We start from the raw sequence: 537446 nt of genomic DNA, 5'->3' as shown, positions 1-537446 counted from the left end.
CAAACTCTCTACCCCACCTTCTGAGCTTATCCTTTAAAGACCAGTCCTGTGCTCACAGCTGGAGTTTATGTGAGTCCTGCCTTATTAATTAAGTGTAGCCAGTGCCTTTTCCCCCTGAATTCCAACAGAGGCAATTAGAAAGCAGATACTTCTCACATAACAGCTGGTTCATTTAACGCCCTCCCCATGCTATTTGCTCCCCTCCCCCAGCCAACTCATGTCCCCCTTTTCCATCCTTTCATGTAATGGAGAAGGAAAGTAAAACCAAGGTGGCAAAACCAGGGGCGGCAGATGACCATATTCTTACTAAAAATCATCTACTGTAACGCTGAAAGTGGAGGAGCGTTGTTGAGAGCACGCTTCTGAGCAGGGAATCATAATGTCCACTTCACAGATGGGAAAAAGAGCCTTGGCTGTCTGCTGTGTCCTCCTTAGAAGGGGATCTGTATCAAAGTAGCAGCATATTTTCTTCACCGCAGGCTGTTGATGTCATTAGAGCAAGTCTCGTTTTTTTTTAACGCCAGAGCTGAGAGTCACATAAAATTGGCACAGGTGAAGGCACCAGGCCCATTAAGTTGTGCAACGTGACTCTCTGGGAATTTTTTGAATGTTCGTGCACCTCCAATTTATTTATGCTTGGGCAAGCCAGCCCCAGAGCCTCTCCTCCCTGTTTCCCAGTACAAACACAGCCTCAATCCTGCCATTAGACCTGTAAAAACCCCACTCAATCCACCAAATTTCCCCCTCTCCCAGGGAAGATCCAGTTACAGGAAGGGCAGTCCTGCCCCTCTCTGTGTTACGTGCATCACTGGGAGATGCTATGGACGTAAAATTAAACCCGCAGCCAAAAACACCCACTGTAACACTGAAAGTGAAATCTGCCCTTGCCAAACGACACTAAGCGCATGTTCTGCTCCCAAACAGGTACTCTAGAGGCTGGCTCTTCGTTTAAGGCAGGTACAGCTTTTCGGAAGGAAACCAAATTTAGAGGAATGGAGATTAGTTTACCTCTGCAAACCAGTTCTGAAGCGGGGAAGTAATTCCAGTGCATTTGAGGCAAAGGGGTGCTCAAGAGTCACAACATTTTTTTTCCTAGCATGGCTGGCATTTTTTTAATGTAGAATTTACAGGTAAAACAGAGATCTGGTCCCACACGGGACTTCAGCAGGAATAATAACAAGAGTAGACAGCCGAAGCACCCCAATGCTGTGAGATTTTTCTGCTAGATGATTCCTCACTGATCCTGAAATCAGGCAGCATCGTGAGGACATTTTCAGTTATAATATGGGGAAGACTTTGGTCCAGCCATAAACTTCCGATTTCCTTCCTCAAAGAGCTAGCTGTCAGAGAGGCTGCTATTGCAGCCATCCATCCAGATGTTTGCCATCTTTATTACAAATTTTCAGGAATCTTACAACACTTACATACTCTACAGCTGCCTGATGAGGCAGCTATCTAATACCTACACTACAGACAGGGAGAACAAGTTAGGAGGGATTAAATGATCTGCCCAGCTTCCCACAAGCCAATGCAGGTGTGGCTAGAAATAAAAACTCCCAGCTTCCAATCTTTGCTGTGTTATACTAATCTGCTCATATGCTTTGCTGTAAAAAAAAATAAAATCATAATTTCAGTAACTGTTTGTTGGTAACTAGTATGAGTACTCCTAATCAAACAGGAAGATCTGCATATTCTAGGAAGTGTTATAGCTGACTAGTCGGCTGAACCCCCTTCTTTCTTCTTTTTCTCCTGGATCTTTCTCGAAGAGAAAAATAAAAGGGAAGGGCATCCCTTCCTAACTGCAAAGGCTTCAGCTAATGAGAGCAGAAATCACATTTTATATTTTGGCAGTTAGTAGTAAACACTATTATTAATGCTATAATAAGATCAACTAATGTTGTATGAAATATTAGTGATGTCTGAGCACAAAGTAGAGCCCCCGTCTCTTTAGTTAAAATTACAAAATGATTAACAGCCCAATTAAAAACATTTTGGTTTTTGACATGATAAATTATACTTTATCTACTTATCTGTAGATATAATTGATTATTTTATCCGTTTGCTGTTGGCTGTCATTAAAAAAGACAGATACCATGGCTTTCTGGCCTCTCTCCCGCTGAGAGAAAGAACAAATCCTGCTATTAACGACAGACAGGATCATTATGAAAAAATTCCATTTGCCACTAGGCAACATAGCCGAGTTCCAGTAATTATTGTATTAGTCAAGCCGTTGAGAAGTTCCATAAAACTGAGAGAGTTTTTCAGGAGCATTCAACGTTATTTGGCAACTTTTATGATGTAACAATTAAAACCATGCTCCAGGCCCCAAAATGTGCAGGAGATTGCCAAAATCAGATAAAACCCTAGAGGGCCTCTGACTCGCAAAGAAAAAAAAAAATCAAATTGTTTACTTTTAGGATCAGACATTCATCAACATTTGGCTTTTGTTTCAGCCAGTGTCAGACAATAACAGCACCAGGTTTTCAGTCAGCTTCTAACAAAACTCTACGCAGTTTGCTGTCAGGGCTCTGCGAGTTAGCCGGGGCTGACACCAGCCTCTCCTCAGGAGAGGGAAATCTTACGGGAGCTGATGCTACCAACCTTGCTTGGCAGATCAGATACCTGGGAGCACTCGGCAGTACCTTCTGGAGTGAATCACATCGGCTCTCCACCAGTGAGCATCGAGAAATCACTGGGGAGAAGTGCAAGTTGTTCCTTCCTCTCGCATCTAGGAGCTGAGCCAGGCAACACCTCAAATTGTCAGGGCTCCAGGGCATAAGGCAGAAGTCTCCTGTCCACGTACCCCATTAACCTGTCAAGGAACTGTTAAAATATTTTAAAAAATCACACTTTAAAACTGCTACAGGAAATTGCTACTGAACCAATGTATGGCCAAGTTTATCATCTACGTACTTCTCTACTGAGCTGTGTTAAGGGATAATGATTTACAGGAGCAGAAAGGAAGGTACAGTATCAGACTTCTACAGTGGGTGAAGTTGGTCACAAAACGCAGACCTGGTTTAGCCTAAGACAGACAACAGGGGCCACTTCAAGAGCACATCTGTTTGCAAAGGAGTTAAAACGGATTGATCTCCCTGCCCAGAATAACGTGCCCAAGTCAGGAAGCCTCCACACGTCAAAGAACTGTGATGGGAGCAGCAGTTTCCAGGGCAGTCAAAGAGAGCTGGGATCTGAACACAGGAGAAGGAGCCAGGATACTGCTGTTGTCAGGAGGGAACGGCAGCAGGGCAGGGTTTAGCACCAGCATCCTGCCAGTCTCCACCTGGAACATGCTGTACCAAGTAGGACAGATAAAAAGATACACTGGAGCCTGCCATAATATGGCCTTTCATCACACAGCTCCTGGATTGGAGATGGCTGCCAACTGTTAGGGTCTGCTGACCTATTTAATAAAAAACCCAAACCCAGAACCCTTGGCAATCATGGCCTTTATCCGATTTAAAAGGGAACAGCGGCACAGTAGCCCCGGCAAAGGACCAGCCACCTGTGGCGCACGGGCAGCTCGTGAGCCAGAGGCTGCATTGCCAAGGCAAAGGCAGGAGCTCAGACTCGCGAGAGGGTGTTGTGAGAGAAAAGCTGCTCCTCTCCCAGCTCCGAGACGTCTCCTGCTGCTCTGCACGGCCTGGCTCCCACCAAGCGCAGGAATCACCAAATGCTGGAAGCTACTGCCACATTTTCTAGCACATTTAACCTCTCGTTTGGGTCTGGCAATTGCTAGGGTGTGGTGAGATGTGTTCCTATACAATTATAAAACCTCCATAACTAAGTAGCTGCATTTTGAGAAACAGCATCGCCTTGCAGTTTTCTTCAGCAGAGCTAAAGCATATATTGTGGTAGCATTAAATTTTCTTGCATTTGGAGCTGTCATCTAAAGCGAAGCATCCTAGGTCAGCTCAAGAACTTAGGTCAGTATCTGTCAATGTGGAGAATGAATGATTTCAGCTCTTATTCTTGAATTCTATGAGCAAACTGTGCCAAATCTTCAACATATTAGACTAGTGCCAGATGAAGGCTTAGGAAGTTTTTTTTAATATATGTTCTTTATTAGCATTAAAACTTTTATTATTAAAAGAATTATGTTACAACATACATGCACGAGATCCATCTAAACTTAAAAAAAAAAAAAAGCAACAGAAAAAGCTACATTCCTAATATTTTTTTGTTAGTCCCTTTGGCTTATGTCTCATCTGAGCCGTGAGTGAGGACAATGCAAACCCCTGCACGCAGCAAAGGGAACTCAGTGACAAAAGAGGGAGAGCGGAGCAGTTTGACAGTGCAGGGTTTGTCAGCATTGCTGAGAACAAGACAAACTCATTGGAAAAAATGATAAATTTGTGGTGAAATTGTGTGGACTTTGGATCAAGGGCTACAAAGGCGGCTAAACTCCCTGATTCAGCCAGCTCCTGCACTTGCCCTGTGGGCTGCAGGAACAAGCCTGCACAACTCAACCTGCGTCCACCCCAGCCTGGCTCTTCAGGCTCTCGTCTGTGGGCACTTGCATCTCCCCCGACTTGAGCCAGCTGGCTGGTGTTGCTGTTCAGAAGGATGCCAGATGGCTAGTACTTTAGCCAACCTCATTTCCAGATGACTGATTTTTGTAGCTACCACTTTAATTAAAATAAAAAAATATATATGTAAAAGACATGACTTTATCACCTGCTAACTCATGCCGTGGCTGTCTCTCGGTCAATCAGTGTGCACCAGACAGAGCCACAGACTTCTCTTCCACACCACCAGTATCCAGAGGAAAAAAGATCAGTCCATCTGCTAAAGCTATCAGGCCCTTTGTGTTTCGCTCTATCAATTCTTATTTATAGGATCCAGTGCCCTCTACTGAGCAGAACCAAAACCAGCATTAATGTGTCCCGGGCCCCGCACAGTTACTGTTGAGGTACAGCAGTACCAGAGCTGAACAGTTGGGAGTCTGCCTCGCCCCTCCATGCCCACACAGGCACCCATTGCCCCAGCTCCCACCACTGTTTCCACGTTATTTTAAAGCAACACATGGAAAGCATCGAGGACCTTGCAATGGCTACAGAGCTGTCAGAAGAGTAACATGTCACTTTCTGGAAGGGGAAATCCATGTGGACATATGGTAGTCGTGAAAGGATCTGGACTAGCAACCTTGGCAGGCTTGAGTCGAACAGAAACGTTGCTGCTTTGCCTTGATCTTTATTTACAATAAACGCCTCGGCTCCAGCTCAGTGTTTTATCTGGGAACAGCCGCCGGCATTTCTGCGACCGTGTTCCGTCTCATTGGTGCACTGACATATTTACACGCGGGCCGGGGCCCGGGCAGCTGTGAATAAGGGGCCATATATCAAGAAAGGAAAAAGGGATGCAAAGATGAATTTTATGAAATATTTTCCATTTTTCTTTGACTTGGTTGTGCATTTTGCTACGGCCCATTGGGCACTCACTCAGCACTTGGACACTTTGCTCCGTGCAGTCTCGCCTGTATTTCTAATTGTGTCTGCATGCCAAGCCTAGCCCAGTACCTGAAGCAGCCCGCAGGGAAATGCAGATTCAAAAAAGAAAAAGGCGGGTGGGAGGGAAATTTCCTGCCCTTCAGTGGCATGTACTACGGGAAAGAGAATGATGTCTTGTAAGTCACCAGCCTTTTCTGATTCCTGCACAGATTCCTGAATCAGATTCCAGGACACAGACTGTTGCATTTTACATCTGAGTGCCAAAGTGAGAGGAATTATTTCCACTACTTTGTGAGAAAAAACAATCAAGTCCCTTTTACAATTTAAGGAGACCATATAGTCTTTGATTTCTTCTCTGGGCAACACAAAGGGTTAATTCCTTACAGTGTTGACTTAATCCTTTCCTTTTTCCCTGTGGCTGACTAATAAGTTAGATGTGTTGACTCTGTTTAAAAAGACAAGCTTTGGACATAATATTAATGATATTGTATGTGCAATAACGTTAGAAAACAAACACAGAGGCACCTAGGGAGTCTGAAGGCATCTTCTGGCCTTTCTGGGCTGACAGCACAGAGTGACCCTCCAACATTTCCATGTGGAAAAACACTATCTAGCACGAGAGAGTTTACTTTGAGTGACCCTCTTGCCTTTCAAACAATGAGAAGTCAGGACCATTGTGAAGCTGAAAACCTGTTTCATAAGAACAGGCCATCGCTCAACCAGCTGAAGAGGGGAAAAAATTAAAAAAGGAACCCAGAGAAACAATTGGAAAGAAAAACTGGACGTTTGAATGGAATAACCCCTGGTGTCTTTCCTCTGGCACTGACATCCTAACAAAGGGTGTGAGAGTTTTTTCCCTTACATTTTTGCAAGGCGAAGATGGGACGAGAGCGCTTGTTTGTTTATTCATTTGTCTTAGAGCCCCAGTAGCACAAAGAAGTCCTCCTGAATAGCGAGCATGCTTATTTCCCTCTGTTGTCTATTTAGGAGGTCTAGGGGAGAGAAGCACAATTCCAGTTGTGTCACCTTGGTCTGGTCTGAAAGCTAGGCAGGCCTAATGGACCACTCGTAGATACTACTTACCACAGATACGTACACGGCCTTGGTACAACAAGTCTCACTTCAAAGACTTGTCAGGCTTTGTGCGGGTGTCCCATCCTAAGTGTCATAGTACAGGTAAAATAAACTGGATGCCCCACTACTGCCAAACCATAGATTTTTCTAGTACAGCTGTGTTTAAATGGAACTGAATCAAGGCAACCTCACCTTGGATAACAGGCCAGCAGCTCCCAGGAAGAGATCTTCTCCACTGAGTATATGTCTGTCAGCACCACTGAAGAATCTTCTCAGGTGGTTCTTTGGACCTCTCTTCTCTGGACGATTTCATTATCTGCACTGGAGCAGCTGAAGTTGCACTGGAAAGGAGCACTGGAGGTCCTCAAACATGCCCAGAGCTCAGCAGGAGACTGGCAGGGGAAAAAAGACAGTCACCACTTTAAGCTAAGACACGGGATCATTTAGTGACTCGCCCAAGATCACACAGATGGTGCTTACACCAAGAATTAGACTCACCGAGCCATTCAACACCTCTGGATTGTTTGTGGAGGATTAGAGTGCATTTAGGAGTTCATTTTAATATATAAATGTAGGATTTGGAGCTATGATGGAACGGTAAATTAAATACCGAAGAGTTTGTCACATCTCTGTTCAAAGCAGGCTAACATTTCATGTAAGGAATTACATGCTTGCTTCAGACAGTTGCAATCATCTTCTGCACAAATAATTCAAGCTTACTTTGTCTGTTGTATTCTGATTTAATTTTTTATTGGAAATATAAATACCTATGTCGGTCACCAAACCAAATAAAACAAACATATTGAGTAGGGTCTATTATAGACTAATATGGAAACAAATAATCTGCAAGTCTGGTTTTATTTATAAGCTTATTTGAGTTTTTACTCTAGGCTCATATTAATCGGGTTTGTGGTTTCCACATCTGTACTGCTGATGCCCAGTGCAGACAGCGTGCCAAGTTGGACCTGGGCATCCTCCAAGCTCTTAACGGAAAACACATGCTTCAACTCTAGCTACCTCAAGACAAGCAGGGCAAGGAACCTACCAAGTAACCACAGCGGGTGCAGCAGGCAGAGCAAAAAACTCTGGGGAGCTTTCTGAGGTGCCTGCTTGCAAGCTTCTTGCTTTTGACTTGCTCCAGGGGCAGCCAGGCTGCCGCCTGTATTATATTTGCGCTCTCTCTCACGATCAAGAGATACCAATTCCCTTCACAGCCTGCCTTTTCCTCTAGCTGGAGCTAGGAATTCCCAGACTGGACCAGTTAGTTCACAGTGTCAGCTAGTAATACGTATTCTAAAGGAAGATGGAAGAACTCCTGCAGATGATGGCAATGCATTATGAATTCTTTCCAGAACCCTTGATTATTTTTAATATTGCTTTTTAAAATGCTTTTTGCATTTTGAATGTTCACGAGAGCCATAAATATATACAAAAAAATGCCCATGCCCCTTGTCAAGCCAAAATGGATCCAGCTGTTCTGCGGTGCTGGTCTCTGATTGCGGAGAATCCCTGTATTAATGAAAGATGTATAAAGGGAATCCCAAACTAGAAATATGATCTCTGCTAAAGACTGTTCAAATCAACTACTAGAGAATATTTCAGGGAAGTACGTGAACAGAAAGCTGATCCACAATACAGCTGAGATCCAGTCCTGGGAAGGCATCTCCATGAGGACATCTGTACTGCTCGCAGACACGTTTCAGAGCAATCTGCTTCCAGACAAACTTTGCTTTGTGCTGGTACAACATCTCCAGAGTTTTGTGCCAGTGTAACTGCATCGCTGCAAATCCATCCCCTACAGCCCAACAGAACCTCAGCACAGTGCCGGACCTGCTTCTTCCTTGAGCACAGGAGGGAGGAGAGTACACAAGCTGTAGCAAAATGACATGTATGACAGTAGCGAGAGAAAAGGAAGCAGTATCGTTGGCATAAACGCTAGCAATTTGTCAGAGGCAGTCAAATTTATTCCCTGTGTACCCTCTGATGCTCATCCGTCAGCCTCTGTCACCTGTAGCAAGTATCTCTTTCCTGACAATTTTGACAAAAGTAAGGCATAGCAGTACCATAAAATATGTTTTTTCAAGTTACTACAGCATCGTCTCTGTGTGTTGTTCATTCAGCAACGTCATGTTCATTTTAAGAATTCAGAGCAGAGAAAGGGGGAATATGAGGGGGACAAAAAAATTAACACAACCTCAGCTCCCCAGCCAGGAAGGGAATCACTCCGTCATCCATCATTTTCCTCCTCAGAGAATGGCTTTGCCCACCACGGCTGCTCCACTGGCTCCCAGGCAGAGGCAATTGTTTTGAAATTGAGATGGCAAAAGAGCAGTGGCTGATAACAGAGGGGCAGATCTGTCATCAGCACAGAAGGCAGTCATTCCTTGTGGCAGTGGCTAGAGAAAAGAAGATGCAATTAACAATTAGCTTTGGTAAGAGAAGGCAGAACCCTTAAAACATAGTTTCTACTGCAGCAAATCAAGTCACAGACTTAGGAATTAATGGTTTAAAGCCTTGGTTCTTGCCTTCCTAGATACACTGTAAGATGAAAGAGAGAGTGAATTTCTCCTGCCACTTCATTCTGGCTAGCTAAGAACTGGGGCTTAGCCATGGAAAAAGGCCAACCTCGCAACAGTTACAGGAAATGAGAATAGCTTTGCAGCATTTCCAAGCAAATCCAGCACACCTTCAGCTTTGTATTTCAGGCACAAAATTCAGGCTTCTCACCCCAGAAAACAAAATAGAAGCTTTTCAGTGGGTGCTGCACTATCTTCCCAGCCTCCCATCGCAGACCCCCAGGTTCTGAAGAGAGAACCAGATCTGCACAAAGCTCTTGGTGTGTCAAACAGGCTTTGTTTTCATAGGTTTGACCTCCAAGTTGCATCTTCCTTCTCCCAAACTTGGTTAATGGTTCTGGAAAACCGTTCTGGAAAACTGGTCATGCCAGTTTCACTGTTTATATACATAAACTGAAGGTTTATCTACATTGCTTTCCTCTAATTAACTCTCATAAATACTGCTGTGAGTGTGGCCCTGGCAACAACTGACCCCCCCAAGCAGTGAGTCTAAGCTACGCTGTGGGAAATGGCATGTTTCAGAGGACATCACTCCGAAACATACGCCATACGTGTATTGTCAAACATTGTCTCAGAAGGATGGACTGGATTTTTAGCTTAGAAATTCCAGCTATAATTTAGATCTGTTGATCTTCATTTCCAGCAGAGACTAGATCCATGTAATTCAGATTAGCGATCCAGATTATGACCTCTTCTACAAGCCAGTGCTTGAAAAACAGAAACAAAGTTGCTCCTAGTTTTTTCACTAAATGTACAGAAAGTGGTTGTATGATTACTTTTTTATAACTTTTATAGATAAAAGTATATGTGAGTACACTGTCAGTGTTGCCCCTTTGACAGACGCACTTTAGGCACAGCCCGGTCTGCATCAGCAGCCACAGCTGCAGGTTTCCTCGAGCAGCTATTACAAGCTCCATGAACATGCTTCTGGTGGGGCCACATCTAGAGAAGTGCAAGGAATGTTAGCTGATAACATATGCATAAATGCACTATTTCTGGTGCAAAATCAGGTATCTCCCTAAGACACTTTGGGTGGGGATTAATTAGGACTCCCAAATGACATTAAAGAACTACCTTGTTCTATGACTTCACAATCTACAGGTGCAGAAGACCAAATCGAGCACAGCCTACGGACCTAGCTCGACACCCTGTACAGCACTGCCAGCCACCCTCTCCTCCCTCCCTCCAGATCACTTCGGTTCTTTGTGCCCTACAATAATTTCCCCTTCTCCTCTCCAGCTTCTTTTTTTCCTTTGTCCGTAGCACACTACAAATTATTTGTAGTTGTAATGATTAATTTCACAACTCACACCTAATTTGACCCTAATAACTTTGGCTGCAAAGTGGCAGAAGGGACAATTGCTTGTTGATCCAGACAAGTTATTACCCCGTGAACACAATAAAAAGGCAGAGCTGGTTATCAAGAGGGAGATGCCCATTAGTATTTTTACAGGCAGAATGTCGGAGGTCTCTTATCACGCGGGGAGAGTTGGCATGTACTCCAGGCATACGGGGCGGGGAGGCCGACGGCTTTCAGCCTGCAAGGCCACACAATATGGGAAGTGGTCGCTTGAAAGAGGAGTGGGAAGAATGACAGATGGTTTGTGCCTGTGCGTTTTTTTAGAGGACACCGGGTTCCTGCCATGGGAACAGGGTGGACAGTAAAGGCAGTGACTAGACGTGAAGAGTGACAAAGCAAGTCAGCCACGGATGGCCCGTGGGAGGCCAGAGGAAATGCACCATTAGTCAAAGTTGGAGGAAAAATAAAATGCGATGACAACTGGGCCATTCATGTGCTTCCCCTTCAAGGACTGACCAGACCCTTCGCAACTCAAAAGACTCAAGTATCAGCTTCTTTTTCTCTTCGGCCAGGCTAATGTGCACCAGCACAGTCTGAGAAACTCCCTTGTCACTTATATTAATTCTTATCTTGTTGTTCTTGGCTACACTTCAGTGAAGTACAGTGAGGGAGAGTGCTTCAATCAATAATGTAGATCCAAGTGAGCACCCCCCTCTGCTGTTCTTAGGCATCAACTCAATAGCTTAAAGCAAACGTTCACCCAACTTGTGAACTTGGAAACATCAGTACTTCCAGAACTAGAGCGTAAGCCAATGAGGTGGCCTCACAAAGGTGTTTAAGCCCCACACATGGACAGCCTCATCACTCCAGGGTACCTTTCTGCACTTTGAGACTTTGCTACTCAATACAAAAAATGCAAGACCTTAGAGCTCAGTAACCACAGTGACAGAGAAGGTGGCCTTGCATTTCACAAGCAGATTTCATAAGATGTTCCAGTTTGCCAGTGTCATGGAAACCCTGAGGCGCTGTTGTCACAGCTTGTGAATCTGATGCTTTTTTCATTGAGGAGAAGTGATGCCCTTCAGAAGGTCCAACTACAAACACTCACAAATGGTTGGTCTCTTATTCTTCAGCGGGGACTACACCACAGCTAAAGACCGGACTTATTTAGAACCGCCCCCTCTGGAGCTATGGCATTTCCAGATTTGGAAAGTACAAGGGAGTTAAAGGAAGACGCAAGCAGAAAATCCTGAAATGCTCTCTTAAAAATACATTGGACTCGTACCTCATCCAAAGGGAATTCACTTATTACCACTGAACTACGTCTAAAAGTAGCTAAGTTAAATAGAGTGAGCATCTCACAGAAAAGCAGAACAAGAAAAATTTGAGGAGCAAGGAACAATACACTTAAATCCCTAACTAAGGACAAGGACCAGAGTCCTGACCTGAAACTTCCAGGTGTCCCGGATATACACAGAATGAACAAGGTCAGAAATCAATGTGAGCAAAGTCTAAAACGTCACGAGAATTCTCCTTACTTTTCCCGTGTTTTTGAAATATATCTAAGAAATAAACTCAATGAGAATTAAAGAGGCAAAAATCAAAAGCGCTCTCATGATTTAATTAGATCCCAGTCTGGTGTAAATTAAATGACGAGAAAAAGAGAGAAAGAGAAGAGAGAAAGAGAAGAGAGAAAGAGAAGAGAGAAAGAGAAGAGAGAAAGAGAAGAGAGAAAGAGAAGAGAGAAAGAGAAGAGAGAAAGAGAAGAGAGAAAGAGAAGAGAGAAAGAGAAGAGAGAAAGAGAAGAGAGAAAGAGAAGAGAGAAAGAGAAGAGAGAAAGAGAAATCCTTTGACAGTCTGAGAGCCACTTCTTAAATCTCCAAAGCAGCCTGTATTCTTTAAATTGCTTCCTGTTATATGGTTAATAATCTCTGCTTTCTACATTACGGGAATCGTTCATCTAAGCTAGCCAAACTGCGCAGTGCTATCAGAGTACAAACACCCTGCTGCCCAAAGTACTGTGCCTGACAACATCTCCCCAGTTATTCAGGAGTCTCTTGCCAGCAGAACATTAGTTGACTCCATTTCTCTAAGGAAAATGCCTGGGTTTCCTGATGTTTTCAGCTGTGTTTGTACAATTGCCTTCGTGTGAAGTTGAAAATTAATGCACTTCCTCTTGATCCTTTGAGAGAGACACAAAAAGGAAGATTATAGAGATTAAATAAAAATGGCAAAGCTCAATTCTTTGTCCCTGTTGAACAAAGGTGTTTAAATAAAGACTGCTGTGCATCACTAACCGCGTTACAAACTAAGGCATCATGTACAACAGCTCAACCTCCTGCATAAAGCTAAAAGCTGCTACGTAACCTGTTGCTCTGACACGGTGTGAGCAGAATATCGGTTGGCTGCATTACAGTTCATTCACACATTAGTAAGATAAAAATAAAACAAGCTTTCAATTCTCATTTTTTATTAGGACTATGCAATGGAATGATATATTTTGGCCTTGCCTCACAGGGAGCCTGCAAAGAAGGGAACGTTTATTTATTTTTTTGGTTTTTGTTTAAATCCTGAGAGCTGTCTTTTTCACTGTCTTCTTTCCCTTGGTATTTTATTTTACTGGAGTTACATGATATTCTAATAGACAAAGACTGAACAAGTATCTAGAGTCCTTTCGGTTTAGATTTGTTTGAATTGTGTTTGAGATATGAGCTAATTCTTAACACCTCACACAGCTTTGGGAAAAAGAAGTTTCCTTGTGAAAGGTTTAAGAAGAAGGATCTTGCTGTCGGTTCTATGCCGAAACAAGGAAGAACAAGCCTGATTCCTATGTTGCTTTAAAATAAAGGGAAGAAGGACAGAAAAACCCCAACAGTCTTTCTGGTCTTCATATGATCTGCAGGAAGACAGGGGAGATGCAGAAAGGGTGAGTGTCTTTACAGTTCATCTTTCATGGAGTACAAAGGGCTTCCTTAAATTATTGTGTCAGTATATTGGACGTACTCTACCACAAGCTGCTGAGACTTTTACCTGGAAAAGCTTCCCCCCACCCCCTCCCCGGAGACGCTGGTTCTGACAGGCTGCAACTCCCAGTAGCTCAGCCGAGCGAACAATGCGAAGCACCCTGTTCAAACAAGACCGGTCTCCATTTCACACTACCCCCAGGGAATATCCACTTTTCTCTTCATACTATATCTTTCTGACTGACGCAATCAGATTCTGGAAACCTGCCTTATTAGTTTATATTCCAGCTTCTTCAGGATGATGTTAATTTTCCATTGTAAGACCAGAAGATTTTAGATGTGCTAGATCTTGTCTATAAGAAATAACAATAATGGCACGCACAGTACCACGCTTAGAAATGGACTTCAGTGCGCAGCACTCCTTGCAAAGACAGTCTAGGGGTTACAAAAAGAGCCATTCTCCTAATTCCAACTGTGCCTGAAATGAGGTATTTTACAATTACATGATGAATAAAAAAATACGCATTTTCTTACTTATTTACATGAGATATTACGCTTAATTTCTGCACCGGTTCACCATCCTAATTGTTTTCTTTGTAGATCAGTGGTTTAGTACTAAGCCTTTATGCTATGATGGCCAAAGAGTTCCATTATATCCATTAAAGATTAGATCATTTTCTTTTGTTTCCCACAGCAAATAGGATCCCATTCATGTCCCAAACAGATCGTCAGTAGTTGGAATGGTGTTTTCTTAAGGCGCATATAAGATTAAAGACTGAGATCAGATGCGGTGTTGCCAAAGCCTTTGTAATACGCATGTTTTTCATGGCAAGATGATTGACAAGAATTGCAGTAAGGTGCTGAAGGGGATATTTCACCTGGCCCATCAAAACTCAATGTAGAGGATTAGAACTAAGAAGAGCTGACAATATTGACTTTGAGTGCCACAACGGAAACAAAATTAGCTCTTTGACATGTAGTGGACAGAAATACTCCATTTTTAAAAAATCAGTTAGAGTAATTACAGCATATCTGTTGCATGCTGCCCTGGAAAAACCACGGTTTGCTCTGCTGTTTCCTCTTTTCCCAGTAAAATTCAAGTTTGGCACTAGAATAAATGCATGCAAACCCAGCCTTTCTGCTGGAAGAACATCAGGAAAACTTTGTGCATAAAACTAAAAAACCTCTCTTAAAAGAGAGCACACAGACCTGAAAGAATGAAAAAGTCAATGAATTTTATACAAGTTTACTTATTGCAAAACAAACTGTCTGCACTATGCTTATTAAAGGCATATTTCATTGCCTAATCATAGATGTCTATTGTACCTTTTATGTTTTGAATCATAATTGCACTCTGTTCCCCAACTGTAATAATGAAAGACATTTTAGCATATGCTTATATCGATTCCCCTTTAACAAAGCACTTAAGATACATACTTGCATCCCACTGAAATTAATGGCTAACACTAGCTTTGAGTACATTGATTTCACTGAGATTTAGACAAATGGCAATTTATATGGGCACAGAATTGCCTACTTTGTTGGACAGGCATGAGCCTCTGAAGGGAAGCCTTCGAACTCAAACGTCTGTACAATGTGCAACTGTTTTGGTTAGAAATACGTTGCACTACGGCACCTATGTTTCTATCAGAATAACTGTGCTAGCAAAAAACGTGTATCTGCTGTACTGAAATATCTTTTCCAGCTCCTGGTCTGGAATAATCTAGACTATAGAAACATTTTCCAGAGGTGTAACGACATACAGCGCATGCATAAATGCGAAAAGGCAAAACTTAATTGTATACAATACCTTAGTATTGAGAACAAACTACCATTAGGTATTATATAAATAATGCAGTACATTAAATTCCTAATTTATAAACATTATTGTCTATATGCTTGTCTATTATTCTTGTTTGCTTCAGGACTAAGTGGTATATGAAAATAAGGAGGAAAAAAACAGCAAGAATTATGCTTACCTTATTCCCTTCTTTTAGCCACTGTTCCTAGCTATCTTAATGAGTTAGAACCTGCAATGAAATATCCCAGGAAATTAAAACAGATTACAAATGGAGAAGTAAAAATGCCTTTAAATACAATGAAGTCAGTATTCCTTCTCAGCATCAAATCCAGAGCATATACTGAGGCAATACCAAACCAGCCTGTTTCAGAAGCTCAGTGTCACCTGACTTCATGGAAACCTCTCATCAAAATAAGTGGATTTGAAGAAATAAAAGAAAATTGAAATACACTCGAATAATGTAGTCCCTTTCTTTTCTGACAGAGAAGTTTCTCAGAGTTTTTAAATATATTTTGCTAGTCGTTTCCTAATTCGTTTTCCAACATTTTTACCTAGCAATACCCATAGCCACTAACTGGCTTTGCTACAATGCATTTTTCCACTACATGTTCTAGTTAAAAACCCAAAGTGAATAGCTAATGTAGAATAGTTTAGCCCTAGACAATACTTGGACTGCACTGTATTTCAAGGAGTTTACTCTTGACGAGTCTTCAGGAAGCATGTCAACACACACGGACTGGGAAAATAGCTGTGAGACCTCATCAGCTGGAATAAACAGGAGAGTATTTGAAATTATACTTACCAAGTCTAGATGTTCTCTTAATTTAAATTTTAGAAGATCGTCCAGCCTGGAATAATCTCCCTGGCTATTCACTTTACGCATCAGAGACAGAGAGGTATCAACATTTCCTTGTTAAAAGGTCTGAGTCTGTCTACTTCTTCGTTTCCTTAACACATACCTCAACCAAGAGAAACAGCATTAAGATCAAAAAAGAAATCTTTTGTAAGAGGAAGTCATATGTACAAAATTAAACAAATACAATAATTTACTAGAAAAAATCTTTATTAATTCATTAATTCACAACACAATAAATATTGGAATCATACATATGAGGGACCCAGCAATGCTCAGACTTGTTTGCACCACGGTGTGGTTTGACAAACCAGCCCTCATCAGCTGGCATCCGGAGAAGAAGCCTGACTACTTGTTTTGTTTTTTGTTTTGTTTTGTTTTTTTTTTTTTTTGTTGTTTTTTTTTTTTTTAATTTCCACATATAATCAGCAATTTGCAGTGTACATCAGCATTTCAATTGACATTAGTCAGGCTTTTAAAAACAATTCTTGAGGACCATCCCTGGCAAATCCTTCAGGAAAAAAAAGCACAGTCAGAATAGTTGTCATTTAATCTTGCTGTTGGTTTGGACATGAGGGTTCTGTAGGTGTGAATGTATGTTTAGTTTTACTTCAAGGGGCAACAACGTTTTCCATGAAATAAGGAACAGAACTAGGCTGCTGTTCAAGATACAGGATCGATTTTCATGCAGCGCACTCAGCAATTCTGAACCCAAGAGAGTTCTGTTACTTGTGAGGATGGCATGCCGCAGTGCCGCGCCCCGTATACATTAAGGACAGGTTTTTTTGAGATCTCTTTATTTATTATCCCAAATCATTACTTTGAACCTTATGATTAATGAAATTAACTCATCTTTCCATTCATTTCTCTGTAGGGGCAGACAACTCTGCCTGCTGGATGCACTGGACAGAGAACGGAAGCAACTTTCCCATGGCTGAACACCAGTGTTTTCATTTACGGGTGAAAAAGGGACCTGTAATAGGTGATCACTAGGAAAAAATAATCTTGCATGCATACACGTTACCGTTTAGTCAGAGTTGGGATGTTTCTCACAGCAAAATCTCTGGAGACCGAGATGCTCAGTATCTCAATGTTTTGAAATGTTAAGCAAAAAATTTTAAAAAAACCCCTAATTTACTATGAACTTTGTTGTGTGCGTGTAAAGAGCTGGGAAAATGTAGTAGGGCTTTTGGCTGTATCATACTCTTTATTAAAGGAAACAGGACCTTCTGAATGTGCCAGTATGCACTCATTTATATACAGATATAAAGTTTTCATCATTTCTTCTATAGGCAGTTGCAATATTCAGGCACTGTTTCAGTGGAAGTGTAGTTAAAACACTGCCTGAACTTCCACCCAAAGTATTTCTTTTAAACTAGAAGCTTATGGATAACTTCACATATGAAAAATGGCATCAGCAGATGTGATAAGGAATGCCACTTGCCATCAAACTCCTTCCTCTTTTACAGACCAGAAACATGGACCAAAAAAATCAGGAAACTTTGTAAAGAAAGCGTTTAAGATTTCTTTTGTTGTTGTTCAAGTCAGAACAAATCTTTGAAAATGAAGTATTCTAGTATCAATGAAAGTGTGATAAATGCCATTACAGCACAGGAAGGCCTGATCACCTCTTGTCTAATAGTTTCTCTGACAACTACAGTTCTCGTAGTAAAAAAAAAAGATTTTGCACTTGAAATAAAGCAACCATTTGTCTGTGCTGCATGTTGCAGCGGTGAAATAGCAGACAAAGAAAAAATAGCAAAGATATACATGACCATCAGACTATTCTTCCAAACTGCGCAACACGCAGGAGGACAGCTACAAAAATAGTCAATTCCACACACAAAAGCACTGATATAAATTAACTGCAAAAACAATACATTTTGTTTCACTTCAGGCTGACCGCTTTTCCTACCTGCACTATTCAACCCCAACTGCTGTTAAGGGTGCAAGAAATTCTGTGACTTCACATATCAAAATGCTGCAACTGCAACACGGACTGAAATTCAGTGCAGTTTGGTTTGCGTCTGCCTTTGCCGGGCTACCGATGTAACAGGGTTCTGCAAGAGAAGCTTCACCATCAGATTTCTGTTTCTTCATTGCCAGAAATTAGTCAGCATCTCCCCCTTCTGGATAGCAGGAAAATAAGCAGAAATTTGCAACAGATTAATGCTGTCTTACTCTGGCCAATACTCAGGGGGCGAAAAAAAAGCTTGCACATAATTATTTTCTAGCTTTGTTCTGAGCAGGACCATTTCTTGTCTAGATCACTGTTCAATATAGTTCCCTTCAGCAACGTGTTATATTAAAGCCAGACCTAAATCCATTCAGATGCAGTATCCAGCTCATCAGTGAGAAAATCTTAAAAACAAACCAACAAAATATATCACGGTGTCAGGCAGATTTCCACATTCTATAAAACAGAAAATGCTGTATGAGTTGGATTATTTGTGGTTTTGATTCTACTCATCAGCGTTGCTTAATATATGGTGTTCAAGCAGTAATGTGTGAGATGCGTCAACTTAATTTGAACTGAATTAGAAATTTCAAGAGTAGGCAGAAAAGTCATCATAAAATTCAACTCTTTCTTTAGCACCTCTGAGCTCATTCATTCTCAGCCATCACCATAATGTTACGACCAGGCTGCCACTGATTAATCCCTTGGGATTCATCCAGTAGCAGCACAGCTTCAGTGATAAGTGATTTTCTATTAAATTCCTGTACATATTACATTTTAAAGAAAAAACCCAAAGATGACAGCTTATCCATTGCTTCACACTCTGGGAACTTGTTTCTACTAGTGAGTACTGACTCTCAGTGTTCAAGATTAGGATCAGCAATGAGCTACCCAAGCACTCCGGAGAAGGTAGCATCACCAGAATTCTACGGGAGGTCCTGTCCAATTCGTACCATTATATGAATGTTACGGGAGACGCTTCTGTTGGCATTCAGTCACACCAACAGAGAAACTCAAATGTCAGCTGTTTAATTTGTAGATGGCCTCAGATGTCACTGGTTTCAGTTACATTTACATATATAAAACTGGGATTATTCCTTAGCTCCCAGCAAGGCAAGAGTTACAGGCACTTCAAAAGAGAGATTTGTTACAAAGGACTGCGTTAGTTTTAGAATCATGACGGTGCGAGGACAATTTCGTTGTCTGGCTGTGAAAAAAACCTGTCTACAGGGAGAACAAGAAAGATTCCTGGAATCTGAACCACTGAAGCTGTTTCAACTCTAAGTGCCCCTTTTCTTTACAAATATATTTTGTGCTTTTTTTTCCTTCTTTCCAGGGATGGTTATTTAACCTCAGCAGCCTGTGACTGTTGCATCCAAGCCAGAACGCTTTGTAATGTGCAGCTTGGTAATTTCTTCAGCACAGGTAGGGTGAATGCCAATTGTCTTCATCAGTTGAGGATACGTAGCACCACATCTACCAGGAGAAGGAAAAAAAAAAAAAAAAAAAAAAAAAAAAAAAAGAGAGACACACACACACAAAGTCAAACACTATTCAGCAGCTAGAATGTCCTAAACCATTACAGTAATTCTGCTCTTGTCCGTTTTATCAGGTCGGGGAGCTGCATTTATTCTTCAAACAAAAGCTGTCTATTATTTCTCAGGCACTTACACAACAACATTTAAACACCCGGCTCCACTACACTGTTAGCTAGGGAAGAATTGTCATAAGAGTTGAGACGGAGAGAATTAAGCGATTTACCCCAAGTCACAACTGAGCCTATGGCAAAAACATATGACAAAACTGCAGCCTTCAGCTTCTCTTGTACATACACGTGTGTTTCACTAACGGTGACTCCAGATGGAAAAACACACACATACACACAGAGAAAGAAAATCTAATTAGAGCTGCTGGCAAGAATCTGCTGAAGGAAACAATACCAGAACATTCCGCCATGTCTTAGAGAAAGTCTGGTGCTGACACTGAAATTATCAACGTTATAAGCACGAGGAAAAGGTCTCTCATTTGAAAAAACAAAACACACCCCCACCAAAAAACCCTTGAGCTAAAATCCCACTTCCTTAATTCCTTCACTTATCCAATAACATTCTTAGACTTGATGACTTTCCTTTAAGCTGCTATTCCTGGCAGGTTCCTGCTGTAAGAATAGCTGAAACGGCCCTAAATTTAAGAATTGTTTCAAGCTCTCTATGGAATAATGTTCTCTCCCTCTACAAAATACAGGGAAGAGAGCCACAGATGTCTTCTGGTGTTCCCACCAACATCCAAAAAAGCACTCAACAAGCCAAAAATCATTGCTGAGCACAGCTGTTACTGGAGTACTAAGTAGGGAAGGAAGGTGGAAAACCATCCTTTGGAGAGGCTGAAGTAACAGCTAATATTTGACAAAAGAGAACAGCAGCTCTTACAGCGGGTGTTCCACACCGAAAGCTCTGGATTTGTGAACTACGATAGAAACCAATACAAGAATCTGACCTGCTGAAAACCCCTCACTGTGGCTAAAGTTTTAATTTCCCTCAGGCAAGGCAGAAAAGCACTCTGGTTTCATGTGCTTCCTTTTCACTGGTTATTTTGGATAAAACTTCAAAACAATGACATCCTAAAAAATGTAGTTCCAGAATCTATACCACTGGCAATTAATGGACTACAAACACATGTTGGAAGTGTGTACTGAGGGTATACTGCAATCAGTGATTTCCAAGATATTTCTCACACGATACTTGCGGTCCTGCCTTCTTAATCCTTTCTGCTTTTCATTTATGCCAGTCACTCACAACTGTTAAGACTAAAACTGAAATAAAACGGTGATGATATTTAGGAAAATGAACTAACACCACAACTGGGGGTGATTTCTTGTGTTCCAGCCTACTTTCTTCAAAGAGGAGTTAAAAACTATAATTAGTAATGTAAATACACAAATCAACATTTCTGAAGATGTGAATCAGCAATAAGAAGGGAAATGAAAAAACAAATAAGAAGTAATCGTAGCACACAAGAGGCATAGCAGGAATTCTCCATTTAACCAGAGAGGACCCAGAATCATTCCTTACTCCTTCAAAGGGAGGACTTCTATAGTAATATTTGAGCAAAATCTTAAACAAGATCAGATCACACAGGTTCACCTACTTGGTTAAGTTTGTTACTGCAATTATCAGATAGCTCCAGACAAACGTACCTCCACTCTCCCATCATCCTTCTAGCTTTCTTACCTTATCATACTATCCTTAGCTTACACCCCAGAAATATAAAAATTCATGCAAGTCCTTGCGGAGCTTTTGAGAAGCAATGGCTGTGCACGTTTCAAGATGAGACTAGGAAAGGAAATGCTTGGCAGGTGTAAAGAACGGTTTTTATGAAAAGCACAAGTATCCTTTTAAAGAAGTGACTTGCAAAACTACACGGTGATTTTCTATCCTGTGCATAGAATGCAAAAGAAGCTACACCCTGAGAAAACTAACATTAGTGAATTAATGCACAATTATATTTTTCACTTTAACTACATCAAGCCAACAATATATTTTCCTCAGTTGTTCCTTAACTATATCCAGTATTACAGTAACTAAATCCAGTACATCTTAATGAAGAACTGCAGTATTTTTAGTGAAAATACGTGCAATACTACATAAAAGTAACAAAAAGCATGGATTCTTTATAGTGTTGCCAAAACTAGGCAGCTATCTTTTATAATCTTACAATAACTTAAAAAGCAGGCTTTAGAAGCTAGAGACATTCTTTTGTACTTACTTTATTCCAAGGGCAAATCCTTGAATAACTTCGCCTGCATTTGGTCCAATGAAATGAAGGCCAAGTATTCGTTGCTCTCTCTCTCGTAAGCACACCATCTGAAAACGATACATTACATAGAGACCTTTTCTTAGAACATTCAAGACATGAAGTTGAATTAAATGAAACCGAAGTGCCTCGAGATCCTAGTTCAGCTGTTTATTCCCCACGTGCCAAGAACTTACGCACTTGCTTAAGTCTTACTGACTTCAATAGATCTTGTGCCTGTCCTTAAGCACTTTCCTGAATCGAAGATTTATTAGCGTATTTCTTTCAGACTTCAGGGAGCCACTAACAACAATAATTTCTAGTAAATTGAGGACTTCATATGAATGACAAACAACAAAGTATTCAAAATACCTTCTGTAGTCTAGTAACCAGACTGGTGTTACTTTGACACTGAACGGCCACTGTAGCAATTCTCCAAGCCGCAGTTATTCTCAGCAGCTCCTCGGCAGCATTGCCAAAGATGACCGCTACCAGTTACAGGGTATTTTCTGCCTTTGTGATTCAGCCCGTAGCGCTTACAGCGGCATGTTTGGTGAGACACATTTACCACATCAGCCACATAACCTAAAAAGGAGTCAAGCCTTGGAAGCAGCCAAAGATGAAGGTGAGCCAGTAAGTATCTGGGAGGGCCTGAGTCTCTGCACACTGAACTTTCAGCAGACAACTTAATGAAAACCTTTTAGTTCCTTTAAGGACACCGTCCTTATAATTATGAAAAGAAAGTCAGATTCTCCCTGTGTCCTCCCATCAAGCATTAAATCATCATGCTAATCTAATTCAGTAAAGGCTTGGATTCTTTGATTAGGAATCCCAGGAACAGCAGCAATCCTGACGGGGTACTTTAATATTGAGGAGTTTTAAAGAAAGAACCCTTTTGCAGGAGAATTTGAAACTCTCAAGCTTAATGTTTGTTCATGTGTTTTGGGAGTTTAGTAAGGACTATATTCAATATCATCCAACAACTACTATGCTATTACTACTTCACCCTCTAACATTTACTTTGACTGACATAATTTAAAGGGAATATCTAAAACGAAATAGCGTCACCTTAGTTGCCCTGATCCTCGGGACAGTTAAGATAAGCAACTAAGACACTTAACGCAAATAAGATGGGACAAAATATAGTTAGAAAAACTGGCTGCAACTATTGACAATGGATATTCCTTAAATAACACAACAGTAACAATGTAATTTGTGACGGACCTACAGAAGTTACTACATTTATTCAAAAAAGATTGTTCCCTGATATTGAGGAGAAAAGAAAGAAAATAAAATAAAAATTTTATATACAGATTTTTTTTTTTTCTACCAACACTACACTTCACCTTATCTAAGATTCTCTACTATGGGCAAGCGCATCAAAAACCTTTTCAACCCTGAAACAACTGGACACATTTTAAGTCCATCACTTTGGTCTAAACCAGGAGGTTTTTGTTTTCGTGAGTAAGACTGAACAGTTACTCGTGTGTTGTAAGCCTTACGTTCATTTTTTTTGAAAGTAGTGTACTTTCCCCAGAGATGGCAACTCAAATATTACATATAATTAGTTAAGAACTTTGCTGGGGGAGGCAGAGATTAATCTCTATAGAATTTGGAATATTTCTTAGGAACCTTAAGAGCAGTTCAAAGATGGTATCAATCAGCAGAATGTCAGCTCTGAAAAATGCTAATATCTGTAAAGCAATTTCAAGATGCAATAGGATATGTAACGAATATTAAACATTTGAAGTTACACTAGAGAGAAAGGCTGTCACCAAGAAAATATCTCATCCATCTTGAGAGGTTTTTTTGCCAAACAGTCCTCCTTAAAGCTGGCTGTACCATCTCTCTTGTTTTAACATAAAAGCAAGTTAAAAGCTCACAACACTCACTTTCATATAGCATTGAGTTGCATCTCTTTCAGCCACCGTAAACTCTAAAGGTTTATAATATGCATGGTATACCTGGTAGGGAAAACAATAACATTTTGCATTAGAGAGTTCTATTATGTCAAAAATGTCCATTTAATATTATAGTGAATACTATTACTGCATACTTATAATGTTGTACACAAAAATTGATTTACTTATAACCCGTTCATTATTTTAAAGAAAAATATGGAAAGCACAGTAAGAGTTTAACACAAACCTTTCTTATAGAACTATTAGATTAAAAGCAAAAATGAAAAAAATTACAAATAATGATGTTACTCAAACCAGTGCCGAAATGAAAAATGTTAGTTTTGTTCCTTTAAGCTTCTCCCAAAAGTTTAATACCTTGCTTACTGAAAATAATGAAATCAAAGAAGTTTTCCATATCTATAATAACGTAGACCACAAGACAACCCAAACTGTAATTTTTGTATTCTGAATAATAAATGCTTGTTTTTTCATTAATGATTTTGCCTGGGGCTCCAAGCTAAATCCATCAGCTGAACTTGCTCCCCAATACATACGTAACACCAGCACCTTAGGACACACACACACACATCAATTGTCTGTCTTAATCAGACAAGAACAATTGTTCTACAGTAATTTATGTCATTCTAGATGCACTACCATCCAGGAACCCAGAGGAGAGGTCTGGAACAGATTTCTGAAGTATAAACTGTATTTCAGAATCATAAAAGACAAAAATGACTGGTGATGAAGTAAAGTGCTGCGCTTTGTATTTCCATAGCTTAACAAGTCATATGCTGACAGTCTTTCTGGTGAGCAAATAAAGGTAACACAACATCTCTTTTCAAGGGTGACTTGTTTGAATTTTGTCTTAGTATATAGCGATTGTGAATTTCTTCATCACGAGTACCTTAATCTCATTCCTTATTTCAGAGGGCTGGGTGTGAATATATGCCATAACGGATTCCTTCCTCAACATGCAGTGCCCAGGTATGCTATATCAAGACTTTTTAGCCACAAAGACACTTAGCAGCTTGTGCAAATATTTCCAGGGGCATCCCAAAAATTGAGTCTAAAGAATGCGACCAGCAATTCTGACAATTAAAATGAACATAACCATTATTTAATGATGCTGCACCATACAACTTAGTAAAATGGCAGCAAGTTTAAAGGTGTCACACACTATCAATAATTTTAAGTCCACTAGGTAACAGTTCCCATTGTGACCTGCTGCAATACTTTTAAAGTCCTGAGCTTTTCTGAAAACACCAACGCCCTAACTGCAAACATCTTATTTTTTGTGGACCAGAAATTTTGCCTGATAGAACAGTGAAACTTCCATCTTATTATATTGCAACTCTGACACTGTGTATAAAATAAAAAATGTTTTCATACCTCAATATTATCTGATCCATAACATTGCACAGCCGCTTCTTCCGAGAGTCCAACACAACCATATTCCAAGGGAGTGAAAACTGTAGTAGGTACCTGCTTGTGAGGAAACAGAAAGTGGTACTGTTGAACCATATGCAGCAGCTGCTCGGCAGATCCAGGGGAGACTTGTGCCTGACTGGGAAGTGTAACTCTGTCGCACACATCTACTTCACCTACTGTCAAAGCTGGATTCCAGACGACAAAATGCAATTCCTTTAAAAATGCTTAAGAAAAAAAACAAACCATAAGATCTGGTTTTTATTATTGAAAAAAGAAGTAACGACTCACATTGTCATAGTCCATCAATTCTGAAGATTCACCAAAAAGACGCCGAGCCAGCAGTTTTCCTGCAGCTATTGCTGTGGGTGTTAATTCAGGACGGCCCTAAGAAGAGAACACAAAGCTTTGTTTTAACTAAGAGAAAAGCAGCATCCAAGGATTTCTCCTGGGATAACGGTCAGAGGAAGGCCAAATCTTTGGAATTCCAGCCTAGTAGCCAGGACTCCAAATGGAGACGGCAGCAGTAATTTCTGTCCAAATATGCTTTTAAGTCTCTGAGTGTAATATCTGTCTTGATGGGGAGGGAAACAAATGCCACGAATGAAGGTCCAAACCTTGTATCTTATCACATCACCCACCCCTTGAAAAGCAGAGGATATTCACATGCTGACCATTCGCTTCACCCTTTCTTTCCATAGTAAGTCATCAAGAAATTTCTCAGATGGTCTTTTTAAAGCAGGAGAAGCCTAGTATAAAGCAACAGTGTTTTTATAACATCAGACCTTTTTAAAAAAAGTTGTCTGACACATTTTTACAGAACACAGATGCAAAACGTAGCTATTTGTAGGCACTATTGCTGACTGCCTATGTTGGTCCTGGATGGGAGAGGGGGAACACTATCTTGCCAGCACTGCAGCCTATAGATTGTGTTGGTCCTAGGCTCAGGCTCTGGACTGGAGGGGCATGAAAAGGCAAGTGCTAACTTCCTGCAGGTGAGAAATGGAACGATAGCAGGATATGACCAGGACATGCTTCAGTTCAAGCCATGAGTCCTGGCTACTTTTTATATCCAAACAGGACTACGGAGTCTGCTAGAACCCGAATTTTGAGTGCTGCCACACCACCACTGGAGCATCAGAACTCCAGTGCTAGTTTTAAGGAAGCCAAAAGTTTTTGCAAATTGAAGGAAGGGATTTTCAGAGGAATTTGTTGAAGTCTGAGGAAAAACACTACATGTAAATTAATAAGATCTAACAAACTTCATAAATCTAGTAAAATACATTATTTAAGAGTTCATCCAAGACGTATCATCAAGATGCTTGTCTGAGATGAGGAAAGAGGTCACAAATCTAGGATAAATGATGTGGAGACATAAGAAAGCTGTTACTGAAAAATACCTTCATGGGACAACATGGAATGCTTTATAAAACGTGTGAAGTTTTGATTCTTAGAGGTCCCAACTAGATACAACACTTGTCATGCTCCTGCAAAGCCCCACTTGGAGGTTGTCATCCAATAAGCCCTCAAAAACAGTCTTCGGCAGAAAATAAAATAAGGATTCCCCACAACACACGTTCCAGTTTTCCAAACTTTTTGTTCATTATGCTAAAGTTCTTTAGCATTTATCGGAATCCATTCCTCTTTCCCAGCTTATCTTCTCTGTAGTTTGCTAGATAGATTCTGTACGTGGCATTAACTACCACTTACTTCAGTACACCTACCATATCAAGTATTTGCATATTAATATGCATTATTAATAACCGCTTAAAATTTCCATTGCAAAAAAACAAACTGAAACCTTATGTCTAACCTGATAACAGAAACTACAATTCTAATTGTTACTGAAGACTAACTTATTTTTCCCCATGACTCATGACAAATCACAAAACTGCAAGTCTACCCCTTTTTTCTGCCTAAGATCCATCAAATCATTGTTTTTCAAATGCAGCATTTTGACTTTCAAGTCTGTAGATGTCATTTACCAGATGAAATTTGTCATTTGTTTTTTCTTATACACATTTGCCTGAAACATGGCTGCCAATCATATCTGTAGCAGGAAATACAGATGTTGTTTTGGCATTCCAGAAATGAATAGAAGATTGGAACGAGAGATAAAATTGTGAAAGCACTGCCATGCATTCCATAAAACCCAACTAATTACTAAAACATCCAGGCAGATAAAGCCCAATTTCTCATAAACAATGACTTAAAGACCTTCCTTGGTAAATATTTGAAATGAACATTCACTTTGCAGTCATGTGTAGAACTACTCTGCTGATTATTATGGATATGAATTGTTCATAAGAATCCTCCAATGTATTATACATTTAAACGAGATGGCTCCTAAGAGAGTTTAAAAAGCTTTGAAGTAACGTGTATTTGTTTTAACACAACTCTTTTTGGTCTTATTTCTATTCAAAGCAACATACTGTACATTCCAACTTCTCTACACATCTTTGTTATAACACCCTTTGAAATATGACAGATGTATGACAGCATGACCATACGATAAACCTCCTTCTGAGAAAACTCCTATATAGCATGTGCCACGCTTTTCAACAAGACTACTACTGGAGGAAGAATTTTAACACAGAGAGTTTATATTAGAACTGGGGGTGGGGGTGTCAAACTAAAATTCCAGCTTGGCCTTCCTCATCCTGATTACAGAAGATGAGAATGCCTAAATGCAATTTCACCTGTCAGTTGAAAATAATATTTTGCCACAGCTTGCAAAACTTTTTTTGAGGGTAGACAAACTGGCTGACATCTGGAAGGCCTTTTTTCCCCTTTTCTCCAAAGGAACAACTTGGATAACATTAGGATTCCACTTGCCATACAAGGGTGCAACAAGACCCACGCACACATAGTTTCCCATTTGTGCCAGCTGGGTATGACTCCCAAACGAAAACAGCCATTCTGAACATAGCCGCAAACTAGCCTTTCCCCTCTCTCACTCCCCTCCTACCAGGGCACTGAATTAAAACAAAACAAAAAGTAGTCCCTGCTATTTGGTAGCAATTCAGTGCCTATTCGGCTGGCATGGTAAGGGAGGGAGCAGAAGGGCTTGAGAACTACTTGCAAAGGTATGAGCAACAGCACTTTCTAGTAGCAAAAAGACTCTGACGGGGAGAGAGCAGAGCAAAGAGAAATTGCGAGCAGGAACACTGGAGGGAAAAAAAAAAAAAAAAAAAATCTTATAAGCAATATTAGGGATCACTGATGCTTATTCACAGGAAACAAGATTCCCCTTCCTGTGCTCTTTTGGTAGGTCTTATCCAGAAAGCGTCCCACACCAAGCTCTACAGCTCTGCGGTTCTTAGCAGGATGCACTTAATTCCTCTGTGTGTATTCTTTGAGATGTGCACCAACACAGAACTTTCTTTCACTGCTGGTTCCCATGCCAATGAAATTTATTATCGCAATTGATTCTGCTTAAAAACCCACAAAATTAATTTCAGTATTCAAATAAATTAAACTTTGTTGCTTAGCAAGTGGAATTACATGGCTCACATTGTACTAGACTCAGATAAGATAATGGCAATAATTTCTTCTATCTTTAAACTCTATAAATGCATGAGTACTATACTGTGATTTCTTTAATACCCTATATTGAGCCCACATGCACATAAAAGCTTAAGAGAATATTCCTACAGAACACTGATTTAACTCTTCAGTTTTTCCCCAATTGTACACTGGATAAAGACAGCAACGCAGTTTTATACTGTAACACTTACATTTAGAAGTGTCTATTGAACAACTCAAGTTCAAAAATCTGCACTAATAAGGACAAAAGCAGGAAAAGGAAATCCAAGTTTTAACAACAAAATGAAAATGACAAATAAACGAAGACCTGATTTTTTAGATCCAGAGTAGGGAAGAAGAGAGCATCCTGCCTCCAACTTCATATTTCTTACTTAACTAAATCCTCAAAGGGCAGACGACAAAAAGTACACAAAAGGAAATTACTTGCCCAAAATAACACTGCAGATTGGCAGCAAAATGAGCAACAGAATCTAAGGCCCTGCCAGCATTGCCTCTAATAACTGCTTCTTGGATGAAATGAAAAAGAAAAGTTTGGAAAGCAGGAGGCCCAAGCAAGGCATGTGTCAGGGACAAGCAGGTGTAGGAGGTCACTGAGAGCAGGAAATACCCAGAGCAAGAGGTGACATGTACAGAGGGAACCTGGATGCGAAGTGAGAAGAAAGGAGAGAAACTGTACATAATCCCAAAGCTCCAAGTGACTGGACGGGACAGAGAAGCTGTGGAGAGTAAGAAAAAAAGGAGAAATAGCTGAGCAGGAAAGAGCTTTGACAGAGTTTAAAAGGAAATGGCAAGTCATTTGCATGAAGATGGAGACAGACAGGAAGAAACACATGTCTACATAGAGGGGAAGAGGTCAGGAATGGTCAGCAGATTTATGAGATTTAAGTGTCTCTGTCAGTTCCAGAGCCCAGTCAGAAATTTGCAGGACTATTCCCAAGACATTAAGTAACCTGTTACACGTCTTCAAAAACCCTGAGCATCTGTAGGGTTTATCAATCTGGGAGACCTTTAAAAGATTTTAAACATGGCAGAATGAGAAATCTTTTAAAGATCTCCCAGATTATACTATATATGGTCTTTGGATATTGCTACAGTTTTTAGATTTACCAGATTTATAAAACAGCTGCCTTCACTATATCAAACCCAATCTTGATAGGATGGCATGCGCTCGATTCCATTAAGTTCAACAACAGGTGAGAGAATTCTGCATCCTGCAGTGCTCAGCCTCTATAGTCTACACATTGCCCCCATGTTTCAGGAAGAGCAGGCAGCTGATGAAAACATCCTCCTGCAATGGTACAGTTCAGAATCCAGACAAACACTGTTTTTAATGAAGACAACATATTTGAAGATGCAGGAGATACTCTGAGTTCTTCTGTAAACTGAGAATTGAGGGACTGAAAGTATTTGAGTGCACTTTGATCAGGACAAGACATTCTGGCCATAGATAACTGAAGACGATCAATAGCACTACATTAAGACCACAAAATTCTGGTTTTGCATCTATAATAAGGAAATAATTTTGCTGAAGTTATAATGTCCCTTCCTTTAAAAAAACAAAACAAAACCACACTTCATGTTTATTTGGCATAATCATTCAGAAATTATGAACAGAAGTCAAATGCATTTAGAATTTGCAGCAATTTTTCGTATTCTAGAGGAAGATACTTTTGTCAGAAGCATTTTGTGCGAGGGAGCAGAAATGCTGTCTTGTGACCAGTCTCAATTAAACCCCAAAATACTAGAAATGGAATTATGGAACTAATCACGGTCATTCCCAGAAAGTGTATTTAACTCCAGAAGGTAAGAACTGCTTTCACTCAGCATTCACAGGCAATATGAAGTCATATGTCTGAAGTGATAAAAACATTATTAGAAAGATAACTGAAGTGATAAAGACATTATTATTAGCCTCTGACCAATGATGCATTCCCTGATAAACATCAGTAATAATCTCTAATGCTGAGATACTCCACAAGACCCATGTGAAGGCAATCACTGACCCAGGTGGCTGGCGTAAACACTACAGCTCCGCAACATGAAAAAGAGCAAAACACTAAGATACACGCTAGAGCATGACGACATCTGGGCACTGGTTATTAGTCAGGAACAAAGTCGGCTTCCTGTTATTGTAAAATAGTTTATGTAGACTCAGTACCTCTGTTATGTCTCCAACTGCATAAATGTGAGGAACAGAAGTAGCTTCGCTGGCATCAACAATGATCTTTCCAGTTTCAGAATTAGTTTTCACTCCAACTGTCTCCAAATTGAGAGTTTCAGTGTCAGGGGCTCGGCCTTAAGGAAAAAAAAAAAGAAATTAAAGTAAAAACTATTGGAAAATTTCATCAGTGTTCATTTAAAAAGCTGGCATCCTCCACTGTAGGTTCCCAAGAACTCTGTTCTATTTGATAGTCCAAGAAGAAACAGGGTAAAACTTACCGCACACTGAAAGAGCTGCAAGGGTGGGAAGTATGGGTATGGGTGTCTTCGTGAAAGGAGCTCTACTGTTATTGCCTTTGCTCAGACTATTTCAGAGAAAGTTATCCTTTAAAAATGTGCAGGACAACTCCCACTGCAAAAAGCGCAAACCTCACATGATTTAATATTTATTGCATACTCTAAATTCAGTTTCCTAACGCAGCCTGAATATACGTATAATAACTAAGCAACTTCTACACTGAAAATTTCTGATAAACATTAACTGAATGGGACTCAACAGCAGCAAACAGCCTGTTGTGCACACTTGTGGGTAAAAATAATGCTGTTCAATGTTCCTGAAGTCCTCTTTTCTTGTTATCTGATATGCTTATCTTAAAGCTTTTTTAGTTCCCTCAGCTTGGATGAAGAAGTTTACCAACTCAAGTCCTTAATGCTGAGCTATTTAGCTCAAGCTCTGTATTTGAGCTACTTCTGTAGAGTTCAGAAACATTATTCCTAGACTTTAGAAACACTATTTTAAATGGATTTAAAAACAAAAGAGGCAAATTCTACTGAGCCTAGATTTTATTTCTGCTTCCTTGATTTTAAATTCTCTCGTCTTTAAAAAAATATTTTTGTAGCGTTTTCTGCATAGAGTTACCACTTACACCACCAAAGTCTTGATAACATTACACTGAGCTTTTTCTAGAGTATCTAACAAAGCAATTCCTGACCCAGAAGTTGGAATCTTAAATCCTATCTCATTTTTCAAATGTATTCGAACGTTAAGAAGCATAGTGAAATTATCAGGTACTCCGAAAATTTGTAGGGACACACAGGATCACATAGAAAAGATTACCTGAATATATCCAAATGAAGGAAATTTTATAACATTGCATCCGTTTTTCGAGGCTATAAATGAATATGGCTGTACCTACATCGACATATATAGGTCTCCTTTGCGTGAGTCATGGGTTTGTGTTTGATGTTAATACAGAGCTACAGCAAAGCAAAACAAAAAGGGAAACGTGTTTCATGACAAAAACAAGCTCTTTGATGTTAATGTAGGAAATTATTAAACAAAAGGAAAACCTGGCTTGTCAGTACAGACCTAATTATATGTAAACATATGATTCACTGCTTTATACATCTGCCATATCGCCAGGCCCCCCAAACAATGTCACATCTGAATGCCTCTGTAAAGACTTCTGTGTATTAATTTCATCTGGTGAAACCAACACTTCCTCTGGGAGCACTGACTGAAGCTGTCGGCACTCGGCTATCTGTCTGTCTTCCCTTCTCTTGTCCCCATGGGACGTAGATCTGCTGTTCCTTCTCTGCCCCCTGCTCCCCAGTCCTGATGCTATCAGGCAACAAAAATAATAAACCTCCAGGACCTTATCTTGGCTCGGATGTGAAACAACTTCCTACCGTTGTATTTCTTTGTGTATTGAGAGTAAAGCCTGGATATTCTGCAAATGGACAACTAATGGGGTTTTCTAGTTTCCCCTCTTTCCTGCCAGGCAGAGCCAAGAGAAAGCTTAGCACGCAATGGCAGGCACTGAAAGAGGAAAAAAAGAAAAACTGTCAATAGAGTCATTTAAAGACCTGTGACAACAACAGCTGAGTTTATCAAATCTGCAGGATAACACTTAACCTTTCGATTCCAGTCTATTTTAACACACGTACAGCTTGGTATTAATAGCTAGGAGTTACAAAAAATGTGTCACTACTCAAAGCGAAATTTCTCTCCCAACTTTACTGCCTAAATATTACTTCTGAAAGCAAAAACAAAACTTTAAAATACTGAACTGAAGCTTTATTGGCCTTTAGCCCCACGCTGGCTCACCTCTATAAGCCAGAATTACACTTACTGCTCTTGCTTCACCTCGCATTCAGTAGCTTAGGTTCACGATTATCCAATGTGTCTTGCTAAGTTTTAAGGTCAAATTCAGGAAATTCTGATTTTTCCCAACATTCACATACCTGTATTATAGAACCAGTTCTCACTAGTATTGGATCAGGACAGTTGTTTCATACCCATAACTCCTAAGTTTTTTACATTTACAGTTTCAAGAAAGCATGAGCTTACAGCTTATTTCTAAGATCCAGAGGGCAATAAAACACTATACCAACCCCACCAGGCACGTGGCACAGAGATGGCCCCATCCCCCTGTCCCCCTCCTCCTAGAGCCAGCACATGTGCTTTTAGTTTGAAGATGTCCACTGCCCTGAAACTGGCCCACAACAAGGAGCATATGGTTGCTTAAGACACAAGATTAGATTTAGCTTTTATTCAAAACAGTAAGATATTATGCCTGACATCTATAAGAAAGGTGCCAATTCTAATCTGACCCGTAAAAAGGTTACCTGACTCCTGCACTTTTAATATCACATCATAATCTCATTTTTAATAGGCCCATACAATAACCACACACCTGGGAAAACCACACAGATCCCTGCTTTCAGGTCCTGCCCCCATTTGCTTTTAACTTTAAAAGAAAAAATAGCTTTTTTTTTTTTTTTTTTTTTTTGTAAAATCTAACTTGACTTCCTAAGGGGGCTGCCAGCCAGCCTAGCCCCAGAGTGACAAGAGACGGGTTACAGCACCCATCTCAGACACGTGCCAGGCTGGTTATACGATGATGGGGCACTTCCATGAGGGGCTCTGGGAATCCCACTCGCACCCAGAATAAGGTGAAGCAATATCAGGCTGCTGTGACCTTCAGGTGCAAGACCTTCAGCAGTGGAGACTGAAGCAACTAAACTGAGAAGAAACCATAGGAATAGGCATAGTCAAGTAAGTAGGGGCAGTAAATGAGTGATAGCATACTCTTGCACACAGTGAGATTTCCCAGGGTGATAAAGGTGCAGCTGACCGCAGAATTTTATAATGGGTCTCCTGCATTTTCTTCATCACAGAAGCTACAATGTCTGTTTGCCCCCCAGCATTTGAAAAATCCAAACTAGAGCCAACCAAGCATTTTATTATCAGGCATGATACTGCAGATGGACACTGTGAGGATACTGTAGGGTGACAGGATGGTTCTTCTGGCATAAAACTTAAGCCAAATGGTCTTCTCCACTTCTTCCCTACACATTGGCATGTGCACACATCACTTCATAACTTTACCCAATCCGATCTCAGTTTGACCTTAATCAAAATCTCATCTCTGTTCCTAGTCTTGGTACACCCTCTCTCATCTTGTTCTGGGTGCCTGATGCAGTCCCCCAATTAGTTTCAAGACCACTACCCTTTCCTCCTTCAAATCCCTCCTCAAAACCCACACAGTGTTCACTAAAACACAGACAGCTGATAATGGCTAATAAAGACCAATTCAGTGTAACTAACATTCACATTACGAGAAAATATTCGCTACAGTAAGAAAAACTAAGGCAAAAAAAGTTCAGAACCACATTGATAACAGCATACACCAATTTTACAAGGATGTTTTTAAACATATAATTCATTACTGATAAACTTTCAGCATGGCTGCCATAATTTGAAAATAACGTGACCCTTAATCAGCGCTAGGGCAGGAACTGGTTCTTTGCCAAGTCTGCTAAAATGCACTACCTCTTATAGCATTGGCTAGTAATAGTACACAGAAGAGTCATCTCAGCAGAAAGCTTGTGGCAGCCACGGTGCAATCAGTAAACACGCGGCCATCACCACCTTCTGTCCAGCTGAAGGTACCAGTGTCCGCAGACAAGTCACTTTGGTCCTACCCAAACAACAACAAGAATCTCCAAGTGAAATGTAACCAAATGAAAATGTTACAGCATGCGACAGACTTCTAACAACTCTGTTTTGTTCTCAAGGTCCTGTACAAGGTAAAGTGGGCTGGAAACACCTTCTGAGAAGAAAGCTACAGTTCACCTTTACATTAATTCTCGCACACTGAGCTTGCTGTAACCAAAGGTTTTGTACCACCTTAAGAGACAGCTCTGCAGCCTCAAAAACCAGCACCCAACCACCACTCCCAAGTGAGGTCATTGGCTTCAATCTCCTAGACACTTACGGGATAGGTGAACAGCATGTGTGTTCTGTAGAAAATGTCACAGTAATTATACTGGTTTCATCAAATGACCTTGCAGCATCTTCGACCATTTTGTTATTTGTTTATAACACCGTTCAGGTAAAGGCCAGCCATCACCTATCAACTCAAATAGCACCTCATAGTTCTGAATCCAAAACGTTCTCTCACACGCAGATTAGAGGCATAGCCTAGCATCTAACTTCTCCTCAACATGAAGAAGCGATTTTTGCAGTTACAAGCTGGTAAAGCAGCATAAAATAAGAGTTACACTCAAAGTTTATGGGTGGGTTAAACAAAAGAAGGAAAAAGTACCATCCAGGCCTCTTTCAAAGCAAACAAATTACCAGCACATTAAAAATAGCCCTGTTGAATGAAGTCTGACTGAATGTCATTAAAACTAGATATTGGGAAAAAACCTAGAAGCACTGGCTGATGTAATGGGAATGACAATTTTCATTAGGACCGCAGAAACCACATCTTACCAAGACAGTAATAAATTAAAATTAATGGGAAAGAGACACAGGAAGTTCAGAACAAAGACCCAGAGCCTCAGCAGACCACGTCACGTTAGCACTAACAGTTGTCTGAGATCAACCAAGGTGCGTTATTTTTCACTGAACAGTTCAAAGGTTAAGAACTGGACGGGAAGACTGTTCGCAAGACGGATCTAAAGCCCATCCCCATTTCTATAGGGGCTGGCCGAGATACACTCACAGGAGATCACAGCAGTATTTTACCATATGGGACTTTTCAAAGAAAATCTCCAAACAAAATTTCTGTTTTCTTAGTTAATCCAAACTGATTTGGTTGTAAGACTTGAAGAAAACTACTATTAAAAAAAAAGTTATGTACTTAACCCCTTCTTGATATTGAACGGCGAGGACTTACTTTACCGCACTACAAAATAAATCTGCCAAGCATCCCATCTGACACAAAGCCAATCTGCTTGGATAGCACGTGGCGTGCAACACCTGATACCTGTTCAGCTTTACACTGAGCTAGAGTTATAATTCCATTTTATAGCAAAGATGATATTATTTCAAAGACACGGTGGCTTTCCTCTAAGTTTATGAATGTGAAGGAACTTGAGAATGGTCGTTCCAAAGCTCTCATGAGGGAGAAAACTCTTTTTGCAAAGCCAAACTTAAACTCTGCTGCTGGCCATTGCTCCTTCTGTTAACAATTTACCGGCACGCTACCTCACTGCCTCTGTCAAACCAATCCCAGGAAATTTTGTAAAGAGCTGCTCAGTTTAATCATCAATTCAGTGTTGCTTCTCCACACTGTAAGACCCCATTAGATATGTAGCAACTCAATATCTTTTTTAAGCGCTTTGTGAATAATCCAATTCCAGTTACAGCAGTGATCTTTTGCAATCTATTGTAAATTCAAATGGAAATAGTATTCACTAATTCCTTTTACATATTAGCTGTGTTACAACTGCAGCATTCAATCCACAGGTTTCAGTCCTCCAACAGCCGAAACAAACCCACCCTACCAAGGCTGCTCTCCCGCAGCTCGGCAGTTGCAGCTGCTTATAAAGGTGCCAATCTCTGCCCTTCCCTTTGGGTGAAGGCCCTATGTTCAACCTGCCCATGCTCACGCTTACCATTGCTTTGTAGCTCAGGTATATTAGGTACCTAACATACAAAATTTTTGTGTGTCCTTAAGGGCAGGGGGAATACTATATAATATTAAAAGTTTATTGGTTCCATATTGAACAAAAAAAAATAACCTCAAAAGCTTATAATTTCAGGAGAATTCTCACAAAAGCAGAAGACCGAGCACTAGCAAAAACCAGAAGAACATTACAGGACTAGACAGGCAGAATCAAATAAAGGGCAAGAAAGAGTTATTTCACTGATCTGGAATATAACAGTATAGTCACCCAGCGAGGTAACAAAGACCCACAACAGTTACCTACAAAAGTTTTGGATTGAAACCTTTAAATTATATTAAAAGATACAAAAATGAGATTTATTTATTTTTGCCTCACATATTTTGCCTGGTTCAAAAAAGCTGCTAGGAAAGCAAAGAGAGCATTGGCTTATCCATACAAACAAAAAATTACACATTGCGAAAGATAAACAAAAATCTTCATAGAAACACAATGTAAGTGTTTTCCAAAGGGCCTACATTAAGAGATGATACCGTAGCTTACCGAACTCAAGTTATCCCATCGTCAGTAAATATTTTTAACGTTATTCATGAAATCCTACTAAAATTCCACAATGTGCTTAAAAAAAATTAAGGAAATGTCTACTATAATTCAGGCTACGATTAGTTAACAATAGCGGCTGCTTTTTAACTAGCTCTACAAGCTGCCTTTCTTCCATCAGTATTGTAACTGGCACATCTGCAGGCAGGAAATCCTCAGCACCACCAAGTTTCCCAGCCTATTATCTGAGACACCTGGTGTGGGTGTGTTGATACAGAGCAAAACAATGAATCATATCGACTGCACATCAATTAACCAGCTTTAACTGTTAATGTGTTTAATCCTTCAGGGTAGAGTGCCAATTTGAACACTTAAAAAAAAAAAAGTCAACACAAAAAACCCCAAACCCTCAAACTATTCATTTTGCAGTTTCTAAATACAGATTGTAAATCAAATCTATGACAAAAATTATAATACATGTAGTTCCTCTGTATCAAAATAGTGAGTGAAATCACATTACAACTGAGTTGCAATAGTATATCATGCAACCTTATACCATTATAATTAACAGTAAACCAAGATTTTTTTTTCTTATTATTTCAATTTAATAGCTCTTTTTTTCCATCTCTGACAGAAGTAAACAAATCGACTTGACATTTCACAGGAACGACTCCACCTCAGTAATACTTTCACCAGGAAGCTTGAGAAAAATCAAATACCACATTTAGAAATCCATTTTTTGGAAACATTTTCATATCACCTCGTGAATATTATTCTACAGTTTTCAGGATTGTTACATCTCCAGATAGTATGACCTTTTTTGCTCTTGACAAGCACTAGTGTCTTTGATTGGTTCTGGTGAGCATAACTCATTATTATAGGCTGTTTCCACAATTTGTAGAAGCCCACCACACTTACAGTAGAATAGTAAACACAGTAAGCAAAAGAAAACGTTTGTCACAACACACAACATTGGGCTATTAGGAAGAGACAAAGCTGATTTAACCAGCGGAACGGAACAAGAGGACACCGGGCAAAATACGAAATGCTGTAAATGATCTGTTCCTGTTTCTTTTAATGGATCTATTCTACGACCACAAGAATTTAACTTTAGCTATTATCAACAAATGAAAGAGTAGCGCTTCCCCACTACTCTGAAACAGTAATCTCAGATAAAAAGAATAGCATAAAAATGAAGTAGTTAAAGAAATTGCTAAAGCTGCCAGTGAAGCTGGTCATTCCTCTGCATCAAACCAGATTTCTTGGGCAGTAATCTTAAGACTATTGTTCACCAGGTATCATCTACTTGCCAAATATTACTACTACTTTTAGCCATCCATTATTTATCTAGAATTCCAGATATTCACAAAGCTTTACAAGCACAGAAGACAGGAGGTCTCCTATTCTGGTGGGCTCGTAGTCCATCTGAACAAATATAGCAACTGAGGGCCAAGTTCTAGCAGCAGCAAACGAGCAACTTGAGGAGGCAATGCAGAAAGGGTATTTTCATTCCTGTGGGCTGCAGCCTTGTACCATACATCATTTAGTGTGTTAATTCCTATAAGAAGTAACGTTTGACTCAAAGGAGGCAAAAACCAGAATTAATTCCCATTTCTGGTGATTATGCTCATAGCCGTTTTTCACAAAATTCTTTTAAACTGATTTACTCTGACTTAGGCATCGTATGTCAGCTCCAAGGGGTATGAGATACGAGAAAGATCCTAAACAGATTTTCGAAAAGCTCTGAAGTTCCAAGGTTCCCTGCAACAAGCTCGGATTTTTAGGGACAATTACTTCCCTTTTTCCAAATCAGATGATGGCTGCAGTAACAAACTTCAGCAGCATAATTTAGAAAAATTCCTAGAAGAAATGCTGCCTGTTGAATAGGATAAATAGGAACTTGCAGTGAACGGCTTCATGCATAAGTCAGGAGGGTGGACTTAGAGAAGATGACCTGCACGACAGGTGTTGCTGGAATTCATGCTCTCAGTAAACTTCAAATTCATTTTAAGTAAACTTGAAAATTCATGCTTCCTCTAGTAAACGTGAGGAAGACTAAGTGGTCTCCCATTTCTTGCAGCTCACGCAAAAGTAGTTACCACACATTTCTTCCATTCACTGCAACTTTCATGTGTTTTTAGACTGTAAGTGAAAAAGTCAGGCATGCAAGAAATGAATTAAAAAAAAAAAATCTATCAGTGTTTGGGTCACTAAATATTTAATGTAAAAAAAAAAAAAGGGTGTTTGGCCCCATACAACATGATAAGGGGACTTCATTTTCAGAATGGAAAGCACTGAAAATAAATGTTAAGATAATCAGGTTTACCTACTGCCCACATCACTGTGTTAAAGGAATCTGTTTCTTCCGTGCCCAGGTCAGTATTTTTCCAGGTGACTTGCAATCTGTTGCTCTCCAATTTTTCAACTTTGGTTGGGAAACATTTCTTTAAGAACTTCGTGCCATAAGATTCCATGTGCTCAGTTACTAAAGATGCCATTTGCTGTTGAGTAGGGGGAGAAAATATTGTTTATTCTTAGAGATCTGACCTTTTTAACGTAAAGCCCTCCTTCAGCCTTCTTCATGAAAATCCAGTAAATACACTGTGCATTTCAAACATTCTTTGTCACTTAGTTACTATGCATTCTCAACACACGATAATTTATTAAGCCACTATGACCTGCAACTCCATTCCAAGGGGCATCTACATCTGAATATTCAAATTATTTTTAAAAATGTAAAATAGTATACAAATAAAACAGTTGCTTTTAAATCATTTGCTGCTTATACAAAAATAGCATCTAGAGCTATTCCATTTAACATTACCATAATTACCATTTTCTGGCAGCTTGATGAGAATTAAATACTTTCATAAAGCTATGGAAAAAAAATATTTCCCTTTGCCATGACACCTGCCACTTCTCTGCAAGAACTATGAATCACTAAGGTTTCCTGGAAAGTTCTACTACAAAAAGGAAATAATACTTTTGTCTTAAGAGCCTGTTTGAAAAAATGCCACACCAGAGTCGAGTAGTAAAGTGTCACATTGACAGGTTTATCTAAAGATGTCATTGCTCTTGACTGCAGTAATTCTGGTTGCACTTTGTCAAAGAACATGTTTATTACTTCAAGGGTATTATCACAAAACCACTCACATAGAACAACTACATGCAAGCTCTCGGCTTACAAAAATTTATTTTCCAAGTTGATATTAACTAATACGAAGGCAACAGCAGGGATATATCTCTTTAGAAACATGACAGCTCGCTAGCCAGTTTCCATCAGACCCAATGTGGCTACAGGCTTAACACAGTTTTTATTTCTCTATTAATACTTTCTTAACTTTGAAGTGTCCATTGTGCTCTTCCTGCCTACAAAGGCTCATGTTCTTGGAGAAAGCCCTACTGAAGCGTTTTATGGAGTGCCACACACAGCCTCTTTACACTACTCCCTGCTTGCTCAGATCTCATGCTGTTACAGGTGTGGAGTTCTTCAGCAATGACTGCAAATCCCGAGACACATTCTTATACGATGTTTTGCAAACTCTGGTACACATACCACGAGTTTTAAGGAAGCCACTTCAAAGTGGCTGGCATGCAACCAGGAGCTGCCACTACCTGCAGCAGTACTTGTCACTGCTGCTTCTAACAGCAACGCTCCCTCCTCAAAAACTGTGCTGTTACTTGTGAAAGTACTTTTCCTACACAGTGTACGTGCAAAGAAGCTCTTAAAAACAAGCCCATAGTTCTATCACTCTTTCACCAACTTTGGCCTGTAAGTATTTTGCACTATTGCAATTAATCATTAAAAAAAAAATCCTAATTCATGACACCAGGAATAATTAAGTTAATGTGCATTCATTCCCATTCAGAGAACACTATTTTCAAGTGATTAACACGACACACTCTTAATTCTTAAGACTGACATTTTACAAAGTTATTTGCCTGAGAAAAAAAATTGTTGGAAACTTGAAAGAAAACGTTCACTGGACATGTGAGTGACACCCCAAAACTCTCTCGCTGTTTTAAAAACACTACAGAAATTTTTCCTTCAAAGTAGTGATAGCATCAAAATCTTGCAGGGACAGAAGATTCACAATCACCCTTAACGTGCCCTCCCTACAGCTCTAGTGACCAAAAGGACTACCAGGCTACCAAAGAGATCATCTCACCTGCAGAACAGAGGCGACAAACTCACATCATGTAACACCTTCACTGGATCCCGTAACTTGTCTTTAACCTAAACCTGCTATACTACCTTCTAGTGCTTCTTTAAGCAGTTATACTTCTGACACGGATCCTATATAAGACCTTTTCTTGTTGTTGTTGTCTTGTTTTGTTGTCATTTCTAATTGCTTTTAACCTCTTCATACAGGAATGGGTTTCTGGCCAAAACTGTTTTCTGTTTTGTCAGCACAGTCACGACCACTTACACTTCTAATTGAAAGTCTTTGCTTTTAATTTTCTCCACCTTAGGATTGATAGCTCCACTGAAATCACTATATAATGGGTTTTTTTACCTAGTTATAACCGTCACTGTTTTGAAAGTGGTAAGGTCAAGATTTCTGATTCCTACAAACCTTCAGCTTAGTGATGTATTTATATTCATCATAATGAACTCCACATTGAATTGTTCCATATTAAGTCAAATAATTTATTTTAAAAAGAATTATTCCTAACTCCTAGAAATTCAGGACTATTTTAAAGGGATTGTCTAATGTTTTTAGCAGTGGCATAAATCCCTGCCCTGCTTCCTAACCTTCTCAATCTTGTTTTCAATTAAGCAGGAGTTAAAAAAAAAGATTTACTTTTCTGAGTACGGTATCAAGAGCTAGTATTTATTTAGTTTCTCTTCAGAAAGCACATACTAGCAAGTGTTTGGAGAAGCCAAAACCACTTTTTCTGTAGGAGACAAAAATAATAAAATACACTTTTAAATACATTTGATATATAAGGAGACATAAGATACACTGTACTCACCTGATCAAACCCGCGAAGTGGGATACTTCTCATCATGACTGTAGTGTCCAACCCAAGGCCTGTTAGAAAACCAGCACACTCAAGTGAAACATCTGGTGAAGCATCAGTTAAGGAAATATAAACAATAATTCCATATAAATGCAATATAAAAGGGTGGTACACAAGTGAGCTTTTTACCTAGAGTTATTAAGTTCTCCTCGCACAGACAACATCTTTATTTTGCTTTTGTTGCTTAGAATAAAACTCCAAAGCCTGAGAATATTTTCCTCATAGATAACATTGTTTTTAAGATCCTGAGAATTTATCCTCAGCTGACCTTAATTCCCATGATGCTACTGCACAGAAAACTATTACTATTCTATTAGCAACTCAACTGCAGGGCACGAGCAAAGGAATTCTGAAAACAGCTTTCATAGGAAAGATAGCAATGCTGCTTATAATCACAAATCATCACGGCTTTTTCAAAGGATACAGCTGGCTCCAACAACCAACCTGTTACATAAAAAGAAACAAAGAATAAAGCAATCAAATGAGCTTGTGCTTATTTCTGCACAACCAAAAAATTATCTTCTGAAGTATGCGTAGTTACAAAATTACAGGTTTGAGGAGTTGATTTGATGTTGTTAGATGGGAAGAAAGAGTGTGGCTTGTGAGCTCCAACAAAGACAACTCTACTACATGTAGGCTTATTTTATTAACAGGATAAAAAAAAAAAACGAACAGGCTTATAAGACATAAGGAATTGTTTTTATAGTGTAAAGAGACATTTAAGCACATACTCTGAAAGACAAAGTGAAGAAAGCCATTAAAAACTCAAGAGGAACTATCAAGGTTAAGAGGCATCACAAATATTTCAATTGTGTTCTGTGGTGTACCTCTGTGGAACTGCCAGGTTTTTCCCCTCGGTGCCTGTTCCTACTGATGCCTCATCTTTACAGGGCTTCTCAGCACCGCTGCCTCCGAGGCAGTAGGCAACATATAAACAGACATGCAGCGGTCTTGTCAGAACTCAAGTATACCTCAAAATTTCCAGAGGTATCTTAATTACTAAGATTTTATTAATTGCTGAATTTCATTTTGATTTATAACCATCTGCTTTTTAATCACCTTATTTTACCAAATGCCAAATATTTGCCCTTCCTGTCTTCAAGTTTGTGTATGCGGCGATAGAAAAGCCGTGTAATCAGTTTACCCAGACTACTATTTACAAAATACATGCATTTTAGACCTTAAATAAAAGTCCAGCTCCTGTCTCTCCCCATATTTCACATCCTTTCAACCAAGAATATCACTAAAGTTGTCCATCAACACTTTTAATTGATGAGTTGCATCAGCTCTCCGGCACAGCGGTTCCCAGGCCTGTCCCCAGGTGCCCTACGCACTGCAGCAGCCCCTCTCTCTTCTCCCCACATCCCCAGTTCCCCACGCCTGCTGGGCACACAAGAGGCAGAGCCTCACTCACTCTTCCAGAGAGAAAAATGGGTCCAACCAGTCAGTCCCTGCCACTCGCTGCTGCACAGGCTGCACCCACGTCCCTTTGCTGCTCAGGTGTTACACAGACTTGTGAAAACCTCACAGTTTGGAGATACATTCCACATAGTATTTACACTTACAACAAAGTCTTTTGTTAAGTTTTTGAATTAGGGTAAAAAATGCATCATTAGGGATGAAAATTTCTCTTTACTATGAGGACAGTGGAGAATGTTAGGCTCTTTCTGACTGTGATTTTCATCTCTGGAAATAGATGCTGTATAAAAGACTTTCATGCCCATGCTTTATGAAGAACTTTTCATCAAAAAAACCCAGCAACACGAAACCACAACACTAGGAACCCACCTGAATATTTGTAACTTATATTGAGCATTTTTTTCTAAAGCAGGTCTCTCATACTGACATATTAAAAAGTTAAATAACTTTGGATTTTTGGGTGTGGAAGAAGCAGTTTGCTAATTGTATTTTGGAAAGCTAGAAGTTTTAGAAATTCACTTGAATTTAGAAATTTACTTTAAAACTCAAAATACAAACTCACATAATCACAGAGTTTTAATAGGTTATTTAAAGTTAGGAGGATAAGCAAGGAAGCATACGCATTATAAGCCTAAGTCACAGAACTGTATCATATTCTTTTACCCATATCCAACCTTGTTTGACTGTTTTGAGGAAGACAAGTTTTAGCAACACAAATGGCAATGCCAGCAGACCGAACAGTTGCACGGAAAGACCCTTCCCCTCAGCCGCTGTGCTTCCATTAATTCAAAAAACTCTAAGCAATGAAACAAAACTATTTTGACAAAACATGCTCCAAACAGGTGAAAATTCAAAGTAGTCAGATCACAGAAAGGAACACATCTGAAATATCAGCCTGTGGCCTACACACCCCACACTTTGCTCAATTCCTGGCTGAAGTGGCACACACTGTTATGGTGCTTCACAAAGTAAACATAAACCCTCAAATCCATGGAGAAACACACTGAAGGCTAACACAAAGTGGTGCAGGCATTGCAGTCTCCATATAAAGAGGTATCATTCATCAATTTTTAATTAAAATTTACAAAGCAATGATCCTCCCTCCACCCTGTTACCAGGAAAACTACTGGCATACACACTTACAAAGACAGAAATGTGTTTAATAGAAGGACATCAAGAACCTTAGAAAATATTTTATATGTGAACACGTATGGCAACTAAACCCAAATGTTAGAGACATGATGGAGCTCCGCAGACAGCAAATTTGGCTTCTCTTTTTGGCCCTGTCACTGACTAGCCACATACACCTAGGAAAGTTATTCTTCCCCAATACTGCGAGAGAAACAAGTCCAATACTTGGAAAGCTCTTCATACACAGCCTGTCCTATACGAAGAGAGCAGACCAAAAATAATAGATGAAACTCTGGCTTGTGGCCTATGCCTTACCCTGCACCATCTCCTAGTTCTAACAGAGATGCTTTAAAACTTCTGAAAAGTGTAGAATGGGGGCTGCTGCTCCATAAGCCCCAGGGACTGCAGAGCCAGTACAACACGTGTTTTCTCACAAAAGACCCTAGATAACATCTATCTATCCTATAATAAAAACATATAACTTCTGAAGGTGTACAAAGAACAGGCTGAGCTAGAGAGATTAAAATCTGCTAGTCTGGGGTTTATGTTTGGCAAACAATTTAACACAGTGGGAAATAAATTTTTCCAGCATTAGGGCATCTGATTCATCTGTGAATGGATGATCACCCCCTCTTTCAGCACATAGCTCCTGGGAAGCGCTGCAAAACGCCACACACTGCCCATAAAGAAGTATCCACTGGAGATTCACAGTGAATAGAACAAGAATATCTCTAATTTAGGCATATGTTTGCTCTTCTTTTTCATTAGAGCAAAAATCAATGCCAGCTGGCACTCGTTCACAGCATCAGCAGCACATTATTCACAATTTCTTCTACAAACTAGAGGGCTCCTGGCCATTGTCAGTGTCTAATAGAAAAGTTAAGAAAGCAGGACTTAACCTCCTTCACACCTGCTCAATCTCTCACTCATTCTGAACATATTTCAAGGCACATTTTCTAATTCACTCTGCCAAAACCCTTCATCTCAGTAGCGAGAATGTCTTCACAGTGTTTGTATATTTTTTTGTTTTTTTAATATGAATAACTGTAGGACTGACAGTTCTATAACCCCCCAGGCATGTAATTTGTAGCTGAGATATGTACATTCGGAGGGGGAGAAAAGAAAGAATAAGTACAACACAGCTCAGACTAAAAACAAAAGGTGTTAAACTGAACCTTGGGAATATTTGTAATAGAAACAAATCCGACAGAAACAAACCTTTAACAACTCCCTCCTTCATTTGCTAGGACACAGCCTGATAAAGCACAGAAATGCTACTGTAGCCCCTGCAGGCTTATTTTGACTAAATCTCAGGAATGCAACATATAAACAGTAGGCTCCCACATTACACTGTTACAACTTGCATTAGCAGCAACTGGACAAAAGCCACATTTTCACAGAAACATCTTAACAGGGATAAATCTTATGTTTAGTTTTTCGGGGGGGTTCATGTTGGGGTTTTTTTTGTTTTTCTTTTTTCAGAAAAAAAAAAACAAAAAACAACCAACCACTCAGTTTCCTCACATAAATCATGCTCTTAAAATTCAAGAGGTGACTGATATATTGCAAACAACAGCAAATTTACTTTCCTTTTTAAACTGTACCAAGGAGCCTTGTTTACCTATTTGATATTTAGCTTAACACACTGCATTTTTTATATTAGAAAGTCACAGCCACAAATGGCAGCTCTGTTTTCTTTCAAACACCACTATTATAGTTTCAAGTCTTTTTTTCTTATATATACACTTTGCTTCTTCTAGAATTGCTCAACAGCGAGAAGAAAAAAAATAGTATTATCTGACTTTCATGCTAGCAAATGTGCATTTCCTATCACAATTAATTGCATCAGGAAATTGCTCTGTAGTGCAATGTTGACTCAGAATGTTATTGTGCTATGTGCTGCATTTTAGTATTTCCATTTAAAACAATTTTTTAATATTTCAGTTAAACAATAGCTCCCAAAGGATAAGAAGAGGCAAAAGTAACTCAATTTTCTCATCATATTTTATTTTGTTATCAAAATTGACAATACTTAAGAAAACGTAAAATTATGTTGGAGCTTCTTTCCTAATTGAAGAGCAATTTCACATACACCCTTAGCAAATACGGACAGTAGAGCCTTCACTTAAGTTTATGCTGCCCTCTTGTGACTTCCGTGTATAATTGCTCCAGCAAACAAGTCACCTTCACCTAAGACGGTGAAAATTCATATTTAATTTGATTTTAGAAGGGAATTTCATAAGAGAGGGAGGGAGAGAAATCTATTAGTTACTAATAAAGACTGGTCGTGTGATGTTGGTGCATAGCAGAACAAATTCTCAGAAGGAAAACAGAAGGACAGAAAAAACAGTGTGTTAAAGCCAATTTTGAACATTTTTCACCTTGCCATAAAGAAGAAGTACAAAAGCCAGCAGCTGTTAAAGCCATGGTAAGGTAACTTACGTTTTTCCAGGAGATTCTTTTAACCAGAACAGATCATCACTTGTGATACCATACTCCAGCGCACCTGCAATCTGTGATCACACAGGTAAGATCTTGAATCTACAATCCAAGTCCTGGCAGCAAAAAAAAACTAACAGCGACTTGGGCTGTATTAGCTGAAGTACAGCCAGTAGGTCAAGGGAGTTATATATCTGGGTTTGCCCAGATATGTCATCAAGTCTTCGTCTTTGGAGATTTTCAAAACCTGACTGCAAAAAGCCCTGAGCGACATGATCTGACCTCACAGCTGACTCGATAGCTGACCACAACCTAAGGAGGTTGAACTACATGACCTCTAGACATCCCTTCCAACCTGAATTATCCCACAGCTTTAAGCAACATCAACATACTAAACTGATGCAAATTATTTTCTATGGAAATGTTTTTCTGAAAGGCCTGTACTTTCTATAAAAGACAATTTTTCACATGACACAAGTATAAACATCTCTCATATGTTACTTTGTATTTACATTTTTATCCTCCAAACATTCATTATTATCTGCAACAAAACCAGTAAAGCCATTGAGTTGTTAGATATCCAGCGTAACTTACATGTGTAGGGTATTTTGGTCTTCCTCCAGTAGCAATGACAATATTTTCTGCAGTAACAACAGTCTACAAACAAAAATACAAAATCAAAATCAAGCATTACATGCAGGAGTTTCTCCTACACATTCTCTATCAGGTTTTGTTTTAATATTAAGCTTACAATTGTTCCTATATTGGACAAGATTATGATGACTACTTGGAAGCAACAGTTGTTCACAAATGGGAGCTTTTTAAAATCAATTTTTACTTAGGACAAAACATACAGAGATCACAGCAAGTGAATTCCGTCTCTAAGGCCTGGAGTTACGACTACCTCAGAAGTGGCATGTTTTTAGAAAATGCTAGGCATCTACCCCAAAAACTTTTTGCTCTCTCAAGCTGACATTAACCAGTAACATCATATAATTACCCTCAAAAAGGTGTTAAAAATGCATGTTCAGTCTTTTCTTATATTTGCATACATGGCCACCATTCTGTTATGTGACCCAGTTGCTTGAGGCTGTGCATTCTGTACAATTGCCTCTTATACACAATTTTGTATTAGAAAGCTTATCACCCTTACAATTTATTTGAAGGAGGAAAACATCTCAGACTGATCTAATACTCAGAGCAATAAGGAGGTGGTGGTCCCCGCTACAGATCTGTAAGCATTTATCAAAGCAGTGTGACTCTAACACAAAAAAAAATAAAAATCTTTTGTCTCAGCATTTCCATCTGCAGAGAAAAGTTAATGGCATCTAAGTGACAGCTTAGAGGCTAGGGACTCTGGAGGGAACAGTCAAGTTCATAAACATCTTCTCTAGGTGGAAAATGTAAATATCAGTCATCAAAACAATACTGAATAACTAAAGCAATTTGCAAAGGTACAATCTAGCTCCCAGTTGACCTGAAAACCAACACATGAGGACCTGGAATGTTTGACGTGAATGATATTGCAGAAATCAGCACTGCAGCTCACCTCTTTACCTGCTTTTGTTAAACCACAGATTGTATGCGGATCAGAAAAACTCCCTTTCATGTTGAAATATTTCACCTTCCTGTTTAGAAGAAAACAGCAACATAAAGGCACACTTAATGAAGAACAGAAATGAAATACAATCAGCTACTTTTTCCATATCTGAAGTGCTAAAAAGGATAGCAAACAGGCATAGAAAAGTAAAAGGAAGACAGCATCTCATTTCATATGATTGTTTGCAGCTCTGTCACATAATTTAAGCCACTTAATTCTTGTGTCACAGTTAACTCCTCTATACAGCAGAGTACCTAACCTTGTAACATGCTCTGGGATCAACCTATTGACTTCTTCAAATGATACTTTTTCCACTAGCGATAGTAACGTTATAGATAATAATAGTAATGCTAATACAATGCCCGTTTGAGAGCATGCAAAAGCAACTCAGCAGGAGTCACAAGACAACCTGTCAAATTATCTATTAATATAATTTCCCTGTAAAAGGAACTGCATGCAGAAAAACTTGGAACCATTTCCGCACTGTAAGCAAAAAAATCAGCTGCTCTAGTAAAGTGTTATCTGTGGGCTTGTATGGCATATAAATTTTGGTGGACGAGCTTGAAATTATCTTTAGAAACCCTAACTACTTCATATTAATGCAAAACCTCTCCAGATTAAAGAGAGCACTCCCTGATCTCTACACTGTTTGAAAACTTTCACATATGGTCACTTTCAACCACTATTTCCCAGAAAAGAAAAGGAAGGAGAAAAAAACCCCAAATCACTTACATTAGCAAAGGCACTTACAGTCCCGAGCAGAAAAGACTTACAAACTCAAAATACTATCTCTAATGAGAAACTCCAAAGGCAATTCAGCAATTCTACAAGGAGAGGAGCAGCTCCTGGACTATGGGAAGTAAGATGAACTTCAAAGTCTTATTTACTTGTCTTGTAGTTGCACTCTGTGTCCCCAGTTCAAGGATTTCACATAATTCTGAACAGCCTGTGCCATCACAGACCTATCACAAAACAAGAAACTGAGCATGATGTCGTCACATTACAAATTCAGATTACGAAACTCAAAGATACAGGCGATTGCTAGAAATTAGGAATGTTCTACAATACTGGTTTTTTTTTATAGAAGTAAATTATCAAGTTCAAATCAACATAATATCTGCCCTGATAAACCAGTAAATACAGTTGTCTGTTTTAAACAAGGAGCAGTCTAAAAAGCTTCATGCGTAATTCCCTTCCCTAACTGTCCCCAAATAAGCACCAACTGGGAAAAGTTGTCATGCATTTGCAGCACAAAGGAGTGGATGTGGGCAATAATCCTTACCAGGTATGATGAACAGGTTGGGCTATATTCCAGCCATAGTGTTGGGCATCTTTAAGGGCACTCCCTAAAAGGGCTGCTTGATGCATAAGCTTTTTAGGAATGCAGCCAACATTCACACAAGTTCCACCAAGTCCCCATTTGGTTCCTTGTGAAAAAAAAAGAAAAAAAAGAAAGTAAATTCTTGGGTTAGTGTAACCATGCAATTGGGTTATTTAGAGAATTAGGTTGTTCATGCAATTAGTTAAAAACTTTTGAAACAGCACACAGTTCACTATCTCCTACAGATCAGTTTCTAACTCTAATTTTGTTCATTTGTTTTGATGAAAACCATCTCTATATACTTTTTTTCTAAAATTCAAACCATCTCAAGACATTTCTCAGAGCTCTGAAGATCGTTACTTCACATTCACATTTGCTTATTTGCAGTTGCAGATCTTATTTTACATATTGTACATGAAGTGTCACAAGATGATGCAATTCATAATTTTTAGAAATTGTGTCATCTTGACAGACAAAATATTCTCATATATTTAAGTCCAAAGTCTACAACAAATGGTAGCATCAAACATCGCTAACAACCTTAATGCGCAGAGGAAGCAGGCAGAGCTGGGAATGAGCAGTAGAGCAAGCTGGGCTTAAGGACTTCTGCTACAAGCAAAGCAGGCAGGTGGCTTTGGCCACTTTGCTGCCTGGAGCGATCGGCTCACCTAGGCAACCGTTTTATACACATGTCCAAATATTAGCCTCGTATTTCTCTTCCATACCTTGTGGAGAAGGTTCCACATAATCCAGAACAGCTACTTTCCTTCCAAACTGAGCAGCTTTAAACAAAAAGCAAAACAAAGTATTTAGAGGAGGGAGAAACACACAAACGTAAGCATTTTTAATGGCACAGGTATAAAGAGTACAGGAGATGACAGCTGGTGGTTTTTACTGTCTAAGTCCAGATGCCAGACTAGACACTCAGGCTGCATAGGTCATCAGCAGATTCTCCAGAAGGCACTTAATAACCCAGACTAGAGCCTCCAGCTTCCACCAACCCTAAAACTGCAGTTTGACCCCAAATGAGAGGTTTAAGAACCCTGTGTGTTGTTGAGCACGTTCCATTGAGTTACAAAGGGGGCAAGGTTCCCTGCAGCAGTTACGCAGTTCTTGGAAATAGTCGGAAGGGACTGTTGTTTTAACACATAAATAAACGGTAAAATTGAAAAAATACAGTATCTATGAAAGCACTCAGAGCATTTTACATTAACAGTGAAATAAAAGCTTATTAAATTTTCCCATCATGAAAGAAGAAATATTTTTTAAAAGGTGAATAGGAAAGCCAAACAAGATCACCCCACCCGAGGGTGTGAACTAATTTGCAGATTGACTGTATGGAGCTGAGTTAATGATTTATGTGCAGGGACTAAAGTATACTATGTTTCTTAAAAAGCTTTAGCATTATCAGTAATACTTCTTGTAGTTTCCATAAACACCACTTAAGCTAAACAAAACTTTTGTTAGTTATTTATACATACCAACCTTCTTTTGCACAAGCAAGGCCCCCAGACCCTCCACCGATTACCAGAAGATCATACTCATTCTTTCCTGTGAAAAGGACGTGAAAAAAGAAGGAAAAGAAACAGGCAAAGAAGATGGGAGAGGTATGTGAGAAGGTACACTATTTTTTTTTTTTTACAATTGATTATTGCTGATTCGGGTTTTCTTTACTTTACTAGAGCACCGTGGGGTTTTTTTTCAGTATTCCAAAGCATTCTCCAAAAATTATTAAACTAGATTTGTGAATGAAACACAGAAAATAAAGCAATCCAAAAGAAGTGAGGAAATAGATTAGATTTTTACACAGTGTTCCAAGAAGCTCTTTCTGCCTGATCAGACGATTGAAACTGGGATTCAGTATAGGTCTTCTGTCTCTGCATGACAGCAGCAAGTTCTACAGAGATTTTTTCAGCAGGGTCACCTTATCGGACTGGCCTCCGCTGCAATGTGGGCCGTGTAGGGGTGTGGTGGGGCGGCCAGAGGGAAGCTGGCCCCTTCTGCCACCTCAGCCTCCCAGAGCAGGTCCGAAGCGGCAGAAGCCCGCAGGTGAGTGGCAACTCATTTCTCAGCAGGCAGGAGGCCAAGCCCTGTTTCCCGGGGGCTGCCTGGCTCAGGGCGGGCAGCCGAGGCCCGCAGCACTGGACACCACGGGGTTGGGGACTTTTCTCGGCAGTGGGACCGGGAAGGCTGATGGCCCGGGTCCTTGCCGTTAAGCCCAGAGGAACGACCTGGCCTGGTTGCCCCTCGGGCCGCCCCGGTGCTTCTCCACAGCCCCACGGCCGGGGCGCGGGAGGCCTTGCCCACTTCACGGCCCCCTGCGGCCCGGGGCTCCCTCAGCAACCCGGGGGCCGAGGGACGGGCTGCTGCGAGAGAGGCAGCGGGGCGGGGGCGGCGCCGACAGCCGGTGGGGATGGATGCAGCCCGCCGCCAGCCAGCGGCACTCTCCTCCCTCAGCGGCGGAGGCGGGGAGGGCAGCGAGCTCCGCTCCCCACAGCGGCCGCTCAAGCAAAGCGCCCCCGGGTCTCTCCCCGCCGTGCGGGCGGTGGGAAGGGCTCGGGGCACCCTCTCCAGGCGCTGCGGCCGTCAGGAGGAGAGGCAGCCCGCCTCCCGCGGGGAAATGCGGAGGCGCGACCGCTGCCAGTCCCGAGTCCAGCGGGCGCCCCATACCTGAAAGGGCTCGCACCGTACGGCACAGCCCCGACGCGCCCAGGAGACGCTCCCGCCTCCGCCACAGCGCCGCCATGCTGTACGGCAGAGGGCCTCCGCGCCCAGCCAGGACCCCTGCGAGGTGGCCGAGTAGCGCCTGAGCGGAGGGCGGCGACGTCGGGTGGGTGAGGGCGGCGGGGTCCCGTGAGGGCGGGGGGCGGCAGGGACGCAGAGCTGAGGGGAGCCGGCTGCCGCCCGCCCGGAGCTCCGTCTTCTGGAGCCACTGCGGAGCCGCCAGAGGCTTTTTGAGAAGGCGGGCGCGGACTGCGGCGTTAGAGAAACGCGTTTGCGTTAAAATCCGACGTTTGGAAGGGAAAAATCCCCACACCTGGCTTGACTGGCTTATCCCTTCCCTCCCCCCCCAGATGCTGCTGCAAAAGGGGTTCAGGGAAGGCCTTTTGGGTAAGAAGAGAAACATGACGAGTGTCCAGAACCTTCACCGATATTCAGAACTGCACTATTTCCCCTCACATCCCTTTGTAACAGACAGGTGGGAGGTCGCAGCCCCTTCTGAAGCTGCAGCACTCAGGCAGAAAGTTAAAAACCTCTGAGAAGGTGGTTTGAGTAAAGCCTCTCCCTCCCACGAGGTGTTACGCATGATGTTGTTTTGGCTTCCTGTGGCGTGTTCAGCATTGAGAGCAGGCGCTGGGGCCTCAGCTCTGAGAGAAGAGGGTTCTCAGCCACGACGGCGGGGCAGGCCTGTGCTCCACAGGTCAGTGAGCTCGAGCAGCACAACCAGCTGTGACACGGGGTTTAGCTGTGGTGGTACCCATACCTGCGCAGGAGGACCTGCCGGAGCACCTCCCATGCTTCGCTGCCTGCAGCAGCATCTCCTGTCCCTGTGCCACATGGCGGCTGTCGATTAAACAAGGGCGATGCTGCTGATCTACTTTGGGCGAGAGTTGTGAGAGTTATTAGTGCTTGTAATGTACTCTGGCAGCCTGAGGTGAAAGGCCTCAAAGTTGACATTGATCAAAACGGTACCGCAGGGAACAAGGTCTTTCTCATTCAGAAGTGCTGGCTGTTGGCCTTTACTGAAGCACAGCAGTGACCCTCCCTGCTGCTGTACGAGTGAGTCGTATGTGATAAATACCACCATAGCCAAATCAGAGTTTGGGACAAAGAATCACCCGCTTTTTCCTGCGGAAAGGGAGCTGGCGACAAAAACAGTGAGGCAGTCATGGTTCAGCTGTCTCCGGAGAAGGGCCTGGCTCACAAGGGGGCAGCATCCAACCGTTTCGTTTCAGAAACCATCGATCACCTGGTCCACAGTTAAGAGGAGAAATGGCAGGAAATTAAAATTCTCTAAGTTTTGTAGAACTAACATCACCTCCAGGGTAGGTCTCATTATTTTTTTCACTTCATTAATGTTTGAAAATAAAAGAAACGGGAATTGCTATGACTTTAGTGATAAAAAAAAGCAACCCCCTTCTCTGTTGCCTCCTGCAGCACTAATCAATAAATCACTAAAAACACTTTTATCCACTGCAGCAGCAGGAGAAAGGCATAACTAGAGCGCACTGAGAAGCCTCACACATATTTAGATACTAATCTTTTATGCTTTTCAGGTACATGCATGCAAAGTTGTTGTAGCTGTTCATTTTAGCCACTATCCTGAATTGAATCAGGCAGTGTTGAGCATGTGCTCTTCACACAGCATTTAGTTCAGACACGTAGGATCAAGGGTAGAATTAAATCTCCCCAAGCACAAAACAAGTTTATGTGAAGAAATGTCCCTGCAGCATTATGGTATTTTGCTAATAAGGAAAGGCCTTAAATGTAGCAAAGCTGTTGATAGAAAACATTACCTTTAAACAGCACCTACAGTGGCAATTTAGGAAAGAACTGATGATAAATTTGGAGTAATGCTTCTAAACTCTTTTAAGGATAGGATCTTGGCCAAGTAGCCCTTGTAACAGCCACGTTGTACACCAGCATTACAGATTGCTTTCATTATTTTAGAGCTCAGAGTCTAAGTGAACCACAGCCTATGCAGCAGTGATGAGATTGTAGCTTCTTTTAGATGATTGTGTTCCTAAACGCATCAGCACACACCCTCCCTTGGCATCCTTCTGAAGTCACCTGTGAGCCAGGACTATCCGTAGCTGCTGCTGTGCCACTGGCAGACCGTGTGAAGCTGGGGTGTCACCATCCCTCGGGCTCTATCTCACGGCTAATGACAAAGCCCTGTGCAGTTCCGCAGGCTAAGGCTTTCCCATTGGGACCGCCATCTTCAGAAGAAAGCACAAAGCCTGTTTAACACCACTCTGCATGTTCTTGCACGTTCTCACAAGCTTGATCATGGAGACCGACTGAGGCAGATATCGGCAGTGAGGAGCAGGTTTTGCCCATGGTCACAGTACCAGTAAAAGCAGTAGCCGCTGGTATTCGCTGTAGTCAGCACTGAGCAGGTGTGTCTGTGCCACACTTCAAAAATCCTTCTCAGGGACCAGAGACACATCCTGGTTATCAGGTGTGGTTTCTAATGTGTCTTTGCCTCATCTCCTATAACTTCCTACTGTCTTATTTTAATTCTTCTGTGGTTAGCATTAAGCTGATCAGAATAATTAGTGATACACATTTTTTTACATATATGTAATACATATCTTTATTTCTTTTAAGAAAGCAAGCATTAAGCCCCTTAGTGGCAAATACATTCTAGTATCAGGAAGCATTTACACGAAGCATTGTGTTTCTGCAATGAAAGCATATTTTTTCAAAACTTGGGATTAAAAAAAAACTTCATACAAGATAACTATCAGATTTAACATCATATTTCCACAGGATTTTGTCAGTTGTAACTAGTCATATTTAAAGTCATAAATTAACTCAATACGTTAGATGTGGTTTGGTTTATTTCCAGGGGGAGATGTTTATTCAATATACTGTAAACAGTGTGGTATTAAAAGGGCAAAGGAAACACCACTGTAATACATTTCAGAAATGTATATAAATCCATTCAACAAAGATAGGGGTTTTGTAAGGCATGAATTGGTTCTGTTAATGGGCAGACTTTCTCCTTTTGAATTTATTGTAAGGACAGCTTGGAATCCTGTGCTTTTTTTCCTTCATACGAAATACCTTTTGGTACATTTATCAATGGCTTACTTAAATTCTTCCTCATGAAAACAACCAGGACCAAACACCTTTTCTATTTAACATTTTAGAAATTTTGAATTTTCAAACACATCTTCATGTCTTTCCTGTCATTCAGGCACGGTTTGCTTTCTGTCTTACGTTCCCATCTTAGCAACCTGGCAGGCTTGGGAAAGAAGAGAAGTGTCAGGTAGATACCATCTTTAGAAGTCATCACATTGTTTCTCTTTTAGTGGGTGGGGTAGAAAATGGATTATACCAGAGGTTCCCTTTTGTGGCACGACCTAATTAATAATTTACAGGAGTGTCAGTGAACTGTACAGGATCACTGGTTGAACTAAGAGGTCTCTGCATGAGGTAGGACTTTTTGTTTTCTTACCATCTCTCTTGTGATTGATTGTACTCTTATGTTTTTTTCTTGTTCCTCTGCTAGCGTATAGCATGGTGTCCTTAGCATTGTGGAGGAAGGAGGAGGGAAAGAAAAAGCCTGTGGAAGGAAGACATGGTAAATGGTGAATACAAAAGTGGAAACAGTGACATAGTCCCTGGCAACTGAGAGCCATATCCCAAAGCTGCCAAAAGACAGAATAAATGGTAGCAGGGGAGGGGTGGTTACTGATCCTTAGACTTTTTTCAAAGCAAGGTAAAGCCTTCTCATGATTCAAATTGCTAAATATATGGATAGTATTTTAATGTGGGGGTTATGCTGACAAGTGAGGACCCTTGTTCAAAGACACAGATCCGGGGAAACGAAGTATTTTTACCACTTTTATTTCAAGCTTCTTAACCGACTTCTGTAGCAAGAATTTTCCAATATTACTTTTTGTTGGGTGTTGCTTTACATTGTCATGAAGGAATCTGTGGCTCTTTGCTGACAATCAAACTCTGCTGTATTTTTCTGTGTGTTTCATATTTGCTTTTTGAAGCTTTGATAAATCAATCTTTAGGAGAGTTAAAAGTCAAACTGATAAGGGAAGAAAATGACAAATTTTGGTTCATGAGATTAAGGTGGTGATCAGATTTCCCTGTGAAGTCTATAAAGCTTACCACATTTTGTTAAGATGGGACAAATATATCCCATTAGCTAGTATTTTTTTTTGGTGTAAGGTCTGTAAATGTATCAAAACCAACTGTATTGAGAAAGCTAAGGAAAGTACACACATCGCAGAATTACTCTAAATCAGGTCATAATTTAAATTATATTTAAAAATGTAATTCTAAAAGAGAATCAACCATTCCACTATTTGCCAAGGACGTCTTGTTACAATGAATACATCCTTCAGCTAACAGTGTTTCCTCTGCTGGAAACATTTGTGCATAGGTTCATAAACAAACAAAAAATATTTAACATTTCAGATTTATTGCTATTGCTCCCTTTGCTTATTTTTGTTTTCAGAAATTTGTCTGAGAGTAGGACTTGTTGTTGTTCAGAATTTAATCTATGCCATTTTATTCCTTCCTTCCTTAACATAGAATCTTCTGTACGTAGTTTGTCCTAAACAACTAATTGATTGCAAGTGAGGGAAAAAACCAGCAGAAACAGATGACACTCCAAGCACCACAAGTTCTTGACTTCATTCAAATACTTCAACATATATTACCAAAACAGTGAGGGAGAAAAGACAGGAATATGTTAGACTTAACTAAGCTTCAAAGTTTTCATGAGAAGTTATAAAATCTTCGAAAGCAGTAGGTTTTTTTCATTCTACACGATAACCTTTTAAGATGCATAGTAAACCCAAAATAGTCTAAGTGCTTGTATAATTTGTTAAATTTTAGAGTACAACTTTGCTGGCCATCTTTCTTCTCTTTTAGCTGTTTCCTGTTTTAGATATCTCCAGGCAGCTTCCTGATTCATACATGAGTGGTGCTTCCTTTCTCAAAATTCCTCTTTTGCATGTTTCTCAGCAAGAAAAACTAATTTGACTGTTGAAACCAGCAAATTCACATAAAAGAAAATCCCTCCTGCTATTCTGAAAATGCAAGCTCAAAAGAATTTTCTTCCACTCAGTGTTTCACATGATCTGTGGGGTTTATGATAATGTGCTAGCTCTCCCGTCTCCCTTTGTTTAGGCTTTTACAAACCAGTCTTTGGCCAGGATTATTAGAAGAAGGGAATGTCATTTGTTGTTATGCCAGGCATGGATTTACTGGGAAAGCTTTAGCTCCGTGCTATGCACGGCAAGTGGGGACAGCACTGCCACGTTGCATCATGCGATTGCAGCTGGGTAGCCTCCATGAGAGCCTGGGAGCTCTGAACACGAGCAAGTCTACTCAGGTTTGTGCAGACAGATCTGAGCTCGGCTCTGTCAACTGTCAGAACAGGTCAGTCTGAACTAGCCAGTTGTTCTGACCTGTTGCAGTTCATGTGGTGCTGCTCCCAAGCAAAGACATCCTGGGTTTACATCTTCCCATAGATGTGCCCTGCGAATGAAGTATCCTGGTGTTTTGCAATACCAAATCCATCTTTTAAGATCTTGTCCTGACATTAAAATTGCATTACACCAACACTTTTATAGCTCTCCACAGTTCTCTAACCTGGATGTATTAATACGAAGGTAAATTTTTACTATGTAGACAAGGATAAGTCATGTGAATAGCATATAAATTTATGCACTCTGGAGTTTGTTTCCTTGTTACTATGTTAGTAAAAGCTCACAAAAATATCCATACCTATATAGGCCCTCTCTTGGGAAACAGCTAAATGAAAGAAAATAAGCCAACGTCTAACAGCCTACCAAAGAAACTTCTCTTAGAGAAAAAATTATCCTGTAATAACGTATTACAAGATTTCAGATTTCTATTAACTTGGAAGCAACTTACGGACATTATCAAACAGTTTGAGTGGTGTAAATAACTGAACCTCTGGCTTTATCTAATTTGTCATTTTGCCATTCACCATCTTTACTTACGTAAAGAAGTATCTAGACAACAGAAAGGGTTACTTTGCAGGCATAGCCTTTATCATACAAGTAAACAGTTGTGGGCAGGCAGAAGCAAGTTTGCTCCTCCCATGCTTCTAGCCTGAAGAATATGATTCAGCTCAAAGTTAGAAGTCCTTTAGAAGTGTTGTCATGGGACACCACTCAATCTGGTAAAGCTTGGCACTAATTTATGCTGCTAAGCAGAAGCTGGGCTGATACCACCCACCAGTTCACAACTAGCTATAGTTAACTGCAAGGACGTCTCCAAAGAATGGCTGTATACTTACACAACCAGGTCAGTGCATAGATAAGTTGTACTGTTTTAAGCTCTTTTCTCCACAGCCCAGCCGTAAAAGAAATTCTCAGTTACTTTTAACTGTGGGTGGCGTCAGGGATCGTGCAGACACGATCTATCATGGTTTCACAACCAGCTTTTGACCAGACAGGAAATTACTGTCAGTGAAGCTGGAGTGCAGAATCGCTTCTTTCTTTCTTTGCCCTGCCTGATGTCTGGATTATAAGAAAATATTTATTGAGCTAAAGCTCTGTTATACATGGAAGGGGATACTTCAAAGTTATTCTGTATTGACATTGGGTACTCTGCTATATTACAGGGTCTTAGTTATGTTTTGTTTAGAGTTACTAAACCCACTTTGATCTTCACATACCTCTTTTTCCCACAATTCTTATTCAATTCATTCACTTAACATTTTTTATTTTTCTCTTGTCATACTCTCAGGTAGTCCCTAATTCTTCCAAGGACCTTCCCCCTCTTGTGACAAAGCCTGTTTTCAGTTCTTCAGCTCCTGTTTCTGCCACATTTGATACAAACCCTTTCTTTGAATCTTTGTTGGTTTTGGTTTTTCTTATTATTTTCTTTTATGGTGCAATTTAATTGCAGCTTGATTATATTGTTTCCACCTCAAAGGAAACCATATAGACAGTCAAGCCAAGAACAAGGTTTATTAGAATAAACCTCTTCGTTTACCTTAGAGCTGTTCACAGCAGAGTATTTTTCCAACTAGAAGCTACAGAAATTCAAGTGTACTATTTATAATTTATTGATTGCACCTCCTGTAGTTACTGTTAAGCAATTTGTTATACATACTTCCCCTCCCTCCAGCAGCACTCTATATTTAACCCACATGCCTAGGTCTTGTTTCTACGACTTTTGCACTGGCTGTGGCATGCCACGTCTGAGCTGAAAAAAGAACTAAATCCCTTGGGCCAAATTCATTCCGGGAGTTCTTGATTGAACACAGTGCATTTACACTGAGCACAGATTTGGCTCATACCTGACTTTGTCAGCATTCACTGTGCTGTAACTAAGTAACAAGAACACTGTCATTAGGGGACAGATGAATAGCTTTCTCTGAGGTTATTAGAGCACTGAGCACCTTTAAGGAGTGCAGAAATCTGTGAAAGGAGGAGTTGGGGAAAAGGACGCTGCTCCTTTTAGAGCCTGTGTAACAGAACTGATAAGCTATTCCTGTGATGTGATCAAATGTGACTGAATACTGCAGGCTCTTGGACTCTTATTCTATAAAATCCACACCAGAGCAGCACAGGAAAAGATCGGAGGGAACAGCTTCTGCTGTACTGAGAAAGGTACATATTTATGTTTTCTTATTTCTCAGACTTGACATGATTTGTTATCTTAGATAATGTCGCTATTTTAAACAGTGGTGAATATGAAAGAAGCGGGTGTTTTCCATGTTCTGACTGGTACTCATTGTCAGAAAGCCAGTCCGTGGGCAGCAACAGCTTTCACAGAGAAAGAGTAGGACATATTTGTGTGTAATGCATTTGTACTGTATTGTAAACCTTGACAGTTGAAAGAAGCGAGATGAGATAACCCTGACTAAATTGAAAATGTAATTTATGGCTATAAGTATGCTGGAATTTAGTACTCATTTGTATTCAAGAAAAAGCTGCGTGCAAGTCAAGTTTCAGTTCAGTCATATTTGACTGAATAGCTGCTTTTATAAATGTGTTGCTGCAGCTGTATTTTATGGGGGTTTTCATTCTCAAGAGCGAGTTCTGCTACAGCAAAATGTCTGTGAAGAACAGACAAAAAGCTAGTACTTTTGCTTGCTACCCCTGTTGCTGCTTATAGAGTATCTTTCTAATGCCCTTTACAGACATTCTTTATCTTCTGTTCTTTAAAAACAAACATATTTACTAATACTGTCAACCACATGTCATATCGATAATCTCCATAAACAACCTTCACTTCATCTCTGCACTTAAGCTTACTTTTTCCTGCTTACTCAGCCATGGACTTCTCTAACAAAGCCCTCAGGTTCAGAATCTCATGCATCTGCATAGTATTGCAGTATTTAAATGCAAAAGAAAAACGTCCTGATTTACAGCTTTAGTTGGCATCAGTGGGAAAAGAGTTTAACCACATTAACACTGCAAACAATTTACTTGTCACTCAAGTTTAGCAATATTTATTAGCAGCCTGTAGCTGGTATCAGGTTTATCCCTGCCAGTCCCACACTGTTGTCTTTCAGCATTCCTTCAGGATCACTGGAATTAGAACTGACTGGGAATTTTCTGAAAAAACATAACTTTGGCAGCAGGCATTGAAACCAGATCTTAATGTGTGAGGCCATTGTACCAGTTTTGCTAAAACTCTCTCAGGAGAGATTTCTCAGAAAGCAATTTCTAGCTAAAGCAAGAGTCACTCTGTGCTCACCCACTCCAGCCACTTTTCCAAGGAGGGCACTCACGCAGGATTTGAGCCCAAGGTCTTGTGCCCTGCTCTGTCTCAGGCTGCCTCTTCCCATGCGGTGCTTTGGTTACCCGCTGTGCTGTGGTGGATCCCACCTTGCTTGGCCTGTTAGAGCTGTTCATTTCCAGAGAAATAAGCTGTCATTTCAGCAGCGATTTCCTCCCTGCTCCCTCACGTCCCTCAGTGGGTGTCCTCGCTACCAAGTTTCAGTCACGCACTCCCCTGGCCTGAGGAGCAGCTTGCGGAGAGCAGAAAGCTGTGCTGGGAGAGAGACAGGTTTACGCTAGATTAGCTGATCGCCTTGGAAGCAGGGCAGGAGCACACACTGGGGATTTGGGACACTGAGGATTCAGCCCTTGATCTTTGTGACATAAAGAGAGAATGTGAAATAAGGCTGTCACAGGTGATTATGCTGAGGACAGCTAGCCATTTTGGTCTTTCCTCTTCCAGCCCTTTCTCCCTGCTTCCATCTGGGTCAAAATCATTCAATAAGGAGCCTGTTTTACCCCCTGGGGAACATGAAAATCTTGGTTGAGAAAAGTTTTTACAGACCAGCTCTTAGTGTGCCAACAGGGCAGAGCACTTTCTGCTGTGCCTCGCAGGTGGGATTTGTACAATTCAGCTACGCTATGCCAACCACTGCCTCAAACACTTGTACAAATATTACAAATGTATCTAGAGTTCTGGAGTGTGTATAAGGACTATCAGAAACAAATGCTTCCTAGGGGTACCTGACAGGATCTTATTCCTGAAAAACTGCCTGCTCAAGGCCCAGTAAAGTGCATTTCTGATCCTTGAAGAATTCTCTCACCCCAAACTCTGGCTTTAATCATGCAGTGTGTTCCCTAGGTCAGTCTGGATCAGAAGACTACAGATCCATGCAGACCTGCTTGTTGGATGGAGAAGAGGCCCCTCTGCGTGGCCAGTTTATTCTGAACCCCACTCTTCTTTAGGGGGCACACAACCGTTATACAGGCTTTTTCCTTTGGGTGATAGCACTGAATACCACTTAGACCATGGCTACTGTGAAGGGAGTTTTAAGTGGGTAGCAATTATCCTAATTGAAATCTATCTTGGGAGAATGGATTTAAACACCCTTATGCAGCTTAATTGATGGGGCTCCCTAGTAGGCAGTAGGCACTTTTCTGTTCTTTTCCTTCCAGTCAATAAGAAGAAACCCATATTTGTTTCCTTTCAACCTGAGAAGAGGGAAAAAGAAAAGACAAAAGGCCTTTGCATTTATAGAAGTCTGAATTTTTGTAGTCATGGTAGTGAAGCTAAATTGTAGTAATTTGAAAAAACCTAGGAAGAAGGAAATCTAGATTTCATGCAAGAAATATTTAGTGAAAAATTATATTCAGTCTGTTCAGCTTGTTTTTGTGATGTCAGTGGAAAATCTGAATGCCAAACTACCGGACTAAGTTTCCACTGAAATACAAGCTATTCACATTTGGCAATACGCTGATCGTTCTTCACAGTGTTGCACTCATTTGAAAATACATAAACAATAACAAAAGAATAGTAGGTAAAAAGATAATTTTTTGACCTTTAAAAGTACTAAAATATGAAGCTGTTGAATTGCGTTGCCTACAGCAACAGGATACAATATGTTTGGCAGAAGTTAGTTTAGACTTTCTGACCAAAACACTCTGCCTTTCTTGTGCTCTGGGAAAAGATCAAGAAAAGCAAAATGCCACAAAACAGATTACCTCATTCAAGACAGCATAGGACAAAGAGTCAGGAGCTCCAGTCCCAGCCAGGGCACAGCAGAGATCTCCTCTGCCCTACTACAGGGCAAAAGACATTGTTAAAATATGTGTAGAAATGTGCCGAGTCTTACGTATTATTTTCACAATGCTTTGCAAACAGCTAATACATCCCTACTAATACGCAAATCCTCTGTATACTGTAATGCATGAGATGATACTTAGAGGCATAATTTCAGCAGAAGCTTTTAAAAAGTTTGAACTTAAACCTTTTTAACCCTTTTCTAAAAATAGGGTGTACACCTCCCTCCTTCACACAGGTGCATGTATGGGAGGGTTTAATCTGTTAATATGTATGGCCTTTGTAAAAAACCCCTAGAAAATTGTTTGCATTATAACATTCTTCTCTCTGCAGACTTAGCAGAAGTGTCTCTGCAATAAGTTAGGCCCTGTTGTCCCCGGGCACTCTACGATTGTAGACCATTTCTATTATCCTCAATACCATCAGACCGATGGAGAGATTCTTTGGGGAAAAAACATTGCATGGTATAAATTTACTAAGCACTCCCCATTCACCAGGTTATGTGAGCTAATAAAGTTTAAATTAGATTCTAAACTCTTTAGCATCAGAATGCTAAAGTACTGTCTGGATGCTTGGAGATTTGCAATAAACTCTTAAACAACCAACCAGTACTTGGCAGTTAGATTAAATGCATGAAAAGTTATAGCAAGATTGGATGTAACATCATCTTTCCTCAAAGGCCTGATTTGTCAGCAGGCTGAAATCACTTAAGGAAAGTGTTTGAAGCACTGTTTGTCTTCACATTTTCCCTGTTGTTCATAAACTCAATAATGTCACATAGGTGTTTGCTGTCTTGGTATCCCAAAACTGATCTCTTTAGTTAACGCAGATAAAATCACTTTGCCTTTCCTCAGGTGTTATCCATATATCCATAGCAGGGACTTTTCTGACAGAGTTTAATTCAGCTTTACAATACCTTGAAAGTTACAGAGGTAGCAGTAACTTTTAACTTACTCTTGTGGCAACGAAGATGTAGGTAAGACAGCCCACCCAAGATCAGATCAGAAAGCTATTGCCAAAATGACACTCAAACCAAGGTCTCCTGACTCAGAATCCCAAAGCTTACTCTCATTCCAGTCCTGGGGAATAGCAGTCTAATGTACCTGCTGTCTTTGTGGAAGAGATTTTTTGTGATTATGTTTAGGACTTCAGTACAAAGCAAAGCAGAATCAGTTTACCCAAGCTAAAATTGTAATGAGAGGTTCTGTAATTAGGATCATAAGGATTCATCTTGATTAGAAAAATGTTCTATCCAACAGTTTTCAAGGTCCCAAGTATTTTAATACCTGTCATCTCTTATTTTTGCATCTGTAGGAAATGAGGTCTCGTTAATTACTCATAATGTAATGAACTAAGCTTCAGAATAGTTAAATAATCAAATTTGACACTTTTAAAATCCACTAAGTGTGAAACTCACTAAGACATACGTCCTTATTAAGACTCAGAGCATTTAAATGTACTTACTTTCAATCTGTTTATTTTTCTTCTCAGTATCAGTTTTTAGCATAGGTAGGTTGTTTTGGACTCTGAGAGAGAAACAGTAGCAATCAGTAGTTTAGATCAAATCTCCAGATACCTTCCTGTAACAGTGTTATGAAAACATCATACAGTTTTTATGAAACACTGAGAAAAATCTCAATTTGAATTCATCTGGTTACTCAGAGTTACCTTAAAAAATGATGCTACCAATTGGTCTAATCCTTATTTTTTCACTTCAGGGCATTCTAAGACCAATCATTTTTTAACAGTACTTTGAAAAATTTACCAGAAGGACTGATAAATAGCATCACTGAAAGATCCTTATTATGACCTTTGGTGAAATGGAAGGAGTCACCTGTACAAGAATAAAGAGCAGGATGTATTGTTTTGTGCTCCATCACACGGGCATTTCTAAGTTTATAGAAAAACTGGAGATCATATAATAGTAAGGGGGTAGTGAATCCCCTAACTTATCAACTATTGCCATAATAATAGATCCCTAAGTGTGAGACAGTCTCTTGAGGCTTCTTTTATAGCCACTGGAATGACTTAGACATTTTATCTTCGATGGCATGTAAGTTGGGGCGGCAGATTCGCACAGCTTGTGTTTGCTTCTCTCTTTGAAAGTGTCTTTTTAAATCTCTGTAAGCTGAAACAGAGGGACTCCCATTTAAATGCTGATTGTTTGATTATCATTTGCATCAGGGGAAAACTGCTGAACTGCATTATCGAGTTATGATTTGGTCTTATGAAACCTGCCAAAATGAGTAAGATTAGATGCATAAGAAAATAACCCAGTTCTTTAGAAAGCCTCATCAGTAGTTTGACAGGTTTGGGCATGAAATTTTAATATGTTTTCTTTTAAACTCTGTCTTCTCAAAAACAGATTTAGTGATATGTGTTATTCATTCCTTTCCATGATGTTATCCCTCTGGTTTTCTGTTTATTCCCTTGCTCAGTTTTTCATTTTGCCTACTATTTTCCACTTCGAATTTTAGCTTTCAAAGAGAAGGCTCACTTTATCATGGTGTTTCTAATGCACGGAAGAGGTTGCAGTGCTAACCTGTGTATTTGGAACCTCAGTACAAGCACTAAATAATAAAAGCGACTGCCTTGTAATAAGTGGTTATGGGAAACTTGACTATGTGCGAGTTTAGTTTTATTGCATACTTAATGAATCTCATGAATCCACATTAAAGTTAAAATTACAGTTGCATTTTCTAAAGCTGTCATGACTGTCTCTTAGGTAGTGGTAGTTTTAAATTGGTTGAATTACTCACTTAATTTTCATATCAGATATTTTCCAGCTAAGATTATGCAAGCGATTACCTATTTTGGTACAGATTTTTTTCGCTGCTCTGGGTGCATGACCATCACCGATGCATCTTGCTCTTGGCAGGCTGCTTTTACAGTCTATTGCTACCACTAAATTTATTTTCACATCTAAGACGACAAAAATTAAGAGGGACAAACTTTAAAAAAGAAACTGTGTTAAAAAAAAAAAAAGGAAAAGAAAACAAAGGAAACAAGATATGTCCATTTTGCTCCTTTTAAAAGTTACCTTCTCTGGAAAGTGTTTCTTCAGGATAATTGCCTCCTAAAGGAGCTCTGCAGAGAACAACCCATGCTGCCAGTTTATGAAGGCACTGGGGTTTTACCCAGCAATAATAATAATAAAAAAACTCAATAATTGAAAAAAACATTCCTTGGTACAGCAGAAACAAGTGAACCTCTCTAGGAACGGAAAAAAGCAGCATGTACTATATAGGTTGTTGCTACCTGTGAACAGGCTCTAGGGATCTGTGGAGGCCGGCGGGCTCTGCTGATACGTACGGTGGTGTTCGTGTGGGACTCCAAACGCAGGGACTGAACTGAGGCACTGTGAGAAATGGATCCCTCTGAGCACTTGATCATAGGAATGGCCAAGTTGAATTGCTTCCTCGCTTAAGTTTTAGATCTAAGACCATCCCCAAATCACACACATTTGAGCTTACATTTATAGCTTTTTTTGTCTTCTTGACAAATATGTTACACAAAATGTGTAAACAAATGAGTGCCAACAGCCACTCACCAGTCTAGATCCAAAGAGACACAAAGAGAAATACAGGTCAGTATTTTGCCTTCAGAGGGGACTCTCGGGTGAACTTGAAGCAATAAGATTTCATAGCTGAAGATCCGAAATTTGTTTCCCAGGTGGCCCATCAGAACTATCAGTTGTTGCCCTTCCAGCCAAGCTAAAGGGCTGTCAGCCTGCTCAAACTTTTGCATAAGGAACGGCTAGAAGAGATAGAAGGCTGTAGCTATCTGCGTGGTTCAGAAGCATACCCCACTTGACACCTTTTTGTCAAGCCAGTTGCATCTCGGTATCAGGATGTCACATGCGGTACCTGCCGTGGGTGGCAGCAGCCTAAATACAATCTATGCCTTTGAAAAGACAGGGCATGTACATCTCAAACAAGGCATCTTTGTCTGCATGAAGTGTATTCTTTAAAAACAAAAAAAGTCTTTAGAAAGATACTGCTGTCCAAGTAAGGATGAGGTTGAAGTATTTGTTTGTTTGAGATCAACAGAGGTTATTAAAAATGAGCAGGTCTAATCCGAGTGCTTTTCTCTGCTCTGGCTAACTGAGACACATTAAGAAATAGTATTTCACAGGCTGCAGACAATGAAGAAGCTGTTGTTCTTTAATATATGGGCTTTTGAGCATGTGATGTCTTGTAATTTTCATGTATAAAGCCTGTAGTAGCATGGGAAAATAAGACAATGGAAATCTCGTTTGCTGACATACCCTTCCATGCCTGGGAAGCAATGCAAAAATGGAGGGGTGGGATTTTACCATCAAGCAGGTCCTTTTTGTTAAGGTATACAAAAGAAGTCCTCACAGTCTGTTCCCTGTCCGAAAAAAGAAGTCTCAGCATTCCTACAGGACAGGGAGTGGGGCTGAGTTAGCCTACAGATGCTATCTTGCCCTGTTTTGAGAAATCTCACCAAATGGTCTCATATCTATACTGAGCTTTATCGCTCAGGAGGAAAGCTGCTTCCTCAGAAAATACACCACCTGGTTCATCCTGCAGCTATCATCTTGTCTTGCTGTCAACAGATCTTAGAAGGGCAGCACCAAACACGCTGGCAGATTCTCATAGTGCCAAAGCAACAGCCTGTGGCAAGTTGTACTCAGAGGATGCCAAATTATCTATTGTTACCAGAGGATTATGTCTGGCAGTAGTCTGAAATAATTCTGAATGCCAACAGTCTTCAGTTCTAGAGGGACCTGAACGTGTGCCACCAAGTCACTGGTATGCAGGGCTCACACAGTTTCCTTGTCCAGAGGCAGGAAGGTTCGATACCTGCTGGCATCACTAAATGGTTTCTGGGCTCCATCCATTCATTGCAGTTCAGAATAATTCTCTCTCAACTATGTCAGTAATCCAAATCCATCGACAACAACCGTACAATCAACTAAGCCATGCAAGCCAAGTGAAGACAAGCCAAGTGAGTACAGAGAGATATTTTTCTGTTGAACTAACAATATTTTCATAGCCCAACCCGAGTTCTTAGTGGTCAGATAACATGGAACATCTTCGTGTAGAAGAACTAGAAAGAACAGAATTCCCATTGTGCAGGACAGTTGGTCCTGATCAGTAGAACTATTAGTGCACAGAAGGGAAGAAGAAAAATTGACATCCAGGCCTTTATGATCCTGTTGAGGTAAAGAAGCAGGTTCTTATTATCTAGGAAACAAAATTCAGAAAGTGCAAGAAGCAAAATTTTCATGTGCTAATGATGCTGGCGAGCCCTGAAAGGAAATGTCTCAGGTCAGACTTTGCAAGGAAGGCATTAAAGGTAAGTATTAACATCAGTGACTACTTAAAAGCAAAAGAAACTGACTTTAACTCCTCCAAACAAATCACACTTACTGTGCAACTAAGATAAGTGGATGGGTGAACAAGCATCGGCTGTACTGTAGGTTGAGCATATCTCCATGGAAACTCAGTCATCTTCTGAACTCAAAATGTGTTCTGCATGATGATTCAAAATTTAAAGCAGTGGGACAGATTTTTCCCGTGTGTAATGTGTATTTGCCAAGTCCCACCACAGAATGGAGGTCTGACCACCCATAAAATTTAGGATTTTCCTGGAACAGTTTTCGGGGAAAAAAATAAAAAAGGGAAGCAAGAATAGGTAGGAAGAAATGTGTGGGAATATTTGGCTTATCATATAGCCTCTTTACCTCTGGTCTTGGGCAACCTAGGCAAAATTTTTGAGGATGTCGTAGCTCCTGTTGGAGCAATGGTTTTGCTGAGCTCTAGGTAGGTGTAACATTAATACAAGCGCAGGTGGAAGCTGTTGCTGTTTTCAGCAAGCTGGAAGTGAAAGAGACTTGATAGAAAGAATCAGAGGTTAGAAAGGGCTAAGTGTCATGTTCTTTAAAATAACAGTTTAAAAAACGGTGCAACCCAAGCCAGCCTGCTGAGGTTAAGAAATTGGTTCTGAATCCTTTAGATCTGTGTTCAAATGCCTAAACGGACTTAAAGAACAAATGAACTTGGCATTTGTTTGTCCATATACTAACTGGAGCACCTTCCAGCCTGTGCTCTCCTCCTGGCGTGCAGCTGTCAGCACCCGCTCGTGGGAAGCAGAGGTGGAAAAATGGAGGTGTTACAAACTACATCATCAGAGCCGAGGCGTGTTTTGGGTTGCACCAGAGGAGCTTCACAGGCAGAGAATCCTCAGGCAAATCACAACCCTTAGTTAGGCACCTTCTCAAGGGCTAAATCAATTCCTTAATTTTAAGAATCCTTTCTTTATCAGATCTTTTGTGTTGTGACTCCCGCATGGAAGTAAACGCGTTTTCCTGTATACTGGCTTGTCTGAAATCCATCTGAGTAAATGGCTTTGCTCGGATTTATTGCTTGAGCTGTACAGGGTGATATACATCCCATCTGCTGAGCTTTACGTTCAGATGGCCTAAACTCAGAGACAAACAGGAGCACATAGCACCCGTGCTGCACACACACAGGCACCTGCAGCTATGGCACTGAATTTCAAGGGGGCAGTAGGCGCAATCCTATCAGATAATTTGAGCTGGCCTATCAGAAGTACAAGGTGCCCTTTTGTTACATCTCTTCAATTTCATGAGCTGAGCTCTTCTCCAATTCAGGGATTCAGCTTTATGTTTTTATAACCACTGAGAAAACATCCCTACTTTATAAAAGAACATGTGTCTTCTGTTCTCAAAAGTATCAGATTGATGGCTCGTGTCAAGGGTTTTATAAGCAGGAAAAAGGCTTCTGAATCCTGTAAACCATTCCACCTGGGTATCTGGGCTGCGGGCACTGAAAGGAAGGCGGCAGGTTGAGTCCTGCTGAAACATCAAGCTCAGCTCCTCTGCAGGGCACGCGAGGCAGTAACTGAGGTCCTGCAGACTGATTTGAAACAGAAAGTTACCTAACAGTGCCCAGTTTCTGCCGATACTGTGCTGAAAATTAAAGGGTGAGGCGTTCCATATTTTTCCTTAGCAAGGCCAGCTTAGAAGTTTCCCATTGCTCAAAAACTAGGAGTGCAGGATCACATGCAGGCTCTAATTTAAGATTTTAAATTGTTTGAAAGATGGTTAGAACAGCTTTGATGCTGAGACGCTCCTTGTGCAGTGGCACGCTTGGAGCCAGCACTGAGCAGCTGTGTGGGGGAAGGGACCAGAGCATTAAATAAAGCTACTTGTTGACTGCCTGTAAAATTGGCTTCTAAAGGGAGCGCCACAGAGCACCATCCATTACTAAGTGACAGAGAGTCATTTCCAGCTACTCTGGAAAATGTCATAATTAAACCCTGTGTGTTCCTGTTCAGTGTGATTGGTTGTGGGTTATTCATCTTAGTATTTATAAAAAGGATAGCACTCTCCCGTGCCACCTTAACCCTGGGCTGTTTTTCTCTTTCCTTCCAGATGCTGGAGAGCTCTTCAGTCCTTTTGTTCATTGTCTTCGCCCTGCTTTTCATTTTGCTGCTCTTTGTGGTGCTCATCAGGAAAAACGGCAGTGCTGCCCTTATCTGGAACGAAATAATCCGGGAGAAAATAACCAATTTCATCATGAATCAGAGCAAAGAACAGAGGATTTTAAATTTTGTGCTGCAGAATGCAGTCCGAGGAGACCCCTGTAGTGTGCTGGACACTATAGATAAGTACTGCTCCCAGAAAGAGTGGGCCATGAATGTGGGCGATGAGAAAGGTAACTGCAGCAGGGATCAGCACTTGAGAGAGATTTCAAGACTAGCACAGCACAGGACATCTTATTGTATTCAAATGGGAACTTCCATCTGCTGAAAACTAACCCACAACAGCCTTGTGGTCAGCAGAGGCATTCTGTAAATAGTAATGCATGTTTGTGCAGATGTCTTTGAGGAGGGATATCCAGTGAGTAATTCGGGAAGTCACAGGACCAAATCTGGGTTTGTATCTTGTGTCCACTGGAAGAGTGTAAGCAGAGGGTGACAATTTATGGGAAGAATCTAGGGCTGCGTTATACCTCAGCTCCTATATAGGGTGGCCTTAAGGCACAATTCATTATGTTAAGTACTTTCAGATCCTTAAGTGAAAGACAACAAATTGAAAAAAAGAAAGAGCGTTTTAAACTATATGAATTTTGTATATGCAAGCATAAGTTCAAAGTTACTGTTGAAGGGAGAAATCCTACCCATGTCATACACAAAAGCAGCTATCAGACACGGTTGCTCTTTAGCAAGTAAATCATCTTGTTCTTGCCTCCTAAAAGAAAATACATGGACAAAACATTTTTTCTTGGCTGCAAGAAAGTGACAATCTTTTAAAAAAACTGTAACGGCAAAATATTAACATGTTCCCTTATGAATTAGACACTAAAGTACCTCTTGCTGGGAAATTGCAGGGGTAATTTGCTTAGTCTGGGATTAACATAGATAATGAAATACAACTGTAAGCATTGTAATAAAAATGCTTCTCTGTCATGGATACATTTTGTGAAACTGGCTTCTCTGTGTACCGAGCTGGGGTGCTCAGGGCAACAGAACAGTAGGTGGTGGCTGAGTAGGAGTTCTTAAAGCTCTAAACTTTGATCATTTGGGATTATATTCTTAAAAATTTCACTCTAGTTTTGCTCTGACAAGATGACCTTTCCTCAGATATGAACCATCAAAGTTAATGCATCTTTAGTTCCTAAGATTTTGAGAGTGACCACACCATCTCAAGATGCAAGCATCCTAGCATCATCATCACTCTACTCATAAACAAGTGACACCCAGGAAAATGTCACGTAATGAAATGTATATGTACATTGAAAAATTCCACAGCGGCTCAGAGTAAAATCCCTTCAAATACTTTTTCAGATTAGTGTTCTAGTTTCTAGCCATACAAGTAAGAAGAGACAGTTTTCTCACAAATAAATCCCTTCAGAAGGACTGTCACTTCTTTTTGGGAACTTTTGTTGTTGCTAACAAATGACTAATGTTTTCCATCCCACAAATTCATCTAGTGAATCCAAATATTTTGCAACTTTATCACTAGACTTTTCTCTTTCCCTTTAAAAAAAACGTATTTAGGGTGAGAAATTTTGTATCAGACTACTGCATATAACATTTGCAACAAACATGAGCACTCAGAATTCAGGTGTTACACATTTCACAAATATGACCAGTTTCTGCAATAAGTTCTTGGAAAAAAAACACTGCATTTTTCCCTTTTAACACTATAAATATTTTAGTTAATTCAGGCACTTCTTTACTTGGAAATGTTTATATTGTGAAACTAAGTAAAATTTTTTTTTAGTTGAAACTTTGCATTTTGAAACTTAGAGTGTCCATGATCAACTTGATCACATGTAAGCACATTTGCAAAGGAAACAGTATATAATTTGATATGAACTCTTAGTTTTTGAATGTCCTGAGCAACCGAGTACACGGACTTCGTAAGTTTCTTGTCACTAACTTGCTCTTCTGTACGTGAACCAGTTTGATTTTGTCAAAAGTTAACCTGCTTCTGTTTTATTCAGGTTTAATTCTAGACAAGACAGTGGAAGAGGTCCAGCCATCGGTTGCACTGGAGCTGGGAACATACTGCGGCTACTCAGCAGTTCGGATTGCTCGGCTACTGAAGGCAGGAGCTCGTCTTCTCACTGTGGAGTTCAACCCAGAATTTGCTGCTATAGCTAAACAGATCATTGAGTTTGCTGGAGTACAAGATAAGGTAAATACCATTTGTCTCTGGTCGGTGTGAGGAAGCAATAGATGGAAAGTGAGACTTTATCCATAGAAACAATAATAGGTTTAAATTTGTTACTTACTTGTCAAGCAAGTATGACACCCTAAGCATTTGGGAACACGCAGACTTAACCATCAGGTTTGATAGCAGGGAAAAGCTACCAGTGTCCATGCATAGGACCAAGGTCATCTGCTCTTTTGTATATACAGCCAAGTGAGCTGTATTTGTTGGCATCAGTCAGGGGTCCAAGTACAATGCAGACCCGGCTGAGAGTCAGGGTAGAGTTTGAGGCTTGTCAAGATGTTTGCACGACCAAAACAATCAGGGCTATTCTCCAGAGTTCTTTACTATGTGAGTCAGGATGAAGATACAGAGAGGCAAGACCAGAAACCATCATATACACCCGTATCTCCTTAACATTTTGAAAGCGTTTAGACTTCATCTTCCAGTTTGGCCTCTTCACTGTTAACTGGTTAGTACAGCAGACAGGCCATTTGGTGAGAGCTATTTTCAAAACCTATAGCGACTGTAAGAATAATGCAGGCCAGGAGGGAGGCTCTGGAGTCAGTTATTTCACTTATTACAGTCACAGGACATCAGCACACACAGTCCTTTTCATAACATTAGTAGCCACTATTGCAAAACTGGTTAGATTTACTGCCAGTATTGAACTGCAAGCCTGCACTGCAGATTCCTCCTCCTGATAATCAGAAGCCTTTCTATGATTTCTGTCTGACATTTGTTCATAGACATTTTGTATTCTTTTTTTTCTTGCACTCACACTACTTATTAATTTAACTAGCTCCATCCCTGTCCTCTCACAGCAGTACAGCTGAGGACCTGACTATGTTACCTCCCAAAAGCTGGTCCAGAATATTGATTTTCTCTATATAAACTAAAAAGTTCGAATCAGTGTCAAGATTGAGTACAACAGAAAACTGAACCATAGCCTAATCTGTTACAAAAGCTCCCAAGAAGCAGTTGTGCTATGTGCAATAGACTTCAGATGAGATGTACTTACCCAAATCTAGTTGGTCACAATATATATACATGTAAATTTTTTGTGCAATCTCAGGTGTTGTGACGCTCTGTACAGTTGGTTGAGAGGCAGGTATTTCCAGTCTATTATCCACCTCAGCCCGAGGCAGACATCTACAGCAGGTCAAAGGATTCATGCCCGAGCAGTGCCAGTCTATTCGACTAGACAACTCACTTCAACGTAGATGATAAAACTAGAGGAAATAAATCCCACCATGAGATCTTCTAATGCATTTCTTAACTTTTCAAACAGAACCTGAAGTACTAGTGACATGCAAAATTGCATTTTCCTATCTGATTTAATCTCCTGATCAGCTATGAGTCATAAGCCAGACGGATTTCCTTACTGCTTTTTTCTCCCACTCACAGTATATGGCGCTTGCTTAGCAAATCAGTGTGCAGCAGCTTCTTTCAGTTTAACAATGCTTATGCCAATAAACTTGTGAGGAAGATGTAATAGCTTCTGTCCTGCCTCCTCCCTCTACTGGCCATACCAGTTTTACATACTGCAGCCTCCCGCTTTATTCTAAACTAACCTGTTCTCTATATTTTTTGCTTCTCTTGGACTACAAGATTCAACTGAGATGCAACAAAAAGAGTAATAAAAAGTACTGTTTTCAATAGGAGATTCCCATGTTTTCAGTAAAGAATCACATTATCCAAACGAAAAAACAGGTCATTTTTCTGCTATTATTAAAAAAAACCCAAACAACCCAAACCACCCAAACCCGTATTTTGGAACATAACTGAGTTTATTTGTCAAAGAAAAAAGTACACTTCATCTAACTCTAAGAAATAATTTAACTGACACAATAATGAACTATAAACACGATTGCTGATGTCTGGCCACAATTTAAAATGAGCTAGAGGCGTGTGCTTTTTCATAATGGTTCACAATTCATCAGGTGGATTTGCATTTCAGGTAAAACTCCTGGAAGGCCCCTCAGAGGAAATTATTCCCCAGCTGAAGAAAAAATATGAAGTGGATACTCTGGATTTTGTCTTCCTGGACCACTGGAAAGACAGATACACACCAGACACCATCCTGATTCAGGTCAGTTTGCACAATTCCAGTCTTAAAAGAAAAGTAGCAAAGGCCTTGATGTCTGTGAGGCCTTTATTCTTCACGGAGGACCTCATCCTCTGTAAAATGAAGGATGGCAGCCAAAATAGCAGCCTTACAAGAAAAGAGGATTTGGGGGACAGGATTCCAAACTTTTGTCAGGGACAAATGCTGCCACTGCATAGCTAAGGACTCCGCAAATACTGTTGAACTATTTTGTTTCCTGAACAAATGGGTCTGCAGTAGAAATCCCAGCTGGAGGATTGCATGGCCTGGGTCTTACGCTCCCGAGAAGGAGTATCTGCATGGTCACTAACCGGAACACTTGACCCAAAAACATCCTTATCCTGGGAGCAGGTAAGACCTAGGACCTGCATATCCCTGCTCCACCTCTAATTTCATCAGTACCCTTTTTTTTTTGCCTGGGTCTGTGGTGCCAGCAGAGCCTTTTGATGAAATAGTATTTTGGTAGCACAGCTGGGTATCATCTTTCTGGATGGGAAGTTATTTTTAAGTGTTAAATAACTGAGATTCAAAACATCTGTATCTATCAATGCAATACATACAGATACTCTCCTAGCTTTGGAGCTGCAGACTGATAACATTTTCTACAACTGCCTAACTATTTGTGTGGAAGTGTCATTTTTCAATTATTTTCTTCACAAATGAATCCACTTTTTTTGAGGCTGCCCCTTACATTCAGAACCTGTCAACTAGTTCCTGACCCCTGCTTGAGGACTGCATTGTACTCTTATCCGGGCTCCTCAGTTTTTTAATTCCAGAGCTGCCCTCCAGATAGCTGTTTGAAAAGGAACTTTTTGGGGGGTTATGAACAGCCAGCATTGAATTTACACAGCGGTAGCTGAAGAAAATGTTCCCTCCCTACAGTTATTTTGTACCCAGAGAATGTTTTCTTTTGAACGAGCTGTGTAAGGATGACTGAGCTCTTTCCACTGGGAAAAGCTAACGCATCCTTATCAGAACTTAACCTCCCCAACACAGCCAAAACAAACAGGTAGCTTAGTCCCATTGTAGGGGTGAGTCTGATGCAACTGTGACACAAAATTGCTTTGCTTTAAACCCTCCCCCCATACTTATGAAATTAAGAGGAGAAAGATGAAGAAAAGATCCCTACATTTTCTCAGATGCTACAAACCTTCTAACATGCAATTTTGGCATGTAGTGCAATATGAATAGTGAATATGAAATATGAATATAAAATACTCAGATGAAATAGATCTCGAAAGTGGCCCAGAGAGCATTCCTTTTCGTGCACTTCCAGAAAAGCCTGACACAAAGAGCATCTGAAGTCCTGATGACTGGTTGAAAATACCACGTTGTCACTTGTAGGCTTCTATAAGCTGCACAAGAGACCAGAGGATGTTTGCCATGCCTCTAAAATTGTTTCTACTGCGCTGACTGGTTCAGTCACCAGGGGCAAAACCAGTAAGCTGAACAGCCTCTGCAGCACACTCATCAACAGGACTTCTCTAATAGACTGTGCGCGACAAAACCCACCCCATGTTTTGGCTTCAGCTGCTGCCTGTAACCACAGGATAACAACCAGCCTGATTAACTACAGACTTTCTGTTTTAACACAGCTGGTAAATTCAGATAAGCAGCTTCTACTAGACAAAAATACCAGTAAAAATTAGGTTTTTAGGTTTGCTCAGGATAAACATTGCACTTGAAGTGAATATTGCAAGTTTAGTTATGCCTTGTGGAAATGTGTCAATGATCTCCATTGTGCACAAACCCTGCTTCATGCCCAGCTCCTGAACAAAGCGGCAGAAAGTTGTACAAGATGAAAGGAAAACAAGTGCAGAAAATGTCTTTAATTCATTTAGTGGTTTTGGAGTTTGACTGAGACTGGCCAAAGCAGACTGGTACACGCCAGTCTCTCAGGTGACCTTAAGAGCTGCTACAACTTTTTAATGCCATATTAAAAAGGTTTTCAAACTTTAGGCATGAGAGCCAAAACAAAATCATCTTACTAACCACGTAGACTTGGATATAATCTGAGCAGCAAACTGCACACCTCCACTGCGCTTGATTTGCTATTTCAGAACCTGAACGACCCAACGTGTTAACAGAAAAAGTCAGCATGTTAAACACGACCACAAAGGACTGGAGAGTTATTCAGCTTCTCCCATGTCTTTTCTTCCCCCCAAACCCATAGTACAATGGGCTTTTGGATGCAGGCACTGGAGTACACGGTTAACATGAAAGCACATTACATTCAAGCCAATGTCTGCTTAACAGCCACCATGAAGCAATGTCTCTTCTTTCTAGGAATGCAACTTGCTGAGGAAGGGCTCGGTTCTTCTGGCTGACAATATCATCGTCCCAGGAGCTCCAGAATTCCTTAACTATATCCGCAAGAACCCCCGTTTCCAGTGCACTAACTACCCATCTCACCTGGAATACATGAAAGTGAAGGATGCTATGGAAAAGGCTGTGTTTTTGGGATAGAGAGTGCCATTAATACTCAACCTTTGTTTCAAATTATGTAAATGCAACTGCACAAGTTAACTTGTCCATGCTTTAAATTTTGGGTTTTTGTATTTTGCAGCCTGTAATTACAGCAAGTGCTAGTGGAGAACATTTTAGACCGGGTGGAAAGCAAGATCAGGAGCAAGTAGGGTAACTGCTCAAAGGTCTGTTCCATTGTTTCACGTAATTTGGCAAACCCAAGGTGATGCATGTTGCCTTGCCTTAACATCGAACAACACAGTCTGTTATTTTGAGACCAAACTCAAACAAACACAGTTTGGGCTTAGGGTCGGATGGAGAAGGTAACTTCTGAAGATTTGTGTCCCCAAGCTAATCTGATTAATTGTTATCAAGAGTGGCAAAAAGCATGCATGCTGCAAGAAAAGACCATTTCAGGACCCCTGATTTTGCTAAACTACTAGCATGCCACTTAGTGCAGTGAAGGTTCCTATCGTGATATCAGATACATTTTTGCACAGTTACTGCAAAAGTTAATCATCTCTATGCTAGAGAAAAGGGTATGCACTGAAAGAAGACCAACCCATGCAACGACGAGAAAATAAAACAGAACTTTGCAGAAGACAAACAAATAAAATTATAATCTGCCCACGCAGAGGTAGGGAAAACTGATGTAGTAAATAGATTAAAACAAACACAGTAACAGACAGATAACAAAAGGAGCAAGATCTTTCCAAAAGAACACCAAAACTAGATAATATCAGAGACCTTGAGAAAATGCTGTTTATCCCCTCTTATTTACTTATCCCTTCATTACATTGTGTATACATAGTACGTGCTTTTTAGGGGCAGGGCAAACTGCTTACTCTAATATGTGCTGTGTATGTTGAAGATGCTGTATAAAAATAAAGACCAGAGAGAATGGGATTTACCAGGTGGGTCCTGCACACCCTGGTTAACCTCAGTGCTGTTAACACCACGTGAATTGTGAGGGCTGTCATTGAGAAGATACAAAGCCAAATCTGACGTCTCTAACTCACTTGAACAACGCAAAAATCCACCAGCATTTCCTGGCATGTCCTGCTGTGATTATATAATGAGGCAACGGCTACATTTATAAGTTAAAACTAAAAACCAATAGAGTAGGCATGTGACTTCCTTTGTTTACCATGAATTCGGCACTTGGGATTTCCAGCCTTGGAACAGCCACAGAAAGATCTGAAAATAAGAGTGAAAATCAGGGATAACCATTCTCATCTTTTCCATTATGGATTCTTTCAGACCTGTTATCGGCTTCTTCCTTTTATAGCCCACCCTACTGCAGTGGTATCTACCCCGGCCTGTGTGCTACAGAACATCCACCTGCAGGACACCCGTAACGTGCGCAGCAGAGAACTGCCCCACGGCATAAAAGAAAACTAGAGCAGGCGATGGTGACAGTCAGTTCAGAAATGGAGAAAGCGAACCATGGTGACCCCGCCAGCTTGTAATGTGCGGGTGTCACAGGGATAGGAGAAGGCAACATTGTCAGAGTTTCTTTAACAATTTAAACTCTGTCACATTGAGAAAGACCAAAGATTACTATACTGGATCAGATTACACAGAAGCAGCCCCTTGTGACTCCGTCATGCTGTTTTGCGTAGGGGCAGACCCTGAGTTCTAACACATCTCACACTGAGTAAGTCAATGATTTATTCCATAAGCTTGCTTAGCAGCACGTCCTCTTGGCATTCAGGCTCAACTCAAAGTCACTGGGACAAAGTCCTCCAGGTGATTCCAAGCAATTTTTGCAAAATTTGCAAAAGAAAATAATCTTCAAACCCATTTACTGGCATACGTGTGTTTCTAGAGCACACTGGAAAATCTGGATACATACAGCTTACCAGAAATTTTTTCTGTACACCTAAAGTCACGACTCCAAAGAATCCTCTTTTGTTTCCAGCTTTAAGCACCTCTGCACCTCAGCAGACACTCCTGCCATAGCAGGGCCCGTAACACATCCTGATAAACAGACCAAAGTCTCAGATACATGCTGAAGGATGCGTGAGAGTAATCAGGTAGACTCTTCTGCACTTTACAAGAAAGGATCAGAAAAATACATTCCTACTGCTAGTTAACAGCCAAAATTACCATTCGAGAGACTGTCAGGATAATTAGGGAAGGACGGAACCTGTAGAGTTAGCATGGATATTTCAGAAGATGCATTAGTCAATAATGCACGTGTAATATACCTGCAAATATAACAGCCACCTGTTAGTATAAAAAAGGTATTTTAATTCATTAGACAGAATCTCCCATACAGCAAATTGTAAAAATAAATACAGAATTCCATACACAAGAGAATTTTTTCCACCTGACCGCACTTCTGAAATGCTCTTAATTATTGGTGGCAAGGGATGAAAAGGAAAAAGCCTGACTCTTTGCCTGACTGACAATTAGAAAAAAGGCTTTTGGTCAGTTAAGCAAATGCAATCTGGAGTCGCTGACACGGAAGTGTGAAATCTCCCAGGGAGAAGATTTACTTTTCAAAATAAAGTCATGCTTTGAATTCTGGGAGAAGCAAAAGGTAGACAATGGGTCTTCTAATTCAAATATAGTCTAAAAACCTACTAAGTGTTACTGCAACATCAGCCTATTCCAATTAGAAGACAGAACCTATTCTTGCCCGAGGCAGCTATGGAACTGCGCATCTGGAAGCACCTGTTTAAAGCGGTAAAGTGCGTACCCCTGAGAGAAAGCTCCCAATGGAAAGAGCTCCCCTGAAATGACACACAGCTTTCAGCCAGTTCTCACAACTCCTGTCACAAATGGTTGATCCCACCAAGTACCGCCCTGCTGAGATCTAGTCTCCAAATGACAGCTACTCTCTAGGTTGTCTTCTTGATTCAGCAACACGCCAAAGAGGGGTCTGGTTTCTGCCAGGGCCTCTCTGTTACCTCAAAGGGACGTGATGTTTGTCTTTCAAAATATTGACCTGATCCTTTAAATCAGCGTACAAGAGAGAAGGAGGATTTGAGGAAGTCAAACCCAGCACTAGTCCCTTTTGCTTCCTAATTTAATACCAAATTGAGCATAACAGCACCCATGTAGCAATCCTTACAGCAGAAATGACTCATCAGAGCCAACAGCAGTCTTGCGTTTGTTCAGGAGCTACTGCTTCCTCCCATTGGTATCAGGAAGAGAAAAGCACCCCACTGAAGAATTTTGATTCCCCAGTCAAGCGTTAGGTGCAGCACAGAGAACATGCAGAAACCTCTACAAGAGCACAAAGGAGATCCCAGCTGAGCTCTCAACCCTCCCACCGACGGCGACAGCACCAGGGCAGTGATGTGTGCTTACTGGGTTGAGCGGTCAATCAGGAATCAATTATGAGCTATCTTATGAATAATAACTACCTATACTTGCTGTGCACGCACATTAAACATAGTAAAAGAGTTTAGTCTTTGCCTCTGTCTCTACAGCTCAGTTAACGGTCCCATTATGAAAAAAGCTCCCATTGTAAAAAATCCCCTGTCAGCTTGTACCAGAATGAGATTCTGCCATTGCCGTGCTGCAGTGGCAGAGACCTTCACAGCAAGACACCGGGGAAGAGACCCACGAGGACAGAACATTCCCCCGAGACGCTGCTGAAACCTGGAAGAGATGAGGGCTGCGATATTTCTGGCCCGTTGTTACCAGGTTAACCTTTCACCTGCAGGACTCACTGCTTCCATTTGCCCAACCTGTGATAAGCTGGAAATGAAATCAGTTTGACAGCTATAAAGGTCAGCTGTAGAAACAACATATTTGTTTCAGTTCAGTATCTTACCTACAGCATCTGCTATTCCTTGCCGTATTAGTGCATCCGCAAAGGAAAAATCAGATTCCCCACTGCAGTGGAACACCAATGATACCTGGGAGCAAGATGCTAAGCCCAGGAGCCCCTGTCTTACCATAGCACTTGTGAAACTAGATCCTCCAGCTGCCAGAACAGAATCTGGAGACAATTTTACAAAACTCCTGGGGCTGCATTCAGGACACCTGAAATAAGGAGGGAATGCAAGCTGAAGATGACCTTCCAAGTGCTGTTTGCAAGCATTGGCGAGTAAATGGAACCTTACAGTGCTGTGAGCGGTACGATCAGGCATTAACATATGGCAAACTCTGTTACTGGCAGTGATTCATCAGCCTTTCACTCAAAAAACGTGACCTCCGCTCTATCTGCAACGCCTCACAGAACGCTTGTGCCAAGACTGACTGGGTTTTGTCACGCTCCATGAAGGCCTGGTGGCAGTAAGTGTGATGTGTTTAGGTGCATCGGTCGCCCTACTGATCTTACCAACCCAGATGAACGTGCCGGGGAGAGGCACTCCGCAAGAGAACTGAGATCTGTCGGCAACTGGCTGGTGCTTGAAATACACAGGTGACTTTTCAGTATCGGGATTTTTCTCCCCCACACAGCAACAAATGTAAATTATTTAGAGCATACCCAAAATAACAATTTCTCATGTCAACAAAGCCTCATACGTCGCTACAATAAACTGAAAGATTTTCTGTTATTCTTACACACTTAGGAGAATACTTGCACACATTTCAGAAACGTGAAATCTTTGTAAAATCACATGGATCTTATGACTAAATTGAGAAAGGTCAATAAGTTCCCAAATGGAAAAGCCATCTGCAAGTTAAGCCTGTGGTTCCAAACGTGGAGGCCGTTGAACAGCGATGCAGATGTCTGTCCCACAAAAGTAGGCTTGTATATTAAAAAGGGAAAAAAAACCCATGATCTACAGTCCAGGGTCCTCACAGGACTTTGTGCTTCAACTCCAGCATACGGCGAGGAATCAGAACCGTTCAGCTACACTCGTCTGAAGGCTATTCCAATTGCCCTTATTACCACCGACCTTCTACCAACACACAGAGCCCTGACCCAAGCTAGGGCTGAATAATCCCCAGCCACAGAAAACTGCTGTTGCAAGGCCAAAGAATATTTGAGGTACCTGACATAACGAAAAGATAACCAATGGCACATGTATTCTTTCCAGGCATGGTTTATTGAAAACACACCAAATTGTTATCCTACATACCTGGTTTCTAACAAGCATTCTACTTGTCTGCATTATGGAAAGATCCTATAATAATAATACATTCTGTCACGGTAACATTTGTTCTATGAAAAGCATAATCCACCTTTTTTTTTTTTTTTCCTCTCCATACTTGTAAAATCAAACCATTCCAAGTGTTTCAGTTTATAGTACAGTGTAAATACAATGCAAAATCCCACCAGTCTAAACTACAGAGAGAATGTTGAGCAGTATTACAGAAAACACATTGTTGATTTTTTTTTATTCTCCTACCATGAAAATTTTAAGGCACATGATAGTTACAAACACATTAGCTACTAATTACCAGTAAGCTTCTTAGTCTAGTTATTTTGTTTCTCTGAACAGTAAGAGCCAGATTGGCAGGCCTTGTAGTATCTGCGCTATCTTCCTCCTCACCTTGGACTTCAGAACATCCTACCCTAATGTAAAACTTAAGACAGGAAAAAAAAAGGCGTTCACAATACCTTCCCCCTTAAATGCACTAGATTAGTTTTTGTACCAATAAATCAGAGAATTTATCTGTCGCAGATAAGGAAACACCAGATTTTAGGGACATCAAAACAAAGAAATTTTGCAAGAAACTATGCCTATATAAACACCTTCAAGAACTGTGAGAGCACGACTCCGCCCCAGCAGCCTGGAACCGCTGGCTGAAGGTATTGGCACACTACGGTTTCCATGAGCGGGTGGGCGGGCCGCAGAAGAGGCGATAACCACTCAAATGTGCCCATTTGGCTTCTGAAGCTTTGCTTCCCCCAAGGGTTGAAGATGTGCCTCTCACGGGCAGCTGAGCCCACGTGCTCAACGTTAAGGCAAGTAACAGAAGGTAACTCACCACCTTCGAGCTCATGGAACTGCTCTAGGAGTGAAAACTGCTTTGCCCAGGATAAGCCTCGCACGCTAGAAAGCGTCACTGAAAACTCCTCCTCAGAACTGGCAAGAACTTGAGAACTTGCTCATCTGCTGTAACAAACGTACCACCACATGTCATTTCGGCAAGCCAGTTCCTAGCCCCCAACTCAGTCCCTTTGTGATGACTTGGCAACAGAGACAAGGTTTGCAGTGAACACTGGCAGTTGTTCTGCCCAGAAGACACTGAAGACCAGGAGCTACGGCTGCCCAAGCTGTTCACTGGGGAGCATTTCAAGCTGGCGACACACCTTGAGTTGTCAAGTCAGACTTGTGGCTAAACTGCTACTTAATTCTAAGACAGAAACCAAAAGCCTTGCCCTTCCACTCTCCTCCTCGGATTCTGCAGACAGACAGACCAACCTGGGGAGCTGTAAGCACAAGAACAATTGCTCACACACTCAAGAGGCAAACTTGATGTTTCTCCAGGGGAGTTTTGACACACAGAAGTTTTTTTACGCCTCCACAGCTTAGTGAAGATGCTCAGGAGACGTGCAAGCCACCTCCCTGGGAATGAAGTTCTGCAGTAACTGCTTGCCATCAGAAGTCTCCCTCTCCCCTGTGTTATCTCAGCCCTCACTGGGCCATCAAACTTCCTCCTCTTTAGCAGGAGCCTTGCAACACCATCGCTTCCTTCCACAGCCATCCTTCCCATTAGAACTTCGGCAGGTAGAAATCTCTTCTACCCCAGCCCTTTGCAGGCAGACTCCCTCCAGTTCTCACAGCAGAGCCAACGGAAAAAGAGGAGGTCACATACCTGAGCCCTAAAAAACGCTGCCTGCCTTTGAGCAGGAGACTCCAGACCTACTGCAGCTTTAGTCACACACACTGCCGCTTTCCCTTCCTTACATACAGTCCCTGCTGCCAAAATACAACAATTACAGGTTCATCCACCCACACATCCCAGAAGAGCTCGAGCAGCCGGTCACGCTTGCGCCAACGAGGGGCGAGGTAAGGGCAGGCATGGGCACACGTCCCACCAGCGCGCTCGTGGCCACAGGTAAAAGGACATTAAATCACCAGACCTGGTTCAAAGTATCTTGCTTTGGACTTCAGCTGGTGGGCTGATACTACAAGGCAATAGTCTCACATGCAAATCACCTCCAATCTATTTTCCTTCCTCAGCATCCAAACAACCGTTTGGTGAGAAGAAAAAGCCACAGTAATGTAAATGATGGGTTATTGCTACATACTCGGGAATTCCTCGTTACTGTAAGGCATGGGAAGGGCCAGGGTAAGACGTGCGATTCCCAGGGGAAGTCTTGGCACATGGACTTGGTATTTGACTTCTTGATATACCACCTTTTGCTTGTCTTTAGCAATAAACCATGTTGTCAGCTCACACCTACGCTGGCTGCCACAAACACTTACCCCCAGGAAAACAAAGAAGAGTTTTCTACACCGGCCCCGGGCAGCCAACGCGTCCAACCTGCCCGGGAGGCCCCTTATCACAGGATGCAGCGTAAATACAAAACGGACTTTTGGGGGAAAGTGGGACAGAGTCTGAATTTGCTCCTCAAACACTCCTCAGTGTTGCCAGCCCACTAATGACAGAGGCCAAAGCCGATTCCAGCCCAGGTTTCGAGTGTCCCTGTGGTGCCCCACGGGGAGCCACCGGGTGCCTGGGACAGCAGGTCATGGACATAATTGGCCCCTACTCACTTCACTTCCCCCTTCCTGCAGTTTTCTCTGTTAACCTCTTACTGGCTTTGAGATACCTGTACAGTAACTAAATCACAAAGTCTTAGCAGAGACTCCTTTCAACAGTCAGGTCTTTATTTTAAGTGAACTTTTGCTCAGACTCCTTTGGTAAATATGTGGTTTGAAGTAGATCAGGGACAGACTGACAGCACGGCCCTTCTCTGACACTGTTCTAATCAGCTACAAAGCAGGTTCCATTGCTAATTACTGAACGTTTTTAAAAAAATCCTTTCATATACAAAAAGAATACACCAAGTACATAACCAAAAGTGATATAAAACTCTTCTGTGTAGCTTGGTTAAAAGGGTCTCCGCGTATTGGCAGAACAAGTATGAAAAGAGCACCATTGATAGAATATACAGTCAGACTATGGATCTGGTTTCATCGCCACACTTTATGTCCACACACAGAGACACCGCCCCAACACAAATGCAGAGAATCACAGATCTATCGCTTTGCTTCCCTTGATCCGCTGAGCATCTTTGGCCCAACAGGACTCTCATGCAGGCGAAACCCACAAATCTTTGCTATCTTAGTTTGCTCCAAGCAACTTCACCTTCCCCGGGATGCAGAAGCGACTGCTGCAGTGTTCGTGGAAGATGAGGGTCAGAACGGGAGGGTGCGAAGGAGCACATGGATCATCCAAATCACTGACAGCTTCTGGCATCAGTCTTTTTCCCTGAATCAACAAATGCTTCCCTCTCCTGCAAACTACTTTACATGGTTTTGTTAACCTATCCTCTGCACAACAATATATATATATAGATATATAGATTTTTTTTATTTATTTATATATATGTATTCATGTCAAATTTTCAATATACTCAAGAAGATACAAAGCTCTTGGTACTTGCTTTTTTTTTAAAAGTTTTTAAATTTTTTTTACAAAAATTGTAGACGTTTACTATTACAGTAATATTTTGGGGGAGGTGAGGTTGTTGATATTTCTCCTTTTTAATTACAAAGGAAACGGCAGGCACTGAAAACCGCAAATGATGTTTGCTAGCTTCAAAAATGTGCTTTCCAGTCACACCGTTTTTAGGAGCTTGTTTAAAACCACATGTGGCAATCAAATAAAATCAGCAAAAGTCCTCTGATGCTACTAGTGAGACATTTGCTTCCTATTCTCATCTGCTGCCCTCGTGTCACCAATGCCTGGAGAAAGTCAGTGATCTGAAGCCATTCTGTGCCCGGCGTTACCGGACACCGTACACGCAGAGCACGTTCTCGTGAGGTAAAAATTCCCCCTTACACAAAGCAGGCCTTGGCATCTTAGAGGAGAACCGATGCACGTGGGAGATCTTCACACCAAACGAAATATGTAATCTCAAAACAAAACCAAAGGAACGCAGAAATCATGATGATGATTTAGAAAATGCCAAACCAGTTCCCTTTGTGGCATTTTTCATCAGGATCTATAGCCCAAAGCAAACATGGATCCAGCAGTGGTAAATTTACCATGAAATATAAGTGACAGACCCACCTAAAATTTATAGCGTGTTTAAAATAAGACATCCTACGAAAAAGCTCCTATTTTCTTCCAATGTGTTAACAGCTATGGCAAACAAAATTGTTAATCATCACCAATGCGACACTGGTGCATCTAAAATGTAAAAGCTCCTTATTGCAATCTCTGAGAACAAGAAAATGAAGAGCCAGCCAACTCCATTTCTCAGCATAGATTTCTGAGCCAGGGACACTGAAACCTTCAGTCAACTGCTTTTCAGTATGTGGAAATAAAAACAGAGCCATTACAGAATTCAAAAGGCAGAAGTATTGTACACCAGATTATAATGATAATATAGCACTGTGATTGATATAGCTCACTCTAAAAGCAGATTATACAGCTTGCATCAATCGTCATCCACTCTCCAGTTCATTTGACCAGCGTTTAATAGTTTTTGTTCTGCATTTCCTCCCTTCATCGAAATCCAATAAACCCACTCAACATTCCTGCACTTTCTGTGGAAATAATAAAGAAAACCTAAACGTGTTTCAAAAAGCCTTTAAAAAATGTTAGATTCACAGTTCAAAAGAAATCCCCCAAAACAAAACAAACAAACAAAAAAAAAACCAAACAATGAGCCCCAAACCAGAAAAGTGCTATTATCTTCACGGCTACACCTACGATATTACTTCAAATACTCGGCAGTTTCTCTTTCCCTTGTGAAGCTGTCGCCTTTGCGGCCACACCACCTTCGCTTCTCAGACCTGGCACCATCCACACCTAAGAGTCACCCAAGAACGCAGCCAGCAGCTGGAAGCGTGGGTCCTCTCCGTGCTCGCTGGCTTCCTTCTTGCAGGAGTAGGAGGGAGGGGGAGGTGGGGGCTGTTTCTGCGGGATGTAACCGGGTTACGAAGCAAAGTGTCGGCTGTAAGGCATGGTGCTCCGGGCGGGCAATGGCAGTCGGTGGTGGTGCCTCCCCACAGCCTCCGGGAATCTGCAGCCTGGTCAGTGATGCAGCGCCCTCCGAATCCGAATGGCAGTGGTGACTGATGAGATCCTCTGTGTCGATTCAATGTTTGTTTCTCCCCCTCAATTAAAAAAAATGTGGTTGGACTCTAGCCCTGCAAAATAAAGTCAAAACTGATTAATACCAGCAGGTAACACGACCTCGGTGATCTCCGTCACCCAGTGGCAGGACAGTGACTGGACTCGCCAACCTATCCCCAAGAGATGGGCTGCCGGAAGGGCATGCCTGGGAGAAATCGGGCATGCCTGGGAGAAATCGGGCACAGACTGCGTTTTTCAAAGCCTGCACCCCACCTGTGAGCCCTCACTGCCCAGAGGAAGAGTGCAGGAGTGAAGCATACGGGCACCACACATCCATTTATCCCGGCCTTGGGCTGGGACCGCGCGGTGCTGGCCCCTGGCGGGAAGCCAAGGGAGATGGGGCTGCTCCGTACAGGCACCGGCCCTGCCACGGCTGCTCCGGGCAGCGGCTTCCATCCAGGGACAGAAACAATCTGTACGCACTTAGCTGTTATCCTAGACTCTTAAATGAAGGAGGAGGGGGGAAAAAAAATAATCACCCACCCCCACCCAGTAACATACAGGAGTTTTCTCTCCCACTAATGTGAGTGTTTTCCATGTGGAATTATGGGAGTGAATGATGTTTTGGAATTTGGGCCTTAAAGGCCTATTGTCCACTCTGACGGGAAAGTTGCCCAGTGCCTTCACAACAGTCACGAAGATTTTCCTTCAGTCACAGCCAGCGGCACAAAACCTGCTGTTCCCACGGCAGCGTCCCACGGGAGCACAGGCCGTCTACCAAGACAGCAGGAGACACATTGGCAGTGGCAGGAGCAAAGAAAGGCCAGTGACATTACTGAGGAACTTGGCACGTGGCGAAGGCAGAGAACTAGAAAGCGACAAAAAGGCGCCTTTCTTTAGTGACAGGAAAAAAAAACAAAAAGGAATCGAGATGTGGGAGTTGTGGGTCAATGTTTATTGTGTAACCAAGATCATCTTGCCGGGCAAAGCAACTCGCGTCCAGCCAGCAGCTTTCCTGCAGATGGGCAGGGCTGCCTAATTCCTGGGAACCTCAGGGGACACCCGTAAATAGTCAAGGATATGCTTTTCCTTAAGTCTCAGGCTAATCCTTAGAATGAGCAAAGAGGGGAAAAAAAAAATGTTTGGAAGCAGGAACATACTCTTCAAATTCATTCCCATGGCCTAACAGCAGAAATCTTTCACATTGCAGCTGACAACCCATCATTCACAATATTAATTTTCTGTCTGGTTATTTGACAGGTTATTTTTTAATCAAACAGTGGTGTTTGATTACATTTCATTAAAGATACACTGAATAATACAAACACCACTTTTTTTTCAAATGCATTTTCATTTGCCTGAAAGGACCCAGTTAGCAGTTAGCCTTGAAGAGGTTCCACAGCGATACAGATCATGCACGAGACAAGTTAATCACTAGCACCAATTACCATTAAAAGGACCTACCATGCATGCAAATTAGACCCAAGAGTCAACAGGCTGGGGTTTAATGTCACGGGCATCCACCAGATTCACCGAAGCCCTGTTACTCCTGTTAATGTTTTTCCTATTTGTGTCATTCTGCAGCACAGGGTGAGGAGTTAAAGGCAAAACAGAGCGGATTAATCAAACAAAACCACCAAACAAGTCAGCTTAAAGGAGCACAAGGGAAAATTAGTGGTAGAGAAAGAAACAAGATCAGCAAAGGCACAATACTGACAAGAGCACCTGCAGCACCCAAATCCGCAACACTTCCCTGCCACCATTATTCACTGCTCTGCCCTCCGGAGCCCCAGAGCCCCGGCCGTCGCGCCCTTCACGAGGCAGAGGCCCCCACAGACGTGGTTCTGTTCCGCAGCACGGGCAGAGGAGCTCTGCCCAAGGCAGGGCACGGCAGCGCAGGCTCCGAGGGCGACGACGGGCTGAGTTCAGGTCACCCCGTCCGTAAGGCCGAGAGGCAGCACAGACCACGGGACAGGCACTGGCGAGGTGAAACGCTGCTTCTCTTTTTCTCATGAGAGCAGAGCAGCTACTCACTGAACTCTGGGTTGCGTTTCACTTCAGACATACAGACACTGCTTGATGTGATTTTGAGGGATGTGTCAGACCACTTTAATGAATTCTGAGTGGCAAAAATAACAAGTATTTGTTAATTTTCCTGCCTTAGCCTATTTCCCTTAGAAAGACATTTTCTGTCAAGCTCCTATTGATCAACATTCTCATGTCACTTAGTGCATCCATTCCCACTGAAAAACACATTAGAACCGAGATGAGGGAACTGGGAGGTTTATTTCGTTGACCCTGGTTCAAGCAGAGCCATCTCTTGCCGCACCGGAGCAGGGGCGCACACTGTCCGACTTGAGTCATCGGCTCAGTTTCATCAGTTCCAAAAACAAATGAAGGAGCACAACAACATCTCCCAAAAAGTCCAACCGGGCAGCCTCCAGCAGGGTGCAGCCAGACCCAGAACCGGCACACTGAAGAGTGATCCGTGCTTAAAAACTGTCCAGCTGGACCGAGGCCATTCTCCGGGCTACGACCTCGCGGACAGGCAGGATGCAGCAGGGAACACGCGACCAGTGAGTTAACACAGGCAGATGGTGCAGCAGGACACCTTCCTAATTCATCATCTATGGAAATGTTTTTCTCCAAATCACATTTTTCTTTCCCTTGTTCAATAATCGTGGGTTTCCCTTTCAGTTGACCGAAGTTTAATTGTTTCCACTAGACATGAATTACCTGGATTTTCTGATATTATCAACAGTGTGCTGCAGGTTATTAAGGACAGCCTTCTGCAGACTAACAATAGTGTTTCCTACCACTGACTTGTTTCATTGAATCCTCCTCTTCCTCCTCGAAATTACTTCCCCCAGGGAAAACACAAGCTTGTTTCGAGGCCAGAGAGAACTGACGGCCACAGCATTACGCAACTTCTAAAAAGGTCTGCTGAAAAGGCGTAGCGATGCAACAGAAATTGCACACAGCCTACAAAGCCACATATGCACACAACTCACGATACAGAAAGCTTTGTGAAGTTGCATTTTTGGTTTTTTTTTGTTTTTTTTTTTTTTTTAATTCTAAAGTTGTCTAAATTTGTTTTCAGAAGGCACGCACATAACTACGTGCGGGTCTCTCTCCATCTCCATGGCCCACGCCCACCGCCAGGCCCATGGATGAGCGCTGGGGAGTGAGCGCTGGGGAGCGAACGCTGCTCCCCCTGCGGCACAGACACAGGAGCTCCCACCGGCTTCCCCTGCGGAAGGCGACAGAGCAGCGTGGGTCTGGGTGACTGCCCTCGGAACAAAGCCCGAGCACACTCACACACCAGGGCCAGGGAACGCTGCCTGGACGAGGGCGACAGAACAAACGCTTTCTATTTTTACAACCTCATCTATTTACAAGAATACAGTGATCGCCTGCATTTGCTCCTGCACCGGAAAGCAGCACTTTGTTTTTATTTCTAGTTAGCCAAGCGCTAAGTCTGGTGCCTTTATCTAAAATTAAAAAAACCAAACAAACCACACCAGCCCTTTACAGCCCTCTGGTGAGTAACTGCCCTCTATTTCTTGCTGAGGACACCAGGCTTCCTTTCTTTTAACGGCACTAACGAGCGTTCAGCAGTAAGGGGAAGCTCACTTTTAAAGGTTCTTTCTCCGAGGCATCCCCTGTGTTATCACTGGTCTTGTACTTGCGCTCCTTGTCCCGGTGATCGATGGTGGAGTACCCATCTGAGGAGAAATAACACGACAGTCAGAAGCACAAATAAGAGCAGACCCCGAGCTGCTGCTAGCAGAATTCTTCAGCAAAGAAACAGGAAAATAAAATAAACCATCACAACCCAAAGATGCTGGCAGCCTGCTCTTCACACGCGCCCCAGCTCTGAATTTTCATTTTTACCAGCTTAAAACAGAACAGAAAAGCCCTCTTTTTCTATCCCTGCCTGCTGCTGGCACTCATTAGCGAGCGGCACTGTTTGCCTCCCAGCCTGCTGCAGTTTTCAGCGTGCCCAAGGAAAGCAGCAAGTTGTCATCTCGCGCCCTGTGGCTAATGAGCTCCAAACTCAGCCCAAAGCCCGTGCTCCTCGCTTAGCAGCCGGATTAATTGGCCGTGTTCGTTCTCTGAATGCTCTGCAGCATGTTCCCACTCTTCCTCAGCCTGACGACTAGCGGGACATGGCTAATTTGGAAGAGTCCCTTTCAGAGCACTGAGAAAAAGGGCCTGGCGGGTTGACGAGATCTTGATGCAAACCCTGCTGTCTCGGGCTGCCTGCCGTCAGGAAGTAGCACCTCTCGGTGTTTTTTCTCCCGACAACTAAGAAACAATACGAAAGCGTAATGAACGCAAGGAAGAAAAGTGTGAGAGGGTTTTATAAAGAAATGGCTCTAATTATTTCAGAACCTTTGCTTTGAATCATTGTCAGCCAATGCAAATCTCAATTTATTTTCCTGATGCACCAAATTTCCCTCATTACCAGTGACAAATAGATCCTCTCCTGCTCTGCTCTGACAGCACTGTGATCTGGAGTAAATGACACTCAAATTTGTAGCTCCCCGTAGGCTTTTGTTTTCCCCTATGTAACTGAGGAATCATTAATGTTTTCATGTCCTGACAAACCGGGTTCTTAGAATACCACAAAAAGGTTTTAAATAAACTACCAAAATACTCTTCTCGGTTTATTACTGGCCTGCAACAGGTCATTAATATAAATAAGTCATGTTTTTTGTGGGGTTCCCTCCCATGGCAGGAAGGGGCACTGTCTGCCCACCCGACGCGGGTGGAGCGACTCGTACCCGGCGCAGCCGCGGAGCGGAGCCCTGAGCGACGCAGATGCTGCCCACAGCCAGGCTGCCCGGGGAAGGGCTGCCGTGGGCACCTCATGGCTCAAAGCGCACACAGACCGGCACCCAGCCGCTGGAGTGGCGTGTATTTATGACATCACGGGTAGTGGCAGATTATGTACCCACGCTGCCCAAAACTAACTGAAGAATTCTGGAGTTATACATGCGGTACACAGATCTCAAAGCATGAAAACAACTGCTACGCAGAGCTTTACTACAATTACTTGTTGACAATGAAGATGCCTAACATTCTTGGCTATTCCTTTCGAACAAAGGGAAAAACCTAAAGCCTCCCAGCTGCACCCAGCTACGCAGCCAGCGCCTGGGCAGGAACGCGTGACCAATAATTCTCTTTCAAATGACAGGCATGAATACTGCTACTAAGTCATACCCTAATATAAAGATTCATCATTTATTTAGGAGTAAATAGTTCACGTAGATATGTCTTTAAATGATGGAAACACGCTGACTCTCCAAAAAAAAAAAATCACTCAAAACAACTGAGCAGTAGCTTTTTACAAACTAGTATTAATTGCACTCACAATGGTGTAACGGATCACTTTGCATTTTTGTAGGGCCATCATCCCGGGTGATCCACAAATATTTTTTAAATGAATTGCCAAGGTACAAGGGAAACCTTTAACCTACCCCCAGAAAGCAACAGCTAAGTGAAGTATGGCAGCTGTGAGACTTCCCAGGGAGCAAGGTCAGAAGTAAGGACTGTCATCACAAAAGATTAAAAGCACAACAGGTCTTTAATACTAGTGAAAAATAACAATAAAAAAGCATGCTTTGCCAGGACAGCAGCAACAGGAGGACCCAGCTTTTGCACAGTGGCAGTAATCTAACAACAAAGGACGGTCGAGAACTTCATTCTTCATATCTAGGTTCCAACGCATTTTGCAACTCACGCTGTCAGCCGCCGCAGCCTGGTCTGCACGCCAGCGGTGCCGCACACATCGGCACTAACGGAGCGTGTGTTCTAAAACCACACGCTGTGCTATGACTCTGGCAAGATAAGCAGCAGCAGAGAGAGAAGAGAAGTTCATGATTTGCCCTAACAAAATGAGAAATATCTTGAAAGAGGCTGCATCAGAGAAGTAACACCTCAGTGTCCCAAGGACCACGGATCTTCAAAGAAATTAGGAAGTACTGCTTCTCCCACGTTCCATTCTAAAAAGCCATCAGAATTAACTCTGTTTCTGTGGCACAAGGGAGACCCATACAGACCTTACCGCTCCGAGACGCAAGTGCATTGTTCTGAGTCAATACAACCCAACGTGTAGACAAAAGTGATACGGTCAATAGAGGCACGTCCCATTCTTGGCTTGTTTATTCCCCTCTCAACTTTCTGCTTGTTGTCTTTGCTATTGTGTCACAGATTACAGGACCAAATGCCTGCGGAGTGTCAGTCCATCCCTGCCCTCACACAGCTCTCAACTTGTAAAGATCAACCCTCCAGACCCATCGAACGGAGGAGGAGGAGGAAGGAGAATTTATGCCTGAAGATGGGCACGTAGGACAGGGGCATCTGATCTATGTGTCTCCACGCTGAAGAATTCTCAGCTCCCAGATGCTCTTGTCTGACTGAGCGCAGGTTTAACTGAGGCACAGGCAGAGTTTTAGAGAAGTCCCCCATTTGGCACACAGCCCTGAGATCCCAGTTCCGCTGCTTCTGCAGGGCCACAGCCGCCCTCAGGCAGCACCGTGACAATAAGCATTGACGATCTTCAGATTACTCGGTGCCGGGCCACTCGTCTGGAGCTGATAAGGTCTGACAGAGCTGAGCTCTCTGCGCTGGGCTGTCTACTGCATCCCGTAGTAACTCATAACACGTTTTCCTCCACCTCCCAGGACATGCACATTCTACCCAGGCCCCCCCATTGCTCCAGACAGGAATCTGGCTGGTCTAGTGCTGCCAGCTGATAGGGAATGTATCTTTCTACTCCCCAGCCACACTGATAGCGAATTAATTTCCTTTAATGAGAAGGATGGTCCCCCCAGCATTAGCAAACAAGCTGAGATACCAACAGCAATTTTCTTTTTGCAATCTTGGAAAGGAGTCAATACGGGTTAACAGTAAAAGGCCCACACACCGAGACAGCTGAGCCCTGATAAAGGGGCAGCAGCTGAGCGGCAGAGGGGCGGCGATGCTCCGGAACAATCACTCTCGTGCGCTGCAGGGGAGCAGGACGAACGCTCCGGGCTGGAAGCGCCTGGCTGAAGGGACGGGGACCTCAGAGGTGTGTGTGGCACAAACTCACCGAGCTCCGCACTGGCACGCGCAAACGCGTTTCAGGCAATTGCAGTTCTGTACCACAGCAGTACAGCAGAAAGATAACTACGCAATCTGGAAGCATCTGAATTAAATGAAATGGATAACACAACGCTGGAGGCAGATGGAACAGTAAACATAAAGTAGAAAGATCTTAGGGGAAGCGAAGTCAGAAAGAGAGGAAAACAAGGGAAAAAACCCCACAACTGAAACCAGGGCACGGGACTTTCCACAATAAAAAGAAATAAAAAGATAAGCTGGGATGTTGAACAACTTTCTCTGGGACTCTGTCAGGCGTTTTCTTTGCAAACACAAGTGAGGTCGGTCTCTCCTGGAGGCTCAGCGTCGGCTGGTGTGGAGAATGTGGGGACACGACCAAATTGCTCACAGCAGGTACAAACCCAGAGGATTGCACGTTGGTCCTGCTCCTTCTATCTGCCAGTTTGCTCCAGAGCGCAAAAAGAACAAAACCTCCAGAATACAACAGTCCACAATGAAATTAAAATCAGAAAATATAGTCTAGAGCAGGTCCTCATGTAAGTATGCCCATACGACAAAAAACATGGCATTTGGCAGAGCCTGAAGGAAACAGTTGAATACCGAGTTGTTATTCCAGTTCCTTGGAATTAAGAACAGTAAACTGGATAAATTGATTTAGTCTCTTCCCTGTTGACCTCTGAAACAGCACAAAGGTACAGCGATATTGGAGGTAAAAAGCACTCAAGAGCTGGGGTCAGGAAAACTTGACAGATTTCATCTAATGGCGATAAAAAGACTGGAGAACAGAATGGCCCAGAGAATCTGCCTGATGTTGTACATATGCTGGTAATTTGCATTTCCTTTTGTACTCAGAGCTGTACCAGTAACTCCTGAAAGCATAAGGCAACAATTAATACCGAGACCATAACCACTCGGCACTGCCCACGCTGCAGCACCTGCTGGCACGGGGCTCTCCCGCCAGGCAATCTCCTCTGGAGTTATTTTCTTCCATTGCGAGAACAAATGTTTCGGTGCTCCCTTCAGCAAAATACAGATGGACAGTTCATTCCTGGCAGGTGGCATCTCATTTTTCTAAGAATACGAAGGGTAATATATACCTGTTATTTTAACTTCTGAACACGCTTGGCTTTCAGCTTGGTTCTAACTTGCTATTTTTTTCCAGCTACAATCACAAATAGCAGAATATTAACTGTTTGATTTGGAGGCATTAATATAGGTATTTAAACAAAAATAACGTCCACCGGAAGAAGTAAAGCCAATTCTCAAGAGACTGCACAGCGCCTTTATCCACCTCAGTAAAGTAAAAAATGCTTTACAAGTCTTAAAGTACGGAGTTTATCAATCTCAGAGCACTGCATTGACAGCAGGTGGCCATTCTCCATCTATAGCAAAAGCCAGGCTCAGGTAGATACCGGTAGATGAAAAGCCGCGCCAGGAATATCCTACGCTAACTTATTTTTGGTGTTACCTACAGAAAACAAAGGCAGCACGGATTTAAACACAAGCATTACACTGAAGTAAATCTTCAGCTCTTTGGTTTTTTCCTTCTGAAGCCCCAGACTTCCAGATCTGCACTAGGAAACGCAGCTGCCTCGAGGGCCAGAGACCAGAACGGAAGCTGTGTCAGTATCTCCAATATACGCTTAAAGTAGTGGAGAAATTGCTGTGTACGCCCTACATGTACTTAAAAGAAAAAAAAGGCAAGGGAAAAAAAAAGATGACGACCAATCTTTTGTAAGGTAATGTTCTGTTTTTAAATGTCAGCTTTATCCATCTAAAATAATATCTCCTAGAGACATAGTTGAACTTTCCCGTGAGTGACAGCGTGCTCCATTGAAAGAGACAGAGAGTTTGATCTATGACTGAATTTACCTGGGCCAAGTTCATCCATAGGTATCATATCACGACTCCCAGACTTCTCGTTATCTATAAAACAGAAACATTGAAACCACTTGACTTACATTTGCTTTTCTCAAAACCCGGTAGTTTTAAATTAGTCACAGGACCAGAGAGGTCCATGAAGTACTCCATGCAGAGGCTATTGTAAAAAACCCCAACTATTCAACTGTTATCCATTCAGAAAGGGAAGTTTGATTTAAGCTCTCCAGAGAGCACATGTAATCCTTGTATTTTCTGCTTTGGCACTGTAATATACAACTCCCTCTCTCTAAGTGATAACAGAAGCCACAATTCTGCTTCGGACTACCCACCGCTACTGACAGGCTTCTCTTTGGTCTCTCCGGTACAGAAGAGAAAGAGAATAAGAAAGGGTGCAGCTCCACATGGCACACAGTCCAAGCTAGCAGCCTGCTGAGCCCACAGAAGGCGAACCCACGAAGAAAACAAGAAGTTTATTGTCAGATCAGCAAACTGCCCCAAAGCACCCCCGGTCTGCACGATCTGCCAGATTTCACCCAGCCAGGGAAGGTGGCAACAGGCAGGGCAGCGTGGGGCTGTCGTTCTTGCAGTGATCTGCAGTTAAACCAGGTAAAGTGCAACACGGCGCACTCCGCCGTAGGAGAGTAAAGATTTCTGAAAAGAAATTTTGACATCTGAGTGTTAGAAGCTAGAACGAGGTTCAGAGGCAAAGCGATCACAGCGGATTAAAGCTGGGGCTAGGCCAGCGTCAGCGGGGCTGTGCCGGGCCTCAGGAAAAAGCCCAGGCAGGTTTAGCTAGAGCTGGGATAAAGCCAGCCCCGATGGAGACACCTGCGCCGCAGAGGGGGCAGCGCTGCCCCAACACGCACTTTTCTTTAGAAAGGAAAAGACTCCGGAACCGAGCAGAGGTAAGCCCGAGCCCGCTGCCTGGCTGAAGGCGAGATTTATAAATATATAACATCGTTAAACAACAAGTGAGTTCCAACTCGCTTCTATCCCCAATTCTCCCAGGTAGATCGAACTGATTACGCTGCATACAGGTTGAGAAAACATCACCAGTAACGTACACTTCACACGGGGAGGAATACTATCCATACCCAGCTAACAGGGCTGATCATTTTGTGACTGCGCGGTAAAAACCACCACACAAATAATACGTTTTGACCCCCTCACACCATGACGCAGATGTGGCAAATCCAGAAACCAAGCGAGCAAAGCACAACAGCGAAAGTGATAAAGAGCAGAACCGACCTTGACTTTTATCCACCAGAGGCAAAGTGCTGTCGTCGTAGCCAGCCCTGCCCGCCGTACCTTTGGAACCCTTTGGAGCCGCAGAAACAGACTACGAGACAAAAACCACATCAATACAAAATTGCCACTCAGGGAAACCGGACAAGAAAAAAACCCAAACCAACCGTACGGAGTGAGTTATGGAATGCTGCTGAGCCCCCGCTTCCGCTGATAATATGGCATGGGAGTAGTTTTTATTTTCATCCAGATTTGCTAGTAGATTTTTTTTCCTGTTACCTAAAATGGCAGCATTGCTGGTCTGTAAGAGAAGCACAACCTTTTCACAAGGGAAGATGAGGAGGCTGCAGGCCAAGAAGAGGTGGCTGCCCCGCGCCGCTAGATGGGATGTTTCAAATGAGACAACTGAGATGAGCCATGCCAATTCTTCCCCCAGTAACGCACAGTGATTTGGCCTACACGAGGTGGCATACTTCCAAAACCTAAAAAGCCACATTTCACAGACCACCGAAAAGCGCACCCAGCAAGTACTTGCACGATGCTTGTGACTGAACAGAACACAAATACACCCTTTTGTCACCTAGAACAGAACCAAAGCCCACAGTCTACCAGACTAAGTCAGGACACCTTCCACTCAGGCATTTCCTAACGAAGTCTAAGACCCGGCATCTTTACCTGGAAGTGCGATTTGTTCCACCCATCCTTCTGCAGGGCATTTCGTAGTTCTTTATAGCTCCAGATCATCTGAAGAACGTGAGATGCTGCTTTTGTTTCTCTGGGAGACTGGCTGATTTGCAAGATAAAAGGAGAGCTTAAGTATCAAGCAACGTAAGACTATTCCTGTGTTGACTTCTTTGCACCAAAACAATACCCAGTACTCGGTACAGCCATTCTTGGAACGTATCAGCTACAGGAGATATGTGAAATCATCCAGTGACAACTTCATATCTATAGGTATTTGCTGGCCAAAAAAATCCAAAAGTTGTAAATTGTGCAGATTTCTGGGCAAGCACTGACACCAGGTGACCCTTTTGCCTTGTAGCTGTCGTAACAAAAAACAGAACCCATCCTGCCTGGATTTATTTAGAAAAAACAACAAAAAACTAAGTTTAAGCCACTTTTTAAGCCTTCACCCCAACTGACATATATTCCTCACAATTCAATGAAGCTGCTTCATGGTTTGGAATACCCTACAAAGCAGTTTGGGTCAGCAAAAAATAAGCTATTTTTAAACAGAAAATGAAATTTTATTCATTCCTTAATAAGTCAGTACACTAAAACACTCTATAAAATAATACAGGGCTAGATTCTTGGTTGTCTCTCGTATTTCATAACGATGAAGTACGAGCGCCAACCAAGTCTCCAGCTACTCTCCCAACGCTTTGCTGAGAGCACACCCACCACATCTCACCGCCTGCACCGAACAAACGTTTCTCTACAGCACTCAGAACACAGTTTTCAACAGAACTGCAGAGTGAACATTTGTCACTTCAAATTACCACCACCAGCCCTTCGGCCAGAACGATTACTGCACATCATTAACCACTTTACTTAAACAAAACAGATTTCATCACTGGCATTCCAGGAACGGAATGCTACCACAGGAAAAAGGCCTCCCACACTAAAAATAAAGATCCCGGTTTCACTGCAAATGATGTCTGCTAAAGGCGTACGTGGTGCCAAGATGTACCTGACAAGGAGAGAGCGTGTCTTAACATGACTGAAGTGACTACTCAATTAACATGCTGGGTTTTTTAAATCAAGTAAACCTATTAAAGGTGCTGACTGTTTTTACTGCGTATGTATTAATTGCCCTGAAATTAAAGGCTCTGAAAGGTCAGGATGCTCGAATACTTTCACAAAGCAAAAGCTGCCGTTCACGGTGACATTTCCACGTTTGCAGTGAGCTCTTACGCCTTTTGCTTTCAACTGTCACTTACCTTGACTTGCTGATAGCTACCAGCTTCTGAATGCCCTGTGTCTGGATCAGAGACCTTGCATTTTCCGAGCTGTCAGTAATGATTTCATGGATGGTATTCAGCACCGCAACCACTGTATCCTCTTCCAGGTTCTTCGCAGATCTCTGCTGCCTGCTGGGCAAATTTCTTACCAGCTCACCCATGGCATAACTGCCTGGATAAGGGAAAGAGATACCATTAGTCCCAATAATCATTTCAGCTTCCCATCCTGAATGATAAAACTCAAGGGTGTCTGCCAGGTCAAAAACCTTTATAATGCACATGTTTTGAACCTCAAGACTGTACCGTAACAGTTCACTTATCATTTATTATTTCAAGGTGATTGAGAGTTGATACCCAAGACAAACACCTTCATCATGAACGCTAAAAGGTACTGAGGAAAAAAAAAAAAGCCATTTTTATTGAGAATTTTACAGCCAGCATCTATCATACTTTGCAATGCCTGAGGCAAAAAGCATCCAGTAGCTGCTGCTAATGCCACATATTCATGCTAATACACGCACACGGCTTACTCAACTGAGCCTTGTAATAGGCCTTCTGGGGCAGGGTGTGCAGCCATGCATTTATTAACCTTCCCCCAGCAAAGGTAGGAGTATTTCCTCCTGGGCACTGTTAGCCTTCTCAGTGCATAGGACTGGAGAAAAAACAAGGGGTCCAGAGTTTATCGCTCCCAGGTGTCCGTCTGTACCATTTGCCTAGCTACACCTCTGAACTATTAAAAAAAGAACCTGATGTATTAAGGCAGAATCCCACCTTGCCGTTTGCGAGGATCAACTTGGATGATGGCTCTAAACGTGTGACCAATATTTCCTGGCCTGACAAGGTTATAGTTTAAACGAATACATTGGTTAAATATGGAGGCATCTAGAGGGAAAACTCAACTCACAGCTGAATCTTTCAGGATTCCTGCTTACGGGCAGGTGAATGGTTATCCACCCCCTTGGGTAGGAGCTGGTGAGCACTGCTGAAAACTTGAAGAACAGCAAGTTGTTTAGTGTCCAGCTTCTACAAGTGACTACCACACAAAAGGAGGAGAAGGGAAGGAGGAAGTGACACAAAGGGGTATCTTTAGAGCCCACTGCGCTTCCCCAGGTTTGCTCAGCATGCCAAGGGCAAGACTCCTGCTCTGAACAGCAGGCCCAAGGAGCAATGTCTCTGTAACCACTGCGTGCGACGAGGAGCACAAGTGCCACATCAGCCGGAGCTAAGGAAGAGACGAGAAACCCACCCAGTCCTCTGCGCACCTACACACGCTCCCCCCTCCTGAAAAAATCTACGTCTGTTTTTAATCCTGAGTTGGAGATCTCTCTCAAACCATGGCTTGTTTGGATGGGCTGGAAACACCTTCTGAGGTGACAGCCCTCCACTTGGTGGCTACAGATAGCGCGGATGGCAACTGCATACAAAATGAATCCTCAGCACAAGTGACAGAAAATGTGAGGTCTCCCAAGGGCATCCAAGATCCCAGCCTGGTTAGAGAAGTTCAGAAGATACCTATAAGATCTTTATTGCGACGATCCATGGAAAGGTTTCTCAGGGCAATCGACACAGCCCTCACAACCTTGTCAGAGTCGGACTGGAGCAGCTCCACAAGCACCGGTAAGCCTCTCTCCTTCCGCACTGTTGCACGGATGTACGTGGACCACTGATCAGAACACGCAAGGGAAAAGAAACAACACAAAGTATTGTGAGTTCATATACCTGCCCTTTCCTTGCCCCTGGCATTTCTTTCAGTGCTGCAATTCTTTTTTTTTCCCCTGCAAAGACTAGTTCGGTTGTGTGTGCTAATGCATCTGGAACTTAACCCATCATTCAAGTTCAGCAAGCACCAAGGAAGAAAGGATGTCGAAGTCCATCCTACAGCTTAGCAAGCTGCTGGGGAAAGAGGACGGAAATAGAAGGAAGGGGCATCATCCACCAGCATCTGTTCTGTACACACCTCAGCGTGAAAACACATCCCTCTGGATTAGGAAAAAAAGAGGTCATTTGGAAGGAACAGTAAAGCATCCGAAGCATCTCTTATCTTCCCCCACCTCCAGTTTCATGCTTTCATTCTGTTTTCATGATTGATTTTTAAAATAAACTGTGTTCAATACAGCTGTGGAACATCACCCTGCTGATCAGCCCCACTTTGCCACGTGGTTCTAGGAGTGAGCGGGCGTATCTTGGAGAGAACTGCCCGATTCGTGCTGGGGACACTTCAGAGAGGACAGCAGAGGACACTTTGGAGTGCAGTTTCTTAAGCAACCTGACAATCCAATGAATTAATTATTCAGGACCCTTAATCATCTAACAACAGGCTTTTCTGAATGGACGAAGCGATGGTTAAGTGGTTTAAGTAGTAAAACCTGCTGCTGGTTAAATTGTCATGATCTCAGTGACACTTCCCCTGTGTAGACACTATCTGTCCAGAAGATGCAGAACATCTCAAGTGGGCAAATAAGAGGGAAAGAGTTTCTTTGGGCTTCCCACCTCCTTCCTTTTTAAAGGAGATGTAAATGGACAAAGTAACAGCGCACTTGTAACAGGCCACAGCTTTGTTCTTTACTTACACAAAGGAAACAAGAGACCAAAAAGACGGCACTCACCGTCCAGTTGCCAGCACTGAGATTCTGCAAAGCCCCTGCTGCAGCTTCCAGAGTGTTGAAGTTCTGACTTTCAGTGAGGATGGAGAGGTACAGTCGGACCACATCTGGCTGGTACAGTAATTCAAAGCCTGCAGGGGGGGGAAGAGGAGAACAGAAGCAGAAGGTAATATATGAATAAACACACAACATACCTTTATTTAATCACATATGAGAACAGCCAAGAGAAAGCTACACCACAGAAAGAAGGGCTTCTGCCACATCCAGGACATTTTAACCACGTTGTTGGTTGTGGTTGAAAACGGTGCACATGGGAACTCAGGCATGGGACATTCACCTGAAGGCCTGAAGGTTCCTTCCCTTGTCTTCAGGCTGACAATTCTTTCTGAAATCTGTGCTATGCTCCATACTGCCTAGCAGGCCGAGTACAGTAACAAGGTGACAAGGGAATTTTCGTCTGCAACAATTCTTACATTGCATGGCTTTACTAGGTTGCAAATTCACCTTACACTCCAGTTTCCATTCAAATCTACCTCAGTACCTTCACAGACACGAACAGGGCCAAAGAGAGCAAGTGACACAACCGTATCAGCCACCCCCTTCTCACACCTCGGTGACAAAAGAGAGATGCGAGATGCCAAAGCGACCAGAATTCCCAGTTGGGAGGGGCAGGGAGAAATGCTGACTCCAGTTCAGACATTAAGTGAAGCAATACACCAGCCCCATACCACACTGGGAGACTGCGACAGACACACGCGTTAACTAAATATCCCCAGAGCGCCCGGAGCAGCTCTGCGGTTTAAGCACGACAGGAATGAGAACTATTCCCAGCTCTGACACAGATTTCCTTTTGTGACACGGAGTAACTGACAGGACCATCCGTGCCTTGACTTCCTCATCCAAAGGATTAGAATTTATCCATCTACCCGTATTAAAAACGGAGACCTTAGGCGAGAACTTCATCATTCCGCGTTGCTGCATACTTTGAAGCCATTTTCACCTATCTTTCTTCCGTAAGCGTGGCACGCCACACCGCACTGGTGAGGGAAGAGCACGCAAGCGTCCAGTTAAAGCACTTGCAAGATACACACGATGTCAAAGATCACGGTGCTGTTAAACTATGTGAACAAAAACCTAAATCTCCTGAAGTGCTTTGGTGAGTGCAGGAGGCACGAGCAACCTATGGCCAACACAGGCTCCTCTGCAGGCCCTGCAGCTGGAAGGCATTTCTGGATTGGTGGCTCCTGGGGTGTTTGCGATTAAAATAAAGTTCAGCAGACATTACTTACGAAAGGATTTTTAGAAAAACATTACATGAAAGAAAGCATAAAGGGGTGAATGAGCTTGGGCAAAGAGGAAATGTGAAGCTTGTTTTCAGCAGAAGAATTTATTTTTTTTTCATTTGTACACATGAAAAGAATGTTTTTCACATAACAAAATGCTGTCCTAAAAGTGTAGCATAATTCAAAGTAACTTTTCCACTAGCAAGACAGGAAACTTACAAACACAAATCACTCCCTCTCTTCAGTACTCTCTCTTCAAAATCGCCCCCTCACAGCCACATCTTGCAGCACACACCACACACTATCGTATTTCAGACAGATCAAATCTAGAAGCAAGAAAACTGAACAACGCTACCCCATCAAGCAGATATCCTATCAATTCTTTTCTTCTTCAAATTCTCTGTTGCTAAAGGCTTTCTGAAATTAAAGCCTTACATTTCAAATCTGTTTCTCCGTATTTTTCGTATTAGTTATTGCTGTGGGACTATGCGAGTCAAGATCTCAGAACTCAGCACTTTAAGCCTTGTATAACACTACCCCGTCAACACAGGCCATGTTAACCCCCTGGATATACAGGGATTATTTATCCCATTGAAAGCAAGAAAACACCCTTCACCCGCCAAGGTTCCATTGCTGCATGCCAAAAGCGTGATCTATGCATGAGGAGCCATGAGCTCCCGTGTGCGGGCTCACACCCTCCCTGCTCAGCTTCCCACAGCTTCCCAGCTCGTCTGCGTTCTTCTCTGACCACTGGACAGTCACCCGCCCCATGCCTGTCCCAGGTTTGAATGCCACCACTTGCTACATGACACCCTGCAGATACGTGTGAGCCGCGACAGATGGCAATCCCCGAGGGCATCCTGCCAATCCATACCGCTCGCTTTCCTCTTCTCCAGTGTCCTCTGCTCACGTTGGGATCGCTGCCCCCTATATTGAATGCTGAGAAAAACTGTCGTTACTTAATACGTGAAGCATGAACAGTTGTATAGCTCTTCTCCATTCCTCGAGTAAGTCCGTGATTATCCGACTCCAATACGACCTTGACATCGCCTTTTTCCTCTGCCACTTCACCAGGTGAACTGGCAATCTAAGACCTGCCCCGGAAAACAGCACTGCTGCCTGATAAGCGTGCAGTATTCCTTTCCTGAACACTAATACTTAAAGAATCTCTTAGGACAGCTCACTGGAATTTTGACACCGTTATCTTTTAAGGAAGCTTCGCTGAAATGTAAATCAGATCAGCAAGAGAGATGAAGGCAGGTTCATTAACAGATAACATTCATACAGAACATTTACCGCTTCTGTACGAGAGCTGAGCCTTGCCTGTGGTTGAACGGGATGCAACTGTTCAGCCAGTCTTCTCCCACGGCTTTGTTTCAAAGCAGCTCGTTGTAATTTTGGCATACTCGGGAAGAGCCCCACACGTTCACCCTCTCCTGTTATTTAAGCGCAGCCTGCAGCGTGCCCTTTCTGTCAGCCTGGACGTCCCTTTTCGGCTGGACACTCCTCCTGCTCTGTGTGCGACCATGAAGACGCAGCAACCCCTCGCCCGCCGCCTCCTGCGGACAGAGCTGCATTCCAGTCACGCGCCTCCCACCCGCTTTCTGTCATTACTTCTCTTCATGCACGAAAGCCTCTCCTTTTTCCTACTCACTAACGTAAGAGCATCTCAAAAATGTCTTCACCTTCTCTCTTCAATAATTCACAGCATTTCCTCTACCAGTTACCAGAACATTTCTGCTCTGGGGCATAACCCCTTCGCCAGTTTGGTGGACGATTCCCACCTCGTTCCACACATGCCCCCTTTCCATTAGCAGGTTTCAAACAGAGTTAGCGAGTGCCTCCTCTCTCCCCTGCCCCGCTGCCCGCTCCCAGCCCCACAGCCCTTCTCCTACGCCAGACACGGGCAGGAGCTGCCAGAGCACAGCGTCCGAACGCCCCTACGGATGGCTGCTCGTTAGCAGAGATGAGAACCTACAGCCAGAAAGTTCCTGCTGCACCGGAGGGTTTTTCCCTCATTGACAGCAAGCTGACACTTTTCATAAGCATTATAGTCCCTGAAAAAGAAACAAACAAGTTTTATATTTTCTCCATCTGCCTCCTGTCCTAATGAATCCAGCTCTGCTATTTATAGGATGCAATTTGTCTGAATTATTATAGATTTCCTTCCAGTGTTGTGTGGAGGCCTCGCACATTTTTCCATGAGGCACTTCAAGCGCGTTCCTGGGAAGCACAGCTGGCCTCACCTCCATTAGGCACCTGCTTCTCTTCAAAACTGATTTCCTTAATTTCAAGATCATCTTAATTATTTTTTCAGGTAATGCTACTTTTGCGCAATATACCGCTAATTGCTTATATCCATTTTTGTAAATGGAAATGAGAAAAGAGGGTCATTAGTGAAAGGTAATACATCAAAGGAGAAAAACATCCACTGTTTTTTCTTTTTCTTTAAAAAACTGTTTTAATTATAGCCCAGATTCAGCACTGCCCTTGAAAAGATAATTTCTCCTGGAATAAACAAGACTTCTCCATTGGTTACAGATTTGCGCTGAGTTGCAAACTACACTGTTTCCTCCTGGAAAAGCATGAGGATAAGTCATTTACTGCTTTTTTTCATTGCAGAAAGCAAAGTAAACAAGTTCACTATATCAGCTTTTGCCTTTACGAGAAACAAAACCGCCTCGGACGCCGATGTCGTTGCGAGCGTCAGACGTTGCACAGCATCTGAGCACTGCCCCAGCTGATGCCATGGGCGCGTACACAAAGGAAGACCTTCCACACCAGACTCGTCTTCACCATCCTGCTGCACTCTCATCTCTCTGGAAAAAGGAAGATCAGCTTCTTTGCAGCAGAGTTGCTCAAAATTGGCAAATGGATTCGGTCTGTGTGAAGTTCATGCCAAGCGGATTATCCTTCATTTGCCCACAGAACAGTAACAGCACAGACAGCAATTTCAATCCTGAACGGAAAACACCTGAGGAATTAACTGGGGGTGATTACCCACCTCGATCCATTCAGCCCTCAGCCCCTGCGCAGAGAACGACGCAGCAGTTCCTGGATTATCTCCCCCACAAACCCATTTGCTTTCCCCGTGGCAATGTGATCCTCTGCCTGTACTTAGCTACGTTCTGGCGAGAACATCAACTATCGCACCAGGTGCCTATCTCTGATACGCCAGCTTAATCCCAAATTCAGATGACTCTCTTTGGAGCAAGGTTGCCAAATCTATTCCCCTTCACCACCCATCCCATTTAGGATTTATTCTCCCCCTACAGGTATGGGAAATTAGACGCATGTGGATACTGGTCAGACGAGAGCTCTCCTGCTGCTGTAGCAGAAACGCGCTGCTTCACTTTCTATCCCTACAAAAACTCTGGGCTGCTGTTTAAAAAGAGAGGCAATTTCATACAAGGCTGGAAGGACGCTGGCAACACTGCAGGAAACATGAGAAAAACGCTAGCCCTAGGAAAAAAAAAAAAATCACTAAAGTGAACTCTGGTAGCTACTGATTCTTGCAGTGTTCCTAGGGATATTTACGTTAGAGTTTTGATTCGGACCAGTTTTGAAGTGAATTTCCCACTTACTGCACTTTGGTTCCAACACAGAGCAGTGGCAGCACCACCTGGGCTCCTTTTGGGATGAAACTAACCCAAAAAAGCAGCCCGGGGCCACACCGAGGGTGCTCAAGGCCAACTGCTGCCCGAGCCCCTGGGCTAGCAAGTGTGGCCAGTGCGAGCACAAGACGTGACGGCTACCGGCAGATGGGGCGAGAGGAGCCCGAACCGCAGGTTCTCCGCAAGGTCATCTACTCACAGACTTTGCAGAGTGAAAAAGCAGCTCCCTAAGCAACTAGGAAGCTATGAGCCAGAAGAAAGGGAGGGGGGGAAAAACATAACTAAAGAAAAAAAAAAAGTAAAGAATCATGTCAGTAAAAGAAGCGAACAATTTGATTCTGCGGGAAAGAAAAGCTCCACAGATCTTGGACTCCTGCCCTCTGCCGACACCAGGCTGGGAACTTCATTACAGCTGCTGCAGTTCATTGTTCGGAAGTTAAACAGTTGTAAACCAGAGTTCAGAATTATTTGCCACAGAAATGTCTTCCGAAGGCGTAAGCAGCACCTCGGCGCAGCAGCTCTGCCCTGCCCTCGCAGGAACGCCTGCCCCGCAGCGCTAACAGACCACACGAAAAACCCCAGAGAAGGGGGGGGAGGCAGCTGGTTACTTTTATAAAACCAGTAATCAGATCCTTAAAAAAACCAACCCGTCGGCTCGATTCCATCTGTATGCTGTGCTTCAGCACCCGGTGCACAAAGCAGCTTGAATGCCAACATAAACTCGCAAGATTCTTCTAATTGAAAGGCTTAAGAGTAGCGAAAAGGCGGCCAGCTCCAGCAGAGCCAAATGCTTGGCATAATCGATGGAGAATGCAGCTCCATGCAGATACATGGGGAATACTGAGTGTCATACAACAGAGGCACAGCAAGCTTCTGCAAGGAATGAGGAAGAAATAATAGGTGGAAAGTTCTGAACAGTCCTCCCTAGAGCTTTCACTTCACGGTACAGTACAAGTCGGGACAGGTACTGCGCTTACTGCAGAGATTCCATCAACAATGCAGCATCCACGGCTGAGCAGGAGCTCTGAAAACAGACGGAACAGCCTTTGAGCAGCATCGAAAAGAACAACCCGAATAGACACACGAGACTCAAATCAGGCTTGAGGGAATGTTAAGAGGAGTTTTTCTATTTAGAAAATGAACGCCATAGTGTGTGACCTTTCCAACTAAGACACACGCAAGTTCTAAAATTACGCAAACTCTTCCCAGCTTACCACGTACTCCCACAATGACAGAAGCAATGCCACGCTAGGTAAGGAGGGAAGCAAGCCACCCCCCAGCCCAGAACCCCTAACAGGAATGCTACCGGCACTACCAAACGCAGAGGTACGCCGAAAACCAACACGGGGGCTAGGCTGCCTGCAGGGAGGGCAGAAAGGCGGCAAGCAAAGGGAACGGGAGGGCAAGGCAGTGCAGGAGAAATAAGGATGCCTGGGAAAGCAAACTGTCTTGTGCCGCTTCTATTCTTCCTTACATTTCCCAAGGTCCACAAGCTGTCATCAAAGTAACTCCTCTGACAGAGAGTGCTTTCTAAGAGGTTGGTTATATTCCACTTCATATCCAAAGAATATGCAATTCAACAAAGAGATGGCTCAATTAAACACAACCCATTTTGACCTTGCGTGAGTCCCAGCACTTCTGTTTTCTATGAGCAGACATGTTAAAGCTAATACAGTTTTCCCTTTCCAAAGGCCCTGCAAGCAGCGTTTCTCCCAACAGCGCTTGACACACTGCCCAATAACAAAGGCTTTTTTCAAGCATATGCAGCTAAGTCTCTTGGCAACCGGAGATGTTCTGTTAACAACCTTCTCTCCTCTGTTCACTAATCAGCAGCGAAGGCTCCGGAGGACCAATACTTAATCAGGACCCGACTGTTGCTGTGGTAGAGCGCTACCTGAGCCGCCGGCGGAGCAGGGACGTGCTGCCCAGGCCCAGGGCAGGGGATACCTGGCGCCAGGCTGGGGCAGGGGAGGGAGCGATGCTGAAGGGCTCCACTGGAAGGGGGAGGAGGAATGGCCCTGAACTGTGGCACACATCTAAGGATCTGTAGGTCACCCTTGGCAGTGGTTTTTGTTTGTTTTTGAGAAACACCATTGTTACAAGCAACAGTGCTCAGGACCTGAAGTTAACATTCAGCCCTTTGTCTGAATGATTAAAATGGATGGTTCGTGGAAATAGCTTCCTTTGCCCCAGTCCCAGGAGACTTGCATCTGACCTTGGAGACTTTAAGTACAGTACATGAAATGTTAACACTTGCTCTCTTGCCAGTTTCTCTGATCCAAAGTTATTCTTTACTTCACAGGGATAACTGAATGCATTTTCTCTACAAGGGAACAGGACAATCACGTCATTCCAAAAGCAAGTCTGTTCTGAAATGCAATTTGTATCTAAACCCCAAACGTTAAATAACATTCTCTCCCTCTCACACAGAACAGACATTGGAGTCTCTGCTTTGTGAGCTACAGATCAAACACGATCTGTTTGGAAGTACAGGTTCCCCTTTTCCCATCACCAGCTTACCACGGTGTTCGCAAGCCCCCGGAACGCGCTCCAGGCCCCGCATCGCCACTGCAAAATCTCAGAATGGGACTTGGTTCAAAATCCTGGCTCACATACGCTGTAAGCGAATAGGAAAGTAACTGTCGCCAAAGGTCTGCCAGCTCTGCAGGGCTCCGCGGCACGACACTGCCAGCCCTGCAAGGGCACCGCGCTCCGGTAGCTCAGCACACCTGAGACTGCCAGCGAGGGGTGAACGCTGCCTCGGCTGGAGGAATTCTGCGCCTGTGGTAGTCTCACCAGCTGTCATTTACTCTTGACTCAACACTACAGTATTTTAAGACAAAAGACAGCTTAGGTTTATCAGGCTGGTGATCTCTTGGACAGTAGATCAATACGCTGGGAGAGCAGCGATGCTCCCAGACGTGGACAATCCTGCCCAACGCTCCCAGATGCGGGCAACCCTGCCTGCTGCCTCCGGGGAAGCTTCTTCCCAAAGCTCTTGGGTTGGACACAGGCCTCTGACACCAGAAGGACACTGGGCGCCGTGACGATGCGCACTGCACTGGGGACTTCTTAAACAGACAGCAATTTGACCCGCACATACAAGATCAATACCAAGCGTGTCATCGATCACGTTATGTTTCCCTGGGAGGGAAAACCTGAATTTCCAGATGCTGTCTGCTACAGAACAGGAACATTAGAACATCAGTGGACAAGGTCAAACGTCCGCGCTTATTCTTTTAGATGTCAGTGCTCCTGCTGCTATTGACCATGGGTGCTTCTGACACATCTGTTCCCGTCTCTGCAAGGGTCCACAGTTACACACGACTGACTCGTTTTCCGCCTCCTCTCTGAAAGGGCCCAGATGGTGATCACCCACGTGCCCCGAGGGGTCTCTTCTTCTGCCTGGCACCAAACAGCTCTATTTTGTCACCCCTCCTTTTCAGCCACAGATAGCACTTGCCGGTGCTGCACAGCCCAGAAGCAAGAGTGTTGCCCAGCCTGTCCGGCTCGCCCGGCTCCCGCCTCCTGGGCCAGTTACGCCAGCAGAAAGCACGGAAGCTCAGGGAGGTGCCAGCGTTCTGCCCTCAGAGCTGCAGGCACAAGCCAAGAACACGCCGCAATAATCCAGATCCACAGCTCTGCCAAAGATCACTCCCCATTCGCAACTCTGGAAAGACACAGCCATGGGGTGACGCTATGGAAAGCCTCATTTGATACAAGCAGGTGTGAAAATGGCCCCCCCTTTCTTAATGGGGAAAGCTTTTAAATGGAGGAATCTGCCTTGGTAGGGCTCAAATTCACGGCTTTTTGGAGCATATTGCAAGCCTTTTCCATTTAGCCAAGCTTTCCCAAAGGAACAAAAGGAATAGAGACATGGCTGGCAAAGCTAATGAGGATTGGGAACTTGAGGAAAATTATTACTGTTCACATTTTATAAACAAATGTGGGTTTACAACTGTACATTCATGCAGACAGGCCAGAACATGTGTGCTTTCAGCGGCTTTTCCTTAAACTGAAAAAACCAAGGCCAGGTAAGCATTGTAAGCATTTTCCTTACAAACCCCCCATACAGTGAACGAAGCTTTTCTGACCACAGCTGCCACATGATGGAGCTGAACAGACCTGAGAGCTGAGACGGGCTCTTTTCACTGCCGTTACTGCCGCAGACGCCTGATTGTCCAGCCCAACCGTCAGGACATTCCAGCTCACTATATAAAATGTGTTTACTAAAGAGGGACATACTGAGTGGTTCCCTGAAGGAAAGCCCATAAGAAAATCACAGCACAGCTATGCCCAGTAATAAAATACAAGGCGTTGCTGTTAGTATCTTATCAACAAGTCCAAGAGCCTCATAACAGAAAAACGTCTCAGAACGAGAGTCACCACTGAAAATCAACGCTCTGTTAAGGGACTCCTTCCCTCGATGCGCGGCTGCCCGGACCTACCCATTTTTGTTCCTCTGGACTTTTGTGTGTGTTTAACTAAGGATCATGTGTTCCAAATCGCCCTTTTTTGGCTTCAAGCCCCTCTGAAACTCAGCTTTGCAGCTCCAGATGCCAATCAGCTGCTTTGACTCCAGGAAGCTTTTAGCTTCCTCCCAGCTCAGCCGCAGGAACCTGTCTGCAGAGAAAAGCTACTGCAAAAGGAATCATGCATTAGTCCTTGGCTCCAGATGCCACCTAAATAAATTTATTTTATTAAAAAGACTCTGACATTATTCAGGACTGTTTAGATGTTGAACAGCTTTGTAAGCTTACTGTCAGAAAACCCCAGCAAGTAGGAAAGCACAGAAGCGGGGACGAAACGCTACAGGAGACAGCTGCGAGGCAAAATAAAAAAACCTACACGGTAATACTTACCTGGTTGGAATATCCGTGCACCCTCGGACATTAAGTACTGAGATATGCCCAGAAAAAGCCCAGAAAACTCTTTCTCACCTCTGCAGACCTCTTGAGTGTCCAAGTCTGGAGTCTCCAAGGGAGACTGTGTGAGACGCGCTGGATCACGAGGTGGGGTACGGTCCCACCTGCCCTCCCCTGCCCCCAGACTCTCATGGGACGCAGCAGCCCGTGAGGGAGACACTGGGAGCTGTGGAGCGGGAGAGGGGCCCCAGTGCCACGCAGCGCAGAGCTGGAAGAGCCATCGGGGGGGACCAGCCCCTGGGCTGGGGAGCTCTGCACTTACCCACCCGCCCGCAGCTAAGGCACGGCAGCCTGGCTGGTGTCGGGGGATGGCCATGAGTGGACACAGTCCTCCCGACCTCCATGGATGCTGTTTCTCTCCACCGGGCCCTGTGGTGAGCCAAGGTGTGGGGAGGACCCACGGCACCTCGTGGGATCAGCCCTTCGCCGCCGTTACGCACTGGGGCGCTGGCACCGAACCTTAACCAGCAAAGCAAACCCAAATCCTCCATCACGCGGGAACCGACAGAAACGGGGTTGCTTTGTCAGGTATGGGACTATGGGGCTTCCCACTGACTGCGCTTCAAAGCGCTGTCCTGCCACAGAGGGACTTTCTGCTCTGGGTTGGAAGCCCGCAGACTCCTGACGAGCGTTTGGACGTGTCAGCAGCGGGCGCTGCGCAGAGCTGCGACAGACACAGACCGACAGCCAGTATTTCCACTCGGGCTGGCACCTGTCAGCTTCTCCCCCTCGCAGCCTCTCTCAGTTTTATCTTCAGGACCAAGGGAAAAACAACGTCAAGAGAAAACCCAAAACCTTTCAGAGCTCACACACGCTGAACTACGCTTGGAAGCCAATTTGAAAGCGTCTTTCCGGATTACTCACGCTTCACCAAGTCTACTTACACTTCTGCTTCTCATGATGATTTTTATATAAAGTCTCATAAATGGTCATAAGCCATTACACAAGTATTTGGTTATTCATATCAATTCAGTTGCTTGTTAGAGGCCCGTCTGCTTAAGGCAGTGAAGGGCAGCAGAACTCCACTGCTTGAATTCCTCAAATAAGAAGAATAAATCTGTCTATTCTCCAGTGGATCTACCCTCATGGAAACATCAAACACTTCGAAATACTTCCCAGTAGGAAGAAAATATTTGGTATAAATAACAAACCTTTTTGGGGGAAAGGTGATCAGAACGCAAGCTGAGAAGCAGGTACCTGGTCCAGCCTCAGCCTAGAGAAGTGAAAGGTCAGTGATTCCTCGTCACCAGGACTGACAGCGGAAGCCTGTGGGGTTCACGACAGGCACCGTCCTGCAATCTCGCCTTTATAAGCATTTTATAAGCAAGTGCCATATGGAAAGACTCCCTCACGTTATTAAATAATTTACTATACGCCAACCCAAACACTTCCTCCAATCCTGTTTGTGTCCTGAAATTGCTAATTAGTTCCTGCTACAGCTTCCAAAGTCAAAAGTGTGTTTCAATTCCTCTCTCCATTTCATGAAAGCTGCAACACACCCAAAGGCAGCCCAGCGCCTCTAATCTGTCTCAATTACAGTCACTGTGCTGCCGTCAGGCAATCAAGTATCTCCCAAGCATCCAAGAAAAAGAATTTGATGTTTTCAATGTCAAATAAATGTCAGGCCAGAGTGGACGCAGCACGAACAGAAGGTTTTCTTCAACTTCTCTAACAAAAAATGGACCTCACAGCCCAGGTTTTCAAGGTACAGTATTTGGGTACTTAATTCTCATGGATTTCAGCACGACCTAGAAACCTTAATGCCTTCAAGAACAGAGATTTTCCACCCATCCTCAAAGCACCGAATCCAGGCAGGGGCTGCAGACGGTGAGAGGCAAGAGAAGACGCTGCTGCTCCTCCCTCATTTGAATGGGGACGCGCTGGGACAGGCCACGTCGAAGGCGCGGAGCGAAGGGCTGCTCTTTTCCTTTCTGCCAACCATTCTTTTTTAGAAAAACAGGAAAGTTTCTATTAAATGTAAACACGTCTGCTGTTTGATGCACCGACTGACCAGCCCATAGTCACAGGCAGAACTGACATAAAACCAGCTTTGCCCATAGAATTACGGGTTTCCTGGAAACACGGATCTTGCTATAAAACTTAAGTTTGGGCCAAAATGTGAGGTGTAAAGACAACATGATCTGGAGAGAATCAGCTCTAGCTGTTCAAACACACACACATTTTACAACCATAAATAAAGCTATTTGCAAGTTAAAAACAAAAACAAAAAAAAACCCAAACAAACAAAAAAAGAAAATTGGGGCCCCAGCGCGTAGCAGCGAACGAGATACCGAGTTGAAATGAACAGCAGCAGCACATTTTTCAGGAGGCAACAGGGGAACGTTACACAGCATCCAACAGCAGCCTGGCCCCATCTCCACCATCCCAGAGGCATGGCCCGCATTCACAAACCACCAGAAAATCAGATGAGAAATTTTATAACAAAGCCGTGGCAGACACTACCTCAAAGCAACTCTGACAGCTTCTTTGAAACCACTTCACTGCTGTTCAAATAGTGAAAAGATCCCTAACCCAATAGCCACTTTGTTTAGGACAGTTTTCAATTTCAATGCAGCTTTCTTATGGTAATATTTTGCAATTAAAAATTGAGCTTAGAACTGCCCATGTAAAAGATTCTAAGCAGAAGCTGACATTTACTGTGGAGGTTGTTCGTGCCTATAGAAAACCCTGAAAAGGTCAGTGTAAGTGTAAATAAGGTGAGATACTTCCTCAAGAGTACCAAAATTCCCATCGTGTTACAACCTATACCCATTTCTAGTCAGTCATATACACAAGGCAGTGCTACCAACGCCCTGATGGCTTCTCAAGGGCCATCGCGTCCGCAGCCGGATCTAGCCATCGGCCCCCAGACTGCAGCGAGTGGCCCCACATTTTCGGTGTTCCAGGGAAGCTGGAACTTCCAAACTGCTGGTACAGTTTCATTTCAACAGGTTTCATCTCAGCGTTGCTTTCAGCCAGCAGATACGTAGGATGTGGGAAGGACCTGCTTGTTAAGATTTAACTCTTAAGCAAAACCTTGCAGAACTGCCCAAATCTAAGTCACGCACGGCTTTACCAAGTCGTAAGCTGTAGACGGCAGCACTGCCCTGAAGGGAAGCACTCTCCTGGAAGCAGCACTCGTGTGTCACCGAACAAATGGGACCCAACACCCCCACTGTCTCATTCCTTGAGGAATCCCAAACACACCGCAATGCAACCGGCGCCTCCCTCGTCCTTGGCGTGTCTCCCCTCTCCTCTCAGACACCTGTAACCCGCCTGTTGTGCTCTGCAGTCATCACCAGCGTGTTCTACGGCTCAATGCGCAAAGTATCCCCAAGAGGGGAGCGGGACACCCGCATCTGCAGGGAATGCAGGCTTCCAATTTCCTAAGTGCTTAAAGGTCATTGGGGACACTCCAGTTAAGGCAGATATTTTCTCTAGATTTTATTCTTGTCCCCTCGCATTTTAAATGAGCCTTTGAAGATGCTTTTCTTGCTTATCATTTTTAAGCTCTCAGCAGGACAAGATGCAATTATATGCTCAATCATGATTACAGATTTGCTGGTTGTAATTTTAGAAGTCTCAAAACAAAACTCATCAGATTAAACGTTCTTCCTGGCTTTGTGTGAGAGGGACAAGAAAACTGATGTTTCCAAATGGAGTGGGTTTGCTACCTGGCTTGTTAGCATGAGCCAGTAAGAAAGATATTGCTTTAGGAATGAGGAAACCTCATCTCTGTTCCCAGCTGTGCCACTGAAACGCCGTGTAACGGCACAACTCCCTCCAGCAGCCCGTGCCCCCTCTCCCCTCCCACGCGGTCTCTCTCTTGCCTGCCTCGGCCGGGCCAGCCCAAGCAGACTGTCACCCTGGGGCAGGTACTTACACTTTACTGAGGCTACTGGGGAAAGGCAACATGAAGTTGCCCCAAACGTCTCCTACAAAACCAACATCATATTCAGCAATGTAAGGAGACCGCAAGGTGTGCAAAACCCGACTGAACTGGACACGAGGTGGAAGGATTGCTCTTCGCGTATCCTCCGTCCAGCCAAGCCTGAATCATGTTTATTCCTAAACAGACAAATAACATTTCACGCTACTACCAATTTCCAGTTCTCCCTATCACCAAGACACTGAACATTCACGGATGAAACTAATGGTCTGAGAGGCCAAAATAAAAACTCTCTCCTTTCTACCACGTACGATCAACATTCACTCCCATCCCCTGGAAGCGCCTGGGTCAGCAGTCAAGCTCTCGGTGAGTTCAGAGCAATGAACGGTTGGATTGACATTGCTTCCAAACCACGCCGAGGTAAGATTCCTCCCCTCCAGCTGACAGGTAAACGTAAGCGTCTGCTTTACAATGTAAAATGCCTGCCTCTCAGTTCAAGGTCGTTTTTCTTCCATCCACAGTTAGAGGTATATGGCACATTAAGTCATATCATTCTCCTGTCACGCCGGAGAAGGGGGAGCTTTTAAGCCTGTGCAGAGCACTCAGGGTTACAGAAATAAATATGGCTTTATATAGCAGCTTTCACATTCAGGATATCTCAAAGTGGTTTACAAAGTAATGAGTCAGATAATAGGACTGCAGCAGCTGCGTAGGTAAATGCACTAACAATTGATGCTGAGAAAACAGAAGTCAATTTTTTTATTCTTTTTATTTGCCTTTCTGCAAAACGCAACTGCAGCTTCAGTCTGACTAATGAGCATCAGTGACTTCTGCAATTTAGAATGCACAGGCTACCTGACATTCCAGTTTATTTTAATTTTCAAATTAACTCCATGATTAAAGCTCTCGATTAACTCTAATAAATACTGCTCAAGCAAAAGTGGAAAAAATGCTGGACACCTTACCGCACGTACCCCCGCTGTCTCGGCTGCACTAGCAGGAAGGCCTCCTTGCCTGGTCTCTAGTACCTCCATTTGCCATTAGTCCAGTGTCACACAACTATTCCATTTTTATTCCCCTTTCGCTCCCCCATCATTAGCTGTTACAAGCACACCCTCAAAGACCGATTAACGTAGTGTTGTGAGGACTCCATGGTTTACACCATGCTGACATCAGAAAAAGTACTTATTATAAGTAAAAACATATTTCTCTTTTAAAAAAGCCATGCCTTGGGGGAAAAAAATAATTAAAAAAAAAAAAAAATCAATCAGCCTGAGATCCAGCAATTAAGATGCATTTTGCATGTATTCTCTTTTCCCAGGTTCCATGGGCAAAGGGGCTTGTTCATTCTTCTTCCCATCTGGGTCACCCAGCTACCTGTCACGGATGAAGTTGCTTTGGAAAAAACCCGTCCCTAAAAAAAAGGTGCTTTTTTTTTTTTTTTTTTTTTTTTGCAGACAGACTTTTTTTTGGTTGACTTTGTGATCAGTTAACAAGAGAGTGCCACAGAACAACTAGCTTGAAAGAGCGTGGGAGGTCACCTGGGCCAGCTCCCTGCTCAAAGCAGGCTCCACGCTGCGTTTAGACCAGGTTATTTATGGATTTGTCCAGTCAGGTCTTAAAACCCTTCAATGGGAAAGAGCCCTTCAACGCCTCTGAAAAACCTGTTCCAATGCTTAATTACAGGGCATTAGCCTGCATTTTTGTGGGCAAAAGAATACCAGACAGGACAGCCAGAGTATCCCAGACAGACGCTTTAAGTAAGACTGGAGAGATGTCTGTCTAGCGTTGCGTTTTGAAAGCATCTGAGTCACGTAGGCCTCTGAGAAAGTTATCCACGTTCCTATTACTCCTAAAGACGCAGCCTTTGTAACACTCACCCGGAGCTGTAACTACTTCCTTTGCTTATGCACACACTGCTTCTGGAAACGTGGCGAGGGATTTCAATCAACACTACACCATTTTTCTGCCTAAGCTGTTCTGAAACTTTCCGCTGTTCTCTGAACTTGTCAAGTAGCTTTGTCAGCAGAACTTCGCTGCGGTACTTTTGATGGACACTAGAGACAACCGTAACTTTGCGCAACAAGGTTTCCGTAATCGATTTTGACATGAAATTTCATCTCTAAATTCTGACAGAAGCCGAGTTCCTCTGCCTTGCGCTTCACGGTAATACCGGCCAGGCAGGCAGGCCAACTGTCCGATCCCACCCCTCTTCAAAGCAGCATCTCATTTTTTTTCACACTTATGCTAAAAGGAGGGAAGAAGTCTCCGAGCTTTCACCGTTGTTTCTTAACTGAAACTGAGTAAGCGGCATGGCAGAAACTGAACACAAGGCAACAGGGATGGATGGATGGATGGATGGATGGATGGATGGATGGATGGATGGATGGATGGATGGAGTTTTTCTCTGCAGTGACTCGGTCCCAAGACTGAGGCAGTTACAGTTATGTGGGATAAGCACCTCCCCACCAACTCCTGCTTTTATTCCTGGCACATTCTCATTTTATAAACAGTCCTTGAGCAGTATCTGTATAATGAGCTATGCTCTGTAATAACAGGCATTCTCTATTAGAGTAACAATTAGAATTGCTTGTAGAATAGAAATGCTAAATGAGACACACAGAAGCATACACACAAACCGAAGGGTGGGGAAAGAAGAGTATTAACCATCCCTAGCTGGGGCAAACAGTACAGGGAAGGCTGTGAAAAGAAAAAGTATGACTGACAACTAGCACTTTCCAACATTAACGATTTTATCATCAGAAATATTAGCCAAGTATAAAGGACGTGAAAATCCAATCAGTGGTTGAAGGGTTAAGAGAGCACACATTGCTGTAACTAAAGTGAACGTTGGAGCTGGGCTGTAAAACTTGCCAAGGTCTTGCGTTTGTATTAGTTTCTGTAAACACCTATCTATATAGAGCATCATAAATAACACAGGTGAACTCCTCCATAAAAACAGAAAGTACAATACACATCGCAAGAATACGAAGCAATTCATAGTACTGCGTATTTCCAGGATGCTCTCTACAACATGAGCTCCTCAGTCCATGCGCGCAATATCCCATTGGAGCAAGCTACCTTACTACCATCCACCTTTAATAGAAATCATGTTTTTATTTAATCTTTCCATCACTGTGGTGCTAGCAACAGTTGTGATACACAATACTTTGGCAGAATTTTGCTGTTTTTACAAATGTATCACGTACGTTCCACCTGCACTGGTTATCACAGCAGCACTGAAAATACCAGTAATTGTTCTAGCGCGTGCAGCGGAAGGAGCAGACGCTTCATGAAGGAGTTCGCTGCAGCCCCGGCATCTGAACGCAATTAACTTGCCTAAGGCCAGGCAGCGAGTCAGTAGCAACGCTGGAATGTGAAAACGCGACTGTCTGACTCCCAGCTCTGTCTTTTGCTGAAGCTCCAGATCTCACTCCTCCTCCTTCGTAGCTGCTGTAATTACCATGTGCTTGAGCGGAGTTCCTGCTGTTTAAGTTTTTCACAGGCTACTTTATTATGCAAGCCTATATAGGCAGTTCTAGTTTAAGATGTTACAACCACATGGCGTAAGTCTCATTTTCTGTGCATTTATAACTTGGCCACAAATTCACATCAAGCTGGAAAGGGAATTTACCACCTGGGATTCTTGTCTTTTGAAGATACTGCTAGTTATTAAAATAGATCTATATTCTTGGGTGTCAGCCTCAGGCAAGATGGAGCTGGAAGCTGACTACTGGAGTTATTTTATAGTCCCACCAGAGCCACAGGCGAACGGACCTAAAGGTGGAGAGGGAGAACCTTGTCTCCTATTGTCTCCTACTGCCAGTTTCCCCCACACGCACTGAGGAAGACTGAACATTCAAGAATGCAGGAGAAGGATAAAGAGGAAGAATAGTCGTGGACGTTCACGCGCTATTTCCAGGATAACCAAAGTACCTTAGAGGTGAGTCAGATTTTTCTCATTCAGAAGGAAGAGTTTAAAACAATTCAGAAAGCGAGCTGCCTCCCTAACTCGTCTTGCATGTCACCTCTAGCTGTTAAGACAAAGGTAGAAGATAAAGGGAAAAAGAGGAGCTCTACGTGAAAACAAATTATAGCAGAGCCAGGTAATGGTGGACAAAAACAACCACCTTGTGACTTTGTGAAGAGCTTCATATTCTGAACTCTGTACAAATACAGAGCTGAATGAAATCCTCCTATCGCTGCTCTTGCCTCCCCACCCCAGCAGCTGTTTCCCACTGCTCCCTCAGCTTAAACTTCAAAGCTACGTAACATGAAACAGAAAAAGACATTCACACTATGAAGTGTCTATATTACGAGTGGGGAGGCGTTAGTGGCATTTAACTATCACAGTTGAAACTTCTTCTCCAGTTTACATTGCTTATATATCCCCCATGTAGCAGAACTCTTCAAGTTCCCAACTCAAATTTTCCTGAGAGAAAAGTCAATCTCTCTTAACTGGGCAATTTAGAGGATAGTCCGGTCACACAAACATCGTACTACAGCTGCAAGAGCATCGCTGTTCCACAGATGCCATTTCACCACTACCAGGAATCTAGCCTGTCTCACCTGTAAATACAGTTCCTGCCCAGATGTTTCCATGGACAAAGCAAGGACTGGGAAGCGCGGCTCAGAGCTGCAGCGTCGAGGCATTCCCAGAAGCGAGAGGCCAACGATTTAACAAACACGATAGCAATTACCAGAATGCAAAGCCAAAACTACGCTTCACGTTCCTGAGCAGACAGATAACACCAGAGTAAGAGCTGCTCCTCTAACGGTCTCGAATTCCTCTCACACGATTTGGTGGAACAACGAAACCCCACACAGCAGAGCTGTGCGTCCCAGCAGCACTACGCTGCGCTGCCACTGCGCAGGGTCTCAGCCCTATCATTAGTATTCCCCCCAGAGAAATATGTGTTTCCTCACAGTCTCCAAAGTAAGAATATTATAGGACAGAATTACATTACCAAGTGAAAAGAATAGCGGCAGATTTCAGAAAGGTCATACACACTTGAGAAAAGAAAGGTTGTACTGCGAGTCCTTATCAATATTTCAATAATTCCTGCAAAAATAACGGCTACGAATATACAATATTAAATTCCTACATGAATGCAAGTGATCGCTCCCACTGCTGATGACAGTAAAACTGCGGATAAGGCAGACATCCACCTTCCGCCCCAAGGCAATGCTGACCCCAAGACAAGGCGTGCGCATGTCTGTGGGTAACAAGTGTACCCAGTGGCTGACACACACCGCCAGACCCAGGTAATTACTGAACTACAAACATCACTTAAGTCGCCTGTATGTCAAGAGAGAGCTAAAAGGATATAGCACCTGAAGAAAACCACATTTGGCCTACAAACGAAGAGTAACGTAACAAAACAAGCAGACCGTAAGAAAAACTCGTACACTCGGTGATGTTCAGTGATGTAATTTACCTCTCTCGACAAAGGTTTACTGACTCCTACACAACAGGGCACTTTGTTTTATTAAATCCAGATTCCAGCAATATAACGCAATACAAGAGCACAACCGTGCCCTTTACATGTTTGCCAAAGTCCTGTCGCGGCAGCACGCGCCAAGATAAAGGCCCAAGATTTTGCGTAGCTGCTGCTGTTTAATGCATTGCGTGACAGCCTCTCACCATGGCCCCTGTGGGTAAAACATGCTATCTGGGGAAAACCTGCTGCTTTACCTGCTCAGCTAATTCAACACCTGTTAAAAATAGGCAGGGGTTGTTTTTTTTAAGCCTTCTGTCACTGAGTTATGTAGAAGGAAACAGAGGTCATTCCACGGACAACCTCCTTCAAAAGCCAAGCTGTTCAAGGTTTAGTACCTGCACAAAAGCAACAAGGAAGGAACAACCCCTAAGAATTGTGCTAACGATTTATTTTATGCAACATCTGTGCAGCAAGGTGAGCTTATCACAAGACAAGACTGTGAATCACCAACTACTAGCACTGCTTTAGCGATGACGTCCAGCAGCTCCGTATGGGTATGACAGACCCACCACGACGAACTGACTGGCACCAGGAGCAAGAACTGGGAACAGCTAGTGCCAGAGAACATCACGATAACGAAGCAGTGTTTATCCAACAGGTTTCAAAGTCAGCTGTCCCTGACAAGCGAGGCAGACCCTTCTACTTGTTCCTTCTCCCGCTTTGTTGGCTTGCATAAAACTTCTCAAGCAAGAACTGGAGAACATTTCTAATCCAGTACAATCCCACGGGGCGTTTCCTTTTAGGCGCTCTGGAGTACGTACGGGGACTAGGACCAAGACAGAAGTCAAAGAAAAACACCTTTTAATCTCTGCAGGTGAGTGACCACCACCTATCACTGCTCACCTCACCTAGAGCTTACAGAAAACTTGTGCTGTCTGTAAACTCTGTAAAAATCTCTGTAAAAAGAACACTCCTACTGGAATGATTTTCTGTTTTAAATGAGTTTTATCAAGTTAACTACTGGCAACAGAATTTTGCACTCCATTTAAAATCCATGCTAAGTGAGTAACCGTTAAACCCTCTCCAAACCTGACTCATGCAAGAAATGCACGTATCATTAAAACACAGAAGGTGTCACAGTGTGTTAATATAGGCTATGACTCCTACAGGCTTAGGCCAGTCTACTTGAAAATAATCATTGTTCTACAACACCTTTGGGATTAGATCAAATTGCTTGAGTTGTCACGTTAAGAACAAGACACTATTTCAGACTCGTTCTTTTCACTGGATGAAGATACATTAGGGCAGAAACACGACAAAAGACATGAGAGTATTGCTGGACCTCCAGCTCACATTCCAGCTGCATCTCCCCATCTGATTTTTCAAACCCTTCAGTTTCAGCCCTAAACTTACAATTTATGTTCTACATAATCAAATTTAACAGATCCATGAAGATCCCAAGTCAGCGTTTCCACCTGTAGAGCGCAGCTCAGCACGCAACCCACGGCCACGCTTCAACCCAGCTTTGAACAAACACGTGGCTCAACATAAGAACTGCAGAAGATTACGACAATAAAGCAGAGTATTCCAGAACAGTCAGCAGTCAGCTATGGAAAGAGTGTGTATGCGTGAAAAGAAAAATCCACAGGTGCCCGCTCTGAATTCCTCGCAGATGCTGGGAGAAAGAATGAGAATTTACAGGTACCGGGCTGGAGAAAGTTTGGCAAGGGCAGACTCCATATGGGAATTTTCCTATTCAAGGCAATAAATCTTCTCTGACTCAAAGCACTAGAAGACAGATGAGAAATCTTTCACTGCTTTGTAAATTATGAAAAACATAGGGGACCAAAATGAACACTCTGCTTAGTAAAGCAACAGAAATAAGAGATACTTAATAATTCTGATAGGAATTCTCAACAACGTGCATGAAATACTTAAAAGATGTTAATACAAGAACACGTTACTTGCTCTCACAGAGGAGATCTTCCCAGTCCCTCCATTTCCCCTCGCAGGCACAGAGGGGGTGTGGATGGTACCATTAATCAATCAGTTCTACTCACTTATTCACAATACGACAATCAAAATTAATGATTGAAGGGAGCTGGAAAGGGCAGGTGAGTGCTTGAGTCAACTTGTAAAGATTTAAAAAGGCAAATTAAAATGGCAGTGAAATGAGAACAGCAGCTAATCTTAATTACAAACCTAAAGTCAGAGTAAAGCTTCGGTGAAGTTTCTCTCTCCCCCCGCTACATGTTGCCTTTAGCTGAAGACAAATTGCCAGCATTTTTGTAATCCACTAAGTTAAAGTCATTACCCTGACAGTGCCAGGAAGTCTAATTTCCTGGAGCAGTAACACAAAGATTTATAAGTGAATTTAAACGCTCACCTTCTGGAACAGAAAAATCTATCATCAGCATCAGGCTACGTGGAAAGCGACCGAGGATTTCAGATAATGGAGAAAGAAGAAATTCACCTGCTGACAAGTTCGCCCCAAATCTCATTGCCCACCTGCACAGGCTGCTGCCCAGGGTAAGTGTGCCCACAGAGCCGAGCTTCCGAATGCGCCCAGCTTTTCTGTGAGGTCCCTGCCGCAACAAAATGCATTTGTTCAACTACGGGCAGCTTTAGCACTAGTTCAGTACTTCTGCTCGACTCTCTCCTAAACTTATGTTCCCATTAAAATGGAAGTAAGCTTAAATAATCAAAATGGAAAAGATAAATCAGTTATTAAAGTGGTTATTAATTTAAAGGAGAGAATGAGTTAGCTCATCCACCAGGCTGAAACGTAGCTGCACGTCTCCTTATGGCTGAAAACTCTCAACTCCCTCATGAGAAACTGAAATCATACCTGAACTGCAACGCCCTTAGAGCATCTGCTTTTAACTGTTAGGTGTATATGCGCATAAACAAGAAGCCATGAGGTTGCCTAAACCAAATAGCACAGAGGTCTGGATTTAATTAGGAATAGTCAGCTGATTCCACACAAAAAGCTGTTTTGCTCTTCTGGACTTTCTCCTCCCGTGTTCCAGCAGGGATGAACAGAGGCAGACAACCCGACACCTTCACATCCAGAGGATTAAACGTTACAACCTTTATAACATCTTCAGAGGGCTGACACATATCAATGCCGATTCTTTTCACAAAACCTTATCGCAGTGTCTGCCATCTGAGACGCTGCCTTCCCCTGCACAGAGGGGATCGATCCTGATCCTCCCCCCGCTGCCTGCGCCTCCCGTCACCATTCCTGCTCAGAAACAAGGACTCTGTGAACAAAGCGAAGGAGTTGCACTATGCGATGTATTTAATGCGTACACAGGAGAAATGAGCATTTGCGCTGTGCTAGAGCGGAGGAGAACACGCTGCAGCGGAGACAGCCAAGCGCTGCCGCTGACCTACTTTATATCGGGGAAGGGATTTCAGCGAGACTTCCCTCCCCACCTCCCCCCCAGAAGCAGCAATTTTTGAAAGTGCTAAATTTAGCAAGGTTGCGAGGACAGCATTCATAATTTCTGGTCAGGGCTGTCCCCTTCTCATACGGCTCTATGCAACCTCTTATCACTCCCCCCAAATTTATCCTCTCTCTCTCTTCGACTGTCAGAAAAAAAATTAAAAAATGCTCCTTTCAACAAAGAGGAAGCAAGAAGCTTCTCTTCCACAGCCTGTCCTCATGAGGACAGCAGTACTCTGGACACTGCCAGAGCGTATACATTTATTTTTTAATATCAGATGAGACAGCTTCTGAAAGCACTGCAAGTTCTCCCGTCTGACATTATCCAGTTTACCACAGATAACAACCCTGAACTGGAAGCTTTCCCCTGCCAGAATGCCTAGCACATAAAATTATTAAAGGCTTAGAAATGGTTTCAGGGCTGCTCAAACGCTGTGCTGCAGCAAAATCCGATTTCCATTAAAAAACCCAGAGCAATCAGAAGAAAAGGAGACTCTAGTTCATCACTTTGAAATAAAGAGTTGCCTTCGTTCATTCCTTCCTCTCCAGAACAAACAAATGCCAGGAAAAAACCCCCAAAATCTAGCATTTAAGCTAGGTAATAACTCACGAGACCCTTGGGACTGTTCAGGATATGAAGACGTTCCTAAGCGGTCTTGAATAAAGAGTGAGGAAGCCTCTGTCCCCCCCGACGCTAACCCACCCCCACACCAGGAACTACAGACGTTTCTGGGTTTATGGTGTTTGGCTGCAGGGTAGGCGACGATTCCTGCAACTGAAGTAATTTGGAGACCCCACAAACTTTCCAGAGACGATAGAAAATATGTCTGAGCTAGTTCGCTGCTTCTAGTTGGCATTTTTTCAAGCAATTAGCAGCACACTATCAATTAAGCTTAGTGATCATACCTAAGAGTATTTTAGAGGGAAATCACGATGTCAAGTCTTGAAACCTCATCTTTAGATCCGCCAGAGAAGCACCACGGATGCTGACTGTGAGATTACTGGAAACTTAACAGCGCTCCCTCCCAGTATTTGTTAAGTACCACAATGTTCATTTGCTGCATTGCATGAACAAATCTCATTACTGCAGTTTCATTTGCCCACAAAGATTCCAGCTGAAAACTCACTTTAATATGGCTTTAATAATACATGAAAGAGATTAATCTATAATTGTTGATTTTTGAAATAGCACTTCATTGTGTCACTCAAACTGAGTGCTTTTGATCATTAAAACTTGCATGATTTTCCAATCTTCGTAACGAGCTTCTGCTTCAGCTGAGAGCCGATCTCATCAGAGCCAATTACGCTCCATGTCATAGATCTGACCGGAGCTTTTAAGGTTTTTAAAACTACAATTTTATTTTTCTTATTTTACCGAACAATTCAAAGTCCTAGCGAACTTGTTAGAACCTTTAACATCCAGGAATCTCACGTAACCTAGATGCTTCGCAGGAAACTACTAGTGAAAAAAGCAAACAAAAATGCATCACTGGATTTACTTTTTACTTTTAGCGCACAAATGAATAGTTTCTCACGCCTTTTTCCATGTCAAAAGGCTTCTTTCAAAATGCTGTGGGATTAATCTCCTGACCTAATCTAGCACGAGATACGTAGTCAGACTAAAATCCATTCTGCTCAGATTAGATGAGGGTATCGTGAAATTACCAAACAAAACCTCTTCGTGAGCCTGTGGTTTCTAATAATTGAGTAGGATAACGAGCTGCGTAAGCTCAGAGAAAAACACGCCTCCCATCAGATATGCCATAACACTTGTACCATTCACAGAGCCACAGGAAAGGTTTTCACCTTCTTTTAAAGAAAGTTATGCAAGATCAATTTCTTTTCAGAAATCCTGGATTTCCGTCTTTTCCCTTTAGTGGCACCTACATTCCAATCACATTTAGAGAGGAATGAACATCCTGAAGCCCTTGCTATATTTTGCATTCCTTTCTTTTTCTGCATCCTTCAGACACCTCCTTGCTCTGCGATGCACTCAACGCCCAGCCCTGACGCGAGGGCACTGAAGCCAAGGTTGGCCAGGAGTTCCCTGCAGCTCTCCGAATAGGACGGCATCGCGCCTTCCAAGAGGCGCGTTATTACCTTGTGCTATAACGCACCAAATGAAAGCTGTGTTTAGACATTAGCCTAGAAACTGTACCCATTGTAAAGGGTATCTGTAAATAGGTTAGACCCATCTATACATTAGGATTAGTTTGCATATCATCAATCAGAGCTTCACGGCCCACGATTTTCAGTGCGAGTGCGGCACCACATGTGTAACTACTGTACCATTACCGGCTATCAGTACATCTCTGAGCACCTTAGCCACGGCCTCTCTTGCTGCCCGCCGTTAACAATAGGGAAAGCACAAATTAGTTGATTTGCTCAAGGTCACTAAAGTAGCGTAAGTCGGGTATCCCGAGTCCAAGCATCTCTCCATTGAGTCACACTGTCTCTTTATACCCTCTGAAATTGTACAAGCGATGCAGGAAGAGTTTAAGATTTCCCTTCTGAAGAATAGCTCCGGGCATTCACAGATCACTAGGGTGCGGTGGGAGAGCGTTTCCCGCAGGGCCGGGCTGGGGGTGGCACCGCAGCAGTTGCCATGACAATGGCTGAGTCTTTGCAGTGACACTGCAGACACTTCAGACAAAAACCTGTGCAAGTCTCGGAAGACCGTCCAATGCTGTGAGAAGCCTGACGAGATCCCAGATCGCCTCCTAATCTCCAATTAAAAAAAGAGCACCACGCATGCAGGAAGGGAATGCATTTGTTTGTGAAAGATTTCACCTCTGCTGGAGTTGAAATACGAAAGCACAATGCAAAAGTTTTTCTCTGTGAACCTCCCAATTTTGAAAACGACGAGTACGACTCGCTACAGCCTACAGGGAGGAATACTGTATTCAGGAGAAGACTGACTACCAGCAAAGACAAAAAAATTGAACTCATTCCCTGCTGTCACTCTCCAATTTGTTGGAAGACTGAGGAACCACAGACGCCAGGGAAGGGAAAGGGTTAGTGGCAAATACACTCACCGCATGCTTTTCCTAGCTCCTTACAGTCGCCTCTCGCGCAGGCGATTCGCAAATGGAGTTGTAAAGGAAGAAAGCATGCACTCGCCCCTCTGTGGAGTTACAATCTCCTAACGCCAAATCAGATGGGCTTCTACAATTCAGCAGCTTATTATAAAAGCTGGTTATATCCAGTATCGAATACTAGCTAACAGCACGCACTGGCACATCCATTCTTTCAATTAACTGAATACAGAGGGAAGCGCTCAGCCCGAGATGCTCATGTCTCCAGCCCCTTTAAGGGCCTCCAGCTCCCAGGCTACTTTTTATTTCCAAAAGCACAAACATTAGCATTACCTTTTGCTGCTTCAGACCGCTTAGGCAAATCAAGTGTATCAAAATTCCTGTCCAAATCTCCGTTCTTCTTTCCTGTGCAAAAAAATAAGAGAACAGATGGGAAAGGCTGTCAGCATGCTGACAGGTGAGTTACTGTCATATGCATCTACAAGATGAGAGAAGATACAGACTCGGAATACGCATCGCAGACCATCACCGTATTTGTACGTATCTGACTTGCAGTCCGGCTGCACAGCTGGGGGTTTGGCTTGAGCAACTTAGGGACAAAAATCCCTGCTACTTTCAGGCTGATCCGCAAACATGCTTCGCATTAGCATTTCAGTGGGTCTTAAGAGTGCTCAACATCTTGGAAAATTGTGCCATTTCCCTTCTTGGTAAAGCCATGCCCCTCCCTTGAAGCCCAGCATTTACTTGTTATTTTCACAGAGGAATCTTGACCTGGAGCAGAGACTGAGCAGCAGGGCAAACGCCAACGGGCGGCTTCGCAGCCTCGATTCCTACCGCGACTGTCAGGCAGGAAGGCCTAGACTGAATATACAGTACAAGCAGCAGCCAACGACTTAACCTTGAATTGCCCTTCAATCAATAAAGTGCCATTTTGACTATTTATTAGAAACTAATGGAAATAATTCCGTACTTTTGCTATGAGACAGTTTCAAATTGTTACCTAAGCTTTAAATGTATACAATCCTTCATAGAAAGCAGAACAAACCCTGGACTCTAGTTTTAGTTAGGTTGGGAATTCCAGGTTATGTGACTAGCTGGGGAGGGAAGGGTGAACGTTCACCCGCTCTGCTCCCCCCAAGGAGAGCAGTGCCTTGGGTGGCAGCGGGATCACCGGGCACCTCGCCATCACAGAAGTACTGACAGCGGAGAGAGGGATCTGGAAGGAAGCGCAGGAATCTGCATGGCTTCCGAGGACAGTAGTGTACAATTTAGCTTTCCCAAATCATTGTGTGTGTGTGATCGAGTTATTTAATCCCTCTCCCTGAAGAGCAGGGGAGGCAGGTGTGGTGGGAGGAATTCCGAACACCACACCTGGAGCTGCCGCAGGTGGCTTCTGAGCAGGGGTTCTACCAGGCTGGTGATGGGGGTTGCGGAAGGGCCAAGAGCTCCACCAGTCAAGGATGCTTAGAAGCCAACAAGAAAATCGTCCTTAAAAACACGGAGATTAGCCTGACTCTTGACTGGGAACAGGTCACGCCATGGGAAAGGCCAACCCCTGCCCCATTATAGCGGGAGCCGGTACAGCTTCGGCACAGGGCATTCGGTGGCCACTCTGCCTTCCCTCCTGACAAAAGTATACACGCAGGACTACATAGAGAAGGAATAGAGCTTTTCAATACCAATAGGAATATTTAGAAATAACATCAAGAGGAAAAAAACAACCCTCAAGGTAGCATTCCATCCCCTCCCTGTCTTTGGAAATACAACACACTTTTGTTTTGAAATGCCAACACCGAACACCAGCCAACTTTAACTACTGCGCAAAAGAAAGCATGCATCTAGAAGTTCTGTTCATCTGAAGTAATTTACTTCATTATATAGAGTAGGAAAAAGCCCATCCAAGCTGCCAAAAGGTCATGCAGCCAGGTACCTCGCCGCTCCTTTGAAAGGTACCATTTGTAAAGGAAGGGAGATGGATTAGCTGCACTTCGCAGCCCTCCATTGAGCTTTTGCTCCGTGAAAGCACCAGAAACACGTTGCTTGGGGAACCAAATACCAGAAAGGAAAAATGCTGTGCATCACCAAAGGACACTACATTTCATAATGGCAGCTGAACCCAGTTACCGGCTGCAAACCCTTGTTGATCCTTAGAGCACTGACAGGAAAAAGCAGGGCAGAGGGAGAAAAAAAAAGCACTGAAGGAAGGAAGTCAGCGTTTAGGAAAGATTAGAGACTTAAGGCAGACCAATAAACGCGACTCCATCTTATCTACAAGTAGGGCAAACTTTTTTCAGATGACTCTGAGATGTCATGTCTCTGGCATTAGCTAGTTTAAACCTCAGAACATTTACTTGGAGAGCCAGGGCTCATCCGACACAACTACTCATTTCAGAAGCTCTCTCTGTAATTTAAAGGTTGGCGTTGGGTACATCTATTGGCCCTGCAGAACTGAGATGGCACAGGAAGCGTTCCCTTCTTTCTAGAGCACTCTTTAGTAAGCAGTATGCTATTTGTGCACAACATTTTGAGGAAGAGGTTGTCCAGGAGAGCTGTCTTGGCTGCTGCGCCTTTTGAGCCGGCGGTGCAGAGGCAGCTGCCTATTCACTGACCCATCTTTCATTCGGACAGCACGCTCCATCTGTGCTCTGTGCTCTCTAGTCGCTCGCTCTCCGTTTTTGGGCCAGACTGGAAATACCAGCCCTCTTCCCTGAAGCCTTTGCTAGTTTGACTCTCAGCCCTCTGAGAAACTCGCCCCCCTTGCAGCAAACCCACGGCTCTTCAGGCCAGGAGCTGCCAGCTGTTTATGAACGGAAGCAACTTAGAACACAGAGCTCTGACCAAGGGGATTTTAACTCTACAAATTACTTGTTTAATCAAATTGAGCGAGGGCCAGGTTCGGAAATACCTGAAGCACCTACGTTTTCCAGGGCTTTCCTCTAGAGAGGAGGTGACCAAGCTGTGAGAAAACTCCAAAAGAAACCCATCTAGAAGGCAATCCATCTGCGGCCCACCTGGTATTTTTCCCATTTGATTTTCATAGGACCAACAAATACTGGTTTGGATTTTCTAAAAAGGTGACCAAATTCAGCAAGTTCAAGAGCCTACCAATTACCAATCTCTCAGCCATCCCCCGGCCCGACCAGTATCGTGACAAAACCAGGTTCCCTGCCAGCTCCTGCAGCCCCGAACACCCCTCCGGCTCTCAAGCCAGCAATGCTGGTGCAGAAGGATGCTGAAATACCCACACTAGCAGCAGAAAAGAAGTTTCCACCCTGTTTTTGTACATCTCAATTTCTGCCCTTCTATGCATCTCCCTGCCCTGCTCTCCAAGTTTTCCAGCCCGAGGCGTGCCAGAGAAAAGCCGGTGCTGTTGGATCAGAAGCACGGCTCCAAACTCTGCCAAGAGAGAGCCAGCTTTGCACATGCCTCCGACAGGCCTGGCTGATGAGACCTGGCTGCAGGAACTGGCACAGCACCCTGGTTTGGGAAAGCTGCCTGACGCGAGACTCGCTCCTGCAAGAAGCGGTTTACAGTCTCTGAAACAGTGGGATTAAAATTCTTTCCCTCTCCCCCAAACTACTTTTCATTATGTAAGAAACAACTGAAACACGACCTTCGGCATTTTCAGTCAGACTCTCAGTACGGACTTTGAGGTGTGGCCCAGCGTTATTAACCACTAACGTTGCTGCTGATCTTCCTCAAATGTCATTTTGCTTTACTGGATAATCAAACCAGCTATTCAACTAGGCCATTTTTGCTGGTGGATTAATTCCCAAACGCTTTCTTTCTGGTTAAAAAAAAGTTGAAGGGAAAGAGATTCGTCATCACCCCTATGTCGCCCCAAGTCAGTGCCCGGCTTGTTACTGCACCTCCTGAACAGGACCGGAGCGGGGCGGCAGAAAGGGAGGGCTGAGCTCTCTCCGTCCTCCGCAGGCTCAGGAGTCCCAGTCCAACAGCAGCGTCTCGCAGAACACTGCTGGGCACCCTCTGCTGGGTGAAGCAGTCAGGGTTCCTCCCTCAGCATTCCTCCCTCGGCTCAACCCTCCAGAACCCACTGATGAGAAGCCAGCGTCACAGACTGGAATGACCCTGCCTTTGCCCCCGAACCAGGCTCAGTAACGCAGTGGAAGTCTCCAGGGCACCCGCAGCCCAACGGCTCCTCGGGCGAGAAGCCAGGACGGCAAACCTTGGCCTCACCCTCTGTGTTCCAACTGCGATTGTACGGACTGTGCCGGGATGGGAAGAGTACCCTACTGGGGGTGGCCTCACCCAGCGAGTCTGAGTGCCGGTAATGAAGCCGCAGCAGCCCGGGGACGGGTGCCCGAGCAGACGGAGCGCCCAGGATCCCTGAGAACACACACCCAAGCTGCTGAGCCTCCATGGCTGCTGCCGCCCGGACCAGCCAGCGAAGCCGTACCCCGCCACAACAGGGCTGGGGAGACAACTTGCCTTTAGGTGCTCCCTCTCTCATCGGGCTATCAGGCCAACTGCAAACCAACTCCCTTACTGCACTTACACCAGGAATGAATAAAACCTTGTCTTTTCTATTGCCAGCGTGGGAAGACCAAAGTAAGTTCTTGCTCGATTCAAGGATTTCCATGCTACTGCCACGAACAGGGGGATGCACTGGGGGAGCAGAGGGGAAGGTGAATGAACGAGACCTTGATCTCAGCTCTTAGCCTTGCACGTAGAAGCTGAACAAAGCACATTATGGCGATGATGAAAAGAAAATATTGCAAAGACTCACCTTGATTGAACCACTCCTCTAATTACCAGAAAAGCAGCAAAAGAAAAACAAAAATTTACAGGAAGGAAGAAAATACAAAGGAAGAGTCACAAAGAGGCAGAATCTCATAGAATAGGTTCAAAACCTGAGTATTACAAGAATACCACAGAACTTTAATCAATTAAAAAAACCAAACCAAACCAAGATATTCCACTTTCTCCCTTTTGTTCCTGCTGAAAAAAACCCAATCTTTCTCTGCACAGCTTTTGTTTTTGTCCTTTTTTTATCACATGAAAAGGTGCTCACAGAATTGAGGGGACAGAAGGATGACCACCCCTTCGCAGAGGTGTTTGAAATGCTATGATCAATGACCATGAAATAAAATAAACATGGAAACGCTGCAAGAGTAAGTGAACGAGAGGGGAAGAGAACTGATGTATTTTAAAAGTCCTAGACTGAGAAAATTAAAGTAGGTTCAGACCAGGTATTCACATAAACTTAATAGTGAGAAAAGCTTCTCTTTACTATTTTAAAAGCACATTTATTAATGGATTTTATCTTTTAAACACAACAGTTGCCTGTCCCCCTCTGTCCTTCTGATCTACGTACTACCAGCTGCGAGCTTAGCTTTATTACCAGTTCATTTCCCTCTAGAGAACAGCACGTTTTAAAGAGGGCACTGCAAAAAGGGGGAAAAAAAATATGTAAATATATTCTTTGGAAATCGTCATTTCCTGTTGAACACAGAGCCAACCCCAAGCTGTCACTGAGCGCCTGCGCTGCTCGCCGAGATCCACAGGTTCATCCTCGGCCTCAGATGAATTTGAGAGCAATCTGTCTAAAAAGGCCTGATCAGACGCTTTGGCTGATCAACAGAAGCTCCCGGGGCGTATGGACGAGAAGGGACAGACAGGCTGGCCCCGGGGGACAGGGGCAGATGCCTGACAAAGGACGGGCACCGCCTGAGCACGCTCTCAGAGGCCGGCGACAGCTCAGTCCCGCTGCGCTCCCCAGCGCACACTCAGGGCTGCCACCTCTGAAGGGGTTCCGCTCCCGGGGCTGCTCTCCAGCAGCAAAACAACCACCAGCACGGGCCCAGGGTTTCCCAAGGCCACCACACACCGGTTTTAGTCGCTCGCCGGGAGAGCAGGCTGGCCAGGCAGGTAAAATTCTTTTTATTTTCCATTTTTCCCCCCAGTCATTTAAGAGAGTCCCAATTTTTTATTTTATTTTTTTTTCTTAAATGCAGTTTAAGTCTAGTTGATGGCAGACTAGTCTGCAAAAGCAAGTTCACGCGGTGATGACTTCCCTACCACGTATGGAAACACATAACATTTTAATAACATGTACAGGTCAGATCAAAGGAAGAATAACGTGCAGCACACAGGTCATCAAGTTCAAACAATTCCGTATCAGCTCTTCAGGACCAAAATCTTCCTTAGACCCGGCTATAAATATAAGCCGGGATGTGAGTACACATGAATGAGGAGAACGGAGCCTAGACAGAAAATGGAGTTAATTATCTCTGAATTCAGTCTAGAATAGTCATTTCTCTAAAACAACAAAGAAAACAGATATAATTTGAGTGTCTCTTTCTAAAGGAAAGATGGAAGGGGGGTGACTGAGACTATTAATCCTCTCTTGTAATAAAACTCATTTGCAACACTCACGCCCCAGAGGAAAGAACAGGTCTAAAAGTGACTGACAATTAAAAGCTACAAAATCACGTTTGCAATTTAAATTACTGAAAGAGTGACAGAACTGGGAGGTTGTGTGTTCGGGTTGTGAGTGGGAGAGTAGGTTTTTAGTTTGTTTTCAAACGTGAGAGACCGGCGGCATGGAAGACGTTCAGACGGGCCCGCCGTGCACGGGGACGGAGGCATGCTGGCCGTGGCTCGTGCTGGCCGGCCAAGCGAGGGGACAAAGCCCAGATTTAGCAGATGCAAGAACACAGCAGGGAGAGGTAGAGCGCAGCCACCTTTGTCCAGCAGCGGAGTGTCATCTGTCAGCATGCACCACTCCTACTTAAAGCCAAACAAAGCTACAGCGATTGTGGGAAAAATTCCCGAATACCTCTTAGAAATGGGACAAGGGAGACGAACACATGCCACGACACTACCAACACGAACCTCCACAAAGCGCATCATTCTAAACCGGCACGATGAATGTGCTTGCAAGAGCAGGTCTACACAGCAAAATTTACCCCCAAATCCGTTTCCAGTTCTGAGCCCTCTGCAGCACATACCTTTAGCTTTTTTGCCACCAAAACAACCAGCATCGTCCTTCTTCTTCTTCTGAGAGCCTCCCATGCTCGTAGTCTGACTGGCATCGAGTTCTTGGTACTTGTCCGCGCCAGGGACCTCTTTGTGCACATGATAGGAAAGGTTCCGCATGATGCACACACAGTTCTCCACAGACTGTTACAGAGAAATTTGTAATAATTATTGCCCCCTCTTATTTGCAAAGCATTATATTATACAGTGGAGGGTTGGGGGGGATTTAAAAAAAGCCCACCCGCCCCAGGAAAAGAATGTCGCTTTCAAGGAAGATTTAGTCAAGACCCCTTAAAATCAAGGTTGGTTCTTGTTCTTAAACTAATTTTATTCTTCCAAAAGCGTAGCGCTTCATAAATAGTACCCATTCAAAACGAAGACTCTCTAATCAAAAATACCACCTAATCTTCCATAAAGAATACAATTCACCAAAAGATCAAACACACAGCAGAAAACGATCCTACAAGGATCTTATTTTAATACAAGCCTTTCTCTCACTCTTCCAACCTTTCCAATCCCCAAGGGGCCCCCATTGTATTAAATTTCCTCTGGGTCAAAACCTAGGCCTTCTGAGGATTTCAGTGAGAACACACGTTGTCCCGTAGCAACCGCTACTCCGTGGCACGCCAGGCTGTGACAAGAGCAGTGCTCGGCAGGTTGCAATGGAAACCACCAGGTGGTTACAAAATCCACTTCTGAAACTATCTGATTAAGTGGCACGGCTTTATAATTCCCTTGTGCAGTCCATCGCGTGGTGGGACTTGAATAAAATAATGATGCTTTACAAGCCGTATTTGTTTTATAAAGCCGTAGCATGCTCTTTCTTTTTTAAACAGGCTGAACTTGTGATATTCCATATGCATACAAGTACGCTTTTAAGCGCCACAGGATGAGGTGATGATAAAAACAGATTAATCAAAACCCGCACCTAAAAAAAAAGCCACCATGGAAATGCTGCAGGTCTGAAGACCTATCTTAATGGCTAAGCACTACAGTCTTTAGAGATGGTGCCAAATAAAGTCGTTAAAATGGGAACTGACTGCTTTGCTGGTACAGTGCAGAGCACACGACAATGGGACTCAGTTCTGGTTTGCAGACCGCACTTCGACATGTCAATTAAGCGATGCAGAACAACAGCAATAACGTCACTGACAAAACCAAAGGACTACTCTCCTCACCCACCACAAGCACCTGCCTCTGCTCGCCTCAAGGTAACAGCAGCATCGTGCCGATACCCCATCAGTAGTACCATGGAGATCGTAGCAGAGAGGAAGACAATTACTGCATTTTCTGAGGCAAGCGTGATCCCCTTCTGATACTCGCAAACGGAAGTCAGATCCCAGTGCAACACTTCAGCCTAAATTAATGGAAACATCCATTAAGTTTTAATACTCAAGTTCACCTTATTGTCTGTATCCTTCTTGCCAACTGCAGACTGTAGAGCATGAAGGAGGGCATCCACCAAGCCATCACACTCTCTTAGTCTTCTGCGTGCTTCTGCGCCATCCGAACTTACGTTCCTAGCAGGAGAGATTTAAAAAGAAAATTTAGCCCCCTATCCTACACCATGAAGTTGAAGGTGCGCCGATTTATACTACAATTATTAAGAACTCATTACCTTGGTTGAACAATTTGAAGGCAAAGTAGTCTGACAAACCTATTAAATCTCAGCAAAATATGGGCAATGCCCATCTGCACCGCCCTGAGTCTGCACAGAAAGGGGAACACAGTCACAGAGGTGCCTACAAACGCATTTTTCTGAGCTGCTGGCAAGTCCAGTGATAGACCTTAAACTGGACTGGAGTTTTCAGAGCAAACAATATGCAAACCAAAAATTTAAACTCAACGCCAGAACTTTTAAGCTGAAAAATACTTTCCCTGCTTTAAGAAAAGCACACAAACCCACGAGACTGCTCAGCAGTATTCACGGCCACAGAAATTGAAAAATGAAAAAGACTGAAAACAAGTGCACAATAAGCTATATTTTATTTAATCAATCTGTATATAGAATTGTTCTTCACTTTCTTTGGCCCCCATTTGCTCCAAAGGGAGTCACCACGTACAACTGCTGTCTCCTTGACTGCTCAAGGGTTCTCCAGATCTGCTCCCTCTCCCCAGCTTTCGGACTGGAAGTTGCTGCCACCCATTTAAATCCCACATTTTGTCACGTAAAGCCACCTTTCCCACAGCGTACAGCAGGTTCAGCACAAAGCCTGGAACAGTCACATGTAGAAAGTGAGAGACAACAGTCAGTATATTCACACGGCTTTACATTTCTCAGAACGTCGCACAAGAGAATGGCATGGGCAGCAGATGTGAGAGAGCAGCGAAAGGCTACCCGGAGTTGTTCAAGTTGCACATACCAATGACTGCAGAAATTTTTAGAGAGGAGCTACAAAGCTCTCCAGTGAGCACGGACACTACAGACTGAAGCCCCAGCCCTGCATAAGCATCAACCTGCTGTTCCCCAATAAATAAATAAAATTCAAGTCAATTTTCCAAGCGCTGCCTCCTCCGCCCTCTTCCCCCCCCCCCCCTTTTTCCTTTTTTGGAGGCAAATGAAGCAACAAAATGGTTCTTAATAGTGCTGGCTGGCAAAACCTGTAAGGAAAGTTTTCTCAAAACTGAAATGCACTAATTTCGACAACACCACAGCCAACCGTTCAGCTTCCAGGGGCTCCGAATTCCACAAACCCACGTAAGGGTAGCTCTCAAAAGCTCAGGACACAATCATTACCTTCTGCTATCAGGATCGTGCAGCCAGTATTTCTTTTTAAGTAACTAGAGGGACTTCCAATCTGCAAGTAATTAACAAATCAATCACGGTCCCCTCTCAAGTCCCTCCATCACCAGGCAGGCTGGGATGTTAATTGGATGACTAGAAAAAAACCACATTTTCTCAGAGACCTCTCAAAATCTGAAGACACTTAATTGTGAGCTGGATGCTGTAACAGCACATTAACTTTCAATTAAGAACACAAATGAAATGCACAGATAAAAGAATCCCTTCCCCAAATCCTAACACACAGCCTCACCTCTAGCAATGGCTGATACAAGGCAGGTAAAGTGGATATTAAAATACGATTCCACAGGATATATGGCGGAGAGAATTCTACGTGCTGTTTCTCCATCTCCAGTTGTACTAATCCTTTCGTACCAAAAGCCCAAATGCGAATTTTAATGTAAAGTCTTTATGAAACTGAAATTCTAATTCAAGTTCTCTGTGATCCCTTTCAGGAGTTACAACAATAAACAACAGCAGCTCCACCTCCAAGCGCATCTCTTAAAGTGGAACATTACTTGTTAAGCTCGAGGGTGACAGAAATGCAGTAAAAACGGTCTTATCTGGAGCTGTGCATCACATTACTTATTCCCTCATTAAGTCTTAGAAAGTGAGAGCTAAAATAAGTAAGGAACACTTACAGAATTCAAAAAATAAACCAATTTTTGCCAAAAACAACCCTTCACACCTTTCTTGCCCCATGGCCCATTCGTAAGAGATTTTTCTATGGCCCATTTGTGCTACCCCACTTGCGGCACTTTTGTTTTACTTCTTTGGTTATCAACAGCATCACAGTATTTGTACCCTACTTTCTTATTTCTTGATCTGTTTTAGGATTAATATTAAGGTAGACATTGATAAGGTTATAACTGATATTATAAAAGTGCATCAGTAAGCCTGTGGCTTGCTGATGTAACTTACTGTATCTTCAACTATAGAAATTGAAAATTGACGCCTCAAGAAAAAATTCCCACATCTATCACACACAAATAAGCATGAAAACTCTGCAGAATCAAATTTATAGCTAATTAATGCTATGAATAAGTTATCCAGACATCAAACTTTGCAGTTTTAATGGTGTAACCAACACATCAGAAAAATGTATCCTTTTGAGCATCTCATGCAGAAACATCTGCTCTATAAATACCCAGCACTCCTGGGACTCTGCTAGTCCTCCCTCCTTGGGTAATGAGCTTCCTGCAGCCCGTGGGATTTATTTAACATGGAACAACAAAACCCATTTCCTTGGCTGTAACTATAACCCAGACCTACTGGAGAGCTCGGCTCCTGTTCTTCTCCAGAGAAGTCTAGGCAATACAGACCTCGGAAAGACTCCCCAGGGAGATCTGCACCCGCTTCACCGAGCCTGCTTTTCTGCTGCTCCAGCACTGCAAGAGGCAGTGAAGATCGCCCAGTCCCCGTGGGAACATTCGCATTTCAGACACGTGCACAAGTACGCCAAACATCCCTGAGCGCTAAGCAAAGGCAAGCATGGTGAAAACAAAGACAATACGCTTTGAATACGTTCTCATCTGGCAATCCCAGGAGAAGTGCCCCCAGGGTTGGTTTCCATGATCCACAGCAACCTTCAAAAGCTCCTGCAACCCAGAAAAATGCCAGGTTGCATCTCCACCTTGGGGTGTTAAGACACTATAAACCTACCTCCTTGAAAAACATCACCTGGTATTCATCAATCAAATTCACACCTTGGGTCTTCAGGAAGGACTGTAGCACGGGGACAAGAGAGCTAGTGCTGGTCATTAAAAAGGACAGGAACTGCAGTGGAACAGCCAACCTCATACCGCACTCCACTGACCCGAGTCAGGAAAAATCTCTTCCAATTTCACATCTAAACCAGAATTGTTCCTGATGCACCTTACAGATCTATTACGTGTTATGGAATGATGTAACTAAATCATATTCCAAAGGAAACTTTCACAGCAAAGTTTCTGAACACCTTTCTTTCAAGAGTGATGGAAATCAATAAATGGGGGACAGATTCCTGCAGATGTTAAGGGAGGATGCGTCATCGTCTTACAGCGGGGGACGATCCACAGGAGGAATCCAAAGCCTCTCCCAGGGCAGAAACTTCCCGAAACTCACACAACAGAGAGGCAACACATGGCATCTGGACTTGGATAAAGCAGAGAGTTTCGCTCTTCGCTGAACTTTTCTACACTTTATACAAGCATTGTTTTATACCAGAAGAAATTTCTTCAGTGGATGGAATGTTTGATACAAGACACTGAACAGAAAAGGAAGCCAAAGCCGTAGCTGAGATGTGTGTTCGCTCTCTTACTTAGGAACTGGGCTGCCACGCAGCAACTGGAATGGCCCAAAGATTTTAGAATTAAACCCATTACCTCAGCGAGTTGCTTGCTGGGGCAGTTTAATATGGAGAACCTCTACAGATGATGTCAAAGATACTTTTAAAGTTTGAACAACTTGAGACAGGAACTCTGCAGGGCTTTTGAGGCACCGATTATGGGCAAAATCCTGTTATAAATGAAAATAAAGTTGACTGCCTGTCCAAATGGGTGGGAACGGGGAGGAGGAACTACCTGAGCTACTTTTACATGAGACGGTGACAAACGATAGCTGCCGTTCTTCTCTGGTGGTCTGCATGGTCTGCTGCCCTTGCCCTGTCTCTTCACCCCCAGAGGGGCCCTCTGCTGCTTTCCCTCACTTTCCCTGCTTTCAGTGCTTTTCTAAGAGTCCATTAAATTAAAAATGTATTTTAAAAACAATAGTATCTTTCTCACATCATGCTGCAAAGAGTAATAGAAAGCGAGACGTGGAATCACTGTCCATATTACTTAAAGTACATAGGAAGGAAACCAACTATATGATTGATTCTATGTAAATCAGTAACACACAAATCTCATTCCAGGGATTTTAAATCCTCGGCCTTTAGCTGGAAAAAGCGACCTGGATGCTTCCTCAAATTCTTAGAGTCCAGACTGTAGACAGGACTAGCGAGAGAGGGTTTGTTAGGACGTTCAAATATATGCTTTCCCTGGGAAAACGAAACAGAGGAGCACTAAGTAAATGTTAAATAAAAGTAAATACCTACCAGCGTAGAAACACATCAGGGTAGGAATCCAGCCTGTTGCTATTAAAGACTTCAGAAAATGGTGGGGAATGCGTTGGGAAATCTGTTCATGCTTTAGACAAGGTTATCATTATCACCAAATAGTTTTCTTAATGATATGCAAGTCTGAACATAACATTTGCATCTGCAGAACAGAGTTGGTAATCATCACGTCTAGGATAGTAGTAACAGCTCACCTAGCTGTGCCACACACCAAAATTATCCTCAAGAGAAAAGATTTTAAAGTAATTAAATGCATGGCACTTATTTCAACGCAAATCACGTAGCAACGCCCCCACTCTGCTCTCCCTAACAATCTGAAAGACAGAGCGGAGATGCAGAGAGCTTTTCTTTTTTTTTAATGATAAAGAGAAACTTGAAAATACAAGCATCAGGGAGACACATTTTTTTTGTCTGAACATTAAACCTAGTATTTCCAAGACTATTGCTGTGTCTGCCACCCGGTTGGAAAGGGCCATCAGTCGTCACCCCCCAGCGCTGCGGATGAAGCCGAAAGCCGGGGTTCGAGTGCTCCCGAACACTCACCAGCCCGCTGCAGTTCAGCCGTGTAAAGAGCACTTCGCTTAGAGACCCAGCTGGGGCTAAAGACGACAGGCTGGGGACTTTCTTTTTTATATAAATAAAAAGCCAAACTGGAAATTTTTAAGATACCCTTTTAGTAGCATTTCTGCCTTTCTCTGGAAGAAACGTGACGAGAGCCGAGAGCGAGGAGCTCTTTCCAGCAGCCTCTTGGTGCACTCTGCAGGGTCTCGGGTGGCCCAAATGAATCCTGCTTTTTACTACCGCAAACAACCTTCTAACAACTATTTTTGTGTTGCCAGGCTACAAGTAACATTGGCTCCTATGTAGTCTGTCCCAGCACTGCTGAAGACGCTGAGGATACCTGATCCAAACGGCTCGAGCGGCACTTCCCAAGGGGGCTGAGCTGCGGCGGCGCTGCCAGGCAGTACCTGCACCTCGCCAGGCCCTGAGGGACACCGTCACCGAGGGTCCCCTCTCCACACACTGAGTGTTATATACTTCAGCTGATAAAATACTACAGGGGTCTCGCAAGTATAATTTAACTATATCAGTTGTTCTATCCACCTACTCTGACAGAACCCTTGCTATAAAACCACCTTTCCACACCCACACTTTGCTTCACTATTAAGAAATTTTTATTTGGATGTCAGCCAAAGGAGACTGATAAATAATAGTTGCAGTAAATGCACTCTATTTCCGAGCCTATTTCTAGGTACTGAATGTCCCAAAGGAGGAATATACAGCATTTTAAAATCATTCCATCATTTCATGCAGAAGTAGAATGAATTCCATACTTCAGTTCACATGAAATACCAGAAAGCTTAATTGGTATTAGGTTCATTGTTCTGAAAATAAAGAGAAAAAAAGAAGGAAGCTGCCTGTGACACAAAGATAGCCTGATCCAGGCAGCACTGGTCAGAGGGCCCTGTACAACACGACGGAGTTCGGCAGCAGACAGCTGAGTCGCAAATCAAGCAGACAATATGGTAAAGAAAATAGGAAGACGTCAAAGTCCAAATTAAATGAACAGAAAGACAGTGGAGCTCTGCTGATGTTAGTTAGGGAGCAGCTGAGAAAAGGCGTACTGGGTCTGGGCAGGAGATCCCACCGGGGGTTTCTTCTCCACGTAAACATCCACCCACCAGCCAGACCCGAGAGAGGAGCAGCGGGGCAGCCCCGGTTGCCTTGTGTGAAACACCCTCCAGCTATTTGAGCAAAGGGATCGGTTTTGTTTAGTTGGTCAAATGCTCACAAGAGGACATACCAAAAGCCACCCCTGAAACAGGACTTTGCAAGCTCAGTCTGTGCCCCAGCAACGGTGGCATAGAGCAAGAGACCGACGACGCGCTGTCACGCGTCTCACTGGTGTCAGCGCTGTCTCCAAGAGCTCCCTGCAACAAGCAGGGGCTCAGCAGCCAGCAGAACAGTTTAACAAGGTACAGATGTCACGTCCGCCTTTTGCTACTTGTGTCTTCTTATATCCAAAACATCGCGTAATGCCTTTTCAGTAAAATGCTGACTGGTCACCTCCTGCATGACCTACTCGGAGGGCCTTAGCTTGCTCTCCTGTAAGGCAAAGCGATGCAGGAACACACTACACCACAATTCCACGATGCCCAGCAGCTACTTTGCTTCCAAATTATTCCAGTCTCTGCTTGGAGGAAAGGCTCAGGGACTCTGCTCGCTTTATCACACGTGCTCGCTGCAATGTGAAAGAATCCCAAAAATACAAAACCAAGGCAGCATTTATCTAACACAGGATCCTGGCTCACACGCCTTCCAAAGCAAACTCTGTCCATTCGAGGGACTGCAGGGAGCTTTGGTTCCGTCTTGCTCTTCATCCCACCACACCACAGGCCCTTCTGTTACATCCCCTTCGCTGACAGCCAAGGGAAGAAGGACCTAGATTCATTCCTAAGTAATGACAGAAGGCAATAAGCAAGTGCACAACTTTAAATTTATACTTCAGACTTGATTGTAAAGCATTAAGGTTGCATGTAACTAGGTTATGTCTCTGCTGCTAAAATCTATGCATAATTTATTTATATTACAAGCTAAACATCAGGAACTGTCAGGAGGAACCCTAACAGCTCCTTACTAGCACGAATTAAATGCTCTGCTCATCATATAAGCCCCAGGACAGCCATATGCTGTGATCCCGCACAGTATCAGTAAGCTAATTAAGAAACTGCCTTCGCTCTCTCCTCTCTATTGTGTGGATTTTTAATTTGAGTTGGTTTTTTTCCAGTCTGGGTTGGGCAGATAAGCTTCTCCCTTTTCCGTGCCGCTTCCTGCCTCTGAAGTCAAAATTCACTGGCAAATTTCTGTACAGTTTTTATCTCTTTCTAAAACTATTCCTTCGCTGAGAGTGCCATCCGAAAGCACCTGTTGCACAGCAAAGCACCGACAGCATCGTTCGCTGCAGCGTCCGGAGGCAGCAGCCCCCATCGGCTGCGCCCCAGCCTCCAGCACGGCGGGTGGGCCGGGACGCGGCAGCGTCTGCCCTGCTCTCCTCCGGCTGGGACAAGGAGGTGCTAAGCTCTGCAGAACCTCCCGGCCAGGCCTCCTTGGTTAGCAGCTGCCCCGCAAAAGCATACAGAAGGACTACTCGAACTGTGACAAGGGAGCACACCAATGAAGAGGAAAAGTCAACAAAATGACTTCATCAGAATCCTTTCTGGAGTGAGGGAGACATGGAGCTGCCGCAAGGAGGGCTCTGTACTAATGCGAGACTCGTGAAGCTCAATAACTAATTTGCTGCTGATAAAAAAGAGAAAATAGAAGCCAGCACCTGAAAACTCACATTTACATGTCTTCTCTGTCCTGCCATGCTTCAGCAAGCAAAGTTGCCCCGACACCAAGGGCAGCTGGGCAGCAGCATCACCTGAGCTTCGCCTCCTGCGCCCTGCTCTCCACTAGGCAGCGCTTCCAGGGCAAAGATTTGCACTTAAGTGCCTTCTTTCAGCCAGCTGGAGCTGAAGGCTGCCTTGAGTACGAGAGTGCAGGTAGGACAAATATTATGCGACTGTCACCACACACTGTTATCAATGCCTGCAGGATTTAAAGATGGATAGCGCTGGAAGGTAATTCACTTCGAAAGCTCTAATTCCCATGCACTCTTCTTCAGAGAAAAGCCATACATTAATCATTAATAAGAAAGGAGGGCATAAGCACCTGCCTTCGACAGCCTTTCTTGCTTTCTTTCCTCAAACTCAGCACGCAGGGATGGGAAGAAGAAAATGGACATACCGTTATCACCGAGACACTCATCCAGTCATTTCCAAGGTGCAGAGAGAACTTGTCTGCCAAAACAAGACCACGGGTTCTGTCTGACAAACCTTCTTTACCTCCAACATGCCTCAGACGCACCCGCTCCTGCTCCGAACGGTGCGTGCTGTAGGTGTTTGCACACATACACGTGTTCACAAGTATATAAAGCCAGCAGGAGGTCGAGCAAGAACTCGAGGAAGGAGTTCATTACCATTAAGCAGTGTTCAAATTCAGTGTGACTGAAGCGCTCCGAGTTACACCTGCAGGACAAGATGTACATGCACGTGCCTTAATGCTCGCTGCCCTCCTCAGAAAAAGCCTTAAAGCATTTTCATACAAAAACTCTATTTGGCACATCCTAAGCATTAACGACTTACCCCCAAGTTCCCACAGTCCTCTTTCCCCTGCAGTACATAAAACTGAGAGGCGCATGCAGACACTTCGACATCATTCCACATCCTGTGTGGTTTTGGCTCTGACTCCACCGAGTCCTTACCTCATGTCTTCAAACACTGTTTCTCACATTTATGGTAACTCTTAGGTTTTGATTCCATGAGACTGGACTCTTAATTTATACCTACAGGAGATGCTCACCCCCAGTTGTCTCTAGGATCAACCACTTCAAAATCCGTGAACTACTGGTATTTACCAGCTCCAGGGGAAGGTACGGACAGAGGTGCCAATCCCACGACAAGGACAGGAAAGTGAAAATCAGTGAGCGAAGTCCAGGGCCGCTCAGGCACTTAGGAGCCTGAATCTCGCCAAAACTAGAGGGAGACAGGGCTGTTAAAAATTAGACCACAAAAAGGTTTATACCATTAATCTTGCCTGTAATTATGTCAGAACAGTAGCAGAACAGCGATTAAATCCATCCTTCTCAAGTCTCCTGTTACAGCTCTGGCCACCAGGTTGTCCCTTCTCTTCTCAGGAGCTGATGCCGCACAAGCTGTTAGGCGCCATTGCCACCTGAGGAATGTGCGTTTTTAGTGGAAGTCAAGTGGGTGCAGTTTGTTTGTGTGCGTACACCCACCGCCAGGTCTCTGAACCCTGAGGCTATTTGCGAAGGCGAATTCCCGTGCACTTGGAGAACTGACAAGCAGTGCTGCAACTACAGATGGTACCCTGCAAAAAGGAGCACTTTGCATCTGTTTGCTATGCAAATTAATTCATTTAACATTTGTTGACAGCAGGTCAGCTTAGCACAGGAATCAGGCTAGAAAGTTGGCAATTTAGGAACTAAGTTCTGCTCCGTCCTCTTAGAAGTGAAAAAATCCAAGGGAGAATTAAAAGTAATTAGGCAGAAAACAGCAATTAAGCCCAGAATGAATTTCACTTTTAAAGCATTAAAATCCCTGCTGCTTCCAGAGAGCTAGGAATCACGGTGGCTATCGGCACAGAAAGCCAAGAAGAGGATGTGACTGCAGCAGGGCTCGCGGACCCTCAGATGCGGCACTTCCCCTCCAGAGCAGAGAAGCTCCGGGGACAGCTGTGGGGACACAGGGAGGGTCTGTCACTGCCCAGGGCGCGGGAGCCAGCTCAGAACCATGGAACTGTCTCGGCTGGAAGAGACCCTTCAGACCATGGAGTCCAACCACCAACCTAACTCTGACAAAACCCATCGCTAACCCATACCTCTAAGCACCACGTCTGCCCGGCTTTTAAATCCCTCCAGGGATGGTGCCTCAACCACTCCCCTGGGCAGCCTGGTCCAATGCTCCATAACCCTTTCAGTGTCAAAATTTTTCCCCACAGCCAGCCTAAACCTCCCCTGGCGCAACTTGAGGCCGTGTCCCCTTGTACTCTTCTTCTAAAGCACCTGAGTGGCTGGGTCAAAGTTGTAGGAAGGATCACAAAATGGCCTTCTTAAGATGCACCAAATCATTACATTATTTAAACGGGAGGAGAGTACAATTTAAAAACCAATGCTTCGGGAGTGCAAATCCCAGTAGGGATTTAGGGGTTTAAATTAAAAAAAAAACAGCCAGTAACTAAAGAGACATTCTTCACATACCTAAAAGAATAAAACAGGATGTAAAGACACGAAACTTGTACTCCAAATGAAATAAAGGAACATCTATGCATATTTAATGATTCTCCCAGCAAATGCCTTCCTTACTTCTTCTCCAGTCCTATTTTTCCAGAACCAAAAATCCAATCTTTGCGTTGGTTTTTACTGTTCCTTTCCAGACTTCTATCAGACCGATTTCTCTCAACAGGTTCAACAGACTATAATAGCTTTATTTTATAAAATTACACCCAAGGTAGCATCTATCACAAGGCTCACGACCATTTTAAGTAGTAAATTATTGTGGACATTGCAGATCCATTCATCATATCGGGTTTGCCCCTATAAACAAAACACAGCAATGGAAGAGGAAACATCTTTTTCCTGGTCTCAGGACAAGAATGGAGACAAAATTATCACCACCTGCACTAGTTTCTGGAAACTTCATTCTTTCTTGGTAAAGGTTACAGAAAAAGCATGCAATAAATTTCATTAACAGATCATTGTTTGCAAATTAGCTGTGCTGCCAAGCCTTCATCTTGCAAAGGGGAATACAGGACTCCCAAAACATTTCTGTTTGAAGAGAGGTTTTGGCAAGTCAGGTACAGGGGGGGATGGCACACTGAACCCACTCGTCACGTTCCAGATACCAGGATTCCAAAGATCCCTACAACAGCTACGGTCGTGGGGCAAAGCCTGACTTTAGAAGGAGCTCATAAAATAAACACTGGTCTCCAAAATCAACATAAACCTTAACCAGTTGCCTTTTCTTCCCTTGATTCTTACTGGCTATGGATACACTGTCAGTTAGCTACGGCAGTTTGGCACGGACATCGCTAATTATCCCAGGTAATCCCAGAGTTATGCAATTTATGACAAAAGCCGTATGTGAATGACATTCTTGACGATAACAAACTTTGTGCAGTTTCTCTCATTTCCAGCTTGTAAATGACCGGGGCCAACGGCACTCAGTATCCTGCACGGGGCTTTCTCAAGTAGCGGCTCAGGCAGATCCATTCCTCGGCACGAGTCCCTCGGCCAGCCAGACTAAAATCAACATCAAGCAACACATATGGATTTGTGTTTCCTTAGAAAGCAGTAAGAAACCAGGGCTACACAAGGCTAAGCTACTTTAGCTTTGGGTAAGAGGCAAAAGAGCGTATGGCTCATGGCTCTTACCCTGCAAATTTCATTCCCAAGTGAAGCAACTCTGGCGCAGGTACAAATATTTGCTAAGATTTCGGCCGCAATTACTGATCCCGCTGCTAAAGCACCCTTCCATGCCACGCGTACCTGCGGCACCACCCTGTCCCCGCTGCCACCCCTCAGCACGAGCAGCCCAAGCTGACGGCTGAGGATACAGGTCACCCTGCCCTGCTCAGACCTGGGCGTACACCAGCACCTGAACTCCCCGAGCCAGGAGGGAGAGACACTAAGGAATTACACAGGGAAAAAAAATGTTGTAGACAGGACAGGACTGGAAAGGAAAATGGGATGGATCGCAATTTTAAGAGGTAAAGGCAAATAAATGTTTGTTTGTTTGGGTTTTTTTAATTACTTGTTTTCAGTTATTTTGAAATAAGTGTTTCCAAGTCTCCACATTATCATGAGAGAGACGTAGATCAAGAACAAAATAAAGATCAGAAAGCAGTGTTAAAAAAAAAGCGTGCAAATAATTAACTGGTTCACGCTGTGAATCACTGAGTTTGAAACAAACTCGCCCACAACTGTTGATAAACTTCGTTAACTGAAAAAATGATACTGAAACGAACGCCGTGCATAACGCCTGTCTTCTGCGTGGCTATCTGAACTGCAGCATCATCTGAAACCTCCAAGTTCAAAGGCGCTCTCGGTTGTTTTGGAAAGACAACGCAGCACACACCTGAGGCTCACTTCCAAAGGGAGAAAGGAGGCTGGCACACCATCAAGAGGACTAACCTCCCAATTAAATATCGTATTTGGTAAACAGTCTGTAGTCTGCAATAAGCTCCATTCCCAGAAAACTGAATTTCTAGAACCAGCTTCTGTATGAACAAGAGAAGAGCGGGCAAAGGGGTTTTTAAACGCTGACGTCTGTCAGACAGATGGCTGCAACAATTTGTTCTCTGCTGGTGTTATCTATCTTATCTGCCTGGTGCTTTTAAGGATGAGCTGCAGAGGATTTCAACAAACAATGCAAAAGTATTTCCAACACTAGTAACAATAATTACTTTTGCTATGTGCAATTTTACCCCTAGATCTGGAAGTGCTCTACGAAAGGTATGTGCTATCACCAACACCGTAACAAGAAATACGACTGCCTGAAAGACAGCCCATACCTCACCTCCTCCTGCGCCTTTGCTGTCCTGGACTCGCATTATCTCACTGCAAGGAGCAAGGAGACAGCAAGACAGTTCTCCGCCTCCCTGTGCAAGAGGTTGCTCCCTCCAGGGCACAACACAGAGACACGGACAAACTACCTTTTTCCGATTACCTTGCCCCACATCCGACGGCAGTTTCAAATTTTCCACAAGGAAGCAAATAGTCCCAACATGAGTGTGACAGCAGACACTACAGATGAAAGGACTGAGACACCGTTCCCCTCCTCAGCATCAGACGCAGTCTGGCCGATGGCCTGATGCACTGGAAGTATATCAGGACCACTTTTAATTACCAAGAGTTCAAACTCTCTAACTAACATATCTCAGTGCTGCTCTGCGCCACATCCCTCTTCATCACCCTTTAAGAATGTGGAATGTCCGAAGCGGCACAAGCTTTTGCATGTCCTGTAAAACCAGTACCTTTAAAATAATAAAAAACACACAAACCGCCCAACCCCAAACAAACAGTAAAAAAACCAACCCCAAAGCTCTCCTGGAATGCAGACGTTCAAGTGGATCAGCGCACTGCACATTAATAAAAATTTATGGTGTGGATTAGGTTAGTCTACTAATGATGAATTTATTGCCTACGCTTACTAGAGAATCTCACGTTCATTCAGATAATCCTTTTATCCCCCACCACGACTAATTTCCTCTTGCAGACACCATTAGAAAATGAGACACTAGTAAGTAAAAACCTATGATGTCTGGAGCCTACTTAAAGGACCTCGGTTTCCAGTGGAACTGCAAATAATTTCAGTAATGGGGCCCTTCCAGAACACTTTTGATTACTTTCTTCATTTGTGAAGTTACTCAGGGGAATAGTTATTGCAATTTAGAGACCACAAGCCCAAGAACAACTTCTGAAGATGCATTAATCGTAGAAATCTGACCGAAGTATAGTCAGAGCAACAGAAGGTACAATGCCAAATCTTTATTAGCTTTGTTCAAACTAATTGACAACTTCATAAAGCTGAAGAATCTAATAGGACATCTCCACTATTTTATCTCAAAGAAAAGCGAAGTGAAAGACTCTGTGTTTAGGGAACATCAGTTCTTTAGGTTTTTCAGACTGCATTAAGATTCCTCCTGACCCCAGCTTCTAGCCTGTACAACAGTCCTACTCTCAAGGTGCTCTCAGAAATGCAAATAAAATTTCTAACCAGAAAAGGCTCCTTTGCAAGGAATATTAGAAATGGGTTCCCAAACGGTCAGTAGTTCAGGTTCTTAACTGATTTCCCACAGGTCCTTACAGACCTACATCGACAAGCCCTGCAACGGGACAGTCCATGGCACGCAAATACCTCCATGCGTTGCTGCTGTGGCCACTGAAATGGGGCTATCTCCCCCCAAAAGAAAGATATTTGATAATTTATTCTAAATCAAAATAACTTTAACAAAATCTTAAACACAGGACGTGGTGAACAGATTAATACTCCACAGCTCTGCCTTACCGTAAGCAACCAGAGGTGTTCTTGAAGACAGTTGTCCACTCAGCATCGCGAGGCTTAGAGTCCTCATTCGGCTCGCTCTCCCAACCCGAATGGGGTATGATCACCTCGTTGGTGAGCGTCTGCAGACCGTGGTTGATGATGACCATCTTCAGGGGCTCATAGGAGGACAAGTTCCACAGGGTGCCTGCAGGAGAAGCAGTGATTACTAAATAACAACAGAATAATAACTATTTAAAATATCTCGATGAAATAGAACCACCAGATTCACAGAGAATCACTAGAAGGTTAATCATAACACTAAACAAAAAGTTGAAACCACCTGATGAGATGCCAGATTAGGCATTTCCCAGATTAGGGGAAATTCCACAGTTGCTGCAACAGAAGAATTTCCAAAAGCATGGAAGCACCTCTATCAAGACGTGCATATTGTTGAAGTCATCAAATCCCAGAATAGAGCACATAAATGTGATGTGCTATTGCAGATTAATAGGATTTTTCTGCTATATACAAATTTTGTTACACTTTTAAGTCTAGGTATGCCTCAAAAAATAAAAATTCATCCAGTGCAGCAGCCAAGTATATTGAGCAAGTCTTAAAAACAGGGATAAATTTATGGAAGACCATTGATCTTACGCTTATCCTCTGCACAAGACAGTATTTCATTCAAGACTCCTCTCTATTATTTACTTTCACGTTTTCCTGTCACAGGCAGTGTCTGTATTCACATCACCTGGTGCCACAAGCATATGATCCTCCGAGAAGCTGAGAGCCAACGCTCCCGTCTTTCCATTTTTACCTCAACTGTGAGCCAAAGTAGACGGAAGTCAAACATCAAAGCAACACAACAGAACAGCTTTACAACTGGTAAAATACACAGTCTTGGACGAGCGATACAACTTCCCGTCAGACCCGTATCAGTGCCCTGGCAGTTGCTCCTCACCAGCTTAGTGAGGACTAAACCAGGACGTTCACTTCAGAGGTCATTTCTGCACAGGCCCAGCCCAGTGACGTGCAAGAACCATCTGGAACAATGTTCGGAGGGAGCCAGATGCACACTTTGGATCTCCAAGAAAAGTGTGAAGACTCACAAAATGTTAGAGAGACGGAACGGAAGAGCCAGATTCCCCAGAACACATCGGAAATCTTTCCAAAGTGGATACAATATAAATCTGAGGCTGCCTGTGTTACGGCAACTGTGAATTTGTGTACATTCCAGTGGAAATTGTACTCACCTCTTAGTAGGCATGGCTAAAGAAAAACACAAAAGAACAACAAAGGTGCAACCTTTTGTTTTGGTCCCTTTCAATCACTCTGAGTTTTAAAACCTACAATCTTCAAACTTTAAAAACGCCTGGAAGAAGGTTTTGGATCTGTTCCTTTTGTCACAGCCTGACGCAGGCAGGGACTCGCTGGGCGCTGTCAGTGGGAAGACGTGCCGCGGGGAGGGAGTCGGCAGCACCCCGAGGTGCCGGGACCCCATGGCCACCGCGCAGGAGCCAAGGTGGCCACCGCCTGGGAACTCTCCCGCACGCTCCGGCCGTCACTGCTGCAAGTGCCAAATGCCAAATGTCCTATTTCGCTATCCGAGCACTACCCACATAGGGACAGGGCAGGAATTCTGTCTCCCTGTGAGCCGTGAGTGGCACTCCTAGGACAAGCTCAAAGGCCGATGATTAGCAGAGCCTCGGAAGTCAAATGCTATGGGGTTGCCTATTCCCAGTGATCTTTACAAAATCCAGGCATCTGTTCAGACTTAGGAGACCATATTAATCAATAACGAACATCTGAGGCAGACAAGAGAATGAACACCATAATGTTTCTTTCAGTCTTTTTCTAAAACCATACAAAAACATTGCTTTTTTTTTTTTTGGCCTATTTCCCTTGCCCTTCATAGACAACACACTGTGTGAGCTTTTCATAACCTACTTTCTTTAGCTTTCAAACAAGACTGTATAGGTGAAATACGAATTAATTTTCTCTTTGTACCCATTACAGCAAATCACCCTTTGTCATTGTGAAATGCCAAACAATGGACAATAAGGAAAAAAAAAAAAAAGAAACCAAGCAGAAAATGGTAGTTAGCCCCATTTTGTTGTGGAAGAAAGCCTTAACTTCTCATAACAAACTGGCTCAAAAATATGCATTGTACAATAAAAAAAAAGTGAACGAATTCAGATCAGACTGTAGGTTTTAGCAGTGTGAGAGAAAAATCTGAGTTAAAAAATGATAATTTAAAATCCTTATAAATTTGACATCCATCTTTAAAAACAGTCCCTGTCTCTATTAGCGTAACACACTAATGATGTAAGAATTGTTTTTAAAACTCCAGGTTTAATCAATTCACATGACTAGCACTCAAGAGAAATCCAGACACTGACGCAGCAGCGTTAAGGGAAATGAAGTTACTAAATTTTCCATGCGCTTTCACTACAAGCGTTGGTCTTTTTGACCACAGATTGCACAAATTTTATGAACTAGAGAAGGATGATGAACTACTGCTTTTCAGAATATGATTACAATCATGATCAATCTTTATTTTATTCATAAATATAATTTGTAATATACACTTCTAACTACAAGCATTATTTTTACTCTTTCAGCAAGTTTGGTAGGGACAACAGCTACAAGTTTTAATTTCAAAAGTACTGATTATTGTAAAAATATATTAAAAATTGCTATAAGCTATAAACATAGCTACATGATTTATGTAATATTAAACGTGATTAGGGCCACAGCCATAATTTCCTAAATCTCTGCCTCCTTGGAGCTGCAGAAAAATTTCTAAAGAAATTAGAAGACATACGTGCTATTATCTTCTGAAATCCAAGGGACATCTTTTTCTGCTGCGCTCGCTTACTTGCAAAAATCCAGCGTCACCAAGAAACTGGAAGAAGCTGTTTAATTCTTTATCTGTGGTCCACACCACATCATTTACCCTTTGTAAAAATAAAGTGCTCTGCATTAAATTCATGGAGGACTTCTCGTCGCATGATGGTCCCATGTGCATTTGTTTGACAGACTTGTTTGTGTCATTCTAAGTCTTGAAGATTGGAGCTTCTTCAAGTTCAGTAGTGGTCAAGTTGAGAACCTCAAAACGAATTACTGTCACAGAAGACACCGTGAAAAGGGACCTTCTTCTGACAGGCCTTCTAATAGAAAATGGAAGGACAAAGCTCATCTGTAAGCAGAAAGTTCAAGACAGCGTGGTACTTCTAAGGGAAGTTAGTGTCGGATCAGCTGACAAGATCTCCACGTATATAAATGCCCGAAGGTGTGAATTCTAGGCAAGTTGATCAATCTGCAAGCTTCTACTACGGTATTAGATCAAAATGTTTCCTCTGCTGAGCATTTTGAAGGTCAATCATTTTTCAATTAAAACCAGTCTGGCAACATACGGCATCAGGAAAATCATGTTCTGCACCACTTAAAATCAGTGCAATGTTGTTAAACAACAAAATTACTTTCCATGTTCTCACAAAGAACAAGATTACTCATTAAAGCTACCAACTTCTGATTGCTTTTCAAAGAATGTAATAGAATTTTGGTCTTGCATATCTGATGGCAACGTTTCCTCCACAAAAAAACCCTTATCACTCAAGATAAAACTTTTGCAGTCTTCCCAATCAGAACAGATTTAATTCCTTATCAGCTTAATCCTCATTTCTCTCTGTTGCTCAAGAAAATGATCCATTAAAAGTTCAGCAGTACAGTTCCAAGACTAGAAAGGGATGGCAAGGAAGAGTTTTGTTGAATATTTCTCATGACAACTCATGATTTACTTACGGACACTCTAATAGTTAAATCAAGCTTTTCTCAGCGCAGTAGGATGGGAGACACTTTGTAACTCTACACGCCAAAAAGAAAGAAAAGTGAGATCTGTGGTATTTTCTGAATATATCTTGAGTTTTGAAGGTATTTTTTACTAAGCCTCACATATCAGTTTTACCTTGAGGGACATCACGTTTTAGTGCCATTTGCAGATATCTCAAGAACGTCTGGTAAAACAGAGATGCCATTAACTCGGAGAAGGATTTCAAATTCTGCTAAAACCAGCGCTATCTGAAAGAAAAAAGCTGCAGACTTGCTTAATTGGGCAGCAGCGCTGTACCAGTATACTCGGCCTGCTTCCAAAACTGCACGTCCATACGCCTGTCTAACCCGCCTTCTCCAAACACATACCCAGGGAAGCGGCCGAGCAGACACACTCCTGACACACCAGGTCTCACTCGTTCAGCGCCGAGCATCACAGACCCGATCCCTCCCTCACGCTTCCTCCCCACTGCCTCCTGTGTGCTTTTAACATACTGGTGAGGCTTCTCCCCACTCCATTAACCACCGACCGGACCCAGGTGGCCGCCCTGATTCGTGCTCTTCTGGACAGCTGTGGCTGCTGCGTCACATCACCCAGTTAAGGAGAGGCCGCAGAGCTGTACCAAAGCCAAGGACTGACTCACAAATTAGATGAGAATGAAGCTCTCTTTTGCCAGAAAGCGCCTTCTCCAGCTGCAAATAACGTGTCTTAATGTGTGCTCCTGCGTACCTCCTTGTCCTGCAGGCAGGGTCCCATGCCCAGAGAAGTAAAACTTCAAGACTAAAATGCTCTTGAATTCGGGTATCTGAATTATTTATATTTCTTTGAATTATTTAAATCTCATTGGAAAGCAGGATTATTTTATCATTCGTCCACATCTGGGATGACCAGCTGACGATTACTATTTAGCTTTCAAAAAGCAGCCAGTGTTGAATTAAAGAGATATTAAAGCACAGAAAAGTCAACGTGCCATGCCAAACTTGAATTTGCAGCCTAAGAGAAATAAACAAGCAAACCCTGTATGCTGTCGTCTTTGCTTCCTTTTTTTTTTTCCCTGCATTGCTGCAGAAGGCCCCAGAGATTTCACTCCAGACAGAACGAAAAACTTTCACGGCAAAGGTAGACTTTGGTTTAGGGAAAAGCACTCAGATAGGAAGTCAAGATTTCTACCATGAGAATATCAGAATGGAGATCTGAATTTTTGAGGCTGCAAAACACAGTCCTTTTGCAGCAGCCTTGGCCGAAGGCACCCTTTGCACTTCACGCTGGCTCTTGTTTCTGTCCGCTGACTTCGGGAGCTCATTTTCCGAATGGGCAATTCCACGTTACCAGCCGAGGCTTTGAACGCTGACTGCGAGTCCACCAGCACCAGGCACGGAGGCATTGCTGGAATGCGCTTCTCCTCTGTATCGATGCTTGAATGTCTCACACCGGATCTGGTGGTATCATTTTAGAAGTGGAACGAAATTATTCCTGGTTAGGTGGAGATTAAATGCACAGCATCTGTTGCTGGACATGTGTTTAGGTTAATGCCCTCAGTATTCCTGGTGTTTCTCAGTAAGGGGAAAGAGAGCGCTTTAAATAGCAAAACCCCAAGTGGAATAAAAATACTGCATTTAATTAGCAGGAGCTATTGTCAAATAAAATGCATTTGAACTGTAAAACTAATTATCAACTGGAAATCAAAGCAATCGCCATTTAGAGTGAAAAGGGAAAACATCCAGTTCGTTTTTGCCATCTCAAAAGTGACTGATTACCACTTCGCATTATAATGATATTCCTTCAGAGTAAATTATAGACTGGCTTCTCCTTTCTTGAATCTAAAGAAATAAATTTATTCCTTCTCAGCACTTCAGAAACGGGTTTTGAGTAAACTAGAACAGTAGATAAACAGATATTCTTTATTTAAAAAAAAAAATAAAAATTTAAGTCTGCCATCACATTAATGAGCGCAACAAATGGAATATAAACACTACCTACAGAGTTTCCACGTTAGAGACAAAGCACAGACAGCAATCAAAGCACAACACAAGCTACTCTGCGGTTCTCTGACAAAACAGACAGCTCTCCTTTACCAGCTCACCAGAAAAGGACTGGAAAAATACACCTGCTACTTTCTACACTGTATATTTAGACCTCCTTTGCTCAATATCCCATAATGGCTGGGGAAGAACAGTTGGAACACTCAAGGCCACTGCTCATCTCGGAGATTTATGATTACCAGTAAAAACTTGGAGAGCTGCTATAATTTTTTTGAGGCGATTACAGAATGATGTTTACTTCTAATGGCTTAATCTATGTTTGCAATAGGGGCTGCCTGGAGAACCCAACACTGATAAGGCAGCTAAACAGTTTCAGCCCTGGACCCATTTTCGCACTTAAAAAACTCTGAAAAAAATCTGTTCTGGCACTGAAATTCAATGCAACTGCCCTGGTCTCCATCCAGACATCCCCTGCTGCTTCTGAGAAGAGAAAGGGAAATCCATTTCACTCCTCAGGAGTTATGGGAGACTGAAGAACAATATATTTCTCCTTAGTTTAAGAGCTGACATACTTTTCCACCCTCTTCCACTTAATGGCTGAACTTTGAAACTTGGCATATACTTTATTACTCTTTTTGGACAATGTCCAAGACTAAGTTCAAATAAAAACCAGGTTGAATAATGGAGTTATAAGTGATTGAAAACTCCCTGCAAAGCGTGCATCATCTCAGTAACTTTGAAACGTGATCCTCCCTTTTCCGATTATTGCAACAAGCAAAGCCTGTGTCCAGAGCGTCTCAACAGCAGACTCTACACTCCTTAAAATCGGCGTTTTCCAGCCCAGAAGCGCTGCAACCTTATACACAGCCTCAGAGTCCCCTGCACTGGAAGCGTTCCTGAGGAGACTGACTGTTCCACCGGTATGAAGCAGGGGGGACATGGCAGCAGGATTGTTTTATAAGAGATTAACAAGGGAAGTTTTAGATTAGCATATTTTACCTTACGATTATAACACGCTGAGGGCAAGCGCGCTACAAATTACTTGTCAATGAAGTTGCTGTAACTCATCTAAGCTTCAGTAACTCAACCACATGCAGTCGCGTGCTACATCCAAGCAGCATCACCCATCTCAGCAGCCAGGGAAAGCTGAGTGTGCTACAGACACAGATGATCGCGATTTCCTCCTGAAGGGCACGTTTGCCTTAGGCCCTCTCACACCCTGAATGTGGCGCAGCCAAAGAAACAGCTGGAGCCAGCGATCTACACTCTCCTTCAGTGCTCTAATCTCCAGAAATTCTTGTTCCTGAAGCTGAAAGGACTCCTCTAAAGAATAATTCATCAAAGAAACTGCAGACACTGACCTGTAATTAGCTCTCTGACTTCCATGTCATTTGTTTTTCGCAGTAGTCTGATCAAGGCAGGGATCCCATCACAGTTCTTTATAGCCACCTTGTTTTCATTATCCTTCCCATAGGAGATGTTTCTGAGCGCCCCACAGGCTTTACGATGGACCTCCGGCTTTGGATGATCAAGCAGACCCACCAAGATAGGTATCCCTTTAAGGTGCCTCACGTCCTTTTTGATTTTGTCATTCTCATAGCACAAGTGCTGCAAGTAGGCTGCGGCGTTGGACTTGACCGGGTCAATGGGGTGGCTGAGCATGGCGATTACTTCAGGGAGGTCAGGGTCCCTCCACCTGGGGTCTTTACGGATGCTGTCAATAGAGGGGGAGCGCTTCCCCAGCCGGTCAATACTAGCCATGCTTCCTCTCTCCGGCTGTGCCAGCGGTGCTGCGTAGCCACCATGAAGGTAAGGTATCCTCTCTTCCACCATCTCTGTCTCGATGGGGTCATCGTAGCCCCTGTAAGAAGCAACAGTCCCAAGAGAAAGAAAGGGAAAAAACAAAACAAAACCCACATTTAAATACACTGTACCTCTGGAGTCAGTACGGAGATTTCAGCTATGAGCAAACCTTTTACTGTCACAAACACCATTAGGGGCAGCATATTTACACTGTCAAATAATTTATTTGTAGTAAGTTGCAAATGAACCATAGCTGAGTGCTCGGCAGTGCTGGGACTACAGCGCACTATTTGTTTGGCTAGCAACGAAACGATGACATGAGCTGCAAGTCATCAAACGGATTGCTTTCACTTTGGTCACTTAGCAAAACAATTACCACAGAGCTGGATTACATCTAGCAGGGAACACTGAGCTTCATTAATGCCGCTATTTCTGCAGCAAACCAAAACTTTAATTAAAGGCATTCAAGGTCTGGGCAGAGAGCACAGACGCTTCTCAGCGAGTCTGAGAAGTTCCACTACATTTCCATGTTGACGTTCACATAAGTATACTGAACTCATCGATACATATATAACAATGTCAAAGACGATGGTAAACTGAAGTCCTGAATCCAAGCACGTAACAAAAGACTATCTTGTACAGAATCACTCGGAATACGGGTAAGAGGCTGATGGTCAAGAGACCTGGGTCCAACTTTTAACACCAGCATAATCTGCTAGACATCCAAAACAAGTCCCGTACTCTGAGCTTTCCTCCCCAGACCAGCAACTAACCTGGATGTTAAGACATTCTTAGGACCATTTACAGCACTGGAATAAGTGTCACCCATCTTGTGCCCTAACTCGCTGGGTGTAACTAAAGTAAGGTCGGTCACAACCAGCTAACACACCTATTTAGGTATTTCTGGCCTCGTTCACACAAAGGGCAAAGTTACAATCGACACAGTTAAAGATATTCTAGCACAGCAGGTTCTCACACTACAAATGCCTGTATGTTTAAAAATTAAAAAAAATATATTAAAAATCGGTATTTGACAAATACTTCTTCTTTAACAACCACTGCTGCAACGATAATCTCTAACCTTCAGAAAGAAATCCCCCCCCTCCAATCACTGCCTACTACTAGCTGCTAGAGACAGAACATTTCTGCAGGAGAGCTGTAAGGAAAGGCATTTACAATTCAGAATTTGCTTCTGAGATTCAGTGACACTCTTCGCTCCTGATTCAAAGGGACACCTTCCATCCTCCAGAACACGCATGGCTGGTGCGGGGAGCTCCACCTGGGAGGTGACACACACCTTGGTCCTTAGGAGAGGTACAAAAGGAAACCTGAGGCTCGCTCAAGTGCAGGGCAACTTGCACCTAACTGTTCGGAACTCCCACAAACACTTCCAGCTCTGCTGCCTGTCCTCGGGCCGGCTTCGCCCAAAGGGGTGGGGGCCTGAGGGCACTCACTGAGGAGCTGGATCAAAGTTCCAGTTAATCCCATTGTTTTAAACCTCAAGTCAAGAAGATTTTTCTTCTTCAGCCTCCCTTCCCTCCAATACTACTCTTAACAGTCGTTAACATAACCTGACTTCTTATATATAGATTTTTTTTTTTTTTTTTAAACATCTGCAGCATTTTCCCTTACTGTTTCTTCCTGGACAGGTTAGCTACTGTCTCAGTATTGTAGTTATCTCAGTCAAGCAAGTAGTTTTAATTGCTACAAAATGATTCTTAAAAAACCTTTCATTTTAAGGACTGACTGATGTTAGTGAACGATTTCTGATGTCATGCTGAAGGAAGTATAGGCCATTAGAACTCCAAAAGAAAATGGAGCTTGCTGTTATCCTAAAGGGACTGCTAATTAAACCAGCCTCTGGGGAGAAGAGCACCGGAGGTGGAGGCTGAACTTAGTCTCATACAATTAACGCTTTTAATGTTAAAAGCGCCTCTACTGACTTTAAGTTGCTTTAATTGCTGTTCTAAATCATAAACTAAATGAAAGGATAAAAATGGGCCAGTATCCAAAACTCAGAATGAATCTGAAGAAATCCTTTTATCGATGCGGTTATTTGTGTATGTATAATTCAGTACTTGCTCTACACAGTAATTCACAGTGTCTGGACAGCCGTCGTATTTTCTGTTACAGAACAAAGCTGTTTCCGTCATTCCAAGAAGAAAGTAACAACACTGAAGAGATTTACTTTCGTGCATATACGCAGGGTGGAAGTAATAACAAAACTCCTCAACTACTCCTCAAACAAAATTCTGGTTTTACATAAGCAAATTTGGGACAACCAGCATTAAAACTACAACAAAAACTCATTTCTCAGATTCATCCTCATGTTAAATTCTTATTGACTGCATAAAAGAAAAATAGCAGAAGACTAATTTTAATAATTGCTCTCTGCACAGCTGTTGCTCGCTTGACTTGGTAACTGGCAATTCAGCACGTCTCGGTCCTACGAGCTGCCCACAAGGTAACGGTACACCACCTCAATTACACCTGCACAATTAAGCTTCCCTCTCCTTCTCATCCATGCAAATACACAAAGATAATTACTGTCTTGGGATGCAGTTTGTTTGCATTATTTCCACAACGCCTTCCAAACAGAACCACACAGATGGGCCCGTCTTCCTCGTGCCGTACCCTCTCCCCCGTGCTACACAAAGCTCCCTGGTTCCTGCGCATTTGCCCAAAATACAACTTCAGAGTTAGGACTTAATTGCAACACTGTCATGACAAGAGACCCCGAGTGCGTCCCGCTGCAGGAAGGGGCTGCGTTCTGAGTGCTGTGGGTACGGAGAGCTGCGGATGGCTTAGGATGAGCCACGCAGGAGGTGGTGGGGAGGGCAGCAGCGCTTGGAACCCACCAGCTACCGCTCCGGGGGGAAGCGGTGACCACAGGAGACGCTGCTGGCCCCATCCCTGCAGCAGAAGCAAAGCATCCTCAAGAAATGAGACCCTGAACCAGAAGTGACTTTAAACTGTTGGCAGTTTCATACAGCCCCACTCTTCCATGAGCTGTTTGCTTCTAACCGCGCTCCGGCCAATCTCAGCCTGATTCCGCTGGGACATCTCCTTAGACTTGCAATCCTATTTTTTCACTAACACCCCACTTTAGTACACAAAGACAGCTCCTCTGAAACACGACAGCGTCTCTCAAGACAGAGAAAGGATGAACACCAGAAACACTATGGCTGAAATACGCTCACACGGGTCAGATCCAAGATACCTCTGCGGGATGAAACAGCGGCAACAGTCAGAGAGCCGCGGGTTAATACACCAGTAACAAAACCCAGTGGCTTTACCAGGCAGCAAAGATAACACCTGGACACTTGACCCTTCAAGACCTTGAATAACCACCTAGAAACTTTGAGATCCTGGAGTGATCCTAAGAGCTGTATAAGAAAGCTCAGCAGAGGCAGGGATCACACCAATATCATCATACTGTGATCAAGTCTGGAGAAGGTAAAAAACCAAAACAAAAAACCCCAAACAACCCACGCTATAATTAAAGGAGTCCTGAAATACTTTAGAAGGGAAGCTCTAAGCATCAGCTCTGCCACTGTTTAACAGCGTTGGAGGAGAGCAAAGAAATCAACTTTCTGAGTGGGACTGGCAGGGGCCAAACGCCATTTTTCACCTTCCCAGCAGCGGAGCAGCTAGGTTGGAAAGGGAAGGCCCTGGACGCAGGAGGAGGAACTAATGAGAGCTTCAGCAGATACAGTCATCTGTGCTGGGGAGGCCAAGAGCTCCTTACTCCGGGGACTGAAGAGAGCTGGTAGAGTGCCAGAGCTGCTGACTGCGAGCATCTTGTCTTCCATCTGTCTGTAGCAAGGCAGCTGAGTGCTCAGGATGCCGTGGGTCTCACTAATCACCTGTCTCAGGGAACTGATCAAAACACATTCTAGCATAGATAAAAACTGGGAGAGAGCTTGTGGATTTATCATCTTCCTTGTGGCCTCAACACAGGCGCAGCTGAGTAAACAGGTGAAGGATTTACACATTTAATCCTCAACAATTTATACAAGTCTTACGTTCATCACAGTTTGCAGCTGGCGTCTGCTTAGGGTAGCAGACCAGAAAGGCTGGGGGCTTCAGTAGGAAACTTTGTGCCAAATACTGGAGAGGAAATCTAAAGACTTTGCAGAATGAGGTCCTACTTTTGCCGGCCTCTGTTCCCTGACAGGAGAACACACAAGAGGACTCAAAAATTCTCTGCCGAGACAAGTCTGAGTTATCGGCCATACGGTTGAATCACAGAAACCACCTCGTCAGGAACCACCTCAAAGCTGCTAATGGATGAGCTGACGCAGGCTGCAGCCTGCCACACATCGGCCTTCTGCTGCCTGTGTCCAGACCCGCAAACTCGGATCAAATTCACTCTGAAAGGGAGCCTCAGGAAAAAACAAATCTTTGCTTTACCCCGTTCTGTCCAGGCACATCCATACACTCCTGCCCCGAAGCAGACAACATCCCAACGCTGCCTACTCCTGGGATCACACTTAGGGTTGGTCATTAAACCAAAGAGGCGGATCCACGACGAGAGGTGTCTCCTCAGCACGAGCACTGCTCTGAGACCACAGCTGAAATGGGGGAGGTTACGCCAGGAGTGCTGACTGCAAGTTTATCTACAAATAAAAGCCTTTATATTCTAGATTGAAAAAAGACACCAGAAGCAGGACATGAATAACACGCGTGCAATGTCAATGTTCTCACGCTGTCCATACATAACAGAAGCAAGAGAGAGCCAGTGTTACAGATACTTAATCTAAAATCCAGTTCGTTTCCTGGTAATAATAATTTGGACCACGAAATGATCACCAGATATAGCCTCAGTCTCTTAGATCAGGCTTCTGCCATAAAAAATTTATCAGCAGAAAACTTTTGGTTTTGATTTAGTCAACATTAAAAATTCAAGTCCTGTCTAGTCTGGAATAGTAACAGTGGCAACAGCTGCTCCAGAGTTTTTAGGGATAAAGAAGTCCCATGAATGCTACTACACGTGCAAACTGTGTGATCCACTCTGGAAAGAAATTACCACAAAGGCAAGAGACAAGAAGTTCAACAGAAAATAATTTAAAAAAATAAGATGAATTAGGACTTGCCTTTTTTTTTTCCCCTGCTCGTTTGCATTAACTTCTATTTAATGACATTAAAAAAATAAATCAAATAATAGTAGGGGTGTTTTTTGCAAATGAAAAGTATCCAGTACTTCCTGCTTCTCTTTTGGAAAGGACTGCATGTAGAACACCTAGCAACATCATACGACTATATATTTTTATAGACTCCTCATTTAATAAAAGCAACCTACCCAACGAAGAAAAAAAGGGCATAGAGCCACAGATGTGTAAATACCTTCACGAGTAAATTTGAGTAGTACTAAATCAGTGTTATCCACCCCGAACGCCCTTCTCTCACCCCCATTTATTATGGAATCCGACTGAAACCAAAGCAGAGCACATGCCGAGGAAGAGACCACTAAGTGACAGGTATCCTTGCAGAAAATCATATATCTTAAGCAGAGATCAAGTATAAAAGAAAATAAGAAACAAACCCAGCCACAGGCACTGAAGAGCCAAGAGAGGGAATATTCGCCTTTATGCCCGTATCTGGATTTGCAGACGTTTGTGAGGAGGCACATTTTTCCCCAATTTAAATGAAATATAAGTAGCTTAAAATGAGGCTGGTGCTGGGAGGAGGAGAGCACACCAGGCATTTACCTCTGCGATCAAACAGAGCGGGCAGGGGATGGAAAGAACGACGGGTACTTGCGCTCCCCGTGAGGAGGATCCCGCCGACACAGCCGGTTGCCTCCGGATCACGAAGGGACTGAGACTCTACCACAGACTCAGATGAGAAACCTCCACTCAGCCCTCTCAGAGAGAGCAGCAGCAAAACCAGCAACGGGCAGCGAGGAGCCTTATTATTAACAAACGAGGGCAGCGCTTACTGGGAAGGGAATGAGAGAGTAACTTAAGTTCCCCAGTGAGTTAGCCAACAGAAGAGCTCTGCTCGTGACACCATGAAGATGGCCAAGCCGAAAGTCGGTGTGACGCAGAAAAGCTTCTAACGCTGTTTTTGTTATACCTACTTTACACATAGAAACTTTTTGAAATCAAAAGCGCTATCAATTTATCACAGCCATTTATCATTTTTACAAGGAATAACTGATTAAAAAAAAAATAAAATAGAGGGGAGTAATCAAGTAGTAATTACCCTCATCTAGTACAAAGCACCATTTGTAGCCTTTAGTTTCTTGCAGATCGGTAGCACGTCTGACACGCAGCTTTACTGAATTGTTCAAGTATTTCTTTGAAATGTCAAAAAGTAACTACTTATGAAGAGGCTCTCATACAATCTTCTTATGTTCTCACCAGCTAAAGTTTGCTGCCACAGTCAGGCTAATTACTTGTCAAAGCCTCTTGATCATATTAAATATGGAAAAAAACTCACAACAAAAGAAACGTAAAACAAAATTTGTGAATTGGTCCTATTCAAACTGCGAAGAACAATAAATCAAAGGGATGCTTAAAAAAACCCAAGCTACTTTAAAAATGCAAATGGGCAGGTTCTAAGAATACACTTAATTATTCATCCTGCATAGAGCTTGAAAAGTGTTAATAAAAATTTAAAAGCACTGCTGCCTGACTGTTTTTAACCAGAACTCTGAAGGTGCTCAGACGCAGGGGAGCACCAGCTGAAGTCTGACAGATTGATCAGCATTTTGGCACCCACTGCCCGCAGCTATTCCCTTTAGCCCCATAAAACACTGACGGGGTTCCTCTGGCTGGTAAGCCCGCAAGATCTAAGATGTCACAAGGGACTTAAGCGGAGTTCGGGGAGATATGCTTTGATAGCCATTTTAGCCTCTCTTTTTTTATTTATTTTTTTTTTTAAATTTTATTAACATAGATGACAGTTTGCAGATGCTTGATTCCATTTAACTTTAAAATGAACTTCCAGAAACGTGAAGGAAGCGAGAGATGTGAAAGTATGAAAGAAACCAGGGGTGATACAAGTAGGGGCGCCCCAAGCCAGGAGAGCGAAGAGGCCTCCCCGAACCCCACCGACCACCGCTGCCGATGAAGTGAAGCCGCCGGTCGGGAGCACGAAGTCTAACCACCACCCACCCACACAGGCGCAGGGGGGTTCCAGGCTCTCTTTACAGCTCTGGAAACTATGCTAGATTAAAAGGAAAATAACGAGAACTAAATCCCCACCAAAACGTGAACTGTGAGGATATGACTTTGCGCAGGCACACACCGAAGTTTGTACACTGCTTGGAAAACAAATTACACAGGTTTTCCAGGTTCATACTCAGAAGACAACTATCAGCCAAGTAATAAGACTCTCTTCCCAAGCTATTTTTTTTTTTCTCCAAATGCAAGAGCTGACAGCTGTGAGCCTAGCATAAACAACTAATATCAGAAAAATATGGCATAAGCCAGCACAGCCCTCGGAAAGGGGACTGAACCAGTAGTAATTTGTGACTGGTCATTTTAGTTACGTAAAGCGTAACACAGATGCTCTTATCTCCCCTTCATGTAGGCACAGGACAAAATAACGATCTGTTCTTGCAACATGCTGAAGCGCTTCAGTGAGGTTCCGCAGCGCCTGGTCACGCAGCAGGGCGTGCGTGGTTAGCACAGGCCCAGGAGCGGGGGCTGTCAAACACCTCACAAAACAGCTTCCATCGAACCAGGCAGCCCGTCCCCGCCAGCTCTCAGCTCCTCGGCACCCCCAACCAGCCGGTCGAGGTTTGTGTTTGGCGGACGCGCACAGAACCAGACCTGTCAGAAGGCACACAGATTACAAACCCCGCTCTTCACCTTGCTAGTGCGGGATGGCTCTGGGACAACACAACACAGTCAAAACTCTTTTTTATGAGGAGGAAAATAAGTAACTTATTCCTCTCTACGAGATCATCTCTTTCTTTCTAAATTCAACCTAAACTAAGCAGCCCAGAAACACAGGGAAAGGGTTCTTGAGCACTATCCTCACTCCCTTCTGTATTTCACGGGCGTTTCGCGGTTATTATGGGTTAATGAAATTATGGGTTCTACCTGTTTTTCTGTCAAGTAATTCCAGAACTTACCAGGCTATTAAGAGTTCAAATGTACACATTCAACTAAGCAAAACAGCTACACATAACGTTGTAAAAAAACAAATGGGTTTTACCTTCCTTTGTGAGATCTTCCTCTCTCTGGCACACCTGCAGATGTCCTCCGGTTCACAGTGGAGTAATCGGGATCCAGTTCATATCCTTCATCGTCTACTCCAAGGCTGCGGTTATCATCTTCCAGTCCATACGGCTCCGGCTGGAAGCGTTCTGGCTGGGAGCGGTTCAAGTCAACGTTGCTACCCACTGGCACCTGAGGCTGGGCAACAGGACCATAGTTATCCCTTCTGCTTGGCAAAGTGAAGCTACCGTCATCTGGCCGGTAAGTGTTCCCTGGCATGTAGGCATAGCGAGGACGGTAGTTGACACCACGAGACAAGCTGCCGTAGTTATCGGATAGATCTCCATAACCGTCATGACCAACATAAGGGCGATACTGGCCTTCGTGGCTTTCAGGGTAAGAGTCGTTGTAGCTGTTGTAAGATCTGGTTAACGTGGATGATGCTTGTGGTGTGATGTACCGCTCCCCATTCTTCATGTACCTTCTGTCTATTGAGTCTGTGTAGCTGCCCATGGGAGACGAGCCATCCATTGATGGCAGGCCATCAGGCCCAAGTGGCACCTGACGCACTGTTCTGGTGGTGACTGTTTTGACCATTTTGGTAACCTGTGAAGATGGTGAATAAATATGTTAATTTTCTCCTTGCTGCACAATGTGATGAGACATACGGGGAGCTAGAAGAGTAAAATGGGGAGAGCGCATCACAAAGCATACTACAGTGACATGGCGTTGAATGGAAGCACTGGTGTACTCATTAAGGTTTAGGATTTAATAGTAGGAAAATAGTTCCATAGAAAGCTGAAAAGACGGGTTGTAAAGCCAAAGTTAAGCACACTCTGGGGCTCTTACCACCAAATCAAAACCACTGCAGCCATATGACAGTGCGTGGAAGTAGCGCAAAGTCATCACACCCTTTCAGGTTTGCCAAAAACATTTTCAGGAGGCACCTTTCCTACAGCAGACTGTATGATGCTGAGGAGCCACAGCCTGTCATCCCACAATTAGGATAAACACCATGTCACATTCTCTAGTTTGAGAGAAATACACTTATATGCTCTTGCCTGATCTAGATCAAGTTTGTACCACCGTGTAACTCCATGAAGCTCAAATTTGGCAGTAATATTTAAGAAATCATGATCTCAAACACAGAATTTTGGACTTCTAGCTTTTAGACAGCATGACTATTTCTCTTTTAAGATACGCCTATATCTGACCATCGTCATACATGGGCAACAGATAGTGTCATTCCTTTATTTCGGTGACTAACAAATTTGCAATGATGAATACTAACGCCACACAGCTTTTGCAACTGCAACCACCCTAAACATACTGGGCTAGACAAGCTTGTTTAAAACATTACAGAAAAATCTGCATACAAATACATCTTTATCTTTTCTTCCTATAAAATCACGTTTCATTTCAACATAGGTAGAATTAGACTATTTCACGTAACTGACAAAAACTGGAAGTGGTAAGAGTCCAGGGGGCTCTTGTATCCTTGGTTTCTTGCTGAAGGGTAAGAACAAAGAATCCTCACGAGTTCCCAAGAACGTTCTGCCTTCATGGGAAAGGTCTGGCAATCTGCGTAAGACAGTGCCGGACAAAAGCCACTATTTACAAACTAGCAAAGGGACTTCTGTTTCGGTTGGTATCTGGCATCCATCAACTTCTGTACTGTCTTCCAGAGGGACCAGCAAAAGCTGTTTTGGGAAGAGTACAAAGTCCAGCAGAAGTCAAACCTACCCTTGGTTACCCTAACCCTAATAAAGTTACTCTACCCTATAAAAGTTACCCTAACCTGAGTAAATGCTGACTTTCAGCCCTTTGTAGAAAAACCCAACCAAACAACAAAACACCACACCCACAACGATGGGAAGGAGAATCGACCCACCAGAGCGCTTTACACACAGGGAGGGGAGAACACAAACAAATTGTTTGGTTTTTGCGAGGAAAAAAACCCACTTCTTTATTTTTTGGTTTCTCGAGTATTATGGAGAACTTTTGGTTTCTCATGTATTATGGAGGTAAATAAGCATCAGTAAGCGACACTTTTCTTCATGTAAGCCGCAGAATGAAATGTGTACGTCAAGAGAAACCATAACGGTAAGATGTATTCCTGGATTGTCCAGAGGCTCTGAAGTCCAAATGGATATTTTGACCTATGGCCTCTGATTTAAACATTTAGATTGGCACCAGATTAGCCAAGCTGCTACTAAAACAAAATAATTAGAGTACATCTGCTGAAGGGGCTCCAGACACATCCTCTAGCCAGATGTTTTCACACAGAAACCCCAAACAGAAAAAAATTCACCCAAACAGCATTTCTTTTCCTAGAGACATCTGTGAGCAAATGATACTTCAGGCTAATGAAGTAATGAAATCCTGCAAGACTGCAAGCAGCACAAACAGCTCTCCACCAACAGTGGAATCAAACAGCATCACGATGCTGAATAAAGCACAGCCAGGTACCAGCACAGCCTTAGCATCTAACCTGGGCCAGAGCTGAAAGAATTTCCCTCTTCAACCCAAAGGGATTCCCCTTAGCAAGTGAACACCAGGAAGGATGCTAGCTTCCACGCCTCCAAATCTTTTTTCCCATTTTTTTTTTTTTTTAGACATACACATTTTAATAACTAAAAGAAAGGGAACTAGAAACAAAACATTTATTTCATGACACAGAATCCCACAGCTGGTTTTGCTTATGACCTGTGCACAGTACTTCTCCTTTCCAGCCAGTTACCAGCATGACTGCTGTCATGGCGTTTACGAAACCGGGCAGCATTTAGAGAAAAAGAGCCGGCGGAGCTGACAGTAGCTCTTTGTAAAGGCAACACAGCTCAGTATTCCCCTACTGAGTCTGAACAAGGCATTTTAGTCAAAGTAATATGTTCATAAGCGATCTTCTAAGAGTAGAAAAAGCAACATTTCTCAGGCAAAGCAATGACAAAACTGGATGCAAAGTAGTTGGTTGGTTTTTTTGTTTTGGGTTTTTTTGCATTCTTTAATTTGGGAACCAGTAATGGAAACAGCAAGAAGGAAGGTAGCATTTCAACAATCTGATGACTCAGAAATTGATATTTTTGCCCAGGAAGGAACAAAGGGGCGGCTTTCTGGATGCCAAGAGCAGCACTCGCACAACCTCACAAAGCGCTTTCTTTCAACACCGTTCAACAGGAGCCAGTATTTTAAATCTAAACTCCGAACTTCGCGTTTCAAGACATACGTTGCCATGCACGCATAGTTTGTTGTGCGATTTTTTGTAAAGTCGTCAAGATCAGACAGTGTAAGATACCTAATAAACCACGGCTGGCTGCAGCAATGGCACAGAAGGAACAAGCTTTAACCTGCAGGATCCTTGGACAAAGGCTCTGCAGCGGAGGCATCGCTGCCACCAGTCTTCCCCCGTTCCTACTGCCAGTTCTGGGCTCCTGCTCATTCCTCAACAGTTTTTTGGTTTGGTTTTTTTGTTTGTTTTGTTTTTGTTTTTTTTTTTCTTGAGAATTACTGTTATCATCAAAGAGGCTGAGGGAACATAGCACAGAAATGTTATGGCAAGGACAACTGTGTACAAATATTCAGTACATGTACTAGACAATTTTTGACTTACCAGTTACACTTAATGAGTTCTTCACCATGCTCTGGTACACTACAGAGTATTTACAGAGTTAGTTTGGGTTGGTGGTTTTTTTTTTTTGTATATGACCAATGGAGAGTGGAGGAGATTAATTTGCAATTTTTTCCCCTATTTGCCTTGTTTTCTGTCTTCGAGCCTAGCATAGACAAGTTTTCAATGGCTGCAGCTAGTCAGAGACGCACTTAGCAGCAGGCAGCACACGAAGAACAAGTTTACACTGTCAGCAGAGCTTCACCTCCCTCGTTTCCTGAACGCTGCCCCTGTTCACGAGTGGAAAGGATCAGGACAATCAAAACCCCCTCTGTCAGATGCATAAAAAGGAACATTTCACCCAAGCATAAAAGCACACGTTTCTCACAGCATAAAAGCATTCAATAATGCTAAAGGTGTTATGGTGGGGGAATCAAACCGAGCCTTTTTGTATTTTGAGAGAGAGGGAGTATTTGCGCTCATGCCTCGTTTGTCAGGGGCAGGCACCGAGATAGGAGATTTATCATGGGATAAATCGACTTTGTTGCCTACAGGACAATAAAGGGAAGCTTTTTGGAAGCAATTAGCCAGCACACAGAGGAAGGTCCATTTATTAGGTTTCCACGCAAAAAAAAAAAACAAACCACAAAGAAAAACCACCCCAACCCAACAAACCAAACATCTTTATTTCATTTCAGGAAACCCAGCTCAAGGGAATGTTTCATTTATATCTCTTAAAAGAATGCCGGCAGACTTGAGCAGCTGACAGCACAGTAATCTTCTCCCCCAACGTATTTGTGGTTTCTTTAATACTGATGCATTAGCCAGGGAGAGCGAAGCTATTCCGAAGGGCGGTCCCAGCCCACTCTCTTATCCGAGACACCTGATCCTCCCGATGCACCCCATCTCCAGAAAGATGTCTTAGCATGAACTCCTCGCTACAGAATACGCTCTAACGAAAAACTCAGAGATACGAGTTACTTTGAGAAAGTGTAACGTGACTTCCTGTTTACTCTCCATCTCTGAAGACGACCTGTTTAAAGAGGTTTTTTTGCCTGATTACGAATCGAGGGTGCTCCGTTGTTTCAAAGCTACCATCTCAGAGTAGCAGATGAAAGCTTCAGATTACTTCCCTGGGAAGGGTTTGCCTGAGTATGCTCAAAATGTACTTGCAAGTCTTTATTCCCTTTAAAATATACTAAGATTTCAACCACAGCAAAAAAAAAAAAAAAAGAAAAAAAAGTGAAAGAAAAACTTCCAATTTACCAACTTATCCAGGCTCTCCACAACCAAAATCCTATGAGACCACAAGTTGGTGCTTTCATTGCTGTTCCCCCCAGCTGCATTTCAGGTTTACTACCTTACCGTTGTTCTCGCCCCCAGACAGCAATTATTTTGTTAAACAGTACCCCTACAGGCCTCATGGCAATGTTTTCACTAACTCTGTCCTGGAAATACATTTGTGAACGGACCACCAAGGAAATATTCCCAACATTCGAAGCAGCTTCTGTATTCTTCTGTCCCTCACTCTTCTGTTTGTCCTGAGGGATGCGAGAACAACCATGAAAACATCCAAGGACTGGGTGTACTGGGCACGTGCAGACGGCACAAGCAGAACCCCCAAAGCGCACGGGACTCAGGGCAGGAAAGACAGTACTGAGATTTCAGTCCAAGTGGGTTATCACGGTCAAATGCAGTCATCTTGACCAGCACCTGTAATTTTGCCTTCCATTTTGTTATTGAGTTTGGGTTCGTTTTGCCCTTTTTTTTTTTTTACATAAATTAAGTACATTATAACAAGCTGATAGGACTAAAAATTTTGTTGAAACTATGTCATAAGACACAAAACAGATGAGAAGGAATGCACAAGGCTAGAAGCATTCTGACATTTCTGAGAGCTTGTTTTTGAACTACGGACTGTAAGAGTTAATCAGCCCCAACAGGCTGAGGCTATTACCTTTCCATTAAACGCTGTGTAAGAACTCGCCCTGTAGGTTTTCAAAACAACAGCTCAAATTTCTCCCCCTCTGTTTTAGGCTTGGTGTTTCACATTTTCAAAGGGACCGCAGCTTCGGCTGAAATCCACTCCTGCTCCATCACCTAACTCCCTCGAATTCTGGGCAAAGTCTGGAGGAACTGCATCGCGGGGTACCCGGCACCGCCGCAACCCGGGAGCTTCAGCCACAAGTGCGTTCCCACCGGTGGCGGGGGACGCGGAGCAGCAGTTAATCACGGCTGGGAAAGGGCTGGCCTCGCCGGGTGTCAGAAAGCACAAGGCAAATGGATGGGCTGGAAACGAACAACTTCGTACGCAGATTGATTTCACAGTTTGTTATCATAAAAGGTCATTTTCAATTAATAAGAGTGACCTAAATCTCTTCAATCTTTTAGCATTTCGAAGACAAAAATAAAAGGTGCCTGAAGAAATAAAAGAGCAAACATTAACACAAGCACGCGCACATCTAATTTGCTTTGCTGGGTTCTCCTGAGCCCCTTACAAGGGTCCCTGGAACAGCCGGCAGCGTGCCAGCCGGCAGGCGAGAAGCCGCACTCTCTCCCAAGGTGACTTTCACTGTTCCAGCACGATAGGTATTTGGCTTCCAGAGAGATTATAAAGTTGAAATGAAGCATTATCTGCTACATCTTTTGTGCACTGAATGTTATGTAGGGACTTTAGTAGAGTACTAAGAGAGTAACAGTTTGGGGAAAATTACTCAGAAATATCTCATTTTGAGAAGGCAGATGTTCTCTATTTAAGATATGTCAAATATTAAATTCCATTATGCCTTCTTCCCGCCTCACTGCTACAGGCATCTTCAAAGATGTGGGAAAAAGCACAGCAAAAACCGCCAGTGCTTCTGGATTAAGGTTGTTTACTTAATACACTATTGAAGAGAATAACCTCTATAAATTACAGTTTTGAAACAACAGGGAAAAAAAAGAGGAACAGCAGCACACAGGAGCATTAGCATTCACTTTTACAGCTTTTGCTATGCTTCAGTTCAAGAGGAGGAAATTCAGGGGCATGACTCTGCCACAAGCTAAAGATTCATATAATTTAGCAAAAATAAATGACAATTTTCTTTTGAAGAATCCAAAAATGCATACTAAACGGCATTAGGTTGACTAATCCCCACCTAAGCTACCCAGCAAAGAGAGCATACATTTGGGAAACATCTGTGGTCTCTTTGGCTCTTAAAAAACCCATGACCTGTGTTATTTACCCCGTCAGAGAAAGCATCTCGTGCTGCCACTTTCTTTGCAAGACAAATATGCTGAGGTTGTGCCTGGCACCGTCCAGTAGAGCCTTCTGGTTACACTGGTAACGAACACAGGTTCTCAACGCTGCCTCAAAGAAGTCCAGAGCAAGCGCAACAACGTAGAGCATAACAACCTTTATTTGTACGTTGTGCTAACGACCTTGATTTAACTGATCAAAGTAAAAAAAAAATAAAATAAAAATAAAGGTGAGCATAAACCTAACCCCCCCAATGGTTAATGAACAGAGTGGGACTACCTCAATTTCAAGCATTGCCCTTATTAAGTACCAGATTAGATCGTACTGAAAAACAGATGTGAGGATTCCCACCCTACGAAGCGTTGCTCCTGTCCAGGGATAGGTACGCGCACACTAACGCAAGGCCAGACTGATGTTTCTTGGGGAGGTTTGTTTTTTTGGGGTTGGGGTGTTTTTGGTTGGTTGGTTGTTTTTTTTGGGTCTGTACCCCCCCCCTTTCCTTTTTTTCAAATCTAGGAGGGAACCGGCGGAGACACAGAACAGCAGTTTCTGGCCCCAAAGGCCCTGCAGCCGCACGCCGCATGCCCAGCAGGCACGTGTTGGCATCTCTCCCCCCAGAGCAACGCTTTCCTTCGCTGTCCTCGTCTGCGCAGTAAGGTCAGAATTTTGCCACTGCACAGATACCAGAAAACTTAATTTTCTCTGGAAGTCTCTCACATGTAACAGTATGACCTATAAAAGCACTATGTTGATACCTATTAGAAGTGATAGTAAGTCAATGCCACTTAACTCCAGGACGCTTAACTGATGCTACTAAACCCCAGTGACAACAGTTTTTGTTTTCACATTCCCTACCAAAACAAAAAGCAAGCTGAAGACCAATGTGATTAATAAAAAAATAAAACTCGACCTCAGATTCATACTTAAGAGCTACTAAATCTATGCCCCGTTATCACAGCAAGGAAGAGTCAAAACAAAACCATTTCAGAGACAACAACCACCTCCGCAAAGTCACAGCACCTCTTCCGACACTTCGGGCTGAGCCAGCCCCATCTGTGTTTTGACATTTCAGAATCACTTTTCTCAACAACTGCTTTTTTTTAATTTTTTTTTTTCTTTGTAAGAGTTGGTCTTTTTAGCAGTGAAATACTAGGGAACACCTCGGGATAGTTCGCAAGCTGAAGTCAACGGCGTTATTTGAAACAACGTAAATGCAGACCGAAAGAGCTATGCCAGTGCCCGGGAAGAGCTCCAACACAGGAGCGAGCCTTGCTCTGTGGAACGGAGCAGTAGCTCTGGCGTTCCTGTTCTTCCAATTTTATTTTCCCATATGCAGATACAATGCCTGTTTTGGAGCTGCCACTGTCCTTTTCTGTGGGAAGATGGAAAAATAGCAGGTACGCCACACAGAAGAGAAAGTCGCACCTTTTATGCTATGAGAAACACGCAGCTTTATCAGCGGTACGACTATTTCAGACAGTTTTCCTCCATGTGGTCCCGTTATCTAGGGACCGCTGCATGGCCTCTCCTCTATTTTTACAGTCCCAGCTATCATTTTATTCCCTCGCATAGCTGCACTTACAGTCTCCTAAAACCATGTGCTACTATTAGTGCGTACAAAAAGGTGTCCGTCACCACTGTAATTTTATCACTTCCTTCCTGTAAATAACAGTTGTTGTTGCTGCCACTAGGAAGAAAACAGCATTTCTTTCAAGTAAGTCACAGACTAAATACATTGGAGAGCTAATCAGAATGTGGGGGTTTTTGTTTGTCTGTTTTATTTTGAGACCTTCACCTCCTTCCCACAATTAGAAAATAGGCCAGTTATATTTATCTTCTAACTGCAACAAATACTAAACCAGGTACTCCGTCCATAGCAATGCGCGCAGGCCCGCTGACCTCAGGAAATCAACGTTCATTTACTCCACCCTGAGGATCTGACGGCCTGAGTGGGTATCTCAGAGGGCTGCAACTCTGCAACGCCAGTACAAAGAAACACCAATTTATACAGCCACCTCTGATCAAGTCCTTTTACACAGAAAGCGGCTGGACAGTCTCTTTTGGGTTTCCTTGACCGATGCTGTTTAGAAGTTTTGAAAAAGGCAATCACCCTTAATCTTTCACATGACCAAAACCAAACAAAGATTTCAGCTCAACTTCCAAGACCCAAATACCAAGTGGTACCCGAAAGCATGCAAGCCCGCCATGAACGTACAGCACCTGCTCAGAGCTTACAAAATTATCTCACATGAGGGAACAAAAAGACATCAGGAGAATTAGAACATACGCAACACCTGTAATCCAGCTGAACCCGAGGTACAGGTTGTTTGAGAACACACCCAGCCTTCTCCATGCACCAGGAGTAAAATTCCATTCATAATATTGTTGCAAAATTTAAGTGCTGTGGTGTTATTTAAATAGTATGTTTCTTGTCCTAAAGCACAAATGCATAATTGCATATTGTTGTTCTAGACTGGAACTAATTTGAAGACGTATTTCCAAGCCCATTTGCCTCAGCTGCAGAAGTAATTTGCTCCAAGCCCTACCAACTCATCTAATTCTCAAATCACCACGTGCGTTTGCAGGGCAATGCTGTGAACCGTTTCAGTAAAATAAACGGGATTCTAAAAAGAATAAACAGTCTGGGAAGGGGTTCCGGGGTTTTTGTTTGGCAAACCTGGATAATTTCTCCTGTTCAGTTCACAGCTCCGTGAACAGCTGTATTAGCACAGCCGACAGGGAGCAGACTAGACGTGGAGGTGAAGCTGGAAAAGCCCCGAACTCAGCTTTGCTGGCAAACACAACATTCCAAATGACCAAGGATGACAACAGCGTGATTGCCATCACTCGTGCTACGCCCTGCTATTTTTATTTCGTGATTAGGTGGCATTTTGCCATTTTCCTCATTGGTTAACAACCTCCCACCTTGGTTTCAGTTCTCCTTGTGGTTCCATCTTCAGAAGTGACAATAGACACGTGGGAAGTGGGAGTGCCTGGGTCTTCCTCCACAGTAACTGTCTCTTCCACCATTTCTTGAGGCTCTTGCATCATTGCTATTGATGTCTGGTTACTGGGGCTTTGCTCCTAGAGAAGCACGTGGAAAAAAAAAAACCAAACAATTAACTTTTCACTTCTACCATCATGGTATAACTATTCTATTGATTTCAGCTTTCTCGACTGAGAAACATGTTTTACCCAACAACTCGTGAGCTGAGATTCAGAGAAAGAAGCATTTACTGTCTCAGAACAGCGTGCTGCAGCCAGGCTGGTGTGGCTGAGCTCAGCGCGGGGAACGGACATCACGCGAAGCATGTATCAAGCACTTCGTATTCGCAGGCAACCTACTACAGACTACCAGACTACTACCTTCTATTTAAACCTGCTCTAAGCTTTCTCTCCAGTGCCCAGGGTAGGAGTGCAATTTTTGTCTGTAAAGACACCCATTCTGTCCCACCGCGAACGGGACCATGGCCTTTCAGAGCAGTTAGTCCTACACACCATTAGAAGTTCACTTCCATTTGGTAAAATACACTCAGTTGCAGACTACAGAAGGCTACAAAATCGTCAAGACCTACTGTTAGACTGACACCTTTCTCAAACTGCCCAAAACAATGATAATTTAAAAAAAATGGACAGCTAGAGATTAATAGTTGAATTATGTGAAGTGCTACCCCTTCTGACATCTTCCCCTCACCGAGTCTGTAAGATCTAACTGGCTATAAGCTTATTTAAGATTTATAACAGTTAGACAACATAAAGAAACACCAAACAGAAAGAAAGCAGATCAAAGGCCGGTTCTCGCAGGGATAGTGCCCAAAGAGATCGCTCCCGCCTCTCGCCAGCACTCGGGAATGAACTTTCCTTTTCCTCACGCAGTGGTGTCTCGGCACAGGGAGCAGGGAAGGTCCCCTCTGGGAGATGAATGTACTTCAGGAGTTTCACAGCAAGTGGCCAATAAGGAACCGGCTCACGCATTAGACACTGAGAAATAAGACTTTTCCCCAGCATTATGAATCCTCAACTACGTAAAACGACATGACGGACTTTCATTTCATTATATGCCCTGAAGGGATCGGCTACACAGGCCTCAAAAGCCAAAGCAGGGCTTCTATTTGCACATCTTCTCAGGCAGGCGCACAAAGGACAACCTTTACTAACGAATATACACACACACAGACGCACTTTTTTATTTTTCATTAAAAAAAAAAAAAAAGGAAAGGAATGACACAGGGCCCTAAACTACAAAGAGAACACTCTTTCCCCAAAATAAACACCGTGGGCAAATTCAGTACACCTGTTCTCGTCACAGGAAAACAAAATGACTGGGATGAAAACTGTTGCCATGCAGGCGTTGAGTCAAATTACATCAAGGCTTAAATGTTCTCTACCTGTGAGAAGCTTCATCACCAGGGAACTACAGCATTTTATTGTGTAGCATTTTGTTCAGAAAAATTGCGTTTCATCCCAAGGATGAGCTCCGGATTGCCTCCTTTGCTGTGCCACGCTTGCTGCGAGAGCTGCAGGACAGTATCCTTCGGAGTGACCTCATGCTGCTGAGCAGGAGCAGGGTGCTGAGGTCCCATTAAGCTCCACAGGGAAAAGTGACGTTTAGTCCTTGTGTGATCTGTAATTTGCTTTGAAACAAGCCCAGCTGCCCCTGTTCAGTCTCCTTTATTTACAGCGGTATTCTGGCACTGGAAGTTCAGTTAGGAAGCCGCTTTCGTTTTCAGGGAAGCGCTAGTACTAACCAAGACCACGACAATGCGCCTCAAGGCAATCACCTCGGTCAAAACGCAACACGGACAGCCTTCAAAGGTAACGCAAGCCAGACCACCAGAGGTGACATAAGCAGACACCACTTCCATTTCTATTGAAACCACAGAATAACTCAGGCTACAGGATCAATCGATGAGAACAGGGCTTCTGAAATCCTAAAGATCACTCCTTCCACTCCGCGGTACGTTGGCCAATGACTTACGATACACACTGCATCCTTTATGGTTCAGGTGTCAGATTGTGTCTTCTGCCCACAGCTTCAGAAGGAAAACTATCTCCTGGGAAAAATACATTAATCCCTTCACGTTTTTTTTTTTTTGAAGATAGCACTTTCTAACTGCAACTCCCTTTTCCCCACCCCACAGGAAAGCCTCCCTCTAAACAGAAGATTTTACACAATATCGCAATACAGTAAAGACTCAGAACATCTATTCATCTTTGTGCAACCCCAGCCTTGCCAACAGCAAGGAAACTAGTTACGTGCAGAGGTTTTTTTCCATTACAACTTGTCCCTGTAAACCTCCTCGTCATCTCCAAGGCACTGAATGCCAAAACTGCTTCAAGGCGGGACCTTCTCGCTCCTCTCACACACACACATCTCATCCGTCATCCTCATTTCTAGCTGCATCTTGAGGTGACCACATGAATTTATGTCCCTGTTCCCCTCCAGAATCTTCACAAGCAAACTCTGCTTTGTGATACTAAACCTGAGGAGATGGAAGGTGGAAAGAAATATTTTGCTCTTTGTGCTTTTGCACAACTTTTTCTTTATGAAAAAAATAAAGTCTCCCTTTGTATTCAGCCTGCCTGTGGGCAAAGGAAACCTTTAAAGCTGGGCGCTTAAACACGAGCAAATTGCAAACTAGAGCATATTGACTTTAAATGAGCACTGTGCTAGTTTTTATCCTCTGGCTGCTTCTCAGATGAAGATTTAGGGAGATGAGGTACAGATCTGCATTCCTGCAAGAGAAATTGTTAGCAAGAGACTCTCCTAAGCACCGGAAAGAAAAAGCTTGCAAAGTTCAGTGTAGCTAACCCAACACAGACAACTAACGAGACTGCATCTTCTTGCGTCTTCCTTCTTATTATGGGCGCTACCGAGGACAGCACGGGAGCAAAGAGGACAGCACATCATCCAGTTTACCCTTCCCTGAATTAGTTTAAGAAGGTGGTTCTTTGATCTCCAAAACCAGCACTTTCTCCACATTGCTAACTTAGGGAGTTGTCACGAGCTAACATTCACATACAAAAGATGTAAAGATTTTATCTGTTTTTACTTTCCATCATGAAGGATTTTAGGTCATCACAAATTGCAGAAACCGGGACACACTACCTCTCAACCACCTTCCTCTGTGCTCAGCTTCTGAGCCAGTTTTTAAGACGCTCTTTTGCTCTTTTTCAGCATCTCAGATTCCAAATATTTGGCAGGTAAGCCTAATTGTTCAAAGTTAAACACAAGTTGCCAGACAGGGCTGGAACACGACACCCCTAACGAATAACCCTACCAGTAGTTCCCTGCCTGCGCGCATCCTGGGGGGCATCAAGAAGAGAGTGGCCAGCAGGTGGAGGGAGGTCATCCTCCCCCTCTGCTCTGCCCTGGGGAGGCCACACCTGGAGTGCTGGGTCCAGGTCTGGGCTCCCCAGTTCCAGAAGGACAGGGAACTGCTGGAGAGGGTGCGGCAAAGGGCCACCAAGATGCTGAGGGGACTGGAACACCTCTCTTATGGAGAAAGGCTGAGGGATTCGGGTCTCTTCAGTCTGGAAAAAAGATGACTGAGGGGGGACCTTATCAACGCTTACAAATACTTAAAGGGTGGGTGTCAGGAGGACGGGGCCAGGCTCTTTTCAGCGGTGCCCGGGGACAGATCCTGTCCAGCCTGCTCTGGGTGACCCTGCTTTGGCAGCGGGTTGGACTGGATGATCTCCAGAGGTCCCTTCCAACCCTGACCATTCTGTGATACGCCCCCCCCCGAATTGCTAAGCATTATCCATGAGGTCCCTTTCAAATAATAATCCTTGTCTCCTTCCAAGAACATTACAAAACACCACCAAATTATGAGAACAGACTCCAAGCGCATTATTGCACACTGTGTCAGTAATCATGGCTTTTCTCCCTGCTTTTTTTGGAACCAAATGAATCCTGTTGATCTGTGCTTGCATCTCCACCACGGTTTTAAAAAGCCAAGCTATTTAAAAAGCAAAACAACAATCAATTTATCCTCAGCCTGTAAAAGTTAAGTGCAGATGAAACAGCTAAAGACCTTGTAAAATAAGAAAGAATCATAAAATAACAGTAATTTTTGTTTTGTTAAAAACCAGAATGATTTACCATTTAGGGCACATATCTCCTAGGGCTTATTTTGCATTAGAATACTCCAGCTTCTACAATCATCACCATTTCAATTCCTAGAGTTATATTTCCATCAAAGCGGCTACATTATATCTTTTTTTAATAAAAGAATAACCTCCCCCAGGAGAATCAGACATCCTACTTTAAAACAGTAAACAAAGTTCTTTATTCTCTGTCTATGAAACAATTTAAAACAGTCTGGAAATAATATAAAATTGCAGGAGGAGACGATTACTTCCACCAAAACAGCCCCTTCTTCAAAACCACGGAAAACCACGTTCATCGACTCCCCGTTCTCCCAGAGATGCCCTTTGTTCAGCAGATTGCAGCGCAGGCTCTTCAGGCTACTGCTTACTCCAGGCTACCATCAGATACCAAAACTGAAGGTTTTCGCAAAGCACAAGGGCTGGATTCTCCACCAGTGGAAACGTCCTCAGTCGACCCCAGCACAGGCAAAGCTCAAGTGTATCAACTCCTGTGAAACACATGACAAGTCTGGGCATAATTAATGGCATTGGACAACAATGCTAACTGAATTAAGTGTGGATTCTCTCTCTTCCTAATACTCTTTGTATAAATTACTTATTGAAGTTGCAACCTCTGCGAAACATGAGATTATTTATAAGTTCAAAGCAGGAAAACATCAGTTTCGTCACAGTCAAGCCTCATGCCGTCGTTCTGCCCCACTGCTCTCCTTCCAGCTTAGGTCCACACTTCCAGCTCTGTCACGGCCTCAAGCTTGCTATTTGCTGAAAGCACGCGAAGGAGAAAGGAAGACAAAGGAGGCAAGTCTGCAGGAACACATCAAGCCAACAAGGCTATCTTGAGATCTGCATCAGATTGGCATCCCAAAGGACATCAAAGAGGAAGAAAATGACTGGTGGAGTTTGTTGAACTTGATGCATTTCTGGCAGACCTTTCTCCAATAACAGATCCAGCTCCCCAGCAGCTGAAGACTCTCAAATCTGTCACCATCCCATTCTCCTGCCTTGTCAGACCTCCCTTTCTTTCATCACAGCCTGAAGATCCCTTGTGCAGACAGCTTTTTGTGCATCTCAGTAGTGCAGCAGCTGGGATCCAAGCTAACCAGCACACGTATATCACGGGCCCTGCATCATCCCAGAGGCAGCTGTAGGGAAGACTGTCTTACTCTTTTTAGATCGTGCTTCAGGAACAGAGAAGCAGGTAAGGCCTCACATCGCAGTGCCTGCACTGCTGCAAGGCCAGGAACCTTCTGGAAGAAGGCAGAGGCCTTACATTTAAGGACTGACACATGCTCCACTCCTCCTGTTCGAAACGCATGGCAAGGTCCAGGTCTGCAGCACCAAGCCCAGGTGCTCAGTCACAGAATGGTTCAGGTTGGAAGGGACCTTAAAGATCACCTAGTTCCAACCCCCCTGCCCTGGGCAGGGACGCCCCCGACTAGACCAGGCTGCTCAGAGCCTCATCCAGCCTGGCCTTGAACCCCTCCAGGCACGGCACAGCCACAACTTCAGTCATACCTATCCAAACTCTTCACCATCAGGGCAAACACCAAAAAGCGCATGGACTACCCCGTGCCAAAACCTAGGCAGCGTGTAACACTGGAAAGAGAATTTGCAAGATAGACAATGATTTTAAGATGGGAAATATATAAATATCTAGTTTGCCATATATAAAGTGATCTCCTATTCTCTGGTTAAACGTCATATGAAACAAAATGGGGTTTTCATATATATAAATATATATATCTATGTACATATACAATGGATTCAGCTCACTTCAGTGTGAACCCAAACACGTCAGCCTACGACAAGCCCCAGGCTCCGTCAGAGCTCTCCCACGAGCGCTACCCTAAGGCTGGTCAGTTCGGAGCGCAAGGCAAGCGTTAGCCCTCGGTGAAAGCAGGCTGTCCTGGCATGGGGCACCAGAATGAACTCAGCCACACACCACAATGCGCTAACTGTTTCCCGAACACTTACACGCTTCCTTTGTCCCTTAGAAACACACACGACCAGCAACTACCAAATAACGCCAAGAGCTTTTAAAGCACCAGGGTTAAAAAGGAACATTTCAGCAAGCGAAAAAAAAACCCTCAACTACAGAAGTTTTGAAAAGCCACAAAGAGCAGCTTTTTTTGCAAGCAGGCATGGCAATTCACCATCTGAAGGCATCACACCTTTCAGGGAAAGCAAGAGGCGGAGGTGAAGGAGAAGGAATCAAAACCCAGACAAGGCCCGTAGCAGTAATATTCATCCCTCACGTACTGCAAGACACACTGGGGTTCTGTTCAGCCACGCGGTAACTGCCCATCAACGGGGAAATCTACAGTGCTTGCCCAACGGTCAACAAAGAGGGCTTTTATGCTATTTTAAACAATCTGAAGTGTCTCAGTTAATGGAAGACCGGGCAATTGGCCCTCAACTATTTCTAATTGACTGGAATGATGGATGAAGCTAAAGGGAAAGCTGACCCACTGAACTTCTCCGTACAAAGCTAGAAAACCGAAGGAGATTGTAAACAGTTTATAAGAACGAGAAGTGGGAGAGGCAGAATCCCAGAGGCTTTGCTCCTCTCAACCTGCTGTTGTTTCAGACGAAAGAAAACAAAGAGCTTCAACTCAGAGCAACAAACAACAAAAAATACGGGGAAGGCCTAAACAAATAGGGTATTTTCCCATGCTCTCCTCCCCTTTCTCCAGGAGCTACTTAGCTCTGCTATGCAAGCTGATCCTTTGAATCAGAAAGGGCAATTTGTCACTTTGACAAGTAAGACGTCTCTCAGGGCTCTGTATTGCCTTGCCCTGCTTTTCAGATCGACTGGCTGTTAACCAGAGATGTCAAGACATTACATCTCAGTCAACTTCAACAGATGTGATAATATATGCTTAAAACTCAGGGGTTAATCAGTCCCACTGCACTAAAGGTAACGCTCAGCAAATCGCGCATGCCCACTGATTCTCAGAAGAAAACCATCACTAGTGGCTTTTGTACTGCGGAAGGGCAACACTGCTGCAGTGTGACGGAGCGGGCTGCCGACCTAAACGGCTCCCGGGAGGGAAGGGTGAGGACACACATCTTCCAGGCAGGGAAAGGGAGGCATAATAGGTTCAAATTCACAACATCAATCTTCAGGCAGCGTAGAAAAGTATCCAAACACACAAGAACTTAGTTCTTCCTCTTTAGTCAAGACAACGACTAAGAGCTTCAGAGAACAGTTCAAACCTCCTACAGACTAAATCACCTCCTTGGACACATCCAGTTCTTGCCACCCATTCTGCAGGGAAATGACACCAAACACTTCAAGGAAGCATTAAAGCCGTGGGGTGAACCCAGGACTCAGAGCCTGATGTAAGAAGTCTGTGGTAAACCCCAGAATCCGACAGGGGTCTCACAATTCATCATTCAGTCCCTTAGACACAAGCCCTTTTCCTCCCCCCGTGGTTCAGCAAGATCAAGTAGTAAAACAGAATCACAAGCCATTATTTTTAATATGAAAATGATAAAGAAGAAAGAACACCTGGCACACACAGTGTTAGGGCTAGCCCTAGCTCTCTTAGCTGTCAACAGCACGGCTAGTGTTTGTCTGGCAGGTTTGCCCACTAGGAAACCATACTAAATGAGCAGGAAATGACTGTTTCTCACCAAGATTTGTACAGAGAGTTCACTGTGATTTGCCAAGCTACCTCCCAAAGACAAACACAATGCAAATCTGCGTGCCTAATCGTTGACCAAGCCCAGCACAGATCCCACTTGCTTCCTCTCTGGAGCCTTTCAGATGAACTAACCAAGGCTAAATTAGGGAGACTTTTAGTGGGATGAGGTTACATCATGGATTACAGTTTTCCAGCAAGCTTTTTCCTTCGTCTCCACCTGCTGCCTCTACAACGCTGGCACTAAGGGTGGTGTGGGATGGCTCATTTGTACATTCCTTTCTGCAAGACAGGCATTCTGCTTTCATTTCTTCTAACCCCCCCCAGAGTTTGGGTCATAAATTAAACCGATGCCTGTACTACTAGACATCAAGTCCAGAAACTTACATGCACATAGGAGTCAGAAGTACAACAGCTTGTCCTCCATCTAAGACAAAGAAGAGAGCCGTCAGCTTGGCTGAGCACAGCAGCGAGTTTCCTTACGCAGTCCCTGTGTCCCAGACTCTACCCCGGCCACTCCAACACATCGCCGCTGCCTTAAACCAAACCTGCCAGATTCAGGCTAACACACGCACGCCTACGTGTACCGCTACAAAACCACCTTAGAGAACTGCCTTTAACTTCAAGGCAGATGTAGACCATCTCTGCATCCTTTGAATTACAACCAAGACGGGAACATTATTTGGGTGTCCCAGCAGCCGTATCGCACCATGTTAAATTGAACTAATCCCCTCACCCACCCACAGTCTTGCCTGTAGATCCGAACTATGGAACAAAAATGCCTTTTTGTAGCAAAACACACCGCCACAACACAAAATGGAAAAAAAAAAAAAGCTTTTATAATCTTGAGGGAGGCAGAACAAACAGATCACTGATGAATTTTTAAGCCTGCATTCCAAGAAAGCCATTTCTTAAATAAATTATTTCACATTCTAGGGAATACAAAGTGATTGACAATAAATCTAATCACCCGCCTCGTAAGGAACATGCTTGCCAACGTCTCCCACTATGAAGCACCAAAGCAGGTTTGCTTGGCAACAAGACAGCAGGACTGCTTCAGTCCAAACAGCTCCCCGAGGGATCACCCACGTTAAATCACATTCTGCTGCCTCCCTCTGCAGCTCGCCCCCTTCCCTCCCAGCCCCACACCAAAAGCCACCGTCCAAATAAAACATCGCAGGAAACGTGTGAACAGCCTCTGACAGAGGCCCCGCTCTCAATATTATCTGACCCCAGAGAGCAAAAATGTGACAGCAGGAAAGAAACTGTGCGGGAGGTCTCTGGATGACGACAAGTCCGTTTGAACACCAAAAGACACAAACGAGCCAACAAAGCCAGAGGCCGCTCCATCTGCTGTAAATCTTCCAAATGGAAGAGATCCCAGCAGAAAGACAATTTTCCCAAGTGCGATGCAGTTACTGTGCTATTTCAACTACCCCAGAGAGTTTACCAATAGCTTTTTCCCCCCGCCAGTAGCCTGTTTACTTCACACATTCTCTATTTATCTCAACAACCCTGACTTGTACATGGACAGTCCTCCCTCAGACTGGAAGGAGAGCAGCGAGACTTGCTAAGCCGGTGTTAAGCTAGCAATAACCAGCAGAATGAAGGGAAAAAAAAAAGAAAAGGATGAGAGACAGCACTTGTATATTAGAGAAATGCCGAGTAAGACCATTTCATCATCCCCGCTGGGCATCCGCATGGTCACTACCAGGAGAACCCGTTCCGCTCTCCCGGCCGCTGGCGGGGAGGGACGCGGGCACGCGGCAGCAGGTCTGCCAACAGACAGGCAGAGAGAAGGATCAGAGAGGTCCCTCGTCCAGCCCTAAGGCCCAAGCTATTCACCTCAAAGACAAGGAGAAGGGGCGATCTGAGCACAGCTCGAGTGCCTAAAGGTGTAATGGAAAGCCGACAGAAAACCCTTCGGCCTCACAGATAAAAGGTTTAACTAGTCCCAATGCCAGGAAGCTGCGGGCTGGCAAGACACAACCATTCTGCTTTAATTTTTAGACAGCAAGTGTGAGTGGTGCAAGTAAGAAAAACTTACATGCTAAAATTCTGCTACCCACTTAACAGGTTGGACCTAATTATTTCTAAGTAACATGTTCCTGTTTAATCAGAAACCTGATAACGGAGAGGTGCTCATGCCCAGTGACTGACAGAAAGGGGAAAAAAGAAGAGATGAGGACCATTTATCCAGGCACTGACACCTAGAAAACTAAGGGGAAACCACTGAATCCATTCAGTGTATAATAAGAATGCTAAATATCGACAGCCAGGCCATTTGGCAGGGACAGCCATTACTGCACGACGAGCATGAATCTCAGAGAGGAGAAGTCATTTAAGCTAAGGTGGAAGTCACTTGCCCAGAGGTATATATCTTCACTAGTAAAGTGAAATAGCTCTCAATTTCTTAGTTAAATGTGTTTGGCTTTTTTTTTCATTTTACAGCAGCTGTGGCCAAGTGTTCCACACGCTGGCTGGAAACACGCATCTTCCTGTGCGCACTCCTGTTGCGCCGTGTACACAGCCAGCACTCCTGGGTTAAAACACCCGAGTCGTAAAATCCACCATATTTGCCAACCACACAATTATTTACATAGTATCTTTCTTATTATTATTTTTGATGTACTTTTGTTCAGCACTTCACAATGGAATTCAAACACAATAAAAGTTAAGACAAGACGCTGCCCTAGAGCCAGCAATCTAAGTCGCTTTCAACCAGGTCCTCAGAGAGTCATTCCTCAGTTAGACACAGATATCAAGAAAAGATCATACAGGATGAAATTAAGGACTTGCTATTAACAAGCATCAGTCTGAAAATGGGATTCACGCTCCGAATGCTGTACTTCCCCACAGCTGGCAAGACAAGCTGCGAGATCGCCGTTCCAGCCCAGGGCCAGGACAGCTGTGTCTAACGCCCTCTCCTTGGGGGTGCTTTATGCCGGGAAAGGGAATCTTTAATTTTTCCAGAGGAGCCCTGCCAAGCTGAGGCTGCAAAGAGGATACGGTGTGTTAGTTAACTCCTAGCCAGCTTGCTCATACCCTGGCCAGAACTCTTCAGAGTGCCTTATTCCCCGCGTGTGCGCTGGCAGCAGCGCCTACCCTGCTTTCACGCAAACCAGCCTCTCGCGCTCGCCTCCCTTCGTTACTGTTATTAGGCTCGTACAAGCTATGCCGTTCTCACCTGTTCTGGCAGAACACGCGGCACCCAGGTACCCAGCCTTGCCTTCTCGCCTTTATAGAAAAGGAACTGCTTCCATAAGAGCCACCTCCACTACCACAATTTCGGCAGAAATAAGCCAGATCTTACAGTGAAACTCCCGTAAGTGCACTAGAGGAGCCAAGTTCTCCGTAATCGGCAGCCCTTGTATCATCTATACGCACAGCTGTTTCTCAGAGTTCAAATGAAGTTGTTTTATTTTTCTTCCAAGTCTTCGCGAAGAATCAAAGAACAAACAGCCAGTCATCCCACCCACCTCTTCTTAAGCAGTTGGACAGACTCAGTCAGTACAAATTTAGCAGGATCGAGCCCCCGCCAGCAGTGAACACCCCACCATCAGCGCTGCTCCTGCCTCCAGGACTCACCCTCCGCACCGCCCTGTGAACGGCCGCAGAGACGTGCACTAGCGGCGTTCATCCTCCTTTGGCTTTCAGCTTTTGGGTTTACCCTGTTTTCTAAGGCGAGTGCGGTGCCTTTTAGTTCTTTCCCAGAGTCCCCAGCAGCACAAAAATATCCCCAAAAAGGTGCCGCTGAACCTACGAGTCAGGTTTGCTTATCTGGACTAACCCATCATTCAAAGTGATATTCTTCTCAAACGAAGATGTCCTCAAGAACAGTCTGACAGAAATCCATAATACTCCACAGCTCAACTTGTTAAACTGTGGAGCACAATAGCTATCAACAGATAAAACGCAAGCGTGGAAGAGAGGAAGTCTGGCAGAAAGGAGACGCAACAGCACGGCTGGGAGCCAGAAGCACCCCAGGAGGAGATGGGCAGGGGAGGAAAGCATTACCGAGTGCGCCGGTCTGTCCGGGGAGGGGAAAACCAGAACAATAAGCACGGCAGGGAAAAGGGACAAGGAGAAGAGAAAAAACTGAGAAAAGACAGAATACATAAATGGGAAGAGTTAAGTGTCATGTAAAAGCCAGATCAGTGGCTCTCACACAAAAAAAAAAAGTGGTAGGAAAAGGGCAGGAGGGTAGAGGCGCGAGAGAAATGTTTCAGTCTTTGATTTTGTCATGTTAACACTGCTCCGTCTCACCGTATAAATCTTTTGATGAACAGTAGCTCTCTCCACACACGGCAGTATATTAAGATTCTTTTTTAAGGCTTTCCAAACAACGCAATGTCATTCTTTGGCTTCTTACACGGTTTGCCTAGACTATGGTTTTGTTGCTAAGCTCTCATTAGATGTGTATCTTGTACTGGTACTTACTGACAGGGAAGAGATTATAAAATACGAGAAATCTGAGCACAAGCCCAGCATCGGATTTCACACACACGAACGCTCACTAGCAACGGTACAACGCCTGGTTTGGGACTTGCTGACCCTTCCAGAGACGTTCAGGATGAACTGATCGCGCCTGAACTGTTCCACGCCGCCGTCTGGGCGACTCACCCAGGAAAAGACAGAAAGGGTCTTCCTGAGACCCCCCCGGGAGCACAGCTGCACCCCGACCCACCTCCCACAGCAAACGTCCAGCCTCCCAGCACCCCACGCAGGAGCTCGGGATGGGGCAGGAGGCACAAGGGAAGCACAAGAACACCACAGCACAAAGACGGAGCCAGATTAATAAGTCTTGCTTGCAAGGGCTGACAGTCGGCCAGTCAGGAAGAGCAAACGGAACCATCTAGCTCTGGGTGAAGACAAAGACAGCCATCCTGAACGGCAAATTCCGTCAAACACCAATGAACGCTTCACACACCACAGGTGGGAAAACCAGCCTGACTCTACACTTAATTCAATTATCCGTGTCAACAGTGAGCAAACACATCAGTATTTACAGCTTCCCACCATTTATCAGTTCACACACGCAGCAATTAAATCAACTTCTGAGTACGGAATCATCATCAACTCTGATCACAAGAAAAAAAGAAAAAAAAACCCAGAAAAATATTTTTGCCAAGAAGTTTAAACTGAGTACAGCTCCATTTAGAAAATTAAAGGAAACCTAAGGATAACCGTATTGTTCACTTAAAGGCACCCAACGTATTCTAACGGGCTCTTAGTACACATCCAAAACGTGGCTGGAAACCCAGAACGGGTCACCGTGCTCTGAATACCCTCAGCATAGACATTACAGCTGTTCTTAATCCCAGCTTTGTAAACCTTGTAGACCTAACGCATTGTGCTTTTGGATCCATAGTATTTTGCAGAGCGCGGCAGTTCACCGGCTCACAAACACGGCCCGCCGGCTCACGGGGCAGAAAGATTTCTGCTGACTTCATGGATCGTTTCAGTCGCACTCATCAGGGATTAATAATTTTCCCTGCTAAGGATACAGGCAGCAAGTACTAAGTAGAAAAGATTATACATGTGTCTGAAAAGCACTGGTGACATTTTGATAGGTGATATTTAACTACACCCATAAAGACACTAAATATAAATTGTACTAATGAAAAACAGGGTCCTTCATTAAGAAGTGAAAAGCACATAAACCACCCAGAAGTGACTGAGTACTGCACAGCGCTGCTTAGAACATTGAATCATGTTCCGAAATAACCCAATGATTTCTTATTTATTTACTATTCATATTTATAGGCCTATTCAGAGTTTCTCCTTGAGAAACAGGGCAGGTGGCAGCTGTTCTATCACACTGATACAGACATGACCACAGATACTCAAACATTAATAAAAGATGCTTCATTCTTAGCTGACTAATTTCAAAAATCTCAAGCTTTTTGACAAGCTGCTGAAGTAAGCCCTTCTCTAACCTGCTGCTCTTTAGAAGAGGAGACATTTAAACCGGAGGTGCCTGTTTTCTCTGCCCAGCGGGAGCAGCCGGGACCGCAGGGAAGCGGCACAACTTCCCAGGGCGGTGGGGGACGACGCTGCGAGGCTACGACTGGGAAACACACCCTTCATACGGCGTCTGGGTCCAGCCCCACCGCCTCCGCTCATTCTGCCAGTTGTCTACCGCACAGGAAAACAGCCGGATTCACAATTAATTGTATCTGCTAGAGAAGGTCAAGTTGTCCCGTACTAATGATGTTTTGGAAGTCCCCAAAGAAAAACCGACAGCAAAAGCCGTACAAATGCACACAGCGAACAAGCACCGAAGAGGCGCTTCACTATTTCTTTTGTGAAGTTCAAACAGGATATTTAAATTTCAAATCTTTTGGAAGTCTTACTGCTCTTTAAAAGACAACTGATAAAATTGCTTTGTCATCATAAACACATTTTACACCCAGAACTTCTCCAAGAGGAAGCAGGATCATCAGATAAGCCTCTGTATTCTTTGACAACTTCAATGAAGAGATTTCTCCTCTTTTTCCACAAGAGATGCACACACACCACAAGAAATAAGATTATTTTTTTAATGAAGAGTATTTTATGTAACAAGAAGAACCTGAGAAACCATGAAGAGAGACTAACTCGAGTATTTGTGTCTCAATGCGTTACCGGTAAGGTCACGCTGGCACACTGCCCGTTCTGAAGCACTGCCATGTTTTGCGATGAAGGTGACCATCGTAGGACATTTGTGTTCCAATATCTTTATATAGCAGGAAGTAAGCAAGTATAGATACATATTCACATAATTAGTTTAACAGAATTTTACACAGGTTAAAAAAAAAAAACAACACTTCAGAACAAATCACTGAGCAAATTGCTTCAGGCAAATCACCTTCACACCTGCAGCAACGCCAGAGCAGGAGGAATCACCAGTGAAAACCATTGCTTACAGCATTAAGCAGCATTGTGCAGATGCAGCAGTCGAGCAAGTTCAAATGGTCAGTAGCAAATAGCTTTTGTAAACCATTTCTGTCTTGTTACTACTAAAAAAGATTCACAGGAGAACGGACTCGTTGTCAGGACCAGGTGGAGGGATTTTAAGGTCTTCACCATCCATCACCATCCCACAACACAAGCATCAGTTTACTGTTGTCTCTCTTGGAGCTATATGATCTTGCCGACAGACCAACGGACTTTTTTCTAAAAGAAGATAAATTGAATGGAGGCTTGTAATTCAGCTGAATTGCCCTGCAGCGTCGATTAACCATTCCATCTCAACGCTGGCGTCAGTGCAGTGTCCCACAGGGACGCAGACAAAGCTGTGGGATAGTAAGGGGAAGGCGCTGACAATACACTGCCCGTTCACGCAACAGCTCTTCTTTCGCAAGTGTACGTATATGCGTCACTACCTCAAATAGCTATTTCGGAGCTGATCATTCCTCATGCACACCACCGGTGAAGCGTGCTTCTCCGAACAAAGAGACCACCGACTGCCGGGAGCCAGCCAGGCTCAGCCAAGAGTCCGCAGGGCAATGGCGAACACCAGCATGTGCTGACACGGGTTCTGTGTGAGAAGGCTGGTGGCCGCGAGACGGCTTCAGCACGAGCTGCAGAGTGCTGCTCCAAAAGCCCAGCGGCAGCAGCCCCGAGGAGGCAGCCCCCAGCCGACCAAGAGAAATCACAAGTGACAATTCAGGAAAGCACGTTCACTATCCGTTCATGCACGCGTGCAAGCTTGGGCCAAACAGCGGATGCGCTAAAAGGTTCTCCCCAGAGGAAAAGTGTTTATTAATTAATATCTACAGGATTAATTGGTTCCCCATATGCTCTGCGGTGTTGCCAGGACTGCAGCCCTACTGATATTACTGAAAGGTGTGCAGTGTGGTGACTACCCAGGAAGTTCATAAGGACACTTCAGTCAATCCAAAAACCTAATTTACATTTTTCTTTTCACCAAACTCTAAGAGTGTCCATTTATGTAGAAGTCATGGAAAATGCATTTAAAATCGCTAACCCATTATCATTTGAAAAAAAAAAAAAAAAGCACCAACACATGCTCTTACTTCAGACCCAAGTGTGGCATATAGCAGAAAGACAGAAGGAAGATGCTGATGCCGGGCCATCGGCTGACGGACTGCCCATTACCTGCACTAGCCCTGGTGCTCCTTTCCCACAGTCACCGTTGCACCCCTTACACCCATCTATTCTAGTAGCTGGTGCCGCTGCTACCAAACTCATCTTTACATCGACCGCCTCCTCTCCTCCTGCTCCCTTTCATCAGTGCAGGAGCAGTATTTTTGGATTCTGACTACATCTGGCACAAGTCTGTACAGTGACATCATGTTTCCAGTGTTATCAATCTCATTGAGAGACTTCATTCACGCCCGTGTCAGCTGGCGGGTCACGGGGCCGCTCATTCCTGGTGGAGCAGTCATCCCTCACCAGCCCTGCCAGGTAAGCTCGGTTTGGAGGGAGCGCAGTCCCGCAACCATCCTCTTGTGAGCATGCCCTAGCACAGGTCGTGCCTCCTCATCCAGAAGGACAGATCACTCGCCAAGACGTTCCTCCATGACTGCGATGCCACCTCTCCTGAGCCCCTGGATGCACCTACGCAGGCCGGCAAAACCCTCCGTCAGCTGAGGGGAGGGCAAGCACCCATCACGGCAGGCTCTCTAGCAGATTCAAAGGCCTTTGACGTTTATTTAGTCCACATCTTCAATTTCAGCATTCCCTCACGTACACAATACCCGCTTAGAAACTTGAACACCAACAGCTGTAATTACTGCACCCAGTGGTGAACCCAGACTGCAGCAACAGCATCCGTGACACAGACGAAGCTGGCTGCCCCGCATCCCTTTCAGAAATATTCTGAAGTCAACCTCTATAGTAGAAACCTCTGTCCCAGCTAAATTAAAATATTGCGTTCCAAAGTTTTACTACTGTAAAAAATTGTTTAGAAATTGTTTAGAAACCACTCTCACAACATCAGAAAGGTCTCGGGTGCAGCCACACCACCATACTTAAGACCTCAAGAAAACGAAGATGAAAACAGCCGAGCTGTAGAACTTCAACAAGACAATTCTGCTGCAAGAAAAAGTTAAAAAGCATGCCACAAAAGAAACATTTATCAGTATACACAGCTCTGATTGTAATGTGTCCCAAACTAGCTTCCTACAGAGGAAGGTGCCACCAGGTCATGCTGGTAAAAAACAGAAGGGGCTGGAGGGAGGCTCATAATCACATTCCTAAATCAGAGGCCTTGCTAATCATCATTTCTTTACAAGTACATAATAACTAGAATGAAAATTAGAGCTGCCTTCAGAGAATAACGCTTGCTGTGAAGCAGCGTGCAAACGAGAGTCAGCAGGATCTACACTACCTGTCTGCAAACACGTTTCCGTTTTGTACTGGGCACGTGACCCGCAAGGCTTTGGAAGCCATCAGTGTAACACACGAGCGCACAACGCAGCGGTCAGGAATGCAGCAAGTGAAAAAGGTGGGAAGACTCCACCTGTCTGGGAGAGTTGTATCCGAAAGATTTGCAACATGCCACACGGACCTGGGTACGGCACTTCATCTTCCTGCGAGATGGCAGATCTCTCAGAGCCGTCAGCCACTCCTCTTTAATCAGAATATCTGCCCCATCCAATGACTAAATCCTGTGACATTTCATTTAGGAGGAGGTGTTTCTCTTCCAGATGCTAGTAAAATGCACACGACAACAAAAGTGACAAGCGTTTGGTTTCCAGCCGCTCCAACAGAGCATAACCCTACACAGAGGATTTGAAGAAGCGGTAACCACAGTACCCACAACGTCGTATCAAGAGAACCTCTGCGGTCTTGTCTACGGCCCGAGCTGCTCCTAGAGGCACCGCTTTGCTCTTCAAGGAGCCAGGCTTGAGGGGATCTTTTCCATGCACTTCACTTCGTTTTGGTTCCCTACCCTGCGTGCAGATATGGACAACTTCAGAAGCATTTGGTGTCCACCTGGAAGACATTAACGATTCATTTCCAAGCAAATCAAATATAGACAGCTCTTGGGCTTTCCTCTGTTTCTTCACTGCTTTCTTTAAAGAAAAAAAGAACACAAACATAACGTAAAATCCATCTAGAGATATTAAAAAGCTGCAGCGTTTTTCAGCCTCAGCACAATAGCTGGGGAGTCAAAGGTTTTAATCAGAAAACACGGGTTGGGAGAAGCGATCTCAAGTACACGAAGTGCATGCCAGATCAAGTCTTGGCTTTTGTCATTCACGGTAACTGTTAGACATCAATTCACAAACACTATTTTATCCCGGTTTTATATAAATCAGACCAGGTGAAAAGGCGCAAAGATGCGATTGGCACGGCCGGCTTCACTCCTAGGAGCAGAGAGGCCGAAGGAGCGAGGAGCCGTACGAGGTCCACGCGTGCAGAGCCAGTTGAGCGGGCGGCGAGAGATCACCCCCACCAGGGCTCCCCGCCCAGACCTTTGAAAGGCGCCACTGTCGTTCTGTCACGTCTGCAGTGCAGCTCTGGGAAGGGCTAAACACAGCCCAGAAGGCAACTGACAGCAGAACCAACTCTTGCTCTAAAGGTGTCTCCCAGGAGCCCACTGGAGCAGGCCAGGAGAAGCCAACGCATCTCAACTGCCCCAACACGAAAGCGTCTGCCAAAAGGGAGGGAGAAATACCAATTAGGGATTAGCGAAGAGGGGAAAAAAGCCACAGATACATTTTCACTTATCTGTAAATCCAGGGCTGTGCAGCCAGTGGAACCGAGCCATCACTGATCAGTCTCTCGGCTCTTGAGAAGGAAAATATTGTTCAGGTTTTTCAAGACAGAGTTAAAAGGAACTGCCTGCAAAGATCTCCCCAGACAAAAAGCGCTAGTGACTTCTCGCAAGATATAAATATACCAAAAACTCTCAGGAAGTTTCTGACTCCAACTTTTGCTTTCACTGACAGGTTGTCAGACGAGTTCTTGATGTCTCTGTAGCTGCACATCACCTGGGGCTGACTGCAGGAAAGCTACAGCTACAGCTTCTCACAGCAACTCCTGATGCAAATACTCTGTCCTGAAGGGAAAACAACACTCCTGAAATAAAATTAAACCACTGGTAAAGCTGAGCAATTACTCTGGAGTGAAGCCACTTTTAATAATAATAAAATCCATGTGAGGACAGCTGTAACGTATAAAATTTGCACTGGAATAGACTACACAGACCAGCGTAGCTATCCTAATACATCTGTCTCTGTCCAAATTTACAGGAATTTTTTCCTTAGTATAAAGGCTTGCAATAGGAATTCAGGAGAATATACGGGAGAATCTTTGAAAATTTGTTATTTTGTGTGTTCTATATATCAAAGTATAAAGAAAAAAAAATACTCAAGAAGCCACTTAAGGAGTGTGCTTAAGTGCTTTGTTTCCTGCCTGAAATTTGCCTCCTGACAGTGCAATCCATGATGACAAATGACAAAAGTGTTTTTCCCATCCAGTCACCACTCTAGATCTCTGAGATGTTCTGGGAGCAGTGGGAGGTAACAGTCGAAGCCAAAAATAGCTGGATGAGCTAGGGAATGCAAAGTACCAAACGGCCGGGCTGGCTGAATAAGGAAAGGCCCGATGAACGCGCACACGCAGCATGCAAAAGAGACAGGGAAATAAAATTGCCTTGATTGATCTGATTTAACATTGCTAAAAAAAAAACAACTCACAGCTCGGGATTTACTAATGGTGTTCTCCCAAGGCAGGCTTCACGTGACAGCTGCGCTTTGTATCTCTGGTAACGCCTTTAAAGAGAAAACCAAATCAGGCATAGAGTATATCCAGCAGCATCCGCTCCCGTACTGGTCTGTGCAGAGTAGTCAGCTTCCTATGGCTTCCTTTATTCTTTAAAAAAGAAAAAAATAAGAAAAAAAAAGAGGGAAAGATCGCACCTGTGACATGCCTTTAAGCATCAGAAGCTCGGTCAGCTTTTGCAGGAATGTGAGTCGCTCCTTGCATTTGCTCACAGAATACAAGAGCCTGGCGCAGGCTGGATGCTGCGCTGCAACGGACAGAGGAAACCTGCAGAACTGAGCTCAGGGGCTTTCACCCCTGGTAACCGCCGTTCTCTTCACTGGGGGAGGCAGTGGGCTGCTCGTGGTGGGCGTGAAAGAACGAAAGCTAAAGCAAACAGCTTGCAAGTCTTAATAAGTTATCCGTACTGAGTAAGAATCATAAAGGCCACACAACATACAAAGAGACCGTCAGGTTCGGTTAAGCTGACGTACGCTGATCAGCAAAAGACGCTGGAATACTGCCAGAAGTCCCAGCCTGAAAGATTTCCAGTTTAGGATGCAGTCACTGGGCGGGAAGCATTTGGAGTCCCGCAGCTGCCCAGGGGTACTGGAAGAACCCACGAGCGTCCCAGCGGAGCCGCTCCGCTGGCTGACAGCTGGGGCCTGAAACTGCCTGAGGGAAAAGAGCGAGCAGCTCGGAGAATGGCAAGAAGGCAGAGCAGCTCCTGTACATACTCTAACAGTACCTGGAAAACCGCGTTACAGACGTAATCTAATTAGACAGTAAGTCATATATCAACACTCAATGAAGTGATGATCTCTGCCACCATATCAAAGAACCTGAGATTTTTTTGGCATTTAAAGAAAACCAAGAAAGTATTTTCAGAAGTTGCACGTGAATCAGAGCCTTTGATGCTCCCCCTGTAAAGGGAGCAGGTGATCGCGCTGTCTCTCCAGCGAAAGCCACGCTACATTTTCTGTTTGTGGTGTTTATTCATCAAAAATGGGGAAAAAAAAAAATCCTTTTTGCTAGAGCGAAACTAATGGCAGAATGAACTACCTCATTCATCTAAATAAAATCAGCTCTAAACCCTGCAATAACCATTTAATTGCCTGCTTTGTTAATTATTTCACTGTTTATCTAATTCATTATGAGCATCTAAATAATGAGCTCATTCAGCACAAGCGAGATCAGAGGCACTGAAGACACCTTCTGCTCATTGTGGGTCTGTCCCCTGCAGCTTCATCGGGTTCCTGACCCGCCGGAGGCTGTTCCATCATTCCGCAGCTCATACGGCACAGCGCCACGACAGCTTCCTCTCTCCCTTCTAACATCGGGTCCTCCATAGCCTTTGTGTGGACTTTTGGGATGGTTACCTCTGATTTTCCCAATTTTGTTTCAGGAAAAAAGGTCGCCCTCCAGCACGGACAAGGAAGACACTCCCCAAGCAGGAGAACACGTGAATTGCTGTGCTGTTAATCCACTTTCCCTTTCCTCACCTGCTGCTTTTGCATTATTTTGCATACAGCTGCAACAACAACCGTTCCTGTGAAAATCAGGACTTCTATAAATACATAATAGTGCTCACTTGGGAAACAAGCACAACACACCTTCGAGAGGGCGGGAGGAACGGCAGTTCCACCTTCCACACAGCCTCCATCGCACCCTCTCAAAAAGCCACGGCACTCGTGATTTCCCTCACAAAAAGGCAAAGTGCATGTCACCTTTCTGTGCTTCATTTCAGTCCAGCATTTACATAGCTCAGAAGAGAATTCCACCTTTTCTGGCCATTTGCACGTATGATTAAGCGCGGCTCAAACTGGGGTAGTTCCACCTTCCTGGGAGGCGGTGACGAGCTGGCACACACGCGCTGGCCTGAGAGCTCGGACCAGCAGCTCAAACACTGCTCTCCGCTCCTGAGGAGTGACCTGATCTTCAGGTGGAGCCCCAGAGAAATATAACACCGGGGAAGTGACTGGGAGCCTTTCCCGTGGCGGACAAGCCCATGGCAACTCCACTCCAAGCGGCAAAACACAACTGGAACAGATAAGACAAAGCCCAGCCACGCTGGAGCTCCTGCTGGGGGAACGGTGCTCTCCTCAGGCGTTTCCACACAGCGGGCAGGGCAGGTGTGGGGAGTCAAAGCCTTCAGTACAAACCGTTTATTTATTTAAATAACTCCTTTTAGTTGTCCTTCCTCCCAGAGCAGATTTCAGCCAGGGAATCACTCGTGGTCTGAGAAGGGGCAAATACGTACCACTGCGACTGCAGTTACAGCGCAGTCACTAACACCAGCCTCTCCATTTCTGAAATAAAAGCTTCTTAAGCTAATAATAAATTAAAGCATTAAAAAGCAGTGAAAGTGATTTTCCATTTAGCAATAGCAGAGGAACTGCCAAACAGTTTACTCCTGACCGAGCACCTGAAACGCTGCAGGTCATCGCTTCCAGCAGGCACCGGGGATGCTGGCCTCAACGGTCACACAGGAGGCAAAAGCGATATTGTAATTTAGCCACAGAAACGCAACTGCACAACATATGCAAGCTTATCTAAAGCAATACGCTCTTCTGAGAAATTACAGTGATTTGGGTGTGAGAGAGTGAAAAGACTTAAATCTGGCCAAATATTGTTAAGGCAGCCAGGGCAAATTTACACTGCACACCAAACACCAATTAAAAACATTAAACAAAAGCCAACCATCTTGGTCTGTACATTTTTGCCTCCCACTGCTGCGTAGACATATTATTTAGAGCAGCTGTGTTATTAAAAAAAAAAGCTCTCATGCACACACAATTCTGCGCAGACCTTTGACCCTGCAGCGAAGGGCTCAGCGGATGTTTAGGCCAACAGAATCTATCCGACTGGTGTCCCAGATTCGGCACGGAGAGGAAAATCCATCTACAGCATAACTATTACATCAATGTGGCTTCAGTGAAGTCGAGAGCCAGTTCTGGCTCGTGCAGCCAATGCACAATTAAATACCAGGCGAGCAAAACGTTGGAAGGAAGAGATATTTCTCAACTGAATGTTATAAACTGGGATAAATAAACCACAGTGGCAAGTGGCATCTTTGAATTACAGCTCCACCACAGTGAAGCCATAGATTCTCAGCCACTTCACAAAATTGAGAAAAAATGTGATCACCTCCCATTCTGCAGATGGGCAGCCGCACGCCGAATGCTCTTCCGAGCTCTTCCCTTCTGACTCACTCCTGGACACCAGCAACCACTCTCAGCTTTCCAAAAACTAATTTTTCACGAACTCATGGGATTTACTTTCAGCCTCTTTCTTAACACCTCATTTAAAAGATCTTTGAGCAATCTCAAACAGCCCGACAGCACAGCAGCTACCCCAAAACGAAATGCCCAAGCCACGCGGAAAGCTTGGCGATGCAGGACACCCTTCATCAGGGAGCCTCACTCAGCCGTCACCTACACCGGCACGCCAAGGCACAACTCTGCTAAATCCCTGTCACTGCTACAGGACAAACAAGGGAACACATTGCTTTGGCTGGCGTAAAGTCATCAGAAGAAAACGGAAGTCAGAGGGGAAAACAGAAAAATCCAACTGGAAGGTTTGTAATTTTTTTCTTGAGTGTTACACTACTCTCCCCCACGTATTAAATGGTTCAGGAACTCACACAAACACATTCAAAACACATATTTGAGAAGACAGGAGCATATAACAGAGTTTGTCCTGGAGGCACAAAACAGAACTGGGTCAGAAAATTGGGTAACATTTGACTTGCTCAGGCCAACACAATCAGGCAAAAGAAGGAGTTGGGATTGGATGAGGGCCCCGCTGGCTCGCGGCAGTTGTCTCCTGCGCTGGCTGCGGCGCCAGCAGCCACGACACCGTAACATTCCACATTTTGAGGAGGATGTGCTTGGCTTCAGCCCTTCACGTCTGCACATGCACAGCGTCCCTCCTTCACCACCAGCGAAGAGGAAAAACCTTCCATAACCTTTTCCTGAGCTTAACTAGAAATCAGCCGGTACGTGCCAGGAGAAGCCCGAGCAGCGCAGACAGACAGATGCCCCCGCAGAGCCCCCGAGCCCCCTCTCCCCACACCCGAGCTTGCCCGTGCCAGGTCTCTCCATGCCGTGGGTATGAACGGAGCCCCGAGCCTCCCACCTCTCACCATTTATATCAGACCACTTTGGGTAACACAAGCACCTCGCCACGTGATGACTTCCCGGTGTGGTTAACCTGTGCTGCCTCACCTATTCCAAAACGCACACGGCTCCTCCGCTGCTAGAGAGTCCCAGGGGTAGAAATTTCCAGGTCTGTTCCTACCTGCTATTTCTCTTTAATGAGCTTTCTAGTCCCTCCTTTTTTGGTTTTTATTTTTCTCTCCCATAAGACGAAAGGAGGAAGGATTTATTCCCCAAAAACTGTTGAATCAAGACAGCTGAATAGAGAAAAAAAAAACCCAGAAAGCAGTGGGAGGGGAGCAAAAGTGGATAAACAGGGAGGTGAAGCACAAGGGTGGGACCCCGCTGGGAGCCAGCGTAAGAGCTATTAACACCACGCAGTGAAAACCCTGTTCAGACAAACCCCGAGGATACACATCTGGATGGGATTGACAGAACCGACCTTCTACAAAGTGGGGATTCATTCGTATTGTAATAATTCAACCACCTTCCAATGATATTTTACAGTTCGCAATCGCCACCTTCTCTACATCCCGAGAAGTTCACCACCAGCGTTCATTTTAAAGGCTGCTTATTTCATAGAGGAGGAAACCGAGGCACAGACTGGTAACAGGTCGTTCCCCGCAGCGTCCCAGTGCCTCCCATTACGCTGAGCTTGTGGGACACGCTGGTTGCCAGCAACAGCGAGGGAGTCTCAAGCGCATCGGTGTCTGACAAACAGACTCCTGTCTCTCCCATCATCCAAAGAGAAGACTCCAGTTCCTCAACTTTTCAAGCCACCGAAGAGTCAGGCTGATAAACTTTATTCTTTTTGTGCAGCAGAATTTGTGAAGTGTCCCACAAAGGGAAGGTTGCCTCTGGAACTCATTTATCAGGAATTTCAGCAATGCCATACACAGATGTTGCATATCACTGTAGGCTCCTGCTAAAATGCAGTTGGGCTCAAATATGAAGGATTTCACATGGGACTTTGAACTGCAGAACTCCCCCGACCACGGGCTGCAGTTCTCTCATGGCAATGAGGATATACCAGCATTAAAGAGTGAAATGACCAAAGCAAAAATCTCTGCGGTCCTCTGAGCTTCAGAACTGGCTGGCATGACATGCCCAGCTGGGGCCCCGAAGCCTTTCCTCATCTTGTCCTCTTTCTCTCATACTTTTTTCCTTCCATTTAGCTACAATTCAGATGTTTTTGCTAAGCTTTCCCTAAGCGTTGCCCATGCCAAAAGCATTTGCTGTCCTCGGTATCTAGTCAATTTTCTTAAGTTCTCAACATCAGCTACCCTTTCTCCACGCACACAGATACCACAGTGGTTCTAATCCGCTTCCATCTTTTCAAAGAGCATTCTCGTCTGCTTCATTATTGCCCATCCGACCTTAGCATCCGATGCCCGACATCCACCTCCCTTCGGTACGTGCCTGAAGTACGTGGCCTCCCATGTTGTAACTCTGAGAAGCCAGCGCTTCGACCAATACATCAGCGTGAGCCGCTTCTTCCTCCCCTTCCACAACCACCTTTTACAACCATCAAATACAACCCGCAGGAGCTCTGCCTCAGAGGTTTTATTACCAGCCCCTTTCAATCTAAGGCACTGGGCCAAAATAAACCCATCTCATTTGTTAGTCTTGCAACTTACTGTTCCCCACAGCCATTCTTAGCGTGCCTGGGTCTTCTCTGCACCGCGTTCTAGGGACTGCTTGTTTTCAGAGAGGTGCAGGGAACAGGACGTGGCAGTGGGACACCTGACTCCAGCAGCGCCACAAAGGACAGCCCGGGGAACAGGGACGTAGAGCAACTAACCCAACAGCATCCATCTAGAGAGGCCAACAGACGTCTGTATCTTCTTTACGAGAAGCTTTATGACTGGTACATGTTCAAGCCCAGGTTATTTGCAGAACCTCAGTTCCGATTCCACAAAGTCTAACCTCAATTGTTGCCAGAAGTTGCTCTATTAATAGCAGCTTCTTTCCTCACGGGAAGCATCAACACAATCATCTCTCGGATTCTTTAATACGGGCTAACAACAAAGTAAGGCAAAAAGCAAACAACAAAGCAGACCACAATCCAGCTTAGAGAAGTTCTTACCTTTTAGTTGGCAAGCAAATGAAAACTCCTTTTCTACAAAGGTAGATCAAGTATTTCAGAAAAACCTCCCTGTCCCACATTTCATATTCCTACACACCGAAAGAAGCCTTTTCCATTGGATTAAAGCCCCACAGTTCAATCTCAACACTAATAGGAACTTTTCAAGTATTTTCTCCTCTTGCAGATCATCCATATGCTTTTTAAAACCTTTTTCTCAGAAAAATAGAAAAGTTCTCCTGTAGTTTCCCAAACGAATCCAGCTCTGTGTACCTCCACAGGTCAAATCTCAAACCCTATTTCTTTACACTGACATGAGGAAAAGCATGGCTGTCGTAACAAGTACAAAGCCTAAAGAACTCTCCCAGTCACAGGAACACGAATCCTGCTTAGACGAACAGCTGGAAAGCACAGCATCGCTCGAGGTCTTCTAGTCTTCCAGCCAGCTTCGACTGTCTGTCTGACACGCTTCTCTCATGACGGCTCTGCGGTTCTTTTCGTAGCTCACCAGCTCAGCCCTGCCTTCACTTTACAGTGATCCTTCTGGGCAAGATGATCTCGTCTCCTTTGCATCCTTGCTGCCGATTTCTGTGTTAATTAATCACTAGACGTGGTTCGCTACAAGCAATCGTTCCCCGTTGCTACAGGGCTCACCAGGGCACTGGTCCCGCCATCTGCTGCGCCGGTGAGGCTGCGAGCCCGGTGGCTGCGAGGCAGGCAGCCAAAGAGCTGCTGGCCCAACATCATCATCCTCCTTCTCCATTAAAAATACCGCTTCCTTCTCCCACAAACACAGAGCAACTGTTTGTTGAAAGCAGCTGAGCCATCCAAACCACTCCACTACTGCCTTTCCGTGAAGATACATCCCAAACACTGAAAGAAAATGGTTTTGCGTCTGAGGAATGTTGGGGGTGTCATACAGAAACCTGCCCAAGTATTTCCCCATGCTGTGGGGACACCAAGCCCCGAGCGGCAGTCAGACTGACACACCAACAGGCCCGTACCACTTGCCTACAGCAAAGAGAGCAAAGAGCCATTTTGTTGGTCAAAAGGGTGGCTTTACAAATCAGTTACTCATGCAGCGGTTGAATGATGCTCATAAAACCTCTCTGAGTTGGTGCAAGTGAAATAAGTCACTAGGCAGACCTAGTTTTACTGATTTTTTTTTTTTTCCCAAGCTTAAAATTTTTCTTTCTAGTTTATTGGGTAACGTTTTCAAAAGCACCCGAGTTCTGCTGACACCCAGTATTCCTCCCACCAGCGTAAGGAGACGTGCATCTGGAAGGAATACAATCCTTTACAGTACAAAATTATTTTGCTTGTAATAAGGAAACAAAGAAACCTTAAAGTAAGGAGAGGCCTCATCTCCTACGCACAGGAAAGCACGAATACGTCCACCATGGACTGAGGAGGCGATAAGAGACAGAACAATGTGTTTTAGGGCCAGCTGCCACAACAGCCCCTCCAGTGACCTGTACGCACAGCCCCACGCGTGCCCTGCACCCAGCAGCGCGGGCGGAAGGGTGGGCTGCGCTTCAGCCAGCTTCTGCGCCACCACGTCCAACGGCAAACCGCTCTCCGAACCACAGAATCATCTTCTCATGCTCTTAACCCCACCGGGGCCAGAGTCCTCAACAGCGTAAGGCAAAAATAGCACAGAGGACAATGACCGTAACAAGGTCACATCAAGATGCTGCGGTATGAAAATCATACACGCTGGATGTTTTATCCTACAGTAACACAAAGTATTTTCCATCAGGACAAGGACAGTCTTCCGTGGTAGAGTATGATTTCAAGGGAGGAAAAAATAAATAATATGTTTTTCAGTTTCTGAATAGAAAAAAAAAGCATTTACAGATACTCTTTTTCAAAAGGACAGTTGAGACCAACTCTGTTGTCTACTTCAGAGCCTTTAAAGGACATTTTGTAATTTCAAGCCAAAGCATATCAGTCTATCACGGGTGGGAAGAGGAAGCAGAGGGGAAAATATTTCCCCTGCTCATCTGAACGCACATCAAGCGAGCCTTTCAATAACCTCATAAAAATGTGCAAGGCAGACAGAAAATAATTTAGGATGCATTTAGTATTTATTGACTTGGCCTGGTCATACGTTTGATAACACATTTTGCTGTTGGTATGGCAAGCAGGGAAAATAAAACCAAAGCTGACCTGTGGAAACTGGCAGGCTTGCTCTTAAATGGAGCTTAAAACCAAGGCAAACCAAAAAATCCCTGACCTCTCTTTGGAAAACACGCTCTTAAACACCTCCAAATTAGCCATATTTCCTCTGAAGTAGTTTCTCAAACAAGAAGTGGGCTCCAAACCATTCCTGACGGCAGACACGAGAGCGCACTTCAAGGCGAGTCACTTGCCCTTCCCTCCTCCAGTCGAACGCGGCCAGCAGAAGCTTCACTGACAGGAGCAGCACTGGAACTACCAACTGAAAGCAGCCGCCCATTTCACACCCTTCCTGCGTCAGTTCGGCTCTGCCTTATTTATTACTGGAATACTTGTAACTCCGGTGGTTCTATGGAAGAGCTTCAAAACCGAGACCTTGAGCTGTCCCAAGGCTCAAGTGCAGACGGTATATAGAGAGACACGAGATGCTTCAATTTCACCGTGCGTTTTTAACTCTTCAAACTTAGGTCAACTTCTCTTCTGGACCTGGGTCGTTCCTGAGCCCCAGGCTGCCACCACAGCACACCTACCAGCACCCACCAGCAGATCCCAACCCACAGGGAAGGTAAGGGTACAAGGAGATCCAGACACGTTGTTCAGTCTCTCTAGCTTAGGTCTGGAGAACCTCATCTGAAAGTGACTGTGTTCCAACAGAAACAAACTAGAACACCCAGTGGCTTTTTGTTTCCATTTAGTTTTGAATACGCTTGCGAGAAGGGGCTGGGGAAGAAGCCTCATGGTGCAATGGGAAGCTTTTGGCCTTACAGCTAGAGAGAATGTGACCCAACCATTTACAAACCAACCAACGCGGCACAAAAGAACAGCCAAGAGCCCTTGAAAACGATCAAGCAGAGTGTTGCCTCACACTCTACCTCTTGATTAAGGAAGAAGTTTGGGATGCTTCAAAGGGTACAGAATGTTACCGAGAAGGCCACCACCTCGGCACCGCCGGCAGAAGAGCACAGCCCGCTCTGGGCTCCGCACTGTCGGGTGCCAGCCCCAGTGGATTAGCTTTGTAGCCTCCTATTCAGAGCTGTTCAACACACCACAGCACACATTTCAGCTGCTAATTCAACTCTCCAGCCAAAACAGGCACGAGAAGCAAATGGATCGTTTCTCCCCAGACCTTGATTCTAAGCCCACAAGCATTTATTTATACACCACAGCGTTCACACATCCATCCCCAGCAGCCTCTGACACAACGCTCAGTAACCCAGCACGGGTAGCACGAGCCCGCAGACGCAGGCTGAAGTAGAGCCCATATAAAAAAAGAAAAAGCAATAAACTACAAGGCAGAGGATGATGTTTCGAGGAAGGCGTGTAGCAAGTCTCTCCTACTGATCGCTACGCCAGTCTTCCAGTCGAGCCACAACGGAAAAGCCAATTTACCAAACACCTCTCATTTCAACGGGCAGGACACCACCAAGCAACGTTGCAGCTCAGCAGAACGATAACGCCGCGATCACTGGGTGGGTACAATAGTGGGATTGTTTTACAATTACAGCAACAATGAAAAAGCAATTTATGCAGTAACACACTGATGTACTGGCAAGTGCCTGTCCAAAGGGATTAAATAAAAGTCTGACACAGACTATAGACAGGAGAATGTCTTCAGCAGAAGGTTTATGAACTTCCCTAGACAGTCATATTTCTGTGCAGTGTCCCTTAAAGGCAGCATTTTGCTTTTAGATACATTTTAGATAACAGGGGCACAATGCACAAATAAGAAATAAAGAACACTTAGAGAATTCTTATTTATTTAAAAGAAAAGCAAAACCATATACGAAAAGGATAGGTCACTTTTCATCGCTTCAGAAGGCATAACTGCAGTAGCCCCCAAAATATCTTTAATTCTTGGGTTAGAAACAGCCAAGGAACCCCAGAGGGGACACCGGCAGTCCTCGGGAAGTCCCTGCTGCCACCGTGGCTCTGATAAAGCATCTCAGCAGCCCTCAGCAGGGAATCCCAAGAGGCGACCACGAGAGAGGACAGCCAGCCAGGAACACCCTGGGGATGGAGAGGATGGCTCACCACGTCCCGTGTTGCTGGAGCAACGCTCCCAGCGTTCTCTGAAAAAGATCCACTTAACAGAACCAACTTGCAAGAATAACCCGCAGGTAGATCAGGCACCCTTGCAGAGCAGGGAAAACCCGGCTGCGAGGGGAAAAGCGTGTTCCAGAAGAGAAATTCGGGTAGTTCAAAGGGAGGGCAGATGAACATTTTTACAAACCACAAAGCTTTTAGCTCTGGTTGATTTATTAAATGGGTCGTCCTCTTTTTACTATCACTTCAGGCAACAGCTGAATTATTCAATGAGCTCCGGTTGACTATGTTGTTTCTAAAACACTTGGGCCACCTCCAGGGGAGGAAGACAGAAGGCGAGGAGGAATAGAAACATGTTTAAAAGTTAAAGAATTTAACGGAAATGGGTCCTATCCATTTATGAGAAGTCTCAGAAGCAGAGAGTAAGTATTTCTTAAGCCTTCCGCTAAGGAGAGTTGTACCGCACAGGCACCACCGCGCCTGGAGACGTGCAGCTCAGCCGTAGAGCCGGCAAAACAAAGAGAGCCCCAAACTCTAACACCAGGACAAGGGCGATAACCCTTCTGCTGCTCCAGCGGGATGGGACACGCGGCTTCAGCCTTAGGGACACCGACCATGTGTTTCCATGGGTTTGGAAATAAACACATGCTTTTCCCCTGGAAGCGTCCCATCCCTAAGACGACTGGCAGAAGACCTTCTCCTGCAGCCCAGGGGAGTGAAAAGCTGTTTTCAGACAGTCCTTCAGAGCTTAGAAAACGCAGCACTTTTTGCCAGCCCAAACCAGAGGACTCTAACTGGACAGGGAGAGCAAGAACAAAGCCAGTCTACAAGCGAAGCAAACACCAAACTATCAGGCTAATAAAAGTATCATTCCCCTGAATACACGATTTCTGACGGATCGCCAATTCTAGGACTCAACTTTGTAGTGGCCCACAGTGGCATTTGATTAATGAAAACCCTGCGTAACGCTCACGCGAGGAGTGGCTAGTTTCCGGATTTCGGCGGCAGCAGAAGCGGTCGGTAAGGAGGCAGCAGAACAGGTCTGGCAAAACCCTGCCCGACCCAGGGAAGAGAGGCGTCTGCCCCAGAAAAGAGCAGCTTTGCAGGAAGAAGGCCTGCTGACAGCAGGGAATGCTGCTCCCGTTCGTGCCTACTCCGAGATCGGAGCTGGCTGCAGGAAAACACAGGGATCAATCCGCATGTCAGGACAAAACCAAGTTAATCCATACACAAAAAAATTAATATAATCAGAATTGCGCAGGGCCTGGCAGCAACTCACTGAAACCAACACACACACACAGTTCTTCACCACACTAAAAAAAAAAAAAAAAAACCACACCCCACAAAACAACCAACAAAGAAACCTGAAGACCTGTTGATAATTTATTCCCTTATGACATATTTTACTGCTGCTCCCGAAGAGCAGTTCCCTTGCAAACTACATACATAGACTTCAAAATAAAACTCGAGCTCGTTATGATTTCTCCCCTCTACAAAGATTACAAGCAACTCATCGGCACATCATCTGTAAAGACACAATCGGAGCATTTCGACCTGAGTAAATTACAGGATTCCACATAGCAACTAACTCTCACATACAACGACTACAGCCAGAACGCAGCACTGACAGCGAATAAGCACTTTGGACCTTTACAAGGATTTAACGTTTTTCTTCGTAGCATCTGTGAGAAACTATTACACAAAGATCCTGTCAGACTCCTCCCAATTCCCGACATCGCCGCCCCTGGACCGGTCGTCTGTATCTGCTCAGAGTGATCCCGAAGAAGTGCAAATGCTCCAGCCAACCACCCAAACCCCGACACCCGGCCTCCCAGGCGCAAACAGACGGAAGGCAGCAGCAGAGCCCGCTCGAAGACAGCCAAGGCTCCGATGTCTGGCACTTGCCTTCTCTGGCCTGCGTTTCTGCTCGGAGTTACTCTGCAGCGCAGCAAGGGCCGGCGCTGGCACACCGTCCCACTGAGGGACAAAGGTTCAGCCCAGAAATTCAAAGGCTACGTAAGGCTACCCCCAACTACAAGTCTGGGGTTGATATGCGGGGCTTTTTTTTTGTTTGGGTTTGTGGTTTGTTTTTTTTTTTATTTCCATATAGAAATTGTGGGCATATGGAAGTGATGTGACAAAAGAATGCTGAGTTTTCTAAATAGCTGATAGTCTTGATGAACAAGAAAGCTTCCCAGTTTCCTTTTAAAGTCTTCCTGGGAATCATGACTTTACGTTTCTAGTCTTAAACTAAATATCCAAGTTATTTAAAGTCTGCAAACAACTATAGTGCCAGAGAAAGATATCTAAAAGTCAATGAAGGAAGTAAATATTTCTCAAGGACACACCAAAGTGATAAAAGCCAGCAAAATGAAGAGGTCAGAGACAATTAACTGGGGCCCAGGCCTGGACCCCGTAACCTGCCAGCCCCACCAAGTACCAGCGACTGGTTATGGAATCACCTCTTGGCCCTCGGGTGAGATGGAGAAGTGCTAGTGTATACTCACAGGATTTGTCCCCCATGAAGAATTCTCATTTCTTTCAATTTTTATCTTGAACCAAAACACTTGATCCCAACTGCTGCATTGTCTTGGGAACCCGATTTGCTCATTCCTGCTATATCCTATGCGGTTTTTATTACAAAACAGGCAAGATCCTTTTCCAGAAATCTTTTCAATATTTGTTCCGGTGTCTTGATCTTATTAAAAGTCCTTCCTGGCTTTTCCTTTGGTAGCCATTTATCTTTTGTACAGATGATGTCTGTCCATTCCAGCAAATCCAGGCTTTCTCATTACTGCAGAAATAGCATTGATGCAGGAATTTCAAGAATGTGGTTTTAGTTTGTGTGTGCTCATTGGGATAACTATTAATGCGGTGTAAGAATTACTCACTAGGGCGATTTCAAAAGGATACTTTAATAGCCTTTCTGTAAAAGAAGTTCAAGTTTCTGAATCATCTATGTAAAACAATCAAATCCGTCTCTTTTCCTTTTTTTTTTTTCATTTTTTCATAAACTAATAACATAGTCTCTTTTTGTTGTATTCCAGTAAAGCTGCTTCACTGCAGCCACACACATTGCACAATGCCCATTTTCAGGCTGTAGTGTCACTGGGAAGTTCTCGCCCGAGTAACTTCCATTCAGGCCCAGCCAAGAGCATCACAGTACGCACGGAGCTGACGTGCCGCTACCCAGAGAGCGGCGCCCCAGCCAACCCATCAGTGAAGGTTATTACACACACCCAGAACTCAATATCGGGGACACATCTTTGAAGTAATCTACAATACCATCACTGGGAGAAAATTATTCACTAGAGCCACCTTCTTTCCAGGTTAAGTTATTTCTGCCTTTTTTTTTTTTTCCTTTTAAATTAAGGAAACAAAAATTATGACAGAAACGATGAGATAGAGAGTATATAAAGTAAGTAACGCCTTCTGTTTGCAACAAGCTGAGAGCACTCGGTAAGCATTTCTCTCCCCTCCCCGCCTGTTTCAAGAGACCCTTCCAGAAAACAGATCAGACCAACTTCCACAGGAGATGTGCAGGTGAGCGACGACTCCCTTCTTGTGCGGCCTCTCTCATGGCACCACCCAGCAGCAAAAGTGACAGCACATGGCCCAAATGCGACAGTGAGCAGTTCAGACACCAAATACTGTTTAAACTCGCACACGTATTTATTTTATCTTCCCTTTTTGGAACACCAGGTACATAGAGAAGAGCGACACAAGTTTAAGATGCGCCAATCAGGAAGTTTAATGCAACTTCAGAAGATTTATAGGGTTTCTATTCAAATAACTCCACCTTTCTCAGGCCTTCAGAAACATCACTCCATCACACAACCCTGAGGCAGCCCCCAAAGATGCCTTGCATTAATCAAACTAAGCAGCACCAGCAGATTGCCCTCCTTCATAAGGGGCCGCTAGCGGGTTTTTAGTGATGGAGACCGTAGGGGCAAGAGTCTCTTCAAGACGAGTAACCCCTCAGCAGGCAGGAGGCCTTGCTACACAGACACATCGCACACTTATCTACAAATTTCTCTCGTGTTTTTTTTTTTTTTTAAACTACCCAGCAGAAGCAGATGAGACGCCCTACGTATGTGCAAAAACTCCTTTCATCTGTGCTTTGTGGGCGACATTAACCACACGTGTTTTGCTTGCCATGTCTCTCACCAGCCGGTGACCACGCAGGGACGAGCACGTGGGCACAGCTGCCGCCAGGGCTCCGACCTCCACCCCGCGGCCACGCACGCTGCCCGGCACGGCGCCTGCGGCCGGCCGAGCCCACGCAGGACAGGTATTATTTACTTTGCCCAAGCGTTCACAGACATTTATCCTGCCCAAGGACTGTCCACTTGCCTCCCTACAGGGAACGGGGTGGAAATCAATCATTATAAAGACAGAACAAGAAACTCCTATAGCTCCTTTTGCTCTCTGCTCTGCGAGGAACGTGCCCGGCGGAAGAGATTCCGGCAGAAGCAAATACCCTGAGCTCTTGGAGAGACAATGACGGGGGAGGGAACAGGGGACACACATCTCCTGGTCTAGATCCCTGAACGGAGCAAGACATTACACGATGCCCAAATGTACCTTTTTGCTTTGCATTGCTACTTTATGTTATCTAAGAATTATCAAATGCTATCTAGGATTCAAATCAGCAGACTCAGTACTTGTATCATCTCAGATTTTGCACATCGAAGTTTTGAAAGTCACATTACTCACTGGGAAAGAGCGCCATTTTGGGTTAACTTATCCCACACTTCACAGTAACTTTTTCCTGATATTCTCTTTTCACAGAGGTAGCCAGCAAAGACAGAGGATGCCACACTAGCCCCCCACAGCTGCGCTAACACGCTCTTCTGCGAGTAACGCACCAGAGCGGGGCTCCCCAAGAGAAGAGCCGGCACCAAACCCTTCTCCAGCCCCACGGTGGGCGCTCGGAGCTCGCACTGACTCTCGGCAGCAAGAGCAGCTCCACACCCTTACGTATTTGTGAAGTTTTTTACTAGTTTTTTCAATCTAGTAAAAACAGGCCATGCAACATGGAAGGTGGAGAGAGGGAGGGAGAACAAATCTGACAGCCCAAGATTTTTTTTTTTCAGATTCTCTCTCTAGAAAAATAAATAAAACGAGGGAGCCTTATGGCACAGGATGTTCTAGATGTTCTTTGTAGACCTTCCAAGCGCAAGAAACAAGAACAGAGACGTTAACGCAGGCGGTAACAATGCCAGTGACCACATTCCAAAAGCCATGGTGCAGTTAAGGTGCCTCACTGTTACATCAACATCACGCTAAGTCCTCTCCATAGCGGATGAGAGACAGGGAACCGGAATTATTCAAAACCTCTGGAACGGAAATCTCACATCAATTCCAGGAACAAGAGAAAAAAGTCTTAACACTTCTCCACTTGATTGGCACCTGTCACATTTAAAGACAGCCAAAAAAAAAAAAAAAACAACCCCAAAAAACCCCATTTCCACTCCTTAAAGTCCAGAAACTTCCCAGGAAGCATTCCCCCAGCAATGATCCTCCTACACTTGGCTAACTAGTTTGCTGCCGTTCCAAATGCCTCTGGAAACGTCAGCAGGATCCACATACCACAATTAAAAGTTGGCGGCTACTCAATCACAGTGCTGAACTACCAAATGGTTGTCCTCCAATCACTGCACAAACAACTCCCTCTGCAAAAATGCCCCCCACCTCCGCACTCTCCCGCGGGCAACAGCCAGCTTTGGAAGTTCGCAGGAGTTGTAACTCAATGCACCACTTTCTGAACCAAAACAGTGAAGTTTTTCTAGAAATAGTACAACCAATTTAGCTCCTATACTCACCGAAGCTTTTAAAACCTGTCTTCAAGGCTCTCCTGTCATTCCAACTGTCTTTTATCGGAGAAAACTAGATCCTAGGAACTTAATTTACGTCCGTCTGATACAACTGCCTCCTGTCTTCAACTCCCACACTCTGACCTGCAAGAGCAGACATCGCTGCGGCCACTGACCGAGGCCTCGTCTCCAGTGAAATTCACAGCATAAAAACGCAGAAACTGGTAACTCAGAAATGGGGGGTCGCAAAACCACACACACAGTTTGCATCCATCGCGCAGATCACGTATGGCAAAATAACGGTACCCAAACACGCTCAGCAAATCACTGCTCCCGCTCGCCCTTCAGGAGGCTCACACAAAATGCCGGTTCTGGGAAGAGCATGGAGTCAGACTTTGGAAGAGGCAGGCAAAGGAAAAAAGTCAACTATTTCTAGATATTAAGCAATGCAGCTATCGCAGGCAGTGCACCCTCTAGAGAAGATGCCTTCCATTTTCCTGCCGTTCCCAAACTCTTGTATTTTGTCACCATCACAATTCCGGATTATTTAAAAAAATCCTGCTGCTATTCCCTTCCACAGTTATCTCTAAATAAAATAAAAAAGTACTAATGAGAAGAGAGCTGCAGCCCGCCTCTGTAAGCTCAGTTCTGATCCAGCTGCAGCTTTAGTTAATTTAATCGAGGTATTTCTGAACAGAAAGGAGGACTGATCACTCACGTGGTTACGGGTTTCCAGCGGAACTGCTCCGGACCCCAGCACCCCACGCTGGCCCGACGGGCCCCAGCCTTCACTGGGGACCCATTAAACCTACCAGGGGGACGGGCCATGGAACAGAGTGGTCACAGTCATCACAGATGCCCAAAACCATTAAAGACACAATGAAAAACGTGACTCGGGAACTTTTTGGTTAAAACCACCACCACCCTTTTCTCACTCAAGAAGTCCAACGGACACCCCACCAGACGGGTGCCCTGCCAGGAGGATACGCTGCCGTTGTACATGAACAAAAACCCCAGCATTTGGCCTCAAATCATCGCTCTCGTGGATTTATATCTAACTCCTAATGTCAGTAACGCTACTTCAGAGCTGAAAACTCAAGACTAATCTCCTCTTAATTCTTACTGTCACTAAAAATAAAAGTAGGACTTAGCTTGAATTTTCTGTCTTTGCTTCCAACTAAAACAACTCTGTTTCCCGGCATGCTTCCGCAGAAGTGAATCCAGATTTAAAATTCTTTTTATCATTCTCTAAAAGAGTATGTAAAACATTCAATTTTAATTTGGGAGGAGGAAATCCTGACATGGGCACATGCTGGTTATCCATAATCAAGGAAAAATAATAAATTATTCCACGTTAGATTTTAAGGCATTGATGACATCCACCTTCACAGAAGAGAAGTCGCTCTGTGATTAAACTTGTGGATCAAGAGTGAAGCATAAGCCTTATCGAGGATGCGATTTTATTTTATTTGCCGTCTAGATGAAAAGAAGTGAAACATAAGAAGGACGGCTGCATTTCACACCTTTTTCCTGGAAGTCCGAAGTGTTCAAAGCATCCGTTTCTTATTCTGCTGAACTTGAAAGAAATTTCAATGTCCCACAAGAAATTATAATTAAAATATACCTCCTGCAGTTTTTCCCATTTAGTAATTTAGTCTTCCTACCTCGCTGCTCTTCCCACACGTCTACAAGAAGCTATTGAGGTTTCACATGCCCCTGAATTACTCCCTTTCTCTCCCCATTCGTGCCAGCAGGGGAGGAAGCCAGGACCGGCGCCAGGGCTGTTCTGCCCCGCGGGGTCGCCCGAGATGAGCGGCTCGACGCGGAGGCAGGGAATGGCTCTCAGCAGGGAGAAGAACTACCCCCCGGAGGTGCTCATTGCCTTCTGCCAACCAAGCAGCGCCTCCAGGCTTCCCAGCAGGCACAGAACACCCATCACTCAGAGGTTCCCAGTGCAGCGATTCGAGCCCCACCTACCCACAGTCCTTTTGATAGATACGGTTCAAAATTTTGGTCCATTTCTCTAACTGAAGGCGTTCCAGGGTGCAGAAATCATGATTTCCTCAATTCTCAAAACGGACAAGCTAAGAGCAAGGTTGTTTGCAGTTTCTCTAGAAGATCCTTGTAACTGCGTCAAGAGAATTACGGAACAAAAACCTAACCACGATTCACAATCTATTTATTTACATTAGATTTCCTTGAACAAACAAAATTCAAACGGCAACCATGAGCGGTTTACTTGAAGAGACAAGAGGCAGTAGTGAACTCTAACGTCTCCTACAAGCTCGAGCAGATACGCCTTGCAGCCCTTCTCCTTGGAGCTGCTCGCTTGAACAGGGGGGTTCTGGAAACAAACAAAACACTGTCAAAATCAGTATTCTGTTTGCTCCAAGCAGCACGAAATAAACACGCATCCTTCTAAATCAGTCGGTTGGGTTTAACAGCACCATCTGAGCTTAAGGCGTGCACTGCAGATGTTAAAAAAATTTTTAAAAATAGGCTAAGCCTGGAATTTTTCAGTATTTTGGTATGCTCACAGCATTGTTTTCCAATGCTTCAGATGAAAGGTTATTTAAAAACAGTATCTAAAGATATGCCAAAGCGTTTTCACTTCAAGTTTCACTTTCAGTTCACCAAGGGGAAGCGCAGAGTCCTGTCCCTGGGGGGACCCACCTGGGGCCACCCCGCTGGAAAGCAGCTGGGCAGGAAAGGAGGGGGGCTCCTGGGGGGCACCGAGTGGAACGCGAGCCAGGCCGGAGGAGAGAAGGATCAGGGGGGTCTTATCCATGTAAATAAACTCCTGAGGGGAGGGCGCAGAGACGACGGAGCCAGGCTCCTTCTGTGGTGCCCAGTGCCAGGACCAGAGGCCATGGGCACAAGCGGAAGCACAGGAGGTTCTGGTGAACATCAGGAAACACTTTTTCACTGCGAGGGTGACCGAGCCCTGGCCCAGGTTGCCCAGGGAGGTCGCAGAGTCTCCATTCTTGGAGATATTGAAAAGCCGTCTGGACAGAGTCCTCTGGACACGTCCACATACGGACCTGGGCAACCAGCTGTAGGTGGCCCTGCGCGAGCAGGGGGTTGGACCAGACGACCTCCAGAGGTCCCTGCCAGCCTCAACCATTTGGTGATTCTCTTGTTCTGTTTTAGCCACCAAAATACATCCTACCCTTTTTGAAACTATAAATCTGCACTCCAGCTCTGTAGACACTCCCCACCTGCAGCAAGCCAACAGGAAGAAAACCAAACACTTCAAAGCCTTCCTGAATTGCCTCCCCCACGTTCAAGCCTGCAGCAGCTATAAACGCACGCACAGTAATTAGCATCCTCACTTGGGGCTAAAGAAGCAGACCTCCGTCAGCGCTGCTCTCTTACTGCGACATGAGAGACCACGAGTTCCCTTCTGCCCATCAGACAGGCAAACACAGACACGACAATAAGACAGGAACGCTTCAGAACAGTTTGTGGATTCAGTAGGTATCTGGAAGACAACATGTCTGTCCAAATAATTAAGTTAATACGCCATAATCTGAAATGATACAGATTAAAACAAGAAATTCACTTGAATGCCTCTTCCACACAGTTTAAAGCATATCTCTACTCTTTCTACATACTTTCAGGAACGGCCTGAAAGTTAGATTTCTCAAACGCCAGAAGCGCTGAGGTTTTCCCTTGGATAACCCCAGAGTTACGTCCCGTATTTCCTCGTTGCAGAGCAGGGCATCCGGGAGCTGTAACGCTCTTACCTTTACCTCTGTAACAAAGCGTTGACAATCCCTCCAGAATTCATTCCCTGGGTGGAACAGCAAAAGGATCTTTCAAAGTCACCCTTACCCTTGACCAGAAGAGCAGCGATGTCCCTGCAGTCTCCCATTCTCTCCTCCCCGCTCTCCCCAGCCGCCGGCCTGGGAACGCCGCCCCTGCACACCGTCACACTCCTGGGATCCCGCTAACATCATGGCTCTGAGAAGCCCAGGCACGCAAACATACACTCCACCACCTCTCCTTTAAAAACCTCTTTAAAATCCAGCTCTTCAATCATCGTTACAAACCCTCCCCCCTCCCCGCCTCTGTGACCTGACTTACGCAGGGAGCAGCTTTCCGAGGCTCCCACCCTGCAAATCAGCCCCCTTAATCAGGCACCTTTAACGACGTGGTCCCGACTGCGGGTTAAGAGGCATGTTCTCGTGCGCGTTCTTCATGTCTGAAATATATTTTTAATACTATAACAAACACCTGCTCTCTGTCACACTTCTGTGCCTGTTTAACCTTTACATCACTGTTTTCTAGAATTAATTCCATATGATTTCTAACGGGCCGTCTCCATGGTATTGACACATTACCCTATATTATTATATGCTGACATTCCCAGCCACTGCATGAGAAAGAAGGTCCTCGATCAGATTCTACATTGGTGGCCAGAGCACGGGCTAACGCGCTTCTCGCGTACTGATCCCGGCTGCTGCCAGACACAGGAGCGCAACCGACACACGGCACGCAGCCTTCACTCACCACAGCTCAATTAAACTTCGCCAACGAGAGACTGATTCCAAGAGTGACACCATTGCCACCAGACGGCTCAAAGTTCAGCTCAGCACCAGCAAAAGTAACTTGCTCTGCCATCAACGCCCTCCTCTCAGCAGTCTCCTCTCTCATTTCGGTCACAACTCACCGGCCCCCGCAGCGAGAAACCCCGAAGACAACACAGAGCCTGGATCCAGGCTGAGCCTCCAGCCCGTGCCGTGAACTCCTTACATACTCCTGTGGATGGCTTCCAGCTCTGGGAAACTATGAAGAAAGCTGAAGTTTTCAAAAGCACATTACAACACGCCAGGCACCCAGTAGCTCCCAAACTTCCCCGTCGGCGGACAGCCAGCTTCCCGCGCTCACACGAGGCCAGGGAGCCCACGGAAGACAAGTCTGGCTGTTTGCCTTGTCCCTCCAAAACAAGGAGTACCAGGCTACAGAGGTTTATCTTCTCTACAGCTCATATTACTTCAACAGACAGCTAAATATAGTAAAATGGTGATTATTCAGCACATCTTTAAAGCAACAATTTCCCTCCCAATTAATTTCCAGTTCCTCAGATTAATTATCTACTCAAATTTTCTTGATGCACACACTGCAAGAAGCCGAATGCATTTCCTGTAAATTAAACTGCCTTCAGAGATAATGATGCTCCTAGAAGGACTTTGCCTAAGCGAAGAATCAAAACCCCGGTTCCACGGAATCTGCCGGGATGGGCAAGAGGCAGAAACCAACATCTCCGGACAGTGAAACTCCGGAGCTTGAACCCGAACAAGAAGTCGCTTCACTTGTCCTCAGGGTAACAGCCCTAACCCAGTAACAAGCAGCAGCTCTTCATCAGCACAAACAAGAACAAAACTTAATCAAAAAAAAAAAATCAAACAAAAAACAACAGTCAGCGATAATCACTGTTGCTCACAACTTCAGCCACCGAGGAGCTGTACTCAGGAGCCATAAGGTCTCCTGAGCCTGCAGATGGTCCAGACCTGTTTCTGTGAGAACAGCGACAAAGCTCCTGTACGTTTCTGTCAATACCTGACTGGAAACTTGAGGAGAAGAGCCCAAAGCAGACCCTCTGCAGAGCGACCAAGTTCTTCCTTGGCGCTGTCGGACCAGAAGACCACAGGAGCAGCTGTGACCGTGCTCTGGTGCGCCCGCCGCGGGGAGAAGAAAGCAGAGACCTTTCTCCACCCAGAGCCAGGAGAAGACACATTCCGACAGCTCCTTACTTCTCCTTGGCATTTCTTTGCTCTCCTACTCTGTGGCCTGATCCCGGCAGGGGCAGTGCTCCCGACTCCTCAGAACAGAGCAGGAGGGCTGTTTGAGCACAGTACCTGCCAACCCCCTTTGCTCAGAACAGCGGCTGTACGGAAGTCCTTGGTGGAAGAGAAACCACCATCTTTTCAGGGAGGAAAGTGGCCCCCGAGCCGCTTCCCCGTCCCTGGGCAAAGGGGACAGAGCTGTGGAGGGTGAAGCCGTCACCTCCAAGCGCCATCACTCAGGACTCTGCCCCGCTCAGACGGCAATGGCGGCCAAAGCTCCGTCCCCCTCCCTGGTTTCTTACCACCTTTCTTTTGGATTCTTTTGCTGCTGTTGAGGGTTGGAGCCCAGCTCCCTGGTCACGCTCCTGACACGTTCCCACCGGACACTGGCTGTGGGATGTGCTCCTGGCCCAGCGGCAGTGGGGCTCGCGCTGGCCCAGCGTCTACACCCTGCCTTCGCGTTGTCCCCTGCCGGCACGGACACCCTGCTTCACACCACAGGTCACTTCAGCGTCGCACAGCCAGAACACGAGGTGGGGGCGGAAAAAAAGTTTCTTACTCCTGAAAGCTGTCATTTGAGCACAACAAAAGGGAACTCTGAGATTAAAGCACTGTCAGAAATCAAATATCTGCTAAAAGCTGACACAATTCAAGCCTGTCTAGATTACTAACGAGGTGTAAGTGGAAATGCACAATCAGACAACAGAAAGAAGGCAGGGTTAGCGTACTATACCCTGATCTTATAAAATATTTAAGCAAAGCATATGACCATTGATAATACGCACTTTGACTGAACAATGGGCTGCATATAAACAACTTTTTTTTCCCCAGACCTTCAGCGTATGGGTTTCTGCGGGGGAGGGAGGAAAGAAAGTTAGTTAAAGGAAGAAATAAAACAACATACACACAGGGACACATTCCAAGTATTTACGGTACAGCCCCTGTAAAGTGTATTTGTAATATTGTACACGTTCTAGTTTAGAAACAGACACAGGTCCACACTCATAGACTCGGAAACCTTTAAGTTCTCGGGGAAACATACACAGGAGGAACGATTCTGCTGAGAACAAAGCTCTCGCGCGTGCCCCCAGCCAGCGGCTCCGTGGGCCGTGCTCTGCACCAGCCGAACAACTCTGTGCTTTAATGATTGACAGGGCCCCCACCCCAGCTAAGGCAGGCGGGCAGCTCCCCAGGACGATAAACGCACTGAATCGCGGTATTTTTAATTCACCTGCTTAAAATTCAAACAAAGAAGCTTTTTTTGAGAGGACGTAGAATACCAAAAAAAGAAGCCTGGGTAACAGAAGTAAATTTAGTTTCTCTTCTTCTGGATCTCACACTTCGCCAGGTCCCCGTTGCCGTTCACGAGCTGACCCATGGCCAACGCCTCGGCAGGGTCCCCCCCGCTCCGCACCTCAGCCCAGAAAAGCCCCTGAAGAACTAAGCCGGCAGTGATAATTTCTACTAAGAAACACCCGGTGAGAGACGGTCATTATTTGCACGCCTTGCTCCTATGCTAAACAGGCTGAAATCGGGCAAAAGCAAGTTCTGCAGGAGCTCACACAGCACACCACAAGAACAATCCACCTGGTTACCAACCAGCCAGCAGCAGAAGGCTTGCATGGAGAAGACATTCCAGGTATAGGCATGTGACAGATGACGATTCACGGGAAGACGTGGCAGAAAAGGTGAACAGTTTTTTTAATCTGAAAAAGCCAAAGCCTTGAGAGGAGTTCAATTATTGTCTTTAAGCCCGAGAGTGACCCTTCTTAAACTGAAACATTCTTGTACAGATGCAGTAAATCTCACCGTCATCATCACCACCACCATCCAAACACTACGAGGTTTCTGTGACGGAGCTGATGTTACTCAAAGGTCCAAGAGACAACGCGGACTCTGTTCTCCAGAGTCACAGCTACTGCACCTCGCGTGCCAGAAAAACACCGTACCAGCTAGAGCAGCTATGAAGAAAGAGATGATAAACAGAAAATACAAAAATATAACTAGAAACAAATTCTACTCTGGAAATTTGTATTTTTCAAGGCATTTCAACCTGTAACACTAACCCCCCCCTTTAGAAGCCGGAGTGGCAAAGTCTACGCTGCGAGGACACTTCCAGTGCTCAGGTCTGCCCGCAGCTCTCCTCACCTACAGACTGGAAACGAATTAAAACACGATTTCCAGAAGCACAAGTTTTCCACTATATTTGCAACTATCGTATGCATTTAGGCTCTTCGCCATTTGAAAAGTGTTTCTTTAAACTGATGCCCATCGTATACAAAACAGAGACAAAAGCTATAAGAAAGTTAATTAAGTCCTGGGATAATCCTCATACTGGACAATCATACCGTTTTATCCCCAAAATGCAACCAATACTGGAGACATAAAATATTAAAAAATGTTTTAGGCAGATATCTCTACTCCTCACAAGTACTGCAGGATGGAGCTGCAAGTTCTGCCGCGATTGCTGGGTTTATAAATAACTGGATTCGAATTAAACCCAGAAGAGGAATGAAAAATTGATGTTATACTACAAGTTTTGGCTTGAGGTTTTCCACCACCCCCCCCCCATAAAGTTGAAATATTGATGCCATTTTTACAACCATGAATAAAAGAATGACTCTTCTGCCAGTGAAGGTGCCCAGGACACCCCGGCACAGGGGCCGCGCTCCCAGGACAGCATCGCCCCTACCTGCTCAACGGGCACCCGGCGCGGGGGGGAAGGAGCTGGGTCAGGTCAGGAGGCTGAAATCCCAGGAGGTGACCTACATCTTACTCGGGGAGAGATTCATTCAAATTTCATAAAGCTATTGAGCGAGTAAGGCAGGCAGAAAGGACGCGGGTATCGAAAGGGGAATTACTGATGCCCTGAATTTAAAACACAGAAGTCGCCCACCGAGAGACACGCCGGCTCACAAACAGCCCGTGCTGGAAGGGGCCGGCAGAGAAGGTGCATTCTGGGACATGTCAATTAAAATTAAGAATGAAATAACTCTGTGCAACGGTGCTGAATGGCATCTTCTCTCAAGAGACCGCAAGTTCAAATTGAGATTTCAGCTGTGCAATCAGATTTCCATTCTTAACCCTTTCGCTTCTGATGCGATCGATCGGCTCACGGCAGCCGCCTCTCTCCTCCAACTCTCCACCAAATCCAAAGACACTTTGCAGAGTCCTGTCTCTGCCCGGAGCCCGGCGGCCCGACGGTGACGGTGCTGCCACCAGAATTAGTGAGACGCCAGAAAGGCAAACCAGCTCTCAGTGACCATGACCCCCATCGGAACCGAATCCAGAATTTCGGCGAGCAGAAAGCCATTGAGACGTGCACTGAACAGTGCGCTTCGGTCCCTTGTTACAACCATTCAGACTCCACAAGGATTTTGAGAAGTTTGTCCTCCACAGTCGCCAGGGCCAGCATTTAGTTTATTCTGCCCAAGGGAGAAGGTGGTGTATCCCTCACCCCACCCATCTTTAAAAAGCATTTATCTATAATTTACACCCAGGAGAATGCCAATTCTCCCTGTCCCTTTAAAAGAAAACCGTGGATCTTTTAGAAGAATAGAACAAAACACTTCAGGGAATTTTAAATACAGGAAGGAGGGATAAGAGCACGGGGGAAGAACCCAACAGCCTTCGTAAATATTTCTGTGACTCCAGCTGCCAAAACAGTATCCACATCGCGTCCCGCGGCCAAGTGTCTTTGAACACAAGAAAATTCAGAGAGCAACAACCCTGGGAACACCCCTCCGCCGGCAGTGCATTTGCAGCACGTCAGCCGGGACGCGGCTCGTCCCCCCCCATCCTCACCCCCACGGCAGAGGCCGGTGGCACCCCCGTCTCTTTCCGGAAAGTCTCTGGAATCCAGCCAAGCCCGGGATGGGTGTTCTACAATATTTGCTACGCCTCTTCCTACAGGCGGCAAAGGAAGAAAATCACATTTTATTCGAGTGTTGAGAAGTTTGTGTTGGCACTGTTATGCTGAAATTTTGAAGTGTCAGCTTTGGGGAAGAAAGAAATAGAAAAATAAATTGATCCCATGTAACTGAAACACAAAGATGATTCTGACTGGAGTCTCCAAAACCAAGAAGCAGAAAAAGCTACTGATTAACAGTGTGTCACACTGGATTTAAAGCAACTCGCAGGCAGATGTTTCAGTTCCTACTGACACACCAAGACCAGCACCCAGATTGTCAAAATCCTTCAGTGGGTGACGCAGCACTCGTTAATCCATCTCTAATCACATTTGCAGTTGGTGTGTACCAGCTGGACAGGTCTGAAAGCCGGTCCCTCGTTTTGGTTGCCCAGATAGCTGCGGCTTTCTCTTTTGAAGATTTGGCCCTTGAGGAAACGGTAGGAAAGAATACACTTTTAAAACCACCATATTAAAAAGAACCAGAACATTTTTAACAATGGAACTCAACCACGTTCTCACTTCACAGTCTCACAGAGTTGATGGAAAATACCTATTTTTCTATGTTAAAACACAGAAACAGCTACAAATACAAAGGCCTGTCTGTCGCCGTTACACAAATAATGAATTAGCACATCTTGGCCCCTCCTTGCGCCGCCACAGCCAGGAGAGGAGGGTGTCGCGTCACCTTCTGTTTGCTTCAGATTTCCTCAGCGTTATCCAGGGAAGGCTTTTTTGCCGTCTCCCGCATCTAAAATGATTGATGGCTGCTGGTTTTGATGTAATTACAAATGGCTCTTCCCTCCAGAAATAACCTGCTAAAACGAATATTGTACCTTAGAAGCAAAGCATTAGCCTTAGAAATTGCCAAGGGTCCGCACTCATACATAGCCCTGGTATTGCTGTGCCACTGGCTGGTGTCACCACTGTCACTGACGGATGAAAAGCTGAATAGGAAAGAGAAAAGAAATGCGATGTGATAAGATCACATCATAAAATACAAGATAAATGTGTCGCCGTGACCAAGATGCATTCTAACCTCAGGTAATAAAACAACATGTCATGGTAGAAAGAGAAAGAACGACCCAGATGAGACAAAATTGCTAAGGACAAATGTGAAGTGTTCCTCGTCTAGCATACACTTACATACATCTACTCAACATTTACATATGCTAATGTGAGAAATGCCATTTTTTAAAACTCTTGTAAACATACCACAGTCCATTCCTTCCAGGCAAAGAGGAGAATGAAGAACCACAACGTACGATAAGGTTATAGAAAAGCCGGGGGTGGGCAGAGGACGGGAGCTGCGGCATCAGGCTCCGACTCTCGCTGCGGGGACACCACCATCCCGCGGGGTGAACCAGTGCGGAACCAGCAGACTTCAGAGTTTCCATATATTTTATTAAATATCTACCAACTTGCCTGCCAGTGCTAGAAGGCAAGGACAGGCTTTCCATGGAACTGATTCATTGAAATTTCACCCAGAAAGCAGTGTCCTTCACTCCCCCAGCCAGCGGTGCTCCCCCCAGTGTTGGCTCCCACCCCCCCGGCCCCACTCGCTGCCCCTTCCCAGGCAGGACGGCAGAACTTTGCCCCCCCCTCCTCCTTGCAAACCAGCCACAGGGTTCATCTGTAACAGCACCGAAATTAGGCAAAGCGCTTCTGAAGTCCTCACCAAGGCAGCGTAGGTTTCAACGCACGTGTTAACCAGGGCCGTGCACGCCTTCCATCCTTCTGTTCTGGCAATATTTAAGTACTGCCCTTCTGATGCCCCAGCAAGGTGAGAAGGTCACAATCTCACACCAGCTGGGAACGGGGTCATCAAGTGCTGCTTCAGGAGGGGCTTCCACCTGCTCCCCGTCTTTACCCAAACGAGCAACAGGTGAGAACACCCAGAGGGAAACACCTCAGCAACCAAACCCACAAGCCCAACCACCTCTTTCACAAGCATTCAAGCATCACATAACCCTCACACGATATGAAGACCGCTTCTCCTCAGGTATCAAGATACCAGTGTATTTATAAGATCAACAAGAAAAAAAGAAGAAAAAAAAAAAAGGGAAAAAGTAACCAGACGGTAAAGAATTTCTTTTCCAGCACAGCAGCCAATTCAAAGTATCACCAGCTCAACAGAAGACAACCATGGCATCGTCATGAACACGCCAAGCAGCACTTAGGGGAAGTAATGAAAACATATACTTTTTGAAGTTACCAGCACAGAAATAACCACTCTCTTTTCATTAAAGTCAACTCTCAGAATCATTAGTTACCTTTTTTTTTAAAAAAAGAAAAAAAAAAAAGAAAAGGTGTCAGCAATGCAGGAGTTGAAGGGGACAAGGGGACATCTCACAGGCAGGTGCTGTGAAAGCAGCCAGAGTTAGATTTGACAATAGTAAGCAGCATCAACACGTACTTTATAAATAAAATCTACAAAGTCACTCTTCACTTTCACAGCATCTGGCATTTAAGCTGAAATCTTTTACAACCCAGGGAAAGAGTATTTATAACCGTTCCCTCATTAGAGCCTCATAAGAAGTGATCTATGGAGAGCTGCGCTCTTAAGCTAGTGGAACCCATATCCAGGATTCACCAGAGACTCGGAACGGCAGAGAGATCACCAGGACAGCCCAGCCAGGCAGCACTGGTCTCCCAGAACATATTGCTGGTCTTACAGAGGAGCCGATAACCAACGTAACTGAGGCCAGTAACATAAAGCACCTGCTGGAATAAGTTTAAATGCCAATGCATTCCTCCTAATTTAATGTATATGAACAATAGGAGAATTACTCCGGCCACCACTGCCGCCATTAGGAAGAAGGTTGAAGAAGGACAAAAGAGGACCACAAGTCAGCAAGGTGACTGGGAGAGACGCCGCGCTGGGGAGAACCTCCGCCTGGGCTGATGCAGGACCAGAGCAGTCGCTCCATAGAGGCGATGCCAACGCGAGACGGTGGTGCCAGGGAACAGCTTCTAGACGCCGTTTCAATTAAAGAGTTATGGTCTGGTTTAGCAGCGATTAACATGGATTCAGGAAGATGTGGATAGAGAAATCCAGCCACCCACATAATCTGTTTTACAAATAAGTCATTTTGAATATCCAAACCAAAATAACTTGGAGTGCATTACTGTAAGGCAGTGCTGTAGGAAGTACAATAACCTTACGTACTGGCTTCCTCAGCAAACCTTCCTCCCCAGCTGCTTGGAACGTAGCACACTCAAGAGCCTGTACTAAACTCCATCTCATTGAGATCCGGAAAGCTCCGCCGTCTCCGTGCAATGTTCTGCTGTAACCGCTGGTGGATTCCAGCGCACTGGAACAGCTGCCCAGGGAGAGGGTTGAGTCGCCATCCCTAGAGGCGTTTAAGAAACATCTAGAGTTGGCACTTCAGGGCATGCTCTAGTGACAGAGGTTGTAGGTTGTTTTGTTTGTGGTGGGTTTTTTTGGGTGGTTTTTTTTTGTGTGTGCGTGTGTATGGTTGGACTCGATGATCTCAAAGGTCCTTTCCAACCATGAAGATTCTATGATCCCTTTGTTAAACGCGTCACAAACCCGACCAGGCACCGCACCTGCTGCCCTGCCCGAAGCCCAGGGGGCCTTTACTGCCCTAACGCTGAATTCACCCGAGAACCACGTTATGAAAAGGGGGGGATGCAAACAGCTTCACATGCAAAACCTGCTGCAGTAATTTGGAAGAGTTTACAAGTCAAACAGCAGAATAATCCTGATGGCAACACAGGAACCCTTTACATCTCAGGGCTCTACCGTCCATAAACAAATTGTGCTTTTATTATCCTTTAGCAGCTCCTTAATGAACTACAAGGTTGTAAGTTGAAAAATCTTCTGAATGTTCAGGATGACTCTGATCAGCGTTACACTACACAGAGCTCCAGAGTAACGCTACTTAAATTAAAACCATCATCTCATCTCCTCCATATATATACACACACACACACACGAAAATACATTCTCCGTGGTACAAAAATACGCCCTCACACCCTGGTTTCATTTCAGGCTTTCAGGAATAGCTCTTTCTCCGAACGTTACAATAGTCTGGCTGTGAAAGTTTTACTAAAAATAAAAGTTCAGAGCTGTGCCAAGCGATTTAGCTTATGGAGGCAGAAACTCCCAAGCACAAAAATTCTTCAGGTTTACTTAGAACAGTTTTCACTTTGTTTTTTGAAGGCTGAAGTGTTGTGATGCTGAGGAGAGCTGTGTGGGCTTAGCCAAAAGGGAAGACTCAGGCGTTTCAGTTTCCTGCCGTAAGCAGGTGTGGGCTCGATTCATCAAAGAGGCAGAGAACCACCGAAGTAATGGATTTTCCCATTACTGCAGCACACAGGGAGCACTCAGCCTGCGGAATCACCATCCCTTCGTAAGGCAGAATGGATCTGGCCTGCCCATTCGCAGGTACAAAAGACTACGATTCCTTGGAGAAAGTGAGATTCCAGCCCCTGCGGGCTCAGGAAGCTGCTCCCAGGGACAGTCAGAGCTGTTCTCAGCTTTGGCACACGGACAGTCCAACGCCTGGCTGCAACCTGGTGAGACGCGCGAGACACAAAGGACACCGAGAAACTTAAAGCTATCAAAGTTTGAGTTTCAGCTTTACTTTTATCCCAGAACTGGAAATACTCTCTCTCTAGTCTCAAGATTTATACCAGGGACTCCTTTCACTCTTAAACCTCTCCTCTTGCTATTTATTCCAAGGTTGGGACACAGGGAGGAACCATCAGGTGCCCCTCTTCCTTAAAAGGAAAAACAAACCCAGAGAAAACCTCCGGGCAAATCCTACATTCCATTTCTCACCAGAAACAAAACCTTTGAACATAAACTAAACGTCACCTCCGCTACCCTAACCTTACCACTTTGTTCCTCCCTGGTTTATTTTCCATAATGAGCATTTCTACATTATAAAAGACCTTGAGTGTACATACATTTAAAAAAAAAAAAAGTATTTACTTTTAGTAACTGCAGTGTAACTTAAGCAAAAAAAGCAGCCAGGCCAATTCTCCCTGTGCTCCTGCTGCAGCCCCAGCGCGTCCCAGCCACGGGGAAGGACCCCACGTGCAAACCCCTCCATCGAGAGGTAAAGCCACTTCTCCACAACAAAGTTCCAAAGTTACGCACCCGAGTTAGGCAGTAACTGCCTGAAGAGTTACCACATCCCCCATCCCGCAGGGAACTGCTGCCTCTGCAGCGGAGCTGGCAGAAGGGACCGTGTGCCACCACCCAGTTCAGCATCTCAGTACCTGAGTCACGAAACGCATCCCCTGTGCCCCGCTCTGCCACAGAGGTCACAACTGCTGGCACAGGGTTTACTTTGGGGAGCAGGGGGGAGTCGACATTGTAGACTGCGGCATCTCTTCACTCCAAGGCAGCTGAGCACCCTGGAGCTGTGCCAGGCCCATACGCACACCGGGCAGCCCGTTGTATGTGAGAATCCGCGTGTGAATCCATATGGAGATCCACGTTAAAAATTAAGCTCCCTTCGTACTTGTTTTTTTTCTAGTACGGTTTGCCCAGTTGTTTGGAAAGCCACAGAATCACAGAACGGTTTGGGTTGAAGGGACCTTAAAGGCCACCCAGTGCCACCCCTGCCCTGGGCAGGGACACCTCCCTCCAGCCCAGGCTGCTCCAAGCCCCGTCCATCCCGGCCTCAAACTCGATGATGCTTTTGCCTGCTGCAGCTCCACGCACCTTGCTTCCACGAGATTTCCATTGCCGGTACAGACCCCCAACGCATTAACCACCTTTTCATCCCGCCACGTCTAAGATTTCACACTCTTCCACGTCGCTCGATGATCTCAAAGGTCCTTTCCAACCACGAAGATTCTATGATCAGTATCATCCTCCAGAGAAATGCTTCTGCGACCAAGCGCTGAGGAAGGACAGCCTTACTGAGCTCGGTGCCTGAATTAGGAACGTTAGAGAAGTATTTTCTGAAGCAGGAATAACACAGAACTGAAGAGTTTTTGGCAAAAGTCATTTTAAGTGACTCCTTTCCCCTTCACAACTTCATGGCCCTGAGGCAAGCCAGCGCTCAGGGTTTCAGATCCAGATCAAAGCTGTACGTCATCCAGTGACCGCACATATTTTAACAGTTCCAGACTTGAAGATCCTTCTGAATTTCATGAACTCCACACCTGCATTCAGGCCACTGCACAACGTCAACCGCAGATACCCAGCGTAGACCCCCGCAGGCTCCATCCCCCACCAGCGGGACGGGAACGGCCAAGGGAGAACCCCAAGAAGGTGACACCTGCCCTGCACACTCTTGGCCACAAAAACAGGTTTTAGCACTTGTGCTCCCAGGCACAGCGGTGCTTTTGTGGCCCAGCACTTCAGGAAGCATGACTGCTCCCAGCAGAACCCAGAAGGACAGTTAAAAGTTACTCTTGGTTCATTTTAATTACGATTTTATAACTGTCTTTACTCAGATTTTAATGTGAGGAGTCTCTAAACGCATTAGGTCTCTAGTTAATGTGGCAGAAGTCCCTTCTAGTACCTCTCCCACTTTTGTCTGCACGGATTGGGTAGACTTGCTACTCACCTCCAAGTCATTTATCCATTTGGCTTAGTTTTACTTAATTGTGATCATTAAAGCTAAAAGATTACTTACTAAAGGCCCTGTAACTGCACAATAAATTTCTCTGACAACTCACGGTTTAAAACTACTGCCTTTCATTAAGTAACGCATTCTCCAATACACTCTTGTGGCATCAGCCTGATCAGTTCTGCAAAGAGCCCAGAGCGAATCAAGAGCCCTCGCTCCACCAGAAAAGCCGGAGCAGCACAGCTCTGCCTGATCCTCACCTGTGACAGGCAGCACGGAAATTAAAACCATGGGGGTTTTTTGTTTTGATACAGAAGAATAATGCATAAGTTAACTGAAGTACATGACCTAAAGTCATTAACTATAACCTTCCACTCTCCCTCAAAGCTTTTCTCCCTAGCAGACCAGAAAACCCAGAGGAGCAGAACCCAGCCCTACTGCACAGGCCGAGACACTAACCACCCCTCTCCTACAGCCAGCATTCTGCTCCTTACCCCCGGGGGGTTTTGAAAAAAAAAAAAAAAAAAAAAAGAAAAAAAAAACCAAAAAACACTCCAACCCAAAATCCCACAGAGCTGCTAACGATATCCATCTATCTAAAAGTCAACAACCTGTTGGGTGGGATGGGACAGGGACTCCGGCCAGGCAGCAGGAGCAGGACCACACCGAGAACGTCCCCCCTCCCTCCCCCAGGAGCCCTCGCGCAGCATGACACCCCAGGCCAGAGCAGGGCTCGTCCCCCACCAGGGGCTGCCCACAGACAGACAACAGCCCAAAGGGACACTGTCCCCCCCGAAGCCACCGTCCTGTTTGCATCGGGAAATCATTCAGCCTCCTGGTACCGGGATGGACAAGCTGAACACAGCACGATCACACCGAACTGCACCACCTCTGACAATTCCAGTGCCCTGAACCCACACAAACGCATCGCTGTGTTATCAGTCACGTATCACTGTTCCATTTTCTTACCCTGAAATACTCTGTTTTAAGTTAAACCGGCAGAGAATGAAAAGGAGGGCTGAAAATGCAGCACCCATCCTAGTTTGAGGAGCAGCTCTGCCCTGCCACCACCTGAACGCAGAGGGTTTCCGGAGGCTCACAAGGTGGAGGAAGGAGGTTAACACGGAGAGCACCTCCACATCGCAGACTCTACGTGCTCTCCAGTTATTGAGATCTAGCCTGCAACAGCCTTACTCTGCAGCGCCCAATGACACTCCAAGGTAAAGAATAACATTTAAAGTCTTTTTGCACAAAGCTGTAAGTCCATTATAATTATTAAGATAACAGCCGAGAGGGCTTTTTTGTCTAAGGTAAGACTGAGAGTGAAAAACTGAAGTTACTTCCCTGGTACGTTCAGCAACACAATCAAAGAGCAAGCCACGGAACACTGTACGGGAAAAGCAAACGTTAAACACCAGCACAATAGCAAAGCTTTCTTTTATAAAAGCACTATTGCTAGCCGCTCATGTCAAGGAGTTCCCTAGATGCCTAGAGCAGGACGAAAAGGTCAAAGAAGACAATACCTTGCTTTTTGGGGTGTTTCACCAGTTAACGCAACAGAGACAAAAGCGGAGCCGCTCTCACGCTGTCGGAAGGAGCCGCTCGGCTTTTGCTCTCCGTCCCCGGCTACAGCCCGCGGTGAGCGGCCCCGACAGCGCCCCGCACAACTTGGGCACGAACCTGCGCGAGTTCCGCGGGCACGGGCGCAGCCCCGCCGCCCGCCCCGGCAGCCCCCGCAGCCCCGCTCCTCCGCCGACACCCCGGCCGCCTCCCCGCCGGCCCCTCCGCAGCCGCCAGCGGAGCCCAGCCAGGGAGCCGGGAGCCCCGGCCGCGCCGCCGGCAGAGGGACCAGCCCCGCCGGCTCCCACCCGGCAGCGGCGCCGCGCAGGGCTCTCCCCTCCGCCGCGTCCCGGGGAGGAGGCGGCGGCTCGGTCCCGGGGGTTGGCCGGGTCCCGGCGGGCTGCGGGGGCGGCCCCGTTGGAGCGGGCTGTGCCGCGGCCACGCCCGGCGCGCCGGGGAGCGGCGGCCGCCCGGGCTGCGGGGCTGGCGAGGCCGGGGGGTGGCGAGCGGAGCGGGCCGGCGCTCAGCCTCCCCCGGCCCCTCTCTCCCGCTGCCCGGCCCCGCGGCCGGGGAGGGGGACGCACAGATACCCCCCCTCCGGGGACACCCCCCGCGGCGCCGCCGGGGTTCCCACGCTCCCCGTCCCGCCCCGCCGCGTTACAGAGACAAAGAGGGAAAATGTCACTGAGCAAAACGAGTGTCGGCGGCGGCCCCCAGCCGCCACCCCCGGCACTGTCCCCCCCGATCGGCCCCGCGCATCGCGGGGGGACAACAAGACACAAACGCTCCCCTCGCTTACTGCGCGCTCCCGGGGGGACGGATGCCATCCCTGGTGCACCAGCCCCACAGAACGAAGGGCTTCCAGCACAGTCTCCTCCCTTTTCCATCTCACACAGACGCAGCCCCAAGTACAACTGGCCTCATTTCTTAAATCCATTCACCTGCCCACAAACCCGTCTGGATAAATTACTCATTACCAAGATGAACACCAGGTGTGCAATACCTGGCATCCACCACGTTCTGCAACAAAACCTGGGGCTTCACAGCGTGATACGGCATGGCTTTCACCTCCATTTATTGCTAGTAAATGGGAAGTACGCAGCTTTCAATGTTCAGTTTTTGAACAGGCAGCCAGGCTGCCAACCTCCGTCAAAGCCCTGGGAAAGAGGAGAGCCTCCCAGACTTGTTATTCTAGGATCTGGTCCCTCTTTCTGCCTTTTCCAAGAAATTAATGTATTAATAAATATATTAAGGCATCAAGTCTTATAAGAAAGAGTCCTAGCTAGGCAGGTGTAAACCAACCTTACCTGAGCGCGAGGACTTTTCCCCCCTGGAGCCCCCAGAGGGGCAGGAGGCTGTGCCCTCCCGGCAGTGGCCGTCTCCAAGGGGCGCCAGCCCAGCCCTCCCGGCGCTGAACCACCGGCACCGCCTGCACGGCCCGGCCAGGGGCTCGCAGCAGCTTCTGCTCCTCCGCACCAGGCTCCTGCAGAAGCCAAAGCGATAAATAAATCCACCGCTGGAACAGCTGGTGGCTGAACAATGGTAATTAGGGACTGAAAGCTGCTGGAATCAAATTAGAGACTATCCCTGGAAAACAGGGATCGTCGGAGGCAGCGAGACCAGCCATAGAGCAGAAAGGAAGCTACATCACCATTTAATCTCCTTTAATTATCAGAATAGGCACCTTTGCACAAAAGGGTCTTTTCATCCCAGTTTCAGGTTCCCTGAAAATTCTAAAACATGCTTCCAGTGTCAATGTAATTAACATGTTAATTAATATCAGTGCTACCAGATCAACATGCAAAGGTGGCATCTCCTATACTGACATTTAAAACCAGAAGAACTGTTTCAGACCTATTTAATCCTAATTTCAGCCCTCCTGTTACGGCCAATGTCAGAGTTCCACCTGAATATTAGAGCTAAGGCTTTGTACTCTCGGGGCAGGGAACAGGGCAGAGCCGCATTACCCAACTCTGATCCTAATTTGTTTAAAAACAAACGCCGTGAAGGTTGACAAGGGCAATGGTAGATGTTCCACAAGGTTTAGCTGAAGCCAAGTATTTGCTTCACTGGAGGGAAAAAATATGCTCTGAGTCTATCTACAGTGGAATAATTTAGAGGCAACAGGTAGCGGCCCTTAATAACATACTTGAAGGCCAAAGCAAAGCAAAAGGAACACATTTCCTCCGAGTCTCCTGTACTTTTGTACAGCACTAACCCCCCCTTCTCCGTGTCCAACTTTTCTTCAGTTAACAAACTCAAATAACTCAACTCTTGTTGAGGCCACGCTGGCACAGAAAGTACCATTCAGTGCAGGCATGCACGTGGATACGAGCCAGGCCTTTATACACCGCCAAAGGAAAAGAAAGTCTATATCCATAGGGCACCGCAGCAGCTACTCTCGCATGCGGAACGAGGGGACTGAAAACCCTCCTGGACGGACGTGCCAGTTGTGAGTCACGTACGAAGGCTCTCGTGGTAAAGCCACAGGCGTTTGTGCAAGCCACGCCAGATCAGCCTTGCTGAATTCTGATGTCCCACCTTCTGGAGTCACGCCGTTATTTAAAAAACATAATTTTCCTTTCAAAAATATAATAGATCCTTGTATGCCTTCTGGTCGCAAAGTAAATTTTGAAAGTGTTTTGACTCAAAGCCAAAGATTATTTTTTTTAAGAAAAGGCAAAATACACCTCCAGTCCCCATATTTCTTAGCCGCTTGCAATATTTTACCAGCTCGTGTGATTCTGAATGCTGGGATTTGGCAACGCTGAAGTAAAAGAACTAATTACCTAAATAAGAGTTATGGATTAGATCCCAAAGGTTAGACTGAACTTCCAAATTCTGGCAACACGCACTCTATCCATTAGTATCAGACTGCTGACTACATCGCAGCCTCTCCCCCGCCCTTTTTTTTTTTAAATGAACCTTAATTTCTTAATCTGTCACATTTTTCCCAGCTGCAAAAGTAGGGTGAAAACCTTCATTCTTCTCTCTGAGAAATTAAAAATTCTTATAAATAGGATGGGATTTAATTCTCTGGAAGATGGAGTAGCAGAGTATCTGGGCCAAGCTCTCTTTTTTTATCTTCTCCCATTACCCTTCAAAAACTCCCCATCGCCAGTGCTGTGCTATAGACCAAGCTGCCCTGGGAGGCAGGAGGAATGACGAGGTTTCACAGCTCTGCCCGGAAACGAGACACGGGGCTTCAGCCCTCTGTAACGTCCACCAGCCCCACGGCGCAAGGAGCCACCAGAGGCTCCAGAGCGCCAGGTACGCCCGGAGGCAAAGCACCGCCACCCGTGGTGCCCCCGAGAACCAGAGAGCCTGTATCCCCAGAGGCGCTGCCCTGCCCGGGGTATTTTACTGCCCTTCTGCGCATTTCCTGCAGCAAACGCCCACCCGAGAGAGCTGGGGAGCACACCAGGATGCGTCAGGGGCCCTGCCGCAAGGATCTTACGACAGCCAAGTGAAAACAGAACATTCCATCTCCAAGACACATTGTGGAATCTCTTCCCGTTAGCATTTCCATCATTTTAAAATAGATTTGAAAAGTTACACGAGCCCTTTCAAAGCATCCGCACTTGCTCCAGAATGGCTGTGTGATTCCACTAGGACAAGGCCACCAGGATATTTCTAACACTTCCATCCACATGGTTTTGACAATCTTTTTGCTTTCAGGCTGCAACGTTAGAAATGGAGACGACGCCAGATCGCCTCCACCAGGGAGCAGCCGCGGTTGGACGCGTCACCCTTACTGACGGAGCCAGGAGCAAGGAGCAGGTCTAACGGATCACCAGCCTGAAGAAAACATGGCAAGGAGACACCTGCTGTAGAGGGACACCGTCAGGCGTCTCAGTAGGTTCAGGGGATTTTCATTTGTACACAAACCCAGCTTCCATCTTGCTACATCCAGTATCAGTCAGCTCCATGTCACCCGAGTTGTCATATGACAGGACGAGAACAGGGACAGCCTGGTGACAGCCCTGCTTGCGCTGGAAATAAAGGACAGAGGAAGCCGCATGTCACTGCGTATAGGTCGCAGTGGAATGAATGACCTATGTTTCTTCCCAGCAGCTTCATTTAGAGAAGAAGCAACTACATTTTACAGGGATAAAAATAGAAAAATCTCCTCCGGTTTAAGAAAAAAAATTAAAATAGCATTGCATTTATAACAGAATGACAACAGCACGGGAAACAAATCAAATTTAAGGTTGGTACTGTGACCATAATTCCATGCTGCAGTTATTGGAAAGGAAAACAAAGACACTCAAACAGAGGAAAGAAAGACGCAGCATTAACCATTTCTCATTTCTTGGGTTTTGTTTTGGTTTTGGGATTTTCCAGATGGTTTGTGCTGTATTTCAAGCTGCGCCTTACGACCACTTGCTCAGAAGGCACCAGCTCAGCACGTCGTGCTCCCATCCAGAGGCCACAGACGGGGCTTGCCGTCGTGTGCCGCATCGACGGCGTCTGCGCCATCCCTGATCCCCATCCTCATCCCGACCCCTCCGGCAACTGCTGCCGCCCCGGCCCCAGCCTGCGGCTGCCCCTGCCGGACTCCTGCGGAGAGGATCAAGGTCTCTGTGCCTGAAATTGTGTTCCAGAGCAAGTTTCTTGTGTTGGAAATACTTACATTTGAAAATAAGGCTGCAAAAAGGAAGAGGAGCTGACCGAGATGGGTTAGAAACGCGGAGACTGTAGTTCTTTCCAGTCTTGAACTACAGTAGTCTAAAACCGCGGCTCTGCCAGCAGCTAAAGATACGTTTTAGATGAAGTCCCTAAGATGAACTCTGACGGTATTCCACAGCACTTCCCAGGCACCACAACTGTGCTTAAAAGACATTCTCTTCAGCTAGTAATTTGGTAACTCAGAAAGGGAAGCAGCTTCGTTTTTTGGTTAGGGTTTTTTTTTTTAAATATATATATAAAGAGTAAATTGTGACATTTACTTAAATCAAAGGCTTTAATTATAGTTCCCCACGGCCCCAGGCTGCCCATGGCCATCTCTGGCTGTTCTGTTGTCGGTCACAGCGATGGCTCGAGCGAATCACCCCACGCTGGTGACGGCGAGAGCACGACGTGAGCCGTCCCCGGGGGGCCTAATCCAGCACCAGGCTCCGAGTTCACCGTCATCACAACCCACCGCTCACCTGGGGCTCCCCCCGCGGCAGCTCCCAAGAGCTGGCACACCCTGGAGACAGCTGAAATGGAACTGTAGCCAATTTTGGGGTTTCAAAGCCCGGTTGAACCCTTCAGGCCCGAAGCTCAAAGGGCTCAGGGAGAGGAAATTGCCCGTTTGCCCAGTTTTTGGCTCTAAAGTTTCTACAAAACATTGTTGCTGCTCAGGGGGGGGTCTGCAAGGGCAGAGGCTCAGGACGCTCGACCGACTCCGCAGCGATGGGTAAAAGCAGGGGTAAAGCTCTGCCTCGCGCCGGCAGATCAAGGCCCCCGTTACTGACAAAATCTTCTCGTAAAATCGAGAGAGACAGAGCAAAAAGGGTTTGTGATGGTTGAAAACCCTCCTTCCCGACCATCCCAGCTGAACTGGTGCAGTAGCAGGCTTGGGAACTAAAATGTAGAACTAAAAATCTTAACAAGCCAGTACAATTAATCATGTTCTGCCGTCTGAGCTGAGAAATAAACAAGCAGCACAGCATGAAAAATAAATCACAACTTTAAAATGTAAGATGTTTTCATGTTAATTATCAAGAAGCAAATGTGACTAGAAAGTTGTTTAAAAAAAAATAATCCTGTTAAACCTGATATTACTCTTTAATGTTTTAATGTTTACATTTGAGCGTTCCTGCTCCAAGACATTTTTAATAATTAGTTGCAGTTACACTTCCTGATCTCACACCACTCAGAGACGTCAGGCAAAGAACAGCCTAGATGCCTGCTTCCATAATGAGCAACACGCAGCAAGCAGAATTTATTTTTCGTGTGTTTCTCTTATATGTACTTCTAGAAGAAAACATAGTTCTATTCGTAAAGCAACGTAAAATCATGGAAAATTATTATGAACCTGTGAATTTGTCATTCAAATGAAAGAATTTAATTTAAACCTGGCACAGTTCCAGGCCAGAAGGGTTAACGCTGGTGGAAAATTACCCTTTCACAAATCTTGGCAAACTAAATCAGAAAATCCCTGCCTTTCAGTTGCTTCCAAAACCCAACTCAATAAAAATTCACACAAAACAAAAGTAGTTGAGACTTTTTGAGGCAAAAGAAACTGCAGAAATATTTCTGAGAGGCCGAGGGTAACCTGTCTTTGCTTCGCGCTGCCCCGGTCGCTGTTGCTGTGCTGCTGACAAACGTTGGGTGGCACTTTGGAATGTCGCCGTGGCCGGGCGAAGCTGCGGGGCATGTTCTTTAGAGCTGAAGTGCGAGACATGCCATCCAGGTACCGCTGTGACCGAGAGGCAAGGGAGATTTCTGCAAAGGCACGCTTCTTTGAGCTAAAATATATGTATTTTCAACTTGCACTTCTAAAACCATAAAATAGTATGTCATTAAAGTTTGAAAAAACATACCACTGCATTGGAAAGAATAAAATAATTCTTTTCCTTACCAGACAGAGGGGCAGTTTCTCAGTTGCTGCGTTCCCTTTTTTAAATTTTTATAATTAATCCTTTGGGATCAACTTTCTAAACTAGATTTGCTGCCAAAGTTTTATACAAACACTCTTCAGGTAATGCATCAGATCTGGAGCGGATTCTGCTGCACGCCAGCAGACCTCAGCCCCAGATAACGAATGAGCGGGGTTTAGGTGGTTCGCTTATCAGATAAATCCCTGCTGGAAAGCACTTCACGGCTTCTGATGCAGCGGTCACATCTTCTTAGTTGTTGCTGAAATTGATGCGAATATTCCCATTCACTTCGGTATTCATGTTTTTACCATCTAAGGCCTTAAATGAAGACCAAAGAACAATGCTGGGGAGAAGTTATAACAAGAAATAGAAGCAGCAGGAAACGTAAACTCTTGCAGGAATGCTAGCAGATTGCTCTTTCGCAGGCCCTCCTACGACACGCACCGCGACGCCTGTGCCACAAACTCTCTGTTAGCCTTGTGCTTTCACATTCCTCCCGCAATGCAGGAAGCAGGATTTCTTTTGGGATTTGGGTAATCCCAGCAGAAGGGCAAGCAGCAGGAGCTGCTGGAGCTCGCAGCGGTGAACACGCCATGCTGTCACCTTGGGAAGCCTCGACTGGCAGCCCCTGCGGTGGCTGGTTTAGCAGCACCGGCCCCAGCTGCCTGCAGAGCCACCAGCGAAAGATCCTGGTTCTCACCATAAACCAGGAGCTGGTGCTTTCACAGAGATGGGACAATGTCCATAAAAAAGGCGGCAGAAGCTCCAGCCTCCAAGCTAAACTCCACTACGACCCTCACCAGCCCAGCAGAAGCCAGGGACGGGACCATACCTCCTGCATGGGGACGCGTCTCCCTCAGAAGCAGCTGAGTCGGGTTCCTGCCTGTGCCGGGGCTCCCAGGCTCAGCTGAATTCTGAGCTAAGGACTCATTCTCCCATGGGAATCATATTCCCAAATCCCCCCCTCCATCCCCCCCGGCACCTCCGAGTGGCTGCACGGCACGAAATCTGACCCAGGCCATTCCTAGAAATGCAGGGAGACTGGCAGGGAGTCTCCCGGCCGGGCAACGCGCGGCAGGGGGCTGGTGGCCAGCGGAGGAGCCCAGGGCAGGAGCTGCTGGAGAACAGCCACGGGGCCACTGGCACTGGACCAGCGCTGCCCCTCGACCAGAACCCGTATTTCTACAGTTTCAACTGGTTTTATAAAGGAATTAGGACTGTCCCTACAAATTCTTTCAACATTTCACAACCTGCTCAGTTCTAGCGGAAGCAGAACACAGACGGGTTAACTACCAACGAGGGGTTTTGTGGGTATTTGGCATCGTAACAGGCAACAGTACTGTCCCACCAGAGCTGCCACGAACCGACAGCACTGTTATCTGTACCTGACCTTACCTGTAAGGCAAAAAAAATATGTCATTTTCCATGCTGTCAGTCCCTTAATACGGGCACAAATACGATGTACAACAAAGGAAGCCAAGAGGCACCACAAACTACAATTAACTACGTAAAACTTTACAGGCAAAGATGTAACTGCGTTCTGTATGAGATGGACGGGAGAAAGAAAGGTACGCCGATGCCTCAGGGCAGCTCAGAACCCATTTCTGCTCGTCTCTGCGTACGTTCAAGCACACGTAGCGCAGCAGTGCACCCGGGTTCTCCCGACCACAGCCCTGGGAACGGCCTCCGCGTTCTCACAGTCTGCTCTCTCTCAGCGCGGAGCCCAGAGTCTTAAATAAAAGTCATGAAATACAGACAGGAGGGTTATTGTTGCTCAAACTGTAACTCAGAAAGGTTAACTTGATGGTATTTTCTTAGAAAAGCGATTTGAGCTAATCTTGTATTTTTTTCAGTTCTCACCGTGCGTCCTGCTGTGCTTCAGCGTTCACCTTTCGCTTGAAACTGACCCTCAGTTCACAAAATGTCGTTTTTGGCAGAAGTCACGGGTACTTCAGATTAACATAAAGACTGAATTATACCGATGCTTAATTATGGCTACAAAAATGCCTGCTTAAAAAAAATTTAAAAAAAAAAAAAAAAAGGAAAATGTGTTTGTTGGTTTTTAAATAGGTGTTATTTCTCTGGCACAGAAGTTGAAATATGAATGATCCAAATCGTAACTATGAAAATATTCTGTAGCTTTTTTCCCTAAGCTGGTTTTCCTTGAACAGCTATAATGGCATTTGCAAAGTGAAGAAAAAACCCAAATTTTATTAGCTTGGTTGATTACTGACATTTCAAGATGGCCTTTTGGGGCCATTCTTTACTGCAAAAATTAGAGAAGCAAACGTTAAACCTGGTTGGGTTTTATAGTACAGCCGGATTCTCCCGTTCAGAAAGAAGCCAGCCATGTGGCTCCCACCACTCCGAGCCAGGGTAGGGAACGGAGTCAAGAACATTCTTAAAAACTGGAAGGATTTTAAGGATATTTTTATGAACCAGATAAAACCTCTATGATTAAAATTTCATCAAACGTCACACATTTCAGAGTAGAGCAGAGGTTTTCATTGAGTGACTAACGACCTTTTGTCCAGAGGGTTCTTGGCGTGGACGAGGACTTTGTCTGACCACTCCAAACGCGGCACTGACGCATGCCTAACGTTGCACACCCTCCAAGAGTTCCAGAGGTGAAACACCCAACTCCGTCCCCGGCCGTGCAGCCAGCCCCACGCTGGACGGAGGGACGGGCCCGATCCCCTGCAGAGCCCGCGGGCTCGGCCTCCCGCAGCGGGTGGGGGAAAGAGGGCTTTGGCCACGGCCTCCATAACAGACCCTCGCCAGTACCGACGGGAGACGTTTCAGCAACACTCAGGACAGTGTCTCCCAGAAACCCCTCCTCTGGGAAAAATTCCCATTAAAGAATAATCTCAGCCATTTCTAATTACTATCTGACCAAACCATTAACAATTAGTTATCAACTTCTCCCATGAAAAACAACTTTAAGATACTTTTTAGAAAAATGCCCCACACTTCCTCAATGTAAAATTAAGAAGTCTACGCATGCAGTTTTTGGCAATTCCGGCACATCGGGAAGGGAAGGGAAAAGGGAAAGGGGAAGGGGGAAGGGGGAGGCAGTGAAATGGGTTGCCTGGGACAAGGAGCTATTGTTATGGAATGAGTTTAAAGTTGGTATTTAAAAAAAAAAAAAAAAGTGTGGGTGGCCAAAAAATCCAGAATGAATTAATTAGAATCAGTATTTGCATAAGACCTTGATTTTGTCTTTTGAGGACTTCAGAAAACTCTTACACTTCTGGCACACTGCCTATATATTATTTTTCCTTTTCTAAAATTAAAAAAAAAAAAAAGACCTTAATTTTCTTTTCTGAGGAGGGAATAAGTTTGGGAGCGTATATTACACCAAGTTCCTGAGAGAGACTCTGTTACCAAAGCCCTGGCCATACGCACTTCCCAAACGAGTCCTTTGACAGATTCCACTTTGACAATCAAACAACATGGAAAACTGACGCCTGGTCCTGGAGATCATTAAAGATTATTTGGCATTCTCATAAAACGGAGTTAACCCTCAGTTTTGGCCCAAACTCTACGCAGAATAACTAGATTATGTATAGTCACCTATGCAACTTCCAAATGGCAAAGCTACTACTTGAGTTGTTTCGTACTACGACTTACAGCCAAAGGCTGTGTGGGGTGATAAGCAGAGATCAGCCAGCGCTCGCCGAAACGCAGCTTCAGAGACGGCTGCAACTCACGGCAGCGCGAGAGCAACCCGGACCCACTGACCCCCTGCCTTCTGCCTCGTGTGCGCTTCACAGCCAAGTGCAATATATAATGGTAAAGATGAAATCGCTATATGTTCTGCGTAAGACTGAATGTACAGGCTTCATCCTTCATTTAAACACTATTTAATTAATTCTAGCAAGGCAGGGAGGAATTTGGCCCTCAGTACATTTAATGACAATTCACACAAATAACCTCACATTAATTCTTAACTGTGCATATTTAGCTAATCAACCATTTTATTTCATATACAAGCTACTCTAAAAACCTCAACACTAATTACTTCTGCACTAACGCTCCCCCCAGCACGCCGTGGCAATGAGCGGAGCGTACGCTGGCTCCGCCGGGGGTCACGCGCGGGGGCTGCTTCTCCCTAAGTCACGTAGACCCCCCTAACTTCAGCTCTTGCATTAAGTTTTCTTGGAAGCGGTTAGACCCGAAGCCATAACGCTGCAGAAAATCATGCTTCATCAGTTTTGTGGATAAGGAATTTCATTCTGGAGCTATTAATCAGGCACTCTGCACAAAGTCATTCAGAAAAAGTGAAGGTGAACTCATCCTTTATCTATAAAAAATATATATATATATGTAAGCACATCTCCCCTCTCCCCAGCCCAGCTGCCGAGCAGGAGGGAAGAGCCCACAGGGCCGGCTGCTCCTCACACCACGCGTCCCGAATTCAAGCGCCGACACATAGGGAAACATGGCAGCCCTTGACAGAAAAGCCGTGCTGACATAGTCTGATGTAGGGGCTGCCTGAATACAGCTCGATGCAAGCGTAATTGTAAAACAGCCTGGTGTAATTGGGAAACAACTTTTAGAGTCCCCGTAGCCTGGAGTTTCTCTCTGAATTGAACAACGTTTTCTCAGGAAACAGCTTCACAAACGCTGCTATTGCTTCTGCATGACTTACCGTGCACGTCAGGGTGATTCGCGAGCCTACGTAATTCAGCGATGGAAGTAGTTTATCATTGCACATTTAAACAGTTAAAGAACACACATCAAGCAAAACAATATTTGGAGATGTACAGCTACCACAAAGCCAGCTTGCAGCACTAAAATAAAGTCTATCAATTCAATAAACACGAGAAACAAATACGAAGTCCTCCCCACACAAAGAGTAAGGCTTTGCAGGATGGAAATCCCGGCTTTTCATGCTGTTCCCTCTATTCAACGTCCAGCTATTTCTAATGGAAATGTTGTTTGCTATGGAGATTATGAGTCAATTCATTGTGATTCTTTTTCGATCGCCAGCACATCACCATACTTAGAGCAAATGCACAGATTCAGAGGAGGGTGTGAAGATCTCTCTTTAGGGTTTAGCGCTCAGGGACGCACACACGTTTAAAAGCATCCCACGAGCTCAGAGGAAGTAAAAGCAACTTCTAAGCCAAGGCTCTGAAGTCGGAGCTAGCAAATGAATCGACGGAGCACACCAGCTCCGGGGTGCCAGAAGGCGAGCTACGGAATGAAGTGCTGACGACAAACAAGATGCGCCTGACTCTGGAATGGGAGGTTCTGGTGCGGGTGAACTGTAGCGACAGGTGGAAGGAGCAGGCCGTTACCTGCAGGACCAGCTGCTGCCAGGCGGTGGCCAGGGGCTGCCCATTGCCAATGTTGCAGATGCTGAGGCGGTCGGCGGGCGGATTGGCACGCTCCAGCTGCAAGGAGACGTTGCGCCGCTCTTCCTCCAGTGCCCGGGTGAGCCGCTCGAAACGAGCTTCTTGCTCTTTAACGGAGGCTAAAATGCTGGCAGCAGACCTGATATCATAGTCATCCATGACTGCTTTCAAGTGCTCCTGCCTGTTGACTGACCGGGGCAAATGGAAAGGGTTAGGTGGAGGGGTGGGGAGGGCACAGGTTAAAAATAAAAATGCACATTGTTAGTCACCCTACTAAAATACTGTTCACTCTCAGAAGCAAACTGCAGCGCGCTCTGAAAAGAATTCCTTTCCATCCATTGATGCGATTTTAAATTAAAAGTAATTAATCCAAGGCTTCCCTGTTCAAAAAAAGAAAAAAAAAAACAACCACAGGATCACCTCAGAGAGACTTTATATTTAATTCCTTTGATCTTTTTGCAAAAATGGCTCTGACAAGGGTTTTCAGCCCTCTTGCGAAGTTAATTTCACTGTGCAAATAATAATGTACTTAAAATAAATACATAAAAAATGATACGCCTTTGGAGGGAATGAGGAAGACAATCTTTCTCACTATAGACACCTGGCATTTTTGTCTTTAACAGCAAAGTGAGAAGTTTAACATTTTAAAAGACAGAAACTTCATGGTACAATGAAACAGTTGTGTCCATTTTTTCCAAGTGAATGGACACCCTCCTCTTCCGCCCCCCAAATGTAGCAGCCAGCAGCTGAAAAGAGTTTCCGTGTTTAAATTACAGAAGCACACTGTAATATGGAAAATATTTTTAAATGCAGAGAGTGCAACTGCAGTTGAAACGTGCGCGATGATGTCAGCATGGTAGCCAATGAAGCCTCATGCAGCCGTTCGCTAATAATGCAAATGAAAAAGCCAAAATCAAACATCTTCCATGGAAAACACACAAAACTGCTTGTCTCTCAATGCAGGAAAAAGAAGAATTCAGAAACGAGCTAGACGGGATGTATCTTCTGCCTTATGTCTTCTCTGGCAGGGTTACGTGTATTCCATCGAAACCCCACCTCCACCTGCACGGTGTGCGCAGCAAAACGCCCCACTGATTCCACAGATCTACAATGTGAACTTCAGTTCAAATGTTTTCATGAGAGTATAAAATCAGCACCATCATAGAAGCTTAAATGGTGGCTTCTGCAGAAACCTTTCGCTAAGCTAAACAAGTAACTGGTTACTGCTGTTCACCACTAAACTACTCGGAGCGCCTCTGAGACGAGCACAGAGGCAGAATTTTCCCCAGCTCTGTAACTCAAGAACAGTTCATGTTCTGCGCTAAGTCCCTAGAAATTGTCCCTGGATGCGCAAACCGGTAGCGATTCTTCCTGCTGCCAGGGATTCTTTGTTTTCCACCTACCAACCAGGATCTCCAGGAGCGCTGGCTCTACCACGCCCTGGGCTCCTGAAGCTTTGCGTTTCCTCCTTCAGTGCCTTCAGGTGGTGCACGGTCTCACCTGACGTGTTCTCCATGACTCTCACATTCATCACGTCTCTCTCCTGTGCTGATGCTTTGGTAGCTAACGATAAGACGCTCGTACACTGTTATGTTCCCAAAAGAGGGATATTAGTAGATGTTAAGCGGCATGTTTTCGCACAGTTTGTTGGAAACTCAGAAGTAGGCCCAGGGTCTCCCTCTTTTGTCATACGTGGTTGACATCATCCAACGGGCCCAAAAGACAGTGGGGCAGAAGTAACAGACCCAAACCCGATGACACACACCGTGATTTCATGGGAAATAACCTGCCAGCAGCTCTGTGGGGCACTGCTAACTCCTAGGGAGCTGCTGGTGAAAGGAATCAGGGTGATACGAAATCACGCTGCAAACAGTGTAAGGACTGCCATGGACAAATCTCATCATGTTTACGCACAACCGTGATTTGAGCCTTTCGGGTTCTCAGACTCATCAGAAGTGACTCTTCTCATTTCTGCATTGATTTAACTTCTATTGAGATTCTGAAAGAAACCCAAAAACCAGCACAGGGTTTTCCAGATGTCGCAAACTAGTCAAATATAGACCAAGCTGCCAACTCCAGAGACCTTGCGCTCCGAACCTCGTTCTGCTGTGTTAATAGAAGTCTATAAAGCCTTGGGAGAGCAGCCTGGTCTGCCAGAGGAGGATCCCGGCCGCGCCAGGGGACGGTGTGGCTGGCGGGAGGGCTGCCCGCCGCAGGACGGGGCTGCGTGACTCCAGCCCTGGCACCGCCGCGCAGACACGGCAGCGGCTCCGCACCTCCGCGGGCTGTGTATTCTTAAAGACAGCTACCTGATTGCTAATTATCAGTGCCCTTACGCTGGAGAGAGGAAGAGCCCCATCGACACACTGCTCCAAACGCGCCTTAGATGGAGGGATGCTCTGGGCCCAAGGAAAAAGAAGGAAGAGTGAGAAGGGGCCGGGGATTAACGAACGGAGATGGGCCCGGAGAGGGGCTGCCGAGCAGGAACTCACGTTTCCTCAGCTGCTCCCCGCAGGGACCCACCTCCTGCAGCCCCATCAGCCCCTTCTCACACGCAACTGATGGGACAGAGCCGGGACCTCTGGGGGGCCAAAGGGCTGGGCACTCGTATGGACCACCCTCAGGAGGTGAACCACATAGGGAAGCAGGAACAGGATGTAAACGACAGTAACAAAATTTAAAAAAAAATGGGTTCCCTTTAGAATACATAATGCAAGTTTCTGTCCTAAGGAAAAGCATTACCAACAGCAGCATGAAAAATTGAGAAGCACCTCCCCTAATACAGATTCCGAAGCAGTAACAGCTTTAATAATAAAAATCACAGCTGACGACTGAGCTGGTATATAACTTTCAAGTCACATTCCAAGAATGCGACAAAGATCCCATTCAGAAAATCCATAATGAGCTATAAGCCCTTGATGCCACACACGAGAGAACCTAGAAAATTTGGGTTCTATAAATGGTACAAATCTCTAGAGAGCTACAGAGATCTCCATGCAGAAAATATAACGTCAACTGCCTTACAACCGTAAATATTGTGCTTCTTTTCTCTGCGCAAAGAAAAAACACAGGCAGAAAATAAACTGTATAAATTTTCAGATGTACAATTAGTGACCATAAAAATCCTAACTGCTATGCAGAAACACCAGCAGGACCAATAACTGCCTTTTAAGAACTGTTGGACAGACTTCTGCATTTCAAACATTTTATTAGCAGATAAATACTTGCTTGCTGTTGATTGCACTCCCAATTATTTACCCAGGGTTTCAACAATTTACATTATCAGCAGTCTAGACTAGAGGAGAAAAATAAAAGTACTGACTCATGAGTTAGTTACTCAGGCTGCCACTTGCAATTTGCTACCGTTTGTAAATAAATTAAAGTGCACTGAAAAGGGTATAAATAAATGAAAATATTAGACCAATAGCAGCCAGGTAAAGATTATTCCTGAGGCTGCACTTCTAAACGCAGCAAACACTTGCCTGCGGAGTGTCAAAGGCTACGCTGACAGCAGCAAATCTCTCTCCTGCCTACGTGACTCTAAATATATTAGTGTTGCATTAGAGACAGAGCAAAGTGAGAGGATCCATTTTTTTGTGACTGTTCCTATGAAGAACTAAGGCATCAAAAGGCCTCCTACAAGTCCATACAGCTGAAGTGCTCAATAGGGATGAGGAAACTCCCCCTGGAGCAGCGAGCCAACACGGGGGTCCCACGCACCACTAATACCCCACTCATGCCCAAGCTGGAAGGCTCTTGGAAACACTGACATCCCTACGGTCACTTGGTTCTCTGCAGAAAAAGGGAGTTAACTCCGCACGCTAATTTCGGTAATAGAGGATGTGGCTGATAGTCAAGAGTTTTTAAAGAGCCCTTGAGATTGAGGGGGGTCAAGTTCTGCAAGAGCTGGGCACCTCAATCCTAACAGTCCCGGGGAACCCCGCATGCCCTGCCCTGCCGGCAGCATTCTGCCTGCCCAAGGCCACGGGCCGGCGAGTGAGCCGCCTTCGGAGAGCGGCGCCCACCTCTCCACCACAGGACATGGCAGAGCCTTCTCCCAGCGGGAGGGGAAGTGCCCCTCGGGGCACACAGGAGATGCCTCGGTCCAACAGTAGCTGCCCCACTAGTGCTCCCCCCCAGCCCGACTCCACTCGCTCCTGGAACAAGAGATGGTTCTACAATGAGCAACGCGAAGCTTGTACATAGAGCACACCAGCCGCTGCAGGAGCAAACATGAGGGCCTGCGAGCATGCATGGGAACAGGAGCTGTGCTTCTACAGGGAAGAAAACCACTGGAATAAAAGCAAAAATGTGGCTTAAATAATCTATGGAGCTGAAGCGTAGTGCATGCTAATTACATTTTCACCCTGAAGAGCCACAAGAGATGAGCAGCATAAAATGACCGTTATCCCCCATGCAGTATGGGAACGCATGCAGAGAAAACCAAGCGATACACACCTAGTGGGTTACTGGGGTCAGAGCGTTAGAGCTGCTGGGACATCCCCCACTAAGACCAGGAAAGTACAGACAAAGCAGGAGAACAGCCTCCAGCAGAACCAGCTACGAGAGAGAGGAAAGAGAAGACAGAGTTAGTTAATAAGGTGTTGCAGCCTCTTCTGTGCAGTCATCTCCCAGGTTCTCCTCGCTATGTTGTATAAATCATTTATTATACTGTTTTCCTCCTAACTTGAAGGAAGAAGAAACAATATTCAGAGAAGCCAACCCTGAGAAACCCGTCCTTAAGGAAAAACACCCCAACTGGTTAATCTGATTGGTTAGCAGTGATCAATACTTGCACCTTCCTGTGACACTTACTGTTAATGTCCTAAATCAGGGAAAACCCTGGAGTGGAACGAGGATTTTGAATGCTACAAAACTGGAAGTTGTAGCCAAACATTTCAAAGTACAGAAACGTAACACGGCACTCTCAGAAGCGAGAACTGTTTAGGCAGGCAACTTAAGGCCCCAGGTTTGATGTATGAGCCCCCAAACAGCTCCAGGCAATTTCATCGATACCTGTTGGAGAGGGTACATTCATCTCTGAAAGACGCACGCTGCACAACAGCTTACCACCACCTTCTTTGTTCTACCTGTCTGTAATCTAATCCGGTACGAAACCCAAGCGAAAGCAGGTTTGGGGCTGTTAGGACCTCTGCGTAGCTCTGTAAATCTCTGATTTGTTTTGTCATAAAACATTTAGCACCAAAACTTCTCTGGGTCAGCAACTGCAAATTTAGTACCTGTTTTTGCTGGAGAACACACAGAACAGAATCCCTTCCGCAAAGGCACGGTTCTGCGAAGCAGTATATCCCCTTTTAAGCTACTACCACATCAAAAATGCTGCAACCCCGTGGCACGAGGTGCAGAGCCAGGACAAACTCACTTTGCTGCTTCAAATGGTTTAGAACATTTTCTGAGAGTAATCTTGCGCCAGCAGATTTTATGCTTGACCAGGTACTGTCTGCCTCCCTGAAGCCAGCATAAACACCATTTCTTGTGTTTCAGCCAAATTACCAGAAATACGATCCTTTCTTTGCATAGATCCAATCTCAAAGGGCATGGAACCATCACGCCAGAAAACTCATTTTTCTTAAACTAACAGAAGTAAATTCTCTGCCCAAAACATACGAGATATAACAAAACTGTGCAAAGATATGCCCAGAGATGAATGTCAGGAGGCAGCATGAGAGAAAGACTAATTCTCAGTAAATGACCAGAGGGAATAAATTAAGCATAATCCAGCTTCTACAGACAAAAGAGCAACACTTTGGAAAATAAAATAAAATAAATATATATATTACACATACAAATTCCAACAGCTTCTCAGACCTTATGGCGAAATCTATCTTGAGCCTGGCTTCTCTCGCTGCTGCTCTGGTTGACTGAGTTCTAATCTGACCCTTACGTGACGATCTCCACCAATGAATAGCAATGAGGAATTCACAAAGAAAGCTATTTCAATATAGTTCTCTCATAGGCACAGACAGACGTACTGTGCTGGGGTCAAAAGAAACAAACAAAAAAAGCTGGTCGGGGGTTTTTTGTTCCTTTGGACAGAAGCAGTCTGTGAAACAAGGCTTCAACTGGGGAAGAAACATGGGCAGGGGAAATGCTCAGAGGAAAACTCCTGGAGAAGGAACTCTGGATCCTAAGGACGCAGCCACGAGCGCTGCAGCTCTCCAGTTCTATTGCTGCAGAAATAATGACACCGAGTAATATTTGAGGTTTTACATCAGTAGGAAATTTCATGCCATCATCCAGCAGGAATAATTTTGTAGAAATAAATAAATTCTGCAGATAAATTTGCAGAATATCACACTGCGATCTGGGTTTGGCTACACCAACAGAAGAACGCGGACACACACAAACATCTCTGTACGCCCAACACAGTTCCAACCTCACGCCCTGCAGAACTGGCTCTGGGCAGCGGCACCACCACAGCATCGCCACTCGAGCCGTGATGGTTCCCAGCACATTTACAAATTAATACTTCAACTAACCTCTTAGTTAAATGCACTGAAATCATATGGTATCAACTCACAAAAGATAGTTCTCAGCAAAAAAGAATACAGAGCTTTCTTATATCTAATACGGTCTCTCTTGTGAAATAATCATGGGAAACGCGCACACAACCAGGGCATGTTTAAATGACACCAGTCGTCTTTCCGCAGCCTCCCTCCGGTAACGATCCCTCACGTCAGCAGTTTGCTACGGGGAGTTTCTCAGGTTTTCCTTCCAAAATTTCATGCAGTGTTTTCAGGACTTGGCGACGCAGCGTGCCTACACAGCTTTAATTATACTGTAGCTCTATTTCCATAATAATATACATTTCAATTGCTATTCTGTACTCCCAAATGGAAAGGAAAATAAATTAGAGCAATACAGAACACCTTTCCGACAACTGCACGCCGATAATAGCATAAATAATTCAGTAACGCATTAAACTTCAAATTGAAATATTTTTACAAGGGTGATTTTTAAAGTAAATGTTTTAGCCGATGATTACTTTTACCCAGCATAAGAAATTTTCATTTCTCCTTGAAATTTATCCTTTTTAGACAAGAAGAGCGTAACAGCACCTTTCTGAGGCAGAGCTCTTGCTCTCCAGGACCTGAAACTCCTCTGCAGTGAGTGAGCGGAACTCTTCCCTCGCAGAGCTCTCGTTATGCCATGCTTCCCTCAAAGATCAGTCTTTGTGTTAATTAAGCATAAAACAGCACGGCAAAGCGGCATCACGTTACCTCACACCTACTAAGTGTCCGCACGAAGGTTTAATGGGGTATGTGATAGCCTGTAAATTCACACTGTGCACTGGAAATCCTCTGTGTAAACGCACCCCCCCACACATCTTCAAGCGAGTGTCCAGGCGGAGCCGTTGGTTGGGAATGCTGCACCTCTCAGGAGGGTGAAGGAGGCAGAAGGGCTGAGCTCTGACTTCAGGCTGCCCCTGCCCACCTGGAACGTGGCAGAATCCCTCGCTTTGTTCGACCTCAGCAAGTGTTAATTCCGTCAGGTCAGCCACAACCATGGAAGTGTTAGCACCATTAATACTTCATTCCCTACATAAAGAGAGTCACTGTTGTGCACAACTTACTTTCTATTTATCTATTTTGGTTGGGTAGCATTTGGAAGACAGCTCTCCCCTCCCGCCCCGTGTGAAGAAGCCAAGTCTGAAGTAACCAACTGAGCTGAATGATGTGCACAAATCGCATGGAAAAATTCAGAATATTTTGATGATTTCAGCAGTTCCATTTGCTTAACACTGTACATTATAACAAACAGGCCTAAGTTTACACGTCCCCAGAAAGGTTTATATTTTCCTTTATATTTTTTGTTTTTCTACAGAAATAAAATGCAACTTGGAAGTTAAAACTAGAATTAATAAGGTCATACTTTGCTATTTCTTGTGGAATGTGACCAGTAAATTTGCTGCTTCTCAGACACCTTTTCTTCTTCCTCAGAACTCTCCAGGCGTGCTTGCTCCCGGGTTGATCAGCCCACCGGCCCACCAGGGCAGCACCCTACAACACCTGGCGTTGCTTCCTCAAGCTGCTGCATCTCATTGATTTTTCACAGGTCTCCCCCACTGAAATCAATGAGGAGTTCTACTTAAAAATGGACTGTGCTTTGTGGTCCCTTTCTGGTTCATGCACATGTCGGTTCCCAAGTACTAGCCCAGCTGCGTTCAGCAGAAGCTCCGCGTACCAGGCTCCCCCGCTCCCTCTCAGCCCAGCCTGCTTCTCCCCGACACCAACAGCCGCTCCGGCCTCTGCGAGCAGAGACAATCTCTGCAAACTTCTATTGAGTAGAAAATTCCATTATAGCCATTTTACTAGAAAGCTGTCTTCCAAGCAGCTAGTAAAAAAAAAGCAGCTTATGCGAATGCTAGATGGTATCAGGCATTAAATTAACCATCAAGGCATTGCTGTCTGCGCAGGGTTGTGTGCCTGGACGGGGTCTGATCTCATTTGCAACAGAAACACTTCCTTACTGTAGAGGCGACCTTGCAAGCAGAGCCACCAGAAATCAATACGTCTATTCTTAGAACAGGGCTATTTCAATGAGAAAGAGAAAAGGCTAAAGATCAAAGGCAGCAGAGTTCATAACTCCACTCCCTAGTTCTTCCCCTAGTATTTTAAAGCTTGGCTTCGTTAATATACAATCCAGTTCGGCCACAAACAAGCCAATCGCATGAACAAACTCCTATAACCTGATGCAAAACCGCCACAGAATACTTAACGGATTTCACTAAACGATATCATAGAATGGGTGGGGTTGGAAGGGACCTCTCAGATCACCCAGTTCCAACCCCCTGCCAATATACAAGTACCCTCACTTTTCTTGGCTTCTGGATGTTTTGAGGTTGGTAAACGGGCTTCCATTTTAAGAGAAAAGCTACTGAGAGGAATGGGGTCTGAAACGGTGCGTGTGTGGGGAATTACAGCTGAGAACTGCCACGTATTTACATGCATTAAACCTCCATTTCCCAAAACGCAGGCCCAGGAGGGGCAGTGGGTAGGCCACAATTTCCACAGCCAGACCAGCTTCTCGTTGGCAAAATGGAGTAACCGAAGGCCGGAAAATCCTACAAATGATCATAATAATTCTTTCATGGAAGATACTATCGTGCCATCTTCTAACAGATAGAATAAATAACAAAATGGCCAACAAAAAGACCAGGCCAGCGATGCAGAGAGGCGGCCCAACCGCCTGCTTCAGCTCCTCCCAACGCTGCCGTGACGCCGCCAGCGGACGAGTGTTTAAACTAACGGCCATTAGTTGGGAAATTGTCATTTCACCGCGCAGTTTGGAGAGCAGAGGGCAAAAAATCCAACTGTGACCCCGCAGAACAGCGAGTGTTTAAGCTCAGCAACAGATGTGTCAAATGACTCATCCCAACCACGAGGAGTTAATTGATGCTATAAATAGTACTCTGCAGACAAAAAAAAAAAATCAATCCACTTAATTCTTGTATCCACAGCACACAGTCTAGCTTTGCTTATCAGTAAAACTATTTTCCTTTAAAGAAGTGGGCTCGGGTGTTTTACATGTAGATTAACACGGGGAGATAATTTGATTTCAGGCTATTGAGAGATTTCCTTCCTTTTATGTTTCAGAAGAACAGGGCTGCATGCAGCTAAATGAGATCCGTAGATTACAGCAGAAGAAAGGCTAATAAAACTGCACAGCTACATTCCTGGGTAATAACGAATGGGTTTTAATTCTAGGGCTCCAATCTCAGGGTTTATGAGGGCATTTCCAATTACTACTTTTAAGATTAATGCAAATAAATGCATCAAAAGGAAATAGATCTTTTACCCCATCTGAATCAAATACGTAATATCTCCCATAGCATTTTACGGCAATAAATAAACTGGCCTTGCTAGGGGAAAAAACCTTCACAGTTCTGAGGGGTTCAGAGCAAGCGTCTTCCCTATGGTTTTCTTACTACTTTCAGGAGAAAAAAAAACAAACAAAAACGCTTGTCTGTTTTCCTGAACGTGTGTCTTACTTAACTCTCACAGTCAGACGTAGTGGGTTGTGTGGCTGCTCTATTGCCCCACCAGGAACTGAAAACATTAGTATAAACAGGAAAGAAAAAATGTCAATATTCACATTTAATTCTTGAAGCTACTAATCCAAATGAATTTTATTAGCCGCTTACCAAGCAACCCTACTGCACTACTCTCCCATATTTCAGCCTCTCTCATTAAAAACAACCGGATTTCAACCTTAGGTTGCTTTAAACCAGGAACGGTATCAATGAAGAGGAGATTAAAGCAATACAAAAAGAGGGAAGAAGCAGAATGAGACCTACTAACTCTAATTCTCTCCAGCAACACCTGTCTCATTCTAAATCAAGTATTTTTTTCCACCAAGCTAAATTTGGAAGCCTAGGCACTAAGTAAAGCTACTTGTTAGACCAAACTGTAGATCCGCTTTCTACAACTGTATGTGCAGACTCAAAGACGGCAGCGATAGACTCTTCAATCTTCAGCATCCGTAAATTCAAAACACAATCCAAGTTCATTTTACCCTTGGAAGTTTAGGATGCAATCCAAGTTTGTGCTGATTAATGCCACAGCTTTTTAGTCTTACAAGGCAAACATGCATCTGAGAATTAATAAATAATATCCGAGCAAAAGAAAAGTATTTAGCTCATCTGATGTCTTGAATAATCACCCGGTTCATGCATAAACATAGAAAGGCAGGAAAACCAGACACATTTTAATGATAGTCTCGGAGAGACTCATCATTCCATATGATGGATCTTGGCACGTAGCATCCCTCTAATACTGCCAACAAAACCGTCGTTGTGCCACGTGGCAGGAACGTCCTGCTCCGGAGCCCGGCTGCCTTTGAGGGGCAGAAACAGCATCACAGGAGCTGCCAGCGGAACCCGGCTCCTCCCAGGGGGAGACACCGCTCACGTCTCACAGCAGAGATCTCGATCACTCACCAGCATTTTCTACTCTATGGCCAAGCACATTGGCTCCTCGGGGTTTACACCACAGTCAAAACAGCCTCCAGGACACCTCTCGTTCCTGTTGTTGGGTAAATCAAGACGCCATAGTAACCCCATTGATTAATCCAGACTCAAGTGTTCTTTACTCATTTAGATCTTCACTTGCATGAAGCAGAAATGCAGTGTTACGCTTAGTCTGTGAAGTGTTATATCCATACATTTATCAAAAATTATATTTATTACATCACTGCAAATAGCAATTTTCACAACTAAGATTCATATCTCTGTTGTATGAGCTTTTTATTCATTGGCTTTTAGCTCTATCAAAATTTAAAGATTTGGGCCAAAGTTTTCCCTGGCAGATCTTCTCTCAGGCTGAACTTCTCCTTTAGGAAAACTTCAGCTAGAAGAGCTCGAGCCTAAAGCTAGAGCTTCAGCTCTGGAGCCAGAGCCTCTGGGGCCGCCCCACTCCCTGCCCCTCTCTTCTGCCCGTAAAACCTCTTCCGACTTTCACCTCAGCACAAGCCTCCAGTTCAGCTGGACAAACCACCACATGTAAACTGCGTCTTCTGTGCCGAGGTTGGCCCTGATGTGAAAATCGGCTGGAATTGGGGAAAGTATTGGATTTACGGGGCCACTATCACTTGTCTTTTGGACAGATCGTTTTCCTCCAGGTAGCCATAGTCAGTCACTGACCTCACCCCTTCCAAGGCTCACCTACTTTTATGTCTTTGACTAAATCTTAATGCTTTTTGTAGCTTATGTCGCCCATCAATAATATTTCTTCTTTCCAGGAATGCACTTATCATTAGTGCCTAATTACAGTTACTTGGAAGCAGAAATATTTCTTCCAGATCGCTGAAGATCTGCTCCAAGAACCAACTTTCTATTCAAACATCCCTTTTTAACGACCATTCTGCTGTGCTGAGTGGGAAAAATAATAATTTTGCTTTAACTGTCTAGCCACTCAAATGTTTAAAATGAGTTCCCTCCATTACATCAAAATGAAAATCCTGCACTGTATAAATAGGAATGTATTCCAATTATAATAAACACTTTTAACTCATTTCATTAAGACTCTGTAACAGAGGTAAGTAGCAAACAAGTCAGACAGTAAATGCAATGTAAACTCTGTTGAGAATCCTTCCTGCAAACAGCTTTGAAACTTTAAATGGGCTATATGCACTTTTAGCTTTGACATATATAAAAGGGACAATATTTAATCTAAAAATAATCAAATGAAAATGGAAAGAACTTTATAAAATATCAGTAAGATGACACTAGTTATTTGGAGGATTATTTTTGAAGAATGCTTGGCTAAAACTATAATCCACCTACACTGAGAAAAATAAAGCAGTACACAGAAGGGAGTTGTATTTCAGGGAAAGAAACAACAGTGGACTTTAATATTTAACCCCATCGTCGACCACCAAGCCCCCGGATTTAACACGGACACACCGAGGTACTGAGGTGAGTTCACAGCAGCTGAAAACGCTCGTGGTCATCCTGGGAGCCAGCAGAGGACCTGCCTCTTCCTCTCAAGAAAGGCTGAGACAGCTGGCAGGGAGGGAACAGAGCGAGGAAGACTCATCTCCAGAGCAGGAGATTACTGCCGAGGTGGGATGCAGGACGTGACTGCAGCCTTTCATCTAGAAAAACCCCGGAGAGCCCGAGCAAAGCTGGGAACGGGAGAGGAAGGGAACGCTCCGAGTCCACCTGCTGTGAACGTGGCCGCAGTAAGGGACGGTCCCTGCTCCGTCAGGGGTCCCATGAAACTCAGGGAGGCTTTCCATGGTAGAAGAAGGGAGACTTGGATCAGAGGTGGTGCGAGGTCACAAAAGAGAAAACGGTCATCCCTGTTCTCCTCAGCCAGCCCTTGAATTTGAGCCTCGCCAGGGCCTCAGCTCTCAGCACAGCACAGAATTACAGGGGTTCCTGGCCCAGTTCCACTGGTTTAAGATTTATCGTGGGTATTTCCTTCTTTCTGCCCCTCAACCATTCTAACACCATTTTAAAACAAATTTTAGTAGGCCTTCCATAGCACGCAAACTAATGAATTTCTGAGAGATGTAAAGATAATTTAAAAGAATAAAAGGACAATGATTTAAGAACATACATAATGACAAAGCAGCAAAATACTCAAGAGACGTGGTGAGCAGCTGCAGAAACACAATACCTTTTATAGCGTTCCTTCCGTGTAGTGGCTTTAAGATAGAAATTCTTCCTCGGTTCAATGATAACTCTGTCAGAGAAACAAAGAAAACAAAAAAGACATTTTTATTCCATCTAGGGGAAGTAGGAAGAGGGGATTATTTTTAAATAACTGATAACATTTACATAATACAGTGGAAATCTGTAAGTTGTATCTCCAATTGGTTCCCCTTCCCTTCCCGAGTCGTGCTGGTGTACAAAACGTGTTACACCTGACATCTGTTCCCCCATCACCTGAAACCCCAAGAAAATCCCTCAGAACTGGAGCACAGAAAGTAAACTCCTCAGGAAGAGCTCACCTGGCTAACGAGCTATTCCTGTCCCCTTGATTTCTGTCCCAGCGCCACCCGTATGTGCATATATCAAACATTACCAAACTTAGCACTTAATCCAGTATATATTTAATTCCCCATTGATTCATAGATTTAAAAGCCAAAAATGTTTCCTTCGTAAGCATACACCATAGCATTTCCAGTCATCCAGGTCTAAATACCATCTAGTGACTCTAAAAATGTCAGCTGTGGCTACATAAACACACCTCATCCCGTTTGACATTTTTTCTTCTAGCAGCAGGAAATCAGGGAAATGAGGGCAGGAAGACATTCACCTTTGGAACTCACCAGACACAACTCAACAGTTTTCAACATCTCATTTTCTGTTTGAGCTTCAGCTACTATTCCCATTAAAGCATTTTTTATCCCAGAAATTTCTCGTGCAGATGACAAGCAGGACCCCGTGTCTCGCGTTCCCGGTCTCCTCCTCTCTTTCTGAGGCCAAGCCCCTTTGGCGCAGGCGATTCCTGCGGATGGCCCTGGCTGGGTTCCACTGGGGCTGGAGCTGCCCCGTACGCCAGAGGTGCCACCACCCTTCCGCAGCCCCTTGGCCTGGAGGGTACGGCAAGGCCAAAGAAATCCCGTCCTCAGTAAGGAAAAACCTCCTCAACCCTTCCTACTCGCTGCAACCCAACAGCTGCTAAACCCAAATTATACAGCTCTGATGAGGGTTTCTTTGAAGCCTAATTTCTTTTAGCTTTTGTCTCCTAACAAGAAAATGACTACCTCCTCTAAGTAGGCTAATTTTATTAAAATATTCTCCATTTTTAAGCCAGAAATAATTCATGATCTATGTTTAGTGTCACCTGGAGCAGACAAAAACTACTGAAAAAATACGTTGCTTGATTTTTCCTTCCTCCTTTTCCACCTGTATTTTTTCTTTTAGTTGATAGTCAAGACGATAAGCAGCCTAAGGCGTGTGTCCTGAACTGGGACATCCTGGGCAAGACCCAGATCCACTATAGCCTTCATGGATGTCTGTGGGCTATTTAACCTTCTTCTATCCTATAATCTGGGAAGAACAGCATTTTCCTATTTCACAAGATCTCATAAAAAAAAGGATATATATATTTTATATATATATATAAAAATTAACATGAGGTACCAGGTTCTTCAGAAAAGAAACACCCTTCTAGTGTCTTCTAGTGATAGTGATATTTGTATAGTTGGAAATTTAGTGTTGATTGTCAAGAAAAAACGACTTGTCTTTCCAATACAAGTCTAATAGTTTCATTTTATTCTTGAAGCAGAATTTTTCGTTAAAACATTCAATACCTTGTGTAACCAGGAAGTTTATCAGTAAGATAAGAACAGAGGATGTCGGCGGGTCCGGGGGAGGCCACGTTGCCACCACAACCACCCACCCTGCGGAGAAGGGAAGAGGTGGGCGAGGAGGAGTGGGGACAGCAGTTCAAGCCCCCACGGGCACCCCCTGGCGCAGGACGGGCACTGTTCCCCCTGGTCCGGAGGGTGCTGTCTGGGTTACGGCAAACCACCGGATCAGCTGGTGCCGACAGACCATGCCGTTCCCACCGTGCTCCCATGGGTGCCGTCTAACTGACACTGGGCAACCAAGGGTGGGTTTCCACGGGCTGGTGCCAGCCAAGAGCTTCACCCAAACTCCTGGGAAGCCTGGAGCTCGCCGAGGCTCCGAGGCTCCGGGTGATATTGCAGAGTCCCTTTTCCAGCCCTCGACTGCTCTCCGTCCCATACCATGAACTGCAGGGGAGAGGGAGAGGGGAAGAACTCACCAGCCTGGACCATATGACATTTAATAAACCACCTGTACTGCATTACCAAAGTGCCGCTTCATTCCACTGATCCACTTTTATTGCTGATTTTAATCAAGTATCTTACAGCTCTCAGATGTGAAAGGCAGAGAAAAATCTGTAATGCCTTTTCAAATTGCTTGTTATCTCTCACTTGTAACTAATTACCCCAGTCACACTGTTAGAGGCTCTGAGTGGTTTTATGCTTGCTCACCAACAAACGACTAAAAAAAAAGAAATTAGACAATTAGTCTCTAGCTATAATAACTCATTAAAATAAATATTTTCAGAATAAGGAACTTAACAGAACATCGAGACACTGACACTGCAAAATGCATGGGAAAGTAAAGCATCCACCAGCACACAATTTCTCACCATTCACTGAGTTCCACAATTGCATCCCAACCACCACTTCGTGCTTTTCCTACTCCAGTGAACATAATTAGTTTTTAAAGCTTTTTTTCTAGCGTGATGAGAATGTGAGTAGCTTGTTGGACTACAGGAAAGCTTAGGGACAAATTCTGATGCTGCACCATCCCAAGTACCTTCTCGGGCCCTTACTCAAAGAGCTTCCGAACAGGCACGGAGTTCTTGGAAGCCCAGTTGTATGAGAAGCAGCCTTCGGGGGGGTAAAGCACGGGTGAACCCACCCAATTCCATGGTTCCTGCTTGGCCTTAGGTCCACGCCGCGCTCACTGCTCGTTAGTGCCGTGGAGCCAGCGTAACGCACACCCACTAATGAAACACGTACCACGGCACCGCGCGGGTTCTCACCCACGCACAGGAATAGCCACAGTTGCAACTGCCAAGCGCAAGGCGAGGAGTAAGGTCCACACTAAGTGAGAGACCCCGGGAGGCTGTGGGGAGACAAGCAGACCGCTTCCCCATTCAGCTGCGACCCTACTGTGAGCACGTAGTGCAAAACCATGCCACGGGCATGAACAGAAAGCCTGGATCTTTGGCTCCTTCTGTCACTCAAATGAGCTTCCCTCTGGAGTTTCTGGCACTAAAATAACTAATGAAGAACTTGGATGATGTAATTTATTTGGTAACAGAAAAATTACCTGCAGATTCACAGCTACAGCCCTCACCGCATACTTACAACCCAAAATCAGCCTTAACAAACTCCTGTTTCTCTCACTTACAGCAGCGTGTCGCAGGCAGCACAACTTCACGAGAGTTACACCAATGGAAAAGAGCTCTCTTGGTCCCGAGTTAAGTTTGTCCGTCCACGTCTTGTGCGTATTGACTGCAAGCAGCTCAGACCCTGTGACTGTAGGTGTTCCTCAGCAGGAGCTTTGTCGCAGATAAATCTCCAGAAGCACAGGCGGAGCTGGGCAGTATTCTTTGCATCTGCTGTGATTTATTTTTCTGAACCAAGAGACAAGGAGGTGAGGAGGAGGAATTTTTTCCCCTAAGCTCCTTCTTCCTTCACTTTATATCCTTATTTGCTAAGCCACTATCTTATTTCACAGAGAAACGTAAGGTATTCTGACAACATAGTTCTGCTTTTATATGAGATACGAGAGGGCAAACGTGAGGTATGCACATCATACAGCTCCGTGTGTGGGTACGCACCGTCACAACTTGCACCAGAACACCTGAAGCGGCCGCGGGAAGGGAGGTCTCTCCGCGTAAAGGTGTGCTACAGACGCAGCCACCCCCAGCACGCTCCACAGCAACCCTGCGCTCCCGGCGTACGGCCCTCCAGCCAAGGAGGCGGGCTGCCACCTCTGTGATAGTCGAATATTTACACTCCGTTATCTGCAGAAATTTATTTAAAACAGCAATATTTTTTGTGTTACTCATGAGCGTCGAGTTCCCTTACAAACTCCTGCTCATTCTTAATTACAATGGAAATCAGCATGTTAACATCGAGCGAGCATCACCTGGTGCGGCCGGCGGAGGCGCGGGCAAAGTTTGGGCAGAAACTGTGGCAAAATGCCCAAGAATTTGCAAACGCTGTCGAGGAGAGACAGGGCCCTTCCACACGGGCTCTGGGCAACAGCCGCTACTGCCAGTTCGCTGTATGTAAATATTACAAAAGCAGTAAAGAGCCCCTGTGCCAGCACACAGCCCTGTCACAGATAAGAATCGCGGCTTTTAAAAACATCCAGACCGAAAAGGTACAACCGCCCATGAAGAACGTCGCTCGAGTCATTACATGCCAACAGTGATGTAAATCATTCGTTAAGGAAACGACGGCGGAACTAACTTTGGCAAAGTAGATGCACCCATTTCCTCGACTACCTTACTGTGTTTATCGATAAAGACACGGCATATTAAAGGAAAATTTATGAAATATAGAACTACAAAAGCCAACGCACTGTGATTCCCTTTGATGTGCTGTGATATAGGCAAGTAAAATTAAAGCTTATCCTTTCTACTGCAGGAAATGTCACAGACGTTTGTGCGCTTGGTAAATTAATATTTATAAGAAGCCCAGACAGTTTAGTGTTTTTAATATAGGACTAGGATTTTCTCCTAAACATCAGACAGAAAAGTTGCATTAAAACTGCAGTTTCTTGATTGCCACAAACCTCAATGACAGTATTTCCGAGATTTGTTTTCCATCATGTCACACAGATTAGCAACTGTACACAACCGGGAGATTTGCAAAATCCACCCAATAGCCATGAATTATACATTTCTAACTCTTTAAAGTTAATGCATAATAATCTTCCTATCAAGAGCCTGCAGACGGCCGCTGCCACTACACTCTCCCAACATTTCTCACTACAAGCGAGAACAGAGAGACGCAGGGACGCAGAGACCCCAGTGCCCCGCGGGTGCAGCGGTATGTTACAGGCACATGCGATGAGTGAGGCTTTGCCAACAACATCGCTTCATGAATTTATGTGGCAATAAAATTGCAGCCAAACACCTTTTATAAAAAATTTAATTTAAAATTATGCATAAGAATATCACACCCAATTAAATTAAAAAACACAGCCCTTGATCACCTTTTATGCAAATTTTGGGAAGGATTTTTTGTTATATTATATGCTAATATGGAGTTTCATTTAATTTAGCTGATGAATTACCTAATTTCGTTTGCCGGCATACTAAGGATATCCCAGTTGAACATGGCAGCTTTTCATGGGGGAACCAAAGTCGCCTTACATGCGTTACAGAAACAGGATAAATTTATTTATTTTAATTGGAGGCAAAGGTGATATTCCAAGAATTCATAATGAAATTTAATCTTGAAAAAAGAAGAAAAAATGAAATCCGGTTTTAGTGATAAGAGAACATTAGTGGCAGCGAAGACCAGACCGAGCGCGGGGCTCTGGCTGCCGGGGGCTGCACTCTGCAGCGAGAGACGGAGGCAGAGTCTCCTGAAGACACACCTTTCGGTTCATGACTGTAAATAGAATCCCAGATTATTTTTTTAATCTAGGCTGAATCACCCACCTGAACCATTCACCGGGTAGGAATTTCAGTAACACCTCCCAAACCAACATTTTCACTGGGCAAGAACTGGCAGTGAAAAATCATTCCTCTTCCAATCACATTTGCTGAAGGCTCTTGGGCTTGACACAGATTCTGCCCCCCAGAGTCAATCAGTAAAATTGATTTACCATTAAGTAAATCTGAGTAGAGGTTTAACTGCAATTCTTAACACCTTACACTTTTTTTCCCCAACATTACAGTATACACCAACTTGTTCAACTCCAAATGTAAGCTTGGCATTAAACCAATAAACTTGAATTTGTGTAAGAATTATTTTAGATTTTAAAAACGTGCTTTGCAGAAGAGCTGTTTTCAAAATAAAACAGCAGTTTCTAATTAGTAGTACTAGTAATTGTATTCCTGTTAATTAATAACTGTATTATACAGTGAATTTACACGATGAAATTTAATTTTAGTGTTTCCAAATGACAGAAATACCATTAAAGTGTTTTTAAAAATATGAATTTTCAGTGCAGCCATCCCCAAACATAAAAATCATGAAAAGCCAAGTGATCTTTGCGTATTGAATAGCTGTAAGTTCAGCGTTAGACAGCTTCCTAACCAAGCGAGAGGTCCAATTCGCAGGCTGGGGGGTGAGGAATGGCTTCCGCGCTCCCTTCCCGAATTCCCGGGGGGCGCGGGGCCCGGCAGGCTGCAGCCCCAGCAGGGCGGGAGACACCAAAGGAGACCAGCGGAGAAAAGGAGAACGGAGGAATCTCAGGAGTACGGGAGGGAAGAGGAAAGACACGAATTGTTTCATTCGCGTGTGGACAGCCCAGGTCCAGGCTGGCTGCAGCCTCCAGCTCTGCATTCAGCCAAGGGTTTGCACCGTAATTTCTTGAGGCGACATATTCAATTCACTGTCATATTTAATTGAAACAGTAGACGAAAAGAACCGAGAAATTAAGCTCTCCCATTTGTCCCCTATTTGAAAATGTTTTGATGAAGAGGGGAAAGGTCTTGCCTAAAAAAAAAAGGGAAGTTTAATACATGCGTGTCACAGCGACTCTACTGGGTTTTGAACTCATTTACTGTACAGTCAAGCGATAAAGTTCAGGGCGTCTTCAAATGACTCCTTCAGCACGGACTTCGCAAGGCAAGCTGGAATTTTTAGAAGTAAACTATGAAAAGGAAATCTTTGTTGACAATTTTAATTCCAAAAGAAAACTGCGATTTACCGTGAGCATCTGCCCGTACTCCCCCAGCAGCGCCCCGCGGCAGGAGTTCCGCTGCCATCACAACGCCCAGAGCCCTGCAGCCGCCCCCGCCAGGCGTCCGGGGGGATCTGACACCGGTCCAGCACCTTAACCCCGCTGCACGGCCAGTGCCTGACACCCGCTGCCTCGGCGAGGAGGCTGGCAAGCTCACACCTCTGAACAAAAGGCAGCTACCGCATATTTTGCCAAGCTAGGACATTTCTTACCCAAAATGGGCACTTGAAAAAGGTCCCGTCCTCTCTGAGCACACTCGCTGTGCCCAAAGACAACAACCAGCCTGAAAGAAAGCTTTACAAATAACAATATTTTGTGAATAAAATTATAGGGTAGCCTAGCTTAATTTAAGAACTATATCTTCTCCATAAATCTGCATTCGTACTGGAGAGCCTTCCTGGCCCATGCTGATGAGGAGAGCACTGGAAGCGGTCACTAACGCAATGGTCCCCGAGGCCTGGGACTGGCGTAAGACCACCTGCCATAGGCAGACAGACTGACAGACTCCCGTTACACCCCGACGGAGTTGAAGAAAGGAATGTGCAATACAGGTAAGGTTGGCGAAATCACGTACGGAAGGAGAGTCTGCTGCAGGTCGGAGCCATGAGTGAGCAGCCCATCTCCCGAACCTCGGAACCAATCCTTGACGCGGCGATGCCACCTCTCCTCCTTCGGAAAGGCAGAGGATGGAACGAGGCCTTACTCACACCTCCAGCTCTCACCGTTATTTACATGAAGCAGGATTGTTTGGTTTTGTTTTGTTTTTTTTTAAACAAGAACACAGAAAACTCGTTTGACACAAGTGGCACCTGCGGAATGCCGAGCGCTCTCGGGGCCGGCAGGAGACGCCCGCATCTTCCAGAGCCAGCGGATGCACGTGTACGCAGCTGGACATCCCAAACTGACACACCACATGCAAACGGTTAGGAAACCAAAACATACAAGCAGTCAGATTATTTCAGATGTGCTGGCATTTTTTTAATTTCATTTTATGTTCCACAGAAGCAGTGATTTTACTAATGAGGTTTTGGCTAGTGGAAACTGCCGGCATGTGAAATGTGTCACCTGGGTGACAGTGAAAGACTGCAGCGCGTCTGTCTGACTCGCGCTACAATTATGTATATTCTATTTAATTGCCTAACAATGTTTCCATCTGTCTTTGTTGAAAAATAATTCACTAAGTTCTATTTATTAACGATGACCTAAAGGGAAAAGTTCACATGAAGAGCGAAAGTGGGGTCTCTGCTCAGTCGCGCACCCAAACGAGTGCGACGTTAGCACAGATTAAGATCACTAATGCAAATTGCTTCAATAAAGCAAGGTGAAAATTAAAGGCGAAGTACTGTAGCAGTCTCAAATGAAAAACACTTGCCAGGAAAAGATATAAATAGCATCCAAACCCGGTGCTCTGTGAATGCAGAAGAGATGGCTAGGAAGAACACCTAAGGGGAGAAGAAACCAATCCCTGGTAGGTGTCAGTAACCCCTCCCGGCAAGCCGGGAATCCGCACGCAAAGCCGACGGCTTCCTGAAGAAGGAAACACGGAGACTATCTGTATTCCAGTCCCAGAACTCTTACAAACCACATGTGTCATTTTACCCCCCTCAGGCTACCAGGCAGTCGTGTTGTTCCGGCTATTTATAGAAATACTTGGCCAGTTCTTCCAGTCCCCAGGAGAAACAGGAGCAGCCTGTAAATGTGCAGTATCAGCTTCCAGCAGGAGGTGCTGCCGCAGGCGCCCACGGCTTATGGAAGTACCTTACGTTAATTGACGCATGGTAAATACATAGATTTATAAATGTAGCTTGTTTCCTAGAGCTTTCCATTCGTAAGTTTAAGGACTGCAGAGTGGTAACAGTTTGTTGGGTTTAATCTGGTCTTTAGACACTAAAAATGAGTTCAGCCTCTTCTTTTAAAAGGATTACAATGTGAAAGCGGGAGGAATTTAGTCCCCCAGACACTGACGCAGAATTAGTTGCTTTGCCATAGTGTTTCCTTTTTTACGGTGACTGTTCTCATCTCCCTTTCATGTACTACTGCAGCCCTTCTGATATAGAGAAGTCCTACAATTCTACCGCAAAAAAGTTGAAACAATTCCTTAGACCCACATGGTTTTATCTTTAAGGCCAATGAAGGGAGATTAAATTCAATCGTACTCCTAAAACTCTGACGTCTTGCTAATTTCAAGCAACTTCTTGTTGCCTTTTCTAAGAAATATTGGGGCACGATGTGGCTAGAGAAAACCTAAACAAGAAAGTGTGTTAGGATTCTGGGAGTACAAGCCGGTATTAAAAATTAAAAAAAATAAAAAAAAAAACCCAAACCCATAGATTTCTTTCAAGAGTTGCCTGATTTTTAAAACCTGCAGGCTCAGACACTAGGGATTTGGCAATTACAGTAAACTGGTGAATCTCGTTCAGTGACAGCCTGAGCTCACAGGGTCCCAACCGCAGCGTTTCGTTACCAGTGGGGACACAAACAAGAGACCAACGACGCCTTTGAAAGGCCAAATTAACCAACCAAATACCGGTGGTACCGGAGCACACGCTGGGAATCCCCGCAATGAAACGTGCTGACACCACGCAGCCGCGTGACGGGAGGAACGGAGGGACAGTGGCAGGGAAGGGGCTCCGGGGACCCACATTCCCACCAGAAAGAGAGGCACAAGCGCCAAGCGCGAACCAAAGTGCGTCTGGAGCTGAGGCAGAGATTCAGCAGCGCCCCAACGCCGTATTCAGCCCCCAGCGTGCCCCGGGATAACTCGCCTGGATAAATATTAGAAGGTATGAGGTAGCAATGGACTAATTAATATTAATTACTATTTTTGACACCCGATTTAGTGACTGCAGAGAACTTTCTTTGAGGCTAGGCAGAGGAAAAACAAGCAGAAAAAAATACACGCAAGCAGGGAAGCAAGAAAATGAGGTTAATGGGGGAGAAAGCACACACTGAGTCTGTCCTGCAGAGCTACCGCTTGGTCAGGAAAGGGAATAGGGAATTAACAGAGAGAAATAAAGAGGTAAACAATTCACATATACTTACACATAGCACTTACCGTGCTATAGTTCCTGCTGGTCGTGTTAACAGTAGGATTAACACACATTCCTGGTAAATGAGTAAGTGTGGAAGCGCGTTGCTTTTGAAATTTCTGTACTTAGCAGTATACATTTGATGTACCTGTTGAATCAGTTTTTCAGTTCCACATAACCTTTCTCCTTTTGTGACGTGGGAAACCCCAGCGCAGGAAAAAAGCCGGCAGATCTCATTTTGGCTCTGCCACCTGGGACCGCGTCCCCTCAGCCAGCACCAGGTGTGGCAAAACGGCTGAACAGTCCTAACCGGGAAAAATGGAGAAGCAATAACTCTACCACACGAGTCTTATTTGCATCTTAAATATTTATAATCTTCGGATTTAAGAGGCAGAATGTGGCCGCACATCTGTTCGTTTAATCTGAGTGCATGCCTATGAAAGCAAGCAGATGAGGAACTGCAGACAGGCCGGAGTGACGCCCCCGCGCCGGGGCCGGGAGCCCCCGCATGGCGGGCAGGTGCCGTGTTCCTCCTCTCTCATTACACGATCCCTCCCGAACGATTCACTGACCTCTCTGGTTTCTGCGGCACTGAAAATGCAGCAGAGGATTGATAAGGCCAAAAATACTGGCCTCAAAAAACCTCAGCTCGACTAGTTGCTTACTAGGAAAAAACCCCACAAACCCGAACTTCATACAAGTACCTTGGGAACCAGCAAGGGATTCTGACTTCAGTCACGAGTGTCGCAGGCTGTAGGTGCTTCTCAGATCTCAAAACATACAGAAATGAAGTGGATCCTATAAATATAGTACCAGATATAATGACACCATAGCAGCCTTGCCAAATTGCACAAAAATATACTTGTCTGCAACCTGCTAGAATAATTGTAATGAACCAAAAAATATTAATTTACTTGATGTCAAAAAAATGTAATCACCCTGAGCAGGCTGAAAAAAAATTTGCAAAGCTTCTATATATTAAGCTGCTCCTATCATGCTAAAAGCTGCTCCTATCATGCTAATACGCCTCCACCATAAAATAAACCAAGCTGCTCTTCTCTAGGCCGCATCTAAGTGTGAGGTTTGTGGTCCCAACAAAGGGAGACGGAGTTGTCCCTGTGTCCAGAGGCCACCCAGACGCTAACGGAAAGCACAGAAGCAAATATAGCCTCCGTGAAACCCTGCTATAAACAGACTTTGATCAATAGTACCAGAGTTTTAATAACATAAAATGAATTTTACGTTATTAAATAAAATTTAATTGTCCACAAAAATGTCCATAAATTTGTGTAAACTTTGGTAAAGCTATAGCATATATTTTCTTAGAGTTGGTATATGCATAACCTTATTATTGAAAAACCTAATAGCCTCTCCAGCTCCTAACCACAGACGGCTCTATATGAAGGCAATGGGAAATTAGATTGTCCAAGAACTACATAATTTCACTCTAGACGCTAATTAAAAAACCCCACTAAACCCAGGGAGGTTTAAATCGATATGCGAATAAAAGTTCACATTTAGGTGGGAGCAAAATCTAAGGCCAAGGCCACAATAAATCTTAATGTTACTCTGCTTGTGTTCGCTGGTGTTGAGACCTACAACTTGTAACCCCTTTGCCGGTGGCAGTCCCGATCTCACATTCCTTTCACGAAAAGTTCTTTCAGAAGATGACCGAGCTTTCACTGGCCTCTGCGATTCACAGCTTTGAAGGGCAGATTTTCATTGTACGCGTGTCAATCATAAACCCGTCCAATTGTCATGGAAACACACGGTCACTCCAATGTAGAGTCAAATGATTAACTTGGCTGCTGGAACAAAAGTTTTATTGCTGCAATTTACTGAAACTGCCTGGTTTGCATATATGAAGCTGAATGGAATCACGGTAACGGCCGTGCTGCTGGACACAGTGCTCTGCCAAGTCTTAAATGGATTTGGTACTTACATTCTCTGTAGAAAACATGTATTATTCTGATTGTATTTAATCTGGCAGGACGTTATAGGGTATACTTCAAGTCTGTAAGACTCCCATGTTTTTGTCCGTCCTCAAACATGACTAATTAGGTTAATTGGGTCAATTGAGAATTTAAGGCATAAGCGAGGCACATCAGGTGTAACATACTGCTTTGACAAGAAGTATGGTGATTCTTATAATAGCAAGGAACGGGACATCCCTATTTCTTTGAGAAGTGATTTTCAAAGCCGTCACAATAGACGGCTCACAATGGCTTTCCCAAATCAAGGAACCTGCTGCCTCGGCTGCTGCCAAAGACGTGCCGGGGAGGGAGGTAGGGCCGTCCTGGCACCGAGCAGCGCGGTCCCGGCAGCATCCTTCTGCCGGCTGGGGGGCAACGCAGAAACACAGAGCCCAGCTCACCGCCCTCTTCAGGTACCTAAGCACCCACCGATTAGATGAGTTAGTCCCGACTCCTCAACAATTTACAACAGAAAGGCAAGTAATGCAGAAAACTCAGAGGAAGCCTACAAGCTTCCTTATAGGTCTTCCCAGATCTTCCTGTGTTCTTTCTTTTTTTCCAGGTCTTTCAGCTCTTAAATTACTGCCCTGAACCCCAGCCATTCTTCCCCGTCTTACAAACCTAAGCACACAGGTTACGTCTCCTGGTTCGCTACCCATGTGTCGGTTGGGTTATTCGTTTTTTCATTAATATTGTGAATAAATTATAGAAGCAGCACACACTATTTAGAAACTGGTGAGCCCATGTAGTCAGCAACTGCGATTACAAATGCCACGTTCCTTACTGACACACATTCACTGGGCCACGTGTATGAAGAAGCAGGCGGGCTCCTTGCTGCACAGAGTACGTGTCCGTCAGCCGCAACGCATGAACCTTCGAACCCGAAACAAATGATTTAGCCCCGGAAGCAGGTCTGTAGAACAGTGGTCTGCCATCAAAAGCCCGCCCGTTTCACGGGCTGCAGCTATCGACGCTTTTCAAAACACAAATGTCAGGAGGCTGCTCGGTCCTTAATATCTGTGATGACACAATCGTGCAGACTTTTAGGCTAACTCTGACTGTGAGCTCCATTTCAGGAGCCGGCTGTTCTAATGAGTATATATAATTAAACACATTCATGCATATGCCTATGTAAGCTGGATACAATGGAGACGCCACAAACGCAGAATTCTAGCATTTCTTTTTACATCTTCATTTCTCAGCTGCACCCAAGTCCACACATGTGAAAGACTGAGGAGAGGAATGTGAAGAATGTGCCGTAACGTTTATTCACGGGTGCCAGAAGGGTGGCACCCAGCCCTCTCCCAAAGGCTTACGGAAGAGAAGACAGACAAGCGTGTTACAGAGAGCAGCGTGCACCACCGCAACGGCAGCTCCGGCCCCACTGAACTGAAAGCGTGAAATATATTAACCCCTTTTAACCTCTTTCCGAAATCTATCACTCAGTTATGCCAGAAGCAAAAAAACCCCAAGTAACGTGATCTAACGTCTTCCTACATTCCAAACGGACAATTTGGGAAGATAATGAACTCGCTCAATTCCTTGTCACGGTCCTTTTCACGACGTGCACAGCCTGCTTCAACTCTCAAGTTTCAAATCCCTATGAAAAATTGAAATACTGTCCGACGTCAAAAAAACAAGTACGCTGAATACACAAAAAGCAGAATAAAGTTTTATAATTCTATTCATGACTAAGAACTTAATTAAATACCACCATTAGCACCACAATGGAAATATTTTACATTTATAGATAGTTTTCAGCTTGAGACTTGAATGTATTTTCCAAGGGAAGTAAAGCTGTCAGCAGTATTGGCTATTGCAGACACACCATAATGTATCCAAAGTAAAACGCACAGCAAAACGTGGGATTAGAAATAATTTTTTACTTTCATATCCATATTCCTCCTCTCTGATCCCCATGCTGAGTTCTAAGAATGGGGCAGCTCAAAAAGGAACTGAAAAAATTCCATTAAAATTCAAACCTGTAGATAACAGTACATACTTCCACATGCATTTATCATTTCCCGCACACACAAACTGGTGTGTTCAAACACCTTTGAAGTCATTTTCAGAGCCTCTGTGGGAATTCCGTAACTCTCGTCCTCATTCTCTGCGGCTGAAGGCAGCCACCAGGCCCACCTCTGCCTCAACAACCAGCCTCAGGATTTTAACTTCAATTTTCGCCCAACTACGGCAGATAAACATACAGCCTTACGCGCATTAACGAGTCTGCTTCAAATGATAATGGCACTGCTGAAATCTTACCACATTTTAGAAGAGGAACAGATTTTTTTCACGCAGTTTCTACGTATCTTTAAACTCAGCTCTTTCACTTCAATGTATGTAATATTCTTTTTCATTCATACACTAACCCCAGTGATTCTTCATATCACAGAAATGAAAGAGATCACACCAGCTCCTTCGCTGTAAAATTAGACAACCTTAATTGGCTATAAAAGAATTAGACTGCAGAAACTACCCAGGCTACATCTGGAGAGCTGGGGATAGAAGAGAAGGACGAAGATTTTGTTTATCGGAACATAAGGCAGCAGCACACAACTGGATCAAACACCTCATCAGCGCAGGAACCGGCGGGCGACAGCCTTTGGGTTTTTTGGTCTGAGGTTTGATTGTTTTTTAAGAAAAGTGACATTTGTTCCTGTCTCGAAAGCACGCTGCAGCAATACTGAACTCACCACGGAGGGAACGTGTGGAGAACGACCTGGGGTGATGCTCCTCACAGTGAACTCAGCCACACTATCTCCCCTCTGTTGATAAACCACCAGTACTTCATGTTATAAAGCTTTTTTTTTTTTTTTTTTTTTTAAGTCTCAATAAAGTCTCAGTGGTTACGAGAGGCAGACCAGGACCCCTCACTCTGCGTACGGACGGGGGGCGATGGAGAAAACCAAAGCAACCAGAACTGTCGAGCTGTATCTGAAACTGCAGGACTTCTTGAACTCTCAGTTAAACGGAAATAGTTAAAGCGATTTTAGGGGGCAGAGGAATATTTTTTCATGATGTAGACAAAAACATCTCCAAGTGAATATCTGATCATTTTATGTTTCCAGTTCATTAAAGAGGATGCAGTTAAATCAAATGAGGTAAACTGGGTACGGCGTTCATCTTGAATCATACCTAATAATATCAGTTACCCAGTCATAGCCCTGAAATTTCATTCCCCTGCCACAGCTCTACGAAGTTTTTACATCTACTGCAAAATTGTGTAACCTTCACGTTATTCCTTCTCTATGTAAAACTGCTCTTCTGAGTCCAATTGAGAAAGAAATCGCATCATTAAAAAAATCCTATTTATCCAGAAACACATGAACAAAGCTAAAAATGTCACTCTAAGTGCTGTGTTTTCCTTTCAGTTTATTACCCCAGTTTACCCAGGCTCACTCACCATCAGCAGCCCTCGGACTGCAATTTCTCCACTCTTTGTTAATGCAGATGCTGCCCAGGACAGCGGGCACTAGCGAAGCTTCTCATTACACGGGGAGCTATTCCCCTTTGTACTTGAGATTTATAAATAACTGTACAGACCGTATCAAAATTTACTTTGAAGAACAAAGCTCTGAGAGTTAACACGTTTCATTAAATAACGAGAAGAGAAGGGATGCAGAGTCGCAGCCTGTACTGGCGCCGTCAGTCCCGTGGGGGCCGGGGACCCCGGCCACGCCAGCGCTGCTGCCCCATGGCCACGGCCTGGGCGGGGTGAAACTTCACGCTACGACATCTAAAAATACGGAGAGGCTGGAACAAATTCAACATCGATGCAAGTCTACTCAAGCACAAGCCTGCATTAAATATTTCAGCTATTGCAGTACTCCAGACTCCTGCTCTCTTACAGCCGCCAAGGAAAAGCGGAGACAAGTTTACGGCGGCACCTTCTCGGGGGAAGGTTGGGCACAGAAGGAACGGAGGCCGCTAGCCGGGATCAGGCACCTAGGTCTCCTACTCCAGCAGCAGCATCTGTCCTACGGCCCAGGCACTACAGGGCTGCAGAGGAAGAGCTTTCCGAACTCCTCGCAGCACGGCGCCGTACAGTGGCTCGCTGCCAGAGTCCCGACCGTGGAGTCTTTCCATCAAAAGACTTCTGCAAGGGAAGGCAGGGAATCACACAGTCCACAATGGAGCGCCAATTACGCATTTGTGGGATGGTTCCGAGCGCTTGGGTACGGAGGGTGTTGGTTTCCTGCATATTTCCTCTACTGCATTATATTCGTTTTCTCATGGAGAAATGGGCAAAGCGGCGCCCGGTTTATCCTTCCTCCATTCCACCAGCCCAGCGCTGACCCCAGGGCTCCCCCTTTTTTCTTCCCAGTCTCCTCCTTCCCACGACAGCTGGAGAAGCACAGAGCTTCCGAAGAGAAACGTGAAGCACATTTTGGAGTACACTGTATTTTTAGTAAGCTAAACAGACCTAAGCCATATGGTCCTACGTTTTAATGTGATGTAATCTAAAACCACTTTTTATTTTTATTTTTTTTTACAAGCTAAGACAGACCTAGTCTTTACAGTACTTTGCACCTTAGATGCATCTTCTAAAGCGGTCTGTTTTGCCGGCAACCAGCTTCTGGTAATTTGTTCTGGATGTTCCCCAGGACAAGAAAGAAACTGGTGTGCTGCAACCCCAGACATCACCTGGGACTTCCGTAAGGCAATAAAAACAACGCTCTGAACACATCCCTGCACACCTCACCACGGACGAGACTCATCTAAGGCGCTCCCCTGTAACACGCCTCTATATTGAGCTGAGTCCTTCTGCCTCCGTAGACATGGAAAAAACACGTTGGTTTAAGCCGACACAGCGAGATTAAGTTTGGATTTCAAGTCCCGGCCCTCGCGGTAACTTCAAACATCAACCAGTCGGCCATAAACCCCCGTCTCTAAGACCCAAACGCAGTCCTGGTCCATGCCTGGGCATCAGAGGTGCTACAAAAAAACAAACAACAAAAAAAAATCCCGTAAAATTCACCTAGCACTTTTTTGAGGCACTGTATCACAATTTCAAGCCTTTGTACCTGTTTTTAAAAACAAAATAACTGAAGGGAGATTAAAAAAAAAATAAATGACAGGCTGATTTTTGTGTGCTAAATCCCCCGTCTTTGCAATATATGTAATATACGTCTATCTCAGTCAGTGTCCAAGATAAAGCGGTCCAAACAGATAAACGTTTGAAAACTGTGAACTTTTGTTCCATTTTTGCCTGTCATTTAAAACTTTGCGCACTGTTTATTCTGACTCTTTAAAATTGGAATAATTCAGAAAATTAACGCAACAGTCCTTGCAAAATCTTCTTTGATAGACAGTACTTTGAAGATACAAAAAACTCCCAAATACTATTTAACCCCAGTGATGAAGCCACTGCTATAGAGGCGGGCAGCAAAAGCCTCAAGCAGCATCGCACTCGTTTGGATTGTTTACGAGAGAGATTTAATTGCCACAGCAGCGGGTCCTTGTGCCGATGGCACCGCCCGGGCGCTGGTCCTGCCCGCAGACGAGTCATTGATGGTCAGACCTCGTTACCTGCCCCTGGGGCTTCAGAACATCTGACCATGCAAATGATTATTTTATCCCTTGTCGTTTGGTAGGCTAGCTGCATCTTGCACTATGTTGTCATGAAGAGATATTATGTCCTCTTTTAGCAACTCAATATACCTTATAATTACAAATTATTTATTAATATCCCTGTACCTGTCAAGCCATTAACCCCACACGGCACAAGTGAAATTAGATCTGCCAGGATCTGTTAAGATAGAGTAGGGTCAAGACTAAAACTTCTTGCAGCTAATCTTAATCTTTTATGGCCGTCGCTTCACATTTTGGGGTCAGACTGCCGTGAGGAACGTCAGCCCCTAAGAGCGAGCGGCCCACCTTAGAACCCGGACAAATGTCAACCTTCCTTTGGGCGAGTGCCCCAAATGGGGGCAGCTCCGGCGTTGCCCGTGTCGGGCAGCGGCAGCTCCTCCTGCTCCGGAGCCCCCTGCCCGCTGGGGGAAGGAAAACCGCTCCCTCTGTGGGGAACAGTGACGCTACCAACCCTCGGTAGCCAACGTTACCAGAGGATTTCTATTATTACTTTTCTATTAAACATTCATGTACGATGAACTGTTCTTAATGCTGTAGAAAATACACGGAACACGCCTAACTCCAAATAACCTGGCGCTTCTGAATAGGTCTGGCCTTAGAGTACATATGGGAAAATCATAGGGCAGCTAGGAGATTTTAGTCTTAGTCATCATAATGTCCATCAGAGGACCAAGAGAGAGGAAAAGGAAACCAAAGAGAATATAAACCCATCTCTTGGTTTTAATATTTTTAGTTACTGATGGGCTTTACTCCTTAGGGTTCATATCCCCGCCCCGCTGAAGAAGCAAAGTAAGATTTTCTATTCTTTAATTCAGTATCCATTTAGCTCAACTGAAGGACCGTCTCCATAAAATTCATGCTTCTCTCTTTCTCTATAAAATTCTGCCACTCGTGAGCAGACAGAAAAGCAGAAGCAGGTTAGGACGGAAGGGATGCTCTTTAAAATTAAAGAGCAGAGGTTTCATCGATTAGTGCCTTGAAGCAGATTACACCGAGCAGCCGCTAAATCTGGGTAGAGCCGCTTTGAGACGACCCTCCTTTGCGAAACGGACTTACAGAGCGTCGGCAGAACTTGTATTGTTCTTTTTAACCTTATAGTTACAGCAGGTTTAGAGCCATTGCCACAAAATATTTTACAGGACTCTGGGCGATTTAATTGTTCTCAGTAGTTTTCATGCTATTTCCACTTCCTTAAGTATTCAGGCAAACAATTTTTTCCAAGAGAATGTTTACAGAAATGCTAACAGTGAGTAAAAATTAAAAATATATTTGGAAAGGCAAGTTTTGAATCATTAACAAATTACATATGTTGCATGAATGTTACGGCTCATGCACCTCATCAAGTCCAGAGCAGCTTGAATTCTGAATGTTAAACATAGGTTGTGATGATGGAACAGAAATCGACAGATGCGAAGAGAAGAGAAATTGATACAGGTAAATAAGCGCTACCTGATACAAAGAGTAAATGTCTCATCCTTTCTAAGAAACACCAAAGGCAAAGAGATCAAACTGGCTTGTGAGATACTGGATTTTGAGACAATAATATGAAGACACCTCCTAGAAGAAATAAGGGAATGAAAGTCCCCTGACAAAGGACAGATGGGTTTGTGTCTCCTCATCACACTGGATAAAATGCTCTTCAGTGCCAAAACTGGTGCAGGTCCACTCTAATCTGATCCTGGAGTCTTAACACCCAGGAGCGATGCCTTCGCTGAGGGGAGGGAGCGAGCGACGCAGAGCGCCTGGGGCCGGACCAGCCAGGAGGGAGCAGCTTTGGGGTTTCCAAGACCGCTCCGAAGGCTAAAGCACAGATTTCAGCAAAGAGATGCAGGCAAAGATTTTTAAACATTTCTACAAGTGGAACAATAAGGGAAATGGGCAACATATGAAACACACATTGTAAGTATAACAGAAAAAATTACCTATTTATTGGCTGAACCTCTCTGCAATATTTTAAGACTATATTTTCTTCCTTCAGGTGCAGGAACTGTGAAGAGACATGACTTCTACCTGTCACAGGTCCTTACCAGATCTTGCACAAGCTCAAGCCTACCGTAGTCCCTCTTACTTCCCCTCCCCTGCATCCTTTCTGCGCTTTCCCGAGGACGTTGCCATGTTTGCACATTTCCCCATATGGAATTACAGCAAGTAAACAGAAACGGGGAATGAATCCGCTCCTGCAGAGGGACACGTTGCTCCCAGATCAGAAGGACAAGGGCTGGTTTCTGGCAGATGCTGGAACACCGTTCACTGGAGGCACAGCAAGCACCACTGTTAACACCCAATAATGCTTCATTGGGAGTTTTTGAAGTGTTACAGCTTTTTCCAGCCAGCACAATTCTTGTTCTGTGTCCCTTTTTTCCTCCCTTTACTTTCCACAGAGCACCAGAACTAACTCAGTAACATTTTGGTTAGAGGAGATGTCTTGTTCCAGCCTGTTTTCAGGTTCTGTCCCACCCACCCATTTCCCGAAATCCCTGGAGGATTATCATCCTTTTCCCCAGCTTATTTTCCCCAAGAAAAACGGAAAATGACAACATGTTTCTTGCCTCATCTGTTCCCCACTGGTGCCGAGCTCTACAGCTAAAACGCTCATCAGAGCCAAAAGCTCGGGCATGACTGAACTTTAAACGAGCTAAACATCAATTGTTTTGATGTATAGCCCCAGAAGACCAAGTCAATCACAAAAGACTAAAGTAAAAATAATTTGCCATTCAGAGCTGTCTAGAAGACACGCCTAGCCTGAAAAATATATATATATATATATATAAAATCAGTATTAAGCAGATTGTGTATTTGCTTCTGTTGGACAAAATGGCTTAAAATCCCATCTTCGTAGTGGTCATATATACGGAACATCCCTTGCTCCATCCAGGCATTAAATCCAGGATTCCCCCCACGCCCCCGTGCCACCCCCTGGGGAGCCACTGGCTTAGAGAGGCACCGAACACCCAGCGTCTCGGGCCGTGCCAGATCCAAGCAGCTCTGTCACTGGCTGTCCCTGGCACCTGCTTGGGAGCCCCACCAGAAGCACATTCATCAGTTCAATCCTCGCTTATAAATAGATGCTGCAGATGCGTTTCAGAGCAGATCGTGCTTATTTTCCACGTGAGAACTTTGCACCTTTTAGGTAAGGCACATACGTGAACACAGACCATTAACAGAACAGCTTAAGAGATGCGATCTGGTATGTTTTAAGCTACACAAGAACTTTTATGACAGCATCAAAACGGTTGTTAGATTCAGCTGCAGGTTGACACACAGAGCCCGGTTTTCACTCCTGCGGTACGTTGGGAGCTCGGTTCGTGTGGCGGGCAGCTCAGAAGGGACACTGCCCCGAAGGAGCAGCCCCTGCAGAGGACGCGCAGCAGAGCCCGCAGCCTCCCGCTAGCAAAGGGCTGTCTCTCGCTCCTGCCCCAGGGATCCCGCTTCCAGCCGCTCAGACAGGTCTCTACATCACAAACAACAAATTCACTTCCCAAAACGAAATCGTCTCATAAATTCCAGCTATTCAATACTGTAATTGTATTTCTGTGGCTCAGATTGTGGCAACAGGGAACGAAGCCAGCAGGAAGAGAAGGCTAATTGTAAGAGGTAAAGTTCTCTTTTATACTGAAATCTTTTTGTTATGAATAACAGACCCAGAAAGGAAAACAACTATTGATGAGTCAGTGATTGAACAAAAAGGTAATCATTTGCTGAGGTCATTTAGTTTGTCAGTACTAAAAGATTTGAAAGCTTCTAATTTAGTTCTTCACAAAAGAAGTTCCCTGCTGTTGACAACTTCACAATGAATTTTCAGCATTTAACTTCAAATCAAATCACTACCGTAGCTTAATACTTCTTTCTCGGGTACTAAGTCAAACACAAAGCTCAAATCCTGGACAGAAAGCATCACCAGCTATTGACGGTTTAGGCGATTTCTTTGTACAGATAATAAATCCGAGTACATATCTCAATCCAGCACCTGAAGTCTGATTACAGAAATATCCTAAGTATTAGTCTACGCACTCAGTGGAGTTCTGCTCTAAACAACATCGACATCGATCTAAATCACGTATCCAATGGATACACACTACTTTAGGTGTCTTTTGCTTCTGTTTTAGTAGGTGCAATGACAACAGTGGTCACAAAGGTATTTAAGAAGACAAAAACCCCACAGCTAAGTTTCTGCAATGACACAGAATGCGATCCATCTGCTAACACCTGACACCTGGTAAGTTCACGGTGTCCATGAAATGTATTACTATGTGTATGTGCGAGGAACATCCATATTCTTGGCTCCTTACTCCCCTATAAAACAGGAGAGCAGAATCGCTCTCCTGAGATTCATAAACAGATTTTGATTTCATCCAGGAAAATCTCCATCTTTCTCTTCGCAACAGAAAGTTCTCCACCTCAACTCATCCTTCAATATAGCAGTTCTTCTTCAGTGTTCATGGCTCTGTGGATGCTGCACAAAGTTTACATCACGAGACACACAAAAAACCCCAAACCCACAGCCAGCAAGAGCTTCTGAGAGCTTGTAAAACAAAAGAAATTAAGATACATTTATAATAAACAAGTGTATCCTTTCCTCCTTTCTTACGGGTTCCATAAGAGGTATTTTATTTCCCTCTGTATATTCTATGCTTATGTGTACCGCCAGTTCCATAAGCCCTGACTCAAAGAGAATAACTTCTGCTAGCTGAAGAAATCAGCCCTGCCTACGGTCTGGGAGATTTGCCAAAGAAAAACAAGCTCCATGGTAAAGGTCATTAGGAATGAGAGGCGTTCCTGACACTGTGCTGAGTCCAGAGAGTAATGGTGGGCAGGATGCAGGTAGGGGACCAGCAGGCATCAGTTCCAGACTCTTCCACTCATGCTCTTCTACGTCTGTTCAGGGAATCATCCATTTTGACCTGCTTTTCTTTTGTTTTTGATGTCACGCGCTACAAACCCCAGCATTATGCTTAGTAGGGCAAATCTATTGTCCTGTGCTGGAAATCCTCTCTAATAGCGTGGGGGATGCTCGCAGCAAGGGCAGTAAGTCAGTTGGCTGCTGTTATCATCAATCAAGCATGAAGGCTCTGCTGCTCTGCAGCCTGAATTCTTTCTCTAACTGATTAGTCATACAGGCCAACGGTATTACCGTACTGCTTCCCAGCTCCCCTTACAGGACTCCTCCATTCGGAGTATTAAAACTCCCAGCTGATGAGCTCAATGTTGCACGACACACGCTCTGGAGAGCAAGGCGAGGGAGCGAGGCTGCACGGAGAGAGGAAGAGACACGAGCCCTGTGTCCCCACCGATCACCCTGCAAAAACGAGTGAGGGAAAGCTCGCAAATCAATTCAAAAGCAAATAAAGCAACAAGAGGCCACCAAGACGAACACCCGAAAGCTATTTTAAAGTTCAGAGTGAATTAAATATGCAAAGAAATGAACCACAGCACGGAAACAATCTTACTGGCAGAAATTAGCATTACTTTTCCTTTTTGTTAGACAACTGAGAAAGGCGTTTCAGGCGAGTATCAGTAACACAACCAGGTTGAATTTGCTTTTTGCTATGCTCAGGGAGGTTTTCTATTTCAATAGCCCTCCTAAGAAAAAGAAACAGACCCCTTAAAAAACATTCCCCTGTTATTTTCTCTATCACGTTCTGTGCTGTTCTCCGTTAGACACCTCATGTCAAAGGTGGCCTCTTTTGCCTTCGGAGAAAAGTTACTACTCAGCTGTTTCTTCCATCCAAGAAAAAGAAAAACACCTTGCTCAAGAATCCCATTTCTGGCCTGCAATCTCTTTCACTCTCTTCCCTACACACGCACGCACGCCTGCTTGCCAGTAAAGCATTAATTCAGGGACTTGACAAGAAACGATCATATTTTAGCCTAGAATCACCCTCCTTTCTGCTTCCTTGACCCACACAAACCTATTTCATATGCTCCTGCAGTTTCTACCGCATTTTTCTTTTTCCGCTGAAAGTCACACTTTGTTAAAAAAACCTTAGAACATAACAAAGTCCGAGCGCATCACAGCTCGTATCACATTACCAACTATATCTAAAAGGATGGGCATTTCCCATCACGATCTCCACGCTGGATGCCAGGCAGGCGCTACGGTAAGGTGCTTTACCCATCAATGTCCGCCTTTGGATAAACATCTCATCTCACACCCTTGCCACGCAGAATTTTTTGATTTAGAATTACATCCATCTTGTCTTAAAAGCCGAGCTGCCAATCCAGAGATGTCTTTGCGTTTGCTGTTTTCCCAGCACCTGGCACCGCTGCCCTGTTTCAGAGCTTTCGCCTACCCTGGAAGTCCTCGTCCTTCTCCATCAAGAGTTGTACCCTAAGGGACTCTCAAAGAGCTTTTCTCTCCAGCGCATCTTACAGAAGACCAGATATTATACACTACACCAAGTGTCTCTTCTGCTGTTTAAAATATTCCATTCTCACCGCACCTGCTGGTTTCAATATTCCGAAGTTAAAGCGCTGCTGAGCAGGCACCCGGTGGGGTTCCAGAGCAGAATGTAAAGAGGAATTACTGAGAAAACGCAGCCTGCGATGACCGAGTCCTGCAGTCAGAAAATGCTCCGGCTGCAAAGCCCTCTCCCACCAAATGCTGAGGAGATGAGAAACGGGAAAAGACACAGACGGACCTGCCCTTCCATCCTGCCCAGGTAAACCTACAAAATACACCTTCGCGGGACTGACTGCAGTGTGTGCCGGAGAAATACAAACAAATCCAAGCACAATCACTATCAATACGCAAGACAAATAAAACGCCATGCTCTGCATGCGGATATTCTGTAGTAGATTGCTCTGCTGTCTTCTATCATACATCGATACAGATAAAGACAACTGCAAAACAGAAATAGGAATATTTTGTACTTTATATTCTTTATAACAGGAGCTGACTTTTTTCAGTGTAATATGTGCCCACAGAGACCTAACCACAACTGTCGTCACAGCCAGGTTTTTCTCTGGTGAGCTCCTTAAGAAAGGACTGACTGAATTTTCCTCATCTGCACTGTGCTGAGCTCACTACGGCCTTCGTCCCCACGGGGCCCGCGGGCAATGCCGCAGCGCGGGCACAACGCAGGCACCGCCACAGCACAGCCACAGCGCTGCCACCAGCCCAGCCCGTTCACGTGCCCAACACAAAACTCCTCACTTTCAGAAGGCAGCCCGAGAGGTGCAAGGATAAAGCACTGCAACCCGGGTCAATCACGGAATCACGGAATTTTTCAGAGTTGGAAGGGACCTCTAGAGATCATCTAGCCCAACTCCCAAACACGACTGGGTCGTACTTTTACAGTAAAGCTGCTTACTCCTGCTTCTTACTGCTTACTCCTCCATTCTCCCTCCTGCTTCTGTCACTACCTCCACCTGGGGACATGGTTTACATTTATTATTTGTTCCAAAAGATGCTTAGCTTACCCCAGAAATAGCATAAAATAAGAACTACGTACAGTGGGACAGAGGGTTAAAATGACCCTTTTTCTTCCCCCCTTTTTTTTTTGTACTTCTAGCATTGCTGAATAAAAAGGCGGAAATATTTATTTTTCAGCCAGTAATGCCAGGGTAAGTGTCAGACGTAGCCCAAAGAAGTTCCACTCGAGCTCTCTGCAGCTTAAATCTCTGTTAAATTTATTCATATTTGATTCCACCCTCAGAAAGCCAGTCCTCTTCTGTCTTTTATTGTTTTTATTAGATATAGTGAGTCATGGAAATAAAGTGACACGAAACCACACTTAGGCTAAAGAAATCAGCCCACATCTTTTTAGACTCTCTTTCCTGCTATTTCCGTAGCGTGCCTGCTATTGAGTCTGTGAGACTGATCACCCAAGCCAGGGCGAAGCGCTTATTCTTGACTCCAGTTATTTCGCTGCTCACGTTCTCATCCCGGCACGCCAAATCACAGGCAAGAGACGCGTTATCCACCAGGTACAGGATCTGAACGAGGTATCCAGCACTATCTCTCTGTCCCGCGCTTATAAACAACAAAGTGACAGTAATGCTAAGCAAAGATAATCATCTAAAAGCGCCATTAGTTTCCTTCCCTATGTTTGCGTAAGTTATGAATACCCTAGGAGAGATGGCTCTGTCTCTGCATCTGGGAGGTCAAGGGCAAGCAAATGTCTAACTTAAGCCCCTCAGGTGCTACGAAAGCAGAGCAGAATGTCTTCCCAAAACTGAAATGGGGGTGTTTAAGGTATCAGGCTGGCCAGAGACATCCCGTAAGTAGGGACGCATCCTGCTTTGCTGTTTTGTGATCACTACTGTTCCAATCAAACAATGTTTCTCATGTAGTCTCCCTACTACGGCGAAAGAGAAAGGTGACCGGTGCTTTGGTGACTACGTGAGGTACTTTGGGGACTGGGTGGCTACACAGCTGCCAGAGGAAGTTCTTTCGCAAGTAAGATCCCTCTGCGATACTCCAGATTGGGAAATCAGTATTAAGTATTCTATTTATATTCTTTTCTTCACTACAGAACGGTTCAGCTACATGAGATGCAGACCCCAATATTCTATACATTTAAAAGAATGCCAGATTTAGCATAGCAACTTGCATGCAACAGCTTACCTGCTTTCACTTGGCCACGCAGTCAAGAACTCCGGCATGCGGAAACACTTCAGATTCACAGAATGGTTTAGGTTAGAAAAGACCCTTAAGATCATCTAGTCCAGCCATAAACCTAACACTGCCAACGCCGGCACTAAACCATGTCTCTAAGCGCCACATCTGCATGTCTTTTAAATACCTCCAGGGATGGTGACTCAATGTTTGATAACCCTTTCGGTGAAGACATTTTTCCTGATACCCAGTCTAAACCTCCCCAGCGCAACTGAGGCCGTTCCCTCTTGTCCTATCGCCTGTTCCTTGGGAGAAGAGACCGACCCCCCCGGCTGCACCCTCGAGTGATAATGTCTCCCCTGAGCCTCCTTTTCTCCAGTCTAAACCACTCCAGTTCCACCAGCTGCTCCTGACAGGACTCGTGCTGGAGACCCCTCACCAGCTCCAGCCCGACAGCCCTGCAGTTCCCCGATCCTCCTTCTGGCCCTTCTCGCGGATGGGCACCACATCTGCCAAGCTCCAGCCAGCCAGGGCCTCCCCGGGTAGCTGGGGGGACAAACCCTGGCCAATGAGGAGAACATAAGACAGGAACCACTGGGTGGGGGTGTGCTTAACCCACCGAGAGCTCAGATCAAGAAAACGTCTTTGCCAGCTAACGCAGTATCCTCAGCCAGGATTTGACACTTACGCCGCCAGGCCCGTACAAAATGCAGGTAAGTTCCTTTCCTTTGGTCACCAGCTGCCCCAAGTGGTATCAAAAATATTTGGACCCCACCTCTGATATGTTTCAAACTATTAATAGTTTTGGTATCAAGCAAATATCGAGTTACAGCTGTCCAACATTTGCCATTCTTAATTTCATGTATCCATAAGGTCACCACGGATTTACTGTATCTTCACCAGCAAAAGACCAGAGTTGCCTCATAATGTTCTATACACTTAAACATTAAAATTTATAGCTTTCGGATAACTTATGCTCAGCTAGTAAACTTCAACTCTTTTTATCCTAAACAGCAGAAATTATTACTGTGTGTATCTTCCAGCAAACGTATTAATTCATGTGATTAGAAATAAAGAGACCGCTTTAAGTTTTGCAGTAGCTACACCGGCGGCTGCAGCCAGGTGCTCTGCACACAGCGGATCTACAGCCACCCGCCCAGCTCCAGATTTCGTCTTGCTCCGCATGCTCTGCAGGTACCGGTTTTAATAGCACCTGATCTCAGTTCTCTCTTTTAAACTTAACTAGCATCTCCCTCCATCATTATTCAAATTTATTTTTACTTTATTTTTAGAGTGATTCTCGTCACAGTTTTGCATGCCGTTTCTAATGTCCCTAACATAAAGATTTTTAAATTAGATGTCAAAAAAATGGCCTACTCAACATTTATAATACTTTTTACCTATCACGCCATGAAAAATTCCGAATTGTTTTAGCATACCACTTTGCAATGGTTTCACTTGCTATTTATCTTTGTGTGTGTGAGCGACGTGAGCCCAGGCTGCTCCAGCTGGGGTGGCAGGAATCACAGCTCACACCCACGGTAACCACCACACCAACTACTGCCGCTCTGCTTCGCGACGAAGCGTATTGACGTTGGCACCGTACGCTCACCATGGGGAGCGGGAGCGCTCGGTATTTGGGGGTGGGTTTTTCTCACTGTTTAGCTCAAGCTAAAAGGGTTACAGTTTACGGTTTATGACTGAGTCAAACCTAACAAAGCTCCAAACGACTCACACGTGCCCAGTCTTACAAGGATGTCATAAAAGGTCTACGGACACTGCTTTGAGGAGGGGTTGGACCAGATGACCTCCAAAAGTCCCTTCCAACATAAATTATTCAGTGATTCCAAGACGAAACACACCCTGGTTTCCAAAGCCTTCAAAGAGGACCCACACCTTTAGACTCTGTTCCTCCGAATCTTCAGGAGGTCAAACGCTGACAGAAGTCGGGCATTAGCAATTCCTTTGAAGCCAATGGAAATTCCTGCCCCTCATCCCTTCAGTGGCTTTTGGCTCAGAGATCTCAGCGTCGACTACTAACATGAAGACAGACTTTGGTGTACAAATTCGGGTGTAACTTCTTTTACTGCGTCCCTCCCACCCCAGCACCCCTTCAGGCGTACAGTCTCCGCCACCAGACCCAACAGGCTTTTTCACCCTGTTGATCCTCTTCACACACAGCGCTGCCTTTTCCTGCCGACCACCAGATCCGAGCCCAGGAACAGGACGGGCTCCCCCGAAGGCTGCCTGGCTCATCTCCACAGCACTCCCCCCCGCCCCCAGGGGAAAGAGCCGTCCCACCCTGCCCAGCACACTTCTACCAGGAGGCTGCCAGCACGCGACTCAGAACCAGCACAAATACTCATCTCTTTAAATGTAAAAGACAGAAAGAGCTCCCCCTGCTTTTCAATATACAACACCTGCTGTTGTGAAGCTTTATTTTCAAGGCAGATATGTAAAGGCAAAATGAGATAACAAGCAGTTTCAGCATCGCTAATTCCATGCCCAGGCTGCATAAAGTCCAAGCTGATCATTCCAAATGAACTTACCTTCCTGCAGCGCAGCGCGTGACAGTTAACACAACACATCAAGCAGGAGGAGTCCTTCCTGATACCTTTTAACTGATATGCCAATATGTAATTAACTTCAATGAAATCTCTTTGCAGGCCTCAAAGCACAGTTTGTATTTCCAAAGTATTTTTGCAATTACAGTGCCCAAATACACCTTCTAGTTCAATTTCCACTGCCATCCTTTTGTCAGATCTCTGTATGGCAATTCCATCCAGAGCGAACACCACACACCACCCCGACAGATACTACTGCCCGGAGCTGCCAGGGATGGAGAACAAGCCCAGCAGAGAGACGGGAGATGTCTACTCAAAATAACCCTGGCATTAATAGAGGCAACAACAAAGGATCCTCTCCCTGGGCTCACTAGGATCCACATCACCGAGACAAAGAGCACGTTGCCAACTTCTCAGACAAATCGCTCCCGTGGAAGATGTTGCTGCTCCACGGGAGAGCGCGGCCGATCTCTGCTCGCGCTCAGGGGTTGCTGGTGTGCCCAGCACAGGACCTACCGCGGCAACCGGGGGCACGCTTGAGCTTCAGCAGGAGCTGGGAACTGTTAACAGGTTCCCGCTCTTTTCTTTGAAACGTTTTGTTCCTTAGTTGTTACAAAACACCTAAGAGAACAACTTCATTCATTACTTATAATTGTTCCATCTGTTGTGACACAACAAATAAAATTTAAAAATTAATTGGAAAGTTCCATTCTGCTGCAGTTTCTGTAGGTATTCCAGGCTAGACAGAAAAAATAGCGTAGCTTCTTGCAGCTAAATTCCTCTGGATCACAGAAGGATGGACTTTGCAGCAGATGATGTGCGTGTTCATCACTGGTGCTGTTACCCACTGCCTTTATGGCTTCATTTGCGTCTCTGTACCTTCGCTCTCTTATCTATAAAATGAGAACACCACTCTTAGAGGTCTAGCTCAACTGTGTAAAAGTAGTCAGAAACCAAAGTTACTCTGATTTCTATTGCAGCTAGTTATTTTTTAAAAATACTGTACTTTCCCCTTTCCTGAGAGAATCCCGAGTGAAGAAGCCACCGAGGTGTGAACGGGGCCGACGCTCTGTGGACGCACCAGACCCTAAACAGAATTTGCTCCCGAGTGCACCACAAAATCAAACAGGCTTCTGAGCATGCTGTGAAACGGTAACATCCTAACATCACGTTTGATTTACTTATTTAATATAACGCAATTGATGGAAAACAAAATATTACTGCTTGTGTTGTTTCCAGGAAGGGAAGCGCAGAAGGAATTGCCAATGATCTCATTAGTCCTGTTGTTACAGTCCTGCAGATATAGCCCTAAAGAAACTTCAGGGGCAGTAAATAGTAATTTTTTTGGTCTTTATGAGTGGGGAAAAACCCTATACACCTAACACGAGTTCTGCAACAAGTTTTCAAACCCCAGTTTTTGAATCAATAAAGATAATGCAAAAAAACCCTACCCCAAAGAGTAAACCAAAGTATGGATCTGGGAAAAACGTCAAGTGCCTTCTTTGTATTTTCAGTGCATAATTAATGCTGTGCAGAACCTCCTCTGCAGCTGGGATACACTGTGACATCTCTGAAGGGGTAATCATGGGAACTGAGGTTTTTATTAAGTCTGTTTAAGAAGTATTGTAATGAAACAAGAAAATTTAAAGGTTGAAGGATCTGAACATGAATTAAACATTACCCTTAACTCTGATGTAAAATAAGAATGTTTGTTCTTGCTGTTGATTTCACCTACTGCTGCGTGAAAGGTGAAGGCTGAACATACACTGCTCTTGTCTTTATTTGGCTGTAGTCTTGATGCAATAGACGCCCCTACCCACACGTACGATACTTGCTCATTAAGCTCCCGTACCAGTTCACACCACTTTCACAGGGACAGCTTACACTGCGGTGCTGGAGGAACCGGTTCTGACAGCCCCTCGCTGCAGAACGTCCCCCTGAACCCTCCACTGTTTCACAATCTTCTGTCACCCTCGTGGTGACTTCACACTTTCAAATAAGCAATTCTTTAATCCTCCCAAACACAATCACTTCCATCTCCACTTGTCTATTGCAGATGGGCACAAACAGGGGAATTAGAGCTTGTGACCTCCTGACCAGTAGTAACACTAGTCCACAATTAGGATTTGTGTTATATCACAATATAAACACAATTACCAGTACTAACAATGTTAATTATTCCACAACATTGGTGCTCGAATGTACATTAGCTACAGAATCTTTTTGTCTGATTTATACTTTTCCAGTTACATAATTTTCTATTACAATCGGATTTTCTTTCAGACATGAATAATGTTACATTCTGGGGTAGCTGGGCTCAACTGAGAGGCACCTCAAGCTTCAGGTGCTCCAGGACAGGTGAAATAGCAGTACATCAAATGGAGCTGAAATTCCTTTTTAAAATACTCAGAGGAAAACGAAGCAGCCCAACGGAGACCCCATGGAATATGAACGGCCAGCAGACCCAGTCGCAAAGACCAGGTCTACAACCTATGCGAGAGATCAACTCATGAAGAAAACGTGTGGCATTTCTAAGCCAAGGCCTTCACATTAGAGCTCTTACAACCATTTGCCTTTAAGACTGTAGAACCATGAAACTCATGCAGGAGCAAAGGCAAGGACACCTCTGGAGTCTGTAAATGACAACAGGAGGAAGCAGCCAGTTAGTGTATTGCTACAGTGATCCAAATTACAGCTATGCGGGCCGAGGCTGTAGAGGATGCTGTATCACAAGTCACTAATGACTTACGGGCATAGGAAGACGACAGCCTGGTAAAAATCCTGAGAGGCAACAGCCAGGACGTACTGAGATGATAGGAGAAGCACCAGACAAACTGCACTCACATCTTGCCTCAATAGCCTCCTTCCCAGCAGAAGAGACTCCCTTTGCCCTTCCTTTCTCTCTCCTCGACACATCTAAATGTCCTACAGCTTTGTGGCTCCTTGGAGCCCTGTGTCACGCAGGCCCTCTACCATCCCCAAGGCAGACGGTATTCCCTTCAGACATCCATCAAAACCATGCCTGCAGGGAAATGCTGCTGAGGGACAGGCAGCACTTTCCAGCTTTTCTTGGAGCTAGGAACTGGCTCTGCAGCAGGAATATATTCTTTTGATTAGGAGAAAAATCCTGGTACTGAGCTGACCGGGTTTTGATTTGTTCCTCTGGTGCATCATTATAGCTGGAGATAGGCAACTATTTCAAAGGGGCTCAGAAACAATTATGTGCCTGGCATGTGGAGTCCCAGAAGCATCTATTGCTATAATTTTCTTTGTCACACATCAGCTTTTACTGTTAACGAGACCTTGAGTTAGAGGAAGGGGGGTGGGGGGGGCGATCAATAAGGATCACTGAAATTCTGCTGTGGCCAGATGAAGTACCAGATTTCACTGGCAGCAGTGTCATATCAATTAAACAATGAACCACTACCTGTAAACCCCATCTGTAGTCAACACGAAGGCTGCTGTTCTGCTTACACTTAATTGTATGAAATGATTCATTTTCATGTGTGAGCTGCAGAATACATATTTTACGTGCAACACAGTGAAGGTGGCTGTGCGCACGGCAATCAGCAGCAGTGAATCACTAGGCGCTTGAAGAGAGAGAACCATGGTCAAAAGCGGAAAACAAAGACCACAGATTTGTAGGGATTGTTTTATTCTTGCTAAGCCCCCTCCATTTTTCAGTAGATCCACTGGAACTTCCTCCAAGTTCTAGATCTTTGATACAAACAAATACCACCATGGGACCCCTACAACTCTCCAGCAGACTGCCCAGTCACTAAACACAACCACCCTCTTCACGCAAGCACTGGCACGTGCGATTGCCACATGCATAAACCTCTCCCACCCATTATAAGGTAACACAGAGGCATCAGGACAACCTGAAGAATTTTAATTACATTTCTAGGGTACGTTCAGCAACAATGAAAGCACTGGCATAATATTCTAATGATCCACAAGTAGGATCTAGCATTTCTGATGGTAAAGGCTGACAACTGTTGTGTGTGTGGTATCAGGAAGACTGACGGAAGGAGTTGACTGTAAGTAGTTTCCAGCAACAAGAAAGCACGGACCTGTATTTCATTCCATTTTTAAAAAGACATTGGCAGGAAATTCTGCTCAAAAGCTCCAAATTTTATCTTCTTGCAATTATTTTCTTCTCATAAACCCCATATCTACATTTACCACTGAGAAATTAATGAAAAGGAATTCTAAAGAACACAAGAGATACATACAAAGCCCCTGCATTCCCTCTGCACTCACATCGACGCTGTTTTCCAGAGGGCAGTCTCTGCCCGTGCTCGAGTCACCTGGAAGCCACAGAGCCATCGCTACGGATCCACGGGAAAGCCAGGGTTCAGCTGCGCCCAGGTAATTGCGTTAGCAAGGCTCGGTGCCAGCTAGACACGTCTGCAAAGATCCCAGAGAGGACCCGGTGCCACCTAGCTGGCTTCGCCATAAAGACAGCATCCAGACTCGCCTTACGAAGCCTGTGCAGCAAGCAGGATGCTACTAATGCTATAGATTATGACCATGCACAAAACAAGCTGCAAATAAAAGCCATGCTAACTTTGAGTCCCATGCTTGTTTCAGTAGAACATCAGTATATGACTAATTTCAAGCTCTACTGGAAATGCAGGAAAATCACAAGGCCTCTGACAAGCAGAAGCAAGCAGAGGCTTGGCCCTTCAAAGCGGTTGGGAACAGGCGTGTTTCAAGGGACCCTACAAGGAAATAAGGTGTCAACACATGGAGAATCCTTCTCAAAGATTATGTCCAAAATGGTACAGAGGAAAAGCTTGAGAGTTAAAAGTAATGGGGAGTAAGATAACTTAAGTGAATGATAATGTTCTTACAGGACATTTTCATTCCAGAGGATCGAAATATAAACAACTTGTGATCTACAAAACCCAAGAACATAGACACCGTCTTCTTGAAATGATCGCAGCAAGCTGATACTTCAGGCAGCATTACCTGATTTGGAGACGAAGTAAAGCTACAGGTTTCCATGACTGATACCCGCTTCACTCCATGCAAAACTGTCACCGATGGTATCAGGAAGACAAACGAACAAGAGATTTCGCACCCCTGCAGAAGAATCAGGGTTAGTGGCAGAGTAGCTCTGTGAGGATTGTTTGCACAATTCATGTCTGTCTCTCATTTCAAAACTGTAGGTTTAAAACCAACCTGGGACTTTTTATGTATTTCTGCATAAAATATAGAGAGAGGAAAAGATCAGACACTGGAAAGACAATAATGCATTTTGTCGTTGAGGAACTGACTGTTTATTTCTGTTAGTACAGTAACTGAGGTGCACTATGTATCGCTGTCCATTTATCTACTTTCTAACTACAGTATTCAACCGCTTAAAAAAAGTTAATGAGCAGGTAAGCAAGGTAAGCACAATTTTTAATATTCAAATGAGTATATTAAATGAGTGAAATCATTCTTATCTCCCTGTATGAATAAGATGAACAGGAGCCAGAAAATTACCTTGTACTAAAAAGGTAATTCCTCTATCTGTGAAAAAGCTTCTTCTAAATGCAAGTGAAGGATAAGGCAATAATCAGCAATTCATCTGAAATGCTAGCTGTCTTACAGTCAGTGATCCCACAGCAGATTTGGAAACAGGAGACACACCAAGCCTAACGTCACCAACAAATCCCAACATAGAGAACTGCAGAGCAACCACGCCATACACCCAACGGCAGCCAACCCCCCGTGACTGCCAGCGGCCACCAAATCTTAGTCTTTGGCATCAAAGCACCAGCACTCATTTAACTTGAGTTAAATGAGTAATTCTTTCAGCTGGAACTGGCAGCAGTCTCTTCTTTGCTGGTCAGATCAGGCACCTGAGAGATCCCGAGAGCGGCTTCACCAGTGCGGCACGCCTCTAGTGGGTCCAGCTGGGAAGAGCATCCCTGTTCGCTGCCCTGAGCTCCAGAGCCGTCCTGCTGTGAAACTGCTGCTGCATTGCACCCAAAGCTGCCTGCACTTCAATGATTGCTCTGCATCTTTTATATAGTACAGAGATTTAAAAAAAAAAAAAAAAAAAAAGAATTGATTCAGTACTCTGGTCAAATTTTGCCAATAAAAAGTTGTGTTTCCCCATTTAATTCCAGCAGCGCTACCAATGTAACCTACCAGCAGCACGCCAGTAAATTCTACACCACCTGGACAGCTACAAAGCAAAAGTAAGGTTTTAAACATTTATGTATTTTATATCCCGACTAAACTCTAATTACAATTATTTTTTAGAGTAGTCATTAAAGGTTGGATTTTTATAAGCCAAGAATTCTCATGGCACAGGTCACAGTCGCTCAGTAAATTATAGGATAAGCACCTTAAGTGATTATGCATGCATGCAAATGTCCATTATTTTTAAAGCTATTGGTGCAATTAATCGGACTAATATAATTTGAATCCCTTTAAAATGTAGTGACTGAAATACTTTAGACTTTGAGACAGGAATTTGCCTGTGTAACTGAATTTAACCTGTACGCATACGTTTACACAAAATACAGACACTACATATTTCTCATATTCATAAACAGTCCAGTGAGCCAATCTTAAACAATAGCATTTTGTACGAAATTCTTTGACAATCATGTATTTACATGAAATTAAGACTTTGGTTATCATGAACCTGTCCTTAAGTCAATCTTTAAAGGAGTGTGCCGTTTCAACCTCCAGTACTTTTATTCTCTTATAATCTCTTCAGTACAGTTTCCTCCTATTCTTGGAATACCTCGTATTATCCAACCGCATCATAACGTCTGTATCTAGATCATTCTCTGAAAGTTATGAGCTCCGGAATAAATTATTCTGTAACAGAATTAGCTATTGCAGCCTAAATAGGACACTAATCTTAAGTGAATAAAACCCGTGTAAAGAATAAATTCACGCTGTCCCAAACGGCTCGGCAGCTCTGCATCCCAGACACGCAGGTTCCACATGGAGCTTCTACATCCACCACTGCTACCCAAGAATTTGTCAGGCACTCACAATGTACAAGAGTAATAAAGCACCTAAAGATACAAATACCCAGGTTCTGGAATTTACCTAAAGACCCAATACAGAGCTGCCAATTAACATTAGACTTCTAATTTACATCATTGGCTTGCAAAATCTCACTGGATACCTATCTGTATCTTTCGATCCCTAAATATCCTTGCAAATCCAGCTCATCCTTTTCTATCCTGGCTTTCCAGTGATGGTGCTGCTTTACGGGGTATTTTCCCTCCACCCCATGTTACTGCTGCCTGACAAAAAGCCATTACCATCTAACATCCACGACCTGCCCTCGCTGCGATAGGTTTGTGCTAAGGCTGTTGCTTCTGCAGATGAACTTCACCACTGTCCATACTCCCCGACGCCCGACAGCGTGTAGCTTGTCAGCACCGACCCTGTCATAAGGACCATACAGGACTTTGACCTTCACTGGCCTTCGGACAGAAAAAGAAAAGACCCAACCCCACACCCCGCCATGACAAAACCAATAGCACATTTTCAGTAATGCTGAATATTAGTAAAGTATATATTCAATAATGCCGAATATTAGTAAAGGCAGTACAACAACTGGCCCCCAGCTGGAGGGAACACAGAATGCATGAAGTGCTGCAGGCAGGTTTGAGAATGGGTAGCAGCCTTTGCTAACTAGAGGACAAGCTAAATCTTGTTTAAGAGGGGTCTTTACAGATGTTAAAAACCTGTACCTAATATCTGCAATATATTGTTAATAGTTCTTTTACTAGTGCCTCTGGTTGAGCTGTAGCACACCAAAAAAAAAAGATCATTTGCAAGAATGGAGCCTCAGCATACGGTTGGCAGAGCCACCACAGCGTCCCCACCACGGCGTCCCCACCACGGCGTCCAGCAGCGCCTCCCACTGCAGCACCACGTCCAGAGACCCTGCGTCCACCCTGCGCCCGCTCCAGCCACAGGCTGGCCCAGAGGAACACCGCAGCTTTCTGACGCCAATACTGGTTTACAAAACCCGCACATTCATTTTGTTGTTTGCTGTCTCTATGTATTTACATAAAAACAGTACACACGTTTCCATATACCCGTTAGAGTTAAATAAAGAAATTAAAGAAGACAAACCCAAAAATCTTCAATGGAATTGACAGCAGAGTGTCACAGGCCTTATACCAGCCTTACTTAACAATTACATTTAGAAATTGATGAAAAAAACCTCACCAGAGCCGTGAGCTCAGTAGCTATAGCAACGTGCTCAGCTTCTCAGAAGAATCAGAGAAGATAACCTGCCCTAAAATAGATGCAAAATAGCTGTCAGTGCACATGGGTAGTTTCAGAGACAGAACACAACCGTAAAAATGAAATTTTTTTCAAATGCACAATGCTCCCTTTTACAGAAGTCAAAAAGCTACCCTACAGGCAGTGGGTGAGAATTGAGTTTAATTCCTTTACAGTCAGTGTTTTAAAAGCTAAATCGTTTATCTCAAAGCTTAATTGTGCCTTTTAACAAATTAGACTTCACTGGAAATCATTATCTGTTTTCCCCCCTTCTTGTTACAATTCAAAGGCAGCATCTGTTAAAGAGCAAAAATGAACCATTTTCCCCTCATTACACAAAGAGTAAAAAGTCATCCCAAGTTCACATTACTTCAGAAGGTAATTTCTGTTCATCAGAACAATTTGGTATGTGTTCGTTCCCTCGCATCCAGTTTTGCAGGCTAATTTCCTCAAATATTTAGAATTAATTTGGTTTGTAACCATTAACTACGATCACGTTACAGAAACTGTGTGTTTCTTAAGTTAGTATTCCATATAAGCACTGCTAAAAATATCCTCTGGGTTGTACCTTTGTTACAGTGTGTGATCACACATTCCTCATAAAGCTTTACACCAAGAAAACCAAAGCCCAGCAGCTCCCAGAGCCCCGTGGGCCATTGATGGGACCCGCACTCTGGAGGCCAGGAGAAGCGTCTCGCTCGGGCGGCAGCTCGTCTCTGCCCGCCGCCGAAGGGGTGTGCAGAGCAGCAGGTGAAGCTCCACGGCGGCTGCACCCTAAATCGTGAGATGGGTGACAACTGGCCCACGCAGCCCCACCGGGCCCCCGGGCTGCACACAGCCTGGCTCCATCAACCGCGCTTCTACACCCTGCGGAGCTGCTCCGGTACAACGCGTAGGGTACCGGTACATCAGCAGGAACCACCTTCGGAGCACAGCAGCTCTTCTCTATGAGCCAGAGGAAAGCTCTCCTGCCCCCTCTCCTCCTGCCCCCCATCACGGAGGGGGGCTCTATGGAGCCCGCTCCCGAGGGCCTTGCTCCAGCAGCTCTCGGGAACAGCACTGCTCCCCTCTGCTTGCTTGGAATGGTCTTTATTTTATTTTTAAACCTCCCTGTGCTACAATTAAGGCTGCAAAAAAGAGACGGCACAGATGTTAATTTTGCACTGCAAGGGACCAAGTCAACTGAATTAACGGGAAAGCTTTAATACTGCAAGCCAGCGTTTCATTTGTGGCCTTATTCACAGAAGAAAAAGGAGTTATAAACACATCAATGAGCAACAAAAATGTCAGTGCTAACTCGGAATTTGAGCTTAACAAAAAGCCTCACATAACAGCAAAACAACAGATTTTAGGACAAACAAAATAAACAGAAGCATTCTATTTTTTAAACAGAAAGTTTTTAGAATGTAAACAGTGGCTTCTTGGGACGGGCTCTTCCCTTACTCTGCTTCTGGTCACAGATGAGCAGAATACAGATTCTGCAGACGTAGCTTTCTCCTGAATTATAAATATGATAATCCTTATCTACATCTACCTTTGCAAAAGTTTATAGGTCCTACAAGTGTAATTTAAGAAGAAAAAGAAGGAATAAAAGTGAGCACAGGTTACACAGAATGCTCCACCCATTCCAGTCAGCGCATGGATTCAGTTTCTGTTTTCAGAGTGAGTAACAAATCTCTCATTTTCTCTGACACAAAGTAGAAGTTAATCTGAAAAAGAACATTTATTTGTTTCTTTAGATCTGATTGTAGGTAAGAGCAGAGCATACAGCAATTCAAGCTCAAAAACATTCTCTAACTAGAAACGGAGGGGCAGTAATTATTTTTTTTCTGAACAGCTTTTTCCCCAGCTTTGAAGTAGTACCAAAACTACAGTTCCATTTCTGTAAAGTAACACATTTAAACTTGTCAAGCAATAATTTACACTGGCATTATGGAAGTCCAGAACAAGCATGTCACAGAGCATATTTAGAGCACGACACCCAGAAACCTAAATCTGAAATTTCTGTGCCTTTAATAGAAGCAACGTAGCTCACCTACAAATGCAATTTATTGCTCTGAATTTCAAGATTAGCAGTATTTACTTTAAAAAAAAAAAATTAAAGTTCTTCATTTATCTTCCACATGAACTTAGACTTGCTCAATCTTTAACATTCGGGGTACAAGCCCACAATATGGAAGTACAAAATAACGTAGTGAAGACTCTTTTATCCCTTTGGAAACAAAGAGCAGAGCACAGTCAAGTAAAGGCTGGAAGCAACCAGCATTACAATGGGCCATGCCACCCCACTGGTAGGAGCCTGGGCTTCATTCCCCAGCAGCCTGGATTCCGGCGTGCGGCTCTCCCTTGAGCAAAGCAGCATCCGCCGCTGCCTCCGGCACGAGGCCCCGCGCCCGGGAGGACAGTCCCTGGTGGCTGGCAAAGAAGGGACACTGCAGTCCCTGCTGCCAAATAATCCACATACACACTTTGGAATGTACGGAGAAGAGCTCCCATCCCATCTTGGATTCAATTAAATGCTCTCATTTGGTTCATCCAATTAATGAATCAGGTGAAAGTTTATTGTTCATTTGGATGGCTCACAGTAGGAGAGGGACCCAAGTCTTCTTACCACCAAGGAGGAAGCTATATCGTTTACTTGCAACTACTGCTTGCTACACCCAAATTTCTCTACCCCAACTCTTCCAGTTAGGTCAGCTGGCTGTTAAAAGAAACGTTTAACAGCGCAGATGGGCAGTATTGCCACAGCAAGATCGGTGGTTAGCGCTAACCATAGATTAGGCAAAGGCCCTTTTAAAATCACCATTGTTTTTTAATTACAAAATTAATTTATCTGGACTGAAGGTACCAATAAAGTTCCCACTGTTGGCATTACAGTCATGGAACCAGCAGAAGCCGCCTGAGCGCCTGGTCTCAGCAGACAAGCAGTCCCAGCCCTTGCAGAATTCCAGTGGAAGCAACCAGGTCTGGATTCAGTGCTGAGTAACTCTGACAGCAAGGGTTCAGGAAACCCGCTGTTGATAATGGAGCGTTATCTCCCGAGGATGCATTATTGCTATAATCCGTCTGCCAGCACCAGCCATGAGCATGGTCTCTTTTTGACGGAAATCCAGCACTCTCCAAGAGGCCTTTTCCAGCTTGGCTCCGTTATGCCTTTAACAGAGGAATAGACTGAAACTCACGGGGGCTGCGTGGCCCGTGATTTGCCAAACAGCAGCAGGGGCCCACGTGGATCTAACATTTCCATCAGCACCAGTACTTGCTTATTTGCTGTGCACAGGCTGCCCCTGTCAAGCCGGGGTGAGCAGCCCACGCGCTCTGACAACGCACGGGGCATTGGGAAAGAAGATGAAGCACGTACCTAGGAGCAGCAGACACATTTAGAATTTCCAAATGTCAAGAAGTCCACAAATATAGGTGGCAAAATCCTTTTGAAGAAAAAGGCTTACCACGATTTTAATTAGGTATTTGTTGAAAGTGAATAATGCTGATAACTGCAGTATTTGAGTGTTTTCATGCAACAGTCAGCAAAAAGTGTCCAATTTTCATAAAGCACAAAGAAATGAGACTCAATTTTACTATCAAAGTTTAAATATACACTTTCTGCTATATGAAACGTAACACTGACATCAAAAGATAAAAAAGGGGGGATATGATTAAACTTCTTTTTTTCCCCAGGAGTTGGAGGTGGTACACGTTAACCAAGACCCACACAAGTAGTCTCCGGTGACTCCTCGGCTGTTGCAGAAAAACCCTGCTACCAAATCTGCTTTTGGATAATGTCAAACGTTAGCACTTACTTGAAAGTTCTCGACTACAGATCAAATACAACAGATATTATTTCATCAGCACTGAGTGAATGCAGGAAGTAACTTCATTTCCCGTGCAGATTCCAGACCGAATCTTTGGCAATTTTTGACACTCCCTTCTCTTTAGAAGCAGCACGAGGATTCCGTGACCTGCGCTTTGGGAAAACCGTGGGTGGGTTTCCAGTTAAAGACACGAATCATTTAAAAGCATTTACAAGTTTACTTTCCACTTCAGTTTTCCCAGAGGGATGAGAAAAGGGGATTTTTAAGACAAAGCAATGCATCCATAATACTAAATGGCATCTTAAACAGTAGTGATGCTTCAGCTGAACGAAGGATGCACTGCTTAGAAAGTTTTAAATGTCTTCAAAGACCTTTGTGTCCAGCATTCCTGTGACACATTCCTGTGGATTCCTGTAAGCAGCTTTACAGGAAACATATTATTTATATGAGTCCCAGGAGCATTGGTGAAAAAAAGTATTAATCTTGATCAAATATGTTTTTTCCATCCCTCACTTAACACCTCTCAATCAATGTCAGCAGGATTGCAATTGATCTAAATACCTGTCAGTCACTCCAACTATTATTCAAGGATTTTTCTCAGATATATTTCTTCAAGTGGGAATCTGGGCAAGGAAGTCTTTAGGATTATTATTTTTTTAAATGTCATAAAACAAAGAATGACAATGATCAATTTTAATACCCTTAATACACAGATGAGAAAAAAATATATGCATACATTCTTGACCCCCCTCAAATAGCTTTTTCCCCCCCCCAGTATAATTGGTATACATACCATTTAAAAGGGAAATAGAACCAACTGTGTAAAAGATAATAGACTCAACTATCAGGATGAGAAGCGACTGTCATGTGTTCTATTAGCTCCCAGTTATTTCATAAATGGCTAAGCTCAGCTCCCAGCACTGGAGAAGTTTTTATAAAAAAGGAGGGGGGGAAGAAGTGGTGGGTAAAAACTCTCACCGCACTATTTTTCTAGGAGCACACTGAATTTGTCAGCTGGAGAAAATGGTTCTTTAATTGTAAACAAGTAAAACTAAACAAGTGTGAAGAAAAATAACCAAGACAGGCTTAATAACTCAGAACTCGCTCATCCTCTGTATTCTTCAGTACAAGTTTAAGCAAAAGAGAAATCCAAACACTGTACTGACCTCCATCACTTACTCTCTCTCCAGTGCAAGATCCAATGAAAGCATCAAATGATATCTGATCTCTAGCAATAGCTAAGAAAATGAAACATAACAAGTAAAGGCAATTATATTAGTAGAACTGTAAACCAAATTTTTAAAATTAGTTCTCACATGGGGACAGGCATGGACCGTAAGGAAGGCTCTATAGAAACTAAGACGAAGCAGAAGCCCTCTTTAAAGTAAGCTCTTTGGTTGACGGTGTTGCAGGGGCAGGGAGAAAAGGCAGAGGAACCCAGCAATCTGACACCCTGCTCCAGGGGTCAAAACGCTTTTATGGCCTGCGTGGGGTCACGTTCCACAGCAGCAGGGAAACTGCTCTGGATCGGGTCCGCGTAGGCAGAACTTCCCAGGTTAGCACCACATTCACATTGTCTCTCCTCCGATTCTCCCTTGCTCCATGATCACAGTATGTCCCCAGGACACGGCTCCGGCTGGTGGCCTGCCCTGGCATCCATGGAACCCTCAGCGGGCAGTTCCATTGCATCAGAGAGGTGTAAATGCAGACCCAGCTGCTGCACCGTCACAAGGAGTGAGGAAACACATTAATTGATCTCTTGTGTAATACTTCACAAGCCCGACTGTAGTTGCCAAATCATCCTACAGTTTAAGCTGTCATATCCAGAGCGCAAGCAACACACGCTTGTTATTGTACCCCAGACAAGAAGGTGTGTGGCTGGAGTAGCACTGCTGCAGCAGCAGAAGGATAAAGATGTGTATGATGGTCATTCCTTCCACTTAACTCGGCTGATTAACCTTTGCAGATGCCTCTCAAAGTAGAGCTTCTCCACAAACCTTTTCTGTGTCAACAACAAAAGAGTTTTTGTCTTTGCCATTTTTTTCTAACCAGAGACAGGTCTGACAGTCGAGGGCAGCCCTGTGACAGAGTCGAGGTCACAGTGGCATGCGAACAAAGGCCAGGAACCAGCTTCATCATCAAGGAACACTCGAAATACACCTGGAACACTAAAACCTGTCAAGAGAAACACTGAGATTGACTTCAGTGAAGTGTCTTAACAGTTGCCTTTATGAAAGCATGGGAATCTTCAATACTGAAGAATGGCCTCGGGTCTCTACCTCAAGCCCACTGTTGGGAAGCTCTGTATTGCCCTGCTCAGCCCTTCTCTAAGCTACTCTGGGGATACATGCCAAAACCAGGATTCCAGCTGAGCTGCCGAATGGTAGAGCACAGCTACGTTCACCAGTTCTGGTTTGCCAAATTCAGTCTAAATTCAGTCTGAGGTTGTGACACACTTTCAGCTGGGAGGAGAAACAAGACCAACCTGGAATTCCCAAAAGACTGATTAACCTTCCAGAGAGTCTGGCCCCAACCAAGTACAAATCAATAGGGGCTTAAAAAAGAAATATGAATCTGTAAAATTAAATTAATAGGTCTTTGGAAGAGTACTGTTGAAAGACAGTTTGAATTTTCTAACTAAGCGTACTGTTTCCACGGAACTGATAATTTTGAATTTACTGTTTTCTTTACAGTTAATGAGTTTATGACAAAAATCTCAATTACATGAGTAAAAATACAGCTTCTTTCGCAGATCCAGCATATATGTTCACGAAGATACAGTGACAGCCATACAAGAACAGGTTGTCTATACCTAGGTACATATGACATATTTTTACAAGTTAAGAAAAATTTAAGATGATTCTTCCTAAATATAGAGCACAGACAACCAAGTACAGGGACAGTTAGTCTTTTAATGTATTTTTATAGAGAGCGTACTAAGTCTGATTGAAATCTTCACAATTAAACGAGGAGGCTATTTTCTGCGAGAATTAATCTGTTTATCAATTAAATATGATCCCTCGTTAGAAACTTGACAGATAACCAGGCCCTGTAATTTTAAAATCTTTACTAACATATTCTACAGCCAAAGACAGATTATCTTATGCTTCATGTTAAAAATAGATTCATACGATATTAATCTTACATATTGTGCTACACGGCAGATCTCGCTGCCGACCTTGCCATTACTACAATAACATGTCGCTCCTCTGCCTTTCTCCCTGCTGAGAGTCCAACCGCGTAAACTGTTTTCTTCCCAACACGCTGCAGAGAGGACAAAGGCACACTTCTCCCTCCACAAGCCAATAAGCAAATGCGCTCCAGAGCAGTTACTCAAATGTCTAAACAGCATTTCTTCCAGGGACACGTTGTGTAGAATTAAATTTTCAGCAGGTTAACATCAGGCACTGGATGTACCTGCAGCAATTCCTGCCTAGCTTTTATCCTCACAGCAGGCAAGGCCTTGGCAGAGTCTCCTCTTCCTCTTCACTCTGGCCCTCTCTCTTAGCGAAGCGGATGCATCTGCGTAATACATCACTTTACGTTGTTAAACATATTTGCTTCGTTTTAATCAGACTATAATTTTTTCCACTAAAATGAATAGTGTAATCTTAAAGTTTAGATTAAAAGACCAACTGCAAATTCTCCAATCTCTTGCAGAATACTGTGTATCATCATAAAACTTTTCATTTAAAATGCTATTGAGAGCATTTTAAAACAGTTTCACAGATCATTTACCTTGGTTTCACGGACAAGGAGCAGTTTGCAAGATTCTACCCAGAAACCACTGCTCTCAAATCAGTACCCATCAAAATTTGAAAGTTTAAGAAACTAGTTATTCAAGAAAATGATTTCAGGGTCCAATAAAACTAAACAGGGCTGGGTTTCGTCTAGATTTAATGTGAAATCATCTATTGTAGATTTTAAAAGTCTGTGTATGATCCGGCTTCATGGAGTCCTCTCCTTAACAATACGAAAACACACAAAGTGTTCATACCTGGCATATAGTGATTTCTCGTCTGAGCTGCTTGGAGAAACTCATACATGTTTTTTATACCTCTACAGGTTTCTTAAGAGAGATAAGAGCTTGTCTTTTCAATTCATTTACTGATAATGCACTATTACTATGTAAAAGTAATTCTTCTCTGTAATGACTGACCAAATAAATCTTAACAGCTGAATTTGCAAGTCATTTTCTTTATGTCAACAGCTCTGTCATGTCAATAAATAGAGCACTAAGCTAGGGGCAAGGATTATTAGCCATCTTCTGCTGTCACTTACCTGAGTACAGCTACGTAACTTGCCTGAAAGCATCAGGCAAGATTTACACTCAGCAGTCAAGAACAAAAAGGACCTAATGTATCATAGCTGTCGTCAGGTAAATGAGAAGAATCTAACGTGTCTTGAAGAAAAAAAAGAAAGAAAAGAAAGAAAAATTCCCTTTTGAATCACAGGAATATAATCTGTAATCTTAAAAGTTTACAGTAAAATAGCCAGAAAACCTTGGGAAAGTAACTTTGAATTCTGAATTAGGGAGGTGATTTCAAAGCTTACCGTCTTTCTGCAAACTGCCATAGTTAAACATAATTGCTGGCTCTCCGCTGGGCTTAAACGGATGGGTTCCAGCAGAGCGCAGTCATCCTACCAGAGACATTAAAGCGTCTCGCCCCTGGCAATGCAGACCCTTGTGATATTCATGACAAGATGTGAACTGTTTCCTCAACATCATGTAAACAGGTTTCAGCAGGAATGTGTCAAAGTCTCAAACTGAAATTAGCATCAGAACAAACTTTTGTATGTTAGTCCCCTGTGGCAAATTAAGAGTTAATAGTATTCTGGAAAAAAGCCACAAAACTGAAAACTACTCCATTTTAAACAGCCTTAATCTGTTAGTAGTAGGCAAAGTCAAAACTCATTTTTATCTAAAAACGTCTTTCGGATTCTGTAAGTACCATAGTATGTACATAAGCTATGGTACCTGTCATATCAAGAGCTGGTATTTTAATATTCATGTGATTCCTTACTTTTATGTTCCAATGGTAGTGCCTTGGAGGCAGATGGAGCAAAACACATAGGGATCTTGCGTCAAACCTCCCCAGGCAGAAGGTGGTTCCATTACTTAATACGTGGTGCTAAAGCAACGTGCTGCGTCCCACAGAGAAGATAAAGGCGTTGAGACAATGCCATAGATCTCATAATTGATGTGTACAAAGAAAAGCTCGGCCCAGTGCTTCCCACTGTCACTAGGCCTTTGGAATTCAACAAGATCCTTCGGAAGAGTGAGCTGTGCGCTCGCTGGAAGTACAGAGCGTTCCTTTAGACACTGACACACTGAAATGGAAAGCTGAAAAGAGAGGCATACATGGCGTGCTAGGAAACAAGCTGTCTCCCCAAGTTGCATATTATAAATATTGCATAATATTATAAATGCAGAACTTGCAAGAGGAGTGTAAATCAAACAGAAGATGCACACTCAATAGAAGCACTTAAGGCTTTGGGCACTTGTGTCTGAAACCAAAGAAAAAGAAAGGAGTATTCCAAGCTTATTCTCTTTTTAGTACTTAAAGAAGCAAACCAACAGCTGTAAGAAAGCAAATTTAACTTCAATTGTTTTAACCATTCTAAAGCTGTACTTCAGGGTGGGGAAGCTCCAAGCACAACTAGCTGGAAAGCGCCTCTGCTAAGGACGGGTGAATGCTCTGAAGAAACCACTAGAGTTTCTGGGGTCCGTCTCAGATAATCCACCTTCAGAGGAACGAGTGTGCCAGGAAAGACGGAGCTGCAGCAAGACACCAAAGGGACTCTGCCAGGATACAGTCAAATTCACGCTGGCTTATGAATACACAGAGAGTAAATTTATGGTACCTACAACCCAGACACGTTACTGAGGAATGCTAAGCATTTACACTCGCACAGCCCTCTCCAGCAAACTAGTTGTGAGTGTTAAAGAGGAAAACCCCACACTTTGAGTGCCAGCTGGGTACAACAGGCCTCCCGGGTGCTTCTGACAACGAGCCTGTGCCCTCTGCCTGCTTCCTAACGACTATCTTCTCTCTGCCAAACGCAGCCAGGTATTTAAGGTCAGCTCTATTGCAAAAAGATAACGTCCACCTGCTCAAGTAGCTGAGTAACTCGCCTGTCTATTACCGGCTAGGTATATTGTTGCAGTACCAAAGAAAGAGAGGTGTCAAAAGACCTTTGTTAGTGCTGTTCAAACAATGCAGCTGAGCAATGATGTTTACTTTCAGAATAATGATTTGAGACGGGAGAATAAGTGTCCCCATTGATAGCAGAAAAACTCAAGTATAATGTTCTTTAAATAATTAAAAAAAACAAAAAGCAGCTGAATACTTAATTTCTAGTAAAGGAAGTTAATTTTATTTGCAATCTTTATTTTTAGTCAAAAGCGACTATCAATTCAGAAGACCCGAAATGTAAATTAAGTTTATTCAACATGCTAAAGCACTGCTGGAAAGAAAAGCAGCACTGCCAGCCCTGTCCTGGGGCTGACCACCCGCACGCCCGTGCGACTCGCAGCAATACCGTATCGAATTTTGCCATCAGATTGCTCTGTGTGTTTTCAGCTCGGAAGCAGCCAATTTACTTTTCTGGGAGCAGAGGACACAGAGAAGCGAGCGGGCTCTGACTCAGCGGGCGTGAGCTCCTTATCGCAGTGCCTTACACCTGCTCCCTCCACAGAAACCTCCGCACAAGGCTGGCAGAGCTCCCGCAGCGCCAGCACGGGCTCATGGTGCCACCTCAGCACTGGCCCTCAGCCACCAAGCCAAAAGGGAAAACACACTAAACGTTTTTATTCTAGTCATACTATTGTGTACTTTTCTCTTCCTGGTGCACAAACATCTAACTAATTATGGTTTAGTACACAACAACAACGAAAGACAATTTCAGAGTTGTTTCAGGCTTGTTTTATTTACACTTAAAGTCCCCAGTTTATTTGGAAAGGAAATTGGAATTGATACTTTCAGTTACATTTTCCAAAAATAGTACATTGTATCAAGTATGTTCTGTACATTAAATAAAAACATGTTCAATTTATTTTAAATTAATTCACTGTTCAGTGGCTGAAGGTCTCTTTCCAGAAAGTAGAATTGTATACATAAAATGCATAACAAAGATTATTCTCTTTATTAAGTTAAAGCTTGGGGTAACTTTTGAACATCTATTATAAAAAGTATGTACCTTATAGCTATTTTCCACTACGCACTAGAGAAGTCAAGTGCTTTGGTAAAATCAGAACTCTTTGTTTTCCTATCACCTATCCTATATGAACATAATTTAAAATAAATTAATACTTTACAACCTGTCTTTTTTCTAGCTAAAAGGAATAGAAGCAGTGCCAATATCCTTATTTTGAATGAAAAAAAAAAGTTTGTTCCATGTAACATTAAGTATTTTCTGATGTAATCCTACATACCTAAGTAACAGCAATGTGCCGTTCTAGATTGAGAGAGGAGGTGATGCAGTGCCGTTTCGGTGGGATACCCGATTGGGTACCTAAAGCCCGCCCAGTGGCAGTAGAACTAGAGTACACGCCTGACGTTAGACACGTACTTCACCTGAAAAAAGGAATTCAAACACAAGTACAAGACTATCAAACCCAAAATATTTACCTGTACCCTACATACAACCTCCCGGGATACAGGGTCTCTTCCAATTCCTGTATCGGGTAAACTGGCATACAATTATGAAATGACACCTGAGGTTTTTCATACGACTTCTCCTGCCTACACCACTCTGAAAGCAGACCTTCTTTCTCAGATCTTAGCAAGACAGGCGAACTCTGCCCAGCAGCCTGGGTGCAGCATACGGCTGGGTGACTTCTCTGGTGAGACACCTTCCGGCTGGTGCTGGAGCCTCCAGCAGAGATTCCATCCCGTGCCAGGACACACGACCAAGCCACCGTCCCTCCTGCTCATCAATACAGCAATTCCTGCACACAGCTGACCAGTCCTTCCCACATGAACCGCACCCAGTAGTCCTACAGCTGGGGTCACAGCAGCAGAATGAAGCCCAACCACAAGTCCTGAGAGCAAAGGTAGGTACCTGGGCATTGCCCAGCAGACCCCAGCCCTGGACTAACAATCCTACCAGCCAACTCCTGCTGCCCAGGTAGGACAGAGACAGGCACGTGTCAGTTCTGAATAATTTCTCTGTAATTGCTACCTCCCAACACATCATCGCTCTAAACTGGAAGAGAAGATGGGAGGAAAGACTGACCAGTCACTGTTGCTGACCGGCAAGCACCAGCACAGCCTCCCAGCAGCACCACGGCCCACGTCAGCGTTCCTTCCCTGCACTGCTGCTCCTGGAGAGGAACCTCATCGACTTTCTGCAAGTGAGGAGCAGAAACAGCGTCCCAGAAGCACGTGCACAGCACCACCTCCTGGCTACTGCCCAGCACCGGGGCAGGACGTGCTCCCTTAGAGCCTGGCTCTTCCAACCCCCTGCTCCCATGGGCAGAAGGGACGGCAGAGGAGTGCTGTCAAGGAGAAGTTATTTGCATGGCCTGGTGGGTGTTGAGAGGGGAGAGAAGGCCTAATTGCCAGTGCAAACACAGCCTGAGGCTTTGTTCCCAGCACCTTGCCCTGAGCAAGAGCAAGTCCTATCTAGCAGGTAATTAATGCCCTAAGGGAAACTGCCGTGGACTCCACCACAGTCCTGTGCTGTGTTTCCCTCATTAACACCAACTTCCCCTGGCTTTCAGGGAGTGGGTAAGTAGCTCTGAGACAAAGAACCAGTAGAAAATTCTCACTTATGGCTGGCTAGACGTAATTAAGAATCGCCCAGATAAACAAAGACTTGGGTCACCTAGCCAGGATACGGTGCTTTTGGATTCCAGCATTATGGAACTTTCTGCCTTAAATAGTTACAGAAAAGACAAATGGAATTTCTTTTATTTCAACCAGGTTTCACAGAAAACAACTCAAACACTCATATCTGCACTGGATTACAGCTGCTTCATAAACCGAGGAAGAGTTTGACTCATACGACTGTACCCAATCACTGACAATGGATTTGGACACTCTGCAGGGTGGGAGTGTTAAAAAAGGCCAAAGCATGATCTTTACTGGTTCAAGAAATTTCTGAGAATCCTGAACCCCATTAAGATGAGAGCAACCCAAGACCTTTTTTGTAGCTTCACATCTTCAATGTAATACATAAAATAAGACTAACCCTAGACCTTCACTTGCTCCGTGAGACAACAAATATGCCAGTGTTAACCGGAGAGTCCCTGTGTACGTGTGTTCCTGAGTCAGGCCTGGCCCAGCGACAGCAAAGGATTAACTCATGAACGGGTAACAGACTTCTACTGCAGGCAAACCTCGTCCAGTGGATTTCTGAGCAACTTCTCCTTAGAACTGCTCCATCAGTTTAAGCATTGTATGGAGTCCTATAATTACAGACTAAATTGTAAATTAAATTTATTTGCCATAAAATCATAAATGGCTATTTCTAACCAAAGTAAGTTGTGGTTATTATGATAAAACTGAAATACGTTAAGTGAGTCTTTATAAGAAGTTTTATACTACTTAGCTTCATTGCTAGTTCGCAATTATGTTTGGGAAAGATCAACAGACCAAAAAAGTGCCTGCAATATGTGTACAATTACGTGTTATTTAAGACCGTCACCTCCATGGCAGCCGTGAGCGCTTCCACAGCATTTATTGCGTAATGCATCCCCGCGCTCTCTTGCATAACAAATCCCTGAATCCCAATCACATTAGCTACGTACTACACATCTTTTTTCCACATAACTGCACACCTGACATCTGCAAAATCTGGCTGAACATTTTTCATCTTATATCCCTATTTATTTAAAAATACATACTGCTTTTCAAAATTCACATCATTCATTTTTAAAAATACACTTCTATGTTTCCTCACTCTCTTTTTTTTGTTATGGCTAATTTAAATTACTTTCTACACCTGCTGTATAGACATCTCATTTATGGCATTCATATACACATCTCAACATATATGCCATTAATGCAACCCAGAGAAAATAAAAAAAATAACCTCAGCATAAAATTACTTATGAATCTCCTGAAACACTGTGAGCCAATTACATTTATTTTTACATACTATATATTTGTATGTATGTACACACACACTTTCACCGTGGCAAAAATACCATTATAAATGAAGAGTACAAAGAAATCCATCCTTTTATGCTGTTCGCCTAAACCACGTTGCTGTCTGCCAAATGGAACTTTGTCATTAAACACCAATTAATTTAACGTCACTGAATTTACTGCAGGTTGTGCCGACTGCAAGTAAGCACACGTTTGTAAAAATATCACATTTACAGATAAGAAAGTTCCAGAATATATATGCATATTTATTATAAACCAGATTTGCTGAGGAAAACGGTCTGGGGTTTATGTGTAAGTTACAGAGCCAGAGCTTCTGCAACAGGAAAGAACTGCCAAACTGCCCTCAGTCACGTCCCTCTAACCCTGCCCCATGTGTGTATTGTCACATACACTAAACAAGGCAAGACAAAGTCTTTTTTGGTGGCACTTTCACTGCATTACATGATCACATACCCTCACATTTATGGCGGGGAGCAATGCAATTCGCAGGTTTACAGCAAGCATGCACTCTTTAAGCTTTCACTGCTCACAAGGTTAAGTCTACGCTGGAAAAAAAAGTTGCATATAATTCTTGTGCATTTTTTTCCAAAAGAAATGCGCTAGATTAATATTAAGAACAACTATAACAACAGACACATGATGAACCAGTAGATTTGTACCGTGTGGCTTCACTAGAACTCTGCAGCAATGAGCCACACAAACTAGACAGAATTCCAGAATCACTGAGGTTGGAAAAAACCTTTAAGACCATCCAGTCCAACCATAAACCCGACACTGCCAAGTCCACCACTAAACCATGTCCTTAAGTGCCACATCTACATTTTGAATGCCTCCAGGGATGTATAAATCTATTTCCTAAGCAGGAAAGAGATTTGCGTATCATCCCAAGCAGGACAATATGTGGCCGTTTTCCTCTGGCAACACCTGTTTTAAGAGAGTCCAGCTGTTTTGTCCCCCATTTCCCTCCCATTTGAGGTGGGCACGTACTTTAATTCATATTGCACGTAGTGGCAGACAACTACAAAACAGAAGTGGGATTGGTCTTTGGTCCAAAAGGTATACAGAATAAAGACAAACAAATGCACCACAGAGCCATACAATTAACCAAATTCAAGAACAAAAATTCCTGCTGACAATCTGACGTTCTTACCACACCTCACAGCAAAGATTTCATGATTGACCTGTAGAAAGGTCTCGTATTATGAAAACTTCATTACTTTTACGGAATACGACAGCATAAAAGAAGAGTCATAAATAATTAAAATTAAATCACATTTGTGAACATAAATAGACCATAGAATATTTTGTGATGGCGCGTTCTTGGTTATTTATTTATGGTGTTAGTTCACTTTCTGGGAATCTTTCTTACTAGTATGAAACATCCGCATATCAAAACCTTGTGCGATTTGTCCAACAAGGGGTTTGTACTCAACAGGAGCTAGCAGCATCATTTTGTATCTTGCGACTTCTCTTTTCAGAATCTAATGCTCTGACCCCAAAAAAGTAGACTTTAGTGTCAATGTAAGGGCACAACCAGATCCTCAATATCAGCTCGGATAAGAATATACACTGGCAATATTTTAAGAGGAAGAAAATTTGAGTTTGGAAATAATGTCATAACACAAAGTCATAATCATAGCACCAGCTTCAACAACATCCCAGGCACTACAAAATTGGATCTCATGAATCACACCGCAGCTCACTGCATAATCTTATTGTCATGCATCAAAATCATGTAATATTAGGCCATAACTTAAGTACTGCAGCAGGTCCTCTCTGCCAGCAGACAGTACGACCTTCATAACAGGGTTAGGAAACAACCAGCCAGCCACACTAAGCAATTTTTGAAGCAGACGACTGTTTAACAGGGTTCTGTTAATCTAGATAATAAGTTATGCATGAACACTTCATCTTTAAAATATCATTAGGTTGACATTTTTTATTCAGTAAGAGAAATTAATGCTTTGATTTGCTCTTCTCTCCCATGAAATATAATAAACACAGACATACATTCTTAAAGAAAATTGTAGACCAGGTAGGGGAAAAGGCAACATGTTAATCACAAGCTGATAGACTCAGTTCTTTATACACAATTACAAAATCCCAGAGATTAAGCTAAGCATTGCCATATGGAAGAGTCATACCTGTTCTCAAAGCTAACTAATGGCTACAGTCTTGCCAGCAGAAGCTTACAGAGCTCAAAAAGATTTTATGTATATATATACACACACACACACACAACCATCCAGCTTTTCACAGCAGCTACCAGACATGGAGGGTTCAAACCAGGAAGCTACTGAGCACCTCTTTGAAGTCAGTAGAAATTCTTCTACAGCAATGTTCTATAGCTCATTGTATTACACCCGAGCATTCAGAGACTGGTTCTTTTCTTTTCCTTATCCACACCCAAAAAATACAGCATGTTCAACTTAGGCATAAAATAAAGCTGAAAATGCCTGCAATTCACTGAAGGAATAGAAATAGATATAGCACAATTTGGCTGCTGCCCAAGTCGGGAACAAAAGACGCGGTTGACTTAAAATACCCAATTCAAACACAAAGTTTCAGTCCCATCCCCATAACTTTAACACCGTGGCCTTAGGATTTAAACATGATTTGATTCTAAGATCTACTTAACTGCAGACAGCTTCACAGCAACGGAAAAATCAGTCATTTAATACTACTTTTAAAAAAAAAAAAAAGACAAGTCTTCTCTGGCAAAAGACTTTTAAGCCACTGCGTAATAGTATTCAAAAAAGGCACAGAAGACCATGCTTTGGGTACATAATTATAACAATACTACAAGCAAATTTCTCTGTGATTTTAAGATGACAATAGCAAAAGACCCAAGAAGCAGCCATTCAGGACCATGACATTATTAGCGTAGTCCTTTCTCAAGACCTTCAGAGTTTATTTTTATGTAAATCTGCACAGAAAACTAAGCACTAGAGTACACAGGGGAAAAAAGGCAAAGACTAAACAAGCTGGAAAATTCAGAATGCGTGTAATAGAGAATTGATTACAAGTTTCAGTTAGCAGTGAGTACAACAAGCGAAATAATAAAGCAACTGGATGTTAATCTTAAATTTGCACAGATTATAGGAGGTGGATTTTTCTAAATACCTCAGTGGCCAAATATAAATTGTACTTATTCAAATGTCTTACATTTTAGGATGTGAGAATCCTGTTAATTGTCCTGTTGTCTCTGAAGGTAGCACTATAAACCAAGTTAAGTTACAAGATTGGCACACTAAAGGATAATTTTAACACCATTATAGCTAAATTTGTCTCTTACACATGAGTCTAAATCACAAGCTCTTTGAAGCAAATGGACAGCACAGCACTTTGAAAAGGCAGAAAAAAGTGGCCTTCCAAACAAATGCTAACAGAATGCAGTTTGAACTACTCAAGGCAAAAACACGATATACATTTATATATCTTATTACCAAGAAAAAAAAAAAAAAACACTTACAAATTTAAATTGATATAACAAGGTAGTAAATTTAAGAATATTCAGCCACTTCTGAAAAGGAGCCTTTCAGAGCTAGCGCTAAGGGGAGACAGGCGCACAATTGCTGCCAAACAATAGCAGAAAGGGCCTGTAGCTTTAGGCCAGGATACAGAGCCCACACTCTGAATTCAAGCTCAGAACCTGGAAACTACAGTTTGAACCTCGGCAATCTCAACAGGCTTAACACCACTGTTGTTGTAGCACGTTCCAACAGAGAACTATAATAAAAATACATTTATTGTATACGACTGCCACAGACGAGGATTGCCAGGATTCTACAAATATAAATGCAAAAAATCTTTTTAATATTATTAAAGGAGCCACTTAGCCATCACTGCTACCCCTCTTCATATTTCCTCCTGTTTTAAGAAAGCGTCATTAAGGGCTCATACAGCATAAATGAAATCTGCAATGCCGCAGCAAATCAACAGAAGAGGCAGGGACAGACGCAGACCTCCCCACACAACATCATTTCTCTCACTCACTAGACCACGTCTCTGATTTCAGCAAGTTCCATTTCAGACTCCTCCCTAGTCACTAAGCTTTAAATGAAAATCCCAGACATTTGTAAATTCCTTGGGCAGTCAGGTTCCTCCACGGCACGCTGCGAGCCACTGGGAGCACCCTAGGAACAGAAGTTTCCCAGGGCTGACGCAGGCTGCAGGAGAGAAAGGGTGGCCTGAACACAGGACAATTCAGAGACTCCAAACGCCCAGAGAGGAGCTCAATGGTGCAAGTGAATGCCCAGCAGTGTAACGCAGCCCGCCACTGCCCCCCACCTCCCCCCACTCCCGAGAGCCAGGCTAGTATCTCCAAAGATAGCAAGGCAGACTCATCCAGCCCAGTGCCCATTTCCTAAATACGCCGTCTCAAACCTTCCCACCCACCCCTCTATGTCTCCAGCAGCGCCCACAGTCCCTGGGGCACCAGCTTTAGCCAGAGCCCGCAACTGTTCTCCATCACCGGTGCATCCCAGGCCAGACTCCACCACCAGCTACCAACGCTCCTCAGGGCCAAGCAGCCTCAAACAAGCTGGTTAAGAAGGCACGTTCACGAGACTTTAGCTTGTTCCTCAATAAAAATGTCACCTTCACGAAGTCTTTAGTTACCACCAGTCCAAAGAAAGCGTTTGAATGCTCTTAAATCAGACTTTCAGAGGTGTTTAGTGCAATAGTTGCAGTAATTCCTCCTGAATTCCTCCTTCATTGAGAGAGATGAAGTTTATCTAGTTCTAGAAGCTCCTCTGATAACTTTGGTGACTTAGAAGTGCCAAGCTTCTCCATGTTGATTAGGTAACCACTGGACATCATCCAGAAGACTCAGTTTAAGACACCTTGACTATAGAGCATTATGTGGCCGTTAAAGGCAGCTGGACTAGCAGCCGTTCCTCTTCTCCCCAGTCGACTACGGGATGGAAGCTTCTCTTTTCATGGTAAGAACATGAGAGAAAACCCAGGGCCAAACATAAGAGTTCTGGTGAGGTTTTTTGTTTGTTTTTTGTTTGTTTCTTTCTTTTGTAAGAGTAAGTCAATTTACTTTAAGAACATGTAAAAGATTAATGGTGCATCAGTAGTAATATTCTGCTCTTCCATGTGCTTAACCCAGCTTATCTTTCTTTGGACAATAGGCTGCGTTACCCACAACAATCAGGACCCTGAACCTCAAGACAGACATTGTATTGCTGTCACTTCTCCAGAGAAATCTATACTAGCGTCAGAAAAGGGCTACTGTTTTCTGAGATGGGGGAAGACGAAAAAAGCAAGAGGAGGACTGATCAAACGGCAAAAAGCATTCAAGCACAAAAACATTCCCTGAGAAAAATTAAATGCACACAGCCTGGGTATCGGACTGGGCTTGGGGGATATTGTCGTGGTTGGAAACTAAAGAGTTTCCTCAAGTTTTAGAGCAAGAAAGAATGATTGCTCCCTGAAATTCGAGGATTATTCTCCCTAAGAAACTGTCAATTAGCATAACTTTGAACCCAGCAAAACTCTTTCTGACTACCAGATGTAACTATGGCAACAAGATCCAGGAACCGACAATAAATATGATAGAGTGTCAATAACCCAGCCTTTTTCATGTAAATAGATAAAGCACAGGGAAGACAGAAGACTATTTCCAGTGCTTCAGATTCAATTTTTAGATCTCTTCAGTGCTAGGAATGTTACCACATTCCAATGACTAATAAAATAAAGAGTAAGAGAAAACCAAAGGAAAAGAAAACAACACATCTCTCATGGAAAAACTATTTAGAATTTAGGGAAGAATAAGACCCCATTTGTGGACTTTTTCCATTAAACCTGTGAAATTCTATAAACAGATATAATCTCTATTAAGTTCTGTAAATAAGTTTGAAATTGTTTCAGAACACCTACTCGGTTTAATGAATAATTGAGGTCTTTCTAAGTGGAATTTTCAAGTCAGTCCTAAAAATAAAATAAACGCAATAGAAAGCTTTCTAACTCTCGTATTTCACTGTATCTCCCAGTTGCATCCGTAAAGGAATGGTATTTTCATATACTGGAATGTTAAGTCAGAGCTTTATACAAAAAGCATTTACAGTCATGAATCATTGCCTAAACATAAAATGAGGTTCCCTCCCCCATTCAGCAGAGTACGGGAACTTCATGGAAAAGCATAACGCTCTTCCTTCCCTACAACTTCAAAAGGGCTGATACATGGCACAAGTGTGAAATTATCCAGAGAGCATTTGGATCTTGGAAAAATTAAAGAACAATGGCTTCCTTTCACCTAAAGCCTCCCTTCTCTGAAAAATAAAATAATACACTACAGCAAAAAACCCCATGCCCTCTGACTAGGAAAATAACGCATATGTAAGAGCACAAGACATGCAAAGCATTGTCAAAAAGTTATGTCCTAGACCAGAAACCACAGACTGATGTTGTGGGACTGAACACAAAGGATGAGCATAAAGCTAGAAACTAATGAGGAAGCTAGAGTCAAACGGCCAGGGAAAAGATTCTTAAACAAAAGTAGATATGGAACTCACAAAATCAGGAAGAAGAGGGACTGATGACGGAATGACAAATCCTAGACAAGATGCAGCAGTGACGGCAGGGGAATGAAGATTCATCACAGACAAGAGAGTTCTGAGCTGAGAAGCTGAGAAGCCAAAGGGATCCTAATCCAAATGCCATTTCTGCCTCCCTGGATCTCTCCCCAGTTGTGCCCAGCCAGGAATAGCCGACTCCCTCCTGTCCCAGTATAAATAGCGTGAAGCCACAGTACTGAGACACACGCTGCCCGGGGGCAACTGCATGAAGACAATAAAGATGATTCCATCTCTATATAGATGGGTCTTCAGGAGGACAGACAGCCACTCCTCACCCTCTTGCTGACTGCAACGATTTGCTAAAGCATCCTAAAAGGGACCATTAGAGTTGTGTATTGCCTCCAATTAATTCCTGCCCTATTTTTCCCTTAGGTCAAATATTCCTTTAGGGTATGGATTGCCTGATGCAAGTCAAAGCGTGCAGAATACAGTGTCTTAATATTAACCACCCATTCAGGAAGCGTATTTTCAGAGACAGTATAAAGAGACAGAGGCTAAAAAAAAAAAAAAAATCAAAAACTTCATGGCATTACATCAAAAGAGCCTAAGATTAGATCTGAAAAAAGCCTTATTGGTTGAAATATATATAGTTTAACGTTTTTGCATTTCTTGCTGTTCTCAATGACCTATTTTCTTATAGTGAAAGAGATTATCAATAACTGAAAGCACATTTGTAGTTATGTTCTGCTCATGTGTCGGCTCTGCAGCCACTACATCCCAGACCGTGACCGCAGCAGAACTCAGCCGAAGTGGTTTCGGCTTCACACCATACTTGGACAAACATCAAATAAGGTGCCTTGAGAATTCAGGGGTTGTTCTCCCCATCCAGTCAAGAGCAGCTATCCATCCCAGGCAGTGCATTCTCCATACATTCTAGTCCATAAAGATCCCACTGCACAAAAACTGAAAAACCAAAAAACCCCACTCAAAACAGCAACACAGAACAAACAACAAAAACAAAAACCATCAACACACTTCTCCCCCGCAATATCTAAGCTCAAACATCCTGCTTAAAACAGAGAGAAAAGTTAACTGGAGATAATACACTATTTCATTTTATGTCCTAACTCAGGCTGTGTGAATAATTGATTTCTTGGTTCAGCAGATAGAACTGAATTTGAAACAGCTACTTCTCTTGCCCAAACCCTCTCAAAATTTCATTTTGACATGCTACGTTCTGTTTCAGTCTTGTAACGGAAGCTGGAAATGAAGGCCAGGTTCACCAAACGGAGAGGAAAAAGAGGAGTTCCCTTTCAGAGAAGAGCTGGCTGTGCCTCTGGCGACTCTACAGGACAGGTAGGGCCACGGGAGAGCTGCCCCGAGGGGACAGGAGCCATCCTGACCTCCTTTCTGTGCTCCCACTGCTGCACACGAGTAGCGGCGAAGGAAATGGGAGAGACCCCTCTGGCATCACAGCCTACCAGGTTAGCTTAGATCTGTCACCAAACTGATCCCTCCATCAGCAGGTGCTGCTTTCACAGTGAACCTTCTCCAACGAAACAACCGAAGGAGACTGACCATAGAAGCAAGCAGTTAAGACATCTTTCCGAACTCAAGCCTCCTGCCGCTCAAATCTGCTCTTCAGTTCATTCAAAGAGAAGATCTGAAGCAAGTTTGGACATTTTAATTATCTTGGAACAACAGCAACAGAGGAAGCAGAGTGTGTGGGCCAGGAAAGCCGGCAGTAAGCCCTTGCCGGTGGTGGATGAGGTAAGATTTACAGCCTCTGTGCTGACTCTGGTTTCCCCCATCCCAGGCAGCGCTCTGATCAGCACAGTTTGGCATGAAAGGGAAAGGATGGCTCATTTTCTCTGGTTTGTAAAGCTAAACTGAGTATTTTTTTTAGCTTAAACTATTCAACTTTTTATGCAAATAGTTTCAGAACCTACGAATTCTCATTTTTAAGAAACCTTCCTATTTGCCAAAACCACGTAGGAGTAACATCTGCATATTAAGCATCATTCCTGTGCAGCATTTCACCTGGGGATGAAATGTCCATGTCCGTAGGAATGAGGGGTACAAACTGAGATCTTGTGTTTTCAGGACATGCTGCACCTTCCAGTAAGAAACGACAAGGCAGGAAGAGTCAGTTCTCGTTCACGGAGGTTTTGATTTCCCCCACAACTTCTTAAATCTATTTTTGTCATTAAATGAATGAAAATATTAAAGGGAAGAAAGAGAAAGCACATTTCATTGAAGGATTGCTGAATACCTTATGAGTGGAATACCCACTGGACTCGGTAAAAACACCAAACTCCCCATATACCTCATACTCCTGAATTGACCTGTTAAATTAAAAAAAAAAAAAAAAAAAAAAAAAAAAAAAGAAACGCACTCCTGACTTTCTGAGGTAATAACTTTATTACTCAAACAATATCTCTATTCCTCGTAAGACCAAGTGATTCATCCAAGGTCATAAACAGTCTACGTCTCTTGACATCAGATTATACTTTAATGGCGACAGTTAGCACACCTAAATTTAAAGGTGACCCATGCCAACAGAAACTCCGAACTGGGAGCTGCAGCGTTACCCAAGAGGGAAGACACAGACTGCAGCTCACCCACGGTCCTGCCTCCGGGACTTTCTCCTGCCCTGAGGGTGCCCCGAGTCCCCCATTCCGTCCCAGCCCTGCCACGCCACGGCCAAACCCTGCCCGGCCGTCAGGAGCTCCGACCTCTGCAGCACATTACATCTCCATTAAAACCAATTCTGTTAGGAAGAACTTGCAATTAGTACAGATCCTTTTTTCCAATACATCATAAGGAAACAAACAGGCTATTTCTGATAAGCAATAACAACTGTAAAATTATAACGAAAAGCCATTCCACACTTGTTTCAGGTTTTTATCCCTGATGCTCAGGCTGATTATCTACGCCCTAACAGGAGTGTTCAGGACAACAAAATGCAATTTTCCTTTATAAATTGCTACTTCTGCTTAATTTTTAAAGAAACTCCTTCAACAGCCTACTATGTAGCTTATGAACAGCTAAGGCAAGTACTATCAGGTTTTGCCAAATTAGATATTGGATTTATTAATAATTTACTGTAACTTCTAGCACCATGGTTAAAAATAGCTCTCCCGTGAGCTTTTAATCCATATCAGATACTGTGGTAATTATCCTCAGAATCTAAATCATTACAATAAAAACAAGATAACTAGACTGAGCAGAAGCAAAGCCAAATTTTAAGCTTCGTGAGTAACATTTCTCACTTTCATGCAAATCTCTGCACATATATTGAAGGCCATTGAAACAAAGCTAGGCAATTAGAGATGCTAGTAACATTAAGAAAAGTCTCCATGCACGAAGTGAGGAAAAAGAGCCATCTCTAAGCCTCTCTTTCCACATGAAGGCTTTTAAATCACCTCCCTTGCTTGCTTTAGAATCCCTCCTGTTGGGTTTTTTTCTCTCTGCGCTGCCCCCACCCACATACAATCCCTCTGGAAAATGCACTCGGTACAGCACAGCACGGGCAAGCCACTGCGGCAGAAATTCATCCAGTGACCCACAGCCTCATCTCGGCAGTCGCCACCTGCGTGAGGAGGAACCCAGCCTGAGAGGAGATCCCCACTTTTCCTCATGACTTTATGCTACCAGAACAAATGTTGCTCTCCCCTGTCTTACAGGCCACCGTGCCAGGATTCCTGCTACAACATATTAATCTCAATTACTATAGTTAATATTGTACTAGATTCTTTTACTTCTACATTGAAGCTAGTTACCTGAGAAGTAGGGTTGAGGACTTTGTAATCATAAAAAAAAAAAAGAGTCAAACTCAATGTCTAAACACCTGTCTTCTCTCCAGGAAGCGTTAGCTCAGTTACTGCCTATTTTAAGTTATTTTAGCTTTGTCTCTATAGACATAACTGACAAGCAGCCTCTTTGCATTTCTTCATATTTAATTTTGTCAAAGAATCTGGACATGACTCAGCTGAAGTCAATAGAAGGACAAAATTAATACGACTTTGTCTCAAGTTTGTCATATGAGATTTATGTTGCCATAACAGAGATTTACGCAGTAATAAAATTGTACTATCATTAAACTTCCTACAGCGTATCAGTAACAGGGATTACACAAATCATCTCATATGGGGGAAAAGCAAAGACTGCTACGCAAACATTTCTAGATGGTAAGAATTTTAATAGAATTTCCAGGGTTTTTTTAAATAAACAATGCCCATCTCATTTATTGTGTTTCCATGCAGCATTCTGTGTAAATTGAGAAAAATCTGGACCTTCACTTCTTCAGATACGATCAATACATTCAGTTTGTTACGGAACAAGTATCTGTAAAGAGGGAAAAAATATTCACCTATGAGTGACACTGAAAATAGACGTGAATAATTCCTATCTATTAAAACTACTTTTTTGCAGTGCTTAAAATGCTCTAACAGATTTATTTATATCCCAAAGAACTCCAAAGAGCCTCACAAATTATGTTTTCAGTTCATCCTTGTACATCTCCTCCCATTTAAAATATATGCTATTTCAGACCTTCGCAAAGTCAAATGATAGAAATATAAGGAGAGGTAGCAGACCATTAAAAAAAAACAAAACACACCTTTAGGGTGAGTTTACTAGGCATCTTCACTGCTCTTAAAAATCACACTGTAAATAGCCTCCTCTCACAATAAACTCACGTAATTCATGGGACTTGTGTCCAACAAAATCCAGCCCAAAGTTATTATAAAAGCTCAGATCTGACCAAAATTTGTCTGAGGTATATTCTGTTCCAACAACATGATTATACGGAAAGTCTACGTGTTTGTCTGCCTTCCTCCCTTCTGCTGCTGTTCCAGCAGAAAACCAGCAGTCCTGCCCCATAACTAACCTCAGCTTCTCAGACTGTACAAACAAGAGAGAAACACATACTTTAGTAAGAAAACAAATCATGATATCTTTCATAAATCCATTGCAGAGATATAGAAAAAAAAAATTCAAATGATCCTCTGACCCCAAGTTTAGCCAGTGATTTTTGTGACGGGGTTGACCATTAGATGAGAGCACATTTTGCAATCCAGCACACTCGCTACCCAGAGTTAGCAAAAAGGAGACCGCAGTCCAGGAAGGGACAAATGTAAGGGAAAAGGGAGATCATATTTAAAATTCCTTCCATTCCACTGGAATGGTTACCCAGCCTTTAGAAATTGTTGAGCCTCTGGAAGATAGTTTAAACCAAGATTCCCTGAGGAATTAAGAGAAATGGGAGGGGAGCCAGCAAGCTGAAGACAAGTTTTACGTACCAAACATTCTCTTCAATAATTCACAAGGCATGAAATTGCCTCATATATTATTTGGCTTTCGTCCAAAGCAAGTCTAATTTGCCAATTCCAGAGAAAAGCAAATCAATGCATACAAAAGTGACACATGTAACACGTATATTCCACAAGACTTCAGGATTAAAATACGTCATGGCTTTCTTAGGAAAACACAAGAAAGACCACGTTACTGAGCCTCTTCTTTTCAGGCAGGTTTGTAATTAGCTTCCTTTCCAGAGCCCGGTGTAAGACATCACGTATCATCCTTCCCACTTCATGTTTCGAGTCACATGCACAATCCTGCATGTCCTCTAATTTCCATAAACATTCCATATACAGAAAGTACAAAGAACTAAAGGAATAAAGTATCTTCACTGCATCATTTTGGGTGATCACAGCGCAGCAGCACTGCCACAGTACGTCAATCCAACTAAGGTGTAAACCAGCACCAGTATCGAGACTAAACTTCTTTCCTGCGCGTCCACAGCTTCTCACCACGAGTACTCTGCTTCTGGGGATTGGCTCCACCATCAACATACCAGAGAGGAAATAACATCAGGGAAAGCACCAAAGAGAAGATACGCTACTTAGTGAGCCAACTGTGATATGTGGAAACAAGCAATGCCATCTTTGTAGCATTTCCAAAAGAAATGTTATTAACTACTCTAAACACAGTGCTATTCCGTGGTTTCCCACTCTGAAAAGTGTCTAAAAATTGCATAGGATTTCATATTTACTGCTTCAAATTGCCAAAGCAGTTTGCTTAATTTGCAAACCAAAAGACTGGTTCTTACAGCTATTAACAAATTCCATCTAGAGTTATGGCAAAGCCATTTCTGATTCATATACTATCACAGTAATTTTTTCATACAGATATATTACCTTTATCCAGAAAATATCCATGTAAAATAAATATCTAGTGAAAATGCGCTTCCTTAAAAGAAACATCATTGACAGTTTAGAAGACAAGTATCAAGTTATTATTATAGGGAGAAAAACTGATATATCTTCTCTTTCAAATATATTAATTTTACAATAGAACAAACGGTTCCCAAACTTAAAAGTTAAGATCTTGAATCATTCACAAAACAACCATCGTGCTCCCCTTCTATTTTGCTTAGTGGGCAGGCTGTGCTTGCAATTATTTGCAGAACAGACATTCATGTTATTCCAAGCATAAGGTATTGTTATCAATGCAAACAAACTTTAATATCCCCCTCAAATTACATTTGCATATGTATATAATAAATATATAATATATAATAAATATATGTATATGATAAATATACATACGCATAAAAGTCAAAATACTCACTGTACGGTGGAGCACCTTAGTTCAAGCAATGAGGACAGATGCACCAAACAAGTCTGTAACATTTTGGGTCAACACATAGGTAAAATTAGTAGCCTAAGCTATATGCTATATTGCTGGATAGCTGCACGGACAGAAGTGGGGCGGAGAAAAGCCTTTTCTAGAGCACAGTTAGTTTTCCTAGAGCAGCACACACAGCAATTCCAGAGAACAGGAGTGTCCGGTGGCCTGCTAGCAGCCTGCTGAGTGACCACTGCGGGTCTAAGCTCTCCCGCTGCCCCATTCCCAACCTCAGGGCTCATCAGATGGACACTGCAAGCTTGGGGAGCAATAGGCCATTCCCAGGAAAACAGCATGCTACTGGAAAAGATGATAGTGAGCAGAATAAATCCACTTTCAACCCACAGCCTTCACGCTCTGAAGAGGCCTTCAGCAACACTGGGGGACAAAGGCAGGACGAAATCTGGCCAGCAAATACACACTGTTAGCCTGCAACAGACAACCTAGACCAAAAGCAATACTGCAGACACAGTCACAGGTATTTCATTTGTAAAGAATCACAACCGAAGATTTTCTACTTTTTCTTTTTTATTTAATACTGCTTGCCTTTTCTTTTTTCTTTAATCAAATTACAGCATTACCAGGTTACAATATCAAGGGTATGTCAAGTCACAGGTCTTGCAGAAGTGAATCTCTTGTGATTTCTGCACGGAAAAGTAGTGCTGCAGCTCCCCCAGACACAGGTGTCCTTTGCACTACCTGTTTAAGAAAATACCCCACAAGGTACCAGAAGAAAACTAAAGGCCATTGCTATTGTAAAACTAATCAGGATCTATTTTCTCATTTGCTAACAGGTAAGGGAATTCTTCTCTTTGTAATGATTATTTTGAGTGCCTCTAATTTCCTTTTCAGTGATTTTTGGCAGAGCTCCTTGCAGATTCAAGGCACAGAGAACACATAAAAGACAGAAAAACACGCATTTCAAAGTGCAACCACATATCTTTAAACAATCTGTCTGCCAAATTTAAATTAAATATGTGAAGACGTTACAACAAATTTATGAAAGGAATAAAAAACAAGTTGAAATCAGATTTCATCCATTGGTCCAAAGCAGTTCTAGTCTAGCCTTGTTTCGATTTGTTTTACTCGCTGGTATTTGAGGATATAAAATGCACCTGCACGTTGAGCCTACCCTGGGACAATCCTACAAAGAGTAATTGCAACCCAGTGACCTTAACTTGACTCATCTGTTTGGAATTAAGTTGCATTAACTGCATTCTGCTCAGGAATATCTGCATGACCAACAGAATTAAATGGCAGTCCAATGAATTATCAGTCTCTAACAGTCTTTTGAACAGTGACAACCAACCGAACGGATTCATGAACTTCCAGCTAGGCCCCTGATCAAGATTACAATTTGGGTTGCTTTATCATATTCTCTCCGCAGTACAGTCAGGGCATGGGGGGGTGGGGGGGATGGTGTGTGTCAAAACAAAAGGGGGGAAAAACCCAAAACCTCTTCTTACCTGTTGCTTAAAAACTAACAGAATAATTTACTGAGATTTAGGAGGCTTAGGGCTGTGACCCTGGAAGCAGCTGGCGACAGTGGTGCAACTGGAGCTGGGAGAAAGACTAAAAATATTCACAAAAATGTAGCAAAATAAAAATAAAAGGCTACTACCTGGAGTTGCAACTGCAAGAAAGAAGAGTGACAATGTGGCTTGGTAATTCTCATATTACTGGATTCTTTCTCTCCTGGGTTCTGTGCCTTTCTCCTTCAACTGCCAGCCCTTCCCAGCAGTTCTTCTTGACCTCACAATCCATGAATAAAACAGTTTCAGTCTTGCACCCTGTCATCCATTCATCACTCTGCTAAGTCCCTTTGCTGGCTCTGTTCCCCAATTTATGCATCGTAAAATTCTGTACACGTTTAACAGAGCAGCAATTTATAAATAGCTTTTATTACACAAGGCAGGCTTGATGCTCAAACTGGAGGTCAGAGATACTGGCACTTAATTCTTAAACTTTTCCATTCTGCTGTTCCTCCCAATTTCTCACAACTAGCTATCCTCAAAGAAGAATGTTAATGTTGATTTCTAATTATCTTTTCTCTTTGATGAGCCCGCTTGTTTAATAGTGGGCAATATCTCTTTTCATCTATGAAATATTAAAAAAATGAAGAGACGAGGCAGTTACCCCCACACTGAGTCATAAATCAGCCACAGTTCTACTGCTCCTGAACTCCAAGGCACAGATTCCCACAGCAACCTATGCATTCTTTTTCATAGTATCATTTTGCTCAGCTATATATTCTGAACATGGGAGAACCAACTGTAAACAACAAAGCGAATACGCTTCAGTGTTAGACTGAACTGAAGCGGGGCCACTGAAAGAGCAGGTGAAGCAAAGGATCAGGGTATGGATTTCACATCTAGAAACCACTACTCGGTACCAGCAGATGACAGCCTTCTTGCATCCATTTATTATGGCTTCTTGCCATACCCTAAAATAGCTGAATAGTAGTGGAAACAAAGAGTCCACAGGGGGAAAGAAGTTGTACGCTAATGTCCCTCCTCGAGAAGATCTTTGTAACAGTTCTTAGGAATAACAACCTCTTCCTCTCCTGGCTTGGTTCATTCATTCTCTGGCTTACCAGTCCATTGTGCAGGTGTTGCTGTACTAGATACAAGTTCTCCCCGCAGTACAACCACTTGTCACTATGCTTTATAAAATTAATCCAAACCTGAGGTTCTATAGTGAAATTATTTTATACGTAAATTGTAGAGAAAGCTGATGAAGAAGCGTAAGAACTCAAAACACTTGCTACTCAATTACCATGTTCAATGCTACCTAAAAATATTAAATTATTACTGTTGAGCACTCTGAGACCAGTTTGTTAAGACACCCACTAATATGAATACTTGACCCTGCACTTAGGTATTTAAATCTTTTTAAGGTTCATAGCCCACCCGTCCCGCCTTGAGGTATAATCTGACACACGGCCAAGAGGGAAGGCTGTTTAGAGCTCTAATAGCACAGAAACCCATTTGCAATTGCTCTTTTCATTTGCCCTCTACAAATCAGTCAAGGACCCAAGCTCTTGAAGAAATACTGCTAAATTGGACTCTGGTATTACTACAATTGCTCAGTAGCAAGGCTGCAAATGGAAATAATTCTCAAGGACTAAGAAACTTCAGAGCACCCCAGTAAAAGGACTGACAAAGAGAAGAGCAGGAAAAAAATGTGAAGAGAGTCTCCAAGTGCTGGTTTGTGCTCAGCACGTGCTGAGCCCATCCTCCTCCCTGGGCTGGCTCGTGGGGAGAGCTGGTGACACTCCACAGGTGTCTCAGGCACCATCCTCTCTTGCACTGCCTTCAATTTGCACATTCTTCTCTCTGGTGCACGCAGCAAGATTGTCATGCAGAGCAAAGCAGAGAGCACCAGAGACGGCTCACCAGCATCAGGGGAGTGTTCTCAACACTGCAGGTCATATGGGGAAGTAGCAAGAGAGAAGGCCATTGTGAGCAAGTTCTCCCAAAACTCCATTTCTCTTCAGAGACAAGGAAAAGAGAAGGGTGATAGGACAACAAGGTCAAGCATCATCAGGTTCCATTAAAGTTCTCACAAATGTTCTTAAATAAGAGTCCGTAATCTACTGCTTTGAAAAGAGGAGCTATTTGTGCTATTAGTTTTGCTGGAAATTAGGACAATTCTACCTAAAAAGCATCTCCAAATCAAATAGAAATATTTGACAAAGTATAAATTTTGACAAAATACAAACACTAGTTATTTTTTTAGGAGGAAGCTCGATACATTTAAATATATTTTATATATTTTATATATAAAAAACATCATGGTTGTGACAGAAAAGGATTGGGCTTAGCAACTCTTTACCAATTAATTCCAAATTGAGGATATCTACTTTAGAGTGCAGATGTGTGGTTCTTTCCCATCAAGAGGTCACACATTCAAAAAAGGCACACAGAGCAATATTATTATATAGTCCTACATTTTTTCAAAGCTTTGTCCCAACTCCAGAGTGATCGGCGGTACACAGTGAGCACGCTAATGCATCTGTAGTGGACTGCACTTATCAGGCTTTTGAAAATGCTTCATAAGGTCATCTACCAGGAGCACAAGTCTCTAAACATCCCAATTTCTTCTGTGCAAGTTTTAATTCTTTTCGGGCATGTTAAATATGCATCCATGTATTACTGGTCTCTTCTACCAATCCACTCACTGATATTGCATCTAGTAGAATAAATATTTGCTTTACAGAAGGTATTGCTGGGTAGTTACAGAGCATCTCAAACACTTGGCAACTATCAATTACGCATTGTTGTGCAGAGATACTATTTTTCCTCATTTTGTAGATCATGTCATTTCATTTCTTAAAGAGGTGGAATAATTTAGGAGACTTTGTCTACAATAGGAATAACATGCAGCTGTTGCAGTTGCTGTATCCAGAAATCTCTGTGCAGCTGATAAAGGTAAGCCTCATAACCATGTACATGGTATTTGGTTATTATTTTGTAAACGTCTCTCTCCATTTTAGAGTAATACTCTACACATAGGAGACGGCCCCGTTAGAAACATTACACCATAACTGATAAAAACCAAAGGAGATAGGGTCCAAAATGCAGGTTCCAGTAGGCAAGAAAAGCAATAGCTGAGATTAATTCCTTAAGTCCCACGACTTGAACAGACTGCAAAGTTCAGCAACTATATTCAAATACGATGAATGCCATAATTATGACTTCAGAGATAAGTGGAAATATTTTGAGAAGCAGTAGTTCAACTAAAGGCATATTTAAAATAGGGAGTTCTAGACTTTACCTACTATAAAACAGTCTTAAGGGATTAACTGTACCTGTATTTTTAGTTGTTTATGTCTGATATATGCTGTTCTGGAATTAAAGAAATAAAACCTCCTGTCTTAACACACTACCATTAATAATTGCTACTATAAAGACATGAAACTCTTCTCTCTGAATCAAGGAGGAACTAGTGCCCAGGTGTTTGAAGGGAGACTTCATTCTCCCCCAGAGACCTGCAAAGCTGGGGACTTCAATACTTGTGGTGAGTATCAATGATTAATGCTGACTATAAAAATAACAGAGAACAAAAGTAATTAATCCTTTCCAGGTAGCATAATTTTCTCTGGGGTTATTGGAAGAAGGAATTTAAACATTATTTCTGCCAGTGTTCAGACTTTGATTTCAAATTATGCCCTATAAGGGTGAAATTTGTGACAAGGAACAAAGCTTAGGAAGACGGAGCAGAAGACAGAATGAATGTGAAGAGAGAAAGGGATAAAAAGATTTGTTGTAGAGCTCTTTGAAGGAGTGAATAAACAGAAGCTTGAGAGAAACACTGAAGAAAGGGCAGTCACCAGTTGGACAGGAAAATCATGTAAACATTATGTTGATAGACCAAGGGAAGAAATGTCAAGGACTTTACAAGAGATCAGGGAGAGAAAGGTATGAAGTATAGGCACAACAAATTATGCTTCTGCAATTGAGAGGGCAGTTTGAGTTACAGAAATAAAAACGAAGCACTATCAGAAAGCAAAGAGCGCCTGGGCGTTAGAAGAAAAGACAAAAGCACAACGTTACACAACTACCACAAAAAAACCCAAACATATAAGCCCACACAAACCCTGAGGATCCTAATTAGAGAGAACAGGGCTGACCCATAGTCCTATTTTCTTTCATATATTCAGCCAACAAACTGCAGAGAATTCCAGCAGCTAGAATAGACAGTGACATTTTAAGTCAATGAGAATCTATTTTACTCTTCCTCCCACAACACAAATGAATAGTAGTGCTAATGAAATTCCACTCCTATTATAAATTGACAAACACAATCCTGCATTTATCCCTTCCAGCAAAATTTGCCTTTTAACAAACTCAAACTATTCTGAAATACCCCGCGGTCACAATATGACAAAACAAAATACGACTCTCTCCTGCGCTGCCCTTCTTCCAATTAACTTGACTTTAGTGGATCAAGATAAAATATTTTCTACTGTATCTTACACCTACAGTTTTGGATGACTCCTACTAAAAGATACAATTTTAGTCACAGACTTTAATACAGTCTGGTTATTTATTTCACATTTGGTCAAATGTTTCTGACTGAGGACAGATTTCTGCTTTATTACACCAAAATAAATTGCTTTAAAAAAACAAAAGAAATTCCCCCCCCCAAAAAAAAAAATCCATACACACTGGTTTCCAGTGCTATCTTCTTCAAAATGACAAGGAATTATATTATATGTAAAAATTAGCAAAAGTTTACATAATAAAAATAACTGACTGGATTTTGGACCAAGGTGCAAAGTATAATCTGTGCATATTTTTATTGAGAAAAATGAGAGAAAATATTCTTATTCTTTTCTTTTTAAATGAGCTTCCTCAGAAGGGTTAGATAACCTTTTCGTATTTAATTGTGGTACACTAGGAAAGAAGCCCTTTGTATCTCAATCAGAAGGATACAGAGAAATAATTCTGTGTTTTCTTTCAGGCAAAGAAAGAAATAGCTATAATATTTACTGAGCAGGAGAGAAAAAAAGAAAAAAAAAAAAAAAAGAAGAGAAGAGTGTTATGCTGTGAGCTGTGTGTTCTCACAAGCGAGGCAGGGTGTGAGCAGCTCCCATGCCCCCGTGACGCAGTGGTCTCCCCTGCCCTGGCCGTGTCACACAGAAGAAAGGCAGGCCAGAGCCCCCACATCCCAGCTAAGATGGGAGGTGGGCGACTGGCCATCGTCAAGTGCCAACAGCTCCACGGCACCTGTGGGCCTGCTTGACAAATTCCATGGTGAGGAAAGACTTTTTCCCCCCCCGAGAAGTCTCTAGTTTGTATGTAACCCTTTCCTTCCATCCCTGACTAGTTATGCACCCCACTGAGGACAGTCAATAATCTGCGCAGCCTGAACGCTGGCTAGCACGACACATCTACGAGCAAGCTCTCCCAAATTTGAGAATTCACATTGGTATCTGCTGCTATTATTAAAGATAATAAATAAATGCAGCATGTCAGCTTCAAAATCCAACATATTTTCTGTATTTACCTTCTTTCAACATAGCTTTAATACAAACTGAATGGCATAAGTATTATAAATGTCATCATTCTTTATAAAAATAAACAGCTTTTCCAGCTGTTTTGTGACTACGTCCAGACCTGTACTACTCCATGCCTAGCTTCCACCATCACACAGACACATGCTTCTAAGAAGAGTCTTCCAAATTCCTTTCTAGCATTTGCCTTCATCCTCCAAAGTTAATTTCAATGAAATGTGGCCTATTGTCCAACAAGACATGACTAGTTCTGAACTCCAAATAGCTAAGATGCCATGAAAAACCTAGAGAAGCTTTGTGTTAACTACAAACTCCTTGGCAAAGATCACCCTTACGTGTGATGAGTACTGTAACACAGGCATATTTACTGCAATACACAGTTCCAAGGCCAAAGAAACACGTACCACAGAAAATCATTTCAGTAACTTTCCCATATATAGCCAAAGGAACTTTCCCATATAGACAGCACTATATGGATTTCTTTCCCTTTATCTTTGTTGTCTTTACTTAGTGAGAGATGCTTTGGCCTCGGCTCTTTGGAGAAGAGTTATGCATGACCACAGAACTCCCTAGGAAGAGTTTATTACTTTCAGGTTTTGGCACTAACTCCTTCAGGATCCTCTTTCCACTCTCAGCTAAGCCCTGGAAAGGTGACTGCATTGACAATAGGGGGGAAACAAGAGGGAATATTTGCAGCTGTGAGTCTCACCGTCACAAAGTAAGCTCCTTTCCTAATCTGCCTCGATATGCAATTCAAATTTACTAACATCAGACAGATGAAAAATCATCCTCCCATGATCATCTGCTCCTCTCGTTCTAGACTGCACAATTCCCTTTTCCATTTTATTCCTTTGATTCAGTTGAGGACCATTACTGCTGGCAAGTATTTTGGACAGGAAGATATCAGCCTCTAATACTTAAAAAATAATTACCTCTTTCCTATCCACTTTTATTTCTATGGAAAGTATTGCTAATGCTCATTTGAAACAAGTTTTTCTTTTTAGGTAATACATGACCATGTAAGAAGGTTCGGTGACAATGCCACAGCAGAGAGGTGGAACAGCTGACAGCTCCAAGAGCAGTTAGGCATCCATAAAAGAGCTGAACTTGCACATTTTGACGCAGCGAGATCCATTATGTTGCAAGTCTTTAATAACATTTTCACAAGCCTACAACTTCAGTGATTGGGGGAGAGGCATCAGGCAGCCAAAGACAGAAATAAGTCAATGGATGAGTTGCATATATATATTTCCACCTGCTGGCAGAAAGTGTTTACACAACAGTAGTATGCTTTTACAGTGCTTTAAGTCTGGAATAAATCCAATAAATCAGTGGAGTTTTCCTTGGTTAAAAAATAAACACAAAGCAGCATTTATCCCACAATGTCACTGGCACACAAAGATCATTATAGAAAGTCTGCTTTTGATAAGGTTGTATATCTCCAGATCTGGGGCCCTAATGTTAGTCTACCTGATGTATAATTTTTATTTTTTTTTTAATTAACAACCGAGTGCTACCAGTTTCCCAAAACTGCAAATAATGAGCTTAAAATTACTAAACACAGAAACACGTTATGATGCTGTTAATCAATGCTCAGCAAAATAAGTATTTTCCAGCTGATGTTTGTTTGAAATTAAAAGGTGTTCCAAGTCAGGACTCAGAGGAACAAGCCCATATTCACCACAAACCACTGAACTGCTGTAACGTGGAAACAACTGTTCTTGTTTCTTCAGTGCTCATTGTAGCAGAGCGTGGTAAAGTCAATAGCACAGTTGGAAGAGGCCCTTTCCAAAACACTAAAAAAGCCTCCATTGTCCATAAACAGAGTAAATTAATCTCTGTTCTCCATTGCACCAACAAGTAGAGTATTTCCAAGTGCCGACACCACACCCCCAACCTCACTAGGGCATTTTCCCCACATTGTGCACTCCAGGCTTCCATCTGATACCACTTTTAATACTTCAGATTCGCGATCCATCATCGGTGGGTTTTATCAAGTATACTCCCCATGAGTTCAGTGTTCAAGTCCCAGACAGCAGTGGGAGCTAAACACGTCATGGAAGAGGAGAAACTGAGTCACCTCTACTGCAGCACTGTTCAAGAGGCATGAAGAGACTAGTTTACTAGATAGCAAACTCTAACATTCTATGCTCCTTTCACAAAACCCTAGTTGAAATGTTGAAGTCTCCACTTTCTCTCCCTTCTGACCTTGATGACTTGTGTGACAGGGCTGTTTTCAAACATATTTCCAAACTCAGCTCTGTAAAAAACCTTCCTGAAAGATATACTATTGCATTAACACATGCTGGAAAGCATCTAGCCCTTGTGCTGCCCCCTGTATCTATAAATACCCAGAGACTGACGTGCAACTACCAAACCAAATCCAAACTTCCTCCAAGAATGCTGAAAATTTCCTCTCTGTCACCAAATAAAGTATTACACCTTTGTGCCAAAATAACATCCCATACACATACATAGTAAAATGTGAAAAAAAATACCAGCAGATATTTTCACAAATGCCTAGTGCCAAGAGAAGAAATTCTCAGGAAGCGCTGTGCTCGATTACAGCATTATGAATTTAATCTTCTGCCATAGAATCATGGAACAGAATCACAGAATGGCTTGGGCTGGAAGGGACCTTTAAAGGTCATTTAGTGCAGCCCCCTGCAATGAGCAGGGACACGAGCAGCTGTCATCCAGCTCACTGACTTCTGATTCTCTACAGCTATCTTAAGGAGAAACACTTCGGGAAAGCAAAAGAATTACCATACAACAGGCTACAATTTAATCAGACGAAGGAAAATGCTGAATGTCAATGTAAGAATATGCTAATGATCACTTTAATGAGATAAATATGCCCTCATATCCCCCATCAAAAATGCCCGAGATCCATCTCTGCAATGGTAGGGAGCAGCTGCAAGAAACTGTCTCCTTTCTACTGATGTGGGCGATGCTAAAGTGGCAGCGATTCCTGGAATTCCAGTGAGGCAAAAGAGGAGGAACAAGCAATGCCTTCAGCTTCCGAGATGCATCAGGGCACATTTCCCTCTGTTTCTGAAGGCGCTGTTTCAGGGAAACAATCCCTGCCAGAACTCTCACAGGACAAAGCACCTCCGCAGTTCTGCGAGTGTAACCCTCCAGATGGAGGGAAAATTCAGCTTTAAATCTAAATGGCAAAGGTCATTGTTTTATTAAGACTTTAATACTCTTGACATTACTATGTAGGGATTTTAAGAGCCTATTTCAAAATTTAACAAAGTCATCAGGTTTTTAACAGGAAGACCCTTTAAATTGTACAAGGACAAAGCCTAGCACAATTCTTATTGACAATTTTCAATGAGTTTCTACTGCAAAGTTGGTAAGTCAGTTTTGGAAGATTTGTCCATGAACATCCCTGTTGAAGCCAACAGCACCAATTTACACACCATAAATAGGACAAAGTAAACTTTTTAACACCTACAGAAAGAAACAACAATTTAAAAAGTCACCATGGCATGGTGCAGCAGTGGAAAATGGCTGCATTTCAATTGCATCTGTATCTGTTCTGCAATTTAAAGTTAATTGATGAGGATACATTTCGGGGGGGGGGCACGACATATGAAGGAGCAGGTATGGTAGGATGTTTCTAAGTTAACGCTTTATATTTATGTTTAATTCTTTTCATCGTCTAAGTTTCCTTTATCTGCTTGGAAGGAATTTTAATGGATCTAAATAAAAGGAGAAAATTTGTCTAACATTTACGCTTTGCCGATTCTATTAGATGTTGCCGTAAGAAGTGTAAATCAAGAGATTGAGTCTTAAAGTTTTATTCACTGTAGTTTTAACAGACCATGCCAATATTACTCCAGTATTGCCAGAGATGTCTCCAAGAACACTGGGTGAATACTAAGAAGGCCTACTGCGACTTGTGCTATGGAAGTACAGATTAAATCCTAAACTTTTAATCTCCCAATTGGATCCACATGGGGAAACTCAGTATGGCTTCAGGGAATTTGCCAGCAAAGACACCACAGAGCAGTTACACCGTATGTTTAACCAGAATGGAAACATTCGCAGATCTTAAGGATCAGAAGTTACATGTTTGTTTTCAATACTAAGGTGTGCAAAGATGAAGGACTCTTTTTGATAGGTGTACATTAGCATGTTTCCACATGCATATACTGTCTACAGATTATCCGTCTTTTGTGTCTTTTTTCTAGAACAGCATACAAATTTTGAATACTAATGCATTTCAGATGAAGCAAGGTTTCTCTGAGCCATGAAGTAGAAAGCAAGAAGACACCTAATAAAGTATCACACAGACTTCAGCTACGTGAAAGTCCACTTTCAAGGCCAACCTTATCCAGGCAATTCAATGAAATTCTACTTCAGACAGATAAGTACTTTTGCAAGGCTTTTTACTAATAAGCAGGTTATATGCGCCATGTCAAAAAAATCAATTAACTACACCCTACTAAAAAAAACCTGCCTGTTTTGATAATCAGAATTCCAGTAGTTCTGATACTCCCTAAAGTGACTTATAATTTATTAAGCCCTACCTGATCAAACCATAAAATACAATTTGTGGTATTACAGCCTGTCTTCTGTTAGTGCATAGGTAGCTGCACAGTGAACTGGAGGAAAGCAAATAGCCTCAGCCTGCTGTGCCGCTGCTGCAGAGCGCCAGGCTTGCCCTTGCCATTGGCACCACCGTCCGGAGGAGACCTGAGCTCGGAGGGCAGCGGCTCCAGCATCACAGCAACCAACAGCCCGGGCCTCGCACAGCTCCACGGGAGGAGTTCAACTCCAGCTGCCTGGACCACACAGTCACCCATAAACCATGCCAGGTCATACGCAGCACCCAGGCAAGTTCCCCAGGCTTTTCAACAAGTAACCATTTTTAATTTGGAATTATAAAATGATTCCAAATGAGACTATCAGAAATACATGCAATTAATAATATGTATTATATGTAAGAACCCAACATTCCTTTTTAAATCCACTCAACAACATCAAAAGCACTAGAATTCTGTGGGTAATAATGAAGGCAAAGTCAGGAATCATCAGCAATTCTGCAAGGCTTTTATGAGCATTAACTCACGATAATCACGTAGAAGTAAATTCTCAGGCATACAACACAGAGTAAATCATCAGACTTGGTTTGTAAACCATGTCATGCAGAGACAATAGTAGAAGTTCAAATTCAAGACAAATAAACTTGGTGTCAGATAAACCAGATAAAAATAATTTCCAAGAGCTACATATGAAAAACCACTAATTAATGTCTATGTATAATATACACTACATGGAAGGGAAATTCCTTTCTGAAATGACTTAGCTCAGATTTGTTTATGCTGCAAATGTTTATAAACCAAAATGCTATCTTTCAGTCATTTGAGTATTTGGGTCGTATGTTGCACTTCCCAAGCGTGACAAAGCATCCAACATGCCCAAGACAATTTTATAATAAACTTAACTACAGACAATTTTTTAAAAAATAGCTTACTTGCAAGAAATATCAGCCTATTAAGTAGGAGTTTGATTAATCTAGAGCAATCCATCAATTAAACACGACAAATTAATCATTCTTGATTGTTCCAGAAAAAATGGCAGAAACTTGAAATAAGCAAACATTAATCTACGAGCAATGAATTAGGGGAAAAAAATTAATTACAAGGAAAAAATGTTTATAACAGAAAAAACCCACATGTTCTGGACAGCTCAGGTCTGAAATCTGGCAGCCTGGAAAATGTTTCAAATCAAGTCAACTCCATTTTGCACACTGCAATTAAAACTGACCATTTAAATCACACAACCACAGGTCTGGAAATATCTGTTTAGTATTAATTTCTGAAAAGGCAGGTATTTTTAATGTTTGGCAAATCATTTCTGGGCAGCCATTGGCTAGAAGCTTTTATGACAAGTTCACTTGTAATAGTATCTCCTGGGGAGGAGCAGAGAAATTCGTAATGAAAGTTAGTGCCTAGCAAATACAGTATCTTGCTCTTTGAAATCTTCACCTTTGAAAAAAATATTTACTCTTTTTCTTAAATGACATTATGAAAATGCCACTAATAATATTATATCAAGCTTTCATTAAGAGTTGAGAACTAATACACAGTTTTGAAAACTCTACATCTCTTCACAAAATCACATGCTTTCTCTCTAATCTAGATTCCCCGTTTAGATGAGCAGTAACATCTGCGACTAGAATTTAGCCATGTCTACCATTGCTCCAGTAAGTATTCATCCTGCAGTTCTCCATTTCTTGTCTCGCAAGAAGGCACTCTGTCTGTTTAGACCTACTCCTGCATACAATATAATAAAACACACTGGATGATATAAGCAAAATAGTTATAGATAACCAATTTTTATGGTGCAATGATTTTCAGAGCCGCAGGTATTTTAAAAAAAAATAAATCAATATGCCAGAGTAACAGAAATGGTTAAAACTTCTGTCTCCTACTTAGGAAATATCTTTTTTTCATAATCAAGTAGTACAACAGTTACTTAGTCTTCATGTAACCCCAGCTATAGCAGACTACTATAAGCATTTTTTGAAAGAGGAGGAAAAGTCTTCACATTCAGACAGTATAATGTTACTCCCACTGAAAGCCACAGAAATTCTGCCGCTGACCTCAGTGGGAGTAAGAGCAGTTCCAAATGGCTCCAACTTTTCATATTTTGCACCAACACTTTATTGCAAAAAAAAATGCAATTCTATTTTATCATTAAAAGCCACAAATCAATAACCAATCAAAATAAGCCTAAAATTGTTTTATAAGTGAGCAGTCTCAGCCAAGGAGTTGCACTTGTAAAGGAACTACCCAGCATTCTGCAGGGCTGACAAGCAATAAATTGAGAGCACCATCATTCTGAAAACACATGGCACTCCTGATGAAGGGTGACATACTCCTTAAGATGAGTACACAGCACACCTCACTTCTGAAACAAGCAAATCAGTCTTAGTCATGAACTCTGTAAAAAACATCTTTGGTAATGACAGCACAATTACTGCTCTTTCTTCAGTGTAGAAGGAGCAGGAACATTTTCAAAGTTGTACATTCCTTTACTTCACAAATATGCTGCAGAATAATAACAGCTTGCACGTCTATCTACAAACAGCATCTCATTTGATTGCCTGCTACTTTTTTCCTAATTTTGAACATGTAGTGAGGCTGTTTGGTAAGAGGTTAACTCCTCCGAGTTCTTGTCACTTTATTCCCTTTCACCCCTACAATTATTTTCCTTTGCTCTAAATACTACAAATTTCACCTACGGATGACTGTTACGGTGAAAAGTCTCCTAAAAAACCTCCCACCGCTTCTATATTGTTTAGGATATTAAGAAGCAGTAACTTTCAGGTTTGCTTGTACTGTGTAAACCGTATTCCTATCTTTCACCCAAAACTCTGCTTTCCCTAAAACGAACTTAGAAACAGGCCATTAAAAGAAATTAAATTAGAAAATTAAGGCTTTCAAAAGTTTGAATTATTCTATCGATTTTATTCATTTAGCAAGTATACAACTGTCTTCTGGTTTTAGTCATTTAAAAGATGAACTTTTTAAAATTATATTCCTTTATCCCAACGTAAATGGCTTTTCCTTGTGTAAGAACACTTCTGTCTGGTCAGTTCTCGCAGGAATGACTTCCCAAGTCATCAGAAGTCACACAAATCAATAAACTGCTTGGTCTTTGACTACGCTGACGATACTGTTCTGACAAGGGCCCTTCACTTAAAACCAATACGTTAGCAGAAGGGTCAGATGCTGCATAAAGCCAGCCATCCCATCCCACAAGTAGAATTTATACCCGTGTTACAGTCACCTGCCACAGGTTCCCGCACAGAGAGCTCAGAGAACCACCACAAATGAAGTGACGAACCAGAGTGGCTGAGAGCAGGCAGTGAGGACGGGGGAAGCCAGTTCACCTCTCCTCTAAAAGTAGGACAGCAGCAGAACAAAACATTTTTAAAAGGTCCATTTATAAAGTTTTGGAAGTTTATTATGAGTTACATTATATGTAGTTAGTTATTCTACATTTTGATTATGCAAACGTTTGGTTTTATGCAGTGGCTTGCTATTGCAAGCAGACTAATTCAAACTCTTGCATATTTTAGCCGTGCTCAGTTCAATAGTCCTACTGTTTGAGAAAAAAGCCACTAAATACTATTACTATAAAAAGAATTTAATCTTTCATCACTTTATTGTTGGGTAAAGAATGACAATTGTGAGACTGGAACAGTAAACAGCAAGAAGGATTAAATTAGAAATAATTTTGCCTTCTAGATTTCACAGACATGAACATGTGGAGTTAATAAAATACAAATATAAGTAAGGAAATTTTGACAAGTCTTACCACCCCTTTCAGGCAAGTTGTTAGGCCCCTTTCCTTGTTCAGAAAGCACAACTCGCACACATAACACAAAGTTATGGATATCCCTGAAAAACATAAGAGACAGATCAAACTCTGAACAGAAATTCTGTAACTAATGTGACTAATGCCTTGTTGACCTGAGCAATGGCACAACTCTACACACAGCGCCGCAGCCCAAACGCTTGCCAAAACTGCCCTGCTATCCCTAGCTCAAACCAGCCAAGTCAAGGCTTTCATCAGCCTCTAGAGTTCCCGCTTCCTGAAATCAACGTTCGTGGTAGAAATTCCTTATCTGGTTTGAATGCTCTAGTATGCAGCCAAGTTTCTACTGAAATCTCTGGATCACTAAACCTAAAAATCATTTGAGTGTACAGTAACAAGATGCAAAATAGCCAAGATGTTTCTCCTTATTATCTCTTTGCTTAAATATATTTTTTTCTGGATCATACGCTTGATTTCAATGACTTAACACCTGTTACGTACATACAAGAATGGTTTCTATACTGGGGGGTGTAGGTGTGGGTCACAGTCCTCAATGAAGAGTGCTCACACACAAGGCCCAACCCAAACCCACTAATACCAGTAAAAAATTACTTACACTCAGATCCATAGATGTATGTGCACTCAATGCGAAAAATAGCTTTTTATATCAGAGAAACGGACTTATTTTTTTTAAGAGACCTGAAAAATATGAACAAAGCTATCTGCAGACTGCTTTTACGAAGGAAGACTTTGGGGCTTTTCCCCATTTTTGTAAACCCAGTCACATCTGGCTGCCTTACAAATCCCATATATTCTCCATGTGTGCCTTCACATTCCACAGTAATTTTTATGTTTCATTTCACAATTTACAAGTTATGAGGCAACACTATGTCTTAATACCGCAATTCTAGTGGCTTTAAGATGACACTTGATGAAAATGTATCTAATTAGTAAACAGGATGCTGTATTTATCTTCAACTCTGATAAGTAAATACTTTTAAGTACTGCAGAACAAAGGAAAAACCTCATCCCAATCATGAAACATGCTAGCAAGTAGAGCACGTAGACGGAAATTCAGTTTGTCACAAAATAAAATTTCATTACAGGGGTCATGTTGTTCCAGAAGCAGCAGCGAAGGAGATGGCAGAATCATAAGTAGTGTGTTGAATCAGTACAAATCCAACCTCAGGCAAGAATTTTCCTCAGAAGTTTCATTTTTATTAGCAATTCAGGCTTCGCCTGCTGAGCAATTCAATCCAGGGGTTGGAAGCAAAAGCTTGCCATTGCTTGCCCTGTTAAAAATTTTTCCCCAAAAAAATATAAACACATAATTTCCCCTAACCAAAAAGAAATGCAAACAGCGATAACAATCAGAAATAATATTAAACAGACATCAGTGGGGTAATATTACAGATTAAAAAATGCCTCTAATAGCTTGATTCATTTTTAAAACGTTGCAGCAAATCCTAAACTGACCCTTCTAAATTTATTTTTAAATAAGTATGGCAACTCTGTATGAGCCATTTTAAAAGCTTCTACTTCTTAAAAAAAAGTGGAAAATTATGGCCTATAAAAAAAAAAAAACGAAACAAAAAAACCCACACACCATTAAGAATCTCACTGGGTAAGAAAATCAAAAGCTGAATGGCAACCCATTTGAATTCATGTTTTCAATATAAATCAAGATGTCACTTGAGTCACAAATCTGGGTACCCTGCTACCTATACATGCCTGTAGCACCTAGGAAGGTTTCATGAAGAAATTATAATTATCTACAACATAATCTATGTATGTTATAACTTCTCCTCTTTTTTGAGCAACAAAGCTCAAAAAGTCTGTTCCACGTTCTGGTAATTTTCACTTGATTAAAAACTAACCACTATTCAGCATCTGACTCATGTGAAGGGAAATTCGAGCATACGATACATGCACTGTAAAGAGATCAGCTAGAGCAATTCTTGATGAGAACTATCACCTGATATTAAAACATATCCCCAACTTTTTGCAATAACGTACTCTTAAAATTGCAAGGGGTGTGGATGTAGTGTGATTTTGGATATCCTTGTACAATACAGCTGAGCAAAACACCAGGTAAGTCAAGCAGCAAAGCAAGAGAACAAGATTTCCAGTCTTCACTTCTAACCTTGTGTAAAAAGTTCCGTCTGCCAAACTCCAGGTCCTGGAACCCTTCTCAAGAACCAAGCCAACACTGAAACTACAGAAGTAGTGCAAGTGGAGTTGTATTTTGAACTTGCCAAATAACACACAACACTAAGGAGAGAAGAAACGATGGGAAAAGAGCACTTCATCTAGTGCTGTATCATAAGCTTGAAGAAACCTCCTTCTGCCAACCAGTTACCAAGAACGAATAAGTACATACTCTGAAAATTGCAGTAAGGGCTCTTATAAGTCTCTTGTAAATATTCAAAAGACCCACCATATTAGTAGTTCCAAACATAGTAAGAGGTGAAGGTCTCTTAAAGAACAGCTCTAAGCACAATGCTGCCAATTCTGACTGGAACCTTATGTTGAGACAACACCAGCTGACAAGGGCATGACCTTCTATTGATGCTGAAAATGATGACTTCGTTCAAAATGTGTTTCGTTTTGCTGCCACAGATTTAACAGCTCAGGCTTTGTCCCCATGAGATGAGTAGAACATGCTCATTAGGTAACCTATTTCCACAGAGACATGATTTTTAAACAAAGGCTAAGCACCTTTATTTTAATATTACAAATATGTCCTCAAGGTACGTTAATGCAGACCAGTTGTAGAGGTGAAAGCCAAGCACAGAGCTCTGGTCCCAGGACTGTGCCACAATACCACTCTCTCAACAGGAGGATTGCACTGACCGAAGTTACAGGTGACGTTCAACATGTCAACAAAAAGCAGCAAGCACTGAGCAGAAATACAGCTCAATGCACCAGCACAGCAATTCTGAGGCTCTTCAAAAATGTGCATAAATAAAAGGAAATAATTTTCGCTTTGTTTACCCAGTTTAACAGACAAGACAATTATGAATTATTTTAGCAACTTCTTTCAGCTTGTCCAAAATATTTACTGCCCATTGTTTTCATCTTCCTAGATACAGACACGTCAATGTCAGACAATATCTGTTACAATCAACTTGGATGTACTATTCCTACCATCTGTCTCAAGTCTAACCCATAAAGCAAAACTGAACAAGAAAAGAGGACGAGAGGAAGAAGGGAACAGAATACCACAAAGATAAGCAGGCAGTTATTTCTTTCTCTGAATGCAATAACAAGAACTCTAGAGGCCAAAATGTTCCAGCTGAGCTAACTATGGCTTCCTGCTGCTGTTACTAACATGGTATTGTAGAAAAGTAATTGCAAATATTACTCACAAAGTACAAAATACCAAATAGAAACAAACAAGATAATGGAAGAAACATGCATCTACTGGCAAAGCCAAAACTCATTAGAAGATTATATTCAATATGCTTTGAAGCCATCTGTATAAAGTGACAGCAGAAGCCTTTAAATTTAAATATAGCTTTTAAAATCCTTTATTTCACTACAGGCAGAAGTTTGACTTTAAGTGCTAATTTAAATGAATACAACCAAGTTGGTTAAAAAAACCAAACAAATTGGAGTTTCATAAACACAGCTGCTAATGGTACCCTCAGAACGGGAGCCACATCCCAGCCCGACCACAGCTCTGCCCACCCAGCTGTCCCTCCACAGCCCTTGCCTGTGCTGGGAGATTCACTGATGGCTTCTACTCACTGGTGAGAAACGTGAAGGAGATTGTCTTGCATCCCTGAAACTCCTTTATGGACTTGCCTGCCCTTTGCACCATCAGAATCCTTGCAACTTTGCATCTTCTTGTAGAAGACAATAGTTAGAAGGATATTCAACTATTAACCATCTTATTTTCACAGAATCGCAGGATGGTTGAGGTTGGAAAGGGCCACTGGAGATCATCTGGTACAATCTTCCTGCTCAAAGCAGAGTCAGTTATGAGCGAGTCACTCAGGATCTTTTCCTGAATGGTTTTGAAGATCTCCGGGAATATAATCTCCACATCCTCTCTGGGCAACTTGCTCCAGTGTTCAGTTCACCCTTACAGTAATTTTTTTTCCTCAGTTTTCAGTGGAAATAATGACTTCTCCACTTGGTGCCTATCAGCATATTAGGCTGTGCTGCCTGTCATAGGATTCTTGATCAGTGGGAGCTGCTTAAATCAACAAGCTCTGAAAACGGCAGTGAGATGTATAACCATGAAATTTACTGAACAGGCCTGCATACATTAGTAATGACACAGCATGGCCTCTGGGCCCGATAATGCAGAGATTCCTTCATCTTCCAATGACGGCTCTGAGTTCCCTCCTCACACAAGGACATACAAAACAGACATACATTTTTACTCCTGGATATTGCACCTACTTTAAACCAATTGGGTTTTGTCTTGTTATTGTATATACCTGATAAGTTTCTTTCAATTTCACACTGTCAAAGATATTTTAAACAATCAGTTTCTCAGGAAGCATCTACTATTAGCATTCCTTGCCTCCAAAAATGCACGCAGGCAGCTATTCCAAGGTGGAACTGGGAGAAACCTGTATAAACTCGGTGCTCTTGAGATTTTTATCGGAAATCAGTCACTTGATTTCATGTGATATGACAAGAATGCACAAGCATATTTTTTTTGTTCTTTATTACAAAAAGTCTCAATGATATTTGCTGTAAGAAATACAATGCCAAAGGTTTCCCGAGGAAAAGTCATGTCTGTTCATGACTGTCCTCTTAAAACATGTAAGTAGTTCAGGTGTATTCACTCAAAATACATCTGTGTGAAGAAGAGAGAAATTAATATCAGGCTGCTGATCACTAATACTAAAACTGTGTTATTGTTATATTTGTGCATAATTCCTTTCTCATTTTATATTCTCTAGAAGAAAATGCCTTGAGAGATTTCTTTTCCCCATTAGAATTCTCCAACTTGCTGTAAATATTTTATATCTGTGCAGCTACTAAAGTCACTAAGTTATCAATCTTGTACTTTAAAATAAGTCAGCCTATTTCAGCATCTTTCCCCCTCCCCTCCTTCTTCATTACAGCTGTTTTCATTCTGGACTCTCCACAGAAGAATCCAGAATGAAACTGGACTGTAATCTGTGTGCACCTGTAATCTGTATCTACATTGTATTAGAAGGATCCTCCTAATTAGATTTAATTTCTTCAAGTGAGAAAAAAGTGACATTCTAAGCCTGCCTGTTCTTTGAAGAATGTCCTAGAAGGTCAAATGGTGTGTATATAAGGGCCTTGTGATGTGTTTGACACGAGTAAGATAAGGTTGGTCAACATTTCAGATGCCTTCAGTAACGAAAAGCAAAGTAAATGGTATTGATTCCATTCACATCAATCTCAAAATGGTAAACAAAATAATTATATTCTCTGTACAGCAGTCTCATGGATACATGCAGATGTACTTAATAGATCTACTGACAATAGAAATCTCATTTAAGTCAGACACTATGTGAAATTCTAGTTTTCTTAATTGACCTACTATGCAGACAGTAAAGCTTCCGAGATCTCTACATCACTTATCCATTTGAAGTTAACCAGAGTTAAACATTCTACAAAGATCAGGACTCTTCCTATCGATTACAGCTCCAAAGCTTGTCTACTTTGAAACAATAGCTCTGTTCTTTAAGAGATATCTGTATTACTAGTTTTGAAGCTTTTACAATACCAAAATATGTTGGTTTACTCCTTAAAAAAAGACACATTAAAAATGAAATTAAAAAATAGCACTCTTTCTTTCGTGAACCAGCTGCTTTCCCCTAGACTTCAAGCTCTTTTCACAAGAAATACTTGTGTTTATTCTGTAATTTTTATTAGTCTTTCCCTTCTTTTGTGGTACCATGACCTAGATTATTTTTTTAGGCTTCTCAAGTGCTAAAAGGCTTCTCCCACAGGCCTTGCTTCCTGCCCCATGGGTGGAACCACACAGCACAATGCCATGGACACCAAACCTCTAGCCTGCAGGCTCCCTTTCCCAGCTGCATTACTGCCACAGACACAGCTGCATTTGGCACCTCTAGATTCTTTCATCACAGGGATCAGCAATCCATTTGTTTAATAAAGTAAAACATGGCACTTTCAAAATGCAGCAGCACTTATTCATTATCACACAGTTAGTAAGCCTGTAGCACAAAAGATAAAACCAATAAAAAGCCAATACATACTCTTATTTATGTTTAAAATCTTTATTGCCAATTGTTGCAGTTCTCCCAGTCCAATTAATGCCCATCTCCTGCTGGAGAAAACCACCTCAGTCTCTCTGTTCCCTGGCTAGAACACCAGTGTTCTCGAACACTCCCTGGGTCGCCTCTTAGCCCACATAAATCCCTCCTCCTTTTCTTGACATTGGGTCCTCAAACGGCTAGTGTTACTAGAATCCTCTCTCAGACTGACCACAATGAAAGAGAAACATCACAGTGCTGAGAAAAGGAGTAGAGCAGTATATACTCCCTCTTGGATAAAGCTTAGCTATTTTATTTGAGTGTTAGTTGGGATATTCCCTATTTATCTAAGCTACTGTTTAGTCTCTAGTGCTTGGTTCTTCATACAAAACCCTTCATCAAGTCTGATGGAAAAAGCAAAAAAACCCCACACTATATTAGATTTTAGCTGAGAACCAAAAAGATTTCTTTTGTAAGACGCATACATTTTCATTAAGCTTAGAAATGGTAGACCTAGCCTAGATTACTTCAGGAGAGAAGGAAAAAAAAATAGGTACCAGTCAACTACGTAAGAACTGGGAGAGCTGTATGTGAGAAAGGGCAACGTAACACTAAGATCTAACAGTGAAGCATTTTCAGTAGAAGGCAGGAATTGCTAATACCAGTGCATGTGACAACAGAAGAACCGCACCTGCAATTCAGTACAATACTCCAGAGATCCACATTAGAGAAAGATTAACTCCGCATAAACACATACTACTGAAACTACCCGGGAATGGACTAGCTATTTCATGAGCAGAGAATAAGAGTTTGGATTATTTAGCCCAGCAAAACAAAGGCTGAAAGGAGGCAGAGCTGTCCTCACCAAACAGACTAAACATGCAATTCTCAGAGACAGAAAAAAAGAGGAGCCACTGAAGCACAAGACCAAGCCAACATGAACGGGCTAAATAAAAACCAAATAAGCTAGCTGAAGTATAGAGAAATTTTTAAGCACCAGAATGACCAGTTCTCGGGAAGCTGGCATGATGCAGATGATGTTCAAAAGGCAGGAGAAGAGCAGAGCTGTCCAGACTCAAAGCAAAGCCCACACAGCTAAACTTCGGTCAGAGTTCCAGTGGGAAATCATTTGCTCACTCTGCAGCTCAGGCTTCTGTGATGACAAAGGAATGGCATAACATGCTGGCAGCTTAGAGAATAGTCTTTTAGATGTAGTGACTATAAATCACTTTATTTTCCTAAGAGATCAAAGCCAGGCACGTAGCTGTAGGAACGCAGATGAAGATTATGGAATCTATACAAAATCACACTTGAAAGAAAGGGAAACAGTATTTTCCTTCAGTATAAGAAAGGGAAGGAAATGCTAGACGCAGACTACTGTCCCAGACTGACAAGGTTCAGAGGTGCAGCTGACACAGGGAATATGACATATCCCACGGTAAGCATTGTATTACCGAAATGAGTATTATACAGTTCATCATAGCCTACTGTCCCAGGAGCAGTATCACTGCCCTTGAACACTTAAATCTTGAGAAGTAGGCTAGCCGAAGTAAAAACAGCAAAGAGGCAAGAGAAATAACTTATTCTAAAATTAGCAGAAGTGGGACTGGAATGAAATTCGTGGTCTCCTCCTTGAATTACTACACAACATTACAGTTTGAAGCAAAGATTTTGTATGCTATATGGAGAAATCTTGCAAAAGATGGATCAGATGATCTCACAGGTCTTTATGATTTAACTTGCTTTGACTTGTTTTCTGTCCCTCTAGTTCCAAAGCTTTTTCTCTCAGTGCTCTATTTCTTTGATTCATTGCAACATAAGCTTTTGCATCTTATTCTGACACATGCCAAACAATGTGGTAAATTCAACAACTAAAGATTATTATTTATAAATTAGAATTAAACAACTTGTTTCCTGATAAAAACACAGAAGGAAAAAAATTAATTAAATGAAAATCTGTGTCTAGTCTTGTTCTGGCCTTAAGTGGATGGGAGTTTGGAATACTTCTCTTTCACAACTAGAAAAAAAAAAGGGGGGGAGGGGGAGATATAATTCACACCAGTTACTTCACAAATCTAACAGTTACAAGGACTCCCTACTGAAACACAACACCTCCATGTAGCAAGTACGAGATTAAACAGTTATTCCTGTTTTCATAAATTGAAGTCAGTCATTTATTTAGGAAAATCATGCAGATTTTACTGTGAATTAGGCTGCATCTTTCAAGCCTGCCAGCTCCAGCATCAACTTTAATACTTATTTGGATAATATGGAAGTTTAAGAAAGGAAAGTGAAAATACCAGTTAAGAAAACTTGACAAACTGTGAATTCAGTGTTTTCTAAAGGTAATGTTACATAGAAAGCTTGCTGTATTTTAACAAGGGGCTTTGAAGTCCTTCAAATATTGACACATAAAATGAGGTAAAAAGTTACAGAATCTATAGTTTTGGTTTCCATAAAAAGAAATATCTCCATAAAATGGAGATATCTTTGTACCGCCCCACTTAGTTATACCTTTCATAAATTTCAGAACATTTAATTGGTGAAATTTTCAAGTTCCTTCTAGTCCTTTGTGGCACAGAGAACTCTCTTTTACTTATTTCTGTAATCAGATGGAGATCATGAAGCTAATATCTCATTTAGGACGTAAAAAGATTTAATCCAAGAGAAAGGGAAAAAAATACAAGGTCAAAATAACATGGGAAAGGAAAACATCTTGCAGGATAGGGCTTAAGACATTCACAGTTCTGTTGGCCAATATTAAGGTTACCAACATCACTACCCTCCTACAGAGAGGGAAATGAGAAGAATTTGCTAAATATAGATAGAACTGTTTGGAAGGATGCCTATCCTTATTTGTGCATTCATCTGTTTAATTGTGGGCAATATAGTCCTCTAGACAGCCTGAGGCAAGCAGGGATGTTCAATATTCTCTGAATTACATAATCCCAATTGGAGATTGGATTTAATTACACAGTTTACAATGGTATAAATGGAAATTTTGTCTTTTGAAACTCTTCACAGTTTTAAATACCTCTGGACATTTTTTACTCAGGCTTGGGAAGGTACTAAATGCCTGTGTGCAGTTTCAAACAAGCATGGTAAAAAAGGAATTCTCGTGGTTGCTGCATGACCTCAAGTCTTCCAAATCCCATGAGTCTCAGTAGCTAATGACCTATCACAAATGTACACAAATATATATTTATATTTGGACACCAAAAATCCCCTAAAGTAAGCAAAGTAAAAAAAAAAGTTTTACGCTAAAAGCTCCTCTTAGTTTGGTAGTCTGAAGAAACTGACATTTTTCAAAAAATTTGATCTGCAAATACATTTTTAAAATAATTCCAATAATTTAATTCTTTAAACATACTTGTCAATACATATTACCAAATTAATCCATCTTTATTTGAAAATAAAGCTGAAACAACCACATAAACCTAAAAGAAACAGCCCAACGGAAGTTTACACCTGTGATCCAAACCTTGAGAAGGATTCCTAAACCTAATTCCCTTGGTTTCAGTGACAATATTGTAAAGAAATAAAATGGAATTTAACAGGAACTGGGTGCATAAATCCCTTTAAGAATTTGGGCCTAAATTCCTAAGGGATCACTGAAAGTCTCAGCCAAGGTATCAACTTATTTATAAGTCACAGAGAGGTTGTCACGTATGCTTTTTACACAGGATTCAATCACCCCGATCTTCCTTCAAAGGAAATGTGAGCAAGCCAGGCCGCAAAGCTCATCAGACCTCTGCTACTTGTTAGCAGAAGGTCCAACAGCTCAAGAAATTCCTTAGTGTATTTTCCATCCTCTCAGTAAGGTTCAGAAGAAGTACAATGATAACTGTCCAGAAAAATCAAAATTTTGCATTGGAAAGAGAGCAAGCGTGTTCAAACAGTCAGGAAGGAAAAATCCATTGGAAAAGAGAATCCTGTATTATCTCCTGATCACCCAAATGCAAATACTTGCCTAGCACTGTGAAGAGATTAACCTTTACACAATTAATAATATTTAGAGTTTATGTTAATTTTCAATTTAAAAACTACTGCTAACAATACAAAACAAGAGTTTTGTTGTTGGGCTGTATGTCACTAGACATGTTACATTAGATACTCCTGGAGAGCTAAATGAATATAACAAGCTTCAGGTCTGTTAAACATTAGTTCTTCGGTCCCTTAAAATCGAATGTTGTCATACTGCTTCTCTACTTCAAAACAGCGAAAAGTGGTTTGCAGTGTCATAAATGAAATGAGGTGATTATCTCCTTGAATAGATAGATGAGCATGGCTTGGGATTCAGAAACCCCACCATCAACACAGTAAGAAGTCTGTAAAAGCTGTTTATCACCTACAGGAACATACCATCATGAAACAGTGACAAAAAAGCTAATGGAGCAAATACTCTTCCAAGAAAATATCCTCATTGTGTATAGGGCAAAATATCAGCACGAAACATGTGGGTTAACTCATGAATAGTACTCTAAGAAAATTTTCTGGGGAATATTGTTCTGTCTGAATTCTTATCTGTCATACTTCAGGTGTTTTACCTCAGCATTAAGCAACAAACAACCATGTAATATACTGTTATATAAAAAAGAATATAATATCCTACTTGAATTTGATTAGATTTAGTTCAAGCTTGTTATGGAGAGGTTTCACTAAACGGTCTTGATGCTGAGTTTCTTAGTACTGAGTCTTGAACGTTTAAAGCATAAACCAGTCCTTTATACTGTAATTGTCCCTACAGCAGATAAGAGTTTTGGTATAATGCCCCTAAACAGAAGACAGGCCACAAATAAGATCTAGAAGTTAAGTTAACCAAGAACTAGGATTTTGTTTAATAACCTGCACAACAGTAAATTTGAAGACATGCATATTTCTTTGGACTACACTGACTTTACTCCTGTAGACAAGTTGCAGCTATGTTTGGATACAAAGACGGTAACACCATCAGAAATAGGAGGCTGTATATCTAGGAAGCTACTGCATGCAATACTTGCAGGTTTTGCGTTTTCTGTTTGACATTCAAATCAAGAATTAATAAAGTATACATGAATCTGTATGAACAACTGAATGTGAAACTTCATATAGGCTTCACACACCAAGATTATTTGTGATACATTAAGGTTTTTTATCATGCTTAAAACCCACCAACAGACTTTATTCTTTTCAGTATGAATACACAGTAATTTTACATTGGACTCGTGGCTAATCATCTGATCAACAAAACAGAGAGGTAGCAAGTAAGGGAATGAACACAAATCTCTGGAAAGCTAGGTATTACTTTCATGGAACATTGTTATTCCCAAATTCCTGCTCATAATCTGTACCTTCTGTTCATTTTTACTGACTTTAGGTTTGTAAAAGAAAATCAGAGGATAGCACCAATCTTTGAGCATGCATTCCTCTATCAGGGAGACACATAAAAATGTATCGGTATTAAGAAAAAATTACATTCCAGCTTAAGGACAGAACTGTAATAAGGGTTACTGTTACTGATAAAGAAATTCTACCAAGGTTTCAAACTTATGGATTGTACAATTCAATACGCTTCCATCACACATCACATTAAAAACAGCATCTTACCCTCCACCTCTAAAATACCACCTCAGGAGAGGGAACACGGTTTTTTACTTCCATTATCTTTCAGCCTGCAGTAAGGAAGTGCCTTGGTCCTGAATCAGAACCCACAGGAATTTAGCAAGAGCTATTTCTGCTTGTAGTAAAATCTTCAATATGCAATTTACATCTTGATATGTCATCATTTCTTCGTATTTAACTTAGTAACAGCTTCTCTAAAGTAGAGATTTTATTACATAAATTATGGAAGTAGCAGACTGGGTGTAGTGGAGGCAGCATAAATTCCTGAATCAATACAAAATATGTCCCTGGTAGTAGTTGTTATTCTATGCAGGTGTGTTATTGATCACAGCCATAATGATCTCACTTTAGCTGCTGTCAATAACTCACTACTTGTATTGTCACACTGAATTAAAGAAGAACCAGTCTAAAAATATGTGGAGAAGTTACACCAGCATGGCATGACCCAGCCTGTGGCGCAGAGCAGCAGAACGCTGACAGTTTAAGTTAGGATTCATGTTTGAGACTTCACTTGACATTACATTGATAAAATAAATTCAAATGTGATGTTTATTTGTGCAGAAGTGATTATGCCTTAAACATACCAGAAAACTCTTAAATTTATAGCTACTGCATACAATAAAACTGTGCTTTCAATACCTTGGGACCATTATTGGTGTGCATTTATTGATATGCAAAACTGAATCAAAGTTTTACAGAGGGTTACTGTCATTTTACTGATCAACATGACTGAAGCTTCCTGGCATCAGATTAAGAATTGTAGAAGGAATGTCAGATTATTTAACTTTTCTAAATATATTTCATTTCTAAATCAAAACTTGACAGCAATATACAACAGCAGAATACTAACCATAAGCTAAAGATTCATGCAGCATTGAGAGGTTAAGTATTGATAATATTGTTATTATCACAATTGTATGAAACACTTCATTAACGTTAGCATATATAAAAACTTTTCTTTTAAACACTTCAGAGCAGACACATAGCAAAACAAGAACACTCATTGTCACTGGCCTATCAAAATGGACAAACAGATCCAGACATGAGAGACAAAAGACTTCCTACTTCCAGCCAGCTGATCTTTATGCCATTTTAACCCATTGTAAAGGATTAACAAAATATTAGGATTGTATCTCAAAGGTAAGAGCAGAATAGAGTTTAAAATGTCTACACCAATAATTACAGTGTTCTATACGCATTCTAGAGAAGCACTGCAACGTTTAAGAAAACCTGCATTTCATTTAAAAAAAAACAAAACCCACAACACACCATTTTAAAGGAACATTGTTTTTATGAGACACTAACTGCATTTCCCATGTATCTCTTGTTGATACTAGAGGGATTCTCCTTGACGAACGCCAACACAACACCATAAGTCATGCTCATGCCCACCTTTCTCTCCATAGGCAGTCTTGTCTAAGGCTTCCTTCTCTTTCCGAGGAACAGCAAAACAGAAACTCTTGCAGTGTCAAGCTTATGGATTCTATGCTATGAGTGATGTTACATCAATACACATCACAAGGAACTCAACCAGCTATCAACAGAATTCTTTCAAAGTTCTGACGACTGCACAAAATGACCAAAACTATTTTGTTCCCCTCAACCTTGTACAGTTAACCTCACAGGCCAGGTGTACAAATAGGTGCCTAAAGAAAATTCGACCCATCAAAGAGCGACTGAAATACCCACTACATGAAAGTTCTTCTAAGTTTTGATGTATACATAACAAGAATAACATTCATGTTCTCTCACTTTCAGGACCTGACATACATGCTTCATTTGGGAAGTTAGTCTCCATATGCTATCCATGAGGGGGAGAGGGGGAGAGGGGGAGAGGGGGAGAGGGGGAGAGGGGGAGAGGGGGAGAGGGGGAGAGGGGGAGAGGGGGAGAGGGGGAGAGGGGGAGAGGGGGAGAGGGGGAGAGGGGGAGAGGGGGAGAGGGGGAGAGGGGGAGAGGGGGAGAGGGGGAGAGGGGGAGAGGGGGAGAGGGGGAGAGGGGGAGAGGGGGAGAGGGGGAGAGGGGGAGAGGGGGAGAGGGGGAGAGGGGGAGAGGGTCCTCCTTCAAAGTGTCAGTTAAAACACTTCATTCAAACTCATAGACTGACTCAACCTTCAGAGAAGTCCATCTGTCTCTATCCACTCTTTTTATTTGCAGCCAGAAGTGCCTGCCCTTTCTAATTCAGGCATCTAATCGACATGCCTGAAGTTATTGCAACTACCCCAACTTAAGCGTAACATCTCAGATTCTCCTTCCCCAGACAGTCCGCGCTTTATGAACCTTATTTGAAGTCACTCTGCAATTCGCTTTCCTCTGGGGAATCTCTGCAACCTTTGCTACTCTGAATACTGTCAAAAAGATTACTATTTTTTCATTTTAAACCTGCAAAAATAAGTCTACCCGATATCAGTACATACACTCAGCTCTCATCAAGCTGTGAACCCAGTAGACATGGACACTCTTGATTAGCCATAGGAATAATCCAGGAAAAGTCTGTGCAATTGCTACTGTCACTATGCTGGATAGCAGTTACTTAAAATTTTATCACTACAAAACCCAAATTAAATAGAGAATGTTTACTGTAATGAAAAGGTCCCATGGAAGAATTGTGCTGATATACTTCCAATGGGTAGAAATTACACTGCCAGAGCACATGAAGAGCAGGCAATTAAATTGCTGGACACAGTAGCTCTAGTTTCACTAACTTAACATTGCAACGAATGTGGATCAATTATGAAAAGACTTTCTTACAGCAACAAGTTAAGGTGGCATTATTCTGTACAAAAGCCCATGACCATTCCTTTTATCATAGTAGAAATAAGAGGGGGAAAAATAAAGCTTAGAAAATAAAAGAGGCACATGCGATACAAGGCCCAGATCCTGTAAAGATATTTTTTTCTGTCCAGTACTCCAAATTAAGCTACTGCTCAGCACCTCAAAGTCAGTTGATGCCACTGCACCTGTAAGAATTCTTACAGGGATTACCTCATTAGATAATTCAAAACATATCCAACTAAGAATGCAGGCCTTTATATCAATCCTCCAGAAAGTCTGCCCTCAAGGATGACTGTGTGAAGAAAGCACTGATGCCTAATTCTATACTCCCAAATTATTAAATTCTGAAAGAAATAAGGAAAAGAAGAAATATTTTGAGTTTACCGTAAATACACACCACCAGGACTGGCCCTAAACTGATTTACACACTTCTTCCCTCTCACTTGCTTGCAATGTTTAAGCTGTAACTCTTCAGTAATGTATTTCAGAAGACAGTAAATGCTTCACAACTCTTAAATAAACCATAAGCAGCTAAACAGGAACTGTTCTGGAGGACAAAGGCCTGTTGGCAAGGCACTAGACTTCAGGCTTCCAACGGCTTATGACAGCAATAATAAGGCAAACAAAATAAATAATAAAAATGAAATTGTGAAAGATACCTTGACAGTGTCCTTTTAATCTTCAGCCAACTTGAGATGTCATGTAAGCACTGAAGCAGCAAAGAGATGATACTGCTTAGACAGCAAAATATCCCAATTTTTCCCTGACCTACAAATCATAAACTAATAGACTAGTGATGCGCTGCCATATATCCGCACAGTAGCTCATAGAAACCCTGTTGAAGTTTCTGAAACAAAATGTATGTGCCCTGAGATGCAGAAAAAACATAATTATAAATGGCACCAACTGAAGCATGCACAGAAGATTTTGACACTGCAGTCAAGGACCTTATGGAACAAAGACCTCAAACTGTCCAAGAAAGCCATCAGATCTGCAGAGCATACTGCATGTTGTCCAGAAACAGAAAGATCTTCCCAGGGCAATGCAAACTGGGGAGTGAAGCAGAGAAGCACAATCCTCTCCATGTGTTCTTAATGGCTTTTAGTATCTTGTGATAACTGCCACCAGCAGTGTTGGATGAAAATTACTTTCTTGGGCTACTGGCCTGGAATCTGTGATCTAAACATTACAATTTTGCTCTTTCTAAATATACCCTATATTCAAAGTCACTCAACTTGTCTCATGGTAATTAATATCAGCTGAATACAGAGGACTGAGACTTGCAAAAGCCGACCAAGAGTACCTCCAGAGGTACTGGAGAGACGCCGAACAGCATACACTCTCACAGGTTCCTTCCTCAGTGTACTATTGCTAGCACACATTTTCTATCTTGTGCTAAAAGTCTACACTTGAGAAAACAAAGATTTAGATATCTATAGAAGTAGATTTTGTTTTTGTTTTTCCAGAATAGATCCTCGGAGGGCCTGATTTTGAAAAGATATAATTAAGCAGATCCCTTGACGTCATTGTGGCCGGTCTCTTAGAACCAACTTTAGATGGCTCTTACTTGGAACCAGTGACTTCTCTATGAATTTTTATCTAGATTGGACAACAAAAATGTAACTACACAGCAAAACATGAGGGTATAAACACAGCATCAAATATCACAGAATTAAATAAAGTTATCCGTTCAAAAGAAACCAATAAAGCCAGTCGTTTCAGGGGCATAATGGTGCCTTAGTTAAGATCCATGATTTTCCAAAAGAGGCCATTAGTTTCAATAGTGGTATGCTCCCAGTAATGACAACTATGGTAAAAAAATATACTCGGTCATGTTCTTTGTAGGAATGAGTAGTGGCTAGATATGAGCTTCATTAACTAAATTGAAGTGTTCTCTAGAAAAGATTAAAATATTTAAAAATGCTACCCATATACACATTCCTACTTGGTCTCCTGTACATTTTTTTATCCCCAAGATTAGCTGATGTTCCAAGAAAGGCATGTATTTTGGTGGGTCAAAATGTCAAACTATGCTGAACCCAGTGACAATCAACGAGTCTCATCAGGATGCTAAACTGATGTTTTGTTTGATGTAGTGTGTATAAATTAATGATGAATAATAGATGCTGTCCACTTACTATTAAATGAGTAGCCATTTACACACCAAAGATGCTACTTCTTGAAAATGCGACTGCTAGAGTGGTGACTGAAGCCCTTCAAAGGATTGGATATTCCTAAATTGAGCTGCCTGTTCTTACAACGTTGCAGAAAAGCAGACACATAAGAAAAATTTGATTCACTACAATTAGTTATTTGTCTTACATACCATCAAAAAACGAATGCAACCTAAGCTAATGCAGAAGTTCTAGACCTCTAGAACCTCAGCACACAGAACCAGAAGCAGCTTTACAGCTTGTTTTGGGTTGCCTGTGAGTTGGAGTGAAAAGGGCAAACAAGGACAAAAAACCTGCACCACAGTTTTTTGGGTCTGGGTTTGTTTTACACAATTTAGCTGAGGGAAATAAAAAAAGACTTCATTAAGATGGCTGCTACTTTTTTCAGATATCAAGATAGGTGGGTAACCTTCCTGCTTCAGCACACATGTAGACCACATGCTACCTGGAATTTAAGAGAATACTTCAAGATCTCCTAGTTCTGATTTTAATGCTTAAACCCATGATACTGCTTACGCCCTTTTCCAAAGAAAATATGTTTGCCAAGTTACATGTATACCCTAAATGTTTTGCATTATGGAAAAAACACTTTTCTAAAAATATGTGGATTTTTACCTTAACAAAAATCTCAATGCCAATTTCCAGGTGACTCATATGAAGTCTGAAGAAGGTAACTGCCCACAACACATCCAATAAATTCTTTCCCTATCCCTATTGGTGTAACTCTAGACTTGGTCTTTTTCCTCCTTCTTCTGTAGAGGCAGGCAATGAAGTAAAAAATTTGACCCGACCTTTACGCTTTAAAGATTGCTGTGATGGCTATTAGGAACAGAACACACTCACACTAGACAAGATCCTGTCATACTCTGGTTAAACTGTAAAGACATAAGCTAAATGTAATCTCACACTTAGCTGCTACAGCATTTGTTTACGATGTTTGTGTCAATGATTTATACTAACACAATAAAATATTAAGAGCAACAAATTATAAACCTGGTAGCACAAGAATTCTAACAGGTTTTCCTCACAGTATATAAATTCTGACACTAAGCAAGATCCACCAAAAGCACTGCAGAAATAACATGTTGCATTACATAAAATCAAATAGAGAAGCTTAGTTTTATGTAACTGTAATATGCATGCAGATGGTCTTCAGGATAAGATATCTTCTCTAAACTGCAGTTTGCACAAAATTTGAAGTACAAGTAAAAGGGAAGAATTTTGCCATTTCTAGTGCAGTGTCCTAGCTCAATATCACGGGAAACTCTCTCTATTTGTAACTCCTACCAGTTCTTCCAATATTAAAGAACTGCTGATGCCGAAATCCATTGCAGAGATTTTGAATGAATAGATTAAAATCAAAGAAGGGAATGATTTTTTGTTCATTCTAGCTAAGTAGTAGGTCAAATCTATTGTTATAACAACTGAAATTCAGTTATTTATGTTCACAGCAACTATGGCATAAAAACAAAATCAGCAAAGTCAACTTTATAAAGATCACCATTGTCAAATAAAATAGATTCTATGCAACTCTGAACAATACAGGAGGATAAACTATGCAGTGAAACTATGCAGTCACACTGTATTGTTCTTATAAACCTTGCCCTCCCAGTACATTCCTTTAGCCAAGCAATGGGAAGATAAACCCATTTGCCTAATGGAGCATATAATTTAAATATTTCAGACAAGCATTTACAGAGATGTTGCTTAAAATAAATTTAACAGCCAGCCATCCAAATATCTTGCATGATGAAGATCACAGCATAGTTCATAACTTATTTTTTTCTGTAGAAACTCCAAACGATCCAGCCCCTTTAGTTGCTTTAATCACCACATACATGCTGTATTACTTTATTATAACAAATCTTTTTTTTTTTCCACCGCAGACATAATACTAAGCTGCAATATTTCTCCTTTGCAATGTCTTGCAACATTTCTAAAGCCACTAAAATTTCAGATTTTACTACTGCACCATGCAGTCCTGCACAATTTTGTAAACAAAATATGTTTAAATTTACAGAACCTTAAAGGGCTAATGTACTTAATCCAGACTGCAGCACTTCATCCACAGGAAGATACAATCAGCCAATGTCAATATTCTGTCATTTAGGATCAGGATTTTTACCATAAAGCATTTCCATTAATACAAAACAGCTGTTTTATCCCCCCACAAACCTGTATCTAGCGTTTAAGATATTATTGATATAAAACCAGGTTTCCACTTGATGCAAAAAAATCTGCTTAGGTTTTGGGTTTTTTTTTTTTTAACGCGCTAAGAATTACATTTTGTACTGCGACCTACCTAAGGCACAACAGCACACTGTAAAAAGCAAAGTACACGTTGTCAGAATTCCCCCTTCCACATACACAAACAAGTGCCTACATTAAGAAAAAAAAGAGGTGGGGGGAAAGACAGTCTTTACTATTTGCATGCCAGAAGTGAACATTTTAAAGAGTTGATCAAGTTTTGCAAACATTAGGTTTTAATCATGTACAGCAATAATGCAGAGAAAATTAAAAGAAAAAAATAACTAACTTTGGCTTTTAAGTCTGGTAGATTTCACGTTTGTAAAGAAATAGCTTAGTTTTGTTTGGTCTTTGCTACAGAGACTCATCTCCTATGCATGCCACAAATCACCTGAGCAATGACTTCCCTCCATGACAAGAGCTGCCCATCATATTGCAGGATTAACACAATGTTGGTTTGTTTAGGGGTCGCTTGCGTATGGAATTTCAGCCACTCGCATACATCAACTCCTCGTTGCGCATCTCGCAATAAACTGATGAACGCTGTTAAACACACCAATCTTTAGCAAACAAAGGCGGCTAGCCTGCAACCGTGATGCAAAATCGCCCCAAACGCACTACACCCTGCGAGAACCTCTCCCAGAAAACACCCCGGCAACCTCATTCATTCCCCCCGACCCCACCATCCGCTCACCATCTCCTCCGGCTTCTCTGATTTCTCTGTCCTCAGCTTATTTTCCTTCCTCCTGCTGGCTCCGAGGGGGCGGGTGTACCAAAAAAAAAAAAAATTAAAAAAAAAATTTAAAAAAGGCAAAAGAACCCCCCCCAACTCGTGAGGAAAGCCCCCGGCAGCGGCTGGGCAGCACCTCAGCGGGCGCCGCTCGCCCCCCGCATCCCCGGCAGCCGCCCGGCCGCCGCCCTGCCCGCCCAGCCCGGGGGGTCGGGCCGCTTCTCCCCTCCCACCGCCACATTCCGATTTACAAAGGGTATCCGCGACCATCCTCGCCCCGCGGGGGGAGGAGGGGGAAGCAGCCATTAACCCTTCTCTTACATGTGCCTCTTCTACCGTGATTTTGGGCTGCGTTTTTAAAGCCCAGCAGGGGTTTCTCCTCGCAGGAGACCTCCACGCAGCGCCTGAGCGATGACTCCCCTCAGGCACCCGCGGCCACCAGCGCGCCGGGCCCGCTCGCCCCCGCCGGAGGAGCCCCAGGGCCGCTCCGAAATAGGGCCCGAGGCTGAAAAAACGCGTGTCCTGCCCACACCACCGTGACAAAAAATAACGGCCCCCGCGCGCCTCAGGAGAGGCCCAGCGGGAGGGGACGGCGCTTCCCCCTCAGCCCGCCGCGCTACCGTCTTTCCAACTATTTCTGTTTTATTTTTTTTTCATCACCCCCCAACGTCCACACCTGGGGGGGGAGCACTGGCGGAAGGGTCGAGGCGCGCCCGCCCGCCCCATCGCCTCAGCGGCCGGGGAGGGCAGCGCCGCCGCTGCCGGCCCCTGCCTCGCGCTGCCCGCCCGCGGCCCGGCACACCAACCGGCCCGCTGCTGCCGCTCCGCGAATTTTCCTATTGGCTCGTTCCTCTGCCGTCGCGCCTAGCAACCAAAACCTCATTGGTGCATTTTAGCCCCCGTTCCGCCCACTCGCCGGCCGCTCGGCGCGGCATTGGCCGGCGGGACTGTCCGTCACTTTTGCCTGCGGTGCCGCTTGGTGCGTAGCTGGCGGCCAGCGCCGCTCGCCGCACTGAAGGTGCTTATCCTGGGAGCGGGCTCACCGGCCGCTGGGATCGGACATCCGAGTTTAACGGACAACGGGAGCTATAGACAGATCCCCGGGGACAGGGTCTCCAAGGGACAACACTAACCGAGCTGGCTGGGGCAGAACAGAAAACAGACACAGGAAAGAGAGGGAAGCGTCTGAATGGCCACCAAATCTGGTGTGCACGGATCCTTGCAGAGGGATGGTTTTGTGAAGGTCCCTAAAAAAACGTTTTTAAACAACTCTGAAGTTATTCCAACTTCCCATATGTATTAAAAATAATGAAAAAAAAATCAGTAAAACCTAACACCATTAAGTTTTAAGCCTATGGACAGTTTTCCTCTTCTTCTTTCCATGGATGTGACTCCTACTGACGGTACGCAGACCTGTCACCTGACGATTTTTAATGGCTATCAAGCATAGAACCTAAATAATCTTTGGTCGGAGTGATGAGTCTATACTCAGAGAAACAGGGACAGCAAAGAACAATAAATTGCATTTGATATGCATGCGTTTTACCGATTTTAACATAATGGGGATTAAGATATTCTTAAAATTTGTCTACTTATTCATCAGATAACTGTTTTAAGTAACAGCTCTGTACCTGAAAACATAAATATATTTTAGCTTTATATGTATCAAGCTTGATATATGGGTATATGTACCCATATATATGGGTATATATATGTAGGTAATAACTACAATCTATTACTGTGTTTCAAAAGCAATAGTACAAATAGTCATGATAATATACTCACCCAGCAATTTTCATCAGTAGATCTCAAAAGACCTTGCGAAGGTCATTGCCATCATCCTGTTGTTGATGATGGAGAAGGAAACTATTGAGATGAACTTGCTCAATGTCATATGCCAGTGGCAAATGCTAACAATTGACTTCAGGTTTTCTGCATCCAGGATGAAAGGTTTTGCCTCATGAGCTACCTTACACACTCGTATACCCCCGGGAGTTCTTTTCTTTAGAGTCCCATATCTTGCATGGACTGTGTTTATCAGTGTTAGACCCTAGAAGTGCAGTAAAGGCTCTCCTGGTCTTTCCTTAAAGGCTTCACCATAAAAAATTTCCAATTTATAGGCTCCACTGAAACCCTCTACTGCCACCTGTGAAAAAAAGTCAGAAATAAAGTTTGAAATCTTGTTTGAAAAACCCACGAGTAAGTTAGTTAGTGTTTCAGTATAAAAGGACAAAGAGGTGGCACAGATCCAATCCCAGCCTAAGTATGCACATCTAAGTAAAATTACTAAATGTTTAATTATCAGTTCTTATCATGCCGTGCTTAATAACTGAAAGCAAATTTGACTTTGTCACTTGTGTTTTCTCAATCCTCAGGAAAGCTGTCCTGGCCTGAATTCACAACATTGCAAACTCAGGGCTCAATGACTTTGGGACCTTTCTGGAAGCAGAGTCTCTCCTGACGGTGGTCGTTAACGCATCCCATACACTGACCTCATCTACATCCAAACTCACCAAGACTGTCAACAACCCGGTCCTGGGTCTATCAGTTCTCAGGGATATGAGCCCTTTGAAGCTCAGATTGGGCTTTTGATGTTATTATTTCATACCTGGAAACAAAACATACTGGAAACAGGGTGAGGTGGTGTCATGGTTTGAGAAACCCACAACGATTTATTGTCATTTAGACAATTAGTCTATCACCCAAGGACCCTTCCCCACCCGGGAAGGGGAGTCAGGGAAAAAACAAGGACAACTGAGGGTTGAAATATAAATAGATTTAACAGAATAAGATTAAATAATTAACATTAATAAAACACTACATGTTGGGCACTGCGAGTGCTGCAGCTTCAGAAGGAAGGGAAGGGCTCAGCGTTCGAGCACTGGAGCAAGGAGTTCTCAGGATCGCAGCCATGAAGGGAGAGACAGAACTCCTCGGCAAACTTTCTAATTTATATTGAATGTGACGTTCATGGTATGAAATAACCTTGTCGTCAGCTTGAGTCAAGTGCCCAGGTCTCGCGCTTCCTCATCCCTGCACCTGGTAAGGCTGGAAAACACCGAGACCTTGAAACCTGCAAACCACAGCTGGCTATAAAGGAAATATTTTCACAAATTCACACACCAGAGTCTTCTAAAAGTGCGGTTTTCCCAAGCATTAGAAGATAAATTAGTCCTGTGTTGCTCAAACCAGGACAGGCAGCCAAGCAGCAGCTCATGTACTATACAATACCAGAGACGACCTCTCCGAAACACCGTGGGGGACACGGATACTGGGCTGCGGTGGAGGAGCCGGGCCTCCAGTATCTCCTCCTCTCAAGACACCGCGGGCCAGCCGCTCCTCAGGCCCGGCGGCAGGCCTCGGGGCCGGCCGGGGGCGGGAGGCTGCGGCCCCCTCATGGCGGCGCCCCCTCATGGCGGCGCCCCGCGACGCCCGGGGCAGTGCGGGGAAAGGGTGAGGGCGGTGCCCACGGGGCACCGGTGTGCGAGCCAGCCAATCACAGCCTGAGGAGGAGAGGCGGGGGAGCCGTCCCCCAATAGCGCGCGGGAGGGCGGGGCGCCCGCAGCCAATAGGGGCGGGCGTTGTTTTGAACTGGCTGCGCTCCCGGAAGCGGCGCGGAGGGGATGCGGTGGTGTCGGCGGCGCGCTGGGTGAGTGGGAGCGCGGCGGGTTCCTCCCCTGAGGGGCCGGCGGGGTCCCGCGGCCCCGTTCCCTTGGGGTTCCCCGTTTCGCTTGGGGTCCTGGCGGAGTCACCTCGGGCCGGCGCCCGCCCTGCTTCGGGCTTAGGTGGGAGGGGCGGGGGCCGGGCTCGGAAACGGCCTTGAGTCGCCTCAGCTGTCACGAGTGGGGAGCCCGAGCCCGAGCCCGCGGCGCGGCTTGGCTGGGGGCGAGCGGGCTCCTGCTTTAGGACGGCGGGGGACGGTCCCTCCAGCGCTCCAAGGCCGCAGGGCTTGCTCCCCTCCCTTTTTAGGGCTGACATCGTCATGTGTCGCGCCCGTCCTCCCCCCTTTAAGGCGGTCGTCGTGTGTGTGTGTTTGTGTGTGTGTGTTTGTGTGTGTGTGTTTGTGTGTGTGTGTTTGTGTGTGTGTGTGTTTGTGTGTGTGTGTGTTTGTGTGTGTGTTTGTGTGTGTGTGTGTGTGTGTGTGTGTGTGTGTGTGTGTGTGTGTTTGTGTGTGTGTGTGTGTGTGTGTGTGTTTGTGTGTGTGTGTGTTTGTGTGTGTGTGTGTTTGTGTGTGTGTGTGTGTTTGTGTGTGTGTGTGTGTTTGTGTGTGTGTGTGTGTTTGTGTGTGTGTGTGTGTTTGTGTGTGTGTGTGTGTGCGCCCCCTTAGCGCTGCCCCCCCTCACAGTGAGTGGCGTGAAGGAAGAGAAGGAAGACGCTGCTCTTGAGCGCCTTTTGCACAATAAAACTTTTTGTCCTAAATGTATCCAACGGCAGCTGCTGGAATATTTTAAGTGTCAACTCACCCTTGTTTCCTTTGGTGCCGTGATGGCGCTTCGTTCTGGTGCTGGCGGTGGCTGGGTGGGACTTGTGTCATGTACAAGAGTTTGATAAAACAGTCGTTTTAACATATGGTGACCTTTTGATGGCAGCTTGTCAAGAAATAGTCACAGAAAGACACTGAAAACTACTGGTGTTTCAGTTTGTAGGTATTGAAAACACTGGGTTGTGGGGTTTTTTGAGAGCGATTTGTTTTGTGATTATATGAGGCCACCAGGGCAGAGGCTGCTCTGAGACGCTCTTGATTATGGGCTCAATCTCCATCGTGTATCGTGATGTTTTTAGAAGTCAAAATATGTAACAGAAGCTTGACTATTTTCTGTTAATTAAATATTTTTTTTTCATTGAGTTGTTTTCATGCTTTCCATAGTTCTTAGCATCAGTTTGCCGTTTGACTGAATTGATCCTGGCTATACAGAGATACATCTCTGGGGAAGGAACATCTATACGGGCACATCTCTAGGGAAGAGCATAAGAACAGAGTGGAAGAATCTGATTCTTCCACTAAGTATTTCCTCCAACTACTTGTAACATAGACTTTCTATGAATAAGAAAGGGAAAATATTTTCTTGCCCCAAAAAAGGATTCCTAGCTGGTTCCTTGCTGAAGAAAACCTAAGAGTTGTGAAAAAATTGTGAAAATATCAGTCTTTGCCTAAAAGGGGGAAGATGTCTAGCAAAAGACTCTGGGCCTGCAGGTCTCTGGCAGAGGAGAAGCTGGCACTCTTGAGAAACTCGGGGAAAGGCTGTCTTACTCCGTCCCTTGCAGATGTTATTAAAACATGTGAAAGGTGACGTTTGCTGGCCTTTGTCTCTCTTGGGAGCTGTACAGTGGACTTAGTCTGGTAAAATACCAGAGAGAAAGTGAGGAGCTGAAAAAGAAATCAGCTCAAACCTGGGAATGGCATGCACCTTACGTGATATTTTCTGTGTCTTCATAAGTGTTCTACTTTGCGTTGCTGTCTCTTGAAGTGAAGACTGACTCACCTGGGTAGGGTTACGAACCCCGCGTTAGTTACAAATCGTCTTTATATGAAGCAACCTGAAAGGCATCAGATTATGGATCCATCTATTCCATCTCATCTTTTTCTTTAATGATTAGTATTACTACACAAAGGACGTGCAAAAGCAAATCAGTCAAATGCTTTTAAAAATGCAGTTGTGAGACACTTTTCTGGGCAAAAAAAAAAGAGTGGATTACTTTTAAAAACTAATCAAGTATCTCTTACTTTCCATGGTTTTAAAGTTCAGTATAAAAAAAAAAATCTCATTCCACTACTGAAAGAAAATGCATTCAGTTTTGTCGTTTTATGGGCATTTGATAAGTGTAGTTCTCTGTTTCCTTTGGACAAATTAAAAAGAAACAGTAAAGTAGTTTTAGATTCCACTGACCACTGAGTTGTTGCTGTGGTACATAAAACTATCAGAATCCAGTGAATAATGATCTTTAGTTGTCTCTTAGGCTGTACCTAAACAACAGTTTTGGATCAGCTGAGAAGCAACGGAGATCTCTGTGGTAACTGACAGATGTTATTTATGATGCTTCATTTGCGAAAACAAAATACGTAACAAATGGCTTCATTTTTCAAAGGCTGCTACTGGGAGTTCTTAAGGGTAAAATGGTTTTATGCCAAATTGTGAACTGATTGCTTCTAATCAACCAGATGATGGTAGAACCCTATGAAAAGAACAAACACAATCTATCATGTTTTGGTCTCTTGATAGTCCCTCTGAACGCTACCTTATGCTGGCATGTATCCACTCAGGCTTTTAACAGATCGTTAAAATGAGCAAAACAACACACTGTACTGTCTAACAGAGTACAGTAGCACACAATAAGAAATGTTAGTTACTTTAATGTCATTTCCAAATCAGCAGTGCCATTTGGAGCAGAACGCTTAATTACAGGATGTTTGTGATTCTTGTCAAGCTGGTTTACGTGTATTGGGCACAAGTTAGTCAGCAAACTAGAAACATATTACAGAAACAGGAGATTGTTGCTGTCATTTAATCCTCAATAGCTGCCGTCTTATCGACTAGAAATAATCAAACTAGACTTTGTAAAAGCTTATTATCCAGAAAGCAGTAAGTCTTCACTGTCTCCACCTTATAGTAAGTTTTTTCAGCCATTCTGCAGACCTTGTCATGTTGCGCAGTATGCATATTCTGGCTTGTATTGTCTTCAAAAAAGAAAACCAGAGGGCATGTGTCGTGCCACAACTTAGTCTTTCTTTTATGTGAACTCTTTTTTTTTTTTTTTTTTTAACTGAGGCACCTCCTGTGTTTCTAAGGATAGTTCCGAAGACACATTTTCTGCTGAAATGGAGCTAGAAAGTCACCAAAGCTTTTTGATCAAGCTTTGGACTTGTTGTAGGATCGAGTTGCAAGCGTGGAAGCCAGCGCTGACCTAATCTTTTCCATCTTCTTCTCAACTTGTGGGATCGCTAGCTGAACGCTGAGAGGGCTGAGTTGAGCACGTCTACTTTGTGATGGCAGCTCTGCACAATACGCTTGTCTCGTCCCCAGAGTTGCAGCACCCTCTCTGATGTGAATATGAGCTTGAAAGAATGACACCGGTATGAAGATTTCTTGATTAGATGTTTATGTACTTACCATGTCTATGACAGCCTCTCTTCAGTTTTTTTTCCTCTTAACGTTTGTTAATTGTCTCAAATTTCAGAATATCCAAATTTGAGTCTGACTGACAATTCTTCAGCACAAACATCCTGTAAGGCCAATGTCCAGCCCTGGGTTTAAACACAACAGGTGGCGCAAACGCAATGTCAGCTTTGGTCAAAGAAGGTACCAGAACATATTGGTTGCCTCCTTTGCCAATGAAGTATCACTGCTATTTTAAGGGGTAGCTCGGTTTTAGCTGCCTTAAACACTTCTGCCTGAATAACAGGAAAGGTTGGACTGTTTATATGGGGCCTATAAACACGCTTGTTTCAAGGCTGGCAGGTGGAGCCCTAGATAAATATTACTGTTTTGATATTTGGTGTTACTAAAAGCACAAATGTAACTGTAATAACATCAAGCAGAGTGGATGGGGTGACAGAAAGATACTTCTGTCAAAGCAGTAGTACCAAATAATAATGAATAGGGATTCTAGAAAGGCATCAAAACGTTGAAAATATTTGTTCATCTAGATAATTGTGGCGAGCGTTACAAACTTATTCTGCTGTTTTCTGGCTGGCAGTTCTTGTAAGCTTTGTGTTGACCAATAACTTTGCATGAACAGCTGTAGTGAATTGATTATTTGAAGGGAACTCAATAAATCAGCTAATGGGGCCTGAATTGTGTTTATTAAAATAGTCGTCTTATGAGTGAGTGTCAACAGGTTTTTATTGCATAATCCATTTAATTACCTGACAGGACACCGAATGAATACTAGGAGCCATATCTCTGCAGTCAGCAAGAGCAGTCAGTGACAGTTACCCATTAAAACTGCATTTTATATCCCTGCTTTCACCAAGAGCATTTCTTTGCACTTTGTCAAAAAAAAAGAAAAAAAGCTTTAAGGATTCTCATCTACCATATTCATGCTGATGCTGTACATGGGTACCTCTCAGCTGAAGACTTGAAGGGGATCTCTTCTGAGCTATGAGTGTTGTTTCTGAAATAGTCTGGCATGGCTTAATATTTATAAATGTCAATCTTGATGCGCACACTGAGGAGAAGGTGAAAAGAATGAAGCTATTATATGTCTGCCTTTGTGAAGTAGGGGCCAGTGAACAAGCCTGTACAGTGTTATTGTGGTGTATTGCTTGCTCCACGAACCACTCTGTTAATGCATTTTATTTAATGTGTTTTATGGACATCAGTTAATTTCTGATGGGCAGCCAGTAATGTAACCTGGAGAGTAGAAGCTGTAGCCCTTTACCTTCTGAAGGACATGTAAAGTTGTAATTACAATGGCACTGCTTATTAAGCTGAATTGTAAGTTGCTGTCTTGTCGTTATAACAAGTTGCTCAACAACCAGGCAAGCAATTGCTCAGTCTAGAGTTTGGGGTTTTTTTATATAGCTTTTTGGTACACTTCTTAAAGAAACTAAAGCTGTGCATTTTTTTGTGGGCTTCCAAAGATTTTGCAACATGAATTCTCAGAGTCGTGGTTAGGATCAGTCTTGTGCTGCTTTCGCGACCGTGGAACAGGGAGGAGGACGTCTCTCTCGCCCAGCCTTCAGCCTGGTGCAGCACAGTTGTTGTTCATTGACATTCCTCCTGCTCCCAATTTTACGTTCAGTCAAGCTGCTGTCAAGGTCGGAGTGCCGTTTCCATTTACTCAAGGAGCTGTCTGTGAAAAGATTGCCTGAGGAACAGAACAGCAGCAATCAGTCAGCTAAAATAAACCTTTGCTCTTAGTTTAACATTTATTGCAATGTGCTAACTGTAATGTTGGGAGCAGGGGTCGAAAGGTCTCATCTGTCCTAATTTGAGTCTCTCATCAGTAATGACTTCAGCAAAAAGATTCACTTTTTGAAGGGGAGAAAAGACAATCTCCTGTTTGTGTAGCCTGTGCGCTATGTTACATACACGATAACCGCTGTGAGACTTGCATCGTTTGGGGAAGAGGGGTAACTGTTCTATGCCCCAGCCTTGCTGGAGGCTTATGTTATATAGGGTTGTGTGTCCTTGAGAGGATTATTTGGGAGCCTTCTAACGGGGAAAATCTGCCAGACTTGACGATACCCCGCGTTGCTACAGTCAGCCAACACAGTTCATCCACTAGGCTGGCTGGATTGCCAGGGGTTTGGTAGGGACCTGTTTGGAAGGTGCTGTAGAACGAATAGAAGTGAATAATCTTCATCACTATGTTCTGTCTGCGCAATAGGCATGCTGCGGAGCCTGAGCCATGGAGAAACCCATCTTCCATGTTCTTCTGGGGACAGAAAAATTACCAAACAGAAAAATAAAATTCCAATGACAAAGCAATTATCTAGAGGCAGAGTAGGTTTGGAGGTGAGGGTAGGACATAAAGTAAGACAAGAATATTCTGGGCTGAGACAAGACAAGGTTAAAAGACAGGTAGCTGCTGCCAAATAAAGAACGGTGTAATGTTGCAGAGGAGAAATCGTGAATAGGAAGACCTGCAATTTAAATCTCTTCTGGTAGAAGAAGTGGTATCCTCAATAAAGAACCTGAGCTAGGGCGTGGCATACAGATACTGCCTGGTTATCTGGACAGCAGCAGAAATTTAAAGTAAAAAAATAAGTATAAAAGGTTTCAGAAATACCTAGAGTTGTGTTATATTATCTGGAAATGGCACTGTGCTCTAGTTCCTAAGCTGTCTGCTGCTCTAGGAAATTTGTGCTCTGTGATTTGAACTGTGACTGTAATTTTGTTTTGCTTCGGTTTCTTTTTAGGAGTTGGAGTGAAAGGCATGAACAGGTCAGTGTTATTTATGCTTAGTGACATGAAGCAGCTGGGGTACAAGATCCTGAGTTTTGTGAACAGCTAACAAGAGCTGTATGTAGAAGGTCCAAGTCTTCTAGAGCTGGTGATTTGGTTGTACAAGTCCAATATAATTGCACTCTATTTAAAATTCAGCAATAGGCATCTCGGAAGGGTGATAACACCTTAAAACTCATTAGATTTTCTAAATAAAGCTGGCTATGGATGTTTTTAAACACCTGGCTAGTAAATCAGTTAGCCGAAGTTCAAGTCTGCATCTTCAATTTATGATTAATTTGTAAAATAGTTTTTTGGGGATTGAGGTGAAGAAAGCCTATGGCGTGTTCTAATTGTTTTCTCTAATGCCTTATTGTATAACCTGTTAAACAGAAAATAGTTGGGCCAGGTAGGCTAGTGCTGCCCTGAGCTCGTAGGCTGTGAAGTCATCTTGGGGGGGAAGTTCCTTTTGTCACAGAACAGAATTTGAAACGCTTTGTGAGATGGAGAGGTACACACATACTCCTTTGCGCTGACTTTCTCGTGCCTCGGGAAGCGTGTCAGGAGTGTTGCACCTCTTTTGGAGTTATTTCATTTCCTGCAACGGAAGAGTCTCTTTGCAGAATATTAGATTGCAAGACTGAACTGCTTGTGCCATGACAGCAACAGCAGGCTGGCTGTAGTGCTGAACTGGGACTTAACAGGAGCCAGCAGCCACTGGCAAGCTATTAATTAAAAAAATTAGTATAAATTCTGCACTTGTAGCTCTACTTCTGATAATGTGAAATATAGTGAAGATCATAAATTTCCTGGTACCTCTTAAGGTAAATGATGTGGAAATTAAAGAGCAAGAGGGACACTTTTCACATATCTGGAAGCATGGTTAAAAATCCTACTTTTTGTACAGAATTTGCTCAGTCGCTGGGTTGGTCGCTCAGATGGCCCTAGACTGGGGTGTTGAATTCTGCCTGTCCCCCTCCCCTCTTTGCCTGCCTTGAACACTCTTGGATGGAAAAAAAAGCTCTCAGTAGCAGTAAAACGTGGCTGTGTGTGGTTGGTTGGTAGCATTCTCATAATTGTTTTAGCAGCCACAAAAAGTAAAGATCAGGCTGCAGTTTTGTTACCAGAAAAATTTTCACTGGGGCAACGCAAAATATTTGAAAGCTGTTACATGGTTTTGAAACAGAAAGCACATCTGCCGTGCCGTCTGAATGTGGCCAGAATTTTAAACATACCACAAGTGCTGGAAACTATTCATCAAAATGTACGCTCTGGTCCAGTATATCTTTGTTTGTACCTGATGTTTTTCCCGATGGTAAACAGTAATACTTTCTCCTGGACTTTCAATAGCTTGGCCTAAAGTATACTTTATTTATAGGTTTGAGACTGTCTTTGATCAGGCTTCTTCCAGCTTCTGCAGCAGTCTGAGTCTTATTTTCTCCTTTACTCTAACAGAAGTGTTTTGCCTTACTTAAGATGGGGGAAAAAAATAAGTAGTGGTACTTCATTGGTAATGAGCAGCAAATGGCATAATAGTCTTTCTTTCACATATCGGTAGCACTCTGGACTTTGTCAGTATTTTGCTGATGTTTGTTTCTTTCCTAACAGTCTGAATTAGCCAAACTTAACTTTGAAACAACTACAATAAGAATTTTGGTACTAAACCATTTGGTACTAAATCATTATTTTGGAAGTCCTGTTTTACTTATTTATTTTTACTGTGAGCTATTAGGGAGAACGCTGCAATCTTTAAGCTTCAGTTTAGAAGCAAGGTTATCATTTTATAATTTGCAGTATAATAGATAATCTCTATTTACTTTGTAGGCTATTACAGAATGACCTTGCACTGAGCCTTTGTGGAAGAAGCAAGATTTAAACATCAATTCTTCAATGTGCATCCTTCTATTCAAATTTGACCCCCGACCAGTTTCAAAAAATGCATACAGGTAAAGATGATTCTAGTTAAAACATTTGTTTCTATAATTTTTTATACAATTAATTTTTGTAGCCAATGTTTGGATTACAAGTCAATACAAGTTAGTATTACGTGTTCAGTTATGCTTTTGTAATGTCTAACGTCATGACTTTCCCCGTTGGAGGACTTACTGGTTTTAGACTATGGCAGAAGACTTGGGCTTTGTAATCACGGACCTTTTGCTGGTGATCTATCATGGGGTGTAGGATAAATCCTTTAAATATTATAATCCAGAGTTTGAAAGTCCTGCCTTCTACTTCATAGTTTAAACTAAGGGGTCATCACAGCTGTAGCCGTACCCTTCTTTCAGTAGGGTAGATATGGTCAGGGCTTTCAGTTTGAAACCAACAATTTGAATTTAGCCTGGAAAGTCATGGGCAGACGGCAGAGCAGAACTACTGCAGTCATGGACCACTCTATTAATTTCTCCTCAGTTAATATGTGCTCATCCGGTCTTGCAAGCCAAGAGAGCAGACCACTATGAATCCAAAAGGTACTCACACTGAAATTTAGCTGCTTACATAGCTTCTGGTTGACTTTGAATTGTCGCTTTGTCCTGTTTCCTCCAAAGACAGCACCTTCTTTTTCATTGACTAGTGTCCTGCTCTGCTCCGTGTCACATCGTGGCTACTCCTGCTGGCTCTGCCACTGTGGTTCTGACGGACCCTTACGAATAGGTGCGGGTGCTTTTTCAAATATGGCTGGTTGAGGTCAAGGTATCCTCACAGTTCTTTATGCCTACCGATTTGCCTTTGGGACAACGTGTACTTAAAGATCTTCAGTTGCTCTTTGTCCTAAAATTAAGTATATACAATTTCAGAAAAAACTGGAAGTCAAATCTCACTGCTCTCAAACTGATTATACTCCTGTATCCATGTAAAACAAGTAGTGCTGCGAACTAGGGAATAAGGAACTTACAGTAAATGTCCTAGCCTTCCCCCTCCCCCAAATCTGCTTGCAATTAAAATTTTGGGCAATAAACTAACAGTCATGTTACAATTTTATGTAATTAAAATTAATAAAAATTTAAAATTTAATTAAAATTTTAGGTAATAAACTAATAGTCGTGTATGAAATCCTTAGCCAAAAGCTTAAGACAAAATAAGCATCCATGCTTCTAGGTAAGTTTCACTGGATGCGTTGATGTCATACGGCGAGTTTCCCAAACATTAAACTTCTTGTAATAATTTTCTCTCCCGTTACAGCCCTTAATTTTAAAAGTTCATATCTGACATCAGTGTCTTTGAGTACATTCAGTATGTAACAGGAAGGTAAGACTTCAGAGCAGTAAGAAGACTGCAGAGTTCTATTGGTTTCTGGATTGATACAGACTGGATCGGTTCCACGTTACTTTGTGGGGTACAAGTGTGGGTATTCATCCAGAAACGTCAGAGTCGGTATGCTCAGTAAATCATTGTGCCGTTCATTGACTTGTTTTTCTGCCCTTTTGTATTGAAAAGCAGATGCCATTCCATAGAAAGAAAGGAAATGAGAACCAAACCCTCAATTGTCCATAGAGTGCATTCCTTTCTGCATCTGGAATCTGCCTAAAAAGGGGTTTTGTTTATGATGTGACTGGTGCTGAATTAATATCTCCATTTATTTAGGCTGACTTTCTTTGTGTTGCTAGTTAGCGAAAGAGACATTCATCAATTTGATGCCTCTTGGGAAAATCCTTTGGATATAAACTGCAGTTGCTTGCCAAGTGAACTTCCTGCCATGATCAATATTTAAAAGTAAAACTTGTAGTAGTTTGCTTGCTAGAAAAAGTTACATCAAGATTGAAATTATTGATTTATAGCAGAAACCAACTTGCCATCAGTGTCAAAATAAAAAAACACTTTTGAGATGCTTTGGCCCAACTTCAGGAATAGTTGTATGTAGCTTTCGCAGTACCTTTTGTTAAGCGATGTCGTGCTCTGTACCTCCGAGAGAAACTACCCGGAGCCATCTGTTTCGGTGATAAGTGCCAGAGCATAGTGCTCTTGGGGTCCAATTTTAACGCCAGATACATAACTGTAGTCCCCTTTTTTTGCCTTAACACACCGTAACTAAATCTTTTTGCTTTTCTTTATTTGGAAGAATGTTGAAGTTCATTCTTCTTCAATTATTCCTAAGGATTTTTCACCTTTGCCTCAGATTTCTGAAGGACATGGGTCTGCGTGTCAGTTGGGAATGGGACCCAGCCCTCCTAATTCTCCAGGCAGTATTAGAGCCGTTAGACCAAGTTAGACCTCTCTATACGAGTCTCTTGCTAAGCGTCGTTTTTCCTGACAACTCGTGTGTGTTACACTCTGCTATAGCTCTGTGTATTTCATGGTGAGGTAGTGGAATGGTTTTCCCAAGCAAAAGGGGATTCCTGCAGACATGATAATTTGTCTGTCCACGTTAAAACAGGCATCTACCACTACTTTTCTTACTGTCCTCTACTTTGCTTTCTGGACTTCCCTGCAAATTCATCTCTCCACTAACACAATGTTTTAAAACATGATCACGAGGTGCCGGTTGCACATTAGAAATACTATGGATAAAGAACTGTCATCAGCTCTAGAGAAAGTGAAGAAGGCTGACGCTTCAGTGGCACCCTTCCTGTAAGGAGGATGCTCAGTACTTTGCCCACCAAAGACAGAGTCTGTTGGAAAGCACATCTCTAACTAAAAGAAATTGTCTGAACTAGGCATTAAAAGTTGAAAAGGCAAACTGTGTATCATTGGCCATTTTCTTGTAGCCAATAAACCTTCTCAAACTAAAACGTGTTCTCCATAACACTTAAAAGAACTCTCCATCCAGGCAGACTTTGGTTTCTAGAGCTGTACATTGGCCAATTTTCATGAGCGCCTAATTAAGCAAAAGGCTTACAGTCCACCTTTGTGATACGCTAACGGATCTACCTTCCTGTATCCTTGCGACTTGCTGTTCTGCCGTTTCCCTTGGTGTTCTCTCCACAGGCCTATTCGTAGTAAAGTTTAGTGCGGTGTAAGAAACGCTTTACTGTAGGCTATTATTATTGTCAAAGGTAACATGCTGCCTTTACGTATTTCTGAACTATACTGTGTGCGTCTTACAAATAAATACGTGTTTCGAGCTTCAAAGCTATAATCATAGAAACTTTTTTATGGAACTGAATTACATTGTAGGAAATTGCTTTAATGGAATGATTTCTCATGTTTTCATCTCTCTGCTTCAACATTAAAATAAATCTCAATACGTAAATCCTAATACAGTTGAATTATTTCAGCTATAAAAATAGCTGAACAGGCTTCTTGCAATTTATTAGAAGATGAGGGTCACTTAATATTGCTCCTTTTCAGTATGATTATGTTTAATAAAAGACAAAATGAAGATGTTTTGATTATAGCAGTCCTGTACGCTAGCTTTGTGCTAAATTTAGGAGTCTGTATTAAACTTGAGATGGGGAATATTCAATCACACCAGAAAGACCTGCTTATTTTTGGTGTTTAGATACTGTAAACAAACTGTGGTTTCATGTCAAGAATTATTGAAGGTAAAATATAATTGGAGCTTCAGGAAATGAGAAATCCACTTCAGCTAAACTATTTTTTAACAGTAGAGATGTTTATTTAAATAAAAATCTGTTAAAGGAGGATGGATGCTGTAAATGGAGGGTATTCAAGCAAGATGACAGAAATTTGGTAAACCAGCTGAAAGCCTATAGATCATAGACTAGAATCAGCTAGAAGAAGAGAAATAACGCGAGTCTGAAAGAATGGTATTAGGATTATTTGGCATTAGAAAGAGAAAAATGTACATACCCTGTGCTTTCCAACAGATACTGTCTTTGCTGAGCAAAATATGAAGCATCTTCCTTACAGGAAGGGTGCCATCGAAGTGTCAGTCGTCTTTATTTTCGGTATAGCTGATTACAATTACAAAAGGGAGCACACCGAACAACTTGCTTTGTTTTAATAACTTCTGCTGGATGAAATGGACCGAGAAAGAGCTTTTGCTTTTCAAAGGCCAAGAGCCGAGACTGTTCTAAATTCCTCTGAAGCTGTCTGGCTGTACGGACTCGTTAAATCTTACCTGCTTTACATTCCCAGCCTGACTGGCTTGAACTGGTGTTCCCATTGAATTTGGCTGATCTGCATTGCTGCCAAGCCTGGGACCTTTCAGGAAGACCCGTCCTGTCTTGTATGTCCGCTGCTGCTTAAATATCACCTTGAACTTGGTCTTTCAAGTCTGCAGGTGCCATTTATGATAATTATCCAAGCACAGAGCAGAGGGAACCAGGCATAGCTAGCAGAATTTTCTGTTGCTGCCATTTCTTAATAATGTCTGGTGTTTTTTAATATCTGTATGTTTTCTAAAATAATCAGATTTTAGATGGCACGTGAAGAGCTGCAACACGCTTTTTGTCAGGACAGCGCTTGGTCTTGTGGCGTGATGTGTTTATTTCTAAATATAAATAATGGATTTCATCTGGCAGCATTTTTCAGTTGCATATTATTTTTCATAACTTCTTCCTACCTCCTGAATGTGTATCCTCCGGGGCTGCTTGTAGTTCCTCTGCTTCATGAGCTGACTCTCATTAACGATTCAACTATTTTGTCCTACTGTTCTAGCAGAACTCAGGTTATGCAAGCAACTACGCATGCAAAAACCCCACAAACCAACAAAAAACAGAAGGGAAAAAGCCCCACCAAAATACCTCTTGATGATTGTCACAAAAACCCCTGCCTTCCCCCTTTCCTTCTCTGCCTCCTTGAGCGTGCCGTCATTTCTTCAAACAAATTTCAGTGGGGCTGGACCTTCGAGACTATCACAGACTCGTCTCTGTTCTGTGTACTTACGGACAAAACCATCTGACTTGTATCTTTGAACCACATAAACAGAGCTTCAGGTGTCGAAAGTTAGATTAAAAAATACTATGGCTACATGATCCTAAGGAATGATCCAGTAAAAACATACTCTCGTGCTTCAGACTTTTTTTGTTACCTATAAATGTGGGGGTTACCTTTAAATTTTCCTTAATTAAGCTGGAACTTCATATGCTGAGGAATGTTAAGATTGCTTATGCGATCTTAATTCAAGCTCTTGCATTGGAAGCGTTATTCTCTAAAGCAATAGCTGCCTTGTTCCCACAAGATAGACTTGCTGAACGTCACAAGACGAGAGAGAGCTGCTGTCGGGCGTCGTTCGACCTTTGCACTGAGGGATAAAGGTGAGACAGGAGGATAAAGGATGGTTTCATACTTTAAATGAGCTAATGCTGTGCCAAGAATTGGATTCCGTTCCTGCCTGTACTGTGAAGTTCCTATTTGTAAGTAATAGTATCCTTTTCCTCCGGTGTTCTACAGGCTTATTCTAGCAGCTAATAGAGATGAATTTTACCACAGACCATCCAAATCGGCAGACTTTTGGGACAGCAGCAATGAGATCCTCAGTGGTATGTATGTCTTCTTGTTTTGAGTGGGTTTCATACGATTTATAAGGAAACTGTGGCCTGGATTTTTTGTTACTGGGGTGGTGGCGTTGCATTTATAATAAGAAATATGCTTCTTCCCTATACATCTGGGGAAAACCTGTCATAGGTTTGAAAGATGAGTTGTAATGTTATTATCTTATTTGGGTTTTAGTATATTGTGGGGTTTTTTCCCAGTTTTAAGTTTTTTAACTGATTTCAGTCCAAGCAGTGCAGTTAATTTGTCCATCACAAAGGATTACTTTAGCTTTGTCAGATACACTGAAATACCTCTTGAAATAGAGGTGGCATTCGTTATTCCTCAGACTCATTGTCTGTGATAGTGACTTGAAATCATTAAACCAAGCCTCAGGAAAGTGAAAACTTTCTCATTTCATATCGGTTAATAATTTATAGGCTACAGAATAATTTTAGTTATTGATCCATCAGTTTATTAGCTTTTGTGTCTACGTTCTGCTGAACTGATCGTGCAGTCGCTCAGCTCTGCTTCCCCTTGTAGGGAATCTGTCTGTAGTCATTTTTAAGTATTATCAATACTTCTGCCTTTTCTCAGGCACAGAAATAAAGCTCTGGAAGACAACGCATTGTTTAAATGTAAGATTTTGACTTTGCAGATTAAGATGTAAGATTTTTGTAAGATAAATGTAAGATTTTTGACTTGCAGTTTAAAACAAACAAACAAAAAGCTATCCTGAAAACTGAAGCGTCCTGAATTTTTGTCTTTTATACCCTTGTCAGCTCTGTCCATATTTGGCACAAGAAACTGGTATTTTCCCCATCCAGTGGGGTATCTGTGGAGATCCCATGACTATATGCCTTTGAGTTAATCATGCTATCTCAAATGAAAGCAGCAAGTTGAAGCAAAATAAATCAAATTTATTCTTTGTGTGACTTAAAAATGAAAAAAATTTTGCACTTAGAGCAATTTTGGGAAACGTGACTTGCTATATGTTAGTCGTTGGGCATTGGTCCACAAAGCTGTATGGTTTTCTTTGTGACCCTTTCAGTTAAGGCAGAGGACAGCAGTAGAGCTATTGCGTAAAGACGTGATATGGCTAAACTCGAGGTTGAAGTTTTGGATACCAAAGAAAGAAAGGAACTTCTGAATAAGGATCCAAAACCTGTTCTTTTGATCTTCTAATGAAAATTATCATATGACATGATGATTCGGAATTGAGAGGTTTCTAACTGTATACATCTTAGATTGAACTAGTTCTTGTTTTCCCGTGCGGTGCTTGCTGGTTAACAGGAGCTCATGGCAAATAGGTGGGGGGGGGCTTTAACTTGGATTTTCTATCAAGAGGTTTGGTTGTGGGCTTCAGTTTTGTGGGTTCCCCCTCCTCAAGGTAAACTACTGTTGCCAGAGCCCAAGATCTCTATCAGTTACCTAGCCAACTCTAGATTTTTCTGGTTACTTGTGAATTTAAACTTCCAAATAACATTAATCTTCTGAGACTTGCTTTTGAGCTAACAAGCATTCTCAGCTTACTTAAAGTTTTATAGGTATTTTAGCATATAGGGAAGGCTTATGATTTTGCTTTTAAATTTAATTTTCTCACTATCTCTTATCTCTTATTGCAGTAGCTTGCAGGATATTTGATAGTGCAGAGCTGGAGGGTGGGTGATTTCAGTGGGCGTACCTCACTTGTGCAGGGAGACAGTCTTGTACCTACTCCATTTTATCCAGCCTGATCAAGACTCAGGATCTGCATTAAGAAATCATGATTTAAGCTTGAGATTTTTTAAAGTGAATGTAATAACTTAACCCTTGCTTATTCCATTAGGTCTGGATATGGAGGAAGGCAAAGAAGGTGGGACATGGCTGGGAATCAGTAAGAAAGGCAAGATGGCAGCCCTGACCAACTATATGCAGCCAAAGATTGATAAAAATGCAAAAGGAAGAGGTATGAAGGAGTAGAAATAGAAGAAAATGGATAAACAAGCCCTGGTGTCCCAGTAAAATAGTGATGATTACAGTATTATTTTTTCAACACCACTTTATGGACAGATAAAATGGTTATGTGCTGTAAACAGAATTTGTGAACTGAGGAGTTTGAGCGCCTGCGTGGGGAACTTGACTTGGAGAATGATATTCTAAACAAGCTGGTAAAAGTAAACCAAGACGCAGTGCCTGGAGCCTGACAAGAAATGCAGCCCCAACTGTCTTCTCTTGAAAGTAACTCTCATTAAGAGTCAGAACAACTAGACAAGCATTGAGCTAGACTTAGAATCCAGTTGACTTTTTAAAATGTGTATGTTCTTGTACAAACACCGAAGTCAGGGAAACAAGGCAACTTGGATTATGCTGGAGGTTTACCTAAAAGATCATTGTAGTGTCTTCTCCCCTACACATTGATAAATCAGAGGAGCAGAAATAATAGGAAAAGAAAAACTCTTCTGAAAGAGCGCATCTGTGGCTTTTTTTTAAAGTAAACTGTCATATGGTACTGCCCTGGGAATAGTTTGCAATGGCAAAACATGTTATACAGAGAAAGAAATGAACCGTGTCATTTGTATTTCATTTTATGGTTGTACATGAGGGAAATGAAGCAAGACAAGAAAGAGTTTGGCAAGGTGGGAGGAGAGGAAAGGCACCTCCGGTACAGAATAATTAGTAAATATGAATTCTGGAGAAATTTTGACCAAGAGCTTTTGACTGAGTTCTTCAGAGTAAAAGTCAAGCTCTTAATGCGAACATGATACAATGCTGTAAGGCTTTTAAAAGCTTGTTGGTTGGTTGTTTTTTTCCACTGTTACACCCTGTTGGCAACAGGAATCTTGTCTTTCACATTTTGTTTCACCAAGCCTGTCAGAATAGTGACTTCTCGCATCCAAGTTGCTCTACGTACTTCTCTTTCTTAGGTGCTCTTGTAACAAACTTCTTGACTACAGATCTGGACAGCTACTCCTACTTGAAGAAAGTTTCAGTAGAAGGACATCTTTACAATGGATTTAATTTATTAGCAGCTGACTTGAAGTAAGTCTACAAAACATCACAGTTCAAATGTTAAAGGGAGAAGGGTAACAGCAGTGGCGCACATATACTTCTTAGCACAGCAGTGTAACAGTAGAGAAGCCCGTCACAAACTAAAGCTAGAGCTCTTCTTTTTTGCTAGTTGGCATGTAAGGTCCTAATGTTACTCTAGTCATAATTTCCTGTGTTATTTTTTCATCTTTCAGACACCGGAGAGCTATCTTGTATTCTAATCATTGCTTCCTGCAAAACTTCTTGTGACGCTCTCCCTAATAGGCCATAGTCGATCATTACCCTGAAGGTTATGTGGCTTGTGTTTCAGAGAAAAAGAAACCGTGGCTCCATAATTTTTCAGATTTTTTTTTTCCTCCGAGAGGTGGCATGCTGTGGCAGGATTAGAACAGCTGAAAGCTTTCAAGCCATTATTCCTGTCAGACTGGCTGTATCATTAATCTTTGCTGCAACGTTAAAAAAAAATCAGTACGTCACAAATACGTTAACTCCTTCAAGTTTCGTTGCTGAAGAACGCACCTTGGATACTTGATTATAGTCACTGTAGTTGGCACAGTGCTTTCCACTGTACGCGCACGTGTGTGCGCACAGGTTTACAGAGCTCCGTGTCCATCCACGCAGCCCTCCGGGCGTTTTTGCCTGATTTCCTCTCTGTCAGGATGCATCGCTCCTGAGCTCGGAGGAGGTGGTCCGTGAAGATTAACGCATGGTGCTGCCCGCCCAGCTTTCACAAATTGGAAGGCTCTCTGTAACTGCAAAGAAATAGCCTTACTGTGTTTTCAAGCAAACACGATATTCAAGGTGTGACCTAGCAAGCAGTGGGTGAGTTTGAGGTTTTGTTCTAATTTAGGTAAGTAGAATAGTCATAACGGCTGCTAGTATAATGATACTAAAGTAGATTCGAGTGCCATTATTTGTTAAAGCAATCACTCACGTGTTGGTTTTGTTTGCTTTATTCCTCCATGCTAGGCTGCTAGGGAATTGTTTCCTCAATTGAATAGTCTTGCCATGGTGATGCGGGTCATAATTCCTTGCTGAGTATCGCTCTGAAAGCTCTACGTGTTGATTAACTTCTCCATTTTGACATGTCCTTAGCCTTGGGTACTCTGATGAAATGAAATTCTTGGCAAGCTAATGATGCAGAGCAATTTCTAGAAGACATGCAAACTTGTCATTTTAGGAAATTAGAAGTACTCCTGAGAGAAATGTAGTATATAAATGAAAGTTACTTTTCCATGTAAATAGAAAATGTTATTGTAGTTGATACTATTTTGTTGGGCCATGTTACTGTTCAAAGTGAAGACTGAAGACTATTCTTAATGTGTTCTTCTGTTGTGTAACAAGTAGCGATCGGCTCTGTTGGAGTGGTGTGAAATGGAGAGGAAACTCAAATTGAAAGTGTAAATGAAGCCCTGTTGGGGAGGGGTATATCTGAGCACATGGTACTGCCGACTGTAAGGAGCACATTTAGAGAGAGATTTACAATGTTTGAGTTTTCAGGTACGTGTTTCAGGAAAAGAAATTTTTATCGTCTCTCTGTATTATCATGGTGACAGCATGCTGGGTGGTAGAGGTGAGGGGGAGAGCTGGAAACCACCATACGGGTCGTAAAATCCAGTCGTTTATTTCCGCAGCTTTGTGTGACTCTTAAACACGTACGGGTTTTGTCACTTCCAGTGTAATCTGGTTGCTCTGTGGCATCTTGTGATGCCAATTTAAATGCTATTCATTTATTTTTTTAATAAGAATACTGTATTGTTAAAAATACTCGGTACGTTTAGTTTCCTGATGTTTTCAGTTTATTATCTTGCTGTACCTGCTGGGTATGAGAGTCACGAAGAGCTGTTCCGTTATGCTCAGTGTACTTCTATGTTGAATGTCTGGCATATGGCAAACAGTGTCTGTTTGGAGTCTTCTGTGGCTGCAAAATTAGCTTCTAAGAAGGCGGTGTTGCTGCTCCTCCAATTTAGACTATCAGTAGGTCTGAGAGAAAAGAACAAGGTAATTGGAGGCGGGACTGATCTCTAGGAAAATGTCTGCTTGAGATTCAGAGCAGTTTTCCTTCTTTCTCCCTTTGCGGCAATACCAGAAGTAACAGTGAGCTGCTCTCGGTGACCGGGACAGCGTTTCTGGCTTGGGGAATCCTGTGGTTATGTCCAACAGATGTACCTGCTGCACCTGCTCGGGCTCTCGCGTGTTAGGGCTGTGGTGGCAGCAGCTCCCTCGCGCTCCCTGCTGCCCAGCGTGTCACACAGGCTGCCCTGAAGGACAAACTGGATGGCAGCTTCTTGTCGCTCTCCCAGCAAGCGTAGAGCCTCTGACAGGTTGTCAGTTAGAGCCCCCTTGTTTATGTGCAATCAGATCCCTGCGTAATAGGCGTGAATCCCTTTCTCCAGAAGGAGTAGATGAAGAATTGTCCCTCACAAAACAAGTCAGCTGGAGGGAGCTGCAGAAAAAGGCCTTTCATGGAAGCTTTTCTGCTTCCCCTGGGACGGGCAGTTTTCAGTCCTGCCAGGGGAAATGTAGTCAACTATAACATCACCTGCATTGACTAATTTGGTAATGTGTTGAAAACAGAGATTATGTACTGAATGTATTCTTCATGTCCTGATCTGGAGAGTGAGGTTTGGTTGATAACGGGTTTTATCCTTGATGGGGTGATGGCTAGGACTGAGTTCCAGTTGAAACTGCAGATCCTCAACGCAGTGGTGTTGGAGTGTGTGTGTGTGCGAAATAGATAAACAAATATGTAATATAAAATATGTGGTTTAAAGTGTTTATATAAATAAACATATATACTCTAGATACGTTTTCTTTTTTTAATACGGGAATCTCCATCTGGTTAGTTATATAGCAACATCATTGATGAGGTAAAAAAAGCAAACTGAAGAAAAGGTGTTTGGGTGAAGAGTTAAGTGATAGTGCAGGGCCCCGTAAGATTAAAGCCCCTGAGCAGTGCGACCAGGTCTCAGGAACGTGGGCTGTCTCCCTCGCTGTGGCTATCAAGGCACGGCTATGCGGCAGGGATTTGATTGCTCGCCAGAGATCAGACTTAGGAGCCCTTCCAGGGAAAAGTGGGGTGGGGTCCGACTGCTGGCGTGGGCAGAACGTAGATGGCAAGCTGTCAGGATTGCTCTGTGAGCTCACTTCCATTTCTTCTCACGCCTTGTCTCTCCTAATGCCACCTTCTGCTCCTTGTGACTTCCTCGTGGGAACGAGGTGTCCAGGTACTTCTCTAACGTGCTCCATGTACCACCTTTGAAATATTTCTGCATAGATCCTCGGTCGTTTACAAGTCTAATGAGATGGACAGTCCAATGTCAAAGAAGGAAAAAAGCTTCTGAAAAAGGTTTTTGTTTTCTCTCTTCCCTCTGGTGTCAGGTTCTGCCTGGCTCAGGCACAAGAAATTAGGAAGCAGAAGAAATTTCTGCCCTCAGAAATTAGGGCAACGCCAAAGAAAGGTTTAGACACTGGCAACAAAATCAGAGTAGTGCTTTAAAGCAAGTTTTGTATGCTGTGAGCATCCACCAGCATTCTTTTCACCGTGTTATTTGATGGTAGGTGGTATATGTACAAAAATGTTCAGCCTTTATAGTTGGTGATTTGGTGTTTGTTTTTAGCCTCGGAACAGAAAGAATTTTCTGATTAGCTCATGAACATGGAAGAAAAGAATCTATGAACCATACTACTCGGCTGAAACTACTGTTCAGCATTTCAAGCTGCTAATTTCATCTTTTCTCCTTGTGCAAAAAATACATGCACACGTTATTCATAAAACAACCCAATGTCCTTGTTTGTAAAATATTCACCCTGTTAGACGAGCAGAGCTCAGTGCCCAGGGAATGGTCACTTGGATAACCACACCCTGTGGAGCTTTACTGCCTCATTACGTCTTGCTTTTCCTTTCTGTCCGTGGTTTTGTTGAACGTGACTTGGAGCCGCCTTGACGTTGAAGCAGGGCAGGGGTGCAGAAGGACATTGCTTGTATTTCACCAGCATTAAGAATAATTCTGGCAAACTCTGCATGACTTCCATGTTGTTGTGAAGCATCTATTACTACTGAGATTTATGCTGCCTAGAATATTTCCTAGAATATTTATTATTGCTTACATTTTTTTGACAGAATGATGTATCTAAGAGCATAATTTTTATGTAGTTTTAGTTTCTTTCTGCTTTCAGCTGTGGCTAGAATTATTTTAAAAAAAAAAAAAAAGTCTGTTGGGTCCTATTGTCATCGCTGTAATTACATCTTTATTATTTCTCCAATGAAATTGGTGTCTATACTTGTAAAGCTGGGTGGGAAGAGAACTGAGTCCAGGCCAGGATTTCCAGGCTCTTGCTGTGATCGAGCTCACAGTGATTTTTTTCGTCTTGGCTTCTGCCTTTATGTGCAGTACTGAGTATCTGCAAACAGCAGGAAGGGCACAGCTGGCTGGCACGCCGAACTAGAGTTTGGAAGCATCCAGTTTTCAGAAGTCTCTTGGAAGGCTTCAGCCTTTTCAGCCTTCTGACAGAAGACAGCAGCGGTTGCAGCGGAGGGAAGTGTAATAGAAAACACGCATCTGGGGGAACGTGGAATGTAGAAACAGTAAGATACAGATGTCTGAGTTAGTGACCCTGCAGTCTGTATGTAGTCCCCATCTTTTTGTTAAACTCCAGGGGATCTTGTTACTGAATTTCTCAGTCACGAGACTCTCGGAGCAGATGCTAGATGGTAATATTCCTTCGCATAAAAAGCCATTGCTGAAGGAAGCCAGCAGTGCCTACTTACTCAGCGTGGGCTCGCCTTAACGGCAGCACTTGCCTTACAGCTGTGCTCTACGCCTTCTTGGGCCGTTTGCCTACCTTTCCCCCTAAAAATCTGTCTTTTGAGACATCAGGTGACAGGAATTGTGCTGATCTTTTCTCTTCATAGACATTCTACAGCAGACACAGATAATTTGAAAAGAGAGTATTTAATGCACCAATAAAATTGTCTGTGTAATTGCTGGTGTCTTAACTGGAAAAAACCCAACCCTGTAACGACCTTACTGATTTTGCCTTATTTGCTTAAGCAAACCATTATCTGCTTAAGCATTAATAAAATGCTTGTAGTATATTTATAATTGCTATTATAGCGTCAAACTTTTTTAATGACCCAAGTCTTAACGTTAAAATAGGCCATTAACAGCCAACTTTTTTTCCTGTTTTTTTAACTTTGGTTTACTGTTCTCCCTGTGCTTAGTCATTGTCTGTAGTGTATTACTTCTTATTTATGGATTATATTTTTTGAAGTACTGCTTCTTGCTTTTGAGATACAATATAAATCATTTGCTCCATGAATACACCAATTCAGTAGCTTGAGGTGACCTAAATTACTTTACTTGCACATTGCGCTTTCTGTGCCCCTGTTCGTGGCAAACGCGATGTGCCAGTGTTCTGTGTATGTGGCTGCTTGTCTCCTGGCATGTGACCGGGGCGAGAAATCAGACCGGTCTATTAATGACAGCTCAGCTCAACGCTCTCCTCTTTTAGCTGCCAAGGGATTCTTTGTAGTGTTAGTACTAGTCGTGTGCCAACCCTTCATGTACGGATCGGAACCAGGCGTGTGTCTGACCCCGGCTGGGACAGACGGGCATCAGGCACCTCAACGTCCCTTACGCTAACCCTCAGCTGGCCAGAAAGATAACACCAAGAATGCTGAGGAGAGGAACGACCTGACCTTGCTAAAATGGCCAGCCGGTCCTAACCTAACATTAATAGACAAGACCTTGGGAACAGTAAGTCTAACTTCCATTCCGTTTTCAGCCTGGGTCTAGACTTTGTTTATGTGAGGCTTTGCAAGGGCCATAACGCGCTTTGAGCAAGATGATTAACATCATCCTGGTTTCAAAGGTTTTGGGTTTTGAATAACCGAACTCAGACACCCAGATCTCCTCGTGGAAGGTCTGTTGATCCTTTGAACGCTGTTCGTTTTTACTCCTGTAAGGTCCCCGGCATCTCAGATACGTAGCTTAGTATTTGCAGCCACAGAAAGCACGGCTCAGCTTCTCTGGCTAGCTAAAGCTTTTCCTGGCTCCTTGAAGGCCTGGCAGAGTCCAGTTAAAGGACAGATGTACGGGACTCTTGTACTGGAAACTTTAGAGAATTTGTACTACTGTCCATCTAGTTTAAATGCAAAATAGCTTGGTAATTTAATTGAAGGAGCTAGTTGTAGGGAAAAGAGTCAAAGACTTCTCATTGTGTATGACATGACTATAAAAATAGTTTCAGGAAATACACCTTTTGCTCATTTTTGCTCGTACAAATGTTTCTGCAGATAATGGCAAAAAAGTTTGCTGAACCAGTATAATAGGTGTTTCATTAGAGATTTTTCCCACTCTTTCAGTAATTTATTTCTAATACTTAAGCTTATTCAACAAAGAAAATGTGTGTCTGGTGAAAACAGCTTTTGTCCTGATTGCTGTGTTTACCTGCTCCTGAACCAACTCTACCTTTTTTCCGTGTGACTTTTAATTCGGAACTTGTGTGTACCGGCACTTCCGCCTGTACTTTTCAGCAGCACTTTCTCATAGTAAACTATGCGAAACTGTAGTAAACCTTTCTCACAGGAAAATTTGAACGAGGATCTTAATGTTGAAAAGAGAAACAAAGATAAGGAAAATAGATGTCTTTTAAGCCACTAGAGGAAAGTTCAAAAAAAAAAAAAAAAAAAGGCCACCTTTCTTTTAAGAGTAGATAAATTGTAAATTGAATAACTGCGAGCTTCTTGTATGATATTTAACAATAAAAGCAACAATATGCAAATACCACCTGCTGTAATTGCTGTCCTCTAACTATGCCGAAAACTTTGCACGTCCTTCCGTAAGGCACCAGGAAAGTCTCCTGGCTTTGGGAGGAGGAAGGAAGAGTGGTGCCCAGAGGAGGAAAGGCAGTTTTGGTTTTGCTTTATGTGGGGGTTTTTGTATTCCTCCTCTTGCCTCTTCTGACTTGTATAATTAATAAGTTAATATTTCCCTCTTCATTTGGCTGTCTTACAAAGGATGCTGTAGAACGTCTTTCAGAATGGCTTTTTTAAGAAGAATATAAACAGCTAAATCAAGACTGTTTTGCTTGTTATTCAGGTTTGAGTAGCGGCTGCTAACTTACGCAGAGCAATTTAACTTCCAGTACCTCATTAATGAGACTGCATTCTATATACTCTTATTTGCACCGAGGCACAGATACGCCTTTTTATCTTAGGAACAAATGAGGAGCTGGAAATGGCTTCTCCGCTGTATTATGGTTTATGCTACACAATCCAAATTCAACCTTAACTGCAAGTTTTGTGTCTGTGTTTGTTTTTTTAATTCTAAAAGTCTATCTGCCATCTAAGGAGCTAGAGCTTGGGGGCCAAATTAAAAGCTGAATTAGTCAGAATGTATTTGTTGGTAACTGGAATAATACTCTCTTCCACGGTGAACAAGTAAATCACGAGAGTGACATACAGAATTATATGACCTTATGGCTGTGTCCTGCAAATTAAAAAAAAAAAAAGGGGGGGCAATCTCAGGAATTGCTATTTCACATCAGCTGATGGGACTGAGGGATGCGGGGAGGGAGCCACCTCATGGCAGTCCGTTCCCCACCCTCTGTGTCCCACGAGACACTCAAGGCTTATTGATGACTCTCTTGATTATTTCTTTTTTTCTTATCAGTTGATTTGGTATTTGTGTTGTCAGTATTGGTACAACTACCTAAAAATCTATGCTATTCGGGTATGCTGATATCTTCTCTGCCAAGGGAGGGTTGGTTGCAGTGTTGGCAGCTGTCTTTGAACGCTACGCGAGATCCCCCTGCGAAACTTTGCACAGGAGAGGGAGTGCTGGAGCCAGCGCCTCCCGTTAGAGACAGCAACTGCCGCTACCTGAAAACGGCCTGGAAATGCACATCTGTCACTTAAAGGACCCAGCTGTGCCCTGGGGCATTGCCGTCAGTGAGCCCAAAACTTCACTTCTGCCAGCTAAAGCAGCCCATGGTAGTCAGGCTCTCGGAACGCAGTAGCCAGTCGAAAGAGATGATGAGAAAACGATACTTGCTGTGAAGGACTGTCCTTTGATCTAACGTGCCCCCTTCCCCCAGGTAATGAAATCTCCAGTTACCGAAACCCATACGGACTTTTGTTATTAAGCCTGGCTACTTCCCATGCAGCGGTTCTGGGGCTTTACTGAATTTTATTACAGTTATGTTTAAAAACGATAGTGGCGCTATTTGACAGCGGTACAGCTAATACAGTGTTTTGAGGAGGAGAGTAACAGAACTCATCAATTAATCTCTGGGCTGTGGTGTCATGGTAGTAACTGTGGGAGAAGCGTCTTGCTGTGTTTGAAGATTGCATGAAATTAGAGCATAAGCAAATACAGAAGCTGCTGGTTTTTCAAGGAGACATTCGTATTTATATTTTTCAGTACCACCAAAGGAGATGTAATTTGCTACTATGGAAACAAAGGAGAACCAGAACCTGTTTTCCTAAATCCTGGTAGGTTTTACTCCGAAAGGTCTGAATATTATTCTCTGTTATTTTGAAGGAGTCAGAACGTAACTGTATTGCTCTAGTAATTTATCTGTCTAAGCATGGTCTCCATTAACTTTTTCTTTGCATTCTCTTTAAAAAAATAAATAATTAAATGTCCTTAAATTCACTTAAGTATTTACGAATAAATTTCAGTAAAGAATCAATAGTTCATTACAAGCTTCTATCCGTGTCAGCACACCCACCTGCTCCGCCGTTAGTGTGGTGCTGCTTCGGTAACTGGCTGAAGGACAGGAGTCTGGCGGGAGGAATGGAGTTGTCAAAGGTTCGTGGACTTGGCCCCAGCTCCTCTTACCCAGCGGTGTCACGGGCAGAGTGCGACTGTGCTCCCCTACGGACAGCGCTGCCTTAAAAAAAATAAAGAATCTGTCTTATCAAGCGGCGTGATTTAAAATATTTAAAATGTAGTTGTTTGCTAGCCAACTCGATAGACCAGCACTCCAGACCTCATCACCAAAAGCCATCGTGAATGGGCAGGGACACACAGAAGCTCTGAGCAGTGCAGCTGCTCCATGCCAGGCAATGCCAGTGGCTTGTTTCGCCTGCTTCGGCTAACGGCCAGAGCGTTGCTGTTGGTAGGGAAATTGGTGCTGTAGCAATTACAGCATAAATTCTTGGAAACGGCTGTTCGATTTTGTACAGCTACAAGCACAAAACAATACAAATACAAACAAAAAAAAAAACCCTTAAAAATCTGGCCACTTGTAATGACAAACTGAAACACAGATTTTGGGTATCTGCAGACTGTAGCAAAGGTAACTGTGATCTCTGCGCTTCAACAACAAATTCCCTTTCCACGTACATGCCTGTCTTCAGGGAGAGCCAAGGTTTGGTAATCGTGGTGAGACACGGAGGGTAATTCTGAAGAGAAAGCTCCTCCTTGCCATCAAATGTTGCTTTGCAGTGTTTTTCAAGAGTAAAATCAGAGGCAAAACCAAATTATGATTAATATAGCTAAACTGGAAAAGAGTAGACTGCAAAAATGATGTAATTCTGTTGTACTTCTTTTTCATAGTTTAGCAAACGAGAGGTTAAAAGTAACTGCCGCAAATATGGATTAGAGTAAAACTGTCAACCCAAGTGCTGCGCGTGAGCCCAGGGCAGCGTCCCAGCACAGGAGCCTGCCTGCTGCAGGCTGCTCTCTAGGACCGGGGCGTGGGTTTGGTAGCATCCCTGCAGATAAAGAGGAGACCTTGTGGTAAAATTTGGGAAATCTGTAATGACAACTGCAAATCACCAGGATACCATTTCCAATGAAATGGATTTATTTTTTTCTTCCCCTCCTGCACGTTATGGAGTACGTGGACACTCCGCAGCTAGAAGCGGGCCGCAGGGACTGGTCTGCAAACACCTCATTGTTATTGCTTTTAAATCTTAAACTTATCACATAACCTCTTTATTACAGATTTCATTAACTTCATGACGTGTAAAGCTTGGAGGGCTGAAGTTGCTTTACAGAAATAACAATATCATGATTCTGAGTTATTTTGTGCTTAGGTTACGGAATATCCGAATGTCGCTATTAGCGTTGTCTTCTGGAGGGGAAACAAGGCTTTGATATTTCCCCCGATTTCACACCGTGGTGTTAATAGCAGTGCTGAAATCTCAAATTCAGCTAATTTTAGTGAACTCAAAGCAATGATGCTGTGAAGTGGGTGTTTTGGGGTGGTTTTTTCTGTGCTTTTGGGGTGGTTTTGTGGATTTTTTTCCCCCTAATAAACCAGTCAGTAGTAGTGGTGCAGAAGCGCTGTTGAGAAATGGTTATTTTACCCTGAGTTACACACCCAGGGGATTCTTCCTGCCTGAAGGCGTGTTGTATTTAGTTTATCACCTGGTATACATCTTTGATACGTAGTTTAAAGACCTCGCTTGTTTTTGAAGCAAAAGGAAAGCCAGCAATAGGAAGAATAAGCAAATGATCATATGGGTTTCCTGATGAATTTGCTGATAGCATTTGTTTCTGTCCCTTAGACTGTGTGGGAGAAGATAATTATGAAGTTATTTTTTGCGTAGTACAGAAGTCAATTTTCTTTGCTCCAGAGCTCAACCAGTTGTTTGGTGTTTTGTGGTTTTTTTACGCATAGGAATATATGGATTGAGTAATTCTTTATTGGATACACCGTGGAAGAAACTTCAATACGGGAAGCAGCTTTTCACAGAAGTGGTCAGGAGAAGTCAAGACCTCACCAAAGAAGACTTGGTGCAGGAGCTTCTTACAGTGATGAATAATCAAGAGCCGTAAGAACACCATAGCTGGCGTTTACTCAAAATGCAATATGACCAGTTTAAAAATTGCGTGTAGAAACTGCTTTGACAGAAAAGAAACCTCTGCCTTATATTAATTGACTAAGCTGGGTAATGAAGGGCAAAAGTAATGTCCTGCTCTCCACAGAGACTGACTTCCAACAATATTGATTTTTAAGCAGCCGGCCCAGCAAACGGTATTACTGCAGCCTTAGTACTCGTAGCCTGTACGCTCGTTTCTCTCTGCCCTTTCCTTTTAAAGAGGCAGGAAGGGAAGGAGAGCAGGGCGGGGGGGGAGAGCAAGGCAGGGATGTGCAGGGCGCTTGCTGCGCGCTTTGGGGAAGCTCACCGCAGGGAAAGGCTCGGGGCTTCACTGCACACACGTGAGCAGGTTTGGGCCAGTAGCTGCCAGCTGGTCTGCGTTGCTCCCCAGAGCAGACAGAGGAGGTGGAGAAGCGAGCTGGTTTCAAAGCAGAACCAGCTGCCTTCTTCAAAAGGGCAATTATTTTAGGGTAAATGGGGAAGGAGGTAAGGGAGTATTTGCCAGGTTCAGCTGTAGGCCTCTGGTCAGGGAAGCTGCAAGTTGAAACTGAAAGATACTAAAATACAGAACTAAAATACAAAGAATAACAAGGAAAATGAAAAACTTGTCAGGATATGAAAAAAATTCTTGAAGTGAGACGGAAGTTCAAGACCTTGAAAGAATCTCTCTGGGAAAGCGCTTACAACCTGCTTTATCTTTGGTTTTCCTCGTACGCGAGTTTTGAACACAATTCACGCTTTTGTACTTTCTGATAAGTGATAGTTACCTATCAACCACTCAGTCAACACAGCTTGGTTCAAGAGGGATGAATGTGTTAATACTGCAGATTTTTTTATTTTATTTTATTAATGTAACACTTCTTGTTTCCCAGTCAATTACCAGACCCTGCGATTGAAGACCAAGGGAAGGATTACATACGCCCCATACTGAACGAGTACGCAGCCGTGTGTGTCCGCTGCCCAGGGTATGGAACCAGGTAAACAATTCATAGTCAGAACTAGAAGTGTCCTGGATCAAAGCATCTCGCAAATCCAAATGATGCTGCTGTAAGTTTTAACTCTATAGTGCTTTGAATTTGTTCAGATATTAATCAAGTATAATTCAGTAAAGCATTTCCTTGCTCAGCATTTCCCTGCTCAGTACTCCGGAGTCTTAGATTTGCTGCTGATGAGCATTTTAAGCACGTGTTATGGTTCATCTTTGGTGGGGAGTGTGACGTAGCTTCAGTTCATCCAAGACAAGATAATACAGTTCTCCAGTTCCCCAGTGTAGCGGCACAGCTGACCACCTCTAATTTCCATTTTATCAAAACAGGAAAAGCTTTGAAATCATGTTTTTAGGAGAAAAGCACAATTATCCTCTATATCTGAGGAACTGCAGAACACATTTCTCTTCCGAGAGCAAGAATAGTTTCATCTGCATGGTGAAGTTCGAGGTTTCTTTAGGCATGTCAGTGTAACATGTAGCTGCCACTTTCATACATTAAAAACCTATTGCTCCTGTTTAAGAGACCGTGTATTTCTGCTTTTCCTGTAACTGATGTTGCTGGCTTTACTGAGAGATCCCCACTTTCTGCTCCCTGTTCTGCCAAAGCTGCAAGAACAGAATAATGCAACGCTTCTTGCGTTTAATCCTCCAGGGGACAAAATCAGAGGTGAAGCCTGTTGCTGCTGGCAGGGAATTCCTGCTCCAAAGGGCTGCCGAGGACTCTGTCGGGCCGGTCTCTGGCACAGGCAGCCCCAGCACCTCCGCTGGGGAGGTGTGACCTGATAAGCAGAGAGCGCTCGCTCCTGAAAGTGTTTGAAGTTGGTGTTCTGAGAAAGAAACCACTGCAAAACCCGAGTATCTCTATACCGTGTATTCAGAGGGTATTTTAAGTATTACATTTCCTCTGTGGAAAGTTCCTGGAGAGAGAAAAGTTCTTCTGTGATTGTATATCAGTGTCCTATGATAATTATTAACAATTTTAAATCTTAATGGACAATTCTGTGAAGAAAAACTTGTTTTTATGCTACTTCTGCATTGAACACTTGGCACTAAAAAAAGTTAAACCTTTTATCGTACGCTGTGTAAACGAGCAGCTTCGTGCGCCGGGGAAGCGGAGCAGTGGGGGGACACAAGAAGGGACTGAACTTGCCGGGAGGATTTCTGCCCCGCTAGTGTGGCAATGACGTGGTCAAGAGAACAAACGAGCTAAAACCGTTGGGGGTGAGGGATGGGACCCTGCAAATTCCTGTAACGGACACAAGGCCTCACCTTCCACCCTCCTGCTGTTCCAGGACTAACACGGTCGTTCTCATTGACGCGGAAGGACGGGTCACGTTCACGGAGCGCAACATGGTCGATGCAGACGTCAACCAGTGGAAAACAAGCAGCTATGAATTCAAACTGCACACGTAGCAGCTTCCCCTTGGCATGGGCTGTAATAAAAGCAAGAGAGAACACGCCATTCGGCTCCAGTAAATGCTTTGTGCCAGCCTCCACAAGCTAAAAACAGCAAGGAAAGCAAAACTTAAATAAACTGGCAGCGTACCCTATCGGGCTCGCAAATCCTCTGGATAAAACCAAACAAAGAGACTGTTTTTACATTAAAGTAGCAACTTATAATCAGAAATACATTTTTAAATATCACCTGCCTCCAGGGCAAGGCCGTCTTTGCCCATGACAAAGTCCTTGCTTTGTTGTGGGTGTGCTTGGTTTTGAGGTGGTTGGTTGGTTTTTTTTGTCAAAGATGTTTTAAGCAGGCTCTTAAACATGTTCTCAGTTCCAACAAGGGGAAACATTTGCTGCTTTTATTGTTCTGTCCAAAGTTTTTACCAAACTTTGCTCTCCCTTCAGCGTGAGCTTTTGAGACAGCGCAGCTGGTGCGGGTGTGCGGTGAGTGACGGGGCGTTTGCCTTGCAGCCGTAGGTGCTGCAGTGGCATTCAAACGCTTCGGCGGTGCCACGCTGCAGGGTGCTGCCTGGGGAGGGCAGGGCGGGGATTCCTTACGTTTCTTTTCCTACAGGTAATACAGCAATATAGCTTCTTTCTAAAACGTGATTTGAGAGTAGGCAGGAAATTTAGTTCAGCCTCTGTTCAGTTTTACTGAAAAAATCCTGGGAGTGCACTTGCTGATCTTTGACCCAAATAAAATTATTTGTATTGTGACATCTTGTTTCCTGATAGTCTAATTAGCAATATTGGGTTTTCTTCTTTTCTTCCGCAGCAGGCAGGTAAGGAACAAGGATCCGTTTGCAGACGGAAGCTGAATATGAAGTGTACATATATCAGCAGTTTTGTACGCGTGCAATTTTGGCTTCCTTCCTTTAGGGGTGTAATATGGTAAAGCCTGGAGTGAGAGAGAAAGCTCATAGATTTTTAGTAAAAATAGCTATTTGTTGTGAGGTGACATTATTGCAGTCTTACGTTGCTGAAGAAGTTGGGTGTTAAGATGCGCTTCATATGTTCTAACACCTGTGAATTAAAAAGCTATTTAAATGCATGCTTTTTTCAATTATTCAGTGCCGGTCTGGCTGACAGAAGACTCCAGCTAATACCAAGCTATTTTAAACCCCTCACTTACTTTGCCGTTGGTGTTGTTTGGACTTACTTTGGATGCTGAATATTAAGTTAGTAATGGATCGCTGTTTTGGGGGTTTTTTTTAATATATATATATATATGAATGTATTCTTTTTACAAGCCTGTGATTATTAATTATTACAAAGGAGCAAGATTTCTGATGCTCATCTGCTCAGCGGGGGTGTTCAGGCACCCGCACATGCGCGTGTCTGCGACGGGGGCAGCAGCAAAGGAGACTTGTCTTTGAGGTGAAGTCCTGGGAAGGGCCATTCCCAGATTTCTAATTAGCAGGAGATGCTAAAGCAGCACTTGGTCAATTATTTCCTTTGTATTTGCATATTGAAGCAATTTCTAGGCACCAGGACTGCTTGCACGGCGAGTCGCGGTTGTTGATTGAGCACCGTATAAACGACTTTCTGACCGCCGTGGTCCCGCTGGGTTGTACGTGGCTTCGGAGCGGGAGCCTCCCGGGCTGTCTCTGCGCTGGGAGGAATGGTTATGCCCGTCTTGATTTTGTGGTGACTGTTTAAACCATGTGTTTGCGTGAATAAAAATGTTATCGTTACTTTTAGATGCAAAGAAATAGCCATAGCTGTCTTAAATTTGAATTTGACGAACGCGTATTTAAAAACAAAACTCTGCTTCGCCGGCGTGCTCTTACTGAGAGTTCACGCAGCAAACTTTTTTATATTTTAAGAAAAAAATCACCAGTGTCTATTTGTACCAGGCGTTCTCTTTGAAGACATTACCTAAATGGCAAGCAAAATGCTTGTGTGCCATTTCATGCTAAAAGTATTTATAAACCTTGGTTTTTACAGTAGTCCTGTAGTAATGAAAATCTATTCTTATTTTTTACATATAGGCAAAAGAAAAGCAAGTCAGAGCTTAGGTGTAAAAACAGATGATGATAATGTATTTTGCTTTGCTTGAATCAAAACTTTAATTCTAGGATTTGCCTTTTCTGACAATTAAAATAAATAGTGAAGAACCAAAACCTCTGATGTTTTGTTTTTGGGGTTTTTTTTATGTCAGCAGTTCCTAAAGTGAGCTTTTGTTACCTTCTGAAGCTTATGCCAGTTTTGTCACTGTCTCCGTGGGAAGCGGGAGCAGGACCACGGCTTGTCCGGAGAAACGGCAGCGATTCACACGCGCAGAACCTTCTGTGAGCAAACTGTAGTTGCAGTGAATGCACTGGAAAAAAATCAACTGTAGCTAAAGTTAACAAAGTATTTTATTTTTATAAAAGTATTTTTAAGAATAAAAGGGGATTTTAAATATCAGTTTTAAAGGATATAAAGGAAAAAAAGTGTATACAGGAAACTGTTGCATGGCATTTTACTAAGTTTGCTTATATACAACATCTTTCCAAAGTCATAGATTTGCAAGAGACTTTTGTTTCCTGTCTCCCTTCCATCAAAAGGGTAGTGGAAGGAATGTTCAAATATCTGTAAAAACTCATTTTTTTAAATTTTTTTTTGCTTTAAGTTGTTTCATAATTGTCGTTTAGGTGGGCGTGCACAACTAGAACGGGAATAAAGTCTGTCTGGTGACCAACCTCCCTCAGCATCAACAGATGCTCTTTCTTTGTGTCTTTACTAAATACCAGCTTGAATGATCACATTACGTATTAAAACAGCAATATTTGCATTATTAACTATTTGTCTCAACAGGCAAAACCTTGATTTATTTTTTTTTTTTCTCAGAACATGATAAAAATGCAAATAGCAATATATTGTGGAGGAATTTTTCAGTCTTCCAGCCCTGCTCCATCTATCAAACCCTGTCGGGTTTTTGAACTCCCTTGGTCTGTCTTCCTCTGTTATCTATCAGACATTAAATATAAATGTGCTCTTAAATCCAGTTTTGCTTTTTAAAAATAATGCCTTGCAAGATATTTGCTATCTCTCAGCCACAACCTCATACTGTTATTTTAACCGCATCTGATTGAGGCTTATTTTTCCTTCTGTACTTAATTTATGCAACGGGTCTTTCATACTAGCAGAAAGGAAAAAATATGTACTGCAAGAATTCTATTTGGGGGGAAAAAAAGAGAAAAATGTACCAGCTTGCACGCAGAGGTGGTCACCTCCCTTTGCAGACTTGGTCTTTCCTGACGCTTTCTTTGGCTCCTTTGGAAAAAGTCCCTCTAGTACAGAGCCGGAGGAGCCCGAGATAATACTTGACCACGTCATTTCCTTCTTTCTCGGCGCTTGCCCTCCGCCGGGCCTGGCGCCAGGCTCTCGCTGCTTGGTGTGGCGTTACTCGCGGTTGCTGACGGAGCTGCAGGTGCTGTTGGTGCTGGGCATGGACAACGAGCTGCAGGAGATGAGTAAAGGCCAGTAAAAAAGGCTCTGATGGAAGCCAAAGTCCAAGGCCTGGCGCAAACTGGAGTGGACTGGCCTGGACTGCCCGAGCCCCAGGGCGGGTCATCAGTTATCCCCTTGGAAGGAAAAGTTCCCCAGTGCTCCTCTGAGCCTCCAGACGGCAAAACCCTGGGAAGCCCGACGTGGCAAGCCAGAGCGAGCCCTTGCACTCGGTTAGAGCTACGGCAGCAGTCGCCACTTGGAGTAATGGCCATTGCCTGAAAGTTCAGGTCTCTGTCCCTATGATGGATGGTAACCGCCAGGAAAGTTGAATGTCAGCTCTAAATCCTGACTGTAAAATAAATAAATTGTATCTTTACTTTTTTTGTAAACAACGCTATGAACTAGGAGTCTGAGGATCGCTTTTCAAGATGCATTTTTGCCCAACGCTTCACACGATTAGAAAATTGACCTGAACAAGTGTCATATTTCTTTCAGTTGAAGGCGTTTTAGTTCAGCAAAAATTAACCAACTTGTGAAATGCTTCAATTAAAATGTAACCATTTAGACCAATTAAAATGTAACCGCTGTTTGTCTTTCCTTAATCAGTCTGAAGACACCTGATTTCAGGCCACAGTCAGAAAAAAGGCTAGAACGGGTGTTTTCTGCCCCGAGCGGCACAGGACGGGGCTGGCGCTCACGGAGCAGAGGGGCAGCGTTTCCCAGCAGTTTCACACGGCCGGGCACAGAGGGCCTCTGTCCTGCCAGGGCTCTGCGGCAGGAGCCACAAAGGTGGCCACGGTGAGGACCTCTGGCGCCTGGAAACCTCCTCCCAGCTTTAACCAATTGTCCCCTGCCCTGCAGGTCCCAGCAGCGGGCGCCAGCCCTGTCCCCCTGCCCGGGCACTCTTCAGTCCAGCCCCTGCTTCCCAGCCTGCGTCTTCTCTGCCGCCTTGTCTTTGCTTCCCTTCTCTCTCCCGTCCTTGCTCTCATCCGCACCAAAGGAACGACCTCACTAAAGAATATTTTGACACCGTCATGACGGTACCAGCAACTTTTTGCTCTGACCGTGTGTCCTACTCTTTCCACCTGCCCCTTGTTGCTTTCTCCAAACTATAGAAATTAAAAGTATCTCTGCCGCTCCCAGCTCCATGGAGTCATGCTCTCGATTGTCTGGTCTCAAAATCCCGTGTATTTCAAAATCCTGGTGTTGTCCAAGAGTAGAGATACCTGCTCTTGCCCATGGCTGTATATGGATGACTTCTGAAGTAGCACCAACCACAAACGAACAAAAGTTTAGTTTTATTTTTCCTATTTTATAACCTTAGGTAGTGAAAGACACCAAGCTGTGGGGTGCGTCAACATGCTGGAGGGAAGGGATGTCACCCAGAGGGACCTGGACAGGCTGGAGAGGTGGGCCTGCGCCAGCCTCATGAAGTTCGACCAGGCCAAGTGCAGGGCCCTGCACCTGGGTCGGGTCAAGCCCAAGCACAAATCCAGGCTGGGCGGAGAATGGCTGGAGAGCAGCCCTGAGGAGGAGGACTTGGGGGTGTTGGTTGATGAGAAGCTCCACGTGACCTGGTAATATGCGCTGGCCCACGCTGCCCAGAGAAGCTGTGGCTGCCCCATCCCTGGAGGGGTTCAAGGCCAGGTTGGACGGGGCTTGGAGCAGCCTGGGCTGGTGGGAGGTGTCCCTGCCCAGGGCAGGGGGTGGCTCTGGGTGGGCTTTAAGGTCTCTTCAGCCCAGACCATTCCGTGATTCTGTGATTCTATGAAAGGTAGTTCTTGCACAGAGGCCTCTTCTGAGAAATAGATCTGCTGCTCCACTCGTGCCTGGCATGACAGTAACACATTCCAGAAATGTTTAACAGTCTTGTTACTCAAAAATGCTGTATTTTTAAAAAAATGTAGTTCAAAAATACACTGAAAGAAACTTTTACTACTTATTTTGAAAATGGACGTGTTCTTCTTTGCCGCAACCATCAGCAGTGCTGTGACCCGTACAAAACCAAAAGAAAAGAGATGGCTTGATTATGATTTTTGAGAACAAACTTCACCAGTCGACCCAGCGCCTGTGAAAGGCAATATCACATGAGGAGTGTTGCCCTGTTCCGTACCAGGTTGGCTAAACAGACCCAGTACCACGTCTGCGTCTCTTCCGATATGCTCTGCGGAGACACCCAAGAACATGCTGCAGAGAATGTTCTGCCGTGGACTACATCCCCACATCCAGACTGGGCTGCTGCTGTAGGAACTCCTCACCACGCTCCCACCTCAGCAGAGCGCGGGTGCAGAACCCGACAAGACGCACCAGCAGCGTCTGTGAGAACTGAACAAACTGGACTGGAGGATTACTTGTGCTTTGCAACTGGAAGACAACAAACAAGCCCCGAAGAAAACCAGTCCAGAATAAATAGTTCACAAAACAATGCCCAAAAGTCAGTTGCATAATAAGCCACTTAGCAAGTACTAGAAGCTTTCTTCCTAATCCATCTGTCACATGTTTTTATAGCTGAAAATAATTAACTGCTCACTATTGCTCAACAAGTAGGGGTCTATCTGAAATCACTTAATAACAGAAACAACGGGAGCACCAAGGCAAGGTACTGAGAATTTCAGCTGGTGTCTGAAAACAGAACTTAATCGTATTAATTTCTGTGTCAGGGAGCCCAAATTCAGGGGCAAAGAAAGGCAGGCTTCAGAGATGGAAGTTACTGTTTGGGTGGAGGAGAAATACAGAAGAAATTCAGAAGAAATCTGCTACAGCATTGCATGGTGGTGTTTGATGATAAGAGGATAAGGCGTCGTTCGGTCACTCTCTAATACGGATTCTAAAATATGTATGCATTACTTCGCACTAAAAACTGAAAACAGATTATCAGACTTTTGTTGGGATTTATCACATGAAGTGTATCTTTTCAAGGTGAACCAAAGAGTAATATCTTGTCCCCAAGCCCACCTCTCTCTCCGTGTCCCTGCAGGAGAACATAACCACTGCTGCACTTCCCCAGCATACCATACCCCTTTCTTTTGCTACAACACGGTGGATTTGATCTCTTCAGGGCCTTTATAAAAACCCGCACGAGTCTGAGCTTTGAAGTTCCGTTTCTTGAACTCCTCGGAGATTTCCAGGAAGGACTTTCCCTTTGTCTCAGGAAGGAAAAACCCAACGTAGAGAGCGGTGCAGACGCAGACCACGAGGAACGGGACGTAGCAGAAATGCGCTAGGCTTTTCTGAGGAGGAGGAAAAAGACAAGACAGCGTTGGTGACATTCTGTACACTGACAAATCGGCCACTCCTCCCTGTTTCTGCATGGACTAACTTCAGCCAGGGAGCACTTCTGTGAGCCCTGGTGAGGGCCTCCCGTGCCTGGATGCAGCAGCTCCCCAGCGTAGTTTGGGAGATTTGACACAGCAAGAAGAGTATCTCAAAATGTCTTTTTCTGTCTTTCTCACTCTATGTAATTGTACAGAACGGGGAGCCACAGCAGGAAATGAGACAGGATCGGATATTGTGGAGTTCTGCTCCCTTTTGCTTCAGGAATCACCTTAAGAAATGGTGCTAGGGTCTGGCCAAGGAGAATTACATCTCATCTCTAGTCCCAGCTGCTCTCAGCTGAGGACAGAGGAGGAATATCACTCATCCATGCCCCAAATTAATCTGCTTCCAGCCTCATATCGGGAATCACTACAGGGAACATGGAAGAAGTTTGGTTTAGAGGAGTTCTGGCCACCTTCCTCATAAAGATACTTTTCACGTCAGGGCTGCGTGTCTGCAGCTTGCGCTATTCCAGCCCCTGGCTCTCTTCGTGGTCACTATCAGAACCTCTTTCTCGTGTAAACCACGGCAGAGCTGCAGGTGATGGCTTTGCCTTGGGAACCCACCACAATGAAGGGAAAGGCCGTTCCGACCAGAAATAGGTTGAACCAGAGCAGAGAGCCACAGATCATGTAAGCAGCTGGCCGGGACATCTGATCAAACACCTCTGTGGGCAGAACTCCTGTTACACCGGCTGGAAAAAGAGACGGTAAGGAAGTTAATAATATTGTTGATACTATATTAAAAACAAAAGAATACATACTAACAAGCAAAGCCGACATGAAGCATATGAGAACAGTAAATTATTATTCAGTAAATTATTCTCACTAGCCAATGATGCCAGAACAAGTGGTAATAGAGATTAACTGCACCGGGGAAGTTTTAGGTTAAATATTAAGGACTGGCTAATTATTCAAACTCTCCCATCTCGGAATGAACTGCTGGGAAAGGTTTGGTAATCCACATCATTCTCACTAGGATCCGACTGTGAGAATGGCTTATTATTAATTCAACCCTATGACACTGTCAGGACTGGGACAAGAAATCACTGCCAACTCGTGTGGCATGTGACCCTGGCAGCTTGGCTCCTGTCTTACCTGCCTTCCTTCAAACTCCTGTGAGCAAACAGAGCCTCACACCTACTCACACACCGAGAAACCTCCACACACACACAGCCTGCGTGCTGCCCCCGCAACCACAGAAACTAGAGGGTTCTGCCAAGAAAACGCACGTTAGCAAGCTAACGAGTAGATGCGGAAATTGTGCTTCCAGGTATCTGCAAGTAAATAGTTGGACGGCATAGCCATCAACCTCCAGCACTGAGGGGAAGCATTAGAAATGCTGGTCTACAGCCCTAACCGGTAGAGCAGAAAGTGAAAACCTTGTTGTCTATTTAAGACAGGAATCACCTCCAAGTGCCATCACAAGATGGCTGTAAGGAGAAATGACCCAGAGAAGGGCACAGACCGTCCCTGCACAACGCTGACTCACCCGGGGCATGCCAGCCCCCGCAGACAGCTGAACACTGCTGGCAGGAATTCCCTCATGGCTTTGGCTGTGCTCTGGCTAAAGAGGGTCTGGGAGTTTCTGTAAGCTGCTCGCACACATCTCCAAGCCCTGGCGGCACGCAAAAGTTTCAGTGAAAACACTCGGGGAACTGACCTGGTCCGATTCCAAAGCTCAGGATGTAGGCGAAAATGCAGGCCATGCTGAGATACGGCATCCAGCTAATCTGAGTCTACAGTCACAAAGACCAACGGAAAACCAGTGAGGGCACTTACGCTTATTTGCCACCAGTAAAGACCCCACTCATATAAAAGGCAAAGCCCAGCTCCATTCCACTCAAATAATTAAATCAGATTTGTTACCTGCTGGCTCAGAGCGACCATGAAGATGATGGCCCATCCTGCCATGAAGATATATCCCCCCAGGAGCAGCGGCCTCCGACCAGCGTAGTCTATAATCATGTTCTACACAAAGTAACACAGTGAAATAAAGCAAGATCTTTAACTTGTGTTTATACTTCCCGCCTGCTCCCTCTTCCCATTTCAATACTCTGCGCCTAGCTCACTCTACAGCTACTTTAAGGATGTTGTCCGCTTCTTAGCAAAAAAAAAAAAAGAAAAGTCATTCAAAGGGAAGGGTCTGCTGGCAGGAGTCAGGCAAGAAGCGTGTTCAGGGGAGATGAGAACATCCCAGCTGCAGCCTAAACCTTGCCGCTATCCATACTGGCATGAAGCAAGCAAGTTACACTTTGTAGAGTTTTCAGACAGTGATGACAATGCAGCGTCTGACAAAATACTTCTGCATGAACCTGCCTGGACGTGGGTGCCGAGAGACGGCCTGGCTGCTGCGCAGAAAGGGCTTCCCGGGCATGAAAGGCAATGTAAATCCTAAATTTGTAATTAACAGCCTCCTCACTGCCTACAGTCTGCATGTCAGCTGAGTGCATTAAGAGTCTCACACAGGTGACAGAGGTGATCAGCTCACAGCTCCCCGTGCCGATTACAACATACGGGATTTTGTCCTGAGGAATTCCAGCCTCTTGGAACACATAAGCTGCATAGAAATACATCTGTGGAAAGAAGAGAGGAGAAAGCAGTAAGGGAAAATGTCTGAAAATACATCCCATTGTTCTTCCTGAAGGACCCCGCAGAGGATGGCTAATGTGCTGTCATACAGGCTATTTTGACAGCATCTCTCTGAATCCTGCCATAATGCACAGCTGTACTTTGGGAACCGAGCACCTGAGGTCTGAAGGTCTCCACAGGCAGAGCAGACCACTATTCGTTGCTCTCCTGCAGCAGGAATGTTAAACCCGAGATCCTGCACCTGTGTCCCGCGATACAGCGCTGCCGCTGAGTGCGGTGGCTGCGGGGCTGCTCACCGAATCGTTCCCGCAGAGCTGCATGGCGCTGCTCAGCACAACGATGCTCACCACCTGCCACCGCAAAGCTGGATTTCTGAAGAGCTCCCAAGGGTTCTTCGCTCTCTGACCTTTAACGGCAGCCTGCTCAGCCAGCATCTCCTCCAGCTCCGCACTGAGGTCACTGTTGCCTCTGAGCTTCCGCAGGGCTGCAAGGACAAGGGAGCCTCTTATCCCCGAACTTTACCTGTGGTTTGCCTGCTCCATGGGGTGAAGAATCGAGCAGCGAGTGATGGCTGCAGAAAGCCGTAGGACAGACTCTGTGATCATGGTGTTACCTTCACAGAGGTGGCCAGTTGCGGTGCAGCCACTTGAAGGATTTGGGGGGAAGGGAGTGCAAGTCCCCCACTGTTGTTTGACAAGAGAATACTTCCAACCAGTGCCATTCCAGCAGCCGTACTTCTGACTCAGATCTCAAGTGCCTGCCCTGGGAAATGCAGGCAATTAAGATGTTATGGGTACCCAGTACATATTTCCCAGAAACTAATTCCAGCCGCTCTGTATACGGGGATTTGTATGCTACAAATCTAAGCAAATCCCTTAATATGAATTGGCTTCAGATTTGGTCATGAGATCTTCGACCAGAATTTGTTTCACTTCACAGTTACCAAACATATTTGCCGTTGTGAACACGACCCACCTTTTGACCCTGCCACTGTAGTAAAAGTCTTTTGTAGGAAGATGTCTTTCAATTACCTCAATAGATGAAAAATATTTAAGATGACAGAATGTTCTTTAGTTTGGAAAGAGGAAGTGATCATATTTGGAACTTGATATGACACTTCCTACATGTCAAAGTTGTGGCACCACTCTCTAAAGGTTGGGCCCAAGCTTGTGCACAAAAGCAGGATGCAAAAAAGCGTACATTCATCTGTGTGCAGAATTATGGTGGTTGTTCAAACACATACCCAACCACTACCTGGGCACTGTTTAGTGGTGCAGCAGCTAACACAATCACAAACATATTTTGTACAGACCAAATATGGTCCTCTGGTTTAGAAAAACTTTATCCATGGGACCAGTGACATAGCCATGGTACTGGGCTTAAAGCTTTTATGTTCAGCTGAGGAGGCTGGCAGAGCCACCAAATAGGATATTTGTGTTGGAAAGAACTCTGCTTTGGACCAAACACGCTGGACTGTACGTTAAAAATATGCAATCAATCGTCTCACTGTTTATCTTCCCAGTCAGTAGATCTCACATGCTCAGTGAGCGGCTGACAGTCACCCTAAACTCACCAGAGATGCAGGATTCTTTATCTCCACGGTCAATCAAGAGGTATCTGGGACTTTCAGGGAACCAAGGCAGAGCCGTGAGCTGGATGAGAGCAGGCACCGCATTGCTAGCTAAAAGGAATGGCCAGCTCTCCTCCCCTCCTAGCAGCTCCCTGGAGAAAAAAAACAAGAAAATATAATTTGCTCAAAAAAACCCAAAAAACCATAATTTGCTCAGTACATTTTACAACTTGGCAAGAGCCCAGCACCCTCTGCTGCATGTGGGCACCAGAAAAGAAAGAAAAGAAAAAGAAAAAAAAAAGGAGAAGAAAGATTTAATAAGTATAAGCTGGGCTTCTTGCTCTACATACCTGAGTCCAACAACCTGCCCCAGCACCAACCCCAGGGCTGTAAACGATGCAGAGGTCAAGGCCACAGCTCCTCTGAGCTTCTTTGGGGCACTTTCCGCCAGATACATGGGCTGAATGTTCATGCTGACACCTGGGCAAGGCAGACAAACACTGACCTCAGCTTGTAGGCAGAGGAGACGAGGACAAATGCAGTCAGCCACCTCTCGGGCTGCCAGCTGGACTCTTCTGGTGCAGGCCATGAGATGACTGATCTACCAGTGCTTATTATTTACCTAAACCTTCAATTTCACTCTTACTCATTGTATAAGCTCCTAAACATATATTTCCATACTCCTAAGTAGCAGTGGATAACAAAACTGAAACCTGCCAGAGCCTCAGTCCTACGGTCTTTTCAGCACCAAATCTGAGGTTATAAGTGATGCTTCCCTCTAGTCCCCCATTTTGGGGGGAAGATCATATTTTTAGTCACTGTATCAATCATTATTTCCTTGGATGAAATTCTATAAAAGCTTTAATGTTGGTGCTTGTGCTGGTGAGTGACTGATAACGTTCTTACAAGCACGTAGGGATTGATTTTCAGCTCAGTTTCTCCCAGGTCTCCCCTCCCTGGGGGCAGAGTGCACACAGACACTCTCGTGTCTATTACACAAAAAACCCCACCTGTGTATGCTTTAAAAAAAAGTCCTTAGAAGCAAAATATAAAATCTGTATATACAGCTTCCTCATTCACGTACCTATGTGTGGACAGACCAGAGGATTAACTGCTTTAAGGTCTTAGATCATTCCTATTTAAATATCTTCTAATTGATACTTGTTATCATGTTATCGTGATATCTAATTGACATGACATCTAATTATCATGACATGTAATCATGTTATCACGTCCTGTTTCTGATGTTGCCTTACCTGCATTCACGCCAGTAAAAAATCTGCTGAGCATAATCATTTCAAAGGATTTTGCCATTCGGCTGAATCCCGACAAGACTGCGGCAATGATCACAAAGACGTTGTTGAGCAGCAGGGACATCTTCCTTCAGAAAGAAAAGACACGGTTGTGAGCACGTGTGTGTCCAGTTTAGTTATCAGATAAAACTTTTCACACGGCAGATCCAACCTGCCATGCCTGGAAGCTCAGGTGGGCTGCTCAGCTCCACCACAGAAGCTCCTGGTCACCCCGAGCCCTACATGAGGTGTCTGCATGCAGACGGCAGAGCAGGAATTTTGGTGTCTTGTGAAAGCAGGAACCAGCAGTGACAGGGCCTCTGCGTGGCTGGTACAGGTCATCTCCAGGTGCCAGCGTGACCACAGGGTGTCCCTGCAGTGCTGCCTCTGGACACACTGACGGCACTGTGAGCTCCTCACCCAGACTCACGGCTCTTACACACACACAGTTTCCCATTTGAATGGAGAGGAGTATTCAATAAGTCATGTGCATTTTGGTCTGAAAATGCTAATTTTTTGAAACGGGCATTTTTCATGTAATAGTACGATCTGTATAAAACTTTTGTCTGAAAGTTTTCCTGTGTCCCAGCAGAAATTCCTGGCCAAAACCAGGAAAAAAGAGAGCTCTATGGACCCATAATAGCCAGAAATTCTCTCTAGTCCCAGCTCACTGCCCTACCCACTCTTCAGCAGTCAGTCTTTTTTTCTCTTCTTCATGATGGGTATGATTTTATTCTAAAGCAGTATAAGAGGAAATCTCTAAACTTTTCATTGGATAAGGACACCATATCCTTTCCAGATCTTCGCAACCATGAAATATATGAGCGACAGGAGACAATCCTCCAGCCCCATCCCAAACCATAGTGGTGCCTGCTTCATCACAGAAGGGGAACAAACCAAAGTGACAGCACAGCCAGGAAAATTTTGGGGTCAAGAGAGAGGGAGGCAAAATCTATCTTCCTATTAGTTTATGTTAGTAACGCTAACTTTTTTTCTGAAGACAACTGGGGATAGAGCTGTGTATGAAAGATATGTGAGGACAGACAGACATTTTTCAGAGACTTAAGCACAGGGAAAAAAAGCAACTGCGAAGATTTAACAAATACCTCCTGAAATATTTCTGTCAAAAAGGTGGCTACAGATACACAGCCTGTGGGACATGAGGACCTGGTATGCAAAAACTGCTCTTTGCAAGCACCCTCTGTTTCTTCAGTGTCATTCCTATCAATTCCCAGAGTTAATTTTGAATAAAAATCCTTGGTCTGTTCCATCATGATTTCCTGTTTAAAAGGATGGCAGAAAACCAGGCACAAAAATGGTGGTGATTATGTAGGTGGTTACTGTGAATACGGAGTTGAGCTGAAATCCTTGTAGCACTTCAGCTGGGTCAGAATATGATGAGAAGGCAATACGGGGAAAAGAGCTGCTCCCCGCTGGGTTTTGAGACATGAAATACTGCCATATCTGGTAGTTTCTCCCTGCCAGCTCAAAATGTTAATGGCAGACTGATCTGTGACAGAAAACATATTCTTGTGACTCCTAACTACAGTGGGTATTGTGCTGTAGGGCTCATAATTTCTCTCGGACTAATGGAAGCTGCAAAGCTTAAATTAAAATCCAGCAGCCTCTTACCTGCCCAACATGATGGCCATGGGACCAGCAACAAGAGCCCCGGTGAGCCCTCCCAGCGGGTACGCGGAGACGGTGAGCGACCACAGCAGCAGTATCACGTTGCTCTCAAGGGGGACGCCGGTGCGCTCCAGCCAGGTCTCGTTCATGAAGGCCTGGATGTACTGAGAGGGAAGGACAGTGCTGCGTAACCATGACATGGAGATGATGGACACTGAGAAATACGAAGGCTTTCTTATCAATCTGTCTGCTTATTCTGTGTTCACGCCTCCAAACCTTTGGTTGAAAATGGCCTCCAGTTCTTAGATGTGTTTTTAACAGAGCGTTAAGAGTGTAAAACTGCAGCTGGTGAAAAGTTCTGCTTGGTTTGTATCTCTATGTGGTTATCTTGGATAATTTAAAAATGTATTTCATGGGGCCAACTTTGAATTTAAGGGCAAAAGGATGCAGGTTGGAAAATTTTAGAGTTAGATTTGCTAAGGGAGTTGAAACAAGGCTTTTGAATAAATTCTTGTGACACTAGGTGCTGCTCAAGGGTGGCTCTTGGCAACAAAGTCCTGTACCTCAGATGTGAATTATGCAGAGGGAACAACACAGCCTTCCCTTCCAGCCCTCAGTGTTAGCAGACCGCGTATTTCCAGCATCAGACCCCTGTTTACGGCCCGGCGGGGGACACGGAGGCAGGGTCTGTCCGAGGAGCAGGCTCTCAGACCAGCAGTACTTACGGAAGTTGGAGCATTGATGATGGAAATGTTGTAGCCATATTGGAAAGTGCCTCCAATCCCAGCGGCACATATTGTCAGGATCAGGACCTTGCTCTGAAGCTGAAAAAGACAGATAGAAAATGCAGAATAAAATAGCCCAACAGACATTTGGTCCGTTCACACTTTGAGTGGTGTGAAGATTAGAATAGGCTACAAATCTTATCGTAAAATGGGAGGTGCCAAAGACAGAACACCACCCCACCCCAATTTTTAAACTGTCTCCCTCTACTGCAGAATAGTATTAATAATTCATTGCCATTCACAAAGAATTTGGGATTGCTTTGGAGCAAAGGCCCGCAAATGTCTTTGGTTTAATATTTAATGTGTGTGCTTACAAAAAGTCAGTGCAAAACCAGTAAATACTGGTAGAGACTGGTGTTCGAGCTTCAATTAATGCAATTCATTACAAAAACCTGTACTCGCATGACGAATTATTCAAGGAGCATTGCCAAAGTTTAATTGCTGCCTCATTTCTAGCTGAGTTCTATCGGACGGAGCTTCCCTGTGGTGTGGGGGATCTTCTCATGGCCATTTATATCCAGTGCATTTCTGATTCATTGGCGTGCTATTTCTCCTACCTTGTCATGGTAATGACACATATTTTAATTACAAATAGTGTGCCCTTCCTACGCTGCTTCACATGTTGTACAGAGCAGACGATGTCTCTCTGATGAACTTATTACACAGTTGTTCTCACGTGTTCTTGTGTTTAGCAGTCTACAATTGCATATTCAGCCAGAGTATTTTCTAACTCTTCAGTATTATGATACAGCTGAAATACGTGTCCGACAGTGGGTCCTATACCATGTTCTGGTCTCCTGGAGGTCACTTCTTCATCAGTATTGCCTATTGCTTATATTGGCATCTAACACGGCTGCGATGCCTTCGGAAACACGGGCAGGTGAATGGGGCTGCTCCATGGGGCAGCATCCCGGGATGAGGGTGTTGCTGTAAAAGTGAGGTCTTTTGCCTTTCTGCAGGGTGTAGAACAAGCTGCCCTGGCTGACACAGGATGGCAGCTGAGAGCTCGCTGACAGGCTTGCAAGCGAAATACATGCATCTTTTTTCCCCTTGCAGGAGGACCCCCTGAATGTTACAGTATAAATGAGTGTCCCACATCAGAACACCCCAGGGGCTGGCTGTGGAGAGCCAGGGACACTGAGCAGAAAGCGTCTAAACAGTTTTGTTAATCTTTCCTCCTCTGACACATTTGTAAGCCTGAGGCCACTATTGCCTGGACACTTTCCTGTGTGACTCTGCCTTCAAATTGACCTACAGATTCTGCAGAGAAGCAGAGCTGCGTGTGAGCCGCATCATGTCTCCGTGTTCATCCCACCAGCAGTGAACATCCCCTCCTCCTTGCAGCCACACCACCCTGTTGGTTGGGCTCCCTCTGTGTCACCCTCCATCCTTCCCAGTTCACAGCTATTTTGTGCCTATGCCTTTGGTTTCCCCATCTGGACGTGAGATCCTGTGATTGGCAAGCTGTGCCCTGATGGTGTCCTTGGACTGGAAGCACTGTCCCATGTCTCAAGACCACTCTGAGCTTGCTGGGGGGCCCTGGTCTTTAGCCGGACACCTCCTGCACAACGTTCTGGGTGGCCCGGGGCCAGGATGGCCTCTGCCAGCCCCCTGCTTGCAAAATCCTGCCAGTGGGACAGCTCAGCAGGTGACATGAAGAGCCCATGCTCAGGCTTGGCTGATCACCAGTTAGCACAGGGCATCTCGGGCTAGTTTGTGTTTTGCTACATTAGTATGACCCCACTGACTCTGAGAAGAACTTAGATAAGCCAACGCTGGGGAGCTCTTTCTGCCCTACCTGCTTATTTTCTTCTTACAAGCCACCTACCAAAGAAAAGGAAAATTTTGCCCAGTCTCCCAATAGCTCTACAATCACAAATTCAAATAATCTAGTATTTTTCCTTTCCTCAAAGCCTTTTCTTGTAAATAACTTCCATACCAGCCTGAGACAGGACGTTCTCCCAGGACAGAACTGAAGCCAGACCGTTCCAACCCTGCAGCAAGAAGAGGCTGAGCTCTCCCCTGTCCCAGTCAGAAGCAGGTACATCTCGCTTGCACTTTCCTTGGCTACACCAATTCCCTGTCTTGTTACTGAGACCCGAGCTAAGGATTGCACACCCGGTATCTCTGCTCTCCCCAGTTATTCCAGTTCTACAAGTGACAGAGATTTCCTCTCCCTATAATAGCATGTTTACTGTTTTTTAATCACAGTGCCTAGGGATGTCCCACCCCTCCTGCCCATTTCCCTGCTTTCGTGATAGAGCACATCCCTTGTCAGGTCCTGTATCACAGAGCTCTTTCATGGCCACGGGCAAGGGAAAACGGTTTGTGCCTCCCTTCAGGAGCCACCAAACAGTTCTGCGCTCAGAGCTAAGCTGTATTTACAGGGTGATTTTCTCAAACCTTCCTTAACGCCCGGGTTCCGCACTACTGTCCCAGACGCTCTGGTGGCATGAAGCTGCCAGGAGAGCCACTAGTCTGTCAGCTTTATCCCAAGGACTGTGATGAGTTGGACAAATAATTCTACAAGAACCTGATAGTACTTATGCAGCCTTATAAAAATCAAAATTAAAAAAAATGATCTGTCAACAAGAATAGTAAAATAGATGTTTTTTACCAGTCTCTGCAGCTTGTTCATCCTCTTTGGTAGGTTTTCCTCTGTCTGCCAAAGCCTCTGGTACTCTCAGCAGTGTTCTAAAGGATTATTTAAATCTCCAGCATAGGAATGTGTATTTAGTCACCCATTACATTAGGATAAGACACTTGACTTGGCAGGTGTTTTGCCAGCTGATTTACATTCTCAAAACGGGGCTGTACATTCATTAGCAAGACAGTTCAATTAATTTTGTTGAAAGTACAGGACAGTTTGGGGAAATGATTCTGCAAGATCCAGAGCTCTCTAAATCCTCTTGAAGACCAGCATGGTTTACGGCATAAATTCCTTCACCAAGCGTCTGGCACGAGTAGCGCTTGTCTGATTAAGTGTGATCAAAGCAGGAGTAAACTACAGCTTTTCTTCTGACTGTACTTGTCCTGGAACCCAATCGAGGATCTGAAAGACAAACCAGACTATTTCCCTTGGTCCTGTCAGTGACAGGAATGAATGAAGCCCAAACTGTTCAAATCCCTCATTACGCCAAGCCCTTTCGCCGTACTCCTGTCTGTGGCCTGGTGACACACAGGCAATCCAGCTGTTGCTGACAGGGGACTGTACTCCAATTCTGGTGACACATGGGCAATCCAGCTGTTGCTGACAGGAGACCGTTCACTGGTGCACAGGAGGCTGCAGTCCCGTTCCCTCTCCATAGGCTGGCGTAGAGCAAGCAGCAAGACTTACAGCACTCGATTTTGTCAGCAAGCAATCATCTCTGGCTTTCAGTTCACAGGAGGCAGAGGGCTTTACTTTTACAGATGCCGTGTGGTTTTTTTGTTTCTATAGTGCATAATACACAATACGTATTACATTTTATATTATGGTTGGAACTAGATGACCTTTAAGGCCCCTTCCAACCCAAACCATTCTATGATTCTATGCTATCAAAGTGCATATTACAGAATATATAATATATCTACATAATATGTAGCGTTGCAGGTAAACCTAGTGCTGAGGTGAGCATGGGAGAGCAGGCTGCTGGGGGAAAAATGTTCTCAGCTCATTTTGAGCTGTCACACGCTCTCACACAGCATTATCCTGCTGTTTTTTAAGCCTTGTTCTCCCCACAGCCTCAGAGGATGGAGAGAAGAGCCCTTCTGAGCGCAATGGGGGCTGATTAAACCAAGGACTGTAACTGGGTTTGTGTTCGGGAGGTACTGATCGAGGAATCAACTGAGCTTCACCACAGCTGTTCACAGAGGCATGGTGGAGGAGCCTTCGTACGATGGATTTATGTCACGCCCTGGGAGTACAAAATTGAAACTCAGTTATTTTTTAATACCTTGGTTAAAAATTAAATAACTCTATGCAGCAGAAGGCCCTCCTCTACCCCCGAGAGCTCCAGCTAAATTCTAATGAGTCAAAAAGGTTTCACCCCACTGTAATAGTGGCTTCTTCAGTGACTTTTCATCTTTGTCTTTTGGCTTATCTTTCACTAGTATGTGAGTTTTACACTCTCCCCTTGTTAACTACGCACCATTTACTCAGGACAGAGTAGCTGACAGGCCTTGTGTAATGGGTTTGGCTCAAGTGGTAGGTGCTTCTTGTTCCAGAAATGGTTCACTTTCCCATGTCCGCTGCAGCAGACAGCACGGCAGCAGTAACAGCACGACAGGCTTGCTGCTTTCTGTCAGATGGAAAGGCACTGCCCGGCAGTGAGAAATGGTTTATACCCACAAATCCTGGAGACAGGGCCTAACAGAGACGGAGGCATATCACATTGCCAGCAATAATAGCAAAGCTGCTGTTTCACAAAATATCTGGTCTTTAGGAGTTAATCATGGTATTTTAACATCCTTTCATCCCGCAGAGTGCAATTTGTGAGGGGCCTGACAGATTTCAAAGTATTCAAAATAAGTGAAACTTTTTTTAAAAATTGCTTTGTCCCTATTCAGGTTTTACTACACCTGAATGGAAATATAAACCTGTTCTGCATCGCAGAAGTATTCTCTTACAAATGTGTAAGTAGGGATGTGGTGCTGCATCAGCTGCAGCCACTAAGTGGCAGAAGAAGTACAGAATTTCCTACATTAGGCTCCAAATCAAACATGCCAGCAGTTAGCCGCCTCTGGCGTGTAGCGGGGTCAGAGGGCTACTTCTAACAGCCTCCCAAATGATAATGTGTTCACAGGGGAAATAGGCGTTAACTGTATGTATCTGTAGAAGTTAACAGCGACTGATGCATGGTTTAGGCAGAGCGTATCAAGAACAGTAATACCTTCAAAAAGGAAAGCTCTAGTTTCTTCCTGCTCTCTAGTCTGAATGAGACCAGGTTTGGCTAGATCTCTTCTAGGAAGAAAAACTCGTATTCTGTTCTTGGCAAGAGCCTTCCCTTTTTTCCTGCACTTTATAAGCAGGGACCACCTAGTGCAGGCCTTCGTCCCCTCAGGTGATGGTGTACAGGAGTTTCAGCCTGCAGCTACCAGGTGGAGTGTCCCTGGTTGTTCTAGTCACTGAGATATGTCATGGGAGCCTTTGAGGGATTTTTCCATTTCCAGCTCCCTAGACAGAGGCCAACATGTCAAAGCACGTCTCTAGTTCCACAAGAGGCAAAGGAATGCAGCTCACCCAGGCAGTCTGGTCTCCATCCGCTCCCTGGGCCTGAGCACCATGAATCTGATCCATCTGTCTCATTTCTGTTGCCGTCAAACATAGAAATATATCTATCAATGACGTGGTCAAGGACTGCCTGCTTAGACCATTGCACTGTCTTATTTTTGCAAGACAAATATATGCACATTCTTCTATTTAACAGAAGATAACGGCAGTATTTGCCACAGTCCAAAGGAAATCCTGGAGGCACTGGACATCATGCACAAGGGCAGGTGCTGCCAGGGCATGTGTTTGCACCTTCTGCTGGGCCTCCCAACAGGCTTTCCTCATCCTCTCCTTATTTCATCTCTGCCTTCTGTCCTGGTTTTGGCTGTGATAAGAGTTAATTTTCTTCCTGGTAGCTGCTGTGTTTTGGAATTAGTATGAGAATAATATTGATAACACATATTACAGAATCATAGAATTGTTAGGGTTGGAAGGGACCTCAAGGATCATCTAGTTCCAACCCCCCTGCCATGGGCAGGGACACCCCCCACTAGATCAGGCTGCTCAGAGCCCCATCCAGCCTGGCCTTAAAAACTTCCAGGGATGGGGCTTCCACCACCTCTACCTGTTCCAGTGTCTCACCACCCTCATGGTGAAGAACTTCTTCCTAACGTCCAGTCTGAATCGACCCATCTCTAGTTTTAATCCATTCCCTCTAGTCCTACCATTACCCGACATCCTAAAAAGTCTCTCACCAGCTTTCTTGTGGGCCCCCTTAAGATACTGGTAGGCCAGTACAAGGTCTCCTCGGAGCCTTCTTTTCTCCAGACTGAACAACCCCAACTCCTTCAGTCTGTCCTCATAGGAGAGGTGCTCCAGCCCTCTGATCAGCCTCGTGGCCCTTCTCTGGACACGTTCCAGCACGCCAATATCTTTCTTGTAGTAGGGGCTCCAGAATTGGACGCAGGTGGGGTCTCACACCAGAGTGGAGTAGAGGGGGAGAATCACCTCCCTCGACCTGCTGGCCACGCTTCTCCTGATGCAGCCCAGGATACGATTGGCTTTCTGGGCTGCAAGTGCACACTGATGGCTCATGTTGAGCCTCTCGTCCACCAGCACCCCCAAGTCCTTTTCTTCAGGGCTGCTCTCAAGCCAGTCACTGCCCAGCCTATATCGGTGCTTGGGATTGCCCCGACCCAGATGGAGGACCTTGCACTTGGTCTTGTTGAACTTCATGAGGTTGGCACGGGCCCACCTCTCCAGCCTGTCGAGGTCCCTCTGGATGGCATCCGTTCCCTCCAGCGTGTCAGCCGCCCCACACAGCTCGGTGTCGTCGGCAAACTTGCTGAGGGTGCACTCTATGCCACTGTCCATGTCGAAGATGAAGGTGTTAAATAAGACTGGTCCCAGTACTGATCCTTGAGGGACTCCACTTGTCACTGGCCTCCACTTGGACAGGGACCCATTGACAGCCACTCTTTGGGTGCGGCCGTCAAGCCAGTTCTTTATCCACTGAATTGTCAGTCCACCAAACCCATATTTTATCAGCTTGGAGACCAGGATGTCATGTGGGACAGTGTCAAAGGCTTTGCTCACGTCCAGGTAAATGACATCAGTTGCTCTCCCCTTGTCTATTGATGTTGTGACCTTCTCATAGAAGGCCACCAGGTTTGTCAGGCATGATTTGCCCTTGGTGAAGCCGTGTTGATTATACCCAATCACCTCTTTGTTATTCTTCTGCCTCAGCAGTGCCTCCAGGAGGATCTGCTCCATAATCTTACCAGGCACAGAGGTGAGACTGACTGGCCTGTAGTTCCCTGGTTCATCCTTCTTTCCCTTTTTGAAAATAGGGATTATGTTTCCCCATTTCCAGTCAGTGGGGACCTCACCAGACTGCCATGACTTTTGGAATATAAGGTTTAGCAACCTCATCCGCCAGTTTCCTCAGTACCCGCGGGTGTATTGGTTTAGTTGTTGCTGAGTAATGCCTATATTAAGTCAAGAACTTTTTGAGCTTCCCACAGAAGCGGAGAGGGAGCACAGACACAACAAGCTGGGCAAAGGGATATTCCATACCACAGACATTGTGCTCAGCGTATAAATGGGGGCTGTCTGGGGGGCAGGGATCCAGGATCACTGCTCAGGATGGGCTGGGTAATTGATCATTGGGTGGTGCGCAACTGTATTGCATCACGTTTTTTGTATATTCTTTTACCATTATTATTATCATTATTGCTTTCTCTTCCACTACTTTTCTATTAAATTCTTTATCTCAACCCCTCAACGAGGGTTTTTTTGTTTTTCCTTTTTCTCCCTCTTCTCCCTGTCCTACTGGGGGGGGTTTGGAGAGCGAGTGAACAGCTGTGTGCTCCTAGTTGCTGGCTGGGGTTAAACCATGACACCTTCCCTGATCTGGGCAGAGCCACCTTCTCTCTTCAAAACCCATTCCTGGTGCTTTTATGTGGGGGTTAAAGCAGAGAGCTGGCAAGCTATGCAACCAAAAGAGGCAACTGCCTATGGCAGCCTCGGGTCAGAGAAGGGAAATAGCGGGTGAGCTTATCACAGCCCCAAGAAATGAGTGAAGTCCTGGGGGTAGGCAGTGAGATACTGCGGGTTGTGGCACAGGCTCTTCACAACCTGTTCCAGAAGGGGCATGAACTGGCTGTTGCTGTGGCTTGATCCATGTGTGCAGCTGGCTGGCTGGAAGTGGAAGTTCCTGGAGATTGTCCTCTGTCTTTCCTAGTAACCACTGCTTTGATGAGGAGTGGATGGACAGATTTTTTTCTTCTCCATAGCATCTATATGACTCCTGCTTTGATGCTGACAGGTGTTCACACTGATTGTGTTTCTAACTGGCTTCCTGCTACACCTTCAAACAAACAGCATTCCCAGTGTTCAGTCCTTCGGATAAGTTCTCACAATTTCAGTCACAGTTGGTGTAGATGAGAAATCTCCAGTCTTGGGGTCTGTCACCAGGGAATAACCACCACACTGCAGTTACTCAAACTCCTGCCTTTGGAAGCCTTCACGTAAACCCAGCAGGTTTCCAGCACCACCACGGGGACCTACCACCCTCTTTCCCTCAAATGCTTTTTGACTGAACTCAAACATGCCATAACCAAGGTGAAATATGATGCCATGAGCATGGGAGAGTAGTTCTTTGGAGAATGAAGGCAGTCTCTGCCTGTAATTATCTGGCTGCAGAAATAAGTAGTAATCCTGCCATTGGGAAAGACCATCAATACTTGCTCTTTGATCTGCCATGCACTGATACGTTCCTATGTTTTAGAGTGTTTTACCCTGGGATCATCTGGACCAACTGCAATTACACTGCAACAGAAGAAAAAGGGCCCCATTTCCCTGTGGAAAGCTTGGATCTACAGGATGAATTCTGCCTACAAATGCTAAACTGTAAATTGCAGAAGAGATTTGGAGCTGCCCCCTGGCTGGTTGCTGGCTCTCTCCCAAGCTCCAGCCTGGCTATTTCTGTAAATCCTTCTCTCTTTCCTGTAAGGACCATCACAGTGAACCATGAAATACCTCTGTCTGCTCGTCCTGACTCTTGCAGGACTTGCTCAGAATACAGAAGACAAACAACACCATCTACAAACAAGCAGCTTTCTCAAGAAACATCTAGCAGGACTGCTGGTTTTATGGGGAAAGCAATGTTTATGGAACTTAGCTGTTACAACGGATTTTCTTTGTAGGAAATGAGTGCCCTGCTGTGACACCATTATTCTCAGTTACAGCAGTTCACTAATGTTGCTTAGAAAAAACCCACAATTTATGTAAGTTCAAGACACTGTATAAGAACTTCAGGAAATGGGCTTCATTGCGAGGCTTCTCAGGGCAGGGACCCAATGCTGACAGAGCTTCTGCTACCACACAGAGTCACTGGGATGCTTTCCAGACCAGAGGAGATACATGGGAGCCGAGTCCTCTGAGGACACAAGGGCTGACACAGCCAAGGGAACTAGCTGCTGTTGGATCAGCAGTCTGCATTTTCATCCTCCTGATAAGCCATAGAGCTTCTCTGGGAAAACTAAGAAAGCCCAGAATACTAAAAATTGAAACACCCTTTTCTCAGTCCATTGCAAGCTGTAGGTCAGGCTGTGGCTGAATTATTTCCTTTCCTGCCTTCTTTATATCAGACACTGATGCAGGCAGTTAGTCGGAGCTGGGTGACCTGAAGGCCAGAGAGAACAAACTGCTTGGATGAGCAAAATCTCTGCTCCTGTGTGCACAAGAAGAGTGTTTAAACTTTGCCAAATGGCAATGAATGTTGCTGAATGTTCCCATCAGAGAAGAGGAAAATATGTGCAGCAGCGTCCGAGTGTCAGACTCATCCTGATTTCTTATTTAACACTCACTTCAGATAGAGTTTTTTATTAGAGCTGTCTCTGGGTTTATTGAGAGGCACCTGGACCAGGACACAAAGTCCTGCCTCTGGTAAAAACCAAAGTACAAATACCATTTCTGACTCCTTGTAGGGGTCTTCGACAGCTGGCAGCATGCTCAGACGTATGTGCTGCTATTGTGAGCTGAACATAGACCTCTTTTTATAAGAAACAAGCATTGTTTTTCAGTCGTCTTGTTGATTTGGCCACGGTGATTATGAAATGGATGTTACAAAATAAAGGCCCTTGAAGGATATTCCCCACTGACAGCTGTGGTAGGTGACCTATGGTACAGAGGACAGATCACAAGGCAGAAGAATTTAACAAGAATTATTAAGCACTGGAAAAAAATCACTGTGCAGAGAGACAGATGTTTTCTTGCTTGATGTCTTCAACCCATGATCAGAAGCTGTTTTGGATGAGGCGCTTTATTTGGATATGTGATCAGGCTCTACTCAAGGAAATTTAGGTGAGATATTGTCTTTCTCGTGATATGCCAGATGCAAAGCTATATTTTTGAACTTAAAAACATAAGAAATAAAAATAATATAAACTTTGATTTACAGCAAACCTTGTGCAAACCACATGTCCTTGGAGGGCTGAGCTCTAAGTGCTATCTTTAGTTTCTTTCTAACAAGCAAACAAATAAAAAACCCCATCCAATTCTGTATGATTCACTTTCTCCTGACTTTAGCCATCACACTGTAGAGTTAGCTGATTTGGGACAGGAAATCCTTCCATGAAGGAGAAAGAATTTATATATGGCCATTAAACATTGAAAAGTAAACATTTTAAGTGCCTCAGGCGGTTATGATTACACAGCTTATCTATGCACAGTGAGTAGATGGAGCCTTGTTTCCAAAATTGGAGCAGAAACTCTTAGCGACTACTCTGTGGTGGATCTTGGCACCTGCTGTCCCATGCCACTGAGGACAGCATCTGAGAGCTGAAATAACCTTCCAGTAAGGTCCCTCTGGCTGTTGTGGCTCACTCGTAGGGGAGCTCAGTGCTGCTCTTTCTGAATCTGTTCCTAGTACCAGTGCATGTCACGCAGCGACCTCCTCTACACTGGGGCTAACAGGGATCTCAGGTGTGGCGTGTCCTGGGGAGCACTGGGGTGGGTGAGACCTTGTAGAGCACTTGCAGTGTCTCATACCCTGGTGGGGGGGTCTCTGAGAGTGCGCGGTGGGGAGGTATCTTTGCTTTCGAACGAAGAAAAGAATTGGGGCTCTACTGGAGGACAGAGCATTACTCCAGCCAACACGGGTGGGGTTGGGTGGCCAGGGAATGAGCTTTCTCCGTTGTGTGCCCTATAGCCCAGCTGGAGGAGCTGCCGATGTGTCACCAGGCCAGGTATGACTTCGTCACAGTAGGGCACATTGCAAAAGGTCATCAGATGAATTTACAAACAAAATGCCAGTGGTGTTAAAGAGCAGAGGACACATGTCACCGGCTGGACACTCACCAAGTGGCTGGGGGTTGGTCTCCTGCCCCATCAGCTGCTGATGGGGGTGGGCACCCCTGGCCAGGGCGCCAAGGCTCGTTAAGGCCTGTGCTGACATGGCGCACAGCTCCTTTCATCCTGCGACCCCGGAGAGTGCTGTGCTGGGCAAACTGGGGGCTGCTGCCTTTAAACAAAGCATCTGTTTATTCTTGAAACAATTAGTGAGGGCAGTTACATTTTGAACTCGTTACTGAGCCCAAAACAATTACGATAAAAACGAGTTCCAGATGGGCTCAAAAGGAGTTGTTTTTGTCTCTACTAAATTAGAATGGATTCCATGTCTTCAAGTTCCTCTGGCATTTATGGACAGGAAACATGAATTACACACACAATAATTTACTACAAACAAAAGAGATGAACACTGCAACAGCCCATTTATCTTTGCTCATGTGCCTTCTTGAGGTTTATGTGCTGTTTAACTCATGGGGAGAGTTAATAGTTTTTTTTCTTTGTTTTCTAACTCTTTGCTATTTTGGTTTGCAGAAACTGAGACAGGAGTTTCTGTTGCATGGTTAAGCTTACCTGCAACCCCAGGGAAATGCTTGCATGTTCCTTAAAATCACCTCAGAAATGGGAAAAACAAAACCAGAGGTAACAGGAAGGTCCAGCAGCGGTCTGTCACTGTGTACACGCAAAACTTTTCCTTTCAGAAAATATATATATTATTAAATCAAAGGCCAAATGAATCCACAGTGGTGAGTGTGCAACACACACTAGTTCTTCTTTTCCAGGAATATTTTCTTGTGAGTGGGTCTGTGGATTGTAAACGTTTACAGTACAACAGGTTACTATCACTAAGCCTGCAGATGCAGAACGGGTAAATACGCTCTGTAAAAGAGATGTCGCTAGTACCATCATGTTTCACTTTTTCCTGTGAGTGACTTGAGCAAAGGTTACAGATGGGAGTTCTTCCAGTTCGTTCCTCGGGCATCTCCAAGAGCCCCCAGACAGAGACCTTCTTCAAAGTCCATCCAAAACAGACTGAAGTCTGGGCATCAGACTATTTTTATGGAAACTCTGAGTTTCTGCTGTCTTGGGTTTTGAAACTGATGCTGCACGTATTGTCATGAATTCAACCGCTTCCAAAAGGAAGGGGAACCCAGAAGATGGCAGGCAGCAATGGTACGTCATCGCTGCTCAGACCTGTGCTTACATCTGCTCTGGGTCCCTGGGCAGGGGGAGGGCAATAGGACAAAGCAGGAGGAAATCAGCAAAGAAACTCCTGAGCAGTGTTTCTTCGGGCAGGCCCTCACACCTTCTTGCAGCTAAGACAAAGAGTTTGGGTTTGCTTTTTTTTTTTTTGGCTTTTAGTTAGATTCCATGATTTGATAGAAGACTGCAAGTCAGCATCACTACAAAGGTGTATAATGCGAACTCAGCTAGGCTGATGCAAAGTTGCGGAAGGATGTAATTCCCAAAACCCATAAAATGTGACATGGATTGTAATAAAGACTAAAGCTACGCCTGGGCATACTGTAGTGCATGAAGTCAGCTTGGCTGAGCTCCGAACTCAGAGCTAACGAATGTACCCTTGAAGAACAGAAGGCTGGTAACAAGGGAGCATCCCTTTGCAGAAGGTGCAGAAACCAGCCGAAAACTGGACAGCTGCTGGATGAAGCATAAAGTCAACAAAGATTTGCAGTAACTGGGGAAAAGGTAAAGGCGGCAGTGGGAGATCGTGACCACCCACTCAATTAGAGACTGAACAGACCTTCCCCCCCGCCAGTGGAGCATGCGCATACCAATTAAAAGGCAATGTGACTTTAAACGAAAGCAAGGGACCGTACTAGCCAACAGCAATTGTTAAGACAAGGTACTAACGAATAGTTATAATTAATGGTGTGTATTTCTGTGTTTTGAACCATACGAATATTTCGAGGAGTTTATAGGCCGGGGTGCTATTACCCATCTCTGCAGAAATGATTTAAATAAATAATACCTCTATTCTGCGTGTACACTGGTGTCTTGAACACTGGGTAAACGACCCCGCTTTGGCACAACACGCTCATCGTCCAGCTGGGCTCTGTTCTTCATCACAGGCGGTGGAAAACATAAACTCCCTTCCTCGCCGGTAGTTTTAAAGGAAACTCTCGGGGCTCACTGCGCTGTGATGCGGGAACCCAGGGCCAGGCCTGCTCCCCCCTCTGAAGCCCGGCTGGCGGTAACCAGGGCGGGCGGCTCCGGGGAGCACCGTCACCGCGGGCTGTCAGGGTTATGCAGGGCTCTGACAGAGCCCTTTCAGAGCGCGCCGTGACACATCTGGCGGGGCGGGGCACCGGGGCTGGCGCAGGCCGCCCGCTCTCCCCTCAGCAGCGGCCGCCCGCTCTCCCCTCAGCAGCGGCCGCCGACGCCCGCGCGCCCGAACGCCGCCGGACCCGACCCGCCTATTGGCCCCTCCCAGCGCCCCCAGCTGCCGCTCACCGGGGCTGCCCGCTGCCATTGGCTGGGGAGACTCGCCCCGCCCCAGTGGGCGGTGCCCCAGGGTGTCTCCCCCTCCCGGCCCGTCACCTGCTGCAGCGGGTCCAGTCCGGGTTGGCGGCGGGTGGAGGCCGAGGGCATGAGGCGCACGCCCATTGGCCGGCTCACGCCGCCTGTCGCGTCGGGATTGGCCGGGCCCTGCCCGCGGGGGCGTGGTCGCGACGGCGCGCTGGGGGGGGGTTGTTAAAGGGCCCGCGGCGCGGCTGGGCGCTGTCGCCGTGCACCATGGCCTACCAGGGCTTCGCGCAGGAGTACCTGGGCATGCCGGCCGTGACGCGGGCATACACCACCGCCTGCGTCATCACCACTGCCGCCGTGGTGAGGCGCGAGGGGCCCCTGAGGGGGCGCCGTGGAGGGAAGGCTGGGTTACCTGAGGGGGAGGCTGGGGTCTCTGAGCGGGTGCTATGTCAGGGGCAGCTGGGGTCCCTGAAGGGGTGCTGTGGTGGGAAGGCCGGGGTCCATGGGGGGTGGCATGGTAGGGGAGGCTGGGGTCCCTGAGGGATTGCCATGGTGGGAAGGCCGGGGTCCAGGGGGTTGCTATGGCAGGGGAGGCTGAGGTCCATGGTGGGAAGGCTGGGGTCCAGGGGGTTGCTATGGCAGGGGAGGCTGAGGCCCATGGTGGGAAGGCTGGGGTCCCTGAGGGAGAGCCGTGGCGGGGAGGCTGGGGGGCTGGCTGAGGGCAGTGGGTGGCCGGCAGCGGGTGGCAGCTGCTCTGCCTGCCTCTCACAGCAGCTGGAGTTCATCACCCCCTTCCAGCTGTACTTCAACCCCGACCTCATCTTCAGGAAGTTCCAGGTGAGGCCCTGCCTGGGCTTTGGGGCCCAACTTGCCCCTTCCCAGCGAGGGGTGGGTGTGACAGGCTGGGCCCAGGGTATCCCATCTTGGGGGTGTCAGAGGGTGCTGTAGGATCCCAAGAGGCTTCTTTCCCACTACTCCAACCCTCTCTGGTTGGTGGGAGTTGGGTCACCACCATGGTCTCCCCTCTTGTCACAGATGCCCGGGTGGAGATCACATCTTCCATCCTTTCCCTGCCATATACCATCTTGGCATTTCCTTTTTTCTGGTACTCAAAACCTGTCTCTTCCCCCTCTGCGACACTGAGTTGGATGTTTGGCCACCTAGTCTGGGTCTGGAAGGCTTTATTGTAGAGAGGCAGAAACTGTGGCTGTTTGTCCCCTCCAGAAAAGCAGGGGAATCTTCCCCCCACCTGGAGGAGCAAGGTTCTCTGATGTGGGCAATAGAGGAAGGTCCCACGTGCAGCTGCCTGGTGTCCTGGGTAGTTCAAAGCAGATGGGTGCATGAGTGGGTGTCCCCAGTGGACAGGGTGATGGGCTGCTGTACGTGTGATGGAGAGAAACCTGTCTGTCCACCTCCTTTTCTCTCTCCTCTCTCTTCTCTTTCAGATATGGAGGCTGATCACCAACTTCCTCTTTTTTGGGCCCCTGGGATTCAGTTTCTTTTTCAACATGATATTTCTGTATCCTTTGGTTTCAGTGAAGCTCTCCCCTCCCCTTTTGGCTTAGATGAGATTCCCCTCTGTCCATCTTCCTCCTCAGGCTGACCTGTCTTGGCAGCAGTCTAGGGCTGGGGCTTCTTCCCTTGGCTCTTCTGGTCTGAATAGAAGCTGTTCCCCAGGCAGCTGTGGCCACCTCCTGCACCTCCATCTCTGCTTGCTGCAAGGCAGCCCCTGCCAAAAGGCTGAAGAAGCTGGCAGGGCTGCTGTGGCTCACGCTGCAGAGCAATGCCCCTTCCTGGGGTGAGCTCTGGCTGGAGCACAGCAGATGCCCCTCTCTTTCCCTGGGGTCAGTGGTATTAGGTGGAGTTTGCACTGTTCTGCTCTGGGGCTTGGACACCTGGCTGACAGCTTCCTGGGATGAAATAGCTTGCAGCTGGCTTATTCCTTGTAAAATTGTGCTGTGGGGACAAAGGGTGGACAGCTGTTAATTTCCTATACTGCAACCCCTCCCTTCTGCTCTCAGGTACAGGTACTGCCGCATGCTAGAAGAAGGCTCCTTCCGCGGAAGGACGGCTGACTTTGTCTTCATGTTCCTCTTCGGAGGGTTTCTCATGACAGTATCCTTTTGAGTTGGTTGAGGCTCTTTTGTTGTCTTCTGAGGTGCTGTGGATAGTTCGGGGCTTGTCTGCTAGCTCTCCGTATCCCAGTGGTATTGTGTGGTCTGTAGCAGGCACCTGCCTGCTGAGCAGCTGGATGGTTGTCTTGTGAGCCTCCCTGGTGCCATGGGGCAGAGAGCCTTGTTGTGCCCCAGGCAGGCATGAGGCCTGGGAGGGCTCTGCTGAGCATGTGGGGTTCTTTGATGGAGGGACAACTTCTGGCTGTACGGCACAGCTTATGCTCCCTGTCTTGCCCATCCCTGTCTGCTGGCCTGTGCCTTACCCTGGATGCTTAGAGCAGAAGCAAAATACAGGAAAAGCTGCCTGTACTTGTGCTGGTGTTTGTGGAAGTGCTGATACACCTGGCAAGGGGATGGACTGCCTGTTCCTAGAAGAGGAGGTGTGGTGTGTGCTTGGGAAGCTCAGCCTGAAAGGAAGCCCCTTGTTCTGCTCTGAGAAACCGTCCAGCTGTGGCGGGGCAGTGGTATCTGAGCTCTGGTGGGTAGAGCACACTGCAGCACGGCTACGACTCAGAAACCTTAGCTGCAGCTGAAGGGAAAAAGTTGGAGCCGTAAGCATAAGGAGAGGAGTGCCCACATACCATCTGCTGCCAGCACACCAGGCAGTGGGAGCCCGGTACTTTGTCCTTGCAACCTGTCAGTGGCTGGAGATACTGTCACACTTCTTAAGGAGTTCTCTTATGGCAGAACAAAATAGTCTGGATGGGGAGATACCTCCCTTGTCTTATGCAGATGGCTCAGAGCACTGCGTTCCCCATGGTGCTCTGCATGGAGCTGTGTGAACTCTCGTGGCTCTTGGCCATCCTTGTGTGTTTGGCTAGTGAGTGTCCAGGTGCCTGCAGCAGCCACATGCTTGGCCATAGGTAGATTTGGAGTTCAACTGCAACAAGGGCAGGGGAATTTTTTGCCTCCAGCTGCCTCCTTATGTCCTGGAGAAGAGGGCTGTGAATGGCAAGAGACAACTCAGTGCTGAAATTCTTCTGTAGAAGTCAAATACTGGATGGGACGTGTGGCACACATTAAAAACTAGCTCACAAGTGCTGTAACAATGTGAAGGCCTTCTCCAAAGGTCACTTTTGATGGTCACTTTGTAGATGTGACTATATGGGCTCTGTGGTCTTTGATGAGTGTAAAAAGTCGCTTAAGGAGCGAGCAATCTGTATGTGCTACTCCAGACTGTCTTGTTCTGGGGTGTCAGGGAGGGAAATGCGGTGTGTGGGTGGGGATCGGTACATCTCAGCCAGCCCAGGAACGGTTTGGTGGCATGGGCAATGTCTTGCACTGTGTAGTTCTGGGTTTCCTAGCTACAGAGCGCCCTGTGATGCCTGGAGATGGTGCACAGGGTGGGTAGGTTCTTCCTTGACTCGGTAGTTCCTAGCTATTTGGACTCTTTGCCAGCCTGTTTTTCCTGGGCCAGGCTTTCACCATCATGCTGGTGTATGTGTGGAGCCGCAGGAACCCTTATATCCGCATGAACTTCTTTGGGCTTCTTAACTTCCAGGCCCCCTTCTTGCCCTGGGTCCTGATGGGATTCTCTCTGCTCCTGGGCAACTCCATCATCATCGACTTACTGGGTAAGTGAAAGCTGGTGGATGCTGGGAACAAGGGCACCTTACAGCCACAGTGCACTCTCTTATAGACGCTAGTGGAGCACTATCACGTTCTCTTGGTTTCATTTTATTTAAGAAGGTGGGTTTCCTAAAGTGAGCTGACTGAGGTTGCTGGGTGGCCGGCCTGGTGTCTGAGCTCTTGCATGTGACCTGCATTTTGCTGTGTCTTCCCCAGGGGCAGAAGTTGGGTATGGTGAGCTCTGCCTGACACTTGTCTGTCTGGTCTCCTGGGTGTTCCCTGCCTGCTTCTGCACTAATCACAGCAAACAGCCTGGTGTTCTGGTGGGAGCTGGGGTGTGGGGACACAGCCGAGGGATTCTTAGAGCTTCATCCTGCTTAAGCTCCCAGCAGCTCTGGTTCAGCTGGCAAAGGAGTCACAGCTGGGCCTGACCTTGGTGACATCTCTCCCCAGGGATTGGAGTGGGTCACATCTATTATTTCTTGGAAGATGTTTTCCCCAACCAGCCTGGAGGAAAGAAGCTGCTGTTAACCCCTGGCTTCCTGTAAGTAAAGCTGATTCTTTCTTTGCTGCTCCCCAGCCTGGGTCATTCATAGCAAACCGTGGGCTGTGACAGTGTGGGGTGACCACAGGATACAATCACGTGCTGATAGCGCCTCAGCTCAAGTTTATGCCTCTGCTGCAGAAGGCACTGGCACTTTGCACGTTATATACACACCCAGGGTCCATAAGGCAACTGCTGGTACCTTCAGCTTTGCTAGTTGAACTGGAGCATTCTTGCTGCTTGTGGAAATGATAGATGCCGGTAGGATTTTTCTGATGTATTTCTGTAGTTTAATAAAGCAGAACACGTTCTGCTTCGTGCTGAGGATCAAAGCTGACCCAAAGATGAAGGAAGCAGGTACTGTCATTGTTACACGTTGAGCTGAGCAAACAGTGCTGGTGCGATAGGCGGGTGGCTGTGGCTTACAGCCAAGCCCTGCGACGAGCTGGGGTATTCCGAGGAGGGCTGGGGGTTTTACATGTCCTCAGCTCACTGTCCTAACCTGCCTGCATGGTGGGATGGGCATGTCCCTTGCCAGGAAGATGGTATTTGACACACCTGAAGAGGATCCCAACTATAACCCTCTCCCTGAGGATCGTCCAGACAACCAACCTAGAGACCAAGACCAGAACCAGCAGCAGCATCCACAGTAACAGAGGACTTCTCCACGTGGCCAGATTCCTCTCTTCCGGCTGGACTTATGCTGTGGCCCAGAGATTCTACTGGAATAACACCAATTGCCATTCTGATGTGTAATGTTTCACTGTTTGTATGGGTAACTCATCTTCCCCTTGTACCCAGCGGTTCCGCAGAGCTTTGCACGTAAGAACTGATGAATGCTTACAGAGGTGTTCTAGGGACAGAGGCTGGAAGCTGTGATGGCTCCTCAGTTACCCAGTGGGGAATAAGTATCAAATGGGGTGTTAAACCAGTTACTCCTTCTCTTGCTGTTAATGACTTGCTGTGTGTCAGATCACTCTTGCCCTCTGTACAAAGACCAATGCTCACAGCTCTCACCGTTGTGAGACCTCTTTGTGGGCTTTCAATGAAGTAGTACTCCCTACTCTACCACGGTAGAATCCATCTTGCTTTCCTCTAAGTCCTCCACCCTTTTTTTTTGGTTGTTGTTTCCAAAGAGTCTTTACATTAAAATCTTTATTTTTCAGTTGTGTCCATTTCTGCCAGGGGCAGAGGCAGCAGTTCACCAGTACTCATTAGGACTTTGCTTAAAACTGCCAGGCTGCTTGCTCAGGCTTTTCTTTTTTTGGTGGGCAAAGTTCAGGCTAGCTGGAAGATGCCCTTCCTCTCTCCTGTCAGCAGGAGCGCAGAGCATAAGAAGGGGTGGGGGGGTGTCTAGCTGGAGAACAGGATGCCTGGGAACAGACAGGGGACAGAGCTGGACACTTGAGCCAGGCAGGAACTGGAAGTAGCACTTGACACTAGTAATAAAGGCTGTCTGCACATGCAGTGTAATTCCACTCTTGTTGAATTTTTTAATTCTGAAACTTAAACACCTGAATTTCAGAGCAAAACTGAACAAGCTGGTCCCTACCATGAACAGCTGTACTACATGGCTGGGATCATTCTTGCTGCTGCAGTACAGGTGTGCTTGTACCAGACCTCAAACAAAGCCTTTGGAGTAAATCTGCAAACATCGTATCTTAGGATAGCTCATTTGGTGATGTTGCTGTCTGCTCTGCTAGACGAGCTTGTGAACCACCACTAAGAGAAAGGGGAGTAACCAGCATCCGCTTAAGAAACCTGATACAGAAGCCTCGTGGTGAAGCAAGACTGAACCACAGCCCCCCACCCCCATCTCCTCCTCAGTGGGCTTCCCATGAAAACACCTTTTTTATGAAAAATCAGACTTAATTTGAACAAAGCTGTTTTGCTGCATTGACTTTTCCCTGTACAGATGGTGACTTTGTTCTAGAAGACAGCTGTACTAAGGGCTAAGCATCAGACTCAGCAGGTACTTGCCCTGTGCTTTGCTTGTGACCTAATGACATGGAGCTGGTGTTTCAATCCCTGGAAAGACTTTGTTTTTAAAGTCTGCAGATGGTCTGTTTTAAATTGCTTCTTGACTTTGAAATGCAAAAGCTGGACTACACTTTTATCTAGGAGAGCAAGGACGCTACTCCCAGCTGTTCCCTAGGAGCCCCAATACATGGAGAAACTGGATGAAGTTCTCATCTTTCTGGGACTTAGCCCCCTGGCCTGTCCCGCTTCCTGCTTGGAGGGACAATTCCTGCAGCCTCTCTGGGGCTTGAGAAGCAGAGGGAGGTACTTGTAAACCCGCTATGGAAGCTGCAGTCTTTGTGTTGTCCCTGCCTTTTGTGAACTTTAGGGTTGGGTAACCACAAGTTCACAGCAATTCAAAAATTGTACCACAGATGCTAGTTTAAGGCTACAGCAGCTTCATGCTTCTTTTGGTCAAATTCCCAGAAGATGCTGCTTGCAGAAGTATGTGACCATAACAAAAAGGCTGAAGCGTTCTCAGGAAGAGCTGGAGTTTTTATGTCCATGGGGGAAAATGTGTGTTCTACATGGGAGGCCAAGATGCAACAGGAGTCTCAGGTTTTGTCTTACTTGCTGAAATAACCTTTCAGCCTCTCCAATAAGGAATACCCGTCTGGCACAGCAGCCTAGGCTAAGGCTGCAGTAATAGTATGGCTAAATTGCAGGTTTTGGTTTCTGCAGACTAACATCTGGAAAAAGTTCCCTCCCACCCAGGAATCTGAACTGGCTCTGCTATTACTCAAGTCTAAACATGATAAATTAAGGCCGGAAAGTGGTTTTTTTGACTGTGCTAGCAGTGTGGGTGGATCAGCAAGGATCGTAAAACCTATTGGCTTTATCATAAAGGCCCGAACGTAACTGTCAGGCTGCCAGCAAAATCTGCCCTGCTCGCAACACTCCTCAGTTCTGGCAGCAAATGGTAGGAACTCTATCAAAGAGCTGGTGTACCTCAACAGCAAGGTAGATTCTAATTAGTTTTTTAAGCAAGCTTGAGTTTTTTTAATCTCACTTAAATGTATTTTCTGTTTTTAAGCTCCCCAAGGAAAGACAGGTTGTTTTTAGGGTTGCAAAATCCTGCTGCTGCCGTGCTAGGTGTATTCAAGACATCCACTTTGCTTTGGGTGATCTGTGCCTTGTAACTGGCAGCTCCAGGGGCTGACAACGACCACAGCAAAGCCCCTCGCTGAAGAAAAGCCACAGCCTCAGTGACTGCAGGCTTCAACTTCTGCACCAGTTCAGAGACTGGTGTTTTGCAGATGCAGCCTTCACAGAAACAAGAGTTCCCCACACATCAGGTTGACATCTGTAAGAAATGAATGTTAAGTTTGTGACTTCAGTTCAACTGTTGTACCCTTGTCAAGCAAGCCGGCTGAACGCCCCCCCGAGTGCGTTACAGGCTGCACCAAGGCTGGTAACAGACTCATCCTTTAGAGTTTGCTGCTTCTAGTTTTAAGTCTCATTCTCACTTTCCCCTGCAGCTCCTTTTGGGCTGTTTTACCTGTTGAAGTAGAGCAGTCTGTTTTCACCAGGCTTCAGGAAAGCCAAATGCATGTGAGCGTTCAGCACTACACCCAAAAGCATTGATATTAGGCTCTAGGACTGCTCAGTTAACCAGAGCAGCATGAAACATGGTGAGATTTGCTGTTCATTCAAGCTTACTGAACTCAACTCAACCTAAGTAGTATGCATTCCTTTTATTTAAAAAGTTATCCTAATAGTGCGTGTTGCACCTATACAAAAGAATCTTTACACTGTCCGCACACAGGTATATAAGGGCTCCAACAGCTGCCACAGATCTCGGCCAGATCATGTGCTAACGCAGCGTTCCTGCTACGTGGCATTTAGGTGGAGGGGGTGGGGGCAAAAGTCAGCAGTACTGGGAACTCTTGGCAAGTGGAATGTGTGTCCCCTTCAGGGACAGAAAGACCCCTGCCAATCCTAGATCCATTTGGGGAGAGGAGTAGGGATAAAGTCTGTAGGAAGAGCACCAGTGTCACAACAGGAAGGTTACCAGGCCGGAGCAGTATTGGCCAAACGTCTCATGCGCCTAGGAGAGAGAGAAAGAGGTACGTAAGTAAGTGCTGTGCTGCAGTCACGTGAAGTCTTACTAAAGCCAACACTTTTGGGGAGGCTGCCACAGCTTTGGGAACTCTGTAGACAGGTTTGTTGCCTAGACAGCCTTCCCACGTTATCTGGGAATGCCCCTGTTGATAAGGCTCAGACACTATTCTCAGCAACAGCTTTTAGGGCACTCTTGCTCATTAGCTTGGATTGAACCGATCACTACTGAAAGCTATTCAGCCGGCCATAGCTGAGAAGCAAAATAATTATGAAACTGTTAATCAGCAGTAAAAAAAAAAAATAATCCTGGGAAATAGATGAGCCAGCATATTTACTCTTCCCACAATGTACCTTTTGGAGAGATTCTAGCCGTTCATTTATACCTGCCAGGAGCAATTTCAGCAAATAGAGCAGGTGCTCTGGAGTGTGTGTCGCACATGGCTCAGTGGGGGTCTCTGCAGCAGGGCTCCTCTGGGAATCACAACAGTGTTCCCATGCCAGCAAACAGGTCGGCATCAGTTGGACCGGAGCTTGCCCATGCCTACAAACAGCACTTTACCCTACATAAAAGGATTTTAGGTAGCTTCGCACTGCATGAAACCCCACTATTCTTGATGAACGCCTTCCTATAGAAACAAATCCCCCTGCACAAGCAGAGAGGCCAGGGAAAAGAAAAAAGGAGGGGAAAAAAAGGGAAGTTTGCTTCAAGCGAGAGATGGTTAAAGTAGAGATTTAAATGTTTGTGGAGCAAGGTGATAACAGTTTAATATCCTGAAGCAAAATGAGTTTCTGTTGTGGTGTGCAAGTTTGAAATCCTGCCAGTTGGCTCTCAGTAGAGAAAGGCAAACATCAAAGCTTTTAACTTCTGTCTTAGAGACAGGCCAGAAGGAGAACTGTCTGAACGAGTGGCAGCACCTTGTATTTCTGTCCTGGTCTCTGATCTTCTTCTCCATCTCGGCATCTGTGAGGGTTTCCAGAAGAGGGCACCACTGGTCAGCATCCCCTGTGTTGCGAATAGCAATTTCCACAGTGGGCAAAGGGTTCTCACTGCAGGGCAGAAGGCAACAAAGCAACATCCATCAGCGGGCCCAGAGCATTTCTCTGGGTTACCAGCCCAGACACAAGGACAACAGAGCATTATTTACAGTGTTTCAGGCTTAAGCATTCATTCTTAGCCCCGCTTAGTACAGTCTAGTTCCCAGAAGTACACCAGGGACTGATGGTTACAATCTTGTGGAGCCTGAAGGTTCTGGAAGACCAACAATGACCATCTCCTTTCACCACCAGAGAGAGGTTTGTGAAAGCAGCTGTGGCTGACGCAGTTGTCTCCCACAACGGCCACGATGTAACTGGCTGACAGCCTTCAAACCCAAAAGCACAGGCAAAGTTCACTGCAGTTTACTAGTGCTGGGAGCACTTCTCCCAGAGCAGCAGCTGAGCAGGGACTGTTGACAGAGCTCTTTCTCTAGCTTTGCTGCTCCACAACTCTGACTTCTAGCTGTGCTTTGCCTAGTACACCCCTGACAGCTCTCCCCTGGCAAAAGTCTGGCTTTCTGTGAGCCCGATAGTGGCATAAGCATCATTCTCCCCATTCCCATGGAAAAGGTAGTCTTTTAGGACTTGCTGTTTCAACCAGAGGCCATGGCTACTCCCTGCGCAAGCAATAGAACACCAGGCTCTGTCCTGGATCACAAGATCTGCTCCTCAAGAGATGAGTCTGTCCTGACCAGCTGTATTATCACATGCACAAAAATATTTACTGCTTCACTAGCCACTTTTCAGTAAAAGTCAACAGGAACTGACCAGGAGTAGCTTCCAAATATTGACAGTGGAGCCGGAAGCCCAGCATAAATACAGAGGAGCCTCAGAATGTAAATGTTTGCTTTGAATTCTAGAAAGCAGCTCAGCCTGGGCTGCACAAAGTGTGTGTGTGTGAGCGGAGCCCTCCGCAGGTGTGCGCACACATCCAGCCCCCTCGCCGGGGACATGCCTCCCTCCGCAGGATTGCAGCGCTCACAGGCAGCCCTCTTATTCCCCCAGGAAGGAACTCGAGTGCTAACCGCCATGGGAACAATGTCTGCATCAAAGCTATTAATCTACAATAACAACTCTTCAAAGTAATGCTACCATGAAAAATTAATCCAGAGCCTTTGGTATCTGATCCTGGGAGGAAGCTTCAGTCAAATCTACTTCCAGTTCTGCTGACATCCAGTAAGCAACACTCAAACCCAGGAATTTTATCTTAGCCCCAGATTGCTACACATTCCAGACTAAATGCTACCTCATGTACTATGCTTAACCCAGAGCACCCACTAGAATTAAATGGGGGTTGGAAAGCCAGGCTCATGTGCATAATTTAATTGCAAGCCAACTTGGATACCACACTTCTATAGCACAGAATCAATGATAAACTGAGAAATCCTCCCTCATCTCTAACCTCCAAAGTAAGACAGCTCCTACTCCCCTGCCATTTTTTGACCAAGATGACAGTGCCTGGCAGAACGATTGAAATGCACCATCAGCTGCAGGATTCCCAGTAGAGCAAGACACTCCCTCTGCTAGGGTCCAGGCCTCTGGAAGCAGTCATGGCCACGCCAACAGGGCGGGGAAGCATCTTCTTGCAGGAAGGGCAACTCCTCAGGTACGTGGGTTTGATGTGAGAGAACCTGTGCCATCATTCAGTTCTCAAAGGCAAAACCCTGGTACCAAGTGCTGTGTGCTGCCACTAGAAACACTCAGGGCCGAGATGCGAGACGTCGTAGCACACTGTCCCCCTGAAAATCCCCCTAAGCATCAGTTACCTGTCTGCTTCCAGTCCTGGGCTTTCGGGCTGCCCTTGTTTTGCACAGAGCAGCCCAGCTGAAAGAACTGCCCTGGCTTTCATCAACTAGAAGACAGTTTCACCTCTCCCTCTGATGATTAAGAGGCACATGACTTCTCAAACCCCCAGTCCCCCGAGATATTAAGGTTCTTTTGATGCATCTAAAGCAGACCCTTTCCTTACATCAGTGGAATGACTTTGGAGCAACAACCACTCCTGTGGTTTGGGAATTCAGGAACTAACCAACCACAGAACCCAAATATCATTAATCACTGTAAGGTTTCAAAAATACTCCTTTGCTGGAAGACAAAAGGGAAGCGGAGGGCATGTTTGCACTATGACACAAACCAAGGTTTAAATTACATGTTTTTTCCTCCCTGAACTGTTCATGTCCACTTTGTTCTGTTGGGGTTCCCTTCCTAGTTTTTGATCCTCCTCCTTGCAATACTGCCACAGTCTAAAGAAGGCCTGAAAGCTACCTGTTTGAACTACCCCTAAAAGGAAGGACTCTTTAGTAACTATGGCCAGGTAGGCGTTTTTAGAGAGAATAGTGTGAAGTTGGCATTAATCTGGTATATCTGAGAGAGCCTGGGCAGCACTGACTAAAACCTTACTTACTGCGAGTTACAAAGATAGGAAGCAAAGGCAAAAACTAACCCCCCTTGCAACAGCTAACATATACACAGATTAATTTCTTAACTCGGGTATCTGCAATAAGTGGAGAAGCATGGGAAAGAAGGAGAACATTTAGTGTGCACATTCAAAGCCTACCTCTGAGACACCAAATGACAAGAATTAGGAACAGATGCCCTGTAGGTTGGGAGGCAGTATGCTAAAAAGTTGTCAATTAACTGGGAAGGTAAATAAATTGTGAGTAGAAAAGAGGGCTTCCTGGCCAGCACAGTGTGAGCAGGGCCACCTCTCTACTTCAAGGAGGATATGAAGAAGAAAGCTCAAACTCCCAGGAAAGCTCAGGCAACAAGGAGTCCTACTAAACCTTCCGGAAATGAACTCGCTCCCTGCCACAGCTAGCGTAAGGCACAGGCTAAAGTCTACTTCACACTGGCTCCAAGGACTGCGTCTACCAGCAGGGACACTTCCATTCTCTGTTACTGCAGGCCACAATGCAGACAGCGCTAGCTCACTTCTGTCACGGTTATAATGCACCCTGCAGCAGGGAAGGAGAGCCACTACTCCAGGTACCAGATTCCCATCTACCACTGTCCAAGTTCCCATCATTTCTCAGGAACACACACTCGCTGTTCTGTTGTTACAGCTGGATGCGGGATTTGCAAATATCAGTCAGCTGTCATGGATGGAAAGGTAGAAGTCACCTCCCTACCGCTGTGAGGAGAAGGGACATCAGCGGGTTGGACACACAATCTAACAGTTTCAGCAGAAGAGTTTAATTCCCATGTGGTAGAGTCCCTTTCCATTTTCTAATATGAACCACTCTGGCCATCATTTTAGAACCAAGTGGTTGCTGTGGAATATTTTCAGGACAAAAATAACCTCCAGAGGAAGCAGAGCGAGACAAGTGGAAGAGCAACTGGTCCAGAGCAGATCAGCACATGTTTTCTACAGAAGGCTGAGCGGACAGGAAACCTTCGGACTGAGGAAGGAGCAGAGCTCACGGCAGCAGCAGCAACAGCTGCCCCACAGCCTCCAGCTCCTCCTTGCTTAACCCCACAACAACTACTCATTTCCCTCTGCCTAAGGTAGGACAGGGCTGGGCGTGTTTCCCTTTGCTGCCCAGGCAGGTCATCCTGCTTCCCTGAACTGACCTCTACAAAACTGGCGTCAACAGTACCATTCCCTCACCTCTGCAAATACATCATTTGCTGAACTCTCAAACTTCCTCGACTGTCACCGTGACCTGAGGTCAAAAAACCTCCCAGTGCACATTAAGGGATACTTACAGCCTGCAGACTCAGCAAGATGCTGAGGATAACATCAGTACAGTAACAACCACAGAACACTGCACGGCACAACTGGAAACAATTATCATTAGGAGACAAGTTACAAAGCTGACTAATCAAACCTGACATTGCTGCATTCCAGCTGTGAGAAGGACCTACGATCAAGCCAACTTTAACATCGGCCAGGGTAGAGAGCTACAGTTTCAATCAGTCTTAGTTCAAAACACCAGAGCTCGAGACAGTGTATGGCCCAAGTCAGGAAAGCCACCAAAACAGAAATGCATCCGGAGCTCATCACTAGCATATATTTGAGAAGGGAGACACAAGGTATTCAGTCACTGTTAATTACAGGAGCCTTTCATTCTGTGGCAAAAGCTAACATTTCATCAATATTTGCTCCTGGAATGTATTACACCCAAAAGGGAAAGATACTGGAGTACAAGCAAAAGCAATCTTAAGAAGGATAGAATGAATGCAAGCCCTAAGAACGAATTTCAAATGAAACTTTCTGCATCAGGTCAGCTGTTTCAGCATTCATTGATGCGAACACCCAGGAAATAAAACCACGCACCCACACCCATACTAGGAAGATGACAGCGCTGTACCTGAAGGCGTATGTCTTCTGATGCCAACTCAGCTGTCCCCGGATGCTGTAGGCAATAGTAGTGACAAACTCCCCACCCAGGCCAAGCTCTGAGCACAGCTTCAAGGCAAACTTCTCTGGTGAATTCTCCTTCTCTGACATGTCCCATTCAAACTGGTCTACAAGGGAGATGTTCCCTACGTGGATGTTTAGCTGCGGACAAGGGAAGAAACAGGTCATTTGTTTCCATTCTCACAACAGTTTATCGAAGGTAACATAACTGAGGAGGAAGAGGATGGAGAAGCACAGACGTTAACTCCTAGTTCAGTGCATCTGCAGAACTCCTTAACTGAATTCTTAGTTCCAGTAGCATGAAGACAACTCAGCTTTGCTCACCAAGTTTCAGTTCTTCCTAAAGGACTCAGCAATGCTTTCACTGAACTATTCCATCATCTCAGGGGCTGGCACATGAATGTTTAGTAATCTGCCACCTTCGTTCTGTTCTCAATACAAAGGAAAAAATGCAATCTGGACACAGGACTGGAATTAAGAGCTCCTTTGCTCCAAGGGAAGCCTTTGTACTCTTACTCCCCCACAACATAACCAGAGAAACCCAAATGGTTCAGCTCTCATTCTACTGCCTTCCTGTATTACCTTAATAATAACACGTTGGTCTGACTGATCTTCTAGGATACTGTCAGTTGGGTACGACTCAATCTGTTGTCGGATGGCAGAGGCAATAGCAGGAACAAAAGTCAGAGGATTCAAATCCAGGTCATCGCAAAGAATCTCAGAGAACATTTCTGGGGTCATTAACTTTTCTGATACAGAACAACAACAAAGAGACACTGTTAACTTTCTTCGAAATCAATATCTGCCACTTAGAGAATACAAAAAATTAATCCCACAGGGTGTCAAAGGGAATTCCAAATGCACCACCTTTTGCTTTTAAAAGGTTGTTTGTAAGGACGTGCACACTGACATAGGGACTTGCAGCCTTCTTTACTTGCTCCATGGGGACAACGTAGCTATGGTCTAATAATCCACATACATCAAGAAGCCATACACATAAAATGTTCTGTATTTGAGGTACCTCAGCTAAGGGAATAGTCTCAGACCGCTGAGCTGGGTCAGGAGAATATGCCAGTTAAACTCTTCAGATTACATGTGTCCAGCAATGACTGCAACCCATGGAAGTGGCAGAACATTTGCTAAGAGACACGAGAGCTGAATACAGTCCAAAGTGAGAGAGCTTTAAAGCTCTGTGTATATAGAGCAGGACGTGCACACTTATGCATGTTCTCTTTTCATATTTGGTGAGGGATACAACTATATCTCTCCAGCCTCAGGAAACTCTCCTTCCTACATACCATTCATGTTCCACGTAAACGCATCTCTGAGTTTCTGCCCATCAATTTCCATATCAAGCCTGATTGGAACCAGAACCTCCGGCTGGGATGCATTCTCATGGATCACGGCTGGGTCATGGTCATCAAAGCTAATACAAAGAGCAACAACACGGTATATGCAACTAGCACGTGACACATCTGGCATCCACAGAGGGAAGGCAATGTTTGTTGGAAGCAATCCCCACGCTCCAACCCCCCGATCAGTCTTTAGACTGACTCCTCAATGCAAGCTCACAGGGCTATGGCAATCAACACCAGTTTATCACCTTTTATTACATCTATCATAATACATTCCTGAAAATAAAACAAGGAAGCTTTCCAGGATTACATTTTATCTCGGTTTCCTCTGCTTTTATAATGGAAAATAAAAGTTAGTCATGAGCCACAACAGCATCTTCCATTGAATGAATTACATCAAAGTTACTGGAATATGTCAATGAGAGGAAGCCTGTCCTCCACAGAGGGGGTCTGCAGGCTCCTCAAATGACAACTGCTCAGCAAATCAGCAGAAAGGAGAAGGAACTCATCAGGAGAAGAATGAACCACCTTCCTGACAAAAGGAGAGCCTCCTCTCTGAGCCCTGGCTGGTCGCTGTAAGGAAGAGCCTCAAGACATACAGTTTAACTAGGAACCTCCAAATAGTGACCTGTAGGTCTTTTGTCAGTTAGAGATGAATCACATCACATTAACTCATCAGCACTACCCTGGCAGCGTATCATTTTGGTCACTGTTTCCACTTTTTGGAAGCAGGAAGCTGCCTTACCACAGAGGGAATGTCCTCTTCTTATCCCTGCCCATGCGGTTTCTGTTAATCGTTGTTGAGCACGGCACTGCATCCAGGTGATGAGAGCTGTTGGGCAGGGTCGGCACCCACTGGTTGTTCCTCTTTGCCTTCTGTTCTCTGAAGGAGGAGACTGTGTGTTAAACTGCAGACCGTGAGCACCACTGCTACTGCTTAAGGGAAAGTATCATTTTAAACTTTAAGTCCTATTATGAGTTCCTGCTATTTTACTCTGGAACCCTCAACAATATTGTTCCCACGCTAGCCTCTGGGAAGCCCAATCTCCAGCTCAGCAGATATGAATCCAGGTGCACTTATAAATACTAGGTTCACATTTGGATTTTCTGTCTATACTTTATATAAGGACTACTGGGAAATGTGAGGTCTCCAGAAGGCAGTACGTGCAGAGAGCATGTTCTGCAAAACATCTGTTATAGATGGAATGCAGTAATTGAAAAAAAGAGCTGTATCATCAAATACTTATGTTTTCCTTCCTCTTGTATGTGGGCAGTAACCCAATCCTTATGGTCTGGAGATCTTCATTTGCCCAACACTGCAAACAGTAGTTAGCACAGACTGGCAAGCACCCCCCTGCACCACGGCCTGGGTTTGTACAACTTCTTGCACTTCGTTCCCAAGCTGACATCTTCCAAGCAGCTTCATTCTGATCTTGGCCCTCACCAACGCTGGTTACCTGAGGTAGGTAGGAGGTTCTGTGCTGATAGACACTGCCTTATACTTCTCATCGTTTCCATCCAAGATCTCTTCCACTTCAGAGGCCTTTAGCAGTGTCACGCTAGTGGCTAATGTTGTATAGCCATGATCTGGTACCAGGAAAGATGCCAATAATTAACACGGAAAAGTACTACATAGCAACGTAGCATTAAAGGGCTGCATAGTGAAAAGCTCTCCCTGATGCTGCAGGAGGGACTAAAATAGGTTACAAAGTGGTACGAGTGTGTTCCCCAGAAGTCTAAATAAATATATTGCACTAAATAAATATAATTGGGTTTTGACATCCATCTAAACAGCAGGAATAAACGTGACTTTCTTGGGAGAGGGGGTGGAATGTCTTAGTTAATACATGGCAATTCCCACCACAAAGCCTAGAGAAGAAATACGATTCAAAAGACAAAAGTAGTATGACACCTTGGAATGGCTGCATAGTGATAGAGCCAAGATTTGCAAAAAGCATCAGTATCTCTTTACCTTGTACAGCTATCCTGTTCATACTCGATTAGAAACAGCTTTCATTGGACTAAGAGTCAAGACACAGGGAGGGTTAGAATTACATGAGCTTCCCTCAGGTACTACCACTGGATGAACCTCTTTCTTCCAGGGTACAACTTATTTGTAGACTCTGGTCATTTCTGCTGTGAAATTTACTTAAGATTGAAAGGAATGCTACAAAACCAACATTTCAGAAAAAAAAACTCCTTAAGTCCTCATAATTAGTTGATAAATTTTAAATCTAATGTGCTTTTACTTAAGGAAAGGAAGAGAAAAACAATCTTTCCTACCCTGAGTTGCCCTTTGCAATCACATGGTTTAGCTCTGCACACCTACATCTGCCAAAATTATGTAAAATCTCTTCCACAGCCTTCTGGGAGGAAAAGCCCAGAAAACAATAAATCCTCAGTGGACTCAAAGTTTGGAAATAGGAAGGCAACGTTCAATAGAAAAGCTGGTAAGACCTGGGAAAGGGGGAGGAAACCTTAGAACGGGTCTTGCTGAATTACAGAGACCACCTGTACTTAAGAGTCCCGCTAAGGTTCTGAGAAAGAAGGCTTAAGCATGTGATCAGGATGCACAACTAGGGTGACCACAGGGAGAGATCAGAGGAAGAGGATTAGACATTAATATATATTGTAATAGCACCAAAGGTCACAGTGGAGATTCTTCCTCTAGCACAGCTAAGAATAACACACAGATAAGACTTACATCTTCTGGGACTGTGAGACCGTTGATTTTCTGTTGGGGGAAAAAAAAAAAAGAAAGAAAAGAAAGAAACAGGTCAGCAGGATACTTGGAGGAAGGAGATTTAAGTCCAGAATGAACTATTTATTTTTATTATGCTTTACTCTAAAGAGTGTACAACAAGTCATGCTGCTAAGAAATTTAACTGCTTGTTATTAGTCTCGCACCAAAACCAATACCGAGGCAGCTATATTCTCACTGTGGCAGTCGCATCAGTAGCGACACACCACAACAAATTCTGGGAGGCATAAACATTCAGTCCCTGCAAGAAACAAAGTTAAGCAAAGATACACATTTTCAACGGGGCATCCGTGCAACATTCCTGCCTATTTGACAAAAGAGACAAAAATGCATCTCTCTGTCTATAAAAGTCTCTTCTGCAATATGGCATTGATTTTGAGATCTGGCTCTTGCTTTGTGACGAATGCAGCCAACCCCAAGAAAGCCATGATGGATGTTTCAATTTTAGAACAGTTTTGGTCAGTTGATGTTTGTTGCTCGGCTGAACCAAGAGCTACCAGTGCCACCGCTACAGAGTGCTCCGTCAGTGGGGCAATCTGAGGCGACCTGCACAGCTCTAAAGGGGCGCAAGCTTCTGAATCGCCAGAGACAGTTTCTCAAGGCAAAATTTCAGCTTTCAGATAAACATTACTGGGAACGTCTGCTCATCTTCTCACCATGTGAAGAGGCCACTATCTTCTTCCTTTCTTCCACTGTGGCAAGTCGCCTCCAGAGCGAGGGATATCTCTTGTACAGGGAACCCCGAAACATACGCAAGTAGTTCCCCACCTACAAGAAGAGAAGTGGAGACGTGGCCTGGTGTTCCAGGTAAGAAATTTCTAGTAGAAGCCGTAACAGATTCAGCTCTTTGTAATGATAAGAGGAGCCTCTTACGTTTCTTCCCCCGCCCCGTGACAGACTGACTGCACTGTGTTTGGCATCATACAGCACCGCAAATTTTGCGGCAATACAGAAAAAACAAATTTTTATCCGCACTTATTTCACTAGTTTGACATGAAAAAAATCACATCTGTTGACAATAATCCATTTAGTAGGAAAAAACCCTGTTCATTTTCATGTATTTTTGAACAACCAAATCTTTCTTTACTTCAGTTTCTACTGCCATGCACAATGCTCAGTAGGAATTCAATCACACCAGACACCCATTTTTCCTTTGAACCTTTGTGCCATCTAGACGTTGCTCGAATACAGCAAATGCCCAGAGACATATATTTTGTTTTAAATCCTTTGAACACGTAGAATGTGATCGCTGCCAATAATCCTCTTTCAAATTTACTTACCATCTGTAAAGCAGTTCTGTTCTTCCTGGCACAAGATCCTCACCTGTGCTGAAGGCTACAGCAGGGCTTGCTGAACAACAGAACTATTTCTAGACTCTGAAATCAGATTTTTAGACTGGTAGTACACTGGCAGACTGCCACACAATAAGGGTTTTATTCCTTGTTTGACAAAACTCATTTTGATCTTAACATCTATTTTCAGGTAATTTTCAGTTGTATCTGTTGCTCTACAGCGCTCATCAATGGGCAGAAATTAACTGCAGATAAAGAAAGACAGCCCTTTCCCTGCTTCCGTGTGTCTGGTGTGGCAATCTCGCAGATTAGCTGACTGCAGTTACAGTTCTTTCAAACTTTACATTTCACATGAGAGCCCGAGGGGCCTCCTGCTCAACCTACACAGCTGGCGGTTTAACTTACCTGATATTTCCTTTTTTGCTTCAAGGCTGGGGGGGAGAGGGAACCAAAACATTTTTTTTTCCCCCGTTTCCAACTACGATCATTTCCCTGGCGCCGAAGCACCAACGTTTCTCGCTTCACTAATGCCCGTGTTCAGGGGGGCAGAGCGGCCCCTCAGCGGGAGGGAACGAATCGCCCCGGTGTCCGCAGGCACAGGGGGTGCCGCAGGCTGCGGCCCAGCGACTGCGGGCAGGACTCGTTCGCACAGGGCCGAAAGAGCCGCGCTGGCCGATTCTGGGGTTGTCTCTAAGCACAAAGGCCCAGGTGTGGACTAAACTCCCCCACGGCCTGTCACATAACCCACAATTCTCAACAAGCGCGCTACAAAACCTCTTCAGCGGGATTCCCGCGGAGCAGGGCCTCAGGCTGCCGTCAGGCCGGGATGCGATCTCTGTGCACTCCCGCCTGTCTCCGAGAGCCGCCCTTACTGGGAGCACTGGTCCCAGCGCGGCCGAGCCTCTGCGGCAGACCCACCGCCCGGCCGCGCCTGCGGGGGGCCGAGAAGGCCGCAGGGGCCGGGAGGCCGATGCCCCCCGCGCCGGGGCTACCCTCAGCCCCTTCCCCGGTCCCCCCCGAGAGCTCCCCCGGCCCGGCCCGGCGCGCCGCTGCCCCCGCAGCCTCCCCCGGGCCCGGTTCCCGCCCGGGGGCCGCACCTCGGAGCCGATCATGTAGAACTCGCCGTCCTCCTCCAGCTGGAACTTGACGGGCTTCTGCCCGAAGGTCTTACTCAGCGCCATCATCATCATGGTGGCGGCGGCTGGAGGGCGGCGGGAGCGCCCGGCGTCCTGCGGGGGTCCCGGGCAGCCGGCGGCGGCGAGGGGCGCGGGGCGGCGAGAGGCGGCGGCGCGGCCTAGTCCAGCCGCCGCGGGGCGCATGCGCGGGTGCGCCCCGCCCTCCCCGGCCCCGCCTGAGGGGCGGCCTCCGACGGGGCGGCCCGGGCGGGGGGAAGGGGGCGGTGTGTCGGTAGGTGATACCGGTACATACGGACGGCGGGGCGGGCGTAAATACGCGGGCAGCACCGACAGGCGCCTGCGGGAACGTGGCGGCGTGGAATGTACAGACATTTACAGCCGCGCTCGTGAGGAGGGGCCGGCACCGAGACCCCCGGGGCTGGGGCACCGCTCACCCTCGGCCGTGTCTCCAGCCGGGGCACCGCGGGGTTGAAAGGTGAAAAGGAAAGAAACCAGCCTTTGTTTGTTTCTTTCTTTTTTTTTTTTTTTTTTTTTTTTTGGCATAAGGTTATGTAGCAACGAAGGGTGTGCAAAGAGCTGGAGGGGGGCTGGAGGGTGTGAGCCCCCAGCCCGGAGTCCAGGCAGGCTGGGAACACCGGTGCGGGACCCATCAGTGCAGTCGTGAGCGACCCGGGGTGGGGGACCGGACTCGGCAGGAGCAGGGGAGCGACGGGGCAGCGTCCAGCACTGGCCCCCAGCGCCGGGGGAGGAAGGGGGCCCCTTGTCTGTACACAGATCAGTATAAAATCCTAACGCACACTAGTGATACAACGTAAAACCGGGAGCGGGGCTGCAGCAGGGCCCTGGCAGTCGCGCTGCAGCCCTGGTGACGCTGACCCGGCAGCAGCCGCACGTCTGTGCTCCTCCGCAGGCCAGGCAGCGTCCACGGCCCCGCGCGGAGGCCGAGCGAGGCGTCACCGTGGAAGCCATCCTCCTCCCAGGCCCACGGCTGCGGCGGCAACGGGCCGCTGTTGTGAGCTATGTAAACATAGGAAATGCCATCAGATCAGTTCTACGTGATGGAGTCCAGGTTAATTAAGAGTGTGTGATGCCCTTCCAGGCTGGCCTGATGGCTTCTGGGATGCTATTGCTGGAAGGCCATGGCCACATTAAGGGTTTAAGTGGCCGCTCTTGCCTGCAAAGAACGTGGCAGATGCTTTTACATTGATAACAACTGAAGCTGGGGCTGCTGGAACTTGAGAGGAGCAAACTTTGTCTCTGGTGACGGACTCATGGTGTGTCGGATGCTGAGCCTAGAAGGAAGCCAGGAATGGCAGAGGGAACCCTCTGTGTGGCTGCTGGAGGTAAGGGTGATGGAAGGGGAGCACGGAGGACACAAGCCCCCCTCTCATCTGAAGGAGTTGGAGGGAGGTGTACAGCTGAAGAAGTCCTGGCTGATCTGGCGTGGGTAGCCCTCCAGCACTTTGACCTGGACTGGATCGAACTTCCAGTAATCACGGCCTCTCAAGAAATAGGCAAAACCTGTGGGTGAGAGAGGGGGCGTTAGGAGGGACAGGGTGCGCACAGCTCAGCTCTTTCCTAGTATTTTGTCGTCTTGACGCTCTGCAGCGTGTGCAGTACCAGAAGAGGCAGGAGATGCTGCTAGATTCATTTCACTTGAACCCAGCTTTGCGGCTTACACTGCTTTAGTTTTGATGGGAGCGTAAGCAGGATTCTGTTTTATATTCCTTGTGGTTTTAAATATGCTGTACCCAGGTAGTGGCCCGGATCTGAGAGGGCAGAGGACATCTGAAGAGGGCCTGTGGCAGGGAGCTTGTGAAGACCTGCTGCAGAGCATGTGTTGCTGCGGGGAAGCTGCTCTGGGATTCGGGCTCTGGAAGCAGTGGGGAGCTGTTCCACCGCATCCTTTGGGAGGGGAGAGGCTGTCACCGTGCCTGTCACCCCAAGCACCCTTCCTGGCCATCCTCAGTGTTTCTGTGGCACTGCCACGCTGTCTTCAGCATGGGGCACATCGGGGAGGACTAGGCAATCCCGAAAGTGGTCTGTTTATTCAGGACAGCTGCTGAGGGCTGTCTTTCTGCTGTTCTCTCATCACTTTCTTTGTAGTGAGTGGCAACAGCTGGGTGGGACTCTATGACCATTTCTTGGTCTGAAGTTTGAATTCTCTCTACGAAACACTTAACTGTTGATTGTTGCAATTAATAATGACAAAACTTCTCACTTTTATGGGAGAAGCCTCAGTTCCCTACCCGCTGGAGGGAGCTGCCCCTCTCTCTCTACACTATATGGCACGTACTATGGCTGGGAAGTGTCCACTACTACCCAATGTCTAAACCTGCCCAGTTCTTCCTGCTGGGCAGTGGTGTCAGCCTGAGCGCCCGCCCCAGAGCAGGCCATGTCCCTGCTGCACTGACCAAACTCATCCTGAAAAGCCGCATCGATCTCCTGAGGGACGCCACGCCAGTCGGCCATGGTCCGGGGGTAGATGTTGTCCACCTGGCGGGTGTGAGGGTGGAAGCGCCAGTAGTTGCCTCCACTGAAGATGTAGATCTTGTTCTTCTCAGCCCCCCACACCAGAGCTGCCTGCACAGGGGCTGCAGGGAGGCCCAGCTCCACAATCGGGGTGGGACCAGATACCCGTCTCTCGCCATCATAAATCCAGTACTGAGAATCTGGCGAGGAGACAGAAAAGGGAGACAAGGGTTCAGAAGCTCTTTGGTGTCTGATAATTCGGCAGTCAGCTGTGCAACTGGAGCCGGTGCCTTGGCAGAGCTCCCAGGGAAAGCTGTGTGTGAGAGGCAAAAACCCCAGCGGTGTCACGGATGCTGTCACTGTGCCCAAAGTGCCATCAGTGCACGGAGTTGATTTCCCACCTCAGTCCAACCTGGAGGGTGTCAGTGGTGGGATGACGAGGACCATTTTAGCAGCTATCTTTTCTCTACTTGTGGAAGTTATAATAGAAGACGGCTGGAGGGACCAGCCTCTAGCCTGCAAACTCAGCGCTTAGAGGAGGACATATGTGGGCATGCACAGGCGTAAAGGGGGCATGCGGCTGGAAAGGAGCAAGTTACAGAAACCAGGAAGAAGTTGCCAAGCTGAAATAGAGACTGGAAGCATATTTGCAGATTAGATTAAAATGTGAATCTCTGTAATTAGCCTACGGCATGTAATACTTTCCCCTTATCTCATTCTAACTCATGGTAGGAGCCTGCCAATTTTAGCACTGTAAGTCCTTGTGTGCAGGTCAGGTGCTAAGTGATCTGTTTGTGCAGGAACGCTGCCTGCCGGGCCGCGTGGCGCGCTTTCTGGTACTCGGTTTCAGGGTGCGCAGGCACGGCATGCACACCCAGGGCAGCTGGGTACCTACGCCATTCTGCATCCCTGCTATTCAGTTTGGAAAGAACATTAAGGAAAACAGTGGAGCTGAAACAGGGGTTGTTGCCAATCCTGAACTGCAGAGATGGCCAGGAGCAGGTTTGGTCCCCCATGGATGATCGGATTTTAATCCCTGTAGTGGCAGAAGGTTGCCTGGCTCTGCACACAGGCTCCCTGAGGGCTCACTCAGTCCAGGGGTGCTACAGCAGCTCTGCATCCAGGGCTCTGGGGAGCAGAGAAGATGCCGTCCATCCCCTGAGCAGGGCCTTGGGGGCACAGGCGCAGGAGTTTCACAACCTGTGAAAGCATCTGGGGCTCTCTTCTGGCACAGTGCTTCCAAGGACAGCTGGGGAGATGGAGCAAGTGTTTCCTTCCTCCTCCTCTGCCAGTAGCATTGCCAGGGCAGAGGCTCAAAACAAATGTTTGTGTTCCAGAGAAGGGGAATGGGATATCATGGCTGTGTCAAAAATAAAAGTGACCTTTCCTTCTCTCTTTCCCCCTCAGTATCTGCTGAAAAGTTTAAACTAAACAGAGAAGGAAACAAATAACAAGGATCACTTGCCCAGAAGGTTTTTTCTCTCAGGAACTTGTTAGGTCCTGAATACCCCTCAGTAAAGGAGATGCATTTCCAAGCCGTCTGATCCCAGTCCAGCTCTTACCTTGGAAAAACCAGATATTGCCCAGAGGGTCCTCGAAGGTGGCATCGACAGAGCTGGGGATCCCCTGCCAGTGGCGGGAGGCCAGAGCTGGGTAGCCGTCCTGCAGCTTTCCAGCTCGGAGCCGCCACACATAGCGGGACTTGAAGAAGAAGAGCTCCCCTCTGATGGTGGAAGCGGCGTCGAAAGCTGTGTCGCAGGCGTCGGGCTGCACAGGCTGCCAAAGCACGGACGGTCAGGAGCTTGGACTTGAGGGAGCCCCCCCTGCCCCGGCTGGGTTCAGTGGATGGGAAGTCCCTGTGTCCAGGCAGCTGTCCTGCTCTCCGCCAGTGCTGGGTGGGCACGTGCTGCCCAAAGATCCCCTCCCCGCACCCCCCAGGCTGGCCGGCAGTGCCAGCAGTGGGGTCCAGGCCTGGGCTCAGCAGCATTGGGTGGAAGACACAGACACCAGCCCACCTGTAAGCCTGCTGCTGGCCTCTCGGGGGGACAGTCCCCACAGCTGGGGACAGGCTGTGGTGTTAGAGAAGGACAGGGACAGGCTGTTGACTCACCTCCACGTTGGTGATCTCATTTGTTTCGAGGTCCGGCTGGGGCAGCTCTGCTGGCTGAGTTGGGGTTGGGTCGGGATCCAGTTTGGGTTTCCCGTAGAGGTACTGGATACCCTGCTTGTCATCCTCGCTCAGACTTAGCGGGTAGCGGAAGATGTAGAATGGAGACATCAGAGACTTGGAGACAGCCGTGTGCTGCAGGCCCAGGACGTGCCCAAACTCATGAGCAGCCACTTGGAGGAGGTCAGTGCCTGCAAAGGGAAAAGATGGGAGATGCTCTCAGGTCCCATTTGGATCACGTCCCCTGTGGAAGATACCTGCATCTGGGAGGATTAAAACTTGCTAATGGCCGTTGCCACACAGACAGCAGAGGGAGCTCCTTTATTGCTTGTATGTGGACTGTAGCAAGAAGGTGACATTTAGAAATAAATCCATTAAAAAATATCCAGTGTCAAGGCCTGGGCCTTCTTCAGACTCAAGGAGATTTATGGGAGATCGTGTTTTAGGAATACATGGCCTTGGAGAGTCTAGAAAAAGAGAGCGTGAAAAATGGATTTCAGTATGCAAAAATGTGTCATTTGGCAGGTGGTGGTTAGCTTCCAAGGGATCCTTTGTGAAGTTGATATATTTCACGGAAAGCTGGAAGAGAGGCATGCTAAGCAGCGAAGCTTGTGAGCCTGGCTGTTTGTTGACAAGTCCCAGCGTATTCATTCACTCGCCTTCAGCCAGAAATCCTCCGAGCTGCAGCCCAAGTGATGAGAAATGCAGGGACGTGAGTCAGCCAACCTCGCTCTTCCAAGCAGGATTTCCCTGCTGGCTCCAGGTCACTTCTTGGGGATGGGATAGGACGGGACAGAGGGGATGCAGCTGGCAGGAACGCCTGGGAAGGGTGGAGGGGAAGGTGAGCCAGCCGCTGTCTTCCTCTGCCGGTCAGCTTTACGTCGAAGCGATGCACTTGCACAGCACTGACCCAATTAAATCTAGGTCAGCTGAGAAAGAGGGATTTCTATGTCGGTGATTTATGACAAACTTTCAGACACTTGTGTTTAGTTTGGCAGGCTCCTCACTTGATGCTTTCCAGTGCTGGCAGATCAGCTGTGCTATTGTCAGATTCGCCGAGGGAGGTGAACAACAGCGCGCCTGGAGGAGCTGTGCTGGGGGACATCTCTGTGTCCCTCGCAGAAGGTCCCCCACAGGGAGTCCTGCTTTCTGCGCGGCTCTGGGGTGACCCCAGGCACACCTTAGCCCTCCTTATACTTCTGCTCTCCCTTCTGTGAAGTGAGGGTAAGGATTCCCCTGTCTCACTGAGAGCTGAGACAAGGATTTATCCATGCTTATATCGTAAAGCTCTTTTCAGGATATTAAATGGCAATTAGCTGCAAAGAGCTTTTACAACATTTATTTCTGGAAGACGTGGCGGGGGAGGAAAGGCCATGGAATAGGGCTGGATTCTGATGGGAACTGGCATCCATTTTCAGTTCCTGGTTTGCCTCCAACACTGCCTTTGTGGGAGACTGTAGGAAATTCTTCAACAACACAGGCAGCCCCAACAGAGGGTGAAAAACGGCAGAGCCCACCCTTCCTAAGGAGCAGAAACTTCTGCAGAAAGATATGGTGCTCTGTGGTTCTTGTTTTGGGTCAACAGCATGACCAGGGTCAGAGACAGAGCAGTCCTGTGCCCCACGCAGAGACTCAGGGTGGGACACAACTGGCAAAGACGTGGACTTTGGGGGAACCCATCTGAGCCCTGAACATCGACGTGGACAAAATGTTTGTAAACCCCAGGGAGGCAGGGGTTTACTTGGGCTTTTTGATTATGTCTTTGTCCCTGTCGGTAAACGGGGAAGGAGGAGGAGGGGCTGACCTGGGTTAATTTTGGTGGGTCTTGCCGAAACTGATGCTTTGGGCACTGGTGCAGATGGTCCCAGGCGATGCTGCAGTATCTCACGAGATACTGTGACACCAGACCCTGAGTGCCTGAGCAAAGAGCTACCAGCTTGGATCTATTATTAGCCAAAAAAAAAAAAAAAAGAGAAAAAAAAGAGTCTTGACTCCATGTGGCGTTGTTTATGGTCAGAGCATTCCCAGGCCACAGAGGCAGAGCTGGAGCCGGGTGGTTTCCCTTTATGGACTTGTTGAAAGAGAAAATACTTTGCAGGCAGGCGGTGAGCAGTGCGTGCAGAGGCAGGGCTGAGGCTGTCCTTTGGAAGACAACTGTGTCAGCCGGTGCTTGAGCCTCCGTTTTCCTTCCTCCCTTCCCTGCTTTATTTCTAACGGCTCCTGCCAATGCTGGGTGCAATTCCCCAGCGGCAGGACATGTGGCCGGGCAGAGGAGCCGTCTCTCAGACATGTCCCTCTTGCTCCCCAGGCACAGGGGGAGCCCACCGGGAAACCAGGGTCTTGGTGCTGGACACAGGCTTTGCTGTGGCTCAAGGGTGACAAGAAAAGACCTGAATACTAGCAGTAGGGCTGTAAGTGGTATGAGATGACAATGCACACCACAAAAATGATCACTGCCTTTCAGTTTTACAGGGCCCTGTTCACAGGGACTGAATCATTTCCAAGCGCCCTCACAAACATCCTGGAGCATCCCCAGCTGCCCCTGAGACAGTACCGTACCCAGGTTGTTCCCAATCGTCCAGGTCTCATCATAGTCGAAATGGACGTCTCCCTCACGGTGTGTCTTGGGGAAGAACGCGTGTGCCAGGATCCCTCCAGGCCCGTCGAAAGGCAAGTTATCTCCGTGCCAGTACCTGGAGGGAAGACACAGCACCTCAGACAAATGGCTGCATACCTGCAGTGAACAGCATCGCGTGGCCAAAGGTGGGGAGCCACGGTGAGGGGACAGCTGCTCTCCCTCCCATCCCAAGCTCATCCCACCAATCCAGACTGTTTCAAGCCCTTTGGATTCCAACAAACTCGGTTCTGCATCGGGGCACTGAGGAGGCAGAGCTGGGTCACACCAAGCCCTGGGGACTTCGTGTGTTTTCTCAGGGATGTTTCTCTCCTCACCCCATTCAGCTTCCAGCCCAGAGCTGATCATGGAGCCTAAAGAATGAAGGAGGTGACTGCTTGAGCCAAGATTAAGTGGACATAGCTGAGGGGACGCAGAGGGGCAGCCGGCAGCGAACCCAGCCAAACCCTCATGTCCTCGCTCAAGCCAAGGGCGCTGCTGACTAGTGAAGGAAACCCAGGAGAGATGTGGCCACTTCAGGGAGCTGAGGGAGGCACAGGCAAGCACCCAGCACGCAAATCGCATCACTGCTTGGACGGTCTCCACTGCCTTTATTAGTTTTGTGCAAACATGCAGCAGAGGGAAGTCTTTGCCCCCGTGCGTATTTTGCCAAAAGTGAATTTTAGGCCAGGAGCCAAGATTCATTTAACCAAGAAACTATATTTGTCTTTGGGCAGACAGTTACGTCGTTCAGTCAAGGGACAGGATGGAGGACCTGAAGATGGAAAGTCAAAACAAACGCTTAGGAAAACAGCCTGTGGGCAGAGAAATGTAAATGTACCAGGAAAATTAATGAGCGATCAGTAACGGTACTGCACGCAGCCAGCAGGGAACAGCTGCACTTACACCAAGCAGCCCACAACTGACAAAGAAAATAAAAATGAAACCAAAAAAAATCTAAGTGTCTGAAAGCCAAAATATGAGCCTCCACTTAAGTTTCTAAGTTGTGTGCTGGCAGCTCTCCGCTCTGGTCAGAGGCTTGGGGGCTGCTGCTCACCCTGGGAGGAGGGTGCTGCTGCCCACCGAGCTCACCTTGTGAAATCAATGACGATGTCAGCCCGGCCCTCCTGCACCTCGGTGAACGTCAGTGGGGTCACGTCGCTCCAGACTTTCAAAGCTTCCTCGATGGTCCTTCTCACTTTAGCTTTCACAAGTTGCCACGGGAACCTGATAATTCTGAAAGGCAACAGACACTGGATGAGGAGAGCACGAACCGCTGTCCCACGGACACTGCTGTCATGAAGACACTAGCTGTAGGGTCAGCGTCACTAGGGCTGCCACCCTTTCCCAGCACCAGAACTTCTCCAACCCGTAGAAGCACTGCTCTATAAACTGCAGCAGATAAACCCCATGAGTGCGGACACCCTCTGGCTGGCGGGCGCAGAGGTGAGCTCTCTGGAGAGCTTTGCAGATCTGTGTGTTCATGCAGTGAAGTGATACAGCCTTTCCCAGGGCTGTCCCCCATGAGTCCAGCCCCCCAGAAGTGCCTGGGAGTGGTGTGATGTGAGTTCTTCTCCTCAATCTCTGCATTTTTTGCCCCTGGAAAGCTGGGCACTCTCAGAGAGGCGCTGCCTCTTCTGCCCTCCTGTAGCACAAGCAGCCTGTGAGGTCTGCCACAGAGGGACCTTCCTTTCCCTTCCACTAACAGTGTTGGTGGGTGTTCGTCTCTGCTGTGTTTCTTTCTTTAACACTGTTGACCAAAAGAAAAAAAAAAGGAAGAAGCCTTTTTGTTATCTATAGCCTTCTAACGCTATGAGGAACCGTCTCCTGCACTTAATTAAACAAAAGAAGATTCACGTGCTGTCAAAGCCCATACGAGTGCGCTCACCTCTCCACTCATGCCCCTGTGGGCAACTGGGGAGGCAGCACAACCCTCCCACACGCCTGTCGAGCAGATTTGCAACTGAGAATGTGTGGGGTGATTTGGGCAAAACTTTACACTCAAGTCATGTTTATGGGAACATCAATAACAGCTGAATAAAAAGCTCTTTTAAAAATAAACGGTGAAGTGAGCCCACAGCGGGGTGGCTGGGGGGAGCAGAGGCGCAGCGGGAGAGGAGCGATGGTGGAGGCTCGGCTCAGCACGTGTCGGCGATTTGATGTAGGGAAGGGAACATATGCACGTGGGGGTGTTGGTGTGGGACTGAAACAACAGCTGTGGGGTGGCGGGCAGCTGTGTTTACGGGCGTGTGTGTGTGAGGGGATGTGGAGGTGCTGGGTACGTTCCTGCTGGTGGCTCACCTGCCCCCCGGCTGCCTGTCCCCAGCGTCAGGGCTGCCCTCCAGCTCTTATGGTCATGTCACAGCGTGCCGCACACCGGGGAACGTCACACTGAGAGGTTCAGGGAGGGAGAAGCACACCAGCCTGACTCCCGTTTTACGACTCTCTTACTTGTAGGTGAGATCAGTCTTGTCCCAGCGTCCACCGGAGAGGACGAACCGCTTCTGCCGGTTCCGCCCGTTCTGGCCATCCGGCGACGCCGGGAGGTCCGGCACACCGCAGCGGGGCGGGTTCCAGTGCGCTGCCGGCTCATCCGCTCCCACGGGGAAGCCCTTGGCGGGCACACCGGTCCCCACTGCGTTCACCAAGGAAGACAGCCAAGGACTCTGCTCCTTCCAGGTGTGATGCTTTCGAGACACATCCTAAAAGGGAAAAGCAAAGCCATGACCTCCGTGGCTGCGATGAGAGGTCCCGAGGCAGAGCGGTGGACGACTCCCCACAGCGGCCCTGCGGCGGTGAGTTCCACCTTTGCCCGGGGCTGTTCCCCCACTGCTGGGGCACAAACTGCTCCCCACAGACATCCTCCCTTCCCTGGGCTCTGCTGCTGCCAGGCCGGGTCACACCTGGGAGGCTCCGTGCCATGCCGTGGCACCCATGAAGCATTGGGCTATTTTTGGCCCACTTTTCCTTGGCAGCTGGCCGGCAGGAAATGCTTTTGCAAGCTGTGGATGAGAACCAGACCCTTCAAGAACAAAACAAATCCCTAGGGAGTAAATTCTCCCCCTTTGCCCCGCATCCTTTATTCCCTCCTGGCCCCGGTAGACGTGATATTAATGGCAGGAAGCCTTCAGTCCCCAGCACACAGTTGTGCTCCGCGTTCTCGCTCCCGTGCTGTCTCCTTGCTCTCCTGGTTGGTGAGCAGCCTCTCGGCATGGCCGGGGGACAGCACAAGCTGGGGAGCAGGACACCCAGATCTGGAGGGTGGCTTAGCCCACCCCATGGGGCAGAGAGCAGCAGCGACCGTCCCCGCAGCCCCTCTCATTGCCTGAGGGACAGGCAGGACTGCACCCCCTCTGCCTGGGGATGCGGTGACCTGGGCTCTCCCACCTTTAATTGGCAAAGCACGGTTCCTCTCGGCAATGTTGCATAGTGCTCATTAGCTGACTTCCACTGGTTTCCCACCTGGCAGCAGGACTATGGGGCCACCGTGAAACACGAGCCAGGCGTAATCCCCATCCTGCTGTGAGGCGCGTGGGGACAGAGGCGCTTGGTCCCTGTGCCACCATGCTGCACAAACCAGAGGTCCAAACGCAGATTTTTTTTTTTTTTGCCTGATTCTGTGCAGGCAAATTTAAAGGTGTTTGAGCAGCAGAAGGAGCTGAAATGCAGCAGCGATGCATCTCTACTCGGCTGGGCAGGCTCCGTCCCACAGGGCTCCAGCGAGGACCTGGGGTGTAGAGGTCCCCTTCCTTCTCCTGCAAAGAGCCGGCTGCCTCCAGGCCAGCTCTCCTGGCTGCCCCGCTGGGGACACGACGCTCAGGTGGGCACGGTGCCAGGGCTGCCATGATGCCGTGTAATCCACGTGCTGCCGCCGCTCTCTTCCCTACAACGAGCCCATTCATGCGGGCTGGAATGAAGTGTGAAGCCCTTGGCATTAATTCCACTACTGAGCTCCCAACTCTGCAGTGGCCCCGAGCCTCTGAGCGACGCATGGATGGACACGGGAGCCAGGGAGATCGCACAAGGTGCAGTTTAGGTGTCCGGCTCTTTGTGTGTCTGTTACCACTCCAGTTAGCTGGCTTGTCCTCCCCAGCCAGACAAGACACCCTTGGTGGCTTGTCACCTGCTAACCTCTGCCTTAGAAACCATCGACCCGATCCTGGTGTCCCAGTGCGCTTTGGCACAGCGCGGGAACCGCACCATCAAAACGTGCAAAGAGAGAAAGCCATTTTACAGCCTGAAGAGCAAAGCCTTCCTGAGCCACCAAGCCACAGCACTGAGAATCCAGCTAGTGCTTTGGTGGAAGGCAGGTGTATGGGCTGTCCCAGGGGAGTCTGCGCCGGGCTGCTCCTGCCGAACGCTGGAGCCCCGCCAGGTCGGAGGTACCTGTCTCTCCATCCAGGAGGTGCCTGGCACCCTGCCTGGGCTGGCAACTAGCGTCTGCGAAGGACAGCTGGCAGGAGGAGCTGATAAGGTTCATGTCCTGGCCAACAACTTGCTCCCAGCCCCGATGAAACCCTCTGCCAAGCACACAATGGCAGCTGTGTCACCACAGCCCAGCCTGGAGAGACGCCTGGCTCCTTGCTCTCGAGCGCACCCACGAGCACCTGCTGCCGCCAGAGGCAGGTCCTGCTGCCCAGGACATGGGGTGATGAATGTGTCTCATTTCACAGGACCAGGAGGTGCAGGACACCCGCTCCAAGGCACACGGGGAGAGTGGAGATGGACCCCGGGGAGAGCCCTCGCTGTGGAACTGGGAGCACTGGGAAACCCTCAGGAGTTGCCCAGGTAAGTGAGGGGGCTGAGGCTGACACAGATGGGCTTACTCCTGGTTTTTTTGTCTTGGCTGTGACAAGCACATTGTCCCTGGTCTCCCAGGAAGGCTGGTCGTTTCCCTCCTGGCCAGGAGCACTGACATAAACTGAAGGTTATCACTTTCCTCCAAGCAGGAGCGGAGAGAGGAGGCACTTTTCCTTCTCGCCCTGAGGGATCCCTTGTTCAGAGGCAGACCAGAGGTAGGTTTTCTCTCTCCTGTTTCGTTAGCTCAAGGCCGCTGGCGTGAATCCCAGCTTCCAGCCACCCAAACCCCACCTTGCCTTAGGCAGGACCCTTCCTGCTCCCTGCCCTCTGCTGTGGCCGCCCCGGGAGGGGACGCAGAGTGGCCCTGCAAAGGGCTCTGGGTGGAGGCAGGAGGCTGCTCCGGGTGCTCGCTGTGCCCCTAAACAAACAGCGAGTCTCTCCCTGTCGTCACCGCACCGACATTAGCACCATGGCAGGAAAGGGCTGGAAAATGCCACTGCAGGCGCAGCCGGCAAGGGGAAATGTGACGGGCAGAAACCACTTGCCAAACAATGCTCAGGAGACGCGTCAGGCTGGAGATTTTGGTCTCCTTGGCTGGACACACCTTGCTGCAGGCACTTCCCAAGGCTTAGATAACGTGTCCTCTCGCTTAAGGTTGCGTCCTTCCCACCCGGCGCTGAAGCCACCTCTCCTGGGGACAGCCTGCCTTGTTCTGCTGAGCGGAGGTATAATGCCCCAAAGTGAAGGCTGAGGGGTTTGCTTAGGGCCGTGCTGCTGCTGAGGCTGCTGCAAACCCGTGAAGAGAGGATGGGGAGAGCATGGCCTCTGGGGAACTATCAAGGCATCCCCACTCCTCCCATCCCACCGCCAGCAGGGAAAGGATTACCAAAGACCCAAAGGAAAGTCCCTGTGACCCAGGGCAGGCGTTGGGACCAGCTGAGTGCGATCTGAGCCTCTGGCGAAGGCTGAGTGCCGCCGCTCGCGCTGCCCTTCCCAGGACAGCCCGCGGTCGGGGCGGCTGCTCTGCACGGGAACAGGCGGCTTTTAGCCACGGGAGGAGGCCAGGGCTTTGCAATAGAGACTGAGCAGGAAAATGCCTGCACAACACGAAACCAAGGGCCGAGGGCAGTGAGGACGGCAGAGGAGCAAAGCTGTACACAGAGGGCTGTGCCGCAGGCTGGCCGCAGCTCCTCGCAGAGAAAGTGCCTCTTGCTAGCAGCCTGGGGACCGAAAGGCTGAGAGGGAACAGGCGGGAAAGGAGAGATCCCATGGGAGAGCGGAAACACAGCAGAGGTACACACTGCCCACTCGCTTCCTCGCAGCTTTATCAGCCCCCAAGTGCTGCGATACAACAGCCATCACTCCTGGGTCTGCTGGGGCGGGATGAACACCAGCCAAGCTTCCCAGGAACGCCAGCCAAGCTTCCCAGGAAGTTTCCCAGCCATCCTGAGGAGCCGGGAGCATCTTCAACCTCATTGCGTTGGGCAGCACTCGCCCTCCAGAGCCTCCTGGGAGGAGAAGCAGCCGGAGCAGCACAGCTCCAGTGGAGCACCAGCAATGCTGTGTATAAACACCCCCAGGAGCGAGGCCAGTGCCGGGTACCGCCGGACCCAGTGCTCTCCTCTGCCTGGCTCCGTCCTCTGCTGCCTGCCCTGAACTTAAACTTGTCTCCTCTGTCATCGTACCTAATTACCTGGGCTCCTGCCTGCTCCTGCAGCACGGACATGAAAAGAGACCCCCCTCCCCGTCAGACAGGAGTGACTGGACAAGTTACAACGTGAATCCCATCAGTCTTGGATACTTCCCCTGTCAGTGGGGGCTGTTTCCTCTTCTGCTAGGGGATAAGCTCATGGGGTTTCTCCCCACCTCCCTGTCCCTTCTGCTGCTGCTTTTCCTTTCTGCCTGCTTTCTTTGGTTACTCAGAGTGTTCAGCGAGGCCCTGGTGTTGGCTGCCTCTTTGGCTAGTAGCATTGTCCTCCTCCCACCTATGAGCCCATCTCGGAGCACTCCTGCCCTTAGCTCAACGCGTGGGGAAGGAGAGCAGAGATGCTTCCTCCTGCAGTTCTCAGGTAAGACAGTTCTCACCCCGTTTCTGTCCCCTGTTGGGTGGCTGTGCCCCCCAGGGGCTCTGCACCCCCGTAACAGGCTGCAGCAGCCCTCCTCCCTGAGATTGGCACTGCTGTCCCAGCACAGAGAGCGCGAGGGACAGCTTTCCGGCCAGCCCGCCTCTCAGCCCCGCATGGATTTACAGTGGTTGGATTTGAAAGTGCGGCTCCAACTGATGGTTAGTGGTAAAACCGGAGCCGGCTCCACCGTGGTCAGGTTGTGTCCCAGAAGCTGACTGGCCTCGGAAGGTGCTGATGCTGCAGTCACAATGTCATGGCAGGAACAGACGACGTTTGTGGTCTGTCCTGAGCTACGCGTGCTCCCGGTCAAGGCACTCTTAGTGGAGACAATGGAAACTCGGTGGGAACAATGCCGAGGCAAAGCCACCAAGTTTATTGATCCTACCTCCCCCGGAACACGTCAGAGTCTCCCAACCCCTCTAACGACAAATTCTTTGCTTAAACAAAATACTTCTGCTACAGGGCTGGCTCCTTCACGCTGGGCTGCAGCCCGGTCCCGCTGCGGACGGAACCAGGGGTAACGCAGGGTCTGAGGCCAAACTTTGGCCAAGCGGGAGGAGCCGCGGTGCCGGGCTGAGCACACACGGTCGGAGGTTCCTCTCCCCTCGCTTCCCATACTCTGTGGCACCACCAAGCGCTACCTCCTGGGGCCTGACAGCTTGTTTCCGGATTACTTGGTGGTAGTTGTTGTTGGCAACAAAAAAAGGAAAATGTTTATTTTTCCTAAGCAACGTGGAACATGAAACATTATGGACTGCAAATGTTTATGCCCACAGACAGAACGAGGAGACCCAGGCTCTGATGTAACAAGAGAAAGCAAATGAATAAACACTGCAGGACTATTTTTATTATCAGACACTTTAATTACGTGACAGTTTGTGAGTCTAGTCCATCAACAACACTGCAGCCAAGCTGCTGGTGTCACCCAAGCAACAGTTTGCCAGAAACAGGAGTACTCGCAAAGCAAACAAGCCCCAGGATGCTGGGACAGCAAAAGGTTTCAAGAGCCCTTAATCTGGTGACCTAGAAATCCCCTTGAAACCAAGAAACCGCTCTCGGATGCAGCACGCTCCAGGCAGAGGAGGAAGGGGGCTGAGATGTTTTGTTCACTGTGCGATTACATCCAAGGTAAGGTGAGCAAGGAGCTATCGGTGCCGAGCCCAAGGACAACCGCCAGGACATCTCCCGCTGGGTACGGCCACCTGGCACAGCGCAGCCCTCTTCGGAGCCACAGGGGAATTTCCGCCCTCAGGGAGCGTATGCTGGGATCTCCAACCCCTGAGACAACCACTGCCCCCCTGCCCACTCTCCTGAAGATGGCCGGGGGGTTTTCCCGCTCCGCTGATTTTCACAGAGACACTTTTGTGAGACAGAGATGCCTCTCTCCTGCCCAAATCCCACTAAGAGGAGGACGTCTCCCTCCTGTCTCTTCTTGTGGGTCTCATCCGCACCAGGATCGCAGTGAACCTCTAAAAACACATCTGTGGCCCTCAGTGAGCCCCCGAAGTGCTCCACGTTTCATTCAGCTGCACGGCTATGGCAGACTCAGCAGCGCTTCCATCCACGTTACAGGCTGGGCCGACCCCCGTGTAAGAACATCCAGGAACCCTTCATCTCCCTGTCTGCGTATTTGGGATTAGTAGGAAAGAGCCGACAGCGTCTCTGGTGGGAAAAGTCCCTGCAGGACAATTTTTCCGCGGAAGATCCCTTTTTTAAACAAAGACCTACACGGTGCACCCTGCCTCTGCGGAGCCCCCAGGTGGGTGCCGGGGCAGGCTGTGCGTGGGGGGAGCAAGCGAAGCGCGGCGTGAGCTGGAGTGGGGGGATCCTCCCCAAAGTGCTTCTCTCCTCCCTGCTCTCTTCCCCCTCCCGGCCCCGCTTTGCCGCCGCACACCCCGAGCCTTGCCAGGCTGCAGGGTGGGCATGTGCCTCGCATGCGAGAGCACAAACACGACAAACCCGCTGGAGAATAACTGCTTACATGTGTCTTGAGTCTCTCCCAGAGCAGAGGATAAACATGCCTAAGATCACCCCTGCGCTCCCTGCAGTATTTAAATAGCCAAACCAAACACTGCAAATCAAACCCTTCCTGCGGGAGCTGCCTGAGCCCGCAGCGGGGCAGGCGGCCGCCACGGCTCCGGGGCTGCGGGGAAGGCAGCACCGTGCTTCCAGGGGAAAACCTGCTGGGTTCGGGGTGAGAGCTGCGGGATACGGCTCCCCAGGGATTACGCTGGCAGCTGGGAGGGTGCCCACTGCTCCTCCACGGAGAGAGAGTTTCCCAGCAAATGGACTGAGTTTGATTTCCCAGGGGAGCCGCGAGCAATGCAGGAATTCAGCGTCTGCGTGTGCACTGCCCCGAGGACTGCAGATCTTTTGTTCTCAAGTTTTACAGTGGACACCAGACACAGCCTGCATCCTGCTCTCAGTTTTCTCTTTCTTTCTTTAGGTGCTAATATAAAAGCAAAGGCGATCTACAAGGTTTGCTACAGAGAACACAGCTCCTTCTGCAACTTGCCCCATGTAACCTGGCTTTAAAATTAATCTAAAGCCCTTGATTCCCTCCCCCCTCGGTTACTGCTGTTGTGACTTGTTACTGGAGCACGGAATAGTCACGGTGCAGCATCCTGCGGCGCCTGGCACAGCCCTTGCCCACCCCATCTACTGGCACAGCTCGAGGAAGTCACCATCGTCTGTCTTGCAGGAGTGTGAATCTCTTCTCCCAGCTCAGCCCCTCGGCTCCCTCCTCGCTCATCACCCGACAGCAAAAGGTGCCCAGAAGGAACTCGGCTGCTGTTAGACAGGGGGAAACACCTCTTTGTGTGCAGAGACTCGAAGGAGCCCGAGAAGTGACCATGCGACGGCATGGCAGGGCTCTCTAGCGACAGAGGGTGGAGAGGGCTGAGGCCAGAAACACAGGCGCGGGCCACGGCCAGCCCAGCAACCCCGCTTCGGCCATCGCGCACTGACGCGTGTGCCCCGGCCGGCAGAGGAATGGGCTGCACTGCTGGCAACTGGCGTTGTACGGGAGAGCAACCACCGTGGTGCTGGCTTCACCCGAGAGGCAGCAGAATAACCTTCAGAAGACTTGACACCAGATAAGGAGCCCCGAAGGGCAGCTATTCGGGATGAGAGAGGTGCCATTTGAAAGGATGGGAAATCATCGGTCCATTTCCAAGCCTAAACCAGACACCGCCTGTGCAAAGACTGAGTGAAATACATGGATCTGAAACCCCAAGCTCCACATGGCTGGTCAAACACACAGGCACAAGGTGTTCCAGAACAAAACATACCTGTCGGAGCATCACCTGGAGTTGCTGCAGCCCAGAGGAAAGTATTAGCACTCACCATACAGAGCATTAACCTGGGATGAGGAAGAAACTGTCTCTGGGCACAGACTGCCAACGGGGGGGACCTTCTTCAGGAGCGTGGGTGTGGATTAGCTGGACCAGGAGCCTGAGCAGACCTGGACACCTGCGTTACTTAGGGCTGTCCCATGGTATCTGTGTGCCTGGCACAGTGTTTCAGGTGTATCCTGAATCAAGGCCAGGTTGGACGGTGGTTTGAACAACCTGGTCTAGTGGGAGGTGTCCCTGCCCAGCGCAGGGGGTGGCTCTGGATGGGCTTTGAGGTCCCTTCCAACTCTAACCATTCTACGATTAACTCTGCACTCGTCCAGCAGCTTGGTGAATTCCCCGTGTTTGAGGGGCACTGGCCAAGGCAGACGGTGTGAAACCCAGGCTGGCTCTCCCTGCCCCGGGCATCTCGCACAGGTCCTTGCTGGCAGCAAGACCGGGACCAGAGGCTGTGCAGGTCCCTTCAGGAGCAGCAGCTTCTCAGCTTGCACCCGGCAGAGCATGAGGCACCTCCTGCCGAGCCAACGTCCCCGCGGGAACCAGCGGTCTCCAGCTTTAGACGGGTCCCTCCCAGCCCACCGCTCACCGCGTTCAGATGGGGATGAAATCTGTGGAGCGGTGTCACAGCTGGGGTGCAGGCTGCCACCACCGGAGTGCTTGGCCTCACCTTCCTCAGCGGCAGAGCGGAGCCAAGCGCAGTGACATTTTGTTTGGAATAATATGAGCACTTTGGGGGCCAAGGCTGCTCTGTGCCAAGTCCCAGCCCACAGCATATTTAGCGGCCAAGTTAGAAAGTACTCAGATGACAGAGCCGATAATAAAACCATCGACAGAACCTGAACTAATCCCCTTGGGCTGCTACCGGGCATTTGCTCTGTCATTATTTTACGGCACACTAGCGAAGCGCATACATATAATAACCCAATTACGCGCGCACATTCCCAGCACAAGGAGCTCTCTGTCTTCCCCCGTCCCCTGAAACCCCTCGCCGGCTCCTCTCCGCCGTCCCTGGGGCTCCCAGCTCCATCCCAGGTGCCGGGACCTGGCAGGAATGTGCAGGAAGAGCGAACCCCGCTGCTCCGCTCCTGCCTCCGCCTTTGATTCATCCCTCTAGGCTCGTCTCCCCGGAACGCTCCTGGGCACTGCCAGCCCAGCGGGCGGGGGGGTTATTAGCCAGGCAGAGCTCCGCTGCCTTTAAAGGAAGGGGGGGGGGGGATCCCGTGTCCTCTCGTCAACCCTCCTTGTCCCTCTCCCTGTTTTTCCCTTCGCTCCGCAGAAGGCAGCGCGCCCGTAAAAACTCCCCTAACACGCCAAGAGGAGCCCGAGGAGCCGGGGGGCGGCCGGGCAGGGGACAGCGGGGACTCCCGATGCGCTGCCCGTGCCGGCATCCCGGGGGCGGCTCGGAGCTGGCGCCGGGGGATGGCGGGGGTGGGGGGGGGGTCTGCCGGGAAGATGCTCCCCTCGGGGGCAAGGGGCGGCTGGGACTTGCCGGGGAGGTTGGGGGACGCGACAAGGGGCGTCCGGGACTTACCGGGGGAGGGGGCAAAGAGCGGCTGGGACTTTAGGGGACACACACAGACACACACACACACAGAGGTCTCACCGGTTTGTGGCGGCGGGCGGGGGCGGCGGGCGCGCAGTGCAGCAAAGCGGCGGCCAACAAGGCGGCGGCGGCGGCGGGGGGGAACGGCGGACGGGCCATGCCGGGCTGGGACACGGGGAGGAGGAGGAGGAGGAGGAGGAGGAGGACGGGGTTGGGGCCGGGGTGGGGGGGGGGGGGGGTGTCCCCGCTGAGCCTTTTTAATCTTTCCCCCCCCCTCAATGGCCGCCTGCCCTCCTCCCCGCGCCTCCTCCCGCTCCTGCCTTTTGTTCTCCCCGAGACGCGGTTGTACGGGCCGGGGGTTGGGGGGGGGGACACACGGGCTGGTGGCATCGCGGGAGGGGGGTCCCGCCCGTCCCGCCCCGCTCCGCCCCGCCGCTGGAGGCGGCGGGGCGGAGCGGGGCGGGACGGGCGGGACCCCCCTCCCGCACTTGCCCGCCCCCGGCCCCCGGTCTCTATGCAATGGGTGTCCCCCCCGGAGTGTCCCCGGGGGTGCTTTTCTGCCTGGCCGCCGGATTTTTGCATCTTTCAGCCTTCCGGTGCCCCAAACTGGGGATGGGTTTTAGGCGGAGGAGGGTTGAAAAGGTGGTTTTCAGCCTTTTTTTTTTTTCTTTTTTTTTTTTCCTTCCTGCCCTTCGGGTACCACTCGGAGCCGCCGAGGCATCGCCTTGGGTGGTTTTTAAGCTTATCTTTTGGGTTTTGAGGCACAAAACGCGGCCGCGGCCAAAAGCATCGCTGTGCGCCGAGCCCTTCGCTGAAATATTTGCAAAAAAAAAAAAAAAAGAAAAAAGGCTTTCCCCCCCGTGCGGGGTGCTGAGGAAGGGGGAAAGAAGGGAACACCCCCCTCATTTTGGGGATGCCAAAGCCACCATCCGCTCGGCCACCTGGAGATGGAGCAATGCACAGATCTGGCTTCTCGGTTCCTGTTTCTATGGGAGAAGCCCTGGACTGTGTCAGCATCCCCTCAGTTTAGCTGCAAATTGTTTCAAGAAATGTATGCAAATAAGAAAACTTTGATCTCCAGCTGCCGGGGCTGGTGTGCAGGGAGTGGGTAAGGCTTCCTGACATCCCGGACGCTATTACTGTTTCAGTTGTCTGTGATCAATTGTTCGTGTTTTGTTTTATGGGAACCGTACCGAGGGTGCAAATACCGGCTACGGTGAGCAGATGCGAGAAGAAAGAGCCCGGTTGTGGCCGTGCCTGGAAGGTGCCGCCGTGCTCAGGCAGCGGGCTGTTAGCGAGACGTCCCTGCGCCGAGCAGTGCGTTTGGTGCATCCCCGAGGCCCTACTTGTGAGAGGGGAAAGAGAAGGAGGGGAAGAAGCAAAAGGGAAGAAGTGAGGAGCTGGTGTTCATGGGGCTCAGACTCCACGCTGCGGAATCTGCCCTTCTCCTGCTGGTCTGGCTGTGTCCCGGGAACACAGAGCAGATCCCACTTTCTTGCCTTGCTGTGAGCCAGGCAGCTGGGTGCCAGCGAGAAACGCTTTACTGCCTTGGTCTCTCTTTTCTTTAGTGTCTTTTCTTTGAATGCTGGTGTCTCCGGGAGCTTGGTGCTTTCCAGACCATGGCAGTGGAGCCTGTCGGTGCCCTGGGAAGCGGGGAGGGATGTGGGAGCAGCTCGTGAGGCAGCAACAGGCAGTTTGGCTCTTCTTGATAAAGGGAGACCTTAGAAGGGGGCGTTGTGGGAAACACGGTCCTCGCAGAGATGGGACCGCCTGTGACAACTGCCGGCTCCTGCCAAGGCACTTCACACAAAAGAAAGTGCGTGGTGTGTTTGGGATTACAAATATTTCACAGCCGAGCAAATAGATGTTTGGCAGCAGGAAAACGGCCCGTTGGGTGTTTTGGGGTCTCGTGTGCTCACCTGCTGCAGAGGGCCCTGCTGCAGCCTGCTCCCACCCCAGCACCAGGGCGCCGACAGCCTGACAGCTCTCAGCGCAGGCGCTGCTGCTTGCTTTCCTGCAGCTCCTGCCAGGCCGGAGCCAAGTTTGGCGTTCAGGGATCTCGTGATGGCTGCAGGAGCTCAGTGGAAGCCTTCGTGATTGGGAGGTGCCGATGGTCGCCGATGTTGCTGTTACAACATCCCCACGCGTAGCTCTTCTTGCTCAGCATCTGCTCCAGTGCCTTCCAGCAAGTGGCAGAGCTGTCCTGCGTTTCCCAAGTCCTTCTGGCCACAAGTGTCAGCTCTTCTGCCGCTCCCCCGAGGCTTTCCAGCAAGGGGGCTTTCCACCTTGGGGATGCCTGGGCAGGAGAAGTGGCACCATAACACAAGTCTCAACAGGAACCACCAGCTGGGGACAACCTCTCTCAGCAGCCCCCTCCCCAGCAGGTATTTGGTGGGAAGAGACCTCCAAATGGTGGGAGAGGCGGAGGTGGAAGAGGGAGGAAGGGAACAGCAGGTCCGATTCCGCTCTGTTGTGAGCAGCAAAGCGGTGGAATAACTCTTCCAGTCCATGGGCCACTCGGGTGTGAAACTGCTGTGAGGCACTTTGGACGGAGAGGAGGTGGGGGAAGAGGTCTCTGATGAGAGCGAAGGGGAAAGGGGAGGGAAGCGAGAGAGAAACCGACTTTAAGTGGATTAAGGCTGTCTGTCCAAAGTCCTTTGTTTCCTGCCACCTCCCTGGTGTGACTTTCACAGCTGTGTTCCGTGTGGCTGGGGACCTGGGTTTAGGTTCCCTGCAAAGTCAGCATGGAGCTTTACACCTCCTGGGCATTTCCCTGAGCACTTGAAAAGCGTCCAGGAGCCAAACCCCAGGACAAAGAAACCCCTTTGATTTCTCTTCTCTAATGTCTTTCCTCTTCTCTCTGTAGGTGATGGCCTCATGAATTGGTCTCCAGCATCGCTGCTCAGTGGATGACAAACGGGGACACATCCCCGTCAGGCACGTCTCTGCTCTCACCCTCTCGCTTTTGGGATTCCCCTTTTCCTTGGCCCTGGCACCTTGTTTTTTCTCCTGGGCAGCCAAAGCGGGTGTTTGTACAGGTGGTGGTGGGTGCAAACAAGGCTGGGAGTCGTGCGCAGTGAACTGCCCTTGTGAACACCCGTGAGCGGGAGTATTTCTTGAAGAGGCCTTGAATTACCCGGTTCTCCGCCCCAGCTGGCACCCCAAAGCGTGGGCACGGGGAGGGGGCGAGGTGAGGCGAAATGTGGCCTTTGGGCCTCGACTCACAAGTGAAACGGTAAAGTAATAAGTAAAGTAATACATAAAAAAATCTGTTTGTCAGCAAAATGCTTTGCAGCAAAAGAGCTTTAAAAGCTCTTTTTAGCTTTTAAAAATCTTTTAGATGAAAATGGCTGGAATTGTGCAGGCTGCCCTGCATCCAAACTGTGCACCTTGAAAATGCCAAAACGTTTGGTTTTGTCTCCAGACTTCAGCTTGACTGGGCCAACGCAACAGTCCCACCATGAATTCCCAGAAAGTTTTGCTTGATCCACTGCTACTTATTTTTGCATTTATTTGGTTTTGCCTTTAAAAAACCCCCATCCTTGAACTTAACTGTGGCTTGAACCCGGAGGTGCAGAGTCTGCCGAGGTTGGAACCTGGTCTCCTGCCCTCCTGAAACCCAGGGGCAGGAGAGGGGCAGTGGGGCTGGGCTGAGCGTGCCTGCCGCGGGGCTGTGGGGCTGCGGGGCTGGCGCTGCTGCCCCCTCCCTCTGGGAACAAGCGAGATGGCAGCGGGACTGTCCTGCCCCTCACCCTGCAGTGGTCCAGCCCAGGAGTGGGTCCCGGGCTGGGGGCAGCTGTGGCAGCCCCCGTGTAGCTCTCACTGCAGTTCATGGGGTCCTGCAGCTCTTCCTCCCGCTTCTCCCCCACAGCCAGCCCCAGGATTCGGTCCCGAGAAGCAGCTCCCAGTGGTCCTGGAGGGGCAGGGGCCGTCGGCCCCCGCCGTGAGAGGTTCACCACAGTGTTTGTTGTCTCATCATCTCCTGCCCCCGTGCCAGGAGCCGAGCGCACACAAACACTGCCGGGCTCCGGTGAGCAGCGCTGCCTGCAAGATAAGCCAGGCAAGGAAAACACATCCATCTCCGTGTCTCTTGGCCTGAGACGGAGTTTCATCTGCCGGCATTTTCCTGGCGTGGGCTCAGGGCACACCGCAATTCACCTGAGGAGCCAGACGCCGGGGAGCCAGCTCCCATTCCTGGCAAGAAGTGCCAGCCCCGGCCGGTGCGGGGTGCGATGGCTGCGAGGAGCTGGCGGCCGAGGCCCTGCCGGCGCCCGGGGGAGGACGCTGACCCCGGGCTGAGTCCCGGTGGCACCACGGACCCAGCCGCATGTGGCCAGCAGTTGTGTCCGTCACCCGAGCGAGAGGGCGAGACTCCCTGCCCAGGCTCCCCCTGCCCAGCCACGCTCCCGGCACCCGCTGAGCCCAGGTGAAGAGCTTCCAGGCAGCAGCCTGGACAAAGCAGGAAGGACTGGGAGATGCAGAGCCCAGCAGAGACTCGGCTCCAGCCTGCGGCTGCTCCGTGTCTGATAAGGAGCCTGCTAGTGCCGTCTTGCAGCGCTCCCGACCTGCCAGCTCTCCGCAAATGAAACGTCCTGGTGAAACGCCCCCCACCCTTGGCTCCCTCTGATCCCCTCCGAAGCCGAGCTGAGACTGGAATGTCTCCTGGGATGTGATTCCCTCTAGCCTAAGGGGGACTGCGTTAATAAAAGCCAGCGCGAGATGTGGAGGCGAGGGGGGAGGAGGCAGGCAGGGCTGGTGAGATGAGGCTTTTACGAACAAGTCGTGGGTCTGCTGGAAATGTCCCGTCCTGTCCTCTCTCCCTCCCCCTGTCCCCAGAGCCGAGCGGTGGAATTCAGGGTGTGGGTCGAGGCTTCTCTTCACGCAGGTTTCTTCTCAGAGCAGTCAAACCCCTCGCCTCCCTCCCTCTCCCCCCTCCCTCTCCCCCCTCCTCAGCACCTCGCTGGAACAGGTACCATCCCCAGCCTCTCTGGGCTCCGTCTCGCTGCACCGGGACCCTCCTGCCCCTCCGCATTGCTCCGGCATCAGCCCGGGCTGGGCTTTCCCCACCATGAGTGGAAGGTGTCCATCCCCAGGGTGCGCAGGCCAGCCGGGAGAGCCAGGGCCAGCCGTGGCAAACAGAGAATGCTCCCCGTGTGCCGGCGGGGCCGGGGCACTGTGCTCATGGCGGGGAAGCAGTGGGACGGGTTGGTGCTGGGTGAGCAGGACCGGGCACCTGCGGGGCGGCTGCCCGGCATCGGGGCAGCGCTGCGGGCTCTGGCCACGTGACGCCACGTGAAAGCAGCAAGGATACAAGCCAGGAGGGAAGAAAGACGGGAGAGCAAGTAAACTCAGTCTGGAGGAGACAACCAGGGAGAGACATCACGGAAGTGTGGGGTTTGGTCGGTGTGAGCTCTCTTGGCTCCCGTCGGGATGCAAAGTGGCTCTCACAGCGGTTAATTTGCGCAGCAGTGAGGCAGTGCCCTGCAGTTCGGAGCTCACGCGACGCTAGATGCTCTGGGGAAGGACGTGTCTGTGACCCACACTTGCGTTGCCATTAACAAATGCCACTGCGACAAGTTGGCTGCCAGACTGTGGCAGAGCTCAGTCCCCAAGATGTTTTTCCACTTTCTCTTGGGCAGCAATTGCTGACCTCTGAGCCTGCGTTATCACAAACTCAGTGCAGAAGCCTCAGAGCTGGGGAAGCACCCAGAGACCAACTTGAAGATCCTGAAGCACAGTCTAAAAGGAGCCCCACGAGAGCTTGCACACAGCTGGGAGTGAATCCAGCACGGCGTACGCCGTGCCCAGCCTTCGCAGAGAGCTGCGGTGGCGGCTCAGGCCAGCGATTTTGCGAAGGCCAGACAGAAAACCCGCACTGCTCCTCTGGAGGAACCCGTGGATGGTCTCTGCGTTGAGCTCAGCACTCTGTGGTAGAGCCTCCAGCTGAAAGAAGAGCATTTCAGCAGAAATCTTGACAAACCAGACTGCGTGACTGGGCTTCTATGCACATTTGCAGGGGAAGCAAAAGGAAGAGGAGACACCACTGCCTGCTTCTACAGGAGAAAGAGAAGATGGGCTCCGGTGTTTAGTTTCCAGCCGAGAAGCGATGTCGGCAGCTGATGGCTGGACAGCCTCAGCAGGGCAGGGAGAACAATGTGGTGGTAACAACTCATGAGACATTTTGGGGAGCTAAGACAGAGGGCCCCCAGTCGCAGGTGGCTGTGAAGTGTTTGTGTAAGGGCTGCAGCGTCGCCCGGGGTCTCCTGGGCTGCGTACGGCTGTGTCTTTGCCTGGGGAGGGGGGGTGGGGGGAGGTAGTTACCGTAATAATCTAGATCAAAGCGGTGGCTGCTCACGGGCTGGTGCTAACAGCCTCCTCAAGGGGCACAGGTGCCTCTGCCTCACACGCAGACCCCGTTCTTGCTTCCATGTTCGCTCACGTGTTGTTTCACTACCGACGGCCCTGAGCCACCCTGGGGAGCCACCAGGATGGCGCCCTGCAGGTGTTTGCTGTGGCTGCCATGGAGGGGGGGACCAGAGCAGGGAGCAGCCCCGCCGGAGGGGAGGGAAACAGCCTCTGGGTGGACATTTGGGTGAGGGGGAAATGCCAAGCCCCGAGCCCATCGCCCGGGACGGGCAGGGAAAGCAGGGAGCCTGTGAAGGTGCGAGACCCCTCCAGGGCCCGCTCAGGACTCTCGTCTCCTGCGAGGGGTGGGAGGTCCCTGCGTGGGGCTCCTGCAGCCCCTGCCCGCTCCCAGCCAGCGCAGAGGCAGCCAAGGGCACTGTCTCGTCGCTCAGAGCCTCCAGACGCGCACCGAGCAAACCCGCGCTGGCATTCCAGCTGCACTGCTTACGGGGCGCTCCACGGTCTCCGGGCTCAGGTTTGCCATCTTGTCCTGTATTTAGCAGGCGAATGCACGGAGCTTGCAGTGATTGTCATCCTCGTGATCTGGGGATACCCTGGAGGCGTTTTGGAAGAGGTAATTTCTTGACAGGGGCTAACTTTTGTGACACAAAACTTCTTCTTTAAGCTACAACTAATGGCATCAGCCATTAGCCAGAAGAGGAGATCTGGGGAACTTCTCTTTCTACCACCTCCTCTTTGCTCACCAGGGAATTCCACATCTGATGCCTTCCTCCACCTGCAGGTCACCAGGGTGGGTTTGAGTTTAAAGGCAGAGATGTGCCTGCAGCTCCCAGGACACAGGGCATGGCTGAGAGAAGCCCCTTCTGCTGGGGAAGAGGTCTCTGGAAACCCGGAGCAGAGCAGTCCTGCTCAGGCGTGCTCCAGCAGCCAGGCCCTGGGCTTCGAATGGGAAACACCCGTGATGTGAATGGTTTCGGGTCCGGAAGAGCCTTCAGACCAAAAGCGGGTTAGCACGAATGAGTTAAAGTCCTTTCGTTTGCTTTGTGAAATTTATTGAAAACTACATTGTTCATCTGCTGAAACTTCACAGCTGTTGAGATTGCCCTCGGGGCAAACCACATCCAAGAAATGGCATGTAGATCCTGGGAGCACCAGACTTGAAAGCTGCAAGGGCGCTCTGTAGCGCTGCCTTCCCTTCCTTCCCCGTCCCTGCCCTCGCAGTCACGTCTGGCCGCCTGCAGCTCCTCCAGTGAGACGCCGGGGATTTTTCTTCCTGCCTTTTCTCATCTCTGGCTCTTGCAGGGCAGACACTTCATTTCACGGCATCGCGTTTTGGCTAAAAGGAGACCAAGGAAGGACGCAGACAGCGAGAGGTTTGCATGGGGGGTTCATGCTGAAAGCCCGTGGCATCCAGCGTGTGAGAGGGCTGTGTGCCACACTGCGGTGCCATCGAATACCACCTCTCTGACGCTGCTGCTTCGTTATCCCTCAGGGGAACGGCGGTGAGGCAGGACTGCGGGAAACGTGCCCCTTCGCTCATGAAAAATCTATCCATGCCTTTTAGTGGTAGCAACTTGCTTGATTATTATATTTTTTTTTGGTGGTGTTATTATTTGGCAGTTGCAACTTCTGCTTGCAAAACACTTTATAGGATAAAAAAAGGTAGCGCTTGCATGTTTACATCTGACCTGAAAGCTCTGTATGGTCTTGGGAGACTGGAATCAGCCACTTGGCACAAGCAAAATTAGGACTAGCCAGAGCTCAAACATGAAAATAAAAGCAGGACAGGAGAAACCCACTGACTGCAATACATTGAGTGTATGATTCACAGAGTAATTTTGGGTAGCAAATACATTGGTAAGAACTGGAGGTTTTGTTTCTTTCTTTTTTTTTTGGGGGGGGGGGGATTGTCCACAAACAAAAATATTGGCTAATTCATCAGACGCTTTCTTCTGCTTTGAATAGTTTGCCCAGATCCCCAAGCAACCATCCCGTGCAATTTGCTGTTAACCTAAATAACTTGAATTCGGGTACACCCAGAGCACTGCCCAGATCTGCCCCTGCACGCAGTAATTAGGCTTCTCCAAGCGCAAACCTGCCGCTTGGGAGGCAGCGGGCTCGGCAGCAGCTCCAGATGGCTACCTGCTGGCGGTGGCCCGGGACAGGGATGCGCTGCAGCATGGCACGGCCGCGGGGAGAAGGCGCCGGTGGGAACAGGCCACTCGAGGGTGTCACCGTTCCCCTGAGCCGACGCAGATGCCGCCTGGCTGGGACGGAGCGGGGTCTGCTGCCCGATGGCGGGGCTGAGGCCGGGGATCGCATTCCTTACCCGTGAAATAACCCCTTGCAATCCAAGCGCTTGGGGAATTCCTACATCTCTTTGTAGCCACATTTCGGCGGCGACAGTGTGAGGATTTAAGTGAGGCCGACTCTGAAGGGGGAGATGATTATCTGCTCTTAGAGCAATGGGGAGAAAGCAGTTGGAAAAAGCACACCCGCTTTTTACAAACCTCATCGTGCCTGATCTGGTGCCACCAGGAGGGACGTACAGGCCGGCCGGTGCACTGAGGTGTTCAGAAATGACTGGTTTTGAGTAAATCTTTCCAGCACTATTTGGGAATTAGCCACTGTCTTTCAGATTTATATGTCCCTTCATCCAGAATTAACCTTCAAGCGCAGGCAGGCCCTCACACCTGAGTAAGGAGGGATCTGCTGGAGCAGGGGAAGCCGGCAGAGACGAAGCTTCTTGCTTGAATCAAAGATCAAATTTAGGCTGAAAAACAGGGGAATTAGGAAGTTTGGCTAGGGACGGAGCAAAAACCGTGGTGGGGGTATTTAGATGCAGAGGGGGCCCTGCTGCACGATGCCCCGAGGAGAGGATGGCTCATCAGCGGAGGGGGAGACCCAACGCATCCCCCCCAGCGCGGTGCGAGGCCGCCCCGGCGGGGCGCGGAGGGCTGGGGGTGTGCGGGCGGGCCCGTGTACGCCCAGCCTCCTCAGACAGCCACAATTAATTATCTCATTAGTAGAGTCGGGGTAGCCGCGCTCCTCAGCGCATACCCGGCCTCCCACGGCACAGAAAAACTTTGCGTCTAATTAACCAAATCAAAGGGTCCCCCAGACACAGCTTAAAGGGTCGCGCTCAGCCTGAAACCTAGGCTCCTTCAGCGAGTCCTTCTGCGCCCAGTGGAACTAACGAACCTCCAGTTCCTATGGCTGGGGGTCTGGCATTCCCTACGCCCCCCGCAAGCCCATCCTCCCCCCCCACCCCGGCTCATGCCCGGCTTCTCCCTACAGCCAGGGACAAGCGGGAGGGAAGCGGAGCCCTGGGTGCGGGACCCCCAGGCGCTGGTGGGCTGCAACTGAGCTCCCCCCCGGGGGTTTCCTCGCAGCGAGGGGCTCCTCGGGGTCACCCTTTTCTTCCTGCCCTTTTTCCATCATCTTTAAGCCCTGTTTCCCCGCGAGTGCTGGTGGCTGAGCTCAGCGGGATGGGGCTGTCGGGGCCGGGGGGGACAGAGGAGCTGTGTGGGGAAGGGAACCCCGCTCCCCCGGGACACAAGGGAGAAACGCAGGTGCTGCTGGTGCGGGGATTTTCCAGTTACATTCTTCTGGTTCCACAGCTGTGTGCCCCCCCCGCCCCTTTATTAGCCAGCAAAAGATGGGCAAATGCCAAATGTAAAATGCTGCTGCTCCAGCTGCGAGCAGAACCGCACAGCTGCCGGGGACGGCGAGTCGCCTGGCGCTGCGGGGGGAAGGATTTGGGGGTATCACCCACCCCCCACCCCCCCACCAGAAGAGGAGCCCCCCCATTGCGTGTGCTTGAGGCACAGCCCCTTCCCTCCAAAGCGCAGGAGCTGCTGCCCCCGGCCCGCCCGGCCCCTGCGCCGAGGGGGCAGTTTGCTTTACAAACGCGTCTCTCTTCCCCGCGTGCTGGAAATTTGATTCTCCAAAAACACTTCCACGGCAGCTGATCGCCAGCCCGGCGGTGAGTTAGCTCCCTAATTCCTGCCAGGCAGTGAACCAGCCCAAAGAGCTGCTTTTCATAACTCGCCGAGCGCATGAACGCAGCCCTGAAGACATAACAGAGCTGGGATGTTGGGGTTTTTTTCCCCTGGACGACAACTGGATTTGTTTCACTCCACGGGGCATCGGGAACACCCAAAGATGGAGCAGGCCACCAGGCCCATCGCAGGGAGACATCAGGCAGAGACGGGCCCAGTGGGGGTGCCCGGGAAGAGATGGTTGTCAAGAAATTGGTTTGAAGGTGAAACTGGCGTCGCCCAGCCTGTCTGTTGGGTGATTTGAGGGCTCATCATCATCATCTCTCCATGGATTCCTACTTCCCAACAACGTCCACGCCTTGCACAGTTTTCCTTGATCTGCTGGTTTGTATCCAGAGGGCTGCTGCAGAGATTGTTGTGCTGGCCAATGGCTTAGACCACATCATTCCTCCCCGCGCTCCTCCCCGGCACCTTCTTTTCTCTGCCACAATTGCCGACTTGTTCATCTTCCCTCTCCCGGCCCTTCATTATCCACCTCTCCTCCACCCATCAGCTCCCCTGCACCGGGGCTGTCTCCGGCGCCCATTTCCAACAAGCCCCTTCATGCTCTCTCCTTTCTTTACACTGAGGGTGGTGAGACACTGGCCCAGGTTGCCCAGAGAGGTGGTGGAGGCCCCGTCCCTGGAGACGTTCACGCGGTTCCGCGCTCCCCACCCCGCCTCAGCCCGTGTTTCCCCCCCGCCGCGGCTCCCTCGCTCCCGCCCGGGCTGCTCCGGGCTTCGTCCTTGCTCGTGGGCTCTTCAGCACCCAGCAGACCACGGTCCTCACCCGCTGGCGGGACCCCAAAAAGGAGCTGAGCCACCTTTGGGCCGCCGACCGCGGGGACGTGAGTTTGGGGGCAGCAGACGGGGCTCCGCTGAGGCGACGGGGGCGGGCGGGGGGGGGGCGCCCCCTGGCGGCGGCGGCGGGCGGCGCCAGGGGGCGCCCCCTCCCTGTGCCACCCCGCGCCGCCGGGGGGCGCCCTCTCGCGCCTCTTAAGGCGGCGCGCGAGGCGGGGGCGCGCGCAGTGCTGAGGTGATGGCGCGCGGCAGTAGGAGCGTAGGGAGGGCGGCGGCGCCGCCGCCGCCGCCGGCCCCCGCACCGGCCCCGGCAAGGTACCGTGAGGGGACGCACACGGGATGGGAACGGGGGGAGACGGGTCTTCGCTCGCCGCGTTCTGACTCGTTCCTCTCCGCAGCCCGGCTCCGGTGGCGCAGCCGGCGCAACCCGGGTTGATGGCGCAGATGGCCAGCACGGCGGCCGGCGTGGCCGTGGGTTCCGCCGTGGGACACGTCGTGGGTAACGCTCTCACCGGAGCCTTCAGCGGCGGCTCCTCCGAACCGGCCAAAGCGGCGGCTCCCGTTCAGGTGAGAGCGGCGTCCGGACGGCGGTGGCCTCGTCACCGGGGCCCGGGTGGGCTGTGGCCGTGGGGTGGGGGGCGGCGGGCCCGGGGCCCGCCGGTGCCCCTGAGCCCTGAGGGCCCGTGCCGGGGAGCGGGGCCCGCCGGTGCGCCTCAGGGCCGGTTGTCCTTGGCGCCCGGCAGCCCAAGGTGACAAGGCCGTTCGGCTGAGCGGCGACAAGCAGCCGCGGTGATTACTGAAGGGGGGGGGGGGGGTTGCGTGGCTCTGCTCCCAGAGCCCTTTCCCCAAGCACGCCCTTGCCTGCAGGAGCCCCGGCAGCAGCCCGTGTACCAGCAGTCGCCCTATGGACCCTGCCACTATGAGATGAAGCAGTTCCTGGAATGTGCCACCAACCAGAGAGACCTGACCTTGTGCGAGGGCTTCAATGAGGCGCTGAAGCAATGCAAGTACAGCAACGGTGAGTCTGTGCCCTGTCCCCACTGGGTGCTGAGGGGAACCCTCTGCCAGGAGAACACCCGAGGGGTTTCAAAGGTTGGAGAAGGTATTTGCTGAGGTTATGGTGCTCTTCAAGGCTTTAAATAGGGAACGGTTCTGCCTTATGTCCTGGAATGTTGAAGGGAACTGGAAATGGCAGGGGAAATGGTCCTGGCCATGTCTCTGAAGGTGAGGAGGTTGTAGGTACCCTCTTAGAGATTCCTCTCTTGTTGCTGTTGGAAGCCTGCTGCTTTCCCTACTTCATTCCCTAATTCCTGCTGCACCTGCTAACAGCAGATGACAGTAGTTACGTTGTGATCTGGTCACCTTAGGTGAGAGCTTTTATTATCTCCAGCTGCTGGAACACGCACATAGTGCTGAATTTGTGCTTTCTCCCCTGTAGGTGTTTCTTCTCTCCTGTGAAGAATCTGCCCTCTCATAGGGAAAAGGAGCCTGGTGTGGAGCCCCACTGCCCGCAGGGAGTGGAAGGACGGACAGGGGATGAGCTGGAGGGAACAGACTGACCAGACAGGAGTCTTCTAGTGGTAATTCACTTCTGGACTAGGAGGGAAAGAAAGGAATGGTTGGACCTGTGGGAGCTTGAAATTCAGATAGTGCTGTATTTACTACAGAGAAATAAAGGAGTTTATTTGGACCGATCACTCGCGCATATTCTTTATTTAATACTTAAGCTGAAATTAAGCTACCGAAATGTTGACAGTATCAGCCACTTAAGGGACAAGGCACAACCGCATATTTCCTGAGGACAGGAGGTGCAGCCTTGCAAGGCCTGTGCCCGCATGACTTGGCGAAAGCGGATCCAGAGTGAGCTGAGGCTGGGTTGGCTGCACTCCAGGCAGAGGAGGGGCTGGAGAGAGGTAATAGGAGGTGCGTCCCCCATGGTGTTTTGAGTAACAAATTATCTTTCCATCCATATCCTCTTCCTGACGAGCTGTTCTGACCCTGGAGCTAAGAAAATATGACCTGTGTGACTCGGATACAGTCGGTTGATCTTACTTAAAAGCCCGAGCAGGTTATGCAATGTTCTCAAGGTCACCAGCATCAGGTTCAGCTTCCCACTTGCAGTCACTATAGCAGAGCAGTCTCATGAGTGCTGCCTCCAGTGGGAGACCCTGCTCCTGTTGCTGGTGTGAAAGAGAATTTTGAGGCTTCAGCTTATGTTTTAGTGGCACACAGTGAAACCGTGATGCTTTCAGATGCTTAACACTGAATTTTCATGGCAGAACTAATCTGTGAACTGCCGACTTTGGGCTGTTGAATATTGGGCAAGCTCACAGAGCCTTGCCTGGGTTTGTGAGGAAGTCCAGGTCTAGATGGTGAAAGCTGGCAGCAGATACTGGAGGCTGGTGTTGAAAGTCCTACCCTTTCTAAATGTCAAGACTTAAATTTCTGGTGGCAGATAGTGTCCTGAGCTGTGCCTGGCCTTATCTGGGGTGCCTTGTGCTCTCCTGAGAAACAGCCAATGGAAAAAGTAGACGCCAGAGACTCAAAGCCCAAGTGCTCTGTGTGCTGAGCTGCCCTGGTGTGAGCAGGGAGGAACTGCTCTAATGAAGTAGTTTTAATTAACTCCCATTAAGAAATAACTATTAGAGTGATGTTGGTGTGTGCCGGTTTGGGTGGAGAAGCTGTTGAGGCCATCAGGAGCACCTGCAGCAGGTGTGTGCTGTCCTCTGGCCTGTCTTGGCTGAGTGCTGGCAGTGCCGCGCTGGAGCTGCGAGGACTCTGGCTGTCTCTGGAAGCCAGAGGCGGCTGCTCGTGCCTGGCTGTGGTGCTGCGTTTGCGTGGCTGGTCAAGGTGCGGCTTTGGATGCAGGAGTGTGAACCACCAAGAGGAGCCGGGGGGGTCTCAGGAAGAGCAGTTTGGTAGCAGAGGATTATTGCTAAGCGGGGGGTGAGTGCTCGGGCAGTACGGCGTGGTGGGTGAGCGCTGGTGGTGGCCACGCTGCGCTTGTGACCAGTAAAGGGCCTGTTCCCATCAGGTCCCTTCCTCATGCAGGGCTGCCCTTGAGCTCTGAGCTCTCATTGCTGGGTGAGGAAGGCCTGGGCCTGGCTGGGGTGCTGGTGAGGGCCTGAGTCCTCCTCTGGAAAGAGGCCCTTCTCCAGTGCTGTCTCATCTGGGTGTTTGCTGAGAGCTTCTGCAGCCGATCTGTGGAGTGATCCCCCAGCAGTTAGGTGTTTTCCTTCTGTGTTGGTCAGTTGCCCCTTGCTATGTTGGGCAGGGCTATGCCAACTACAGCCTGGGAGACAGAAGTCTGGGTTTCCTGATCCCTCCTGTTCCTCGCCTCCCTGTTTTCCCCGAGAAACTGTCCCCTCTTTGCTTTGGACCCCTCCAAGCTGGGAGGAGGCTTGTGCCTGGTGTGGGGTGGGAGGGCAGCAGGTGCCTGCTGTCACACTAAGTAGGAGAGGTTCTGCAAAGCAGCTCTGGCTTCTGCTTGTCCCTTCTCTTCTGACCCCCAGCCATCACCAGCCCAAGCTCAGTGCTGTGAGGGGCACAGTGGAGTGCAGAGGACAGTCCCGCGGATGGTGTGGTGGGGAGGGGAGTCAGGGAGTCATGCCAGCCCCCCCAGCTACTCTGTGGAAGCGGGGAGGGGGAGTCATGCCAGCCCCCCCAGCTACTCTGTGGAAGCGGGGAGGGGGAGTCATGCCAGCCCCCCCGGCTCCTCTGTGGAAGCGAGGTGGGTGCCTGGTTTACCTGGTAGGTCAGGGTAGTGTTTCCCCAGGTTCTCTAGCAAGGATTCGTAGCTGGTGGCTTCAGAGCTTTCTCCTCCTGCCAGCGGAATGGAAGAAATGGATTAATCTCTCTCCTGGCTTAAAAATTGAAGTCAAGACTTGTAACTGGGGCAGGTGGCTCTGCCTGGGAAAGGTTCCTCCTCCCCCAGAGCAGCCACCACGGATGAACACAAGGTGCAGCTCTAGCTCTTCATCTGAGCTGGCGTCTGCCTCCTCAGAGCTACTGTGCCATGTCCAAGCGACTGATGAACAGAGCCCCTCTCTAAAGCTGCGTCTTTGTTTCTAGGAGTTGACAGGGTTTTCCTGCTGTGTGGGACAGTTACTTGAAATGGTGTGTGACACCTTCCCCCCCCAAGCAGACCCTTCTTGGTGCAGAGGCTGAACTGTGCTGTCCCGCTGAGGAACTTACGGATGACTCTAATGAGGACATAGCGCTTCCTTTCCTGTAGGTATTTACTGGCGAATTCAGATGCAGGATTTTCCACTTTGCTCAGGTTCATCAGGGTGCCTGTTTCATCCAGGAGATCAATGCAGTCTGGAGAGAGAGAGAGAGGCGTTGAAGGAAGTCCAGTGTGCCCCTGTGGGGTTTAGAAGTATTTGGCAGATTACGCTTCGAAGAGAATCTGTTGAGGTCTAGAGGGGAGGAGGTTCGCTGCCCCTTTCCCTGTGTTTTGGGATGATCTGGGATTCCCATGTGACCTGTTTGTTACCCTCTGCCGCTTCCCTGTGAGTGAGTGCCGGTCCCTCCGGGGACCACTGCTCAGGAGCACTCGTACCTTCAGGCCTGCACTGACACTTCTTCTTCAGGTGAGCCGTGAGGATCAGGACGCGGCACTGCAGGTTCACCATTTCTTGGCAGTTGGCTGCAGACAGGGAATGAGATACGAGTGTGGTCACCCTGAATCCCGAGGTCCCATGGACATGGCAGGAGGCACAGCGTGGTGCTGAGGACCTGCCTGCTGTCACAGCCAGAAAAGGCAGGGTCCCTGTGTGGCCATCAGCAGGGGATTACAGCCATGTCTGCTGGTGTTTGGTCCTGGGAATGCCCCAGGTTAGGAGCAGGGATGAACACTTTCATTTTGGGAAAATGGTTCTGATTCATGAAGTGTCTCTGTCCTTCAACTTTGTTTCATCAAAGGTGAGTAGGAAGAAGCACTGAGCCCTGGCCCTTGCTGGTCCCCTTCCACAAACTTGTCCTGGTCACAAGGGCTGGAGATCACGGCTGAGTCACCAGGGGACACTTTGGCCGTGAACTCTCACCAAGTTTGTCACAATTGAGAAATCCCCGGGGCTGACACATGTCAGTAGTCGGAGCTGGGGATCCAATTCAAATAGCAGAGGGAGCAAAGGCTCCAGGACCACGTGTGTCTGGCAGCTTCAGCAGCGAGTGTCTGGGGTCAGGCAAAGGCTCTCGGCCAACTGGGCAAGGCCAGGACTGGGTCTGCTCGTTCCCTCCCACCAGCCGCAGATATCTGCTCTCTGAAGCCAGGATTTGAGCCAGGGAGCCCTTCGCACACAGCTCGGAGCTGAGGAGCTCTGCTGGCAGCTCTCACTCCTGCGCCAGGGCTCTTCTGGTTGGGTCTAGAGAAGCAGAGCCCCCTCCAGCGATTGATTCTCCAGAGCTGCAAGGCTGGGAACTCATCCTTGCCTCTTGCCTCCCTCCCTCCAATTAATTTGGCTCTGCTGGGATGGTTTTCCTCCATGATTCATGGTGCAGGGTTAAATATCTCCCTGTTTTTTTTAAACAGATGAGGCAAAGGATGCTGATGTGTCCCGGCAGAGCTCTCCTGCCCTGTTCCCTAACTGCTGGGCATTGTCAAGGTGCCGTGCCCTTCCCTGCCTCTCATGGGACCACCACCTGGTGGTGATAAGGATGGTCCAGGTGACCAGCCAGCCCCTGGAGCTGGGACAAAGCCAGTGCTTTCCCCACGTACCTCCGTATCTCACTGTAACGAACATGGCGCTGAGCGTGCTTCTTCCCAGAGCTGCAAGGTAGGGGCTGCTCGTGCCGGGTGCTGTCCTGCGGGCAGCGGGGATGACAAAATGCCCGATGGCGTTAGCTGCTGGAGAGCCCAGGGGAGGGGCTGCGTTTCCAGCCAACGCTGCCATGGTTTCAGTAGCCAGATTTCCCGGCAACGGGGAATGGCCCCCGCAGGTTCCCAAGCCTCCCGCAGCCAGGGAGTGGGAAAGGGAGGGTAGAGCAGGGACTGGGCTAAACAACAGCCTGTTGGGATGGCTGCCTGCTCCGTGTGGTCCCAGCTCCTCTGAATTTCAGACTTTTTGTGGTATTGTGGTGTTTCCTGCCCCCCTGGTTTGTTCGACTGGCTGTGATGGTGCCAGATCTGCCCACCCTGCTCCTAGCTGAGCCCAGCGCTGCTGCGGGGAACTGGGACACTGGTGTGATTGCGGCTGGGATGGAGTTTCTTACTAGCAGCTGGTATAGTGCTGTGTTTCGGGTTTGGGATGGGAATACTGGTGATGACACACTAATGTTTCTGGTTGTTGCTAAGCAGTCAAGGCCTTTTCTGCTCCTCACGCCACCTGCCAGCGAGGGCTGGGGGGGCACAAGAAGTTGGGAGGGGACACAGCTGACCCCAAGTGACCCCAGGGATATTCCATGCCATATGGCACCATGCTCAGTATACAAAGCTGGGGGAAGAAGGAAGAGGGGGACATTCGAAGTGATGGCGTTTGTCTTCCTAACTCACCATCACACGTGATGGAGCCCTGTTGTCCTGGCGATGACTGAACACCCAGCTGCCATGGGAAGTAGTGAAGGAATTCCTTGTTTTGCTTTGCTTGCGTGTGTGGCTCTTGCTTTACTTATTAAACTGTCTTTATCTCGACCCAGCTCTTCCGATTCTCTCCCCATCCCACCGGGGGGGAGCGAGCGAGCGGCTGCGTGGTCCTGGTTGCCGGCTGGTGTTACACCATGACAGACACACGTGCGGCGTGACTCATGCTCACCCTGCCACCGCCTTTCAGAGTCTGGGGCGTGCTGGTGGGCAGCAGCTGGGGCTGCGTCTGCAGTGAGCTCATACCTGCATGGGCTCAGGGGCTGGGTACTGCTGAGGTGCTGCAATGGCTTCACAGGGCCAGAAGACACCGAGGCAGAGCCCCAGCCTTGAACGGGCTCTGGAGCTGGCCTCGAGCAGCCATTGCTGCCTGCTGTAAGCAGGCTCTAATGGGTCTGATACAGCAGGTTTGCCTGGATGGGCACAGGTGGGACACAGACAGGCCTCACGCACGTGCAGGGGCTGCTGTGTGGCACTCACACCTGGCAGGTGTACACCAGCCCTTCCTGTACGGCAGCAGCCCCTGCAGCCCAGCTGTGCGAGGTGCTGTATGGCCCCATCAGGTTGAACTGGCAGCTCGCTGCTTCGTGGCGCTGCAGGTGCCATCCCTGCTCCATGGCATCTGTGCTACCACTGCGCTGATTGCCCCGGTCACCACCTTTCACTCTCATTTTCCCCTTGCTACTCCCAAGGGAGACCGTGTCACATTAAATAGGCCAAGGTTGTGTGGGTAATTGCTTTTTTCAGACCAACTGAGAATGTGTAAAAAATAGACGAGTCGTTGGGCGCACCAGCCCTTGTGCAGAGCACTGCAGCGTGGCGCAGCAAAGCAAGCATCCAGCTTGCTGCATCACATCCTTGGATGATGGTGGATCCTCTTTGGGATCTGCCTGTGCCGTAGACACGGTGCCGGGGTGTTCTGACGATGCAGGGCTCTGTCTCACAGCGCTGTTTTCCCGCAAACCTGGAGCACACACGGACCAGCCACATCAGGAACCATTTGCAAACATCGTTGGTTTGGGGACACCGTGGGAGCAGGGCTGGGTGCTGCAGAGGGGAGGGAAGGGGCCATCGCTGGGTGGTGATGTGGTGGCATTGGGAGGTGCTGAGCCTGCCTGTGGAGGGCAGGAGGTACCCACGGGTTATGGGACACTGCAGAGCGCCTGCTGGCCACCCTGCTGCGGGGGACTGCCACGGGCTGGGGCTGCAGGACGCAGAGACGTGCTAGGAGGAGGTCAGCCCTCGGCTGTGGCTGGCTGTGTCATGTGGTGTCTCTGGGCCACCCTGATGGGTGTAACAGACAGGAGGGGCTTTACGCCCGGTGAGCCTGGCAGCCTTTTGCTATAACGGTCTGCTGTCTTTCCACACAAGGCACCAGCTGTGCTGCAGCCACGTCTCACTGCACCACCTCCCTTGGGAAATGCCTTTCGGCAGGTGACTTCAGCAGCCACCCCCGCACATTTGTCTGTGGCTGCTCTTTCTGAGGTGGCCCCGGCAAAGAGGCAGCAGTTCCCAGCGCCGTCAGCAGCTCCCAGCCCGTGCTGTGGGGCAGTCATTCTTGTCACAGCGATGGAGCTGTACGGAGAAGAGAGCAGCAACTCCCCCCATATTGCTTTGGCAATGAGACAGCTGCTGGGGGCCTCTGGCATGTCCCGTCTTTCATTCTTCCTGGGGGCAGCAGAGCCGTCTGGCCCCCAGCCTGCGGCTACCACAGGGCATCCTTGGCACGGTGTGGCCCAGGCTCCTGGCCTGGTGTCAGAAGGCTCAAGGCAAAAGGTCTGAGTGTAGGACCACAGGGAAACCTCTCTGCGCCCCTCCCAAGAGGAGAGGTGGTCGGTGATGCCTCCCCACGGTACCCCAGTGCTGAGGGTGGTGGGTGGGCTGTGCGTGCATCCCTGCAGCTGGAGGAAATGGCCCAGCCTGGGGCGAAGGTGGGTGGTGGGTCGCAGCACTCAGCTCTCCCCCCGCTGCTTTGAGCCCCGGCCCTGAAGCCCAGCTGCAGCAAAGCGAGTGGCGCGGGGAGCTGGAGTCCCCAAGCCCCCTGTGTCATTTACATACGCCTCACCGGCGCCAGCAGCACAGCGACCTGTTCGTGTAGCACCTCAGACCCTCTCCGAAACAGCCACCCTTCCTCTGCTTCCTGCCATGGCCCTGGGCTTCATGGTCCTGCTGCTGGTTGTGACGGTGGGGACAGGTAAGGGAGGTGTGGCTGAGCTAGCTGCTGTCTGGGGGGGGCACTGCAGGCTGTACAAGGGGGATGTTCGTCTGAGGAGGGCATTTTGCTCCAGGGCTGAGTGATGAGCAGGATGGAGGTTGGGTAGCGGGGTTGCCTCAAGGGAGCAGGGGGACATGCTGGGGCTGAGGGGGATGGGGGACATGGCTGGGCCCATCAGTAACTGCATCCTTGGTGTGTGCAGCTGCCAGGGCTCAACCTGTGCTGACCCAGCCGTCCTCCGTGTCGGTGCTGCCCGGGCAGACCGCCCGGCTGTCCTGCACCCTCAGCCCCCAGTACAATATCAGCGAGTTCGGCATCTCCTGGTACCAGCAGCGCCCGGGGCACTCCCTGAGGTATCTGCTCTACTACAACTCCGAGCGAGATAAGCACAAGTCCGCCAAGATTCCCGACCGCTTCTCTGCTACCAAAGACCTCGCCAGCAATGCCTGCATCCTCATGATCGCATCTGCCCGCCATGAAGACAACGGCAACTATTACTGCTCCCTGTTACGTGCCTTCAACTGGTTTTAGAAATGGGGAACAAAAGCTTTCTGCGTTTTCCCTTGCAACCCTGACGCACAGCCCTCAACAGGGAGAATGGCAGGAATGGAAAAAGACCCCCTTGCATGCTTGAGCGAGCCCAGCAGCGCCGCGTTGGGCTGCGAGGTGCAGCAACCTCCTCTTCGTCCCCAAACGTCCCCCACGGAGCATCAGAGAGCCCGGCACGGAGTGAGACCTGCCAGGGCTCAGCCCAGGAAGGCAGAGGAGCGGGGATCGCTCGCCACAGTGGGAGGATGGAGAGCTCTGCCCTGGCTGGGCTGTCTGGGGCTCTTGCAGTGCTTGGCACAATGCGGGCTTGATCCCGGCTTGGGCTTCGGCGCAGTTTGGCTCATCTGACAATAAAGGTTAATCTTTCGCTACACGGCGTAGACATGGTGCTGAGGGACACGGTCTAGTGGGGGTTTTGGCAGTGTTGGGTTGGTGGTTGGCCTCTATGATCTTAAAGGTCCCTTCCAACCTCAACCATTCTGGTTCTATGTCTGTGGCCTCCCCAGGAGCCCCTTGGGCGCCATGCCCAGGGCAGCGGAGCCGGGAAGCTGAGACGAAGGCACTATGGCGTCCACCCCGGCGGGGTCTCTCGGGCCCGGATGGAGCCGTGTCACCCACCCCTGGCAGAGCCCGGCCCCTCCGGAGACCCCCGCCCACAGCGCCCTGCCTGCGGAGGGCTCCGAGCCCCGCCGCAAGGACCTATCCCCTCCACAGCACCCCCAACGCCGCCCCACGGCCCCCCGTGCCTCCCCTGGCCGCCATCTCCCCTCGCAGCCCCCGCGCCCCCCATCGGCGCCTGAGGGGAGAAGGACACGTTTAACGGCACGGGCGCTTGTGGGCACTTTGTCTGAGCGTTTCCGCACAGAAAGAGAATCCGTTTTTCCACAAAAATCCCACAGATTTCATTAAAAACCCATTAATCGCACCGAATCGCTCCCCGGCCCGCCGCCGGCCGCGCCGCCCCGCCGCGCATGCCCAGCCCCGCGCGCACCCCCAGGGGCGGGCATTAGGCCGCTTCCACCGGCGCCGGCGTCACGTGGGGAGCTGCTGGCGCTGCCATTGGTTGGGTGAGGAGGAAAAGGAGACGCGTCACGTCCTGGTTACGTCGCTGCGCGTCGGGGTAACGGGGTGGGCGGAGCTGCGCGGAGGAGCAGGATGGTGAGCGGGGGTCGGGGCCCGCCTCCCTCCGCCGCCGGGCCCGCAGGTTCAGCGCGGGGAGGCCGCTTGGCCCGGTCCGCCGCCTTGGTCCGCCCCGGGCAGCGCGTTCCCTCACCGCCGGCTACATGCGGGAGTGAGGGCGCCTGGCTCTGCCCGGGTGGGAGCAGGCTGGGCTGTCTGTGCGGGGCAGCTCGGGCGTGCTGGGGGGTTCCCTCAAAGCTGAATCTGAAAGAAATCCCTGCTGGGCCTGTAATGGTTTGCCGGGCTTTGCAAACGCCCTGGAGTGGCAAAAAGGTTTTGTGCTTTTTGTGTTAAGTAACCTGTGTTAAAACTCTGTTTTCTCCTGCTATGTACAAAGTTGGTGTTAGTATTAGGGGACCTTCACATCCCACACCGGTGCAGCGGTCTACCGGTGAAGTTCAAGAAGTTGCTGGTTCCAGGAAAGATTCAGCACATCTTGTGTACAGGAAACCTCTGCACCAAGGAGAGCTATGACTACCTCAGGACTCTGGCTGGGGACATCCATGTTGTTAGGGGGGACTCAGAGGTAATGTTCTGGCTGCTCTTAATTCCTCAGCCCATTTTCCTGCATGCTGTGGTTGTCTCGATGAAACCCGGGGAGTCCTTCAGCACTAGCAATTCCTAGACAGTAATTCACCAAGATAGGAAGTAGGGATGAGTAAGGCAAAATTATTTTCTAGACCTTTCTTGTTGCAATTGCAGCAGGGGAGATGGGGCGCGTGGGGGTAATCCATGTACTTGATTCATGTGAACTCTGGCACAAGTCTGTTTGTGATTCCTGTGAGGCTGCTGCAATCTTCCAGCTGACTCTGTAGTTGCAGGAACTGGGGGCTTGTGTGTGTTTCTTTACTGCTGGTTAGCCTGACTTGTGTGCAAAGTCCCCACTCTCTGCTCTGCAGCTGCTCTTGCTGGGCTGTGGTACAAGCATCCAGTGGGCCCACACATTGAAAGAGGCCTGTGCACTTGAATAGCAAAAAGCGGATTCGTGTCTTGGAATGCAGGAACCTGCCTTTCTCTTTCTCAGAGCCTGAATTATCCTGAGGAGAAGGTTGTAACTGTTGGGCAGTTCAGAATCGGGCTGATTCACGGCCATCAAGTTATTCCCTGGGGTGATGTGGCCAGCCTGGCACTGCTGCAGAGGCAACTGGATGTGGACATTCTCATCTCAGGACACACACACAGATTTGAAGCATTTGAACATGAAAACAAATTCTACATCAACCCAGGATCAGCTACAGGAGCCTACAGTGCTTTGGAAACGTGAGTGAAGGGGGGTCCTGAGCTGCCCAGCGTGGCAGAGCCTGTAGGCGTTACCTGAAATGTGTTTGTTCACCTGCAAGTGTCTGGCCACCGTGCTGCAGAGCGCTGTGAGGTGCTGTGAGGAGCAGGAGGCCAGCTTTCTCTCTTCCCGGGGAATGCAACAGGGCTCCCCTGCTGCCAGGGTTTTGCTTCGCCCAGGCATTGGGCATGACAGCCTGGCAGCGGTGTGCCTGGGGCTGCTTCCTGGGCCTGGAGAGGGGGAGTTGCAGCAGCTTCTTGAAGCCATTTTGCTTTGTGGTGTCGTCACAGAAGCTGCATGCTAATATTTTGTAGGCAATCTCACTTCTGGAGGCACTGCCAGCTAAGAGTCGGAGCCTGACCCGACTTAGGCTGTTGAGAGCCTGGAGGGCTGTTCTGGGCTAAGTGCAGCTGTGCTGGAGAAGCTCCTGTCGGTGCCTGCAAACTGCAGTGTTTCCCAGACCGCTGCAGCCCTTGGCGACCAAGCGTATTAGAATACTAAACATAAGCTATGTTAATAGCAAGAAGTGTAAGCTAATTGGGAAGATGATTGACAAAGTATGTTTTCTTTCCAGGAACATCATCCCATCATTTGTACTGATGGATATCCAGGCGTCCACAGTTGTGACTTACGTATACCAGCTAATTGAGGATGATGTGAAAGTAGAAAGAATTGAGTTCAAGAAGTACTGAATCATGTTCAAACCTGCGTGTTGACTTCTCACCGCCTTTCTTCCTGCTCTTCCCAGCTCGGTCGAAGTGGAGGCAGGCCACGGGGGGGTGCTGCTGCTGCGGCGTGTGACCGTGAAGCGACCACAACGCTTGGTTGCTTGTGAGCTTGTAAAAAAACCCGTCAGTCCTGGTTCCCAACCAGAACTTGAAGCGGATGAAACTGCTGACTAACAGAAAGAGGCCTGTGGAAAATATCCTGTGTTTAAGGAGGAGATGTTGTGTTCCTGGCCTAAGGGAGTCACAGAGGGTCACGGTAGCTCAACATTGAACCTCTTCTGTTAAGATGAACATAGAATAATAAATCCCTGTCTTCATGTGTCCAGGTCCTCTTTGATATGCTTCTTAAAGGTGAAGGGGGGCTGGAATTTGGTGTGAGTTGGCTCTGGGGGCTGAAAGGAAGCTGCTGTTTGCAGCAAGTTTGAAACTTTTCTCTGTCAGAGAGGCCTGAGGACTCAGGTTGAGCAGACTCATCCCACCTCCTACTTAGGGGCAGCACAGACAGGCAGAGGCGGGTCTGGGAAGGGTGGTGTGGTGGAGCTGGGTGTTTGTCCGCGTGCTCCAGAGCTAGCAGAGGCCAGGGCTACTCTTCTCATCACTGTGGCGGTGCTGAGCAGCAGGAGCCTCGCTGCTGTGGCGCAGTCCTGTCCTGTCCCGGGTGGCGCAGGGGCAGCAGCCTGCAGTGGGGTGCGCCGTGTCATGGGGTGCTGGTGCGGTGCTGCCACGGAGCCCCGTGGAGAAGTGCCTGGGGCAGAGGGGAAGGGGAGCGCGGCTGGAGGAGCTGTGCTGCCGCAGAGGGATGCTCGACGGGTGGGGGGTGATGCCAGGGTAGCAGACCGGGCTGCAGAGGGTGCTTCAGCTGGGTGGGGCAGAAAAGCGTCCCTGCCTTCCCTTGGCGTGTGTCTTGGCTGAGCTTGTATTTACCAAGGCCACAGCTGAGGAGCATTTGCCCAGACACCTCATTCCTGCTGGTCGCAGTCATGTAGCTCCTGAGAGAAAGCTGCCTGCGGTGCCCCAGTGTGAGGCAGGACCTGTTTTCCCAGCTGAGTGGCACAGGGAGCCGTCAGCTCCCAGTGACCGTGGTGCCTTTCGTGGGCCAGAGACCTGCCTGCTCTGGGGAGGGGAGCACTGGGCAGGAGCAGCCAGCAAACGCTGTGGGGCTGTTATTTCCACACAGGGCTGTACCTGGAGGGGAGGGAGTTTAAGAGGGAGTCGGGGTCCACGACACAGCTCCATCGGCGTGGGGACACGTAGCTGGTGGGATCGCGCCATGGCCTGGGCCCCTCTCCTCCTTGTGGTGCTCGCCCATGTCTCAGGTGCCCTGGCCAGTCTCGCTGCGCCCGGACAAGGAGAATGGGCTCATGGGTCTCATTGCGCTGCCCGGGGAGGGCTGTGCTCGTGGGGCACTGGCTGACCCGGGTCTTCTCCCCTCTCTCCTCTCCCTCTCCAGGTTCCCTGGTCCAGGCAGCGGTGACTCAGACGCCCTCCTCGGTGTCAGCCGACGTGGGAGGAACTGTCAAGATCACCTGCACCGGGGTTAGCAGCAGCTATGGTGTTGGCTGGTTCCAGCAGAAGGTTCCTGGCACTGCCCCTGTCACTGTGATCTATGGTAGCAGCAGCAGACCCTCGGGCATCCCTTCGCGATTCTCCGGTTCTGCGTCTGGCTCCACGGCCACGTTAACCATCACTGGGGTCCAAGCGGAGGACGAGGCCGTCTATTACTGTGGTAGCAGGGACGGCAGTGCTGGTCATCATCCAGGTGCCCCACAGGGTGGCAGTGGGTGGGTGCTCTGTCTGCTGTGCCTGGGTGTCAGCGATCCTGTCGGTGGTGCTGGAGGAAGGGACACAGCTCACGTAGTGCAGACCTGTGGTGTGGCCGGTTGCTCCTGCCTTCAAAATGTCTCGTCCTGTGGCCGGTCCTTTGGCCCAAAGTTGTTGGGAGGCACGCTGTCGTCACCTGTGGGTGTCCCGCTCTGGTCCCTGGGCTCGCTGCCAGTTCAGGGCCGATGGCCACCCTCCTCTGGTGACAGGAACGGCGCCCAAGGGCCCTGTGTCTGTGTGAGCTGCTGTCCCGCGTGAGCCCGGGGTGCCTTGGGCAGGGTCCCATGCAGAAGCCGTGAGGGTTGTGGCAGGGGCTGGAGGTGTGTCTGGACTTGGTGGAGGCTGTGGCGGGGGTGAGGGGCAGCACGGGCAGAGTCCCGTGCCAGGCTGTGCTCTCGGTTCCTCCGGGGCTGTCCCTGAGGTCGGTCCTTCTGGTCCCCACACGGTGTCAGTGTGGCCCCGCACCACGGTCCTGAGGTTGCCGGGGCAGCAGGAGGCAGAGGGGCTGGGGACAGCCAGGTGCAGCTGTAACCCCTGGTGCAGGGCAGTCTCTACAGACCGCTTTGGAGGCTGCTGTGACCCGTGCTGTCATCAGGTTGCAGAGGGGCTGCCCCTACCCGGACACGTGTGGGTGGATGCTACCTGCACTTGATTGGTATCAACTCCAGCCCAAGTCTATTTGTGGTTGCTGTGAGGCTGCTGGAGACCCCCATCTCCCTTTGTGGTTGCAGGACCTGGGTGCTCCTGTAGCCTTGCTGTTAGGTGGCCTTGAAGCTCCTGGTCGCCTGGGCCGAGGTCCCCTGCACTCCCCATCTGGCACCCAGGGCCCTGCTGGGTGTCCCCCTGCCCTCCTCCCAGCCCGGCCGTGCCAGGAGCCCCCGGGGCATCACCCCAGGATGGTTCAGCCCTGCTCAAACTGCGTCCTCAGCGCCAAGAGGTGGGACATGCCAAGGGCTGGGAGCTGGGCCAGAGTTCGGTCCATGTCACAGCTCCATCGGCGTGGGGACACGTAGCTGGTGGGATCGCGCCATGGCCTGGACCCCTCTCCTCCTCGTGGTGCTCGCCCATGTCTCAGGTGCCCTGGCCAGACTCGCTGCGCCCGACTGGGGCCTTTGGGGAAAGAGACCACGTCCCGCTGCCCGGGGAGGGCTGTGCTCGTGGGGCACTGGCTGACCCGGGTCTTCTCCCCTCTCTCCTCTCCCTCTCCAGGTTCCCTGGTCCAGGCAGCGCTGACTCAGACGCCCCCCTCGGTGTCAGCCGACGTGGGAGGAACCGTCAAGATCACCTGCTCTGGGCTTGACAGCAGCTATGCTTATGCTGGCTGGTACCAGCAGAAGGTTCCTGGCACTGCCCCTGTCACTGTGATCTATCGCAACACCAATAGACCCTCGGGCATCCCTTCACGATTCTCCGGATCCACGTCCGGCTCCACGGCCACGTTAACCATCACTGGGGTCCAAGCGGAGGACGAGGCCGTCTATTACTGTGGTAGCTACGACAGCAGTGTCAGCAGCTATGGTGTCTGGTGACGATGAATAATCAGAAGTGAGACACAGGCTCCAAATCAGAGGAAGGGTTTCAGCCCTTCTCCCTCCTGGTGACTGTGGGGCTGAGGCAGGTTCCTGTCCCCTCTGCATGGCCATGGCTGTGAATGTCCCCCCTTTTGTGTCCCAGAGAACTGCAGGTTTACTTTGTCTCCCCTGTGCCTGGCAACCATTGTCCTCATCCCCACAGAATTCAGAGTGTGGCCTTGTCACCCTCCCCACTGCCTCTTGCTACTGACAAACACGTCCTGCCAGAGCTGCCTCTGTGCTGCGGTGCACTGCGCTGCGCTCTTCTCCCCATGGTCACACATGGCTGTTGTTGCTTCCATTCTGCTCCGACTGTGGTGTTTCCCGTCCCGCTGCCCGGGGAGGGCTGTGCTCGTGGGGCACTGGCTGACCCGGGTCTTCTCCCCTCTCTCCTCTCCCTCTCCAGGTTCCCTGGTCCAGGCAGCGCTGACTCAGCCACCGTCAGTGTCAGCCAATGTGGGAGGAACGGTCAAGATCACCTGCTCCGGGATTAGCAGCGGATATACAGGCTGGTACCAGCAGAAGGAACCTGGCACTGCCCCTGTCACTGTGATCTACAGGAATGATAGGAGACCCTCGGGTATCCCTTCGCGATTCTCTGGATCCAAGTCCGGCTCCACGGCCACGTTAACCATCACTGGGGTCCGAGCGGAGGACGAGGCCGTCTATTACTGTGGTAGCTTCGACAGCAGTGGTTTTGGTCATGGTCGTCGTGATGCTGAGATTATTTTTCTCTCTCCTGTTTTTACCGCTCCTTTCCCTGCGTGGGGAAGAGCTGGTGGGCAGTTGGTGCCCTTTTGCTTCCCACTGACTGGGGACCCCCTGCCCTGCAGACCCTGGCTGCTGGCCTGGACCTGGCCCCATTTTGGCCATGCACAGGGCTGTCTCCAGGCTGCCACAAACGCTGGGTGCCCACGGCAGGCCGTGCCCCTGGGCTGCCCGGTCTCAGTGACAGGGATGAGGGGTGCCCCGAGGGGCAGTGGGCAGGGAGAGGGTCTGGGCTCTGGCTACAGCCACCCCTCTGGGAGTACCTGGGCTTGGGGCTGCAGCCAGAGTGTCCCATCCGTGAGCCTGAGGGCAGAGGAGCCCTCTAACTGTCCCGCTGCCCGGGGAGGGCCATTCTCCTGGGGCACGTGCTGACCCCCATCTTCTCCCCTCTCTCCTCTCCCTCTCTATGTCTCCAGGAAGCGTCTGCTCAGTTGCCCCTGATGCACATGTCCCCAAGAGTGAACACCTGGACCTCCTGCTCCAGGATCAACAACTACTATGGGTGGTACCAGCAGAAGGTTCCTGGCACTGCCCCTGTCACTGTGATCTATGATAACAACAAGAGACCCTCGGGCATCCCTTCGCGATTCTCCGGATCCACGTCCGGCACCACGGCCACGTTAACCATCACTGGGGTCCAAGCGGAGGACGAGGCCGTCTATTACTGTGGTGGCTACGACAGCAGCAGCAGTGGCTATAGTGTCTGATGATGATGAGTAATAGGAAGCGAGACATCGGCTCGAAAATCAGAGGAAGTGTCTCAGCCCTTCTCCCTCGCGGCCAAGCAGAGTTGTGGTTGTGGGGCTGAGGCAGGTTCCTGTCCCCTCTGTACAGCCATGGCTGTGAATGTTCTCCCTTTCGTGTCCCAGAGAACTCAAGCTGGCTTTGTGGCTGTGGAGCATTGGCCTTGTCCCTACAAAATTCAGAGTGTGGCCTTATCACCCACCCCGCAGGCTCTTGCTACTGATGACCACGTCATTCGGCTGCTGCCAGTGCTCCCTCCATGATGGAGTGTGTTGGGCTGGGCTCTGCTCCTCAGATTTGCCTGTGACTGTGTCCTGGTCTGTTTTTCTCTGACTGTGGCCTTCCCTGTCCTGCTGCCCGGGGAGGGCTGTGCTCGTGGGGCACTGGCTGACCCGGGTCTTCTCCCCTCTCTCCTCTCCCTCTCCAGGTTCCCTGGTCCAGGCAGCGGTGACTCAGATGCCCCCCTCGGTGTCAGCCGACGTGGGAGGAACCGTCACGATCACCTGCACCGGTAGTAGCGGCAGCTATGGCTGGTTCCAGCAGAAGGTTCCTGGCACTGCCCCTGTCACCGTGATCTACTACAATGACAAGAGACCCTCGGGCATCCCTTCGCGATTCTCCGGATCCAAGTCTGGCTCCACGGGAACGTTAACCATCACTGGGGTCCAAGCCGAGGATGAGGCCGTCTATTACTGTGGTGGCTACGACAGCAGCAGCAGTGGCTATAGTGTCTGGTGATGATGAGTAATAGGAAGTGAGACATCGGCTCGAAAGTCAGAGAAGAGGTTTCAGCCCTTCTCCCTCCCAGCGGATTGGGGTTCTGACTGTGGGGCTGAGGCAGGTTCCTGTCCCCTCTGCACGGCCATGGCTGTGAATGTCCCCCCTTTTGTGTCCCAGAGAACTGCAGGTTTACTTTGTCTCCCCTGTGCCTGGCAACCATTGTCCTCATCCCCACAGAATTCAGAGTGTGGCCTTGTCACCCTCCCCACTGCCTCTTGCCACTGACAAACATGTCCTGCCAGAGCTGCCTCTGTGCTGCGGTGCACTGCGCTGCGCTCTTCTCCCCATGGTCACACATGGCTGTTTTTGCTTCCATTCTGCTCCGACTGTGGTGTTTCCCGTCCCGCTGCCCAGGGAGGGCTGTGCTCGTGGGGCACTGGCTGACCCGGGTCTTCTCCCCTCTCTCCTCTCCCTCTCCAGGTTCCCTGGTCCAGGCAGCGGTGACTCAGACGCCCCCCTCGGTGTCAGCCAACGTGGGAGGAACCGTCAAGATCACCTGCACCAGTGGTGGCAGCTACTATGGCTGGTTCCAGCAGAAGGAACCTGGCACTGCCCCTGTCACCGTGATCTACTACAATGACAAGAGACCCTCGGGCATCCCTTCGCGATTCTCCGGATCCAAGTCTGGCTCCACGGGAACGTTAACCATCACTGGGGTCCAAGCGGAGGACGAGGCCGTCTATTACTGTGGTAACTACGTAAGCAGCAGCTATGTTGGTGCCATGGAGCCATGAGGGAGTGATACAAAAAACTCCTGCCATCACAGGGGCCAGTTAGGAATCTCTGCTGTCCCAGATTGATGGTTAGTCCTGTCCCCACGACGGCCCTGCCCAGTGCTGCAGGTGGCTGTGTGTGGTGTGACTGCCCCAGCCATCGCTTAGAGCCCCAGGTCTGTGCCCGTCCCCTCTCATTTGGGCTGGGTACGACCCCAGCAGCCCTGTCCCTGTCCCGTGCTGCCGGGCTGAGGTCCCCTGCGCTCTCTGGCTGGCCCCCAGGGCCCTGCCGGGTGCCCCCCTGCCCTCCTCCGAGCTCGGCTGCGTCTGGGGCATCACCCCAGGGGGGTTCAGCCCTGCTGAAACTGCGGTCCTCTTCCTTGCAGTGGTTGGTGCCCTGGCCACAATCGCTGAACGCGGCTGTGGCCTTTGGGCCCAGGGGTCTGGCCCTGTCCCACCCTCCATGCCAGGAAACCTGGGACAAAACGTCCAGATCCCCTGCTGCGGGTGCAGCAGTGTCCTGTGCCCAGGACGGCAGTGGTGATCAGCATCTGGAGGGTGGCGGTGGGTGGGTGCTCTGTCTGCTGTGCCTGGGTGTCAGCGATCCTGACGGTGGTGCTGGAGGAAGGGACACAGCTCACGTAGTGCAGACCTGTGGTGTGGCCGGTTGCTCCGGCCTTCAAAATGTCTCGTCCTGTGGCCGGTCCTTTGGCCCAAAGTTGTTGGGAGGCACGCTGTCGTCACCTGTGGGTGTCCCGCTCTGGTCCCTGGGCTCGCTGCCAGTTCAGGGCCGATGGCCACCCTCCTCTGGTGACAGGAACGGCGCCCAAGGGCCCTGTGTCTGTGTGAGCTGCTGTCCCGCGTGAGCCCGGGGTGCCTTGGGCAGGGTCCCATGCAGAAGCCGTGAGGGTTGTGGCAGGGGCTGGAGGTGTGTCTGGACTTGGTGGAGGCTGTGGCGGGGGTGAGGGGCAGCACGGGCAGAGTCCCGTGCCAGGCTGTGCTCTCGGTTCCTCCGGGGCTGTCCCTGAGGTCGGTCCTTCTGGTCCCCACACGGTGTCAGTGTGGCCCCGCACCACGGTCCTGAGGTTGCCGGGGCAGCAGGAGGCAGAGGGGCTGGGGACAGCCAGGTGCAGCTGTAACCCCTGGTGCAGGGCAGTCCCTGCAGCCCCTTGCTGTTGGGAGCCTTGAAGCTCCTGGCCTTCGTGTGCTTCCAGTCCCCTTCAAAATCCCAGTTCTCTGCCGTTCTCTTGTGGCACTTAACAGCGGCCGAGTTGTGGCACCCTGCTTTGAAGCAGTTCCTGGTTTTCCCAGCTCCTCTGTCACTGTGCGTTCCCAGAGGAGCGAGGCCATGGTGCTCCTGGGCCGGGACTGTCACTTTTTGGGCCCTGGTTGAGGTGAGAGCTCAGCAGCCGCGTTGGGGAAGGAGCCGGCAGCCCAGATGATCTCAGCGCCTTTGGTGGGCCAGAGACTTGCCTGCAGTGGGCAGGGGAGCACTGGGACAGGAGCTGCCAGTGACCATTGTGGGGCACATTTCCATGGAGGGTGGGGGTTTAGAAAGGAGTTGGGTTCCATGACACAGCCCCATCGGTGTGGGGACACATAGCTGGTGGGATCTCTTCCTTGCAGTGCTCGCCCATGTCTCAGGTGCTGCGCATGGCCGGGGCCTCTGGGGACAGGGGCCACGTCCCGTGGCCCAGGGAGGGCTGTGCTCATGGGGCACTGGCTGACCCGGGTCTTCTCCCCTCTCTCCTCTCCCTCTCCAGGTTCCCTGGTCCAAGCAGCGGTGACTCAGATGCCCCCCTCGGTGTCAGCCACCGTGGGAGGAACCGTCAAGATCACCTGCACCGGGCTTAGCAGCAGCTATGAATATGCTGGTTGGTACCAGCAGAAGGTTCCTGGCACTGCCCCTGTCACTGTGATCTACGATGGCAGCAAGAGACCCTCGGGCATCCCTTCGCGATTCTCCGGCTCCACGTCCACGTTAACCATCACTGGGGTCCAAGCGGAGGACGAGGCCGTCTATTACTGTGGTGGCTGGGACAGCAGCAGTGGTGCTGGTGCAGTGATACAGAGTGGTGGGGAATGAGCTGCAGAGGAGCTAAAACCAGGTTTTTCTGCCCTTACGACTCATGGCTGAGCTGGGCTTTGTGGCTGGGGCAGGTTTGCATCCTCTCTGCCTGTCATGGCTGTGACTGTCCTCCTGATTGTACCATGCCAATTGGGAAGTGACTCTGGAGCTGTGGACACTTCTTGCTTGTCCCAACAAAAGGCATGGCATTACCTTGTTGTCTGCCCCACTGTCTCTTGCTGCTGGTGACCACGTCATCTTGCTTCTGCCAGCTCTCCTCACCGGGTCCCAGGGGTCCAGCCTTGAGCTTTGCCTGGTGGGCTGTGGTCCCTCTGTGCCATTAGGACCTTTGGGCACAGGGTCCCCATCCCTGTCACACTGCCCGGGGAGGGCTGTGCTCGTGGGGCACTGGCTGACCCGGGTCTTCTCCCCTCTCTCCTCTCCCTCTCCAGGTTCCCTGGTCCAGGCAGCGCTGACTCAGACGCCCTCGGTGTCAGCCGACGTGGGAGGAACTGTCAAGATCACCTGCTCCGGGGTTAGCAGCAGCAGTGGTGTTGGCTGGTACCAGCAGAAGGTTCCTGGCACTGCCCCTGTCACTGTGATCTACAACAGCAACAACAGACCCTCGGGCATCCCTTCGCGATTCTCCGGATCCAAGTCCGGCAACACGGGCACATTAACCATCACTGGGGTCCAAGCGGAGGACGAGGCCGTCTATTACTGTGGTGGCAACGACGGCAGCTATAAGGTGACACAGAGCAATGGGGAAGTGATACGGAAACCTCCTGCCACCACAGAGGGCAGATGGGAGTCTCTGCTGTCCCCATTTGATGCTCTGACAGGTCCCTGCCATGGCCCTGCCCTTGCTGCCCAGTGCTGCGGGTGGCTGTGCCTGGTGTCCCGGCTTGGACATCCCTGAGAGTGCCCAGTCTGTGCCCGTCCCCTCTCATTTGGGGAGGGGATGACCCCAGCAGCCCTCCTGCCCCTGTCCCTTGCTGCACCAGGGCACACTTTGTCACTGGTACCTGCTCCCCCCCGCTCTCTTGCCTTCCCCTGGAGCTGCCATGAGGTGCTGTGGCTGCTGGTGGGCTCCTCCCTGGCCGGAGGCGTCCTGCTGGCGCGGCTCTATGTGAGCCCCGGCATGGAGATATCCGGCGGCTCCTGCAGCCAAGGGAACGGCTGGATCCGTGCAGCAGGGAGGGAGGTCGCACCGCTGGGCTGTTGTGGGGGCCCTGGTGCTGTGGGCGCGTGGAAGGCCTGGGCAGGGGTGGTGCGGGCGGAGGAGCCATTGGTGGTGCAGTGGGTGCGGGCTGGCTGGGCACAGTCTAGGGGAGCCCAGCTGGCCCGGGCTGCAGGAGAGGGGCACTTGGCTGTGTTTTGGCAGGACCTGACTGCGGCAAGGTCTGTGCCCTGCTGCAGGGCATCACCGTGGGAGAGTTCAGCCTGCTGAAACCTCGGCCCCATCATGGAGAGGCAGGATGGTGCTGCCAGCCAAGGGGCCAGGACAAAGCTTCACCTTCAGACCCGCAGATGAGGAGTCTGGGGGAGCAAAGCCCTGCTGGTGGGAAGCCCGGGCAGCTGACAGCCTACCAAGATCTGCAGGCCAGGGGAGCTTGCAGGTCCATGCCCAGGGCCCTGCCCACTGGGGCCACTCCACAGGCACCACAATGTGCCCTGGGGGTCGCCTGTGAGAGGCCTGAGCCCATCCAGAGGGTGCTGGGCTGTGGGGTAGAGCTTGAAGGCGTGGGGCTGGGCACTGGCTCCTCTGCTCGCCAAGGCCATGACCAGGCAGGAGAAGGGCTGGGTAGGTAGAAAGGCTGCAGCTGGATGCGATGGAAGGAGGGTGGGAACGGTGGGATCTTGTCCTGATGTTTGGGGCTGGGGGCAGAGGGGCGCTGCTGCTGCCCCATGCCCGGAGCTGCCCTGGCCCTGCTGGGTGCCCAGACAGGATCTGGCCCTGAGTGCGGGCTCAGATTTGCATGGAGGGGCCATGCCGCAGGCGAGCGGGGGCTTAAAAGGGAGTCGGGGTCCGCAACACAGCTCCATCGGCGTGGGGACACGTAGCTGGTGGGATTGCGCCATGGCCTGGACCCCTCTCCTCCTCGTGGTGCTCGCCCATGTCTCAGGTGCCCTGGAGACCCAAGGAGAATGGGCTCATGGGTCTCATTGTGCTGCCCGGGGAGGGCTGTGCTCGTGGGGCACTGGCTGACCCGGGTCTTCTCCCCTCTCTCCTCTCCCTCTCCAGGTTCCCTGGTCCAGGCAGCGCTGACTCAGCCGCCCTCGATGTCAACCACCGTGGGAGGAACCGTCAAGATCACCTGCACCGGGGTTAGCAGCTATGTTGGCTGGTTCCAGCAGAAGGTTCCTGGCACTGCCCCTGTCACTGTGATCTACTGGAATGATGAGAGACCCTCGGGCATCCCTTCGCGATTCTCCAGTTCTGCGTCTGGCTCCACGTCCACGTTAACCATCACTGGGGTCCGAGCAGAGGACGAGGCCGTCTATTACTGTGGTGGCTGGGACAGCAGCAGCAGTGCTGGTGTCGTGGTGACACAGAGCAATGGGGTAGTTATACAAAAAACTCCTGCCATCACAGAGGACAGTTAGGAGTCTCTGCTGTCCCTGTTTGATGGCCTGGCAGGTCCCCCCGCATTGCCCTGCCCTTGCTGCCCAGTGCTGCAGGTGGCTGTGCCTGGTGTCTGTGTGGCTTTGTAGTCCTCTTCCTTGCAGTGCTTGATGCCCTGGCCTGACTCGCTGAACCCGTCTCGGGTTTCAGCACAGGGGTCTGGTCCTGTCCCACCCTCGATGTCAGGAAACCTGGGACAAACCATGAGATCCCCTGCTGCAGGGGCAGCAGTGTTTATTATACCTGGTATGAGCAGAAACCTGGCAGTGCCCCTGTCAGTGATCTATAGCAACAACCAGAGACCCTCGGGCATCCCTTCGCGATTCTCCGGATCCTGGTCTGGCTCCACGGGCACGTTAACCATCACTGAGGTCCAAGCCGAGGACAAGGCCGTCTATTTCTATGGTAGCTCCGACGGCAGCAGTGCTGATCGGAGTGGTGGAGGCACTGAGAAATGGGGAAGTGAGACACAGAGCTCAGCATTGAAGAGGAAGGTTTTCAGCCCTTTTCCCTCATGGCCGAGCAGAGTTGTGGCTGTGGAGCTGCGGCGCACTCCTGTCCCCTGTCCAAGGTCATGACTTTGAATGTCCCCACCTCCATGCCCCAAGGTACAGGAGGTGACTCTGGGGCTGGGGGTTCCTTCTCCCTGTCCCCATAATTGGAATGGCATTGCCTCATCCCCAGCCCTGCTGCCTTTTACTCCTGGCAGCCCCATCCTCCTGCTGCTGCTCCTGTCCCTGCTGGGTTGCTTTGGGCCAGGCTGGGCTCTGCTCCCCAGAAGTTTCTGTAGCCACAACCAGGTCCCTTTCCCTCAGAATGTGGTGTTCCATTTCCCTACTGCTGCAGGCTCTCCTTGCAAGGTCATGGGTCTCTAGTCTTCAGCTGTGGGTCCTCCTGTGGCATCAGGGACTTTAGGGACAGGGATCCTGTCCCGTGGCCCGGGGAGGGCTGTGCTCGTGGGGCACTGGCTGACCCGGGTCTTCTCCCCTCTCTCCTCTCCCTCTCCAGGTTCCCTGGTCCAGGCAGCGCTGACTCAGCCGCCCTCGATGTCAACCACCGTGGGAGGCACTGTCATGATCACCTGCACCGGGGGTAGCAGCAGCAGCAGCAGCAATGTTGGTTGGTACCAGCAGAAGGAACCTGGCACTGCCCCTGTCACTGTGATCTACGATGGCAGCAAGAGACCCTCGGGCATCCCTTCGCGATTCTCCGGCTCCACGTCCACGTTAACCATCACTGGGGTCCAAGCGGAGGACAAGGTCGTCTATTACTGTGGTGGCTGGGACAGCAGCAGTGGTGCTGGTGCAGTGATACAGAGTGGTGGGGAATGAGCTGCAGAGGAGCTAAAACCAGGTTTTTCTGCCCTTATGACTCATGGCTGAGCTGGGCTTTGTGGCTGGGGCAGGTTTGCATCCTCTCTGCCTGTCATGGCTGTGACTGTCCTCCTGATTGTACCATGCCAATTGGGAAGTGACTCTGGAGCTGTGGACACTTCTTGCTTGTCCCAACAAAAGGCATGGCATTACCTTGTTGTCTGCCCCACTGTCTCTTGCTGCTGGTGACCACGTCATCTTGCTTCTGACAGCTCTCCTCACCGGGTCCCAGGGGTCCAGCCTTGAGCTTTGCCTGGTGGGCTGTGGTCCCTCTGTGCCATTAGGACCTTTGGGCACAGGGTCCCCGTCCCTGTCACACTGCCTGGGGAGGGCTGTGCTTGTGGGGCACTGGCTGACCCGGGTCTTCTCCCCTCTCTCCTCTCCCTCTCCAGGTTCCCTGGTCCAGGCAGCGGTGACTCAGACGCCCCCCTCGGTGTCAGCCGACGTGGGAGGAACCGTCAAGATCACCTGCACCGGGAGCAGCTACAGCTATGGCTGGTTCCTGGCACTGCCCCTGTCACTGTGATCTACAACAGCAACAACAGACCCTCGGGCATCCCTTCGCGATTCTCCGGATCCAAGTCCGGCAACACGGGCACATTAACCATCACTGGGGTCCAAGCGGAGGACGAGGCCGTCTACTACTGTGGTGGCGACGACGGCAGCTATAAGGTGACACAGAGCAATGGGGAAGTGATACGGAAACCTCCTGCCACCACAGAGGGCAGATGGGAGTCTCTGCTGTCCCCATTTGATGCTCTGACAGGTCCCTGCCATGGCCCTGCCCTTGCTGCCCAGTGCTGCGGGTGGCTGTGCCTGGTGTCCCGGCTTGGACATCCCTGAGAGCGCCCAGTCTGTGCCCGTCCCCTCTCATTTGGGGAGGGGATGCCCCCAGCAGCCCTCCTGCCCCTGTCCCTTGCTGCACCAGGGCACACTTTGTCACTGGTACCTGCTCCCCCCCGCTCTCTTGCCTTCCCCTGGAGCTGCCATGAGGTGCTGTGGCTGCTGGTGGGCTCCTCCCTGGCCGGAGGCGTCCTGCTGGCGCGGCTCTATGTGAGCCCCGGCATGGAGATATCCGGCGGCTCCTGCAGCCAAGGGAACGGCTGGATCCGTGCAGCAGGGAGGGAGGTCGCACCGCTGGGCTGTTGTGGGGGCCCTGGTGCTGTGGGCGCGTGGAAGGCCTGGGCAGGGGTGGTGCGGGCGGAGGAGCCATTGGTGGTGCAGTGGGTGCGGGCTGGCTGGGCACAGTCTAGGGGAGCCCAGCTGGCCCGGGCTGCAGGAGAGGGGCACCTGGCTGTGTTTTGGCAGGACCTGACTGCGGCAAGGTCTGTGCCCTGCTGCAGGGCATCACCGTGGGAGAGTTCAGCCTGCTGAAACCTCGGCCCCATCATGGAGAGGCAGGATGGTGCTGCCAGCCAAGGGGCCAGGACAAAGCTTCACCTTCAGACCCGCAGATGAGGAGTCTGGGGGAGCAAAGCCCTGCTGGTGGGAAGCCCGGGCAGCTGACAGCCTACCAAGATCTGCAGGCCAGGGGAGCTTGCAGGTCCATGCCCAGGGCCCTGCCCACTGGGGCCACTCCACAGGCACCACAATGTGCCCTGGGGGTCGCCTGTGAGAGGCCTGAGCCCATCCAGAGGGTGCTGGGCTGTGGGGTAGAGCTTGAAGGCGTGGGGCTGGGCACTGGCTCCTCTGCTCACCAAGGCCATGACCAGGCAGGAGAAGGGCTGGGTAGGTAGAAAGGCTGCAGCGGGATGCGATGGAAGGAGAGTGGGAATGGGGGGACCTGTCCTGATGTTTGGGGCTGGGGGCAGAGGGGCGCTGCTGCTGCCCCATGCCCGGAGCTGCCCTGGCCCTGCTGGGTGCCCAGACAGGATCTGGCCCTGAGCGCGGGCTCAGATTTGCATGGAGGGGCCATGCCGCAGGCGAGCGGGGGCTTAAAAGGGAGTCGGGGTCCGCAACACAGCTCCATCGGCGTGGGGACACGTAGCTGGTGGGATTGCGCCATGGCCTGGACCCCTCTCCTCCTCGTGGTGCTCGCCCATGTCTCAGGTGCCCTGGAGACCCAAGGAGAATGGGCTCATGGGTCTCATTGCACTGCCCGGGGAGGGCTGTGCTCGTGGGGCACTGGCTGACCCGGGTCTTCTCCCCTCTCTCCTCTCCCTCTCCAGGTTCCCTGGTCCAGGCAGCGCTGACTCAGCCGCCCTCGATGTCAACCACCGTGGGAGGAACCGTCAAGATCACCTGCACCGGGGTTAGCAGCTATGTTGGCTGGTTCCAGCAGAAGGTTCCTGGCACTGCCCCTGTCACTGTGATCTACTGGAATGATGAGAGACCCTCGGGCATCCCTTCGCGATTCTCCGGTTCTGCGTCTGGCACCACGGGCACGTTAACCATCACTGGGGTCCGAGCGGAGGACGAGGCCGTCTATTACTGTGGTGGCTGGGACAGCAGCAGCAGTGCTGGTGTCGTGGTGACACAGAGCAATGGGGTAGTTATACAAAAAACTCCTGCCATCACAGAGGACAGTTAGGAGTCTCTGCTGTCCCTGTTTGATGGCCTGGCAGGTCCCCCCGCATTGCCCTGCCCTTGCTGCCCAGTGCTGCAGGTGGCTGTGCCTGGTGTCTGTGTGGCTTTGTAGTCCTCTTCCTTGCAGTGCTTGATGCCCTGGCCTGACTCGCTGAACCCGTCTCGGGTTTCAGCACAGGGGTCCTGTCCCACCCTTGATGTCAGGAAACCTGGGACAAACCATGAGATCCCCTGCTGCAGGGGCAGCAGTGTTTATTATACCTGGTACGAGCAGAAACCTGGCAGTGCCCCTGTCAGTGATCTATAGCAACAACCAGAGACCCTCGGGCATCCCTTCGCGATTCTCCGGATCCTGGTCTGGCTCCACGGGCACGTTAACCATCACTGAGGTCCAAGCCGAGGACAAGGCCGTCTATTTCTATGGTAGCTCCGACGGCAGCAGTGCTGATCGGAGTGGTGGAGGCACTGAGAAATGGGGAAGTGAGACACAGAGCTCAGCATTGAAGAGGAAGGTTTTCAGCCCTTTTCCCGCATGGCCGAGCAGAGTTGTGGCTGTGGAGCTGTGGCGCACTCCTGTCCCCTGTCCAAGGTCATGACTTTGAATGTCCCCACCTCCATGCCCCAAGGTACAGGAGGTGACTCTGGGGCTGGGGGTTCCTTTTCCCTGTCCCCATAATTGGAATGGCATTGCCTCATCCCCAGCCCTGCTGCCTTTTGCTCCTGGCAGCCCCATCCTCCTGCTGCTGCTCCTGTCCCTGCTGGGTTGCTTTGGGCCAGGCTGGGCTCTGCTCCCCAGAAGTTTCTGTAGCCACAACCAGGTCCCTTTCCCTCAGAATGTGGTGTTCCATTTCCCTACTGCTGCAGGCTCTCCTTGCAAGGTCATGGGTCTCTAGTCTTCAGCTGTGGGTCCTCCTGTGGCATCAGGGACTTTAGGGACAGGGATCCTGTCCCGTGGCCCAGGGAGGGCTGTGCTCGTGGGGCACTGGCTGACCCGGGTCTTCTCCCCTCTCTCCTCTCCCTCTCCAGGTTCCCTGGTCCAGGCAGCGCTGACTCAGCCGCCCTCGATGTCAACCACCGTGGGAGGAACTGTCATGATCACCTGCACCGGGGGTAGCAGCAGCAGCAGCAGCAATGTTGGTTGGTACCAGCAGAAGGAACCTGGCACTGCCCCTGTCACTGTGATCTACGATGGCAGCAAGAGACCCTCGGGCATCCCTTCGCGATTCTCCGGCTCCACGTCCACGTTAACCATCACTGGGGTCCAAGCGGAGGACGAGGCCGTCTATTACTGTGGTGGCTGGGACAGCAGCAGTGATGCTGGTGCAGTGATACAGAGTGGTGGGGAATGAGCTGCAGAGGAGCTAAAAACAGGTTTTTCTGCCCTTACGACTCATGGCTGAGCTGGGCTTTGTGGCTGGGGCAGGTTTGCATCCTCTCTGCCTGTCATGGCTGTGACTGTCCTCCTGATTGTACCATGCCAATTGGGAAGTGACTCTGGAGCTGTGGACACTTCTTGCTTGTCCCAACAAAAGGCATGGCATTACCTTGTTGTCTGCCCCACTGTCTCTTGCTGCTGGTGACCACGTCATCTTGCTTCTGACAGCTCTCCTCACCGGGTCCCAGGGGTCCAGCCTTGAGCTTTGCCTGGTGGGCTGTGGTCCCTCTGTGCCATTAGGACCTTTGGGCACAGGGTCCCCGTCCCTGTCACACTGCCTGGGGAGGGCTGTGCTTGTGGGGCACTGGCTGACCCGGGTCTTCTCCCCTCTCTCCTCTCCCTCTCCAGGTTCCCTGGTCCAGGCAGCGCTGACTCAGACGCCCCCCTCGGTGTCAGCCAACGTGGGAGGAACCGTCAAGATCACCTGCACCGGGAGCAGCTACAGCTATGGCTGGTTCCTGGCACTGCCCCTGTCACTGTGATCTACAACAGCAACAACAGACCCTCGGGCATCCCTTCGCGATACTCCGGATCCTACTCTGGCTCCACGGGCACGTTAACCATCACTGGGGTCCAAGCGGAGGACGAGGCCGTCTATTACTGTGGTGGCAACGACGGCAGCTGTAACGTGACACAGAGCAATGGGGAAGTGATACGGAAACCTCCTGCCACCACAGAGGGCAGATGGGAGTCTCTGCTGTCCCCATTTGATGCTCTGACAGGTCCCTGCCATGGCCCTGCCCTTGCTGCCCAGTGCTGCGGGTGGCTGTGCCTGGTGTCCCGGCTTGGACATCCCTGAGAGCGCCCAGTCTGTGCCCGTCCCCTCTCATTTGGGGAGGGGATGCCCCCAGCAGCCCTCCTGCCCCTGTCCCTTGCTGCACCAGGGCACACTTTGTCACTGGTACCTGCTCCCCCCCGCTCTCTTGCCTTCCCCTGGAGCTGCCATGAGGTGCTGTGGCTGCTGGTGGGCTCCTCCGTGGCCGGAGGCGTCCTGCTGGCGCGGCTCTATGTGAGCCCCGGCATGGAGATATCCGGCGGCTCCTGCAGCCAAGGGAACGGCTGGATCCGTGCAGCAGGGAGGGAGGTCGCACCGCTGGGCTGTTGTGGGGGCCCTGGTGCTGTGGGCGCGTGGAAGGCCTGGGCAGGGGTGGTGCGGGCGGAGGAGCCATTGGTGGCGCAGTGGGTGCGGGCTGGCTGGGCACAGTCTGGGGGAGCCCAGCTGGCCCGGGCTGCAGGAGAGGGGCACCTGGCTGTGTTTTGGCAGGACCTGACTGCGGCAAGGTCTGTGCCCTGCTGCAGGGCATCACCGTGGGAGAGTTCAGCCTGCTGAAACCTCGGCCCCATCATGGAGAGGCAGGATGGTGCTGCCAGCCAAGGGGCCAGGACAAAGCTTCACCTTCAGACCCGCAGATGAGGAGTCTGGGGGAGCAAAGCCCTGCTGGTGGGAAGCCCGGGCAGCTGACAGCCTACCAAGATCTGCAGGCCAGGGGAGCTTGCAGGTCCATGCCCAGGGCCCTGCCCACTGGGGCCACTCCACAGGCACCACAATGTGCCCTGGGGGTCGCCTGTGAGAGGCCTGAGCCCATCCAGAGGGTGCTGGGCTGTGGGGTAGAGCTTGAAGGCGTGGGGCTGGGCACTGGCTCCTCTGCTCGCCAAGGCCATGACCAGGCAGGAGAAGGGCTGGGTAGGTAGAAAGGCTGCAGCTGGATGCGATGGAAGGAGGGTGGGAACGGTGGGATCTTGTCCTGATGTTTGGGGCTGGGGGCAGAGGGGCGCTGCTGCTGCCCCATGCCCGGAGCTGCCCTGGCCCTGCTGGGTGCCCAGACAGGATCTGGCCCTGAGCGCGGGCTCAGATTTGCATGGAGGGGCCGTGCCACAGGCAAGCGGGGGCTTAAAAGGGAGTCGGGGTCTGCAACACAGCTCCATCGGCGTGGGGACACGTAGCTGGTGGGATTGCGCCATGGCCTGGACCCCTCTCCTCCTCGTGGTGCTCGCCCATGTCTCAGGTGCCCTGGAGACCCAAGGAGAATGGGCTCATGGGTCTCATTGCGCTGCCCGGGGAGGGCTGTGCTCGTGGGGCACTGGCTGACCCGGGTCTTCTCCCCTCTCTCCTCTCCCTCTCCAGGTTCCCTGGTCCAGGCAGCGGTGACTCAGACGCCCCCCTCGGTGTCAGCCGACGTGGGAGGAACCGTCAAGATCACCTGCACCGGGGTTAGCAGCAGCTATGGTGTTGGCTGGTTCCAGCAGAAGGTTCCTGGCACTGCCCCTGTCACCGTGATCTATGGTAGCAGCAGCAGACCCTCGGGCATCCCTTCGCGATTCTCCGGTTCTGCGTCTGGCTCCACGGGAACGTTAACCATCACTGGGGTCCAAGCGGAGGACGAGGCCGTCTATTACTGTGGTGGCTGGGACAGCAGCAGCAGTGCTGGTGTCGTGGTGACACAGAGCAATGGGGTAGTTATACAAAAAACTCCTGCCATCACAGAGGACAGTTAGGAGTCTCTGCTGTCCCTGTTTGATGGCAGGGCAGGTCCCCCCGCATTGCCCTGCCCTTGCTGCCCAGTGCTGCAGGTGGCTGTGCCTGGTGTCCGTGTGGCTTTGTAGTCCTCTTCCTTGCAGTGCTTGATGCCCTGGCCTGACTCGCTGAACCCGTCTCGGGTTTCAGCACAGGGGTCTGGTCCTGTCCCACCCTCGATGTCAGGAAACCTGGGACAAACCATGAGATCCCCTGCTGCAGGGGCAGCAGTGTTTATTATACCTGGTACGAGCAGAAACCTGGCAGTGGCCCTGTCAGTGATCTATAGCAACAACCAGAGGCCCTCGAGCATCCCTTCGCGATTCTCCGGATCCTGGTCTGGCTCCACGGGCACGTTAACCATCACTGAGGTCCAAGCCGAGGACAAGGCCGTCTATTTCTATGGTAGCTCCGACGGCAGCAGTGCTGATCGGAGTGGTGGAGGCACTGAGAAATGGGGAAGTGAGACACAGAGCTCAGCATTGAAGAGGAAGGTTTTCAGCCCTTTTCCCTCATGGCCGAGCAGAGTTGTGGCTGTGGAGCTGCGGCGCACTCCTGTCCCCTGTCCAAGGTCATGACTTTGAATGTCCCCACCTCCATGCCCCAAGGTACAGGAGGTGACTCTGGGGCTGGGGGTTCCTTTTCCCTGTCCCCATAATTGGAATGGCATTGCCTCATCCCCAGCCCTGCTGCCTTTTGCTCCTGGCAGCCCCATCCTCCTGCTGCTGCTCCTGTCCCTGCTGGGTTGCTTTGGGCCAGGCTGGGCTCTGCTCCCCAGAAGTTTCTGTAGCCACAACCAGGTCCCTTTCCCTCAGAATGTGGTGTTCCATTTCCCTACTGCTGCAGGCTCTCCTTGCAAGGTCATGGGTCTCTAGTCTTCAGCTGTGGGTCCTCCTGTGGCATCAGGGACTTTAGGGACAGGGATCCTGTCCCGTGGCCCGGGGAGGGCTGTGCTCGTGGGGCACTGGCTGACCCGGGTCTTCTCCCCTCTCTCCTCTCCCTCTCCAGGTTCCCTGGTCCAGGCAGCGGTGACTCAGACGCCCCCCTCGGTGTCAGCCGACGTGGGAGGAACCGTCAAGATCACCTGCACCGGGAGCAGCTACAGCTATGGCTGGTTCCTGGCACTGCCCCTGTCACTGTGATCTACAACAGCAACAACAGACCCTCGGGCATCCCTTCGCGATTCTCCGGATCCTACTCTGGCTCCACGGGCACGTTAACCATCACTGGGGTCCAAGCGGAGGACGAGGCCGTCTATTACTGTGGTGGCAACGACGGCAGCTGTAACGTGACACAGAGCAATGGGGAAGTGATACGGAAACCTCCTGCCACCACAGAGGGCAGATGGGAGTCTCTGCTGTCCCCATTTGATGCTCTGACAGGTCCCTGCCATGGCCCTGCCCTTGCTGCCCAGTGCTGCGGGTGGCTGTGCCTGGTGTCCCGGCTTGGACATCCCTGAGAGCGCCCAGTCTGTGCCCGTCCCCTCTCATTTGGGGAGGGGATGCCCCCAGCAGCCCTCCTGCCCCTGTCCCTTGCTGCACCAGGGCACACTTTGTCACTGGTACCTGCTCCCCCCCGCTCTCTTGCCTTCCCCTGGAGCTGCCATGAGGTGCTGTGGCTGCTGGTGGGCTCCTCCCTGGCCGGAGGCGTCCTGCTGGCGCGGCTCTATGTGAGCCCCGGCATGGAGATATCCGGCGGCTCCTGCAGCCAAGGGAACGGCTGGATCCGTGCAGCAGGGAGGGAGGTCGCACCGCTGGGCTGTTGTGGGGGCCCTGGTGCTGTGGGCGCGTGGAAGGCCTGGGCAGGGGTGGTGCGGGCGGAGGAGCCATTGGTGGCGCAGTGGGTGCGGGCTGGCTGGGCACAGTCTGGGGGAGCCCAGCTGGCCCGGGCTGCAGGAGAGGGGCACCTGGCTGTGTTTTGGCAGGACCTGACTGCGGCAAGGTCTGTGCCCTGCTGCAGGGCATCACCGTGGGAGAGTTCAGCCTGCTGAAACCTCGGCCCCATCATGGAGAGGCAGGATGGTGCTGCCAGCCAAGGGGCCAGGACAAAGCTTCACCTTCAGACCCGCAGATGAGGAGTCTGGGGGAGCAAAGCCCTGCTGGTGGGAAGCCCGGGCAGCTGACAGCCTACCAAGATCTGCAGGCCAGGGGAGCTTGCAGGTCCATGCCCAGGGACCTGCCCACTGGGGCCACTCCACAGGCACCACAATGTGCCCTGGGGGTCGCCTGTGAGAGGCCTGAGCCCATCCAGAGGGTGCTGGGCTGTGGGGTAGAGCTTGAAGGCGTGGGGCTGGGCACTGGCTCCTCTGCTCGCCAAGGCCATGACCAGGCAGGAGAAGGGCTGGGTAGGTAGAAAGGCTGCAGCTGGATGCGATGGAAGGAGGGTGGGAACGGTGGGATCTTGTCCTGATGTTTGGGGCTGGGGGCAGAGGGGCGCTGCTGCTGCCCCATGCCCGGAGCTGCCCTGGCCCTGCTGGGTGCCCAGACAGGATCTGGCCCTGAGCGCGGGCTCAGATTTGCATGGAGGGGCCATGCCGCAGGCGAGCGGGGGCTTAAAAGGGAGTCGGGGTCCGCAACACAGCTCCATCGGCGTGGGGACACGTAGCTGGTGGGATTGCGCCATGGCCTGGACCCCTCTCCTCCTCGTGGTGCTCGCCCATGTCTCAGGTGCCCTGGAGACCCAAGGAGAATGGGCTCATGGGTCTCATTGCGCCGCCCGGGGAGGGCTGTGCTCATGGGGCACTGGCTGACCCGGGTCTTCTCCCCTCTCTCCTCTCCCTCTCCAGGTTCCCTGGTCCAGGCAGCGGTGACTCAGCCCCCCTCGGTGTCAGCCAACGTGGGAGGAACCGTCAAGATCACCTGCACCGGTGGTGGCAGCTACTATGGCTGGTTCCAGCAGAAGGAACCTGGCACTGCCCCTGTCACCGTGATCTATGCTAATGACAAGAAACCCTCGGGCATCCCTTCGCGATTCTCCGGATCCAAGTCCGGCTCCACGGGAACGTTAACCATCACTGGGGTCCAAGCGGAGGACGAGGCCGTCTATTACTGTGGTAACTACGTAAGCGGCAGCTATGTTGGTGCCATGGAGCCATGAGGGAGTGATACAAAAAACTCCTGCCATCACAGGGGCCAGTTAGGAATCTCTGCTGTCCCAGATTGATGGTTAGTCCTGTCCCCACGACGGCCCTGCCCAGTGCTGCAGGTGGCTGTGTGTGGTGTGACTGCCCCAGCCATCGCTTAGAGCCCCAGGTCTGTGCCCGTCCCCTCTCATTTGGGCTGGGTACGACCCCAGCAGCCCTGTCCCTGTCCCGTGCTGCCGGGCTGAGGTCCCCTGCGCTCTCTGGCTGGCCCCCAGTGCCCTGCCGGGTGCCCCCCTGCCCTCCTCCGAGCTCGGCTGCGTCTGGGGCATCACCCCAGGGGGGTTCAGCCCTGCTGAAACTGCGGTCCTCTTCCTTGCAGTGGTTGGTGCCCTGGCCACAATCGCTGAACGCGGCTGTGGCCTTTGGGCCCAGGGGTCTGGCCCTGTCCCACCCTCCATGCCAGGAAACCTGGGACAAAACGTCCAGATCCCCTGCTGCGGGTGCAGCAGTGTCCTGTGCCCAGGACGGCAGTGGTGATCAGCATCTGGAGGGTGGCAGTGGGTGGGTGCTCTGTCTGCTGTGCCTGGGTGTCAGCGATCCTGTCGGTGGTGCTGGAGGAAGGGACACAGCTCACGTAGTGCAGACCTGTGGTGTGGCCGGTTGCTCCTGCCTTCAAAATGTCTCGTCCTGTGGCCGGTCCTTTGGCCCAAAGTTGTTGGGAGGCACGCTGTCGTCACCTGTGGGTGTCCCGCTCTGGTCCCTGGGCTCGCTGCCAGTTCAGGGCCGATGGCCACCCTCCTCTGGTGACAGGAACGGCGCCCAAGGGCCCTGTGTCTGTGTGAGCTGCTGTCCCGCGTGAGCCCGGGGTGCCTTGGGCAGGGTCCCATGCAGAAGCCGTGAGGGTTGTGGCAGGGGCTGGAGGTGTGTCTGGACTTGGTGGAGGCTGTGGCGGGGGTGAGGGGCAGCACGGGCAGAGTCCCGTGCCAGGCTGTGCTCTCGGTTCCTCCGGGGCTGTCCCTGAGGTCGGTCCTTCTGGTCCCCACACGGTGTCAGTGTGGCCCCGCACCACGGTCCTGAGGTTGCCGGGGCAGCAGGAGGCAGAGGGGCTGGGGACAGCCAGGTGCAGCTGTAACCCCTGGTGCAGGGCAGTCCCTGCAGCCCCTTGCTGTTGGGAGCCTTGAAGCTCCTGGCCTTCGTGTGCTTCCAGTCCCCTTCAAAATCCCAGTTCTCTGCCGTTCTCTTGTGGCACTTAACAGCGGCCGAGTTGTGGCACCCTGCTTTGAAGCAGTTCCTGGTTTTCCCAGCTCCTCTGTCACTGTGCGTTCCCAGAGGAGCGAGGCCATGGTGCTCCTGGGCCGGGACTGGCACTTTTTGGGCCCTGGTTGAGGTGAGAGCTCAGCAGCCGCGTTGGGGAAGGAGCCGGCAGCCCAGATGATCTCAGCGCCTTTGGTGGGCCAGAGACTTGCCTGCAGTGGGCAGGGGAGCACTGGGACAGGAGCTGCCAGTGACCACTGTGGGACACATTTCCATGGAGGGTGGGGGTTTAGAAAGGAGTTGGGTTCCATGACACAGCCCCATCGGTGTGGGGACACATAGCTGGTGGGATCTCTTCCTTGCAGTGCTCGCCCATGTCTCAGGTGCTGCGCATGGCCGGGGCCTCTGGGGACAGGGGCCACGTCCCGTGGCCCAGGGAGGGCTGTGCTCGTGGGGCACTGGCTGACCCGGGTCTTCTCCCCTCTCTCCTCTCCCTCTCCAGGTTCCCTGGTCCAGGCAGCGCTGACTCAGCCGCCCTCGATGTCAACCACCGTGGGAGGCACTGTCATGATCACCTGCACCGGGGGTAGCAGCAGCAGCAGCAGCAATGTTGGTTGGTACCAGCAGAAGGAACCTGGCACTGCCCCTGTCACTGTGATCTACGATGGCAGCAAGAGACCCTCGGGCATCCCTTCGCGATTCTCCGGCTCCACATCCACGTTAACCATCACTGGGGTCCAAGCGGAGGACGAGGCCGTCTATTACTGTGGTGGCTGGGACAGCAGCAGTGATGCTGGTGCAGTGATACAGAGTGGTGGGGAATGAGCTGCAGAGGAGCTAAAACCAGGTTTTTCTGCCCTTATGACTCATGGCTGAGCTGGGCTTTGTGGCTGGGGCAGGTTTGCATCCTCTCTGCCTGTCATGGCTGTGACTGTCCTCCTGATTGTACCATGCCAATTGGGAAGTGACTCTGGAGCTGTGGACACTTCTTGCTTGTCCCAACAAAAGGCATGGCATTACCTTGTTGTCTGCCCCACTGTCTCTTGCTGCTGGTGACCACGTCATCTTGCTTCTGCCAGCTCTCCTCACCGGGTCCCAGGGGTCCAGCCTTGAGCTTTGCCTGGTGGGCTGTGGTCCCTCTGTGCCATTAGGACCTTTGGGCACAGGGTCCCCATCCCTGTCACACTGCCCGGGGAGGGCTGTGCTCGTGGGGCACTGGCTGACCCGGGTCTTCTCCCCTCTCTCCTCTCCCTCTCCAGGTTCCCTGGTCCAGGCAGCGCTGACTCAGACGCCCTCGGTGTCAGCCGACGTGGGAGGAACCGTCAAGATCACCTGCACCGGGGTTAGCAGCAGCAGTGGTGTTGGCTGGTACCAGCAGAAGGTTCCTGGCACTGCCCCTGTCACTGTGATCTACAACAGCAACAACAGACCCTCGGGCATCCCTTCGCGATTCTCCGGATCCAAGTCCGGCAACACGGGCACATTAACCATCACTGGGGTCCAAGCGGAGGACGAGGCCGTCTATTACTGTGGTGGCAACGACGGCAGCTATAAGGTGACACAGAGCAATGGGGAAGTGATACGGAAACCTCCTGCCACCACAGAGGGCAGATGGGAGTCTCTGCTGTCCCCATTTGATGCTCTGACAGGTCCCTGCCATGGCCCTGCCCTTGCTGCCCAGTGCTGCGGGTGGCTGTGCCTGGTGTCCCGGCTTGGACATCCCTGAGAGCGCCCAGTCTGTGCCCGTCCCCTCTCATTTGGGGAGGGGATGCCCCCAGCAGCCCTCCTGCCCCTGTCCCTTGCTGCACCAGGGCACACTTTGTCACTGGTACCTGCTCCCCCCCGCTCTCTTGCCTTCCCCTGGAGCTGCCATGAGGTGCTGTGGCTGCTGGTGGGCTCCTCCCTGGCCGGAGGCGTCCTGCTGGCGCGGCTCTATGTGAGCCCCGGCATGGAGATATCCGGCGGCTCCTGCAGCCAAGGGAACGGCTGGATCCGTGCAGCAGGGAGGGAGGTCGCACCGCTGGGCTGTTGTGGGGGCCCTGGTGCTGTGGGCGCGTGGAAGGCCTGGGCAGGGGTGGTGCGGGCGGAGGAGCCATTGGTGGTGCAGTGGGTGCGGGCTGGCTGGGCACAGTCTGGGGGAGCCCAGCTGGCCCGGGCTGCAGGAGAGGGGCACCTGGCTGTGTTTTGGCAGGACCTGACTGCGGCAAGGTCTGTGCCCTGCTGCAGGGCATCACCGTGGGAGAGTTCAGCCTGCTGAAACCTCGGCCCCATCATGGAGAGGCAGGATGGTGCTGCCAGCCAAGGGGCCAGGACAAAGCTTCACCTTCAGACCCGCAGATGAGGAGTCTGGGGGAGCAAAGCCCTGCTGGTGGGAAGCCCGGGCAGCTGACAGCCTACCAAGATCTGCAGGCCAGGGGAGCTTGCAGGTCCATGCCCAGGGACCTGCCCACTGGGGCCACTCCACAGGCACCACAATGTGCCCTGGGGGTCGCCTGTGAGAGGCCTGAGCCCATCCAGAGGGTGCTGGGCTGTGGGGTAGAGCTTGAAGGCGTGGGGCTGGGCACTGGCTCCTCTGCTCGCCAAGGCCATGACCAGGCAGGAGAAGGGCTGGGTAGGTAGAAAGGCTGCAGCTGGATGCGATGGAAGGAGGGTGGGAACGGTGGGATCTTGTCCTGATGTTTGGGGCTGGGGGCAGAGGGGCGCTGCTGCTGCCCCATGCCCGGAGCTGCCCTGGCCCTGCTGGGTGCCCAGACAGGATCTGGCCCTGAGTGTGGGCTCAGATTTGCATGGAGGGGCCGTGCCGCAGGCGAGCGGGGGCTTAAAAGGGAGTCGGGGTCCGCAACACAGCTCCATCGGCGTGGGGACACGTAGCTGGTGGGATTGCGCCATGGCCTGGACCCCTCTCCTCCTCGTGGTGCTCGCCCATGTCTCAGGTGCCCTGGAGACCCAAGGAGAATGGGCTCATGGGTCTCATTGCACTGCCCGGGGAGGGCTGTGCTCGTGGGGCACTGGCTGACCCGGGTCTTCTCCCCTCTCTCCTCTCCCTCTCCAGGTTCCCTGGTCCAGGCAGCGGTGACTCAGCCGCCCTCGATGTCAACCACCGTGGGAGGAACCGTCATGATCACCTGCACCGGGGGTAGCAGCAGCAGCAGCAGCAGCAGCAGCAATGTTGGTTGGTACCAGCAGAAGGAACCTGGCACTGCCCCTGTCACTGTGATCTATGAGAGCAGCAAGAGACCCTCGGGCATCCCTTCGCGATTCTCCGGATCCAATTCCGGCTCCACGGGCACGTTAACCATCACTGGGGTCCAAGCGGAGGACGAGGCCGTCTATTACTGTGGTAACTGGGATAGCAGCAGTGATGCTGGTGCAGTGATGCGGAGAGTTGGGGAAGTGAGCTACAGAGGAGGTAAAAATGGGGGGTTTCTGCCCGTCCCCCTCCTGGCTGAGCAGAGCTGTGGGGCTGAGACAAGCTCCTATTCCTGTCGAAGGACGTGACTGTTAAGGTTATCCCAATTGTACCATGCCATGTGGGAGGTGACTCTGGGCCTGGGGGAGGCACTTTGTGTCTGTCCCTACAGAAGGTATGGCATTGCCTTGTCCCCAGGGTCACTGCCTCTTGCTCCTGGCAGCCCATCCTCCTCTTGCTGCTGGAGGTGCCTCTGTGCTGGGATGCTCTGATCTGGGCAGGGTTCCGCTCCCCCAGAACCTGCCCATCCCGTGACCGGGGCCTTTCTGCAACTGTGGCACTCCCGTCCCTGTCCCTGCTTCTGGCAGCTCTCCTCCCAGGGCCTCCCGGCTCTGTGTGTGTGGCTTTGGGTCCCTTTGTGGCATCAGGACCTTATGGAACAGGGGCCCTGTCCTCATCCCGCTGCCCGGGGAGGGCTGTGCTCGTGGGGCACTGGCTGACCCCCGTCTTCTCCCCTCTCTCCTCTCCCTTTCCAGGTTCCCTCGTCCAGGCAGCCGCGCTGGGTGTCAGCCAACGTGGGAGGAACTGTCAAGATCAGCTGCACCAGGAGCAGCTACAGCTATGGCTGGTTCCAGCAGAAGGAACCTGGCATGATCTATGCTGACAACAAGAGACCCTCGGGCATCCCTTCGCGATTCTCCGGATCCAAGTCTGGCTCCACGGGAACGTTAACCATCACTGGGGTCCAAGCCGAGGATGAGGCCGTCTATTACTGTGGTGGCTACGACAGCAGCAGCAGTGGCTACAGTGTCTGGTGATGATGAGTAATAGGAAGTGAGACATCGGCTCGAAAGTCAGAGAAGAGGTTTCAGCCCTTCTCCCTCCCAGCGGATTGGGGTTCTGACCGTGGGGCTGAGGCAGGTTCCTGCCCCTCTGCGTGACCATGGCAGTGAATGTCCTCACTTTTATATCCCAGAGCACTAGAGGTGACTCCATGGCTGGGGACCATTGTCCTTGTCCCTACACAGTTAACAGTGTGGCCTTGTCACCCACCCCACTGCATCTTGCTACTGAGGACCATGTCCTCGTGGTGCTGCCAGAGCTGCCTCTGTGCTGGGGCATTTTTGCTTGGGCTCAGCTCCCCAGATTTGCCTGTGGCCATGTTCAGGTCTGTTTTCCTCCGACTGTGGTGTTTCCTGTCCCGCTGCCCGGGGAGGGCTGTGCTCGTGGGGCACTGGCTGACCCGGGTCTTCTCCCCTCTCTCCTCTCCCTCTCCAGGTTCCCTGGTCCAGGCAGCGGTGACTCAGCCCCCCTCGGTGTCAGCCAATGTGGGAGGAACCGTCAAGATCACCTGCTCTGGGCTTGACAGCAGCTATGCTTATGCTGGCTGGTACCAGCAGAAGGAACCTGGCACTGCCCCTGTCACCGTGATCTATGAGAGCAGCAGGTGACCCTCGGGCATCCCTTCGCGATTCTCCGGATCCACGTCCGGCTCCACGGCCACGTTAACCATCACTGGGGTCCAAGCGGAGGACGAGGCCGTCTATTACTGTGGTAACTACGTAAGCAGCAGCTATGTTGGTGCCATGGAGCCATGAGGGAGTGATACAAAAAACTCCTGCCATCACAGGGGCCAGTTAGGAATCTCTGCTGTCCCAGATTGATGGTTAGTCCTGTCCCCACGACGGCCCTGCCCAGTGCTGCAGGTGGCTGTGTGTGGTGTGACTGCCCCAGCCATCGCTTAGAGCCCCAGGTCTGTGCCCGTCCCCTCTCATTTGGGCTGGGTACGACCCCAGCAGCCCTGTCCCTGTCCCGTGCTGCCGGGCTGAGGTCCCCTGTGCTCTCTGGCTGGCCCCCAGTGCCCTGCTGGGTGCCCCCCTGCCCTCCTCCCAGCTCGGCTGCGTCTGGGGCATCACCCCAGGGGGGTTCAGCCCTGCTGAAACTGCGGTCCTCTTCCTTGCAGTGGTTGGTGCCCTGGCCACAATCGCTGAACGCGGCTGTGGCCTTTGGGCCCAGGGGTCTGGCCCTGTCCCACCCTCCATGCCAGGAAACCTGGGACAAAACGTCCAGATCCCCTGCTGCGGGTGCAGCAGTGTCCTGTGCCCAGGACGGCAGTGGTGATCAGCATCTGGAGGGTGGCGGTGGGTGGGTGCTCTGTCTGCTGTGCCTGGGTGTCAGCGATCCTGACGGTGGTGCTGGAGGAAGGGACACAGCTCACGTAGTGCAGACCTGTGGTGTGGCCGGTTGCTCCTGCCTTCAAAATGTCTCGTCCTGTGGCCGGTCCTTTGGCCCAAAGTTGTTGGGAGGCACGCTGTCGTCACCTGTGGGTGTCCCGCTCTGGTCCCTGGGCTCGCTGCCAGTTCAGGGCCGATGGCCACCCTCCTCTGGTGACAGGAACGGCGCCCAAGGGCCCTGTGTCTGTGTGAGCTGCTGTCCCGCGTGAGCCCGGGGTGCCTTGGGCAGGGTCCCATGCAGAAGCCGTGAGGGTTGTGGCAGGGGCTGGAGGTGTGTCTGGACTTGGTGGAGGCTGTGGCGGGGGTGAGGGGCAGCACGGGCAGAGTCCCGTGCCAGGCTGTGCTCTCGGTTCCTCCGGGGCTGTCCCTGAGGTCGGTCCTTCTGGTCCCCACACGGTGTCAGTGTGGCCCCGCACCACGGTCCTGAGGTTGCCGGGGCAGCAGGAGGCAGAGGGGCTGGGGACAGCCAGGTGCAGCTGTAACCCCTGGTGCAGGGCAGTCTCTACAGACCGCTTTGGAGGCTGCTGTGACCCGTGCTGTCATCAGGTTGCAGAGGGGCTGCCCCTACCCGGACACGTGTGGGTGGGTGCTACCTGCACTTGATTGGTATCAACTCCAGCCCAAGTCTATTTGTGGTTGCTGTGAGGCTGCTGGAGACCCCCATCTCCCTTTGTAGTTGCAGGACCTGGGTGCTCCTGTAGCCTTGCTGTTAGGTGGCCTTGAAGCTCCTGGTCGCCTGGGCCGAGGTCCCCTGCACTCCCCATCTGGCACCCAGGGCCCTGCTGGGTGTCCCCCTGCCCTCCTCCCAGCCCGGCCGTGCCAGGAGCCCCCGGGGCATCACCCCAGGATGGTTCAGCCCTGCTGAAACTGCGTCCTCAGCGCCAAGAGGTGGGACATGCCAAGGGCTGGGAGCTGGGCCAGAGTTCGGTCCATGTCACAGCTCCATCGGCGTGGGGACACGTAGCTGGTGGGATCGCGCCATGGCCTGGACCCCTCTCCTCCTCGTGGTGCTCGCCCATGTCTCAGGTGCCCTGGCCAGACTCGCTGCGCCCGACTGGGGCCTTTGGGGAAAGAGACCACGTCCCGCTGCCCGGGGAGGGCTGTGCTCGTGGGGCACTGGCTGACCCGGGTCTTCTCCCCTCTCTCCTCTCCCTCTCCAGGTTCCCCGGTCCAGGCAGCGGTGACTCAGCCGCCCTCGGTGTCAGCCAACGTGGGAGGAACCGTCAAGATCACCTGCACCGGGGGTAGCAGCAGCTATGCTTATGCTGGCTGGTACCAGCAGAAGGTTCCTGGCACTGCCCCTGTCACTGTGATCTATCGCAACACCAATAGACCCTCGGGCATCCCTTCGCGATTCTCCGGATCCACGTCCGGCTCCACCGCCACGTTAACCATCACTGGGGTCCAAGCGGAGGACGAGGCCGTCTATTACTGTGGTAGCTACGACAGCAGTGTCAGCAGCTATGGTGTCTGGTGACGATGAATAATCAGAAGTGAGACACAGGCTCCAAATCAGAGGAAGGGTTTCAGCCCTTCTCCCTCCTGGTGACTGTGGGGCTGAGGCAGGTTCCTGTCCCCTCTGCACGGCCATGGCTGTGAATGTCCCCGCTTTTGTGTCCCAGAGAACTGCAGGTTTACTTTGTCTCCCCTGTGCCTGGCAACCATTGTCCTCATCCCCACAGAATTCAGAGTGTGGCCTTGTCACCCTCCCCACTGCCTCTTGCTACTGACAAACACGTCCTGCCAGAGCTGCCTCTGTGCTGCGGTGCACTGCACTGCGCTCTTCTCCCCATGGTCACACATGGCTGTTGTTGCTTCCATTCTGCTCCGACTGTGGTGTTTCCCGTCCCGCTGCCCGGGGAGGGCTGTGCTCGTGGGGCACTGGCTGACCCGGGTCTTCTCCCCTCTCTCCTCTCCCTCTCCAGGTTCCCTGGTCCAGGCAGCGGTGACTCAGACGCCCCCCTCGGTGTCAGCCAATGTGGGAGGAACCGTCAAGATCACCTGCACCGGTGGTGGCAGCTACTATGGCTGGTTCCAGCAGAAGGAACCTGGCACTGCCCCTGTCACCGTGATCTATGCTAATGACAAGAGACCCTCGGGCATCCCTTCGCGATTCTCCGGATCCTTGTCCGGCTCCACGTCCACGTTAACCATCACTGGGGTCCAAGCGGAGGACGAGGCCGTCTATTACTGTAGTGGCTACGACAGCAGCAGCTATGGTGTGCCGTGACAATGAGTAGTAGCAATGAGACACAGGCTCCAAAATCAGAGAAGAGGTTTCAGCCCTTCTCCCTCCCAGCGGATTGGGGTTCTGACTGTGGGGCTGAGGCAGGTTCCTGTCCCCTCTGCACAGCCATGGCTGTGAATGTCCCCCCTTTTGTGTGCCAGAGCACTAGAGGTGACTCCATGGCTGGGGACCATTGTCCTTGTCCCTACACAGTTAACAGTGTGGCCTTGTCACCCACCCCACTGCATCTTGCTACTGAGGACCATGTCCTCGTGGTGCTGCCAGAGCTGCCTCTGTGCTGGGGCATTTTTGCTTGGGCTCAGCTCCCCAGATTTGCCTGTGGCCATGTTCAGGTCTGTTTTCCTCCGACTGTGGTGTTTCCCGTCCCGCTGCCCGGGGAGGGCTGTGCTCATGGGGCACTGGCTGACCCGGGTCTTCTCCCCTCTCTCCTCTCCCTCTCCAGGTTCCCTGGTCCAGGCAGCGCTGACTCAGACGCCCCCCTCGGTGTCAGCCAATGTGGGAGGAACGGTCAAGATCACCTGCACCGGGGTTAACAGCGGATATACAGGCTGGTACCAGCAGAAGGAACCTGGCACTGGCCCTGTCACTGTGATCTACAGGAATGATAGGAGACCCTCGGGTATCCCTTTGCGATTCTCTGGATCCAAGTCCGGCTCCACGGGCACGTTAACCATCACTGGGGTCCAAGCGGAGGACGAGGCCGTCTATTACTGTGGTAGCTTCGACAGCAGTGGTTTTGGTCATGGTCGTCGTGATGCTGAGATTATTTTTCTCTCTCCTGTTTTTACCGCACCTTTCCCTGCGTGGGGAAGAGCTGGTGGGCAGTTGGTGCCCTTTTGCTTCCCACTGACTGGGGACCCCCTGCCCTGCAGACCCTGGCTGCTGGCCTGGACCTGGCCCCATTTTGGCCATGCACAGGGCTGTCTCCAGGCTGCCACAAACGCTGGGTGCCCACGGCAGGCCGTGCCCCTGGGCTGCCCGGTCTCAGTGACAGGGATGAGGGGTGCCCCGAGGGGCAGTGGGCAGGGAGAGGGTCTGGGCTCTGGCTACAGCCACCCCTCTGGGAGTACCTGGGCTTGGGGCTGCAGCCAGAGTGTCCCATCCGTGAGCCTGAGGGCAGAGGAGCCCTCTAACTGTCCCGCTGCCCGGGGAGGGCCATTCTCCTGGGGTACGTGCTGACCCCCATCTTCTCCCCTCTCTCCTCTCCCTCTCTATGTCTCCAGGAAGCGTCTGCTCAGTTGCCCCTGATGCACGTGTCCCCAAGAGTGAACACCTGGACCTCCTGCTCCAGGATCAACAACTACTATGGGTGGTACCAGCAGAAGGTTCCTGGCACTGCCCCTGTCACTGTGATCTATGATAACAACAAGAGACCCTCGGGCATCCCTTCGCGATTCTCCGGATCCACGTCCGGCACCACGGCCACGTTAACCATCACTGGGGTCCAAGCGGAGGACGAGGCCGTCTATTACTGTGGTGGCTACGACAGCAGCAGCAGTGGCTATAGTGTCTGATGATGATGAGTAATAGGAAGCGAGACATCGGCTCGAAAATCAGAGGAAGTGTCTCAGCCCTTCTCCCTCGCGGCCAAGCAGAGTTGTGGTTGTGGGGCTGAGGCAGGTTCCTGTCCCCTCTGTACAGCCATGGCTGTGAATGTTCTCCCTTTCGTGTCCCAGAGAACTCAAGCTGGCTTTGCGGCTGTGGAGCATTGGCCTTGTCCCTACAAAATTCAGAGTGTGGCCTTATCACCCACCCCGCAGGCTCTTGCTACTGATGACCACGTCATTCGGCTGCTGCCAGTGCTCCCTCCATGATGGAGTGTGTTGGGCTGGGCTCTGCTCCTCAGATTTGCCTGTGGCTGTGTCCTGGTCTGTTTTTCCCTGACTGTGGCCTTCCCTGTCCTGCTGCCCGGGGAGGGCTGTGCTCATGGGGCACTGGCTGACCCGGGTCTTCTCCCCTCTCTCCTCTCCCTCTCCAGGTTCCCTGATCCAGGCAGCGCTGACTCAGACGCCCCCCTCGGTGTCAGCCAACGTGGGAGGAACCGTCACGATCACCTGCACCGGTAGTAGCGGCAGCTATGGCTGGTTCCAGCAGAAGGTTCCTGGCACTGCCCCTGTCACCGTGATCTACTACAATGACAAGAGAACCTCGGGCATCCCTTCGCGATTCTCCGGATCCAAGTCTGGCTCCACGGGAACGTTAACCATCACTGGGGTCCAAGCCGAGGATGAGGCCGTCTATTACTGTGGTGGCTACGACAGCAGCAGCAGTGGCTATAGTGTCTGGTGATGATGAGTAATAGGAAGTGAGACATCGGCTCGAAAGTCAGAGAAGAGGTTTCAGCCCTTCTCCCTCCCAGCGGATTGGGGTTCTGACTGTGGGGCTGAGGCAGGTTCCTGTCCCCTCTGCACGGCCATGGCTGTGAATGTCCCCCCTTTTGTGTCCCAGAGAACTGCAGGTTTACTTTGTCTCCCCTGTGCCTGGCAACCATTGTCCTCATCCCCACAGAATTCAGAGTGTGGCCTTGTCACCCTCCCCACTGCCTCTTGCTACTGACAAACACGTCCTGCCAGAGCTGCCTCTGTGCTGCGGTGCACTGCGCTGCGCTCTTCTCCCCATGGTCACACATGGCTGTTGTTGCTTCCATTCTGCTCCGACTGTGGTGTTTCCCGTCCCGCTGCCCGGGGAGGGCTGTGCTCGTGGGGCACTGGCTGACCCGGGTCTTCTCCCCTCTCTCCTCTCCCTCTCCAGGTTCCCTGGTCCAGGCAGCGGTGACTCAGCCGCCCTCGGTGTCAGCCAACGTGGGAGGAACCGTCAAGATCACCTGCACCAGTGGTGGCAGCTACTATGGCTGGTTCCAGCAGAAGGAACCTGGCACTGCCCCTGTCACTGTGATCTATGCTAATGACAAGAGACCCTCGGGCATCCCTTCGCGATTCTCCGGATCCAAGTCCGGCTCCACGGGAACGTTAACCATCACTGGGGTCCAAGCGGAGGACGAGGCCGTCTATTACTGTGGTAACTACGTAAGCAGCAGCTATGTTGGTGCCATGGAGCCATGAGGGAGTGATACAAAAAACTCCTGCCATCACAGGGGCCAGTTAGGAATCTCTGCTGTCCCAGATTGATGGTTAGTCCTGTCCCCACGACGGCCCTGCCCAGTGCTGCAGGTGGCTGTGTGTGGTGTGACTGCCCCAGCCATCGCTTAGAGCCCCAGGTCTGTGCCCGTCCCCTCTCATTTGGGCTGGGTACGACCCCAGCAGCCCTGTCCCTGTCCCGTGCTGCCGGGCTGAGGTCCCCTGCACTCGCTGGCTGGCCCCCAGTGCCCTGCCGGGTGCCCCCCTGCCCTCCTCCGAGCTCGGCTGCGTCTGGGGCATCACCCCAGGGGGGTTCAGCCCTGCTGAAACTGCGGTCCTCTTCCTTGCAGTGGTTGGTGCCCTGGCCACAATCGCTGAAGGCGGCTGTGGCCTTTGGGCCCAGGGGTCTGGCCCTGTCCCACCCTCCATGCCAGGAAACCTGGGACAAAACGTCCAGATCCCCTGCTGCGGGTGCAGCAGTGTCCTGTGCCCAGGACGGCAGTGGTGATCAGCATCTGGAGGGTGGCGGTGGGTGGGTGCTCTGTCTGCTGTGCCTGGGTGTCAGCGATCCTGACGGTGGTGCTGGAGGAAGGGACACAGCTCACGTAGTGCAGACCTGTGGTGTGGCCGGTTGCTCCTGCCTTCAAAATGTCTCGTCCTGTGGCCGGTCCTTTGGCCCAAAGTTGTTGGGAGGCACGCTGTCGTCACCTGTGGGTGTCCCGCTCTGGTCCCTGGGCTCGCTGCCAGTTCAGGGCCGATGGCCACCCTCCTCTGGTGACAGGAACGGCGCCCAAGGGCCCTGTGTCTGTGTGAGCTGCTGTCCCGCGTGAGCCCGGGGTGCCTTGGGCAGGGTCCCATGCAGAAGCCGTGAGGGTTGTGGCAGGGGCTGGAGGTGTGTCTGGACTTGGTGGAGGCTGTGGCGGGGGTGAGGGGCAGCACGGGCAGAGTCCCGTGCCAGGCTGTGCTCTCGGTTCCTCCGGGGCTGTCCCTGAGGTCGGTCCTTCTGGTCCCCACACGGTGTCAGTGTGGCCCCGCACCACGGTCCTGAGGTTGCCGGGGCAGCAGGAGGCAGAGGGGCTGGGGACAGCCAGGTGCAGCTGTAACCCCTGGTGCAGGGCAGTCCCTGCAGCCCCTTGCTGTTGGGAGCCTTGAAGCTCCTGGCCTTCGTGTGCTTCCAGTCCCCTTCAAAATCCCAGTTCTCTGCCGTTCTCTTGTGGCACTTAACAGCGGCCGAGTTGTGGCACCCTGCTTTGAAGCAGTTCCTGGTTTTCCCAGCTCCTCTGTCACTGTGCGTTCCCAGAGGAGCGAGGCCATGGTGCTCCTGGGCCGGGACTGGCACTTTTTGGGCCCTGGTTGAGGTGAGAGCTCAGCAGCCGCCTTGGGGAAGGAGCCGGCAGCCCAGATGATCTCAGCGCCTTTGGTGGGCCAGAGACTTGCCTGCAGTGGGCAGGGGAGCACTGGGACAGGAGCTGCCAGTGACCATTGTGGGGCACATTTCCATGGAGGGTGGGCGTTTAGAAAGGAGTTGGGTTCCATGACACAGCCCCATCGGTGTGGGGACACATAGCTGGTGGGATCTCTTCCTTGCAGTGCTCGCCCATGTCTCAGGTGCTGCGCATGGCCGGGGCCTCTGGGGACAGGGGCCACGTCCCGTGGCCCGGGGAGGGCTGTGCTCGTGGGGCACTGGCTGACCCGGGTCTTCTCCCCTCTCTCCTCTCCCTCTCCAGGTTCCCTGGTCCAGGCAGCGGTGACTCAGACGCCCCCCTCGGTGTCAGCCAACGTGGGAGGAACCGTCAAGATCACCTGCACCGGTGGTAGCAGCAGCTACTATGGCTGGTACCAGCAGAAGGAACCTGGCACTGCCCCTGTCACCGTGATCTATGGTGGTAGCAGCAGACCCTCGGGCATCCCTTCGCGATTCTCCGGATCCTACTCTGGCTCCACGGGCACGTTAACCATCACTGGGGTCCAAGCGGAGGACGAGGCCGTCTATTACTGTGGTAGCCACGAGAGCAGTAGCAGTGCTGGTTTAGAGACACAGAGAGATGAGGAAGTGAGCTACAGAAGAGATAAAAGTTGAGGTTTTCTGCTGTTCTCCCTCATGGCTGAGCAAGGCTGTTGGGCTGCAGCAAGAACTTTTTCCTGTCCAAGGATGTGACTGTAAATGTTCTCCCAACTGGTCAATGCCATGCAGGATGCATGGCATTGCCTTGTCCCCAGGGTCACTGCCTCTTGCTCCTGGCAGCCCCATCCTCCTCCTGCTGCTGGAGGTGCCTTTGTGCTGGGATGCTCTAATCTGGGCAGGGTTCCGCTCCCCCAGAACCTGCCCATCCCGTGACCGGGGCCTTTCTGCAACTGTGGCACTCCCGTCCCTGTCCCTGCTTCTGGCAGCTCTCCTCCCAGGGCCTCCCGGCTCTGTGTGTGTGGCTTTGGGTCCCTTTGTGGCATCAGGACCTTATGGAACAGGGGCCCTGTCCTCATCCCACTGCCCGGGGAGGGCTGTGCTCGTGGGGCACTGGCTGACCCGGGTCTTCTCCCCTCTCTCCTCTCCCTCTCCAGGTTCCCTGGTCCAGGCAGCGGTGACTCAGACGCCCTCGGTGTCAGCCGACGTGGGAGGAACCGTCAAGATCACCTGCACCGGGAGCAGCAACAGCTACGGCTGGCACCAGCAGAAGGAACCTGGCACTGGTCCTGTCACTGTGATCCATCAGAATGACAAGAGACCCTCGGGCATCCCTTCGCGATTCTCCGGATCCTACTCTGGCTCCACGGGCACGTTAACCATCACTGGGGTCCAAGCGGAGGACGAGGCCGTCTATTACTGCGGTAGCGAGGACAGCAGCAGTGCTGGTCTCATTGTGACACTGAGCTGCAGGCAATCGAGACCTTGGGTGTCAGAGGTTGGTTTCATCTCCTCCTTCCTCTCAGCCAGGCAGGCCCCTCTCGTCAGCTTTGGGGTTTTCCGTGTCCCTCCTGTTGCCCTTCCCCGTGTGCCCCATGTCTCGGGGCTGTGGCTGTGACCCCAGTGATGTGGCCCTGCTGCTGGAGAGACCCTGGCTGAGCTCGTCCCAGCTGCCATGGGAGGGCCAGAGGAGCCTGGGATAGTGTTGGGAGCTGGAGCCTGCGGAGCTGCCTGGGAAAAGCTTTGTCTCATTTCTGTTCCCCGTGATGAGTGTTGCCCGGGGCCCTGCGGCATTGCAGCCGCCCTGGGGACACGGGGCTGGGTGCGTGGGTGTTTGCCAGCCCACGGGAGCATTCGCACTGCGGGTGGGCAGGGAGAGCTCCTGCCTCAGCCCTTTGCACTCCCACGGGTCTGGGTCAGCGACTCCCAGTGTGCGTGTCGCTGGGGCAAACCACCCAGATCTGCTGTGGAAGGACCAACAATGCTTATGGCTGGTACCAGCAGAAGGTTCCTGGCACTGCCCCTGTCACCGTGATCTATGGTAGCAGCAGCAGACCCTCGGGCATCCCTTCGCGATTCTCTGGATCCCGGTCCGGCTCCACGGGCACGTTAACCATCACTGGGGTCCAAGCGGAGGACGAGGCCGTCTATTACTGTGGTAGCTACGAGGGCAGCTATGTTGGTGTCACGGTGACACGGAGCAATGGGGAAGTGATACAAAAACCTCCCGCCATCGCAGGGGAAAGTCAGGAGTCTCTGCTGTCCCCGTTTGATGGTGGGACAGGGCCCGCCCATGGCCCTGCCCTTGCTGCCCAGTGCTGCAGGTGGCTGTGCCTGGTGTGACTGCCCCAGCCATCCCTTAGAGCCCCAGGTCTGTGCCCGTCCCCTCTCATTTGGGCTGGGTATGACCCCAGCAGCCCTGTCCCTGTCTCGTGGTGCCAGGCTGAGGTCCCCTGCGCTCCCCAGCTGGCCCCCAGGGCCCTGCCGGGTGCCCCCCTGCCCTCCTCCCAGCCCACCTGTGCCAGGAGCCCCCCGGGCATCACCTCAGTGGGGTTCAGCCCTGCTGGAACTGCAGCTCCAGCCCCAAGAGGTGGGGACGTGCCATGGGCTGGGAGCTGGGCCAAAGCTTTGCCTTTAAGCCCTGGGAAGGGACGTTTCCATGGGCACAGCAGCTCCAGGGCTGTGTGTGAGGCTGCGGGGCAGAGCAGGGCTGGCCGGGTGCTGCTCCGTCGTACTGCAACAGGAGCCCATGGGCTTCTCCAACTTTGTCTGTGTTTGCCCAGTTCTGGCCCGTTGGGCTCATGCTCAGCCTGTGCAGGACCCCCCCGAGGACCTTTGTGCTGTAGAGAAGTCCCTGGCCCTGGGCAATGTCCCACCACGGCCCCATGACAGCCATGGGCTGCCCAGCATCCTGATCCTGGCCCCAGGCGGCGTTGGGACCCCCGGACTGGGGCTACCACTGGGGACAACGGTGCCAGCTCTTCTGTGTCATGGATTGCCCCGTCAGGGATCACAGCTTTGGCATTTCCTGCATCCCCATGAGTGTGACAGGGCAGGGGACATGGGCTGGAGGTAAGCGTGACCGATAGGGCCAGGCTGTGGGCAGGGGTCCTGGCCCCATGGGGGCTGCGTTTGTGGTGTCAGGAGTGGCTGTGGGGGCAGCAGGGTGCCAGGTGGCCTTGTCCCCCTGCTCCGTGCCAGGGACCATGGTGAGGGGGAGGGCCACGCGCCATGGGCTGAGGCCAGGAGGGCACAGGCAGGGTGGCACCAGGCAACGTTCAGTACTCAAGGGTGAGGGCTACTCTGAGCTCCCCATCCTCGCCCCCCTCACCTGCTCCCCGTTAAGGTCCCAGGTGCTCACTGGTTGCAGATAACAGGATGATGATCTCAGACAGATGGAATGGGAGCTTTGCTACTGCCTTTTCCCAGCCCTTTCCCCGTGGGAGAGACTAGTTGGGCACATCTGGAGTCCCAAAATCCACCCCAGTGGCAATAGTCAGAGCAACATTTTGTCCTTCCATCCCTGGCATGGGCAGTGTCTCATCTGCTCCGCACAACCTGTGGTGAGGATATTGGAGCTGCAGGTGCTGCTTGTCCCCTCCTACCTTCCCCTGCCCAGTGCCCGGCTCTCCCGCAGCCTTTGGCCCAGCAGGCGCTCGGCCGGGCTGGGGATGGGGGTCTGTGCTGGCATGTTTTGGGCTCTGAGCTGGGACACGTCTCTGTGTCTCCGCTCCGTGCCCGCGGACAAGCCCCGCTGCACCTGGGGTGGTGGGGCTGGGCGGGGAGGGAGGTGGGGAGAGCGGAGTGGGAAGGGTCCGGCCCTGAGCGCGGGCTCAGATTTGCATGGAGGGGCCGTGCCGCGGGCAAGCGGGGGCTTAAAAGGGAGTCGGGGTCTGCGACACAGCTCCATCGGCGTGGGGACACGTAGCTGGTGGGATCGCGCCATGGCCTGGACCCCTCTCCTCCTCGTGGTGCTCGCCCATGTCTCAGGTGCCCTGGCCAGACTCGCTGCGCCCGACTGGGGCCTTTGGGGACAGGGGCCGTGGCCCGGGGAGGGCTGTGCTCGTGGTGCACTGGCTGACCCGGGTCTTCTCCCCTCTCTCCTCTCCCTCTCCAGGTTCCCTGGTCCAGGCAGCGGTGACTCAGCCCCCCTCAGTGTCAGCCAATGTGGGAGGAACGGTCAAGATCACCTGCACCGGGAGCAGCTACAGCTATGGCTGGTTCCAGCAGAAGGTTCCTGGCACTGCCCCTGTCACTGTGATCTATTGCAACACCAATAGACCCTCAGGCATCCCTTCGCGATTCTCCGGATCCAAGTCCGGCTCCACGGCCACGTTAACCATCACTGGGGTCCAAGCCGAGGACGAGGCCGTCTATTACTGTGGTAGCTACGACAGCAGCAGTACTGCTGCCACAGTGACACAGAGCAATGGGGAAGTGATACAAAAACCTCCTGCCATCAGAGAGGACAGTTAGGAGTCTCTGCTGTCCCCATTAGATGGTGGGTCTGGTCCCCGCCATGGCCCTGCCCTTGCTGCCCAGTGCTGCAGGTGGCTGTGCCTGGTGTGACTGCCCCAGCCATCCCTTAGTGCCCCAGGTCTGTGCCCGTCCCCTCTCATTTGGGGAGGGAACTCCAGCACTTGGGAATGTGCCATTCTCCACGGCCATGTCAACCATCCCTGAGGTGCCAGCCGAGGCAGAGGCTGTCTCTCACTGTGCTGGCTGGGACACCAGTGCGGATCAGGGTCAGGGTGACTCCCAGCACGGGGGAAATGAGGCACAGACCAGCTGTTGCCCCAGGGCCCCGGGGTGCCGCCTGCTGCTGCTGCTTGGAGGCGGTGGTGGAGCAGCACAGGTGCCTGTGAGGCGGCTCCTGCCCTGGGGCACGTGCTCTGCTCCGGCCGGTCCCCTCCGTGCTGTCCGCAGGGATCAGCCCCCCTGCAGCCCTGCCCTGGCCCTGCTCCTCAGGTCCCTGTGCCCCGGGCACCCTGGGAGGGCAGTGTCGGGGATGGGGGGTCGTGGGGGTGTGGGCATTTCCTATGGGTGCAGCCGTTCTTGGGGTGGGCACGAGGCTGCCGAAGGGGCTGCGATCCCTGCGCCCTGGGTCACAGCAGGGCTGGCCGGGGTCTGCCCCCACGGCTGCAAGCCAGAGCCCCTGGGCTACCCCAGCTCTGGCAGAGTTTGCCCAGCATTGGCCTGTTGGGATCTCGATGGGCTCATGGGGAGGCATTGCTGGAGCCATGGGGCTCGGTGCTGGGCAGCTCTTGTTGTGCTGGGGAGTGGAAAACTGGGACGAGTAAAGGTCTTGAGAGGTTTGGCCTGGGTTTCAGGGAAAGAGCTGGGGCAGAGAAGCAGCAAAGCAAGAGGGTGCCCGCAGGTGCTGGGGCTGGGGAAACCCCCAGAATCGCCAGGGCTGGAGGGGCCTCTGGAGTTCGCCTGGTCCCACCCCCTGCGTGAAGCTGGGTTGGCTCCTGCAGGTTGGCCACAGCCTCTCCAGGCGGGTATTGACTGTCTCCCAGCACGGAGAATTCACAGTGCCCTGGGCAACCTGTTCCAGCACTTGACCGTCCTTACAGCAGAAAAAGGCTTTTGCTGGTTTGGGCAGATTTCCCTGTGTTTCAGCCTGTGCCCCTTGCCCCTCGTGCTGCCTGTGGACACCTCTGAGAGGAGCCTGGCTCCATCTTCCTTCCTGCTGCTTGGAGATACTTATAATGTTGATAAGATGCCCCTGAGGCTCCCCGCCTTCACCTTAGCCATCCCAGCTCTGCCTTTTTGAGCCCTTCATCATCCTCAGGGCCCTTCCCTGGCTTTGCTCCTGTCTGTCCCCATCCCTGGCCGGGGAACCCAGAGCTGACACAGGGCTGCGCTCTGCCTCGGGGCGCTGAGCCGAGGGGAAGGTTCCTCTCTCCTACTGCTGGCCAGTGTCCTGCTAATGCAGCCGATGGGTGCTTGGCTGCCTCCAGTGCAACTTGGTGTCCTCCCGGCCCCCTTGGCCCTTTTCTGCCCCAGGGCTGGCAGCCGCTCGGCCCCAGCGTGCCGCAGGCAGGGGTTGCCCCCCTCCCAGGGGCAGGGCGCTGCATGGCTGCTGTGAGAGAAGGGGCAAGGGCAGCGCTGCAGGGCCCCAGGAGCATCGGGGAGGGCAGGAACGGCCAAAGTCTATGTGGGGCCTGGGACCACCATAGGAGGGGAAGATGCTGAAGGTGGGGTGGGGGGAGCTGGGGGTTGTCACTATTCAGACCCGTCACCGGGAGCTGCAGGCACTGCCTGTTCCCCTGCCCAGCGCCCGGCTCTCCCGCAGCCTTTGGCCCAGCAGCCGCTTGGCTGGGATGGGGATGGGGGTCTGTGCTGGCACGTTTTGGGCTCTGAGCTGGGACGCGTCTCCGTGTCTCCGCTCTGTGCCCGCGGACAAGCCCCGCTGCACCTGGGGTGGTGGGGCTGGGCGGGGAGCGGGGAGGGTCCGGCCCTGAGCGCGGGCTCAGATTTGCATGGAGGGGCCGTGCCGCAGGCGAGCGGGGGCTTAAAAGGGAGTCGGGGTCCGCAACATAGCTCCATCGGCGTGGGGACACGTAGCTGGTGGGATTGCGCCATGGCCTGGACCCCTCTCCTCCTCGTGGTGCTCGCCCATGTCTCAGGTGCCCTGGAGACCCAAGGAGAATGGGCTCATGGGTCTCATTGCACTGCCTGGGGAGGGCTGTGCTCGTGGGGCACTGGCTGACCCGGGTCTTCTCCCCTCTCTCCTCTCCCTCTCCAGGTTCCCTGGTCCAGGCAGCGGTGACTCAGACGCCCCCCTCGGTGTCAGCCAACGTGGGAGGAACGGTCAAGATCACCTGCACCAGTGGTGGCAGCTACTATGGCTGGTTCCAGCAGAAGGAACCTGGCACTGCCCCTGTCACCGTGATCTATGATAACACCAATAGACCCTCGGGCATCCCTTCGCGATTCTCCGGATCCACGTCCGGCTCCACGGCCACGTTAACCATCACTGGGGTCCAAGCGGAGGACGAGGCCGTCTATTACTGTGGTGATAGCAGTACTGATGCCACAGTGACACAGAGCAATGGGGAAGTGATACAAAAACCTCCTGCCACCACAGAGGACAGTTAGGCGTCTCTGCTGTCCCCATTAGATGGTGGGTCTGGTCCCCGCCATGGCCCTGCCCTTGCTGCCCAGTGCTGCAGGTGGCTGTGCCTGGTGTGACTACCCCAGCCATCCCTTAGAGCCCCAGGTCTGTGCCCGTCCCCTCATCTGGGTAGGGGATGACGGCCAGCAGCTCCCTCCCAGCCCCACGCTGTCGGTCCCAGGTCCCCTGTACTCCCCAGCTGCCACCCAGGGCCCTGCTGGGTGTCCCCCTGCCCTTCTCCCAGCCCAGCTGTGCCAGGAGCCCCCAGGCACTGGGCACCTGCTCCCTCCAGCCAGTGCCAATTTTAGCTCATAATGGTTTCTGGGGGTAGATGTTCCCACAAGCTATGCCAGGGCAGTTTCAGGACGGTTTACGCTGCAAGGCTGCTCGGTACATCCTACCATGTTCCTTCTCCTTTGCTTCCAGGCACGATTGGGCAAGCCATGTGGCAGGAGTGGAGAGTGCCTGCCGTGGCCTCCCCTGCTCAGCCCTGGCAGCTGGGACACAGTGGTCATGCCCAGCATCCCCAGTGCCCCCCTGGGGACCCACAGGCCCTCACCCCCACGTGCCAGGGGGGTGTCTGCTATGTCCAGCACAGCATCAGTCCTGCTCCATCCCTCCCACCAAGGATAAGAGCCAGACCTTCAAACTGAACATTGTCCCCCTTTATTATCCTCCCATAAAATGGGACTAAAACCCCATCAAAGTCTGACAAATGCTCAGAAACTGATCTTCCGCAATAGATAGCATCAGCTTCAACTAAATGCTTTGCATAGAAAATGTCAGTGGTTTTTTTTTGGCTAGTTTCAGGCTTTGCACCGGTGCATAAGCCTACCCAGAGGCAAACCAAACCTCTGAAAATGAAAGTGCTTCAAACCACAAAATCATCGAAGCACCATTTATTCTCTAGTGACTAGGCCGATTCACTGACTCTGCCTCTTTCTACAACCACTTGCACAAACCACAGCATTTGAATATTTTTCAAGTTCCATTTCAGTTGGTGCTATTGAAATCCAGCGCTCCAAGAGCTGATTTGCCCTGAGCCAAGCACCCTGTGCCCTGTGAGATTGGCACCACACTGCGAATAAACTTTACAGAGCAGCGGCCAAGCCTTCCCTGGGGAATCTGAGGTTAGTCGGTCTTAGGTGACACCCCTCCTGGCTCACCCCTATCTTGGTTATTGCAGCTGTGTGTAGGCATCCACATCCCTTGTGTGCTTTTCTCTCCTGGTCCCAGCTCTTCCTACAGCCTCTGATGCCTCCTCTCCAACCCCCTGTGCATGCCCTGGCCCTTGGGAGATGCTCCCGGGAGCACTCACCCGAGGGCTGCTGCTCCGAGGGGCTGGGAAGGCAGGGGCTGACAGGAGCAGCAGCCTGGGGGCTGCAGAATGGGCAGGGGTGGCTCTGCGGGAAGCCGAGTTCCTGGGTGGGTAGGGGATACCGTTGGCAGGGTGCTTGGAGCAAACCCGCAGGTCTCTGCAGTCTCCTTGTCTCCTGTGCAGGGAAAATATGTCTGCCACGCTCTTCTGTCCGTGCTGCTCCTCCCTGCTGCTGTTTCAGCTGCTGGGGCAGCACCAGCCCTGAGTTTGGTCCATGGGCACTGGCTTGATCTCCCACAGCAAAGGCAGGAGCTAAATTAAGTTGGAGAAGGCAGCTGGCCAGGGCTCCTCTGCCGTAGGGGCCAGTGCTGGCCAATGCCCCTAGCCCTCCCCTCTGCCTGCGGTCCAGGATCCCCGACCCAGGCCGGGCATTAAGTGCCGAGACCTGCGCTGAGCTCTGTTAGGGCAGAGATAAAATCCCCTGTGAGTCTGGCCTTTGGTCATCACCCACCGCTGCAGCCATAGGTGCCTTCAGCGAGAATCCCGGGCCGTGATGCTCCGTCACGGCTGGCAGGCTTCGCTGGCTCAGGGGGGGCTCTGAAACTCCCCTGCACTGGATCCAGCCCTGCACCAGTGCCTTTGCTGGCGCTGAGATGGTGGGTGTGACAGAGGGAAGTGCTTATTTACCCTCGGTGGGATGGTCCAGCGCCCCGCGTGCAGGGCTGAGCTCTGGGAGAGTGGCGGGCGCAGCGCAATGGCAGCCAGGGCTGCTCCGCTCCCCTGCCCTGGGCTGCGCGGGCACAGGGCACCCTGACCCAGCTGCTGTGAGGGGGCTCACCGCCCACCAGGGACCAACAATCCTGCCCAGGTAAGGATGTGGGCTGTGCCGGGGTCCGGTTTTGCCCCAGAGCGCAGAGCCAGGCTGCAGGGTGGCGCGGGCGCCGGGTGGTGAGGTCCCCTATGAAACCACGGCACCTACGGCAGCGCCGGTGTTTCTGGGCAGTGGGAAGGATGGATGGATGGTTTGTTCATGAGGTTTATCCACACACATACTGTACAATGGCTGGACAGTGGGCAGTGCCCTGCAGGGCATCCCACAGCCACCGGCGTGGCAGCAGCGCAGGTTGAGGCAAGGTGTTGCCTGTCATGCCTAAGGGGCACCCAAAGCCTCCACCAGCCCTTCCTCACCCAGGATTCACGTCCCCACACCACAGGCATGGATATGGGCTTGTAATGAGCACAAAGCGTGTGGTCCTGGGTAGCAGTGGGTCCTTGGAGCAATCAATGACTCAGCCACAGCTCTGGAGAGACTGTCCAATGCTGTCAATGAAGGATAACAGGGATAAGGCCACCCATTTTCCCGTGGCCCCTCAAGAAAGGACACAAAGTTGTCCTCACATGGCTGTCCTGCTGCTCCTGCCTTGCCACATCCACCGGGACGTGTCCAGCACTGTGCATCCAACCTGTTGTGTCCCTCGGGGCACATTCATCCCATCACCTTCATCCTGCTGTGTCCATCGGGGCACCTTCATCCCACCACCTCCATCCTGCTGCATCCATTGGGCATCTCCATCTCATCACCTCCATCGTGCCACATCCACGGGGCCCAGGACTCCTCGTACCATGGGGCAGAAGGTTTTTGCATGGCCCTGTATCACTGTGTGGTGCTTTCGGGGCCGGGACCATGTTGACCGTCCTAGGTGAGTCGCCGATTTCTTCTCGGTCTTTCCTTCCCCACCCCGAAATCGTGACATTTTGTCGATTTTCGATGATTTGGGGGGGTTTTCTCGGGCTTGGGGCTGGGCTGGGGTCTGCCGCCGGTTCGGGGACGGGCACTAAGCGCAGCGTTGCGGGCTCTGTCTTGTCACTGCGGACTTGGAGGGCTCTGGGGCACGCCACAGAGGATTGGGGGATATTTTCTCCCTTGAAAGATCTTAAAATTTGGCCAGGAAATGTGACTGAGGTCTCAGACAGGCAATTTCAAAAACTCAGTTTTAGATCTCTAAGAAAGTCAGGTTTTGTCTTTGTTAAAGAAATTAGTCATTAGTCTAAGGTCTAAGTTCTCAACTCTTAGTCCTGAGGACTAAGTCCGTTGCCCTCGGTGAGGAGCAGGGGCTTCTCCGCGGGGTCCCGCGCCCGAGGCTGCGCGTGCTGCCAAAGGGCAGCCCGGCCTCGGCCGCGAGCGGGCTGAAGTCGCGGCCAACTTTGTGTTGAAATGTCACGTCCCCGGGATCTTAGCGAAAAGTTTTCAGGGGCCTCTTAAAGATCCCGTTGTCCAGGTAAGCCGTGTCAAAAATGGAGACTGTTGTGTTGAAAATGCTGCCGGGAACGTCGTTTGCCTGTCTTTGTCTGTAATTTTTAAAAGAAGTCAGTCAAAAATCCCGATCTGACCCAAATTACTAGGGGCGTAAAATCAAGAAAAATGTAGTTTGCCAATTTCTTCAGCAGAAAGTTTTTAATGGCAGAGTCCTCCTGGGTTTCAATTAGAGAGAGAGAGAGAGAGAGAGATTTATACATTTGAGGAGGCAGCAGAACCACCTCGGAAAGACCGAACATCTTTTCTCCATCTTCCTTCGGGTGATTCTTAGTTTTACTTTTTCTGAGACAAGTCTGAAGGTGTCTGAAAGCAGAACTAGGCAGAAAACAGGATGGTTTGTCTTGGAAATTCTGATTTTTTAAAAAAATTGCCTTGCAAAAGGAAAGAAATGGTTTTATGGCAACTAACCACAGATATTTTTTTAATATATGTAATATATATATGAATATATATTATATAAAATATATATCTTACATAATATATAAGATATATAATATATAATGTATATTTTATATTATATAATATATAATAATATAAAATATATATTATATAATATGTTATTTTATATAATATATATTATATTATATATTATGTATTACACAGTTTTATATATGAAATATATGTAAAAATACATAAGTATGTCTATTATATAAATGATATATAATTATACATATATTTATATAATATATACAATATATATGTAGTATATTGTATATTTTATATATGTAATATAATACACATGTCTATGGTGCGTATTAGTTATATCTATAGATATCTATAATATATAATGTGTATATGCACATATATACACATATAGTGTATATCTATAACGTATATACAGCTATATATGGGTGTACGTGTATTACACACACACATATATACACATATATTTATATATATACACATATATATAAAAAAAATATAGATGTATCCCAAATCTAAGTACACTGGAGTTCTAAACGATAAACCCTTGGCTGTGGGGGAAGCGCGGAGTTTCTGGGCAGGGCGGGCAGGGTCTATGGCGGGGCACAGGGTCCCCCCTGACCCCTCTTTCTCCCCCGCAGGCCAGCCCAAGGTGGCCCCCACGGTCCACCTCTTCCCACCGTCCAGCGAGGAGCTCTCGACGCAGAACAAAGCCACCCTGGTGTGCCTGATGGGAGACTTCTACCCCGGCGTCGTGGAGGTGACCTGGACGGCCAACGGCCAGACCCTCAGCAGCAACGTGGAGACCAGCCGGCCCCAGCGGCAGACCAACAACAAGTACATGGCCAGCAGCTACCTGACGCTGAGCGCCTCCGAATGGAAGAGCGACAAGACCTACGCCTGCAAGGTCACGCACGAGGCCGGCAACGCGGAGAAGACTGTGAAGAGCTCCCAGTGCTCTTAACCCTGCCGGGATCCCCCCGCGCCCGCCGGCCCCTCGCCGGCCCCCTCCCTCTTACCCGCTGCTGGTGGCAGCGGCTCCCCCCACTCTGCAGATGTCTCTCCCTACATCCCCCCGTCCCCTGCTCCTGTCCCCCTGCCCTGAGTGTCACACAAATAAACGCCGACACTGAACTAGCGCTGGCTCAGCATCCCTGTCTCTGTGTCCTTCCAATGCGCCTGCTCCCCCCGCGCCGGCCGGCGTCGCCCCAGTGGCACCAGTATGGAGGAGGGTGGGATGGGAACACACGTGCGTGCACACACACACGCGCGCACATTGCTGGGGGTGCCAGGGCTCCCTGCAGCTCTCGCTCAGCCCTGCGGGCCCCGCTGAACCCCCCCGGCACCACCAAACCCCAGGGGAGCAGCCTGGGGCACCAGCCCCGTCTGAATTCCCGTGCCGGTGGCAAGCATGTGGCCCTGGCGATGCCAGCCTTGTCCCTCGCCCACTGGCCTCTGGGCACCAGGTGCCATGGCCATCCATGTCCCTTTGCTGGCCAGCCCTGGCTCTGTCCCCGTTTCCTTTGTCACCCTTGTGTCCCTGGGGTGGGGGTGCCAGTGTAGCCAGCCCCGGCATGCACATGCACCAGTCTGCCCCCTGCGCCCTGTGCCGCGGCAGCCTGGGCCCCTGCATGCCAGATGCCCTGTCCCCGGCACAGCCCCAGGGAAGTTTCCCTGTGGCCCTGCACATAGAGTGACTCCCAGCCACAGCTGTGCCGAGAGCATCAGTGCTCAGCTGTGGGCACCCATCAAAGTTGGCAGGAGCCACCTCGGGAATCGGGGACGGGAGCACCAGGCCACGCTGTGTGCCGTTCTGGGGGAGATATCCCCTCCCCGGGCTCCTGGTAAAAGGGGAGAGCCCCAGCCCATTCCTCTCCCTGGGCTGTGTCGGTGCCAGTGGGGTGCCTGGCCCCATCAGGCTTTGGGTTGCCACTTGTCCCTGCAGGAGCCTTCTGGGGGCACAGAATCATAGAATCACAGAATGGTTTGGGTTGGAAGGGACCTTTAAAGGCCATCTGATCCAACCCCCCTGCCCTGGGCAGGGACACCTCCCACCAGCCCAGGTTGCTCCGAGCCCCGTCCAACCTGGCCTTGAACCCCTCCAGGGATGGGGCAGCCACAGCTTCTCTGGGCAACCTGGGCCAGGGGCTCACCCCCCTCACAGCAAACAATTTAATTTCTTCCTAATATCTAACCTAAATTTACCTTCTTTCAGTTTAAAACCATTCCCCCCTTGTCCTATGGCTCCCCTCCCTGCTCCAGAGTCCCTCCCCAGCTTTCCTGGAACACCTGTGCATCCAACCTGTTGTGTCCCTCGGGGCACATTCATCCCATCACCCTCATCCCACTGTGTCCATCGGGGCACCTTCATCCCACCACCTCCATCCTGCTGCATCCATTGGGCATCTCCATCTCATCACCTCCATCGTGCCACATCCACGGGGCCCAGGACTCCTCGTACCATGGGGCAGAAGGTTTTTGCATGGTCCTGTATCACTCTGTGGTACTTTTGGGGCCGGGACCATGTTGACCGTCCTAGGTGAGTCGCCGATTTCTTCTCGGTCTTTCCTTCCCCACCCCGAAATCGTGACATTTTGTCGATTTTCGATGATTTGGGGGGGGTTTTCTCGGACTTGGGGCTGGGCTGGGGTCTGCCGCCGGTTCGGGGACGGGCACTAAGCGCAGCGTTGCGGGCTCTGTCTTGTCACTGCGGACTTGGAGGGCTCTGGGGCACGCCACAGAGGACTGGGGGATATTTTCTCCCTTGAAAGATCTTAAAATTTGGCCAGGAAATGTGACTGAGGTCTCAGACAGGCAATTTCAAAAACTCAGTTTTAGATCTCTAAGAAAGTCAGGTTTTGTCTTTGTTAAAGAAATTAGTCATTAGTCTAAGGTCTAAGTTCTCAACTCTTAGTCCTGAGGACTAAGTCCGTTGCCCTCGGTGAGGAGCAGGGGCTTCTCCGCGGGGTCCCGCGCCCGAGGCTGCGCGTGCTGCCAAAGGGCAGCCCGGCCTCGGCCGCGAGCGGGCTGAAGTCGCGGCCAACTTTGTGTTGAAATGTCACGTCCCCGGGATCTTAGCGAAAAGTTTTCAGGGGCCTCTTAAAGATCCCGTTGTCCAGGTAAGCCGTGTCAAAAATGGAGACTGTTGTGTTGAAAATGCTGCCGGGAACGTCGTTTGCCTGTCTTTGTCTGTAATTTTTAAAAGAAGTCAGTCAAAAATCCCGATCTGACCCAAATTACTAGGGGCGTAAAATCAAGAAAAATGTAGTTTGCCAATTTCTTCAGCAGAAAGTTTTTAATGGCAGAGTCCTCCTGGGTTTCAATTAGAGAGAGAGAGAGAGAGAGAGATTTATACATTTGAGGAGGCAGCAGAACCACCTCGGAAAGACCGAACATCTTTTCTCCATCTTCCTTCGGGTGATTCTTAGTTTTACTTTTTCTGAGACAAGTCTGAAGGTGTCTGAAAGCAGAACTAGGCAGAAAACAGGATGGTTTGTCTTGGAAATTCTGATTTTTTAAAAAAATTGCCTTGCAAAAGGAAAGAAATGGTTTTATGGCAACTAACCACAGATATTTTTTTAATATATGTAATATATATGAGAATATATATGAGAATATATATTATATAAAATATATATCTTACATAATATATAAGATATATAATATATATGTATATTTTATATTATATAATATATAATAATATAAAATATATATTGTATAATATGTTATTTTATATAATATATGTTATATTATTTATTATGTATTAACACATAGTTTTATATATGAAATATGTGTAAGAATACATAAGTATGTCTATTATATAAATGATATATAATTATACATATATTTATATAATATATACAATATATATGTAGTATATTGTATATTTTATATATGTAATATAATATACATGTCTATGGTGCGTATTAGTTATATCTATAGATATCTATAATATATAATGTGTATATGCACATATATACACATATAGTGTATATCTATAATGTATATACAGCTATATATGGGTGTACGTGTATTGCACACACACATATATACACATATATTTATATATATACACATATATATAAAAAAAATACAGATGTATCCCAAATCTAAGTACACTGGAGTTCTAAACGATAAACCCTTGGCTGTGGGGGAAGCGCGGAGTTTCTGGGCAGGGCGGGCAGGGTCTATGGCGGGGCACAGGGTCCCCCCTGACCCCTCTTTCTCCCCCGCAGGCCCAGGCCAGAGCAAGGTGCCCCCCACGGTCCACCTCTTCCCGCCGTCCAGCGAGGAGCTCTCGACGCAGAACAAAGCCACCCTGGTGTGCCTGATGGGAGACTTCTACCCCGGCTTCGTGGAGGTGACCTGGACGGCCGACGGCCAAACCCTCAGCAGCAACGTGGAGACCAGCCGGCCCCAGCGGCAGACCAACAACAAGTACATGGCCAGCAGCTACCTGACGCTGAGCGCCTCCGAATGGAAGAGCGACAAGACCTACGCCTGCAAGGTCACGCACGAGGCCGGCAACGCGGAGAAGACTGTGAAGAGCTCCCAGTGCTCTTAACCCTGCCGGGATCCCCCCGCGCCCGCCGGCCCCTCGCCGGCCCCCTCCCTCTTACCCGCTGCTGGTGGCAGCGGCTCCCCCCCCTCTGCAGATGTCTCTCCCTACATCCCCCCGTCCCCTGCTCCTGTCCCCCCGCCCTGAGTGTCACACAAATAAACGCCGACACTGAACTAGCGCTGGCTCAGCATCCCTGTCTCTGTGTCCTTCCAATGCGCCTGCTCCCCCCGCGCCGGCCGGCGTCGCCCCAGTGGCACCAGTACGGAGGAGGGTGGGATGGGAACACACGTGCGTGCACACACACACGCGCGCACATTGCTGGGGGTGCCAGGGCTCCCTGCAGCTCTCGCTCAGCCCTGCGGGCCCCGCTGAACCCCCCCGGCACCACCAAACCCCAGGGGAGCAGCCTGGGGCACCAGCCCCGTCTGAATTCCCGTGCCGGTGGCAAGCATGTGGCCCTGGCGATGCCAGCCTTGTCCCTCGCCCACTGGCCTCTGGGCACCAGGTGCCATGGCCATCCATGTCCCTTTGCTGGCCAGCCCTGGCTCTGTCCCCGTTTCCTTTGTCACCCTTGTGTCCCCGGGGTGGGGGTGCCAGTGTAGCCAGCCCCGGCATGCACATGCACCAGTCTGCCCCCTGCACCCTGTGCCGCGGCAGCCTGGGCCCCTGCATGCCAGATGCCCTGTCCCCGGCACAGCCCCAGGGAAGTTTCCCTGTGGCCCTGCACATAGAGTGACTCCCAGCCACAGCTGTGCCGAGAGCATCAGTGCTCAGCTGTGGGCACCCATCAAAGTTGGCAGGAGCCACCTCGGGAATCGGGGACGGGAGCACCAGGCCACGCTGTGTGCCGTTCTGGGGGAGATATCCCCTCCCCAGGCTCCTGGTAAAAGGGGAGAGCCCCAGCCCATTCCTCTCCCTGGGCTGTGTCGGTGCCAGTGGGGTGCCTGGCCCCATCAGGCTTTGGGTTGCCACTTGTCCCTGCAGGAGCCTTCTGGGGGCACAGAATCATAGAATCACAGAATGGTTTGGGTTGGAAGGGACCTTTAAAGGCCATCTAATCCAACCCCCCTGCCCTGGGCAGGGACACCTCCCACCAGCCCAGGTTGCTCCGAGCCCCGTCCAACCTGGCCTTGAACCCCTCCAGGGATGGGGCAGCCACAGCTTCTCTGGGCAACCTGGGCCAGGGGCTCACCCCCCTCACAGCAAACAATTTAATTTCTTCCTAATATCTAACCTAAATCTACCTTCTTTCAGTTTAAAACCATTCCCCCCTTGTCCTATGGCTCCCCTCCCTGCTCCAGAGTCCCTCCCCAGCTTTCCTGGAACACCTGTGCATCCAACCTGTTGTGTCCCTCGGGGCACATTCATCCCATCACCCTCATCCCACTGTGTCCATCGGGGCACCTTCATCCCACCACCTCCATCCTGCTGCATCCATTGGGCATCTCCATCTCATCACCTCCATCGTGCCACATCCACGGGGCCCAGGACTCCTCGTACCATGGGGCAGAAGGTTTTTGCATGGTCCTGTATCACTCTGTGGTACTTTTGGGGCCGGGACCATGTTGACCGTCCTAGGTGAGTCGCCGATTTCTTCTCGGTCTTTCCTTCCCCACCCCGAAATCGTGACATTTTGTCGATTTTCGATGATTTGGGGGGGGTTTTCTCGGACTTGGGGCTGGGCTGGGGTCTGCCGCCGGTTCGGGGACGGGCACTAAGCGCAGCGTTGCGGGCTCTGTCTTGTCACTGCGGACTTGGAGGGCTCTGGGGCACGCCACAGAGGACTGGGGGATATTTTCTCCCTTGAAAGATCTTAAAATTTGGCCAGGAAATGTGACTGAGGTCTCAGACAGGCAATTTCAAAAACTCAGTTTTAGATCTCTAAGAAAGTCAGGTTTTGTCTTTGTTAAAGAAATTAGTCATTAGTCTAAGGTCTAAGTTCTCAACTCTTAGTCCTGAGGACTAAGTCCGTTGCCCTCGGTGAGGAGCAGGGGCTTCTCCGCGGGGTCCCGCGCCCGAGGCTGCGCGTGCTGCCAAAGGGCAGCCCGGCCTCGGCCGCGAGCGGGCTGAAGTCGCGGCCAACTTTGTGTTGAAATGTCACGTCCCCGGGATCTTAGCAAAAAGTTTTCAGGGGCCTCTTAAAGATCCCGTTGTCCAGGTAAGCCGTGTCAAAAATGGAGACTGTTGTGTTGAAAATGCTGCCGGGAACGTCGTTTGCCTGTCTTTGTCTGTAATTTTTAAAAGAAGTCAGTCAAAAATCCCGATCTGACCCAAATTACTAGGGGCGTAAAATCAAGAAAAATGTAGTTTGCCAATTTCTTCAGCAGAAAGTTTTTAATGGCAGAGTCCTCCTGGGTTTCAATTAGAGAGAGAGAGAGAGAGAGAGATTTATACATTTGAGGAGGCAGCAGAACCACCTCGGAAAGACCGAACATCTTTTCTCCATCTTCCTTCGGGTGATTCTTAGTTTTACTTTTTCTGAGACAAGTCTGAAGGTGTCTGAAAGCAGAACTAGGCAGAAAACAGGATGGTTTGTCTTGGAAATTCTGATTTTTTAAAAAAATTGCCTTGCAAAAGGAAAGAAATGGTTTTATGGCAACTAACCACAGATATTTTTTTAATATATGTAATATATATGAGAATATATATGAGAATATATATTATATAAAATATATATCTTACATAATATATAAGATATATAATATATATGTATATTTTATATTATATAATATATAATAATATAAAATATATATTGTATAATATGTTATTTTATATAATATATATTATATTATTTATTATGTATTAACACATAGTTTTATATATGAAATATGTGTAAGAATACATAAGTATGTCTATTATATAAATGATATATAATTATACATATATTTATATAATATATACAATATATATGTAGTATATTGTATATTTTATATATGTAATATAATATACATGTCTATGGTGCGTATTAGTTATATCTATAGATATCTATAATATATAATGTGTATATGCACATATATACACATATAGTGTATATCTATAATGTATATACAGCTATATATGGGTGTACGTGTATTGCACACACACATATATACACATATATTTATATATATACACATATATATAAAAAAAATACAGATGTATCCCAAATCTAAGTACACTGGAGTTCTAAACGATAAACCCTTGGCTGTGGGGGAAGCGCGGAGTTTCTGGGCAGGGCGGGCAGGGTCTATGGCGGGGCACAGGGTCCCCCCTGACCCCTCTTTCTCCCCCGCAGGCCCAGGCCAGAGCAAGGTGCCCCCCACGGTCCACCTCTTCCCGCCGTCCAGCGAGGAGCTCTCGACGCAGAACAAAGCCACCCTGGTGTGCCTGATGGGAGACTTCTACCCCGGCTTCGTGGAGGTGACCTGGACGGCCAACGGCCAAACCCTCAGCAGCAACGTGGAGACCAGCCGGCCCCAGCGGCAGACCAACAACAAGTACATGGCCAGCAGCTACCTGACGCTGAGCGCCTCCGAATGGAAGAGCGACAAGACCTACGCCTGCAAGGTCAAGCACGAGGCCGGCAACGCGGAGAAGACTGTGAAGAGCTCCCAGTGCTCTTAACCCTGCCGGGATCCCCCCGCGCCCGCCGGTCCCTCGCCGGCCCCCTCCCTCTTACCCGCTGCTGGTGGCAGTGGCTCCCCCCCCTCTGCAGATGTCTCTCCCTACATCCCCCCGTCCCCTGCTCCTGTCCCCCCGCCCTGAGTGTCACACAAATAAACGCCGACACTGAACTAGCGCTGGCTCAGCATCCCTGTCTCTGTGTCCTTCCAATGCGCCTGCTCCCCCCGCGCCGGCCGGCGTCGCCCCAGTGGCACCAGTATGGAGGAGGGTGGGATGGGAACACACGTGCGTGCACACACACACGCGCGCACATTGCTGGGGGTGCCAGGGCTCCCTGCAGCTCTCGCTCAGCCCTGCGGGCCCCGCTGAACCCCCCCGGCACCACCAAACCCCAGGGGAGCAGCCTGGGGCACCAGCCCCGTCTGAATTCCCGTGCCGGTGGCAAGCATGTGGCCCTGGCGATGCCAGCCTTGTCCCTCGCCCACTGGCCTCTGGGCACCAGGTGCCATGGCCATCCATGTCCCTTTGCTGGCCAGCCCTGGCTCTGTCCCCGTTTCCTTTGTCACCCTTGTGTCCCCGGGGTGGGGGTGCCAGTGTAGCCAGCCCCGGCATGCACATGCACCAGTCTGCCCCCTGCACCCTGTGCCGCGGCAGCCTGGGCCCCTGCATGCCAGATGCCCTGTCCCCGGCACAGCCCCAGGGAAGTTTCCCTGTGGCCCTGCACATAGAGTGACTCCCAGCCACAGCTGTGCCGAGAGCATCAGTGCTCAGCTGTGGGCACCCATCAAAGTTGGCAGGAGCCACCTCGGGAATCGGGGACGGGAGCACCAGGCCACGCTGTGTGCCGTTCTGGGGGAGATATCCCCTCCCCGGGCTCCTGGTAAAAGGGGAGAGCCCCAGCCCATTCCTCTCCCTGGGCTGTGTCGGTGCCAGTGGGGTGCCTGGCCCCATCAGGCTTTGGGTTGCCACTTGTCCCTGCAGGAGCCTTCTGGGGGCACAGAATCATAGAATCACAGAATGGTTTGGGTTGGAAGGGACCTTTAAAGGCCATCTAATCCAACCCCCCTGCCCTGGGCAGGGACACCTCCCACCAGCCCAGGTTGCTCCGAGCCCCGTCCAACCTGGCCTTGAACCCCTCCAGGGATGGGGCAGCCACAGCTTCTCTGGGCAACCTGGGCCAGGGGCTCACCCCCCTCACAGCAAACAATTTAATTTCTTCCTAATATCTAACCTAAATCTACCTTCTTTCAGTTTAAAACCATTCCCCCCTTGTCCTATGGCTCCCCTCCCTGCTCCAGAGTCCCTCCCCAGCTTTCCTGGAGCCCCTTGAGGGACTGGAAGGGGCTGGAAGGTCTCCCCGGAGCCTTCTCTTCTCCAGGCTGAACCCCCCCAGCTCTCTCAGCCTGTCCCCACAGCAGAGGGGCTCCAGCCCTCCCAGCATCTCCCGGGCCTCCTGCAGAATCCCCCCCCTTGCCCCGCTGGCCACACTGCTGGGGACACAGCCTAGGGTGCGGGGGGTTTCTGGTAAAGGGTAAAAAAGCCCCACCACACGCCCCCTCCTTGGGCTGAGTCGGTGCCAGCGGGGTGCCCAGCCCCACCATGCTCTGGGCTGCCACGTGTCCCAGCAGGCGCCTTCTGCGGACATCTCTCAGGGCACAGGGGGGGAGTGACCAGACGCCTGGGGGCCTACGCATGGCAGTGACCCTCAGTGAGGCACAGAAGCCAACCCCGGCGCCTGTCCCAGGGACCTGGACCCTCACCCCCACCACAGCTCCTCCCTGCCTCCAGCTGGCAACTGGCTGCCGCGGGAAGGCCAGGGAGCAGCCAACACCTTCACTGGTGGATGGGCACTCCCCGCGTTGGCCTTGTCTGGGGCAAAGCCCCGAAGGAGAAAGCACCACTCTGTGCAGCGCTGCCAGCTGTGTGTCCTCCCTGCGGCGTCCATCTGTCCTGCCAACGCCAGCGCCTCTGTCCTACCCACCCCAACGCCTCCACCCACCCTCCACTCCAGTGTCTCCATCCATCCTGGAAATCTCTGAAGGAGCTGCCCACGCCGGCTCTTTAATGCCCTTTTTTACCCAGCTGTTTTGCAGCCACTTGAGGATTTCTCAGGAAATGAAGCCGAAAGGAAACCTAAAATCTTCTGCCAAACTCAAACTCCTCGAGACAAGATCCCGGGGGTGAGTTGCTGCTCTCTGCGTTGTTCCTTGTCCTGCAAACCGTCTGAGGGAGCGGAGCCTCCCAGGGAACGAGCACTGCGGCAGCGACCCCAAACTTGCTGGGAAAGCAAATATCAAAGAGAAACTTTGAGTGGAATTAAGTTTCTTTCATCCATCTCTTGCTCACATGGACATGCCAGGGTGGGCAGTGATGGCCTGGGCATAGCGCTGCCGGGGAAAGGAGCCCCATGTCCCCCAGTGCCGCTGGGGACCTCCCAGCGACAGCAACACAGTGTTTTAGCACTTCAGAAGACATTATTCTGATGGGAAGCTGCTGTTAATTACCCACATAAGGTGCTTTTCCCAGTGTGTATTTCTGCAGGGTGTGCAGCTCTCCGGCCAGCTCTGGCTCCACAGTCACATCCACAGCACCAGCCCACGGCTCCTGGCCGGAGCAGCATCCCTGTCCCTGAACCCCTCCTTCCCAATGCTGCTGGAGTCAGCAGCTCCCCGTGTCCAAACCGCTCTCCCCTGGCTTGCCTATGTCCCCTGCACCTGGGGTCACCCCAACAAACACTGCCACCGAGCCCGGCGTGGATGGCCACGTCTCCTGCACCCCCCACCCCATGCCCGTGCCAGCGTTATCTCCATGTCCACTAAAATCAGCTTTTGCCAGGCAGCAGGGCCGTTTGCGGCTGCCGTTTCCCTCTTGCTGCCTGGCGACCCCGCAGCCCCGGGGAATGGTGGGGCGCTGGGTGGTGCAACGAGTGCCCCAGGCCTCTGCCAGCCTGTCTCCCTGCCCGTGCAGCGCCGAAGGGGCTCATCCCGGCTGGTGCAGGCAGGGGCTCAGCCCCACGCTGACCCCCAGCAAAGCCTCAACCCCCGCTGCGCCCGGGGCTGCTCCGGGGCTGCTGAGGTTTCCCCAGCTGTACCAGGCGTTTTGTCCTCGCTGGGCACAGCTCGAGCCTTCCCCAGGCACCGAGTGGCTCCAGGGACGCCTGCCCGCCTGCGGGGGCCGCGGTTGCTGTGCAGCCCTGGCAGGGCACAGACAGGAGGGGCAGGGGGAGACGTCTGCCCCAGCCCTCCTTCCCTCCTGCTTTTTGGCAGGGCCTGGACCCCACCAGAGGTGCCAAGAGGCACCTTGTGCTCCAGAACCACTCTGTTGGCTTTATCCTGGCTTTATCCTGCTCCCCAGCCGGGCAAGGGAGACCCTGCCCTGGCACAGCCCCGTGCATGGAGCAAACCCCTTCCCATCACCCTGCTTGGGGGACTGGGCAGATGGAGGCATTCCCAGTGTCCCTGCCCACGTGTGGGGTGACAGACTCGGGGTTTTCCCAGGAAATCCCACCCCCACGGAGCAAACCTGTGCCCAGG

At 46.9% G+C, this 537446-nt stretch overlaps 12 protein-coding genes, 1 long non-coding RNA gene, 2 pseudogenes and 7 gene segments (V, D, J or C); 16 read left to right on the top strand and 6 right to left on the bottom strand.

Moving 5' to 3' along the window:
* Window positions 1–16369: 16369 nt before the first annotated feature.
* TXNRD2 (thioredoxin reductase 2) lies at window positions 16370–53367 on the bottom strand. Of its 4 annotated transcripts, none has more exons than XM_074606720.1 (17): window positions 52863–53367; window positions 51678–51743; window positions 50918–50974; window positions 50154–50298; window positions 49759–49851; window positions 48821–48899; window positions 47866–47928; window positions 47275–47345; window positions 42707–42726; window positions 42235–42326; window positions 39584–39758; window positions 30800–30936; window positions 25387–25482; window positions 25060–25155; window positions 23659–23730; window positions 21740–21837; window positions 16370–19450 (listed from the first exon to the last, which is right to left on the bottom strand). In XM_074606720.1, the coding sequence occupies exons 1-17, from the start codon at window positions 53317–53319 to the stop codon at window positions 19327–19329; spliced, it is 1941 nt and encodes a 646-aa protein (XP_074462821.1). In that variant the 5' UTR covers window positions 53320–53367; the 3' UTR covers window positions 16370–19326. The 4 variants fall into 4 exon arrangements, with proteins under 4 accessions (XP_074462821.1, XP_074462822.1, XP_074462823.1 ...); XM_074606721.1 differs by having other exon boundaries at window positions 25060–25152; window positions 52863–53365; XM_074606722.1 differs by having other exon boundaries at window positions 49759–49833; window positions 52863–53364.
* COMT (catechol-O-methyltransferase) lies at window positions 51774–78639 on the top strand. Of its 6 annotated transcripts, none has more exons than XM_074606729.1 (5): window positions 51774–52241; window positions 70870–71152; window positions 72947–73140; window positions 75116–75247; window positions 77549–78639. In XM_074606729.1, the coding sequence occupies exons 1-5, from the start codon at window positions 52074–52076 to the stop codon at window positions 77726–77728; spliced, it is 957 nt and encodes a 318-aa protein (XP_074462830.1). In that variant the 5' UTR covers window positions 51774–52073; the 3' UTR covers window positions 77729–78639. The 6 variants fall into 6 exon arrangements, with proteins under 6 accessions (XP_074462830.1, XP_074462835.1, XP_074462833.1 ...); XM_074606734.1 differs by lacking the exon at window positions 51774–52241 and adding an exon at window positions 52662–53022; XM_074606732.1 differs by lacking the exon at window positions 51774–52241 and adding an exon at window positions 58990–59216.
* Window positions 78640–85777: 7138 nt separating this feature from the next.
* On the bottom strand, window positions 85778–354916 carry ARVCF (ARVCF delta catenin family member). Of its 15 annotated transcripts, none has more exons than XM_074606704.1 (23): window positions 354778–354916; window positions 354066–354120; window positions 334365–334447; window positions 255095–255160; window positions 246411–246512; window positions 241896–242140; window positions 176369–176527; window positions 166600–167207; window positions 157989–158488; window positions 150835–151018; window positions 136732–136849; window positions 135302–135473; window positions 133078–133095; window positions 128664–128735; window positions 102699–102826; window positions 101605–101755; window positions 100072–100264; window positions 98807–98918; window positions 98135–98225; window positions 96878–96931; window positions 91529–91620; window positions 89360–89473; window positions 85778–87969 (listed from the first exon to the last, which is right to left on the bottom strand). In XM_074606704.1, the coding sequence occupies exons 6-22, from the start codon at window positions 242109–242111 to the stop codon at window positions 89372–89374; spliced, it is 2970 nt and encodes a 989-aa protein (XP_074462805.1). In that variant the 5' UTR covers window positions 242112–242140; window positions 246411–246512; window positions 255095–255160; window positions 334365–334447; window positions 354066–354120; window positions 354778–354916; the 3' UTR covers window positions 85778–87969; window positions 89360–89371. The 15 variants fall into 15 exon arrangements, with proteins under 15 accessions (XP_074462805.1, XP_074462806.1, XP_074462807.1 ...); XM_074606705.1 differs by lacking the exon at window positions 354778–354916 and adding an exon at window positions 354423–354720; XM_074606706.1 differs by lacking the exon at window positions 334365–334447.
* Window positions 354917–357650: 2734 nt separating this feature from the next.
* Window positions 357651–390347, top strand: TANGO2 (transport and golgi organization 2 homolog). Of its 5 annotated transcripts, XR_012589807.1 has the most exons (11): window positions 357651–357750; window positions 365813–365934; window positions 371282–371370; window positions 373191–373310; window positions 374269–374383; window positions 382819–382889; window positions 385028–385181; window positions 386102–386206; window positions 387510–388107; window positions 388735–388841; window positions 389825–390347. XR_012589807.1 is itself a non-coding variant. In XM_074606738.1 (9 exons), exons 2-9 carry the CDS (start codon window positions 365879–365881, stop codon window positions 389832–389834), a joined length of 717 nt encoding a protein of 238 aa, XP_074462839.1. In that variant the 5' UTR covers window positions 357651–357750; window positions 365813–365878; the 3' UTR covers window positions 389835–390347. The 5 variants fall into 5 exon arrangements, 3 of the variants coding, with proteins under 3 accessions (XP_074462839.1, XP_074462837.1, XP_074462836.1); XR_012589806.1 differs by lacking the exon at window positions 388735–388841 and having other exon boundaries at window positions 389828–390347; XM_074606738.1 differs by lacking the exons at window positions 387510–388107; window positions 388735–388841 and having other exon boundaries at window positions 389828–390347.
* SLC2A11 (solute carrier family 2 member 11) lies at window positions 389846–415775 on the bottom strand. Of its 3 annotated transcripts, XR_012589805.1 has the most exons (14): window positions 415312–415775; window positions 404898–406176; window positions 402221–402319; window positions 401499–401659; window positions 399831–399955; window positions 398925–399054; window positions 398578–398726; window positions 397301–397488; window positions 396878–396988; window positions 396282–396383; window positions 396076–396151; window positions 394980–395107; window positions 390855–394328; window positions 389846–389983 (listed from the first exon to the last, which is right to left on the bottom strand). XR_012589805.1 is itself a non-coding variant. In XM_074606725.1 (13 exons), the coding sequence occupies exons 2-13, from the start codon at window positions 404916–404918 to the stop codon at window positions 394128–394130; spliced, it is 1491 nt and encodes a 496-aa protein (XP_074462826.1). In that variant the 5' UTR covers window positions 404919–406176; window positions 408227–410693; the 3' UTR covers window positions 392233–394127. The 3 variants fall into 3 exon arrangements, 2 of the variants coding, with proteins under 2 accessions (XP_074462826.1, XP_074462827.1); XM_074606725.1 differs by lacking the exons at window positions 389846–389983; window positions 415312–415775 and adding an exon at window positions 408227–410693 and having other exon boundaries at window positions 392233–394328; XM_074606726.1 differs by lacking the exons at window positions 389846–389983; window positions 415312–415775 and adding an exon at window positions 407502–407550 and having other exon boundaries at window positions 392233–394328.
* A 71-nt stretch (window positions 415776–415846) lies between these two features.
* Window positions 415847–421260, top strand: LOC141750863 (derlin-2-like). Of its 6 annotated transcripts, none has more exons than XM_074606740.1 (7): window positions 415847–416168; window positions 416580–416645; window positions 417254–417327; window positions 417830–417923; window positions 419361–419556; window positions 420005–420095; window positions 420634–421260. In XM_074606740.1, the coding sequence occupies exons 1-7, from the start codon at window positions 416076–416078 to the stop codon at window positions 420746–420748; spliced, it is 729 nt and encodes a 242-aa protein (XP_074462841.1). In that variant the 5' UTR covers window positions 415847–416075; the 3' UTR covers window positions 420749–421260. The 6 variants fall into 6 exon arrangements, with proteins under 6 accessions (XP_074462841.1, XP_074462845.1, XP_074462842.1 ...); XM_074606744.1 differs by having other exon boundaries at window positions 415979–416168; window positions 419484–419556; XM_074606741.1 differs by having other exon boundaries at window positions 416003–416168; window positions 416607–416645.
* A 2529-nt stretch (window positions 421261–423789) lies between these two features.
* Window positions 423790–436317, bottom strand: SMARCB1 (SWI/SNF related BAF chromatin remodeling complex subunit B1). Its single transcript, XM_074606727.1, has 10 exons — window positions 436076–436317; window positions 434343–434454; window positions 433630–433659; window positions 432383–432512; window positions 431671–431808; window positions 430869–430996; window positions 430153–430319; window positions 429521–429711; window positions 425091–425222; window positions 423790–424161 (listed from the first exon to the last, which is right to left on the bottom strand). The coding sequence occupies exons 1-10, from the start codon at window positions 436295–436297 to the stop codon at window positions 424122–424124; spliced, it is 1290 nt and encodes a 429-aa protein (XP_074462828.1). The 5' UTR covers window positions 436298–436317; the 3' UTR covers window positions 423790–424121.
* Window positions 436318–436504: 187 nt separating this feature from the next.
* On the bottom strand, window positions 436505–455557 carry MMP11 (matrix metallopeptidase 11). Its single transcript, XM_074606724.1, has 8 exons — window positions 455250–455557; window positions 445819–446069; window positions 444460–444603; window positions 443313–443446; window positions 440697–440944; window positions 440149–440362; window positions 438529–438786; window positions 436505–437635 (listed from the first exon to the last, which is right to left on the bottom strand). Exons 1-8 carry the CDS (start codon window positions 455346–455348, stop codon window positions 437502–437504), a joined length of 1482 nt encoding a protein of 493 aa, XP_074462825.1. The 5' UTR covers window positions 455349–455557; the 3' UTR covers window positions 436505–437501.
* Window positions 455558–463461: 7904 nt separating this feature from the next.
* Window positions 463462–464181, bottom strand: LOC141750581 (uncharacterized). The gene is made up of 2 exons (XR_012589727.1): window positions 464066–464181; window positions 463462–463986 (listed from the first exon to the last, which is right to left on the bottom strand). It is a non-coding gene; the product is annotated as an uncharacterized LOC141750581 (long non-coding RNA).
* A 2379-nt stretch (window positions 464182–466560) lies between these two features.
* On the top strand, window positions 466561–468090 carry CHCHD10 (coiled-coil-helix-coiled-coil-helix domain containing 10). Its single transcript, XM_074606321.1, has 4 exons — window positions 466561–466710; window positions 466794–466962; window positions 467263–467413; window positions 467834–468090. The coding sequence occupies exons 1-4, from the start codon at window positions 466634–466636 to the stop codon at window positions 467851–467853; spliced, it is 417 nt and encodes a 138-aa protein (XP_074462422.1). The 5' UTR covers window positions 466561–466633; the 3' UTR covers window positions 467854–468090.
* Window positions 468091–475095: 7005 nt separating this feature from the next.
* On the top strand, window positions 475096–476109 carry LOC141750715 (pre-B lymphocyte protein 3-like). The gene is made up of 2 exons (XM_074606320.1): window positions 475096–475169; window positions 475393–476109. The coding sequence occupies exons 1-2, from the start codon at window positions 475121–475123 to the stop codon at window positions 475719–475721; spliced, it is 378 nt and encodes a 125-aa protein (XP_074462421.1). The 5' UTR covers window positions 475096–475120; the 3' UTR covers window positions 475722–476109.
* A 743-nt stretch (window positions 476110–476852) lies between these two features.
* LOC141750675 (vacuolar protein sorting-associated protein 29-like) lies at window positions 476853–479246 on the top strand. The gene is made up of 4 exons (XM_074606206.1): window positions 476853–476897; window positions 477256–477444; window positions 477943–478178; window positions 478772–479246. The coding sequence occupies exons 1-4, from the start codon at window positions 476895–476897 to the stop codon at window positions 478887–478889; spliced, it is 546 nt and encodes a 181-aa protein (XP_074462307.1). The 5' UTR covers window positions 476853–476894; the 3' UTR covers window positions 478890–479246.
* A 949-nt stretch (window positions 479247–480195) lies between these two features.
* Window positions 480196–480783, top strand: LOC141750578 (Ig lambda chain V-1 region-like). The segment is given in 3 exon segments: window positions 480196–480241; window positions 480376–480651; window positions 480740–480783. Coding segments are annotated over 3 exon segments (366 nt in total).
* Window positions 480784–481715: 932 nt separating this feature from the next.
* LOC141750765 (Ig lambda chain V-1 region-like) lies at window positions 481716–482275 on the top strand. The segment is given in 2 exon segments: window positions 481716–481821; window positions 481956–482275. Coding segments are annotated over 2 exon segments (366 nt in total).
* An 11093-nt stretch (window positions 482276–493368) lies between these two features.
* Window positions 493369–496288, top strand: LOC141750652 (Ig lambda chain V-1 region-like; annotated as a pseudogene).
* A 1003-nt stretch (window positions 496289–497291) lies between these two features.
* Window positions 497292–499463, top strand: LOC141750763 (Ig lambda chain V-1 region-like; annotated as a pseudogene).
* A 5600-nt stretch (window positions 499464–505063) lies between these two features.
* On the top strand, window positions 505064–506405 carry LOC141750762 (Ig lambda chain V-1 region-like). The segment is given in 3 exon segments: window positions 505064–505134; window positions 505254–505610; window positions 506147–506405. Coding segments are annotated over 3 exon segments (531 nt in total).
* A 2245-nt stretch (window positions 506406–508650) lies between these two features.
* On the top strand, window positions 508651–509321 carry LOC141750766 (Ig lambda chain V-1 region-like). The segment is given in 2 exon segments: window positions 508651–508870; window positions 509005–509321. Coding segments are annotated over 2 exon segments (363 nt in total).
* Window positions 509322–518480: 9159 nt separating this feature from the next.
* LOC141750769 (immunoglobulin lambda-1 light chain-like) lies at window positions 518481–526900 on the top strand. The gene is made up of 4 exons (XM_074606446.1): window positions 518481–518561; window positions 518689–518980; window positions 524672–524709; window positions 526391–526900. The coding sequence occupies exons 1-4, from the start codon at window positions 518516–518518 to the stop codon at window positions 526711–526713; spliced, it is 699 nt and encodes a 232-aa protein (XP_074462547.1). The 5' UTR covers window positions 518481–518515; the 3' UTR covers window positions 526714–526900.
* On the top strand, window positions 521125–521675 carry LOC141750651 (Ig lambda chain V-1 region-like). The segment is given in 2 exon segments: window positions 521125–521203; window positions 521323–521675. Coding segments are annotated over 2 exon segments (399 nt in total).
* Window positions 526901–528250: 1350 nt separating the features above from the next.
* On the top strand, window positions 528251–530500 carry LOC141750768 (Ig lambda chain C region-like). The segment is given in 2 exon segments: window positions 528251–528288; window positions 529991–530500. Coding segments are annotated over 2 exon segments (339 nt in total).
* Window positions 530501–531826: 1326 nt separating this feature from the next.
* LOC141750767 (Ig lambda chain C region-like) lies at window positions 531827–534100 on the top strand. The segment is given in 2 exon segments: window positions 531827–531888; window positions 533591–534100. Coding segments are annotated over 2 exon segments (339 nt in total).
* The last annotated feature ends 3346 nt before the right edge of the window (window positions 534101–537446 follow it).

The sequence above is a fragment of the Larus michahellis genome, chromosome 13 (genome assembly GCF_964199755.1).
Source record: "Larus michahellis chromosome 13, bLarMic1.1, whole genome shotgun sequence".
NCBI classification, from domain to species: Eukaryota; Metazoa; Chordata; class Aves; order Charadriiformes; family Laridae; genus Larus; species Larus michahellis.
The sequence above is the reverse complement of the archived record's forward strand: the minus strand, read 5'-3'. Positions and strand labels throughout refer to the sequence as shown.

Bases quoted from the DNA above. Each gene is read 5' to 3' on its own strand.
- COMT (XM_074606729.1), top strand. From the start codon at position 52,074: ATGACAGCAGCAAGTTCTACAGAGATTTTTTCAGCAGGGTCACCTTAT. The intron at 71,153-72,946 runs GTAACTGCAGCA...TGTTTTATTCAG, and splicing joins GAATGTGGGCGATGAGAAAG to GTTTAATTCTAGACAAGACA. The intron at 73,141-75,115 runs GTAAATACCATT...TTTGCATTTCAG, and splicing joins TTGCTGGAGTACAAGATAAG to GTAAAACTCCTGGAAGGCCC.
- TXNRD2 (XM_074606720.1), bottom strand. From the start codon at position 53,319: ATGTTTCTCTTCTTACCCAAAAGGCCTTCCCTGAACCCCTTTTGCAGC. The intron at 50,299-50,917 runs GTATGGAAGAGA...TTTTTTCACAAG, and splicing joins TGTGGAACCTTCTCCACAAG to GAACCAAATGGGGACTTGGT. The intron at 30,937-39,583 runs GTAAACCTGATT...TTTTTCCTTAAG, and splicing joins CACAGTGATGTGGGCAGTAG to GCCGAGCCCCTGACACTGAA.
- ARVCF (XM_074606704.1), bottom strand. From the start codon at position 242,111: ATGGATGACTATGATATCAGGTCTGCTGCCAGCATTTTAGCCTCCGTT. The intron at 136,850-150,834 runs GTAAGGCAGAGC...CTCTCCTGCTAG, and splicing joins AACACCTCTGGTTGCTTACG to GAACGTAAGTTCGGATGGCG. The intron at 102,827-128,663 runs GTAATGCTAATG...CCCCCCCTGCAG, and splicing joins GCGGTCTGAAGCAGCAAAAG to GCTTTGAATTACTGTACCAG.
- TANGO2 (XM_074606735.1), top strand. From the start codon at position 365,879: ATGTGCATCCTTCTATTCAAATTTGACCCCCGACCAGTTTCAAAAAAT. The intron at 371,371-373,190 runs GTATGTATGTCT...TTATTCCATTAG, and splicing joins CAGCAATGAGATCCTCAGTG to GTCTGGATATGGAGGAAGGC. The intron at 374,384-382,818 runs GTAAGTCTACAA...TATATTTTTCAG, and splicing joins TTATTAGCAGCTGACTTGAA to TACCACCAAAGGAGATGTAA.
- SLC2A11 (XM_074606725.1), bottom strand. From the start codon at position 404,918: ATGAACAAGCTGCAGAGACTG. The intron at 401,660-402,220 runs GTAAGTACTGCT...CTTCCCTCTCAG, and splicing joins TCATCAATGCTCCAACTTCC to TACATCCAGGCCTTCATGAA. The intron at 396,152-396,281 runs GTAACAAATCTG...TTGTGACTGTAG, and splicing joins TGGTCGCTCTGAGCCAGCAG to ACTCAGATTAGCTGGATGCC.
- LOC141750863 (XM_074606739.1), top strand. From the start codon at position 416,466: ATGGTGGGAAGGCTGGGGTCCCTGAGGGAGAGCCGTGGCGGGGAGGCT. The intron at 417,924-419,360 runs GTATCCTTTTGA...GGTAGTTCCTAG, and splicing joins TCGGAGGGTTTCTCATGACA to CTATTTGGACTCTTTGCCAG. The intron at 419,557-420,004 runs GTAAGTGAAAGC...ATCTCTCCCCAG, and splicing joins CATCATCATCGACTTACTGG to GGATTGGAGTGGGTCACATC.
- SMARCB1 (XM_074606727.1), bottom strand. From the start codon at position 436,297: ATGCGCCCCGCGGCGGCTGGACTAGGCCGCGCCGCCGCCTCTCGCCGC. The intron at 434,455-436,075 runs GTGCGGCCCCCG...CTCTTCTTGTAG, and splicing joins TCTACATGATCGGCTCCGAG to GTGGGGAACTACTTGCGTAT. The intron at 429,712-430,152 runs GTAATACAGGAA...CCTTGTCCGCAG, and splicing joins ACCAACGTGTTATTATTAAG to CTAAACATCCACGTAGGGAA.
- MMP11 (XM_074606724.1), bottom strand. From the start codon at position 455,348: ATGGCCCGTCCGCCGTTCCCCCCCGCCGCCGCCGCCGCCTTGTTGGCC. The intron at 443,447-444,459 runs GTGAGCTCGGTG...TCTTCCCTCCAG, and splicing joins ATCGTCATTGATTTCACAAG to GTACTGGCACGGAGATAACT. The intron at 438,787-440,148 runs GTAAGAGCTGGA...TCTCCTCGCCAG, and splicing joins CAATATCTGGTTTTTCCAAG to ATTCTCAGTACTGGATTTAT.
- CHCHD10 (XM_074606321.1), top strand. From the start codon at position 466,634: ATGGCGCGCGGCAGTAGGAGCGTAGGGAGGGCGGCGGCGCCGCCGCCG. The intron at 466,963-467,262 runs GTGAGAGCGGCG...CCTTGCCTGCAG, and splicing joins AAGCGGCGGCTCCCGTTCAG to GAGCCCCGGCAGCAGCCCGT. The intron at 467,414-467,833 runs GTGAGTCTGTGC...TCTCCCCTGTAG, and splicing joins GCAATGCAAGTACAGCAACG to GTGTTTCTTCTCTCCTGTGA.
- LOC141750715 (XM_074606320.1), top strand. From the start codon at position 475,121: ATGGCCCTGGGCTTCATGGTCCTGCTGCTGGTTGTGACGGTGGGGACA. The intron at 475,170-475,392 runs GTAAGGGAGGTG...TGGTGTGTGCAG, and splicing joins GGTTGTGACGGTGGGGACAG to CTGCCAGGGCTCAACCTGTG.
- LOC141750675 (XM_074606206.1), top strand. The intron at 477,445-477,942 runs GTAATGTTCTGG...TCTCTTTCTCAG, and splicing joins TTGTTAGGGGGGACTCAGAG to AGCCTGAATTATCCTGAGGA. The intron at 478,179-478,771 runs GTGAGTGAAGGG...TTTTCTTTCCAG, and splicing joins GCCTACAGTGCTTTGGAAAC to GAACATCATCCCATCATTTG.
- LOC141750769 (XM_074606446.1), top strand. From the start codon at position 518,516: ATGGCCTGGACCCCTCTCCTCCTCGTGGTGCTCGCCCATGTCTCAG. The intron at 518,562-518,688 runs GTGCCCTGGCCA...CTCCCTCTCCAG, and splicing joins GGTGCTCGCCCATGTCTCAG to GTTCCCTGGTCCAGGCAGCG. The intron at 524,710-526,390 runs GTGAGTCGCCGA...TCTCCCCCGCAG, and splicing joins GACCATGTTGACCGTCCTAG to GCCAGCCCAAGGTGGCCCCC.